Below are 576716 nucleotides of genomic sequence, written 5' to 3' on the forward strand. Positions count from 1 at the left end.
GGATCACTCCAGGAGGCTAGTCCTGGATTATCCACATGGCAGTGGGAAAGTTCCGATACGGAGGCGCGCGCGCGCGCACACACACACACACACACACACACACACACACACACACACAGAGACAGAGAGAGAGACAGACAGACAGATAGAAAGACAGAGAGAGAGATTGAGGGAGAAAGAGGGCATGTAAAGCTTATTGAAGCTTAACCACAGAACTGGTACAAAATCACCTCTGATGCATTTTGTTAGTGAAACTAAATCACAAGGCTTCCAGGGATACAAAGCCAGCTTGTAAAAAGCCTGGAGACAATGGGGAGAAAACTGTGGTCATTTTAAACAGTCTACCACAAGGAACTACAGATGTTCATTCTATTATACTTGCAACTCTTCTATAGTTTTCAATTTATTTTGAAGCAAAAAGCTGGGGAGAGCAATAGAGGATGGCACAAGGAGCCAGACACAAAAGAGTATATACTGTAAAATTTGATGAATTAATTTTCAAAGGCAAATCAAATGTATGGTGAGAGAAGTCAGAATATTGGTAACTTTTGGGTAATTGGCTTCTGGGGTACTGGTAACATTCTGTTTCTTGATCTGCATAGTGAAAATTCCATTCGGCTATGCAGCCAGGATATGTGGTCTTTTCCATATGTACAGCGTACTTTAATTTTTGAAAGTTTACTTTCAGAAACAGAAAGCACGTTGGTCTTGGAAGTTAGGAAACCTGGGCTCTTGTCCTGATGCTGCCACCAAGTCCCTGTGCAATATTGAGAATGTCTATTTAATTTTCTGGGCCTGTTGCCTCATCTGTAAAGGAAGCTAAATGAACTCTGTGGACCCTCCCAACATCTAGACTCCAAGATTTAATTCTGACCAAATAGTTTGTCCTCTTTTTTGCCTGGAAATTACAAAACCTTGTAATTATGATGCACTTTTCTCCCCTAGTTATAACATGTTGCCTGAGATTCTATTGTGCTTTCCAGAATTTGCACGGAAATAATAACAACAAAGCAAATGCAATAAAGGGGTCTCTTTTCAATGCAGGTGGGAACTATAAGGGTTGGCTATTTGCAGAAGAGGTCACTGGAGGAGCAGGTTATTATGTTTTAACATCACAACAGAAATGCAGTAAAGGAATCTGGCATGTCAGGGAGAATCATCAGGAATCCTTCCAAGAAGCGGGTCCTATTTCACCACCGCTCCAGCCTTGTCCTGGGGAAAAATAGCACTCCCTCTGGATAGTTTCTTGACCTCCTCCGAAACTCACGTATTTGGTGGTCTCATGGACTCTTTGTATAGCTAGGGGCTTTTAGCATGAAGTGAAAAGAGCCACAGGTGTCCCCCCAGTCTTCCTAGGTTTTGTGTGTGTTGGAGGATAGGGAAGTGCAACGTTGCTGGCAGTCCAGGTGTCCCACAAGCCTAGCAGCTGCTTTCAGGGGTGGAGACCCTAGGAGCACCTCTGACTGTGGTGATTTTCTCACTTCTGAGAATTGTGACCCCTTCATAGTTCAAAGGAGAGGCTCTAACAGAACAACACTTCAGGCTTTCTGTTTGTTTGTGTTTCCTTGAGGGCTTCCAGTTTACCTCTAAGGCTCCTCGGAGTTCCAAATTTCAACAGCTTTCTACAAGTTTCATTCATTGAATAGATATTTATGGAGTATTTACTGTGTGAATTCAGAAGTGAATGAGGCAAACAAGTGCCCTGCCCTCATGGACAGAATGTGGAGTCCCGTATCCATCAGACCTAGAGACCCAGAATGACTTGCTTTTTCCTCCACGTGAGAGTAATAGTTGAACTTCACAACAGCCTGAGAGTACACATTCTCAGCCCCAATTTACAGATGAGGCAGATGAGGGAACTGAGACTAGGGAGATAAAATAGTAAGTGAAGTCCATCTGACTAATTCCTTCATATATAGCCTCTAAAACAAACAAGGTGGTGAGGTTGTGCCAGTCCCTTAGGACAGCGGTTGACAAACTAAGTCATGTGGTCCAGCTGCCTAGCTGTACACACGAAATTTTATTAAAACACAGCTGTACCCATTCCTTCACGTATTTTCTGTGACTGCTTTCCCACTGCAACACCAGAGTTGAGTAATTGCAAAAGGGACCTTGTAGCCCACAAAGACAAAAAAAATTTGCCATCTCGCCCTCTAAGGAAAAAGTTTGCCATCCCTCCAGCCTCAGAACATTGCCCCCTAGTTAGGGTAATGAAAGTTCCTGGAACAAACCACAAAAGTTTAATGGCTTCACACATTTTTTTTTAAAAAAGTTTATTTCTCAATTACACAACAGCCCAGCCAGGGTGTTCTTGGGCAGATGTAGGGGTCAGGTAGGGACTCTGTTCCAGAGACCCAGACTGATCATTGCTCTAGGGTCACCCTGGGCAAAAACATCCAGCCCAGGGTAAAAAAGAAAAGATCATGCACAGGAAGTTTTTCTGGGCTAGATCTGGAAGGGACACACATTAATCCACCCATATTCCATTGGCCAGAATTCAGTCACATGCATAGGGTACCGAGAAATGAAGTGTACTAGAATGCCCGGGAGGAAGAGGAAACAGGTTTTTGTGAACACAGAGCAGCCTCCACCACAATCCCTAAATTCTGATCGTTCTTACACCCAGAAAAAGTCTCTGGCTGTGACTTCTCAAATCTGTTTTAAAGCTCAGATTCAATATGCCTGTGTTTAAAAAACATTGCTTAATTGAGCCCTTACCTTTTTGAGATGCATTTTGAAATATGTACATATGAAATTACATATCATGAATTTGCTTAAAATAATCTGAAAGGGAGGAAATGTATGAAAATATTGAGAATACAGGTAAGACAAGATTGGCCATAAGTTTTGTTGAAGCCAGCTTATGAGTATGAAAGGATTTATTATATTATTCTCTTTCCTTTCGTATATATTTAAAACTTTCCATACTAAAAAAAAAATTAAGGATTACATTGAAACTACTATTTGCTATGTTGCACCAATCTTTAGCAAAATAAAATAAAAAAACAATAAAATCCTGGTCATAATAGGCCACAAGGTTCTCTGCAATGATATTAACTACAGGTGTTCTGGCTTATTCATTTCTCTTCCTTCCTCAAAATATTCCAGTCAAATAAGCCTGCCTGTAAGATAAATCGGACTAATAATGAAAGACAAATTCTACGTGAGAATAGTACAATCAAGAGGCAGAATAGCTATAAAAATTAATGTCAGACACCTAGAATACAAGCACTCTAATGAAAGGTAATCTATTAACTGGGGCATAAACAAATACCAGATTTGTTACATGCATTTTTAAAACACTGATTGAGCAATTACTCTGTGCAAGGCATTGTCTCAAAGATTATACTTGTCGGGATGGGTACTATTCTACCAGCTGCTGCGCACACATCCCCACATCACAATGTCTGTGAATAAAGTTTTCTCTCACTTGTGCAAGGTTCAATGCAGATATTCCTGGTCCAATTGTTCTCTTTTGAGCAGTAACTCAATTTGAGTTCCTTTCACCTCAGAGTCCTTTGCCATGTAGAAAGGAAAGAGAGGGCTGGGCACGTTGGCTCATGCCTGTAATCCCAGCACTTTGGGATGCCGAAGCGGGTGGATCATTTGAGGTCAGGAGTTTGAGACCAGCCTGGCCAATAGGGTGAAAATCTCTCTCTACTAAAATGTACAAAAATCAGCCAGGCATGGGGGCAGGATTCTGCAATCCCAGCTACTCAGGGAGCTGAGGCAGGAGAATCGCTTGAACCTGGGAAGCAAAGGCTGCAGTGAGCTGAGATTGCACCACTATACTCCAGCCTGGGCGACAGAATGACTCTGTCAAAAAAAAAAAAAAAAAAAAAAAAAAAAAAAAAAATGAAAAAGAAAAAAAAAAAAAGGAAAGAGAGAGTGTGTGCAGATAATCACTCAGGATGTTTTATGGTCAGACCGGGAAGGAAAAAAGCTCTTCACAGTCCAAACCTAGACCCAAGTACACCTAGAAAATGTCTCATAGCCATGAACCCAGAAAGAAACTCAATACTGGGATGGAGGTGATGGAGGTGGGGAGTTGGAGGATGCTCTGAAATGTTCTACCACAAAGGTGATCCCAATCAAGGTCTAGTGGGCAGACAGACATGCAGACACAAGTGCCCCAAGTGTCATAAAATCAATAATAAACATATGGATAGGGTGCTCTGGACACTCTGCTGAAGGAGGTAGGATTTTAAAAATTTTTATCAGCTATTGATACAATTTCATAAATGTGCTTGAAACTTAATTGGTTTAGTCTATTAAATTTTTAATTATTTTTCCACAAAAATTGTAAGCCCGTGTTCCCTAACTCAAAAACAGAGCCCTGCTGGCAAGCCTGGTTTGGCAAGTGGAATCATAGAGCCCCGGTGTTTATCAATACTCGTTATGTGTGCTTACTGGAACATAAACTCACCTGGAATGGGGATCTCTCAGCGTGAAGGGATTTTAATAGGATTCATTCATACATTTGTTCAACATTTTATAAAGACATCTGTCCCCAAAATTCAATTTACAATTTTTACAACATTTTACAAAGACTTTGATCTCCAAATCTCCATTTACAATTTCACAAGAATTTACATTCATTGCAAAGGTTTCTTTCCAGAGTTTTTTAAAGGTCATTTTTTTCCTTGGGTCCAAAACTGTTACTTTCAGATGAGAGGAGAGGCAGCTGAGGCTTACATGTGGAGACTGTGTGTGATGAAAGGGCAGGACACAGCGGCCCCGGATCCTAATTCAGACCAGCCTGCCTCTGGCAATAGGAAAGTCATTTGTTCCTGCGAGCCCATATCATAATCTGGCACAACTGGAGGTTAGAACCATCCTTAAAACTCTTTGGCTATGGGATTCTAGTTTGCCATCTTAATTTAGATATTCTATTTCGGCGCTGATTCTCCAGCCCTTTCCCTTTTAAGTGATCCTAATTAGAAAACACACAGGAGGATCCTTCCAGGATTTAAAGGCTGCTGGGATCCCCTCTTTGATCTCCCATCTGAACTACCCTGGACGGTTATTGTTTCACGTTCCCCCCCCCCCCCTCACTCCCCCCGACCCGCACTCCAGTGACAATTATTGGCATTTTAGAGCCTAGAGATAGAAATAAGATGTCTGACAGGCCCGGCTGCCTACAAATCCAAAGCAAGTACCCCTCCAAACATCTCCCCTCTTCCCTCGCACCTCCCCCCACCCAAAAAAAACCAAAAAACTGAAAAGGAAAAGATATAGCAGACTCTATGAACAGCTGCCAATTTATTAATAAGATGCTGGAGTTAGTTAGAATTTTAAAGACGCTTCAGGCATCTTTAAAGAGGCAGCAAGCCCTTCCTCTCCGGGGCACAAATAAGTCCAAGCAACAAACCCTACCTTAGCCATCGCTATTTAAATTCTGCAAAGTGCCGCGGTGACCGGAGGAACCTTCGGAACCGAGCAAGGGTTTGCCTTAATATGGATAATACTTGGTTGAGATGCCTTGGGAGAACTCGAAAGCCGTTGAATTAAGAATCTTAAATCTTTCTAGGGCGCGGAGGAGGAAGGTAGGAAATTGGGGAGGGGGGAAGGGAGGCGTGCCGTCAAGAAAGTGTTGCTTATTTATTTAATTTCATTCACCAAAGGAGAATTCGGAGGCTCCATCCCGGAGGCACTGGCGTCCGGGACGCGGGAAGGGCTTGGAAATGTGCGAAGCGGATGTGTGCGAAGGCATGGACTAGGTCCTGGCTCGCAGGGAGGGAAGGGCTGGGCTGGCGCTGGGGAGGAGGAAGGGAGGGAACGGGTAGGAGGCGGGGAAGCGCAGTATAAAAGGCCCGGCCGGACGGAGAGTCCGCTACTCTGAGCCACTTGGGTAAGGCGGGAGGCCGAGCAAGATCTAGGAGGGAAGCGCGCGGTGCCACGGACGGACCTAGTTCGCTCTAGCATCCGACGCTAGGACTCTGCGCCCTCAGCCCCATCCCGGAGCCCTTCCATTCGCCAACCGCCCCCTGCAAAGCATGAGCCGCACGCGGGAGCCCGAGGCTGCAGCGCGGCCATGAGGTGGTGGCCCGGGATCGACGGCTGCGCGACGCCAGCCCCCAAATCCCCTCTGGTCGCGGCACCCCCGGGATAAGCCCCCTAGACGCAAGCCCGCTAGAGCCGAGATACATTCCCAGTTCCTGAGCGCCTGAGCCGCGGGCCCTGAGTCCCTGCAGCTTCCGGCCAACACCTGCGCCGGTCACCAGACGGACGCCCAGCGAGTTGGACTCCCCTCCCTTCCCAGGCTCTACGGGGCGCCGCGGACCCGCGAACAGCCGCGCCCGGCTAGCGGGCGGCCCAGCAAGTGTCAAGACCCTTCGGAAGGATACTTTGGCACTCCTCTCCTCCCCCGACTGCTTCGGGCAGGGATCGCACGCAGACACCTGGCTTATCCGGCGCCCCCTCCGTTTTCCATCACTGCAACTCCAGCTCCATTTTGCAATAAAGGTTTCTAAAGCAGCCCAGGCACCATCCCACCCACCCACAGCCCCGAACCTCAGTGAGCACAGGGGCTCTACCCGCGCCCCCCACAGCGACCTCGGCAGTGGGCACTTGGTACAGCCCGGCAGGCGGACGCAGACGCCGAGGGCGCCCCGGCTACCCCCAAACCGTGCCAACCTCGGTGTGCCCGGGGCCCCCATCTGGAACCGGCCCTCCCCGGGACTCTGTGTGCGGGGCGGCGCGGCAGGCGGCCCCGAGGAGCGCGGAGAGTAGTGGAGGTGGCTTGCCGGGTGAGTGGCTCGGAGCGGCGAGGGCGGGGAAGCCAAGCGTGGAGGTAACTCCCGGCCGCAGCTGAAGCCCTCCTCCTCCTCCTCCTCCTCCTCTTCCTCCTCCTCTCCTCCTCCTCCTCCTCCCCGCGCTCCTCTGGCGGCCTCTCCCGCTCCAGCTGCGGCGCCGCGGCCACATCTGGGGCGCCCATGTGCGCTCGGGGGCTCGGCTGCGCCCGCCCCGCCGCCGACCCCGCAGCCCCCTGCCAGCAGGGTGGCCTCCGGCCCGGTCCGGGTCCCAGGCAGCCCCGGGACCCAGTTTTCGCCGCCGCCGCCGCCAGGCAGCGCCGGGGCTTGCTCCGCAACCGGCTTGGACACCCCCGGCCTCGCGGTGGCTCCGCCGTGGTGCGGCGGCGGCGGCGGCGGCGGCTCCTGCTCCCCCGGCCCCGCACGCCCCGCCGCGCCCTGCGCCAGCCCCGCAGGCCCGGGAAGCGGAGTCCTGGCGGGAGCCGAGGCGGGAGTCGTGCTGCCGGGCTCCCGGGCTCCTACTCCTCCTCCCCCGGCGCCGCCGCCGGCCGCCGCGCCGGGTCCTAAAGCCGCGCGTCTCAAGAGGATGGTGCGCCTGGCGGCCGAGCTGCTGCTGCTGCTGGGGCTGCTGCTGCTCACGCTGCACATCACCGTGCTGCGCGGCTCGGGAGCCGCCGACGGGCCCGACGCGGCCGCGGGCAACGCCAGCCGAGCCCAACTGCAGGTGAGTGCGCCGCGGGAGAGGGGCGTGCGCGGCTGCGGGGATGGTTTGTGGGGCGGGGGTGCTGAGCTAGTGCCTGGTGGATGCAAGGAGGCGGGTCCCCCGCCCCACCTAAGAGCAACTGTTTTGGTAGTAGTTTTGCCCGGGCCACTTGACTTAGGCAGAGGCGGAGCGGGGGCACGTGCCTGGAGGCTGCACCCGGCTTCCAACTCTGCCAGCTGCGCTCCTTCAGTTCTGTCGGTCACGGGTCAGGTGCAGAGTTGGTGAGGAGGTGGGAGGGAGCGAGGTTTGGGATGAGCAGAGGAAGTGTGGAGATATGCTTGCTTGGGGGTGCTACCAGTCTTTCGTTGCCCTTCGGAGGCTGAGTAATGTTACTCGAGGCTGGAGGGACGCAAGGAGACTTCACAGGATGATATCCCTGAAGTCTTTGGGAGAAAGAACTCCGGGAGTCTACCCCTTCAGGAAGCAATGCCAAAGGTCAGGACATAATTTCCCAAGGAGAATAGCCAGGCACCCCCTCCTCACCCTCAGGGTTCCCTTGCTTCCAGTGTTCCTCCAGAGGCCTCGCCTGAGGTCCCCCGGTTGCCCCCTTGGTCGTGGGGAAGGTGCAGTGAAGGCACTGGTAGTGATTTGGGCCAGTGTTACCTGGGGCTTTTAAACTCGTAGCAAAGTCTTTCTCCCAAGGATCTTCCCCTTTGAAGGTCGCTTTAGCAATGGGATTCTGTTTATCCATTTCAACTTTAGGGCAAGGGGAGGGCATAGTGGACGGTCAGACACAATGTGAGTTCTGACTTCTGAATAGAATTGCCCAGCTAGGCATTTCCTGCCGCTACCTTAGCACCTTTCCTTGAGTCTAGGGGTGGGACAACTGTAAACTTGGAGCATAGGCAAAAGTAAACAGGGATTTTCCCAGGAGGCAGAGGGGATTCTTTGGCTCCTAAAATCAGCTCAAACCAGGCGCAGTGGTTCACGCCTGTGATCCCAGCACTTTGGCAGGCAGAGGCGGGTGGATCACCTGAGGCCAGGAGTTGGAGACTATCCTGGCCAACATGGTGAAACCCCATCTCTACTAAAAATACAAAAATTAGCCGGGCGTGGTGGCGCAGCCTGTAGTCCCAGTTATTTGGGAGGCTAAGGCAAGCGAATTGCTTAAACTTGGGAGGTTGCAGTGAGCTGAGATCACGCCACTGCACTCCAGCCTAGGTGACAGAGCGAGACTCTGTCTCAAAAAAAACAAACAAACAAATAAATAAAACGAAATAAGCATTGTTCATTGTTCCCAAAGGACTTTATAGTCATTGTCTTTGATAATTCACTTTTTACATCTTTATACAATTTGTAGCGAAACTTTAGCGTAAGAGAAAACTCATAAAACACTTCCATTGTGTTTACTATGTGCCACCGTTTTAAGTGCTTTACAGAATCTAACTCACTTAATTTAACCATAATCTTATGAGACATGGTACTGTTAATATAGCCCCTTTACAGATGCAAAAACTGAGGTATAGCAAGGTTAAAAAACTTGTCAAAGTTCAGACATTCCAAACTCTCGATTAACTACACCAAATTTTGTCTCTACCAGGATAGACTAAAGCAAGGTGATTATTACATGCAAGAACAAAACCAACAGTAGAAAAGTACACACCCCAAAGCTTAAAGTTGTTTTAACTTTGAGATATTTCTAAAAATGTCCTAACTTTGTGGGATCTCTCATCTTCTCCCGTGGATAGCTAGGTACAGTGACAGACTGAGGGAATTTCTATGGGGAAGTTGAAGATGCCACTGTCCTATAGACTGGGGCACCCACCAATCTAACACTGTAGGGATAATTCTTAATATCTTCAAGATTTCTGGAAGTTATATTTTATACATGATGCTTTTTTCCTCATGGACTCATGAAAAGCCATAGAAATGATGTTCTGTGGAAAAGTAAATTTGGCAGGATGAGGTGTTTGCTATCATTAGAATAACCCGGGGTTGGCCTTTTCCGCTTGAACAGTAAGGTAATGAGAGAAGCAGCTGGTGGAAGTGGCAGTTCTAAAAGGGAAGTGGACTGAATTCTCAAAAGGGGCTTTGGCTGAAGAACTGCCCCAAGAGGACAGAACAAATGGGGGATTTAGAAAGAGTTATGCTCCTAGAAATATCTGAGTCCCAAGTAGCTGCTAATCCACCAGCTTCAGCTTATCTTGTAATAGTGTTCGGTGATACTGTCCACTCAATGCACACACTTTTCCAAGCAGAATGATGAGTTTAGCAGTTCAGTTCATAATTTTGCTGTTTTGTAATTTGTTATTATAAAAGTTTTATACTCTTCCTGACCAAAGTTATTTCTTTGGCCCTCTGACTCTGCAAAGGTTTTATAAGTCAAATGAAGAATGTTCTGCCAAATGAGGAGGTCTGCAAAAGACATTTATTAGTCCATCATTTTCAGGCCCCAGAAAGTGAATTTGCCAGTAGCAGGTGTATTTGAAGACAAAACTGTGGACACTGTATTCTTTCTTTTTACCAGACATTTTAAACCCAAGTCTTAAACATCATCTAAATTTGTTGGTTCTATGCTGTCCTGAGCTACTAAAATCCTTCTTCATAATCAGAAAATTAATCAATCCATATACATCATTTTTATTGTTTTTGTCTCTGTGCACAACCTTCTAAAATATAAGGTTGTCTTAGAAATATGCAATGGTGGGCTTATTTACCCGAATTGTAGTATGTTTGGATTCATTTAAAAAGAGACACATTCTTATTTAAGGACATATCAAGGACACCCAATAAAGTAGTAAGAAAAGCAACAATAATAGCTAAGATTTATTAAGTGCCTTTTATGTGGCAGGCACTGTTCTTAGCGCTTTAGACATATTAGCTTTCTTAATCCTCACAAAAATCCCATGAATTGAGTACTATCATTATTCCTGTTTCAGATGGAGAAACTGAGGTTAGGTAATTTGCCCAAGGTTGCACAGCTAGAAGCTTCTTAATTTATTTTTGTTATTTTATAGTGGGGAGCTATTTGAAGCATACTTCTATTGCAAGTTCTGGATAAAGTCATACACTCGAGAGAGAAACACTTTTAACAATTTACATTTTCAAATGTATCTTGACATTCTTACTGTGTTAACTATGACATATATGTATATATATACACACATTATATATACATACATACACATACATGTATAAATATTATCTAAGTGTTTTTTGTAGTTTCAGCATACTAGGGGTTACATTTTTGACTCTTTGTATGACTGTCTCCCCTAGTATGCGCGAGTGTGCTCAAAACATTGATAGGTACAATGTTACGAGGTGGCAGTAAAGTGTTTTGAGTACACTATCCATATTGGTTAACTGGCTGATGAACATAAAAATGTTAAGTCTTTGAACTGTTTTCAGTATTTTTACATTATCTAGTAAGAAATTAGACAACTGTGTGCAATAGCTGCATTAAAATGCATGGAAACATCAACTTTTTTTTTGCTTTTGAATCTTCTTTCATTAGAATAAGTATGTCTCATATTAATCAGATACTCAGATTAGTTCTTTCATATATATTTAATTAATGTTAATGAGAAAACATAGACATGGATATAGATATAGATATATAATAAAAGTAGTCTGGAAGACAAAATGTAGAATCCATAGGCAATAATAGCACTAATAAAGGTATCTCCTTTGTCTGAAATTCAAATGATTGCCTTTCCACTAAATCTCAGTCAGTTTTAGAATCATGAATTTCTATATATTTTTAGTAGTAAGCCAGAACTCGTTAAGGCAGTGAGATTTAAGCAAGTATTATAAAACACCAATTTGATTATTTTTACAGTAACATTAAAGCAAACCAAACTCTGGAATGTAGTAAAATGTCTCTGTTCTCTATTTCCTAACTATCATCTTTATGAGCACTTCCCATCTGTTATCCCTCTATTGCCTTCAATAAAACAGCTTAGCTTCTTGTATTCACTGCTTTGGATTTAGGAGTTCATCCAAGCTACTTACAGCAGTAGAAGCAAAAGCATAATTTATCTGTACTTAATACAAGAAAGTCAACAGCCATTTGTGTTTCTTATTTTGTGACTTACCTGCTCATTTTCCAGTTGGGCTGATTACTTTTACTGGATTTTTTTCTTTAAATGATGAACAATTGTCTCACCTAGCTATTGCTGCAGAATAACCCACCCTAAAATTTAGTGACTTAACACAACCACCATTTTATTTCCTCATGAATTTGTATAACAGCACCTTGCTTGGGCTCAGCTGAGTGGTTCTTCTGGTGATTTCACCTGATATTACTCATGTAGCTGTAGTCATCTGTTGGCTTCATGTGGGCTAGGTGGTTCAAAAATACTTCACTCATTTGTCTGATAGTTGGTGCTTGCTGTCACCTAGGTTTGCTCTCCATATAATCTCTCATCCTTAAGGAGTCTAGCTCATATATCTTTACATGGTGGACTCAGAGCAGCAACAGAATAAAAGCAGAAATTGCAAGACGTCTGGATGAGTTTGCACATCATTTCAGCTGTATTCTATTAGCCAAACAAATCATGTGGTTACTTAGATTCTAGTGGACAGGAAATAGATTCCACGTCTTGATGGGAGGAGCAGCAAAGTCACATTAAAGAAGAGCATGTGAACAGGGAGGAATTGTAGGCATCTTTTTATCTTTGTTCTCCTAATTTTTGATTTACATTTTTAGAACCCGTAGTGCAAGGACATAAAGTGTCCTTTTTGGTGACTGTATTTTTATCAAGGTGGAATTCTTTATCTCTTTTATTGCCTTTAGTCTTGAATACTTTTTTGTGTCATATTAATATAACAATTTCTGCTCTTTCTTCCTTTTAGAATTTGTTTGGGTGTCTTTTACAACCTTTATTTTCAAACTTTTTTTGACTTTTATTTTTTTCAAATTTATTTATTTATTTTGAGATGGAATCTCACTCTGTCACCCAGGCTGGAGTGCAGTGGCACAATCTTGGCTCACTGCAAGCTCTGCCTCCCAGGTTCACGCCATTCTCCTGCCTCAGCCTCCCGAGTAGCTGGGACTACAGGTGCATGCCACCACTCCTGGCTAATTTTCTGTATTTTTAGTAGATACTGGATTTCACCGTGTTAGCTAAGATGGTCTCAATCTCCTGACCTCGTGATCTGCCCGCCTCGGCCTCCCAAAGTGCTGGGATTACAGGCGTGAGCCATCGCACCTAGCCCAACTTTTTAATTTAAATATATTTCTTATTAATAAGCTATAGCTAAATTATACTTGTTTATGCAAAGCATCAGTGGATTTAACCCATTTATATTTATTGTGATTATTGATAAATTAGAATTTTTTTCATTTTATTTGCTATTCTAACATTTTTATTTATTTTTATTTTTCCTCTCTCACTCTCACCTTCAATTTATTTATATCATCTTTGGCAAGAGGATTAGCCTCTCTATGTCTAAATTTTCTCATCTGTAAAATAGATATATAGCAACTATTTCTCAGTATTATTGTAAGGATTAGAACATTGAATGCATGCTAAATGTATTATTAGAGCTTGGCATTTAATCATTTGATAAGTATTTATTTATTTGTTTATTTAAATGGAGTCTTGCTCTGTTGCCCAGGCTGGAGTGCAATGGCATGATCTCAGCTCACTGTAACCTCCACCTCCCAGGCTCAAGTGATCCTGCGACCTCCACCTCCCAAGTAGCTGTGACTACAGGTGCTCACCACCATGCCCAGCTAAGTTTTGTATTTTTTGTACAGACAGGGTTTCACCATGTTGCCCAGGCAGGTCTCAAATCCTGGACTCAAGTGATCCACCTGCCTCAGCCTCCCAAAGAGTTGGGATTACAGGCATGAGCCACCACGCCTGGCCATTTGATAAGTATTTAAATATTACTTTTTTAAATTTTTATCAAGTTTTGAAAGTTATCTGTTCTATTTCTATTATGTTTAACATTTTAACAAACATAACTGAACTAACACTTTTCTATTAATGCTGAGAATCAACCATTATCTATAACCTAAACCCACCACATAAACAAGATTCTGACATGCTAGATGCAAGATTCTCTGTCTTGTCTGTATACTATCTCTAATTTTTTAATCTTCTGAAATTTTAGTGCTAGAATATTTCTTTTCATCTTTCTTTCTTTTTTCTTTCTTTTCTTTTAGTATGTCTATTTTAGGAATCAATTCTTACCAGTTTTATTATACTCCCAATAATTATTTAGACTTAATTCTAAGATTTACTGATTTATCTAGCTGCTGCCTTTTGAGATGGAGTCTAGCTCTGTTGCCCAGGCTGGAGTCCAGGAGTGCAGTGGTGTGATCTCGGCTCACTGCAACCTCCCTCTCCTGGGTTCAAGCGATTCTCGTGCCTCAGCCTCAAGTAGCTGGGATTACAGGTACCCGCCACTATGCCCAGCTAATTTTTGTATTTTTAGTAGAGACAGGGTTTCACCATGTTGGCCAGGCTGGTCTCGAGTAGATTTCTCTCTTTTATGATCTCAGGTGATCTGATCTCAGGTGATCTGCCTGCCCCGGCCTCCCAAAGTGCTGGGATTACAGTGTTAGCCACTGTGTCTGGCCTGCTGCTGCTTCTTCAATCTCATACTTTCATCTTTTATTTTGCTAAAACACAGTTTCAAAAATTTTTTCAGAGACAATTTATTAATTATAAACTCTGTGAGAACCTATATCTTTAGACATATCTTTATTTGATTCTCAAAATTAAATGCTAATTTGGCAGTTGGCTGTCTTCTATCTTATTTCTCCCCTAAGAATTTTAAGCCATACAATTTAATTTTTTATACTATCTCATATTTCAGATGAGAAGCCTAATACCATTTCTTTGTAGGTGATTTTTTAAAAACTTCATGCTTTTGTGAGTTTTTCCTTTATTCATAATGTTCAGAAATTTTTACCAGGTTGTGTTTAGATTCAGGGCTTTAGCTGTTAGTCCTGTTCAGCATATGGTGAACCCTTTCATTCTGAAGTCCCAACTTTGTCTCCAGCTTGAAAAAATTTCTTTAGTTATATCTTTGGTATTTCCAATATCCCTGAACTCTTTTTCTGGAACTCCTGTTAGAGATTGAAACTAACATTGAGATTGAGATTTCAAGATCCATCTTTAATGTCTCTTAATTTTTCTTCTCATACTTTTATTTCTGCTTTTTAATTGTGTCTTATGTCTTGAGGCATTCTTCTGGCTATTTCAACCCCAGTGTCTTGTTTAGGAATATTTCATAACTGAACGCTCATAGTAAATATCAGATGCAAATGTCAAACTCAGCCACTCTGAAACCCAGGACTGAATGAAATGGCTCTACCACTTCCTGCCCTCAGCCTTTTCTCCTAACTTTTATAGCCTCTTTTCTCCCCTTCTTTTTCCTTCCCTTTCTTTCCTTTTTCTTCCTTTTTTATCTTCCTTTCCTTCTTCCTTATCTTTCTTCTCTTCTCTCTCTCTGCATTTTTTAAAGTTTTTTTTTAAACTATATATAATTTACATATGATAAAATGGATGAATCTTAAAGGTTCAGTTTCATTTTTACAGTTGTATATGCCTATATAGTTATCACCAAAATTAGGATATAGAACATTCCCCATCACCCAGAAAGTCTTCCGGTGCACAATTGTAGGCAATTTACTCCTTCCAGAGGCAACCATTCTGGCTTCCATTACCATAGATTAGTTTCGCCTGTTCCAGACTTTCACATAAATGGAAATGTACTGTTTGCGTTTTTCTGTGTGCCTGGCTTCTTTCATTAAACATAGTTTTTGAGATTCATTTATTTTGTGTATATCAGTAGATTTCTCTCTTTTATTGCTAAATGATAGTCCACTGTGTAACTCTATCACAATTTGTATATTCCCATCAATGGACGTTTGGTTTGTTTCCATTGCTTTGCATATTATGAGTAAGACCATGTTAGTATTTTTACACAAGCCTTTCTGTGGACCTATGTTTTCATTTCTTGTGAGTAAATTTCTAGTAGTAAGGCTGACTTAGTCTCTGTTCTTGATATTATTGTGGCAATTCTTCTAGGGAAACTGACTTTTTAGAGATCTCACTTTCCTTTTGTCAGCTCTGTAGTGCTTCACTTTCAATCGGTTGCCACTTGTTTCATATCTACCAGAAATCCCTCTCTCTCTTCTGTAGTTGGCCCTTCTTTCAGCTTTCCAATTCTGTTGTAGATTGACTCATATTTCTTCTACCTCCTCCATAGAATTAATAAATAGAAAAGAGGTAAATGCCACCTTGGTCAGCCACCTTGAGCTGAAACACTATAATTCTATTTCTTAATTTTATTTTCCTTTATATAAACCAAAATAAAGTTCTATCATTTGTGCTGCTCCTTCATTTATTCACTTCTACCCATAGTTTAAAAGGCATTAATCTTTGAGGTTTGGAGGCATCCTCAGATGTCTATGCATTTGGTCAAGAAGAATCTGTTTTGGTTTTAAACTTACAAAGCAAATAATCTCAATAACATTTCCATATGTCATACAAGGGTTTTTAACAGCTCTTAATATCAGAACATTTTTCTTCTGATATGCCCATTAAATCCTTTATGCTACATGTTAATTTCTTGTTCACTTTGTTCACTTTTTTTTCTTCCCAGTGTTCATGAACAGGTGGCTGCATTCTTTTCAAGAAACTTCTCCTGCAGAACTTGAAGATTATTATGTAATAGCTCCTTTGTCATTTCCAAATTCCATTATCTCAGTTTCTTTAACTTGTCTTCACTAGTCTTATTGTAAAACATTTTAGTGCTTTCTGTGGTTCTATTATGTTTCATCTTCTGAGAGCATCTGTCTTTTGCAACCCTTGGCTTAGGGTTTACAAATTTTACCCTTTATAAATGTTATGATTTGTAAAGAAAAGGATGACAATGAAGCCCCTTTCCCCAATGATAGCTAAGAGTGTCCCTCTGTCTCTACTCATCCCCCAAAGACAGGAGATCATTTAGAGATGGGATGGGGGTGTCGGTTTAGTGCCCAGATTATATGTAGTGGGTTCAAACAAACAGCAAGGGAATGTGTTGTAGAAAAGAAAAAAGAAAAGAACAAAAAAACTTCACTTTGCATGTTATTTAAACCTTATACAATTCCTTTTTATAAGAATTATAAGAAACTGTGAACATAAATACATAAAACTTAATTTATTTCCTTCTGTGGCTTATTAGTCAAGAGTTTAGATCACGTCCAGTGCTGACAAAACCAATATGCTTCTTATGCCCAGTGTTTCTCTTGGGACTAAACACTCACTGCCCACTGTGGTCCCTGTCTTGATAATGTACCCTTCTGGCTCTTTCTCTTCCCTGCCTGCCTTCCTCTTCCCCTATCAGAGATTTCTGGGGTCATCTCTCAAATAAATTACTTGTTCTTTGTCTCAGGGTCTGCTTCTGGGAAAACCCACACTAAATGAACCACACCCAAATGGTAGTCATGATGATAATGGATACTCCTCTAGGTAGTAACAATATAGGAAGTCTCCAAAAAGGTAACAGAGCAGAGTTTCCATGAGGCACCTGCTTGTTGTTGTCATTAACAGCAAGGAAGTCTGTTAGCCTCAGAGAGATGCGCTGCAGGCAGCAAAAGAACCAGCTATCCCATGCACTCCCGGAGCAGTCAGGAAGAGGGAAATTCCAAAATTGCAGAGATGGGCTGCAAAAGTCACGCCCAGGCAAAGCCTACAAATTCTTGGTGTTTAGAGATCTAGTGGGTCCTTTTTCTCCTGAGATGCTGATCCCATGGTCCTTTACTATGTTAGGTGGGAGGATGAGTGACAATGGGGAGGCCTCAGAGGCATGTGGGATTGTCCTGTAATGCCTGAAATAAGCAGAGGCCAAGGTGCCTTGACACAAATAGCTTAGCATCAACTCCCTAAGCACAGACCAGCATGTGTCCCTGGAAAGTTATCTTTGTAAACCGAGTAGAAGTAAAAACAGTAGGTTAACTACCCCTTCTTCCTGTTGGCCTGACTCATGCACATTTCAGTAAACCCAATCATCTTGCACAGAGCACTCTCCATGGCTGACACACATCCATTAGACAGCAACACCCGCATTCTCCATGGAAGAGATAGTACTGTGTGGTTCATGGAATAGAAGAGTTCTGTCTTCAAGTTTGGGTCTCTGAGCTGCCCAATTTGCAGTTTTGAGTACCACAGTCACCAGATATTCAAGAGCAGTGACCTGGAAAAGGTCAGGTAGACTTTGAATGCAATGGGCCATTGATGTCTTCTGGACACCACTTATCTATTTTCAAAAATAACAAAATATGTCTGAAATCTATATGAAGAATGCAGAGAAGCTGGAAATGGTCATAGCCCACCCCAGTGTTAACTTCCTCCCACAAGCGTCCGGATAGAATATTTTCACCAAGGACAAAGAAACAAATAGTCGACATGCCTTGCCTCACAGGTAACCCTGGGAGATAGCAGTGAGGACAGGAGGAGAAGAGTGGCAGTCATTTTATTATTATTTTTTTAAAATACAGCTTTGTCAAAGTGCAATTAACAACTAATAAACTGTACATATTTAAATGAAAAATGTGACAATATTGACACCTGTAAAACCATCACCATAGTCAAGATGATGAATAAATCTACCATCTGAAAAGTTTCCTTGTGCTCCTCTGTGAGCTTCAGCAGTCTCCGGGCAACCACTGATCTGCCATCTCTCACTGCAGATTAGTGTTGGATTTCCTAGACTTTTATATATGTGGAATACAGAATGCATAGCATTGCATGATATGGCTTCTTTGCTCACCATAATAATTTTGAGATTCATTCACGTTGTTTTGTGCATAGAGAACTTGTTCGTTTTTATTACCAATTAATATTCTATTGTGTGGCTATACCACAATATGCTTACCCATTGACTCATTTAGGTTATTTCCTATTTGGCAACTATTAAACATGCTGTGAACATTCGGGTATAAGCATTTGTGTGAACATTTGCTTTCATTTCTCTTGGGTGAATACTTTGGAACAGAATGGTTGGATCATATAGCAGTTGTATGTGTAGCTTATTAAGAAATTCTGGAACTCTTTTTGGTGCACTCACATAAAGTGTTTAGGATCTACAACAATCAAGGTACTTCCTTGGAAAACTTCACGGAATTTGAAGGTTGAATCCCAGGATGCTATTTTTCTATAGTTAAAATATAAATGTGTGAACTACAGGATATTATGAAATACTGAAAGAAGGAGAGAAGACCCTGTCTCCTTAGAAAGAATTCTCCTTTCTTTTCAGAATGCCCAAAGTAGTCTCATGGGTCTCAATTCTCCAAGTGATGGTGGTGACATCGATTATAGTGACCATCATGGTGGGGGTTGTGAAAAGAAAATTAGATGCTGAACCAAAAAAAAAAAAAAAAAAAAAAAAAAAACAGGCTAGAAAAGTGTCCAGAAGAAAACTCTGCTTCTCCCATATCCTGCTGTCCAATATTCCTTGATTCTCTTGCCCCATTCCTAGTCCCCATGAGTGGAAATTTAAAAACCAGAAATGGATTTTGTATCTTCTGCCTGGGGCCTCAATTACATTGTGACATAGAAACATAGAAACATGGATTTTGAGCTCAAAATGAATTGGAAGCCAGGTTTATTGCTGGGAATCTTCAAATTTCAGGGAGTAGAAAGAGCAAAAATAAAAATGGAGATTCCCGCTGGGCGCGGTAGCTCATGCCTGTAATCCCAGCACTTTGGGAAGCCAAGGCAGGCAGATCACCTGAGGTTAGGAGTTTGAGACCAGCCTGACCAACATGGAGAAACCCTGTCTCTACTGAAAATACAAAATTAGCTGGGCGTGGTGGTGCATGCCTGTAATCCCAGCTACTCAGGAGGCTGAGGCAGGAGAATTGCTTCAACCAGGGAGTTGGAGGTTGCAGTGAGCCACGATTGTGCCATTGCATTCCTGCCTGGGCAACAAGAGTGAAACTTGATCTCAAAAAAAAAAAAAAAAGGAGATCCCATTAGATGTTCCTAATTCTTGGCCCAAGAAATGAATTGAGGAAATTCTGACCTTCTGGGCACATGAGACATAGGAGAGCACAGATTGTTAGTGACTCACATAGGATTCTCATTATGAGGGAAAATATTGTCCTTCTCTTACATATAAGGTAACCCATCCATTGCCCAAATGTTCACTAGGTGCGTTCATGGCCCAGAGATAGACAAGAAGCTCAGAATGGCTTCTCAGCCCTTGCGCCCGGAATGTGGCCTACAGACCACCAGCATTAGCATCTCCTGAAAGCTTGTTGTAAAATAAGAGTCTTAAGCCATGCCCAGAACTACTGAATTAGAATCTGCATTTTAAAAATGTTTATTTATATATATTTGGGGAGTACAGGTGCAGGTTTCTTAGGTGCGTATATTGCGTAGTAGTGAAGTCTGGGCTTTTAGTGTATTCATCACCTGAGTAGTGAACATCGTACCCAATGAGTAATTTTTCAGCCCTCATCCCCTCCACCTCCCACCTTTTGGAGTCTCCAATGTCTGATTACTCTTTGTATGTCCGTGTATGCCCATTGTTTAGCCCCCACTTATAAGGGAGAACATGTGGTGTTCGACTTTCTGTTTCTGAGTTATTTCGCTTAGCATAATAGCCTCTGGTACCAGCCATGTTGCTGCAAGAGACATGACTTCATTCTTTTTTATGTCTGAGTAGTATTCCATGGTATATTTCTTTACCCAATCTTCCACTGATGAACACTTAATTCCATGTATTTGCTATTGTGAATAGTACTGTGATAAACAGATGAGTGCAGGTATCTTTTTGATATATTGATTTCTCTCCCTTTGGGTATATACTCAGAAGTGGGATTGCTGGATTGAATGGTAGTTCTATTTTTGGTATTTTGAGAAATCTCCATACTGTTTTCTATAAAGGTTATGCTTATTTATATTCCCATCAACAGTGTATAAGTGTGCCCTTTTATCCACGTCCTCGCCAACATATGTTGTTTTTAGACTTTTTAACAATAGCCATTCTGACTTGTGTAAAATGGTATCTCATTGTGGTTTTAATTTTTTTATTTATCTGATAATTAGTTATGTAAAGCATTTTTTCATATGTTTGTTGTCCTCTTGTATGTCTTCTTTTGAAAAATGCCTGTTCATGTCCTTTGTCCACTTTTTAACGAGGTCATTTGGTTTTTTCTTGCTGAGTTGTTTGAGTTCCTTTTAGATTCTGTATGTTAGCCCTTTGTCAGATGCATAGTTTGCAAAATTTTTTTGTACAGAATCTGTATTTTGACAAGGTCACCAGGTTAATCATCTGCAGGTCATGGTTTGAGAAACACTGGTCTAAATGCATGTTTTTCTTACAAGTTGCAGGTCCCAGAAAGCACTTAATACAGGTCCTGTGTTATCCAACTATTGCCTAATAATGCAGTAGGACAACTACTACAAATCTCAGTGGTCTGCAGTTATAAGCATGTACTCTCACACTCAGGGGTCCGTGGGTCAGCTGAGGTTCAGTAGATCTAGGCAGGGCATGGCTTTAAGCTATGGATTGGGTCTAGGTTTACGCCATGGGTCTCCCATTCTTTTGTGACCAGCAGGTTACCTGCCACACATTTCTCTCATGGTGATGGGATTATATCTCAGTCATGACTGTTACCATTTCATCAGCCAAAACAAGTCACAAGATCCAACAGACTAGCCAAAAAGTGGTCATGGGCTTTGGAGTTGTTTTGATTCCAGTTCTGCTCCTCAGTTAAGTCTCTGCCCCTAAGCAAAATCCTTATACTTCTCTACATCTCTGTGCCCCATTCAGTAAAATGGGATAAGAATAGTGACATCACCAGGGCTGTGTTGGGAAGCTGCTCAGCCTGACTCCAGGGCCAGAGTCAGGCCAAGAGGGAGGGTGAGTCCCAGAGGGCCCTGCCACTGAGAAGTTAGAGCTAGAGAAAGCTCCCACATGTCATTCTGTGGGTTGCTGTGGCAGCACATGATTCAGCCCCCACCAAGGGTTGTTTCTGAGTCAAGAAACACACGCCCATCTCTTTCCATCTTTTTTCGGAAGGGTTGCCCTTTCACTGCTTACAAATTGTGTGCTACATAGTAGGAACTGTGCCTGCAAATATCTTATTCATCACTCATGGGGCTTGGACAATTTGAGCCTGTGACCACTTTCCCTGATGAAAGGGCACTGTTTCCTACCTTCCTTCCCCAGATGCAACAAGAGAAACGGAACATGCCTGCGGACAGGAGTTCCACAGGCTCTGTGCATTGTATATTGTACTTCTTTTTTTTTTTTTTTTTTTTTTTTTTTTTGAGATGGAGTCCCATTGTGTCACCGAGGCTGGAGTGCTGCGGCACAATCTTGACTCACTGCAACCTCCACCTCCCGGATTCAAGCAAGTCTACTGCCACAGCTTCCTGAGTAGCTGGGATTACAGGCACCCACCACCATGCACGGCTAATTTTTGTATTTTTAGTAGAGACAGGGTTTCACCATGTTGGCCAGGATGGTCTTGATCTCTTAATCTTGTGATCCACCTGCCTCGGGCTCCCAAAGTGCTGGGATTACAGGCGTGAGCCACCGTGCCCGTCTCGGCCATACTTCTAACAAGGACCTGCTCAGAGTTAAAATTCTTGGGAGTGATACAGTAGAAGACAATTATGTTAACAAACTTCTCACCTTTCAAACTAACGCTGGGATATTCATTGAGTTAGCACGGGAAAGACTGGCCCCCATGATTCAATTGCTTCCCCCTGGGTCCCTCCCACAAAACATGGGAATTCTGGGAGAAACAATTCAGTTGAGATTTGAGTGGGGACAAAGCCAAACGGTATCATTCCACCCCTGACCCCTCCAAATTTCATGTCCTCACATTTCAAAATCAATCATGCCTTCCCAACAGTCCCCCAAAGTCTTAATTTATTTCAGAATTAATCCAAAAGTCCACAGTCCAAAGTCTCATCTGAGACAAGGCAAGTCCCTTCTGCCTATGAGCCTGTAAAATCAAAAGCAAGCTAGTTATTTCCTAGATATGATGGGGGTACAGGTATTGGGTAAATACAGTCATTCCAAATGGGAGAAATTGGCCAAAACAAAGGGATTACAGGGCCCAGGCCAAGTCTGAAATCCAGCAGGGCAGTTAAATTTTAAAGCTCCAAAATGGTCCCCTTTGACTCCATGTCTCACATCCAGGTCACGCTTATGCAAGAGGTGGGTTCCCATGGTCTTAGGCAGCTCTGCCCCTGTGGCTTTGCAGGGTCAGCCTCCCTCCAGCTGCTTTCAGGGACTGGTGTTGAGTGTCTGCGACTTTTCCAGGCACATGGTGCAAGCTGTCGGTAGATCTACCATTCTGGGTTCTGGAGGACAGTGGCTCTCTTCTCACAGCTCCACTAGGCAGTGCCCAAGTAGGGACTCCGTGTGGGGGCTCCGACCCCACATTTCCCTTCTGCACTGCCCTAGAAAAGGTTCTCCATGAGGACCCTGCCCCTGCAGCACACATGAGGTCCCTCCCACAACACATGAGAATTCTGGGAGATACAATTCAATTGAGATTTGAATGGGGACACAGCCGACATATCAACATGCCCCTGACCCAGCAATTCCACCCGAGTATGTGCCCAGCAGAAATCTATTCACTAATGCACTCAAAGACCTAAAAAAGAATGTTCATAGCAGCACTGTTTAAAACGGTCCCAACCTGGAAACAACCCCAATGCCATCAACAGAATAGATAATAAGATAGTTAAGTGTACACAGTGGGAAGGAACAAATGACAGCTACGTGCAACATGCACAATTTCACAAATGTAATGTTGAGTGAAGGAAACCAGGCACAGTAAAGTACGTGCTGGATAATTCTGTTTAGGTGAAGTTCCAAACCAGGAAAAAGGAACCTGTGCTGTTGGAAGAGAGTTACCTTTGTCAAGGAAGTGATGAAAAGGGAGTCCAAGGAGGGCAGCTAGGGCACTGGTGATGTTTTGCCTCTTGATCTAGGCATTGGTTACATAGGTGTCTTCAGTTTGTGAAATCTTATTGAGCTGTAGAGTTACATATGTGTATATTTCTGTAGGAATATCATACTTCAATTTTAATAAAAGAGTAAAGAACGCAGCAGGCAGGGTACATGGTGTAGAAGAGATGGCTGGTTTTCACTGGGAAAGATGACCCACAGCCCTGGAATTCACTCTCTGGGCTCCCTGATGTGTGTGCTATCCCGCAGATTGTTCTCCAAATTGGAATGAATGCAGGCTAGTTTCAGTATTACGGGGGTGCTCCTCTGCCTCAGGTCCCAGTGCCATTGTTACAACATCAAAGACCAACTGCTGGCTGAGATGCAGTCCATATGAAAAGAGTGACCAGCAAATTTACTGCTTGACTTCATTCCCTTTAAAAGGAATTGGCTCCATGGTCCTCCTTCAAAGCTCAATTGTAGACATATATCTTCTTTATAGGACATCGTTTACAATAAAGAGGAGCAATAACTTAAAATTTTAAAAAAAGAATACCTTTGAGAGCACTGTGAGATGGACATTCCATTTCATAAACATCACTGTGGTTACATTGCCCAAACATTCCCAGAAGTCCAGCCATGGGCCTGTGAGCCTTCTACTGGACATGGTGACTTTTGGGGACTAATTTGAAGTATATTTTTATGCTCCAGCCCTTTCCCTAGGCTCTGAAAGTTCTGGAGAAGGTCATTAATGAGAGGCAACCTACTTCAAACCAGAAGGCCACCTCACTAAAATCAGGCAAAATGGCAAAATCCATAGCCCATCACTCATTAACTTATTTGGAGCTGCCCTTCAGTGGAGTAAACATTTTTTAAGGGTTGGGGCCAAATTAAACTCCTGGATCAATTATACGTGGTTCCCCAATACCCACATGGACATCACTCCACATAATTCCAGTGTGAAAATGTTACAGACTTACTAGCATTTCCAGATACTGGAACTCAACTAGAAAACAGCAAAGTTGTTTTTATGCCTGTCAGAAAATGAAGAATGTTATTAACTTTCCAAGAAAGAAGAAAGTAAAATTATAACATACAGGAAGTTTTTGGCTTCACATGGAGTCTGACCCAGCTGTGAAAGTCACATCTACAATCAAAATGACCAGCCTCCTGAAAACTGACCAATCCAGAATAATTCTCTCAAGTTCACTCATGATAGCAGTTGATCAGCCCATAGGGGATACGACGTTCTAAAGAGTGGTCAAGTCATCCATTTCTGTTTAACCCATTACTCCTGAAAAGGTTCAGCTCTCCACACTTTGCTGGAAAAAGGCTAACAACTCAGTGCATCCCTCCCTCTCTGCTCCCCTCACTGGTACATTCAGGAAGACACGAACCAGGTGAGACAACTGAGAGCTCCTTACTGAGAGTGTGAAGTGTGATAGCGGCACAACACACAATTCTGAAGACATCATGAAATGAGATAAATCTGGGGAATCCACATCAATTAGAAAAAAACTGGAAACATTTGAAGATGCGTTGGGATCACAAAGAGAGTGAATGTAAACATTGAACAGCAGGTATTAAATAGAAATAATGAAAGGCAGGTTCTTAGGAAAAAATATATGGCAGACTAGGTATTCAAAGTTGTGTTCCAGGTTCTCCCCAGGGAATCATTGCCCTGAAGCTCTGTCTGGTGTGGTTCTCTCATGCCCCACAGTGGTTCTTTTACTTCTTATTCACCAAGGCCAGGATTAATGCTAAGGTCTGGACTAACCCAATAATTGACATGAATGGCCTTGGCCTTAAATTTTCAGGGGTCCATTTGCAGGTTCCTCCCTGAGATCTGAGAAGGTTTTTACTTACTTCTTTCATTTTAAGGTGAATGCTAGTGGGGGAATTATTGTGGTGTGCCCCAAGAAGGTTCTGTGTCTTGGTCCTGACAATCTACGTAAAGTACCTTTTGTGCCACCAGGATACGTGGGCACATGACAGGCACTCACATACACAAGGGTCACTGCACATGGCTGCAGGAATGCCCAGGTTGGACCGGGGCTTCATCTGTGCTCCAACCCGCCTACACTCCATGGTGAGGCACTCTGCTTAGAAGGCAGGTTGCAGACACTCCGCAAATTCTAGAATGTTGTTGTTGGCAAGATAGTCAAGCCCCAATGTCTCATTTCATTGACAAATAATCTAAAACCTGGAGAAATTAAAAGATTTGGCTAAGACCATACCATTCATTCATCCTAGTGCCAGCCAGTACCAGACTCCAAAGCAAGTCATCTTTCATGAACCACACAACCCCCTATTCCTGAACATCTGTAAAAGTTTTTATAGCCCCGCTTAGCTGAAGAGAATTAGAGTAAATGTACATCTAAAGTGCTGGGGTCCTGCTACATGGTGGTTGCTGTTAGGTTGTTACAGGAGCAGAAAAGTAATTAAATGGACATGAATTTTCTCTTTTATTTAATATACAACCAAACAGCAGTCAGGCAAATGAAATAATGTACTTATAAGCATTGAGCACTGCCCAGCCACATAGTTAGCATTCTACAATTCCATTCATTCATTCAGCACTTTCCTATCGCGTGGTTGTGATGAGCAGATATTGTGCTAGGCACTGGAGATTCAATAGAGAACAAGCTTGTGTTCTAGAAAGAAAACTGACAATAATTGATTCATAATAAAGAAATTATTATAGATTGTGATAGGTGCTTAGCAGGACATAAACAGGGAGCAAAGGACAGGGAATAACTGAGAGTTCCTACTAAAAGAGAGTGGTCAAGGAAGGACTTGAGGGAAAAGTGACACTTGAGTCCTGAGTTGGGGGATAGAAGGACCAGCTCTGCAAAGAACTTGGGAGAGCCAGTTAGGCAGACGGAATCACAAACACCAAAGCCTTGAGGTGGGAAGGACTTTGGCACGACTAAGGGATGGAAAAGAGACTGGAGAACAGTGTGTAAGGAAGAAAGTGGCACATGAACTTGTAGAAAAAAGCAAGAGTTTTGCAGGTCATGATAAAGAATTGACTGTTCTAGGACTGGTGAGGAAGAAGCCATTGAAGAGCTTCTAAATGATGGCTCCGTCTGATCAGTGGAGAATGAGAGGGAAGACCATAGATATGTTAGAAAATTTCATAATAATCCAAGGAGGAGGTAATGGGATGTGGACCAGGGTAGAGAGGAGTGGATGGATGCAAGACACAATTTTGAGACAGAGCCAGCAGGATACGCTGGTGGATTGCATTTCAGAGTTAAGAAGTGAAGAGTCAAAGACAACTTCCAGTTTTACAAGGGTAGAGTTCATGTCAGTGGATTTACATGGGATATGTGGAATATGAGATGCCTCTGGGACATGTAAGTGAAGATAATAGCAGGGAGGTTGTCAAGTGGACAAGCTGAGAGTAAGGCGTCATGACCAAAGTGGTAAAAGGAGAACCCAAGGGGGTGGTGTCACAGAAGCCAGGGGAGAAGAATGCCTTAAGGAGAGAGGACTTCCATCAAATGCTGCTGTGAGAACAAAAAAGATGAAGCCAGAGAAGTGCTCATTCAACTGGGCAACGCAGCTATGACTGGTGACCTGAATGACAGCAGTTGTGGAGGCATCATGGGAATAGACTCCAATGTCTGTAGGGTAAAGGAACAAGTGGAAGGTGAGGAAATGGAGACAGAATATACAAATAAGTCTTGCAAAAGTTTTACTATAAAGGGGAGATATATGAACATGTGGTCAAAAAAGAGTTTTTGGTTCATGTAAGATCAGAGATACCAGGGCATCTGTGATGCTGATAAGAACGATCCAATAGAAAGGAAGAGATTGATGATGCAAAACTGAGAGAGAAGAAATGAGGAGTGAATTCTTCAAGAAGGCAAGAGGCTATGTGTGAGCATTGGCCTTTCGTAGAAGCAGGAAAGCTTATTCTGTGGAACAACTGGGAAGAGGAAGAAAATGAGCTATGCGGACAGGAGTATAGATAGAGTGATGGTAATAAAAGAGTTGCCATCCCATGACTCCTGTTCCATCAGTGAAATATGAAGGGAGGGCAGGAACATAAGTAGGACATTTGAGGAGAGAAGATATGAAATGGTCATCTTGGGTACTGAAGCAAGTAAGATTGTGAAGGAAGGGCAATTGGATTTTGGAACAGTGCTTAGTATTCATTTGAGGGTTTGAGGACATGAATCTAAAATAAAGCAAGTTTGTCAAGTTGGATGCTTTTATTGTTCCCATCACCCACCTGCTTGGCTACTAACCTACAGAAGTTGGATCACTGAGTTCAACCAAAATGGAGGTGTTGCCAGTCAATTATATAAGGAGAAGAGAAGGGGGCAAGCAGAGTTGAGAGCCATTGGAAGGAAATGATTAAAATAAAAGAACACACGTTGAAGAAGGAAAGTAAAAACAAGAGAAGGCTGAAGGGAGTTGAGAAAATGGTAGTGGCTTGGAGATATCAACAAGTTTTAAAACTGGAAAAACGAGTTAAAAGAACAGGAAGTGTCTTTATTAGAAGGTTTACTGACAACAGGTCTAGGGAAGAGGGTGGTTGAGATGCAGTTGAGGGAAAGGGTGTGGGAGGTGAGGAGGTCCAAGAACTGGGGAGGTCATCTACGTGGATGTTGAAGTCACCAAAAAGGATAACAGGAGGTCAATGGTAAAGAAGACTAAGCCAGAAGCTGGGCTTTTCAATGAATAGAGAATGACCAGAAACTCCACAGAGCAGTTGGAACATCCAACATCTTGAAAGGAGCAGGATTTGTTTGTTTGGTTTTTGTTTATATTTTTCAGGAGGAAGGGGAAGAAAAGGTCAGGAGATAGCCATGGGACCAGGAAGATCGAGGAAGAGGTTGAGGGGATGTTCAGAGAAGTGGAAAATGAGAGACTGATTATCATGGAGTAACAGCCCTAGAAGGTCCAGTAAAGGACAGGTTTGGGAAGGTGAAGGAGGAAAGGCTGAGTCCAATTAAGTGTTCAGAGATGTGTAGAGTGGAGAGCCTTGTCTCTTGATGGCAACTGGGGGAGCCATGATGGGAATGGTCCTGAGCTTCTCTTGAATGGAGGTGAGACCCTTTGCTCATTGGCATGGTGGCTTCTAGGCTGTTGTTTCTATGCTGATTTATGTTGGTATAAAAGCATCAGATGAGGGGTAGGAATTACTTGAGCCTCGATCAGTGAGGTTGGCAGCCATAGCTTAAGACATCACGTCCCTTAGTGTTCATGTGTGAAGTGATGGGAGCTGGTAGTTATACAGATTTCACCTGATTTTATCTACTTGCCTTTGTCATATACTTAAATAGTCCCTACTATGGGCCAGACACTTTTTTAAGCATTTGATTCATATTGACTTATTTAACCTTCAAAACAACACCTTAGGGTAGGCATTATTATTATCCTCATTTTACGCAATAAGATTAAGTACCTTGCCCAAGTCACACAGATAGCAGAGGTAGAGGCAAGATTTGAACTTCGGCTGTCTGGACACCAGAGTCCATGCTTTTCATCACTGTGACTGCGTGGCTTGGGGAAGTAGTTCCTTATCTGTTACCAAAAAGAACTCTTGCCTTGGAAGTCAGAAGACATAACTTCGAGTCCCTGCTCTGTCACTAACTGGCTGTGACCATGGGCACAACATTTAACATCTTTCACCCTCAGCTTTCTTAGTGGTCAGTTCCATGCAGTCATTCAGGGACCCAGGATGATAGAGGCCCTGGTGTCTTCTTAACAGTCCCAGCTCAGAAGTGACATACATCACTTCTGCTCACATGGATCATCCCTTGACGCGGGATGACTGGGAAATGTATTCCCTGAAAAGGGTTGCCTCCAGCGTGGCACAAAGACGTGTATTTTTGGTAGAAAGCTAGCCCTCTCTGCCTCTTTACTCAATATGGCTTATGCTTTTAAGATTCTGCAGTATTCCACACTTAGGGCTGTACTCTCAGCTGTTTGTCTTCTTCCTGTCTGACCTCTAGGTCTGTCTTATTATAAAAGCAGTAAAATGACCATCTGAATGCCATTGACTGCCATGCATCCCCTCACTTTTTCAAATATAAGCTATGAATAAAAAAAAAATTAGCCCTTCACTAATGCCAAAACCTAGGGAAGAAATTGAGTGTGCCCAGAATTTTAAGCTATATCCATCATCGTTAAGCATCTGTTTGCACTATGTCTATCCATTAACTAATCAGCAAAACAGAGTTTCAGTAGAAATTGTTACAACTCATTTTATATGGAATGACAAGACTTAGAGGTTCAGAGTATTTCTGCAGTTAGAATAGCAGGCACAGTTTTCCTGAAATAGTTAGGTATTTGAAGAGAAGCTGGAATAGTTTCTCAATTTTCCAGATAATATGTTTGCTTTAGTGGAATGGGGATAGACCTCAATGCTCATGGTATTTGCAGAAGGGAGTGTTTGTCTATTACCACATCTCCAATGTAGGCATTGCTGATTCATCTGCAGGTCAGAAACAGACTCTGTTAGCCAGTTTAGGAAGGTCACATTTATAGACAAATCCAAACAAGGTACTTTGCTATCCTCTCTTTTGTTCACAGACAGACAAGATAAACCTAGGCAAAGAGAAAACTTGCCTCAATGTTGGATTAAATGCAGAGGTCTGCTTGCACATTCCAAGGTCAAATTAAAAGTCTACAAGAGCAGGAGACTTTATTCAAAACAGCTCGTCTCTGACTGGTTTTCATGTAGGCAGAGGGGACTCTCTGAACACTGAGATGACCACAGCTCACATAGAGGTGTCAGCTGAAATATGGAGGATTACCACTACTGTAGAAGATGTCCTATGCAAAAAAATCGGCATAAGCTAATGAAAATATATAGTGGTCACTTATTCGGACATTACATGTCCTAAAGTCCTACAAATTATTTGGTAAGGCAGCTTTGTGATGATTTGTTTTCACACAGCAAGATGACGAGTGAAAAGAATTTAATGATAAGCAAACATATTGCATATAAAAACATATTAAAGATATTCATTTAGCATGAAGGCTTATTCCAGTTCACAGGCATGGTATTACCTTTACTATATACTTCCATAATTTCAACACAGATAAAGAGATAATGTGGTTTCTTCAAAATCCTTGGCCAGGTTTTTTGTTAGCCATCATTAGATATTTTGGTGTCACATGGATTTGTGGGAAGACCCCATTTTCTATTGAGAAGATATGTCCCCCTTTTCATCCCCCTAGAAACAAACTGCCTGTGCAAAGTCAAAAGTGAGTAAAATGTGTAAAAGGGAAAGGTGTGTTTCACCTAAGTGTCATATTCAGAAACATCTGCCTTGCCTGGTGTATATGGCATTAATTTCCTGCCAGTTTTCTATTGGAAGGCCCCCCTGAGTCTTTTGAAATTGAACATCAGGTCATGTTTCTTTAATCAACACTAGGAAACAATGAAAGAAAGGAGTGGTGGAGAGGTTTCTTTTTACAAAATGTTCCTAAAGTCAAAAAAGACCGTGAGTCTGGGATTTTAATACCAGAAAGCACTTATTCCCTGCCATCCCATGTTGGTTAAATATCTTCCTTCCTGTATTAGTTATCTATTGTTGTATAACAAATTACCCCATACTTATGCTACCCCATAGCTGCTCAAAAGAACCCACGTTTATTATCTCAGAACTTCCGTGGGTCAGGAATTCAGACACAGCTTACCTGGATCCCTTGGCCCATGGTCTCTCACAGGCTATGGTAAAGGTACCCTCAGTTCCTTGCCATGTGGGCCTCTCCGTGCTGCAAGTCCCAGGATGGCAGCTGAATTTATCAGAGCGGGTAAGTGAATAAAGCCAGAAAAAGAGCATGAGCAAGACAAAATCCACAGTCGTTGTCACCTAATTTCAGTGACATTCCATCATGTTTGCCATGCCCTATTTGTTAGAAGCAAGTCGTTTGCTCCATCCCACACTCAAAGGGAGGGGATTGCACAAGGCTGTATATTCCAGGAGACGGGGTCATTGAGGGCCATTTCAGAAGCTGCCTGCCATCCTCCCCTCCACATGTACCTGCCCATTCCTGTGTGTCCCAATAGTGATAGTTCCCCTGCATACCCTAGGGTAGTTACCTGGGTCCTTACTTTTCCAGATTTCCTTAATTCCTTCATTTTATTTCATTTCTCATTTCTCTCCTTTCATGTCAATTCAAAATAATACTTAGTTTCATCTTCTAAACTGTTGCTCTCCTCTGCTCACAAACTTCCAATCATTCCCCTTTCTACGCCTCAGAACAGATACTGAGGAACTCCATATCTGCAACTGATCCACCTTTCCTGCCCCTCACTCTACAGGATGCATTTTCAGCCAAATTAGACTCTCACTATTCCTTGTACCCACCCACTCCGATGTTCTTCGCCCTCTTTCTAATTGCAAAAATTCTGGACGGGCCACAAAAGCTTTTCTGTGGACTGGGCGCTGTGGCTCACGCCTGTAATCCCAGCACTTTGGGAGACTGAGGTGGGCAGATCACTTGAGGTCAGGAGTTCAAGACCAGCCTGGCCAACATGGTGAAACCCCATCTCTACTAAAAATGCACACAAAAAAATTAGCCGGGTGTGGTGGTGGGCACCTGTAATCCCAGCTACTCAGAAGCCTGAGGCAGGAGAATCGCTTGAACCCAGGAGGTGGAGGTTGCAGTGAGCCGAGATCGTGCCACTGCACTCTAGCCTGAGCAACACAGCGAGACTCCGTCTCACAAAAAAGATAAAAGCTTTTCTGTGAACTGTCAAGGTAGAAATGGGCCCACTTCTGAACCCTCACAGCATGGGTCATCCATTTGAGTGAATATTGCATGCTTCCTGCTCCGTGCCTATCTGTGGGTATGAAGCATCCCTACTCCCCACTCTGCCTGCCAGGACAGAGGAAGGGCCATGAGACCAGCAGTCATAGCTTACTTCTCTGTTACACTCATGGCACGCAGTGTAGCTACTTGCATAAGGAAAGTGCCCAAGAAAGTCTGGAAGGTCAGGGCGTGTTGTGCTTTCCAAAATGCCTTCACCACATTTAAGGAGGCAGAGCAGATTCTGTTTTTTCATTTTATAGATGAGAAACCTGAAACCCAGAAAGTTTACCTACTTGCCTGAAATGGACAATGGCAGAGCCATGATTACATTCCCAAGTTCTAAGACCTTGTCCAATCCCCCAATACCCCAGCCTTATAAGAAGAAAGTAACTGATTTGGGATTCTCCATTCATATCTTTTCTTTTTTATTTTCAATGTAAAACCACCTGACTGGACTTGGTTTTTAATAAAGCAATTTAGAGTCACTTGATAACTCCTGCATTGTAATGAATATCCTCTCTCTCTCTCTTTTTTAAACCATTCCAGGGGAAAGGAGGGAGTGAGACAGAGATTTTAAAAAAAGAAAAAAATAGTACTGGGCCAAGTGACTCATGCCTGTAATCCCAGCATTTTGGGAGGCTGAGGCGGGTGGATCACCTGAGATCAGGAGTTAGAGACCAGCCTGGCCAACATGGTGAAACCCCGTCTCTACTGAAAATACAAAGTCAGGTGTGGTGGCACATGCCTGTAATCCCAGCTACTTGGGAGACTGAGGCAGGAGAATCACTTGAACCTGGGAGGCAGAGGTTGCAGTGAGCCGAGATCGCGCCGTTGTACTCCAGCCTGGGCAAAAAAAATGTGAACCTCCGTCTAAAAACAAAAGAAAGAAAGAAAGAAAGAAAAAAGAAGAGATTTAGAGACAGAAAGAGGGTCTGGGTCTGCAATTTCTTGTTCTTCTGTGAAGTGAACTTTTCAACTTACCAAAAACACAGCATCAGGAAATGTTGTGTCTTTAAGGGTCAGCATGTCCCTTCCTGACCCCTGATTCACGTCTGCTCATCTGATGAAGTTATCAGTAGCTTGTAGCCTGTACAGGTCAGGAGGGTTCCAATGACCCAGGACACCTTTGCCGGATGCCGTGGCTGAAACCACAGCATTTTGGCAGCAAAGTGAGGGGTGTGTGTGTGTGTGTGTGTGTGTGTGTGTGTGTGTGTGTGTGTGTAGGTAGGAGGAGCAACTTAAAAGAGAGATTTTAGCATGAGGGATAATTATTTCTCAAAACCCACCATCCAGGCCTCTGTAGGCAATATTTTGAATTCAAAATGACTTTCAGCCAAGTCGTGTTTGCACCTGGGAACTGTGAGAAGTACTGAAAGCTTCATAAAGGAGATGAAACCTGACCACGACAGGAAGTGACTTACAGCCCCGGAGGCTCAGATATATTGACATAAGGTAGTGAAGTAGGAAAGAATTACGGTTTTCAAAAAGAAGTAGGATCTTGGTTTCTCTTTTATCTCAGTATGATGTGTGTGTCCTAGAACAAAATCCTCTAACCACAGTGCAAAAGTGACATTCATGCAAGAGGAGTGGTCTTAAATCCCTTGCCTTTGTGGGTCTGATCCAGAGGAAAGTCAGAATTTCCTCTATGACTTGTTCATCGTGTGTCAGTATTGTGGTTTCCAAGTGCTGTGCAAACCTGATTTTCCAAGTTCCAGGTGGGCTATGTGGGTGATGGCAGCATCCAAAAGTGCGGAAGAAATGAGTTAAGGCCAGAGAGTTACTTGGAGACTGAGGTTGTGGCTGCCCGATTCATAGTAGTACATTTCTTTGTGTGTCAGATTGTCAGATATTCCTACTCTCTGGCATTTCTTAACTTGTTTCTTCTTTATGAACATTTCTTGTTGCTCAACTCGAAGCAACAAGGGGTCTGATATCCAGCAGTAGGTGATTATCCAAAAAGCTGAGTATGAACTGCATTGCTGGTGTGTGAACTGTCTTGGAAGAACCATGTCACTGGAAAATTTGATATTGTTTTGAAAAGATGATGGGCCTTAGCAGGGAGATGTCTCCATTCCAGAGGAAGCTATTTGTTTTATGCAACACCTTGCCCAACATAACTGCTTCAAGATCAGTCTCAGGAGAATCTTGAGTTTAGCGAAAGCATACTGCATCATTTTCCAGCAAGTGATTTCATAATAAATAAAACCATTGAATTTTACCTCTTGAGCCAGGCCTCACAATACTAATTTCTACCAGTGTCCTTCCCATGTACCCGGGGTGAAATGTGCCAAGTTTGTTTTCGCCTTTCAGTTCACTTCTTTTCCTCTCCTTCGTCCGAAACCCAGTGTTAGAAGGACAGTTTGAAACAACCTGAAGGGATGGCACATGATGACTTTTGAGACTCTTCCCTTGATCCCCAGATGTTTCCCTGTTCTGCATGACCTGCCATTTAGGGGTGAGGCGGGGAAGCCAGTGGAATAAATATATTTCTATCTGCAAAACCGAGCACTGGCTTTGAATTAACATGAAGCGACAAATGGAAAGCAAGGTGAAAGTATATGATGTCAGAGAGTTGATCAACATGAAAATACTGGTAAAAAGCACTGTGACTTCTTAAGCTGCTTGTACAGGAGAAAAAACTGTTTATGTTTAGGTAAGATGGGCTAAACATCATGGGCCAAGTTCAGGCCCCACGTACATGTGGTCAGCTCAGGAGCCCTGCAAAGAACCTGTTGCCTTTATCCAAATATTACTTATTGCTGGGTGGATTTTTTAGGATGATTTTTGAAAAGATAAATAAAATAAGGACACAAAGACCTGGGTAGGAAAAAGCCAAATCTCACAGGAATCAGGGTTCCTAATGATCTTCTGTTCTCCCCACCACTGAAAGGTACTGAAAACAAGCAGGAGGGAGATCAGTTGCGAGTCTGCCCATTTCACAGATGGACCAGGGCTGGGGAGCTGGTGTAGCCATTCCAAGCCAGGCTCCCCTGCCCCCCACCCCTAGTTCTGCCAGCAGACCACTGCCTCCAGACGTGAAACGCGGGCAGGCCAGCTGGAACCCTTCCGTGCCCCGGGTGGACAGACATGGCAGGACCACACGGAGTCCATTCTTCTCCAGCAAAGTAGTGATGTGTTCCAGGCAAAAACCCAATTGAGGATGTTTTGGCCCAAAGGAAACATTTACAACCAAATTATACACCTCGGAAAATAAACGAGCTTTCATTTTGGAAGGAAACCCTGCCAGGCTCTTTATTATTTGCACCACAATCATAAAGTTGGTTTTAATCTCTGTAGTGGAATGCTGCTGAATTGGCCAACTGGCAGGCTCTGGTCGCTTGAGTGGGGACCACTTTGCCTTTCGGAACGCACAATGGGAAGCAAAGGGGAGTACTTCTCCTGAACCATTTTTGTCAGCCTCCATCATTTTTTGTTTTGTTTTGTTTTGTTTCCTGGCATGTTCATTACAACTTTAAAGCAGACTCCTTTCTGCATTCTCTTTTCCTTTTTTCTCATTTGCAAACATTCCTGGGGCCTTCCAGAAAAAGGCTTAATGTAATGTTTCCTTTCCAAATTGATGAAAATCCAGGAGGAGGCCCAAGAAAGTCTATAATGGATTTCCATTGATCACTTCCAAGGGAACTGGATATAAAAGCTCACAGTGAACAGAAGGGAAGAGCTATCAAGCATGTTCTCTTTTTCTTCCTTAACAAAGAAATCTGGAGATGGAAAACTGCTGGTAGTCTGCTGCCAGGGTTCATGCCATGAAACGACCACATTGATAGGGTAGCCAGGTGGCTTAGGATTTCTGGGATGGCCTGGGTTTCAAATATTTTATACCATTATCAGATTATACACTGGGTACTGTGTCCAATTTTAGGTTTGGAATAAAGAGGGCCCCTACTAGCTTTCAAGGATGTGGCTGGTGCTTTCATTAGGAAACTCCTTTGATAAGGCTCAGAGTCAATTCAGCTTGCAGAGCATTTCACATGTGCTGAAGATGTGAGAATGAAGTCCTTAGGGCATATGGAGTTTTAGCAAACAGAGCGGGAAAGGAGTGAGTAATGGGCAAGCTTTGGTCCTCATTGATTGGGCAAACCATGGCAACACAGTTAAGCAGGTCAAGCCGCTTCCAAAACCTGCTGCACACTGGAATCGCCTAGGGATCTTTTTAAGGTCCTGGTGCCCAGACCCTTCCCTAAACTCCCTGTCTGATTTATGTGGTTTAGGATGTGACTGAGGCATCAGGATGTACATTTGGGAACCCCTGCTGTGGACTGTAAGCTCCATGAGGGTAAGATTAACGTCTATCTTGCTCCCTATTGTATTTCCAGTCTTTGGAATGGAGTAATTGGCTCTCAGTAATTACATATTGAATGAGTAAATGAATACATGCCCTGCAGCTCATCTGCCCACACACCATCAAAATGAATCCCAGCTAATTAGGTGATTTCAGCCTTTAAGTATGTTGGGTGGTTTAGGATGAGTGTGGTTTACATTCTAGGTCTCCTTTGCCCCCATCTATTTTACCCTCTGCTTCTCCCTACTGAAAACATCCTGAGAATTATTTTATCATCTCTTCATAGGCCACTTTTAGTATTCATGACCTGGAAATTTTATAACTTATGACCATTGATTGCTTTGTATTTTCCATAAATCAGGAATAGCTGTTCTGCTCCTTGGATTTCTGCCTCCCTCCCTACAATACTTTAATTATTCAGAGATCAACCCAGTCATTTTTTGGCCAGCAAAGCACTGGGGATTTCTTTCACCTAGTAATTGAATGGTGAGCACTTGTCCCCTCCTTCTGATGTTGAAGGTTTTCACTTCCCGCTCCCTGTCTCCATTCCATCTCACCCCCCTTCCACAGACATCGAATTCTGGCAGTGGATAAGTCAGCTTTTATTGTAAAAATGTTTATGGAGACTGTCAGTTCTTAACCTTCAAACTGAACCATGCTGTTTGTATTTTTCCAAGTGATGGAGAGTGTGAAGGACTAATGAAAATGGAGCGTGAAGAGATCAAACATGCGTCGTGGAATCTCTGTTCAAAATCCGGAATGGGAGAAATTCCACTTTGCGGGGGAAGGCAGGATTCTGGGGATGGGATCCTCTGTGAGTTGGACTTACGGCCTGAGATCATGATCTGGCATGAGAGAAAGTGAGGTGCAGGGAGCAAGGGGACCAGCGTGGTATGTGGGAGGCAGAGATCATAAGACTTTCTCTTTGGAGAAGCTAGAGCTAGAAATATATTTCCTTTGGTCGGAGAGCAAGCAAGAGTTGTAACAGACTCTATCTTCTGACCTTCTCAAGCCTGCTTTCAAAAGTCAGGATTTTGAAAGGAGCCATTCATAAGTTTGTATAGCGTGCCATGTTGGAGAACTTTTTGCTTACCGTGTGACTTTTCTGTACACCACTGGGGAGGGTGAGCACTTAGAACTTGGAGCCGAACTCTTAGTAACTGAATACCCAGGACTCTGGTTAAAAATGGGTTTGGCTCTACCTAAAATGTCAATCTGTATATCTGCAGACTTGGGGAGTAAGTGGGAGAGTCTAAGCTGAAGCAAGCAAATGGCATATTCACAGGGTGAGGTATAAATTTGCTGGAGGAAAGCAAAGCTCTGGTTGCTACATGAGCTTTCCAGTTGGGGGGTGTGAGATTTATCTGAAAAGAGCATTTTCTTGAGTTGGATTCTTGGCAGCAGTTGGCCCTGTCTATGGAGCCTTAAGACACAGGAGTGTGAATGGATCCCTCGGGCCTTTTTTCTGGAAGATGTCCCTGGAAGAACAAGGAGCAAATGCACAGGGGAGATGGTGAATGAATGCAGCTCAGGAAGTTATGCTTTTTCCTTGGAGTAGGGACTATTTGGCTTTGATGATGGCTGCAGTGTACATGCTGGGAACAAATAGATTGTCCTTCTTCACCTTCATACATAAATCATTGCTTTAATCAGGAAAACTACAGGTTAGGTGTTGGATGGTCTGAGATTTATCTTTGCTGATGGGTTCATTGTGGGAAGGCTTTTGCTGCATCCGGGAGCTCTTCAGTTTAAAGGGGCACCATCTTGGCCTGGTGCAGTGGCTCACACTTGTAATCCCAGCACTTTGGGACACCAAGGTGGGTGGATCATTTGAGGTCTGGAGTTCGAGACCAGCCTGACCAACATGGTGAAACCCCGTCTTTACTAAAAATACAAAAAAAAATTAGCCAGATGTGGTGGCATGCACCTGTAGTCCCAGCTACTCAGGAGGCTGAGGCAGGAGAATGGCGTGAACCCGGAAAGTGGAGCTTGCAGTGAGCCAAGATCACACCACTTGCGCTCCAGCCTGGGTGACAGAGCGAGACTCTGTCTCAAAAGAAAAGAGGAGCCATCTTAAAACCATGATAATAGTAACTTGGCCTTTGGGGCAACTGAAGGAAACTGTTTTTCTCCTCTTTCACTTGTCTCTCACCTTCTGTCTTCCCACTTATCTCATTTACTGACAGATAATTTCTCCTCTCTCTTAGGCCCACCTGGGATCCCCAGTCCCCCTCTCAGATCTGGCTTAATCTTCTGCCAGACCCCTGAGCTAGAAAAGTTTATCTCATCCAGTATCCAATCTGAAACCAACCTGTCCTTCCCCATGGACCTGTGTGGCTTAATTAGAGACAGACACAGTGAGGGAGAAATCAGTTGGAGGCCTGTTGCTGCCCCGTTTGGGGTACTTGCTACCCAAGCAGGCCTGGCAAAGCTAGCATTTATTGACGCAGGGAAAAGCAGGAAGGAACCAAGTCTCACAGTTCACCCTCCATCTTCAGGGTTTTTGATCTTCTCACCCTGCGTGTTGATCTCTTATGTCACTTGCTCAGTGGAAAGCTTCCTTCGCCCAGGGACCCGGAGGGTAAGGAGCTCTGCCTTCCCTCCTGGTGTTATCGTAGGGGCATCCCTGAGGAGTGGGTGACCACTTAGACAGTCTCCCCAGGCTGGATGGGATGCCTTGGAGCTCATTCACTGTTGATCTGATTATGCTTTTCCAAGATAAAAGTGCATTCTTTGAGAGTCCTGTGTTTACTGGAAAGCATCTCCCTTTGCCAAAATACCGTTCAGAATGATTGCTCCTTACCAGCCACTGTTCCTCACCTTCTTCTGGTGACAGCAGAGGTTCTCAGGTGTGAGCCTGGAGGGAATCACCAGGAGGCCATGCTCAAACATCTGCTGCTGGGCCCCACCCCAGAAGCTCTGATTCCACAGGGGATGGGACCCGAGAATCAGCATTTTAAACACATTTCCAGGCGATTCCAACACTGCTGGCCTGGGACCCCCATTTTGAGAACACATGAACTAAATTAATAACTCAGTATTATAATCAGTTTTTCTGTGAGCTCAGTTAGGAAACGATGGGCTAGTTCAGTTATCTTAAAATTTAAAAAACACAGCTAAAATTAAAATAACACATACACATCCATATCCGTGTATATATAAATATATATGTATGTTTATACACACATATAAAAACACACTTATAAATGTCTATTTATGGGTGGGGCACAGTGGCTCGTGCCTGTAATCCCAGCACCTTGGGAGGCTGAGGCAGGCGGATCACTTGAGGTCAGGAATTCAAGACCAGCCTGGCCAACATGGCGAAACCCCATTGTCTCTACTTAAAAAAAAAAAATGCAAAAATTGGGCATGGTGGCACATGCCTGTAATCCCAGCTACTCAGGAGACTGAGGCAGGAGAATCACCTGAACCCAGGAGGCGGAGGTTACAGTGAGCCAAGATCACGTGTCTGCACCCCAGCCTGGGCAACAGAGCAAAACTCTGTCTCAAAAATAAATAAATTAATTAATTAATTAAATCTGTATTTATGTCTGCAAATATATATGTATATTTATATAACCATATATGTCTACTTTATATACGTGTATATATAAGTATAAACAGATGTACATACAAATAGAAAATCTTTGAATTCATAGTTGACTTTGAAGAAAAGCAAGCAGATTCAGAAAATGTTCAGAATCAGAACTGAATTCAAGCGAGCAAAATATCTGCCCCTGGCATCTCCTGCTGAGCCTCATTTCTGCACCTGCTTCCTAGACCCCTGCTGCTCTCTGTTGCTCTGCCAGGCCTGCTCCTAATGCACTTGCTGGGTGCTCAGTGGTGACTCGGTCACAGGCAGGTGGCAGGAGCCATTGGTACCTCCAGCACAGTCTCTATATTATCTCTCTGGGCAAAGGGAGAAGCTGGGCGCTGCCCATGATATCACTCAGAGGCAGATGACTGTGCCATCCTGTGCCAGGACTCAGGGTCACCACACAAGTAAGGGCTAAAACAGGAGCGGAGCCAGCGAGAACTCTTCCACCTCTCCCAGAGCTGCTTCTCATCCTCCCACATCCCAGAATACAAAGGTGGTTCCAGAGATGCAGGAGGAGTCAACTGTGGCCACTCTTATTGGGCATTGAAATCCTGTTTGTCATTCCTTCCTTTTCCATCTATTCATTGTCCCTTCCATTCGTTCAGAGAGCATTTAGTGAGGTCCTGCTCTGTACTGGGCTCCAGGCCAAGTGCTGAGGCACAGAAGTGACAGAACAGACACAGTCCCTGCCCTGTGGTTCTGACATCATGGTAGGGGCCACAACAAAGAAGAGAGCCCATAAATAGAATAATTGCAGCTAATAAATACTACAAATGAAATAAGCAGAACGATAGAGGGGAGCTTTTAAAGGTTAGAAGGAACACTGGTTATATAAGATGATCCGGGAAGTCCTCGCTCTCTGCAGGTGACATTTAAGCTGAGACCTGAAGGATAGAAGAGAGAATGATGGCAGCCTGGACTAGGACAGTGGCAGAGGAATTGGAAAAATGGATAAAATGCTCTGTTTGTTGTTAGCAAGTATTAAAGGACTTGAAGATGTTAACATGGCTAATATAACCCCCCCATTGTACAGCTGAGTTTACAGTTCAGTCATTATTTGTGTGTGACTGTTTAGCCAGAAACTGGACAAAAATGAGTAAATGTCTAATAATGTGTAGAAAAAGAAAAGAAGGATGTATATGGTAGAGAAGTAATGAGGAGCAAGGAGGGATTAACTCTGCTGAAGATCAGGGAAGGTTTACAGAGAAGGCAGTATCTAAATAGGGTTTTAAAGGATGCATAGGAGTTTTCTATACAGATAAGGGAAGGAAAGACTTTGCAGGTACAGTAGACAGAAAGAAGTGTGACACTAGAGCATCTATTAGCACTTATAAGCCTCTGTATGAATTACAACAAGTCATTCCCTCTGGGAAGATAGTACCCCTTCCTCCAGTCCGAACTTCAGCCATTACTTGCCCCCTCACCAGACATCTTTGCACCATGCACAAATTGTACAATGTACACGGCATGGTAGACCTAAGTGAAACTACGAGGAGTCCACTCTGCCCATGTCTATCAGGCTTTGAAATCTTGTTTGTTCATCCAGCCCGCCAACCAGCTGTTCATTCATTCAAAGGATATTTAGTAAAGTTCCTGGGGTTTTTTTGTTGTGACTGCAGTTATAAAGAGGGAAAGACAGTTTGTAATTTAGTCATGGAAAACCGTGAAGATCTACCAGGCAATGACACTCAAGCAGCCAGTAGGAGAGCATCAGGCTGGGAGTTCGAAACCCTGTGTCCTGTGCCCTGGCTCATGTGCCATCCTCCTCTTCAAAGATTCTCTAGAGGTCGGGCGCGGTGGCTCACGCCTGTAATCCCAGCACTTTGGGAGACCGAGGTGGGCAGATCACCTGAGGTCAGGAGTTTGAGACCAGCCTGGCCAACATGGTAAAACCCCATTTTTACTAAAAACACAAAAATTAGCCAGGTGTGGTAGTGGGTGCCTGTAATCCCAGCTACTCAGGAGACTGAGACAGGAAAATCAGTTGAATCCAGGAGGTGGAGGCTACAGTGAGCCAAGATTGCACCATCGCACTCCAGCCTGGGCGACAGAGTGAGACTCCATCTCAAAAAAAAAAAAAAAAAAAAAATCCTCTAGATTATGCTTTGTAAAAATGGAGAGTTGGGTCCCAAAACCCATCTTGTGCCCTGCCCCCACCAGGCAGGTCCGACATGACTATTCTCAGACTAGTTGTATTTTAATAGGGGATCATGGGATCATGGAGATAAAATGGCTTCAAAATCAAATGACTGAAACACTGACTGCTCCTTCCATCCTCAACGTGGACCTTTTTGGAGAGGAGGGCAATTGGTGGTGTTGGTCCTTTCTCTGCATTCTGAGCACTCTCTTTACACTGAGGTTGTTGGAAGAGGTGTTCACTCTCCCTAGCAGCTGCAGCCCACACAGGCTGCCTTTTGTTGTCTCTGCTGGTCCAGCTTTAAAGCGTCTCTGGAGTCAGCCAGAATTCACACACCCCTAGTAAGTATGAGCCAGGTGACTTTGGCAGGATTCCAAACCTCAGTTTTCTCATCTGTACAATGGGAGTGATGATAATTATATCCACCCAGTGGGAAGCTTTGAGAGCCAATTGGTAGAAGTGATACATAAAAGTGTTTGGGCAAGGCTGGCACAGAGAAGACATTTGAAAAAGGTGGAGGAGGTGGAGGGGTGGCTGTCACTAGGGAAGATAGGAGCTGGGCCTGAGGGGAAAACAGTGAAGAGAAAATATGACAGTGTGAGAGTGAGTGTTAGAAAAGGCTAATGAGAGAAGGGAATAATAAAGAGGAGAAAAGAAGTATCTTTACCACACAGATGCTACCCATTTTACAGGTGAGAAAGCTTGAGCCGCAGGGAAATAACGTGCTCAACGTGAAGCTCCTCTTTTTTCAAACACTGTATTTTCCTGTATGCCTTATTGGTCGGAAAATAAAGTAACAGTAACAGAGAAGCTTGGCTTCTTTAAGAGAGTATCAGCCAGGCGCAATGGCTCATGCCTGTAATCCCAGCATTTGGAGAGGCCAAGGTGGGAGGATCTCCTGAGGTCAGGAGTTCGAGACCAGCCTGGCCAACATGGTGAAACCCTGTCTCTACTAAAAATACAAAAAAATTAGCCAAGCGTGGTGGTGAACGCCTGTAATCTCAGCTACTTGGGAGGCTGAGGTGGGAGAATCACCTGAACCCGGGAGGCGAAGTTTGCAGGGACTGGCCCTCTGTGTCTTACTTCCTCAGTTGTCTGCCTCATCTGACCCACTGAATAGCTCTCATGTTTACATAGCGTACTATGTGCCATTTCATTCCTAACTTCTCCCCTCTTGAATTAGTGATAATTCATTATTTTTAACATCACTATATCTATGGCTTTTGTTGACGAGAACTGATTAACCCTAAAAAGCCATTACACTGCACAAGTAAAGCAGTGTTGGGCTGCACTGTTGTCTAGATGTGTATTTTCCTTAAAAAAAAAAAAAAAAAAAAAAATGAGGCCAGGACTTCCTCTACCAAACCAAGTCAGGGAGCAGAGTTGAGAATTAAATCCACAGTATGCTGCGGGCCAGTGTTCTTGAGCCAGTCTTCGGAGAACTGTTATTCCAGAGCCGAGCAGCATTTAGGGGAGGCCAGGGAATTCAAAGTGGCTGCAGACTCTCTTGTTCTAGCCAGCTCCAGGGTGGAAATTAGGACAGCACCGTATGGTGAAAGGAGCAAGGATTTCGTAGCCTACTTACTATCTAGGGGCCTCTCAGCCTTAATTTCCTCATCTGTGGAATAGGGGCACTCATGTCTACCTCACGTGGATGTCATGAGACCAGATTTAATGTATAGTGCCTGGAATAGGTGATATTATAGCTGTTATTTCTCCCAAGCATGTCTGTGTCCCCCAGATGTTCTATTTACCTCTCTCAATCCATTTTCCACCTTTCTCCATCCTATTTATTTCTTGGGCCTATGATCTGAGTGTATTACATCAACAGGCTCCCTTGCTGTCTGGCTTCTGATTGGGTTTGGCCAGTGCTAGGCATGGCAGGAAATGAACACCCAGCTTACCTCCAACCCCACAACTCTCCCTTTCCCTTTGGTTAACAGTAGCCTCTCCCTGTCCTTGCATCTTCAGGCCTGGAGATGTGAGCTCTCCCTGGCTTTATTGACCCTAGATACTAGAGCATTCTTGATGGTTTCTGGTCACTTTGTCCAGATATGTTAAATTGTCCTTTATTAAGCTCTCCTTAGTTACCCACTCGGAGGGTGCCATTAATCCCCTGCTCAGACTCAAACTGATACATCCTAATATTATGATGTTTATACTGAGGAGAATAGTAAACACGTTCTCTGTTGAATATCTCCCCCTTCATGACAACATCCCAAAAGAAAGCCTCCGAGAACTTGTGACTCTCTTTTCTCAAATCTCAGTTAACTGAGGTTCTCGTGGTAGAATTCTCACTGGCGAGAACAACACTGGGAGGAGCTTTGTTTCTCTAGGATCAGAGTAGGGAATTGTATGGGGGGAAAATGAAATGGTCGACAGGAGTTTGGGTGCCTTCTGGTGCATGGCCTTCTGTTCTCCCCATAAGGACCCTCATAGGAGGAGAAATGCAAGGGAAGTCCTGCTCACAAGCCATGGTTCTCCATACTGGTTCCGGCTTGTCAGTGCATTAGATCAACATCCAGATAGGAGTCTCTTAGAGAAAGTGAAAGAGCATTACATGGTAATGTTAAAGACCTTATAGATGGTGAGCTGTGGTATCATAATTAGGAATCTGGGCTGGGCACAGTGACTCATGCCTGTAATCCCAACACTTTGGGAGGCCAAGGCAGGCGGATCACCTGAGGTCAGGAGTTCAAGACCAGCCTGGCCAACATGGTAAAACCTCGTCTCTACTAAAAATACAAAAATTAGCCAGGCATAGTGGTATGCGCCTGTAGTCTCAGCTACTTGGGAGGCTGAGGCAGAAGAATTGCTTGAACCTGGGAGTCAGAGGTTATAGTGAGCCGAGATCATGCCACTGCACTCCAGCCTGGGTGACAGAGTGAGACTCCATCTCAAAAAAAAAAAAAAAAAAAGGAATCTGGATAATTTTACTTCCTTACATTGAAAACTTCCACTCCTTCGGAATTTCCCAGTTTCTACTTTGCATTTTACATGGATATAAGCATTTCTTAACTTCCCCTCTGTAATCTAAATTAGAAGACAAAAACCTGTCCAAATAAAATTTTCATAATATTAAAAATGTGAATCTCATACAAATAAAGAACAAGCACATGTCAACTACTTAACTAAATGAATGAAAGAACAAGGGAGATGCTAATGCCATGTCAGAGCATTTGAGAAACAGATATTTATAAAGTTAGTGGGGAAAATGATGATGAAGTCAATGTGTAAACATAAATTTAAGACTGATGAATGTCCTGTAGAGCCATAAAACAGTTAGCACTGAGTTATTGTTTCTACTAGACAAAAACATTTCTGCATCTACAGAATGAAAATCTACAAGCTAGCATGTAACTTTTAGTCTGGGCCCTAATCAATAGTAAATAATAAGCCAAGTGAAGATACGTGCTCCTACAGAATTAAACGCTTTGGGGCAGGCCTGTGCCCCAGTACGAAGTGATAAACTTGCAGTCATCCTTTTGCTTCACTTCCAAGTTTTGGGAAACTTGTCTTAACAAGCCATGCGCTATTGGCACTGTCTCACCCTCACACAGTACCTGGTACATAATAAATATCGATGAAGTGTTTGTTGAATGAATCCATGCATAGAGCTAACAGCCCAGCTTCCTACAGAGAAAGGTTAGCTAAGCTAAGTCAAGAGTCCACAATTGCATCAGCTGCCAGTTTTCCAAGCAAGAATCACACCATTTCTCTAGAGACGAACAGAACAGCAGTCCAAACAGGAACAATCTGTACAGGCAGGTGGGAAAGGGAACAGGTGCCGGTGGCAGGAGCTTTCTGTTCACTTCTGGCCGTATGTGGCCTATGACAGCTCTATAATTGTTTTACAGTGTCGGGGAGGTCCTGTTAATAAGTGGGCATTACTAGTTTCTAGCAGCACACAGAGCTGTACAGGTGCATCATGAAAGCACAGAGGAGAGCTGTTAAGTCTCAGCTTTGAGTCTGAAAAACTGGCAATGAAGCTATTACCAAAAAAGCACCTGTCAGTGAAGAAAGTAGTTGGCAGGGCTTTGGAATTTTCCAACAGGTTTTACCCAGCCTTGAGCTAACAGATAGAAGGATAGAGAGAAAGGAGAAGATGTTCTAGTCATTGTAGATAGAATCTACGTTTCATGCATTTGTGAACCACTGGATTTTTATTTAATCTCCCCACCCTCAATTTGATGTTTTCAGCATTTGGAATGAAGTGGAGTTTTTTTCTGAAATTAGGGTGAAATAATTTCTCCAGAACAAGTGTCTCTTTAGGATTCCATTCCAAGGAGGTCAGAGCTGAATAGAGTGAGAGCCTTTCTGCAAGTCTCATTCTACCTCACCGTGGTCATTTTACAGAAGAAATAATCCAGGTCCTTTATCAGTCAGCTTTTGCCATGTAACAAACCACACTGGGTTCACTAGCTTAAACCCACAGGATTTATTATTTCTCATGAGCCTCTGGGTCAGCAGGGTAGCTCTCATAGCCTGGGTAGGCTCAGCCAGGACTGGATGGTCTAGGATGGTCTCCGTCTGAGTGACTGGCCATTGGCAGACTGGTGAATCTGGGATAAATTATCTCTGCTGCACACGTCTCTCACCATTCAACAGGCTAGCTTGACCTTCTTCACTGAATGTTCTACGCATTCCAAAGAGCAAAAAGAATAGGCAATCCTGAGGCACAAGTGCTTTTCAAGTCTCTGTTAACTGTTGTCCCTTTGGCCGCAGTAAGAAGCTCAAAGAAGGCCGGGCACAGTGGCTCATGCCTGTAATCCCAGCACTTTGGGAGGCTGAGGTGGGTGGATCACCTGAGGTCGGGAGTTCAAGACCAGCCTGGCCAACATAGTGAAACCCCATCTCTACTAAAAATACAAAAAATTAGCTGGGTATGGTGGTGTGCACCTGTAATCCCAGCTACTCTGGGGGCTGAGGCAGGAGAATTGCTTGAACCCAGAAGGCAGAGGCTGCAGTGAGCTGAGATCATGCCATTGCACTCCAGCCTGGGCAACAAGAGCAAAACTCTGTCTCAAAAAAAAAAAAAGAAGAAGAAGCTCAAAGAGTGTGGAAGCAACTACCCGAGGCATGGATCTTTAGATAAAAGAAGAATTCGTGGACATTTGCCAACCAGTCTACCATATGTGCAAAGGTGCAATAACTTACCAAAGCTCACAAAACAGGAAGAGGCAATGCTGGGACCCAGACCCGGACCTTGAAACTCCCATCCCTGGTCTTTTCCACAGTACCCTGAGCCCTTTTCAGGATTCCAAGGTTAAGGTCCAATGACCTTTGAAACCCATTTTAGAAGTACTTGGAGCAGACAGATTAGCAATAGGTTTCAATGAGGGTTCTTAACTTTAGTGGTGAGAAGAATCCATCTCCTTAATTAGGATATTAACTTGGCAAGGGTCCCCAGGCCACCCCTACCCCAGACCTCAGCTTCTCAACTCTGCCATCCATGTTCTTTGGCTTAACTTCCAGGTTCTCCCTCTCACCAACAGAACACCAGCCTTGGATCGCCTCATTCCATGTGGGGAAGACACAGAATCACTGCAGGAGATGTTTGCCTTCTGGTGTCCTGTTCAACACCCTTTCTGTTTGGTTGCAGGAGGACTTAGATACTTGGGCCTTTTAGGTGCACTAATGATCTGGTGCCTCTTCAAATTGGGTCCTGGAAAACGAATCCTAGACAGTTACCACTCTCTTTTCTTTGCCAGTAATGGAGAAAGCACAACTTGGAAAATCACCGATAATCCAAACTCACTAAATATTTGCTCAAAATTTGACTTAAAGGGGTGGCTGAGCTCTAACAGGGCTGAGGAGCAGGGACGGAAGCCCCCTGGTGGCCACTGGTGGCCTGGCCTTTATAGCCCTCAGCTGGTTAGCTGTAGCCTGGAAGACTAATAGAAAGCCCGGCCCTTAACTGGATGCTGAGGATGGCTGGCCTCACACCGCAAGAGCTTTATTAAAGTGATTCTGGAAAGTATGATTTCTCCATCTCCCTACATTTGCAGGGATGTTTTGGGTGATGTGGGAAGGGTTTGTTTTTCTTTTTCTTTTTTTTTTCTGGCCAAACTCACTTTCCACTCTTGTACTCTGCTTCTTACATGTTTTCTTAGACTTGAAAGAATAATTTCTCCTTCATTTCAGTTCATTCTTTAGCCTAACAGGACATAAAAGAAATTGGTCCTGGAAAAGCTACCACTCTGTTTTCTTTGCCAGCAATGGAGAAAGCACAACTTGAAAAAAATTCACCAATAATCTGTACATTTTCAAGATCAAAGCAGTTTACAGAAGTATTCAAGACAAATCGGTGAAGTGTTGATCTCCATGTTGTCAGCCGGCCCCAAGAAGCTTTAATGAGGAGAGATGCACAGGGATGGGTGGCCTCTCCACCGCAAAGCCAGCTCCCTGCCCAAATGCAAAGAATTGCCCATTCTTCATTTCTTCTAAAGCCTGAGATAATAAACGAGGTCACTGCCAAGCTCTAAAGTAAACATCGTTATGACACATTCTGCCACCATAACTAGGGATTCCTCAGCTATTAGTCAGACCTCGACAGCAGGCTCCATTCCCAAACCAGGACTGAGACCCTCCTGAATTCTTGAGCCATGATGTGCCTGTGTCACTAGCTCTCAGGGCTGTCGTCAGAGTCTCCAGCGAAGATTGAAGCATGTGTATGGCCATTTCCCCTCTGCCAGGAATAGTTCCTAAAGGGGCATTGCATTGTCATGCTTCCTATAAAATACGGCCATTGACATTTGCTCTGTTCCTGGTGCCTGAAGGGGAATGACTGCCATCACACACAGGCTTCATGAGAGCAGCAGCTGGTCACCCTTGTTGTCTGTGTCTTCATGGTGCAGTTTCTCTCCAGTGTATCCTAGCTGCCTCTTTCCAACCCTTCTCAGAACAAGCCCCAACAATCCCCCACCAGCCCCTGCTTCCACTCCTAGGATCGTGGTCTCCATCCATCTTCCTGAGCACTAAGAAAAAGTGTGCCCCTTCTGGAAAGCCGATTTTATGGTCTAAAACTCATTGTATTCATTCTCCTGGTTTTCTCATTGAGGAGTGCTTGCTCCTCAATCATGTTAAAGATAATCAGTGTGCCATTTTTTTCTTTTATCTCTTCCAACAGTAAAACTTTTGCTCTTCCCTTTGAGATACCACTAGTGGCATTCTTAAACTTATTTTTAGACGTGTGGGAGCGTTCCAGACAAAATCGATGCTCGACACAGATAAAGCCCTGAGTGTGTTTACCGTGGGTAGAAGAACATGAGTGTTTGAATGTGGAAGGTGCACAGCCATGTGTCTGGGTGCAGTATGGCTTCCTTTCATCTGGAAAAAGGAAACAAGCATTGTTGATAATAATATGCAGATGTCCAGCTCCAAATGAGGACATATTGCTAATTAGCTAGATTGTTAGTTTGTTTTAAGGAGTGAGGCTGTAGTGACATTAATTACCATCTCTGCTGTTTGTTGTTCAAAGTCTGTGAGACCAAATGCATTGTAATATCTTCTTTAATATCTTCAGTAGAAGATTCCCAGGGTTTTTTTTCTTTAGAATTCCACATAAAAGCTACATTAGGGGTAATGAGGCTTGTAGCCTCAGCCTAATTAAAACAAAATCTAACCTAGGCCCTGTTACCCAATGATAACTTTAGCCATCATTATCATCAACTAGTACCTATTGGTTGCCCCCTGAGCTTGTGAAATTGGGGGAGGGAGGAGGGAGTTTGGAGACTGAAGATAGGGCCTGTTCTTTGCTTTTCAGAAATTTGCCAGCCAGTCTGCCTCCAAGAAATCTGCCTGGTTGTATTAATCTGGGGAACAGTTAACCAGTTTTTGCCTTAAAGAGAAAAAGTACTAAACTTTCTTAGACAGCCACAATTTGTCACTGATTTGTGCCTCTTCTGGAGGTTCTGAAAGTGGTGAAATCAACCCTGTTCTTCAGATTCCAGTCCTTGGTCGGTGTTTGCAGAATAGGGCAGGTGGCTATTTGCAGACTGGGACAATGATGCTTAGCACATTTTTTCCAAAAGAGGATGCATTGCCCATTTCCATAGCTTTATCTTCCCCGTATTGTAGTGCTTATCCTAATTTGCCCTGTGGCTTGGATGTCCAAAAACCCTCACTCCCTCTCTTTTGTATTCATCTGCCTGTGTCAAATGGCCAGCTGGGAGACTCTGGCCATTCTGACCACTCTGACCCTAGATGTGGCTATGGCCATCCACCTTGGTCACAAACACAGCCACGATGGGCAGCTCCAGCTATGCAGTGGCCGGAGGCAGTGATTGGACATTCTTGGTGTTGGACCAGGATGTACTCAGTATAAAGAACACAAGTGATTGAAATGTGTGGATTTGTCATCTGAGAAAAACTGCACCCCGCCTAAAGATGAGAGGTTTTCTCTTCTCGGTTCACCTCAGCACAGCTTTCCCAAGGGCATCCAGGGCCAGCTGATGAGAATGAGGAAGGAGGGATGAGATCCCAGCACCATGTAGCTTCAGCAAACCTCCAAGTGCCCCAGAGGATGCCACAAGGGAAGTAGCAGCCTAGTGGACAAGTCGCAGCGCAGTATGATAGAGAGCTGTCAGAGCAAAGGCTGGTGGGCTGAGACTGTGGGTTGGGCCCGATGTGTATAATATTTAACTCCGTTAGTTCATCTGAAAGCAGCAGGTGTCTCTGATCGTTACTCTCCCTGCATTTCAGCTCTGAAACCCTTTGGATCTATAAACCACAGCTCTGTCAGACCTCAGAGACTCCTTCACCAGGATTGCAAAGCTCCTGGACCCCTCCCCAGATCCCTGTTCTCTTCACCTGATGCATCTACTGCACGTTTAACAAGCCCTTTTTATTTCAGTTCAGACATTGCTTCCTCTGAAAACCTTTCTTTCTTTTTAATACCAATTTGCAAAGTAAGGAGTTTTATAATACCTACCTCAAATGGTGACAGTAATTTTTCTGGATTTCTCTCCTTCATGAGTCTCCTTATGAATTTTGATAGATTCAGTGTGCATTAGTCAAGTACAATCTCTTTTTTTGGTCCAAATTCTCTGATCTGTGAGCAATGTGGGCCTGTCAAGCTGGCTCCTGTGTTCTTTCAAGAGTACCCTGTTAGTCATTGAAAGCTTCCTTGCTTCTTGTTGCAGGAAAGTATCCCAAATTCATCTGTGCCTTCCCCGCCCAAGCTCTGCACTCAACCCTTTGTCCAAGGAATGCTGGTTCCTTTTGGTGAGGAAAAACCTCTTGCAATCATGATAACATTTGGTTGGTGCAAAAGTAATGCTGGTTTTTGCTATTACTTTCAGTGGCAAAACGTTTATAATTTTCCTGGTCATCATAACTCAAAAATTAAAATCCTAAGAGGGCACATTGCTACTGGTACTGCAGCATTGTCAATGTTAACATTAAGATTAATGATAACAGTAAAAGACATATGGAGGTCACCATTCCAGGACCAGCGCGATAGCTCCATAATGCTGTCAGGGACCTAAGCCCACCATCTTTCCAGTCAGCCACGCTTAGACTACAACCTCCATCCTCAGGCCTGCCAGCTGTCTCATTTCACATCAAGCCCTGTTTCCTCATTTCAGGCAGGACAAAGTGGAAGAGAGAAAGGCAAATGGCAAAACCGAATCTGAAAACTCCTTTTCAGCAGTTCTGTCCAGAACCTTCCACTTACTCCTCTTGGGGCAGAATTGTGTCATATGGTCACATCCAGATGCAGTGCATGCTGGGAAATGTAGTTTTTGCCAGGTCCACAGCCACCTGAAACAAACACCAAGTAGGAAAAAGAGGGGACTAGACATTGGGCAGGCAATTGCAATGTCTGCCACAGTACTGCCATATAAGGCAAAATACTAGGCTGCAAGAACAGGATATTTTTATTACTATTCCTGTTTTAGATAAGTTCTAAAATAATAGAAGGAGAGGAGCACCAAGCAGTAGCTAAATAATTTGGCCAATGAAGATCACCTGCCTCAGCAATTGAACAGTTCATGTGCATAAGCCGTCCAGTAGCTGCATTTCTTCTGTTTTCCTTCTCATTGCTAGTCACAGCTCTGAAATTATAGTCACAAGAGGAAACATTGCTGCTGGTACTGCAGCATTGTCAATGTTAACTCATAGATAGTTAACTCAATGTTAACTCATTGTCAGTGTTAACTCATAGATTGATGTTCAACTCAAAGACACATTGTGGGTAAAGCAATATTTTCCCAAAATGAGCAGACCCCCTTGTATCACTTTAACAGGGGCAGAATGAATTCAACAGCATTTTGGAAAGAATGGTCATGTTTCTTTCCTTAAATTCCCAGACTTTCCTAAGATATCATTTTCAGAGAAGAATGTTTGCTTGCCTGAATAAAACACAAAATATTTTACTTTTAACCTTGAGATCTACCCCTGTTGAAAATCTTTACTCTGCTGGAATAATTCAAGTGGAATACTCAGTGAGTGAACTTGGTGATAGCTGGACTGATGTCCTCAACCAGGACCTCCAATGGGGGCTCTGCAAGGAGGATATGCAGTATGTCCCTTTGAGAAGAGATGAAGAAAGGTTTTCTTCTGCATTACTCTAGGATATTCTGTCTGTTGTCTCCTACTCTAGATTTAAAGTCTAGATGACTAAAATAATGGCTACTCTTAAATCTTGTTATTGATTGAATAAAACAGGGTTTCATTCTATATGGGCCATCCTTAGCCACACTTCCCCTATCCTAGGATTTCCGGTCTCTTAATAGCTTGGGGGCATGCCGTTGCAAGGAGGCAAGGTCTCTAGTTAAATATGTTTTGGAAGAGGTGCAAGAGTAACTCAGATGTTCAGAGATTGTGATTAGCATTTCTTTATTATTTAGCATCTTCCAAATACTTTGCAAACACCAAGCCTGTGTCTGGGGGGCAGGGAAGTTCGAAGAGATAGAGAAATGCCACAATTGTGTGCATAACTGAAGCCAAAACATACTTCAGCCCCAGTTGTCTGACTATTCCTGGCAGAGGTATTTGTGGCCTGAACTGCCCAGCCAGTGGCCCTAATGCGACGCTTCTCTTTCCATGTGTAGACACAACCTAACCCAAGTATCTTGACTAATCCTGCGGGGAGGGTACAGGGTTCTTCTTATTATCTAATCTGCTTTACATGCAAGGTCCTTGAGTCCTAGAGAGTTTAAGGGATTTGCTTGGTCTGGGGCTAAGCCAGAAGCACTCTGTGGTGGTGGATTTCCTACCAGGAAAAATTCAAGAGTCACATCAATCAATCAATCAATCAAACTTAGTCCCTGTTTTTTCAGACATCTAGGCAAAATGTTAAAGAGTAGCAAAAACACATTTTCTACTTCTTCTAAAATGTAAGTGTTCATAGTAGAAAGAGTACTACATCACAGGGGAAAGGAAAGAGAGCCCCATTTTTAACCTAAGTAAGCAGTATACCTCCATTGTGGTAATGAAGTTAGGGCTTGATTTACAAGAAGTACTAAAGTAATTGGGAAGCAAATTCTGGGCCCCTTCCAAGATTCGTAATCCTAAATCCTACACAAGGAATTCTCCATGACAATCTCACTGTCCTCCCTAATGTTGCTGGAGAAATTTTAGGGTTGGAGATTAAGGGAAAAAAGCAAGGGAACAAATACATTCAGCTATCTCCCCTTTGGGATGTCATAGAGACGTCCCATTTTTTTTTTTTTTTTTTTTTTTTTTTATGTTAAGAAAAGATAGCATGCTCTCTCTCCTCTCTTCTCTTCTCTTTTCTTCTCTTCCCTTCATTTCTCTCCTCTTCTCTCTCCTTCTCTTTGTCTCTTCTCTTCTCTTTCTCTCTTCTCTTCTTTTTCTCTCTCTCTCTCTTTCTCTCTCTCTGTGCTAGGCTCAAACAACAATACACTTGGCTCTGTTGCATTGAGTAATGTCTCAAAATGTCAGGGCAACTCCCTCTACCAGGATGTGCCAGGAGACGAAAACCATGGCAGAGAGGTGACTGGAAAGGTGAAGAAAGACACTGCCCCCGCCCACATCTTCTGAGCTGTGGAAAGGCAAGCAAAAACATGCTGCAGAGTAGCCAGCTTTCCCCTACCACTGCATGTTTTAAAGAGGTGGTAGATGAGGTCTCTATCTCCACCCTCCCCTTGGCCTCTTCGAACATTCAGAGGTGGTCTCTGCACCAGTGAGTTTGTTCCTGAGCCCCATTCCTATTTAAACAGATATATAAAAATCCATTCACAGCTGGGCATGGTGGAACGTGCCTGTAATCCCAGCTACTCGGGAGGCTGAGGCGGGAGGATTGCTTGAGCCCAGGAGTCTGAGGGTGCAGTGAGCTCGACTGTGCCACTGCACTCCAGCCTGGACAACAGAGCAAGACCCTGTCTCTAAAAAATGACACATAAATAAAAGTAAAAATAATAATCCCTTCCCTAAGGTTAGCTCTCCAAGAAGATATGTATCTGCTAGTGTGTTTCAGCCTCAGTGCTCTTGACCTTGGGTGCTCAGAGTCATGAATGTTTTTATACCAGATGCAACCCTTTGGCTGGGTCAGAGGCACTGTGGTGGGGGGCAGAGAGGGTGTGTGGAGACAGTGTGCTGAAACATACACTCCCAAACCCCAAAACATGCCCAAGAATAACAGGAACATTAACCACTGACCCAAAGCTTGGTGAAATTCTATCTCCTTGTCTCTCTCCACCAGTAAACATGAAAATGCTATCCCTGAAGGCTGGAGTAAATCTTCTGTGAGAGGAGAGGGGAGAAAAAGAAAGGCTGGTTTGGAAAAGGAGTCCAGCAACTTTTATACTCTTCAATCACTAGAGAAATTTCCCCATAGCGATAAAGAAATGGAGACATTTTTCACACCTGGGAAAAACAAGGGGCTTGCACTTTTCAGTATAAAATCATTAGATTTCAGAATGCCTTTTCATGACTTTTTCTTTGACTATCCCCGTCTCTTCATCCTCATCACCTATGGTTCTTCCCTCCTTCCCTCTACAACAGCTTCGCTGGCCATTCTGTTTCTCAAACCAGCCAAACGCATTCCCATCCTAGACTTGAGTGCTCCCTTTGCTGTTCCCTTTGCTAAAATGTCCTTCCCCCAGATTATTGCAGGGTGCCACCTTCTCTTGTTCAGATCTTGCCTCAAGTGTCACCTTCTCTGAGGGGTTCTCCCTGACCAGCTATCTAAGGTTTTCCCCAGCCACTCTCCATCATCTTCTTTCTTTTCTTCTTGGCAGTCACCATTCTGTGATCTGATCTTATTTATTTATCTATGTACTTATTGTTTATTTCCCTCACCTAGTTGTACATTTCAAAATAATAGGCCTCATGTCTATCCTGTTTATTGCTGTATCTCCTATGCCTAGCATGGTTGGCATTTGTTGATTGGATGGATGGGTGTGTGGGTGGAAGGATGGATGGATGGTTGGATGGATGGATGGATGGATGGATGGATGGATGGATGGATGGGTGGATAGATGGATATGTGAATGGATGTATGGATGAGTTGATGGACAAATGGACAGACAACTGGATGAATGTATGTAATCAATAATATGGCCCAAGAACTTTATCCAGCTTGGTCAGATCTTTTGCTCCATAGCCTACACAAAAGAAAGCAACTCTGGACACTAGAACTATAACTAAAGCCAAGGTGGTTAATCAGTTGAAGCTGTGAGAAGAGAAACATAATTTGGTTCCAGCTTTAAATGAGCACCTATTCTCCTTCAATATAGTGTTTTCATTTTTAAAGTACTTTGAAGCTTAATAAATAGCCCATAACTCATTAACCCTCAGAAAATTCCCAAGTAGCAGGCTAGAAGAAGTTTTCTGATGATCTGGCTTTTAAGACATGAAGAAACTAAACCATGGGGTTGCAAAACAAGTTTGGAATGTCCTACTGGCTTAATTTCAGCCGCTGGAATTGTCCTTGCTCCTGAATATAATGGACTGTTAAGGGTGACATTTTTTAATCATGTGTCCCTTTAATAGGTGTGTGTTTGCTTGCTTGTTTGTTTGTTTTAGAATAACCTCAACGTGGGAAGTGACTCCACATCAGAAACCAGCTTTTCTCTCTCCAAAGAAGAACCAGGGGAGCGTCTGGACCACCAGGCTGCACACCAACCCTTCCCTAGACCGCGATTCCGACAAGAGATGGGGCACCCTTCATTGCAAAGAGATGGCCCCAGATCCTTTCTCCTTGATCTACCAAACTTTCCAGATCTTTCCAAAGCTGATATCAATGGGCAGAATCCAAATATCCAGGTAATTCTTGGCACATGGAAGATAGAAGATAACAAAACAGTTCATCTTCTGTTTTCTGATGATTCCAGTGGAAACTGCTGCCTTACCTCACTTTTCTTCTTAAACCCTTAATGATTCCTGCTTAAGATCATGTTATCTCCATAAGAACAGTGCTGCATTTCATTAAGCGACACCCATGATTGTGAGATGCACCATTATTTTGTGAACCACTCAAAAGAAGAAAACACTATCAATTAAAGTACGACACACCAAGGATTACAAAATACATACTAATTTAAGAGACAGTGAAATATAAAAGCAAATCAAAACAAAATAGTCCAAAATATAAAAAAAAAACAAAACAAAATTGATGAAATGTGACAGTTTTAGGAAAAGGCCAATCTGACCTGCGAACAGATTGGGCAAATGATTTCAAACATTTCAAAGCACTCAGGAAAGCTCTTTCTCTTAATGCCCCTCTAACTTGCCTTGGACACCAGAAATTCCTTCCCAAAGAGACAAGCTTCCGTTACTCTAAAGTATACATGACTTACAAAACAATAAGAGGAAGGAGGTTGAGAATAGGAGTTTCTAGGGGAGAGATGGCTATCTTCCACTAAGATGGGATCTGATGAAGCAGTAGGAAATGGAAGGTTAAGGAAAGGGTGACTGGGGTTAAAAATAATAACTTTCATCTACACTGAAATAGCTCAGTATACTTTACAAAGCAAATGTTGATCTGATTTGACCCTCCCAACACCCTCATGAAGGAGACAAAGCCCGTGTCATTTTTCTAATACTATCAGTAATGCACCAGATACTCAGGAAGTTACTGTTTGGTTTACCCAAAGTCACATGGCAGTAAATAGTAGTTGTAGGGTTCAAATCCAGGCTCTCAGACTCTCAACCCACATTCAGAGACAAACTCCTAATTTTGCATGTTGTTTGTACCTTTCTCTGTTTCCTCCCAAAGATGGTCCCTATGATGGTTGAGAGAGGCTCATCCCCCGAGCAACCCAGCCCCTATCCTCATATGACTGCTTCCATACTTTTTTTAAAGATGGCCTCACTCAGTCACCCAGGCTAGAATACAACGGCACAATCATAGGTTACTGCAGCCCCTACCTCCCAGGCTCAAGCGATCCTCCCACCTCAACCTCCCGAGTAGCTGGAACTTCAAGTGTGTGCCCCCACATCCAGCTCATTTTTAAATTTTTTTGTAGAAACAGGATTTTGCCATATTGCCCAGGCTGGGCTCAAACTCCTGGGCTCTAGCAATCCTCCTGCCTCGGCCTGCCACAGTCCTGGGATTGCAAGTATGAGCCACCATAGCCAGCCCATACTTGTAAGCTTTGCTTCCAATTCTTTCTATTTGTATAGGGGCACCTTTTCCGTACTCTTTCCTCTCTGGACCAAATGCCAGTTTGCTTACATACCAGAAAGTTCCTGAACTTGGACTCAGACCAATTGATCCTTCATTAACTGCTTCTCTCTCCACAGACTAACACCCTCTGCGTGATACGGTTTTAGATCAGGTTTCGTAGACCTGAGTTGTTTTGCTCTTAACACCAGTGTCATGGGGGCAGGCAAATCTCACTGAGAACACTTCATTAGAATACCAACCCCCACTGTATATAAAATGCTGCATTAGGTTATATAGGAAATTGAAAAATGTAAGCCCTGTTCCCTCCAATAAATTAGATCAGTGTGAAGATCCCAGCTACCACATAAAACAGTGCTGGAGGGGTCATGAAGACAGAGGAGGAAAAGCACTGTGTCCCAAGGGGGTGGATCTCAACAGGTGGGAAGAAGTCAGACAGGCTCTGTTGATGGTACAGCATAAAAAATGTTGTGGAGGTCACTGTCGACAACCCATGCACAGAAATCACTGCCTACTGCCCAGTCGAGTTATTCTATTTCTGCTCTATACAATCCTTATCTGTAAATTTTCTGTTGGTGATACAGAGGGAGGGGGACGGTGGCCAGCATTTTATTGATCTGATGACGTTTTGGCCCTAAAGAGAATAAAATTGTGCTGCATTTCTGGCCTTCTGTTTCTGGAAGACCACAAAAGGTTAGTATTGGTCACCCAGAAAGATGTTCAAAGAAAGAATAAAACAACTGCTAGCCCTGGGAGCCCCAGTCTTCTGTCAGCATGTAATTGTGTGTGCATGCACACACACACACCCACACACCACACAGCACTAGCTGCTGCTGCCTCATGCACCACTGCACTTGTGTAAACCAGTTCCCTGGTGGTCCTTTAAAACACGAGGTGCTTTCTACAAGGAGGTGATGGTTTCCGTGTTGGCAGCTCTCACCCCTTTCTCAGAGCACTGTTCTTTTGTTGAAATCCACTGGTTTGACACAGGGCCGATTCAGCCCAGCAGACAGCCCTGCTGGTCCCTGCAGGCCCCGTCAAAGCATTCCCTCTCCCTGGGTATCAGAGTGAAGTCAGGTGAGGGGCCCTTCAGTGGGTCGGCTTCCGCTGCCAGGCCTTCTGGCCTCATCTGCCCCTTCCCCTGGCAACCTGCCTTTGCCCCCACCTGGTTCTCCCTAGCTGGAGCCTGGGAGCTGAATGGGAACTTGATACCCGCCCTCTGCACCGCCCCACCCCCTCAGGCTCTGGAAGTGTTTCCCACGCTCCAGGGCTAAGGAAACAGCCTGCACCTTTCCAAAGTGACATCGCTAAGCCCATGCAAGAGGCCACGTCCCCCCTGGGCCTCTTGACTTTCAGGATAGGAAATCCTTCTAAAAGCCCCAACACCTGCTTCTGTAGAGCATTTTAACTCCCAGGAGTCAGGCAGCCTCGGTCCCAAGTGAATCAGACAATTCTATTTTAAGACTGGCTTCAAGCTGTGGAAGTGAGGAAGGGAAAAAATGCACAAAATAGAAATAAATGGCCTCAAACTCCTAAACTGAATCTCCATATGAAATTTCAAACAATATAAGAGGTTGGGTTTTATTGAAAACAAAAATCATTCAGGAAAGAAAGTGAATCCCCCAGAACAAGTTAGACTTTGGTATCCTTGGCTGGGTTTTCAGTCTGCAGCTGATAGTTATCAGAGACAAAAATCTCTGAAATAAATGCATTATTAGGCTTACTGCATTACTTACTTACAGTGTAGTAATGAACTACACTAGCTATTCACAACCAAATACTCTCTTTTCTGGATCAAGTTGAGATTAGTATTCATTTCAATCAATATACTTATTTCTTTTCTCCCATCAAGAGGGACTTAAAAATAGTCATGTAAAGGCCTTTTTTTCCTTGCACAGACATTACATGGCCACAGGCCTCTTTAGTGCCACAAGATACAATCAGATGAGTTGGCCAGGGTTACAGTTGTACGTGCTTCTACTTTTGATTTTGCCTCCTCCTTTTTCTCTAAAATACTTTTAGAGGAATGGCAGGTCTGGCTGGATAAGAATCAAGAAATTTCTCTGCCCAGGACATGGACCCATGCCCCTATAGAGACAAGCCTGTTCAGCTCAGATTCTCATGAGGTACTGCTGTCAATATATGGAGGCAGATTGACTTGTGTTTGGAATCAGGCACCACCATTTAGTCAGCCAGACTTGACCTCTGTAGCCCCATGCAGGTTTACTGGGCCTCTCTGTGCCTCAGTTTCCTTGTCTATAAAATTGGAATGACAGTACTACCTACGAGTAACTATGTAGTATAATACTACATATAAGTGTGATTTTCTGTGAGGATTCAATGAGATCATCCATATGAAGTACTTAGCACAGGGCCCAATATAGGATAAGCTTCCCAAAACTGATAGCTGCTGGTTGGTGATGATATTGGAGATGAAGATGACAGAGGAAACATAGATAAAAATAATTGGGAATCAGAAGAACTGGTTCAGAGACCAACACTATACCTTCCTTGCTGTTTACCTCAGGACGTTGAATTCTCCAAGCCAGTTTGTGTGCCTGAAAATTGGGTCTAAGTTGTGTAGAAGGGACAGTAATGCCTGGATTGACATGCTGCAAGTCTCAAAGCAGTAACCACAGTTAGCTGGGGTTGCCACCCGTGTTCTTAAAGCATCAGCAGGTCTGAGAAGAGGAAATTAGATATCTTCCTAGTCCGTTTTGTGTTCTTTCTATGGCAATTGTCGAGAGAGAAGGGGTAGAATGATCTGGATTTAAAACTATTGTTGGAGACACGTCCTTGGATGCTCTGTGCTCCTGAGGAAATCCTTTTCCTCTCCAGAAAAGACCTGCCCATTCCCACGACTTTCCACAGCTCACAAGGCTTAGAGGACCAACAAGCAAGAAGGCTTTCCTGAGTTTGAAGAGCATGGTCTCTGGATTCTCAGTGGCGTTGGTTTATTATCAGCTAGACTAAGAATGGTGTGGGTTTCCCTGTGGAAAGTGCATTTCCAAGCAAGAATCAAGAGTTTGCTTCTAGTCAATGTATTAATTTTCAAGAGAAGGAAAGCTGATCAAGGTGCATTGGAACTTTTCCTCATTTCCTAAGACAGAATTATCCAAATTATCACTTCTTTTGGACTCTCTTTCTTGGAGCTGGGGAGATTGTGCCAGAAATTGAACTTGCGGCTTTTGAAAGAGTTCCCTTTCTTTTATCATCATGACTTGAGTGTGGAAAAGTCCAAAAGAAAAAAGTATACTAAGACACTTCAATTATGTGTGTTAAGGATGAGAAAGGATGGTAAGATCTAGAGTCTTTGTCAGTTTGGAAATCTGTGCTCACTCCGCACCTACAGTTCATCACACTGATCGTTATTCAAGACATCTTTATCAACGGATTCTTTGATGCTAAAATGTGTGTAAATAGAATGAGAGCAATAGGAAACATAAAACGAGCCCTTGCCATTGGAGAAGTCATTGATCACACTCATTAAGTCTTTTTAATTGGATGCCTATAAGACCTCAGGCTCAAGATTAGATTTCTTATTTTGATATCAGCATGAGGTTTTCACTTTGTTAACTGTAGGGAAGGGTGGATCCTAAGATTTGTTTGTTTTGTGTTTTGTTTTTGTTTTAATTCAGTTGAGGCAGTGGCTAGCAATTAAAGGGAAAAATAAACCTCTAAGTGTTGAGATTTAGTCATCGATATAGCTTTTGGAGTAAATTTCTATTTTGCTACTCATTGCCTGGCCAGGCAACAAATCTATTTTGTTTGGATCTGAGCAGCAGTTTGGAGGAAAAAAAAAAATCATATTGACGGTAATAGCTTGAAACATGAAATTGTTTTTATTCCCAGCTTGGAGAAATTGCAGGGCACGTTTTGTTTAAGCAATCCCTTTGACTCCAGTCTGAATACAAATGGAATACCAAAAGTGTTGGGCACATTCCCTCTTATCTCCTACCCAGAGACTGATTTCATTACCATAATTGCAGGCTTGCCTGGCTCTTGGCAGCTTCTCCCCTCCAAGACCCTTACTAGCCTTGCAGACGATTGTTGCAGCTCAGTTGTTCCGTCTGCAGGCAGAGGGAGATGGGGCTGCAGAGAAGAAAGGTTATGTCTCCAAAGGCTCAGCATTGCCCTGTCACTGCCCAGCTTGGCTCGGCTCTACCCAGCTGTGTGCTCCTTCTCCACTTGTCTTTCTAAGCTTCTGTGTGGGTCCCTGTTACCATTACTCTCCTACGACCATTCATTCCAGCAAATAGCAATGATACAAGATGTATGATGTATTCTTTTGCTTTTCTTTCCCCCTTTTGTTTTTGTTTGTTTGTTTGTTTTTTGTTTTTTGTTTTTTACTTTTGGGATTACTGAAAAGCTCCACAATTATTTACAAATATGCAAAGGGTGCCTACAAGACTGGAGTAAGGGTGGTGGCATGGGGTAAAGCTAGCAGTGCCCTTCTAGGTGTCCCATGACAGAGGAGAAAGGTGCACTTGGCCTGCTGCAACCTGAGTAGACTCTGGGGTTGAAAGTCACCCTCTTGATCATGTGTCCAGACTCCACAAAACCACAGCCCCAGCCCATTGGCTGGGCAACATCCTTTGAAGTGAGCAGAATTCAAACCTCCCCATTCCTAACACAAAAGGAAGGGGCTATTTGTCTCAGGGATGGGCACACCCCGGTGCAATTTGGCAGAGCATCTCAGCAACTCTCTCAGATGTCAGGTTAGGGCAAAACTGGAAATGCATCTGCCCAGTACATCTTGGGTTGATTACTTGGAGCGCATGTTTCTGATTCATTTGCACATAACTCATCCAGGGGGTGTTGCAAGAGCTATGTGATGGCTAAAGGAACCCAATGCGTCTTTTATTATGTTTTTCAAACAAGTCTTTCTACGTTGATTGTCTCTTGGAACCAAGAAGCTTCATTCTTCCAGCCCCGTGACAGACTTCAAAATGAGACTTTCGTAAATCTGAGAACAAGTTCTAGCGTTGGCTCCAGGACTATCTGCTCTGACCCTAAGGGTTGGTTGAGGAGTGTGCAGTCTAGGGATAAACCATGGGGTGAGTGAAAATCATAGCTGGGAAAGCCTGGTCTTGAGGAGCTTGTACTTATGTCTCTGTACACCCTGAAGCAACCAACGCCCACCTGCACCTGTGGTCTTGTTGTTTCTTTGGTCTCATGAGGGGACAGTAGCTCTGTCACTTACTTTTTGAGAGACAGTGTGGCAAAGTTAGGGAGAACATGGGCTCTAGAACCAGACTCCCCATGTCTGCCACTTACTAGCCCTGTGACCTTACGCAAGTTGTTGATGTCTCTGTGCACCAGTTTTCCCTGGTTGTAAAAGTTATCCGACAGTCATCTCAAAACTTAATACTTTGAGACAATGACCACGGGATTGCTGTTGGTCAGGAATTTGACTAGAACTCAGCTGGGAGAGCTTGTCTCTGCTCCAAGTGGTGTTGGCTGGAGTGACCCAATTGAGGCTGGAAGATCCACGATGGTCCTACTCACATGACTGAGCCCTCAGAGCTAGACATGGGCTGAGAGACCTTGGTTCTTCTCCATTCAACCTCTCTCTTTACGTAGTCTCTACACACGTAGTGGTCTAGGCTAGGCTTCCTTGTATAGTGGTTAGAACATTCCAAGAGAATGAAAATGGAAGCTGTAAGGCTTCTGCTAAGATCCGTCACCATTCCACTCCTATCCATTCTGCTGGACAGAGTGAATCACATGGCCAATACAGATCTCCAGGGAGGAGAAATGGGCTCCACCTCTCTCAATGGGAAATGTGGCACATGCAAACATGGATGGGAGGTCTTTACAAGAGTTAAAAAATATAGGTGGAGTATTTAGGATAGTGCCTGGTACAGAGTTTGTGTTCATAAATGATATGTTTTATTATAATATGGTTATTCTGGTATCACTTCAGGAACAAATATAGTATGTGTTTACTTCCTGAATGAAGGGCTTCTCAATACCACATGGAGGAGAGACAAACTCTCCAGGCTCAGCTCTACTCAAATTCCTAACCCACAGCAATCCAACAGTCATTGTTTCCAGCTATTAAGTTTTTAGTCATCAGTAAATCAGGGACTCCAGTGATGAATTTTCCCCTCTCAACCCGAGGCCATATTCCATCTAGTCGTGGAATTCATGTGTACCATCCCTGGAGGTTTTCCATTTGTATCACTCTGCGGTCTCAGCTTTCCTTCACAAGGGATGCATCCATCATTTCCCTCTGCCCTCTCAGACTTTCTTCCAAGGGTCACGTAGCTTGGAGGCTATTGACTCCACATTGACCCTGGCCTGTTCTGAATTCTTCAGGTCACCATAGAGGTGGTCGACGGTCCTGACTCTGAAGCAGATAAAGATCAGCATCCGGAGAATAAGCCCAGCTGGTCAGTCCCGTCCCCCGACTGGCGGGCCTGGTGGCAGAGGTCCCTGTCCTTGGCCAGGGCAAACAGCGGGGACCAGGACTACAAGTACGACAGTACCTCAGACGACAGCAACTTCCTCAACCCCCCCAGGGGGTGGGACCATACAGCCCCAGGCCACCGGACTTTTGAAACCAAAGAGCAGCCAGAATATGGTGAGTTTACCACCCAGTAATATAAAATTGGTGGGAAGAATAAATGAGGATGATGCCTTGGACATGGAGCCAAGCAAAGCCCTGCTTAGAGCATGTGGCTTTTGGTCTTCTGTGAGGCAAACCTCACAAAGGCTCTGTTCTGCAGAAGCCCGAAGGAGGCACCAGCAGCCACATTTTTCTGGAAAGATTATAATTTTAAATCAAATCATAATCACTATGCCAATTATCTTAAGAGAGAATTTTTTAGGATCTTTGGGGTTCTTTCTGCCTTCCCCACCCCTCAAATTTCAGTTTTACTTCTAAAAATGAAGAAATTATCCAATAAACTTGCTTGTATTTTTTACTGTAAAAATTCATCCTGAAAATCAGTGTAGTGAAAGAGATGTATACGGCTGCTTCCTTTGACCAGGCAACTGTGTTATGTTTTATATTGGCAGTGGAGTGGTCCTTGGGAATCCACACGAACGGGTATGTCTCGGGTCTTCAAAGTAACCCTTCCCCCAATAAATTTCAAAACTCCAAGTTGGGACTTCTGGTTTCCTGTGTTTTGGGAGTAGGATAAGTGAGGTAATACCTTCCAAATTCAGTGAGTTAAAATAATAAAAATTCATTTCTCACTTGAGTTGGGACGGGAGACAGGGTAGGAGAACTCAGCTCCACTCAATCATTCAGGGATCCAGCCTCCTCCCATTTTGGAGTTCCACCAACCGTTAGGGCCTGAGAGTTATCCTCTGGATATTCTGTGTCCAGCTGGTGTCCAGGGAAAGAAAGGGAGCTTGGAGAAGAAACACACAATCGTAAGGCCCTCAGCCTGGAGGTGACACACATCAGATCTACTGAAATTCTGCTGGGAAGACCTGGTCACATGTCCCACCTTGGTACAAGGGAGGCTGGGAAATGTGTTCTATGTGTGTCCAAGAAAAAGAGGAAACCAATTTAGCAAGCATCTGGCCAGATTTAGTGGGGAATCAGGCAGTTTGTTATAAGAATATTTAACGTCTTACAAATGCACCCATCATCATGACTTTCTTGTGGCTTCACCATCAGTGGACTTTGGAGTGAGCAGTGTATGAAGAGGATGACTTGTCTTGTACCATTTGCATGCTAACCTTTATCCCCATTTTTCAACAGATAGACCAGTTGTGTATTAGAGACTCATTTCTTCTCATTAATAGAGAATTCTAAGCAACTTCCAAAACAGCAAAACAAAAATATTATTTTGCCACATCATCAGTTGTTCAGTCAACATTTATTAAGAGTAAATGTTGTGTCCAGCACTATGCTGGGTACAAAAATGAGCAAGGCATAGTTTGTCCCCAATCTGTGGATCAAGGGAGAAAATTAAACAATAGAGCAAAATAGTGCCATGGTAGAGATGTATATCAAATGCTAGGGTAACAGAAAGAGAACTCTATATCCCATCCAGCCAGCGGGCTCATGAAACCTTCACCTTTCCCAAAGGAAGTCGAGTTATCTGCTTTCTAAGAGGAAGGATTTGGGATAATAGCCAACATTTAAATAGTACTTACCATGCACTAGTCCCTGTTCATGGCATTTCACATATATTATTTCATTTAATCAGCTCTCTGAGGCAGATACTGCACTTTACGGATGGGAAAGCTAAAGCCTAGAAAATTTAAGCAACTTAACCTGGAGGGCTAAGACCTGAGACTCACCCCAGGCAGTCTGGGTCCAGAATCTGTCCTCTTGACCACTATACAATTCTGCCTTTCTGGGGAAAAAAGTCGCACACCCTTTAGGACAGCAGAAGGATCTAGAAATGAGTGCTTAGGTTGGAAGATAGGAATGGGAGGAAAAGATCAGTGCCATTGAATGAGAGAAGCACAGAGGACCGCTTGATGCCAGCCTGACATTGCACAGCTTTTGTGGCTTCACCTGTTTGCCTACCCCACACAGAACATTGTTTCTGAGAGTAGAGCTCAGACACCTGGCCTCAGAATCATTCAGTTGCATGTTTAAAAATGCCAATCTTGGGCCACAACCCCTTCCCTATATACCAATAGTCCTCAAAGTGTGGCCCCCAGAACCAGCACCACTAGCATCACATGGAAATGCAACTGTTTCAAGCCTGACTCCAGACCTACTGAGTCAGACACTCTGGAGTAGGACCCAGAAATATGTTTGAACAAGGCCCCCAGGCACTCTGCTGCATTGAGCACCTCTGTTTGAGATGAATGGTTCTCCACCTTGGTTGCTCATTATACTCACCTGTAGAATTGTTTAAAATCCCGATGCCTAGACCTCTCCCCAGACCAGGTGAATTGGGATCTCTGGGGATAGGTCCCAGGCATCGTTGTCTTTTAAAGCTCCAAGGATGACTTCAGTGTTCAGCCCAGGTTGAAGGCCACTGCTTTCCATCTCCTGAATGAGAAGGTCTAGAAGTGACACCTGGAGTCCGTTGTTGTTTGTGTCTTTGTTTCTTTCCTTTTACAGTCAGGGTTACCAGATGATTCTCTTGCACACTGAAGTTTGAAGACCACCACCAGAAACAACTTTTTCATCTAAAGCCTTTACAGAGTACAGTTTGCTGAATTTATGAGCATTAAGAACACCCCCTCTACTTCCATCTTGAGGCTAGAATTTGCTCTACGGCAGTTACTGTGGCTACCTCACCCACCTGCACCCCCAGCCTCCTAGACCTAGAGTACCATTGAGCTCCCCACATCAGGAGCTCACAGCATGCCTGGGCCATGGAGAAGCTCCCATCCTGTATTATTTCAAAGTACCTCCTAGTATCTTCCCCATCATTAGACTGGACATCGGGATTGCTGCTTTATAAATAAAGTCGTGTTCTGTACAGTACCTCTAAAGCAGTGCTTCTCAGACTTTCATACATGAATAGCCCCAGGGGCTTGTTAAAATGCACCTTCGATGCAGTAGGTGTAAGAAAAGGGCAGAAGCCTGGGTGAAACTGAGACTGCTAGCCCTCTGACCACACTTTGAGTAGCAAAACTCTATGCCCATTGTAGGTGCTCAGTAGCGTTTGGCAGAATGAATGAATGAGTGATCATTGCATCCCAGGATAGTCCACATTCTGGAATTCATCTTTTCCAGAATTTCATACAGCATCAGATAAACTGAGAATTCCCCTTTTCTTTCTGTTTTATTTATTTTTATTTATTTAATTTTTTTAAAGACATGGATCTCGCCCTGTTGCCCAGGCTGGAGTGCAGTGGTGCGATCAGAGCTCACCAAAACCTCCAACTCCTGGGCTCAAGCAGTCTTCCCACCTCAGCCTCCAAAAGTGCTGGGATTTTTATCCCACAGACCCACTTTTATTGCAGTCAACAGGAAACTTGGAGCAATTTCTAAGTATTTATCCATATATTGGGTGCTGTTGTGGAGGAAACAGAAAGAGAACATATCACCCAGGAAGGAGAAGTTCATGCAACAGCAAAGCAGTGCAAGTCACTGTATCTTGCGGCTTGCAGCCTCGTCGGGGACAGGCTAAAATTGCCACAGGAGCTGGCCTTCATGGAGGAGATAGATCTCAGAGTTTTGAAGGTAGAATTTTTAGTAAGAATTTAAATATTTGTCCGCAAGGAGTATTTCTAAAAATCCTAGGTGAAATACATATAGGATACAATGGCATCTGTAGAATAAATTACAAAATACACAACAGAAGACAGACCTCACTTGTGATGATGAAAACACATGTGATGATGCTGTGAGTCAGCTCAACTGTGGAAAGTATGTGTTTGAGATGCTGCATTTTAAATCCTTTCTGTGTAGATACTTGGGGTATCCAGGGCAAAGAGAGAGTTCCAAATAAATATTTTTTTGTCTAACAGTAGTATACCATTTCTGGAACTGTTTAGAATAGCCCACATAATGAAATTACGTAGGTACTGCTTATTGTTACTTGGGTTAGGACTCAGTTCTTTGAAATTCTCTAACTGGTCATGATCCTATTTTAATAGAAGATTTCACAGTGATTTTTTTTTCAGTGGTTTTTCTTTATAATGTTGAATTATGGCCACGTAAGTGGGTATCTTAAAGACAGCAACTTGGGCCAGAATCAAATCTGCTAGAATCATACCAAGCTATGGAACAGGATATGGCGGGAGCAGACAGGTCTTAGATCTAATTCCAGCTCAGCCAAGTTTGAGCTGTGTGACCTTAGGTAAGTACCCTAATCTCTCTGAGCCTCAGTCTCCTTGTCCATAAAAAGAGGATGTTTCCACCTACCTCACAGCGTTATTGTAGGAGTTAAATCAGTAGATAGACAGGGCAGCTGGTTAAAGCAGGCCCTCAGTAATCTTGGATTACTTAGACACTGTCATCTTGGATTAATGGTGCAGGTTTACTAGTGGCCAAGTCAAGACCCAAGTCACTTCAGTTGCCCCACCACTGTGACTGGCCCACAGAACTCTAGTGCCCTGAAACTATGAAAGGACTACTTTAAAACTCCAACAGCATCCTTGAAACCCAGCTCTCAGCCCACTGCACTCGGGATAGTTCTTTTTCCTCCTTGAGTTATTTGATGTCACAGCCAGTGGCTGTCAAAGCACCATATAAGTGCTCCCAGGAACTGTTTTTTCCTGCCGTTGTCATTATATTTGCGATTATAGCTGCTCACATTGATTTTCTGCTCTGAGCAGTGGCCCCTGGTAAGTGAGCAACTAAGAACAGGCTTGTTTTATTATAGCAGAAAGGAGCACTGCCCTCAATGATTTGTACCTGTCAGAAATTCCCTTTCTGTTCTTTGAAGACATTAAACAAATAGAAATCCCCAAGAGGAGGGTCTTTGCTGGGACATTGATGTGGGCCCATGTGCTGTGAAAGCTTCAGGGGAGTGAGCTCACATACACACTTCTTCCTAGGAGGCAGTTTCACTTCATTGCCAGCCTCAATAGAAATAATTAACCACATGGCGAGTTCCATGCCTAACTTTGGGGGACCCATATGAAAAAAAAGTTTGGAAATAAAATGGCTTTGTGAGCATTTAAAATAAAGACGTGGAGAAAGCCACTTACTGCAATCATAAATCCTTAATGGCTTCAGAGTCTGGCAGCTGTCTAGAGAGCATATTTTAGGGAGGATTTTATGGGGTATTTGTAACAGTTAGCTTTTGCTGCTTAGAAAACCACCCCCAGGCCAGGCATGGTGACGCATGTCTGTAATCCCAGCACTTTGGGAGGCCAAGGCAGGAGGATTGCCTGAGGCCAGGATTTCAAGGCTAGCCTGGACAACAACCTCATCTCTACAAAAATTTTTTGAAAACCTTGGCCAGGCATGTTGGCACATGCCTGTAGTCCCAGCTACTCAGGAGGCTGAGGCAAGAGGATTGCTTGAGCTGAGGAGTTCAGGGCTGCAGTGAGCCATGATGATGCCACTGTACTCCAGTCTAGGTGACAGAGTGAAACTCCGAAATAGCCAAAAAAAAAAAGGTGGGGTGGGTGGGGGGAAGAAAGAAAAGCCACCTGCAAAATTAAAGGAACGAAAGAGTTCTGTCTCTCATGAGTCCGTGGGTTGTCTGGACTCTTCTGGTCTGGTCTGGTCTGGCTTGCCTGGGGCTGGATGGTTTAGGCTGGCCTCACTCACAATGAGGGGTGCCCAGCTGTGTAGATGCTGTATTGAGATGGCTGGGGCCTCTCTCCACTGGTCCCTCCCGCTCCAGGAGGCTAGCCTAGGCCCTTCATGCTTGGTGGAAGAGTTCCCTGCAGCAAGAGGGAATGCATGGGCACTTTGTATACCTCAGCTGGCATCCTAGTTGCTATTATCCCATTGGCCAAAGCAAGTCATGTGGCCCATCCTGGAATCAGCCTGAGAGGGGAGTAGCCAAGGGAATGGATTTGGAAAGAGGAATTATGGGTGTGATTTTTCACATAATCTGACGCAATATTAATGTTTAATAATTTAGATCCAAGAAACTATAATAAGAAATCACCTCATGCAGGGATTCCAACACAAGTCTTATAGAGAGTTTAATGCTAAAATCTCAAAACTCAGGGGTGATGTCTCTCCAAATTTGCTAATTGTGATAATGGAGAGGCAAGGCTGCATGAGATTTCTGGATAGTAGAGGTCCCTTTGCTTTTGCAAAGCCAAGGACACTACTTGGCATCATTGGGTTATGTCTCATGCTGGTACCCACCCCACAGGTGATGCAAACTCTCCCTAGGGGATTTAATAAGACTTCTTCTGACTTACTCACTTCCCCCTTTTTATGAATAAAAAACATTATAATCTTTACTTTTGACCTTTTTTTAGCTGTTATTCCCTTTAACAAAATCTGGCCTCAGTGGTGCGTGCAGGATGTGACTGGGTGTGTGCTCATGTGCGTATGACCCGCTTCACCTGGATGCTTCTCTGACAAGTGTGCAATTGTATGCTTGTTCCAGGCACCTCTCTGGTGCTCTTAGGGAGGTGACAGAGAGACACTAGACTGCAAAGTTCTCAGTGGGAGCAGTGACTGCCCCTACCGCAGTGGTTTCTCCATCCAGAAGCAACTTGTCTTTCCAGTCCTTCTGTGTGATGCCTAATAAGAGATGGTGGAGGTGAAAGAAGCTAATGCCAGGGAAGCAACCCAATTTTCTGACACAGAGCAGTAGTTTCAAATATCTGCTTAGCTGTGTGGTTGGAAAACCATTTCTTAGGACAAAAATCAAAGTTCAGAAAAATTCTTTTTTGGGGATCGGGAGGAAAATAGATGGGGCCCCAGGGGCAGATGAGATGGGAGCAAGCTCTCCACTCAGAGTTAGGAAGGAGGACACAACCATGAAATCCACCCCGCCACCACCCCACTTCTCCATTTCCGCTTAGTGGACTGAGGAGGCTCCACAGCTCTGTGTTTGCCTGAGACATGTTCAGAGTGAACGCCAAGTAAACAACAGCCTGGAAGGCTGGCACGGGCCCACAGATCAGGTAGAAGCATGTGTGGACTACATTCCTGCCAGGCCTATGTAATAACAATCGCCACAACCTGCTATGAACAGAGGGCACTCCCTCCCGGCAAGGGGCATGCCTTTAGCTCCACACTTGGCACCAGCAGAGGCCCCGAGGCCATAGGAAGATCGGGATGAACCAGGAGAAACTGTCGCAGAGCAGAGGTACTGCAGAAAGAATCATGCTTTAGAGAGAAAGGGCTTGGTGCTAGAGCCCTGCTTTCCCTTCTGTCAACCAATAACCTTGAACCAGGCATCCTACCACTCCAGGACTTTACTTTTGGTAAGAGGAACTCAGTTTGATAGGTGTATTAGTCTATTCTCATACTGCTCATAAAGACATACCTGAGACTGGGTAATTTATAAAAGAAAGAGATTTAATGGACTCACAGTTGCACATGGCTGGGGAGACCTCACAATCATGGCAGAAGGCAAAGGAAGAGCAAACGGATGTCTTACATGGTGACAGGCAAGAGAGAGCTTGTGCAGGGGAACTCTCATTTATAAAACCATCAGATCTCGTGAGACTTATTCACTGCCACGAAAACAGCATGGGGAAACTGCCCCCATGATACAGTTATCTCAGCTGGCCCCACTCTTGACACATAGGAATTATTACAATTCAAGGTGAGATTTGGGTGGGGAGACAGGGAGACAGAGCCAAACATATCAATAGGGTACCAACCTCTCCCACACCTCTCATCCCCAAGGCCACTATTTCCTGGCCTACTTTTCCTTTTTGCACAGCACTCATCAATTTCTAACATGCCACCTATTTCACTTCTTTTATGTGTTTATTCATAAGTGTTTCTCTTTTCTCAGTAAAATATTAGTTCCTCCAGGGCAGGGATCTTTGAAAGTTGTACTTAATAGTGTATCTCATATACCTAGAATTGTGCCTGACATACAAAAAGGGTTCAATAGGTATTCACTGGATGGATGTTGAGTAATGACCTTGAGGGATGATTTCTAGCTTCATTATTAATCGATCGGTAATCTATTGCTACACGGAACAAAGTATCCCAAAGTTGGTGGCTTAAAACAACAACCGTTTATTATTTACCATGATCCTGTGGCTCAAGAGTTCAGGCAGGGCCACTGGGTAGGTACTGTGCTCCTAATGGCACCAGCTGCATTCAGCTGTCCACTGGGAATGGCCAGAAGGCTTGAGAAGGCTTTGCTCACATGTGTGGTGTCTCCGTGGTCCTTCATGTGGTTCCTCTCTTTCCACGTGATGCCCCGTAATTCACAGGTCTGGCATGAGCCTCTTTCACAGTAACTGGATTCCCCACAGCAAAAGCCAGAAGCTGCCAGGCCTTAAGGTCAAGGCCAGCCCAGGTTCTAGAGAAAATAGGTTCTCGTCTCTCTCTGTCTTTCTCTCTGTATGTCAATGAGAGGCTAGAAGCACAGAGAGGGAAGGAACTGAGGGCGGTTACCCTTGGAATCTGCCTAGCATATAATCCCATGCTGTGCAAATGTATGCATTCTCAGTAAGCATTTTCTGGGCACCTTCTAGGGATATACAGATCACCACGGTGCCCAAAACCTCCTTGCTGTCACAAAGCTGATCCCTAAATGAATGCTGGAGCTATAAACCTTTTAGCTCCAGCTTAAAAGTCTTCTCCAGCAACCCCCTCCCACAGCAAGAATGATAGAGGTGAATAATTGACAGGCTGCTTGATGGGGAGATTGGGAGACTCTTTGGCCAAAGTTGATGAGCATCTCCCTGGCTCTCTTCCAGATTCCACAGATGGTGAGGGTGACTGGAGTCTCTGGTCTGTCTGCAGTGTTACCTGTGGGAACGGCAACCAGAAACGGACCCGGTCTTGCGGCTACGCATGCACTGCAACGGAATCGAGGACCTGTGACCATCCAAACTGTCCAGGTGCGTTCACCTGAGTGTGTAGCTCCAAGTTCAAGGGGAAAGCTTTTTAATTTATTATTAAAAACTTAGTAAAATTGTCTTTTTAAAAGATGTAACTACTTTTCTTTTTGTTGTTGTTGTTGTTGTTTTTGTTTGTTTGTTTGTTTTTGAGATGGAGTCTCTGTCTGTCGCCCAGGCTGGAGTGCAGTGGCACAATCTTGGCTCACTGCAACCTCCACCTCCTGGGTTCAAGCAATTCTCCTGCCTCAGCCTCCTAAGTAGCTGGGATTACAGGCACATGCCACCATGGCCAGCTAATTTTTGTATTTTTTTTAAGTAGAGAAGGGGTTTCACCATGTTGGCCAGGCTGGTCTCAAATTCCTGACCTTGTGATCTGCCTGCCTCGGCCTCCCAAAGTGCTGGGATTATAGGCGTGAGCCAAGATGTAACCACTTTTCTAATAAGACTTCTGACCAGAGTGAGTCAGGAGATAATTGATGAGCTGAATGGATTTTCTGAGTCTTATGCACAATTGCAGTGGCCGTGACCTAAAAGACAATGCCGCATTGTACTTATTTAATTTAGAGGAGGGACTCTGGTTAGATTGGGTTTTTGATGTGGGATTTGTTGTGCCTTGAAGAGAAACAGAAGGCAGACACTCATGGTCTGATGAGGAAGCCAGGATGAGAGGCTTGACAGCCATCTACAGGAAAAAGACACAGCTCCATCGGTAATACCAGAGAGTTGCCAAAGGCTCCCAGGAGCACAACCTGGGGCATCTTGGTAGTCAACTATCACTTTATACTGCATTGTCAGTGCTTCAAAAACTAAACTAATTGCACACTTGGTGAGAGGTCATGTTGAGAGTCAACAATAATTGTGATTGACTATAACAGTGGTTGTCAAACTATGGCCAGGTCTGGCTCGAGAACTGTTTTTGTGTGTCCCATACATTTTTAAAGTGTTGTGAAGAGAATAAGAAAGAGAAGGAGGAGGAAGAAGAATAGAAGGAGAAGGGCATGGAGGAAGAGAAGGAGGAGGAGAAAAAGGAGGAGGAGGAGGAGGGAAGGAGGAGGAAGAGGAGGAGGAAGCTGCAACCAAGACCATATGTGACCCACAAAACCTAAAATATTTACCCTCTGACCCTTTACCAAAAAGCTTAGTAACTCCTGGTGTATAGTCTTACTGTGTATTTCCCATTGCCAGGTAGAATACCAGCCTAAAATAATATCTTAGAGCCTTTCAAGAAACCACACATTCCAAATGGCTTTGGCTGAAAAAAATTTCAGAGACAGAAAATCTGATCCCCGCACCCCAGACTTCCTTTTTCTACCTCTAGACACTCTGTTCTCCAACCAGAGACATTTGGAACAAAGGACAAATGAAACCACAAAGGCGTTTCTGAGGAGAGGGAGGAAGAATCAGATTGGAATCAATGTGTATGTTAGCAAAAGGGGACCTGTAGAAAACGGGGCTGAAATGCAAGAAGTGGCAGTTCTGGCTCCATGTCAGCCATGCCATCAGGAGCACAGTACCTACCCAGTGGCCCTGCCTGAACTCTTGAGCCACAAGATCATGATAAATAATAAACAGTTGTTGTTTTAAGCCACCAACTTTGGGATACTTTGTTCTGTGTAGCAATAGATTACCGATACATTAAATCCATGTCAGGATTTCAAAACAGTGGAGCAACCATTACGGTGCTTTTCCTGACTTTCCCATGCTCATTAGGATGAGCTGAGCTGGAAGCCTGGTGGGTGGAATCTGGATGTGTAGAAAAAAGCAATAAATAATAACAGTATGAGGAGGACGGAGAGGGAAACAGGAAGGAAATGAAAAAGAGAAGAAGAATATGAAGTAAAAGAAGATGATGATGAAGGTAAAAATATGAGGCAAAAGAAAATGACAATAAAGGTAAAGAAGAAAAAATAAAATAGATGATGATGAAGAAGATATTTTGAGTACTTAAGAATCAAGCAAATGGCTAAAGCCCTTATAGGTATTATTTTGTTTAGTTTTCACAATAACTTTATGAAATAGGTATTTACAATTGTATCCATTTGACAGCTGTAGCAACTGAGGCATAGAGGATTAACTTGCCTAGAGTCACACAGACAGCAAGTGATCAACCTGGAATTTGAATCCGGACAGTCTGATTACACAGTTAATATTCTTAATCATTAAACTCTTTGGTCTTTGCCAAGAGAAGGGTATTGGAATCAGCCAGTGCTGTCATTGGACACAGACAGCATTTGAGGTCAAGGTTTGGGGGCTTGCCTGTTGTTTTCTCTTCCAGAGCTCCCATCCAGACTCAAAGTGGTAGATTTAGGTGCCTTGTCAGGGGAAGGCTCCCCTCTGCCTCCATTTACAAATGTTTCCTTCCTGTTTTCTGTCACCACGGAGAGCAGTGTGACCAGGAGCCCTCTTCATACCTTTTCTTCTCGTCTGTCCTCACCCTCCTTCCATCCTTTCTGCCTCTCAGTTCCTGGCTATTGCAGCTTTTCTGGGCTCCCTTGGAACATGAAGGATTTCCTTTATCAGGATCTCTTTCCTTGTTTGATTCGTTGATTCCCAGCTTTCCTGGAAAGACTCATGGGGCAAAGTCTCCTCGGCCTGGCAGTTATTACACTGTAAAAGTGTGTCCTGTAGGTCAACCCTGCAAATGAGTTTGAGGTGCCTCACCTAAAATCAGAGAGAGCTCCTTAACGGAAATCAAGTCAGGGAAACCAGCAGGGAAGGCCAAGGCTCACCAGCAAATGTTACTGCAGTGCCTCACTCTCTCCTCTTCTTATTGCTTTAGCTTGCACCGGATTCCTGTTTGTAAAGGAAGCTTGGTTGGGGTGGCCCTTTGGGTGAGCCAGTAAGTTTGAGTAGAGCTGGGTTCAGTTCCTCAGAGCAAATTATGGGAAGCCCAGCTTTTTCTTTCTGAAGCATCATCAACAATGCTAAATGTCCTAGAATATGACCTAACTCTTCTTGGCTATGCATTGTAGCACCCTCAGTGAGCTAGACAAAGAATGAGCAAGACAGATATTCAAGGGAAAACTATCACCTAACACTTCCCACTTACTGCTCTAAGCACTTTCTTTACACCAACTCATTTCATTATTTCAACTCTAGGAGGTAGGGCAATTTGTTCTCTCCATGTACAGATGTAAAAACTGAGGCACACAAAAGTTCACTGGCTGCCCCAAGGTCACGTGGCTAGTAATGATTTCAACTCTCACAGTCAGTCATTAAGAACAAGATATTAACCACTACGTTCTGTTGCCTCTGGTTTAGTTCGTCACGCTGACACCATCCTGGCATGTGTCCCCCACTGCCCAAATCCCCATCCACGGGCCCAGTGAGTGAGTTCCTAAGGACTCATTCAGGCACATTTGGATCTGATTTCATGCTGCCAATGTATCTTGGGTTTTAATACAGTTTCTGCACTACTACCTGCTTTTTACTGTTTCCTCTGTTGGCAAGTTTCTGCCCGTGAGTAGTAATGAATACAAAAAAGGCTTTGTTCAGGTGTATTTATTTTGTTATTGTTGGGGGGGGGAGATAACGTTCCATATAATGATGGAAAAATGAACTCTTGTCTGTGTTTAGGAATTGAAGACACTTTTAGGACAGCTGCCACCGAAGTAAGTCTGCTTGCGGGAAGCGAGGAGTTTAATGCCACCAAACTGTTTGAAGTTGGTAAGAAGATTTTTTTTCTTTTGTAATCCAAATATTGACTTAGTGCCTCGGAGATTCCTTTTGCCTTTGCAGTGCCATCCTTGGATCCACGTAAATGTTTCATTTTCCTTTTCTGGGGTCCAGTGCTCCCAGCATGTGCCTTGCTTGCTGAATATACTTCAAGCAAGAGAAAACAGTCCTGAGCCTCCTCCACCGGACTGAGTGCTTCCGGGTTCACTCTGCTCTCTATGCAGTCTTCACAGCCAGAGGCAGATGGGGACCCATCTCTCCTCTTAGCACAGAATAAGCCCATAGCAGGGGCTCAGGTCACATGGAATCTGTTCTTACTCGGCCTTCATTGGGCGTCCTCAAGAAAATCAAGAAATGGTGCCCTCAGTTCTCCAGCAGAGGGAGGGAGGGAGGAGAAGAGGGAATTTTCTCAAAATGTCACACCTCCATCCCCTGCAAGAATTTTTCATAAACCTTTGGTACATTCTGCTACTTGTCCACTAGAAAATGCTAGAGCAAATGCAATAAATGTGAAGCAAACAAAATGGAAAGTGACTCTTCAGGCGCAAGGTGCAAGCTTACCTTTTAAAAATAGCTTCATGTGCTTCTCTATATACTTAAGGATTGTAGAAGGGTAAAATTCCTTCTACCCCATATCTTTTAGCCACCCAAAAGTTCTTACTTAGCCTCTTCACATCTACCCTGCCTCCTCAGCCAAAATTTAGCAGTCCTGAGTCCTTTTTTTTTCATAGCCCAGCTATTTGGGAGCTGATTTGGTGAACAAAAAAGGTTCCTCAAATGCCTATTGGGGTCAGGTAATGGGGTCAGGTAAGCATCCAAGTAGAACAAATCTAGAATAAAAGGAAAGACAAAAAGAAAGCCTGGAGGAAAATAATGGTTCTAGCACTATGATGAAAAGAAAATGAGTCTGGGCACAGTGACACACACCTGTAATCCCAGCACTTTGGGAGGCCGAGGCAGGTGGATCACCTGAGGCCAGGAGTTCGAGACCAGTCTGGCCAACGTGGTGAAACCCCATTTCTACTGAAAATACAAAAATTAGCTGGGCATGGTGCCAGGCGCCTGTAGCCCCAGCTACTCTGGAGGCTGAGGCAGGAGAATCATTGAATCCAGGAGGCAGAGGTTGCAGCGAGCCAAGATTGCACCAGTGCACTCCAGCCTAGGCAACAAGAGCAAAACTCCATCTCGGGAAGGGAAGGGAAGGGGAGGGGAGGGGAGGGGAGGGGAGGGGAGGGGAGGGGAGGGGAGGGGAGGGGAGGGGAGGGGAGGGAAGGGAAGGGAAGGGAAACAGTGTTGGGGGCAGTAGAGAATGGTAAAGTCTGTGACAAAATGAAGAGCTTTATCGAAAGGGTCGGCCGTGATGTGGTCACTATGGATGAATACCCACCCAGTATTGCCAGGTGTTCTGGGTTTCTAAGAGAGACCTGAAATCTTGATTTTGCCAGATTATATCTTAATTTTTTAATGCTTGATAGAAATTTATTTTAAAAACAAACCTAATCAGAAATGTCTGTGAGCCAAACTGGATGCAGTTTGGAAATTCAATGTCACGAGGGCCTTCACCTCACCCCTCCAATCCCTTCACATGCATATGATCAAATGCATTTAACAGGAACCATCAGCAAATACAATGCATTTGATTGAAAAATAAAAACGACTTTAAAGGCAAGACTTTGACAGAAAGTGGTAGAACCTTAAAGGCATTCTTCTGAGGCAGAAAGTTTCTCAGGCCTCTTCATATCACACCCCACAGGCAGGCAGCATCTAGCTGTTTTGCAGAACACAGCCCAGATGCACAAGGCCACACTGGCATGTGGCTAAGGACACCAGAGCTGAGTAGACATGGTGTCTCAGTCAGGGTCCAGGCAGGAAAGAACATGGCACACTCAAGTTAGGTAACTGAGGAGCCTTTGGTGAGGGACTGCTTGCAAAGGTACAAGCAGAGTGGAAGGATTGAACTTTCATTTTGTCAATGACTGCTCAGAGAGGAGGCCACAGCCACAGCCTATCCCAGCTGGCAGCACCTAGACACTGTTGGGTGCACCCTCTAGGTTCCCTCCCACTTAATCCTCTCTGCAACTTTCTGAGAGAAGTGCTATTTTTATGCCCAAATTAGAGATGAGAAAACTGAAGCACAGCAAGGTAAAATGCCTCCCTCAAGTCGCAGAGCTCCTGAAAGTTGAGTTACAACTCAATCCCGGGCTGTTCAGCATGCGATCCCACACTTTGCCTTTCGCCAGGCCTTTCTGAATTCATAAGACATGCCCCATTTTTCTCTTTCTCGTTTCACTGACAAGTGCCCAAAGCCCTCTTGCAAGCTGCCCCTCATCCTAACCGTGTGATTTCCACCCACACCACCACCAGCCTCCCAGGCTCCTGGGTCAGAGCTGGAGTCACTGCTTATGTCTTCCTCTCTTTACTCGAAAGTCCACCAGCCACCAAGGCCTGGCAGCTGTAACTCTGACCTCTTCTGATCCCACCTGCTGTTTCCTCCCAGAGTATCTCACCTGGACCCTCCCCATCATTATCAGCTCTGAATTCATTTTCTGACTGCACAGCTCAGTTAATAGCTCACTATCATTTACAAACTTTCCGTGGGTCCCTAGTACCCTCTGAACCAGCCTAAACTGAACAAGACCGCCATGATCTGACACCAACAATCTTATATTCCTATACCTTCTGCTGCCATGAAACTGAACATGTCATGCCTCAGCCCCAGACATCCCCAGCAGATTTTTTCCTGCATAACCTTAGTTTGCACCATGAACGCTTACCTGGAGAGCCTTCCCTTGCCCTTCCTCCATCTATGCTATTGCAGTCTGTGTCCATGAGACATCTCCAAGACCCAGACACCATGATGGGATTAGACATGCAAGAGATTTTTTGAGGAGACACCCAGAAAAGATAAAGAGCAAGGTAGCAGGACTAGGCAGGGAGAGCTTTCAGACCAAGGTGCAGGCCTGACTCCTACAAAAGAAAGCAAGGCAGGCTCAGCCATGCTGATGGGGAATCCCAGCAAAGTTGCCTGTTGGAGGAGACCCTCGGGCGGTTCCCCTACCATGCTCAGTCATTGGCCGAGAGCAGCCAGAGGGCAGATAGGGCCTTGATGTTAAAATCATGATAGATCCAAAGGTGCAACCTGGAGGCTGCCAGTCAGCAAAGCACCCACAGCAGGTTCCCTTATCAGAGCTCTGAGCGGGACACTTGTGGCTGTCACATAGCCCTGACATGGCCTAGGAGCAACCTGGTGTCACATGCTCCTTGAAGCAACCCTGACTTCCCCTGCTAGAAATGACCTTGCATTTTTGGACACCCCTGGGGCTTTTTGCCTTTGCCTCCTTTAACGCACCTCACATTCCACCACTGTTGGCTGCCTTAGATATGCCTCATCTTACCCACCGCAGCTCACTGGGGCAGATGACCCACCCACTCACTGGGCTGTCGGTGACCAGCCCACATTCCCTCCACCCACAGCATGTCCTCGCACCTCTAACTGACAACCCCTGTGTGCCTTTGCCTGAGGTCTTTCTCTGATCCTGAGCCCAGCTGCACATGAATGCACAGGGCATTCCTAGCTGGAAGTCCAGGACCAGTCCCCTGTTGGTGATGAATGGGAGCCGGTGGATAAAAACTCAGATGCCCATCCATAAAACAAATCTGGACTCAGTAAGGAGAGGCTTTATTCAAAGGATTATTGCAGGGAGGCGGGGGATGTTATCTCCGTATTACTGCAGTGGGATGAACGATGTGACCAGAAGGTCTGCAAGCATCTCAAGGGTTAGGCAAGGAGCGTTTCCTTTTATAGAGAAGTAAGTAAGGGAAAGCGAGATGAAAGGGTGGCGTGATCAGATAGTAGACTGGAGAATGCTCTACCCTGAAGCCAGCCTCTTTCCAAAAGGGATCCTTCAGGAGAGGCTGTGCTGGTTTAGGCTGAGGGTGGACCAAACTCCTGGGAGCTGGGTGAAGGAGAGAAGCTTCATCAAAGTTTGGTTAAGATGCATTTTGTCAGCCAGGCGCGGTGGCTCACACCTGCAATCCCAGCACTTTGGGAGTCCGAGGCAGATGGATCATGAGGTCAGGAGTTCAAGACCAACCTGGCCAACATGGTGAAACCCCGTCTCTACTAAAAATACAAAAATTAGCCGGGTACAGTGTCAGGTGCCTGTATTCCCATCTACTCGGGAGGCTGAGGCAGGAGAATTGCTTGAAGCAGGGCAGCAGAGATTGCAGTGAGCCGCGATCGTGCCACTGTACTCTAGCCTAGGTAACAGAGTGAGACTCCATCCGCAACCCTCCCCACCCCACCAAAAAAAGATGCATTTTCTCCGGATTAATCAGTGAGGACAAGGAGTTTTTGAGGCAAAGAAAGGGAATTTGTGCTTCTGGCCTTGTCACAGGTGAACAAAGCAAACATCTGTGAGTCTTTTCTAAGTCCTATGGGGAAAGGGGGTTCTCTGCAGTAAGCTGTTTTCCAGAATGCAGAAGGGCTGGGGGACTCCTAATCTTCACTGTTTCCAGGATCACAGGACTTGGGTAAAGTTGAACATTGTTTCAGATAGGAAAATGCTGAGGGGTGAGGTTTCCCAGATCCCAGTGGGAGTAACCAGTTCCTTACAGTGGTTACTTGTTTGCTCCACACCCTGCATTAACTGCTCTCTCTTCTCTATCTAATTCCCCTGCTCCCCTGCCTCTGTTTCCTGAAATCACTTCCCCAAAAAATCATTTTCACTGGAATCTTTTTGTCTCAGGATCTGGGGTAACCCAAACTAGGACACTAAACCTGAGGTCCTGGAATCAGATGACTGAGGGACCGAGAGATCACCCATAAATGAAGGGATCAAGTAGGAGCTGTGCTGAGCTGGGGACCTTTGGCCCTGTCCATGGAGGGGTCACCATTTACCTGTTCACAGGATCAGTTGTTCCCATGGGAGAATGCAGGACCAGCATAGATCAGTCTTTTGGTTTTTCAGATAAAACCACAGATCCACATTTATAATTGAAATAACTAATTCTTAAATATTGGCAACTAATCAATTATTTTTAATACTGAAAGAAACAAACACAACCCCTCTGGGGGTACATTTTGACCCAGGCCTACAGGTCACTGGCCTGTGATCCAAATCTTAAGATCCCTAAAAGCAAGTGCCCCGGGCTCCTTCCTCTTTGAGGCACCTTGCCCCGTGAATTTGTAGACAGTGATAGTTACATGCCTAAGGTTAAGAGGTTGGGGGAACCAGTCCATGTGTGGCAAAATCAAAACTGAGTCCTACAAATCTTCCTTTGGGGCCTTTTCCATCACATCATCACTTATTTCTTTATATTTTTATTTTTTATTTTTATTATTTATTTATTTATTTATTGAGACAGAGTCTTGCTCTATTGCTCAGGCTGGAGTGCAGTGGTGCAATCTCAGCTCACTGCAACCTCTGCCTCCCAGGTTCAAGCGATTCTCCTGCCTCAGCCTCCTGAGTAGCTAGGATTACAGGCACGTGCCACAATGCCTGGCTAATATTTTGTAATTTTAGTAGAGACGGGGTTTCACCTTGTTGGCCAGGCTGGTCTCAAACTCCTGACCTCAGTGTTTTAAGATGATCCGCCCGCCTCAGCCTCCCAAAGTGCTGGGATTACAGGCATGTGCCACCATGCCTGACCTCATCACTTATTTAGAGGGGAGATTCAAATAATTCTGAATTCTTAAGTTTGTTAGGAGTGATAATCGGGTCATGATTATCTAGGAAAATATCCTCTTTTTTGTAGATGCTTACTAAAATTTAGGGGTAACATTATGTATTTCCACAAAATGTTTTTAAAAGATAAAGCAAAGATAATGATAGTTAAATCCAGGTGATGAAATATAGGTAGTCATTGTATAAGAATATTCTCTACTTTTCTGTGTGTCCGAAAATTTTATAATATAAAGTGGAGGAAGTCTTGTGAATAATGAAGTCCCCAAGTTCAAGGGAAGTGAAAACGGCCATCCACCTCTGATGGTTCCAGGGGGCTGCAGGGGTCTCTGGCTCTAGGAAAGGAGTTGTTGACTTTAGCGAGTTGTTGACTTTAGTGTCCTCCTGCGGGCCCTCAGGAGCAGCCTGCTGTAACATGCCCCTTGAAGCACCTCCTGTGGGCCGGTTGTGCATGCGGTGAGAGGGTTTCTCTTTGGCCTTTTCCAGACACAGACAGCTGTGAGCGCTGGATGAGCTGCAAAAGCGAGTTCTTAAAGAAGTACATGCACAAGGTGATGAATGACTTGCCCAGCTGCCCCTGCTCCTACCCCACTGAGGTAGCCTACAGCACGGCTGACATCTTCGACCGCATCAAGCGCAAGGACTTCCGCTGGAAGGACGCCAGTGGGCCCAAGGAGAAGCTGGAGATCTACAAGCCCACGGCCCGGTACTGCATCCGCTCCATGCTGTCCCTGGAGAGCACCACGCTGGCGGCGCAGCACTGCTGCTACGGCGACAATATGCAGCTCATCACCAGGGGCAAGGGGGCGGGCACGCCCAACCTCATCAGCACCGAGTTCTCCGCGGAGCTCCACTACAAGGTGGACGTCCTGCCCTGGATTATCTGCAAGGGTGACTGGAGCAGGTATAACGAGGCTCGGCCTCCCAACAACGGACAGAAGTGCACAGAGAGCCCCTCGGATGAGGACTACATCCAGCAGTTCCAAGAGGCCAGGGAGTATTAAAGAGACTGGGATGAGGTGGAGGAGGCCACCTCTGGTTCTGGAGCGCACACGCGCCGCACTGACCTGCCGACTGGCGCCGAGACCTTCTTAGCCGCGGTCGTGTATGTTTGTATATACCACATGAGTATTTCTCATACATTACGCTAGGGGCGTGCGCCACGCCCGGGGACTGCCTTGTGAAGCCGCCCTCGCCATCTGCAGAGTTCCTTGAAAGTACCCCTGGGGAGCGATGTGGGCAGAAGGATGGGGACCACTTGGAAGACAGAAAAAGAACCTGGAAGCCACAGTGGGTGCGACTCAATTCACACCCGGATCCAGAGTTTCAAAGAAAGGCTAAGGGGGAAAGAGACTGAGGTTGTAAACGTTATAAGCAGTTTTTATATATAACTTATTTAATACAAATGTGACTTAAGCGTAACCTTTTCTCTGGAGTTGTGGTGAAACTAATCTCTTCTGTGAGAGATCAGAAAGAAAGAGACTTAGGGAAGTGGAAGAGAAAGGGAATTTTGGAATTTATTTCTTTAAAAATAATGCAATAGAAATATATCAAAACATGTAAACGCCCACCTTAAACCAAATGTTATTTAGTCATGAGGCACCTTGCTGGAGTCTCAGATTCCAAAAGTTCTTTTCTTCAGACTGGGTAGGGAATATGGTATTTTAGGGACAAAGCTAAGGACTGATTTTAAATAGGCTTTAAAATGAAAGGGCAGTATTATCATAATGCTATCATTCTGCTAAACGGCCCCAAAACAGTAGAATTTCTGCTCATGTCTTAGTAGGTTCAGAAGACTGCAGCCAAGTTCAGACGTGAAAACAGGAAGTAGCACTTTTCCAAAGGAAAACAACAAAACAAATGGGAAAAAGATAATGGACCTCATTTCACCTCTTTTAATACTATTTTAACAATTTTTTTCCTCCACCAATATATTCCCAATAAATAAATATAAAAGAGGGGGAGGGTCAATCTGGGGAATCTTAATTTTTATGTTTTATGAAAAAAAACTGCATTATTTTTGTAAAGTATTTATTGAGTCACGGATTATTATGCATCAAGCAATTGTTAATATGACCTGGTGGTCCTATAGAGTGGAACTTAGGAAAAATGAAGTTGGTTCTTATTCAATATTTTACTTTGCAAAATTCTAGTAAAAGAGAGTATATAATAAAATCATAATAAAATGTGTTACCTGCATCCTTCATTTATGATACAAATGTGATAAATAGCCCGTGTGAAGCAAAACTTCAAGGTAGGGGAAAGAAAATTGCAACCCAGGTGGGAATAAAAGGCTCATTCAGTGATTAACATGATTGTGGGTGGTGTAAGTCATGGCATCTTTGACACCAAGAATGTCTACCCAACCCCCAGGAGGCTGAGGCCCATTGACACATGTGTGACTTTTTGCCCGCCCAGACCTAAGGAAGCCAAGTCAGAACAAAGGCTTAAGACAGCCCAGATGAGCAGGGCCACTTCCACAGAAAATTCTGCAATTACAGTTATAAGTGGAACTACTTATCATGCTAAGTATTCCTTTTCCCAATGAGAAAACCAAAGCTCAGAAAACATAAAGACATTGGACCCATCTTTCATTTCCTAGCCTAGTATTCTTTCTACTGTAGCACATTTTTGAAGTCCTTATATTCCTCATATCTTTGGTATTCCTAACCCCACCATTAAGTTATCCTGTACAATTCTATTCTTACGGAAAACTTTTTACCAGTCATTTACACTTTTTTTTTTTTGGAGACAGTCTCACTCTGTCCCCCAAGCTGGAGTGCAGTGGCATGATCTGGACTCATCGCAACTTCCGCCTCCTGAGTTCAAGCCATTCTCATGCCTCAGCCTCGCGAGTAGCTGGGATTACAGGCATGTGCCACCATGCCCGGCTAACTCTTCTATTTTTAGGAGAGACAAGGTTTCACCATGTTGGCCAGACTGGTCTTGAACTCCTGGCCTCAAGTGATCTGCCTGCTTTGGCCTCCCAAAGCGCTGGGATTACAAGCATGAGCCACCATGCCCAGCCATGTACACCTTACAATGAATTATTTACACCTTAAAAGGTATTGCCCACTCTCAGAATATTTATATTTAAGATCTGTGTCTAATCATGGAATGAGAAGCCTTATTCACATCTGAAGCAATTTTATGCTACAGATGAACTGAACTAGTAAGAAGAGAATCAGTAGGTCCATGTATCAGGCAAATAGATTTGGTTCCTAATAATGAGGAAATGTTTTCACAAAGAGAATTGGCTGGCAATGGAATGCATTGCCTTTGAGGTTGTGAGTATCCTGTCAGGACAGGTATTCAAGCAAAGGCTGGAGATTATTCACATGAACAGCTCAACTGGATGATGAGGAGACCAATATGTATAGGACAAAACCCTCTGATGTGTTCTGTTAAGGGTAAGCACAAAGTACTATGAAGAAATAGAGGCAGAAATCAGGGAAGTATCTGTTGGTTCTAATGAAGGAATGGGATTTTATAAAGCATAAAAGAGCAAGGGGAAGTGGGTGTGTTTGTAATAAGAAAATAGTATGGAGAAAGGCAAGGAAATAGGAAAGTACTTGGTGTTTTCTGAAAACTGGGAGTTTAAGGTGATGAGCAGAGGAACAAGAGTGGCAAGTTATGGAGCCATGTCTACAGTGTTTTTGTTAAGTATTTAGAATGAAATTTCAGAAAGAACAGAGAGCTTTTGTACTACGGTGAAAATGACTGATGTGAGCAATGCTTTCCATGTGAGCTATTTGCTTTAATATCAGACCTTGCTGACCTAATGAAATGAGAGTTGGAAGGTGGGGTGAATTGGAGGGGAGGGCTCCAGGACTCTGGCTACTGAGAATGCCCTGGTCTCCCATGCATCATCAGATGGTTCCAAACCTCTGGAAATTTGCTAAACTATAATCCACCTCTATTAGGATGAGATAATTTTCAGTCCCAATGCTTTAGTGGGCCAATGAGTGATCTTCAGAAATCAAGACCTCACTGCCTCAGTTGTCTAATAAGACAAGGAGACCCTTATCTCATTCAACACAAGGCCCCAAGCTGGTGCTAAGGCAACCCCAGGCAGTTCAGTCAGTGGGCAGTAGATCGTCTGCTCAAGGGCCTGGTTTGCCTGCAGCAGAGTAAGATGTCTGCAGTCTCATTGCAGCCGTTGTAAATATGACCCCTCAGTAGCTACTCAAATGGTTCTCTTTGAGTGCACTGCTCTTTTGCCTTCCCCTGGAAAGAGAGCCCTAGTAATTCACTGGGCATCCTGGGTGCCACATCTGAACACAACAGTGCTAAACAGAGATGCCCAAGGCCCTCTAGTGGCTGCACATGGGAAGGGTAGAGGAGAGGCCAGGGCAGCCTATAGCTTTCTCTTGGGACCCAGTTCATGTAACCGCCATGATTGTAGCCTCCCAAGCACCTCAGTCTTTATATCTTAGTGTCCAAGAGGGTAGAGTTCTCTGTCTTAACACCAGGGATTAAAGAACAGGTACTATACAAGCCACCATCTTCTGAGCACACACTTTGTGTCTCTGTGTTAATCATTTTACCACAGGAGACCAGCATTATTACATCCAGTTTATAGATAAGGAAAAGAAGCCCAACAAGGTTAACTAACTTGCCCAAGGTCAGACCACTTGGTAAATGACAGAGCTCCTTGAAGCCAGCAGTGTCTGATCACCAAAGCCCAGGCTCTTAAACCTAACACCTGTGCTGTCCTCTCCTCCTAACTCATCCCCAGTTCTGCTGGATCCATTCTTTTCTGTGACTCACTGCCTTTGCTTAGATTGTTCAAAGAGGATCTGGCTTTACGTATTTTGCTCAGTTATCTCATAGTCCATAAGATAACTTAAGTCCAGTGGTTCTATAGCTGAGCCCTTGCTCAGGTTGGGTAAGTCACAGAGCTCAACATTTCTAAAAGATAGCCTGATCCATGGATGAGAACAAAGCCGGGTCTGCTTTTCCCACCACACATAAGCCCTGTGCTAATTGCTGCGTGTTAGGTAGACCTCAGGGGCAACCTAACAGGCACCTAACCTTCTTACATGCCCAGGTTCCAGCACTGCACCTGGCATACATAGTCAGGCAATGTGCAGAAGGCTTAACAGTTTGAGGGTTCAGTGGGCCTGGACTCCAATCCTGACTCTCTCACTTGCTTGCTGGGAGTTGTTGGACAAGTTAATACATTGGCCTTTAGTCGTTTGCCAAATATTTATTAAGCATATACATATGCCAGATGCCAGGGATCCAGTGGTGTACAAATCAAAGTCCCTCCTCTTGGACGGGAGATGGTGGATAAGTAAATAAGTGGAGAATCTGAGATTATGGTAAGTGATATAAAGACAAGTTTTTTGATCACACATGTATGATGTTACATTATTTAAGGTGATGCTGGTTACTGTAACAAATAATCCTCAAAATCACAGTGACTTAACCTAAAAAAACTCTAAAGAGTATGTTTCTAGCCAAGTGGCCCACCTCTAAGTGACAACCCGGGGACCCAGACTCCTTCCATCTTGTGGCTCTGCCACCATCAAGGCGTGACTCTCTAGGATTCCCTGAGGTCATTTCAATCCCAGTCTGTTCAAAAGGTAGAAAGCAGGGAGAAAACTTGTAAAGTTTTTTGTGGGTTCAGCAGCGAAATACTATCCATCACCTCTAGTCACTCTCCTCAGCTCTTCTACATGACACATCCTTCTGCAAGGGAGGCTGGGAAATGAAGTCCAGACAAGGGGTCCAGGAAGCAGAGATGGGCTGTATGAGCACCCAGTCAGTCTCTGCCAACTACCCATTCCACAAGGCAGGAAAGAAAGGCGGCAGAAGAGGCTCTGGGCGAACCCAAAGTGGGTGGTCAAGGGGAGAGATCCTTCTCACTCCCCCACTGTCTTCCACAAGTACTATAGTGCTAAGCTGGACCCCAGTTTCCTTATCTATAAATTGGGGTAAGTCCACCTGTCCAAACTACCTGTTGTCCAGTGCTTTTGCTAACCCAAGCATTCCCTCAGCACTTTCCATATCTGTTCAAATCATCCCAACTTTCAAGCAGCAGCTCCCGCATGTCTTTGCCTGATGCCTTTTCTCATCATCTGTGGAACCCATTGGGCTTGCACAGAAGACTGGAAGTGCTGGGAGTCAACAGACTGAGTGCCTGTCAGTCAACTGTTTGGTGACCTTGGGGTAATCAGTAAACCCCTAAGACTCCACTCATCGGTCAATGAATACCCCAACTCCCTCACCCCTTGAGTGGGGCCATTGTGAAGCGTGTTTTATACCAGTCCATGAGCTCCCAGTGGGATTGAGTTCCAGTTGCCTATGGCAGTAACCTACTTGAAAACACACACTTTATTAGCTTCCTTGCCCACTTCCCTACTAGTACTCACTGGAATCTTCTACCAAATATGCAGCTTGTTCAGATCCATCTCTCAGAGTGTGCTTCCAGGGGACCCCAAACCAAGACATCACTTCATGCTTAAATACTTATTAAGTGCTATTCAAATATTATTATTAATATTTGATATTTAATATTTGATAATAATAACATAGTATTATTTGAATAGCACTTATTTCATTGTGCACATCTGAAGATGGTTTTGCTGTAGGTGATAAATCTACCAAAGAAAAAGAGTCAATCTCATTCTGGCCAGAGACAGGAGCCCTACTAGATTTTAATACTGTTGGGTTGTTACAAACAAAAAAAAACAAAACAAAAAAAACCTTAGATTTTATGATTAGATTCAACAGACAGAAAATTAATCTGCCAAATGCCTCTAAAATTTTTAAGCACTTTTCCTTAATTTTAGAATTAATTTCCCTGCCGACTACAGGCCCGTACTACTCTGAGGACCACACTTGGAGTGGGACTGGTCAAATCAACTGAGCAACAGTTATCAAAACCCCTGTCAGTGTCAATTCCATCCTGGCGCACAAAGAGTTATGAATAAGCTTCCCAGGAAGTGTTGTGGGGAGGGGATTAGGGCGGAGTTCTCTCTTTGTCATTCATTTACAATTTCCAATGGAAAAATGTGTGGGTCGTCCCCATTATGCCTGCACAATTTCAGACAAATTAAAGGCTTGCCTCAGTAATTACTGGGTGGGTATATACAGAAACATACATCCATGTCTACAGGTCCTGCATACAGTAGTGTAAATTAAGGCAGAAAGTTTACAGCCAGTTGTTTTTCTGAGGCTTAGTATTGGTTTACTGTATGAGATTAGAAGGAGAGGGACATATTCCAGGATCAGAAGGTAAGATTTTTAAGGAACGAATTTATGAGACTAGCAATTCCTTGTTGAATCCCACCAAAAGAACAAAGTTTAAATGCATAACTTTTTTTCTTTTTAATCTCTGTGTAGAGATTTTAAAAGCCCAGCTAAAAAGACCAGTGCCTTGCCTGTAATGGCAAAAATAACATCATCCTTAACCATTTTAGTGGCAGGGGAACGGGTGGGGGACTGGATTGAGACACAGCTGCAATAGCAAAGCTGGGTAAGAATTTTATGACTTTGCTAATTTTCTATCTGTTCTGGGAGTAATAAATGTGCCCTTATAGATATTCACAATTGCCCTCAAAATGAAAAAAAAAAAAAAAAAAAACCTTTTAAATGGCACAGAAAAGCCTTTCATTCTTGAGGCATGTAATTCATGGATGATTTTCAAAATGTCATGTTTGAATTGGGAAAGTAACATTTCTTGAATTAATCAGCCAATTGCTTCAAGAATATGACTCAAAGGATATAAAAATTTCAAGCCTGACTTTTAAAAAAGAAAAGGGAATTTTTTTTCTGTGCAGTTTAGTTTATTTTTCACAAAGTTCATGGCTAAATCAGGTTTATTTGCCAGGGAAGAGAACAGCCTAAATGAAGTACACTTTTATGTCTTTAGTGAAAAGGAATGTTAGCAAATTTTAACAAGCACCGCTTAAAATTTTTACACCATTAGACATGAGGTTTCGCCTTGTCTAGTTTATACCCTTCTTTATTTCCTTCTTTACCAGATTTTGGTGGTTTTGTTTGTTTGTTTGTTTGTTTGTCTGTCTGTTTTCACCTTTGGAGAGCTCAGAAAATGGAGAAGGAGAAAGGACAAAAAAAAAGCAAAGAAAATAAAACAAAGACTTCCAGGACAAAACTCTGTATGGGGTCTCTAAAGTCACTCACTCCCTGCGTTATCAACATAAGTAAAGGGAAGTCTTTGCAAAGGGAAGACAAGAGAGACTCATACCACTGACTTGACTTTTCCCAGAGTCTTCGAATTCTCCCTCAGGGCTGTCAGGGCCCAGCAAAGACCAGGAAGGGATTCCTAAAGGTTTGAAGTCTCAGAGCCAAGGGATGCGGACTCTGGTCAAGAAAGAATGAGGTGTTCCATGCTGGTGGGTATAGAGGACAGAATTTCCTGTCAAGAACATGTCAGGATCCTCCCCTGGGGATCCTAGAGAGTGGAGCCCAAGGCCACCTGCTCCGTGTTTCAGGAAAAAGATCACCTTTGAGTCCCTCTTAAGGGCTCCCTCCTGCTATTACAGGATATTGGAGGGAGAGAGAAAGAACAAAAGCAGTTGATCCAGTGCCAGGAAGATAAAAGCTGGTTCACACTACTCACCAGCAGCAAATGTAGAAAGCTGAAGCTTGACATCAAACTCACTTTCTGTTCCACTCTTCACTATATCTACACAGCACCATTCCAATCACCCTTCCCATGCGGCCGCGCATTTGACCTTCTTATAGCCAGTTGGCCGTCATTTGGGCCAGTCTTTTTCAAAAGTACTTTTGGAACTTTTTATGGAAGTAGAACATACATTCAGAAAAGCACATAAGTATCATAAGTTCACAGCTCAATGAATTTTCACAAAGTGAACACACCCATGTCACCACCATCCATACCAACACCAAGAAACAGAATATAAGGCTCATAAAGGAGCTCTCTGGTGCTACAGAAATGTTCTATATATTGTGTGATTTGATTGTCAAAACTCACTGAAGTGTACACTTTTTAAAAACTGAATTTCTTCATATGTAAATTTTACCGCAACACAAAATAAATAAGGCAAAACCAGCACTCCCATGCCGCCTGTCCAGTAAGGGGCACCCACTCCTCACCAAGAATAATCAGTATCATGACTTTTACACCAGATTAGTTTTGTCTGATTTTGACCCTCAGGTAAATGGAATCATACAGCACCTGCTCCGTGAGGTCTGGCATATTTTGCTCAACACTGGATTGTGAAATTCTTCCATATTGCTGCTTGCAGCTAAAAGTCATTCATGCTTATCACATTTCCAGTGTGTGAATATACCACAATTTTATTTAACAGTGCTACCATGGAGGAACATTTGAGTTGTTTCTAGATTGGGGCTTTCACAAGGAGTGCTGCTATGGACAGTCCAGGGTGTGCTTTTGGGGTTGCATATTCACACGTTTCCATGGGGAGTGGAATTAGAAGGTCATAGGGCATGCACAGCTTTAGTTGATACTGCCCAGTAGTTTTTCAAAGTGGTTGTCCTGGTGGACACTCTATTTAGGAGTGTTTGAAAGTTCCCATTCTTTAGCCAATCTCAGTTTCACCCCCTTCACTGTCTTTCCTGACCACTCTACTCTGTGATCTCTTAATTATTTACTTTTAAGTCAATACGTGCATACTGAGCCCCACTCACTGTGCTGGGTGCTGGGGACACAAAAAGGAACAGACAGGAATCCATTGTCAATGAATGAATGGCCCAGTGGGGGTATCTGTAACACAATGTGAATCTGATGTAACTCAGATGCTTGTAATACAATGTAAATGGTACCATGGGACCAAATGAGGGTGTGATTAATTACAGCAGTAATAACTAGTGAGCCAGAGTTTATACATTATTATTTAGGAAAAGAAACCCAATGATTCCAAGTCTTGGCAAGGTGATGAGGAAACAGAAACTCTTACCATCACGGCTTATGGTGACATGAATTGAAGAGTACTTTGCCTATATCTAGTAAGTTGCAGCTGCCACATAGCTGGATGCACCAGTTTCACCCCGAGGGCCTGTTTTTGTATTGTCAAAAAGTGGAAACAGTTTAAATGGTCCACCAACAGAGGAACGGACAAATTAACCATGTTAAGTTCATAATAGAGCATACAGTCCAGCTGTTAAATAATCTAGACTATTCGTATTGTCAAAAAAGTGTCTACACTGTCTGAAAAAGAAAATTGTAGATGGGTACATGTTATGTACAGAACATTTGTGTTCCCCCAAAATTTAAATGTTGAAATCCTGACCCCCAATGTTATGATATTCGGAGGTGCAGCTTACGGGAAGTTATTAGGTCATGAGGGTGGAACCCACATGAATGAGATTAGCCTCCTTACAAAAGGACCCCAAGAGAGCTCTCTTGCCCTCTTTCCACCATGTAAGCACAAAACGAGAGGTCAGTCAGCAGTCTATAAACCAGAAGAGGACTCTCAGCAAAATCTGGCCATGCTAGCACCTTGATCTCAGACTTCCAGCCTCCAGAAATGTGAGAAATAAATTTCTGTTGTTTATAGGATACTCAGTCTATGGTAGTTTGTTATATCAGCCTGAACTGACTAAGACAGTATATAAAAGTAGTATATAATTTCAATAATTTTAAAACTCACAATGCAAGGCTATATTCTATCTGGACACCAACATATATAATAAAAATACTAAATTATGCATGGGAAAACTAAGCACCAACTTCAGGACAATAGTTACCTCTGAGATGAATGACAGTGAGTGGGTGGAGGAAGGGATACTTTAGAGGTAACATTTTATTTCTTTTAAAAAAAAGCCTAACAGAATAAAGGACAAAAATTTTTATGCGCATCTCAAGAGATGAAGAAAACATTTGACAAAATTGAACATTATTTCATGATAAAAACTCTCAACAAATTAGGTGTAGAAGAAATGCACCTCAACACAATAAAGACCATATAGCACGAGCCCACAGCTAACATCATACTCATCAATGAAAAGTTCATTAAAGCTTTTAACCATCAGTGAAAAGCTTTTCCTCCACGATCAGGAACAAGACAAGCATGCTTACTCTTACTGCTTATATTCAGCACATTTCTGAAAATCTTAGCCAGAACAAATAGGCAAGAAAAAGAAATAAAAGGCATCTAAATCAGAAGAGAGGAAGTTAATTTATCTCTGCTTGTAGATGGTATTATCTTATATTCAGAAAATCCTAAAGACTCCACCAAAAAGCTGATAGAATTAATAAACAAATTCAGTAAAGTCGTAGGATACAAAATTAACATACAAAAATCAGCAATGTTTCTATACACAAAAAACTATCCAAAAAAGAAATCAAGAAAACATTCTCATTTACAACAGCATCAAAAAAACTAAGTATAAATACATTTAACCAAATGGGTGAAAGATCCGTACACTGAAAAGTATATAACATCAATGAAAGAAATTGAATAAAAAATAAATACATGAAAAAAATACTCTGTGTTTATGGATTGGAATAATTTATATCATAAAAATGTCCATATTACCCAAAGCAATCTATAAATTCAATGCAATCCCTAACAAAAGTCTGATGACATTTTTCATAGAAACAGAAAAAACAAATCTAAAATTCATATAGAACCACAAAAAATACCAAAAAGCCAAAGCAATTTTGAGCAAAAGGAACAAAGCTGGAAGTATCACACTATATGTCAAAATATACTACAAAGGTGTAGTAATCAAAACAACATAACATATAAATCAATGGAGCAGAACAGAGAGCTCCAAAGTAAATCTACAAATTTGTGGCCAACTGATCTTTGACACATTTGCCAAGAACACACAATGGGGAAAGGGTGGTCTCTTCAATAAATGGTGCTGAGAAAACTGGATATCCACATGCAGAAGAATGAAATTGGACCCTTAGCTCATCCCATATATAAAAGTCAACTCAAAATGGATTAAATACTTAAATATAAGACCTAAAACTGTAAAACTACTGGAAGGAAACAGGAAAAAAAATGTATTGACATTGGTCTTGGCAGAGATTTGTCTCCTGCCCAAATGTGTAGGCAACAAAAGCAAAAAATAGGCAAATGGGTTTGCATCAAAGGAAAAAGGTTCTGCACAGCTAAGGAAACAATCAACAGAGTAAAGAGAAAAATTATGGGCTGAGAGAAAATATTTGCAAACCATACATCTGATATAGGGTCAATCCGAAATAAATAAAAAACTCAAACAACCTAACAGTAAGAAAACAACTTGATTAAAAAGTGGGCAAAGGACCTGAATAGACATTTCTCAAAAGAAGACGTACAAAAGGCCAACGGATATATGTAAAGTTGCTCAATGTCACTAATCAGCAGGCAGATGCAAATTAAAACCACAATGGGATATTACCTCATACCTGTATGGATGATGTTTATCAAAAAATATAAAGAGGCCAGGCACGTGGCTCATGCCTGTAATCCCAGCACTTTGGGAGGCTGAGGCGAGTGGATCACCTGAGGTCAGGAGTTAGAGACCAACCTGGCCAACATGGTGAAACCCTATCTCTACTGAAAATACAAAAATTAGCTGGGCGTGGTGGCGGGCACCTGTAATCCCAACTACTCGGGAGGCTGAGGCAGGAGAATCACTTGAACCAGGGAAGTGGAGGTTGCAGTGAGCCACGATCATGCCATTGCACTCCAGCCTGGGTGACAAGAGCAAAACTCCGTCTCAAAAAAATAGATAGATAGATAGATAGATAGATAGATAGATAGATAGATAGATAAAATATTTGTAAGACTGTGGAAAAGGAGAACTCTTGTACACTGCTGGTGGGAATGTCAATTGCTACAGCCATTATGGGAAACGGCATGAAAGCTCCTCAAAAAACTAAATATAGAACTACCATGTAATCTAGCAATCCCACTCCTGGGTATATATCCAAAGGAAATTAAATCAGTATGTGAAAGAGATATCTGCATCCTCATGTTCATTGCAGGATTATACTCAGTAGCTGAGATATGAAATCAACGTAAGTGTTCATATACAGATAAACAAGTAAGGAAAATGTGGTATGTACATACTATGAGATGCTAGTCAGCTTTTAAAAAGGAAGACATTATTTCATTTGTGAGAACATGGATGAACTTGGAGGACATTATGCTTAGTGATATAAGTCAGGCACTGAAAGACAAATTCTGCATGATCTCACTTATATGTGGAATCTAAAAAAATCAAACTCATACCAGCAGAGAGTAGAATGGTAGTAACCAGGGGCCTGGGCGGGGCAAACGGGTGTGGAATGGGGAAATGTTGGTTAAAGTGTACAAAGTTTCAGTTAGGAGAAACAAGATCTGGAGATTTATTGTACAGCATGATGACTGTAGTTAATAATCTATTACATGCTTGAAAATTGCTGAGTCTATTTTAAATATTCTCAAAAAATGGGGGGCGGAGCGAGATGGCCGAATAGGAACAGCTCCAGTCTCCAACTCCCAGCGCGAGCGACACAGAAGACCGGTGATTTCTGCATTTTCAACTGAGGTACTGGGTTCATCTCACTGGGGAGTGCCAGACGATCGGTGCTGGTCAGCTGCTGCAGCCCGACCAGCAAGAGCTGAAGCAGGGCGAGGCATCGCCTCACCTGGGAAGCGCAAGGGGGAATGGAATCCCTTTTCCTAGCCAGGGGAACTGAGACACACAACACCTGGAAAATCGGGTAACTCCCACCCCAATACTGCGCTTTAAGCAAACAGGCACACCAGGAGATCATATCCCACACCTGGCCGGGAGGGTCCCACACCCACGGAGCCTCCCTCATTGCTAGCACAGCAGTCTGTGATCTACCGGCAAGGCAGCAGCGAGGCTGGGGGAGGGGCGCCCGCCATTGCTGAGGCTTAAGTAGGTAAATAAAGCTGCTGGGAAGCTCGAACTGGGTGGAGCTCACAGCAGCTCAAGGAAACCTGCCTGTCTCTGTAGACTCCACCTCTGGGGACAGGGCAATAACAAACACAGCCGAAACCTCTGCAGACGCAAACTACTCTGTCTGACAGCTTTGAAGAGAGCAGTGGATCTCCCAACACGGAGGTTGAGATCTGAGAAGGGACAGACTCCCTGCTCAAGTGGGTCCCTGACCCCTGAGTAGCCTAACTGGGAGACATCCCCCACTAGGGGCAGTCTGACACCCCACACCTCACAGGGTGGAGTACACCCCTGAGAGGAAGCTTCCAAAGCAAGAATCAGACAGGTACACTCGCTGTTCAGAAATATTCTATCTTCTGCTGCCTCTGCTGCTGATACCCAGGCAAACAGGGTCTGGAGTGGACCTCAAGCAATCTCCAACAGACCTACAGCTGAGGGTCCTGACTGTTAGAAGGAAAACTATCAAACAGGAAGGACACCTACACCAAAACCCCATCAGTACATCACCATCATCAAAGACCAGAGGCAGATAAAACCACAAAGATGGGGAAAAAGCAGGGCAGAAAAGCTGGAAATTCAAAAAATAAGAGCGCATCTCCCCCGGCAAAGGAGCGCAGCTCATCACCAGCAACGGATCAAAGCTGGACGGAGAATGACTTTGACGAGATGAGAGAAGAAGGCTTCAGTCCATCAAATTTCTCAGAGCTAAAGGAGGAATTACGTACCCAGCGCAAAGAAACTAAAAATCTTGAAAAAAAAGTGGAAGAATTGATGGCTAGAGTAATTAATGCAGAGAAGGTCATAAACGAAATGAAAGAGATGAAAACCATGACACGAGAAATACGTGACAAATGCACAAGCTTCAGTAACCGACTCGATCAACTGGAAGAAAGAGTATCTGCGATTGAGGATCAAATGAATGAAATGAAGCGAGAAGAGAAACCAAAAGAAAAAAGAACAAAAAGAAATGAACTAAGCCTGCAAGAAGTATCGGATTATGTAAAAAGACCAAATCTACGTCTGATTGGGGTGCCTGAAAGTGAGGGGGAAAATGGAACCAAGTTGGAAAACACTCTACAGGACATCATCCAGGAGAACTTCCCCAACCTAGTAGGGCAGGCCAACATTCAAATCCAGGAAATACAGAGAACGCCACAAAGATACTCCTCGAGAAGAGCAACTCCAAGACACATAATTGCCAGATTCACCAAAGTTGAAATGAAGGAAAAAATCTTAAGGGCAGCCAGAGAGAAAGGTCGGGTTACCCACAGAGGGAAGCCCATCAGACTAACAGCAGATCTCTCGGCAGAAACTCTACAAGCCAGAAGAGAGTGGGGGCCAATATTCAACATTCTTAAAGAAAAGAATTTTCAACCCAGAATTTCATATCCAGCCAAACTAAGTTTCATAAGTGAAGGGGAAATAAAATCCTTTACAGATAAGCAAATGCTTAGAGATTTTGTCACCACTAGGCCTGCCTTACAAGAGGCCCTGAAGGAAGCACTAAACATGGAAAGGAACAACCGGTACCAGCCATTGCAAAAACATGCCAAAATGTAAAGACCATCGAGGCTAGGAAGAAACTGCATCAACTAACGAGCAAAATAACCAGTTAATATCATAATGGCAGGATCAAGTTCACACATAACAATATTAACCTTAAATGTAAATGGACTAAATGCTCCAATTAAAAGACACAGACTGGCAAACTGGATAGAGTCAAGACCCATCAGTCTGCTGTATTCAGGAGACCCATCTCACATGCAGAGACATACATAGGCTCAAAATAAAGGGATGGAGGAAGATTTACCAAGCAAATGGAGAACAAAAAAAAGCAGGGGTTGCAATACTAGTCTCTGATAAAACAGACTTTAAACCATCAAAGATCAAAAGAGACAAAGAAGGCCATTACATAATGGTAAAGGGATCAATTCAACAGGAAGAGCTAACTATCCTAAATATATATGCACCCAATACAGGAGCACCCAGATTCATAAAGCAAGTCCTTAGAGACTTACAAAGAGACTTAGACTCCCATACAATAATAATGGGAGACTTCAACACTCCACTGTCAACATTAGACAGATCAACGAGACAGAAAGTTAACAAGGATATCCAGGAATTGAACTCATCTCTGCAGCAAGCAGACCTAATAGACATCTATAGAACTCTCCACCCCAAATCAATAGAATATACATTCTTCTCAGCACCACATCGTACTTACTCCAAAATTGACCACGTAATTGGAAGTAAAACACTCCTCAGCAAATGTACAAGAACAGAAATTATAACAAACTGTCTCTCAGACCACAGTGCAATCAAACTGGAACTCAGGACTAAGAAACTCAATCAAAACCGCTCAACTACATGGAAACTGAACAACCTGCTCCTGAATGACTACTGGGTACATAACGAAATGAAGGCAGAAATAAAGATGTTCTTTGAAACCAATGAGAACAAAGATACAACATACCAGAATCTCTGGGACACATTTAAAGCAGTGTGTAGAGGGAAATTTATAGCACTAAATGCCCACAAGAGAAACCAGGAAAGATCTAAAATTGACACTCTAACATTGCAATTAAAAGAACTAGACAAGCAAGAGCAAACACATTCGAAAGCTAGCAGAAGGCAAGAAATAACTAAGATCAGAGCAGAACTGAAGGAGATAGAGACACAAAAAACCCTCCAAAAAATCAATGAATCCAGGAGTTGGTTTTTTGAAAAGATCAACAAAATTGATAGACCACTAGCAAGACTAATAAAGAAGAAAAGAGAGAAGAATCAAATCGACGCAATTAAAAATGATAAAGGGGATATCACCACCGACCCCACAGAAATACAAACTACCATCAGAGAATACTATAAACACCTCTACGCAAATAAACTGGAAAATCTAGAAGAAATGGATAATTTCCTGGACACTTACACTCTTCCAAGACTAAACCAGGAAGAAGTTGAATCCCTGAATAGACCAATAGCAGGCTCTGAAATTGAGGCAATAATTAATAGCCTACCAACCAAAAAAAGTCCAGGACCAGATGGATTCACAGCTGAATTCTACCAGAGGTACAAGGAGGAGTTGGTACCATTCCTTCTGAAACTATTCCAATCAATAGAAAAAGAGGGAATCCTCCCTAACTCATTTTATGAGGCCAACATCATCCTGATACCAAAGCCTGGCAGAGACACAACTAAAAAAGAGAATTTTAGACCAATATCCCTGATGAACATCGATGCAAAAATCCTCAATAAAATACTGGCAAACCAGATTCAGCAACACATCAAAAAGCTTATCCACCATGATCAAGTGGGCTTCATCCCTGGGATGCAAGGCTGGTTCAACATTCGCAAATTAATAAACATAATCCAGCATCTAAACAGAACCAAAGACAAGAACCACGTGATTATCTCAATAGATGCAGAAAAGGCTTTTGACAAAATTCAACAGCCCTTCATGCTAAAAACGCTCAATAAATTCGGTATTGATGGAACGTACCTCAAAATAATAAGAGCTATTTATGACAAACCCACAGCCAATATCATACTGAATGGGCAAAAACTGGAAAAATTCCCTTTGAAAACTGGGACAAGACAGGGATGCCCTCTCTCACCACTCCTATTCAACATAGTGTTGGAAGTTCTGGCTAGGGCAATCAGGCAAGAGAAAGAAATCAAGGGTATTCAGTTAGGAAAAGAAGAAGTCAAATTGTCCCTGTTTGCAGATGACATGATTGTATATTTAGAAAACCCCATTGTCTCAGCCCAAAATCTCCTTAAGCTGATAAGCAACTTCAGCAAAGTCTCAGGATACAAAATTAATGTGCAAAAATCACAAGCATTCTTATACACCAGTAACAGACAAACAGAGAGCCAAATCAGGAATGAACTTCCATTCACAATTGCTGCAAAGAGAATAAAATATCTAGGAATCCAACTTACAAGGGATGTAAAGGACCTCTTCAAGGAGAACTACAAACCACTGCTCAGTGAAATAAAAGAGGACACAAACAAATGGAAGAACATACCATGCTCAAGGATAGGAAGAATCAATATCGTGAAAATGGCCATACTGCCCAAGGTAATTTATAGATTCAATGCCATCCCCATCAAGCTACCAATGAGTTTCTTCACAGAATTGGAAAAAACTGCTTTAAAGTTCATATGGAACCAAAAAAGAGCCCGCATCTTCAAGACAATCCTAAGTCAAAAGAACAAAGCTGGAGGCATCACGCCACCTGACTTCAAACTATACTACAAGGCTACAGTAACCAAAACAGCATGGTACTGGTACCAAAACAGAGATATAGACCAATGGAACAGAACAGAGTCCTCAGAAATAATACCACACATCTACAGCCATCTGATCTTTGACAAAACTGACAAAAACAAGAAATGGGGAAAGGATTCCCTATTTAATAAATGGTGCTGGGAAAATTGACTAGCCATAAGTAGAAAGCTGAAACTGGATCCTTTCCTTACTCCTTATACGAAAATTAATTCAAGATGGATTAGAGACTTAAATGTTAGACCTAATACCATAAAAATCCTAGAGGAAAACCTAGGTAGTACCATTCAGGACATAGGCATGGGCAAAGACTTCATGTCTAAAACACCAAAAGCAACAGCAGCAAAAGCCAAAATTGACAAATGGGATCTCATTAAACTAAAGAGCTTCTGCACAGCAAAAGAAACTACCATCAGAGTGAACAGACAACCTACAGAATGGGAGAAAATTTTTGCAATCTACTCATCTGACAAAGGGCTAATATCCAGAACCTACAAAGAACTCAAACAAATTTACAAGAAAAAAACAAACAACCCCATCAAAAAGTGGGCAAAGGATATGAACAGACATTTCTCAAAAGAAGACATTCATACAGCCAACAGACACATGAAAAAATGCTCATCATCACTGGCCATCAGAGAAATGCAAATCAAAACCACAATGAGATACCATCTCACACCAGTTAGAATGGCGATCATTAAAAAGTCAGGAAACAACAGGTGCTGGAGAGGATGTGGAGAAATAGGAATGCTTTTACACTGTTGGTGGGATTGTAAAGTAGTTCAACCATTATGGAAAACAGTATGGCAATTCCTCAAGGATCTAGAACTAGATGTACCATATGACCCAGCCATCCCATTACTGGGTATATACCCAAAGGATTATAAATTATGCTGCTATAAAGACACATGCACACGTATGTTTATTGCAGCACTATTCACAATAGCAAAGACTTGGAATCAACCCAAATGTCCATCAGTGACAGATTGGATTAAGAAAATGTGGCACATATACACCATGGAATACTATGCAGCCATAAAAAAGGATGAGTTCGTGTCCTTTGTAGGGACATGGATGCAGCTGGAAACCATCATTCTTAGCAAACTATCACAAGAACAGAGAAAACCAAACACCGCATGTTCTCACTCATAGGTGGGAACTGAACAATGAGATCACTTGGACTCAGGAAGGGGAACATCACACACCGGGGCCTATCACGGGGAGGGGGGAGGGGGGGGGGAGGGATTGCATTGGGAGTTATACCTGATGTAAATGACGAGTTGATGGGTGCAGCACACCAACATGGCACAAGTATACATATGTAACAAACCTGCACGTTATGCACATGTACCCTACAACTTAAAGTATAATAATAATAAATAAATTTTAAAAAATAAAAAAAATAAAAATAAAAAATAAAATTCATCCCTCACAAACCTTTCAAAAAAAAAAATTCTCAAAAAAAATAGGAATGTGGTGATTGATATGTTAACTAGCTTAATTTTCCCATAATGTATACACATATCAAAACATCACATTGTACACCATAAATATAGACAATTGATCATTTGTCAATTAAGAATTAATTAACTTTTTTAAAAGAACCTATATATACACATATATAGGTAAATATATATATAAACATATATATATATATATATCTCAAAGTGTTAATACGAGTTAAGTCTGAGTATTGGGTAGTGTACAACTGCTACATTATCTTCTGTATATGTGATATATTTTAAACCAAGTACTAAAAGTAAGCAAAACTAAAAGGGAAAATACAATTATGTTGTGAGTTTAGATGGGATCATACAAGGTCATGGCATATGCGAGTTCACAGTCAGCACATGTGGCCAGTGTATGTGGCCATGCTGGGTTGAAGATGGAAATGTTGTGGGTGAGACATCCTTCCTCACTCACTCACAGGTAATGAAGCTACTCCTACCAGCCTTGCTGGTTCCTCCAAGAGCTGCAGAGAGGCACATCCTGCACCCCGCCCCGCAGCTTCTCCATTCCTCTCCCTCATGCACAGTCTGAGATAAATAGAGCACTAGACTCGGAACCGTGTTCTAAATTCAGCATTTACTGGACAGGAGGCCTCAAACAAGTTCCACAGCCCTAATGAGTTGCAGCCCTGCTGAATCACACTTTCCACTCACTCCTGCTCTCCTGCCTCCAGGGCCATGACAGTGGACTGAAGGGAGCCAAGGAGACATAATAAGAAAGCGAACTCTGGGGCCCCCGGCTTCCACCTCCGGCTGAAACACCTACTTTGTGCTACTCTGGGAAATCATCACACTCAGTCATCTTTAAAATTTTTACAGATGAGGACCCTGAAGCCCAGGGAGTGGGCTTGCCATGACCACAAGAGTAGGTCCGTATTTAAGCCTGGGTATGTCTGACTCCAAATCCATTTCCTCTTTTCCCCATCTTTTATTCAAACGTGGAAATGTTATCTTTGATTTCTTTTGTTCCCTCTGCTTCACCTTACCTACACCCAAGGAGCATCTGGGTGGGGTGTGGAGGAAGTAAAATTTGAGCCTCATCTGCGCATCTTCCAAATTCTAGCAGGTCCCCTCAAGCTAAAAGGCATTTTTTCCTGATCTTCACCAGTCAGTTCTTCTTAGGGCTCCATCTCACCACCTTAACCAATGACTCCGCGTCCAGGTCTGCCCACAGATCCCTTCTACAGCCTCCCCCTGAAAACTAATAGCAGATTATTAGAACTTTGCCTTCCATTCCAGTGTGGAAGAAGCCAGAACTTCACACTCCATCCTAACAATTTCCCTCCCCCCAGCACCTGTTAAGTGTAGCCTAAGGCTGCCTCCTTACACATTTTAGGTTCAACCTAAAGGTTTCTCTGTAAATAGTGAAGTGTAACCTAACTGGATGTGTAAACAGACTGTAGCTTACTCTTGTGTCAATCACAGAGTTTTGGCCAATCACAGGTAGCCAGCTATTCGAACCCCCTTCAAATAAGGTAAACATGGAGCTGTAGTCAATCGAGCTGTTTCTGCACCTCACTTCCATTTTCTGTACAACACTTTCCTTTTTCGTCCACCACACAGCAGGGCTGGAGTGTTGTTGGAGTGTCTCTGAGCCTATTCTGGCTTGGAAGCCTGCCTGATTTTGTAAATCATTCTTTGCTCAATTAAACTCTGCTAAATTTAATTTGTCTACATTTCTTCTTTTAACACACCTTACCACATCACTAAAGTCCTATTTTAAACAGTTCCTTTTACCAATATATCATGTCCAGCTATCAAGAAAAAATTACAAGACATAGTAAAAGGAAAAACTACAGTTTAAAGAAACAGAGCAAGCCATCAGAGCCAGACTCAGATATGGCAGGGATGCTGGAATTGTCAGACTAGGAATTTAAAACAACTAGGATTAGGGTGCTAAGGGCCTTAATGAATAAAGTTGGAAGCATGCAAAAATAGATGGGCAATGTAAGCAGAGGGATAAAAAAAATTATAAGAAAGAAACATAAAATGGGATGCTAAAGATCAAAACCATAACAGAAATGAAGGATGTTTTTGATGGGCTTTTTGGCAGACTGGACTTGACTGAGGGAAGAATCTCTGAACTTGACATCTCAATAGAAACCACCAAAACTGAAAAGCAAAGAGAAAAAAAGACTGAAAAACAAAACAGAACAGTCAAGACTTATGATAGAACTGTAAAAATTGTAACATATACATAATGGGAATACAAGAAGGAAAACAAAGAGCAGAAGAAATATTTGAAATAATAATAACAGAATTTCCCGCAAATTAATGGCAAACATAAAACCACAAATCCAGGAAGTTCAGGGAATAATAAGTGGGATAAATGCTAAAAACAAAAACCCCTACACCTAGGCGTATGATTTTTAAACTATGGAAAAACAAAGAAAAAAATGCCAAAAGAAGCCAAAGGGAAAAAAACACCTTACCTATGAAGGAGCAAAGATAAAAATTACATCCACCTTCTCCTCAGAAACCACATAAGCAATAAAAAAGTGGAGTGAAATATTTAAAGTATTGAGAGAGAGAGAGAGAGAAAAAAAACACCTAGATCCTGTGCCCTCTGAATTAGACTTCAAAAATAAAGGAGAAATAAATGTTTTCTCAGACAAACAAAAATGGATGAAATTTGTTACCAGTAGACGTGTCTTGCAAGAAATGCTAAAAGAAATTCTTTAAGAGAAAAGGGAAATGATAAAGGTCAGAAACTCAGATCTTCATAAAAAAGGCGGAGCATCAGAAAAGGAATAGTGAAGGTAAAACAAAATCTGTTATTTTTCTTCCTCTTGATTGATCTAACAGATAACAGTGTGTTCAAAATAATAACAGCAATAATTTATTCAATTACACACATATCTATATCTAGCTATATGTTTATATTTGCACATATGCTTATGCATAAGTGAAATGAATTATTATAAGGTTCTCACACTACCCATGAAGTGGTACAGTGTTAGTTGAAAGTGGACTTGGATTAGTTGTAAATGTACATTGCAAAATCTAGAGCAACTGCCAAAAAAAAGTTTACAAAGAAGTATAACTAATATGCTAATAAAGGAGAGAAAATAGAATCATATAAAATGCTCAATTAAAACCACAAAAGGCAGAAAAAGAGTGGAAGACAAAAACAGAAAGAAATAACAAGGACGACAAATAAAAAACAGTAATAAAAATGGTAGGTATTGATCTTACTATGTCAATAATCACTTTGAACATAAATGGCTTAAATATACCGATTGAAAAACAGAGGTTATCAGAGTCAATTAGGAAACAAGACTCAACTATATGTTGTCTACAAGGAATCTACTTTAAATATAAGGCCACATAGAAAAGTAAGTGTATGCAGAAAGATGTTATGCTTGCACCAATCAAAGCAAAGTAGCAGTAGCTATCTCAAAAAGAGTAGACTTAAGACCAAGGAAAGTTATCAGGGATAAAACGAGTTGTCACATGATGATAAAAGGATCACATCTCCAAGAAGACGTAACAATCCTTAATATGTATTCACCTAATAACAGAGCATCAAAATACATGAAAAAGAAACTAATAGGCTGCAAAAAGACATAGATGAATCCATTATCATAGTTAGGAGATTTCAACACCCCAACATCCCTCATAGTTGAATTCAACAACACAATTAATCAACTGGACATAATGGACATCTATAGCCTACCTCATCCAACAACAGCAGAATACACTTTCTTCTCAAGCTTATAGGAAATATTCACCAGGACAAGCCACATACTGGACCATAAAACACACCTTAAAAAATTTAAAAGAATAGAAATCATACAATGTCCACTCTCAGACCACAATGGAATTGAACTAGAAAACAGTAACAGAAAGCTGACAAATCCTTACAGATTAAATAACATACTTCTAAATAACACATGGGTCAAAGAAAACATCTCAAGACAAACTTTTAAATATTTTGAACTAAATGAAAATAAAAACACAACTTACCAAAATTTGTAGGATGTGGCAAAAGTAGTGCTTAAAGGGAAACACTGAAAAGGTAAATAAATTCAATAAGCTTCTGCCCTGGCCAACAGTGAATAAAAGAGAAACGATACAAATTACTAGTATCAGAAATGAAAGAGTGGATATCACTACAGCTCTCATGGGTATTAAAAGGATAATAAGGGAATACCATGAATAACTCTATGCCCACAAATTGATAACCTAAATGAAATGGACCAATTCCTGGAAAAACACAATCTGCCAAAATTCACACAAGAAGGAATTGACAATTTGTAAAGGTCTATATCTTTTAATGAAATTGAATTGATAATTAATAACTTTCCAAAACAGAAAGCACTAGCCCAGGGTAGGTTCAATGTTGAATTTACCAAACATTTAAAAAAGAAATTATTTCAATTCTCTACAATATCTTTCAGAGAACAGAAGTAGAGGGAATTATTACTAACTCATTCTATGAGAGCAGCATTATCCTAACACCCAAATCAGACAAAGCTATTACAAAAAAAGTACTGACCAATATACCTCATGAATATTAGTGCAAAAATCCTCAACACAGTATTAGCAAATCAAATCCAGTAATGGACAAAAATAATTATGCACCATGACCAAGTGGGATTTATCCCAGATATGCAAAGGTGGCTCAACATGTGAAAATCAATTAATGTAACATATCAACTGCTAAAAAAGAAAGATCACATGATCATATAAACAGATGCAGAAAAAAGCATCTGACAAAATTCAACACCCATTCATTATTTTAAAAATCTCTCAATAAACTAGGAATTGATGGGAACTTCCTCAACTTGATAAAGAATATCTACAAAACACCCCACAGTTAATAAGTAGTGGTGAGAAACTCAAAGCTTTCCCCGTAAGATTAGGTACAAAGCAAAAACATCCCTTCTCACCATTCCTTTTTAACATCATACTACAAGTCCTATCTAATGCAATAACACAAGAAAAATAAATAAAAGGCATATAGATTGAGAAAGAAGAAAAGGAAGAAATAAAGTTGTCTGTTCATGGATGACATGATTGTCTACGTAAAAAATTCAAAACAATCAACAAAAAATCTGGAATTAATAAGCAATTACAGCAGCATTGCAGGATACAAAGTTAATACACAAATGTTCATTACTGTATGCCAACAATGAACAAGTGGAATTTGAAATTCAAAAGACAGTATCGTTTATATTAACACCCCAAAATTGAAATCCTTAGGTATAAACCTAATAAAATACATACAAGATCTACACCAAAAAAAAAAGAAAAAACTACAAAACTCTGATGCGAGAAATCAAAGAAGTAAATAAATTGAGAGATATTCCATGGTAGGCAGCTCAATTTTGTCAAGATGTCAGTTCTTTCCAATTTGATCTAGAGATACAAGGCACTCTCAATCAAAATCCCAACAAGGTATTTCGTAGATATCAACAAACTGGTTCTAAAGTTTATAGGGAGAGAAAAAAGACCCAGAATAGCCAACAAAATTTCTCTTTTTGAAAGAGAAGAACCAAGGTAGAGGATTCATACCACCTGACTCCAAGACATAATACAAAGCTACAGTAATCAAGACAGTGTAGTATTGACAAAAGAATAGGCAAATAGATCAATGGAACAGACCAGAGAGCCAGAGAATAGACCTACACAAATAGAGTCAGTTGATCTTTGACAAGGGAGCAAAGACAACACAATGGAGAAAGGAGTTTCTTTAATAAGTGGTATTGGAACAAGTGAGCATTTATACGCAAAACAAATGAATCTAGTCACAGACTTTATACCATTCACAAAAATTAACTCAAAATGAATCATAGACCTAAATGTGAAACACAAGACTATCTAAAAGTCCTAGAAGATAACATAGGAGAAAATTTAGATGACCTTGAGTTAGGCAATGACTTTTTAGTTGCAAAATCTAGAGCAACAGCTAAAAAAATGTTTTTTAAAAGTATAACTAATATGCTAATAAAGGAGAGAAAATAGAATCACATAAAATACTCAATTTAGGTGCAATACCAAAGGCACTATCCATGGGAAAAAAAATGTTGGTAAGCTGGACTTCATTAAAATTAAATCTTTTGTTCTGTGAAAGACACTGTCAGCATGAAAAAAACAAGCCAAAGACTGGGAGAAAATATTTTCAAAAGACCTATCAGATAAATATCCAAATACATGGAGAACTCTAAAACTCAACAATAAGAACACAAACAACCTGATTTTTTAAATGTTTCTGAGGACACCTGAAAAAAGAAAAATAAATAAATAAATAAAAATGAGCCAAAGGCTCTAACAGACACTTCACCAAAGAAGATATACAGATGGCAAATAAACATATAAAAAGATATTTTATATCATATGTCATCAGGGAAACGCAAATTAACGCAGCAACAAGATACCATTAGAATGGCCAAAATCCAAACCACTGACGACATCAGATGCTGGCAAGGATGTGGGGCAACAAGAATTCTTATTCATTGAGAATAGTGAGAATTCAAAATGGCGCAACCACTTTGGAAGACAGTTGGATGTTTTCTTACAAAATTAAACGTACTCTTACCATAGGATCCAACAGTTGTACTGCTTTGTATTTACCCAAAAATGTTGAAAATTTGTGTCCACACACACACAAAAAAACCTGCACACAGGTGTTACAGCAGCTTTATTCATAATTGACAAAACTTGGAATCAGCCAAGATATCCTTCAGTAGATGAAGGGATAAACTATATCTTATTAGCACTGAATAATATTCCATTGTCTGTCTATCCAGATAGACAGATAGGCCGAGGCTGGTAGATCAGTTGGGGTCAGGAGTTCGAGACCAGCCTGGCCAACATGGTGAAACCCTGTCTCTACTGAAAACAGAAAAATTAGCCAGGCATGGTGGTGTGTGCCTGTAATCCCAGCTACTCAGTAGGCTGAGGCATGAGAATTGTTTGTACCCAGGAGGAGGTGAGGGTTTCCGTGAGGCGAGATCATGTCTATCTGGATAGACAGACAATGGAATATTACTCAGTGCTAATAAGAAATTGAGCGGTCAAGCCATGAGAAAATATTTTTTAAAACTCAGTGAAAAAAGTTAAAGAAGCCAATCTAAAGAGGCTACCTACAGTATGATTCCAACTACATACCCTTCTGGAAAAAGTAAAACTATGGAAACAGGAAAAAGATCAATGGTTGCCAAGGGTTGAGGGGAGGAAGGGATAAATAGGCAGAGCATGAAACACTTTCAGGATAGTGAAACTATGCTGTGTGTTACTATCACGGTTAATACAGGCCATTTAACATTTGTCCAAACTCATGACAACAGCAAGAGTGTACAACAGCAAGAGTGAGCCCTGATGAACTCTGGGTGATAATGATGCGTCAGTGTAGGTTCATCGTTGTAACAAATGCATGACTCTAGTGGAGGATGCTGACAGTGGAGCAGACAGACTATGTCTCTGTGGGGGCAGGGGATATTTGGGAAATCTCTGTTCCTTCTGTTCAATTTCGTTATGAAACTAAAACTGCTCTAAAAAAATAGTCTATTTTTAAGTGAATATTAGGTAGGAAAAGAGAAAAAAAACACTAATTGCAGGAAACCAAACAGGGCAAGGCCGACTAGACTATAAGCAACTGCTGGCTCCTGCTGCATGAGCTAGACACGCATCTGGCCACATGTGCCTGGCAGCCCAGGTATTTCTACTGCTCATCAGAAACTGGAAGTTCTAGAAGACAGAGCTCAGAGACACAGGACCCCCGGAGCCACACTGCATCTGAGTTTCACAGACGCCAAGGGTTGAGGAACGATCCCGACTTGATCCTGACAGGGAACAGTCACCCAGAGAGGGAGAGAAGAGAGCTAGATAGGATAGAGATTAGAGAAAAGAGACAATGAAAGGGAAAAAAGACAGGCAAAATGGCAGCTTGTAAAAGTATATCCCACATTCTATCTCCTTTGTCAAAACAAACAACAAAAAGCATTGGTTTCCAGAGTTCTATAATACCTAAAGATATGACAGTTAAGTTTTGGCTACAGGAAAATGTTTGTATCTATTCGAAGATTACTGCAAGTTAACCTCCTCCCCACTGCACACACACACTCTAAAGGGTGAGAGAGACCCAGGGACATCCAGTCGACCTTCTCGTCCCTGGGCCTGCAGCAGCATCAGGGCACCTGGTGCGTGGCTGTGGCTGGAGGCTGATTAGAGGAAGGAGGCTCTCTAACCAGCTCAGGTCCTGCAGAGATTGCGAGGGCTCTTCTGGAAAACAGGGAAAGGGAAGCACCACCAGCGTGACACAAAAGGAAGAAAGCACAGGCAGTTCTGAAAACTCCACCTAAGGGCTAGGGGCTGGAGAGTCTGCACTGCCTGCTTTCAGGAAGTGACCCAACACCCCAAAGTCAGAAACTGGGGGACACCGGGTAAAGTTGTAGAGAAAGGGACACCAGGGTCCCCTCCTGTGAGAAGCAACCAATACCTCTGCTGGTTATAAGTAAGCAATAACCCTGTCGAGGGGCTTATGGGCCCTGGAGGAGCACGGGATGTTGCCTTTTTCCCTGGAACTAAGACTTGTATTCATTGAAGAGTGATAGAGTGTGAGTTGAGCAAAAATACTTCCTAAGTTCCCACATGAGTTCAGACCTCCTTAGCAGAGTTCTGTGTGGTATATTAGCTTTGTGTTAGAGGAGGGATGTTAACCCTAAAAGCACTGACTTCACACTGTGTTTGCAAACCAAAGGACAGAACTTAGAGACAAATGGTACCAAAGGGCTCAAAGCTGAAAACAAGAGACCCGAACTCTGGTTAATTTAAAGAGAAAAGACGTATAGGACAGATATTAGGTGGCTTTAGAAAGACCCAAATATATAAAACCACATCAAATATTAAGGAAAGATGCTATGTGAATTAGGATTAGGCTTGACAGTAGGTGAGAGAAAAACAAAGTAACCATGGCTTAAATAAGATAGAAGCTTATTGCTCTCTCATTAAAAAACAGAAGTTGACAGTCCCCGGTAAGTACAAGATCTGGGTTTCCCCAGTCTCACTGTTCCATATTTCTCTTGAAGCAATTTCCATTTCATGGTCTAAGATGACTGTCCAAGCTCTAGCCATCACATTCATATTTCAGCCAGCAAAAAAAGAGGGAGTGGGAAAGGGCTTCCCAGAAGTTAAAGATACCATTTCTCTTTACAACCCATTAACCAGAACATAGTCATATGGCCACAACTAGTTGCATGAGGTGATGGTGGAAATCATCTTTATTGGCAGAGCACAGTGGTTCACGCCTGTAATCCCAGTAATTTGGGAGGCCAAGGGTGGTGGATCAGTTGGGGTCAGGAGTTCGAGACCAGACTGGCCAACATGGTGAAACCCTGTCTCTACTGAAAACACAAAAATTAGCCAGGCTTGGTGGTGCGTGCCTGTAATCCCAGCTACTCAGGAGGCTGAGGCATGAGAATCGTTTGAACCCAGGAGGAAGTGAAGGTTTCTGTGAGCCGAGATCATGCCACTACACTGCAGCCTGGGTGAGAGAGTGAGACCCTGTCTCCAAAACAATAAAGAGAGATAGTCTTTATCTAGAATAGTCATGTATCCCACATTAAAAAAAAAAGAAGAAGAAGAAAAAAAAGGGATTTTATGACAAATAAAGAAGATGCTGAAAAGAAAATTAGCAGTTTCGTCCACAGGGGCCTAAACCATATGAATCCTGATGACAATTATCGAAATTCTTACAGCTAGTGTGGTAGACCAGAAACCCTCTGAAGCCTACTGCCTTTCTAGGTAAGAAGTGATTGTTGCTTGGATCCAAGGGGAGAAACGCTCTAGGAAGTTCCAGGATTCTGGCCCCAGAAGCATCTAAAACCCTCATTGGCATTGCAAGGTAAACATAATCCTTCCTCTGTCTGCCTAGGCCTGGTGCCTTGAAGCCTCAGCCTGAGCACAGGGACTTGGTGTGTTTTCTTCACCACTTGATCCTCAGCTTCTAGCCCAGGGCCTGGCACGCACAGTGAGCTCTCAAAGACGTGCTTGTGAAGCTGATGAATGACTGCTACATTCAACTCCCTCCCACATACATGCATAACTATTTTTCATGTGTATGTAAATGTTAAAAAGTAGTGTTGAATTCACATCTTTTCTTTTCATGTGTATTTTACTAGGGAATGTTGAAGTGTGTGTGGAGACAGGAGAGGCAGCAGTCAGATTCTTGGGCTAGACTGCTTGGGTCTGACTCCCTAATTGGCTGATTGCTAGCTGTGTGACCTTGAGCAAGGTACTTAACTTCCCCATGCCTTCGTTTCTTCATTGTAAAATGTGATCATAATGGTACTGTTGCTCATAGAGTTTCCATGAAGAATTAATGAGTCAACATTTATATTACGGAACTTGTGCATGTGTATCACTTAGAACAGTGATTGGCACACAGTGTTGAATAAAACAAAATATTAAAAGTACAAGTATCCTTTTGCAAAGTCATTTTTTAATGTCATAAAGAGATTCTCCTCCTGAACAGAGCTGAAAAGCTGCAACCTAGCCTAGATCTTTTTAGGTCCAAGCATTTCTTAAAAATGCTGTACTCCCAAGAGTGAGTCTGTTTGTCATCTTCAAAGGCAGTTTGTGCTGCATCTCCTGGGTGTCCAGACCTAGCTTAAAGAGATATGGGTTGTTCTAAGAAAAACGACACACCCCCAACCCTCTTTTCTTGGCTAAGGAACCCAGTACAGGCACTGACTGTATTTCTCTCTCCAGCTCTTCCACCTGCCAACTCGCTTGCTTCATAGCATCTCAGCAGCTGACCATATTGCAAACAGATCAGTTTCCTTTGATGCCCTGGACCAGACGAGGTCCATATGAGGTTCTCAAACAAAGCTTTTGCTTTGTTTCTAAACAACTTAAGAAGATTTCAAAGAGGAAGACATGCCCTATTTTCTCAGGCTCCCTTTTCCTGCTCAAACAGAAAGAAAAACCCAAGACCCAGGGAGGGACCCAGTGATACAGACAGACAGACTTTGAGAAGGAGACAGGACAAGGAATAACTGCAAAGCTTAGATTACTTCCTAAAGGATGGGGGTGGGATATGTGATCTTTATCTAATCAGACAGTCTACTCAGGAAGTCCTGGAGATCAAAGCAAGGGGCTTTTTATTTAGCACTGTGTCAACTTGAAAACAGTCCTGGCAAAGCCACAGATCTGGACAAGCTCACACCTCTCCCCACCCCTGCTGCCCTGACCTGTCTCTCAGCATCTGAACTCTCTTAACATTCCATTTGGAATAAAATGCTGGGTTAAAAAAGAGTCCCTGGGATTACTGTAGGAAGAGACAACATTTGACAGAGCAAGGCAGAAAATGCCACAGTCCTTCCTGACTTCGCAGAACAATTGGGTCCATGCTCCAGGGAAAGGCACCACCCAGGCATTGTGTCACAGCATCTCAGAGGAAAAACAGGAACTAAGAGCAATCAGACCACAACATGGAATAGGGAGGGCAAGAGAACAGAGCTACAGTCTCCAAATATTACTTTGTGCAAAGAATTAGAGAGTCGGTAGGGTTAGGGTGGGGTGTGTTCTTGTAAAGCAGAAGAAATACATTGAAGAAATGTGTTGAAGAAAAGACAGGGGTTTGAGAAGACTAGGGACGGGTCCAAAGGAAGGGAGGTCACTTACTGGAAACACAATGACTCAAGTGGAGCAAGGCAGGAAAGTTGGAATCACACTGAAAAGGTAGAAAGAGCTCATCTTCCCGGATAAAAGACTATGGAACCATGGTTCCCCCAACCCAGTGTGTTACGAAAGAGAAAGAACGCAGCACTGTTCCTTTCCCAATGTAGCTTATATCCTACCAAATCCAGTATCTGCCAAAAAACAAATGCTTCAAATACTATTCATATGAAACTACATTTCCTTGGCCATTTACTTTGTTAGGCAATATATAGTATCTCATTTAATCTTTATAACTACCATATGACTATAATTCTCATTTGATAAGCTGCATTTATTCCTTTAGACCTGATTTTTCTTATACATGCCATGGACTACTCTCAGAGTTAATTAGTAAAAGAATTTTCTTAAATGAGAGTATTTAGCATTTATCTTGGAAAAAAAGCCTTCTTCTTCAACCCCAGAATTTTGAAATGAAGGCTTCTTTATGGAAGAATAAACCAACCAACAGAAAATCATTGGTTTATTCTTTCATAAATAAATGGGCCAAAATATTTTTGGTCTCCTCTGACCAAAAAAAAATTTAATAGCCTAAATGATAAGAAATGCATTCTTTCTTGTGAGTCTTTCTGAGTTTCTATTTCATTAGTTAGTTGCTTTTAGGGTGTGTGCTTCTCTAAGAAATGATATCTGTCTCCCTTCCTATAAGGACAACAACTTGCAGTGGTGTGAAATTATTATAAGTCAAGAAGTATTTGCAGTAATTGCTTGGTGCCCTGTAAAAACACACTGTAACTTTCAGGTACTACCCCTGGGACCAAGTTGTGAAATCAACTTTCATAACCCTCACGAATGCTTGTGTACCTGTTTACAACAAGTGGCTGTTTATAAAGCATGCCCCCATGGGTTGTCGCTGACTCTCACAGCCCCACCTCACAGGTAAGGGAACAGAAGATGACAGCAAGGAATCAATTAGCTTAAAAATTCACAGAGTTGTAGGGAACAATTGCCTTGCTAGCTGCAAGCTATAACTAAATGTGAGGTGTGTTTTTCTAAATATGACTTCTAGCTCCAAAACCTATGAAGCTTAAAAGTGATAGGCAGTACCCAAAGGTACAAAAAAGAGAATCTTGTCTACATTTTAGGCAGGGGTGTAGAATTTTAATTTACATCCTTACTTCTCACTGAAAACTAACAGGTCTTAACTGTGATTAGATGAGAGCCTTTTGGAAGAAACTAAGTTTCAGTTGGCTTTAATTATGCCTTAATCATGCTCATCTATTTCAAATATTAAGGAAGCTTGCACTGGAATGAGTAGAAAGGGCTAGAAGATGAAAAACAAGATGATGCCTACAAAGTGTCTTCACACTGCCTTCCATTTTCCAGGCATAATCTCTTCTTGAGGTTGGTGTCAAGCCAGGTGTCAGGAACAGCACCTAGCACCACTCCAGAAAGCACCTACTAAACAAATTATTAGATATTATATACATTTGAAGCTTGAAGCACCCTTAGAAATAACCTAGATTAAGTTTCTTAATTTCTCGATGAGAAAATTAAACCCCAGAAAGGCAAAGAGACTTGCTCATGCAGCTGAAGAAAAATACAAGGATCCCTAGCTTTGATGACCACATTTTAATACCATCTGATCAGAAAATAATCTGTTTCTTTTCTGCTTCTTATTCTGTTAGTGCAGCTATTTCTCTATTGCTGCCTCAAAGAAACAAATCAGAATGTTTCTGTTTGTTTTATAGGTAGTGTTCCAGCCAGGGAGCTCCTGGATGCAAGGGACAGAGAGCCACTCAACCTAAGTGACCACCAGAGGGTGCCCATAGGACAGCCCGACAAATGGGTTGAGGTTGGGGGGATGGCCCTGGAGTGTCTCCCTTCTCATGGGAAACGCATGTGGTATCACAGCTAAGACTGTTATCTTTTGTTCCCATCAAGAAGTTAGAGGTCTCAGGTCTCTTCTGAAATGTGAGGTTGTACATCTGTATTGGAGAAGAAAATCTGCAACACGTGCCAACCTCGTGCTTAAGATGTATTTGTTTTGAGCTCTTGCATGCTTGCTCTTCTGGTATCTGTCTCCGTAAATAAAATGGAAAGAAATATGTCACTTTGACTTCCACACAGGCAGAAGAGAGTTGTGATTAGATGTCATGAGAGGGCCCACAGTTTCTGCTACAGGAAAGGTAATAGGGGGATTATAATATTCACCTTTCCCCAACTTGTTTCCTGGAACAGTTACCTAATTGTCCCCAGAGACTTGATGATGGGTTAAGGCAAAATCCCTGTGTTCCCTTCAGAAGATGAAACTCCTTTCAGAAGAAAGCCAGATCCAGAATAATCAACTAATTCCACCTGTATCAAAACTGTGACATGTGGGTAATATCCATTCATTCCTTCCCTTTGATGAACTAGGTTCATCCATTTGAACCTGATTTTTCTTACATGCCAGTAATTACTCCAAGAACTGACTCTTAATGGAAACTTTTTGAAGTAGAATATTTGACATTCACTTTAAACGAAAACTTGTTCTTTAATCCCAGCAGTTCAAAACGGAGGTTTCCTTGTGAATATAGTACACCAAAACACACATCGACCACCAAACAAGTGGTACCTACAAAGAGGTAGTCCTATCTTATTACCTCTTTGTAGTCACATCTTCCACCCCACCCTTCCAACTCCTGGTAACCACTGATCTGTTTTCCATCACTACAGTTTTTGAAATGTCATGTAACAAGAAACACGCAGTGTGTTACCTTTTTGTGAGTGGTTTCTTTCGCTCAGCATAAGACTTTTGAGATTCATCCAAGTTACCATATGTGTCAGCAGTTTATTCTTTTTTATTGCTGAGTAGCATTCCATGTATGGATGCACCAGAACTTGTTTATGTACTCACCTACTACAGGATATTTAAGTTGTTTGTAAGTTTTGGGAAATTATGAAAATAATTGCTATAAACATTTATGTACAGATTTTGTGTGCACCTAACATTTCATTTCTCTAGGGTAAATACCTAGGAGTGGGACAGTTCGGTCACGTAGTAAGTAGAGGTATATATTTGACTTCAGAAACTACCAATTGATTTTTCAGAATGGCCATGCCATTTCCATCTTCAGCATCAATATGTGAGTGTTCCATACATACTCAGTTGCTACACATCCTCACTAACACTTGGTATGAATTTGTTTTTTATTTTAGCCATTCTAATAGGTATATAGCAGTATCTCATCATGTTGTTAGTTTGATTTCCTTAGTGTTTCATGTATTTCTTTGCCTTTCATATATCCTTTTTGATGGTATGCCCGGTCAGGTCTTTTGTTCATTTTTTAAATTGGGTTGTTTTCACATGATTATCTCAATAGATGAAGAAAAGGCCTTTAATAGAATTCAACATCCCTTCATGTTAAAAACTCTCAATAAACTAGGGATTGCTGGAACATACCTCAAAATAATAAGAGCTATATATAGCAAATCCATAGCCAATATCATATTGAATAGGCAAAAGCTGGAAGCATTCCCCTTGAAAATCGGCACAAGACAAGGATACGCTCTCTCACCTCTCCTATTTAACACAGTATTAGAAGTTCTGGCCAGGACAATCAGGCAAGAGAAAGAAATAAAGGGTATTAGAATAGGAAGAGGGGAAGTCAAATTATCTTTGTTTGCAGATGACATGATTCTATATCTAGAAAACCCCATTATCTCGGCCCAAAAGTTTCTTAAGCTGATAAGTAACTTCAGCAAAGTCTCAGGATAGAAAAATCAATGTGCAAAAATCACTAGCATTCCTATACACAAAAAACAATCAACCAGAGAGTCAAATCATGAATGAACTCCCATTGACAATTCCTACAAAAGGAAAAAAATACCCAGGAATAGAGCTAACAAGGGAAGTGAAGAACCTCTTCAAGGAGAACTACAAACCACTGTTCAAGAAAATCAGAGAGGATACAATGGAGAAATATTTCATGCACATGGATAGGAAGAATCAGTATCATGAAAATGGGCATACTGCCCAAAGTAATTTGTAGATTCAGTGCTATTCCCATTAAACCACCATCGACATTCTTCACAAATTAGAAAAAAAACTATTCTAAAATTCATATGGAACCAAAAAGAGCCTGAATAGCCAAAACAATCCTAAGCAAAAAGAACAATGCTGGAGGCATCACACTATTTGACTACAAACTATACTACAAGATCACAGTAACCAAAACAGCATGGTACTGGTACAAGAACAGATGCATAGACCAACAGAACAGAATAGAGAATTCGGAAATAAGACCACACACCTACAATTATCTGATCTTTGACAAACTTGACAAAAACAAGCAATGGGGAAATGACTCCCTATTTATAAATGGTGCTGGTAGTGCTGGCTATCCATATGCAGAAAATTGAAACTGGACCCCTTCACTACACCATATACAAAAATTAACTCAAGATGGATTAAAGACTTAAATGTAAAATCAAAACTATAAAAACCCTAGAAGAAAATCTAGGCAATGCCATTCAGGACATAGGCATGGGCATAGATTTCATGACAAAAACATCAAAAGTAATCACAACAAAAGCAAAACTTGACAAACAGGATCTGATTAAACTAAAGAGCTTCTGCACAGCAAAAGAAACTAACATTAGATTGAACAGACAACCTACAGAATGGGAGAAAATTTTTGCAATCTATCCATCTGACAAAGGTCTAATATTCAGAGTCTACGAGGAACTTAAACAAATTTACAAGAAAAAAAAAAAAACAACCCCTTTGAAAAGTGGACAAAGGACATGAACAGACACTTCTCAACAGAAGACATACATGTGGCCAACAAACATGAAAAAAAGCTCAACATCCCTGATCATTAGAGAAATGCAAATTAAAACCACAATGAGATACAATCTCATGCCAGCTAGAATAGTGATTATTAAAAAGTCAGGAAACAACAGATGCTGGTGAGGTTACAGAGAAAAAGGAATGCTTTTACATTGTTGGTGGGAGTGTAAATTACTTCAACCATTGTGGAAGACAGTGTGGTGATTCCTCAAAGACGCAGAGGCAAAAATATCATTTGACCAGCAATCCCATTACTGGGTATATACTCCCAAAATATAAATCATTTTATTATAAAGACACATGCATACATATGTTCATTGCAGTGCTATTCACAATAGCAAAGACATGGAATCAACCTAAATGCCCATCAGTGATAGACTGTATAAAGAAAATGTGGTACATATACACCATGGAATACTATGCCACTATAAAAAGGAATGAGATCATGTCTTTGCAGGGATGTGCATGGAGTGGGAAGCCATTATCCTCAGCAAACTAACACAGGAGCAGAAAACCAAACACCATGTTTTCTCACTTATAAGTGTGAGCTGAATGATGAGAGCACATGGTCACATTGTGGGGAACAACACACACTGGGACCTGGAGAGTGGGGGGAGGGAGAGCATCAGGAAGAATAGCTAATGAATACTGGGCTTAATACATGGGTGATGGGATAATCTGTGCAGTAAACCACCATGGCACACATTTACCTATGTAACAAATCTGCACATCATGCACATGTACCCCTGAACTTAAATAAAAATTGAATTTAAAAAAGTTTTAAAAATTAAATAAAACCTAATTTTAAAAAGTAAAATAAAATAACATTGGGTTGTTTTCTTACTGTTGAGTTTTAAGAGTTCTTTATATACTCTGAATACAGATTGTCAGATATGTGATTTTCAAATATTTTCACTCAGAATATAGCTTTTCTTTTTATTTTCTTAACAGTGTATTTTATCAAAGCAAAAGTTATTAATTTTGATGAATTCCAATTCCTCAATATTTTTCCTTTATTTGCTGTGGCATCATGTCTAAGACTTCTTCATCAAATATGAGGATTGGAAGATTTTCTCCTTTGTTTCCTTATAAAACTTCTATAGTTTTACATTTTATATATAGACCCGTGATTTATCTTGAGTTAACTTTCGTTTAAAGTGTGAGGTTAGATCAAGGTTCACTTTTTGCATAGAATGTTCAATTCCTCCAGCACCATTTGTTGGAGAAAAAAAAAAAACTACCCTTTTTCCTTTGAATTGTTTTTGTACCTTTGTCAAATATCAGTTGACCACATTTGTATCAGTCTATTTCATATGCTCTATTCTGTTTTTTTGCTCTATAAGTGTACCCTGTCTCCAATAACACATTGTCTGATTACTGTCTTTAAATCAGGTTAAATCTACCAAATGTATTATTTTCCAAAACTGTTTGGCTCTTAGAGTTTCTTTAATTTTCCATAAATTTTAGAATAAACTTGTCCTTATCCACAAAATGAAATCCTGATGTCTTTTGGATTGAAGTTACATAAAATATATAAGTCAATCTGGGTAAAACTGAAATCATACTATGTTGAATCTTATAATCCATGAACATGGTATGTTTTCCCATTTATTTAAGACTCCTTTGATTTCTTTCTTCAGCACTTGTAGCTTTTGGCATAAGGATCCTGCATGTTATATTGGATTTGTAACCTAAACATTTCATTTTTTTGCAGTTATTGTTAATAATTGTGATAGAATGAATTGTGTCCCCCTCCCACTTCCCCCACACAAAAAAATTTATATGTTGAGATCCTAACTCCCAGTACTTCAGAATGTGACTATATTTGGAGATAGGGTTTTCAAGGAGGTAAGTAAGGTAAAATGAGGTAATTAGAATGGTGTAATGCCCTTGAAAATGCAACTGGGGGGGGAACAAGATGGCTGAATAGGAACAGCTCCAGTCTCCAGCTCCCAGCACAACACAGAAGATGGGTGATTTCTGCATTTTTAACTGTGGTACCGGGTTCATCTCACTTGGGAGTGCCGGACAATTGGTGCTGGTCAGCTGCTGCAACCCGACCAGCAAGAGCTGAAGCAGGGCGAGGCATCACCTCACCTGGGAAGTGCAAGGGGGAAGGGAATCCCTTTTCCTAGCCAGGGGAACTGAGACACACAACACCTGAAAAATTGGGTAACTCCCACCCCAATATTGCGCTTTACCAAGGGTCTTAGCAAACAGCACACCAGGAGATTATATCCCACACCTGGCCAGGAGGGGAGTGTCCCTCACTGCAAGCCAGCAGCGAGGATGGGGGAGGGGCGCCCACCATTGCTGAGGCTTAAGTAGGTAAACAAAGCCACTGGGAAGCTCGAACTGGGTGGAGCCCACAGCAGCTCAAGGAGGCCTGCCTGTCTCTGTAGACTCCACCTCTGGGGACAGGGCACAGCTAAACAAACAAAAAAAAGCAGCAGAAACCTCTGCAGACACAAATAACCCTGTCTGACAGCTTTGAAGACAGCAGTGGATCTCCCAACACGGAGGCTGAGATCTGAGAATGGGCAGACTGCCTGCTCAAGTGGGTCCCTGACCCCTGAGTAGCCTAACTGGGAGACATCCCCCACTATGGGCAGACTGACACCCCACACCTCACATGGCGGGGTACACCCCTGGGACGAAGCTTCCAAAGCAAGATTCAGACAGGTGCACTCACTGCTCAGCAATATTCTATCTTCTGCAGCCTCTGCTGCTGATACCCAGGCAAACAGGGTCTGGAGTGGACCCCAAGCAATCTCCAGCAGATCAGCAGCTGAGGGTCCTGATTGTTAGAAGGAAAACTAACAAATAGGAAGGACACCCACACCAAAACCCCATCAGTACGTCACCATCACCAAAGACCAAAGGCAGATAAAACCACAAAGATGGGGAAAAAGCAGCGCAGAAAAGCTAGAAATTCAAAAAATAAGAGCACATCTCCCCCTCCAAAGGAACGCAGCTCATCGCCAGCAATGGATCAAAGCTGGATGGAGAATGACTTTGACGAGTTGAGAGAAGAAGGCTTCAGTCCATCAAACTTCTCAGAGCTACAGGAGGAATTACATACCCAGCACAAAGAAACTAAAAATCTTGAAAAAAGAATGGAAGAATGGATAACTAGAATAATCAATGCAGAGAAGGCCATAAACAAACTGACAGAGATAAAAACCATGACACGAGAAATATGTGACAACTGCACAAGCTTCAGTAACCAACTTGATCAACTGGAAGAAAGAGTATCAGTGATTGAGGATCAAATGAACGAAATGAAGCGAGAAGAGAAGTCTAAAGAAAGAAGAGGAAAAAGAAATGAACAAAGCCTTCAAGAAGTATGGGATTATGTGAAAAGACCAAATCTACGTCTGATTGGGGTGCCTGAAAGTGAGGGGGAAAATGGAACCAAGGTGGAAAACACTCTTCAGGACATCATCCAGGAGAACTTCCCCAACCTAGTAAGGCAGGTCAACATTCAAATACAGGAAATACAGAGAATGCCACAAAGATACTCCTTGAGAAGAGCAACTCCAAGACACATAATTGTCAGATTCACCAAAGTTAAAATGAAGGAAAAACTGTTAAGGGCAGCAAGAGAGAAAGGTCAGGTTACCCACAGAGGGAAGCCCATCAGACTAACAGCAGATCTCTCGGCAGAAACTCTACAAGCCAGAAGAGAGTGGGTGCCAATATTCAACATTCTTAAAGAAAAGAATTTTAAACCCAGAATTTCATATCCAGCCAAACTAAGTTTCATAAGTGAAGGAGAAATAAAATCCTTTACAGATAAGCAAATACTTACAGATTTTTGTCACCACCAGGCCTGCCTTACAAGAGATCCTGAAGGAAGCACTAAACATGGAAAGGAACAACAGGTACCAGCCATTGCAAAAACATGCCAAAATGTAAAGACCGTCGAGGCTAGGAAGAAACTGCATCAACTAACCAGCAAAATAACCAGTTAATATCATAATGACAGGATCAAGTTCACACATAACAATATTAACCTTAAATGTAAATGGACTAAATGGTCCAATTAAAAGACACAGACTGGCAAACTGGATAAAGAGTCAAGACCCATCAGTCTGCTGTATTCAGGAGACCCATCTCACATGCAGAGACATACATAGGCTCAAAATAAAGGGATGGAGGAAGATCTACCAAGCAAATGGAGAACAAAAAAAAAGCAGGGGTTGCAATACTAGTCTCTGATAAAACAGACTTTAAACCACCAAAGATCAAAAGAGACAAAGAAGGCCATTACATAATGGTAAAGGGATCAATTCAACAGGAAGAGCTAACTATCCTAAATATATATGCACCCAATACAGGAGCACCCAGATTCATAAAGCAAGTCCTTAGAGACTTACAAAGAGACTTAGACTCCCATACAATAATAATGGGAGACTTCAACACCCCATTGTCAACATTAGACAGATCAACGAGACAGAAAGTTAACAAGGATATCCAGGAATTGAACTCATCTCTGCACCAAGCGGACCTAATAGACATCTACAGAACTCTACACCCCAAATCAATAGAATATACATTCTTCTCAGTGCCACATCACACTTATTCCAAAATTGACCACGTAATTGGAAGTAAAGCACTCCTCAGCAAATGTACAAGAACAGAAATTATAACAAACTGTCTCTCAGACCACAGTGCAATCAAACTAGAACTCAGGACTAAGAAACTCAATCAAAACTGCTCAACTACATGGAAACTGAACAACCTGCTCTTGAATGACTACTGGGTACATAACGAAATGAAGGCAGAAATAAAGATGCTCTTTGAAACCAATGAGAACAAAGACACAACATACCAGAATCTCTGGGACACATTTAAAGCAGTGTGTAGAGGGAAATTTATAGCACTAAATGCCCACAAGAGAAAGCTGGAAAGATCTAAAATTGACACTCTAACATCACAATTAAAAGAACTAGAGAAGCAAGAGCAAACGCATTCAAAAGCTAGCAGAAGGCAAGAAAAACTAAGATCAGAGCAGAACTGAAGGAGATAGAGACACAAAAAACCCTCTAAAAAATCAATGAATCCAGGAGTTGGTTTTTTGAAAAGATCAACAAAATTGACAGACCACTAGCAAGACTAATAAAGAAGAAAAGAGAGAAGAATCAAATAGACGCAATAAAAAATGATAAAGGGGATATCACCACCAACCCCACAGAGATACAAACTACCATCAGAGAATACTATAAACACCTCTACGCAAATAAACTGGAAAATCTAGAAGAAATGGATAATTTCCTGGATACTTACACTCTCCCAAGACTAAACCAGGAAGAAGTTGAATCCCTGAATAGACCAATAGCAGGCTCTGAAATTGAGGCAATAATTAATAGCCTACCAACCAAAAAAAGTCCAGGACCAGATGGATTCACAGCTGAATTCTACCCGAAGTACAAGGAGGAGCTGGTACCATTCCTTCTGAAACTATTCCAATCAATAGAAAAAGAGGGAATCCTCCCTAACTCATTTTATGAGGCCAACATCATCCTGATACCAAAGCCTGGCAGAGACACAACAAAAAAAGAGAATTTTAGACTAATATCCCTGATGAATATCGATGCAAAAATCCTCAATAAAATACTGGCAAACCGAATCCAGCAGCACATCAAAAAGCTTATCCACCATGATCAAGTGGGCTTCATCCCTGGGATGCAAGGCTGGTTCAACATACGCAAATCAATAAACGTAATCCAGCATATAAACAGAACCAAAGACAAAAACCACATGATTCTCTCAATAGATGCAGAAAAGGCCTTTGACAAAATTCAACAGCCCTTCATGCTAAAAACTCTCAATAAATTCGGTACTGATGGAACGTATCTCAAAATACTAAGAGCTATTTATGACAAACCCACAGCCAATATCATACTGAACGGGCAAAAACTGGAAAAATTCCCTTTGAAAACTGGGACAAGACAGGGATGCCCTCTCTCACCACTCCTATTCAACATAGTGTTGGAAGTTCTGGCTAGGGCAATCAGGCAAGAGAAAGAAATCAAAGGTATTCAGTTAGGAAAAGAAGAAGTCAAATTGTCCCTGTTTGCAGATGACATGATTGTATATTTAGAAAACCCGATCATCTCAGCCCAAAATCTCCTCAAGCTGATAAGCAACTTCAGCAAAGTCTCAGGATACAAAATGAATGTGCAAAAATCACAAGCATTCTTATACACCAGTAACAGACAAACACAGAGCCTATTATGGGGAGGGGGCAGGGGGGAGGGATTGCATTGGGAGTTGTACCTGATGTAAATGACGAGTTGATGGGTGCTGACGAGTTGATGGGTGCAGCACACCAACATGGCACAAGTATATATATGTAACAAACCTGCATGTTATGCACATGTACCCTAGAACTTAAAGTATAATAATAAAAAACAATTAAAAAAAAAAAGAAAGAAAATGCAACTAATACTGCCAATATTGAATAGAAAAAAAAAAAAGAATGGTGTAATGCAATATGACTAGTGTAAGAAGAGATTAGGACACAAACATGCACAGAGAAGACCAGGTGAAGACAAAGGGAGAAGACAGCCATTTACAAATCAAAGAAAAAGTCCTTAGAAGAAGTTAACATTACTAAAACCTTGATCTCACACTTCTCTCTTCCTGAACTGTGAGAAAATAGATTTCTGTTGGTCAAGCCACTCAGTCTATGGCACTGTATTACAGCCCCAGCAAATAAATACAATAATAAGCTTTTGGTTTCTTTCCGTTTCAGTTTCAATTGTTCATTGCTTATAAATACAAACAACTATTTTTTATGTGTTTACTTTGTATCCTTGCAACCTTGTTAAATTCACTATTAGTCCTAGGAGTTTATTCTTAAAGATTCCTGGGGATTTTCTACATAGAAAATCATGCCATCTGCAAGTAGGGGCAATTCTTTTTTCTTCCAATTGACATGTCTTTTATTTCTTATTTTTGCAATTACAACAGCTAGGACTTCCAGTATAATGGAGAATAAGAGGGATAAGAGTGGACCTCCATTTTTCACCATTAAGTATAATGTTAGCTGTGGAGAATTTTGTAAATATCATTCTCAACTTGAGAATGTTCATCTTGTTCCTTGTTCGTTGACAGTGTCTATCATTAATGGATGTTATGTTTGTCAAATATATATATATTTTTTTAATCGAATTAAGAGTCTTGCTCTCTCACCCAGACCGGTGTGCAGTGACAACCTTGGCTCACTGCAACCTCTACCTCCTAAGTTCAAGCAATTCTCCTGCCTCAGCCTCCCAAGTAGCTGGGATTACAGGTGGCTGCCACCACACATGGCTAATTTTTGTATTTTTAATGGAGACTGAGTTTCATCATGTTGGCCGGGCTGGTCTCGAACTCCTGACCTCAAGTTATCCACCTGCCTCATCCTCTCAAAGTGCTGGGATTACAGGTGTGAGCCACCACGCCTGGCTGTGTTTGTCAAATTATTTTTCTGTATCTATTGATATAGTCATGTGGTTTTCTTCTTTCAATTGTTAACATGCAGAATTACATTGATTGATTTTTGAATACTGAATCAGTCTTACACTTTGTAGCTAAGCCTCAGTTGATTTTCTACATTGCTATATTAAATTTTCTAATATTATGATATGGACTTTTGCATCTCTATGAGAGATATTAGTCTGTAGTTTTAATTTCTTATAGTGGCTTTAATTTTGGTATCAGGAAAATACTGGCCTCATAAAAACATTGGAAGGTGTTGACTCTTCCTTTATCTCCTAGAGGAGATCATGTAGAAGCGTTATTATGTCTTCTTTAAATGTTTAGTAGACCATGTCAGTGAAACTACCTGAGCTTGAGATTTCCTTTTGTGGAAGATTTTAAACTATGGACTCAATGTATTTAATAGTTATAGAACTATTCAGGTATCTATTTTATCTTGGGTGAGTTTAGATAGTTTGTGGCTTTTGAGGAATTGCTTTATTTCATCTGGGTTGTAGAATTTATATGCATCAAGGTGTTCATAGTATTTCTTTCTTATATTTCTAATGTTTGCAGAGTCTATATCTTTTATTCCTGACATTAGTAATTTTTGTCTTCTCTCCCTTTTTCTTTATCAGTCTTGCCAGAGTTCATAAATTTTACTGATCTTTTCAAAGAACCAGCTTTTGGTTTAACGGATTTGCTGTATTTTTGTTTGTTTGTTTTCAACTTTACCAAGTTTTTACTACATCTGCATGATTTTCTTCTTCTTTTTTTTTTTTTTTTTTTTTTTTTTTTTGAGACAGAGTTTCACTCTTGTTGCCCAGGCTGGAGTGCAATGGTGCGATCTTGGCTTATGGCAACCTCCGCCTCCTGGGTTCAAGCCATTCTCCTGCCTCAGCCTCTGGAGTAGCTGGGATTACAGGCATGCGCCACCACGCCCGGTTAATTTTGTATTTTTGGTAGAGACGAGGTTTCTCCATGTTGGTCAGGCTGGTCTCAAACTCTGGACCTCAGGTGATCCGCCCATCTCAGCCTCCCAAAGTGCTGGGATTACAGGCGTGAGCCACCGCGCCCAGCCATGATTTTATTTCTGTTTGCTTTCAGTTCGTTTTGCTCTTTTTTTCTTGTTTTAAGGTTGGAGCTTAGGTTGAGTTGAGCCCTTTCTTATTTTCTAATTTAATGCTCTAAATTTCCTTCTAAACATTGCTTTATGTGCATCCCACAATTTTGATATGTTGTATTTTCATTTATGTTTGTTCTCTCTGTTTTCTCAATTCTCTGATTCCACTTTCCTGCCTTTTGGGGAGGTTATTAAACATATTTTCCTGTTCCAAGACATTTTATCGAAGTCTCAAACAGACATTCCCAGCAAACTATAGATGGTGTCCTCCAGATTCAAGACATAGCTCAAATTAATGAGAAAATTCAGGAGTTTCCTGCTTTAAGAAAAGTTATTACACCAAAATTTTTAAGTGCATTTCCAATAGAATAGAGGTGATTCTTCACATCATCAAAAGATTTATTAAACAATTCTATACTGAAGCACCACCCGGTTCCCCCTTTCCGATAAAAAAAAAGTCTCAGCTTTGCCTTGGAGAATCGCCTCTGTTTCATGCATAATCGCTGTGATTTGTGTTATGTAAACTTGTACTTCATTTTTGTTGAAACTAGTTAGAGGTGTTACAGTGTGTGTTTCGGGGGTGTTTTTTGTGGCTTTTTTTTTTTTTTTTTGGTCACTTGCACTGAAAGAGTCCTGGTGACTAACACGAATTCCTCTAACAGGAAACTCTCCAGTGCTTTTTAAAGTATTTTTTTACTTTATTCCCTTCTTTATTTTCCATGACACTGGTCAGCGAATTCCACAAAGACAAGGACTGTGACCGTCTTGTTCACCATGCAATATTCTGTGACCAATACATATTTTTGACTAAATGATAGGTCTCTGTTTTTCAGCTGGGATTTGTTTGGGTCAGGATGCAAATAGATTAATTGACCCATTTAATATAATGAGACTGGAGCATGTTTTAATGTTCTGGTCTCATCGAAGAAATGACCGTTAAGTGGTCTGATTCTTAAGTAATTTCCAATATGACTTCTTTCCTTGGGCCATGGCATGCATTTACTGTGTCCCTGTAGACCACAAAAAGATTTTCCTCTCATGGACAATTTCTGACAATATTCTTTGTGGTTTTTGGAAACAGAGATTACTTCAAAATTGTGTTCAAAATAGACATGAATTTTGTCTATTATGATCCATACATGCGTGTTGGGCCAACTATGTGTGCTGTGGGGCTCAGTGCAAAATGAAAATGCGGGGCCCCTGTTAAAAAGCAGAGGGGAAATGCCATTAAAGGTACTGAAATCTAAAGCTGTTTTCTTTCTTCCACAGTCTCCCTCTTGACTTGTCATGATATTTTTTATTTGCTGTTTAATGTTGTTCTAAGTAAAGAAAACTTAAATTATAATTTTAAGTTCTTAGCATGAATTTTGTCATTCATCTTTATATTGTGCAACGCCAGTTTTAAATGCAAATAAAGAGCTTTTAATGTGTGTGAAGAATTACCAAAATTAAAACATTTGGATCTACAGCTCATACATGCATATGTATTTCATTCTTACCAGACCAATGAAAATGCTGCATGAAACTAACTTGGCTGTTTTTATTTTACTTATTCATATACTCACCTTCTACCAACATTCCTAACTGGGGATTAGTGATGAATAAGGAAGGACTGAAAGGAAAATAAAATATAGATTATCCTACCTTTTCCATTCTACATCATTTTCAGCATATGTGGTTAGCTAACATAGGCTATGATAAAGTTTTTTGATCATTCATGATTCATTCAATGCCATTTTGTGCTTTCTGCATTGAAAGCAAATTCTTGTGTGAATGGAAAGTTTGGCTTTTGGGGCTCTCAGGGCTGTCGCTTGATTTGTATGTTGTGGGTATAACATGCTTCGAGTCTTCCTGAACTCCTGTGCATCGCCAGAATTCCGTGCTCATGGGGCCATCGTAGCACTACACGCAAATGTACCATAAAGAAGAGCAGACACACAAATTTACATTTTGTACACAACTCTTCTGCTCATGTACATGCTCCGTGGCTCCATCAGACTTCACTTACACAACACAACTTAAAACTATTAACAGCAGAACATTCCACCAAGCATGGGGTCCTTCTGAGCACAGGCCCTGTGCCACTGCCCATGGGTCACATGCCCATGTAGCCAGCCTGGCATGTACGTGGAGAAATTACCAATAAAGCGACTCCTCATTTTCCATTTGTTTTGTTATTCTACCCACACTTGACTCCCTGGGAAACCTGTGGAATCAAGTGTGACATTTTGAGATCATTAACTACTTGACAGGGGAGGAGAGAGAAATTTAAAGCAAATGTGTCACAAGTCACACCCGATTAAAGATCAATCCAGAACAAAGATAAAGGCACCTTAGAAATTGCAACATCAGTCAAGAGCAAGATGGGATTTGAGCCCAAATATTTTGGGAACAGGTCAGTTATGTCAAGGAACACAGAGCTGCTCTCTCCAAAGCATATTTAAATAAAAATATTCACGTTTTTTCCATCTGCCACAAACTCTGTACACTGCCTTCTTTTAAAATGATGTAGTTTATGTTTCATACCTAAGCTACGATGTTCAAACTCAAACAGCTTGGTGCCACAGTGGAGTTGTTGTTCGTGTGAAAAATAATACCTCGTTGTTCTATCAACAAAAAATACATATTATAATAAGTTAAATGTAATATGCCCTTTATACAACATAAAAATGTATTTCTTGCTTCATTTTTATTACTTTTTTTATTTTTGAATCTTTTAAAATGCATCACACACTGACTTTCCTCCTCAACAGTATCCAATTTAACCTTTTGTTGAAGACTAAAGATTGTCAGGTTAAACATCAATTATGATACTTCCGACTGGATTCAACACGTATTTACTCAGGGAGCACTCACAGGGAGGTATTACACCAAGAGAAATGGCAATGCTATTCAGTGTTTATGATCCCAATTGGAGAGGAAAGGCAGATGCATAATTTCAAAATTCCTGGCAGAACCCAGCAAGTTCCATTATATAAATCTAAACAAGTACCATGGGAACACGTAAGGATGAGGGAGGGAGAGTACATCATGGGAATTTGAATGAGTCTTGAAGGATAACCTGTGATGGTAAGAAAAGGCGTGCCAAGCTACGGAATTCATGGGTCTGAAGCAGGAATCCACAGGTGTGAAATAGAGCAGGGTGTTTCACTAGAACTACAGGTCATATATTTGGCAATACACAGAACAGTGAGAGAGAATGGAACTAATATCTACAAACCACAGGGAGCTGTAGAAGGCTTGGTAATGGAAGATGGCACCTGAATCACACTTTAATGCAATAATGCGTTTTGAAATGTGTTGGACTGTTTGAAACTGTCGTAGTATAGAAACTGTTGTACTATTTAATGTGTTCTTTTAACTGGTTATTCTGTCACCTTTCTCTTTTGGTCTGCCAACTATCTCTTCTTAATGCTATCAGGGTATATGACTCTAGTAGCATCTACATCTAACTTTCTACTAAAATTCTGCTTCTAGTCTACTAAAAGCTTGGATACTAAATAACCAAGATTATTAGTATTATATTTAAATAAGTATACATAGCCTATGAGAAATAGACTGAAATTTACTATTTTTCTCAACTGCTTGCTGTTTCACTTAGTGAAAAACAAGGATTTGCCTAAGACTAAAGCACACGGGTCTAGTATCCAACAAAAATAAAAATTTCTAAAGGAAGCTTCTGCTTGACGAGTTGATGGGTGCAGCACAGCAACATGGCACAAGTATACATATGTAACAAACCTGCACGTTATGCACATGTACCCTAGAACTTAAAGTATAATAATAATAAAAAATAAATTAAAAAAAAACTGGAGAAAAAAATATATATATATAATTGACTGTGACTATTTCTTCTTCCTACCCAAATCTCATTAAAATGACAGTCAAATAATTTTAAGAAACAAATTCGTAGGCAAGGTCAAAAAGAATGAGAGAGCATTTGTCATAAATGTTTTCAACACATTTTTGGAAGGTGAGAAATGGATGGAAGAATAGTAATTACCTTGGCAGAATAAAGCAAAGGGAAAACCAAGTGCTCTCAGACAAGCAACAACAGAGCAGCTTCACTCTGCAGAAGCTCTAAATTGCTCAGTGCTTATAAGCGGTGAGCATTTCAAGAGGAAGGTGAGAGCAAGGCCCACTGTGGAAAAAGACATTTGCTGAAAGTCTACCACAGCACAGCGGAGCCCATCAAGTCTCCTCTCTCATTGTGTGCATCCACACAACCCTTTCCCAGGTTCCTGGAAGAAAGTTGAAGGTTTATTCTTTAGAGTAACTATATTTGGGGAGCATGACCAGAGAAGAGCATAGATGAAGCAAGGATGAACTAAAAATCTACTGTGGACGCCCCCCACCATTCCCTTCCCTACACTCCTTCCAGAACTCTCTCCTCTCCTATGCACACACACACACGCGCACGTGCACAAACACACACCCTGGCAAGAGATTTCGATTTCTCTCCAAATAGTACAAAGAAAAGGCCTATAAATAATGACACTTGGAAGTTCTTCAAGGAACCAATGATTCACTTCCTGATAACCCTATGATGAAATTTGGAGAAAAGCCTCATCCATGATTTTAGAGTACCCAATCATAGTGTCTTACTCTTGAATATGAACATATCCCCAGCGATCTGCCGAGTCTCCAACATGAATGAATGAAATCAAAAAGGAAAAAAGAGTAAATGTAGGAATTAATAAAAAATATTAAAAATAGTATTCGTGTTCTCAGATAAGAAAAGATATTGCATCATGCTGTTGTGAGTAATGAACACAGAGGGGAAAAAAAGAGCTCTTGAAAGTAAAAAATTTAATTGCTGAAATATTTTTAAATGTGATTTAAATGTGATAGAAAGTTGACAAGGTTGAAAAAAAGTCCAGAGAGAAAAGACAAAGAGCAAAAGCAAAAAGAAACTAAGAAAGGAAAACAAATTAGAGGATCAATCCAACCACCACCAAGAGAAGTTGGAGGCAGACAGAACAGGGAGACAAAGAGAGAGAGAGGAGAGAAAATTGTCAAAGGACTCATGCAAGAAAATTTCCCAGAACTAAAAAAATAAATTTCCAAACTGAAAGGGTTCTCTGAGAGCCTAAGACAATAAAAGATGAAAAATTTTCACCAAGGTGCACAACTGAGAAATTTCAGAACACGGTTAAAGAGAAGATCTTAAATGCTTCCAGGAAGAAAAAAACAAATTACGTAGAAAAGAATAGGAATTCAAAAGTCGTCAGGCTTCTCAATAACAATAAGATTCCAGGGGGCCCAAAGGAGAATGAGTTTCAACCAGGGCTGCTTCCTGGGTGTGCTACCAGTGACATCACATAGGGCCCCGCACTCAGAAGGGGGCCTCGCACTTGGCTTTAATGGTATGGCCGCCATTTTGAAATTCTTAATACTTTTATATTTGAATTTGTTTTGTAGGTGAAGTGCAATAGCACAGTAGGACATGCCCTGAGCAGTCTTGGCTCATGCCCTGTCCTGCCCCCTGCCTCCTCTTACCTCCCAGGCATGGGTTCTTGGCTACCTCCTCCCCTAACCTCACCCAGAGATCACTGCTGCCCTGTGCCCGCTGTGGAAGAATTGAGGTTGGGCCAGCACATCCTACACACGTAGCTACAAGTCAGGACTCTGATGCCTATGAAGGTCTACACTCACCCCTCAAGTATGCCAGAGCCTGAGGCATTAACTAGCAAATTAGAAACATCATGAAAGGTTGAGAGAGACCATCCTAGAAAGGAAAAAGCTTTTTTCCTGTTCTTTGTAAAAAAGACTTTTAAGTATTTATTTTGCACTGGGCTCTACAAATTATGTACCTAGCCCTGATGTCAATGTTTTCTGCCTAAAAAGTGAGTTGTTGTTTTTTTTTTTTTTTTTTTTTTTTTTTTTTTTTTTTTTGTATCTCAAAAGTCTCAACTACGAGTATCACTAAAGATAAAAAGAGCAGGTACTCCTGACATCGGTTGATGTATACCCATGCCAGAATGGTTCCAGTATGAACCCTGAGCCTCCCAGTTGAGGGATTCCCAGTTTCAATGAATCTCTTCTGAGCCACACCCTGACTACTGGATTTGAATGCTGGCATCAGGCATCCAGCCCGCAATGATTTCTGATTAAATAAAACAGTTTCAGACAGGACTAGATGTTTCCAAGGGAATCCATGAGCAGATTTCCAGGTTCAGTGGAGTTTTTGATGTATGAATAGAGGCACCAGAATTCGGAGGGATTCTGGGGTTTTGTAACCTCAAGTTAAAGCAAAACCATCTCAAGTGGGGTTTGAGACCCTGAAAATGGCTTCCAGGAATGAGGAGGATTTCCTTCTCTGGGGAATTTTAAGAGGAATATTCTGGCTCACCTGGAAGGACACAGTTTTGGCCAGAGGCAATGAAGAGGGGAGACCCAGACAGACTCTCTAAGCCCTCCCATCTTGTGAGTCTCTGATTTTCATTTTCTTAGATGCCAAGGTCATTGCCAGCTGTGAGAGGAGCCAAGTCTAGACCTTGCTCTTTGAAGTAAGCACGGCTACTTGCTTCACACAGGTCCTCATTCCCAAAGCATTTTATTCTCCCCCGACATCTTCCCCCTCACTGCCACCCCCAAATCTCACACCTCACTGGATTTGGTGACCTGACAGCTGCCCTTTACATGGGGATCTGTATGGTAAAGTGCACTAAGAGGTCCCTGATTCACGTCTTCCTCACCAATTTATGCTGTCGTGGCTTTCAGACAGAAACTGCGGAATTCACATGTGGCAGGCTTGGTGGTTCATCAGACAGGTTTTATTAACTTGGTCACCAGGTGGTAACCATATTATTTCATGCTTCTTGGTAACTTTTGTGCAACAGAATTACCTTTGACAGTTCTTGAGTGGGACAGCAATTTTCAGCAAATGTTTTCAGTAACCAGAGGCCAAAAGGAAAGGAAATGTGAGTGCTTCAGTTAAGCTTTGAGTGTGGCTCTGACAGCTCTTCAGCATTTCTGCCGCGTTATAAATAGGAATTTGGTGGAAATTTAGTACACATGGAACTTACAAAAGGGAGTTGAGTAAGGCTGATGGCTTCTACTGAATTTAAGAAAGCATTTGTCCTTAACATTGCCAGAAAAGGGTCCTGATCCAGACCCCAAGAGAGGGTTCTTGGATCTTGTGCAAAGAAGAATTCGAGGCAAATACATAAAGTGAGAGCAAGTTTATTAAGAAAGTAAAGGAATAAAAGAATGGCTACTCTGTAGACAGAGCAGCCCCAAGGGCTGCTGGTTGGCTATTTTTATGGTTATTTCTTGATTATACGTGAAACAAGGGTGGATTATTTGTGAGTTTTCTGAGAAAGAGACAGGCAGTTCCTCGAACTGAGGGTTTCTCCCCTTTTTAGACCACATAGGGTAATTTTCTGACCTTGCCATGGCATTTGTAAACTGTCATGGTGCTGGCGGGAGTGTCTTGTAGAATGCTAATGCATTATAATTAGCATATAATGAGCAGTGAGGAAGACCAGATGTCATTTTCATCACCGTCTTGGTTTTGGTGAGTTTTGGCCAGCTTCTTCACCACACCCTTTTATCAGCAAAGTCTTTATGACCTGTACCTTTTGCCAACCTCCTAACCCATCCTGTGACTTAGAATGCCTGACCTCCTGGGAATGCAGCCCAGTAGGTCTCAGTCTTATTTTACCAGCCCCTGTTCAAGATGGAGTTGCTCTGGTTCAAACGCCTCTGACATACAGGATCATAAGTCCTACCATGATGAAGTTCTTCTGAGCTCCAAAATACAGTAGGTTGCAAGGATTTTCTTTCAGTAGGGTTTCATGCTAAAGATGTTTTGACATCCCTCACAACAATTCCTCATTGCAAAGAATGTGACATTCACTTCTTGGACTTGCTTGAATTTACAGTGCCTCCAGCATTCCTTGAAGATATCCAAGAAAGATGCAGTCCACCCTCCAAGTATTGATTTCTAATCTCAGGGAAAAGGTAAGCAATCATCACAGATGGGCTGTTCCAAATCTGGTCTTACAGAGTCAGAATTCAAAATTCAATTGCTTTTCCACATGCTTCACCATCACCACCATCACCAATACACATACACACAAACACACATGTACACACAAATGCACACACCCATGCACACACACATATACATGCAATAGCCACTTTCTAAGCACAAAACAAAATACCTGCAGTTTCTAATCATACATCATAGGAAAGGAAAAGAGTCATTTGCCCACCAAATCATCAGGTATTAAACGGATTGATCAAACACAATTGGTCAATCTGCAGAGTTTAGGACTGACAGAGTTGAATATGAGGTCACATGGCCACAGCTACATCCTGGAGCGTATGCTGTGACTTGAATCCCATTGGCCTGGTACACAGCAAAACTTCCCTTTGACACACCCAAGGGAAGAGTCTGGCCTTTGCTCCTATTTCATGAGCAATGTTTTACAGGCAAGCTTTCTTTTGATCTCCAGTGACTAGACACATGATATCATCAGCTCTAAATCAAGCCACATTTTTACCCTCTCCCTGAAATGGTGAGGACAACGCCAGCTAATCTGTAACATGTTGCAGATAGCAACATCTCCTGGGACCATCATTTTTCACCTTCTTTATTTGCTTAGCAACCACTTTGTCAATAACAGCTGGTGATATTTTCCCCAGTCTCAGAGAACAGAATTTTGATTATAAACTTTTCCTTCGTGCCTCATCCTTACCAAAGTTTGACGTTTAGCCATTACTGATTTTGAACTAATTTTCCACATGTCTGGGGGCTTTGTTCTTGCCTTATATGTGATTTTTTTTTTGTAGACACCAATAATACAAAAAGTGATCTGCATAGGATATGATACAGAATAACTCAAGTAGACATGGCCTTTCTTCCCCCAAACGAAATAAGTGACAGTGTGTCAACCTTTCATAAGCGTTGAACATTCATCTTCTGCTTGGTTTACATGATGAGAGGAGGGAAGCAAAAGCCAGGGATTATGTATGTCACGAAGCAGTCCCAGCTCACGCTCAACATGAAAACAGTAGGTTGAAGTCTTTTGCTTGATTCCTTTAAAAATATTAACAGTAGGCTGGGCGCGATGGCTCACACCTGTCATCCCAGCACTTTGGGAGGCCGAGGTGGGCGGATCATGAGGTCAGGAGATCGAGACTATCCTGGCTAACATGGTGAAACCCCGTCTCTACTAAAAATACAAAAAATTATCTGAGCGTGATGGCGGGGCGCCTGTAGTCCCAGCTACTCGGGAGGCTGAGGCAGGAGAATGGCGTGAACCCGGGAAGCGGAGTTTGCGGTGAACCGAGATTGTGCCACTGCACTCCAGCCTGGGAGACAGAACGAAACTCCTTCTCAGAAAAAAAAAAAAAAAAAAAAATATATATATATATATATATATATAAACAGTAGTCTGGAGTCCTTTTTTTTCTTATTATAGAAACACAAAGTATGTCTGTTACACCAACATGTCAGGAATCACAAGCAAGCGCAAAGTAAAACAAGAACAAACAACCCATAAATACTCCAGTGTTCTCACCTGGCTGTCTCCACCGTAGAGTCTGAAAAAGACCAATGCTATCCAGCCTCCTTGCAGCTTAGGTGTGCATATGACACATTTCTAGCTAATGAGACCTCAACAGGGAAAAACAGGAACGAACACAAAAAAACCTCTGGGGAGAGTCCAGATTCTCCCATCTTCCTTCCCTGATATAAGCTTCAGCTGCTCTCTTGGAACCATGAGACAGTTAGCCACCCTAGCATGAGGAAGACAGTCAATATGTTAAGGATGACAGAGTGGGCCTGCAGGCATCATTGCAACACCGAACCAATGCCAGCAACCTCCTACCTCCAGACGTTTTATCAAGTAAGACAATCACTGCCTACTTATTTCAACCACTACTGACTGGATTTTCTGAAATAGGCAGCGTTCTAACTGATATTCCCAATCACCTAACAAAAACTCCATCATACCGGTATACAATATTCAAGTGCTTTTGCCATTTTTTTTTTTTTTTTTTTTTTGCTTAGATTTACCTTTTGGTTATCTTTTTATTTTTATGGATATATAATAGATGTGCATATCTGTGAGGAGTAGTTGATATTTTGACACAAGCATACAGTGTATAATTATAAAATCAGGGTAATTAGGTTAACCATCACCTTAAATATTTATCATGTTTTAGGTTTATAAGCCTTCCAGTTCCACTCTCTTAGTGATTTTGAAATATACAATAAATTATTGCAAAGTCTTTTGCTTTTGCAGAAGGTCAAATACATGTCTTTTTGCTTAATCTGAAACATTACAAATTTACCATTGAAATCAACTTCAGTAATGAATTTACTCTTACAATGATAATAATACATTATATTATCATGGCATCTTTGCTTTCATTATCTCATTAATTAAATTCTCATTTTGGAAGTAAGAAAAATGTAGCACAGAGAGATTAAGTTGCCCAAGAAGTAGTTGGGGCTTAAATTCAAGTATTGTGACTACAAATACTTTCCTCTTTCAGTAATATTGTGTGCTGAGTCTTCTTCAGTGAGTTCTAGCAAATATGCAGACCTACAGCTTGGGGAATGAGTAGACAGGAGCTCTCAGTTCTAAAGTCAGCCTAGCTATCAACCACATGGAGATCAAAATTCACTTCTAAAGCAGGTCACCCAGACTGAGCATACAGAGTTCTGCTAGAGGTAGGACTTGAATAATCATGTCATCAAATGTCATCGTGGTACCAGAGAATAAGCATGCTAACTTTTCCTAGTCCTCTAGAAAAAAGATACTTTTGTCTCTCCTTTTCCATTTATTTTACCGATTTGGTCGAATATGCCACAAATATGGTTTTTAAATATATGAACCAATGTTTTTATCCTAATAGTTAAGAACATGGCCTTTAGAATCACACAGAGCTGAATTCACATCTAGCTTCACCACTTAGTAGGCATGACCCTTGGCAAGTTAACTTCTTAGGATTCAGTCCTCTTTTCTGTAATATGAGGGTAACATAGTCACAATATTTCAAGGAAGTTTTGGGGACTAAATGAGAAAACGTGAGCTTGAAAAAGTGGGGCATATTTTTTATGTTCCCAGTGGTCTCTTCCAATTCTGTAATTCTGTAATACGATTCAACTAACATTTCTTGTGGACTTGTAACGTGGCCTTATCTTGTATGATCCTCAGAGTAACCCTATGGAGTTAAACCATCCCAAACCTTAGCAACTTGAAACAACAAACTTTTATCATTTTTCAAAATTCTGCAGATGAGTTGGTTGGTTCTTCTCATCTGAGTTGGCCTGGCCAGGCTCTCTCATGCATCTGTGATGAAACAGAGGAACAGCCGGCGGCTGGCTGGTCTAGGATGGCCACAATCACACATCTGGTAGTTGGATGGGTATCAGTGCTGCAGGATGACTAGCACATGTTCTCCTCCCGCAGGCTAGTCTGGGCTGGTGGTTCACTTCGTGGTCACAACAGAGTGAGAGAAAGTGCCCAACACCCCTTGAAGCCTAAGTTCAGAACTGGCACATGTTCATTTCTGCCACATTTGATTAGTCAAAGCAAGTCCCAGGCCAGCCCAGGTATAGCAGGCGAGGAACTGGACTCCACCCCTTGATAAGAGGAGCTGCAAAGTCACGTGCAAGCCTAGGAAGACTCTGTGGCCATTTTAGCAGTCGATTAGGCTACTCAGCCGGTTTTCTGGAGCCACACATGTGGGCTGGCCTTCCCAAGTCTTCTCCACCCAAAAAGCCAGACAGAGTTTGTTTCTCCAGCAGGGCACATATTGCAGGCCTGGGTGGGTTGTTTGTTTTTGTGTTTGTTTTGACTTTTAGCTATTTCCAGGATGTTTCTTTCATGGAGGAGAACGAATCAGTTCTGTCTGCCATGTGTATTAAGATGAGCTACAAGAGAGCATTGCTTTGTAGTCAGAGGCTCTGAAATCTGGTGGTGACAGCCTTAGGGCACAGGAGGCCACCCTGGTCTTCAGTCTTAGGTGCCTGAAGCTACTTGACAGCCAAAGTTGCACAAGGCACCGGCATGACCTGCCAGGTTGCCCAGCCGGGCCAGGGATGACAGGGCACGTTCACCTCACCAGCTAATCAGAGACAATCCCAGCCTGACGAATGAGCGGAACTCCCAGCCCTCAGATGACGTCGGGCTCAAGTTTTCTCTGCTAGCACATTTGGAGATTTTACAAGAGACACAAAAGGTTGCAAAGGGCCTTGGAATGCCTCATTCAATGAAATCACACCCTCCCTTCTGGACTGGGTCAAGGAGGGGCCACACACGCCCAACAGGGTGCCTCCAGATGGGGGTGTGTAGAGGATGGGTCCTTATCCTGCTCCGGTCACTTCTCACCCCTTCCAAAAACCCACTGTGGGCCAGGACAAGGAGAAACAAGAGATCGTGACTGGCAGAGATACAGGAAGACATGTCCCCAAAACAGCAAACACACTTGCTCTCACGTACTTTGCTGACTGAGCCTCTGGGAACGGAGCCTTCTCCCGAGGAAATACCACAACATGGCTCCGATGCCGAAGGCTCCGAGAAGCGTCCTGGCGAGTGGGGGAAAATGTCCCTTCTGCGGCCTGTCTGACCTCAGGCAGAGCCCCGCTCGGTGGCATTCCTGGGTGAGTGGGAAAAATGAGAAATCCCTCCTACAGTTCTCTCCGCCCACAGAAGGTGTTAAATGAGGTCCGGCAGGAGGCCAGTATCAGATAAGTCTGGAGGCCAGAAACCTCTGCCAGGTTCACCCAGCACTCAGGAAGAACAGTTCAGCAGCCCCTGAGGGAGGCACAGCTTGGCTCTTGGAAAATGGCCCTACTGGGCCTCATTCTCCAGGTACTTGGTTTTTGGCTCTGGAGACAATACTGAGTTCAGTTCTCACCCATGTGAAAGTTTACAAATCCAAAAGCCAGGGAGACTCCCCACACTATATCCAGACAGAGGCACAAGGAATAAAATCCATCCATTTGCTTTCTATGGGTTTCTCCCTGCGGGCTGCAGTTCCACTGCTCGGAGGCGGCTGGATGGGGCCCCACACTGTGGTTCCTGCTTTCCTCAGTAGGAACGTGCTTCAGATTTAAAGATGGCCCACCCATGTCCTGTGATGTAGAGCTCCCCCTCGGGACTCAAGGAATTGCGCATCCACCTCCTTACAGCATCAACCCCTTTCTACCTCCTTACGGCATCAACCCCTTTCTTTCACCTGCAGTTTCCATTTGCCAAGCAAGTTTTCCTTCAACACAACATTTAGAATTCGACTTTTCAGATCCTGGTAAAAGCATGCAATTAATTTAAGTAAATGGAGGCAAAGGGGAGGCAGGGTGTCTACATAATGGGATGGAACGTTGGTAGGGAAGAGGTGGGAGAGAGAATCTTCATCTTCATGGGAAAGAGAGAGCTAAAACCAGAGATTCTCAGGATTTAACAGAGAGATCTGCCTGTGAAGATATCCGTACCCAGGAGAGCTTTCCTGGAATGCTCTCTCTATTCTCTCAAAGATCTCCTAGCCTCACTTGATAACATCCTATCTCCTGGGAAGAAAATGTGAGATTAGCCCATGGGGTCAATATGAAGGTGAGGTGGTCCCTGAGGCCAAGTTCTCCAGCATCCTTTGCCTTCCTCGTGTCCCCCAAGGGCCTTGTATTTCCAACTTGCCTTTCCCCTTGCCCACAGTGCTAGCGCCTCTCCATCTGTGTGGGCCATGTGTTCACTCTACACTGAGCACACTCAGCAGCTGACATGATTCATGACCACGGCAGGCCCAGAAATTGGCCCCAGTCTCCAAGGTTTCTCTGGCTTGAAGCGCATCGAAGGCCCTCAGTCTCCCCGGACTCTGCTGAGCTCAGATCCCTGTAAGGAAATCCAGCCTCACACAGGCGGGCGTGTCCAGTGAAACTGCTCCCTCCCCCACCTCCCCGGCCTCATGCACATTTACACACATTCACTAGGCTGGATGCCTAGAAACATCAACCTGCCTGATTCTACCTCTTAAAACTGGTGTTTATTTTCCTTAAAAAAAAAAATTGGAAGGACAATGTAATCACATTGTAGGTAATGAAGAAAACAGAGTTAAAAATCATCATTCTCAGTCCATCTACCCTGACCCAATTATTTTTACTTCTGTTTAGTCCTGATTTGTATGCATATTGATTTTTTTAAGTAGCAGTCATCAGAAGGTGGGGAATTTTGTTGGTTGACTTTTTTCTCCAAGTCAGTTGCATTTTCCGACCTGTAAGGCCTTTGGGTGCTGGAGTTCACAAATGGCTGGCAGGACCACATCGAAGCACCAGGCCCCTGGAACCAGCTCACAAGGCAATGGAGAAGGGCAAATACTGTAGCGCCTCCATCCCTCCTGGAGCCAATCTAAGCATCCTTGACCTCCATGGGTGACTAGGGGAAAATCGAGTTGTATCCTTGAGTTGAACACCTTTGGGTGTATCCAATACCAAGGCTCCAGCCCTGCTCCCTGGCATGTCTACACTGGGGGAGGGAGGGAGGTCTAGCACACACCTTTTCCCAGCTGAGTAATGCAAGGCTGGTACCCTATAGAACAGAGCCATCAGTGTCTCTGGAGAATGGCCGCTGGCACTGGAATCAGAGTGAGTGGAACACTGGATGCTTGTTTGCTGAGCCAACCCCATCAGTTCCACTGATTCCCCAAACCTGCTGGGTTTTCCTAACTCAGCTTGAGGTTGGAGGGGGGCAGCTGGGGATGGTGAGCAGGACCCAGTGGACTGACCCCACTGCTGTCCCAGCCTCCTCACGCACAGTTGGTCTCTTTGGTGATAACACTCAGCTTCCTCTCAGTAGGTTAAAAAAAAAAAAAAAAAAGAATGAAGAACAGGATTATTTGGCCGACATACTAGCTAAGAGAAACCTTGGAGGCAGCTGGAGGGCTACTGCCCATTTGACAGGGGCCATGCTTCCAAACACAAATATTAACCTTGGCAATCTGACTGTCTTCTGCTTCATGACTTACACAGTGCTTTTTGGGGTCATGTTTAAGTTGGGAAAGAGAGAGGTGAAGGAAAAAAGATACAAAGTCTCCTGGAACAACTGAGCTTTTGATTTCTAGAGAGTATTTAACTGGTACCAGTGTTCAAAATCCACCCTGGTTACAGGCCACTATTTTTCTGCTTTTCTTGGGCAGAAGTGATTGTGTGGATAAATCCGAGTAGCTCCTCCTCCTGGGGTCCTGAGGCTGGAGATAACAAAATATAAAAATGTCAACACTTGGTAAAGATGGCAAAAGCACTCAAGTGATGACTAATCCCCACGACTTGAGACTGGGAGCCTTGGGAATCAGCTTCACAAAGCAGGAAGATGTTTTTCTGCACCACAGTCTTCCCCAGCTGAGCCCACAGCCAATGAGCCTGCATCTAACCTTATTAGCGAAGCCAACTCCGGAAGACGGCAGAGATTCCACACTACACTGGCAGCAGTGCCCACAGGGTGTGCCAGGAGTTCAGTGCATCCAACGATGGAAGGGGAGAGTCCTCCTGACAGCCTCAAGGTTGTCAGCTGCTGGGGACAGCACGACTCAACATTAGTGCTGGAGCCTTTGAAACTGGGGGCCCCAGACCTCAGCAGTCATCAGGGCTTCAGAGAAGCCAGAAAAATATATGGTGCATCTGTTAAGTCGTTATTTTGTGGTTTATGCCACACTTATCTTAGTTCCTCAAGATACATATAATTTGGGGCCCCTTTCCAGGAGGGCATTTCAATACACACCATTTGAACCAATGATTCCACTTTTAATAATTTGCCTTTAGGCAATAATGAGGGCTGCCTGTGCAATCTTAACCACTTAGAAGTTCGAGTGCGTTCGTAAGAGTGAAACATGAATTGGCTAAATACATCATGTACCGACAAGCAATATGTAGTCATTTAAAAGTGTGTCCTAAATAATTTAATGTGAAAAGTGTTGATATGGTAACTGAAAAGGCGTTATGAAACAGTATGCATAGCATGATCCTGAAATGACTGCAAAACACTATGTATAGTACAATGCTGTTTTTGTTTAAAATGCCTCTATGTGTTTAGATAGTCACAGAAAAGAACTCTGCGAGGGGAGTCCTTTGCTTCCCACATTCCTGCCTCAACTCACAAAACAGGAGCTTCTTCCAACTCTTTGGCTTTCTCAAGTACTAAGGAGGAAGGGCCCACCGGGGAGCAGACCCTCCAATTTAGAGAGAATGACCTATTGGTGACATTAGCACACAAGTAGATGGGAGTCATTGTGCCTGAAAACCTAAAACAGGAACTCCTCCTTTCCTGGGCTCTCCAATCCACTCCCTGAAGGCCATAGGTCCTTCTCCTGCCCAACCATGCCTCTTCGTTGTGGTTCTAGGGTCTCAGATTATCTTGGGTAAGTGAAAACACTCATGCTCTCCCTGAGCCCCAGTTGCCTCAATTTGAGCAATTAGCAAAGTTTACTGGCCAGGTGCAGTGGCTCACACCTGCAATCCCAGCACTTTGGGAGGCCGAGGCAGGTGGATCACTTGAGGTCAGGAGTTTGAGACCAGCCTGGCCAACAGGGTGAAACCCCCGTCTCTACTAAAAATACAAAAAATTAGCTGGGTGTTTTGTAGCACTTGCCTGTAATCCCAGCTACTCGAGAGGCTGAGGCAGGAAAATGGCTTGAATCCGGGCGGCAGAGGTTGTAGTGAGCCAAGATCTCACCACTGCACTCCAGCCTGGGCGACAGAGCGAGACGTTGTCTCAAAAAAAAAAAAAAAAAAAAAAAAACCTTATAATTTCTATTCCATTTGCCTCAATTCCTCATAAGTGCCAGTTAGACTCCTAGAGGGGAAAAGAAATGAGTGGTAGAATTCAGTCAACAAGTCCCACATGAATTCAGAATGGCATAAGGCAGTGGTTTCAAGAGCTATTTGCCCCCCAGGAGACATTTGGCAATATCTAGAGGCATTTTTAATTGTGCCAATAGGATTACGGATTGAGGAGGGTGTTGTTAACAGCATCTAGTAGGAAAAGACCAGAAACACTACAAAATACCCCACAATGCATCATCCAACCCAAAATGTTGGGGTATTGACAATGTTGGGAAACCCTAGTTTTAAAGATCTATGCCAAAGTGTTAACAGCAACTTGTCTTTCATTTTCTATATTTCTAATTTTCCTACGTTGTTTTACTAAAAAGGAAAATAATAAAAGGTACTTTTACATTTTAAGATAAAGTGGCTATAGCATGTCAAAAGTTCAGATGTGGCCAAATGTTGGTGACTATTGATAAAGAAAACAATAAACCTGGTTCTTACCAACAGCCCTTGGCACTCTTTGGGACCCCCGGTGGAATGATGGTGACTAAGAGGAAGAGGGATTGGATTTGATAGAGTCTACTCATAGACATGCATTATTAAAAAAGAAACTTAGGCCGCGCGCGGTGGCTCAAGCCTGTAATCCCAGCACTTTGGGAGGCCAAGACGGGCAGATCACTAGGTCAGGAGATCGAGACCATCCTGGCTAACACGGTGAAACCCTGTGTCTACTAAAAAATACAAAAAACTAATCGGGCGAGGTGGCGGGCGCCTGTAGTCCCAGCTACTCAGGAGGCTGAGGCAGGAGAATGGCGGGAACCCGGGAGGCGGAGCTTGCAGTGAGCCGAGATCCGGCTACTGCGCTCCAGCCTGGGCGACAGAGCAAGACTCCGTCTCAAAAAAAAAAAAAAAAAAAAAAAAAAAAGAAAAGAAAGAAAGAAACTTAGCAAGGTCCCTAGAGACCTAGCCTAGTGGATTTCATGTTGGCTGACTTTTTCTCTGTTCACTCAAATGGTATGAATTTTTAGCTGCTGACACCACCGTATGGGTGGTGTGGGGCATGCCAGGGAGCATCTAGTTCTGGCTCCATAGGTTTATTATGGCTGACCAGTCCTAATTAAAAGACTCCCTTTGTCTTGTCTTCAGGACTTCCAGACATGGAACCGGGGCTTTATTTTTGGCTCTGAGCATCTATGCTGCTTCCTGTTATGTTGCCAGATTCACATGTAAGCTAAGGCAGCCCTAGAGGATTATTTCCCTCCCTTTATTCTTATTCCCTAGTACAGTTCTGGACCCACAGCCAATCAAGTGCATCATAGAAGAGCCGGCAACTCTGACGTGCAAAACGCCCATGTCCTGCCACCCCCAGCATGCTGGTATTTTTGACAGTCCGCAATTAGAGCAGTACGGTTAACTTCAGCCTATCATTTGTGTGGGTTAAGCTGTTTGAAAAATCCTTGAGGGATCAGCCAGTGGTAGGAGGACCATTTTCCTATAAACAAATGATGGAACCTCGATGTCTGGAAGATACTAGCTGTGGTTTGGTTCCTGGGGCCTTTTGAGGGGATGGAAACGTCAGCTCCCTTCTTCCTTGGCTCCCCGGGCTGTCTCACAGCTGGGACTGATGCTCTCCATTCCAGCATCTGAAGACCCTCAGGAGGCCTCTGGACCACAGAGATGTCTGGTTCCAGTTTCATTTTATCACTGCTAGTGCTAAAGGTGTAACATTTATCCCCAAGTGACTATAAAAAATAACTCTTCAAGGGAGTTCTTGGGTATGAAGTTAATATAAACTCTTCAGAATAGCTGGAAAAGTTTATTTTGATTTTAGCATAATGTTTCACAAGAACTGAGTCACCAAAACCACTCTTCCCATAAGTCCATTTCACTGGGAGATTATTTATACAAAAATCCTTAATACTGGGGGCATGGGAGGGAAAGTATACAGATAATCTAAAAGGAGTTTAATTCAGGAAGAAACAAATCAAAAAAAGAAAGGAGCAGTATATCCAGTTTTGTTTTACGTGATTTGAAATTTTATCTGATCTCTCAGTAGATTGTTACCAAAATCCTGATATTAGAAAGAAGGCTCTATCCATTCACATATAACATGACAGTCTATGTAGAAATTTGCAAGAAATCTACAAAAAAGCACCAGAATTAATACATGAGTTTATCAAGGTCATGGGATACAAGATCAACATTTACAAATCAATCATATGTCTATACATTAGTAATCAACAACTGGAAATCAAAATTTCAAAAAATAATACAGTTTAAAAATTACATAGTCTGGACATGGTGGCTCACACCTGTAATCCCAGCACTTTCAGAGGCAAAGGCAGGAAGATCTCTTGAACCCAGGAGTTTGAGACCTGACTGGGCAACATAGGGAGATGCTGTCTCTATAAGAAATTTAAACATTAGCCAGGTATGGTGGCATGCACCTATAGTTCCAGCTACTCAGGAGGCAGAGCCCAGGAGGCTGAGGCTGCAGTGAGCCGTAATAGTGCCTCTGCACTTCAGCCTGGGAGACAGAGCAAAGTCCTGTCTCAAACAAAAACAAAAACAAAAATAAACACAAGACGTAATTATGTATACAGTTTAAAATATATGCAGAATCTGTATGATAAAAATTACAAAAGACTAATGAAAGCAAAGAAGAGCTAAGTAAATGGAGAGATATACTGCATCCATGGACTGGAAGACTCAACAATATTAAGGTATTAATTTTCCCACAAGGTGATTTAAGGATTTAACTAAATTTCAATCACCATCCCAGTTAACAATCTTTGGCACATATAGTAACACTGACTCTGACTCTAAAATTTATGTGGAAAAGTAAGAAACTTAAAAGAGGTGAAAAATGTTGAAAAAAATAAACTTGAAGAAATCACATTATACAATTTTAAGACTTACTTTAAAGCAATAATAATGAGAACCATCAAAATTTAAAACGTATGCTCTATGAAAAAGAATGAAAGACAAGCTACAGACTGAGAGAAATATTTGCAAATCACATATCCGACAACTTATTATCATAATATATAAAGAACTCTCAAAAAATTCAATAGTACATAAACGAAAAGACTTTTAGATTTATATATATATATATATATATATATATATATATACACACACATACACATATACATTTTTAGAGACAGAATCTTACTCTGTCTGTTACCCAGAATGAGTGCAGTGGTGTGATCATAGCTCACTACAGCCTCGAAGTGCTAGGCACATGAGATTCTCCTGCCTTAGCCTCCCAAGCAGCTGAGACTATAGGACTATAGGCGCATACCACCACATCCAGCAAATTTTTTTTATTTTTTTGCAGAGATGAGGTCTCACTGTGTTACCCAGGCTGATCTTGAACTCCTGAGCTCAAGTAATCCTCGTACCTTGGTCTCCAAAATTGAAAAAGAAAAACCTAATTTTTAAATTTTTAAAACCTAAATTTTAAGAGTTGAACAGGCACCTCTCCAAAGAAGATATAAGGATGGCAAATAAACATATGAAAAGAAGCTAAACATCATTACCTATTAAGGAATAGCAAACTAAGTCCACAATAAGATACCACCAGAGACACACATTAGAATGGCTTTAAAAAATTGACACCACCAAGTTTTGACAAACATGCAGAGCTACTGGAACTCGCATGCATTGCCAGTGGGGATGCAAAATAGTATAGCCAGTCTGGAAAACTAGTTGGAACTTTCTTAATTAATTAAACATCTACTTACCGTATGACCTCAAAACCCCATCCCTGGATATTTATCCTAAAGAAATGAAAGCCTATCCTCACACAGACACTTGGTCATGAATGTTTTAGCATCTTTATTAATAAATTTCCAAAACTGGGAAAAACCAACACATCCTTCAGTGAGTGAATTTGGAATACTATTCAGCAATAAAGATGGTCCAAAAAACAAATTGGATAGATCTTAAAGGCATTTGCTGCATAAAAGAAGCCAGTCTCAAATAGTTACATATTATATTATTCCATTTATACAACATTCTTGAAAAGGTAAAACTATAGGAACTAAGAATAGATTAGTGGTTGCTTGGGGTGAGGAGAGAATTTGCCTCTAAAGGAGTAGCATTGTGGAATCTAGGGGGCTGTTGGAACTGTCTGTACCATAATTGTGGTAGTGGTTACTTACATCTATACTTGTAGCATACTGTATACACATGAAAATGTCAATTTTGCTCTATATAAATGGAAACTTTTTCATATTTAAAAGTAAGCTTTGTGTCACCATAGAACAGTGCTATTTAATAGAACATTTGATGATGAAAATGTTCCATATTTTGTATCCAGTTCTGTAGCCACTAGTCTCATATAACTAGTAAGCACTTGAAATCTAGCAAGCATGACAGAAGAACTGAATTTTTCATTTTATTTAATTTTGCTGAATTTAACTGTAAGTAGCCACATATAGCGACTAGCTATTCTATTGGGCAGTGCACCCACAGAAGACTGAAATTTCTATATTGTGTTCCAGAGCCTATCCAACTTATGCTGATGCAGAAAACAGGAATATCTAGAATAATGAGAAATCAAAAATTCATTACATGTATGCTTATTAAGAATGCACTAACTTTTAGGCTGGGCGCAGTGGCTCATGCCTGTAATCTCAGCACTCTGGGAGGCCAAGGCAGGCGGATCACTTGAGGTCAGGAGTTCAACACCAGCCTGGACAACATGGCAAAATCCTGTCTCTACAAAAAATACAAAAATTAGCCAGGCATGGTGGAGCATGCCTGTAATCCCAGCTACTTGGGAGTTGGCAGCATGAGAATCGTTTGAACCCCAGAGGCAGAGGTAGCAGTGAGCCAAGAATGCACCACTGAACTCCAGCCTGGGTGACAGAGCGAGACTGTCTCAAAAAAAAAAAACACACACACACACATTAACTTTTAGATTTTATAGCAGATGTTGCTTGCAGATTAAAGTTTTCTGAAATTTGGGCTCAAGTAAATTTATATTCTTCAGCATATTACATTCAATGAAGTGATGGGCCTGTGTGCCGGAGCAGTCAGAAGACACACCACTAGCCTGTTGGGTGGCAGTAGAACCCAGTCTATTTAATTGTCATAAGAAATTCAAAAGCAAACCATGGCATGTTGACTTTAGCTTGGGTCAACCATAACAAGTAACCATTCTGTCTCTCAGACATTGCAGAACCATTGAACCAGTGTATTAAGATAATACAAAAGGAGATACAGGATTCTTTACAATCCAGTCCTGATCACATCTCACCACTCTCTATATCTACAGAGGAATTTGTAATTTCTCCATCATGCACCTCTGTTGCTTGCTTTGGCTGTCAATTCCACATGGAATTCCTTTTCTACTCTCTTTTAATGTGATAAAAGATGCCTTCCCTGGGGCGGGCAAGGTGGTTCACAGCTGTAATCCCAGTGCTTTGGGAGGCCATGATGGGAGGATTGCTTGAGGCCAGAAGTTCAAGACCAACCTGAGCAACATAGCAAGAAGCTGTCTATACAAAAAAAATTAAAATATTAGCCAGGCATACTGGGCACCTGTAGTCCCAACTACTCAGGAGGTTGAGGCAGGAGGATTTCTTGAGCCCATGGGCTCAAGGCTGCAGCAAGCTATGATGGCACTACTATACTCCAGCCTAAGTTACATATTAGGTGACAGAGCAAGGTTTTGTCTCAAAAACAAACAAACAAACAAACAAAATGCCTTCCCTGTCTCTGTTGCAGTGTTCCCAAGCATCTGAGTATCTCCCAGTCATTTGAGTATCTTCATGATCTTGTGCCTTGTCTCCATCCTTCCTATACTCTTACTCACCTTCATACTTTTAATTTGGCTCACCTTCATTTACTTAGTTTGTTCTAAGCAATACTATCTGTAACATCATGGGTTTCACAAGCTACTTATATCTTTGCTAACATACATTAAGTAAATATATATATGTATAAGGAAAGCTATTTAGCCATTCATGCCCTAACATAAACTCACAGTTTATGTGTGCCAGTGTGGCACACATTCATCAGCTTGGTAAAAACTTCCATAGTTATCTGGAGTGGGTGATCCGCCCCCTACTGCTCCAGGAAGTGGGTGATCCACCCCCTACTGCTGCAGCAATAAGGCATAAGTCCTGTTCAGGGGATTGGAGGACTGTTTGTTGGTTAAATCAACTGCCCAGGCTCTGACATTTGAAAGTCCTCAGAGCATCTGGCCCACTGCCTGATTCTACTGGGAAGCTCCCTTACATATAAAGCTTTCAATCCTGTTTTAAGTACTTCATTATAAATGGTAACAGAGAGCCAAAGACCACCAGACATTTGGGGAATGCCTCCCACATAAAAGACAAAAACTAAAATAAAGAAAGAGGAAACAAAGAAATATGAAAGACACAGAAATCATGTGAGGATCAGAAGAAAACTTCAAAATATCTCACAAAACTTAATATCCTTAGATTTAAATGAGAATGTGTTGCATCTATTAGACAAGAACAGAGTACTGTGAAAATAATGAATTAGGTAATGAGAAAAAAACTCATCAATTTTTAAAAGGATAGCTAATTTTTTTAAATCAGTAGAAAGCTTGGAAAATAAAGTAGATGAAAGCTCCCAGAAAGCAGAACAAATAGCAATTTTTTAAGAAAGAGTGATGAGAGTCTTGGAGAAATAATCTAAAAGATTCAAGATCCAAATAATAGTTATTCCAGAGATGTAGAGAAAAGAAAGAGAAGGAAATTATCAAATAAATAATTAAAGAAAAATTCCATGTTGAAGAACATGTCTTGAGATCAAAACAGTCCACCAAGTGACCAGCACTCTGAGACTCAATGAAGTAAAGAGAAGATCCTAAACACTACCCCACAGAAAGAGAAATGTCACTACAAAGGATTGGAAATGAGATTTTCATTGCACTAGTCACAGCAACCTGTGCTAGAAGACAATGAAACAGTTGAGTTTTAACCAGAAATCTACAAACAGACAAATTACAAATAATTGTGAGGGGAAGAATAAAGACATTTCCAGACACATTCTTAAACCAAAAAATAATTGCCTCTCATGTGATCTTTCTTAGAAAACCATTAAAGAACGTAATCCTACAAAAGGAAAAAGCACGCCAAGTGAAGGATGTGGAAATCCAGAAATAGAGATCACAAGGTGATGGTGAAGAAATATTTCAGGATGTCAACTGCGCAGCAGCCCTAAAGACTGCATCAAAACAGGATGATGGAGGGGTCTGGTAGGGAGGTCTTCAGAGAAAAAACAAACGGAACAAATAAATTATATGTTTGAGCTTTTGGAACAGCTGTCAGTGGGCATTGGCAGATCTAATGGATAAAATTAAGGTGAGACTCAAAAACTGCAGCTGAAAAACAACAACGAAATAAAACGTTGTATGAGAAAGAGAATCACAGTTCCCTACTTGGTTCTAAAGTAAACCATGTTTATCAATCATAATAATATGAAGAATGACAATTCATTTAGCTCAAAATTGTGATGCTATGTTAGGAGAATAGAGGGAAAGGAAAAGGGGAACGGGCGTATGGAGGTATTATGGTCTTAACAGAGCAGGAAGTTAGCTCATAGGGTCTAAAATGGATAAATCCAGAAAGAATATAAGCAAACAATTTTGAGCAGTAAGACTTGAGCATAGGAAGGGGTAAGGACCTTGCTACTATGGGGCATTTATTTAATGTTTAAATTATATCCACATATGTCATTAAAAAAAAAAAACTTTTAAAATGAGAGAGAGAAATTATGGTTCCTGGGATGTAGATCAGAGAGCAAAGATTTACTTGCTGAGAGGACTCATAAATTGCAGCAAAACCATCTTTCTAAAGGCTCCTTTCTGCAACACTACCTCCAGATGATAGGACATTACACAAGGGAAGAGAGGGAAAATCATGCCCAAGCTCCACCCTCTCTTTTGGGAAATTCTTGGCTCAGCTCACAATACTAAATCTTTGTTCCATGGTGTTTTAGGACTGCATCCTTTGAAGGTGAGATGTTTATTTTCCATGGCTAGAAAGTTTCCTACATCCCTACCCACTACACATGTGACTGAGGAATTGCACAAGCTTCGGCGTGCTTTCTCCAACACTGGTATGTCAAGCCCTGGCTGCAAATTATGTGTAATGTGATGGCAATGTTGGCTTTGGAGTACTCCATGGACTGGCTCTGCTTCTATTTCAGCCAGGTGAATGGTTCACTATATATCTATATATCTAGGGATCTGATGGTGGGGAAATGACAACTTAATTTAACTGCACTTAACTGCCACTGTGTAATTCTTTTTGCTCTCCCAAGCCCCTAGTCCTGTATTATCTTGGTCAAGGAGATCCCCCAGTTCCAAAGAGTCCTATGGAGATTTCATAGGACTCCTCATATTGGCCAAAAAATAGCTATGTTGATACCATGTGCAAACTGTCTTGTAACTCAACTACTGTTGCTTCCTAAATGGTGACAGCTCATTACAGTCATCTGCTATTATACTAAAATGCTGTTGGGATTTCATCTCACTTTTTATTCCCACTGGATATTTGGCAGGAGAGCTAAGGTTTTGTCTAGTAAAGCAATCTTAATAAAAAAATAGAGAAAGGACAAAAAGAGAGAAGCATCACAATTCCATATCTTGATTTGAGGATGTGCCATTGAGATGTTAATATCTTACATAATAAGAGGTTTTATGGCTTTAAAACAAGAGTTGTGAATGCAGCATCTGGTATCCCAGTCAGGTCTACAGTTTTCCCAGATTTCACAATGAACAATAGGAGCAATTGTAAAGCACAGTCTCTTCATTCAGCATGGAAATGTCAGAGAAGTAATCTACCTTTCTATACTCAGTTTTAGGGCACTGGGTTTTGGAATTGAGGAGCTGCCTGCAGCCCAGCCTTGTAATTTACCTATCAAAACTAAGCCTAGCTCAACATGACTTTACTGTTTGTTCCAGAAAATTCTCGCCCAGTAAATAACTTAAATGTTGGCCCCAAAAGCTTCCGGAAAATCTATTTTTTCAAACAATGAGCTACTCAATCAGCCTCCTTTCTCAGGCCAACAGATTGCTCCATGGAGCAGACCTTCTTGCTTATCAAAGCATAAGATGCTCTAGAACACTTAACTTTTCTGTGTCCTTCAGGCCCAAGCTATTAAATCATGGACTTTGCCCAGATGAAATCCCCACATTGAAAGGCCTGCCTTAAACCACTCAAAACCAGATATGACACTCTATCCATATCTGCCCTTGACCTCTTCCTTCTACAATACCACCAAGAGTCTGTCAAAGTGCTGCTCTCCCTCATGGAAGTAAGTAATAAACCCAGCTTGGATTGATCAATGAGGTACTTTGGTGGTCTTTTGTATAGTTGGCAGTTGACAAACACATGCAGATTTTCACCCTTGTTTGTAGAGTCACAACTGTCAGCTTGCCAGTCTTGCTCTGTTAGCCCCTTTTCCAGTTCTTTCAATTGTTTACTCTTTCATTCAAATGTTTATTGAATTCTACTGTGAGCCAGGGGATATAAGAAGCTTGGTTTCTCATTCCATGGATTAGGGAAGGAAGACACAAATCAACAAATCATATAAATATAGATGATAATAAATTGTGCTAAATGCTATAAAGGAAGAGTGTGAGATGGCAGAAAAACAATTAATAGGCTTACAAAGATCTGCAAAGGATTAGACCATTGGGGCTGAGATAGGAAGAATGAGTAATCTCCAGAGAAGTCTAAGGAAGAAGGAAGACCTATTCCAACCCAAAGGAACAACCCTCCCTCCCCACAAGTAGGTTACTAATTGATTAGCATGCTCTTCAATTCCTTTATCTTCAGGATCAGATAACTATTCTGTTGCTTCTGGCTACTTGTTTTTCACAAAAATGAGAAAGACAAATGTGCTTCAAATAACTGAAGAGAGAAGACAACAAATCCATGTTTTCTCACTGTTAAACTCCCTCTTTTCTGAGGTTCTTTAAACCCCTGGTAAGAAGGAGTCATGATAAAAATGGAAGATTAATCACTTGGCAAAAAAGTCTAGAGAGTGCTTATAGTCTTATATAAATGTAAAATACCATACAGCCCGGAATTTTCTTTCCTAGATATCTACCAAAGAGAAATGAAAATATATACCCACACAAAGACTTACACATAAATATCTGCAGCCCTGCTATTCTTACTAGCCCAATCTGAAAACAACCCAGTGCTCAACAGTAGAATGGATTAACTGTGGTATATTCATTCAATGCAATACTATACAGCAAAGAAAATTAATGATCTACTACTACATGGAACAACATGGATGCATCTCGCAAACACAATAAAAAAGTCAGACTAGAATGAATACATACTGCACAATTCTGTTTATATGAAATTCTAGAAAAAGTGAAAACATCAGCGGTTACCTAGAATTAGAAGTAAAGGGAGATTGACTGCAAAGAGTGTGAAATAGCAAGAAATATATACATAGAGAGAGAGCTCCTAAAACCTGTATAACTTTCTGAGAGATAGGGGTAGGATGCTAAGAGAATCTTTTGTTCTAATATTTGGTCTCTGTCCTGGTTCCTGAGATAGAAACCCTAATACCCTTTTAGATTGGGGTGATCTAGGGAAATCTTTTGTTCTAATATTTGGTCTTTGACCCCAGATCCTAACATACTGCTCTTTAGACCTTTGTGATCCTGAGTGATAGGAGTAGCTGGCACAGAGCTCCCAAATCTCTTGAAATTTTCTGGGTGATAGAAGCATCTCTTGTTCCAATGAGACAACTCTTGTTGGGCTCCAAAATTGAGGTTGGTCACCAGAAAGACCAAATCATGATTATAAGCTTGGAACTTTCAGCTCCACCCACATTCTTTGGAGAAGAAAGAGGGGCTGGAAATGGAGTTGATAATCAATCATGCATACATGATGAAGTCACCATAAAAATCCCCAAACTATGGGGTTCAGACAACTTCCAGTGGGGTCAACTCATTCATGTGCTAGGAGTGTGGTGCACCCTAACTCCACAAGGACGGAAGCTCCTGTGCTCAGTGATCTTTGCCCTGTATAGCTCTTCATCTGACTGTTCATCTGTAGTTTTTGTTATACCCTTTATCAATAAACCAATAAACATAAGTAAAGTGCTTTCCTGAGTTCTGTGACTCTAGCAACTTAATCGAAACAAAAGAAGGAGTCATGAAAACCCCCAATGTTTTCTGGCCAATTGGTCAGAAGTCTAAGTGACAACCTACTACTGTATTTACAATTTGCAATTATCATCAGAAGTCAGGGTTGGAGAAGCGTTTTATGGGACTGAGCCTTCAACCTGTGGGATCTGATCTAGCTCTAGCTCTAGGTAACAGTGTGAGAATCGAGTTAAATTACAGGACACCTAGTTAATGTTCAATGCAGAATTGCTTGTTAGTGGCGGTGCAGGGAGGGGGAACCCACACATATCTGATGACAGAAGTGTTGCATTGAGTAGTGTGTGTGAGTGGAAAGAAACAGTTTTGGGTTTTCCTCGGAAATGAGCATTAAGGAATTTTTGGGTTAATGGACATGTCTCCAGCCCACCAGAATCCACCAGAAAACTACTTATGCAATTTATCAAGAATGATAATTTCTTCCTATGAGATTTGTATATAATAACTCACAAAAAAGGTTTAATCCCAGATAAGGTTTGGGATATTTTTTCTTCCAAATATACACGCACTACAAAAGAGGGATTTTTAAAAATTTTAAATGTTATCTATTGTGATTATTTCTCAGTGATGGGGTTGTAAAGGAATTTTATTTTCTTCCTTGCCTGCAGATTAACATTTTTCTGGTATATCGATGCACTGCTTTTGTAGTTCTAATAATAAGAAGAAAAGTTTTTACCTTCATTTAAATAAATAATTCCCATTTTGCATTATAAAATGTTTGATGATGAGAAATGAAGTAAGAAATATGAATGTGTTGGTGTGGGAGCCTGTGGAAGGCAGGACCATGTCATCTCAACTGTCCTGAGCTGAGGAGTGAATTGCTCCTCAGGAAGCAATTCACTTCAGGAAGGAAGGGGAGGTAACTCCTTAGGGAAGGAAAGGTGTGGAGAGCCAGAGACCAATGGCCCCATGGCCATGGGAGGAGTGGCAGAGGCTGATTAGGTCCTGTCAGTTCTCCCCACATCTTTTGTCCCCATAGTGACCAAAGACAGACAGATAGTCAAGGTCCACCTGATATATAGCAGGCTTCCGTGTGTGCCTGCCTGTAGGCCTAAGATAGCTGGACTGAAGCTAAGTCTACATATCTGACCCCCGAGACGGGTCAATTTGGTATCTCCCCTGACACACCTGTGTCCATTGAAAGAAAAGAGAACTTGAAGTGACCTAGGGGTAGTTTGCTGTTCATTAGATTGCTGTACCTACTGCATCTCCCAAGACCAAATTAGAATGCCCCTTTCTAAGTAAGTGTATTCATCATGTCTTGGCCCCACAGCAGGTTTCTGTGCATGTGCACTAGAACTTTCTCCTGTTTGCCACTCTGGCTACAGCCACGAATATGCTCCATTAAACTATTTTGTTTTTCTGAGCCAAGTTGAAATGGTTGCATGCCTAAATATTATGAGTGAGCAAGTGAAAAGATGGATTTTGACTGATAAGTTTCAGAACAAACAGATCTTTATCTGGGCAACAACCTATACGTGATTTCAAATTCAAGTTTCTTATTTTCGTAACTTTTCATATTCAGCTTGGATCTTTTATACTTATCTATTTGTTCTTTACTCATTTGATAAATATTTGTTGATCACCTACTCTGTACCAGGAATTATCCTAGACATTAGGAATTGAGTAATGAATGAGACAGGTTTGGTCTCTAGATTCACAGAGCTTATACTCTAATGTAAAAGATGGACAATGAGCACGCAAATAAAGATAATAATTTGAGAGAGTTGTGAGTGCCATAATAAAAAAACAGGATAATGAAATAGAGAGTAATTGGAATGTACGCTGAGTATATTTTAGCTTGATGTGTTATCAAAGGCCTGTCAGAGGTGGTGATAGTTGAGCATAGGCCTGAATGATTGAAAGGAAAGGAGAGCATCAGGACAGGCAGAGGGAGTGACAGGTGTGAAAACTCGAATGCAGGAACAAGCTTGGTGTGTTGAGGGGGCCCAGGAAAGGCCGTGGTGGCAAGGGGAGAGTCGATGAAAAAGAGAGAGAAGAGCTGGGTTTGAAGAGGCACAGGGCCCCAGGCCATGGAAGGCCTTATAGGGTGTGGTAAGAAGTTTTGGGTTTATTTCAATTGAACGGAAAACCATCAGAAAGTATTAAGTAGAGGAGAGATGTGATAATTTGTGTGTCTTACAAAGTCTGGCTGTGGGGAGGAGAACTGCCTGGGGACAGGAAAGGAATGGAGGCAGGGAGTCTAGTTAGAAGGCAGAAGACAGACAACACAAGATGGTAGCTTGAACTGGAATGGTAGTGGAAGGGATATCGAGGAAGACAGAAATTCAGGATATGTTTGCAGAGATGAGGAAAAGACGGGATTCAAAGACAATATTTAGATTTTTTAGCTGAGCAACTGGGCAAGCAAGAACAACATCAGCTGAAATGGTGAATTCTGGGGAGAAAATAGATTGTGGACAGAAGGGAAATAGAAGCCTAGGAATATATTTTGGACATATTTGGAAATGCTTTATTAGGTGTCACAGTAGAGATGTCAAGTAGGTAATCTGGAGTTTGGATGCACTTCAGGCTGGATATTTGGGAGGCATGATATTTAATAAAGCCATAAGATTTGATAAGATCATTTATGAAGAAAAGAGGGCTGAGAACCAAGCCCTGAGACCACCAATGTTCAGAGGTCAGGAAGAGAACAGAAACCATCAAAGGATACTAAAAAGGAGAAACCAGGGAGGGATGAGGACACTCGAAGAATGAAGTGTCTAAGAACTCAAGTGAAGAAAGCCTATAATTCTAAACCTTCCACTGCTTCCTACTTACTTCTAATTTCCTTTTATCTATAAACAATCCTGCAAGCAGTGTTTGCACTATTTCAGCCCAACAACATACCACATCCAGACCTACTGAAAAGACATTTACTGTGATTAAGTCTTTGGACCATAGCCCAACATCCTCCTAGCCACCTACGTGGTTGATTTTTCTTTCTCCTGCCCAGGGAAAGGTCAGCCAAACACAAGTCCCCTGCATAATGTGACACAGGTCTTCTTCATTTTGCCCAGAGTTGACTTCCCTGTACTAAGAAAATGTGCATTTAATAGATATACTCTCTCCAACAAAAGATGGGATCCAGAGAACATTCTTATAGTTGCATACCAAAAAGCATTTCCCCTTTCCTTGTAGAGTCTACACTTCTCTTGGTACCAAGAGGGTTTTGCCTTATTTGACTATACACACACACACACACACACACACACTCACAAACTAACTTGGGTCAGGAATTAAAAACTTTGAGCAGGAATCAGTTTCAGGAGTGGAAGTACCAAATGCTACCACCATCCAGCTCTTGCTAAGCCTTGGGCATTATAGCTAATCATTTAGTAACACTGAAAGACTCCCTTTATGGAGGCTTCCCCATCATCAATGAACTCATTTTATATAAATATTTAGCCAGGCAATAAACTGGACAGCCTATATTACTCAACATCAGCCTCAAAAGACCCTCCCGATTTTATATATACAGCATCTTGGTAGAGTAATACATTTTACACGCATGACATGGTTAGCGATAAATACACCAGGGTAGGTCAAACCCTGTTTGGTTCTCTGCTTTTAACTGTCTTCGGCTTTGTGTGTTTCTTTAATCAGTTGGATGATTTAGATAAACAACATGTATTAGTCTTTGTAAGTATAACATGCCTTGAACTTTTTCCAGATATTCATTCCCATTCATCATCATAATAGGTGCTCCCCCTTGGCCATCATTAAGATTAGAAACGTCCTTGAACCATTTAATGATATTCCACAAGACTGGACAGACTTTTCATGCCTTGATGAATTGCGATCACTCAGCTTAGACCAATGAAATTGGATATCCTTTAATGTGCCCTGATGACTTTAAGGAGTTTAGGGAAAGCAGTGCTCCAGCCTCAAAATGGTTTCACAGAATAAAGATCCATTTGGGGAAAGATGCATGACTTATGTAAAAATTGATGAATGCGTTAGATCTAATCTAATAGCTAACTGCAATGAGTATTATTTATTTGTTCATATTGCTAAATATGGTTTTATCTACAAGTGACTATTTATTAGAGCATTCATTAGAATCCTTAATGAAGGTATGAACTGATTTTTTTAAAGTCCAAGTTAGAATGCAGAAGGAAGATTCCTCCAAGTAAATTGACTTTTAACTGTTCACACCACAGATGAAGAGAAAAAAATGAAAAACTTAAAAACAAGGCTGGGCCAGGATATGTTCCAGCTACCCTGGAGCTAAGAAAAACTAGTTGCTTCTATTTTATGGGGTCTTGCATCTCCAAATGGCCACTGTGGGAATGATTGACCCCCAAAATTTTGTGATACATAAGCAAGCAGACTTGACAATTTGTGCCATAAATATCTTTAATACTTTCATAAATATTTTGATTCCATAGGCTCTGAAACCATTGACATTCCCATGGTGTGGAGCTGCCTATTATATTGGCATATTTAAATCATCTTTGAGTTTCTTCCTAAACCATGGTTTGAGACCACAGAATTAAGAACAGAAACTCCCAGGTGTATAGTAGAGAGCACTGTGCTTGGAGTCAAAAGATCAGCATTCAAGTCCTGGTGCTTTCATAGGCAATTTAATTAAATTACTCACAGAAGCATCAGTTTCTTCTTTTATTCATCAATTATTTATTGAGCATCTGTACTTTTCTGGGCAGTATTCTTGGGATAGATGAGAGAACAAAAGAGAATACAGGGATTACACTCCACTGTTGGTCTTGTTTGATATAACTTCCTTCCTTCCAGAATTGTTGTATGGGTCAAATTAGACATCAAAAATAAAACTACTTTATAAAGCGCTTTGGGGGAATTTATACACTAACTCCTGGGAGCCATGAGTTGAGGGCTGCTCCAGGGAGTGTCACTTCTGTCCTGTCACAGGCAGAGCAGTCTTCTGCATTTTGGAGAGAACCCTGAGGTAGGCACAGATGCAGATAGTGGTGGTTGGAAATTAGCTGATCCACACTGGAAACAGTGGGGACCAGGGGGGAAAGGGAACTGTCGTGAGTGATGCAGACATGAAAAGATAAACTCATTTTTGTCATTACTCTGCTGGTTAGATGGTGCCTGCCTGTCCCCTTCCCCAACCCCTGTACCCTAATACGTACCAGCCACCTGCAGGATGGCTTGCAATACATTAGTAACTCTTCTCATGAATCAGCTGGACCTGAAATACTCTAGACTTGAGTTTCTCAAACTGGAGTTTGTGGCTCCTGTGGGTCTATGGATGTAGCCTCCAGAACCATTAATTCAATGACAATACTACAATTTTTAAAATTTTCATTTTGATGACAAACTAAAATAAGTTAATACAGATATACTCAGGGTGACCTTGTAACTCGTCATAATAGGCAATTTCATTTTCTGCATTTGTATTTGAGGTTGTAGCAATGATGATGCCAAATGAACATTTCAGGTAGATGGAAAAGAAAAAAGTGGAAAAACCGAGTGATGATCAATAATGTACGTTTAAGGGCCAGGCGTGGTGGCTCAAGCCTGCAATCCCAGCACTTTGGGAGGCTAAGGCAGGTGGATCACTTGAGGTCAGGAGTTCGAGACCAGCCTGGCCAACATGGTGAACCCTTGTCTCTACCAAAAATACAAAAACTAGCTGGGCGTGGTGGCATGCGCCTGTAATTCCAGCTAGTCAGGAGGCTGAGGCAGAAGAATCGCTTGAACCCAGGAGGTGGAGGTTGCAGTGAGCCAAGATTGTGCCATTGCACTCCAGCCCATACAACAGAGCAAGACCCTGTCTCAAAAATAAATAAATAATGTATGTTTAAATGTATGTTGAACATTTTGAAAGCCTATGTGGGCTTATCTTTATGTTCATGTTCTGAGCAGAGATGGTGCATGGATCACATCTATGTATATATCAAACTTGGTTGGCAATAAATGTAGTAGTCAACTCCCAATAATTTTTCATGAAATGGCTGTGTCACAGTGTCCCAGGGTGTTTATTAAGTGGATTGGCTGAGAAAAAATAACGGGTAGGTAGTTTAAAACAAATGTATTGTCCAAAAGGAAATGCAATGTCAATCATAATGTTGACAACTCGGATGATGGCTATCAAGTTTAAAATCAACAGGATCAAGTCAACTAATGAAATACTGTTTCCAAATAAATGTTTCTATAATAAAAGCAGTCCTTCTGCTTCTGGAAAGATGAACTGCAGGTATTTTCCCTATTCCCTCCACTAAGTGTAGCTAAAACACTGGGCATTATGTATAAAACAAATATGAGTAGAGTTGGAAAGGTGAAGATAAAAAGGTGGACTAATTAGGGACTGTGGGACCTGAGGAACAGTATGGTGGTGAGTTCTATTTTCATTTTGCCTCATCTATCCCATCAAATACTACTCATACTGATAACCAGGAGGGTTGCAACATGAATGGCAAAAGACAATCAACAGATGCCAACACAAAGATAAGAGAATTATTTGACAAGGATTTCAAAGCAGCCATTATAAAAATTCTTCAACAAGCAAGTTTGAACATGCTTGAAACAAATGGAATATATTAAATCTCAGCAAAGAAATATAAGATACGAAGAAAAAATACATGGAAATTACAGAGCTAAAAACACAATAACCCAAATTAAATTATATAATAATTAAATGTAAAACAAAACATAGTGTAATGTAATTTATTATATCATTATTAACATGAACTTTATTGGTGTGGAATCTTATATTCACTTAGAAATCTACTTAGATGTATAATTGTACAAGAGCTATATGCATAAAAAGCTTATACCTTTCTATGTACGTTTTGAAGTGGCATTATTTTAAAATAATTTATGTCAATATTAAGGAAACTGAAAATTTTTTTCTCTTATAAGGGTTTCTCATTCAAACAAACATTTTAAAATGACATTTATAATGTATTATGAGCTAAATTATGTTCCCCCAAAATCCACGTTGATGTCCTAAGCCCTGGGGCCTCAGAATGTGACTTTATTTGAAGATACAGCCTTTACAAAAAAAGTAATTAAGGTAAAATGAGGTCATTAGAGTGGACCCTAATCCATTATGACTGACGTCCTTGTAAGAAGAGATTAGGACAGAATTCACCAGCGTAACCATCTAGTACTAGGCTTTCTTCCTAGGAGGTTTTTTTTATTACTGCTTTAATATCAGTACTTGTTATAGGTCTATTTAGATTTTCTATTTCTTTTTAAGTCCGTTTTGGTAGTTGGTGTTTTCTCTAAGAATTTGTCAATTTCATCTAAGTTGTCTGATTTTTTGGTATACAGTTATCCATGCCATTTCCTTTATATTCTTTTCATTTCTGTAAGGTCAAGCAGTATCATCCCCTCTTCTATTTCTGATTTTAGCCATTTGAGTCTTCTCTCTTTTCTCTTGGTCACTCTAGCTAACAGTTTGTCAGTTTCATTGATCTTTTTGACAAACCAACTTTTGGGTTCATTTTCTCTATTGTTTTTTGATTCTTTATTTCATTAACTCCCTCTCTAATCCTTATTTCCTCCTTCTACTTGCTTTGAGCTTAGTTTACTCTTCTTTCTCCATTGTCTTAAGGTAGAATGTTTGGTTGTTGATACGGGATCTTTCTTCTTTTTTAGTGTAGGCATTTAAACTCCCCTGTAAGCACTGCTTTCACTGCACCCCCTAAGTTTTGTCTTTGTTTTCATTCATCTCAAAATATTTTCTTATTTTCCTCTGCTTTTATCTTAGACCTGTTGGTTATTTAGTAGTGTGCTGTTAAATTTTCACGTTTGTGAATTTCCCAAATCTTTCTGTTGCTAATTTTTAATTTTATTCTATTGTGATCAGAGGACATATATTGTATGATTTCAATCCTTTTAAACGTATTAAGGCTTGTCGTATAGCCTAACATACAGTCTATTCTGGTGAATGTGCCATGTGCACTTGAGAAGAATGTTTATTCTGTTGTTGTTGGGCTCTATTGATGTCTGTTAGGTCTGCTTTGTGTACAGTGTTGTTCAAGTCTTATATTTCCTTGTTGATTTATGTCTCATTATTCTATCCAATATTTAAAGTGAAATATTTAAGTCTCTGACTGTTACTGTTGAATTGTCTGTTTTTCCCCTCGATCATGTCAGCTGTGTATTTTGGGATTCTGCTGTCAGGTGCATATATGTTTATAATATTTACAAATTCCTAATGAATTGATCCTTTTATCATTATATTGTATGCCCTTTTTATCTCTAGTAATATATTTTGTTTTAAAATCTATTTTGTCTGGCATTAGTTTAGCCATTACAACTTTCATGTGATTACTGTCTGCATGATATATCTTCTTCCATCTTTATACATTCAACTAATTTACATATTTGAATATAAAGTATATCTTCTGTAGAGAGCATGGAATTGCATCTTGTTTCTCAGTCACGTCTGATACCCTCGCAGCTTTTGACTGGATTTGCTTAATCCACTCACATCTGTGATGGTTAATTTTATGTGTCAACTTGGAGGGTGCTTTAATATGAAATTAGCATTTAAATCAGTGAACACTGAGTAAAGCAGATTGCCCTGTTCTGTGGGTGCCTCATTCAGTGAACTGACAACCTGAATGAATAAAAAGACTGGTCTCCCTAAGCAAGAGGGCATTCTCCAGCAGATCACCTTCAGACGTCATCGGCACTAATCGGCTTTCCTGGGTCTCTGGCTGCTAATCTTCAGACTAGAACTGTATCCAGGGCTCTCCTGAGTCTCAAGTCTGCTGGCTCACTCTACAGATTTTTATTTGCTAGCTTTTATATTCACTTGAGCCGAATCCTTATTTTATATATATTTATATTTAATAAAAATTATATACATAAAATATATATAAAATATATAAATATATATATTTATATATATATAACAAAACTTATTTTATAAAACTATATAATGTTATATAGGTAGACACACATATAATTTTATATATATATATGTATGTATGTATATGCTATTGGTTCTTTTTTTCTGGAGAACCCTAATACCTAATGTTACTATTGATATAGTTAGATTTATATTGCCATTTAATTGTTTTCTATATGTCTCATGTCTATTTGGTTCCTCTGTTCCTACTTTACTGCTTTATTTTGCATTGTCAGTATCTCTAGTGTAACATTTTAATTTTATTAATGGTTTTTTAAAACTTATTTAGTTTGTATTTTCTCAGTGGCTGCTCTAGGGCTTACCATATACATCAGAATTCATCAGCATTTACTTCAGATTTATACTAACTTAATTCCATCAAGAAACAGAAACGTTACTCCTATATAGCTCTATTACCCATTCTTCCTTTCTGTGCTATCATCGTCACACGTATTACATCTATAGATGCCACAAACCTAATAATACATCATTGTAATTATTACTTAATGTAATTTTTGTCTATTAAAGAAAGTGAGATAAAGAAGAGTAAGTATATATTTGTAGCATGTTATATGTACTTTCTTATTTATCATTTCTAGCTCTCTTTATTTGTTTCCATGTGTTCAAGTTATAATTTGTTTCCATGTGTTCAAGTATCATTTCCTCACTCCAGTAAAACTCTGCTTCCACCCATCTCCTTTATGTGGTTGTTGTCAAGTATATTACATTTCCATCTATTATAGCCCAACAATACAATGATACATGTAGTATTTTATACACTTGCTTTATAAAATTAATTAAGAGAAGAAAGGAAAATATATATACTGTCGTTCATAATTGCAATTATCAGTGCTCTTTGTGGACTCCATTTCCATCTGGGTTTACTTGCTTTCAGCCTCACAATTTCCTTTAGTATTTATGGTAAGGCAGGTCTGATAGCAGCAAATTCTTTCAGGTTTTTTTTTTTTTTTTTCTGGATATGTCTTGATTTTTTTCTTCATTTTTGAAAGACAGTCTTTTAGGATATAAAATTCTTGGTTGATTGCTGTTTATTTCAGCACTTTGAATATGTTGCTCCATTGCCTTCTGACTGCCATGATTTCTTACACAAAGTCAGTTGTTCATTTTATTGGGGTTCCCTTATTAATGACATTTTCCTCTTGCTGCTTTCAAAATGTTCTGCTTGTCTTTGAACTTCAGTATCTTTTCTATGATGTGTTAAATAGACAATAATGGATCTCTTTGTGCTTCCTACTTGAGTTTACTGAGCTTCCTGAGTGTGTTTTCCAGCAAATTTGGGGAGTTTTCAGTTGCTCTTTCTTCAAATACTTTTTCCTCTCCTTTCTCTTTCTTTTCTTCTTCTAGTACTTTCATTATGCATATGTTAGTTTATTTACAGGTGTTCCACAGTTCCTTGAGACTCTTTATTCTTCATTTTATTTTCTCACTGTTCTCCAGATTGTATAATCCCTATCAATCTATCAAATTTGCTTATTCTTTATTCTGGCAGTAAAAAATTTCCTGTTGAGCCTCTTCAGTAATTTTTTTTTTAGTTCAGTTGTACTTTTTGACACCAGAATTACCATTTGGTTCTATTTTTATGTCTATCTCTTTATTGATATTCTATATTTGATGAGATATTGTCTTCATAGTGTACTTCTTTAAGCATTTAAAAAAATTCTTTGAGCGTATTTTAATGGCTAAACTCTTTATAAAATCTGACATTTGGTCCCTCTCTGAGGAAGTTTCTGTTGACTGCTTTGTGTGTGTGAGCATGCATGTGTGTGTGTGAGAAAGAGAGACAGATGTATGTCAGAGAGAACAAGTCACTGTACCTGTTTCTTTTGCTGTCTTGTATTTTTTTTTTTTTTTTTTTTTTTTTTTTTTTTTTTTTTTTTTGAGACGGAGTCTCGCTCTGTAGCCCAGGCTGGAGTGCAGTGGCCGGATCTCAGCTCACTGCAAGCTCCGCCTCCCGGGTTCACGCCATTCTCCGGCCTCAGCCTCCTGAGTAGCTGGGACTACAGGCGCCCGCCACCTCGCCCGGCTAGTTTTTTGTATTTCTTAGTAGAGACGGGGTTTCACCGTGTTAGCCAGGATGGTCTCGATCTCCTGACCTCGTGATCCACCCGTCTCGGCCTCCCAAAGTGCTGGGATTACAGGCTTGAGCCACCGCGCCCGGCCTTTGCTGTCTTGTAATTTTTTTAGAAGTGGACATTTTAGGTAACATTTTGTAGCAACTCTGATTACTACTTCCTCTCTTCCCTTTCTGGGTCTTATTTTTATTGTTGTTTCCTTGCTCATTTGCTTTGTGACTTAGCTAGGCTATTTTGATAAAGCCTGCCTTTCTTTCAGAGATGCCCTGCCCAGAGAGGAGGAATCTAGAGACAGTTTAGCCACAGCGGCTTTGCGGAGCTGCGTTGGACTCTGCCCAGTTGGAACTTCCCGGTGGCTTTGTTTACACCATGCGGGGAAAACCGCCTACTCAAGCCTCAGCAATGGTGGATGCCCCTCCCCACTCCAAGCTCAAGCATCCCAGGTCGACTTCAGACTGCTCTGCTGGCAGCAAGAATTTCAAGCCAGTGGGTCTTAGCTTGCTGGGCTCCATGGGGGTGGGATCCACTGAGCAAGACCACTTGGCTCCCTGACTTCAACCCCTTTTCCAGGGGAGTGAACGGTTCTCTCTCGCTGGTGTTCCAGGCACCACTGGGGTGTGAAAAAAAACTCCTGCAGCTAGCTCGGTGTCTGCCCAAATGGCCGCCCAGTTTTTTGCTTGAAACCCAGGGCCCTTGTGGTGTAGGCACCCAAGGGAATCTCCTGGTCTGCGGGTTGCAAAGACTGTGGGAAAAGCATAGTATCTGGGCCAGAATGCACTACCCCCTCACGGCACAGTCCCTCAAGGCTTCCCTTGGCTAGGGAAGGGAGTTCTCCGACACTTTGCGCTTCCCAGGTAAGGCAACGTGCCACCCCGCTTCTGCTCGCCTTCCATGGGCCGCACCCAATGTCTAACCAGTCCCAATGAGATGAGCCGGGTACCTCAGATGGAAATGCAAAAATCACCCGCCTTCTGTGTTGATCTCACTGGGAGCTGCAGACTGGAGCTGTTCCTATTTGGCCATCTTGAGAAGTCTGTTAAGGATAGTTTTAAGGTTTATTCTGATGCCGCAGGACTCTTCTTAGATTACTCTTTTTCGCTTCTTTCTGGTGAACTAGCTAGCATATTGTTTGGCTTGTTGTTCTTAATACCAGGAGCACCCTTATGCTTGCACTTCACACTGTTTTAGATAAATTCAGTTTCTTTGGAGAAAGCATCAGGGCTCTTTATTCTTATAGTCTGCCTCTCCCTCAGCAAACTCTCTAAGCCATTAATCTGGGAGCTGGGCAGGGCAGTAGCCTCTGGTCTTCTTTGTTTGCCCATCCCAGAATGAAATCTCTGATTTATACATGTTGGGGGCAAGGGTGATTGGGACCTCAGTTTTCTTGGGAAAAGAAACTTCTTTCCTGGGGTAGAGTCTCTGTCTATGAATAAGTGATGGCTACAGGAAAGTAGCCTCCAACCTCTCAGATGCGGACACCAGGATCCAGCCTCTTCGACTTGGAGCTGGGGGGGATGAGAAATGCCGGCAGCGTGCTCCTCCTGGTGAGATACAGTAGGACTTGGTTGGGAGCTGAAAGGAGAGGCAGCGCCAGTCTTCTTGGCCACACTCAACCTGAGTGAATCTTCTATCAATATGAGCTGGAAGTTGTGGGGCGGGGAGTGGGTCATAGCCTAAATGCCACAAACTAGCTGTTTTTAGCCAGTTTCAGTAGTTTTTTCTTGAATACATATTTCTTAATCTGTTTTATGCTCTTAGAACATTTTCCAAAGACTCTGGGAAGTGGGAGTCTGTGGAGCTTCTCGTGCTGTCACCCCAGACGTAGAACATCCTCAAACTATCTTCTAAAAGTTTGTTTTGGCCAGGCGCAGTGGCTCACACCTGTAATCCTAGCACTTTGGGAGGCCAAGGTGGGAGGATTGCTTGAGCCTAGGAGTTCAAGACCAACATGGGCAACATGGCAAGACCCTGTCTCTACAAAATATAAAAAATTATCTGAGTGTCATGGTGTACACCTGTAGTCCCAGCTAGTTGGGAGGCTGATGTGGGAGGATTGCTCAAACCTGGGAATTTGAGGCTGTGGTGAGCCGTGATCGTGCCACTGTGCTCCAGCCTGGGCAACAGAAGGAGAACTTGTCTCAAAAATAAATAATAAATAAATATGTTTTGTCTTTTATATTTAGATTTACAGTTTACCTGTAATTTATTTCGGTGTATGGCATGAGATATAATTCACATTTTTTCACTTGTATATCTGCTTGCTCCAGGAACATTTAAAAATACACTTTTCCTACTGCTTTGCTATGCCATAATTGTTGAAAATTAAGTGTCCATATATTTGTGGAAAGTGAAAAGTGACAGAAAAATAAAGCAAAAAAGGAATGTAAAGTGCTGGAGGCGGTGTGGTTAGGAGGGTGCTCAGGGACGATCTTGCCAAGAAGGTAACATTCCAGCAGAGCTGAAGGAGATGAGGGAAGAGCAAGCCATGTGAAGCCATCTGGAAAGTGCTTGCCAAGCAGGGGGTACAAACATGTGCAATGCTTCTGAGATGGAAGGGTGTGTGGGCTGCTCAAAGAACAGCAAGGAGGCCAAAGAACTAGTATGGGGTCAGAGAACAAGAAGGTTCAGATCCTAGGGCCTTGTAGGAACTCTGGGACAAGGTGTACTGGAAGGTTTTGATCAGACAGTTGCCATGATCTTACTCCTTTGGGTTGCCATTGCACAGGTGACTGTCAGGACAAGAGTGGAAGCAGCGACGCCAGTGCAGAACCTATTGTAATAACTCAGGTAAAAGACAATCTGATTGTAGCAGTGGAGGTGGTAAGGAGCAGTTAGATTCAGCATACACTTTAAAGGAAAGCCAACAGGATTTGTGAATGGATTGGTTGTGGAATCAGAAGGAAAGTAAAAATTCAAGGATGTCAGGTGGTGGCTCCCAATGAATCTAGCCTCTGCTACAAATGTCCTTAGGCTGTCCCTCCCTCTTTAATCTGGGCTGAACCAGGTGATTTAATGTAAGCAATAAATGTGGCAAAAGTGATGCTGGGCCATTATGCTGGGTCATCTGTAGAAGAACTACAGGTTTAGGTCTTCTACAGACCTAAACCTGTAGAAGGCCTGGTAGTTTCTGCTTTTCTGCTCCTGGGAAGCTTGAGCTCCCTTGTCTTTTGGGGACATGGTGTGGAAAGATGCTGTAGAGAGGCTCTGAGCCTGCATGGAGTAAGAAGGACACTCAGCCATCCAGCATCCCAGCTCGGCCTATCCCGTAGCTCACCTTCCAGCTAAATGCAGCACACTAGCGACTACCAGCAAGAGCAGCAGAAAAACCACTAAGCTATGTCAAGCTCAATTTGCAGAATTGCGGGTAAATAAAACAGTTGTTGTTTAAGCCACTAAGGCTTAGGGTGATTTGTTGTTCAGCCATAGAACATGAAACAGATGACCCCTAGAGTTTTGGCCTGAGTGCCCAGAAGGATGGAGCTACCATTTACCAGATGGGAAAGACTGCTAGTTAACAGGTGTGGGGGAAGAACCTGGGTGGAAATAATAAAATCTTACTACCTGTACATGGAAAAGAACACGTTTTTCTTCATATATTAGAAGATGTCCTCTACCTCGTAAGCATTACTGGATTTTCCAAGGCCAGGAAAGATCATTTTAGGAGTAACTCTTTGGATCTCCATCACAATAGCGACAGTAGAGGTTAAAGGAATTGTTTTGAATTTTTTTCTTTCAGGCTTCTGACACTCTGTGGACAATCAAAGAAATCCCCATGGCAATTCCAGGCAAAGAAACTCCCACCCACAAAGTTTTTCTGGCATTGCCACTGTGGTTTCAGGGCTTCAGCAACTGCACCATGTAAAGGAGAAACCACTGAACTCACTTTCCCTCCCAGCTTTCCACAACTGGTCATCATGAACCACCTTGGGCTTGGCTGATGGTCGTCTGGAAGCTGAGTGTGCCGCCTTGGAGGGAAGCCCTTGCCAGTTTTAGATTTAATCCTTCCTGTGGCCAAACACTTTAGAGACAGAAGCATAGGGGGAAAAAAAAGATTGCCTGGTCAATTTGGTCAGCCTGTGAGTTTCTGATCATAGACATCTGGCCAATACCTTGCAGACTTGAATGCAAATTAAGTGCTGGGGAAGGGTGGTGTGTTCCTTAAGAATTCTGAAGGCCCCGAACAAATATTAATGTGATATTATTAACTTTATGTTTCCAAACTCCCATTCACTCCCACTATAGCCCACTACATTTACCTACTCATACCTCTTTCCCCTGGTTAATCAGCTTCTGGGAAAGGTTTAGGATAAAGGAAGACAAAGTAATCATATACATTAATCATAAACACAGGGTTTCATTGCTGCTGGGCTCAGCCTTGTCTTGGGCCAGTGTTCCTGCGACATGGAGTGGCTTCCACCTCTGCTCCCTCTGAAGGTCCTCCACCAGCCACTGCAACCTCAAAGTGAACAGGAAGTCTGGGCTTTGCAGCCAGAAGGGACTCCAGTGTTGAGCGTTTATAGGATTTATGTCAGAACAAACCTGATGTGCCTTACTTAAACATTCAGTTTTAAGAAAAATTTTGGAAGACATTTAAAAAAATTTACCATGAAATTACGTTATGAGGCCGGGCGCGGTGGCTCAAGCCTGTAATCCCAGCACTTTGGGAGGCCGAGGCGGGCAGATCACGAGGTCAGGAGATCGAGACCATCCTGGCTAACACGGTGAAACCCCGTCTCTACTAAAAATACAAAAAATTAGCCAGGCGTGGTGGTGCGCGCCTGTAGTCCCAGCTACTTGGAGGCTGAGGCAGGAGAATGGCGTGAACCCGGGAGGCGGAGCTTGCAGTGAGCCGAGATCGTGCCACTGCACTCCAGCCTGGGCGACAGAGCGAGACTCCGTCTCAAAGTCTAAAAAAAAAAAAAAAAAATTACCACTCTCAAATGTGGCAGAAAACTGGGAATTATGCAAAAAAGGCTTTTGAGTAGCGTCGAGAGATGTCCTCATATCCATAAACCAATATTCATTCACTTTGCTCACAGACAAGCCCCTCAGACTAGCATCTAGGACTTATTTATACACACTTTGTAAAAATTTCTAACAGATATTGATATCCAAATTCAATTTCACATTAATTTTCTATCTTTCCAACTACTATTTTAGGTTCAGGGTGTAGGTGTGCAGGTTTGTTACATGGGTAGAGTGTTGTGGGGGTTTGGTTTACAGATAATTTTATCACCCAGTTAATCAGCATAGGACCTGATAGGTGGTTTTTCAATTCTTACCCTCTTCTCACCCTCCACCCTCAAGTAGGCCTTGGTGTCGATTGTTCCCTTCTTTGAGTCCACGTGAACTCAGTGTTTAGTTTAGCTCCCACTTATAAGTGAGAATATGCAGTATTTGATTCTCTGCTTAGGATAATGGCCTCCAGCTCCATTCATGTTGCCACAGAGGACATGATTTCATTCTTTTTTTTTTTTTTGGAGATGGAGTTTCACTCAGTCACCTAGGCTGGAGTGCAATGGCATGATCTTGGCTCACTGCAACCTCTGCCTCCCAGGTTCAAGTGATTCTCTTGCCTCAACCTCCCAATTAGCTGGGATTATAGGCACCCACCACCACGCTCAGCTTAATTTTTGTATTTTTTAGTAGAGATGGGGTTTCACCATGTTGGCCAGGCTGGTCTCAAACTCCTGACCTCAGGTGATCCGCCCGCCTTGGCCTCCCAAAGTGCTGGGATTACAGGCGTGGGCCAACGTGCCCAGCCGATTTCGTTCTTTTTTATGGTTGTGTAGTACTCCATGGTGTATATGTACCGCATTTTCTTTATCTAGTTCACTGCTGATGGACATCTAGGTTGATTCCATGTCTTTGCTATTGTGAATAGTGCTGCAATGAACATACGCATGTATTGTCTTTACAGCAGAATGACTTACATTTCTTTAGGTATATACCTAGTAACGGGATTGTTGGGTTGAATGGTAGTTCCATTTTAAGTTATTTGAGAAATCTCCAGGCTGCTTTCCACAGTGGCTGACATAATTTACATCACCACCAGCAGAGTATAAGTGTTTTCCTTTCTCCACATCAAGTTCACATTCAGAAGCGGTAATTAGAAGGTAAGAAAGGGCCTGCCATAGGCAGACATACTGAAGGCAGAGAAAGCAGTGGCAGAGCTGACAAGACAGCCCAATCAGCACAGGCGCTCCAGGTGCCTTAAGCAAAACCACATGCTCTTGCCTCCTCACCAAGCCCTGGAGATGCCCCTGTTTCCAAACCCAGAGCTAGGTCAGTGACCACCTTGAGGAATCCAGACTAGGCTTAATTGTACTCAAGAGAACCAGATATCCAGCACTCAGACCTTACAAAGAAATCAAATATAGGCCCATAGTTAAAAGTATCCATGTTAAAAGTGGGCAACTTAATACACAGCTTCAGGTTCTTGGTGACATAAGCCAGACTAGAGAATGAGGTTATTTCCCTATCTGTTTCTACCTTTTCTACTCTAGTGTGAAATGAAGTTGACTTTACATCTCTCAGTATTCTCTGGTTCCAGTAGCTGATCTTTAATATCTGATCTGATAAGGAAGGAACTTATATTACCTGTTACATTTTTGCCTCCATGATTCTGAATATCACTATGTTCCCCCTCTTGGCTTCACAATATTCCTTTAAAAAAGTTTAGAAAATTGGAGAGTAAAGTCTTGACAAACTGTTCTTGGAGAGGCTGTACTCTTTTATACTGGCCAGTTTTTAAACTCTTAATAAAAGGGGTCCTTAACAAGCTCAGACTTTTAAATATAAATGGAGAAAAGGCAAAAGGAGATGAAAGAAGTGGCATTCCTGGTGAAATTGGTCAGACGATTTTCAGACTCCAAAGTGTCCTGATAGTTTTATGTGATCCAATCCAGTTCCTGAAAAATCTCTGCCAACAGGTAACAGGTCTTTGAAAGCTTTTGAAGCCAAAGGCTCCCCACCAGCCAGCCCATCTCTCACTAAGTTCTCAGCCTGATTAAGAATGAGAAACAGATACCATGGCACCAACCTGTCTATGAGAGCACAGCAAGACAAATGTAATTGCCTGTACCAGGAATACAAATCGGCAACTCTCAAATTATTCATATTTACACCCACTCCATTTTGGTTGTCTTTCCTTTATAATTTGGCCATACATTGATGTCAAGTGTATAATTTTATCTGGGCTTTATCAGTTACCGCCCAGAGCCATGATTACATGGTGCAGGGAACTTCCTCCCCCTGAGCGAGTCTATCTTTAGTATCTTCTTGATAACTACTTCTTACATTAAAAAAAAAAATCAAAAGGAAAGTCTTGGTTTTCTTACGTGGCTCCAGAATCCCTGAATACAACATTTAGAAGTAATTTATCAACTGAAACTATCGAGCTTTTAGCTGCCACTACAATTTTTCAAAGCAAAGTGTTCTTATTCCTTCTCCTTGTTATTTTTATCAAATTGCAACAGAAATTTTGGGACTTCCATTATTGACCATTCAGTCATGTACTAAGTTCAACTTTCATCTTGCCAGTGTCTTCTTTAACTGCGTAAGACTGGCCTTGGAACAATTAGAATAACAGCAAGATGAATAATGGTATGATTTCCGGGAGAACATTTTATAAACAAAATAAATAACAACTGTCCAATCAAGGATTCAAAAGATAATTTATTAGTCTGAGAAGAAGAGTCACATACTATACCCAGTAATACACTTCTTTTATTTTTGTGCCTTTATCTTAAAAATATATTTAAACAAAAACAAAGATAATATTGAATTTTCCCATAAACTTTGCTTTCTTATTTACAGTGTTATATTGTAAATAACATTCCATTATACACAAATTAAGGACTGTGCATTACTGTATGTTCTCTTTACATATTCTTTCATAATATAGTCCATACAGCTCGAAGCTATGCAATATTTAAGCTTAGAAAAGCTTGATGAAAGAAGTACAAACTGTATCAATCAGACTATTATTTAAAAAGGTTCTGACATTAATTCTCTGCTAGATTGTTTCACTGAAACCATTCTTTGTTAAAGAAAAATGCCCCGTATAAGGGATGAGAACAACAGTTTAAGTTACCACAGGATCCACTTAAACTGGTTAACAAATAAAAACATTTTATTACTTATCACTGTTATTAAATGAAGCACTACCACTGTCAAGTCATTTAAACAAGTAGATTTACTCTTCAGTTCTGACACATTACATCAGCGACAGTTGGTACCTCTTTATGAAATAAAAAATGTTTCCTGCAACTTTAGGTTTTACTTGTAAACAGTTAAAGCACACATTTTGTAAAGATGATTTAACCATTCCTGGTCACACAATGAGGAGTTTCTATTTCATCCAGGGAGAAGCAAACACACATACTCCACACATACACACATACACACACGTGCGCACGCGCGCACGCGCACACACACACACACACACAGTCCCGCTCACCCGCCAAAGGCCCGCGTGTCACTAAGCGCTAACTACAGCAGCACTTGTGTCTCGAGCAGTGCACGAGGTTGCAATAGGAATTATAAAACAAGAAAGATAAAACAGCCAACTTCAGTTAAAAATCCCAAAAAGCTCAGATTCTGAAACGCCTCTCAGACGCTTCACGCTCAGCCTGAAGGGTCAGTTCACTGGGCTCTCCAGGCGGCACACCCCACCTTCGATTGCCACGGACTGTCCTGCCACCGCACCGGGAGGGAGTCTTGAAATGTGAGTCTGCAGAGACAGAGACAGGAGAGCATCAGGGGGGGTCAGCAGTGTCCTACACCCCAACCCGTGTCCAAAAAAGGTAGAGGAAACACCAGAGCATTAGGCCTTCACTTTGCTTCTGAGCAGCCACAGACTGTACCACTGGTAAACTTTAGTTACTGAAAGACCGTTTGTTCAAATCGCTGAGGAAATATGTACTGAGCATCTGCTACATGCCAAGCACAGCACTAGTAACTGAGATACAGAGGTGACCAAGTTAGTCAAGACCCCTGACACAGAATGTATAGTTCAGTCATATTCACAAGAGTAGCAGTTTTAATGCCAGCTCTATTGAGTATAGTTGTTATGTGAAAACTAGTAATTTGTATATGTTTTGTCCTCTAAACAGAGTAACTAAGGATACTTAATTCATGTTTATACCCCAAATTTATTCCTTAAAGAATTTCAGTAGCTTACAAAAACTCAGGCAATTCAATAGCCTAAAATAGGAGAGGAAATGAGAAGAAAAACAAGAGCTTACAAAATAAGGTAAAGACGGAAGTGGGGCTAACAAAGAAATCAAAGCTGAGAAGTTTGGTACCCATGCCAGAGGCAAGCCTGCTGCCCTGTCTCTCAGTTTCCTAGCAACAGAGATCAGGTTGGTGGTTCATGTAGCATAAAGCTCAAAGCAAACTCATTGCTTGGATGAGAACAATTGTTCCTGGCACTGAGACCAAGGAGTCATTTCTCCTATAGGTCTTTGTAAAGAGGGCCCTGTGTTTAGGGACTGAGTGAAGACATCAGCTATACAACGGGGAGTTTTGTAGGGCTGAGTGTTACAACATCACTCAAGGAGGCTGGGGCTGGAGGCTCTGGTAGAAGACAGTAAGCACTTCACTCTGTTTCATGAGGGGTCAGGATGAGGTCAGTCAAGAATTCCTCATTTTGGTGATCTGGCTTAATCCAAGGATAGATAAATGCCTGGAATTTCTAAGAAGAAAGAGGGGCTGCATAAACTTCAGGCAATCCTCTCTACTTGTTTCTCTAAACGAGCTTTTCCTAAGTACTGAAACCTTGGGGAGTCTCATCAGAAGACAAGTAACCTTGGTCTGAAAAAGTGTGAGCCAAGATGTGTTTGAAGCTTCCTGTGGCGGCTCAGTGGGGCATCAAATCATATAAACAGTGGGAGCTGTTGAAGATAATGTTTTATATGAACTTATCTCCAGAGTTCTTTTTGAGAGAAGTGAGTTTAAATTTCTCTTTAGCCTAAAAACAGACCACTTTCTACAACAAACCAGGATGTCGGCATAAAAAATGCAATAAACTATTTTACATTGAGCAAATGGGTAAGGACTAGGTAGACTCTAGAGTATCCCACAAGCAGAAGAACTTAATAAGGTACCTTTACCATATTTAAATAGCAATGCACTTTTATAGGAATTTGGAACAATGGGAAATAACACATTAAAATGATACATGAGAAAGCAGCAGACATCCATTTTGGGTCATCTCCCTCCACTCCTTGCTGGACGCCATGTCTCTAACACCCTTCTCTGGCTCTTTCTCAAGGGAAGCCTTGACCAGGCACCCAACTTAACTTAGAAACTCTTCTAGCTCCTATAGCACCCATATGAGCCCTTCTCATCCAGTCTTGGTTTTGAGTTTTCAGGTTTCTGTAATTGAAAGTCAGTTATGGGCAGAAGCTTGTGTTAACATACATCTCAGTTTCCCTGTACCTGACCATGTGTTTCACATAGAAGCACACCACTTTGGAAATGCTGAGTGGGTAAATGAGTGAAACAGACCATTCTAGGGCTATGTCTATATAAACATGCAGAATCTTAAGGCTCTCTGCTCCTCCCGTTCAAGAGACAGCCACATCTTTTCGTGCAGTGCTAGCCACATCCCTGGTGAAGGTGAAGGTGAAGGCCACAGTAAAAGGATTTGGCGCTGGTCGCTAGGGCAGCTTTTAACTTCAGTAAAGTAGATGTTCTCGCCAACAATGACTTCTCCCTTGACCTCAACTACATAGTCTACATGTTCCAGTATGGTTCCACCCATGGCATATCCCACGGCACCATCAAGGCTGAGAATGGGAAGCTTGTCATCAATGGAAATCCCATCACCATCTTTCAGGAGTGAGATCCCACCAAAATCAAATGGGGCAATGCTGATGCTCAGTACATTGTGGAGTCCACCAGTACCTTCACGACCATGGAGAAGGCTGGGACTCACTTGCAGCAGGGAGCCAAAAGGGTCATCATCTCTGCCCCCTCTGCTGAGACCCCCATGTTCATATAGGCATGAACCATGAGAAGTATGACAACAGTCTCAAGATCGTCAGCAGTGCCTCCTGTACCACCAACTGCTTAGCACCCCTGGCCAAAGCTATCTATGGCAACTTAGGCATCATGGAAGGATTCATGACCACAGTCCACGCCATCACTGCCACCCAGAAGACTGTGGATGGCCCCAAGGGAAACTGTGGCATGATGGCTGTGGGGTTCTCCAGAACATCATCCCTGCATCTACTGGCACTGCTAAGGCTGTGGGCAAGGTCATCCCCGAGATGAACAGGAAGCTCACTGACATGGTTTTCCATGTCCCCGTTGCCAATGTGTCAGTTGTGGACCTGACCTACCATCTGGAGAAACCTGCCAAATATGCGGATATCAAGAAGGTGGTGAAGCAGGCGTCAGAGGGCCCCTCAAAGGCATCCTGGGCTACACTGAGCACCAGATTGTCTCCTTCAACTTTAACAGTGACACCCACTCTTCCATCTTCCATGCTGGGGCTGGCAATGCCCTCAACAACCACTCTGTCAGGCTCATTTCCTGGTATGACAATGAATTTGGCTACCGCAATACGGTGGTGGACCTCATGGCCCACATGGCCTCCAAGGAGTAAGATCCCTGGACCACCAGCCCCAGTGACATCATGAAAGGAAGAGACCCTCAGCTGCTGGGAGTCCCTGTCCACACTCAGTCCCCTACCACGCTGAGAATCTCCCCTCCACACAATGTCCACACAGACACCCTGAAGAGGGAGGGTTCTAGGGAGCCTCACCCTGTTGTATGCCATGAATAAAGTCCCCTGTGCTCAGGCAAAAAAAAAAAAAAAAGGAAAACATTTTAAGTGTTTTAACTGATATGACCAATCTGTTTGGTTGAAAAGTCAGTCACACTAGTTTGCCATAGTAAAGATTAAGCTTAGATTTTTTTGGCCGGGTGCGGGTGGTTCACGCCTGTAATCCAAGCACTTTGGGAGGCTGAGGCGGGCGGATCCTCTGAGGTCAGGAGTTCGAGACCAGCCTGGCCAACAGGGCAAAACCCCATCTCTACTAAAAACTAAAAAAACAAAAAAATTAGCTGGGTATGGTGGCGCATGCCTGTAAATCTCAGCTACTCGGGAGGCTGAGGCAGGAGAATCACTTGACCCCAGGAGGCAGAGGTTGCAGTAAGCCAAGATTGTGCCACTGCACTCCAGCACTCCCTCTTAAAAAAAAAAAAAAAAAAAAAAAAAAAAAAAGGCCAGGTATAGTAGCTCACGACTGCAATCTCAGCACTTTGGGAGGCCAAGGCAGGAGGATCACAAGGTCAGGAGTTTGAGATCATCCTGGCTAACACAGTGAAACCCTGTCTCTACTAAAAATACCAAAAAAATTAGCCAGACGTGGTGGTGGGCACCTGTAGTCCCAGCTACTTGGGAGGCTGAGGCTGGAGAATGGCGTGAACCCGGGAGGTGGAGCTTGCAGTGAGCCCAGCTTGCATGCCACTGCACTCCAGCCTGGGCGACAGAGCAAGACTCCGTCTCAAAACAAAACAAAACAAACTTAGATTTTTTTTAAGTACTGACTAACTAAAATTTTCCACCTTCCAAGTGATGGTGCTGTTAGAATAGAGATGGAGCTCTAGATTCTCAGATGCACACAGCTCCACACCAATGGGATCCACTGGCCGTGTAGTTATAATTTGCTGCTTTGTTGCTAATTCCCAGAGAAGCACAGACAGATTCTTGAGGTTAACACCCCTTGAAAAACTATCAACTTATAAATTAAACTGACTGTTCAAAGCCAACATTATTAGGGCTATATCTTTTTATAAAATCAAATACACTGGATTAAAAAATCTTAGCTCAAAGATTCTAAAATAAGAAAATTAAAAGTAATATAGAAAGTATATCATTACCTGATAACCTAATCACAATCTAAGTAATAGCTGAAATTTCCTGTCATTCATACTCAATGTTAAGATCTTTTAAGACCACCTTAGAAACTGCTCTTGTATGGTTTCTAAGAAAACTGCACATGACTTAATTTAAAAAGTCCGCTTCCAGATAGAGACCATTGGAGGCATGAGCAACTTAAACAGTAGTCAAATGGGGGTCCTGAGTCTTGTACGTTTGTTGTGTTATGCTGCATTAATAACATTCTGACAAATCCAACACCAGGAGGAACGTGAAAAACACTAGGGTAAACTTGTTTGCGTGGGCATTTTCCTTCCTGGAAAAACTCGAGCCTCCTGAGACACAAGTGTGTTCAGCTCAATTTGATGTTACCATGTACTTTTGAAGAAACAGAGATCCTTTTTTTCTACCACTTTCCCTTCTCCCGTTAATTCTTTCTTACTGTTCAAATTGCTGAGTAATAGAAAACATCTAATGTTTCATTCACTAACAATGTCACATGAACTTTAATAGAATCTGGAATATTGTGTATAGTTTATAGAATAAAAATCCATTTAACAACAAGTTAAGCTTCTCTTCTGTATTCAACACTACTTGGGCAATGTAAATATGGTACTGTGAGATTGTACTGTGAGCTGGGTATTACCTTATATCCTTGCATTGTGAATTCTTGCCTGACATGATAATAGTCACCCTCAGCTTTTTTTTTTTTTTTTTTTTTTTTTTTTTTTTTTTTTTCTTTTTTCTTGAGACGGAATCTTGCTCTGTCACCTAGGCTGGAGTGCAGTGGCGCGATCTCGGCTCACTGCAACCTCCGCCTGCAAGGTTCAAGAGATTCTCCTGCCTCAGTCTCCTGAGTAGCTGGGACTACAGGCGCTTGCCACCACACCTGGCTAAGTTTTTTTTTTTTTTTTTTTGTATTTTTAGTAGAGACGGGGTTTCACCATGTTAGCCAGGATGATCTCGATCTCCTGACCTCATGATCCGCCCTCCTCGGCCTCCCACAGTGCTGATTACAGGCATGAGCCACTGCCCTCAGCTTTCTTTTAGTGCCACAAATGTGATATACCTTAAATGACTAAGTCCAGAGAGAAAGGCAAGAGAAGGGCTGGGGAAGTGTGTCTGGTTGGATTTTATTGTCTTGTTTCTACTGTGGGCTTTTAAATTTTTTTCTGTCCTAATGAGTTGAATCAGGAGATACTGCCACCCACCCCCATCCTTTTCCCAGAAGTTCCCTGCCCATTGCTTTTTAAGAGCTGTCTTTCAAAGAGACACAAATTTGTGAATAAGTATATTCTAGGCATTCTTTGTGTGCAGCATTAAACCTTGGAATGTAGTTAACTGCTCTAAAAATAGAATTTGGTCTTCAGACTTAATCCTGAAAGCAGATGTACTCAACTAGCTGACAGTTTCACATGAACCTTCTTAATATAGTCTGGAATAATGTGTATATTTTATAGAATAAAAATCCATTAACTATAGGTGAAAAGATCTGGATGCCCACTTACTAAGCCTGTGTGATGCTGGGCAATGGAAAATGAAGACTGGGTTAGACGGTCTCTAGAGCATCCTTTCAGAGTTTGGACAATCTCTGATGCTGACTTCATTTAGCTTGTGTATACATTGTTAATGAATCAAAAAAAAGTATTAATTCTATTTTCTCATTGTCTTAAATTAAAAGTATTAAATAGGCCAGAGCAATTCTGAAGATATAATTTCCAAGTTCAACCAACCAATCAGAAATATCAACAGAATGAGAAAGGAATGCCATATGTTATTCATCTTACTGTGTGTCACTCATACCTCATTCTCCACATTGAAAACAAGGATGCCATAAAAGATCACTAGCAAATGTGGATGAAACACAAAGATGACATTCGGGTAAATTTCATTGTTAGCACTGAAACAGGGATATGTGAGGGCAAAAAGTTCTATTGTTCTCACATACACATATCATGTTTAAGGAGCCTTAAAATAAGATTAAAATGCCGTCTGATGAGAGCAGCATGTTGTACCAGCCTCAAGGTCACTTTGGTTCTTACTATCACCAGGCTCACTGACACCATACTTCAGTCAGAGGCAACATCAGATAAGAGTTCCCTCCTATTTTTAGGTTAAAAGCCCTGTGAAGATACTCACATAAACATGGCAAGCTCCACAGTATCTATTATTCCACCACTTACGTGGAGAATTATCATGAATATTCCCTCTTGCTACAGGTGATAAAAGTGCTCCATTATTTAACAAATATTTATTCTGCAAGTTATTATGGGGGAACAGAAGAATGAAACACATGGATCTTGCTCTGAATGCAACTGTGTCTTTGCAGGATGCAAAAACTAGTTCCTTGTGAAACCTTAACAATAAGTCCCTATATTTGCATAATGCTTTAGTTTCCATAGCGCTTCTGCAACAATGAGATCTCCTCAAAATACCACGTCAGACAGAAAGATATATACTACACCTATTTTTTTCCAGATTAAAAAAAAGAATAACAAATGAGACTCAGAATGGTAATGTGGTTTGCTTATGGTCAGAGAGGAAGTGGAAAACTGTGAATGAAAGCCTCTGCACTCCAAATTTAGGGCTATCTTGACTCCCCCTGAAGACTTACCATGAAGGAGGATTCTAAATCTGGCTCTGTTAAGAGACATGCCTCTAACTGCAGGAGGCTTTGGAAAAGCAGGTTTTCAGGGTGAAACAAGGCTTGCTCAGGGAGGCTACTGGCACAAATCTTACCAACAAATTTCAAGACGATTCTGGGACTCAGAGAAATCGGTTTGAGCCTCAACTCTCTGTTGATAGATTAGATAGTTTCTGGATTTGGAAATCACTAGCTTTCTGGGTTTCAATGTCTTTGTAGGTAAAGACATAACTTTCAACTCAGTTATATTCAGAGTTCTTTCTGATTTTGACATTCTACAGAGTTTTACTACTGAGGGTTTCCTTTCAGGTCTGTAAGGGGAGGCTCTGGGTCACCATTTCCTTAGTCAAGACAGCCCAGTTTCCTCTTCATAGGGAACCTGGTCTCAACATTCTGATGATTTGTACTAGGTGAAACCCAAAATGTCATTTATGGTCTTCTGGTTGGTAAGCTGTCAGGTAACATGAATCTTACTATAGTTTGAAAAGAGCATCTTGTATTTGAAAAGAAATGAAAGCCTAACACTTAAACTATCATTAAGAATGAGGCCACTCTCCATTTGTGTAATGGACAATTTCCTGAGAATCTCAGTTAATCGGTCAGTGAGGAATTTTGGAGGGGAAAAATACAAACCACCAACAACTTATTTGAAGAAAGTTCTCTTTGTCAAAATCTTGTGCTTCCTGACTTACTGATCTGACCCGTGCCCCCAAAGAACTGTTAAGGCACCCAAAGAACTGTTAAGGCACTGCGACCCAGAAAGCAGCATTTCTCAAGCTGACTTCTGCCGGGTCCTGGGAAGTGCTCTCTCTTTAAAAAAAGCAGGGGTCAGTGCGGGAGCATGGGCAAAAGCTGCAAATGTACCGCTCCATGTTGTTCTACCCTTCTTAGAGCTAGACAGGCACATGAGCACAGAAAGGTTCAGACATCCTGCATTCAAAAGACCTGTGTGACTCTGTAAAGTTAGTTCATCCCAAATGTCAAGGAATGCCTTCCTTTAATACTAGGTGTACCTGGAACTACTACAAATAATATGCTGAAACTTTCCTTTTATTTTACTCCAAAACTTAACCTCACTTTCCTTTGCTGATTCTTCCTCATCTCCCCAACCACTAAATGTTGGAGTGTCCAAAGACACAACAGACCACTTTCTTCCACTCATTTTAAAGAAAAATGTCTATGAAGTGTTTTGGATATAAAGTGAAGCATCTGGTTGCACTGGAAATTGAGGTAAGAATAATAACTCTATAGATCTACCTCCTCCTCCAGTCGCCACTCCATTTCTTTACTTCCATTTACAGCACAGTTCTTTGAAAGAGTGCTCTACACCTATTACCTCAAATTCTTTCTTTCCATTTTCTCTTTAAGCCCTCTATAATCAACTTTTTGCTTTCACCTCTCCACCAAAACCCCTCTTTATCGAAATAAGAAATGACTTCCAATGCCAAATCCAATAGCCTGTCCTCAGATCTAATTTCACAAGGTCCAGTAACAGCATCTGATAAAGTTGATCACCTGCTTCTCCTTGAAACACCCTTTTCCCTTGTTTTTTAGGACACCACTCTCACCTGGTTCTCCTCTGACCTCTATGACTGTAACTTCTCAGTCTCCCTGGCTGCTTCCCTAACTAATAATTACAAAAGTTCCCCAGGGATCTTTTCTCCTGTCTGTGTTCACGTCCTTGGTGATCTCATCCAAATGTTTTTTTAAAAAAATATTTATTCTTCACAGAATTGGAAAAAACTGCTTTAAAGTTCATATGGAACCAAAAAAGATCCCGCACTGCCAAGAAAATCCTAAGCCAAAAGAACAAAGCTGGAGGCATCACGTTACCTGACTTCAAACTATACTACAAGGCTACAGTAACCAAAACAGCATGATACTGGTACCAAAACAGAGATATAGACCAATGGAACAGAACAGAGTCCTCAGAAATAATACCACACATCTACAGCCATCTGATCTTTGACAAACCTGACAAAAACAAGAAATGGGGAAAGGATTCCCTATTTAATAAATGGTGCTGGGAAAACTGGCTAGCCATAAGTAGAAAGCTGAAACTGGATCCTTTCCTTACTCCTTATACGAAAATTAATTCAAGATGGATTAGAGACTTAAATGTTAGACCTAATACCATAAAAACCCTAGAGGAAAACCTAGGTAGTACCATTCAGGACATAGGCATGGGCAAAGACTTCATGTCTAAAACACCAAAAGCAACAGCAGCAAAAGCCAAAATTGACAAATGGGATCTCATTAAACTAAAGAGCTTCTGCACAGCAAAAGAAACTACCATCAGAGTGAACAGGCAACCTACAGAATGGGAGAAAATTTTTGCAATGTACTCATCTGACAAAGGGCTAATATCCAGAACCTACAAAGAACTCAAACAAATTTACAAGAAAAAAACAAACAACCCCATCAAAAAGTGGGCAAAGGATATGAACAGACACTTCTCAAAAGAAGACATTCATATAGCCAACAGACACATGAAAAAATACTCATCATCACTCACCATCAGAGAAATGCAAATCAAAACCACAATGAGATACCATCTCACACCAGTTAGAATGGCAATCATTAAAAAATCAGGAAACAACAGGTGCTGGAGAGGATGTGGAGAAACAGGAACACTTTTACACTGTTGGTGGGACTGTAAACTAGTTCAACCATTGTGGAAAACAGTGTGGCGATTCCTCAAGGATCTAGAATTAGAAATACCATTTGACCCAGCCATCCCACTACTGGGTATATACCCAAAGGATTATAAGTCATGCTGCTATAAAGACACATGCACACGTATGTTCATTGTGGCACTATTCACAATAGCAAAGACTTGGAATCAACCCAAATGTCCATCAGTGACAGACTGGATTAAGAAAATGTGGCACATATACACCATGGAATACAATGCAGCCATAAAAAAGGATGAGTTCATGTCCTTTGTAGGGACATGGATGCAGCTGGAAACCATCATTATCAGCAAACTATTGCAAGAACAGAAAACCAAATACTGCATGTTCTCACTCATAGGTGGGAACTGAACAATGAGATCACTTGGACACAGGAAGGGGATTACCACACACTGTGTTCCTATTGTAGGGTGTGAGAGAGGGATACCATCAGGAGATATACCTAATGTAAATGATGAGTTAATGGGTGCAGCACACCAACATGGCACATGTCTACGTATGTAACAAACCTGCACGTTGTGCACATGTACCCTAGAACTTAAAGTATAATAATAAAAAAAATCTATTATGTTGAGATTCCCTAATATGTATCTCCATCTTAGTCCTTTCTCCTAAACTCCAGACACACATATCCAGCTACCTTTTGGGTCTCTCCATTTGATGCCTAACAGGCATCTTGGAATTAACATATGCAGAACTGAGTTTCTGCTACTTCCCCCACAAGTCTTTTTCCCCCACTTCACCTTCTTCCTTACCCTAGTAAATGGCAATTCCATTCTTCTGTTTAGGCCAAAATCTTAAGAGTCATCATTGCCTTTTCTATTTCTCTCACATCTCTATCCAACCCATCAGCAAATCCCATTGGCTCTATCTTAAAATACACGCAGAAGCCAACTACTTCTCATGACCCGTGTGACTAATGCTCGAGTCCAAGTCATTATTATCACTCATCTCTATGGCAACAACCTTCCACCCAGCCTCCCTTTCAGCAGCTGGAGTCACCTCTTAAGATGTAAGCCAGTTCATATCACTCCACTGCTCATTACTCTCCAATGGCTCTCATTTCAGAGGAAAAGCCCAAATACTGACCATGGATAAAAAACTATGTAATCTATCTGGCCTTCCATTGCCTACTCGGACCCATTAAGACTGGCCTTCTCACTACCCCTGAAACACACCAGGCACACACCTAATTGAGAGTCCTTGTACCTGCTGTTCCCTATGCCTGGAATAGGTTCTTGCCTTGCTCACATAAATCCTCCAAGACTATACTTGAATGACACCTTTGAAGAGAAACCTACCTAACATTGGAACCCCTGTACCTCCTAACCCCTTTCCTAGCTTCACATCTCTTTTCAGTACTTATCACAAACATAGTATAGGCCTTATCTTGTTCATTATTTCCCCCACCAGTATGTAAGTCCTCAAGTACAGGGATTCTTGTCTGCTTTGTTCACTATGATGTCCCCAGAAGAGTACCTGAATATAGAAGACACTCAATGCTAATTGTTTAATAAATAATTCATTCAAAAAATGAGATACTGTGTTTTATCAAACTTTTACTCCTAAGTAAACTGAAGTTTTTTTAAATAGCTGAAATCTCAAGCCACGTAATAAGGCTTCCTTCTTAGTCAGTCATTATTAGCTACTGTAATATCCCTAACTCTTAACTGTTCAAAATTTTACCATGATATTCACAAAAGCCATCAATGGAAGAAATCAAAGAATTATTGGGGTTCTAATCTGTTTTAGGAAGCACATTTAAAATTAATTTTCTATTTCAAGTGAAGAAAAATCTATTTCCAAGTACTCTGAGCATCTCCTACTAGTGAATTGTTAATATAACCCTCATCCTAAATTAAGTTTCATTTTACCCTTCAACATGGCAGCAGACATGCAGTCCAAATATGTACAGTACAGTGATGACAGCTCCAGTGCATAAAAGCAAATTGTCAGTGCCTACCATGTACTGCATCCAGAGGTATTGGAAAGAAATGTAAATAGAGAGAACAGCTCAACCATAGCCAAATGTCTCAATTAGTTAATACTAAAATGTTAAGTTTTCACAAATTTTCAGTATTGCTTTACTTATAGAACATAAAAGTCATACATTGTAACTATCATAAAGGAATTCTAATCCTTAGGATTAAACAGAACGAGCATTCCAAGATGAAGACTTTTTCAAAAACATAAACTATATTATTTGAACAAATCATACTGGAATGAAAATGTATTCTAGCAGATAGACTTGGCTTAGGGTTCAAAATCTACAACACGGGTTAGTCTCAAATGCCTGTGAAGCAGGCCAGGTGTAGGACTGTGGAAGTGGAGCGCCCAGGCTTCACTAAACAGGGCGGCTACCACCTGGTTCCAACCAATCACTGCCACATAGGAAGTGGGTCCCAGTGTTGTCAAATCATCTGCTCTTATAGGAGAAAACAAACCAGAACTTAAAAATCATATTTTAACATAAAATTTTAAAAGTTTAAATCTGTGTACAATTTTTCCACATAATTTGTATTTTATATAGATTTAATTTTTTTCCAAAGCTGCTATGATGAATACAACTTTTGAGCTCAAATCTGGAGATTACTGGGAAGAAAGGACAGCGGGAACAAAATGTTGTATCTACGCACCATCCTAACTCAAAGTTCTACCCTAAAGCTCAACACGCAGTCACTCATTAAAGAGCTGTCCGCCAAATGCCTACTATGTGTTGGGCCCTGTGATGTCATTAGTACCTGCACATATAATATACACCTAGTAGATTCCATATCTGTAACTCACCCATTTAATAAAATAATGTAATAAAAGTTGTTACAGCATAAAATCAATGGGGGATTCTCAATATTTACAATCACAGAAATCACTATCTTTTCTCAAGTTAGTAAGTTAACATGAAACAAGAATGACATGACCAAGATTATAGTTTTTTTTTGTCTCGAGATTGAAAAAACAAGAGAAAATTCCTTTCATCATTTGGCTACTGCTTCCCAATCCAAAAAAAAATAAACATCATAGGTAATCATTACTCATTTCCTGTTCATAATAAAGTCAATCATTTTTAAGTACATTTGTCTCATTTACATGTCATGGTTATATGTCCTGTGAGCAAACAGCAGGCATGACTCTGGCTGGGAAGGTACATATTTATCTAAAATGTTGGGTACTAGAAGGTAACAAGGTGATACTCTAAGTTAAGTTCACATTGGTGACTGATAACTACATATGTATGTAGAGATAGAGAAATTAATGTTTTCATTACTTTTCATGTTGCTAAAACAAAAAAGTTTATTCACTTCATTTCAACTAACATGGAGGGTCTACAAGTCAAGTAATAGATTAAAATAGACATTTATCTTTGCAAAGATCTTACCCTACACCATGATTAAAATGAGAATAATCTGAATACATATTATTCGCACCCCTGAGAAGACTTATACTCTTAACAACACAGTAAATTCCCTCTCTGTTTTTCTATTTATTGCTTTGGAGCAATGTTGAATGAATCACTTGGAAGAAATTAATGATGTAAGACTAATTAGGCAAAAATAAAATTATCAATGACTCTTAGAAATTAACTTGAGGCTGAGGAAACTGTTTTTCATACATTCAATCTTCCGCAATCTTTTCCTGTTTGTGTAAATAACTTTCTAAATAGACCCAATGGATTATCCTGGCAGCCCTAAGAGCATGGAAAAGAAACACAAGTTTCTGCATTTGAAATTCTAGGCAAACTTAAAAGGTACAAGTAAAATCAGTGATTAGCCACTTTTCCTGTGGTTTCTAAGTGCACTTGCCAAACTTAGCTGTCTGGGATGTTTTCTTAGTACACAGGTTTATTGGTGGTGCCTTAACAACCATCCCGAGGCAGTTGGCTTCCTGCCAGGGATCAGATGCCTTTAGTTGTTGGATAATATCAGAATTAGATTATCAAAAGCAGTTAGAATTTGGTTAAGACTAAGGCCAATTTGTATCTCGGTGGTTCCTGTCAAATCTAAAATATGGTCCAATAAATGTATTTGGCTGAATACATCCATCAATGACTAAATGCCATTGGCCACTATTGTGAAACTGAAGTCTCTTTTAAGGGATTCATGGTCAATACATCCTGGAGGTGTTCCACTGTCCAGTGCTCAGTGGAATACGAGAAGACTGCCTGTAATCAAGGTTCACACAAGAGAAATTTAACATAGCTAGTAAGCAACATTCTCCCTTCTACTTTCAAAAGGAAAATTATTTGGCTGGGTGAGCTTAAAAGAAATGCTGAAGGCACACCTTAGGTTTGATTTAAAAACCTAAGTTGTGGCGCTGTCAAAGTGGTAGACCTCTATCAGATAGTTTTTAGAAAGAGCTCTTTTGCCACCATTTTGGCTTGAATTGCAGGGTTCAGGGAGGAATGTCTTTTCTTGCAGCTTCCAACAATTTTTTTTTCCTGTTCTGAGAACTCTGAATTCACTTGCCAGCTGGTTTATTAACTTATTAACATTAACTTATTAACATTAACTTGCAAGTTGGAGTTGCAGTTTGACAAAATGTAATAACCACTGCCACTTCCACCAAAGGAGCAGGGTGAAAATTCAGGTGGCATCACTCTTGTCATAGTCAATACAAATGGCACCTTTGCAAGCATAACTGCAGTGTAAATGGGACCTGTGGTGTGACGGTCCTGAGAGATTTCCTACAACTTCCACCATCACCTCTTCCTCTACCACAACTACTGCTGCCACCACCACCCATCATAACAAATGTAGCATCTATTACACACACTTCACTTTTATCATTCAACTAATTTTCAGAATTCTATCAAAGCATCAATAGTATTCCCACTTTAACGATGAGGAAACTAAGGATCAAAGTTGTAACTTGTCACGGGTTGTAAAGCAGGGACTCCAGGATTGAAATCCAAGTCTGACTAATTCTAAGGCACATTCTGTCGAACATTATATGCCTCTTTAAAGACAGTCTTACCTGGGGAACATAGTAAGACCCTGTCTTGACAAGAAATAAAATAAAAATTAGCCAGGTGAGGTGGTGTGCCCCTGTAGTCCTAGCTACTAGGGAGGCTGAGGCTGGAGGATCTCTTGAACCCAGGAATTTGAAGTTATAGTGAGTCATAATCGGGTCCCTGCACTCCAGCCTGGATGACAGAGAAAGATCCTGTCTTGTAAAAAACAAACCAAGATAGTCTTGCTAATACCTTTTTTAAGACTTTCAAAAAATAGAGGTATGATTTTACATACAATAAAGTGCACAGATGTTAAGCAAAGGGTTTGATGATTTTTAATGATTTGTACCCCCATGAAACCAAATCCTAAAGAGAACATTTTCCACACAGAACATTTCTATTACTGCCCCCAAATTCCCTTGTGCCCTTTTCTTGAAGCAATCACTTTCTGATTTCTATCACCATACCTTAGTTGGGCCAGTTATTAAACTTCATATAAATAGAATAATTCACTTAGTATTCTTTTATGTCTGGCTTTGTTCACTCAACATAACTTTGTGAACAAAGTTAAAGTTATGGAAGAAAATTATTTAGCTTTGTGAGGGTTTACCCTTGTCCCAAGAAGATCTTATTAAAGTTTTATACATAGGCCAGGTGTCCAGTGGCTCATACGTGTAATCCCAGTGCTTTGGGAGGCCGAGGTGGGAGTATCACTTGAGGCCAAGAGTTTGAGACGATGCCAGCCTGGGCAACACAGCAAGACCTCATCTCCACAAAACATTTAAAAATTATCCAGGCCTGGTGGTGCACCTATAGTCTTAGCTACTTGGGGAGCTGAGGCAGGAGGATCGTTTGAGCCCAGGAGTTTGAAGTTACAGTGAGCTATAATTGTGCCACTGCACTCTGAGTGGGTGACAGAGTAAGATCCTGTCTCTAAAGTAAATAAATAAATAAATAAATAAATTGCATTATTTAGGTAAATAGGATGATTTTATGAGGTTTTCAGACATTGAAGCTGAGAAAAGTTAATAGTCATCAAGATTCATACATACATAATTTACATTTGAAATGATAAAATAATGAAAGAAAAAATATCTCAAATAAATTGTAATTTCCAGTTCAAACATCTATTCCTATATCAAATTTGATTTCTTAATTTATCTCTCATTTACATTTCTTTTCTGAATCTCTGTTCAGAAATAATCTTTTGTTACACACAATAAAATCTTTTTAGCACAAATAATCTTTTGTGTTACTGCCCTAGTCTTAATACCACAAAGTCACCTGTTTTACCTTGGTTATATTTTTATCTTTAAGAGCAGGATACACTTATTAAGTCAGTTGTGCCCCAATAACCTTGTGAATAAAACATTTGAGAATTAAAAACAAATAAGGGTGTTATTATTTCACTAATCCTCATCCAATTTCAGAAAAATCACTTCCCTAAAGCAGCAACTTTGCCTGAAAAATTCTTTATATCCCTAAACAGATGGAAAGAAAAGTGAAATTATGAGAAACCTATGGCAGTTTACTAGATATTGTGTGCTTTTAGTAGTTTAACACTGGTAATACTTGAAGGCCAAGAGTAAATTAATAGGATAACATTTTAAAATGTATACTTAATCAAAGTTTAAGGTATGTAAGCAGTTAGGTAAGCTTGTGAAGAAGCTGACCAAAATACATACATCAGGAGATACAAGTGTCCATCTAAATTTCCTCTTTCATTTTTTTGAAAGAATGTTTTATTAAGGTTGTTGAATGTATAATTTCCCATTTTGGAAATCTTTATTGTAAAGACAATTCTTTCATCTGATGACAAACAGCATCCACACTGCCGGTGATTATTCTGGCCCTCCACATTGAATAAAATGTGGTTTTATTTATTTATTTATTTATGAGATGGAGTCTCCCTGTGTTGCCCAGGCTGGAGTGCAATGGCGCGATCTCGGCTCACTGCAACCTCCACCTCCCAGGTTCAAGCACTTCTCCTGCCTCAGCCTCCCAAGTAGCTGGGACTACAGGTGCGTGCCACCATGCCCAGCTAATTTTGTGTGTGTGTGTGGGTGGGGGGGGTTTTGTATTTTTAGTAGAGACAGGATTCCACCATGTTAGCCAGGATGGTCTCGATCTCCTGACTTCATGATCCGCCTGCCTCAGTCTCCCAAAGTCCTGAGATTACAGGCATGAGCCACCATGCCCAGCTGGTTTCTTCCTGAGACAAAAATTTCCGTCTATAATTCTGAGACAATATTTAATAATTTCTGCAGTGTTTGGTGGACCCTGCTGCATCAACAAATCTGGTAATTCCCTTCCCTCAGAATGCTGTGAAACTGCAGAAGAGTTGGATGGTATTCCTGCTGATTTCAAAGCTGATACATTGATTTTTAGGGTTGCCTCTTCTGTGGAGGAACACTGCCTTGATTACAGTACAGTAGCTTAACAGTAAGTCTTAAAGTCTGGTACTGTAAGTCCTCTAACTCTGATGTTTTTTAAAGTTGATTTTTGCGGTTCTAGGTCCTTTAAATTCCCATACAAATTATAAAATCAACTTGTCAATTTCTTATTAAAAAATATCTGCTGGAATTTTTATTGAGATTGCTTTGGATCTATAGCTGAATGTGGAAAGAATGACTATCTTACTGTGTTTTCCAATCCATGAATATGGCATGTTTCTCTATTTAGGTTGTCTTCTATTTCTCTCAGCAAGGGTTTATACTTTTCAGGGAACAGGTCTTGCACATCATTCGTTAGATTCATTTCATGTCCTCTGAGAATAACTACGGTTTTTACTATTTCTTTTCCAAGTTTTATCTTTTATTTGCTTTATTGTACTAGTGGAGCATCCAATAAAATACTGAATAGAAGTGATGAGTGGATGGCCTCTTTGCCTGCTGTCCGTGTTAGAAAGAAAGTGTTCAGTGTTTCACCAATTAGTATGATTTTAGCTGTAGGTTTTTGATAGATGATGCCCTTAATCACACTGAGGAATTTTCCTTGGATATCTCATATTTTGAGATTTTTATCATTCACACAAGTTGAGATGATCATATGGAACCAAGAGGAACATATGGGTTTTCTCCTTTATTTTGGTAACACAGTCAATTATATCAATTAACATTTTTAACAGCTTTACTGAGATATAATTCATATATCATAAAATTCATCCATTTAAATAACTGTTCAATTCAGTAGTTTTTAATATATTTGCAAAATGTGCAATGTTCTAATTCCACAACATTTTCATCACCTCTAAAAGAAACCCTGTGCCCATTAGCACTCACTCCCCATTCCCTTACCCCTACCACTAATCTACCTTATCTCTGGATTTTCCTATTCTGGACATTTCATATAAACAAAAATCATACACTATGTGGCCTTTAGTGTCTGGCTTCTTTTACCTAGAATAATGTTTTCAAGGTTCATCCAAACTACAGTATGTATCGGCACTTCATTCCTTTTTATAGCTGAAAATATTCCATTGTGTGAGTATTTCACATTTTGTTGATCCATTCATCAGTTGATGGGCATTTGGAGTGTTTCTTCTTTTTTTTGCTATTATGAATAATGCTGCTGTAAGTATCTATGCACAAGTTTTTATGTGGACATATCTTTTCATTTTCTCGGGTATATACCTAGGAACAGAAGTGCTGGGTCACATGGTAACTCTACATTTAACTTTTTGAGGAACTGCCAAACCACTATCCAAAGTAGCAGCACCATTTTTACATTCCTATCAGCGATATATGAGGGTTCCAATTTCTCCACATCCTCACCAATACTTGTTATTATTCACAATTTTTATCATAGCCGTCTTATTGGATGTGAAGTGGTATCTACTTGTGGTTGTGATCTGCATTTCGCTAATGACTACTGATGTTGAGCATCTTTTCCTGTGCTTACTGGCTATTTGTATATGTTCTTTAGAAAAATGTCTACTCAGATCTCATGCCCATTTTAAGTCTTCTTATTGTTCAGTTGTAAGAGTTCTATATATGTTCTGGTACAAGCTCTTCACCAATTATATGATTTGCAAATATTTTTTCCTATTTTGTAGGCTTTTTTTTTTTTACTTTCTTGATGGTATCCTTTGAAGCGTAAAAGTTTTAAATTTTTATGATGTCCTATTTATTTTTTCTTTTGTTGCTTGTGCTTTTGGGATCATATCTAAGAAATAACTGCATGATCCAAAGACAGAAAGATTTACTCCTAAGTCCTCCTAAGAAAGGTATAGTTTTAGCGCTTAACATTTTGGTTCCTGATACATTTTGAGTTAGTTTTTATATATGGGATAAAGGGCCCAACTTCATTCTTTTACATGTGGATATCCTTATGTTCCAGTATTATTTGTTGGCAATGACTGACTTTTGAAATGTTAAGTCACCTGTGCATTCCTTGGAAAAACCTTATTTGGTGTCCACAGGCAATAATGCTGCTGGATTTTTCATCCCAAAATAATAACTTAATAAGCATCTCTGCATATATATTCATGACAGCTATTGGTCTGTAGTTTTCCTTCCTTGTAACATCTTTGTCAAATACTGAGGTTACCCTTGTCTCACAAAATGGGTTGGAAAACAACTCTGCTTTATTTTTCTGAAAGAAATGGCATAAGATTAATGTTATTTCTTCCTAAAATGTCTGATATAAGATACCAGTGATACCATCTGGGCATAAAGTTTACTTTATGAGAATGTTCTGCTTATAGAAATTCAATTTCTTAAATATGTAAATGGTTATTTAAATTTTGGGTTTTTGTGTGTGTTTAGTTTGTTAAGTTGGTTGTTTTCAATAAATTAATACATTTCATCCAAGTTGGTGCCTCTGTTGAAATGAAGTTAGCCATTTAATGCCTACAGAATCAGTGATCCTGCATTACTATTTCCTTTTCATTCTTGCTGTTGGTATATTTGAGGGTTTCTTTCTTTCTTTCCTAATCATTATTTCTAAAGCTTTATCAATTGCACTAATTTTTTTTCAAAGAACTGCCTAGCTTTGTTTTTCTTCATTTTAAAATTTCTTTTCTATGTTATTGCTTGCATTCTTATTTTGATTATTTTCCATCTATTCTTCTTAAAGCTTCTTAAGATTATAGCTTAACTCACTTACTTTAAACTTTCTTTTCTACCATAAGTATTTAAGGACATACTTTTCCTTTTAATGTTTTAATTGCATCCTATAAATTCTGATCTATTGTTTTCATTACCATTCAGCTGAAAATAACTGCCAGTTTCTCTTGGTAAATATTCCTTATGAACTTGAAAATAATAACTTGTTGAATGTAATGTTCTATAAATAAGACTTTGGTCAAGTTGGGTCTATTATTCATATCCTTACTAATTTTTATTCAAGTCATTTACTATTGTATGCCTTATTTCATACTGAGAGAAAGAAGGATGTTAAAGTTTCCAACTATGATTGTAGATTTGTCTAGTACTTTTATTACTCTCAATTTTTGCTTCTTTTACTAGGCACATATACATTTAGAAGTTTTATACCTTTTTAATTGAATTGACCACATTTTCAATATGAAATGTCCTGTTTTATCTCATATCTCCTATGCTGACACTAATATAGCCATATCAGTTTTCCTTTTTGAAAATTATTTTATTTCTAATTTTTATCTCATTGAACTTTTTCTATTATTTTTCATCCTTCCTGGGTTTGAAATTATCTTTTAAATGATGTGAATATACCCAATGTCAATTATTTTATGTTTTTAATTTTTTCAACTGACATACTAATCATTTTATTTTATTGACACATAATATTTGACATATGTATGGGACACATGTGATTTTTTTTCACGCACACAATATGTTATGATCAAGTCAGGGTATTTGGGGTATCCATCACCCTGAGTATTTATCGTTTCTATATATTGGGAAAATTTCAAGCTCCATCTTCTAGCTACTGGAAATATATAATACATTGTTGTTAACTACAGTCAACTTACTCTATCAAAAATTAGAACTCATACTTTTTATCTAACTGTATAACTGTACCCATTGACCAATCTCTCTTCATTCCCTCCTCCCACTCACACACCCTTGCAAATTTCTGTTATTTATCATTGTATTCTCTATCTCCATGAGATCAGCATTTTTTAGCTCTCACATGTTAAGTGAGAACATGCTAAATTTGTCTTTCTGTGCCTGCCTTACTTCACTTAACATAACGACCTCCACTTCCATCCATGTTGCAAATGACATGATTTCATTCTTTAATATGCCCAAATAATGTTCCATTGTGTATATATACTACATTTTCTTGATCCGTTCATCTGTTGATATACTCTTAGGTTGATTCTATATCTTTGCTATTGTGCTGCACACAATAGCGAAGTTTAAAGTAAGTGAGTAGTGCTGCAATAAACATGCAAGTACAGCGCAGGTATCCCTTTGATGTACTGATATCCTTTTCTTTGAATAAACACCCAGTAGTAGAAAGGTTGGATTGCAAGGTAATACTATTTTCGTTTTTTTGAGAAATCTCCGTACTGTTTCCCATAGTGGCTGTATGAATTTACATTTCTACCAACAGTGTATGAGTTTCCTTTTTTCTGCATCCTCACCAGGACCTGTTATATTTTGTCTTTTTAATAACTGCTATTCCAAGTGGGGTAAGATAATATCTGACTGTCTTTATGATTTGCATTTCCCTGATGATTAGTGATGTTGAGCATTTTGTCACAAGTCTGTTGGCCATTTGTATGTCTTCTTCTGAGAGATATCTACTCACATTTTTTGCCTACTTTTTAATGGGATTGTTTTGTTTTTTTAAACATTGAGTTGTTTGAGTTCCTTGTATATTCTGATTATTAGTCCTCTGTCAAATGAAAAGTTTGCAAATATTTTCTCCCATTCAACTGGTTGTCTGTTCATTCTGTCAATTGTTTCCTTTCCTGTGAAGAAGCTTTTTAGTTTAGTAAGAGTCCTATTTGTCTCAGGTTTTGTTGTCTGTGCTTTTGAGGTCTTGGCCATAAAAATCTTTGCCTAAACCAATGTCGTGAAGTATTTTCCCTATGTTTTCTTCTAGTAGTTTTATAGTTTGGGGCCTTACATTTAAGATTTTAATCAATCTTGAATGGATTTTTAGATACGAAGAGAGACAGGTATCCAGTTTCATTATTCTGCTTATGAATCTCTAATTTTCCCAGCACCACTTATTGAAGAGGGGGTCCCTTCCCCAATGTATGTTCTTAGAGCCTTTGTGAAAAATCAGTTGGCTATAAAGGTATGGATTTCTGGATTCTCTATTCTATTCTATTGGTCTATATGCCTGTTTTTATCATAACGTTTTGGTTACTATAAGCTTGTAAGGTATTCTGAAGTAAAGTAGTGTGAAGTATTCAACTTTGTTCTTTTTGCCAAGGATTGCTTTGGCTATTTGGGCTCTTCTGGGGTTCCATATAAATTTTAAGATTGTCTTTTCTATTACTGTGGAAAATACCATTGGTATTTGGTCAATAGGGTTGTTTTAAAGATATTAATTCTTCTGATCCATGAGCATGGGATGTCTTTCCATTTGTCTGTGTCCTCTTCAATTTCTTTCATCAATATTTTGTAGTTTTCCTAGTAGAGGTCTTTCATCTCCTTGGTTAAATTTATTACTAGGTATTTCTTTTTAGTTATTGTAAATGGGATTGCCTTCTTGATTTCTTTCTCCAGGCAGTTCATTATTGATATATAAAAATGTTACTAATTTTTACATGTTGATTTTGTATCCTGGATCAGGAATTTCCCTCAAGCAAGGTTTGGGATCTGAGTCCAGGTGAGACTCTAGAGAATTCTCCATTCTTATAGTCCAGGCACCAGCATTCTAACCATGGGAGACTTCTCTTTGTTTATAGGCAAGCCATCAGCTTTCCATGATGCTAAGGTGTTCGTTTTGCTCTTTGTAAGCTCCTCCAGATTTCTGTGCCATGGAGTATTTCTTCACTCTCTTACCCTGGCACTAGGCTTTGGTACAACATTGCCTTGCCCTTGATGAAGGCCCTGTACATGTTGGGAGCAGGAGAGGTTTTTAAAACTCTCTTTTGCTTTAATCCAGCCTTCTGTTGCAACTGTGTTGCAGTTGATAAAGGACCACTATTGCTTATGAGTTGTCTTGCAGCTCTCTTGCTATGCTTCTAGTCTTTCTTCGGCCACTGCCATGTATTTGGTGAAAACCTTATGCACCTTAATGAAACACTCACAATTCTTTGCTCTGCTCCAAGCTTTTGGTGTGTTGCCACTTGATGAAGGCCTCATAGAGAAAAACTGGTGGTGGGTATAAGCTCTCTGTGAATGGAGTGTCTCAGGATTTTAATCTGTCACATCAGCTCACACATGGCCATAAAGAGTTCATTAAAAATTTGGCTGATTTATCTTTATATACCTCTGTGTTGAGTTTGACTCCTCCTCCTGCTGCTCTGCCAGGGAATAAAGAAATCGGAGGCTTTTGGTCTCCTAGCAAGGGCTTGTCTCTTTCTGGAATTTAGTTTACTTAAGTTTTTCTCTACATATTAAGCTCTCTGGATACTTTTTAAAAATTTATGATTCTATAGATTATGCAGCTCATTCACATAGTTGGGAGTAGAAGCAACAGTCTCTTGTAACTTTCTTCATTCTAATTAGAAGTGGAGTTTCTTTTCACTTCTTTTGATAACCTCCTCTTGTGTACGTCATGTTTTATATTTAAGTCTTCCTCCTAAGGCTTTATGTGAGAGGTAAGTTTTAAGCCTAGCAAAAAGCACTCAGAAATCTCATCTCTGATATCCTTTGTAAATATACATTCACTGAGTTTTTTTAAAAAAGTCCTGTAAACCATCTTCATGAAGATAAAACATGTTAGAACACAGTAGATACTACATTGGTATTGCAAAACTCCTACTGAAAATTGAATAGCAAATACTTGTTTATGTAATCTGGAATGTTGGATTTGGAATTCTGCAGATTGGAAGCAACATCAAGGACTTAATGGGGTCTAGTCATCTGTATTGAGATAGATAAGGTTTTGCTTCCTCATTCTTATCATATCGTATCACAGGAAGGGCTTAAGGCGAACTAAGGATTTCTTATGCTCATATGACAGATGAGGCCTCTGGGATCCAGAGGCAGAGTGATCAAACCACAGCTCACAGTGTGCATGGAGTGGGAGGGCAACCCAGGCTCCAACTTCCTGGCACTGCACCCATCCCAATACTTATTTATTTTAACTGCATGGCCCAAAGAACTAGTCAGATGTGCCAATAATAGAAATCCTGGCACGACCTCATGAGGTTTGGAAGACTTCATGGCATTAAAATAGAAAATGTTAAAAACAAAATGTAAATATCACTGAGTTACCACCCAGTGCCCTGTGCTTTCCCTAGGTTAGGGAAATATGGTTTGGGCAACATCTGCCCTGTTTCAGTGGCATGTGTCAGAGTATGACACAGGGTTTGTCACACAAGGCAGAGAAGCATCACAAATAAGTATTTGTTGGGCGACAGAGCGATACTCCGTCTCAAAACAACAACAACAACAACAACAACAACAAAATTTGTTGAGTAAAATTTTTTTTTTAGAAAAGCTGAGTAATATAACAAAAAACATCCTAAGAGGAGAGTACCTTGATCATGAAAAAGCTTAATCTCTCTTAGATCCCACTGGAAAACAAGGAACTATTATAGAAATATTTTGCAAAATATTTGTAATGGGATGTGTTATTATCTGAATTTTGGTCATTCTAGTCAGGAATTCAAAACGAGAAAAAGGCAATAGTTTGGGGGAATGTAATCATTCATCCAATGCAGACTTAGTTATAAACCAAGGGTGATATTTTTTGAACTGCATCATTTCAAGTACAAGGCCCAAAGAACTAATCAAATGTGCCACAAGACCCAAGAGTGACATTTTTAAATTTTTTAAATTTGAAAATAATTTAAGAATTACAGAATACTTCTGGGAAGATCTATACATCCTTTACCAAGGTTCAACTACTTTTGCTCCATTTGCTTTGCAATTTGCTATTGCTCTATCCATCCATTCATCCACTTAATATATTTTTCTGAACCACTGAGAAAATATTGCCTATATTATGGCCCTGTACCCCTAGATGCATTAGTATATATTTCCTAAGAATAAAAATATTATACACCACAGTATAGTAACCAATCTCAGCAAGTTTAACAATGATATGACACTTTTTACTATCCATATTCCAATTTTGTAAATTGACCTAATAATGCATTTATAGCATTTTTCCGATATAGGATCTAGTCTAGGACCAGTTACTGCATTTAGCTGTCACATCTCTTTAGTATTGTTTCCTCTGGAATACTTCTGCAGCCTCTGTCTTTTATGACATTGATATTATTGAAGAACATGGTTCTTTTTTTCTTTCTTCACAGAATGTTCCTCATTTTAAATTTGTCTGATGTTTCTTCACAGTTAGGTTCAGGTTATATATTTCCAGATGGAATACTAGACAAGTGATACTGTATCCTCAAGTTATCATAGCCAGAGGCACGTATTGTCCATCTGCCCCTCATTGGTGGTATTAATTTTGATCACATGGTCAAGGTGTTGCCTGGTTTCTCCATTATATAGTTATTATTTTTCCCTACAACTAATAAGAAGTCTGTGGAGAGACACTTAAAGACTGTAAAATAGTCTGCTCCTCCTCAAGGAAATTTTTATAACAGTATTTTCACTGTAGTTATAAAAAGTGACCTCCACATAATAAAAGAAACCTAATTTCACGTATGATAGTTGAGTAAGTTCCATGCCAGTTTTAACATCTGTTTCTATTACAGTAGTCCATGCACACTGGGTGTTTATTAAAAACTCTTCATTAACTGTCTGCTATCTGGGTAGGATATGGGCAATCTGTTTTTAAAATTCAACTGGTACCGATGCCCTAATTTTGACTCCTTAGAAAGAAATCTTCACCTTATGCTATCAAAGCAGTTTAGAAATTAAATTAAATGATTTAATTGCAATAACATTCTTTTAAAAAGGAGACTTGTAAAAGAACCTAGCTCTATTCATATTATATACGCATTCTGGTTACAATGATATTGATTATTATCCAGCCTTTTCTAAGCAATATGATTTTTAGCTAAGCTTTAATTCAAGGCTTTAACTTGGATTAAACACAGCTAGCTCATACACGTTCAAATGGCCAGGTGGCTTCAGTTTCTGAGTTTGGTAACAAGCAGAAGGAAGACAATTTTTGAAAAGCAGGGCACAAGTGTTTTAACTTTTTAAAATAGTTTTTAAATTTTAAATATTTTAAGATGCCTTCTTACTCATTGTGCTACCATAGCTCTCAACATTATGGAGGAACATGCTTCGGAAACCAGTCACAATGCTGAATGGGTATGCCACTAGTTAGCTCAACTATTCTTTTATAGAAGTGAGGAAACCAGAGGGAGAAGAAGGTCCAAAGCTTAAACAGAATACAAACATTGTTACAGCCCCTTTTCACTTTTGAGCTCAGCCTCTCATCTACAACTTTGTCTTACTTGCAATACAAAAAAAATTCTAGCATTTATAACAAAAGAGGTAATTTTTCTTTTTGATCAATAGAATTTGGCAGCCAAATCATTCGTGTTTTTGTTTTCAGGTTTTCTTTTTTTCTTTCTTTCTTTTTTTTTTTCTTGAAAGTATTTGTAGTCACAGGCTCAAAGGGGAAAGGAAGGAAGAGGGATTAACTCTCTTCAAGGAAGGTCAAAAACATAATTTACAAGAGGCAAGAGGGCCAGCTGTATCTGCTGGCCCAATTGACTACCAGCTGGAGAATTTACCAACAATAAGAAAACCATGTCTACCAGATGTCAAGCAATATAACTGGAGGCCAAATATCTTCGGGCTCATAGCAGGACTCTCCACTCTTTACTACCTATATTTCACATTAAATAGTAAGGTGTCTTTCATGGGCCACCAGCAAGGATAACAAAAAATGTCCATACAAGGGACTTATAACATAATCATACCTGACCAGACTGGCTTCAGTGCTGAAGTCCACTTCAAATATGCTCTTTTGTTAAAAAGCAATCTTAGTTCTGAATCAATATGTAAGGCGTCAGAGAAACTGAAATGGCTGCAAGCTACTCTTATGCAAGGATTCTTGGGGTTTATCAGGCTTGTTTTATGTATGGGAACTGTTTTGTCACTGAGAAGAAATGAATCTGAAAATATGAATAACCATTTTCATACTTATTCATTAAACCTATGCTGTTCAATATGGTAGCCATGAGTCACATGTGGCTATTTAAATTTAAATTAAGTAAAATTTAAAATTCAGGTCCTCAATCAAACTAGCCACATTTAAGTGCTCAATAACCACATGTGGCTAGTAGCTTCCCTGTTGGAAAACAGAGATATAAAATGTTTACATCACACAAAATTCTATTAGACAGTGCTGTTCTAAACCCTTAAATCACCTTTAAAATAGGTAATTGTATTTCCATTCCATATAAATTATGAAACAAAGCAATCTTTTACGTACTCTCTTAGGAAATAGGTCTACTAACACAATATGAATATTGTACCAGGTGAAGGTGAAGCAAAGGGGGAGGGTGGATCTCAGTAATATTTTCACAATATAAGCCAATCCTTGTCTGAATAAATGTTCTTTATACTACTCACAAAAGTTCTGTGGAACTACAGTCTGGCTGGATAATATACAAAGGACAGTCGGGATGGGTATTACATGACAAATAAGCAATAAAGTGTTCTTTATTATATTTATCCTTTATCTATGATTCAATCTGTATCAGACAGTTCATATCAGAAGTTTTCCTATTTTATATGTCAAAATGTGCAAAATAAATCATTTCCTTTAAAAACAAGGCTGCACAGCTTCACAGCTTTAGAACTGAGGGACTTTAATGCCAAGTAAACATCACAGGCCACAGCTGTTTCTAAAAAATTTATGAACAAGAAGAACATGAGGCCAATATAAAATAAAACCCACAAATCAAGTTGCTTACTCCAGGCTCAACCATCATGAGTCCAGGGAAGCCAAGCAACTCCAGAGACGGTACGTGGATGCCTATGTGATTACCGTAACTCACTGAGGGATGTGGATGCCTATGTGATTACCGTAACTCACTGAGGGATGAGTGCCACGGGCATGTGGCACATGGACAAAGACCTTTGATTCTGCCCATGGAGACACCATGTCAGGGCATGACAGAACACACTGAAAGATCAGACAGGTCACACTTCCAAGCATGTCAGCCACCTGTGCCATTAAACATGCAGGATGGGTCAAAGCTTGTTTGACTCAGTTTCCTTTATTCCAACACTCCTTGCAGAATCATCCATCTGCAATCATCCATCTATGTCAACTCATCAGCTTCACTCCCATTTTCTCTTCCCAAATCCCAGTTTCCTCTTTTCTACTTATTCACAATGGGCAAAAAGGAAGAAGCTGGGAGCTGTGGGGGAAGGTGGGCAGGCTTTTCCTAATGCTCCCTTGCTGTGTCACCAAAAGCAAAATAGATATGCTAGTTTTCTCTGGAGCTGTTAGCATTGTTAACTGTTCTTATTCAGATTCTTATAAAGATCATAGAGCTACTGCCCAAGAAAAGCTGAAAAAATTCATCCACATCAACTTAGCTGGTTAGAGGTTTGTGCGATGGCTACAAGGTTTTCAGGTTATGACCCAGTTTTTTCCCGCTTACCTTGGCTTTCCCATCCTGGGCTGACATATATCCAACACACATGCTCTCCGTCGTGTGGCTCCACAGAAATTCCACTGCCGTAAAAGAGAACACAAATAGGCACATTCAGATCATAGATGGAAAATAAATCTTTGCTTTTTAATAGAACAGTTAAAGATAGCTTTATATTTAACACACTCAGTTCCCCACTTTCCATTTGCTCCTTCATAAATGTCAAGATGATTTATCACTAAAACTGTGTAATGCCATTTACTGTGAAATGAAAAATGTATTTCTTTCCTGTCAAAACTTATGATTATTACATGTAAAATAAATGTTCTTCTGTTTGACTCTTGTAACATTAAATGCACACACACATTGATATATACGGTATACAGTGATTTAGTAAATGTAATATTCCATAGTGTGGTTTCTTTTAAAACACGCGCACGCACACACACACATCTTAAATTCTATTTTTATTGAGATGGAGTTTCGCTCTTGTTGTCGAAGCCGGAGTGCAATGGTCCAATCCCAGCTCACTACAGACTCTGCCTCCTGGGTTCAAGTGATTCTCCTGCCTCAGCCTCCTGAGTAGCTGGGATTACAGGCATGTGCCACCACACCCAGCTAATTTTGTATTTTTAGTAGAGATGGGGTTTCACCATGTTGGCCAGACTGGTCTCGAACTCCTGACCTTAGGTGATCCACCTGCCTTGGCCTCCCAAAGTGCTGAGATTACAGGCAAGAGCCACTGCACCCGGTCCTTAATTTCTAAATACCATTCTCTACAAAAAAAAGAACCAGGATTCTTTGGAAAAATGGGGCAGAGAAAACATAAAGTGAATCTGGAACATCTTGTTGTACCAGAAAAGTAAGGAAATGCTCAAAGAGTAAAGGAGACTTATCAAAAAGACCCAGGGGTCAACTCGAAGGGCTCTTACTGGCAAAAATCTGTGCCTGTCAAAATAAATAATGAGAGTAATGAGTTACAACCACTGAAAAAAGTAGGAACCAATGAGCCCATACTGATCCAAACAAATAAATGGAGGAGAAGACAAAGCTCTTCCTTCAGCAGAATGCCAACTAATAAGTATAGAAAAAATAACAGAGTTAGAAAATAATGGTTGCTAAAACTAGCAGGTGGAAATCTGAAGAGGGACGGGCTATTTAAATAGCTTCAAAGTATCTCTCCAAAAAACCTTATAACAGGAAAAACTGTTAGTTCACTGTGGAAACATTTGATGGACTCCAACTTAACTCAATGAACAAAGCTAACACCACCAATTAAGGCACAAATCAGCACCATGTGCCTTTTGATAAGATACCTTGAGACACAACACTTCTGTGGTATTTGGTATTCCTGACAAAAATGCATAACCAGAATTGAATGAGGAAACATCAAACAGACTTGAAATAGCAACACTCTACTAAATAACTGGTTTGAATTCTTCAAAAATGCCAAAGTCAGAAAACACAAAGTTGCGAAACTTCCTGTTTAAAGAAGGCATGACAACTCAACACAATGTGTCATCCTGGATTGTACCCTGGACTCGGTGGTGGGGGGAGATGTTGTAAGGGACATTATGGAGACAATTGATAAAGTTGGAAAAGGGACTGTGAGTTAGACAGTAGTGTTATATCAATACTAAAAGCCATGACTTTGATAACTGTACTGTGATTATTTAGCAGAATGGCCTTGTTCTTAAGAAATACTCATGAAAGTATTAGGAATAAAGGAGCCCGATGTCTCCAATTCACTCTCAAATAGTTCAGGGGAAAAAATGCACTTACTTGTTTGTGCGTATGTGCGTATGCGCGTGCTTGTGTGCGTGCAGAGGGAGGCGTGTGCAAGGATGGGAAAACAAATGGAAGAAAAGGAAAACACTGGTTGAATCTGGGAAAAGGAATCATTGGTGTCCCTTGCACTATTCTTGCAACTTTTCTGTATATGTAAAATTATACCTAAATAAAAAGTTACAAAAAGAAAACTACAAACATCCAGGGATGCTCACAAAGCTCTGTCACATTCAAGTACATAGCATCAAAATTCGGAGTTTTCAAAGGCATTTTTAAAGTTGTAATGTACTCCAATAAAAATTTCAAAAGTCCCTGATAATAAAACGGCATTGCTCAACACTAAACCCTGTCCCGCAGGCCATCCATCTGTTTATATCTCTAAGCTAGTTAAGCCTGGAGAGAAGTGTTTGAGTTGAGACCCAACTGTGTGATCCATGATCCTAGCCTCTGAAGGCTTTGCCAGACATATGGGGAAGAAAGAGACAGTAAGGGGCAAAATGGAGTTCCTCAGCTACATGGCTCATTCCTCATCATTAATTAGTTATCAGACCTGCCAACCTGCTCAACAGACGCTCCACTGAAGAGTGCAGGAAAAGTGTCATGCAACAAAGCAAGTTCTCTTCACCAGATGTTTTTTCATCCACACACATCTGCTTTGAACTTCAAAAATCTTGACATCCAGAGCAAGGTCTGGGATAGTCTAACTTGCCTAACAGAGGAAAGGCACTCAAGTCTTACCGAAGTTTCCTAGAGTAGTGACAATAAATTTTATTCAAATACAAAGTTAAAGCATTTCTAAAACTGCACCTTTTCCTCGTGCCCCAAATATTAAGGGGGCAACTCCTCAGGAATTAGCCAAGAAAAATCATAAAAATTTAGCCAATATGACCATGAGAGCAAAGGATAAAGACATTACCCCCTTTATTTTTTAAAGATCATTTTAATGATTTTTAAATGTATTATTCTCCCTATAAATGTAGTCTGCTTTCAAAAAATGGAATAAACATAAAAATTTGGACTTATAAAAGAGGATAAATTAGGGTACACTGATTACCTTCATTCAATAATTATTTTTATACAAATAGTTTTCAATAAGATTTCTAGATATAGTGTTTAGGAGTTTTTAAAGAAAATAACTCCATGTCTAAAAATTCATTCTTCACTGTTTTCACAAACATTTATCCCATCCGCCAGTAAAAGGCAAAACATTGTACTGACACATTTTTTAATAATGACAATTCAAACCAGTTATCAGTCATTAATTCATGCTAGCTTTAAAATATCAGAAGAAATTGTCTAGGATTTAAATTACAAAACACTTTTAAAGAGAAATTATTTCATTACTTGTAGTACATGCATAATGCAAGTTAATGTAACAAATTATTTCTTAGTGGAAGACTTCAGGGAAGTAGGACAAGGAGGAGCTAACACTGAGAATCGATGATGTGCCAGGCATTCTCTTTCATAGCAGAACTCAGCAAAGCAGAGATGGGGAACCTGAGGCTCAGAGAAGGGAAGCAGTATGGCTTAAGTCATTTTACTAGGCGCACAGACTGGATTTCAAGCTGGACTCTGGAATCACAAAGCCTGTGGTATTTCATTGTTATATTACTCTAAAATCTACTCAGTATAAGTATTTATAAGTGTGTAGCAAGTATAAGGATTTATACTTGTTACACATTAAGAAGACTAAATTCCTTACAAACACCAAAAGACACGAAACATCAAACACAAACACCAAACACAACTCTTAAAACATTTTAAATCTCTCTTAAGGAAAGCTTTTAAACCATAATGAAACCCGGAGACCATAAAAGATGGCCAAGATCAATATATTTGACTAGTTAAAAAATATTTATAGTGCTTTCTTTCTTTTTTTTTTTTTTAGACAGAGTTTTACTCTGTCACCTAGGCTGGAGTGCAGTGGCACAATCTGAGCTCACTACAGCCTCCACCTCCCAGGTTCAAGTGATTCTCGATTCTCATGCCCAGCTAATTTTTGTATTTTCAGGAGAGACGGGGTTTCACCATGTCAGCCAGGCTGGTTTTGAACTCTTGACCTCAGGTGATCCGCCCACCTCAGCTTTTCAAAGTGCTGGGATTACAGGAATGGGCCACCTTGCCTGGCCTGTTTATAGTGTTTGTTTTTGCCATTCAAGTCAAGAGATGAATGACAAATTTGGGGAAATATTTGTAATTCATAGCATAAAAGGCTAATTTTCTTAATATATAAAGATCCCCTACAAATCAATGAGACAAATATCCAAAGAAAATGCAAAAAGGATATGAACAAAAGGGAATATGAATGGCTCTAAAACATATGAAAAGATAGTCTACATTACTCATACTAAAAGAAATGCAAATTAAAATCACAAGATACCGTTATTCAGGTTTCAGACTATTATCAGACTACCAGGTTTCAGATATCAAAAAGTTTGAAACAACATTGTGTTAGCTGGGAGTGGAGAAAAGAGCAGATTCATACAGCAATTGTGGGAGCATGGCCGTCTGGAAGAACATTCTCTTAATCTGTGGTAATTATGTTCTATAATGTTGATGAACACTGAATTAGCAAACAAATGAGCCACTACAGGTAGGGAAAACACAGGGCTAGGTTCCTGCAAATCTCTGGTCAAAATATTTTTAACAGCGTATCAACAAATAACCTTATTTTATATGTGTTTCTGTTTAATCTTTTAAAAATATTTATTTATTTATTTGCAAATAATTATATGCATAAACACTAGCCAAGAAGAGTTTAATGTTTTCCTGATGCTGGGTAACACGCCCATAAATTTCTTTGGCTTTCAAATTACGCAACAATGCTATCCTCTATGCTTTTTTTATTGGTCATCATTCCATGAATCCACTAATTTAGCTGCTTTTCCATCTTTTCCATTGCTGCATATATAGATGTTACTTTAGCACCTTCTGCAGCAGCATCACATACAGATCAGTGAGTTTCCTCTTCTTTTATTTGGGTGTATCGTATTGTTGATTCATTAACAATGAATTCGCCACTAATAGCACTATAATTTCTGCCTAAATGAAGCTTATCCAAAATGTACGTTTTCCCTCACGAGACACTACCACCTTCTCGCACTTTGAAACAGCAGACAGCACTTCAGCACTATGCTTGGTACAATTTTAAATGGCAAAATCATCATTAAAAAGTGCAAAAATGTGGAAAACATGGCACAAAATAGACCACAAAATGGACACATTTGTAGTACAAGATCTGAAACAGGAAGGCAGAACATTGTCTTGTTCACTTCAGCTGGGAATGTGGACATCAGGTGACTCAAAATGTTTACCACTTCACGCATGTCCACAAGTGACTATGAGAGTGCTGAAATGCTGATTCGTGTATTACAAATAAATGTTAGCAAGTAGTCAAATTAACAAATACAGAATCCAGGAATAACTGAGGATTGACTTTATTTATCAAAATTACACACCCTTTGACCTAGCAAGTCTATTTCTAGATATTTATTCCACAGATATGCCCTTATACATATATGATAACATATTTATAAGAATCTTCATCAAAGTAGCTTTAATTAGCAAGAAACTGGAAACCAATTAATTGCCTATTGGGCATATGTATAACTATGGTACTGTATACAATGAAACACTATGTAACAATTAAAAACAAATGAGGAAGCTCTACATGGATGATATGGAACCAACTACACTGTTTTTCAAACTTTTTGATCACAAACCACAGTAAAATCCAAAACCAAATCAAAACAAACAACAACAACAAAAAAAACTCACACATTGTCATTTACTACACATCTATTTATACCTAAAATTTCACAAAGTAATAATTGCTCTTCTACTTGCAATGTATTGCTCTCTTCTACTGTGTTCTTTATAGTCTACTTATTGCTTTTTAAAAATTCTGCTTCTGACTCACTAAATTGATTTAGAGCTCATTAATGTGACATGCTACAGTTTGAAAAAAACACCAATCTACAAGATAGTTTGGCTAAAAAAAAGGTATGGTGGAGAATAATGTATAGAGATGGTGCTGCCATTTTTGTGAAATAAAATAAAAGAGGATCATGTATGAACATGCTTGTAAGTACACAGGGTCTCTCTGGAAAAGTATCTTAGGAATCGGCAGCAATGGTTGCTCCTGTAGAGGGAACTAGTTGAGTAAAGAACTTGAGTGAAGGGCAATCTATTTTTCACCACCTTCTGAAACTTCTGAATTTATCCTGTTTTCATATATTTCCTATTTTTTAATGCCTCTAAAAATCTTGATTACCTGGTTAATCTACGATATCTATGAAGAACTTCTTACCTGTTTAGATGACGACATTCTGATCTTACCATATATTTTAATTGTCCTTCATTAGAATATATTATCATGATGTGAAACTAGTCTAAAGCTTCCAATTTGTTTCTTGTCTCATGATTATCTAAAACATAAGCAAATCTTAGGATGGGGCATGAAGAAGCCCCTACTTAAAATTTACACTGAACACATATACTTAAGGCAAAACCTGCTATGTTCGAAGAGCAATCAAAACAAATAGAACAAAACACACACTGTACCTGACAACTTCCTCAAGCTGCTTTTCCATCAGAAATTTTAAAAGGTCAAAATCATTATAAGTTTTTTAAAAATAAATAGAGACATTTGTGAGTAAAGTTTACTCACAAATACACAAAATGTATTGTTAGTTAAGTCCTAATTCATAATTAAATTATATTTAATTTACATATAAATAAATTTTATATATTATATAATATATAAATAAATTAAATATAAATTATAATTAAAACTCAGCAAAGAGTAGTACAAAGTTTGCTCAAATACGGTTACACATAAAAATTTACAATTTCAGTAAAAGAGTGGCATTTACTGGCCAGGCACGGTGGCTCATGCCTGTAATCCCAGCACTTTGGGAGGCCAAGGCGGGTGGATCACAAGGTCAGGAGATCGAGACCATCCTGGCTAACACAGTGAAACCCCATCTCTACTAAAAATACAAAAAATTAGCTGGGCATGGTGGCAGGCGTCTGTAGTTCCAGCTATTCGGGGGGGCTGAGGCAGGAGAAGGGCGTGAACCCGGGAGGCGGAGCTTGCAGTGAGCCGAGATCATGCCACTGCACTCCAGCCTGGGCGACAGAGTGAGGAAAAAAAAGAGTAGCATTTACCATCAGTGATATCTGGGAGTCTATAATGTATCTCCTGATTTTGAGTACTTAATCTGAAATTCTTCCATATACTGAAAATTGAAGTTTATGGTAAGAGTATTAAAAGATAATTCTAATAATACAGCAAACCTGGGAAACGCTACTTCATAGCCCTGGAATTTTTCAAGGTATAATTATTACATGAGGGAGACCATGAACTCAGGCAACATGCAGGGTAAATGAGTGGCCTGAAGTGACACATCTGAGCCTGTGAAAGCACTGGCTATAACAGTCTTGGTGTGGTCAAGCTCAAGCTTATTTCCATCTAGAGAAGCTTCTAGCCTTTCAGTAATTACCATTTTCCTTTGGTAGTGACTAGTAACTGTTTATAACCTCAACTACTGATTGAAAAATGCTTAGGTTCTTTAGAAGGCCAAAGCCCAGGGATTTGTGGGACTTCTAGAAATGTCCAGACCATGAAAAGATTCTCATCAGAAAACATTAACAACACACTAAAATAAGTTCCTGAGTAGGTTCAACATGTGAAACATGGACACAGATTTGGCAGAATTCTCCAACGAGCGGCTTCTTAACATATCATGTCATACAAATGCAATGTGAGAAAAGGTACACACTATTGATCCTGTTTCAACATTGGAGAATGGCTTAGAGAGAGATGAGCTGTACGTGTGCACTTCATCAATGATGGATTAATTGCATTATAAGAACCTTCACGATGTATTTGTACTTTATTTTAGAAGCTAGGCTTTCCAGAAAGTTGTATTTAAGAATTTGGAACAAGTAAATGTATATGCCCAACAGTGGTACGACTTCAGTCTTGGTGGAGCTCTGCTATATAAAGCAGCCCTTAATCCCCAATGCAAGGCTTTGCCTCCTAGTGGCATTTAAATCACCAGCTTTATGGGTTAAAAGAGCTATAAGCTACTTATCTCATGATGTTTCCCCTAGGATACTTCTCTTTCAAAATCATCCACATATCACCCTGTTTAAATTAAGTCAGACAAAACAGTTTCCTTACCAGGTTGCAAGTAAGTTTTTTCTATCCAAATGGATTCATTTTTCTGACCAGAAAGAAGTCATCAGCCACTCTCCTCCTCTTTAAAGATATATATACATATATTGTCCTCCAATTGTTGTTAACAACCCCCAGCTGCACTGGCTCCCACACCTACTTAAAACCTCTGTGCTTGGCTTCACATTCCAGACTGGCTTGCAAGGAAAACAGAACTCTAAAATCAGAACTGTCTTGGGCTGGGCAGTTGCCAAGTAAGCTGTCACTCCTGAGCCTTAGGTCAAATGGCATGCCCTACGCCATTCTGCACAGTATTTAAGTTACTCCTTATTGAATAAAGAGAAATTCATTTTTTAAATGGGAAGAATGAGGCACTGTAAATAACACAGCCTCCTCTTATAGCTGTAGATTTTTGCCCCTGGTTGTTAGGGTCTTTATAACCAGTAGGAGGTTTATCTTTAGGAGAAAAAAAAAAAAAATGCAAAGACGCTTTACTGTCTTGACATAGAATCCTTAAGACTCATATAATGCATGTCCCATTATGGCCGTGAAGAAACTTTGACTTGGCATGCTTCCCTGAAAAACTTTCACCACTTAACTGTCTTGGGAGCAATGGGGATTGAGTTCTATAGAATCCTGGTTACACTAAGCCAAGAAAATAATCATTCCCTCTTTCCAAGGCTTGTTCAGATTTGTTCGAGACTAAATAATGAAGGATGCTGACTGAAAAGAGGACGATGTGGGTCAAATAGTAACACAAGCCCTGGAGGACACTTCAATTATCTTCCTGTTTTATCCTTTTATTGTATTAGAAGCTGCTGGAAACAGACGGCCACTTGGTTGGGACTTGGAAGTTCTCTGGTGAACACAAAACCATTCAGTAAAACAAGTTTTATTAAAACACAATTTTATTCATTCAACAAATACTTTTTTAGGATTTATTTCATGGTAAACTCTATTACCCTTGGAGCAGATGAAACTGACTATAAAATTTCCTGAGTGTAATAAGAATTACATAGTCACTAGAATTCTATTCATAAATGTTTGTATTCTATATTTCAGATGGAAAACTTTCTGAGCCAAAAAATAACAATTCTTGGCAAGATAATCGCTAGAACTATACTTCTCATGATGGAAAAGAAAATTACAGATGAAAATCTATTTCCATTATTCAGAGTATATTAGTGATACAATGTATAGAGATACGTTCATGATTTAAAGGAAAGAAAGTTCTGGTATAAACAAAGTGGCAGATTATAGATACTTGCAATCAACATCTTTGTATTATAAAACCAAAACTAATTCTGAAAATATTAATCTCAGAGCACTACTTCATCAGATTAATGCTACTCTTCATCGTTGAAAAGTTTAAATATCATGTCTACCTTATTCACCTTGCATCTAAGTTACTTAATGTTTTTCTTTCCACCTGATCCTTAAATAAGAACTAAACTGTGGCTTATCTCTTAAGAGATATCTTCACTACAGTGAAGATGTAACAATTCCAAAACATTGCTGAAGCACTAAAGAAATGAGCTTCCAACCATGACAATGGACTGTCACGTAGAACAAAGTTTTAAAACCATTTTTAAGATAAAGTTATTCACATTAGACAAACATCTATAAGTACCTCTTTTCCCACTCCCAGCCTAAAAGCTAATTTGCCTTCTCTTTGACGGTTATTTTTATGATCATGTGAGCCCAGCAGAAACGCCTAGTCATAAGTGCTCACTGTGGCGTGTGCCATGTAATGGAAATAAGTGATATTGCTGGTGCCCTAAGAATGAAGCTCCTTTGAAGTATGTGTGTTTATATGTGCTCGCCAAATTTTTAATACCGGTAAAACCAAAAGGCGGTTTGGAATTTTAACTTACAGTAAAATAACCTTTTATCTTTTTAATGTTCCAGGAAGCACCAATTCAATTTAACATTTTTTATTTTGAAACCACAGCATACTTTGGTAACAGCAACAAAACAAAGCACTCGATAAAGAACTTTGCCTATTCTGAAAAGAGGGAGAAAAACACTGCATTTAAGTTCTAATTGGCCACAGTAAAACAGTTTGATTTGATAGAGCTATGTCTACAATGATAACTCCTTATCCTTTCACGTAATTATGTGAGAACATGCAAAAATTTTCATAAAATAAATCATATGATGATATACCATTTATATAAAGTTTAAAATCAAGGAAAACTAAACAATGTATTATTTAGAGATATACAAAAGTGTGAAAAAAGCTTTCAGGAAAAGCAGGGGGTAAACACAAAGTAAAGGATGGGGAGAAAGCACAGTAGTAAGATCAGAGAGGCCCACATGGGGCTTCAAACATATGGGTAATGGGCAATTTCTTAGGCTGGGTGGCAGGTCCACAGGTGTTCATTTTATTATTGTCCTTTATAACTTACAAATTTATTATGTCCTTCTTTTAAAAATATATGAAACATTTCATAGTAAAAGATGAAAACAAAACTGGATAAAAGGGTAGCTGCACAAATGGAAGCAGTATCATGTACGAAACTTAATTATCAGCATTATGAACACATCTGTCGATAGGAAAGAACCTGAAGTTATTCTCCGGGTAAGGTGGGGCTAACTTAATGGCAAGGTAACAATTCCCATGTGTGCTCATCACATAATCAGGCTCTGGATGAACTGTGGGCCTCAGATCTGTTTAGGATGAAGAACTCCAACACAAGCTTGGCACAAACGCCACTGGCTAAATACACAGCCTTTTTTTTTTTTACCTCTAAGAGCCCATATGCCTCCTACCCTGAATTGTTTAAGATTTTTCTTAAATATATGGAATGTGTTTCTCATTAATCTCCATATTCACTGCTTCCTACTGACCACTCCCTGGCAGACACCCCTGAACTTCATAGGGTTTACCAGGCTCCCAACAACACATGTTTTGGTACAAGGTGCAAAATAGGAAATTAACCCATATACTAAGATTGGCTGTTTATGCTATATATTTGCATATATTCTAATTACCTGTATCTAATTACAAGCTTAAAATGGTAAAGAACTCATTTTTTCACCAGAAGACTTGATTTGATATGCCTTTGTTTATCCATTTATTAACCATACTATATACGGCAGCCTCAATAAAGCACTTCTGTAGAGGCCTGGAAAGCACATGTAATTGTACTTCAGCAGGTAAAAATATATTGGCTTATTTTTTCTCTAAAAGCAGAGAGAAAATTAATTCTTTTCAGCTGTTTCATTCCAGGGACAAGCATTTGCTTTGCGTTAAATCAGCGATTTGTAGGCTGGGCTTTGTCAGCAACTCATGATCTGGAGGTAGGAGGTCGCAGGATGGGTGTTGCAAACATGTTCACATCCTAATTGTCCTTTTTACAAGGCTATTTGTGGAGACTTTCCTCTGTGATCCCTTTAAACTGCCTCAAAATCATCTAGTTCTTGGATGCTCCTCATTATCCAACATTTCCAACCAATATTGTTTGTTTTTTTATGAACATGAGGATATATTCTGTTATATTTCATTTTTCTAGAAGAAGAGTCAACTTCTTTTAAAGTTTCTGCTAAAAAATCAATAAAGAAACTCCATTTGGCACCTAATTCATCCATCCAATAATTATTGGGAGCCTATTAAGTTCAATATGACGTGGCTTCTGCCCTTGAATAGCTCACAATCTGGTGTTATGATTCTTAGAAGCAATGGAATTTTCCAGTGCCTGGGAAGATATTTCAAACCTCTATAACCCCTGTGTGTGTCACTGGAGCTCAAAGACCTGTAATTTATTCCTCTCAAATAACTGAGTTCGGAAAAAAAGATTAAGAAGTGCTGGCCTACGAGAAGGGGCTAGGATGTGTCACAGTCATTATTAGAAGGAATGTCAACTGCATGGTGCTAACAGAGCACAAGGAAGGAGCAAATTACCTGGGGGAAGGACTTCCAGAGCATTCGAAGATTCACATTTGATCAGGGTTTTAAAGACTTTTATTGGCCCAGAGCTTAACACAGCAAGAGCATATGCAAGTTATTGGGGGAAAAAGCAAAAATAACTCTTTGGAAGAGAGTGATTTGGAGTGGCCAGAGTTAAGATATTGAGAATGAACGAAGGAAAAGAAAAACTAGTTGAACTCCATGAACATATACAATTATCTGTCAATTTTTTTTAAAGGACGAGTCAGAAATAACACTGAAAGCATATTCTGAGGTCAGATCAGGGGATGCCATTTCCCATCAAGTTAGGTAGCTCCCATCTGTGCTACAGGAAATTCACCAGCAGAGGGTGTGTGTGCGTCTGTGTCGGGGCGGGGTGTGTGTGTATGCATGTGTGTATGCGTGTGTGTTGCCTGCTGAAAAATTAAAGGTAGGGAGCATGGAAGTAACAGTAAGAGATACAATGTTTGTTTTATTTTAGCATACATAAGAAGATTCAACATTTAGCTTAGACATACAGTAAACTAATTACATATATTTATGTCACTGTTGGGTTGAACAGTGTCCTTCTGATCTTGGGATTGGTGTGGCTCTCTAGGTCAAGTTCTCATTTTTGCCCTTTCTTCTTTGGGGAAGTTTTCTCTCCTGCCCCTGGTTTGGGACCTATGGCTATGTTCTCTGGGCCAGCTGCACAGTTGTTATATAGAAAGAACTCTGGGAGCAATAACGGAGATGGGACTGAGGGGACAAATAGAGAAGGAAAGGCTGGAGGTGAGGGAAACTTGATTAGAGACTGCATTGAAGAGGACACGCATCATATTTGTCCGAGAGGGTACACAAAGAGAATCAGGATCTACTGATGAAAACGAAAATCCAAAAGCTGCCTAAAGATGGCAACAGAGCACCTTGATTTGTCATCGCAGCTCATTAGGCGGAAGGGCTTAAAAGGCTTATTAGTTATCTACTGCTACATAATAAATTCTCTCAAAATGTGGTGGTTTAAGACAGCAAACACTTATTATCTCACAGTTTCTGTGGGTCAGAAATTCTGCAGTGGCTTCATTGGGTGGTTCTTTCAAAGGGTCTCCAATGAGATTTCAGTCAAGATGCTGCCATGGACTGCCGTCATCTGAAGGCTCACTCAGATCTCTGAGGCTGTTGGCAGGAAGCCCTGGTTCCTCAGAAGCAGCTGTTGGGAGGAGGTCGCAGTTTTTTGCGAAGTGGGCTTCTCTAAAACACAGCTGCTTGAGTGTTCTCATGACATGGCAGTTGGTCTCACTGAGAGGGAGTGATTCAACAGAGAGCCCAAGGAGGAAGCCACAATGCCTTTCTGACCTAGTCTCAGAAATTGGACACTGTCACTTCTGCCATAAATTTACTGGTTGGAAGCGAGTCTGCAGTGTTTGGCTCACAGTCAAGGGCAGGGGAATTGAGCTCCACCTCTTGAAGGGAGGAGTATTCAACAAACTATGGACAAAGCACCTGTAACAAGGTCACACAAGTGGACTTTGAAAGTTCCTTCATATCTGAGATTCTCCAATTCTATTCATGAATCAGTAGACAAAGGGCAAACCTCACAGGTGTCCATTACTTGAGTCATATCACCTTGGAAGCAGCCCACTGGAGCTCTGATAACTAATGTATTTGTCAAGAGGAGAGTCTACCTAACGGCTTCCAGGAAACTCCATCAAGCAGCAATGAGGTTTGACAGAAACTGCTTGTGTGATGTAATGAGAAAAATATTTATGATTTTGAGAAAAGAAAGTGGACACACAAAAGGCTACAGTAGGAGATTGTGTGATTATATTATTCTTGGGACCAAAAAAGTGATTAACAATATACAGCAGTTAAGTTTTTTTTTTTAATTTTGGAAATTGTTTTGTTTTATTTGGATGTGTAGAAAAGAAAGACTTCTGAGCTTTGTTGTTACTAGAAATTACTGAGCATCCAGGAGCCAGGAGTTTATAGTTATACTCTTATGACAGTGAAAAAGCAATAAATGGAAGTCATGGTCCAAACATGAAGCAAATTAATTTATAGCTAATTTGGAGCAATTGATAGAAAGGAGAATCCACTTGATCTCAATGACTGAAACAGTCCTTTTACAGGCAGAGGTTTATGACAAACCCTGATCTCTACATGTCCGATCTTCTGCTTCTAGGGTATGCAGTGAGCACTATTTATACTATAATCCTGATGCTGTCAATGCTGGTCACTGACACTATTTAGAGTCAACCCCTGATCAAACTACAGAGATAAGCATAGATATAAGAAGGCACATGTTAATAATCATAACAACAATGGTATTGTTGACAGAGATTGAGGTGAGGTAGGAGAGTGAAGGAGGAAGAGAAAAGGAGAAAAGCAAGTGCTATAGGGTCTGAATGTTTGTTTCCTCCAAAATCCATGTTGAAACCTATTCCCCAATATGGCAGTATTAAGATGTGGGACCCTGAAAAGGTGATTAGGTCATGAGGACTGTGCCCTCATGAATGGATTAATACCTTCACAGATTAATGGGTTATCATGGGACTGGAACTGGTGGCTTTATAGGAAGAGGAAGAGAGACCTGAGCTAGCACACTCAGCTGCCTCACCATGTGATGTCCTGTGCCCCTATGGACTCGACAGAGTCCCCGCCAGCAAGAAGGCCCTCATCACATGCAGCCCCCTGACCTTGGACTTCTCAGCCTCCATGACTGTAAGAAATAAATTAATTTTCTTTACAAATCACTCAGGTATTCTGTTAGTTTTAGGTGTTCTGTCATAAGCAACAGAAAACAGACTAACAGTGCATGAAAACAGACTAACAGAAAACAGTGCACGAACTTTCCTCAACTTACATAGTTGAAGTGGTGAGGAATGTTTGATAGACATTATATAAAGTTAATGGATCAAGAAAGAGTGTGTTGAAGTGCAATAATTTTTAAAATATTATTTCCAGTTAGAGTAGAATTCCAACAAAAATCAGGAAGGAAGAGAAGTGGGATGTGGTGGGGGCTGGGTTTTTAATTTTTTCACAGCAAGGGGTCACAAGTTACTGACTAATCAAGAAATAGATGTGTGAGCACATTCTATAGAGTGAGGGTGTTTCCCATGAGAATAACCAGAACCAAAGACTGACTGGTGGCTCTGGAAATGGAGTATAAAAGGTGACTTTCACATCTTTGATTCCTGTCCTTCTATACTGTTTGAATTTACTTTGTTTCCTACTTCTATACCGTTTGAATTTATTTTCTTACCACATACTTAACATTCATACCTGTTATAGAAAGTTCACACAATTGGTAGCATCTGTAAGTTGACATTAGCCTATGTTCGCCAGGTTTTAGTAGATAAGCTTCACAAGCATCAACGCCTCCAGTTAACAAACGGCAAGGTTTCACTTATTTCATAAATTGGCACTTCACACTTAATGCTTCCTCTTGAAATAAAGAGTTTATAAATCACTACATTGGTAATAAAAACTATATAACGTGAGCTAAAATACTATGGCTTATCCTTAAATATGCATTTTTGTACCACCAAAAATGAAAAGCCAAACAAAAAGACATAACAGTTTTCAGGGTTAACACAAATAGGTAAGAGTCCAGGCTCAGCAGAGTACTGTGATACTCTTTTTAGGAAATATCGATGAAACAATTTTAATGCCCCCCGCAACCCACTGCTGCCCAAACACTAAGGGTTATTCTTCTGAGGTTTTTTGTTTGTTTGTTTTATTATACTTTAAGTTCCGGGATACAGGTGCAGAATGTGCAGGTTTGTTACATAGGTATACACGTGCCATGGAGGGCTTGCTGCACCCATCCATCTGTCATCTACATTAAGTATTTCTCCTAATGCTATCCCTCCCCTAGCCTCCTAGCCCCTGACAGGCTCCAGTGTGTGATGTTCCCCTCCCTGTGTCCACGTGTTCTCACTGTTCAACTCCCAGTTATGGGTGTTTGGTTTTCTGTTCCTGTGTTAAGTTTGCTGAGAATGATGGTTTCCAACTTCATCCATGTCCCTGTAAAGGTTTTATGGAAACCCCATGTCCATCCTCCGCATATGTTTAAAACGAACCAGGTTGGGTTTAACTATCCAACTGGAAGAACATTCAAAGGATTCAACAATGATTAAGATACCAAAGAATAAAACTAGTATTTGTCTTGTTTTAACAAAACATGACTGTTAAAAAGCACATCTCCTTGGAGTAACCTAGGTACTACGTACAGAGGGTAGAAGGAAAGACTATGGCAAAAAAAAAAAAATACAGCTGGTGGTTAGCGTCCAGGTGGAGAAAAAGGCCTTTTATATAAAGTGTACTTTTTCTCTGAGGAATGAACAAAGAGATTTTATGAAAATGTTTTGGGCTTCTATAGAAAAAGTATTTTTATACCCATAAAAAACACTCAGTCTTCTACTTCATAAACTACGAAGGGACATGTACTATAGCAATTGACAACAATCACACAATATACATCAGGCACCACTCACGCTTTCTGTAAGGAAATTTACAGGAAGGGTTAAACTACCACAACTCCCGTGGATGACCTATAGTGCTTGTATTAAAAAAAACAAAAGCAACAAAAAACACAAGAATGGACTAGTACACTGAGCTATTGCAATGAAAATGTACAAACTCCTACTGCATGTAACATGGATGAATCTAACAAGCTTAAATACTGACTGAAGACTAGACACAAGTGATACATACTCCTGATTCTATTGACATAATAAATAAAACCAGGCAAAACTAACCATGGTGTTACAAGTCAGCATACTGTTTAACTTTGGAGGGGGTAGAGATCAGAAGGGGTCAAAAGGGGACTTCTGGGGTTGTGGTAAAGTTCTATTTTTTTTTTTTAATCTGGGTGCTGGTTACAGGGGGGTGGGTTCACTTTGTGATAATTCATCAAGCAGTTGCAGTTATGATTTGTACACTTTTCTAAAAATGTACGTATGCTTCAGTTAAAAAGTTAACTTAAAAAAAATAACATATGGTGCCCCTGCTAGTGTATGTGTCACCTTTATGCAGATTTTCTTAATGTGTCCCCTCTGGAGAGATGGATTAGAAAAAGGCAACCCTGTGGTCAGCGGCCACCCCACAACTCTGCGCCTTCACAAACAGAGGGTGGGCTGGGTTTCATCCCACTGGTGCTTGGCTGGAAACAAAACCACACATCTGGATGGACATCTGCAAATCTGCAAAAACACTCATTTGACCCTCTCTCAGCACAGCTTTATGAGGAGGGCAGGGCAGACGTCCTTGTTTTACAGATGAGGAAATGGCATGGAACAGCAAGACTGAAGCACGAAGGTGTCATGGCTAACGAGCCACAGAGCCAGGACTGACCTCTAGGCCAGTAGCTCTTCACTCGCTTCTCATTCCTTTTGGGGAATGGGAACAGGAAGAAGCTTCTCTCTCTATTACTGTGTGCCTTGTTATGGGGTCACCTCAAGTGCTTTGCGGAATAAGATAGGGCACGAATATGTGGTCCAATGTTGTTAATACTGGACTTTAGTAAAGGTCCTTGGTTCTAAGCTTATTTGAAATATATTCTCTAAGTGTGTACTTAAAAATGAACATTCATCTTTTACATGCTTACCTATGGAAAACGATCAGCAGAACAGGGAGGTTCAGACAGCAATAAAGCATGCCGACCCTCCCGCAGTTTAAAATTATTGACTTAAGGGTATACATATTTTCATTTTTTCTTGAAAAAATAAAATAAAAGAGAAAGACGCACACAATGCACATGTCTCACTTACCTAGAAGTGTCTGCTTATTTTGGGAGGAGTCAGGCTCGGCAGAACATCTGCACGAACGGAGAACAATCACTCCGCCTAGCACGCCATCTTCACTGGCGAGGAAAGGTGAACCTAGGCAGAAAGGACTAGTAGTCATTTTTCAGTGAATTTTACTTTTTTAATTTTCAATTTTCACTTGATTATTAGAACAAAAATGTGGCATGAATAAGATCTTGAAAGATGCCCATTTTCTGACAACCACCATTGTTCATACCTCATTATACACTTGATGGCAAAGGCAGGTTTATGTCTGAACAGGGGCCATTTGGCACAGAAAATGCCACATGCTGTCAGGAAGATGTAAGTGGGGGAGGGAATGTGCATTACTGTATTCAGAATGGAATTGGAAACGCTACCAGATTAAAGGACCAAAACACAAATACAGGAAAAAATGCTCAACAACTCTCTTTCATCAGCTCTTAGGGATCACTTACCACAGGCTCTCCCTGTGTCAGGGACACACCACCAAAAGCTTCAGTTTACTACCTTAAATGCAATTTGAAACAATAAGCCACAAACTTTATTATAAACATTTTTAAATGCTTCTGATGGTTCGCACAAATAAGGGTGAAACTGCATTTCTATGATGAGAGTCTGGTGGTTAGAAAGAGTTGGGCCTCTTTGGGATCTCACACACTGAACCACTGTGAGCATTTCAAGAACATTATATTTTAAAACCCCTCATTTTTCTTCCCCAAGGACATCTTCTTCAAACATCTGGCATAGCAAGTGAGCACATGGAGAACAAATGCAAAATTAACCCAAGAACTATCAAAGAGAGTAGTAAAAAATCAAACCCAACCAAATTGGATTTGGTGGGAGCTTCTGGTTAAACTTACTATATTAAATACACGTATTTTTCTCCCTCCCTCCCCAAATCCTACTGACCTGATGGGAAAGGAAGAAAAAAGCCATAGCCCAATAAGGGCAGAGAAAGAGGCAGACAAGGAAAAAACCGACCTTTTGGAAAATGGTAAGAAGACAGATAAGTGGTTGCTCACCTAGCAAACCCACGAAAGCTGAAACCTAAGTTTTCATGAGGCAGGGGAAAATTGGAGTGGAGGATACCCACAGGAAACCAAACCAGTTTTGCCATAAAATGCAAAAAGGTTCAGAAATTGGAGGCTTCAAGTTCCTCTGAAGGCAGGGGTATGGGGTAGAGATGATAAAAGATGGTAAGTTGACAGTGTCCAAAAGAATCCTCTAGATCAGAGGTTGTCCTGCTAAGAATGCCATCATTTTGTTTTGTTTTTAGTTTTTAAAGGGTTGTTTAAAAGAGAAAAAAAAAAGGAGGAGAAGGAAGAGAAGGAGGACCAACATGCCACACAGACCGTGATACAGGCTGCAAAGCCCATAATCTTTATTCTCTAGCTCTTTCACAGAAAAACTTTGCCAACTCCTGATCTAGAACAGGAGATCAGAACTGCAGTTCCTTTCCAAAAAGGAAGTGACTCCTCCCTAACCCTGAAGAAGCCAGGATATTTACTCTCTAGAGAAGGTGAACCAGAGAGAGTTGAGACTTGGGAGCATCAGGGTTAGCCCAGGGCAGGAAAGAGGCTACACACTGAAAACAGGGAGCTGAGGTATGTCTTTATGCTAAACAGTGAAATAACCAGCTCCCAGGATGCAAGAAATCAAACTGATATACTCCAAGAAGAGACTAGATAGATAGTCCCTTTCCAGCAACCCAGCCAACTCAAGACTAAAGACCTACTTGAGAGATGCCCGCAAGAAAACGTGTCCTTGCCTTAGGGTGAGGGCTTCAAGATGACAAGTATGACTCATACACAAAAGGATTTTAGTTCAGCTTGGCATTTAACTATTAAATAGTTAATACCAAACCATTGATATGTAACTAGTACAGACAATCTAGGATTATTAGTTGTTTTAGTTAGGTCTCTGTTTTAGGAAAGACAGAGACCAAAAAAACAAAATAGTTACACAGGGAAAATTTGGGGAAGTGTACTGAGCAGAAGAAAAGTAAAACAAAACAACAACAACAAAAAACATTAAAAAGACAGATAAAAAATGAGTGAAAAATATAAGAAAATCACAAGACTAGGCCAGAACTATCCAATATGTGAATAACAGGAGTTTTAGAGAGACTAGAAAAAATAAAAGGAGTAAAATTTCTAAGAAATAATTCAAAAACATTTCCAAGAATTTTAGATGAGTGTTCAAACTGAAAAGGTCCATCAACCTCCCAGTACAACTCATGAAAAAGGCACCCCATGAAGATTTATCCCTATGAAATATTAAGATACTAAGGAAGGAAAGAAGGGTCTAAAAACTTTCAAATGGGAAGAAAAGATCACATGGAAAGCAAGGGTATTACAATGGCATCAGATTTCTCAACAACAGCAATACCTGAAGCTAAAAGATTATGAGGCACTCTTCAAAATGCTGAGGAAAAATTATTTCCAACCTAGAATTCTATATTCAGCCAAAAGGTCAATAAAGTATGAAAGCGGAATAAAGCTCTACAAAGTCTCAAAGAGATTACCTCCCATGCATTCTTTCTCAGAAAGCTACAGGATGAATATTCCTTGACAGAATGAAGAAGTGAGGTAAATAATGAGGAAGAAAATAAGATCTGGATACAGAGGATCCAAAACAAGAGAAGATAATGGGATTCCAGATGACAGAGCTATGCAGCAAGCTGAGAGAGCAAACTGAATTGGAGCATGAAGTCAGGAGGCCAGGAAAGGTAATTCTAAGGGGAGGGAAAAATAAACTGACTGAATACATGTTGGTTTGAAATTACTGAGAGAAAACATTTCAGATTTTGAGGAAAGTTTGGAGATGAAAGAGTGACTAGTACCAAAAAAATAATAAGACTTGTACAAGAAATGAAATGGAATCACAGTATACTATGTAGCTAGGATGTGAATTGCTAGAGTAAACAAATATAAACTCTCATACTGATAAGCAAAAAAAAAAAAAAAAAAAGAGGGAGAGAAGTTTAATTTTCAGAACCACCCTGCCATGCAATTTTTTATTATCATTTACAGATGAAGAACCTGAGCTTCAGAGAGGTTCAATGACTTGCTACAGCCAAGCTATAGTTGAGCAGGAAATATGGCTTCCCCCAGCATCTTCTGAGCCATGATCCTTGCTTCATTTGTGGCAATGCCTCTCACGTAACAAAAAAAATCTCTGAATAACCTCAAAATGCAACTGTGTGCTGGAAACCTCCATCCCAACAGTACTCAAACATGGCACCTCTACAACTGTTCCTTTTACCACCAAATCCAGAAACTTCTCCTGGCCTCCAATAGCTCATCTAAGCTCAAAATCCTTTACCTCTTCCCTCTCCAACAAGTCAACACTTCACACCATGTCAAATCTGTTAGTTCTCCCTATGACCTCATTTTGGCCTGCCCCCTCCCTTCATTCCCACTGACAAGACCCTCAATGTATTCTCATTGTCCAAGAAACCCTGCAACCAGCTCTAATCTGGCCTTCTGCTCTAGTCATTCAAATCTCTAAATTAATTAATTTAATAAAAATGTACTAAGTGCCAGGACTCTTCTAGGCACTGGGGATACAGAAGTCAACAAAGCCCCTGTATACATCTAGTTGAGCAGCTTGGGGGACAAGTATTAAACTCACAAACCAATATGGAAATCCACCCAATAGCAGTAAGTGTTATAAAGAAAATGAACCCAGTAAATGATGGAGAGTGTCACTGGGGCTGAGCCTTGTCTACATCAAAGAGCAAGAAGGCCTCTTTTGGTCAGGAGCTAACCATGTGATAATCTGAGGAAAGACCATCCCAGGCAGATCGACCAGCAAATGCAGAGACTCTGAGGTGAGGGAGGGAGGGGGAAGAAGGATAGAATATGAGTTTAAGAGAGGCCAGGGCCAGGTCACAGACTGTGATAACATTTATTTGGACTTGTAAAAGTTACTTAGCTGTGCAGAATGTAATGGCAAGGCAAGCATAAAAGCAACAACCAACTAAGCTGCTGTGGCAGCCCAGTTGAGAGGTGACAGTGGCCTGGGTGAGCCTTCTGACAGTGAAGGCTATCTACAGAAGCTGGGTCTGTGATATACTCTGCAAGTAGAACTAATAGAGTTGTTCGTGGAAGGGACATTGGAGGCATGGGAAACAGAGACTTCAAAGTTTACTGTAAAAAGAGATATGCATCCCAGGCCATATCATTAAACAACTGAAAAACCTGTAATAGCTCCCAACTGCCTGCAGAATGATGCCCAAATTCCTTAGTCTGGCGTAGCCTTTCTTATCCTTCCAAATCTTATCACCCTGTTTATTTTACACATCATTTGTACTTCCCATACTCTACTCCCCTAAGATTTCCCCCGGGCCCCTGGTTGTGAACTGTCCTTCCTGGATCCCTTTCCCCTGATAAACTGAGTGTTCTTCAGCTCCAGTGCCTTTTATACAGATCCGAACTTTCTGGGGTAAAGGTATCTCATTCACCTTTGAAGCCCCCTAGTTATTATCAAAATAATTCCCACACACACACACACACACACACACACACACTCCTGCCTACATCACTGTAGTGTGGCAAAGAGAATGGCAAGAAAGAAGAAAATGATCCCAGCACTTTCAGAGGCCAAGGCGGGTGGATCACGAGGTCAGGAGTTCAAAACCATCCTGGCCAAGATGGTGAAACCCTGTCTCTATTTGTAAAAATACAAAAATTAGCCGGGCATGGTGGCGGGCACCTGTAATCCCAGTTACTCAGGAGGCTGAGGCAGAGAACTGCTTGAACCTGGGAGGTGGAGGTTGCAGTGAGCCGAGATTGCGCCACTGCACTCCAGCCTGGGCGAGGCGACAGAGCAAGACTCCGTCTAAGGAAAAAAAAAAAAGAAGAGAATGGCACTTTTACGCAAGTACTCTGAAAGCGAGCAGGGGCCCAGGCTACTATGCAAGCTTATATCAGCGTTGCATTTGGTATGAGCTCGTCCAATTATTTAATGAAAGTACGGTTAGAGCACATTTCAAAATTCCATATGTTTTGTGGAAAATACTAAGATTTTTATATTATCACCATGGTGCCGGAAAAACACTAACACAGAAAACCTTGTTTTAGTCTGGTGATAGCAACTATGTGTTATTAAGATATAACTTTTTAAATTGCACTCTTCAGCTTTTTCAAGTTTTCTTGAAGGCTGTTGTGAGGACTGAATTTTTATGTATGAACTTTTTATAGTTTCTAAGATGCTATTTAAACATTTGGTAGCAGTAACATTGATGGTAAGAACCATTGAGCATTTTGCTGGTTTTCAAAAACTATCATGTGGAACAAGATGTATTACTATACCAGCCTAGTTAATCTTCTACAACAGCTGGAACCAGTGCTCAACTGACTAGATGGTGGTGGTGACAGGGTATCAATTTCCCTAGTTAAAAATGTTAAAGTGTCTATATAAAAGGAAACATTATTTATTCCTCTTACTAGTAAAGAAAAAGAAAGAAAGAAAGAAAAATTAACATGGAGTGACATGTAGGGCACTGCCTAAGCACTTTCTACACCCACAGAGGGAAACGGGGACAAAAACTAATAAACTAAGACAATCCTAAATTCCATTAACATATATGCAAGCAGCTGTAAAAAAACAAGTGGATTAGTAAAGAAGTAAGAAAGAAGATCAAACTTTATTCACTATAATAATCTCAACTAGATCCCCTAAATACCTAAGTCTGTAACTGCTATGGAATGAAACTGTAATTACAGATGGTGAGACACACTCACTGTGATTAAATGTATGTAATCTGGACATTCACTTAGGTTGTAAATTCAGACTATATACAAATTACAGACCCACTTATTGTATTTGTGCTATAATCTTTAAGGATGAAAACACTGAAGAAATTTGAGAGGAGGACCACGATGAATATTAAAACACAGAAGTTAACAAGAATTTGAATGCATATTATTTTGGTTGCTAGTAACAGATTCCTAAATAGAAAAATCTAAAGCAGCAAGGGGAATTTGCCAGCTCAAAAAAATCTAAAAGGAAAAAAACCAAAGGGGTTAACCCTGGTATGATCAACTAGAACCACAAGGCCAGTGGAGTGGAGTTAGGATTAGGCAAACAAATCCACAGATGTCCACAACACACAAACAGACAGAACATAGAGCCAGGAAACCAGGAAATCAGAGTTCCAGATTTGGTGCTGTATTCTTGAACAAGACACCTTATCTCTCTGAACCATGCTTTTCTTCCTTCATCTGAAAAATTACACACTGGATTAATAGTCTCTGATGTGCATGTATAGTGTTAGGAGTATTTTCAGTATTAGAGATTCATCTCTACCCACAAACGCAACCAGCATTACCTGATACCAGACAGGCCAAAATATCAGAGTTCCTTTTGCAAAACCTGACACAAAGCTTCCTCTTCAACACGTGGGAATTTATCAAGAGAGTCATTCTGTAGCTAGAAGGTAGCTGCTAGTGTTCCACCTTCCCATTACATTTAATAAAGAATTTCTGTCCTTTCAATGCATTTCTGTGCATTGCTTTTCTCTTTTTAATTCCTATGTGCCAAATCACTTGAATGCCATTCTCTCTTGGAGGAATTACATACCTATTGATAAAAATAAATATATTGACACACAGAGACAGTTTGGAGGTCAGGTGAGCAAGAAAATAAAGAACTGGGGAATGATGAATATTCCCTACTGAAAACACATACCCCAACTCCAGAACAAGAGATTATAAATATACTATCTAAATATTGAAGTAGGATAACAGTTTATACTTCCTGGAAGATCAAGGACTTTTTCTCTTAAGATGCACTTAAGTCTACAAGATTGTCTCCATCATCCTATTATAAGATATATATTAAGTTAACTGCATTCTACCATTTGCTGCTCCTACAAAAATCCCAGTGGAATGATGTTCACTACATTCACGAAGAGAAGCCAAAGGAAACAAAGAAAGAACCTCAGGCGCATGGAGGTAAATGAGCCTACAGAAACACAAGGAAGAAGCAGGAGCTGGGCATTAGAATCCACCTCCAGCTCAGCTTACAGATACCATCACTGTGTGCCGTTTTCTGGTGATAAGCAGAATTTCAAGGTCTCCAGCTTAACTTTTAAAGAGGAGAGGAGAGGAGAGTTGAATTGAAAACTGAGTTAAGTTTGGACAATAACCATTCTGAAATCCCTTATCTAACAAAATTTAAAAGATAGGAAGAGTCAACTTATTTCAGAACAAAAAATTCCAAACTTCTAAACTATAATCAAAACTATAAAACCATATACATATGGGAGAGATAGTCAATCTTTGGATAAATTTACTGACTCTGCCACAAAGATTAGGAGTAAGAAACCAAACTAGACTGAGAATTCAATTAAATCCTCGGCTTCTTGATTTAATCAATCGTATATGTACATAATACTGTACTAGAAATGAGACGAGTTTTTTTGCTCTTTTTAAAAAGTTTAACACAGGGTCTCTGTCCTCAAGGACATAAATCAGTTGAGGAGAAAAAACAACATATTTTGAAATTCATAAAGCAGTCTAAGAAGAATCAGAAGGCATCTTGTTTTTCTGAATGTTCCATCCCAGCATTCCATCTGCAAGTGGAGGGGCCTGGGATCCCACAAACCCAACGTCCAGCAACAATGATGGGTTGAGACAGGAGAACTGCTGACCAAGGGATCAAGTGGGAATGTCCAACACAAAACTGAAGACTCGGTGGAGGGGAAGCCAAATGGCCTAGGCTTTTAGCCCTAGTTCCAGCATTCTCCATGATTAACTTTTAGGTAAGAAGAAGTTCTTTGCCTTCAGAATCTACTACCCTGCCAACCCCTAGATGCAGGAGAATGTAGTGAACACCTTCCTTCCCCTCGTTTCCAGCTGCTAGACCTCCATCTCCACGAGCATCACACAATAGAAGAGGGCAAAATAAAGCCAGATAGTGGCAGAAGGCAAACTGTCCTTTGTGGGAGTAGGTGGGGTGCTATAGATGCATATTTGCACATTAATACTAAGAGTAGAAGCCATGAATTTGAGAAGTACAACATTCATTCAACAAATATTTCAAATTTTATAAAAATTCACTTCACAATATTTAAGAATCAGTTCTGTGCCAACCACTGTGTAATACCGAATAAGGCAAAATCGGTGGTCTCAAGTCATCGATGATATGACAATCAATAAACAATCAATGCTAGAAGGGAAAATCAAGCAGGATAAGAGAGACACAGTTGTTTGACAGGTATGGAGGGAGACAGTTGTTTAATCAGGATGGTCGAGGATGGCCTCTCTGATAAAAGTAAAATTTCGAGAAAAACTCCAGCAAGTAAGAGAACAAACAACATAGGTATCGGACGCTTGAGACAAAAATGCTTCCAGTGTAGTAAAGAAATACATCTCCATAGACAATTTATATAATACAGATACTAGGCCCAATGACCAGGTATGCTCCTCAGTTTACATCAAGAAAAGGAGGGCTGGATGGTATTCAGCTGATTGTTAACAGTTGGTATCCTTAATGGTTGTTAACTATCTTGACTATCCCATGACAAAAAGTACATTTTCAATAAATTACTGTTCTTCTAAGAAATGTACTATGAAACCACCACTGTAGGTTTTAAATAACAACAAAATGATAACAAAAAACCCACAAAATAATATAAAATGAAAGCATCTGTCTCACTCCAAGGCCTATCTATAGATGTAAGTACCATCAAGAGTTCCTTGTAGACAAAAGCCACACCAAGGCAATTTTCAATGCACTATATTCACTGCCACTTAGCCCTAAAAAAACAATTCTTCTTATCAATAAAGTCACAAATAAAAAGTTTTAATCAGAAAAAAGGGAGTTATTTGTATATCCTTTCTGAAATTATCCACATGTAATCTGGGCATTTAAAAAATTTTTCATTCAATAGGACCATGTTTTATACACTTTTCTCAATCTGACTTTTTAAATTCAACAATATGCTCAGAGATCCTCCATCTCAGCACACACAAATTTAGCTTAGACTTTTCAACAATGAATATGCTCTTGGACACAGATGCCATCACTTCTTTATTTAGTATTCTATTGAGGGACATTTAGATTGTTACCAATTTTGGTTTTTTGCCATTGCAAGTGATGCCACAGTGAACATCTGGACATATTTACCTTTCACACGTGTATGAATATATCTATAGGATATATTTCTAAACATAGAGTTGATGAATCAATCAGCATACTCATTTATTTGCTACAGATTCCTAAACTTTCCTCTAAAAATATTTACACCCACAAGAAACAGTGTTTGAGAGTACCTATTTTCCCGATGGGGAAATGCCAGCCTTACAAAAACTAGGTATTAGCAAACTTTTTGATTATTACTAATCTGATACATGAAAAACAGTAGTATCACACTATTGTGTTGATTTGCATTTATTTGTGAATAAATTAATTACCTATATGTTTACAAGCCATTTGTGTTTCTTTATCTGTGAGTTGCTTTCACATCTGTGGCATACACAACTGGTTGCCTACATATTATCCATTCTCCCTTTCTTCCTTACAGTAAGGCAATCCCCAATTTTGTTTGGGGTAGAAAAGTGCCTAGCTTCCCAAACTCTTTTGTGGCTGGTTAGCTAAGTGGCAAAGTGTTCTAGCAGAGCTTATTAAAGGGCAGACTCGACTAGCACAAATTTTATTGGCTGCTGCTATCTGCTTCAGACTTTATGTCTGAAAGTGGAGCAGCTATCTTGTTCTCATGAAGAATAAAGCCACCTACTAAAGATAGCCAAACAGAGAGAGGCTAAGCCCCAAATGCACTATGAAGCCTGTGTGCCAGGCTGAATGGCTGGATTGCTTTCAGACATTTTATGCGAGAAAATAAAAGCCCTCATTTTGTTAAGCCCTTCTGTCTGGATTTGTCATATCAACATAATTCCAAACTGAAAATTTCCTTCATCCATATCTTTATTGGGTACTTGTATTTTTTTCTTACTAATTTGCTATACTCTTTACTTATTAAGGCAGTAAGTCCTTGGCTATTATGTGCTGCAGATATTTTTCCCCAGTTGGTCACATTATTTGTTAATTTTATCTACGACCTTTTTTGTAATACAGAAGTTTTTAATGCTTATGTAATCAAAATATGTAGTCTCTTTCTTCTAAGGCTTCTGTGTTGGCAGTTTTAGAAGAAAGGTCTTCTCTAGTAAAAAAATTATGAAAATAACTTGCCCATGTTTTCTATTAGTGCTTTCACAATTACAATTTTTAATTTTAGAACTTCAGTTCTTCTGGACTTAATTTTGGTATAAAGACTGCAGTGAAGATCTTGTTGTTGTCTTATATTCCTAAATGGTCGGCCAATTGCCCAACATAAATTTCTTGAAAAAGGTCTCTCTTATCCATTGATTTGAAATACATTTTTAATCACACAGTAAATTCCCATAATTGCAGGTATACCTAGATTAACCTGTTCCATTGATGAAATTATTCCTATATTGATTTCAAGTGGCTTTATTTTCACAATATTCTTTGCTGCTTTCATATCATTTTTCCACATTATCTTAAACATTGGCTTGACAAATACTCTTGCCTTCGCTTTAATTAGAATTTTCATATGGTCATAATTTAATTAACTGTGATTTTGCTTTAGGGTCAGAATGTCCTGATAATTTTTTCCCAGGAAAGCCTAAAGACAGAGTCAATTATAGCCTTGTCACTCCAAAATTCTGGGATCATGTGTATTCTCACACAAAGAAATGTGGCATGGTACTCTAAAATAAAATTCGCAAGTAGACTTGTACATAATTTAAAAGGATCTCTTATGCCTTTGATCAAATAAGTATCTTTGTAGAATGTCTTCTGAGATGTACACAGTAGGAAACGCAACATTTCATGGCCAGTTCTTGCTTTGCTAATCTATTTTATTTGTCACAGGCTATAATCACCATCCATAATACTCCAAGAAAATAATTCTCAGCAACCCTCAGCCTACTCCCAAAAAAAAACAGGACAAAAAGAACGCAAAACAAACCAACAAAAAAACCCTTAGTTCTAAGAGGGGTTAGATGGCAAGTTGTCTTTGAGTGAGATAAAAACACCCAGGATTGGTACATTTTTAGGTCAATGAATCATATGTATATGGAAGAATTCACTGATTCAGTGTTTAAAACATGTATAGCATTAAAACTTTTTTTTTTTTTTTTTCTGGGTGAACAGAGTGTTTGCTCATTAAATTCTAGATTCTATGTGTGCTAACAATCTTATGGTATCTACAGTATCGCCCAAAGGCACCAGTGCTCCTGAGCAATGCCGTTTGCTTCAGGAGGACTATGCTGGTATCTTTTATGTGGACTTGGTAAACAAAGTTGATATGGTCAAATAATGCAGGTGAGCAACCTGGGGTACATGGGACTGTCTCCACCAGTCACCGCCTGAAGACCTTCAAAGGACATCAGACTTTAAAGAACATTATACATTTAGTTGTCGTTGCTCATTGTGTTTCCTTCTCTGAGTTATTTCCTTACATACCCAGTTTTACCATGAGAGCAACTCTATTCACTTTTACTTTGTATGGTCAGATCCCACTTACTGTGCAGAAGCACATAACATTGAAGCCTTCTAGCATGGTTTTAATTCCGATGTAAAATCAATTTAATGTAGCTTTGTGTGCTCTCATGAACTTTGTCTTTAAGTAAGTAAATAAATAAATCTATTTTATTGCAACAACAATGGCTTTGTACAGCTGCTGTGTGGGAAGCTTGATAAAATGGTGATTACTGATATTCCAATTCCTATTAAGTTTCTGGATACTTCAATATTTTTCACTTTGATGATTGCACTGAGGTTATACAGTTATATAATTATAAATGCATATTGTTATACTTGAACTTACAACTCTAGGTCTACAAATACTGCAATGTTTACACTGTGAACTTTAAATGAAACTGTCATATATCCCTATATAGTGAATCATTGTATCCTGAACCCTATAATAGGGAGTCACCCATTAATGCAGGAGGACATTTACATAGAAAGCTATAATTCAATTGTACAATGCATCAGTGCAATGATATATAGGTTTTTGCATCTCACTTGAATGTACTTCTCTATATAAAGGCATACCTTGAAGATACTGAGGGTTCATTTCCAAACAACCACAACAGAGCAAATAACACAATAAATGGCATACCATAATAAAGTGAGTCCTACAAGTTTTTTGGTTTCTCAGTGCATATGCAAGTTATGTTTACACTACTATACTGTAATCTACTAAGTGTATAACAGTGCTATATCTTTAAAAAGTAAATAATTTAAAAAATACTTTATTGCAAAAAATACTAATGATTATGAGACTCAGATGAGTCATATCCTTTTGCTGGTGGGCGGTCTTGCCTCGATGTTGAAGGCTGCTGATGGATCAGAGTGATGGCTCATGAAGACTGAGGTGGCTGTAACAATTAAATAAGACGGCAATGAAGTTTGCAGCATCAGTTGACTCTTCCTTTCATGAAAGATTTCTTTGTAGCATGCAATGCTGTTTAATAGCATTTTACTCACAGTAGACCTTTCAAAATTAAAGTCAATCCTCTCAAACCTTGAAGTTGCTTTATCAAATAAGTTACACAATATCCTAATTCTTTTCCTTATTTCAACAATGTTCACAACTTCTTCACCAGGAGAAGATTCCATCTCAAGAAATCACTTTCTTTGCTCATCCACAGAAGCAACTCCTCATCTGTTAAAGTTTTATCATTAAACTGCAGCAATTCAGTCACATCTTCAGGCACCATTTTAATTCTAGTTTCTTGATATTTCTACCACATCTACAGTGACTTCCTCCAATGAAGTTTTAAACTCCTCAAAGTCATCCATGAAGATTAGAATATACTTCTTCCAAACTCTTGTGAATGTTATTTTGACCTCTTCCCGTGAATCACAAATGTTCCCAATGGCATCTAGAAGGTTTTTAATTTACTTGACCCAGATTTCAAAAGCAACAAGTCCTGATGGAGAAGGTTTTCAAAAGGTTTTTAATTTACTTAACCCAGGTTCATCAGAAGAATCACTATCTATGGCAGCTATAGCCTTATAAATTGTATTCCTTGAATAATAAGAGCTTCAGTATGGATGTTATGTTAGCAGCCATGAAAACATTAATCTCCTTGTACATCTCCATCAGAGCCCTTGCATGACCAGGTGCATCGTCATAGAGCAAAACTATTTTGAAAGAAGTATTTTTTCCTTAGCAGTAGATCTCAACAGTGGGATTAAAATATTCAATAAACTGTGGTGTAAATAGATGTGCTGTCATCTAGACTTTGTTGTCCCATTTATAAGGCACAGGAAGAGTAGATTTAGTATAATTCTTAAGGGCCCTAGGATTTTTTGAATGATAAATAAGCACCGGCTTCAACTGAAAATCACCAGCTGCATTAGTCTCTAACAAGAGAGTCAGCATGTTCTCAGAAGCCAAAGCACTGACTTCTCCTGGCCAGCTATGAAAGTCCTAGATGGCATCATCTTCGAATAGAGGGTGATTTTGTCTGCCTTGAAAATCTGTTGTTTGGTGCAGTCACCTTCTTCAGTGATCTTAGCTAGAACTTCTGGATAACCTGTTGCAGCTTCTCCATCAGGACTTGTTGCTTCACCTTGCACTTTCATATTATGGAGGCAGTTTCTTTCCTTACACCTCATATTATGGAGGCAGTTTCTTTCCTTACACTAACTTTTCTTCTGCAGCTTCCTCACCTCTCTCAGCCTTAACAGAATTAAAGAGAGTTAGGATCTTGCTCTGGATTGGGATCTTGGTTAAAGGAGTGTTATGCCTTAACATTGAGTGTTATGTCAGATGTTCTATCCCTATACCAAGCTGTTTCACTTCCTTATCATCTGTGTGCTCACTAGAGTAGCACTTTTTAATTTCCTTCAAGAACTTTTCCTTTGTATTCACAACTTGGCTAACTGGGGTAGGAGGCTTACCTTTTGACCCATCTCAGCTTTTGACATGCCTTCCTCACTAACCTTAATCATTTCTAGCTTTTGACTTAAAGTGAGAGATTTGCAACTCTTCAATTCACCTGAACATGCAGAGTCATTAATTGGCCTAATTTCAATATTATTGTGTCTCAGTGAATAAGGAGGCCAAGGACAGCAAGAGAAACAGGGGAATAACTGGTTAGTGGAGCAATCAGAACACACACATTTATCACACACAGATTTACAGCATTTTATGACCACAGTTTGTGGCACCCCAAAACAATTACCATAGTAACATCAAAGATCACTGATGACAAGACTATCATCACAGATACAGTAACAATAAAAAAGCTTGAGATGTTGTAAGAATTACCAAAATGTGACATAGAAATACAAAGTGAGCATACACTGTTGGAAAAATGGCATCAATAGATTTGTTCAATGCAGAGTTGTCATAAATTTTCAATTTGTTTTGAAAAATGCAGTATCTGCTAAGCATAATAAAATGAGGTATGCCTCTATTCCATTCTTAGTGAACTCGCTGAACATACTAAATACCTGCTCTGTACTCAATGCTCTCCCAGGCAGTGTGATACACAAACATTAAAAAAAAAAAAGTTCCTGAAAAACTTACAACTCTTTTGGCCAGACACAATTTACTTACATAAAGCTAGAAAACAGCACATAGTAATATATTTTAAATTTGTATATATACAAATTCATATATATACATATTCCACACATACTATAAATATGTACATGTCTCACTAGAATCTACAGGCAACTAGACTATCTGTTCGCCACTGATCACCCAGAACAATATCTGACACATAGTAGGTGATCAACAAATACTTGTTAAGCTCAATAGCTTCTCATTTATTGGAATCTGAGAAGGGCATACTCACTTTATTAGGGAAAGGCCTCAGGATGGAGAAAAGGAAAATCTGCCCTCGGATGATGGGTTGAACTTGGTCCAAAATCATGGTGCTGAGCAAACACTACGTAATCAATCAGTCACAGCTCTTGACTATTTGGACAATGTGAACCTTGATAAAGGTCACAAAGAAGAGTGCTCAGAATATGGCAGACACTTAGTATCCACTACATGATCTGGATCTAGAGAAAGGCTGAAGGCTGCGTAGCCAGGACATGTGGAAAGATGATGTCCCTAACAGGCAGCACTGGGAAAAGAGCCAACTGGGTTTAGACATGGAATTGTTTTGTCAAATCAAGGAACTAATAAGTAATGAAAGGAGCCAAGAAGAGAAGGGACGGGAACAAAGTCTGAAAGTCCAAGTGACCATAACGTAGAGACCACTGAGATCTATGGAGGAGGAGAAACAACATGAAAAGAAAAATCAAACGGACTAAAATGGAAACATCAGACAGGAATGGCAAGGAACTGATGGTGCAGGACAGGTGAACTCGCTGAAATGGGAACAGCAGAGTAAGAAACAGACCTGAGGGATCTTGTGGCAAAAGAGAAGAATGGATGAGGTAATTGCTATAAAAGACAGCAACTGGTGGCCAAGATGTTCAAGAGAGTGGTGTTGTCTTCAAGATCTCCTTAGCATGTTGATGACACAATGGTCACATTAATCAGGGACTTAACTTTTTAATGAAATTCCAATATGATTTTTAGGTGTTTTGAAAAGTCAAGCAAGCACTGCTAGACCTAGAGTTTTCATGGAGGAAGACTCACATTGTAAACATTTTCTTCCCACTTGGGAATGGCACATACTTACACTGGGATTTAAGAGCCTAAACTGAAAGGGAGGGAGATCATAAAAAGGTGACTCATCACCTAGAAGAGTGCATGGAGAGCATGATTACTTTTCCTTCATTTATTCTTTAGCGAGTTATTACGTACTATTCATTACATACTGAACCCCATTCTGGATGATGGGATTACATCAGTAAACAAGATACAGATGGTCCCAGCTCACAGGAAGGTTACATTCTGATGGCGGAAATGGCCAAGCAAGCAAATATACACATACACATCATTTACAACAGTAATAGTCCCATGGAGGAAACAAACAAGGGGCTGCGGAGGAGGCTGATAGGCCAAAAGGAACCCACCACTGCATGGTCTTTCGGAGCAGGTGGTATTTCAATTTTGACTAAAAGATAAGGAAGGAGGAAGATTGGAAAAGATGAGGAAGATGAAGGTTGGAGAGAAGGACGTTCCAGATGAAGAAAATAGCACATGCCAAGTCCTGAGAAGTAAAGGAACCTAGGAATTGAGGGAAAAGAAACCAAGCAGATCAGTGTCCTAAGTAAGACAGTGATCCGAGATGATGTTGAGGAGACAGACAGTAATCACACTGGAAACCATGAGGTAGTGTCTGCATTTTATCCTCTCTTCAGTGGAGGGCCATCAAGGGATAAGACAGTGGATTTATATCTTCAGAAATAAAATCTTTAGAGAATGAATTGAAACATGTTGCTCTGTGGAGAATGATGGGGTGGGGGCAGTTAGTCAAGAGAAGAGGCAGGAAGACTGCTTAGGAAACGTCTGTGATAGTTTCAGGGAGAGTTCCTTGGTGAGTGTGGAGAGACCTCCATGTCCCCTGGATGATGGCCTCCCTTCCCCTGGCCCAGGGAGGTATCCTAGCATGGCTGAATGAGCTAAACCCTCCCCACAGTGCTTAGTATATGCCGTAGCATATGCTGCTTAGAGGAGAAGTGGGACAAGAAGAAACGTGACTGAGGACTGAAGCCAGGTGCTGTACCAAAGAGAGCATGTGAGTTACTGCTGCCCATCGGGGGCCCACATACCACAGTCAAATGTGTACAAGTGGTTACTGACCTCGACCTGTCATTTCAACCAGATTATTTATATGTCCCCTTGTCATTAGGTAATATCAAGTGCAGTGCCCTAAGGACAGTTGTCAGAGAATTCTGGGCATGGCAAGGCCACTTCCTGTGAAATTCCTTCCCAGGTCTGAGGCTCTGAATTCCTTCCTTGTGCCAGTCCCTGGAGGCCTTGTTTATCCCTGGAAGCCCTATCATTCTAATTCAGCAGAGCTCCAAATTGTTAACCTTAGGGTACTGGGCAGGATCTACTTTATAGCTTATCATTTTTTACTAAATAAAGCCCTGAACTTTTTTTCACTTTGTGGTGGAATTTTAGCTGCCCTGTTTGATTTAATTGCATATTTTTACATTCTACACATGTCTAGGAGCCTTGGGCTGTGGAGAATCTTTTACTGTATCTAATAAATAAAATGAAAATAAGGAACTTCAGGATCAAACAATAAATGCCTTCTTAAAAAAACAATAAGGAAAAAGGAGAGCCATTAAATTTTAAAGTTTTTAAAAACATTTTTGGAGAGTAAATCTTATCATTTATCACTGACAAAACGGCTAATAAGACAGCAAGGGTAACTGAAAATTATTAGCTCCTTTCTTTCATTTGTATTGGTAAAAATGTCTCTGCCAGAATTAATACAGGGGGTCTTCAAAAAATTCATAGAAAATATGCATTATGAAACAACTATGCATGGATTTCAAAAATTTTTGCACGAAAATAAACTCACACTAACTTGCTATAACACGTCTGAAAGAGATCTAGTTTGAAGCACTAAGAAATATAAGACATTAACATCACACACCGGGGCCTATCATGGGGAGGGGGGAGGGAGGAGGGATTGCATTGGGAGTTATACCTGATGTAAATGACGAGTTGATGGGTGCTGACGAGTTGATGGGTGCAGCACAGCAACATGGCACAAGTATACATATGTAACAAACCTGCACGTTATGCACATGTACCCTAGAACTTAAAGTATAATAATAATAAAAAATAAAATAAATAAAATAAAAAATAAAAAATAAATTTAAAAAAAAAAGAAATATAAGACATCAGTTTGAAAAAAGCCCCTCTCATAGTGACATCAATTCTACTAAAGTTGAAGAAAGAACAAACATCAAACTTATGGGGAAGTTTGGGTGGAAGAATGGTGAAATCACCGATGCTTTATGAAAAGTTCACGGGACAATGCCCCAAATAAATCAGCAGTTTACACATGCATTACCGTTCCAAGAAGAGATAAGACAATGTTGAAGATGAAGCCTGCAGCAGCAGACCATCCACATCAATATGCAAGGAAAAAAATCCATCCTGTTCATGCCCTGATTGCAGACGACTGAAAATTAACAGCAGAAACCACAACCAACACCCTGGTCTGCTGCTGCGCCCTTCATCTTCAACACTGTCTCATCCCTTCTTAAAACGAGTTATCCATTTGTAAACTGCTGATTTATGTGGGGCATTGTCCCCAGAAACTTTTCACAAGGCAACGGATATCTCAATTGCTTCAGCTTACACAATACTGACTGAAAAAATTATGTTGAACAAACTCTACACTCGCTGGGTGCCAAAACTGTTGCAGCCAGATCAGCTGCAGACAAGAGCAGAGCTTTCAATAGGAATTTCAAACAAGTGGGATCAAGATCCTCAAGTACTTCTTCAAAGAACTATAACAGCAGATGAAACATGGCTTTACTAATAGCATCCTGAAGACAAAGCACAATCAAAGCAATGGCTACAAAGAGATGGAAGTGATCCTGTCAGAGCAAAAACATACCAGTCAAGAGCAACGGTCATGGCAACAGTTTTTTGGGGATGCTAAAGACATTTTGCTTGCTGACTTTCTGGAGGGCCAAAGAATGATAAATCTGCTTATTATGAGAGTGTTATGAGACCATCAGCCAAAGCTTTAGTAGAAAAATGCCTAGGAAGACTTCACCAGAGAGTCCTTCTCTACCACAACATCCTGCTCACTCCTCTCATCAAACAAGAGAAATTTTGTGAAAGTTTTGATGGAAAATCATCAGCCCTCTACCATATAGTCCTGATGTGGCTCCTTTTTCTTGTTTGCTAACCTAAAGAAAAAAAAAAAAAACAACCTGTAAAGCGTGCCCATTATTCTTAAATTAATGATGTAAAAAAGACTGCATTGACACTATTAAATGCTAAGGACCCTCAGGTCTTTCAGAATGGACTAAATGGCTGGTATCACTGCTTACAAAAGTGTCTTTAACTGGCTGAAGCTTAGTTGAGAAATAAAGTGCCTATTTTTAATTCCATTTTTTGGTGAACTTTTTGAAGTCTGTTCACATGACATTGGTGGCATTGAAAGACCAAATTGATTTGTCAGTCACCTTTGTCTTAATTTATAGAGGAGTAAGCACATGACAGCCAAACTTAAGTAACTATAAGGAAAAATAAATAATAAAATAAAATAAAAAGCTTGTAATGAGAAAAGGACCAAATACAAAAGCAAGTACCCAGTAGGAAAACAATGGTCAGAATAACCTACAAGCCAGACTTATCTTTTTGTCCATAACAGACAAGAAGGAAAAATGTTTTAAAATGGGATCCTATGAGTTCACGTCCTTTGCAGGGACATGGATGAAGCTGGAAACCATCATTCTTAGCAAACCATCACAAGGACAGAAAACCAAACACCACATGTTCTCACTCACAGGTGGGAATTGAACAATGAGATCACTTGGACACAGGGCAGTGAACGTCACACACCGGGGCCTATTGGGAGGTGTGGGGCTGGGGGAGGGATAGCATTAGGAGAAATACCTAATGTAAATGATGAGTTGATGGGTGCAGCAAACCAACATGGCACATGTATACATACGTATCAAACCTGCACGTTGTGCACGTGTACCTTAGAACTTAAAGTATAATAAAAAAATAAATAAAATAAAATGGGAACCTATCAATTATATACATTATTTTAAAACCCAATCATTCAGGTAAATAAAATGTAAAAAGCAGGATGGTATATATACAATAGGATGGCTTTAGGGAAATCTAAATCAATAAATAATGCTTTATGCTCAAAAACAACTTTTATGGAATTTTCGTAAGAAAGAAATAAAACCACAAAACTTTATTGTATACTTAAAGCATTTAAATTAACCTAAATTTACATGAAGAAACATATTTTATAGATTTTTTCTGTATATACACATATAGATAAACTCACAACTTTTTAATGCTTTTTAAAAAAATTTTATTTTTCAACTTTTAGATTCAGGAAGTATACAATTTCTTAAATAGTCATTCATTATCTGTGATAAGGTTAAAATGTCACTCTTAAGAATTTTGGGAAGTCCACCTACAGAAGAGCAAGTTTATCCAAATCGCAGAAACACAGACATTCACAATCTAATAGAGCTATGTTAATAAGCTGGGGTAAACACTGAATTATCACACTAATTTTAGTGATTCCATATAAGCAGGGTCTGTTCAGGATCCATATCCCAGAAGGGGCTAGTAACTAAAGGACAAAAAGACCCTACACCCACAGAATTGCCTGACAGTGTAAAAATGAAGTAAAGCATCACCGTGAAACTCATTTTTTAAAAAATGTAAATTTCAAGAAGGATGTTTTCATTTGTAAGTTTTCAATTATTGCATTGTCACCAAGAGAGTACTACATATAGCCTAGTCAGTGGTGGTACACAAAACCTTAATTGATAGTACTAAATATAGTCAAGACAGTAGTGGTACAAAAAACCTGCATCCAGTGTGTAAACAAAAAGGTCAACATTAGAAGTAACGGTCAATCCAAAACATTTCAAGACAGCACACTTATTTTAGAGCCATTTTTAACAAGAGCAAGTTCTACACACTCAATTGAGTGAACAGTATTGTTTTGATGGTGAACATCCCAAAGGAAGAAGAAGAGTGCCAGTAATTCAAATTTTTAGTTTCTACAGTTTTTTTGTTGTTGTTGTTTGTTTGTTTGAGACGGAGTTTCGCTCTTGTTGCCCAGGCTGGAATGCAATGGCACGATCTTGGCTCACTGCAACCTCCACCTTCTGGGTTCAAATGATTCTCCTGCCTCAGCCTCCCAAGTAGCTGGGATTACAGGTGCCCGCCACCATACGCAGCTAATTTTTTGTATTTTCAGTAGAGACAGGGTTTTACCATGTTGGCCAGGCTAGTCTCAAACTTCTGACCCTTAGGTGATCCACCTGCCTCGGCCTCCCAAAGTGCTGGGATTACAGGCATAAGCCACTGCTCCCGGCCCACAGTTAAGTTTAATTATCAATTTCTGGGGTAAATTAAAAAAAAAAACCATTCACTTTCTTTACCCATCCAGCTGGGCTCCATCCCAGGACTCCTGAGCCCTGTGGTTGTTGCATGTTCATGTTAGTTAACGCCACAGCTCAGCCAAAAAACAACTGATCTGGGGACAAGCGGGTCAACTTGCCAACATACAACATTAGTACATGTGGGTTCAGAGCACGCTGCATTTTTCTTTCATATTCTAATTGTGGCAAACAAGGCTATATAAGGTTTGAAATGTATGCAAATGTAAATGAGGTTTAAGGAAACGATATTCATGTCATGCCTGAAGGATAGCGTCTTCTAAAACCAGATTGGGATTTCATGTCACAAGACAAGTTTGTGTGGCAGTTCATCTACTGGCCCCCAAAAAGGTCACTCTCCATCACCGCCTCAAAGATTTATGCCCCTGGCTGATAGCCATCCTGCCGTAATTCCTAGTTGACTTCATGGTGCATGGAGACTATCCTTCCAACTCCAGGACTTCTCAATTTCTTGATCTCTTCTACTTTATTTACGTTAGCCACTCACTCCTTTTATCGTCCCCTAGTCCTTGTGATTTACCAGTAACATCACCTCTTCCGTTAAACCTCACTTGCAAGAATCTCACTAACCAACCCTAACTGCACAGTGCATACCTTCCCAGACTCCAACAACCTCCCTCCCAAGTCCTCATTTTGGTCCTAAGTGGCCAAAGTCCATAGTCCATCATTACAACTAATTCCCTGCAGAAACCATCAGCTAAATTAGTCTGCTCTTGCCCAATTATACTCGCCTGATAAAATTCCAACCATAATTAAATCTTACTCTATGCCTGCACCCATAGACCAAATTTTGCTGAAGAGAGTTACACTACCATGCTGACCATGCCTTCTTTAAATTCATGGTCACTAACTTCAGTGTGGACCCTTCAAGCTGCCTGGCAATACATTTCCCAAGTACTGACCTATACTTTCTTGTTTTCCTCAAATTTCCAATATTTCCTCCTCCATTGGAACTCTGCTGCTGTCTTTCCCTGGGAGAGACAGAAGCAGAAAGAACTTTCACAAGCCCCCACCACATTTTGATTCAAGACTTGCCTCCTGTTACTACAGATGAATTGCTCATGCTCCTCCAAGGTCAATAGCTTCACCTCTTGACTAGGTCTACCGCTTCTTGCCTCCTTAGGGACCTTCACTTCTGCCTGAACACATACATCATTAATTTGTCTCTTTTGTGAATCATTGTCCTGGATTACCTGCTCTAATTTCTCATCTACAGAAAAACATACACATTTGTCTTCTATATAGACAACAACAACAACAAGAAAAAACACTTCCTCTTTAGCTACCACCCCATTATCTTCTTCAAGAAAGGAAAAATTCCCTAAAAGATGTGTCTGTGCTCACTATCTCCTATTTATATCCTCAGTCTCTTCCCTTACCCACTCAAATTGGAATTTTTATCCCCTCCACTCCATCCAAACCCACTGTGAAAGGTCATCCATCACCACCACAGGGTGCTAGTCAGTGATCAGTTCCCCAGTCCTCTTCTTACTGCTCATCGGCAAAGTTTGACCTGCTGATCGTGCTTTGCTGTTTTCTAGCACTTACTTTATTTGACTTTCAGGACTTCACAAACTCCTGGATTTTCTCCAGGAGGAGCACCAGCCACTCCTCCTCAATCTCACTGCTGGTTCATCTTCATCTCTTGACCTTAACTTTGGAATGTTCCAGAGCTCTTCAAGGTCTTCTTTTATCTGCATCAATTTCCCTGATCTCATATCATTTACCACTTTAAAATATCATCTGCACACCACTGATTCTCAAATTTATTTTAGCTCAGGCCTTATCCCTGAACTTGACACTCGTATATGCGATTGCCTAATTAACATTTCTACTTGTTCATTTTACAAGCATCTCTTGGAACTCCTGATCTTTCCCCACAAGACTTACTCTTCCTGGAGGCTTTCCTAGATCAGTAAACAGAAACCTCATTTCTCTTCTTTGCCCAGGCCCAAAATCCTCAAGTCATCTTGACTCCTCTCTTTATCTTTCACCCTATATTAATTAATTAGCAAATCATGTTAGCTTTACCTTCAAAAACTATCCAGAATCCAATCATTTTCCCGTCTACCTCCATTACCCTGGTCCAAGCCACTACTATCTCTTAACTGAATTAGCCCAATAGCCTCCTATCTAGTCTGTCAGGTTCTACTCTTGCCTCCCAAAATCTATTGTCCGCACCCAAGCCAGAATGGCTTCACTAAAATGTAAGTCAGGCCACATTATTTCTCTTCTCAAAACTCTTCAAAGCTCCCCCCATCTTATGATGGCTTGTAAGGCCTTGCATGACCCTTACTACCTCTTCCAGCTCATCCATAACCATCTTCCCCTTGCTCACACTGCTCCAGCCACACGGGCCTTCCTGCCATCCCTCAGCCACTCTAGACACATTGCTAACTCCTTTGCACAAGCTGTTCCCTCTGTCTGGTACGTTCTTCCCTCCACTGGCCACAAGGTTCTCTCCATCACCTTTGGATTTCTGCTCAAATGTCACCTTCTAAGGGAAACTTACCCTGACCATGCTCAAAAACAGCAAGCTTCTCTCCTGCATTTTCTATCCACCTTTTGTACTTCATTTTTCTCCGTAGCTTTTATTACCATATGATAGACTAAGTTTTACCTATTTATTTATTGTCTGCCTGACTTGATAAAATATAAATTCCATAAGAATATAGACTTTGTTTTATTATTCACTGTTGTATTTCTAGTACCTGGTCTGATGCCTGAAACACAGTGTATGCACAAATCCTTACTGAATAATAATAAAATGTGTGCTTTGGAGCCACCCCGAAGGAAGGGCTCTCCAGGGTTATTTAGGCCAGGAATTGGCAAGCTTTTTCCATAAAGGGCCAGGCAGTAAAATGTTCACCTTTGTAGGCCATATGGTCTATGTCACAACTACTCAACTCTGCCAACGTAGCATGAAAGCAGTTATGGACAGTATGTAAACAAATGAGTATAGCTATGTTTTATTAAAATTTTATTTAAAAAATCAGTTGGTAGGTGGGATTTAACCTGCAGGCCATAGTTTGCCAACCCCCAGTGTAGGTTATTCCACTACATGAGCATTAAAGCCTTAATCACCAATTCTCCCAGAGTTTATTAAACAAAGTTCACAACTTCCAGAGCTAGGAAGAGTCGTCTAGATCAAGGATCATCTAGTCCAACCCCTGTGGCAGCCAGCAGATGTTTACACAGTATTCATTCTCTCCTTCTTTCCATCTAAAAGAAGCCCCATTTTGTGGAGGAGACAGTCATGTGTCCAGCTAAGAAATTGTTTCTCAGTCTCCCTGTAACTAGAGGTGATCATAGGACACAGTTCCGGCCAATAAGACACGAGGAGGCAGGACCATCAGAGATATTGTGGAGCTGGCACACAGGACCTCGGGACATCTTATTATGAGAAAAAAATAAATAAACCTCTCTTGTTAATCCATGATATGTGGCTGCCAAAGAGAGGTTTTTAAAAACAGAAAATACATCTTTGATTAAGCCACATAAGTAGCTTTTAAAGAGAGAAATGAATCATTCAAGATTTTAAAAGCCACTGCACTTGCCCATTTCATTATCCTGTAGTCACATGCAGCTACTGAGCATTTGAAATGTGGCCAGTACAACTGAGAAACTGAATTTCTAATTGTATTTAATTTTAGTTAATTTAAATTTAAATAGCCAGATGGGACTAATGACTACTATATGGGACAGCATGGCTTTTGACTGTTTGTTAAGGAAAAGCAAAGTATAATAAGGCATGGACATTGATTTTGATAGTAGTTTGAAGGGCATGAACCCTATTTTCCTAAGCATGGTAAAAAGGGAATAGCTGCCTTTCCCACATACCTGCCAAGTTCTTGCTCCACACCCAGCAGTGAGCAGTGTTTTTGATTTAAAGATTTTCTAGGCATCACAAGAGATGCTGAGCTTATACATTCCTGTTCTCAAAACTTTTAAACTAGATTTCTACATACCAACAATGAACAATCTGAAATGGAAATTAATGCATGCTTGTTCTTAAAACTTTGAACTCGATTTCTGTACACTAATAACGAACAAGTTGAAAAGGACATTAAGGGGAAAAATCCATTTACAATAGCATTAAAAACAATGAAATACTTATAAATAAACTTAACCAAAAAGGCAAAAGACTTGTACACTGAAAACTATAAAACCTTTTTAAAAATAAAGATACAAAAAAAATGGAAAGGCATCCTGTGTTTATGGACTACAATCAATATTGTTAAGATGTCAATACTACGCAGAATGATCTACAGATTTAATGCCATCTCTATCAAATTCCCAATGGCATTTTTGGCAGAAATAAAAACACCCATCTAAAAATTTACATGGAATCTCAGGAGACCCCAAACAGTGAAAACAATCCTAAAAAAGAACAAATTTGGAGTCTTCACACTTCCTGATTTCAAAACTTACTATGATGCTACAGTAACCAAAAGAGTATGGTAATGGCATAAAGACAGACATATAGATCAATGGAATAGAATTGAGAGCCCAGAAATAAACACTGATATGCATGGTCAAATGATTTTTCAAGAGGGGTGTCAAGACCATTCAATGAGGAAAGGACAGTCTTTTTCAATAACGATGCTAGGAAAACTGGATATCCACATGCACAGGAATTAAGCTGGACTCTTGCTTTATAACATATGCAAAAATAAACTCATAATGAATCAAAGATCTAAACATAAGAGTAAAAACTATAAAATTCCTATAAGAAAATACAGGGAGCAAGCTTCTTGACATTGGATTTGGCATCACTTTTTGTATATGACACCACAAGCACAGGCAACAAATATAAAAATAGGCAAATTAGACTACATCAAAATTAAAATTAAAAAATTCTTCCATGCATCAAAGGACATGCTTTATGGAATAACAGAGAATATCTGTAAATCATATATCTAATAAGGGGTTAATACCCACAATATACAAAGAACTTTTACAACTCAATAACAAATCAAACAACCAATCAAAAAATGGGCAAAGGACTTCATACGCATCTTCTTCAAAGATACACAAACGGCCAATAAGCACACGAAAAGACAGAATTCACGAATTAATAGCAAAAAGCAAACCAAACCCACAAAGAGATACCAACACATACCCACTAGGATGGCTACTATCAAAAAAAGACAAAACCCAGAAAATAACAAGTGTCGGTGAGGCTGTAAAGAAATGGGAAGGCACTGTTGGTGGGAATGTAAAATGTGCGGCTCCTAAGGAAAACAGTATAGCAGTTCCTCAAAAAACTAAAAGCAGAATTACCATACAATCCAGGAATTCCACTTCTGGATATTTACCCAGAAGAACTGAAAGCAAAGTCTCAAAGAGAGATTTGTATACCCACGTTAATCGCAGCATTATTCACAATAGCTAAAGGTATTATTCACAACAGCCACAGGCTTAATTGTATCTCCTGCTCCCCAAATGCATATTTTGAAGTCCTAATCCCCAGTACCTCAGAATATAGCTGTATTGGAGACAGGGTCTTTAAAGGCTTAAATGAGGTCATTAGGGTGAGCTCTAATCCAATATGGCTTGTGTCATTACAAGAGGAAATTAGGACACAGAAACTCACAGAGGAAGGAGAAAGAGATCTCATTAGAAACCAATCATGCTGACATCTTGAACTTGGACTTCTAGCCTCCTTGACTGTGAGGAAATAAACTTCTGTTGTTTGAGCCACCCAGTCTATGGTACTTTGTTATGGGAGCCCTAGCACACTAATATAAGGAACAACCCAAATGTCCATTGATGGATGAATGGATAAACAAAATGTGATAAACAAAATACAGATGCAATAAGATATTCAGAAATAAAAAGGAATGAAATTCTGACACATGCTACAACTTGGATGAACCTTAAGGACATTATTCTAAGTGAAATAAGCCAGTTGCAAAAGGTCAAATACTACATGATTCCACTTACAAGAGGTACTCAGAGTAGTCAAATTCATTAGGATAAAAAGTAGAATGATAGTTGCCAGGAGCTGCAGAAGAGGAGGGAAAGGGGAGTTGTTTAATGGATACAGAGGTTCAATTTTGCAACATGAAAAGAGTCTGAAGATTGGTTGCACAAGAATGTGAACATGCTTAACACTACAGAACTGTACACTTATGGTTAAAGCCAGGCACACACGGTGACTCATGCCTGTAATCCCAACACTTGGGAAAGCCAAGACAGGAAGATTGCTTGAGGCCAGGAATTCAAGACCAGCCTGGGCAATATAGAGAGATTCCATCTCTAGAAAATAAATAATAATAATAAATAAAAAATTAGCCAGGCAAGGTTTCTCATGCCTGTAGTCCAAGTTACTTGGGAGGCTGAGGTTGAAGGATCACTTGAGCCCAGGAGGTCAAGGCTGCAGTGAGCCATGATGGTGCCACTGCATTCCAACCTAGGTGACAGAGCAAGACCCTCTCTCTCTCTCAAAAAAAAAAAAAAAAAGTTAAAATGGTAAATGTCATGCCATGTGTATTTTACCACAATTTTTCTAAAAAAGCAGATGACTAGGAACAAAAACTGTATCATTACAGATCTATCAGGACAGTTAAATAAGAAATAGTGACAAACCTAGCAAAGATGTGGAGAAACTGAATCATTCTACCTTGCTACTGGGAATGTGATATGTTACAGCGACTCTGGAAAACAACTCTGTGGTTCCTTAAATACCCAAAGACCCAGCAAACATATGAAAACTCATGCGAACACAATAATCTGTATACTATTACTCACAGTAATTAATTTATAATACTCAAAATTAATTTACTTATAATACTAAAAAATTAGAAACAACCCAGATGTACTTCAGCGAGTAAAAGGTTCAACAAATTATGGTGTGTCCACACCAGGAAATACTACTCAGTAATAAAAAGAAATGAACTATTGATACACACCAAAACATGGATGACTCTCCAGAGAATTTTGCTGAGTATAAAGAGGCAATCCTAAAATGTCACATACTGAATAATTCCATCTACATAACATTTTTGAAATGACAAAATTATAGAGACAGGAGACTATTGGTAGACAGGGATTAAAGTCAGGGTCGTGGGTGAGTGATAGCGAGGTGATGTGGTTATAAAGGGGGAACATGAGGGATCCTTGTGATGATTAATGGGTTCTGTATCATAACTTTTTGGTGAATACATGAACTCACACATGATAAAATTGCACAGAACTAAATACACATACACACGTACAAACTACAAGTAAAACTGGGGAAAAATGAGTAACATTGGAGAGCTGTATCAATATCATATAGCCCAGTTGTGACATTCTATTATAATTCTGCAAGATACTAACATTGGGAGAAACTGGGTAACTGGTATATAGATTTCTCTGTATTATTTCTTCCAACTGCATGTGAATCCATAACTAAGTCAAAATTAAAAGTTTAATTTAAAAAAAAACCTTCAAATTGGAAACCTGCACTGAATATTCTTCAAGTTAATATAAGGAAGAAAAATAAGTTAATAAAATGTATATTAAAAACTCATAAAAACCTGTGAAATCTTATTTTGAGCAGCTATTATCACAAAATAAGACTTGTGCGCCTTTATTTTGACACTGATGACAGCAAACATGCAAATAATCAGTAAACTCCAGTTTTGATCACCTTACAGAAATCCAGTTATATAAGCCATCTTTAAAATCAAAAAGCCACTTCTGGCTGGGCGCGGTGGCTCATGCCTGTAATCTCAGCACTTTGGGAGGCCAAGGCAGGCAGATCACAAGGTCAGGAGTTCAAGACCAGGATGGCCAACACAGTGAAACCCCGTCACTACTAAAAATACAAAAATTAGCTGGGCATGGTGGCATGTGCCTGTAATCCCAGCCACTTGGGAGGCTGAGGCAGGAGAACAGCTTGAACTCTAGAGGTGGAAGTTGCACTGAGCTAAGATGGTGCCACTGCACTCCAGCCTGGGCAACAAAGCAAGACTCCAGCTTAAAAAAAAAAAAAAAAAAAAGCCACTTCCTTATTCTTCATCAGAGACTGAAATCAGGACATCATACTACTAAAATGTGGACATGACCATCTCATGAAGAACAGCAGTGACAGTTCACATGTGTACAGAATTTTCTCAGCTTTTATAAACCTAATCTCATTGTATCAATAGTAACTTTGTGAGGTAGGCAAAGTAGACTTGTCTGTGCTTTTCTAAGCCACAGAAATGACTTCAAAAGAAAACTAAAAAATGTTCAAGAAACATTAATACTACTTTTTCAAGTCAATTTTCCTATGGCTTTTTAAGGTTTCAAATCATCAGGGAAGCTGAAAAAGTAATACAATGAAGATTTATATACTCTTCACCTAGATTCTCATATTAACATTTTGCTACATTTGAGTTTTCTCATAGATATAGAGATGGAAATTAACACACATACAATATACACACACACGTAGGACACACAAACACTTTTTTGCTCTGAGGCACTTGCAAGTAACTGTCAAACATTGTAACCCTTCGTCCTAAATGAAGACATCACCTAAACAAGGACATTCTCCTACCTAAACCACAATAATATTATCATGCCTAAGACTATAAACAGTAATTCAAACGACTATCTATTAAAATTTCTGCAACTATCTTTAAAATGTCTTCCTTAAAAAAAAAAAAAAAAGCGAATTACTCCCAAATTATTTTGTTTAAAGTGTCACTGTTTCATAATTATTTGACCAAAGGAGCTAATTTTTACCTATAGCACTGGTGGTCAGTCAATTGGTACTCTGGTTGGATTCTTTAAATATTGGCTTCTATATTAATAGCAGAGTCATTTATTTTGCACATTTGTCTCTAAATATTATGGAATATAAGAAGTTCTTTGGAACATTGTACATATTTTACAAGAAAAAAAGAAAAGGAAGGGAAGGAAGACAAACAGGATTATTCTTGACCTTTTTAAAAAAGGTGCCCTAAAAACACATACACATGGCCAGGCGCAGTGGCTCATGACTGTAATCCTAGCACTTTGGGGAGGGCGAGATGGGTGGATCACCTGAGGTCGGAGTTCGAGACCAGTCTGGCCAACATGGTGAAACCTCGTCTCTACTAAAAATACAAAAAGTTAGCCAGATGTGGTGGTAGGCACCTGTAATTCGAGCTACTCCAGAGGCAGAGGCAGGAGAATCATTCGAACCAAGAGGCGGAGGTTGCAGTGAGGCGAGGTTGCACCACTGCACTCCAGTCTAGCAACAAAAGCAAAACTCCATCTCAAAAAACAAAAAACAAAACAAAACAAAACAAAACAAAACCACATACACACATTTACAGCAAACACACTGAAAATTTTCCCAACAAATACAATTTTAGAATTCCTAATCACAAATTCAAATGAAGCCTGCTACTTGATTTTGTTTAAGTCGTTTAAATGACTAGAAATCTTGCTACTTAAAACAAACAAATAAAGATACTCTGAGCTTATCCAATTTGAAACTAAAAATCAACTCAGAAGTGTGGTAAAATACCAGAAAATCACCAATGTCATTATGCCTCAGGTAGACTATTTGAGAAGCACTCTGCATAAGCTGCCCCGTTGATGCTAATGAATGGACTGAGTTTTACCACATTCATAAAAGGTTAAGAATAACATTGTTTAAAACACTTCATTCTTCCCTCATGAATGTGTGATTTTCACAGGTTCAAAAGTCAGAGTTATTTTCAAATATCTGATAGGTTTTAAAAAGTCAGATTATAATGAGGGGAAGCAACTTCTCAACTATAAAAATAATCCTAAATTATGTTATAGGCATTACAATAATTATGATTTATTCACCTAATCTACCAAATGTAGCTTAGGCCCTATTCAGACTAATTAGTCAATAGACTGTGCAACTCAACCTTCAGCATCATATGATTTAATTTCCCTTTGCTTCTTGCAACATTGTAATTATGTGCTTTGAGTTTACTGTAACTAATATTAGTGGTTTTCCCCACAAGCTCACAGACTAAAGGAACAGACAAAAAGCTTTTTGATCACCTAATAAGTACCCTTAGGAGAAAAAAAATTTGCTAATATGGAAACAAGAATTTTTGTTTTTTTTTTTTTTTGTGTGTGTGGTGGTTTTTTCTGTTTGTTTGTTTGTTTGCATGAGATGAAACAAATTCCTTGTATGGTTTTAATTACATCCTAATACTTCATAAACATCTTTTAACATAAAACTCAATAAAGTACCAATTGTGAATAGTTCAGCAGCTCCCAATGGTGGGATGGCACCAACCTTTATAATCACGTCCTTGGTCCCCCAAACTGGCCACTTTTAAAATCAAATAAACCAGTAATAAAACAATAGTCCTTTTTAACGTAACATGAGATTGTTTACAGAGTTTGGAAGTTTGGTTTTTTGTTTTGCCCTTGTTAGTACTATGCTTATTATTTGTTTTCCAACCAAATAATGTTACCAAATTATTTGCAGTTATCAAAATTTAGTAGCTATTTTAAATGGCTTTTTGGTTTGGTTCCCCAAAGGCCTGGGTGAAAAACACATCTGTGGTTGATACAATCATCTCTGCTACTTAAAAAGCTCCAAATATACAAAATGTACAAAACTTCAGGCTCTAGAAAGCTTTCTTGCAAACAGGAAATCTCAGCCACAGGGAGATTTTGAAAGCCCATAATTAAACTTGCATTTTGAAAACTTGCATTTTGAAAGCCCAAAATTAAAGAAGTTATTCTCTTACTGCCAGCTACCCACTTCCACTGATTCCAATAAGTCCATCTTATTACTCTGCTGCTGATCAATACTGTTAGTAATTTAATGCAGTAATTTTTTTTTCTTTTTCATATTTGTAAGAAGAAAGGAAGAAGAGAAAAATAATTGAACTTCCCACACACACCGACTCAGTATCATCCCAAGATAAAAACGCATCCACCATGTCAAAGAAGGTAATTTCTGGGTTCTTTGGAAATTGTGATGGTTGTTTCTCAGAATCAACATGTACTGAAAAAATCAAATTTAGGTGTTAACTCAATATAACATGCAGATGAACTATTTATTTTCAAATGACAGTTGTCTAGGTCAATAAATGTCTCTTTTTATTATTTTTATTTATTTATTTATTTATTTTTATTTTTTTTGAGACGGTGTCTTGCTCTGTTGCCAAGGCTAGAATGTAGCGGCATGATCTTGGCTCACTGCAACCTCTGCTTCCTAGGTTCAAGCCGTTCTCCTGCCTCAGCCTCCCAAGTAGCTGGGACTACAGGCACCTGACACCATGCCTGGCTAATTTTTTTGTGGTTTTAGTAGAGACAGGGTTTTGCCATGTTGGCCAGGCTGGTCTTGAACTCCTGATCTCAAATGATCTGCCTGCCTTGGTTTCTAAATGAGATTTTTAATCATTCATTCTATCCAAATGAAAAACGTCTCAAATATCTATTACCTTCAATAATTCCACTGAGTATTATCTCTCTAATCACTCTTCCTATTCTTCAACCTCCTGACATTCCTACACAAGCTTTCTGCATCTTCCTTTAAATGAATTATTTCTTATGCCTCAATTTAAAAGGGGGTAGGGGGGACACTCTGAGAGGTATTTCAGAGCTTACCATAACAACACCCTAGAAAGGGGCAAGCAAAAGGCATTCAGTTCTACCAAGAGCTTCCTAATAAATATTCTTGAAGGCTTTTACAAAGCCACATTCATTTTCTAAGTGACTGATATCCTTATAGACATTTCCCATCTTTTCTTTGTCCTTTTATTCCCAATCCACCTACTCACTTAATGCATTCTATACATTTCATAAAACTTCTATACACTTAAAAACGTTCTGGAGTTATACATATGCATCTTATATCACAAGGAAAGAAAAATGATTTATTTTGCAACTTTGTGACCCTCTGTAATCTGTATTCTAGTTAAACAAAAAATAAGATAAAATGCAAGGTATACATCTGTGTACTAACTTGTACACATTTTAGAAGCAAAGTTGGTGGATGTCGGTCACCTGTTGACAAGATGATTTGGAGTCTAAACCATCTAACTTGTCCCCTTCTTCATCATTTCTGATCCTCTCTCTTTCCCAGCTGCTCAGTAGAGTTCTTTTCTTACCCTGCCACTACACAAACTTCAGAGTTGACTTGCACCCTCTTAATGCCTAACCCCAAAAGTTTTTTCTGCATATTTATTTACATCTCTAAATATATTGGCATCCTTTCAGTTATGGAAAAAAAAAATTCCTTCTATCTCTGGCTTCCAAACCACAAGTGTCCCTTTCTCTTCCCTCATTCTTCCTCTCTTTTCTATCCCCTTCAAAGGATACTCTTTTCCTAGCAATGGGTTAAAAATAATAGTCAATATCTCTGCTCTCCTAGCGTTTATGCCCTGCTTAAGGGAGACAGACAACAATAAGTAAATATAGAATAAATCAAGAGGGGTTAAATAGAAACATAAATAGTACATGCTTAAATAAAATAGTACAGTGCTTATTCACCTTATATTTTATTTACGTGCATTTGTTTTTTTCTCTTCCCCTAGAATGCAAGTTTTTTTTGACAGCAAGGCTGTTTCATGTATCTGTGAATCTCTCATAGTAACCAGCAAAGTATCTTATACATGCATAGCTGTCAATGAATAATTGTTAAATAAAAAGACAAATAAAATTCTGAAAATATAAAGCCTAGGGCCCAAGAATTAGTGGCAAATAATGCCCAAAGAGGGATGCTTAATTCATATTTTCCTTATTTTGCAGTTTGGACATGTGAGTATAACCAGCTAAATATCACAGCATTTGTAACAGTGAAGGAGAAACACCTTTGATTTTTCTAATAGACAAAAAAGAATAAATTTTCTTAGGAGTCCCTCAAGCCCCAGATAGCTACAAAGAAAAAAGATTTTAGTGTTTGAAAAAAAGAAATATGCATATCAAATACAAGGCAAAGTCTTATAAAACAAAATGCCCTGGAAAAGAGAACATTATATTTTTTAAATATTCTAAATTACTAAGAAATTTATGAAATGATGATCTCAGAGGCTAAATGCGTAATGACAATGTACTTTTGTTCTTCCTATGAGAGCTAATGTTCGCATAAAAGAAAACATGAATTGAATATAACTTCTCTATTTGGCAGAAAAGCATAAAAGGAGACTCCATCTCAACTTTCAACAGCACTCTACAACTGACAGTGAACCTCTGATGTCAATGACAGTATAAGAACATCTCCCCAAAAGAATGAAGTAAAATATAGAGCAAAAATCACTTTTTAAAATCTTAATACTATACTCCGCATGGAATTTTCCAAAATAGTCACAAAGATTGTAGGTTTATAAGACTAGTAACTTAGTTCAGAAATTCAAAGAAAAAAAAAGAAGTCATTTTCACAGATAACATTTTATCAATCATTATATTTAGTAATAAACAGAAGCCAACTAAAAAAAAAACGTACTGTGATATTAGTCGTTAAGTAGTGAGCAGGAATCTATAATGCTGCCCCACAGTTCACATACCATACGTGCAGCCAAGGTTTGCATCAAAAAGAATAATTCACAAAACCAAGTTGGTTTAAAAATAACCATGAAGAGGAAAAGTCACATCTGAATCATTGAAAGAGGTTTTATATGTGTATATATGTGTAATCTTTTAAAAAGAACAACGAAAAAGGAAACTACTTATTTCTTCCCCCACTTAACTAAGCATTCCGTCTATAATCAGCTGGTTAGCATGAAGTATTATTAAGGCACTATTTTTACAGTACCCATTTTTATGAGTTTTGTATGTTACATGAAGAGTGGTTTTTAAAGAAATGTACAGATTGGTTATTCTCTTTTATGCTTCCAATATTAAGTCAAACCAAAGCGCTGATCTTGGCATAAGGTAATGCAAGTGGAAACAAAAACATTTCAGTCTCTGAAATGCCTTTCAATTTTCCTCCATTCAGTCTATGACATTAAAGTCTTGTTTATCAAAAATAGATTTGAACAAACCCTACATTTAAGATGGTTGCAGAGTTTGTTTCAAATTGCAATAAGAGAAAAAAATCTTTATTTTAGTAAGTTACTGCTACTTTAGGAAAAATACATAAAGACAAATTATTAGACCCACAAGTAATAATGGTTGGGCCTAGTTACAATGATTTAAAATTCAGTCTGGAACTGCAATTATTTTTGCACCAACCTAATAGGTGTCCACTCAAGGAAAATCATTATACAAAAAACTGCACTCGCATGTTTACCACAGCACTATTTACAATAGCAAAGATATGGAATCAACTGAAGTGTCCATCAACAGAAGACTAAAGAAAATATGATATACATACATACACACACACACAGACACACACACACACACACACACACACACATATACACACACAGGAATACTATTGAGCCACAAAAAAGAATGAAATCATGTCTTCTGAAGCAACATGGATGGAGCTAGAGGCCATTATCTTAACTGAAATAACTCACAAACAGGAAGTCAAATAATGTTCTCACTTATAAGTGGGAGCTAAATAATGTGTACACATGGACATAGAGTGTGGAATAGTAGACACTGGAGACTCAAAAGGGTGGGAGAGTTGGGGAGCAATGAGGGATGAAAAATTATGTAATGGGTACAATGTACATTATTCAGGTGACGGTTACACTGAAAGCCAAGACTTCACCACTACACAATACACTCATGTAGCGAAACTGCACTTGTACCCCTTAAATGTTTACCAAAAAAAAGTGAACTTAGGTTAATTGTAAATATATATTCCAAACTCTAGAGCAACCACTAAAAATATGTAACTGATATGCTAAAAAAGAGAGAGAAAATGAAATCATATAAAAAATTTAGTTAAAATATAGAGAAGTAAGCATTCATATGCAGTAAAATGATATAGACAAAAATTACAGACAAATCTCTTTCAGTAGAGGAACGAATAAATTACAGAACCATGAAATATTTGACTATGAAGCTATATATACTTATATATTAAGAGCATTAAGCTATGTTAAGTGGAAAGCATACTGCAAAACAATACATTAAAAATCTCTTCTATATAATTGTTTAAAACGATGGAAGACAAAAAGAAAAGGGAGGATGGCAGTAAAGGAGTGAGGGAAAGCCATAAATATACATACCAATCTGTTAGCAGTGGTTCTTTCTGGCAGGAGAAATGAGACTCAGAATGAATGAAAAGGGGTTATTGAACTTAATTATCATATACAATTTTTCTACATATGCATTGTAATGAGAATCCCTAGATATATTATTTATACAAATCTTTTTTTAAAAAGAAAAAGCAAAGGAAGCAAAAGGGAAGAATATTATGGTTTCCACAAAACTAACAAAGTGGTTGCTAGCTTACCTCCATCATTGGCTGAAAGGATTTCAACCAAATCATTTCAAATAAAAACTTGAGATCCATCATTAATAGTTTTAATTTACAACTTCATTTAATGGCTAATTTGATTTACAACTATTCTTTTTTTTTTTTTTTTTTGAGACATAGTTTTTGCTCTGTTGCCCAGCCTGAAGTGCAGTGGCACGATCTTGGCTCACTGCAATCTCCGCCTCCCAGGTTCAAGAGATTCTCCTGCCTCAGCCTCCCAAGTAGCTGGGATTACAGGTGCTGGCCACCACACCTGGCTAATATTTGTATTTTTAGTAAAGACAACGTTTCACCATGTTGGCCAGGCTGGTCTCAAACTCCTTGACCTTATGTGATCCACCTGCCTCTCTCAGTCTCCCAAAGTGCTAGGATTACAGGCCATGGCACCCAGCCTACAACTATTCTTCATACAAGTAGTTTAGTTTGGCTTGTGAACTAAACCAAGGATCAAATACAATTTGGGAGCTGGAAGGAATTTTAGGAACCATCTGTATCTGCCCCCTCCCTTTACATACGAGGAAATTAAGAAAAAAGAGATTTGTCCTAAAACAGACAACTAATTACACCATCAGTGTGTTAAAAAGAGAACAAAACTCAACCTCCTTGCTTCTAGTCTAGTCCTCTGGTAAATTCAATTTATTTCCTTCCATTCACCTTGTAAATATCATCTGTGCTTCCTAAATAGTTCCTGAAAATTTTCGTTTTTCAATCTCATTTCCAAATTATCTGCCTGAAAAGAATTTCACATTTATGTGCTGAATCCAGAAGAGACAACATAGAGCTTAGCATGGCAAAAGCATTTAGAAACTGCCTCTTATCTAACATTTTTGCTTTTATTCTTAATAAAACTGCTGAAGCAACTTGTTTAACCAATGAGACAGACACAAAGTTGAGAGTGGAAACAAATGTCTTGACTCCCAGAACACTGTTCTTCTGTATTTCATACCATTTTACATGTTTTATTTTTTAAATAAAAGGCAGTGTGTTCTTGCACAACAAACACCCACTGGCTAACAAGATGACTTTGGGAAGTCACTGAACTCTTGCAAACTAAGTTTCAGCTATTAAAGGAACAGGGTCAATTAGGTAAGCTCTGACATTTCTTGCTCCTTTCCATGAGTCTGGAATTTCTAAGATATGGCTCAATATGTATTAGGTAATGGATCCCAGTGGCAAGATGAAATACTGCAGGTCAACTCCATGAACGGTTTTATGGAGTTATACAAAGCAACAGAAAAGAGCAGAGTTCAGGAACTCCTTAGCATAAACCCAAACTTGGAGAAGTAGAACTAGCTAATCTGTAGTTTTAGACTCAGTAAAGTACTTGGGATCATTCTCAACAACCATAAAGTTACCATGTGCCATAATTATACATCCATCACAGGGTTTCTAGGAACTGAATGTTTTTATTTTTTAATTTTTAATATTTGTGGGTACATAGTAGGTATATATATTTATGAGGTACATGAGATGTTTTGATACAGGAATGCAATGTGAAATAATCACACCATTGACTACAGGGTATCCACCCCCTCAAGCATTTGTTCTTTGTGTTTCAGATGATCCAATTACACTCTTTTAGTTATTTTTAAATGTATAATTAAGTTATTATTGGCTATAGTCACCCTGCTGTGCTATCAAATAGTAGGTCTTATTCATTCTTTCTTTCCTTTTTCATTCTTTCTTTTTATTTTTTTTACCTGTTAAGTATCCTCACCTCCCACCAAGTTCTCCACTACCTTCCCCAGCCTCTAGTAACCATCTTTCTACTTTCTATGTCCATGAGTTCAATTGTTTTGATTTTTAGATCCTACAAATAAGTGAGAACATGTGATGTTTGTCCTTCTGTGCCTGGATTATTTCACTTAACATAATGATCTCCCCCAGTTCCATCCATGTTGTTGCAAATGACAAGATCTCATTCTTTTTTATGGCTGCGTAGTACTCCATTGTGTATATTTTCCACATTTTCTTTATTCATTCATCTGCTGGACACTTAGGTTGCTTCCAAATTTTGGCTATTGTGAACACTGTTGCAACAAACATGGGAGGGCAAATATCTCTTCAATATACTGCTTCCCTTCTTCTGGGGATGTACATAGCAGTGGGATTGCTGGATCACATGGTAGCTCTATTTTCAGTTTTTTGAGGAACCTCCAAACTGTTCTCCATAGTGGTTGTACTAATTTACACTCCCACCAACAGTGTACCAGGGTTCTCTTTTCTCTGCATCTTCACCAGAGTTTATTATTGCCTGCCTTTTGGATATAAGCCATTTTAACTGGGGTGAGATAACATCTCATTGTACTTGTGATTTGCATTTCTCTGATGAGCAATAATTTGAGCATTTTCATATGCCTGTTTGTAATTAACATCTCATTTAGTTTTGATTTGCATTTCTCTGATGAGCAATAATGTTGAACGCTTTTTCATATGCCTGTTTGCAATTTTTATGTCTTCATTTGAGAAATGTCTATTCAAATCTTTTGCCCATTTATTGATCAGATTATTAGATGTTTTCCTATAGGGTTGTTTGAGCTCCTCATATATTCTGGTTATTAATCCCTTGTCAGGTGGATAGTTTGCAAATATCTTCTCCCATTCTGTGGGTTGTTGCTTCACTTTGTTGATGTTTCCTTTGCTATGGAGAAGCTTTTTAACTTGATATAATCTCTTCTGTCCATTTTTGCTTTGGTTGCCTGCGCTTGTAGGGTATTAGTCAAGAAATTTTGCCAAGACCAATGTCCTAGAGATTTTCCCCAATGTTTTCTTGTAGCAGATTCATAGTTTGGGGTCTTAGATTTAAGTCTTTAGACCGTTTTGATTTGATTTTTGTATATGGTGAGAGACAGGAGTCTAGTTTCATTCTTCTGCATATGGATATCCAGTTTTCCCAGCGCCATTTGTTGAAGAGAGTTTTCCAGAGTGTATGTTCTTGACACCTTTGTGGAACATGAGTTCACGGCAGGTGTGTGGATTTGTTTCTGGGTTCTATACTCTGTTCTATTGGTCTATGTGTGTTTTTATGCCAGTCCCATGCCATTTTGGTTACTATAATATAATCTGAAGTTATATAATGTGATTCCTCCCATTTTGTTCTTTTTGCTTAGGATAGCTTTGGCTATTCTGGGTCTTTTGCCCGAGTCCACATACATTTTAGGGTTGTTTTTTCTATTTCAGAAGAACGTCATTTGTATTTTGATAGGGATTGCCCTGAATCTTTAGATTGCTTTTGGTAGTATGGACATTTTAACAATATTGATTCTTCCAATCCATAAACATGAAGTATTTTTCCATTTTTTGGTGTCCTCTTCAATTTCGTTTCATCAGTGTTTTATAGTTTTAGTTACAGAGATCTTTCTAGGTAGTGAACTTCTGATGAGCATCTAGTTTTCTACTCTTACTATTCCTTCTCATTAACATTCTGAGAATGCATCTACTAACTCATAACAATTATGTCAATTGCATATGCTATTAAGCCGAAGAATTTGGTTTTCTTTTAAAACAGCATTCAACAACAGTAATTGTTAAAACAAAATAACAATAAAACCTAAGTCTGATTCTAATATATTTGAGGAGACAGTACACAAATATAATCAACCTTTTTCTGAAAAATCACTAGAGATAGACCTTAAATGCCTATTCATGACTCATTTCTCAGCTCATATTTTGCCACTGGGCAATTCTTGTTAACATATTAACATATGGTTATGTATTTATTTTACTATATATCACCATGAGCCTTGTCAGTGTCTTACAACTTGGGGATTAGCTTAGTTATAGGAAAGATTTCATGCTGTATTATTGTTGTGGAATTTCTTTTCACAATCAGTATTAACTGTGGGTCTTTCTCTTTGCTAGGTTCTAGAGGTAGGTCTAGAAATACAAATGGAGTACCTAACTCATAGTGCTTATAGCAGTGAAATAATCTATATTTGGAAGAATGTAATCTTCTTAACATTATACTTACTGATAAACTTGTTTTGCATAGTCTCCAACAGGGCTTGGTGAGCATCTTCAGCTTGTAAAGCATGTGAACATTCTCTAGCCAGTATGGTGCGCACAAGATGCTCTCCACATCCTAGAAATCCAAAGAAACCAACAGTTGAGGAAAAGCAGCACCGAACACCCTGCTTATTTCAATAGCATTAGAACATCCTTATGCATCATTTAAGAGAGTAGTTAGCTGGGAAAATAATTCAGTGAGGGATGAAATGACTTCCATGAGCAATCTGGTAATTTTAGTAAAGAGATTCAGCAGAAACTAAACACAAAGTTATCAATCAAAAACAAACCAACACAAATTAATATGATACATAGTTCTCTGTTTAACTAATATGTATTATGACTGGTGTTAGGCACTAAAAAAAAAAATCCCCCTAAAAAATATTATGTGTAATTGTTAAACCACATTGGTACTTTTCGACATATATTCATTGCCACAAATACCATCAGTTCATAAAAGTGTGAATTTTTCAGGACACAGGCATGGACAAAGACTTCATGTCTAAAACACCAAAAGCAATGGCAACAAAAGCCAAAATTGACATATGGGATCTAATTAAACTAAAGAGCTTCTGCACAGCAAAAGAAACTACCGTCAGACTGAACAGGCAACCTACAGAATGGGAGAAAATGTTTGCAATCTATCCATCTGACAAAGGGCTAATATGCAGAATCTGCAAAGAACTTAAACAAATTTACAAGAAAAAAAAAAAAACCCCACCAAAAAGTGGACAAAGGATATGAACAGACACTTCTCAAAAGAAGACATTTATGCAGCCAACAAACATGAAAAAATGCTCATCATCACTGGTCGTCAGAGAAATTCAAATCAAAACCACAATGAGATACCATCTCACACCGGTTAGAAATGCGATCATTAAATGGTCAGGAAACAACAGATGCTAGAGAGGATGTGGAGAAATAGGAACACCTGTACACTGTTGGTGGGACTGTAAACTAGTTCAGCCATTATGGAAGACAGTGTGGCGATTCCTCAAGGATCTAGAACTGAAAATACCATTTGACCCAGCAATCCCATTACTGGGTATATATTCCAAGGATTATAAATCATTCTACTATAAAGACACATGAACATGTGTGTTTACTGCAGCACTCTTCACAACAGCAAAGACTTGGAACCAACCCAAATGTCCATCAATGACAGACTGGATAAAGAAAATGTGGCACATTGGCCAGGTGCAGTGGCTCATGCCTGTCATCTCAGACTTTGGGAGGCCAAGGTGGGTGGATCACCTGAGGTCAAGAGTTCGAGACCAGCCTGGCCAACACGGTGAAACCCCATCTCTACTAAAAAATACAAAAATGAGCTGGGCGTGGTGGCAGGTGCCTTAATCCCAGTTACTTGGGAGGGAGAGGCAGGAGAATCATTTGAACCCGGGAGGCAGAATTTGCAGTGAGCCGAGATCAAGCCATTGTACTCAAGCCTGAGGGACAAGAATGAGACTTCTCAGAAAAAAGAAAGAAAGAAAGAAAGAAAGAAAGAAAGAAAGAAAGAAAGAAAGAAAGAAAGAAAGAAAGAAAGAAAGAAAATGTGGCATATATACACCATGGAATACTATGTAGCCATAAAAAAGATGAGTTCATGTCCTATGCAGGGATATGGATAAAGCTGGAAACCATCATTCTCAGCAAACTAACACAGGAACAGAAAACCAAGCACTGCATGTTCTCACTCATAAATGGGAGATGAACAATGAGAACACATGGACACAGGGAGGGGACAATCACACACCAGGGCCTGTCAAGAGGTGGGGGGCTAGGGGAGGGTAGAGTTAGGAGAAATACCTAATGTAGGTGACGGGTTGATGGGTGGAGCAAACGACCATGGCACGTGCATACCTATGTAACAAAACTGCACGTTCTGCACATATACCCCAAAACTTAAAGTATAATAAAAAAATAATAAAATAAAAAAGAACAGGAGCCACTAGGACCTTCAAGGAAAAAAATGCCATCTTCAACCAGAAACAAATGTGCTGAACAGGTAAAACACTGCCTTTGACTATTACATCAGTCATAGTAGATTAGAAATATGTCATATTATAAACAGTCAATTAGAAATAAGATTACATTCCTCTCCAGTGTTGGAAGTGGATGTTTTAAGAAAATTATTCAGCAAGACTGGAAAGTGAGAGGAAAGAAAAAGAATCAATAGAAGAATGGGAATTCTGAAGTAGTTGTTCACCTATTCAGTAAAAAGAATAAATAAAGGCCTTCTAAAAGAGAAAAAAAAAGTATGATTTTTTTTTTTTTAGAAATTGTCAGATATTTGCCAGAAATGGCTTCCCTGTATTTTTGGTAAAGTGTAAATGCAAACATCCTTCAGGATCTAAATCTCTTTGTGAATGAATATCTACACTTCGAGGAAGATCTACATTCACAATCCAGTGTATAACTTTGTGGCATTCCCTATTCAGTAAATTTTTGCAATATTGTTTTTATAATTGGGAAAAAGATGACAATAAAGCTAACAGAAACCATGCTGGACACTTACTATGCACAAACATCGTGCTTAGCTCATAAAACGCCGTAAAGTTTAATTCCCTTTGTGCACATACTTGACATTGGGCAGTGAAATGTTACACTTTAGGACAATAATAACTGCTAGGAAATTGGCATTTTATAAACTAAATGAATGTTCAGAAGGTTATATACACATGCCTGAAGTCAAAAAGCTAAACCACATGAAGTTAACATTACATCAAAAATACATAATGTATGTCAGAAAGACCTTGCTCTGTTGTTATACAGGAATATACATATAGGGCTTTCTAATGATTGATCTTTTTACCAAGAAACTTTAAAAATTATGACTTATATTATCTGACATTGATCATCTTTAACAAAGAGCCACGAAACCCAAGTTTATTCTCCTGTAGGTTCCAATCAAAGAAAGTTTGACTTCTGTGGTTTTACCTACAAAATTCCAAGGTTTCTTAGAATATGCTGCCATACAGCTGAAGTGTGATTCAACGGCAAACAGTTCCAGTCTTTATTCACCAATATTAGAAATAAGCCTTTCATTATATCCTCTTTTTGTCCTTACTTTTCCAAGTAAGAGTATGTGTATGTTCTTACATCTTAGCAGAAAACATGGATTGTAAAAGACCTGGCAAGACGCCTAGAAGTAAAACATACCGAGTTCTTAAAAAAGAAAAATTTTAGCATCAATAAGTATGACAAATGAATAGATTAAAACACATAATAAATTCATAACTTATGTTTTTAAAAGCACTGATCACCTTTGGAGGATGCTATGAAACCAACTCACTATTCTGAAAACTGGTAACAAGAAAACAAGCAAGCATGTTTCTGTCCTTCCAATAGGAACTATATGCCAGAGTAACCAAACAATTTATGAAGGAATATTTTCTCTGTAGAAGTACCCCAGGCCGGGCGCGGTGGCTCAAGCCTGTAATCCCAGCACTTTGGGAGGCCGAGACGGGTGGATCACAAGGTCAGGAGATCGAGACCATCCTGGCTAACACAGTGAAACCCCGTCTCTACTAAAAAAAAATACAAAAAACTAGCCGGGCGAGCTGGCGGGCGCCTGTGGTCCCAGCTACTCGGGAGGCTGAGGCAGGAGAATGGCGTGAACCCGGGAGGCGGAGCTTGCAGTGAGCTGAGATCAGGCCACTGCACTCCAGCCTGGGCGACAGAGCGAGACTCCGTCTCAAAAAAAAAAAAAAAAAAGGCCGGGCGCGGTGGCTCAAGCCTGTAATCCCAGCACTTTGGGAGGCCGAGACGGGCGGATCACGAGGTCAGGAGATCGAAACCATCCTGGCTAACACGGTGAAACCCCGTCTCTATTAAGAAATACAAAAAAAAAACTAGCCGGGCGAGGTGGCGGGCGCCTGTAGTCCCAGCTACTCGGGAGGCTGAGGCCGGAGAATGGCGTGAACCCGGGAGGCGGAGCTTGCAGTGAGCTGAGATCCGGCCACTGCACTCCAGCCTGGGCGACAGAGCGAGACTCCGTCTCAAAAAAAAAAAAAAAAAAGAAGTATCCCAGATAATAAACGAAAAAGAAATTAATAGAATTAGAATATAACCATTTGTAACCCATAATGTAATAAGTGATAGAGGCAATCATCAGTGGCTGCTAATACCACAGAAAGATACCAGACACTATGTATCTCTTGACAAAATCATACCTATGTAGTCTTGCCCACTGCCCAAAAAAACTATACTTGAATCTGATTAGGCCTCTAAGTTCAGTTATCAATTTCCAGAAATAAAGAACATCTGCAAGAAAACCTACAGTTACATCATACTTAATGATGAAACACTGAATTGTTTCTCCCTAGGATCAGAAACAGGGCAATGATGTCTGCTTTCATCACTTCTCTTCAATAATGTACTGGAGATTTCAGCCGTTGTAATAAGGCAAGGGGGAAAAAGGCATAAAGAACAGAAAGGAAGAAGTAAAACTGCCTCTATTCACAGACCATATAATTTTCTAAGTAGAAAATCCCAAAGGATCTACAAAACAGCTATTAGAGGTATCTCTCCATATTCTTCCTGTCTGGTTAGTCTAGGACAAAGGCCGGCAGAAGATATCTGCCTGGTACTTACTAGTCCTCAAAATATGGACCTGACCTTCATTTCTTTCCCCATTCATTCACTTGCCAGGCTGTTACTGAGTCCCTACTCTGTGGTAGGCCCGGAGTACATAGCAGTTGGCAGGGGTGCTACTACATATTGTCAGACCTCCCCTAAAGTGTCAGACCCCTGCTTGGTTACTTAGTATTCACTTAACCGTCATTCTGGCCAGTCCAGATGTCAATGCCCTGACTGTGTATTCTATACACCAATTCAAGGATTCATGTAAAAACCCTGGATTCAGCAGGAATCCTGGACATTCCCACGGCCCTAGGAGTGCCAGTCTCTATGGCCAGGTCATCTCACATTAATCCTAACCCTTACAATCCAGACCCATCTCACTCTTTCCCAGTATGTTTCCTGTTGCTGAGAATTCAGCATGTCCCATGCTCAAAGATAATACAGGTCTTCTCTTGTGGGTATCCCTAAAATTTCAAAACTTACACTGAAGATGAATTCTCAATAAAAAATTCCAACCCCCAACTTCAACACACATATACGTACAACCATAAGGAAGAATGAGCAATAGCAAAAAAAAAAAAAAAAAACTATTTCAAGAAATGAAAATAATTGGACATCGGCTGAAAACAAATTTGTAAAAGGCCGAATAGTAAGTATTTTAGGCTTTGAATGCTACATGTAATTTCTCTCTATCAAATATTCTTAATTTTTTTTTTGCGACCAAGTCTTAAAAACTAAAAAATCATTCTTAGCTCATGAGCTATACAAAAACAGGCCATGAACCAGATTTGGCCCACAGATCATAGTTTGCCTATCCCTGAAACAGCAAACTGTAGTACAATAAGAGAAAAAAAGGAGCCTAGACTGATAAAGAGAAAGAAAATGAGGCGTTAAGAGTCCCGAAGTGTAAAATGATAATGTCCAATGCATTAACAGGCATTTTGAAAGAGAGGAAAGAAGGGAGAAGAAAGCACTAATATTTGTATAATGAATAAGAATTTTCCAGAATTTAAGTTATTAAACTAAAGACCCACATAGAGTTCCAAAAAAGAGGAATAAAAATAAAAATCCATCCTTAGTTGTATCATTTTGAAGCTCTGGACCAAAGACAACAAGAAAATATTAAAAACTAACCAAAAAGAAAAGGGAAAAATTTCACCTACAAAAAAATTCAAAAATGTTTAAATTAAACTAACTATCTCCAAGCAACAAAAGAAGCCACAAGACTAGTATCTTAAAGATGCTACTGCAAAAAAACAAGCAAACAGAAAAAAACACTGCCAACCTGGAATCAGTTAAACTACCATTCTAGAGTGAGGGTGAATAGAGACCATTTCAGACATGTAACAAATGAGACAAATTCATTTCTTAGAGATTTTAACTCTCAGCTCACTTTTACTCTGCCCAACACTACTCCTTGTCATCATTCTTGCTGAATTTAATATTTATCTAGATGATTCTCCCAATATCTCGGCTTTTGGTATTCTGATATCCTCTCCTCCAGTTATCCACACTACCTAATAAACTCACACCCATCTTCAGCAGTAACATGAACAACTCAGTCATCTCAATTGGAACCATCTCACTCCTATCTTTCCGGCTCCCTCCCTTGGGCACTCCAACTCCAACATTCCCTCCATCTCACCAAAAGCCGCCATCCATTAATTCTGCTGCCTTTTAACTATTCCTCACCCCACTGAGGTCCTCACCTCTATTCTCATCCAACTAAAATCCCATGTTTCATCAACTTACAGCCATTCCCTTACTCCCGAAAGCCTCCCTGTTTCTCTCACTTCATCAAACATGTCTGGCAAAAGCCCACCCTGGAGTAACAGTCAGAATAGCTATACTGGGCTGCAAAAACAATGCCCAAATCTCAGTTACTTAAAATATATTTCTCATTAATGTTATAGGTCATACGTGGATCACCTGAAGATCTGCTTCACACACTCACTCAAACCTAGGTGAAAGGAACAAACCTAGGCAGATGGAGACTCCATTACCTGTAAATGCACTACCTGAATCACATACTTCCCCTCCACAATGAGGCCTCCAGAATGAGGCCACCCTGCTGTTCCAGAAGGCTGTTTTACCACCCTAGCCTGAAAGTGACAAATACCATTACCATTCCAGTCCCTGGCCAGAAAGAGCTACATGTTCTTAGGCAACTACAAGGGGTCTGTGAGATATAGGGGAATATATGCATCTTCAGAGAGCATTAAGTTGAATGTCTCTGCCATATCTGACTAAATCCAACTTTCCATGTCTGTACTTGCATAGCTAAGCGTGAGGCACAGCAGCATGAGGGGTGACATGCACGAGCATCAAGGCCCATCCATGGTCACTGAATGCGATAAATTAAAAAAAGAAAGAAAGAAAGAAAGAAAACACCATCCACTGAGGACAGCAGGAGAGAAAGGACAGACCTGAAAACCAAAGGGTACTGCTGGGTAGCCTGACTAGACCCAGTCTCTTCCTAGGCATCTGTTACATGAGATTTTTAAATTTAAAAACTTGCCTCTTTAGCAACTGCAATTCAGTTCTCTTTTTTAAGGCTACATCCATTCCTATCATAAATAATATAAAATTACCATTTAACCATTTGTAAAATACGCAATTCAGTGGCATTAAGTACATTCACACTGTTGTACAACCATCAGCACCATCTAGCTCCAGAACTTTTTCATATTCCCAAATGGAAACTCTATGTATGTATATGCCATATGTTCTTTATTCATTCATCTGTCAATGAATATATGGGGCCAAACGCATTCTTAACCTATATACGTGGCTCTTTGCTGGTGATTGAAAATGGCTCAGAAAACTTTACACTGAAAGAAGATAACCTCTAGCTACTTTTTCCAATTCAAACATGCAACTTTGTGCTGATTCAAACATAATTTCTGATAAGCTCATATACATATATTTATCAGATGCCATTAGCAGCGATACACAAAAAAGAATATTTAACTGACCTTTTTAGGGGGGAAACCCAGGATATATTTAATTGCATCCAGCTACAGAATTTCTTTTTAGTTCATTTGGATAAAAAAAGAGTACTTTGATTAAATGTTTTATATTGTCTGAACAATGGAGTCCTGCATATTTTAAAACCACCTTTTATCCCTCTAAAGAATGACCACTCGCTCAATCATGTGACACCACTTCAGTGAAGCCACCTTTAAATCATCTGTTTTTGGATTTGTCTGGAATCCAGAAAAGGCTGGCAAAACCCCAAGGAAACTAGAAGAGTTAATTAATAAAGTATCTTTATTTTCCTGTCATCTAAATCCTTCCAACAATGCCATTATTTCTCTAGTGGATACATTAGCATACATTACAAAAAGCTTCTGTATCTTTACGTCAGGAGAAATCTGAGATTTCTGTGTCAAGAAGCAGGGTCTTTTTAAAGAAGAGGACAGCTTGTACATTTTATTTACTCGATTCATTCATTCTCATTTTCTCTCCTCCTTCCCTCCCTCACCCCTCCCACCCTCTTACACACACACCCCTGCCTTAAGGCCTATAGGGTAAGGGTTCATATTATCTGTTCTGCAGTCAGACTCATGTTTGAATCTAGCAGGATGACTTTGGGTTATTTAGGGCTCAGTTTCCATAGCTGTAAAATGGGGAATGGGATACCAACTATCTCACAGGTTGTTTTGAGGACAAAATGAAAAAAATCACATAAAGCATTTAGCATGGAGTTGACCCTAGAGTAAGCACTTAATAAATACTACAATGAGGAAAACAACCATCTTAAGAAAAATTTTCTACTACTTTCCTGCCTCTCATCCTATTCTCTGTATGTTCCTTCTATTAAAGTGATTCCCAGCTAGCTTGACAATCATCACTGAGAGAGCCTAAAATAGAATTTAAAAGTGTATCCTTTGCCTTGTAATTCTAAATGAAGGCTACTGCTTCAAATCAAGCTAAGCCTTCATATAGGGTAAAAATGACCACCTAGGTAAACCTCCCATTATCAAAACAAAACGAATAGTATGATAAAGATTTCTCTTAGTGTGGCAGGAAGCATTTTAACTGTGGTTATCTAGAGATTGTGGATCATGCTTGATTTTTCTTATTTATTCCTTTTATTTTCCCCAGTATCTAAATAAATACCTACTTTTTTCTCCAACAGGTTTATTGCCCGACTTAAGATTACACTCCTGCGTTCACAATACTTTCTCTTAAGGCCAGTTAGTAAAGGGGAAAGCAAAGTTTTCCATAATGGGATTTGGCCCCATTCACTTCACTTCCCTGTATCTTGAGTACACGAGTTGATCAGAGTGAACATGAACCGATGCCATAGTTGTTTTATGTTGCCTGACCTTCATCACACATTTATAAATTTTTTAACTTCAGCTCTAGTGATAGATGCATCCTTCACAACAAGATAATTAAATATAGGGATTGTGACAGCCCAACAAAATCACATTGTCAAATTAAGTTTTAGTTCCAAAAGGTAAAAGTAACAAACTAAAAAGCTTTTGCAATAAGAATAGAGAAACATCAAAATTTACCAACTCTTGGCTAACATATAAGATATAGCTTCACTGCATTTCTAGATTATTTTCTATCTTTTTTGTCTTCATCTCATGTAGTAGTAGCAGCAGTGGTGGGATGAGCCCCATTATTACAAAATGAAAATTAAAATACCTTTATGTGTCCAGTTATTAATGTAGTGTTCTAATGGTTGAGGATGATAATATAATTTCTCCACAGGACCTCAAAATAAGATTAGGATTTTAAAGTGTAACTAATAATCTCACAGATCTTTCTTATTCTTGCAGACTTTTTGTCTTCTAACCCACTCCCACCTCAATTCTAATACGAAGAGCCCCCAGAGGGGAAAAAGTGAAGTTGCATTCACAGGAGAGACACAACCCACATTCCTAGGCAGCCTCCTACAAAAGCACAGGCTCGACAGCAACAAAAGCTCACATTCAGTACCCCTGGCACACCACACGTCTCCAAGGATTACTGATGATTTTGAAGTATTTATGTCATCTTATAAATGCTGCCATTCACTCTCACTGTGGCTAGTGGGCATCTGAAAAATCTTTCAACACATCCCCTGTTAGAAGTCCACAGGGACAGATAAGTAATAAGAAAGGGCCTTTCCAAATTTAAAAGGAAACATTTGGTACTTCAGTTTCCAGTATTGCAACATCTCTTTTTCAACAAAGGAATTTATTACACAGTATGTCACCTTTTCCCTGTTAAAGGATTTACTGCCAATTTTGGAATTGGGTTACTTCTGGTTTTCAAGCCTGTCTTGTGAAATTAAAGAGAGAGCTACCTTAAAAGTGATAGGACACACATAATTTCGGTCTTCACAGTGTCCCTACGGTTATCAAATCTGGAACCTATTATATACAAGGGGAAAACATAAGGAACTTCATAAAGAGATGGAATAAGTAGTGAAGATGTCTAATCCAGTCACATCTTAAGGTTACAGCTCACCAACATATATTTAGTGTTTCCCAAATATTCAGACTTCTCTGTAATCCATAACTTGTCTCATGCTTTGGATATTTATTGTAATCTATCAAAAACAACTCAGGCTTTTCAATTTTTTCTGTGATAAATAATAACCAAAAGAAACACCAATTTTATAATTATCTCCTAGAGATAATCATCTCTTACAAAGGATGTGATTGATAAATGTATTAGCATTTCATAATTATTTTTAATATTGAAAAATACATTATCACAGTTATGATTAAACACAGATACCTAGAGCATGGTGCTAGACATATAGTACATACACTAAGTGCTTTATACATATATTAGCTTTTATCACTATTGCCAATTTTATTGAGAGAATATAACCAAATCACATACACATACAAAAAAATCCCAGCTGTCTAAATAAGTAGCTCCATAAACAGGAAAGGTTCCAGTTTTATGAATGCAACTACTTTCATAGATAAAAACCTTTTTGAAAAAAACTAAAACATACCAAACAAACAAACAAAAAACCTTCAACAAACATGAGTAGTGAAAACCCTTCATCAAATCTACCATGTCAGAGGACGTCTGCAGTTGACAAGGCTTCAGCCATTCTCTTTTCCTTGCTCTTCTAGGTGTGTCTATGAGGGTGCTGCCAGAGGAGGCTGACATTTGAGTCACTGGATTAGGAGAGAAAGACCCACCCTCAATGTGGGTACGTGCTATCCAATTGGTTGCCAGCAAAGCAAAAACAAAGCAGGTGGATGAAGGTGGGATAACTTTGCTTGCTGGGTCTTCTGGCTTTTCCCTTTCCCATACTGGATGCTTCCTCCTGCTCCTCCTGCCCTTGGACATCAAACTCCAGGTTCTTCAGCCTTTGGATCCTTGCACTTACACCAGTGGTTTCCTGGAGGCTCTTGGGTCTATGGTCACAGACTGAAGGCTGAAGTGTCAGCTTCCCTGGTTTTGCGATTTCGGACTCAGACTGAGCCACTACTGGATTCTTTCTTCCCCAGCCTGCAGATGGCCTGTCATGGGACTTCATCTTGTAATCACGTGAGCCAGTTCTCCCTAATAAACTCCCTTCCACATACATAAATATCCTATAAGTTATGTCCCTCTGGAGAACCCTGACTAATACACATCTCAATGTAGAAATTTACTCAATATTCATTTTGAGTGTGAATACAGATGATAAAGCAGAACCTTGCTTTCTGTTCTAAATGATTTAAATTTAGTTATCTAAATTATAACACTCTAATTAGAGCATCAGGGACAAATGAACCCAGGGAAGGAGGGAAAAAAATCAGAGGCAACCATCACCAGGAAAAGTAGTACTCTTATCTATGGTGGTGCGCTAAGATCGTATCACTATATTGTATTTATCTGGGAAACAGAGTATAAGTATAAGCATTAGACTTATCCACACCTGAGAACTTCATTAGGAAAGTAGCCATAAAAGAAGCAACACTGTTTGTAATGTTCAGTTGATGCTTTTGTCAATCTTCTATCTGAATTCCTGCTCCATCAGAGAGACGGATCACATACGAGGAGAACCAGCTCTGGCTGTAGAACCTGAAATGAGTCACTTATGACATCCATGCTTTAGTTTCCTCATTTGAAAACCTAAATGGCTTAGCTTAAATAGTTTTATATTCCTCACAAGACAAAATATTTATACCTGAATGTAGTTTTAGAACTTTAATAACTTGCTGGTTGAAATTTAGTTAAGAGGCTTGCAATAGCCAGATGACTTAAAAAACCCTTTTAAAAAAGCTGTTAATTAATGAAAAAGTATACTTAGATTGAATTCAACTATAGAAAACTTAATTTTTTTTAGGGAAAAAGGTTCACTGCCTCACTGATTCCCTATTAAATAATTAACTACTGTATATCTGGGGTTTTACAATTATCTTGTAAGGAAAGTACTGTCATCTCCTCATCTGACAAACAAGAAAAGTAATTTGGAAGAACTGAGAGTCTAAGATCCAAGTATTGTGACTCCTAGTAACATGCTCATTCCATAACAGTCACTGCAGAAACCAGGCAAATATCATCACATGAATAAAGGAGATACAAACAAAGAAAATCCAAAGCCCCAAAAATCTGAGAACATGGACAAGAACATAGTAATAATTATCTGCAAATAAGGAGCACAACAGGTTCTGATACTAACACTTAGGACTGTAGATAGCCCCCAATTTTAACCAGAAAGTCCTATAAATAGTAAGTCACCAAGTACATCCCAAAGAAATAGAATTAAAGATATTATTTTGCCTCTAAGCCATGGTGTGCATGGTGTGCATTTCATGAGCCAAAAATAAATAAATAAAGCCAAAATGCAGTTATAAACGTCTACAAATATGTAGATGTCATGTAAAATAAAGATTCCACTATACATATTGATTATATACATGGTATAAAGCCCACAAACAGAAAGAACATAAGCAAGATAGTTATAATACATCATAAATCTAACCTATAACTACTAGGCCAGCCATATATATTAAATATTTAATTAATAATTTTCTTAATGACTTAAAATTTAGAAGTAATTTATTGGGGTCATTTTGATATCTTTAAAAGCTGAAAAGGAAGTTTGAGCTGATGTTATTTCTCAATAAATTCCTCTGTACAAAGGAGAGGCAATATAAATCATTTCATCAGTTTTAAAGCTGTACCCAAAGTTTAAAAACGACATTCAGTGTTTAGAGGCCAAATAAAGTACCACAGAAAAAAGTGTTAAATTTGCTCACCACTCATTGCTTATCCCTTTCTCTATCCAATACAGTATCAAGGGAAGTTTTGAGCGTGGGGAAAGACACAACTGTTCTGAAGGAGGAAGGACAAAATTTATTCTCTAAATCTGGGTAGAATTTAAGGAATATCAATACAGAAATTGTCCAAAAGTTGTCCTTACCACTAAATAGAAAAAGTATCTGATGAAAGAAGCAGATAAAAGAAGAAAGGGTCAAAATACAGGAAGGCCACTTCAAATAAGTCACGTAACAAAAGACAAACAGACAATATAAAATTTGGGACTCTTCAAGGTTTTAATTTGACACTATTATTAAGAAATAATACCAGGAAAAGGAGAAAATACATCAATTTGTATTACTTGTTAAATGTATTTATTTAATTTATTTTAGCCAGCAAGTTAATTTACAATTTTATTCAAAATTACCTAAGACTGTGCTTCCTAATCTCTTTCAGGTCATGAGAAAAAGACATATCTTTGACTAAAATTTTTCATATAGTCTCAGGAAATTCACAGAATGCTCCATAAAAACCCGTATGTAGATTCCATAGGGTCTACAAATCCCAAATTAAGAAACCACATGGCTGTAATTTTATTTCAAAATCTATAAGCATATGACTTTAAACCTGTAGGCTAAGGTTTCAATTTGATTTTGATTTTTTTTTTTCCTTGAAACGAAGCCTTGCTCTGTTGCCCAGGCTGGAGTGGACTGGTGCGATCTCAGCTCACTGCAACCTCTGCCTCCCAGGTTCAAGCCATTCTCCTGCCTCAGCCTCCTGAGTAGCTGGGATTACAGGTGCCTGCCACCACACCTGGTTGATTTTTCCATTTTTTAGTAGAGATGGGGTTTTGTTATGTTGGCCAGGCTGGTCTCAAACTCCTGATCTCAGGCGATCCACCTGCCCTGGCCTCCCAAAGTGCTGGGATTACAGAAGTGAGCCACCATGCCCAGTCTGATTTTGATTTTTAATACTGCTGCTGGACCCATGAACTACAGTGACACTATCATTGCCTACAGGCTAACATAAAAATTGCAGTAAAGGCAGGCGCGCCCAAGATGGCCAAATAGGAACAGCTCCAGCCTCCAGCTCCCAGCGTGAGTGACACAGAAGACAGGTGATTTCCGCATTTTCAACAGAGGTACCAGGTTCATCTCACTGGGGTGTGTCGGACAGTCGGTGCTGGTCCGCGGATGCAGCTCGACCAGCGAGAGCTGGACCAGGGCGAGGCATCACCTCACCTGGGAAGTGCAAGGGGGAAGGGAACTCCTTTTCCTAGCCAAAGGAAATTGAGACACACAACACCTGGAAAATCAGGTAACTCCCTCCCTAATACTGCACTTTACCAAGGGTCTTAGCAAACGGCACACCAGGAGATTATATCCCACACCTGGCCCGGAGGGTCCCACGCCCATGGAGCCTCCCTCATTGCTGGCACAGCAGACTGAGATCTAACTGCAGGGTGGCAGCGAGGCTGGGGGAGGGGTGCATGCCATTGCTGAGGCTTAAGTAGGTAAACAAAGCTGCCGGGAAGCTAGAATTGGGTGGAGCCCACCACAGCTCAAGGAGGCCTGCCTGCCTCTGTACACTCCACCTCTGGGGACAGGGCATAGCTAAACAAAAAGCAGCAGAAACCTCAGCAGAGGTAAATGCCCCTGTATGACAGCTTTGAAGAGGTGAGTTGATCTCCCAGCATGGAGCTTGAGATCTGAGAACAGACAGACTGCCTGCTCAAGTGGGTCCCTGACCCCTGAATAGCCTAACTGGGAGACATCCACCACTAGGTGCAGACCGACACCTCACACGGCTGGCTACACCCCTGAGACGAAGCTTCCAGAGCAAGAATCAAACAGCAACACTTGCTGTTCAGCAATATTCTATATTCTGCAGCCTCCGCTGCTGATACCCAGGCAAACAGGGTCTGGAGTGGACCTCAAGCAAACTCCAACAGACCTGCAGCTGAGGGTCCTGACTGTTAGAAGGAAAACTAACAAACAGAAAAGACACCCACATGAAAACCCCATCAGTATGTCACCATCACCAAAGATAAAAGGTAGATAAAACCACAAAGATGCGGAAAAAGCAGGGCAGAAAAGCTGGAAATTCAAACAATCAGAGTGCATCTCCCCCTCCAAACGAACGCAGATCATCGCCAGCAATGGAACAAAGCTGGATGGAGAATGACTTTGACGAGTTGAGAGAGGAAGGCTTCAGTCGATCAAACTTCTAAGAGCTAAAGGAGGAACTACGTAACCAGCGCAAAGAAACGAAAAAACTTGAAAAAAGATTTGACAAATGGCTAACTAGAATAACCAACGTAGAGAAGTCCTTGAGAAAACTGATAGAGATGAAAACCATAACATCAGAACTACACGACAAATGCACAAGCTTCAGTAACCGACTCGATCAACTGGAAGAAAGAGTATCAGCGACTGAAGATCAAATGAATGAAATGAAGCGAGAAGAGAAGTGTAGACAAAAAAGACTAAAAAGAAATGAACAAAGCCTCCAAGAAATATGGGATTATGTGAAAAGACCAAATCTACGTCTGATTGGGGTGCCTGAAAGTGACAGGGAAAACGGAACCAAGTTGGAAAACACTATGCAGGATATCATCCAGGAGAACTTCCCCAACCTGGTAAGGCAAGCCAACATTCATATTCCGGAAATACAGAGAACGCCACAAAGATACTCCTTGAGAGGAGCAACTCCAAGACACATAATTGTCAGATTCATCAAAACTGAAATGAAGGAAAAAATGTTAAGGGCAGCCAGAAAGAAAGATTGGCTTACCAACAAAGGGAAGCCCATCAGACTAACAGCAGATCTCTCAGCAGAAACTCTACAAGCCAGAAGGGAATGGGGGCCAATATTCAACATTCTTAAAGAAAAGAATTTTCAACGCAGAATTTCATATTCAGCCAAACTAAGTTTCATAAGTGAAGGAGAAATAAAATCCTTTACAGATAAGCAAATGCTTAGAGATTTTGTCACCACCAGGCCTGCCTTACAAGAGACCCTGAAGGAAGCACTAAACATGGAAAGGAACAACAGGTACCAGCCATTGCAAAAACATGCCAAAATGTAAAGACCATCAATGCTAGGAAGAAACTGCATCAACTAACGAGCAAAATAACCAGCTATATCATAATGACAGGATCAAGTTCACATATAACAATATTAACCTTAAATGTAAATGGACTAAATGGTCCAATTAAAAGACACAGACTGGCAAATTGGATAAAGAGTCAAGACCCATCAGTTTGCTGTATTCAGGAGACCCATCTCACATGCACAGACACACATAGGCTCAAAATAAAGGGATGGAGGAAGATCTACCAAGCAAATGGAGAACAAAAAAAAAGCAGGGGTTGCAATACTAGTCTCTGATAAAACAGACTTTAAACCATCAAAGATCAAAAGAGACAAAGAAGGCCATTACATAATGGTAAAGGGATCAATTAATCAGGAAGAGCTAACTACCCTGAATATATATGCACCCAATACAGGGGCACCCAGATTCATAAAGCATGTCCTTAGAGACTTACAAAGAGACTTAGACTCCCATACAATAATAATGGGAGACTTTAACACCCCACTGTCAACATTAGACAGATCAACGAGACAGAAAGGTAACAAGGATATCCAGGAATTGAATTCAATTCTGCACCAAGCGGACCTAATAGACATCTACAGAACTCTCCACCCCAAATCAATAGAATATACATTCTTCTCAGCACCACATCACACTTATTCCAAAATTGACCACATAGTTGGAAGTAAAGCACTCCTCAGCAAATGTACAAGAACAGAAATTATAACAAGCTGTCTCTCAGACCACAGTGCAATCAAACTAGAACTCAGGACTAAGAAACTCAATCAAAACCGCTCAACTACATGGAAACTGAACAACCTGCTCCTGAATGACTACTGCGTACACAACAAAATGAAGGCAGAAATAAAGATGTTCTTTGAAACTAATGAGAACAAAGACACAACATACCAGAATCTCTGGGACATATTTAAAGCAGTGTGTAGAGGGAAATTTATAGCACTAAATGCTCACAAGAGAAAGCTGGAAAGATCTAAAATTGACACCCTCACATCACAATTAAAAGAACTAGAGAAGCAAGAGCAAACGCATTCAAAAGCTAGCAGAAGGCAAGAAATAACTAAGATCAGAGCAGAACTGAAGGAGATAGAGACACAAAAATCCCTTCAAAAAATCAGTGAATCCAGGAGTTGGTTTTTTGAAAAGATCAACAAAATTGATAGACCGCTAGCAAGACTAATAAAGAAGAAAAGAGAGAAGAATCAAATAGACACAATAAAAAATGATAAAGGGGATATCACCACTGACCCCACAGAGATACAAACCACCATCAGAGAATACTATAAACACCTCTACGCAAATAAACTAGAAAATCTAGAAGAAATGGATAATTTCCTGGACACTTACACTCTCCCAAGACTAAACCAGGAAGAAGTTGAATCCCTGAATAGACCAACAGCAGGCTCTGAAATTAAGGCAATAATTAATAGCCTATCAACCAAAAAAAGTCAGGACCAGATGGATTCACAGCTGAATTCTACCAGAAGTACAAGGAGGAGTTGGTACCATTCCTTCTGAAACTATTCCAATCAACAGAAAAAGAGGGAATCCTCCCTAACTCATTTTATGAGGCCAACATCATCCCGATACCAAAGCCTGGCAGAGATACAGAAAAAAAAGGGAATTTTAGACCAATATCCCTGATGAACATCGATGCAAAAATCCTCAATAAAATACTGGTAACTGAATCCAGCAGCACATCAAAAAGCTTATCCACCATGATCAAGTGGGCTTCATCCCTGGGATGCAAGGCTGGTTCAACATACGCAAATCAATAAACGTAATCCAGCATATAAACAGAACCAAAGACAAAAACCACATGATTCTCTCAATAGATGCAGAAAAGGCCTTTGACAAAATTCAACAGCGCTTCATGCTAAAAACTCTGAATAAATTCGGTATTGATGGGACATATCTCAAAATAATAAGAGCTATTTATGACAAACCCACAGCCAGTATCATACTGAATGGGCAAAAACTGGAAGCATTCCCTTTGAAAACTGGCACAAGACAGGGATGCCCTCTCTCACCACTCCTATTCGATATAATGGTGGAAGTTCTGGCCATGGCAATCAGGCAAGAGAAAGAAATCAAGGGTATTCAGTTAGGAAAAGAAGAAGTCAAATTGTCCCTGTTTGCAGATGACATGATTGTATATTTAGAAAACCTCATCGTCTCAGCCCAAAATCTTCTCAAGCTGATAAGCAACTTCAGCAAAGTCTCAGGATACAAAATTAATGTGCAAAAATCACAAGCATTCTTATACACCAGTAACAGACAAACAGAGAGCCAAATCATGAATGAACTCCCATTTTCAATAGCTTCAAAGAGAATAAAATACCTAGGAATCCAGCTTACAAGGGATGTAAAGGACCTCTTCAAGGAGAACTACAAACCACTGCTCAGTAAAATAAAAGAGGACACAAACAAATGGAAGAACATACCATGCTCATGGATAGGAAGAATCAATATTGTGAAAATGGCCATACTGCCCAAGGTAATTTATAGATTCAATGCCATCCCCATCAAGCTACCAATGAGTTTCTTCACAGAATTGGAAAAAACTACTTTAAAGTTCATATGGAACCAAAAAAGACCCTGCAGTGCCAAGACAATCCTAAGCCAAAAGAACAAAGCTGGAGGCATCACGTTACCTGACTTCAAACTATACTACAAGGCTACAGTAACCAAAACAGCATGGTACTGGTACCAAAACAGATATATAGACCAACGGAACAGAACAGAGCCCTCAGATATAATACCACACATCTACAGCCATCTGATCTTTGACAAACCTGACAAAAACAAGAAATGGGGAAAGGATTACCTATTTATTAAATGGTGCTGGGAAAATTGGCTAGCCATAAGTAGAAAGCTGAAACTGGATCCTTTCCTTACTCCTTATATGAAAATTAATTCGAGATGGATTAGAGACTTAAATGTTAGACCTAAAACCATAAAAACCCTAGAACAAAACCTAGGTAATAACACTCAGGATATAGGCATAGGCAAGGATTTCATGTCTAAAACATCAAAAGCAATGGCAACAAAAGCCAAAATTGACAAATGGGATCTAATTAAACTAAAGAGCTTCTGCACAGCAAAAGAAACTACCATGAGAGTCAACAGGCAACATTCAGAATGGGAGAAAATTTTTGCAATCTTCATCTGACAAAGGGCTAATATCCAGAACCTACAAAGAACTCAATCAAATTTACAAGAAAAAAACAACTCCATCAAAAAGTGGGCAAAGGATATGAACAGACACTTTTCAAAAGAAGACATTTATACAGCCAACAGCCACATGAAAAAATGCTCATCATCACTCGCCATCAGGGAAATGCAAATTCAAAACCACAATGAGATACCATCTCACATCAGTTAGAATGGCAATCATTAAAAAATCAGGAAACAACAGGTGCTGGAGAGGATGTGGAGAAACAGGAACACTTTTACACTGTTGGTGGGACTGTAAACTAGTTCAACCATTGTGGAAAACAGTGTGGCAATTCCTCAAGGATCTAGAACTAGAAATACCATTTGACCCAGCCATCCCACTACTGGGGATATACCCAAAGGATTATAAGTCATGTTGCTGTAAGGACACATGCACACGTATATTTATTGCAGCACTATTCACAATAGCAAAGACTTGGAATCAACCCAAATATCCATCAGTGACAGACTGGATTAAGAACATGTGGCACATATACACCATGGAATACTATGCAGCCATAAAAAAGGATGAGTTCGTGTCCTTTGTAGAGACATGGATGCAGCTGGAAACCATCATTCTCAGCAAACTATCGCAAGAACAGAAAACCAAATACTGCATGTTCTCATTCATAGGTGGGAATTGAACAATGAGATCACTTGGACACAGGACGGGGAACATCACACACCGGGTCCTATTGTGGGGAGTTGGGGGGCGGGGAGGGATAGCATTAGGAGATATACCTAATTTAAATGACGAGTTAATGGGTGCAGCACACCAACATGGCACATGTATACATATGTAGCAAACCTGCACGTTGTGCACATGTACCCTAGAACTTAAAGTATAATAAAAAAAAAAAAAAGAAAATTGCAGTAAAAATTTGGAAACTAGATTATTATGTGAAAATCACATTTCCTATTTGAAAAAAAAAAAGGAGGAGGAGGATCATTGGAGAAATGACTGGTTCTGGGTCTCTAGGTCTTGTGAAAAATGTATTCAAGAGGAGTCTGAGGCATCTTGTTCTACCTAAAAACAAGGAAATTACTAAAGATAGTAAAGTCAGAGATCACAGAAACCAACATAAAGGGGCTCCATTGCCAAAAGATGGACAATTTCACCAGCTAAAATAATGGTTCCAAATGTGTCTCACAAGCCTCCAAAACAGATCCCTGAAATTTCCACTTCTAGTTAGGATGAATAAACTTCCAAGAGTCCATCACTCCCACTGTAATAACAATAGCAAGCCAGATAAGCTACAAAGCCATAGATTTTTTTGATGGAACCACACAAATATCTCAATGAACATAATTCCCAAAAGAGATAAGCCTTTCCTATGAGAAAACTGAGCCATGGTCTCTTTTATTCCTAAGGAAGCAGTGGAAAAATAATAAATGCTATATATGAGGATAAGAAACTAGTTGAACTTTAGCAAACTTTAAAGGACTACATGTGAGCTAACATGATGAATTAGAACCAAAAGAAATCCCATTCACTAAACAAAGCTGAATCCAATCATCAATTCTTTCCTACAGGTCTTCACTAATAGCTCAAAAAATGTGGGGTAGAGCAGGAGAGTTGAAAGATATCCACACCCTGAGGTGCACAAGTCCTTTGGCAAGTGAAAAGCAGCAGTATTCTGAAGTCTGGAGACACAACAGGAGAGATGAAGGAGAAGAGCCAAACTGGATGCACAGAGCCATCCATCACTTACTGCAAGGCAGCAGCTACCAAACAATGGGAAAAGTAAAAAAGAGCTGAGAGAAATCCCTCAGAACACTGGATCTTCCCTAAGTGCACTGTAACTGTACTCCAAAGTGTGAGACCAGAGTGGTAAGACAAAGGAAGATCTCATAGGTGGGTGAAAGTAAAAATATCCCCAGAGACCCAGTAAGCTGAAAGTTAGACTGTAAAAGACAGAAGGCAAGAAAAAGAGACAAGTTCCCCCGTGATTCCTAAAGCTGACAGCCAGTTTATAAATAGATAAAGAGATACCTGGAGCTTTGCTGGTGCTCAGATCCCAGCCTCTGCTGAATAGTAAGACTTGACACTACCATAAAAATATCTTAAGCCAGCATATGGGAACAAAAAAGAGCCCAAAGCGCCAGGGCAATCCTAAGTAAAAAGAAGAAAGCTGGAGGCATCACATTATCTGACTTCAAATTATACTACAAGGCTACAATAACCAAAACAGCATGGTACTGGTACAAAAACAGACACATAGAACAGTGGAACAGAATAGAAAACACAGAAATAAAGCCATACACCTACAACCATCTGATCTTCAACAAAGCTGACAAAAATTAGCAATGAAGAAAGGACTCTGTATTTAATAAATGGTGCTGGGATAACTGATTAGCCACACGCAGAAGAATGAAATTGGACCCCTACCTTTCACCATATACAAAAATTAACTCAAGGTGGATCTAAAACTATAAAAATTCTAGAAGAAAACCTAAGAAATACCATCCTAGACATCAGCCTTGGCAAAGAATATATGACTGTCAAGACCTCAAAAGCAACTGTAATAAAAACAAAAATTGACAAGTGGGATCCAATTAAACTACAGAGCTTTTGCACAGCAAAAGAACCCATCAACAGAGTAGACAGGCAACCCACACAATGGGAGAAAATATTTGCAATCTATGTTTCTGACAAATGTCTAATGTATAATCTGACAAATGTCTAATGAATGTATAAAGAACTTAATAAATTAAAAACAAATAATCCCATTAAAAAGTGGGCAAAGGACATGAACAAACACTTTTTCTTTTCTTTTTTTCTTGTGTGTGTGTGTGTGTGTGTGTGTGTGTGATGCAGACTCATTTTGTCACCCAGGCTGGAGTGCAGTGATGCAATATTAGTTCACTGCAGCCTCTGCCTCCCAGGCTCAAGTCATTCTAGTGCCTCAGCCTCCTGAGTAGCTGGTACTACAGGCACCCACCACGACGCCCAGCTAATTTTTGTATTTTTAGTAGAGATAGGGTTTCACCATGTTGGCCAGGCTGGTCTTGAACTCCTGACCTCAAGTGATCCACCCGCCTCGGCCTCTCAGAGTGCTAGGATTACAGGCGTGGGCCACTATGCCCGGTCTGAACAAACACTTTTCAAAAGAAGACATACAAATGGCCAACAAACATACCAAAAAAAAAAAATGTTCAACATCACTATTGATCAGAGAAATGCAAATCAAAATCACAATGAGATACCATCTCACACCAGTTAGAATGGCTATTGTTTAAAAGGCAAAAAAAAAAAAAAAAAAAAAAAATATATATATATATATAGGTGTTGGCAAAGCTGTGGAGAAAAGAGAACACTTACACACCATTGGTGGGAATACAAATTAGTTCGACCACTGTGGAAAGCAGTTTGGAGATTTCTTCTCGAAGAACAAAAACAAAACTACCATTTGACCCAGCAATCTCATTACCAAGTATATACCCAAAGGAAAATAAACTGTACTACAAAAAAGACACATGCACTCATATGTTCATCACAGGACTATTCACAATAGCAAAGACATGGAATCAACTGAGGTGCCTATTAATGGTGGATTAAAGAAAATGTGGTATATATATGCCCTGGAAAATACATAGATACAAAAAAGAATGAAAACATGCCCTTTGCAGCAACATAAAAGTAGGTGGAAGTCATTATCCTAAGCAAACTAACACAAAACAGAAAACCAAATACCGCATATTCACACCTACAAATGGGAGCTAAACACTGGGTACATATGGTCATAAATATGAAAACAATAGACACCAGGGACTACTACAGGGGAGACTGATGGAGGGGTGCAAGGGCTGAAAAACTACCTACTGGATACTATGCTCACTACCTGGGTGATGGGATCATTTGTACACCTAAACTCAGTGTCACACAATATACCAGTGTAACAAACCTAAACATGTACCCCCTGAATCTAAGACAAAAACTGAAATTACTTTTTAAAAAAAAAAAAAAAAAAAGGTGACACAAGGTAAAGCTGTTACTTCACTCAGTTTTTGAATTTTGTTGAATAGACTGTGATACTTGGAGCATTTGCAGCCACCTTATGACCATAAAGGGGCAAGCCTGAGTATCAAAGTCAAGAGTTGAGGATGGTGGAGCAGAAAGATGGAAAGGAATGGAGTCTTTGATGCGAATAAACCAACCACCAACCACTGAAGAACCTTTCTTTTTTTTTTTTTTTTTTTTTTTTACCTTTTTTTTTTTTTTGAGACGGAGTCTCACTCTGTTGCCCAGGCTGGAGTGTGCAGTGGCCGGATCTCAGCTCACTGCAAGCTCCGCTTCCCAGGTTCACGCCATTCTCCTGCCTCAGCCTCCCGAGTAGCTGGGACTACAGGCGCCCGGCACCTCGCCCGGCTAATTTTTTGTATTTTTTAGTAGAGACGGGGTTTCATCATGTTAGCTAGGATGGTCTCGATCTCCTGACCTCGTGATCCGCCCGTCTCGGCCTCCCAAAGTGCTGGGATTACAGGCTTGAGCCACCGCGCCCAGCCTGAAGAACCTTTCTTTAGAATCTCTCCTGTGAAATAATAAAGCTTGTTATTTAAGCCAAAAAAAGGTGGTATATATAAACCATGGAATACTATGCAGCCATAAAAAAGAATAAAAATCACACCTTTTACAGCAACATGGACGGAGCTCAAGGCCATTAGCCTAAGTGAAATAACTCAAAAACAGAAAATGAAATACTATATGTTCTCTCTCATAAATGGGAGCCATACAATGAGTACACATGAACATACAGCGGGAAAAAGACACTGAGGACTTCAAATGAGTGGAGGGTGAAAGGAGGATGAGGGTTAAAAAATTACCTACTGGGCACAGTGTTCACAATTTGAGTGTTGGATACACTAGAAGCCCAAACCTCACTATTATGTGACACATTCATGTAACAAACCTGCACACACACACCCTGGACCCATTAAAAACAAAAACATATATGTAAAGGTTTTATATGTATAAAGGGCTGAAATATTTCATATCTATAAAATATTTATATATGTTTATATGTATAAAGCATTTTTATATATTTATTTATATATAAATGTATATATATGCATACACATATACATATGTATACATATACACATGTATATTTATGTGTGTATATACACACATACACACACATATATATGTATATATATCTGAAGCCAAAGTGAACTGAATCTACTGCTGCAAGAACACCCAGTTCGAACTCAACTATGGATGAGATTGACTCAATCTGTCATACTAGATGCATGGAGTAAGAAAGAGTGTACCCTTTTTTAGAGGCAAATTATCTTCTCCAGTCTCTTCTGTTTTCAAATACAATGTTTAGTATACAATCAACAATTATAAGACATATGAAAAAGAAAGAAATAATGTGGGAAACAAGAGAAGGAATAGGCAACAGAAGTAGAAGTAGTCCAGACGTTGGAATTATCAGATAAGGTTTATAAATGAAAAATAATTTATGTAAGTGAAAAATATTCACAAAAGATGGGAAACTCCAACATAGAAAACCTATTAAAATAAATCAAAAAGAAATACACAAAATGAAAAAGTATCAAAAGTGAAAATGCATTCAGTGGGCTTTAGAGCAAGCAACAGACAGCAAACAAAAGGATGGTTGAACTTGATACAGTCATGAGAAATTATCCAAACTGAAATACAAAGAGGAAAGAATGAACGAATAGGAATGCAATACCCAATATCTGCAGAAAATATCGAATGCATGTAACAGCAGTCCCAGAAGTAAAAGAGAGAACACACCAGAATAAATATGTGAAAATACAATAGCTAAGAATTTTCCACACCTAACAACCCAATAACCTCAGAAAACTCCAAAATGGATAATGCAAACACTATCACATTTAAGGACACCACAGTAAAACTCCTTTTACAAACAGATGGGGAAAAAAAGATACATTACATACAAAGAGACCACTACAGATACTTCTCACCAGAAACAATGGATGCAAAAAGATAGTGGGATGACATTTTTTTAATTATGGAAGGAAAAAAGCCAACACAGAATTCTCTATGCAGAGAAACATCCTTCAAAAGTGAAGGGAAAGGAAAGATATTTCTGATAGACAAATCTGAGAAGACTAATCATCAGGAAACATGAAATATAAAAATACTGAAGGGCATTTGTTCAGGTTAAAGGAAAACAATACCAGAAAGAACCCTGAGCTCTTTCTTTAAAAAGAAAGCACCAGAAAGTGGTACTCATTCAGTAAGTTTAAAAGTATATATATTTAGTGTGTGTGTGAGTGCATGTGTAAATTTTTTAAAAGACAACTGAATATCTAACGCAATAATATATTTTAGAGCTTATAACATAATATGCCCAGAGCTCAAAGGATGGGAAAGAAATAATGAACTTTAATACTTTTTAAAGTTCCTTGCATTGTCATAAAGTAATACTATCCTAAGTGGACCATGGTAAATGAATGGTGTATATTATAATTTCCTACAGCAACTACAGAAAACATAAAACATAGAATAGCAGTAAAATATTTATGGAGAAGAAAAGAACAACAAAAAAGAAAGAATAGAAAACAAAAAGCAAGTCTCATTACATCAATACTTAACATTAAATGTAAATGGACTAAGCACTCCATGTAAAAGGCACAGGTTATCAATCTAGAATAATAATTTTATTAATAAATGGGAGACCCAACTGTTGTTTGTTTATAAGAAATATACTTTACTATATAGACAAAATGGGCTAAAAGTAAAACAGATTAAAAAATAGCAGATAAGTACTAAGGATAAGAAAGTTGCTCTGACTATATTAATATTAAACAAAGTTACATAAAAACAAAGAGAATTATCCAGAGATAAAGAGAATATTTTATGATGAAAGTGTCAATTATGGGAGTGTCAATTAGTAGAAGACATAACAATCTAAATGTGTGTACACTTAGCAACAAAGCAGCTAAATAATGGGAAAAAATATATTGGATGTAATAGATTGTAATATGTCAAATATATAAAAATCATAAATCAGCAATTTTACAAATGAGCAAATAAATAAATAAGAAATTTTTAAAAAAATACATAAAATACACAAAATACATAATTGGATGTCTTAGGAGACTATCTGTGCATCATCTCATTATTTTGAAAAACAGTATATTAAAAGAAGATGTGAACATCTTTTATGCCTTTACTTTATGAACTATTCCTCTGGGTAGTCAAACGGATGATAAGCAAAAGGTCATCTTTTTATAAAAATTACAGTTAACAAATGCAGAAGAATGCATAAAACTCTGGCCTATAGTCACACAATGGAGTATTAAACAACAGCTACAATAAGTGCAGTAGAGTGACAAGGCAACTATATGGACAATTATAAAAGTATATTTAGTAAAAGAAGTAAAACACAGAGGACTATATAACATATGATACCATAGTCCTATAGGTCAATAAAAGCCATAAAATTAACAATATATTATTTGGGGATACATATATACACAATTAAACATTCTGTTTAAAGCAAGGAAATGATACACAATTCAGAATAGCGGTTACCCATGGAGAAGAATTTGTGACAAGGAAGAAGAGGCTGCAACAGTATTATTAATCAGAGTGACACAAGCAAGATGGTGGAATAGAAGCTTTCTATCATCAATACCCTATAGGAGCATCAATTTGACAACTACCTACAAAGCAAAATATATCTATGGGAGTCCAGAGTCCAACAGAGAAGTTTTAGCACACAGTTGGAATACAAGATCCAGAATAAATGCATTGAATAGAGTAAGAAGAGGATGGGTAAGAGCGATGACCCTCATCGCCCCTATCCCAAGGTGGCACAGCTCAGTGCCTAAAGAGATACCCTCACCCACAATTTCTCTCACAATGGAAAGTGAGAGTGCAGTGAGTAAGCTCTTGGGTACCCTAGCTGTGCAGGATGCTGTCCAGGAAGCCCACTTCTTTCTTGCCCCATCCAGAATACTGAAGTGATTGGCATAATCAAGTAGTTGAGGAGGTTAGGAGAAGGAAGGGGAGGGAGGCCATGATGCTACTAACCACTCCATGACTCCTTCAGAAAGCCTGCACACAAGCCATGTGGGATGCCTTGCCTGTGTAACACCCCTAAACAGCCCCATGGACACCCCAAATTCTCTACTCACAACACCTTCCCCAAGGCCAACTCCCCAAGCATGACCCCATGGATGGAAAATAGAAATGTCTTGTGCAGATAGCCAGCTCAACTCTGCAGGACTGAAAAAAGGCATAAAATATTAAGAATACCTCCCCAAAACAAAAGGGAGTAAGAGATGTGGAATAGGCGTACAAAATGGTTTAAGAGAGTCTCAGAACCCCTAGCTGGGCTGACTGGTGAAGGTGTTTCTCTCTTGAAACTAGTTAGTAAAGACTGGAGGATGTAATTGCTTCTTCAACTGCAAAGCCAGTAATGCAACATGTCAAAGAACAAAAAGTTGAGGAAACATGACACTATCAAAGAAACATAATAATATTCCATTAATTGATCAAAAAAAATGGAGATTGACAAATTGTCTGAAAAAGAATTCAAAATAATTGTTTTAAGGAAGCTCAGCAAGCTATTAAAAAAACACAATAAAAATCAGAAAAACATACATGAACAAAATAAGAAATTTAATAAAAAAATTAAAATCATGCAAAATAATCAGATTCTGAAAAACACAATCGATGAAAGGAAAAAATTTAATAGAGAACATTAACAGCAGACTTGATAAAGAATCAATCTGATAAAGACTTGAAAGAATCTGTGAACTCAAAGACAGGTCATTTAAAAATATTCCATCAGAGGAGAAAAAAGAATGAAAAGAAATAAAGCCTATAGGATTTATGGAGTACCATCTAGCATTATGGAAGTTCGAACAGGAGAAGAGAAAGAGAAAGAAAGACACATAGCTTTTTTATAAGAGTTAAAAACTACTCAAATCTGGGGAGAGATATAGGCATCCAAATACATGAAGCTCAAATGTCTCTAAACAGCTTCCACCGAAAACATACTTCATCAAGATACATTAAAATCAAACCATCAAAAACCAAACACAAAGGGAGAAAATTTTAAAGCAGCAAGAGAGGCTCATCACATACAAGAAAATTCCCAAAGGTATCAACAGATTTCTCAGTAGAAACCTTGCAGGCCAGGAGAGAGTAGGATAATGTATTTCAAGTGACAGAATTAAAAACAAAAACAAACAAAATCCTGCCAACCAAGAGTATTTTACCTGGCAAAGCTGTCCTTCAGAAAAGGAGAAATAAAGGCTTTCCCAGAAAAACAAACTTGAAGGAGTTCACCACCATTAAACTTGTTTTACAAGAAATGCTAAAGGGAGTTCTACTAGCTGAAATGAAAGGATGCTATTTAGTAACATGAAAACATATCAAGGTATAAAACTTATTGGTGAAGGAAACAACATAGTCAAGTTTAGAATACTTTCATACTGAATTGATGGTATATAAAAGACATAACTCTAGTATAATGGTTAAAAAACAAAAATATTTAAAAATAAATATAGCTACAATAATTTGTTAACAGATACACAATATAAAAAGACATAAATTGTGGTATCAAAAACATAAAATGGATGGGGGGATAAAACTGTAGAGTTTTTATATCTAATCAAAGTTAGTTGTTAGCTTAAAATAGATTTTCATAACTATAAGATTTTTATGTATGTTTCATAGTAACTACAAAGCAAAAGAGCACATTACAGAAAATCATCAAATCACAAAGAAAGAAAGAAAAGAAGAACAAAGGATCTACAAAACACCCAGAAAATAACAGAACGGCAATAGTACATCCCTACTATCAATAATTACATTGAATATAAATATATTAAATTCTACAATAAAAAGGCAAACAGTGGCATACAGACCCAACTATATGCTATATACTCACTAAAGCTTTAAGGACACACATAGATTAAAAACGAAGGTATGAAAAAAGATCTAAACGAAAACCAAAAGACAGCAGGGGTAGCTATATTTACTGTAAAACAAAATAGACTTCAAGTCAAAAAGTGTAACAAGAGATGAAGCAGGTCATTACAGAATGATAAAGTGATTAATTCACCAAAAGGATGTAACAATTGTAAATACATATGTACCCATCGTCAGAATACCTAAACAAATATTAACAGATCTGAAGAGGATAGATAACAATAAAATAATAGAGAACTTCAATATCCCACTTTCAACAATGGATAGATTACGCAAACAGAAAACTAATAAGGAAATATTAAATTTGAACTATATGTTAGATCTAATGGACCTAACACATACAGAATATTCCATCCAACAGCAGCCAAATATACATACGTCTCAAGTGCACACAGGATACTTTCCAGGAGTGCCAGGCCACAAAAACACTCTTAACAAATTTAAGAACACTGAAATCACAGCAAATCTTTTCCAACCACAATAGAATGAAACTAGAAATAATAGGAGGAAAACTAGAAAATTTGCAAATGTATGGAAATTAACACACTCTGAAAGAAACAATGAGTCAAGGAAGAAATTAAAAGGGAAATTTTAAAATATCTGAGACAAACAAAAATGGAAACACAACATAACAAAATGTATGGGTACAGAAAAAGCAGTTCTAAAAGGGAAATTAACAGCAATAAACATCTACATGAAGAAAGAAAGACCTCAAACAACCAACCTAATTTTATACTTCAATACACCAGAAAAAGAAAAACAAACTAAAGCCAAAGTTAGTAGAAGGAAGGAAATAACAAAGATCAGAGCAGAAATAAATAAAATCAAGACTAGATAACCAATAAAAAAGATCAACAAAACTAAGAGCTGTTTTTAGAAAAGAGAAACAAAATTGACAAATGTTTAGCTAGACTAAGAATAAAAGAAAAAAGACTAAAATAAAATCATAAATGAAAAAAGACACATTACAACTGATACCACAGAAATCCAAAAGATTATAAGACACTACCATGAACAATTATATGCCAACAAATTATATAACCTAGTAGAAATGTGTAAATTCCTAGAAACATATAATCTACCAACATTGAATCATGAAGAAAAAGAAAATCTCAACAGACCAATAAGAAGCAAGGAAATTGAATGAGTAATCCAGAATCTCTCATCCAAGAAAAGCCCAGAACCTGGCAGCTTTGTTACTAAGTTCTATCAAATGTTTAAAGAACTAATAACAATCTTTCTCAACTCTTTCAAAAAATCAAGTAAGAGGGAATATTTCCAAACTCATTTTACAAAAGCAGCATTGTCTTCATACCAAAGCTAGGCAAAGGCATTGTAAGAAAAGAAAATTACTGTCCAATATCCCTGATGACACAGATGCAAAAATTCTCAATAAAATACTAGCAAACTGAATTCAATAGCACATTAAAATGTTCATTCACCATGACCAAGTGAGATTTGTCTCCGGAAGGTAAGGATGGCTCCCATATGCAAATTTATAGATGGGACACACCACATTAATAGAATGAAGGACAAAAACCATATGATCATCTCAATAGAGACAGAAAAAGCACTTGAGAAAATTCAACACACTTTCATGATTAAAAAAAGAAATTCTCAACAAATTAGGTACAGAATGCACCTCAAAACAATAAAGGCCTCAACTTCAATGGTCAAAAGTCGAAAGCTTTTCCTCTACCATCAGGAACAAGATAAGGATGCCCACTCTCATTGCTTCTTTTCAACACAGTACTGCAAGTCTTAGCCAGAGAAATTAGGCAAAAAAAAAAAAAAAAGACAGAATTTTGGTACATTGTGTTTCCATTTTTGTTTGTCTAAACAAAAAGGCATTCAAATCAGAAAGGGAGAAGTAAAACTGTTACTATTGGCAGATGCCAAAATCTTATATATAGAAAACTGTAAATACTTCATCAAAAAACTATTAAAATAAACAAATTCAGTACAGTTGCAGGACACAAAATCAACATATAAAAATCAGTTGCATTCCTATACGCTAACAATAAAACATCCAAAAAGATATTAAGAAAAAAATCTCATTTATAATAGCATCAAAAAGAATAAAATATTTAGATATAAATTTAACTAAGGAGATAAAAGACCTGTACACTCCAAACTACAAAATATTGGGCTGGAACCAGTGGCTCATTCCTATAATCCCAGCATTTTGGGAGGCCAAAGCATGAGGATCACTTGAGTCCAGGAGTTTGAGACCAGCCTGGCAACACAGCAAGACCTCATCTCTACAAAAAATAAAATAATATCCGGGCATGGTGCCACATGTCTGTAGTCCCACCTACTCAGAAGGCTGAGAAGGGAGGCTCACTTGAGCCCAGGAGGTGATTCCCATGAGCCATGATTCTGCAACTGTACTCTAGCCTGGGTGACACAATGAGACCCTATCTCAAAAAAAAAAAAAAAAAAAAAAAAAAAGAAAAAAAAAAAACAAATAAAAGGTATAAAATAATAAAGAAACTGAAGGAAAAAAGTGCAGATACCTGTGTTCTGTGTTCATTGATTGAAAGAATATTGTCAAAACGTCCATATTACCCAAGTGATCCACAGATTGAATGTAATCCTTATCAAAATTTCAATGACATTTTTCACAGAAATAGAAAGAACGATCCTAAAATTCATATAGAACCACAAAACATCCTAATTAGCTAATGCAATCTTGTGCAAGAAAAACAAGGGTGGAAGCATCATGTGACCTAACTTCAAATTATATTACAAAGCTATAGTAACCAAAATAGTGTGGCACTGGCATAAAAACAGAAACACAGATCAATGGAACAGAATAGGAAGCCTAGAAATAAACCCATACATATGCAGTCAACTAATCTTTGACAAAGGCAATAAAACACACCATGGAGAAGGGATGTTCTCTTCAAAAATCGGGTTGAAAAAACTGAATACATGCAAAAAATAAAACTGGATCCTTATACCGTACACAAAAACCAACTCAAAATAGCTTAAAGATTTAAACATAATACCTAGACTCCTGGAAGAGTAAAACTAAAGAAGTAAAACTCCTAGAAGAAAACATAGGGAATAAGCTCCACGACAAAGGTCTCGGAAATGATTTTTTTTTTTTTTTTGGATATGACAACAAAAGCACAGGCAACAAAAGCAAAAATAAGCAAGTAGGACTACATCAAACTGAAAGGTTTCTGCATAGCAAAGGAGACAATCAACAAAATGAAAAGCAATCCACTGAACGGGAAAAAAATATTTGCAAACAAAATATGAGTTGAGCATACCTAACGCAAAAATCTAAAAGCTGAAATGCTCCAAAATTTGAAACTTTCTGAGTGCCAACATGATACTCAAAGGAAATGCTCACTGGGCATTTCAGATTTCCAATTTTCAGATTAGGGATGCTCAACTGGTATGTATTCTGCAATTATTCCAAAATCTGAAAAACTCCAAAATTCAAAAAACTTCTGGTCCCCAGCATTTCAGATAAAGGATACTCAATCTGTAGCCAATAAGAGACTAATATCCAAAATATATAAGGACCTTATATAATACACTTGCAAAAAAAGCAAATAACTTTATTTTTTATAACGGGCAAAGGACATGAATAGGACATTCTCCCAAAGAAGATACACAAATAAGAGAATAAGTAGTTATATGAAAAGTTGTTCAACACCACTACCAGGGAACTGTAAATCAAAACCACAATGAGGTATTCCCTCACACCTCTTAGGATGGCTACTATCAAAACATCAAAAAATAATATGTGTTGACAAGGATGTGGAGAAAAGGGAACCCTTGTACACTGTTGGTGGAATTATAAATTACTACAGCCATTCTGGAAAACAGCATGGAGGTTCCTCAAAAAGTTAAAAACAGAACTACCATATAATCGAGCAATCCCACTTCTGGTTGTATATGCAAAGGAAATGAAATCAGTACCTCAAACAGACAATTGCACTCCCATGTTCACTGCAGCATTACTCACAATAGCCAAGACATGGAAACTATCTAAGTGTCTATCAATGAATGAATGAATGAATGAATGAAGAAAGTGTGTGTGTGTGTGTGTGTGTGTGTGTGTGTGTGTGTGTGTGTGTAACTTAGCCTTTAAAACCAAGAAAATCCTGTCATTTGTTACAACATGGATGAACTTAGAGGATATCATGCTAAATGAAATAAGTCAAACAAAAAAAGACAACTATTGCATGACCTCACTTTTATATAAAAATCTAAAGTCAAGCTTACAGAAACAAAGAACAGAAGAGTGGTTACCAGGGTGAGGAAATGAGGAGATAAGGTCCCAGGGTATGAACTTATAGTTGTACGATGAATAAATTCTGGAGGACTAATACATGGCATTGTGACTACAGTTAATAATAATGTATTATAGAATTGAACTTCGCTAAGAGAGTAGATCTTTATTCTCACCACACCAAAAAAGGTAACTATGTGAGTTGATGGATTATGTTAATTAGCTTCATTGTGGCAATCATCTCACGTTTTTCCATTTGTTTGTGTCATCTCTGATTTCTTTGAGCAGTGTTTTGTAATGCTTTTTTGTTTGTTTTGTTTTGTTTTTGAGACAGAGTCTTACTCTGTCACCAGGCTGGAGTGCAATGGCATGATCTCGGCTCACTGCAACTTCCGCCTTCCTAAGTTCAAGCAATTCTCCTGCCTCAGCCTCCTGAGTAGCTGAGACTACAGGCACGCGCCATCACGCCTGGCTAATTTTTGTACTTTTTAGTAGAGACAGGGTTTCACCATATTGGACAGGCTGGTCTCGAACTCCTGACCTCGTGATCCACCTGCCTTGGCCTCCCAAAGTGCTGGGATTACAGGTGTGAGCCACCACGCCTGGTCTTGTAATTCTTGTTGTAGAGATCTTTCACCTTCCTGGTCAAAAAACTACCTACTGTGTTCTATGCTTATTACCTGGGTGATGAAATAATCTGCACACCAAACCCCTGCAATTTACCTATATAACAAACCTGTACATGTCCCCCTGAACCTAAAATGAAAGTTAATAAATAAAGATTATACTGGTTACTTATGCAAAGCACCTTCCTTCTTTTCTAGACTAAAAAAAAAACAGTAGAATGAGGCTAAATGAGCATATATTGAATTTTATTATGCTAATGAAACAGCATTATATTATGTCATATTAGGACAATTACAACACTTATTGAATAGAAACAGTTTATTAATTTCCACACTAATTTTGCAAATGATACTTGAGAGGAAAACAAATTCAAACACAACTAGGAATCTTGCCCCCAGAACCAAGAAGCAAAGCAGAAAATAAACAACATGAAAAAGGCCAGATTTCATTTCTTCTACTCAATTTAACTGAAATGAAGATATAAACAAACTTTGTGGGGGCATTTTTTTTTTTATCTACTGTATTCGATTTTTCAAAACAAAAACATCCATTTTCTATGGCCAGCTCTCTGTTAGCCAAAAATAAAGGATGCATGGCTTTGGTAAGAACAGATTTAAATGACAACTACATGGTTTTTTTTAACTTTCTAAATACCTAATCTATAACTTTTCTAGTAAGAATAAAAATAGCTAATTAAATTTAAATTTAGCCTTTCTTCTTCCTTCTCAAATTATTCCAGCTTCATTGAGTGAAGACATATTATATTCCTTGGGCATTCAGGCACTGTTTGACATCTCTGAACTACAAATCTATTTGAAAATGAGAATCATTATGTAAAAAGTACTCAGCACAGTATCTGAGCATGGCACATGCTCAACAGATGCTAACTACTGTTATCATCCTTATTATTATCTTTTTTAGTTTTTGGTTCACCCTTATTACTGATCACAAAATGATGGCAAGTGTCAAGTTTAGTAGGATACCAGTGGCTACCACCTACACATTTACTCCCTTCTCCTTTCCAGAATGAAATTTGATCTCCTTCTGCTTTCCACCCACCCACAGTCATATACATAACCCATAGGCATGCCGTGTACCATCACTGGTTCATGCATAATCCCATTTTCCTCTGTCAGTGATTGATCCAGAAATAAGCATACGACATTAGCCAATCAACAAAACATCGATTGAGAAGTCAGCTGGGGAGCTTCTCAAGAAAGTGTTCCTCATTCCTAGGAGGAAAAAAAGCTAAAAAAAGACTGTTTTTTAAAAATCCCTCTGGAGATCTTTTTGTGATGAGTTTTGTGGTAATGCAGCGGCCATTGGGTTATCAGCCCAAGAAAGAAGCCAACAATGATGGCAATGGAGCAAGCAAGAGACGTGGAGAACAAGGTCCTTGATGTCATCAATGAAGCCCCTGAACCAATTAACCCTGGAGTCTTCCCACCTCTGAACTTTCTCTTACATAAAATCATGTATTTTCTTATTATTGAACCCAATTTGTGTAGTAATTTCTGTTAACTGCAACCCAAAGCACCCTAATCACTACAGGAAGGGAAAACGGTAATAGATTTTATCAAAACCACACCAATCCAAACTTAAATTACCCTTCACTTCACAGAACAAAGCCTCTACCATGAATACTTGAAGTTCCTAAACAAACGGGAACACTAGTTCCAGTTTACCAATGTGGAACAAGTCAGTCGTTTTGCCAAGCAGAATCTGTTCGACAGTGCTTCAAAAAAGGTAAAGGTTCCTGAATTCAATTCAACTGATGTTTATTGAGTAGCTACTATATCTTTAAGCCAATAGTCTCGTCCTCAAGGACCTCCTAGGCTTTGGGGAGAAGAACAACCACGAGTAGTATAAGTTCCACATCATGGCACCACTGATCTTGGAGGGAGTAAATCTTTGAAGCTGGGCATGGGAAGAAAGAAAAGAGGGAGGGAGGTAGGGAGACAGACAGAAGAGAGAGTAAGAAGTGGGGAGAGAGGGAGGGAGAATGGCTGCAGAAAAGAGATGATATTTGAGCTCATCTCAGGCTTCACCACATGGATACGGAGGGAAGGGATTATAAACAAGAGCAAAAGAGAAACACGCACTCCTCCTCAAGAAATTGTGCTCAGTTGTTTATATTGCAATTATAGCAGAGAGAAAAAATAAAGTGAATCCTAGGCCTTCCTATTAAATAATAAGAGTTGCCTGGACTTGTAGATTAATAAGACAAACCTGTGCAATTCCCATAGCGAGTTGCTGAAAACTTGATGGCACAGGCAGCGTTGAACTTGCAAAGGTGGTTCTGAGGAAAGTCCAGGACTACATTGCTTATGCTTATTCCAGATACAAATGTTATAATTCTGATATGAAAAGCTACAAAGAAAGACCTGCTACTGAGATGAAGAATAAAATCAAAACAGGTAAGATGAGTCAGACAAAGGAGGATATGTAAAACAAAGACAAAAAATCTTTAACTTGAGAATATTATATTTCCATATCCCACAAAATTTACTTTTGCATGAGAAGGAACGCAGAACAGGTAGAACACAGGCAAATCTAAATTTTAAGGACAAGAAAGAATTCAGGTGAAACAAATGTGCAGCAAATATTCAAATCCTTATTATCCTCTGACATGAATTTTATGAGCTATCTTAGCTATACTGAAGTAAATATTCTTTTATATTTCTGAGAACACAACACTATATCATCTTAGCAGATTTCAATAGGGAGCCTATTAATTATTCTATCATCAATATTAGTAAACAGTGATAATTATGAAATTATGATAGGTTACAACATATATAATTTACAAGGAAATTTTGAAGAACAAGTAAAATCTTCTAGGGCTGGGATACAGAGAGAGAAATGGAGAAACCAGAACTCCTCAGCATTATTAAACACAGCCATAAGAGAGTCCTAACTAATAGGAAATTCAATGGTGCAAAGTGAGAACATCCATGAGAATTGGCATAGCGTGTGTTTCTCCTCCATAAGGAAAGGTGTCCCGATCCTGGGATGGATGGGCACAATCCTTCCAATCTGCTCCTTCCATTAGGATTCAAGCTGAAGTCTGATTCCAAAGCCCATAAATCCCTCACCTCAATGTGCCCCTAAGTGTACTTGCTCTTCAATTCAATGTAGGTACAGGCAGACCTAAAATACCATTGTAGAATTTTAGTTGAAGTCTCTATTTCTTCAATATCCAACTCAGATTTTTTTAAACGACTATCCATTCTTTCTACCAGTCAGTATTTTTTTCAATTCTTTTTTTATCAAAGCTAAAAGAAAAATACAACATACAAATAAGTGTACTTTTCATGATATGAACAAAATATTCTGAAAATAAAAATGTAAGGTACCTTTAATCATGGCATTTTATACTGTGGGCTGGATCATGCTGCAATTCACTAATGAGAACCATGACATATATTCAATAACAAGTTAATAAAAATGCAAACTCTCTGCATTCTACATTTACATGTTCCCACTTTCTCTCCATGATTCATCAATAAATCTTTTTTCCCAAATTAACCAGCCATTGTGAACAGAGCTAGTTAAAATAAATACATTTGATTCAGCACTATGCCTTTCTAACCCCTCTATCAGCACCTTTTCAAGTTAGCAGTTTGCTGTATTAACTTCTGTTTGCAGCAAGAACCTTGGCTAACATACAGGAATTGGTATATTCCATAAGAATCTGAAAACATAAGCATCACTTCTTCCAACACAATAAGCCTGTCTTGGTAGTCCCCATCCATGCTAGCCCAAATGGTCAGTTGTTAAACTATTCATTAATGCTCACAGGGATACCCAAGAGTTAAGAATATGCACCAGATCATCTTAGCTTTAGATGCACCAAAACACAATGAGGAAAGCAACTGGTAATTTGTATGTGATGGGTGTTGCACAGCACCACTTTGCCCATCAAAGTGTTGTCTTGCTGCTTAAAGTACTGTCTGTGGACCAGCAGCACTGGCATTACCTGGGAGCTTGCGAAAATGTAGAATCCCAGGACTCATTCTAGACCCACTGGATCATAGCCTGCCTTTTAACAAGATCCCCAAGGTGATTCATGCATTTAAAAAAAACAAAAACAAAACAAACAAAAAAAAACTCGAGAATACACCATTCAGATTATTATCCCAAAGAAAGCTGAGAAACAGGAGCCCAAACTGAAGTATGTGTTTAAAGATCAATATACCTTATACTTACAATGTCCAGGGAAATCTTAAGAAGAACTAAATATCTACATTTCAAGCATCTGAAAGCAAAAGCCCAGAATTCCCTGGACATCAATTTTTTCATGACAGCTTGCCAGTATCAGACATACTAAGTACCTTCAGGAAGTGATGAGTTATACCATGTACAACTTTCACAGCAACAAATTATCAATTTACAAAACTCAAAGTCAACACATTGTACCTCACAGTCATTTAAGCTGGCATGACTTTAAAGTACACACAAACATGAAGCAGCCCATTGGAACTATTTGATTTATGTTAAACAGCACTATGGAATTTAAACATTCGTATGCTCAACCAAACCCTATTCCTAGCCAGTCAGTCGGCTCACTGATCAGCTTACAGATATCCTTCCAACATATACTGCTCAGCTAAATTTAATATATTTTTTAAAATAAATCTTATTTCAAGTAAATTTCCTGAGCTGAAAAGAACTACAACAAAATAATACCAAAAACAGCCCTGTGCCATAAAAGGCACTAGTTGTATTTAGTGAATTCTGCCTCTCACAAGAACCTTCTACAGAGGGAACCAAGGCGGCAAACCCATGAAGGCCTTGAGTCCAGTAAGGGCCACGAAGCAGCATGTCACAAAGAAATTGTTTTTCTCCTCCTTTTGATGGGTTATGCTTTCAAGTCAGGAAATTAGAAACAGGTGTGACAGAGGGCACACACATCCTCGCTCCACACTGAAAAACACGCGTTTTCAATTTTCAAACATGAAAGAGACTCCTGTTGAATGAAAGAAGAAATGAAAATCCAGCCCTGTTTCTGTGAACCATATGAAGGGAGCTTAGAAAGTCTTTGACAGGTTGCTCAACTTACCCCCTCTCCAACTGACAGCAGGTAGTACTCCACAATAGGAAGGAAAACACATTCTTTCAAGTGAGAACAATCAAAGGGAGAACTACATCAAGGATAGCAGGATTGGCATTTTAACCCATCACTTGATCTTATGCTTCTGTTTTTACCATTTCTTCACCTTGTGTTTTAAAATTAGAAGTCTGTTCTTTCACAAAACAACAAAGCAATGCAAAGTAAGTATCTAGCCAAAAAATCTGAGAAATTAAAACATCAAAAGTACATCTTGGGGATCACTTTATCCATTATGTCTCAGGTCTACAATCTCTTCCAGAGAAAGACTTACCTTCCCTCCAGGATGTCCTCAGCTCTTCCAGAGGTTAGGGGCTGAAGGCATTTCAGTGAGTGTAGGAGAGTGATGGGTAGTGCTAAGATTAAAAACAACTGGTTTTGGTGAGATTTGGGGAGAGAAAGGTGGCAAGAAAAGGAGATATACTGATGGCTGCAACACCAGTCAAGCCATCAGGTACACGGAGGCACCTGCGAGTGATCCTTTGGGAAGCACCACAGTGCACGTTCCCCAGGCAAATGGATGCAGCAGAGCCTCATTCGGTGCTAATAAGCCTTTTGCTATAGCCAGTATGTCAACATATTTCTACATTGGCAAGAAAGTTTCCTATATTACCAAGGTCCCAGCTTTCATGTCCTTTGAGGACAAGGACTATGTTTTTAATTCTCTTTTATCATAACCAGGCTAGATCATAGAATAAGAGCCTCTAAAACAGCTGCTGCTTTATTGCATGAGGCCAATTACAAGTCATCTTGCTGAGGAGCAAAATACCTGAACTCATGATGCATGGAAAGACATCCTTCATATCCTTTAAAATTATGTTTGGAAGAATAATAATACATTAAAATGTTCATTACAAAATATTAAATGAACAAAGCACAATACAAGCTAAGCAGTATTTCCACTTTTGTTTAATAGCAAAAATCCACCAAAAATATTAATTGTGACTAGCACAGGATGGCAAAAATTATTGGTCTCATTTTCCAAATTCTATCAATGAGCATGCATTATTTCACAAACAGGAAAAAAAATCTACTCATTTAAAATCTCTAAGATACATGTAACATGTCACACTGAATGAAAGGAAAAAATCCACTCATTTAAAATCTCTAAGATATATCAATTGCCGTCACATTGAACTGGTTTCTTAGAAAATGGTCTGGCATAATTCAGAATTCTACATAATTTTGCACCATCAGTGACTTTACTTATATAAAGAGCAAGAAGTAATATATTAAAAGTTAATCAGATATGAAGTGACCTAATTAGAGTATACAACAAACTCAGAATAGAATTCCCATCCGAGATAATTACTTCAGTTCTTAGAAATGTGCTGGTAGTTTATATACTCTGTTATCTGTAAATGAATATTATTTTTCCCACCCCCAACAACCAAACAGTCCAAAGAGTCAAGTGTTTTTAAGATGATAATGTTTACAAACGTTAGGGTTTTATCTAGGCTCACATCTAGAAGTCATAAGTCACAAGAAGATTTCCCATGGCATTATTCCCACCCCCACATACTATGTCTCAAATTATTTCAGCTCCAGTGGCAGCTCCTAGTTCTCAGCATTTTAAGAATCTTGTTGAGTGTGACAAAATTATGAAGGTTTATTCTTTCATAAGGACAAGAAACTTCTGAGAAGCCAGTGGCAGCCTGCCCAACAAGGCAGATTAAGGACTCAAAGTGGACTAAAGATTCTGGATGTCACCAGGAGGACCAAGAGCAATGTATTTAACTCCTTGACTAGTTTTGCTTCTCAGTGTCTGGATCATTGCTCACCATGCCAGAACATTCTCAGAGAAGAAAGAGCTATCTTCATGTATCTTCTAAAAGTATGATTATCTCCCTACTCAAGAGTCTCCCTTTCATACCAAAGAAAATGTCTCAACACCACCACCTAAGTCCCCAAATTAAACCCCATACACCTCACACTCAATCATCTTCTTCAGGCATCCTCTGCTCTTATCCAGAATATACCACTCTTAGCCCCTCATCCGCCTTCCTCTCAGCCTTCACTCATCTGGGTTTCACTGGCTCACCCCACCGCAATGTATTTGTTTGTCATTCATATTCATTCACACTCATTCAGCAGTTCTAGATAATAAGCAACATTCACACATCAATGAACAAAGCTGATGAAAATCCCCACCCCTAAGGAGTTTAGAGCAGGGTAGAAAATAAAAAGAAAATAGCAAAGAACTAAAAATAGAACTACCATTTGACCCAGAAATCCCATTACGGGGTATATACTCAAAGGAAAATAAATTGTTCTACCAAAAAGACCAGGCACTCACATGTTCATCATAGTATTATTCCCTATAGCAAAGACCTGGAATCAACTTAGATACCCATCAATGGTGAATTAAATACATAAAATGTGGTACATATATACCATAGAACGCTACGCAGCCATAGAAAAGAACAAAAAACCATATCCTTTGCAGCAACATGGATGTAGCTGGAGGCCATTATCCTAAGCAAATTAATGCAGAAACAGAAAACCAAATAACACATGTTCTCACTTATATGTGGCAGCTAAACATTGGGTACACATGGACATAAAGATAGGAACAATAGACAATGAGGACTACTAGAGTAGGGAGGCAAGAAGAGGCACGAGGGTTGAAAAACTATCTATTGGGTACCACACTCACTACCTGGGTGATGGGATCAATCATACCGCAACTCAGTATCATGCAATATACTCATGTAACAAACCTGCATATGTACCCATGAATCTATAGTAAAAGTTGAAATTAAAAGAAAGAAAAATAAAGGACAACTCAAATTAGAAAATAAAACCAATTTTTTAAAAGAAAATTGTTTAAAGATATAAAATATTAGATAATGATACTTGCTATGGGAAAAAAACAAAACATGAAAGGGAGACGGGAAATGTTGGCTGAAGGAAGAACTCCATGTTCATATAGGATGGCTGGGGAAGAGCTCATCGAGGTGACTTATTTGAATAAAGGCCTGATGAGATGAGGGTGGGGGCTTAAGACACTGAGGGTGGAGAGCTAAAGGAGAAGCAGCAGCTTGACAAAGGCCCTAAGGCGGGAGTGTGCATGGCATGTGTGAAGTACTGCAAGGCAGCCAACATAGCTGGAATTGTGTAAGCAAGGGAAGAAAAGCAAGAGCTTCTGAGGGGAAGCTGAGAAGTATCTCCAACAAGGCCTTATAGACCCTTCATAAGGACTTTGGCTTTCCCATTTATTAAGAAGGGAAGTAGCTGAACAGTTCAAAATACAGGTATGACATCATTTGAGTTCGGTTTGAACACCAGCTCCAGGGTTGAGAACCAAATAAAGGGGTAAAGGGGCAAAAAGCAAGAAACCAGCTAGGAGGCTAGCAATGATCCAGATTAGAGATGATGGCACCACAGAATTGTTGGTGGCCATTAACGTGCTGAGAAGTGGTCAGGTTTTAAATATATTCAGGGAGGAGAGCAGACAAAGTTTGTTGTTGAATTGGATGTGACTGAGATAGAAAACAGGGTCAAGGATGAACCCAAAATTTTGACTTGAGCCACTGGAATTGACTCTGCTGTGGGGAAAATATTTCAAGAGAACAGGTTTAGGGTTAGGCAAGAGTTCATATTCGGACATGCTAAATAGATGTCTGTTATACATACAAGTGGAGATTTTACCAAGCACTTGAATTATAACTCATTTCTGGAGAGAGGCCCAGGCTGGAGATAAAACTGTGGGCATCATTAGCACATAGGTGGTACTTAGCCATCAGACTGGATGAGACACAAAGGGAGCAGGCATACAAAGAAAGGGAGAAGAGGTTCAAGGACCAGGCACTGAGGCACTCCAACACTGAGAGGTCAAAGAGATGAGGACTATTAACAAAGGAGGCTGATAAGGAGCAGCCAGTGAGGTGGCAGGACAAACAGGAGAGTGTGGTCCCTGGAAATCTATTAAGGACAGTATTTACAGGAGGAGCAAGTTACTTGAGCAACCATGTCAAAAGCTGCTTATAAAGATAATCACATGACTTTAGAGGTAACTGTTAATCTTGACAAGAACAGACTGATGGAGTGGTAGAGAAGTCTGACTGAAGTAGAATAAAAGTGAGTGAGAGGAGAGAACTAAAGAAAATAATAAACCTTGAGTATAGAAAATTCCTTGAGGTTTCACCTTGAAGGGTTGCTAAGAAACGGGGAGAGGGCTAGAAGGAAGACTGGAACCCTAGGTGACCTGCACTGAGTCCTCAGTAGAATAGGCCTTGTATTCACCAAGAGTGCCTGTGACACACACAGTGCAAGAATGACTGCTGCTAAATAGAAGCTGAAGCATGGATTCCTGCCTGCCTTCCACACATCCTTAAACAGCAATGGCCACATGGCATCTGTAAATATCTCAGCAGTGGTCTCCTATCGGCTTCTGCTGTCACATAACTCCCCTCTCACAGAGAAGGCTGTCTTGTGCCCTCCTGACACAGGTCCCCGGGCACGAGTTTTCTAACACAGTCCCATAGACAATCTCCCACAGAGGGGCAGAGGAAGACCTCTGGCTGTTCATTAAGTTAAGAAATCAAAAAGGAATGGCATATTCTCCTAGCCCCTGAGGAAGAAACTAATCACTAGCTCAGAAATATTGAGGCATAAGGCTGTTCTCAATTTTTGTATTTTTTTAATTCCATCTACTTTTGAAGCTACTCCTGGCAAGTCCTGACCACAGCCCTCTCGGCCCTCAGGTTTCTAGAAATGCCCAGAGCGAAGACCTTGAAAAGCAAAGAACTGAGAAAATCAGAAATCCTTTGGCCTCACAGCAGAAACAAGGTAGCAGGTCTTTCTTCATGCCAGAACACTTTAAGGAGGGGAATGACACCTACATCTTCTGATCTTAGTCAATTGCCATCAGTGCCCCTGTACTCACTGTTTCCAGCACTTTTTGAGGCCAAGGTGGGAGGATCACTTGAGCCCAGGAGTTCAAGACCAGCCCGGGCAACACAGCAAGACCCTGTCTCTACAAAAAAATTAAAAATTAGACAGGTGTGATGGTGTGCACCTGTAGTCCTACCTACTTGGAAGGCTGAGGCAGGAGGATCACTTGAGCCCAGAAGTCCAAGGTTGCAACGAGCCATGATCACACCACTGCATTCACTCCAGCCTAGGCGACAGAGGGTTTTTTTTTTTTTTTTTTCTGTAACTGACACAGGATAGGCAAAGGAGGTTTTTGGCTTTTTTTTTTTAAAAAAAAAAGGAAAGAAAAAAGAACTGTATGGACAAGTAACAGAAAAGCAATGTTAAGGTAAACCAAAGCATAAACTTAATCTCTTGCATTTTTCCCCTCCTTCTGATCTTCTAATCTTCAATCTGCTCCTCCTTTCCACAGCCAGAGACAGATCCCAGATATATCTTACATTATGCATTTGCTGTGTTACTGAAAAATTATGTGTGAATCCAAATTTGGCAAATTGAATCATATTTTAAAATCCTATTTAAAGAAAGTCCATGGTGAATAATCTGTTTGAAAAAGTAAGCATTCTTCTCAGAGGAAGGACCCACACATACATTTAATTTTTATTTGTATACTGGGCACTCACCCTGTACAAGGCTGTGTGTCAGGCACTCAGGAGACACAAATATACCCACAGCCCTCCTTTCCTTAAGAGTTTATCTTACTGCCTCAATAGAGTCTGAAACAAATTATTTATTTTCAAGAAAAAGCTGAGAATAAGAAAAGCTTTTACTATAATTTATCAATTCTAAAATATACTTTTTTCACATTTTTAAACTTCTGGATTCAGGAGGTGTGTTATAACTGATGCATCCTCCCATGTTATCCTCCAGGCTGCAGTGGTGACAGAGCTGCCACTGCCTCTAGATGCAAGCGGTTTGCAAGTGTTGACCCTTCAGTTATGTGCCATGTTGGAACTACATGTGTTGAGTTAAACTGTTGTTCAAAATGTGTTCAGAAGGATTACAGTATGATATAGAATTCAAATTAAAAATAATTGTACACATAGAAAGGTATGGAAATGGCAATGAGGCATGACTTTGTTATCAGTGAAGCAAATACTTCTCACTGGTGGAACATTCCTAATTCTATATTTTCCTGTAAAGCAACCACCATGCATTAAGTGATGACAAGGCAGTGTGTTATACTTTAATTGACAGTCTTTTGTTTCCTTAGTGGTATAAAAATAATGGTGTATCTGATAAAGAATGATGACTCAGATTCAGTGGAATACAGTAAGTATTGAGCCCCTACTCTGGGAAAAGAAATGCACTAAAAGCCTTGTGTATGTCAACTTACTTACCCCTTAGAGTAATGGTAGATATTATTCTGGTTTTACAAATAACCCCTTGCCCAGGCTCCACAGCTAGTGGGTCTGGAAGAGTCTAGACAGGAACCCCTGTGTCTGCTCTACTCTATCCCTAGCTAGGCAAATTCCTATGATGCCAGAACATTAGTCAGAGTTTGAAAGGTCAGCTCCTGCTACTCCACCCCCTCTCCTCCAGTCCTTACTCATTTCTCCCCACCCGGTGATGAGAACAAGATGCTAGAGTTTATCCCTCAGGCTAATGACCAAATCACCCATCTGGCCTTGGGAGAGCCCTATCCTAACCATAACTAACTATCTTTTCTCCGCCTTTCAATTACCACCTTCTAATATATATAAACCTAAAATGGATTTTCTGCAGCAGCCTAAGGCACAAGTCTTCTCTATTTTGGCCAAACAGTTGCAAAATCCAGTGCTCCACCTTTCTTCTGACTTGATCACCCAACTCTGCCATGTGTTTCCATTGTCCACTTCTTAGCAACAGCCCCATGAGAAACAAGAGTGAAGCAATCACACAAACTCCAATGGACAGGAGGGACTGGAGATTCAGTCTATTATCCCCAGGTTCTGTGGGCTGATGAAGGTTAGTCTTTTAGCTTGGGAAGCGTATAACATGACAAGCTGGGTATCTAAGTTAAAAAGCTACACTGGATGTCATGAACTGGAAAGCTAAAGGTATCTTTAGTCATATGAAACTATCTTCAACTGACACAGGATAGGCAAAGAAGGAAATATTCAAAAGGAATAGAGAAAAAACTAATTTTACAATTTTAACTTTACCTACCCATTCTTTGCATTCTACTTAATAGAATCAAATCCATGGAGTATGTTCTTATTCCAACTTGCACATCACCTACTTTAAAATAAGAGTAGGGGAGTGGTGGACTTGGAAATCTCTTTTCCAAATTGACACAAGCAGGCAGGCTCTCAGGATTTCAGTTTAGAATAGAATCCAATTCTCCTAACATCTAGATATGAAAGTAATGTCTAAACAATAACCTATCTCACTGAACAACATATTGACCAAAAACAAAACTCTCATAATACATGATTCCAACTGAGATTTCTTTGGGAAAATCCAAATGAAACGATGAATTTGTCTTTGGTTTGTTCAAATACTACAATTTTCCATAGACACAGGGCCATACTAAATTATGTTCACAGCCTAATTTGTAAACATTATGCATCAAGGTTTTCATGTGCCATGAATATTAAATTAAATTTAAAAATTAACTCATATTATTACATTATGCTCATTTCTTCAAAAATGACTAAAAACAATTTTTTGACCATTAAAGTAGTATGGATTCGATTCAATCTTAATTCATCTTTAGACTTCTCCTGATAGGCCAATAGCTCACAACCACGTTTTTCCACTGATGCAAGAAATGGAGCTAGGTCAGGATGCTGCTAAGATAAGCAGGCATAGGAACATGAGTCTGAAAGAACAGAGTCAGGAAAGAAGAAACAGAAAGAAACCACAAATATGAGAATGGTGCCAAGATTTCAACTCTGAGCAAAGGATAGGAGAATAAGAGCAATAAAAGAGATAGAGGACACAGGAGAAAGGTGGCACAGGGTGTGGATGAAGAACGAAATGTTCTGTTGAACCTGATGAGTCTGATATGTATACATAGCACCTATAGGAACATGTCCACCAGGAAGTCAGAAAGGACTCACTGCACCTCAAAAGTCCAAAGTAGATACAGACATGGAAGCCAATCCCGAGAGAGACAAGATGAAATCATGAGAACAGCAGAAATAACAAGAAATCCGCAGGAGAAAGCACAGAATTCACCAAAGACCCAACCCTGGGGCTGTTGGCAATTGGAGGACAGAGGAGTAAGAATCTGTGAAGAAGGCCAAGATGGAACAGGTCAGAGAGGCAGACAAACCAAGAGGGTTCCAGGATCTATGCTACATGCAAAAAGAAAAGTCACCTGCACCAGAGATCGCAGAAAGAGTAGGCAGAAAGCAGGATAAGAGGGCTACTGGACTGGGTGCTTTGTTGGTGTAGTGGGGCAGAGACCATTGTGATAAGAAATTGGAGACAGAAAGGTAGGAAAAGAAGCCGTATTTGTCCACTCTCCCAATGAAGCCTGAGACTGTTAGAGAGAAAGGAATAGGACTGTAACTTGAGGGATAACATGAAACAGGAATCAATCAATATTTTGGCAACCAGAGGTATCACCACATAATGAGAAAAGGCTTTATGTACATCTGGCACAGGTATGATTAAAGTATGGAAATAGACAACAACCATTCTGCCTATTAAAACTCTCGTGTTCCCCATCTCCTGCACACACACACACACACACACACACACACACTTTGTACTAAATAATGCCTTTACAATACAGATATAAAAAGAGGACCTGTATTACAATGAAAGCGTCATTCAAGAACTGAATGTCATAAACTATATATTTGGAAATGCACCTTGTAAGTTTTACATCAACATTTTACCCAAGAGATTATCTGTTAATTTTTGAAATGACCTGCTACTTTTATGTCTTTTGATGTCTAAACTTGGCAGCATCATGGATCATTAGAAAAAATATCTATAAAGGTATAATTAACCATAGTTAACTCCAGAGTTGTACTGAAAATATTAGTGGGCCGGGCGCAGTGGCTTACGCCTGTAATCCAACCACTTTGGGAGGCCAAGGAGGGCGGATCACTAGAGGTCAAGAGTTCAAGACCACCCTGGCCAACATGGCAAAACCCTATCTCTACTAAAAATACAAAAAATTAGCTGGGTGTGGTGGTGCACACCTACGATCCCAACTACTTGGAAGGCTGAGAATCACTTTAACCCGGGAGGCAGAAGTTGTAGTGAGCCAAGATCACACCACTGCTCCAGCCTGGGGACAGAGTGAGACTCTGACTCAAAAAAAAAAAAAAAAAAAAAAAAAAAAAAAAAAAAGAAAAGAAAAGAAAATGTTAGCAAAGTATAGCATTTACACTGTGATACTAAACAACCCTTAAAACCTCCCAAATACTGAAGATCTTTCCCACATCCATACACTGTCATAGCACATGCTCTATGTTTACCTATAAATATTGCTTTTAATCATTAAATGATTGACAAGGTTGAAGTTATGAGAAATGGTTATGAAAGCAGCAAATACCTGAGGTACTCACAGCTGTGGAGTAGGGGTTATGAGCTCCAGTATTTTCAGCCCAGCAGCCACATCCATAAAGAGCAGCCTGGGGAAAAAAGAAAATAGATATAATATTTCAGAAATATCATATGTAATTATTAGTTTTCAACAGAAATCATACCCATCTAATAAAGCCTGGTTTAATAATGATATAAAACAACTAGGTGATAATACCAGATGTTGTATATGACCCGCACGATGCTTTTAATATTATCAAAACTATGTTTTCAGATATTCCATTCATCTAAAAACTTTCAGAAAATAGCAAAAGAAAGTTTCTTAGTGTCATCAGCAGTAATTTTTTCCTTCCCTGAAAAACTTCTCCCTTTTGTAATTTGTCAGCTAGTTGTTCTTCTGGCCCCTTAAAACCAATGTGGTTGGCTTAAAATAGTAGTTTTCAAACTAGGTGTGTGTCAGATTACTGGGGGAGCTGACTGATAAGAACCCTGATTCCTGGGAATTCTGATTGAGTGTCTGGGAAGACCTGGGAATCAGTACTGTTAACCAGGGTCATGGGGTACTGGGATGCAGCTGGTCCTCCTGCCATGCTCTAGGAAATCCTGCTTCAAGAGGGCCTTTTCCATGTCTGTGTCGAACTGGCACAAGAAGAAGTACAAACAGTCCTGTATCAAAGGGTCCAATATACACTCACCATTGTGCTAGAGTCAGCCAGATGAAAAGAAAGGAGGTAAAAAAGCCTCCTTTCTTTTGTTCAAGCTCATCACTTTGTTAGGTGGTAGAGCAGATTTATACATCTGAAACCATCAGGAACACAATAAGCTACTATGGTTTTATAAAAGATTAGGACGATCATTCCTATTTTGTTTTAATAATGCTACTTCTCTTCGATATCCACAATGACTTTTCTGACTTTGGGAGGGAAATCACAACTAACAACTTTTCCACTCCATAGTAAGAAGTAGAAATTAAAATTAAAAAAAAAAAAAAAAAAACTAGCTAGCTAGCTATCATAGAAAAATACAAGGAGGCACGCTCAACAGTTCATTACTACATGGTTGATAAGAATAAGAAACTTGAAACAACCTAAATGTCAATCAGTAAGGAAATGGCTAAATAAACCCTGGCATGGCAGTATGTGGAATTCATTGCAAAGGTTAAAAATAAAAGAATTAAGCTTTTTAAAAAATCTTTAAGAACAAATACAGAAAGATCTCCCAAACATATTGTTGAATTGAAAAAAAAGCAAACTACAACATTCAGTATTCCCTGCCATTGATGGAGGAAAAAGATACTCCCATAAAGCAGTACTGATATTTCCTAGGAGTTCATTCTGAGGACTGGGGAATAGGCTAAGACTGGGGATGGTGAGCAGACTTCAGCTTTCTATGATATTCTGTTATTTTTTACAAGGATCTTAGAAATCATTAGCTCCAATATTCTACCCAGAGCAGGAATCTACATGAAACATCTGAGGCACTTCTGACACTGAGAACCTCACTACCCCATGTGGGAACACATTCCATTTTCGGACACTTTCCACTGGTAACAAATATCTGCTGTATCACAACTTCCAACCACTAGTCCTGGCTCTGATCTCTGGAAGTATTGTAACCTCCCCAGAAAGTCCTCTAATTTTTTAAAAACAGCTATTCTAGTTCTCTTTTCTAACCCAAAGAAACCCAAATTTGTGAGCTGTTCCCAAACTGTGCACAAACCCACCACTCTCTCATAATTACCCTCCTAGAGAAATAAGTCAGTGTCCAGGATAACCAGAGATGAAGTCTCCCATGTTCATGTGACCCACAGTTGCTGTCTCCAGATGTTACTGAAATACCCCTCTTAAAAGTAGAACCAAGAACTGAGCAAGATACTCTCAATATGGTAGACAGTGGGAAATCTGTTTACTGCCTCTGAAAACACCATGCTTCTAAAATACATGCTGGCTCAGGGTCAGTGTGGCAACTGAAAGCCCTTCAGAAGTGATTTAGAATATGAATTTATAAATAAACTAGCAGACCTGTGGGATAACTATTCAACTGGTACTCCCTAAAGCAAGGGCTGGATCAGCCGAAGTCTCAGAGAACACAAGAAATCAATGGAAGGACCCATTCTTCCTTCATTGAAAACTCTGAACTGCCCATCATCATCATCTTTTACATTTCCCACAATTAACATGACCAGGAGCCTGCACTCAAAAAATAGTAAATAAGGTCCCAAGGACACCTCTTAGAAAGCCAGGGAAGGTCATCTTTCTAGAAAAGAACATTTACACTTACCCTTTGTTCCTTCCCTTTAAGAAAATTCCCTTTATGATACTCTTCCTTAGTCTCAAGACCTAAAACTGTCTTCCTTCTTAACCTTCTGAAATTCACTGGGCTAAGACAGTGATAGGTAAGATAAAAGAATTAGAGGTTGTCCATCTGTTATCCACTTGTTTGGACAAAATACGGCAAGCTTAAGCAAGCCTTTAAAAACAAATTTTTAAAATCTTATTTCTTTTTGGTAGTAAAACTGTATTAAAATTTTATTAAAGTTATTATGCAGTAAAATAAGGTCATATAAATGATATTATTATTAATCTTCTCTGGGCCATAGTTTCCTCTTCTATACAATAAGAATAATGAAAATATCTACCTCATATTGTCACAGGATCATGTGAATTAACATACTTGCTGAACACAGCAAGTGCTTAATTAACACTAGCTCTAGCTATTATTACTAAGGGCTATAATATGTAATTTAAAGGCATTTTGACATTGAATCTTCTACAAGTTTGTAAGGTAGCTGGTTATCCCCATTTTACAGAAGTAGAAAGTGGAGCTGAAAGATGTTAAGCAACTTGTTCAAAGTAAGGGGTGTGGTAAGTGGGGAGGTGGGATTAGAATAGAGGTTTACCTGGATCGAAAGTCCACACTTAACCAGTAAACTCAACTGCCTATTTGTCTGGGGGTGGGGTGAAGTTTAGGGGGACAAGTGAAATATAATAATTCCTTTCTCATGTCCAAACTGTAAATTCAAATAATTACAGTAAGCTAAAGAAGCAAATAAGTTCTAATTCAAATTCCCATTTCTTATCTTTTTTTTGAGACAGAGTCTTGCTCTGTCTCCCAGGGTGGAGTGCAGTGGCATGTTTGGCTCACTGCAACCTCAGCCTCCCAGGTTCAAGCAATTCTCCTGCCTCAGCCTCCCCAAGTAGCTGGGATTACAGGTGTCAGCCATCATGCTCAGATAATTTTTGTTTTGTTTTGACACGGAGTCTCAGTCTCACCCACACTGGAGTGCAATAGTGAGATCTCAGCTCCCTGCAACCTCCGCCTCCCAGGTTCAAGCGATTCTCCTGTCTCAGCCCCCCAAGTAGCTGGGATTACAGGCTTGCACCACCATACCCAGCTAATTTTTGTATTTTTTAGTAGAGACGGGTTTCATCATGTTGGCCAGGCTGGTCTTGAACTCCTGACTTCAAGTGATCTACCCGCATTGGCCTCCCAAAGTGCTGGGAATTACAGGATGAGCCACTGCACCTGGCCTAATTTTTGTATTTTTAGTAGAGATGGCATGAGCCAAAGTGCTGGAATTACAGAAAACAGTGAGAAAGTCATGGGACTACAATGCATTGAAGGTGACTCTGCTGGCTTTTCTCTCACCTTCTCTACTTCTCTTTCTCTATGAGGTTTCACCATGTTGGCCAGGTTGGTCTTGAACTCCTGAACTCAACTGATCTGCCCACCTCGGCCTCCCAAAGTGCTGGGATTACAGGAGTGAGCCACTGTGCCTGGCCTCAAATTGCCATTCACCATCTGTACTGCTATCATATATCTACAGCAGGGTAATATGCTAAAATTTTTAAGTAGTTAATTGTGCATTTAACATACATTAAAAGTATCTAGTTTCAGCACACTTTAAAAAATAATTCGCCTTTGATATAACTTACTTTTGTATTTTGTTTCATTTGGGCTTGTCAAAAAGAATTGTTCTTTACCTCTCATCTGATACTTACATAGTTTCAAGTTTATTACATCTCCTCTATCCAAGCATTATAATCCAATTAAGCAACTGCATTTTCCTATAAGCCCTTTTACTCTTGTTTCACACTCTTTCCTGATTTTATAACTCTCAGAAGCTAGGTATTCATAAACTAGCCAAGTGAGGCAAATCAACACATAAATTTTACAGAAGTATTTCTTTTGCTCAGGACAGTTCTAAGTGCAGGGGCAGAACAGCTTCAAGACTGTTAGACATAATATCCTGCTAACATAGTCCAGAACCATCCTTAGTTCTGTTGTTGCTATTTTGCTAACCAAAACAAACAGAAAACAGTGAGAAAGTCATGGGGACTATAATGCATCAAAGGTGATTCTGCTGGCTTTTCTCTCACCTTTTCTACTAGGGTATCTAAATCTGATATGCCAAGTTTGATTTTCCTATTGCAAACTTGACAAATACACAGGACTTTATAACGTAAGAAAAATACCATGACCAGACAAAGGCTTTTATAATGAGTTCAAAGCACTGTACACACATGGAGTAATCATTCCCTATACAGCCCCTTGTACACTAGGCAGAGTAGCACAAAACTCATTATTCTTCCCTTCCCCTTTTTCCTAGTCTAGGAATGTAAGCAGCTTAGAGCAGATCAAGCAATATCACTTTGGGGTGTGCAGTGATATTCTCCATGAATTGGATCTCTCTACTTCAAATAATAACTAACCTTCATGAACAAAGTAACTGTGACATTGACTCTTCTTCAAATGTGACAAAGTACACAAAGCATAACAAGACACATTCCATGTATAAGATGCCACCTAAATACTGAGTTTAAATGAACCCTTGCAACTAGTCCATGAGAGTATCCAATTCATTTGTTCACTCAACAAATATTTATTAAGCCCACAAGTAATGTGTCAAAATTGGTTTATCCTCAGAAATCTTCCTAGATCAAATGGATTGTTAAATTTCATTCTCAGTATAAAACTAAAGATCGGAGACGGCAGGAGGGGCAAAGTAAAGAGGATGTGCAAATGAACTGAGGACAAGCAAATTTTACATAAATTAGAGCAATCTCCTTTCTAGATTTTTTAAGTGATACCATGTGTTGGTGACCTGAAATACTGGTTATTTTATAAAATGGCTGAAATGCTTGATCAGAGGAGGGATGTAAAGGGCCAAATGTCACTATACATAGAATAGAGGAAATAAAAAATGTAACTCTAAAATCATTTATCCAACTAAAAAGCAAGCAGGATAGTCAAGTAGAGCTTTTTCCTAAAGACAGTGATATTTACAGAGAGCAAATGGAAACTGGCACACATTTATGAAATTTCTATTAAATACCCAGGCCAGTGCCCAGCCTGCTGAAAGTGGCAAAACTAGGATCACCCATTGTAAAGATGAGAAACAAACCAATTACTATGAGATAGGTTTTCTTAAAAAGAATCTTAAAAAGGTATTTGGTTGATGATTTATACTAGATGTTAAAAAAACAATTATATTCATTTTTTTCTAAAGAAAAAATGTTCCCACTGGTTAAAAAATTGTGAGCTGGACCGGGCACAGTGGCTCACGCCTGTAATCCCAGCACTCTGGGAGGCCGAGGTGGGTGGATCATGAGGTCAGGAGATAGACACCATCCTGGCTAACACGGTGAAACCCGGTCTCTACTAAAAGTACAAAAAAATTAGCCAGGCATGTTGGCGGGTGCCTGTAGTCCCAGCTATTCAGGAGGCTGAGGCAGGAGAATGGTGTGAACCTGGGAGGTGGAGCTTGCATAGAGCTGAGATCATGCCACTGTACTTCAGCCTGGGCAAAGAGTCTCCAGACAGACTCCAGTGAGACTCTGTCTCAAAAAAAAAAAAAAAAATTGTGAGCTAAAAATTCCATGCTTTACTTTGAAAGGCTAGTTTAAAAAACTCGTAATTACTTACCTGCCCAACTCTCCCCGGATGTTTCAAGGCCAAGCCTCCACTGGAGACAGCAGCAGCAACATTCCCTTCGTGGTCCACAACCACAGCGCCCACCGTGTCCAAAGTGCCTGAGTCATTTTCCTGTAGAGCAAAAGTGGCACAAGTATTCACTAGGCATGGCGTGGGACAATCTGTATAGCACTTTTCTGTACAATCATGACACAACAAAATCTAAACTAATCCCTAAGTGGAACATTGAGCAATCTGCTAAAATTATCTATTAACAAGTTGCCATTTAAATCCTATTTAAGTCAAAATGTATTTTCCACAGAGAAATCCCGAACAAAAGGTGTCCTGTTGCTTTTCTCTAATAATAAGGCTATATTGTCTTTTTAATAGAGGACATATCACAATTTAATATAAATTACAGTATACAGCAGTGTCTCTTCATTCTCAAGAATTAAGTTCATGTTTGAGAATGTGTAGAGGAAAAGATCTGTGGCATAAATGAACCAATAAATACCCTTGTTAGTATTTCTTTAAGTATTATACACAAACATCTAATAGAAATACATTCCACACAATAAATTAAGAAAATGGCATTTACAATCTTAAAGTATACCACACTATCATTTTTCTCTTAGAGTTCCTTGTTTGTGAGAAACTTCATGGCAAGCTCCCTTCTCTCCTATAACAGTAAGATGCTTGCCAATTGTATGGCAGAAAAGTGTATGTTCTTGGAAGGCATCTTTGTGTTTCGATGTTTTGTTCCAGGTTCCACGTGTTTAAGGCACTTAGTGACATTTAGTGACTATGAGCAGCTGTCTCCTACCTCCAAAGTTTCTGGTCACCTGTGCAAGAGAGACAAACACTACACTACTGGATAGAAATAATGTTTAAGGGAGGCAAGAAAAAAATTCAGGGAAGAAGAAGTCTCACATATTAAAAAGGGGGCTTAAGGTAGGTTTTTAGGTTAATAGTAGACATGGTAGTGTTCTTATGCTAGGACATTGGTTTTCAAACCTTGCCCCTCAACCCTAGATCCCACCCTTACCCCCACCACCAGTATGCATGTAAGAGCCAGGCCCAACGCAGGGTTCAACATGAACAGCTCCCCATCCTGTGTGGTTTATTGCTCACACTACTGAGCAGGACTTGGTTGGTACTAAGAGATCCACAAGAAGCAAAATGACACACTAAAGCAATCACCAGAAAAGTCAATGAGTTCCTGGGGCCATCTCAGAAGCTGAGCAACATTGAAGAGTTTCTAATACTGGAAGCAGAATTCAAACAAGAGATTTTTCCCTAAAGCAAACTGGAAAACTCAGGAGTAGAGTGTGCCACAACAAAATTTTACATTAAGTCTGTTAGGAAAAGATACTTACATCTAGAATTTATATTTCTTGCTCTAAATTCTAATTTCCCTTAAATATACTGATATACTATGACAGTACTTACTTTGATAGGAAATGCTGAACTGGCTAAAAAGAATGCTATATGCCTAATCCCTCTTTTAACCACAGCTGGAGAAAGTCTAGACAATGGATCCACATGATCATATCTCAGAATGCCATAGTTCTGCTCAAGGCATGTGCCCTTCAAGAATACTTCTTAACCTGGCCATACACTCCCTGAGGAAGGGTTTGATCCACTCCATATCACGCTGAATTCAATAGACACTCAGGACATACTTATTTTTTAATTAGGATGCAGGATATCTGTATCCCTGGTGTTACAAAACATGCCCAATAGTGAATACCATGCAATGCCATCCCAGTGTCAGGGCCAGTTTTCTACCTCCGTTTCACAAGATTTGACTTCATGCAAATCCAGATGCTGCCGCTATCTTAGGGAAGACTTAACAATAACCAGACTCGCTCGTTCAGGTTGGACAAAGCAAAGTCTATCTTCTCTGCTAGGTAAGATTAAGAACAGCAGTACAGAAATGCATTAAAAACATTTTATTCCAGAAAAGATGGATAATCTTAAAGAGAAATATACTTTTAAGAGGAATATTTGTTTTATAATTCTAATAAATAATTTCCAAATCTTTATATTCTTGCAATCTCGAGTAGAGAAGTGTTAGTTCCCCAGATGCCAAATTTGATGTCTTTTTTAGGAAGGCTTCTCAAATTTTAATGTGCACACAGATCATCAGGAGAATTTGTTTCAATGCAGATTCTGATGGAGCAATCTGGGAACTATCCAAGACCGCACATCTAACAATATTCCACATTATGCTAACGGTCTAACAGCATCCCACCCCAGGGGATCATTATCCACCAAATACCTGCCCCATTCATTCTGAAGCAAACTATTTACAGGCACAAATCTGCTTAAGGAGAAACATAAACTACCTAAGGCTAACACTATGCCAGTATAAAAGATTTAAGTTCTATCTTGCTCAACTGTCAACTGACAGCTTATCACCACTATTATACTACATGGATTTGGTATGTGTATTTTAAAATACTGATCTTACACCTTTAAAAAGCAAACAAATCTCATACAAATAAACAAACTGTAAAATAACTTTCCTCAACAATAACAGAAAAGTAAAGAAAGGGTATTCTTTTAAGATTATTTTTTGGAAATACTGAGTTTTTATTGAGAGACATATGCCAGTACTTTTTGCCCTTATTCTTTGTTTTAAAATTCTGGAAATTTTTACACACTTTTTCCCCTAGCCCAAGTAAGGCATAAAGTGACTGTCTCCATTAGGCCTACCAAATAAGGATAATTGCTTCCGGTAAATAATCAAATTGGGACTTCCATCCTATTTCACTGTCCAACCTTTGAGGGACAGTTATGTCTCTTTTTTACATTTTAGTTATTTTAATGAATAAAGATTATCTATATTTATGGTATACAGCACGATGTTTTGACACAGGCACCGACTGCAGAAATCAAGCTAATTAACGTATACATTACCTCACAGAATCATTTATTTCTGGCGAGAATGCTTACAACCTACTCTCTTAAGGGTATTTTTCATTAGTTCTTTTTTATAAACTGCAACTGCTGATACTACCCATGCATTCTGTAGAACAGAATTTTATACAGGGGATAAGTAACGTATACACAATGCTATGCATTATCTGTAAAGCACTTTTCCTAGCATTTCAATCAGGATATTGTGAAGCATGAGAACTGTTATGCCTAACCAAACTCCTATAGAAAGATACAAAAACCGATGTCAGTGTAACTGGATTATACATAGATGGATTTACTCTTAACTTGGTTTTCAAAAATGAAAAATCACACAAATAATAGAGAATCCTGTTCCAAATTAAGCTAAATATTCCTAAGAGCCTGTAACACCTTAAAAAAAAAATCAGAATTACTTCATAAATATTCAAGAACTAGTTTATAGACTTCACATACTGCACAGCAAATTTAAGGATGATGAAGTAATATTTAAGCATTTTTATGAAGTGCAGATAAATTAGGTGAAAGACAAACATTGGTATTTTGGCCATAATAATTTCACAGAGCTTGGTTGTACAGGAATGAAATCTTAGAAAGGTTAAAAAACATACAATGACTGTTACTATACAGAGCTACTATTACACTCTTACACTCTATAAATACTTAAAAATATATGCACTACACGGATACACATATACCTATTGTCCTTGACTAAAACATGCTATTTCTATTACTTTTTTGATAAAGTTGTAACTAAAAAGCAACTGTATAAAACTATAGTTCCCTTCAAAATAAACATGTATAGAAAGTTAGCAGACAGGTTACATGTGTTAAAGAAAACATTGAAATAAAACTTTCTTGAAGTAACCAATAAATAAGCAGTCCCTGTTTTCTCTGCTCCAAATAGAAATGGTTATTATGTAGTTATTATAAGAATTAAATTAACACATGTAAACTACTTTAAAAGGAATAAATCCCTTAATACAAAGTTAAGGCACTTGCCACCAGAAAATTAAGCCTCTAATCTGCACTCTCTGAAATCTGCCAAGAAACCCATCTCAGTATTCTTTTTTTTTTTTTTTTTTTTTTTTTTTTGAGACAGAATTTTGCTCTTGTTGCCCAGGCTGGAGTGCAATGGCGTGATGCTGGCTCACAGCCTAAGCTTCCCGAGTAGCTGGGATTACAGGCACCCACCACCACACCCAGCTAATTTTTTTGTATTTTTAGTAGAGATGGTGTTTCACTATGTTAGCCAGGCTGGTCTTGAACTCCTGACCTCAGGCGATCCACCTGCCTCAGCGCCTCGGCGCATGGTAAGCCACCATGCCCAGCCCCAGCTACCAGTCTTTTATCTTATTAACTCGGTCTTTCTTCCATCCAGAATTACTCAAACATCAAGTAGCTAAAATATAAGAATAAACCTTAAATGTATAAGTGCGTTCTAAAATAGGTCTATTATGGGATTATCTTAATATAATGATAAAGACAGAAATGCATTCTTTGAAAACATTGAAAACATACCAACCCCTCCTCATATACCTTTGTTAGGTTTGAGAGCAGCATTATAACTGGCATGAGCTTCCACTTGAGAAATGCAGATGACTTACACCCTAACATGACAGTACAACAATGCCATCATAAAGCTTTCACATCTCTGAGTATCCTAAACATAGAGAGATGGCTCCTGCTACAGAACATCTAGACCTAGTTCTATATCTCTCACAAATCAGCCCTCCAACAGCAGGGCCACTGTGGGCTACAGTTTATCAACTATCTGTAAACAAAGTATAATCTAGCTAGGCCGGGCTGGGTGGCTCACGCCTGTAATTCCAGCACTTTGGGACGCCAAGGTGGGTGGATCTCCTGAGATCAGGAGTTCGAGACCAGCCTGGCCAACATGGTGAAACCCTGTCTCTACCACAAATACCAAAAAAAAAAAAAAAATTAGCTGGGCATGGTGGGGTGCACCTGTAGTCCCAGCTACTCAGAGACTGGGAGAATCACTTGAACCCAGGAGGTGGAGGTTGCAGTGAGCGGAGATCACGCCACTGCACTCCAGCCTGGGTGACACAGTGAGACCCTGTCTCAAAAAATAATAATAATAATTTAGCTAGAATTATTTACTCTCACCTATGTGGACTGCATGAAACCAGAAAAAATCTCAACATAGGAACACTCAATGATATTATCTTCCCTCTTCAGAAAATCATCTTCTGATGCCCAATACTATTAATGATGTTTCTTATAAACTATAGTCAAGATGTCTATTCTAAAGTAATCTTTTATTTTCTTTGTTTAATGGGTATGAATTAAATGGCTTTGCAACACTACACAAATTGGTACCAAATATATTTACGGAGCAAGAGGAAAAAACTGTATACTATATAAAAATTTAAACAGAGTGGTCAACATAGCAGACCCTGTCTCTACAAAAAATAAAAAAATCAGCCAGGCATGGCGGCACAAACCTGTAGTCTGAGCTACTCAGGAGGTTGAGGCTGGAAGATCCCCTGTGCCCAGGAGTGCAAGGCTACAGTGAGCAATCATCACATCACTGCACTCCAGCCAGAGCAACAGAGTAAGACACTGTCTCTAAACAAGTAAAAAGTAAACAATAAAATCTTTATACTACTTATTTCCTAAATCACTCAACAAAAATTAACAGAAGCATCTTCAGGTTAAAATAAAAATAAAGTGTTTGAACCATGCTTTTAGGGGGATACAACATATCTGGGTTAGAGGAATTAAATTCATACTATAAAAAAGATTACTTAAAAATTCTGAACCCTCAAAGATAGCAAAGGACAATGTTTTCTAACTGGTAGAATTCCTATACAATGTTCTGGGGTTTGCAACATTAAAGGTGGAAAAGGCAATGGTTTTCATCTTGGTTTTTAAGATAATCTTTTAAATAATGTAAAGAAATGTAAGTTTTCTCTTTAAAATGGAACAGTTTGAAGGGTCTCAGAGTCCATGTTGAATGAGTGTGTGTAAGTGATAGTAGACATCACACGAACATACTCATGGCTTAAATTATTACATAGCTAGACAGTAAATATCATCACAAAAGTAGTTTTATGCAGCTTTAAATCATTTCTATTCTCACTCATATGCAGTTTAATTAACATCATTTAACTTATACCCATAGTGAACCATTGGTTAAAGATTGAGAACCTAGGATATGCTGAAGTTGAAATAAAAATTACAGCAAGTTCCTTAAGATGACATTAACTAGGTCATTAAACTGCATTCATCCTATCAAAATACTTACAGAACACATCTCAAGGACTTCAAATATTAGTTCAAATATTTAATGATAAATATGTCCAATTTTGCTTATTTGTCAGAAATGAATATTAATCACAATTTTATAATTCTAAATCAAAATTTATAAGTTCTACATTAAACATAAACCAATCTATGAACTAACAATGAAATACTTAAGTATTTACCAAAAAGAAGTCAAAATGTATACCACAAAAAGACTTGTCAAGGGTGTTCATGGCACCTTTATTTGCGATAGCCAAAACCTGGGAACAATCCAAATGTCTATCAACAGGGGAATGGGGAAACAAATTATGATATTGTCAATATGGGAGGATTGCTAAGCAATAAAAAGGAGCCCATGCTATATGGAACAATACGAATAATCTTATATGCTGAGCAAAAGAAGCTGGACACAAAAGAATACATAGACTCCATTTTAATGAACAAGTAAAACTATGGTGAAAAAGAATCAGAAAATTGTTATCTTCATTGGGGAGGGCATTAACTACGAAGGGGCACAAGAAAACTTTCTGGAGTCGTGGAAATATTCTATATTTTGACAGGAGTATTGATTATATGGTTATATACACATGTCAAAATTCATCGAATTACACACTCAAGATGCATGCATTTTACTGTATGTAAATTTTGCCTGTAAAAAAGGCCAAAAAAAAAATCAATAGCAATGTATTATCTTAAAAAATAAAACCAAATACTCAAAACATCAAATCGTGAACAAACTTTTCAACTTTTTTCTATTGGTATAAGGCATATTTAATACACATTTGGTTGTAACTGTAAGAAAAAGGGGGAAAACCTGAAAAACATGAATGAGATATTAGGAGACATGGCTCAAAGTCTAATCTGTGGCTAACTAGAGAGAATACACAGAATAAAAGAGAGAAAATATTTAAAGACGAAATGGCTCAAATTTTCCAGAACTGATAGAAAACAAGAATCCTGATCTCCAGGAAGCCACAGAAAAAGGGAAAAAGCCAGACAGAAAAGAGATGTCACCTACAACAGAACGACAGCCAAATTCCTGGAAGCTCAGTAGGCCAGAAGGATATAATGGTTGGTATAATATCCTCAAAGAAAAGTAACTATAAACTTAGAAACGATATTCAACAACACTGCCTTTTAGGAACAAAATTAAAGACATTTATAAATATATAAATAAATCCAATGAGTTCACTGCCAGGAGGACTGCATTTAATAAAGTTTGTAAGGGGCATTCTACTTAACACTACAACCTGTCCTCCTTCTGCATCCTCCCCACCATCCACACACAAGCACACCTACTCTCCTTTCTCTATATTTTTTCCATAACATCTCATCACCTTCTAAAACGATATAATGCTCATATCATTTAAATTGCCTATCTTTCTGACAAGATGATAGGCTTGATGAAGGCAGGAACCTTTGCATATTTTATTCACTAACATATGCCAAGCACCCAGAAAAGCACTTGACACCTCTTAGGCATTCAGTAAACACCTGTTGAATCGATGAATAAATAAATAAATGACATATTTCAAGAAGAAGGGAAATAAATGAAAGAGGACAAGCAGACACGCAACAAGACATGGGTAAGGAAATACAATGGCAAACCTGCATATAAATTAAAACACATAGTGAAACCCCGTCTCAACGAAAAATACAAAACATTAGCCGGGCATGGTGGCGTGTGCCTATAGTCCCAGTTACTCGGGAGCCTGAGGCAGGAGAATTGCTTGAACCTGGGAAACAAAAGTTACAGTGAGCCGAGATCGTGCCACTGCCCTCCAGCCTAGGCGACAGAGCGAGACTCAGTCTCCAAAAAAAAAAAAAAAAAAAAAAAAAAAAAAATTCTTTAAAAATAATAACGTCTTATTGAATGTCAGATTGGATTTTAAAATCTGGCTAGATGTTATGTATGACAGATAAACATAAAGCATAAGTATATGGAAAAGTCAAAAGTAAAAGGATGGGGAAGAAAAAACTGATATGCCAAGCAGATATCAATCCAAACAATGAAACTATGTTAACATCACACAAAATAAGTGTTAAGACAGAAAGCATTAATAGAGATACAGGGCTTTACATGATAAATGCTGAAAGCTTGGAGTCACCAAGGAAATATAATAATTCTAAATTTGTATGTATTTTTTAAAAGCCTCAAATTTATGTAAAGTAAAAACAGAGAAATCAACAAATCATACTCCACAATGAGATATTTTAACACGTTTCTCTCGATTATGAAGAGGTCAAGCAGGAAAAATCAGTAAGAAATGGATGTGAATAGCATATTGAAAAGCTTGACTTGATAGCACTGACAGATCTCTGTACCCAATATTAGAAAAGAAAGTTTCTTTTTAGGCACAAACTGATCGCACATTAAATCATAAACTAAATCATTAACAAATTTCAAAAACCAATATCAAACAGAATATACTCTCTGACTATAATACAATTAACTTAGGAGACAACAGTAGATAAAATTTAGAAATTAAAAGAATAAAAAACTCTTCTAAATAATTTATGGATCAAATAAATCAACATGGGAACAAAAATACTTAATAATGAATAACAAAAATGTAGCATTTCAAAACTTGTGGGATACAGTAAAAGTAGTACAGAGAGGGAAACTTATGTCCAAAATTTTAACATCAGAAAAGAAGATAAAATTAATAAGCTAACTATCCAACAAAAGAAATTAGAAAGAGAACAAGATAAACACAAAGAGGGGGGAAAAAAAACAAAGAAAAACTGAAAAATCAATGAAAGAGATAGTTATAAACTTTAAATAAAGAGACCAAAAAAAGGCAAAGTTGGTTCTGTGAAAAAATACTTGAATGAATTCAATCTGATTGGCAATCACTTTCTCTGTGTATCACCTAAATCTCAGCAAAAGCCCATCCCTCCTGCCTTGTCCTCCAACACTAGCCTCGTCTCTCTCAAGTAATAACAGACACTGGCATCTCTGCCTCACTTGCACTTCATACAGTGCAAATGTCACTTTCCACCCCTACCCTCATCCCCACCCCACCCACACCACACATTCAAGTACTACACATCTTCAAGTGATACAGGCTCAAATAATTCCAGAAAAAGATTTCTTGGCTAGCCGCGGTGGCTCACACCTGTAATCCCTACACTTTGGGAGACCAAGGCAGGCAGATCACTTGAGGTCAGGAGTTCAAGATCAGCCTGGTCAACATAGAGAAACCCCATCTCTACTAAAAATATAAAAAAATTAGTCAGGCACAATGGCATACGCCTATAGTCCCAGCTACTCAGGAGGCTGAAGCAAGAGAATAGCCTCAACCTCAGAGGCGGAGGCTACAGTGAGCCGAGATTGCGCCACTGCACTCCATCCTGGGTGACCCAGCGAGACTTCGTCTCAAAAACAAAGATTTCTTGAATCACTTCCTGACCAAACAGGAGGCCTTTGCACCTTTCAACCTCTAAAACACATATTTCTCCCCAATACAAGAAGACCTACGAGGATCTTTGTTGGCTTCTCTTGCCCCTCATGCATCTATAAGAAACAAAGTATCATAAAATTAATATTCTTTAATTGAATCTCATCAATAACTCAAACTTTGTTCCCTCTGAAACTGCATCTTGCTCAATTGGACATGTGATCCAAACTCAGCTTAACTAAAGCAGTTTTCTATTACCTCACATTTCTGATTATTTCATATTTAGATCTTCCCTAAATGTAACATTTTTGCACATCACTCTTAAATGAGTTTGTTCCCAAAAGCACATCCTTAAACAACTGTCATGAAATATTTGGCTAGTCCCCATAATAACCAAACCGAAATCCACACCCATTTCTCGTAATATGGGAGCAGTCCTTATTTCTGGAAGTTTTGTGTGCCCTTTAGTCTACTGTTCAAAACAAACTTCTAAGACTAAAACCATCAAACATTAAGCCTCTCACTTTATTTATAAAAAAATTATATTTCTTGATATTGGTCCCATATTCCTATATTCAGTGTTTCCTTTTTGTAACAATTCTTTACTGCCCTCCCATCCTATGAGGTCATTTGGTACTGGATCACACTTTTCTCATTTTCTACTAATTCAGTTCTATTTTACTCCAAACTTTCTTGATTTCCTAAAAGTGAGAATAAGCAATGCCCATACTACACTTTAGCTCTAACTTTGTTTCTCCCACTGGAGAGCTGCTCATCCTTCACTGTAATCAGTCACCACTGTCTGGGAAATATATTCAAGAGAGAAGAAGAGAACCAAGATTATTTGGTAGTTTTACCTCATAGAGGCATGTGTATCATAGCATTAATACTTCAAAGACAGAAACAACACAACATGCTACTAACATACTGACTAATAGGATATGAATTAATTACTGGGCAGATTTAAAAATACAAAGCTAGACAACCTAAGACCTTGCTAATTATTAATAAATAGGAAGAAAATCTCCTTTATAAATGCAGGCAACCTTTTCCAATTTAGTTGTCCAATTTGGCTCTTTCCAAAAACACCTGGCTATGGTCTGGACCTCTGGTCTTTCTTTCATTTTAGGGCACATATTTATCTTCTCTAGATAAAATTACACCTTCCCTTTTAAATACGAGAGCTCTGCCAGCCTTTAAACTGAGTCTTAAAGAAGTGGGGAATAACAGATAAAGGACTGGAAGGTAGCATGGACAATCTGGATTCTATTCCTGCCAATGAAACACCATAACAATTGGGACGGACCACTTAACTTGGATTTAAATTCAACCCTTTCCAGACTGAAGAACAATATTTAACATTGACTTAATACAGTAATAAGTTACTTTATTTAACATGAAATTTTTTAAGTAGAGCATATCTATGCATATCACCAAATGGCCACATAATTATGAATATACCCATGAAAATAGAAACTGATATTCAAAATCATAAATACATACCAATTAAAGATAAGCATATTGAAAAGCAAAAAGAAAGAAAAAGTATCTATTATACTCTTTATCCTTTTGTTCCTCAATAGATCTTATTAGAAAGTAAAAATAAAGAATTGAGAGAGTAGGAAAGGAGTTAAGTATATCCTAGGATATAAAATATAACCTAAATTGTGATAGTGCCATATCCTAGAAAACCGAATGTCATTCAAATTAATCTCAGTGATACTTTCAGAGACTCTAAATAACCAAAAGCCTGGTTTAGTTCAAATAGCCACGAGGATGGGCCATTCATACATATTTCAAAATATTCCCCTCATTTGGTCAGAAGTACAATAATACAAATAAAAGTAGCAAATGTCCAGGGGGACTCTAGCTATGGTCATAATTCCTCTATGGCCTATTTTACTTTGCTAAATTCTGCAGAGAGTTTAACTTTATCAACTGACATTCCCCCACCAGGAATTACAAGGTGCCAAAACCAGCGTTTGGTTTGACTAGCAAAGTGTAGTTTGGTGTTACACATTTTTTTTTAAATACCTTACAATGGAACACACACAAGGCCAGTCAGCCCCACTCTCTTCTACTTGTCCACCTCTCTAGATCTGTCTCACACATTTAGGCTGCCTACCTGCCTGGCACCCTTGGCATCTGAGTTTGAAACCACTGTCCTGCAGAAAACCTGAGGTACAACCAAACTCATCCATTCGCAGGCCTCTGAACCCAGGACTTTTATCTGTCTTTCTACCCAGACATGTAAGTCTGACCCTTTATCCAACATCCAGCTTAAATTCCTCCAATTCCATTAAGGCTGCCATGTGAAACTCAGCAGAGCTTAGAGTGATTTCTCTATCCAGTTAATTCTTGTGGCTCTCACTGATGATTTTGTTCTTCTAACACATACCAAATGGCATGATTTCTTTTTATTGGGTAATTCCTTTGGATAAAATACATAAAGGGCAGGGTCTAGGTGCCAAATCCTCTATTCATTCTCTAAGATCTATTTAAAAACCTGTACATAAATAGCATTCAATAAATGTTTGTTGGTGATAATGTTGAGGCCAAAGGTTAAAAAAAAAAAAAAAAAAAAAGAGGACTGGAAAAGCAAAAATAAAGACTGCAAGAAGCCATGACTTCTGGTGGAAAAAACACCAATCAAAGCCCATGCACTTCTCCAAATGACTAGCTGGTAGTTCCTCAAGCTACACAAACTGATGAAGCAGTGAAAAGAGAGCACTGCCTATTTCTTGGGCTAATAATCCAAAAAGGATATTTCACAAACCTTAACCCTTCTTCACAGAAAAGACAACAATGCTTACAAAATAAAAATGCTCTTAGCACAACCAAAAAAAGGCACAATCACAAGCTTCATAAACTTGTCTGAGCTCACAAGGCAATTCATACTTCCATTCTGTAAGACCTCTAGCTCCCTTGGAAAAGCACACATCCAAAATAAACATGTGCTACAAAATGGATAGGAATTCTTGTTGTGATGAGGGTCCATTCTTTTTCCTGGCGGTGGGGGGAAGACATGGTCTAGAAGCTCACTTGTAAACAGGCAGTTTTTACCTGCGTTAACAGGAAAGGCACTTGGTCAAGTTTCTCTAGATGAGCACGCCCCCTTGTGGGCACTTCCTGACTCACCTCTTTGGAATGGCCAGTGGAGATTGTGGGCTGTTTCAAGGTTATTATTTTTCAACACTCATTTCCCTCCCTTACTTACATATTATCTTACATCTCTATAATGTTGAGTAAGAATAATAATATTATTTGGTAATACTTTAGATAACCTATCCCTTTTATTTCCCCAAACACAAGCTTATTAAAACAAGCATAGTTTTTAGACTAATGTATGTTTGAAACCCTTAAATAATAGATTTTAAACCTATTGAAAGACTGCAAAATGTACTATTAAGAGGAAATATCCTTATGTGGATTTTCTCTTTCAAAATTAATATTCAAATCATCAGCTGTAGATGCTTAAATTAGTAATGTCAACTGAGTAAAGGCACTATTTCTAGGGACTATGATAAGGATAAAGTAACAAAATGCTCATGCTTCTATGGACCTACACAAACAAAATAACCACATACACCAACCTCAAAATGGCAAATGTGTACATCAGATAATTCAGTTCAATTAACACTTATTAAGTACCTATCATCTGCACCAAGCAGAAGAAAGAAATCTGATCTGCATGGTATTAGAGCTGGCCCATAAAGGAAGAGTTTAATTAGAATTTTTGGGGAGCAAAGAAGTAGCTAATATTCCATTATTAATTATTGCTTATCCCATTAAGGGAAGGAATATGAACAAAACCTTAGAAATAAAACTGAAAAGAGAAATATATTTGGTGAGAAAAAAAGATAATTCCAGAAGGAAAATAATGGAAAAGTAGCTTGTAGCTAGGTTTCAAGAGGGTTTATAAAATTCAGCTTAAAAGTTTGGGTTTTAACCCACAGAGTAAAGATTCTATTAAAGTTTCTTCCAGGAGAGAGATAAAAACCAATGCAGGTATTTTTAGGAAATGTATCTTCCAATAGCACACAGAATTAAAATGGAATGGAGCAGGACTAGAGGCAAAGAAGCCAGGCATGAAGATACTGCAACAGTCCAGCCATTGAGGGTGAAAAGACAAAGGCTTACTGGTGGTAAATCTACTAAAAAGAAACAAGAAAAATAACAGTAGTGCATGTATTCACTATATGTTTATTGAGCATTTATTATATGTCAAGCTGAGAAACAATGGTAAATAAGACATAATAACTGTCCTCCTGGAACCTCATTCTACGGGAAGATAAAGACATCAAATAACCACACTAATAATGACAGAGAGATAATTGGAGCAGCACGATAGATTAAAGAGAGAGAAGAAGGAAGGAGACAGGCAACATTCCCTGGATCTGGAATCACAGGTGTGAAGACCTTGACACAGAAAGAATCTTGACAATGTGACCCAGAGTGAGATGGCAAAAGATTGGAAAGACTGACAGCCATGTCTGCTCCCACAGGGTCCTGGGGCTCTGTTGGGAAGCCTATACTTTATTCTTAAGAGCAGCTGGAAGAGAGTTAAGGGTTCAAGCAGGAGCATGACAACTGTACTTTTAGAAGACTCCAAGAATGCTGGGTAGAGAAATGACCGAAAGGGCAAGGCAGTTGTGGGCAGATAGGCAGGAAGCTATTGCAATCTTCCAGAAGAGTGAGTGGAGCATGATTCTAAACATGCTGAGTTAGACTGTGACGGGTCAAACAAGTGAAAGTGTGTAATAGGCAGGGGAAAACAGGCAACTGGAACAGGTTGGGACACAAAAAAAGGAAATGGAAAATACATACAGATTCATCCATTCAAACAAACCTTCATTAAATAGCTGCTAATGTGTTAGCCGCTCTGGTGGGTAGGGGAACATAAAGAGCAAGGAGCCTGACTTGAGAGAATTGGCTGCTTGGTGAAGGCTTGACTGTGAACAATGAAAGTGACCCTGAGGCAAATCCTGGAAGCAAAGAGGAAGAGCTGCAACTCCTAGAAGGGAGTTCTAGACTACCTGGAGGCAAGCTAACTGAGTGACGCTAGACATGAAGTCACTGACTGAATTCAGTCAGATAATCCCACTTGATCTAAAATGTTCCATGTTTGTTTAAGCAATGGAAGCTTTTCTAAGCCCACTGTGACATATTAGGAAGAACAAGCAACGATCTCAAATGCTGGCCCAACAGCTTACCCATTCCTGCAGATTATGATTTGGTATGTTTAGAGCAGAGCCTAAGAATCTGTAGTTTTAAAAGTCCCCAAGTGAATCTAATGGTCAGCCAGGTTTAGCATCCACTAGAATAAAGAATTACTTAAAAGAGAATCAAGGGAGTTTGGACATACTCCATGTTGACAATGAATATGTATTAGAGTATTATCAAGCTAAAAAAGACCATGGTAATTACCTAGTTCAATATGCTGACTTTACTGCTGAGGAAACTAAAGTCTAGAGAGGTTCCACATTTGCCCAAAGTCTCTGGACTGGCTTATGGTGGACCTAGATACAACTCTTGACCCTTTATACACCATCTCTCACCTTACCCTATTCCCTCCACTCCTCAAGTAATTCCAGTCTCAAGTCTTGAATTTCAAATAGTTCCTGGGACCTACGTATTTAAAATATTCTAGGCTGATTAGAGAAGAGACAGCTGAACCAAGCCTTTAAAAAGTTATAGACAGTTTTCCATCAACCTAATTAAGCACTGGTTCTTTCTTGTGATCTTAAAATATCTTTGTAATTGGTGTGTGTGTGTGTGTGTGTGTGTGTGTGTGTGTGTGTGTGTGTGTACATGCATTTGGTTTTCTTAATGCACTGGTTTATTCTGCTGTCTTATTAGCTATACATGCGTCAGCATCACCATGTCTTTGATAGGTCAAATCAGGTCATTGGTGTATGGTGATATCATATGATATCACATGGAGACATATTTAAACTTAGAATCTGATGTTTTTAACACCAGAATCTAAGCCAATTCCCAGATATAAAGGCTTCTATCTGTAGTCCCAGTGAGATTCCATTCACTGAAGGTATTTCCTGTTAGGAAAGCTACAAGGTGGTGATTTGATATTATAAACATTATTCCAATGATAATGTAAGAAATGTTCCTTTTTTCTCTCTCCATTGATTCCATTAAATACTAGAAATTTTAAGTCTCTACAGAGCTATTAAACACTCAAAATTTAGGAAGGATTTACAAGGCTGACAATATCTAATGTCAACTTACAAATATCCTGACAAACCACAGGTTACTTCCATTACAAAATAAAAACAGTAGTTAAGATTTGTTAACATTGCCTTCTTGCCTCAATTTCATCTTACTTATAACTTTAAGACTTTATATAGATTTAAGGTATAGCTTGGTGTGGATTTAAGGAAGACCTGGGAAGAAACTCAATCTACCAGGTATTGAATTTTTATATGATAAATTAGAAGCTTTTCCTAAATCAGGAATACACACAGAGAGAGAGAGAGAGAGAGAGAGAGAGAGAGAGAGAGACTGCAAATTGTCCAGCCATCAAAGGTCAAAATTTTAAACTCAGATATTGATGATTGGCATAAAGTACTACAAGTCATAAACATCTAGAAAATCCTCATCAAGTTATACTGAAAACAAATGCCAATCATCAGGCTTTATAACCTAAATAAATGCATGGGATGGGGGTGATCCAATAATACATTAATTAAGTTACTGACCTATCTACTTATTTACATGTAAAATCTGTAGGCTCATCCAGTAATCAAAACAGTCTTATGTGAGGCAAATGTAATTTTCAGTATATTACCTACAACTAAAAAAAAATAATTTCAAATACAAGACAATCATTTCACAGAATGAGTTTTCAGTTTTATTTTTTAAAAATACATAAAGTATATTTCTTTATGTAAAAGACAAGTCAAAGAAGTTTCCTACTTCGGTTTACTCACATATTCATGTACTAATCAACTTTTTGAGCAATATGACAAAACTCCAGACCATGCAAAGCCAGTTTCTAAAGAAGACTAATTACTCCTTTCCTTGCACTCTTAATCCTCTAAGAGTCCCTTCCAGTAATATCCAGGGCTGGCTGTTTGAAACTCATATTTATGATATCTAGATTATGCCATGCATTCATTCAGTTTGTTTTTTCAGTGTGAGGGTCTCCTCTTCTAGCAAGTACAGACACGTACACAAGTTCAAATGGAACAATCTGAGGAAAACATGTTGTTTTTTGTGCATTTACTTTCTTTGGTCTTAGCCTACCTCTCACCCAAAAACTAAAATGATTTAGTATGATACAGTTAAGCGTTTACATAATAATTTCAAGATGGTGGGAAAAATGTTACCCACAATATACTTCAAAAGAATAGAATATATTTATATGAAGGGTACAAAGCAAGGCCCAACATTTCCTTTCCGAAACATGTGGCCAATTTGATGTCCCTATGTGGTGGCTAAAGAACACAAAATTAAAAGTTGTAGCATCTCTTTCGAGTGGTTTTGAACACATAACATTGTATGAGAGCACCAAAAGCATTGCAAAATTTTCTGAACTTGTTTATTAAAAATCAAAGAATGAAAGATATTCATTCACACAATGGAAAATGTCTGATTAACTTTCATTTCACCATCCCATGTAAGTACTGCTAAACACCAATGAAATTCATTAAAAACTTAAATCACTTTGTAAAAGTCATGGGAGGAAGCAAATAATTATGTACATTCAACTGTAAAATCTGTTATTAAAGAAAAAGAGATGGAAACTATTTCAACAATATGCTTGTGAAAAATGAAGAGAAAGAAAAAAAAAAGGCTTGAAACATCAAAAATGTTGAGATCAAACAATACCCCCAACCTCTTTTAATCCTCTAAGAGTCCTTTCCAGTCATATCCAGGGCTGGCTGTTTGAAACTGATATTTATGAAATCTAGATCATGCCATGCATTCACTCAGTTTGTTTTCCCAATATGAGGGTCTCCTCTTCTAGCAAGAAACTCTCAGTCATGTAGCAACTTAGTCACTTCTGTAGCAGAAGCCAAGTACAGCAAATGGCCAATGAGTTAATGAATTAAACACTTCATTCCAAAAGCAAGGTTTCCTCTTCCAAATATGATAAAGATTAGTAAACAATACAACTACTCTTTTCTTTTTGTGTCAAAACAAAGCAAACAATAAATTTAAAACAGGTAATCACTTCATCACATACACAACATGAACTTACTGATAAGTACTCCAACAACGAGAGGCCATGGCAATTTTGTAAGGGGAGATCCAGATGTCAATTTGCAGAAATTATGGAAGATACAGGAACATGCTGAACCGCACTGTGTATATACAATGAGCAAAACTCAGATTGAAGGAAACATTACAGGACAAACAGTCCAGGTTACCTGACAGAAAAATAGTCCTTGCTTTGCTTAATATATATAAATTTCAATTACCAGAGTTTATTTAAATCACACCAGTTCCTCGACAATATGGTTCAAATTTCAATTACCATGGTATATTAACTCTGAGTAATTGCATGAAATATAAACTCCCCCTGAAATATAAACTCCCCGCCATCTCCTGGGTTCACAAACCACTGCAAACATCAGTGATGCACATCACCATCGGTGACCAATCATGACATTCTTTGAAAGTCTGTCAGCGATGTGTCACTGTGCATAGACAGCAAGTGGAAATGCTGCCTCTCTGTCTCTAAGTGATGAATCTACAGAAGAAAGTGAAGCAAAAACAAAACAAAACAAACAAAGTGATAATGCTGGAAGTGAAATTCAAATGCAAGATAAATGAAGTTATACAATAAATAAGTGACCACGGGAATGTCTGACACTGCTGCCATTACGGCTCTAGATATATAGACAGAGGAGCTTAATGAAAGAGGATCTTATCAAGGAGTGGAGTTGTGACAAAAAGGATGAAGATGTCCCAGAGGAAGTGACATTAGTAAAAATTTCACACTAAAGGAAGACTGGCAGCTACGTGGTGACACTGAAAGAGCAAAGGGTAAAATGTTGAAGGCTGATCCAAAATTAGAAAGGAGTATGAAAATTCACCACCACATAGAAAAGATGCTTGTGTGATATCATAAGTTACATGCTGAGGAGGCAAGCACTGTTCAAATTCTAAATTTTTATCCTAAATAAAACACTGTTAATGCTTCTAAATTCTTTAGTGTACTAAATATTGGTTTTACTTTTTTCTGTTTCCATACACATTTATAACCAACAGTAAAAGAGTTTTCTGGGTTTTTCTTTCCGTTTTTCTTCTTTCCTCTTTTTGAGACAGAGTCTCACTCTGCTGCCCGGGCTGGAATGCAGTAGCATGATCATGGCTCACTGTAACTTCAAACTCCTGGGCTCAAGCCATCCTCCCACCTCAGCATCCTGAGTAACGGGGACTACAGGTACATGCCACCATGCCCCGCTAGTTTTTCTTTTGTATTTATATAGAGAGAGACAGGGTCTTGCTACGTTATCCAAGCTGGTCTTGAAACTCTAGCCTCAAGTGATCCTCTTGCCTCGGCCTCCCAAAGCACTGGGATGACAGATGTGAGTCACTGTACTCAGCCAAGAGTTTTTAATGTTTTGGCAATAATATTTAAAGGTCTTGGAACAAGCTAAATTTACGCCATTAAGACCACTCTGCATGATTCAGCTTGCATGGTCATTTTATGGTCCAGCCCTACCATGCAAAGTATGGACTGTCTGTATACTATAAAAATAAGAAAGAGATAAAAGAAAAATCCAGAAGAGGTAGGTCTACCCAGAGAGTGAAGGGGAACAGAACTTAAGGACTACTATTCTTATTTCACAATATAATACTGCACTAAATAGTCATCTTTTCCTTCTCCATCGTGTCTTCCCTCTAAATAACAAAAAAACAAGCAAGGATGAAACAAAGATGCCAATTACCAAGAATGGATAATAACTAAGAATTTATGTTCCTCACTTTAAAATATTTTATCTTAAAATCTATGTATCCTAAAAGTAGAGATAAAATATTCTTTTATTCAATTTATGTATAGACTAGCTATTTAGCTCAATATTACTTTGTAGTAACAAGGGATATGTTAATTGTGGGGAAGGAGATTATAAAAACCTACCTCCATTAATGCTATATACTATAAATTACCTACCAAATACCCACTACCATTGGTAATAAAACTGCTATTTTGTTTGGGAAGACAATGTGTCTATCCTCAAGCCATGAACTATGAGATGGTAATTATGACAACTCACTCAATTTCCTAGGCTCCTTTGAGCCAAGTGACTGAATTCTGCCCCCTTCTCAACTAAGGAGAAGTTTATTGAGGGAGATTCCAGAAAAATTTTGTATCCCAGATAAAAAAGGAACATACATCTGGCACTACTCCCTTTGCCATCCCACCTTACTCTCACCTTGAATGCAGATGTGACATCTAAAATTTCAGAAGCCATATCACATCCATGAGGCAAAAGGTATAAGAAAAAGGCCCAAGAGAACACCAGATATGTTGGCCCTAGCATCGTCAGAAACCTAAACTAATGCCAGCAACTAACCACCTCCAAACGTATTACTATGTGGCTAAGGGCCAGAGAGCAAGGGGACAAATATGCATTTCTTAAACTACAGTCAGGTTTTCCATCGTTTGCAGCCAAAAGCATTCCATGGATTAATAATTCTTAAACTAATCAAATGTAAGGATAAATCGTCAAAGACTAAAGAAAACAAGAGTGCTCTAATTTATAGAGGTAGAATGCCAAGCAGAATAAATTCTTCCTGCTTTAATTTGTATTTCTACTTGTACTGTGATAATGTTTGTACAATTACTTGAAAAGAAAAAAAGAAAAAAAAAAACAAGAAACATTAATGCAATAAAAAAATTCTAAATTTATCACACTTTAAATTACAGGCATATCTTGGAAATATTGCAGGTTTGGTTCCAGACCACCACAATAGAGCGAATATTACAATAAAGTCAGTCAAACAAATATTTTGGTTTCTGAGTACATATAAAAGTTATGTTTACACTTCACTGTAGTCTATTCAGTGTATAACAGCATTATGTTTAAAAAAAACAATGTGCATACCTTAACTTTAAAATACTTTATTGCTAAAAAATGTTAACAGTCATCTGAACCTTTAGCAAGCAATTCATAATCTTTTTGCTGGTGGAGGGCCTTGCCTCAATGTTGATGGCTGCTGACTAATCAGGGCAGCAGTTGCTGAAAGATGAGGTGACTGTGGCAATTTCTTGAAACAAACTAATAATGAAGCTCATCACATTGAATGACCCTTCCTTTCACCAAAGACTTCCCTGTAGTACATGATACTACTCGACAGCATTTTACCCATAAAACTTCTTTCAAAACTGGATTCAGCTCTCAAACTCCACCATTGCTTTATCAATAAGCTTACCGAATATTCTAAATCCCAGCTGGGCACGGTGGCTCATGCCTGTAATCCCAGCACTTTGGGAGACCAAGGTGGGTGGATCACCTGAGGTCAGGAGTTCCAGACCAGCCTGGCCAGCATGGTGAAACCCCATCTCTACTAAAAATACAAAAATTAGCCAGGTGTGGTGGCAGGTGCCTGTAGTCTCAGCTGCTCAGGAGGCTAAGGCAGGAAAATCGCCTGAACCTGGGAGGCAGAGGTTGCAGTGAGCCAAGATCGTGGCCACTGCACTCCAGCCTGAGCGACAGAGTGAGACTCCCTCTTAAAAAAAAAAAAAAAAATTCTAAATCCTTTCTCATTTCAACAATGCATTCAGCATCTTCATCAAGAGTAGATTCCATCTCAATAAATCACTCTTTTTATGTATTCACAAGAAGCAACTCCTTACCTGTAAAGTTCTATCATGAGATTGTAGCAATTCAAGCCACATCTTCAGGCTCTACTTCTAATTCTAGTTCTCTTGCTATTTCCACCACATCCTCAGCGACTTCCTCCACTGAAGTCCTGAATCCCTCAAAGTCATCCATGAGGCTTGGAATCCATTTCTTCCAAATGCCTATGAATGTTCATATTTTGACTTTCTCCCATGAATCACGAATATACGTAATGGCATCTAGAATAGTGAGTCCTTTCCAAAAGGTTTTCAATTTACCTTGCCCGGAACCATCAGCGGAATCACTATCTATGGCAGCCTTAGCCTTAAAAAATGCTTTCTTAAGCAATTAAGACTTGAAAATCGAAATCGCCCCTTGATTCACGGGCTGTGTTAGCAGGCATGAAAATAACAGAGATCTTGTGTGACAAGGTGCATTGTCAATGAGCAATAATATTTTAAAAGGAATCTTCTGAGCAGTACATCTAAACAGTGGAATTAAAATATTCAGTAAACTATGCTATAAACAGACATGCTGTCATCCAGGCTTTCTTGTTCCACTTACAGAACAGAGGAGTAGATTTAGCATAATTCTTAAGGGCCCAAGGACTATTGGAACAGTAAATGAGCACCGGCTTCAGTTGAAAGTCATCAGCTGCATTTGCCTCTAACAAGAGAGTCAGCCTGTTCTTGGAAGCTTTGAAGCCAGGGACTGACTTCTTCCCCCTGAAAGTCCTAGAAGGTATCTTCTTCCAATAGAAGGCTACTTTGCCTGCATAAATGATCTGTTTGTTGTTTAGTGTAGCCACCTTCATCAATAATCTTGGCTAGATTTTCTGGATAACTTGCTACACCTTCCCCATTAGCACCTGCTCCTTCACCTTGCACTTTCATGTTAGGGAGATGGCTTCTTAAACCCCATGAGCCAACCTCTGCTAGCTTCAAACTTTTCTTCTGCGGCTTCCTCACATCTGTCAGCCTTAACAGAAGTGAAGAGAGTTAGAGCCTTGCTCTGGATTAGACTTTGGCTTACCGGAATGTTGTGACTGGTGATCCACCCAGACCATTAAAAATTTCTCTATTATCAGCAATACGGCTGTTTTGCTTTCTTTTCACACGTGTTCACTGGAGTAGCGTTTTCAATTTCCTTTGGGAACTTTTCCTTTACATTCACAATTGGTTGATTTTTTGACAGAAGAGGCCTGGCTTTTGGCCTATCTTGGCTTTCAGCGTGCCTTCCTTACTAAGCTTAATCATTTCTATTATAGACTTAAAGTGAGAGATGTGTGACTCTCCCTTCCACATGAACACTTAGAGGTCATTGTAGGGTTACTAACTGACCTAATTTCAAAACGGTTGTCTCTCAGAGAATACAGAAGTTTCAGGAGAGGAGAGAGACAGGAGACTGGTCAGTCGGGAGAGCAGTCAGATAACACACATTTATTGACTAAGTTCACCATCTTATATTGGTGCAGCTCCTGGAGCCTCAAAACAATTGCAATAGTAACATCAACAATCAACGACTACAGATCATAACAGATATAATAATGAAAAAGTTTGAAATACTGCAAGAATTACCAAATTGTGACAGAGACATGAAGTGAGCACATGGTGTTGGGAAAATTACACCAATAGACTTGCTCAAAACAGGATTGCCACAAACTTTCAATTCGTAAAAAAAAAAAAAAAAAAAATCTGCAAAGCATAAGAGAGCAAAGCACAGTAAGATGAGGTATGTCTGTACTGACCTACTATATACTTCTTTTAAGAAGTGTATCTGGAGGGCGGAGCAAGATGGCCGAATAGGAACAGCTCCAGTCTCCAGCTCCCAGCGCAAGCGACACAGAAGACAGGTGATTTCTGCATTTTCAACGGAGGTACTGGGTTCATCTCACTAGGGAGTGCTGGACAATCAGTGCTGGTCAGCTGTTGCAGCCCGACCAGCGAGAGCTGAAGCAGGGCGAGGCATCGCCTCACCTGGGAAGCGCAAGGGGGAAGGGAATCCCTTTTCCTAGCCAGGGGAACTGAGACACAGAACACCTGGAAAATCGGGTAACTCCCACCCCAATACTGCACTTTAAGCAAACGGGTACACCAGGAGATTATATCCCACACCTGGCCGGGAGGGTCCCACGCCCACGGAGCCTTCCTCATTGCTAGCACAGCAGTCTGTGATCTAATGGCAAGGCAGCAGCCAGGCTGGGGGGAGGGGCGCCCGCCATTCCTGAGGCTTAAGTAGGTAAACAAAGCCACTGGGAAGATCGAACTGGGTGGAGCTCACAGCAGTTCAAGGAAGCCTGCCAGTCTCTGTAGACTCCACCTTTGGGGACAGGGCACAGCTCAACAACAACAAAAGCAGCAGAAACCTCTGCAGACGCAAGCCACTCTGTCTGACAGCTTTGAAGAGAGCAGTGGATCTCCCACACAGCGGCTGAGATCTGAGAACGGACAGACTGTCTGCTCAAGTGGGTCCCTGACCCCTGAGTAGCCTAACTGGGAGACATTCCCCACTAGGGGCAGACCGACACCCACACCTCACACGGTGGAGTACACCCCTGAGAGTAAGCTTCCAAAGCAAGAATCAGACAGGTACACTCGCTGTTCAGCAGTATTCTATCTTCTGCAGCCTCTGCTGCTGACACCCAGGCAAACAGGGTCCGGAGTGGAACTCAAGCAATCTCCAACAGACCTACAGCTGTTGAAGACCTACAGAGGGTCCTGACTGTTAGAAGGAAAACTAACAAACGGAAAGGACACACACACCAAAACCCCATCAGTACGTTACCATCATCAAAGACCAGAGGCAGATAAAACCACAAAGATGAGGAAGAAGCAGGGCTGAAAAGCTGGAAATTCAAAAAATAAGAGCACATCTCCCCCTCCAAAGGAACGCAGCTCATCGCCAGCAACGGATCAAAGCTGCACAGAGAATGACTTTGACGAGATGAGAGAAGAAGGCTTCAGTCCATCAAACTTCTAAGAGCTAAAGAAGGAATTACGTACCCAGCGCAAAGAAACTAAAAATCTTGAAAAAAGAGTGGAAGAATTGATAACCAGAATAATTAATGCAGAGAAGGCCATAAACGAACGGACAAAGATGAAAACCACGACACGAGAAATACGTGACAAATGCACAAGCTTCAGTAACCGACTCGATCAACTGGAAGAAAGAGTATCAGCAATTGAGGATCAAATGAATGAAATGAAGCGAGAAGAGAAATCTAAAGAAAAAAGAAGAAAAAGAAATGAACAAAGCCTGCAAGAAGTATGGGATTATGTAAAAAGACCAAATCTACGTCTGATTGGGGTGCCTGAAAGTGAGGGGGAAAATGGAACCAAGTTGGGAAACACTCTTCAGGAATTCATCCAGGAGAACTTCCCCAACCTAGTAGGGCAGGCCAACATTCAAATCCAGGAAATACAGAGAACGCCACAAAGATACTCCTCGAGAAGAGCAACTCCAAGACACATAATTGCCAGATTCACCAAAGTTGAAATGAAGGAAAATCTTAAGGGCAGCCAGAGAGAAAGATCGGGTTACCCACAAAGGGAAGCCCATCAGACTAACAGCAGATCTCTCGGCAGAAATTCTACAAGCCAGAAGAGAGTGGGGGCCAATATTCAACATTCTTAAAGAAAAGAATTTTAAACCCAGAATTTCATATCCAGCCAAACTAAGTTTCATAACTGAAGGAGAAATAAAATCCTTTACAGATAAGCAAATGCTTACAGATTTTGTCACCACCAGGCCTGCCTTACAAGAGACCCTGAAGGAAGCACTAAACATGGAAAGGAACAACAGGTACCAGCCATTGCAAAAACATGCCAAAATGTAAAGACCATCGAGGCTAGGAAGAAACTGCATGAACTAACGAGCAAAATAACCAGTTAATATCATAATGACAGGATCAAGTTCACACATAACAATATTAACCTTAAATGTAAATGGACTAAATGCTCCAATTAAAAGACACAGACTGGCAATCTGGATAAAGAGTCAAGACCCATCAGTCTGCTGTATTCAGGAGACCCATCTCACATGCAGAGACATACGTAGGCTCAAAATAAAGGGATGGAGGAAGATCTACCAAGCAAATGGAGAACAAAAAAAAGCAGGGGTTGCAATACTAGTCTCTGATAAAACAGACTTTAAACCATCAAAGATCAAAAGAGACAAAGAAGGCCATTACATAATGGTAAAGGGATCAATTCAACAGGAAGAGCTAACTACCCTGAATATATATGCACCCAATACAGGAGCACCCAGATTCATAAAGCAAGTCCTTAGAGACTTACAAAGAGACTTAGACTCCCATACAATAATAATGGGAGACTTCAACACCCCACTGTCAACATTAGACAGATCAACGAGACAGAAAGGTAACAAGGATATCCAGGAATTGAACTCATCTCTGCAGCAAGCAGACCTAATAGACATCTACATAACTCTCCACCCCAAATCAACAGAATATACATTCTTCTCAGCACGACATCACACTTATTCCAAAATTGACCACATAATTGGAAGTAAAGCACTCCTCAGCAAATGTACAAGAACAGAAATTATAACAAACTGTCTCTCAGACCACAGTGCAATCAAACTAGAACTCAGGACTAAGAAACTCAATCAAAACCGCTCAACTACATGGAAACTGAACAACCTGCTCCTGAATGACTACTGCGTACACAACAAAATGAAGGCAGAAATAAAGATGTTCTTTGAAACTAATGAGAACAAAGACACAACATACCAGAATCTCTGGGGCACATTTAAAGCAGTGTGTAGAGGGAAATTTATAGCACTAAATGCTCACAAGAGAAAGCTGAAGATCTAAAATTGACACTCTAACATCACAATTTAAAGAATTAGAGAAGCAAGAGCAAACGCATTCAAAAGCTAGCAAAAGGCAAGAAATAACTAAGATCAGAGCAGAACTGAAGGAGATAGAGACACAAAAAACCCTTCAAAAAAATCAGTGAATCCAGGAGTTGGTTTTTTGAAAAGATCAACAAAATTGATAGACCGCTAGCAAGACTAATAAAGAAGAAAAGAGAGAAGAATCAAATAGACGCAATAAAAAATGATAAAGGGGATATCACCACCAACCCCACAGAAATACAAACTACCATCATAGAATACTATAAACACCTCTACGCAAATAAACTAGAAAATCTAGAAGAAATGGATAATTTCCTGGACACTTAAACTCTCCCAAGACTAAACCAGGAAGAAGCTGAATCCCTGAATAGACCAATAGCAGGCTCTGAAATTGAGGCAATAATTAATAGCCTACCAACCAAAAAAAGTCCAGGACCAGGTGGATTCACAGCTGAATTCTACCAGAGGTACAAGGAGGAGCTGGTACCGTTCCTTCTGAAACTATTCCAATCAATACAAAAAGAGGGAATCCTCCATAACTCATTTTATGAGGCCAACATCATCCTGATACCAAAACCTGGCAGAGACACAACAAAAAGAATTTTAGACCAATATCCATGATGAACATCGATGCAAAAATCCTCAATAAAATACTGGCAAACCGGATCCAGCAGCACATCAAAAAGTTTATCCACCATGATCAAGTGGGCTTCATCCCTGGGATGCAAGGCTGGTTCAACATACGCAAATCAATAAACGTAATCCAGCATATAAACAGAACCAAAGACAAAAACCACATGATTCTCTCAATAGATGCAGAAAAGGCCTTTGACAAAATTCAACAGCCCTTCATGCTAAAAACTCTCAATAAATTCGGTATTGATGGGACATATCTCAAAATAATGAGAGCTATTTATGACAAACCCACAGCCAATATCATACTGAATGGGCAAAAACTGGAAACATTCCTTTTGAAAACTGGCACAAGACAGGGATGCCCTCTCTCACCACTCCTATTCAACATAGTGTTGGAAGTTCTGGCTAGGGCAATCAGGCAAGAGAAAGAAATCAAAGGTATTCAGTTAGGAAAAGAAGAAGTCAAATTGTCCCTGTTTGATGTATGATTGTATATTTAGAAAACCCTATTGTCTCAGCCCAAAATCTCCTTAGGCTGATAAGCAACTTCAGCAAAGTCTCAGAATACAAAATTAATGTGCAAAAATCACAAGCATTCTTATACACCAGTAACAGACTAACAGAGAGCCAAGTCATGAATGAATTTCCATTCACAATTGCTTCAAAGAGAATAAAATACCTAGGAATCCAACTTACAAGGGATGTAAGGGACCTCTTCAAGGAGAACTACAAACCACTGCTCAGTGAAATAAAAGAGGACATAAACAAATGGAAGAACATACCATGCTCATGGATAGGAAGAATCAATATCGTGAAAATGGCCATACTGCCCAAGGTAATTTATAGATTCAATGCCATCCCCATCAAGCTACCAATGATTTTCTTCACAGAATTGGAAAAAACTGCTTTAAGGTTCATATGGAACCAAAAAAGAGCCCGCATCTCCAAGACAATCCTAAGTCAAAAGAACAAAGCTGGAGGCATCACCCTACCTGACTTCAAACTATACTACAAGGCTACAGTAACCAAAACAGCATGGTACTGGTACCAAAACAGAGATATAGACCAATGGAACAGAACAGAGTCCTCAGAAATAATACCACACATCTACAGCCATCTGATCTTTGATAAACCTGAGAAAAACAAGAATGGGGAAAGGATTCCTTATTTAATAAATGGTGCTGGGAAAACTGGCTAGCCATAAGTAGAAAGCTGAAACTGGATCCTTTCCTTACTCCTTATACGAAAATTAATTCAAGATGGATTAGAGACTTAAATGTTAGACCTAATACCATAAAAACCCTAGAGGAAAACCTAGGTAGTACCATTCAGGACATAGGCATGGGCAAAGACTTCATGTCTAAAACACCAAAAGCAACAGCAGCAAAAGCCAAAATTGACAAATGGGATCTCATTAAACTAAAGAGCTTCTGCACAGCAAAAGAAACTACCATCAGAGTGAACAGGCAACCTACAGAATGGGAGAAAAATTTTGCAATCTACTCATCTGACAAAGGGCTAATATCCAGAACCTACAAAGAACTCAAACAAATTTACAAGAAAAAAACAAACAACCCCATCAAAAAGTGGGCAAAGGATATGAACAGACATTTCTCAAAAGAAGACATTCATACAGCCAACAGACACATGAAAAAATGCTCATCACTCGCCATCAGAGAAATGCAAATCAAAACCACAATGAAATACCATCTCACACCAGTTAGAATGGCAATCATTAAAAAGTCAGGAAACAACAGGTGCTGGAGAGGACGTGGAGAAACAGGAACACTTTTACACTGTTGGTGGGATTGTAAACTAGTTCAACCATTATGGAAAACAGTATGGCGATTCCTCAAGGATCTAGAACTAGAAGTACCATATGACCCAGCCATCCCACTACTGGGTATATACCCAAAGGATTATAAGTCATGCTGCTATAAAGACACATGCACACGTATGTTCATTGCGGCACTATTCACAATAGCAAAGACTTGGAATCAACCCAAATGTCCATCAGTGACAGACTGGATTAAGAAAATGTGGCACATATACACCATGGAATAGTATGCAGCCATAAAAAAGGATGAGTTTGTGTCCTTTGTAGGAACATGGATGCAGCTGGAAACCATCATTCTCAGCAAACTATCGCAAGAACAGAAAACCAAACACCGCATGTTCTCACTCATAGGTGGGAACTGAACAATGAGATCACTTGGACTTAGGAAGGGGAACATCACAGGGCCTATCATGGGGAGGGGGGAGGGATTGCATTGGGTATTATACCTGATGTAAATGACGAGTTGATGGGTGCTGATGAGTTGATGGGTGCAGCACACCAACATGGCACAAGTATACATATGTAACAAACCTGCATGTTATGCACATGTACCCTAGAACTTAAAGTATAATTTAAAAAAAAAAAAAGAAGTGTATCTCTGGCCGGGCGCAGTGGCTCATGCTTGTAATCCCAGCACTCTGGGAGGCTGAGGTGGGTGGATCACCTGAGGTCAGAAGTTTGAGACCAGCCTGACCAACCAACATGGAGAAACCCCGTCTCTACTAAAAATACAAAATTACCCAGGCGGGGTGGTGCATGCCTATAATCCCAGCTACTCAGGAAGGCTGAAGCAGGAGAATGGCATGAACCTGGGAGGCAGAGGTTGCAGTAGGCAGAGGTTGCAGTGAGCCGAGATCGCGCCATTGTACTACAGCCTAAACAACAAGAGCAAGACTCCATCTCAAAAAAAAAAAAAAAAAGAGAAGAAATGTATCTCCTTCAGTGTTAATCTCCTTCAAAAATGAGTATCAAGAATGTAAACATTACGAACATTACCTAATACTCTACTCCTTTTATTATATTTATATATCCAACTCATAGCGGCTTTTATGTAGCCTTCATTATATTTATATATCCAACTCATAGCTGCTTTTATGTAGCCACAACAAACTATAGTAGTGAGCCTTAGTCCACATGCTTGCTAACCAATATTACACTAAAACTATACACACAGGACAGGGAGAAACAAATGAACATAAGTCAATTTAGAAAACAGTGATTTGTCCCTTCCTGTCATATCCCTAAAATATTAATAAACTTCCAGTCTCTCCACTCACCACAACTTACATCTCTCCCCATAACTTACCTCTCTCACCATCCTCCCTTTTTCTACTACAAGATTCTACCCAGGGTAACCAACGCAGGTGCAGGTTTCTTGCTGAGTGACTTTAAAGATGAAAGTCTCAATGGGAAAAACTATGGTGTCTATGACTCACTCAATGATAATCACAAAGCACTTGAACATCTATTATCTCTTCTGTCCCTTATAACAGTCCTGTTAAGGGAACAGGATATCACTATTTTCATTTAGAAACAAAAAACTGAGGCTTCAAATGTTAAATTACTCACTGGATTCACAGAACTAACCAACTGACAGTTAATTCACAAAATTAACTCGCAATGGTAGAATCTCTTACCCCACATATCTCTCTCTTATCACTCCATGGCAAAAATTGTCAATAGTTATTTCCATCCTTGTTCTCCATAATCATCCCATTCCATACCAGTCTATAATCAACTATGTCACAGAAACTGTCCCTATCCCGATTAACGGTCTCCAGGTGCCAAATCCAATGTCCAGTCATCTGTGCTCTTAGCTGTCTTCTCAGCAGCATTTGACCAGGTGATGACTTTCTTCGAAATGTTTCTCTCTTGGCTTCCTAGACACTCTTCCTGGTTGTGCCTCTGCCTCGTTGGCTGCTCCTTCTTTCTCCTTTGCTGGTTCCTCCTCCTCCCAGCCTTGACATATTAAACTGGCCCAAGGTTCAGTTTTCAGACCACTGTCTATTCTCACTCTTTAGTGATCTCACCTAGTGACATTGGTTGACATTCCTTTTGATGCCAATGATTTCCAAATGGGTATCTCTCTCCCAACCTGCCCATAAAACAGGAGCTTCCACCCATGTGCATGGAGGTGCTCAGATAACCAACTCCAGAGTTAATGTTTCTGCCTGCCACAGGAAGCTTATCAGAAATCCCCTTATCCAGTATGATAAAAGTTTGGTTAAAATTTTTAAAAGTTGAAAATTCTCAGTCTGAAGCACAGACTCATTCAAAAGAAGAAAAAGATGTATATCTTACACATATTCTTTTTATTTAAAAGACAAAGGGTCATTCTATTTGTCAATCTCTTCATAGAGGACCAAAGCCTTTTCTTTGAATGTGGGTCCACAAATAAATACTCCATATCATCTTTCTTGCATAAACTATAACACAATGAATTGTCCCATGATTTCAAGTGTCATTTTATTTTAAATAGAACAAGAACATAAAGACACCAACAAAGCATTCTAAGTACAGAATGCTTCTATATTTTTATTATTGTTCTCAATCTTTTATAACAGGCATGCCCATATTTAATTCTACAGCAATTTTTCATAAAACAACTCTGCTTTTCCAAGTTAGTTTTCAGACAATTCTCTTAGTTTTCCAACAAACTCTCTTTTTAAACTCACTACTCATCAGTTTACGTGAGACAATGAATTATGTAATAACAACGATTAAAACAGCAAGCAGAATGAGGATTTTGGTGGCATATAATTCAAATGAAAGGAACAGAGGCGGATGATACACCAAAATGTATTGTATTAGCTCTGGATATTTAAGGTGCTATTGGCATCAAGTAATAGGTTTTATGGTGAAAACGGAAAGCACTGGTCAATCTGAGCCCATTAAGTTGGAGATGGGTTAAAAAAGTTACTGATTTCCACTGCCTACTTCTACCACCAGAAAGCCGTATTTCCCCAGCTCTACTCTTTTAGTAAATGGCAAATATCCAACTGCTAAGCTAAAATCCTTAAATCCTCTGCTCAGCTAAAACCCTTAATTCCTCTCTCTTACCAATAACTAAGGCATCAATATTGTCTTTCTAGAAACCTTCAAAATATTTTCTGGATATATTCACTTATCGTTATCTCCATCCCTATCACCTACAGTCCAACGTGCCATAATCTCCAAACTGTAATGACTTTGTAACTAGTCTCCCAACTTCTATTCTTACCTCTCCCCTGGACTGATTCTTCACATAGTAGCCCAGGAAGAACTTTGCAAAATGGGAATGAGACAGCACTGTTTCCCTACTTTAAACTCTTCAATGGCTAGCCACTATTCTTGAATAAAATTCAAACTCCTTGCCATGATCTACCAGGTCCTAAAGGAGCTAGCCCATACCTACTTCCCCAGCTTCATCCCATACCATTCTCCCTTTGCTCACTGCTTTGGGCACACTGACTCTCCTCTCCATTCCTCTAATATGCTAAAACTCCCACAGGGCCTCTGCACATGCAGCTCATTCTGCCTGGAACACTCTTCCACTGACTCTTCATAAAAGCCACTCATTTTTCAGATGTCACCTCAAATGTTATCTCCTCATAAGCGTCTCCATTGATCATCCTATTTATATGCTAATATGTCTCCTTCTGCTAAAAGGTAAGGTCTCATTAGAACATGAGCTTCCTCCATCTTGTTCACCATTATTTTCTTACTATCCAGTTCAGTACCATTTCCTGAATGGAAAAATGAACTACTTGAATAATTCCAGCTGAAAATATTCTCTATGAGATGCAGTGAAATTTCTATACATAAAAATCCTAACCTGATCTCCACAAAAAGAACGGTATGAGAATTTCACAGCAGCTTCATTCGTAATAGTAAAAAACTGGAAAAAAAAAATCAAATGTTCATCAACAGGAAAACAGATAAACAAATTAATGTGCATTTATATTAGGAAATATTACTCAGTAATAAAAAAGAATAAATCAGTAATACAAAGTCTAATAAATGTTTTTTGTGAAACAAGCCAAACAGAAAAGAGTACATTCTGTATGATTCCATTTATATAACGTTCAGAGCAAGAAAAAGCATTTATTGTAATAAAAATCAGAACAGTGGCTGCCTACAAGTTGGAGACTAACTGGAAACAAGCACAAAAGAACTGGAAATATTCTATAACTTGATAGGTGTATGGTTTACATGGGCATATACGTTTATAAAACCGATTAAATCATTTACACTATGCAAATTTTATTACAACTTTTTTTTTTTTTGGAGACAGGGTCTTACTCCATCACCCAGGCTAGAGCACGGTAACACGATCATCGCTCACTGCAGCCTTGACTCCCCAGACTCAGGTGATTCTCCCACCTCAGCCTCCTGAGTAGCTGGGAGTACAGACATGCACATCCAGCTAAATTTTTGTACAGATGGGGTTTTCCTTGTTGCCCATGATGGTCTCAACTCCTGGGCTCTAGTAATCCACCCACCTCAGCCTCCTAAAGTACTGGGATTGCAGGCATGAGCTACTGGACCCAGCCTATCATGAATTTTTAAAAAGGCAAAAAAGTCCTAAATTCATTCACTCGCACATCACATCCGATGTAGAAACCCAAGAAATAGACTATTCACCATCATATCAAGATCTACTTATTAATTTGTTCATCTGCCTTGTAAATTCTTACTCTTCGCAGGCAGAAAATTAAAAAGGTTTGCACCAAACTGAGTGTCTTGTGGCAACACAGCAAGAAAATATCTATCACTACAAAAGATGATGAATTATGCATTTATACATAAGCAAACCATATAAAAGTATGACACAAAGGACAAAACAGTATGTAAGCCATTACAGAAGAACTAAACAATAAGGAATATTGATGAATGCTAAGGTACATCAAATGACTATGTGACCTGGGACACCCATCCTGAGTTGTGTGTTAAGGAACCCCTAAGCCACAGGCAAGAATGCTGTAGTTTTCAACTTCTTTCTATCCCTAAAAACATCTGAATACAATATGTATATTTTCTTATACTCTACTCCCTAAACAGTCATGTTAAGAATCACTATATAGAGCTGTAAGAACCAAAACAGTAGCCACGAGCCAAATGCAGCTATTCAGAAATTAAAACGAGGCAAGGACAAATGGAAAGCTGAATTTTTAATTTTATAAAATTTTAATTAATTTATAATATATTAAACTATTAGAAAGATTTAAGTATACCTGTAATAACTTGGAATGTAAATTTACTATTTCACAGTAAATTTTTATGAAATATAAATACAGATCAAATATTTCTAATAAAAATGTAGTGTTATAATTGAGATGTGGAAAATTTAAACTGGTTATGAAGACTTAATACTAAAAAAGATCACGTAAAATAGCTCATTCATAAGTTTTCCCTGATCATATTTCAAAGTTATATTTGAGATTCACTGGTTTAAATATATTATTGAAACTAATTTCCCTTGTTTTTTTCTACTTTCTTTTTCTCTTTTATGAGCCTAATATTATGAACATATTTTTTTTTAAATGTAGCTACTGAAAAACTTTAAAGTATATACGTGGCACACACTCTATTTCTACTGAATAGTACTGTCCTAAAGCTTGTATCTAAATGCAGAAGATACATCATTATTATACATTAATTTGAATATTTCAAACATCTCCTGACCTTTTCACTTGATTGTCTTCTTTTCTTTAGTTGAATAAAATCTGTTTCCACCCTTTCTGCCAGCTCTAGTTTCCTCTTGTTTCTTTTAAATGCAGCTAAACTGAATCCTATAAAATAAAATAAAATAAAAAACATTAAATATAACATTTAAGAAATACTAGGGCAATGAGTCAAATAAGATAGCTGAAGAGCCTTCCCGGAAGAAAATCCTTAAGAATGTTAAATTAAGGGTTTAAAAAGTATTTTCAAGGTATACAGGGATAGTAGGAAAATAAGAGAAATAAACTAAGTTTTTAAAATTAAGAAAAAGGTCAAACCCAGAGAAACAAAGGAGTCCTGAAGGTAGACACTACCCTCTCAGCATCTGTTGATGCACGCCTCCTCCAACTGTGGTTTTAAAGGTCTCTGCGCATAGGAGGTAAGAGACGAAACTTGGGCACAACGCAGTACGAGAAAACACACTGGAGATTATCCACAAAGAAAGGAGAGAGTCTCAAAGGTTGATATGCCCAGTGAATAGTAGAATGAGAAAAAAAGTCACCAGGCACCAAAACATAAGAAAAAGTAAATAAAACATTTTTTAAACCAGAAAACTTGCAACTCTCAGCTTTGGTTCTAGATGTAAAGAGGAAACATCTCCCTAGAAATTTCATGACTAATGAGGGCATTTAGATAGGCTTCGAGTAGAATTCTTATTACCTGTGAGACCCCAGGGTAAAAAAGTGATCTCAGTGTACCAGTGCTTCAAAGGGCCTCCAAACACAAATGCAAATACTCCCTAGAAAAACAAACTGGCCTTAACTTATCCAGACCTCAAAGAACCCTATGTTTCAATCAACATGTGCTCATAGTTTTAAAAGAAAAATTCACAAAACAAATAAGAGATAAACTACCAAGAATAAAAGCCAGCCAAATATCAGAAAGCATAATCTGAACCACAAAAATCTCAGATACTGGAATAATCAGATAAGAATATAACATATGTTTATGCTCAGAGAAATAAAAGAAATATATCAAAAATAGGATTAAGCAGCAAGATGATAAACTGACCAGGCTGAATTGAAGAATAAATAGAGCTTCAATCCATCAATAAATAAAATAATCAAAATTTTAAAACTTGATATATAAATTTTAACAGCCAATTAGATCCAGCTGACAAGAGAAATTACAAACTGGAACATAACACTGACAAAGTTACTGAGTAAAGTTTTCTGATAATGGCAGACTAAGTTATGCAGAGTCATTATCCATGGAATATTCCTAAAAATGTTGGGTAAAATATTTAAAATATCACCTTAAAAGCACTCAAAACTTTACAAGTACTAAGCTAAATTCTTGGGTAAACTGTGGATTATTGCACTGTGAACATTTGCCAACACTAGCACACTTGCATTTGACTAAATGGCATCAAGGAGAGGGATACATCAAGCCCAGAGCCTATTAAGAGTAGACAGTTTTATAGGAGACACTCCCCACAATAAACTGGGAATTTAAAGGGCTAATTCTCTTAGAGTAAAGCTAATCCATAACTAAGTCCATTACTCCCTCTATCTCAAAAGCAAATGCATGCAGTCAATATTGTCCCAGATTATAGCAGAGCATGAGACTAAGAAAAGATTGGGGGAGAAAACAGGGAGAAGGCAAAGAAAAAGAAATAAAGTATTCGAAAGAGGTGGGGAAAGAAAACTATCTCTAAGAAACTTTTGGTCTCATGGGGCCCTTGCATAGATTTGCAAATACACACACTGTACAATCCCAGAAGGAAAAGAAAGAGAGAAGGAGAAGATGGTTAACTTGAAGAAATAGTAACTGAAAACTTGCCAACTTTGATGAAAGATATGAACACCCAAGACATAAACACCCAAGAAGCTCAAGGAACTCCAAGTAGGAAAACTGGGAGAGCCATACCAAGGCACATTACAATCAAATTGTCAAAGACCAAAGACAAAGAGAGCATCTTGAAAAGCAGATTATCACCTACCAGGGATCCTCAATAAAATTATAAGCAGATTTCTCATCAGAAACTTTGGAAGCCAGAAACAGTGGGTTGATATATTCAAAGTGCTGAAACAACAAAAGCATCAACCAAGAACCCTGGCTGTGGCCAAACGGTCCTTCAAAAATGAGGGGCAAATTGAAATACTCTCAGATAAACAAAAACTGAGATAGTTCTTTTCTACTGGACCTACCCTGCAATAAATGCTAAAGGAAATCCTTCCAGTTAAAATGAAAGAACCTTAGACAGAACTCAAAGCTGTAAATAAACAATGATCTCTGATAAAGATAAATACATGGACAACTGTAAAAGATAGTCTTATTGTAATTTTGGTTTCTAACTATGCTTTTTGTTTTCTACATGATTTTATTTATTTATTTATTTATTTTTTGAGACAGAGTCTCCCTCTGTCGCCGAGCTAGTGTGCAGTGGCACAATCTGGGCTCACTACAACCTCTGCCTCCCAGGTTCAAGCGATTCTCTTGCCTCGGCCTCCCAAGTAGCTGGGATTACAGGCACGCACCACAACGGCTGGCTAACTTTTTGTATTTTTAGTAGAGACAGGGTTTCACCATGTTGGCCAGACTGGTCTCAAACTCCTGAGCTCAGGTGATTTGCCCACCTCAGCCTCCCAAAGTGTTATAATTACAGGCGTGAGCCACCATGTCTAGCTTATTTTCTACATGATTTTAGAAACTAAAGTATTAAAACACTATCAGTCTGTTTGGGGACAAACAATGGGAAAAGATACAATTTTGTAAAAGAGGGTTGAGATAGAGCTGTATAAGAACAGAATTTTTATTTGTTATTGAAGTTAAGCTGGTCTAAATTCAAATTAGAATGTTATAATTTTAGAATGTTAAATGTAATCCCCATCATAACCACAAAAAAAAAGCAAGACAATATACACAAAAGAAAATGAAAAAAGAACAACGCAATAAACCAAGTAGATCTAAAAGATATAAACAGAACACTCTATTCAACAATAGAATTCACATTCTTCTCAAGTTCACTTGACATATTTTTCCAAAATGTCCCATTTGTATGTGAGCACAAATCAAATCTCAATAGATGTAAAAGATAGGTATTGTACAATGTATCTTCTCCAACTGTAACAGGATGGAGTTAGAAATCAATGGTAGAAGAAAACTGAAAAATGCACAAATTGTCAAAACTAAAATACAGAAAGAAATCACAAAGGAAATTAGAAAACGCTTAGATGTGAATAAAAATTAATACACCAAAACTTACAAAGTGCATCAAAAGCCTTATGAAAGAAAAAATTTTAGAGCTATAAACACATTTAAAAAGAAAAAAAGATTTCAAACAACAACCTAGCTTTAAAACTTAAGGAACTAGTAAAAGAAGAATTAAACCCAAAGCTAGCAGAACAAAGGAAATAAAGATCAGAGTGGAGATAAATAAAATATATAATACTAAAAAAAAAAAAAAAGAAAGAAAAACAAATAAAACCAAAAGTTCATGGAAAACATTAACAAAATTTAAGATCTTTAGCTAGATTAAGAAAAAAAAAGACAAATTACTATAATCAGAAATCAAAGTGGGGACATTACTACTGATTCTTCAAAAATAAAAAGTATTATAGGCCAGGTACAGTGGCTCATGCCTGTAATCCCAGCAGTTTGGGAAACCAGTGTGGGTAAATCCCTTGAATACAAGAGTTTGAGACCAGCCCGGGCAACATGGTGAAACCCTGTCTCTACAAAAATACAAAAAATTAGCCAGGCATGGTGGCATGCACCTATAGTTGCAGCTACTCTAGCGGCTGAGATAGGAGGATCGTCTTAGTCTAAGAGGTCAAGGGTGCAGTGAGCCACGTTTGTGCCACTGCACTCCAGCCTGGGCAACAGAGCAAGACCTTGTCTCAAAAAAAAAAAATTATATCTCTATATACGTGTGTGTGTGTGTGTGTGTGTGTTGTGTATGTGTATATGTGTGTATGTATGTATGTATGTGTATATATATGTGTGTATACATATACACGTGCACATATATATATGCATATATGCACACACATATAAATAAGAGAGTTCTATGAAAAACTGGGTACCCAAATATCGGATGACCTAAATGAAATTAACAAAGTCCAAAAACACAAAACCTACCAAGACTGCATCATGAAGAAACAAAATCTGAATTAACCCATATCTAGTAAGGAGACTGAATCAATAATATAAACTCTCCTGGCAAAAAAAAAAAAAAAAAAAAAATTCCCAGACTTCATGGCTTCACTGGAGCATTCTACCAAACATTTAAACAATAAACACCAAAAAAATTAACAAAGGGGAAACATTTCCAACGTCATTATATGAGGCCAGCATTATCCTAATACCAAAACCATACAAAGACACCATAAGAAAGCTACCAACCAATATTTCTTACGAACGTTGATGCACAATTCCTCAACAAAATACTGCCAAACCAAATGCAGCGGCATATTAAAAGGATAATACACTATGACAAAGTGCAATTTATTCCTAAGAAGCAAAGGTCGTTCAACATATGAAAATCAATGTTATACACCAACATTAACAGGATGAAGGGAAAAAGCCTTTTGATCTTTTTTTTTTTTTTTTTCACTATGTTGCTCAGGCTGGTCTTGAACTTCTGGCCTCAAGTGATCCTCCCACCTCAGTCTCCCAAAGTGCTGGGATTATAGGCATGAGCCACCCCACCCAGCATGATCATAAATGGATGCACAAATAATCATGTTACAAAATTCAAAATTATTTCATAATAAACACACCAAACAAACTAGAAATAGAAAGAAACGACCTCAACACAAAAAGGCAAAATGTGAAAAGCCCACAGCTAACATCATATCTATGGAGAAAGACTGAAAGCTTTTCCCCTAAAATCAGAAACATGACAAGGATATGTACTTTCACCACTTCTAGTACTAGAAGTCCAAACCTAATATTAGAAGTACTAGAACTAGAAGTCCTAGAAGTACTGGAAGTCCCAGCCAAGGCAATTAGGCAAGGAAAAGAGGTAAAAGCCATTCAAATTGGAAAGGAAGAAATAAAATTATGACTTGATCTTATACTTGGAACATCCTAAAGATCTCTAACCCCACCCCCCAACACAAACACACAAACCCACTGGAACTAACAAATTCAGCAAAGTTGTATGATTCAAAATCAATACTCAAAAATCAGTTGCATTTCTATAAATTAACAATGAATTAAGAAAGCAATCCCATTTACAATAGCATCGAAAAGTATAAAATGCTTAGGAAAAAAACAAAAATCAAGGAGGCAAAAGACTTGTATGCCGAAAACAACAAAACATTGCTGAAAGAAATTAAAGATGTTAATCATGAAAAGACATCCATGTTCAAGAATTGGAAGCTTTAATATTATTAAGATGTCAATACTACTTAAAGCAATCTACAGATTCAGTGTAATCCCTAACAAAATCCCAATAGCGTTTTTTTTTTTTTAAATAGAAATATCAATCCTAAAATTCATATACAATCTACAGGGACTCTAAATAATCAAAACAATCTTGGAAACAAAAAAAAAGCTGGAAGTCTCACTTCCTAATTTCAAAACTTACTACAAAGCTACAGCAATCAAAACAGCATGGAGGCCAGGGGTGGTGGCTCATGCCTGTAATCCCAGCACTTTGGAGGCCAAAGCAGGCAAATCGTTTTAAGTCAGGAGTTCAAAACCAGCCTGGCCGACATGGTGAAACCTCATCTCTACTAAAAATACAAAAAAAATTAGCCGGGTGTGGTGGTGGGCACCTGTAATCCCAGCTACACGGGAGGCTGTGGCAGAATTGTCTGAGCCCAGGAAGCGGAGATTACAAAGAGCAGAGGATCGCACCATTGCACTCCAGCCTGGGCAACAGAGTGAGACTCCATCTCAAAAAAACCAATATGGAAATGGCATAAAGGTTGTTACACGGAAAAATGCAATAGATTAAAGAGTTCAGAAATAAACTCTCACGTGTATGGTCAATGATTTCATGAGGGTACTAGCACCATTCAATAGGGAAACCACAGTCTTCAACAAACTGTTTGAAAGACTAGATAACCACATGCAAAATAATTAGACCCCCACTTTATACCATATACAAAAATTCATTCAAAATGGATTAAAGACCTAAATGTAAGAGCTAAAACTATAAATCTCTTAGAAAACAACATAGGAGAAAAGGTTGGATATAACACCAAAACATAGACAATAAAAGAGAAAAAAGATAAAAATTTAAAAGACACAATGAGTGAAAGACACAATCAATGGAGTGAAAAGGCAACTCATGGAATGGGATATTTGCAAGCCATATCTGACAAGTGTTAATATCCAGAACACATGAAGAATTCCTATTATCTCAACAAGAAAAACCCTGATTGAAAAATAGGCAAAGGACTAGGATATATATTTCTCTAAGAAAGATATAAAAATGGCTAAGAAGCACATGAAAAGACACTTTAACAGCATAATCATTATCGAAATGCAAATCAAAATGACAATGAAATACCAACTCACAGCCACTAGGATGCCAACTATTTTTTAAAAAGTAAAGGAAAGAACAAGGATATGGAGAAATTGGAACCATGGTGCACTGTTGATAGAATATGAAATGGTGCAGCCACTATGGAAAACAGACAATATGGTGGCTTCTCAAAAAATAAAAATAGAATAACCATGTGATCCAGCAATTCCATTTCTGGGTACCCAAAAAAATGGACAGCAGGGACTCAAACAGATATTTGTACAGCCATGTTCACAGTAGCATTATGCATGACAGCCAAAAGGTAGTGTAACCCACGTATTCATCAATGGATGAGTAAATAAACAAAATGTGGTATATACATACAATGAAATATTATTCAGCCTTAAAAAGAAATTCTGACACATGCTACAACATGAACCTTGAAGAAGTCATGCTAAGTGAAATAAGCCAATTACAACAGGACAAGTACTCTATGATTCCACTTATAAAAGCAGAATTCATAGAGACAAAAATGAACTAGCCAGGGACTAAATGTAAGGGACATGGGGAGTTACTGTTTAATGGGTACAGTTTGGGTGCTACGAGATGAAGAGGGTTCTATAGATGATGATAGTGTTAGTTCCATAACAGTAAGAAAATATTTAAAGCTACTGAACTATACCATTAAAAATGTTTAAGATGGTAAATTTTATGTTATGTGTATGATACCATAATTTTAAAAAGAACCACAAAAAAAGTACAAGAATGTTTACAGAAGCTTTATTCATAATAGCCAAAAATTGGAAACAACCCAGACATAAATGGGCAAATGGCTAAACAGTGGTAGTACCTCCATACCATGAACACTCAGGAATGAAAAAAAAAAAAAAAACAAGCTATTGACAAACACAATGTGGATGTTATCTCCAGAGAGTTAGAGTCAGGAGCGGAAAAAAAAAAAAAAAAAAGCAAATACCAAAAGGTTACAGCCCGTATGATACCATTTATATTACATTCTTGAAATGACAAAATTATACAAACGTAAAATATATTAGTAGCTATCAGGGGTTAAGGTGGGAAAGAAGATAACATCACCGATCACTAGAGAACTGCAAGTCAAAACCACAATGAGATACTATCTCACACCAGTCAGAATGGCTATTAATAAAAAGTCAAAAGATAACAGATACTGGTGAGGTTGTGGAGAAAAAGTGCTTATACACTGCTGGTGGGAATGTAAATTAGTTCAGCCATTGTAGAAAGCAGTGTGGTAATTCATCAAAGAGCTAAAAACAGAACTACCATTTGACCTAGCAATCTCATTACTGAGTATATACCCAAAGGACTACAAGTTATTCTGTCATAAAGACACATGCATGCATTTGTTCACTGCAGCACTATTCACAATAGCAAAGACATGGAATCAACCTAAATGCCCATCAATGATAGACTGGATAAAGAAAATATGGTACATATACACCATGGAATATTATGCAGTCATAAAAAAGAATGAGATCATGTCTTTAGCAGGAGCATAGATGGAGATGGAGGCCATTATCCTTAGCAGACTAACACAGGAACAGAAAACCAAATACCACATGCTCTAGCTTATAAGTGGGAGCCAAATGATGGAAACACATGGACACATAGAGGGGAACAAAAGACAGTGGAGCCTAACTGAGGATGAAGGGTAGGACAGGGGAAGAGGATCAGGAAAAATAACTAAAGAGTACTTGGCTTAATACCTGGGTGACTAAATAGTCTGTACAACAAACCCCTGTGACGTGAGTTTACCTATATAACAAACCTGTACATGTGCCCCTAAAATTAAAAGTGTTTAAAAAATAAGTATTAGGAAAATAAAATACAGAAAATGTGAAGCAAGAAATTATTCCAAAATTTTCTTCTAATTTCTCCAAATTTGAAGCATATAAATGTCCAGACTGAATGTGCAAAATAAGCACTCAACATAAAGAATAAAAAAAAAAAATGCCCCAAGATGCTTCATTGTGATCATCAAAACATGGGAATTAAGAGCTTCCTTCCAAACAGAAAAAATACACTAAAACATTTGTGAGTCTTGCATAATAGCAAGACTGGAAACAAGATAATAAGATAACAATTTCCTCAAAAACCCAAGGGAAACTGACTTTCAGTCTCGTATGTACTGAATAAGGAATAAAAAAGGAAGAAAAACACATGAGATCCAGGAAACAGAGAACCTGATACTGGAGAGAAGCAAAGGAGATCACAAGGTGAAGCAAGGCACAGTTCAGGATGGCAGCCATGCAGCAGACCTAGTAAGATTCTAGACTGGAAGGTGCCAGGTGGCCTGTCACCAAGGGAAAAAAAAGGGAACTGACAGATGACCTAACTTGTTTGCCTGATATAAGAACTGTAAAATAAGTTCCATTGGAAAGACTGTAAGACATAATGAGTGACAGCAATCATGGGAATTTAAAACTCTCATAATCCAGCCCTACTGCTACACACACATTTCTCTTCCCTCTAGCCTCCCTATATTACAACTTTTAGCACTACATGAATATTCATTCCGAATATAATTTTTTTTTTTAGAGACAAGGTCTCGCTCTGTCACACAAACTGGAATACAGTGGTGCAATCATAGCCCACCGCAGCCTCAAACTCCTAAGCTCAAAGGATTCTCCTGCCCCAACCTCCCAAGTAGCTGAGAGTACAGGAGTGCATGACCACACCTGGCTAATTATACCCTATTTAACTAACTTGGTTTCCTTGGAGTTAATCCTCATTTTTTCATTTGATTATTTAAATTATATTCAAGATTTCAGTGATAAAAATAAAATTTTTATTTAAAAAATAATTAGTGTATGTTTTTAATATTTCTTTCTCATTTTATGAAAATATTTTTAAAATAGACATATAATATACACAAACATACATACTTATAACTTCATTTTTCACTTTTTTCAGTCATTAGATTTAATCATTATCAGAGATTAGTCTTCACAATAATTTCTAGTTACTTCATAACATTTCATTTTAAGAATATATGATCATTTATTTACTCATATTCCTCTGTGTTGGGTACAAGATTTTTTCAAAATTTTGTATATTCTTAATAATGCTCACTTGAGCACCCTTCTATATAAATCTCTGTCTATCTCCAATGACAGGTTCCTAGAAGCAGAACACTTAGTTGTACTACTTAGTTGTCCTCTAAAATCTCCGCCAATTTACATTTATACCTACAATGTATTATGATTATTTAACCAAACAATTACCAGGAATAATATGTTTTAAATCTTTCAAAAGTAAAAGTTAAAAGGGAACAAATTCAACATGTACTCATTTTAATTTGAATTTGCCTGTTAGGTTATATTACGTACTTAGGACTTTTGATCATTTTTATATTGGGCAATTACTTGTATTTGTGCTGTTTTTAATTTGGTAAATTTGGCAAATTTCTTCATAGATTAACGATATTTATCCCTTTATTATATTTGTGATAACTGTTTTTCAGTTTAACTCTTATGTAGTCACACCTTTGTTTTTCCTTCCCTTGCACTTGTATCTAAAAAGTCCTTCCCTCAGCTCAAGGACTGTTAAGTACTGACCTATATTTTCTTCCCTTTCTCTCTCTCCATCTCTCTCTCTCTCATTGAAGGGTGGTATTATGGTTTTATTAGTTATTTTAAGTAATCTCTAAAAGGGATCTTTTAGCAATACTTTTATAAAAGCATAAGGAAGCAGTGAGATGACCTCGGGAATATAGAGGTGGCTTAAAATGAAATAACTTTCTACATATCTTTTAACTACAAATCTTTCAACATGTAAGTTTTCTTCCATAAATATCTGTGCTACGTGGGTCACAACAGAAGCAATATTATACTTTCAGGTATATATGCTCATATAGCTTAATTTTTTTTAAGTTTTTACTCACTTGTGGTCATGATGTTAGGAGGGCAAGAGGGTATTCCATGATCTACTGCCCATCTGTAGGCTCCTTCTCCAACTAAAAAGCTAACAACAGAAAAATTATTTTTAAAATTCAGTGTCATCTTCTCCTACATATTCAATAAATATAGGTAATATGGTAAGGCAATTGAGAAAAAGTCTTGCATATGGACATAATTCCTGATTTACCTCAAAGTAATAAGATGACTGCATGCTAAAAAATTCCTGAAAATTTTTCCCCAAATTAGAAATTTTACAATTGGAATGTTACAATACCATTTGCAATAACTGATTAGTAAAAATTGGCAAAACTCAACATAATAATATGTAAAAATAGTTGACTTCTCAGTAGAAAATATTAAGATTTATCTTGGACCAACAGGGTTCTCAGTTAATGTTACAAGATTGATTAATCAAATTAACAGTTTACAATTAAGTGAATGCCTTCAGATTTGGCATTATTACCTAGTAGAATACCTGGATCCATCCAAAATTAGTGGGTACATCTAGAGATGCTCAAATATGTATGGTTACATTTCTAAGCCTTGATGCAATAAAAATATATACATAACCCTCAGAATCATTTTTACTGTGGTAAGTAAAGTACTATGGTATGTCCCAAAAGTAACTTTTAAGTCCTAAACAGCAAGTTTTAACATAACAAAGTGGATAAAAGGATACTGATAGCTAAATATAAAAGACTTGTTTTCAAATATTTCAAATAGCATGTAGGATAATTAACTACCCCATTCCCTAAGTAATTTGATTAAGCAAATAGTAATAGCAAGCAGTTACCATAATAATTAATCACTCCATCTTCTTCCATAGCCAACTACTTAAAGATCTCAGCCAGCCAGTAATGGATTCCTTGAACTTGTGCCTACTTGCTAGTTTTCCACTCCCTATTTTTTGTTTCTGTTATTTTAATCATTCCAACACTAAAAACTCGAAGTAATACATATTGAAGTCTTAAGATTTGACTGTTAATAAGACCAGTGACAGACTGGCAAAACAAAATCTAAGTAGACCCTCAAAAACATATCCAAATGGCTCCAATGGGAAACTAAACGGTTAACCACAATAACTGCTTTCTAATATACATAAAGATGGGGATGGAGGGACTATTTTAAATAGAAAGGAGAGAAGGCCAATAACAATAAACAACTTTACCTCTTCAAAATTCAATTTTTAAAAAAAAATTCGAAAGGATTCTAACAATAGAAAACAGTTTTTCCTATTCTTGTAAGAAATGAAATCCACTGCAAAGAAAAGCTGTCACATAAAGTTTAAATGTTAAGATAACTTAAATAGGAGCTTGGATGCAAATTTGAACGGTCCTGATGGCATTTTTAGCATTTCCTTCTTCTAGGAAAAACAAAAACTGATAAAAGAAATATTTCTCTTCATGATAAGATGTAAAAGAGAAGCTGAAGTAGTAAACTAAATGATCAAGACAAAAGTTTGGAGTTGAATCTAATATTCTCAGCACTCCCATTGGTCATTTTGGGTTCAATTCCAGTATCTGGAATCAGTGAGGGGCATTTTACAAAATATTCTTAGCTTTATTTTACATATTTTTTAATCATTCAAAGGTTTGAGTCTAAGTAAAATCAATTTACTATTGTCAGCTATTTAAGTTTTTAAATACTTTGGGCATTGTGAAATATTCATAGGGAGGCAAATAGTTGGATGTCATCTTATGGATAAGCATACTAAATATCTACCCTTTTTCTTAACATAAAAAATTACTGTATAGTAGATCATCATTGCACAAAATATCATATAACTGCTTTTGAAATCATTTTAGCAGAAGCTTTTACTAAAAACTGTACTGACATGTCAAAAAAAAAAAAAAAAAATCACATTCCCAAACATTAAATGCAGTACCAATTCAAACTTCTCTCAAGCATTCTTCTGATTCTCCAAGGAGGAAACTTTTAGAAAAGGTTCACGCCAATCTACTTCGAAGTCCCATTGACTCTATCATTATAACAGATCTGGAATCTGACCACTTCTCACCACCTCCATTGCTACCACCTTGGTCTGAGCCACCATCATCTGATACCCACAATGCTGCAGTGGCCTCACTATTTTTGTGCTTGCCTTGCCCTGTACTCCCTGACCCCAGACAATTCTCAATACACCAGCCACTAAAATCCTTGTAAAATACAATTCAGGTAATGGCACTCCTCTTTCAAAATCCTGTAAAACCTCTTGTGAGGACCAGTGCAAAAACTAGAGTCTTTTTAAAAATCTATAAGCTCCCATAGAATCTGATTCTCCCCACTCCCCAATTCACCTCTTATTCCTCTTGCCCCCTTGTGTACTCTACTCAATGTCTTGTAAAGCCACAAACATATCAAGGAGGCTCCTGCCTCAGGGTCTTCACGCTGACTGTTTCCTCTGTCTGGCTGTTCCCCTAATTTCCCAAATGGGAAACTCCTTCACATGCTCAAACATCCCTCCTTGATAAGGCCTCCTTAAAAATGCATCCCAATACCCTGCACTTCTCTACCCAGTACTCACAATCCCCTTATCCTGCTCCTTTTCCCTTTTTCCACCTTCTAACGTATTATATAATTGATAAATTTACACATTGTTATCTGTTAGTTTATCTTTGCATAAATTCCTTAAAAGCTTCAAGCTTCATAAGGGTAGAGATCTTCATTTTTTCATCAACATATCTCAAGCATTTAGAACAGTGCCTGAAGCATTCTAAACATTATGTCATGTTCTAACATATACAACTGTATTCCCACAAAATTCATAGTTTGAAACCTCACCCCCAAGTATTGGGATGGCATTAGGAGGTGGGGCCTTTTGGGATGTGATTAGGTCATGAGGGTGAAGCCCTCTTGAATGGGATTAGCCCTCTTGATTGCCCCAACTCTGAATTCCCCAACTCCTTGATCTTGAACTTTCCGGCCTTCAGAACTGTGAGAAACTTTTATTGTTTATAAGCTACCTAGTTTATGGTATTAAGGTGTTTTGTTATAGCAGAAACTCTCTAGAGTTCACTGTCTAAATGTAATATAGTCAAAAAAAATTTTCTCTGAATACCCTAAATCAACATAACCAAATTTATAATGTTTTTACTTCAAGCTTATTTACATGTGATCCAAATATTTCTAGTCATCTCATTTCTATTATAATTTAGATGATTAACTTCCAGGTACATGAGAGATTTTTCACTTCGGGACAAGATGGAGAAAAAAATAAAGACAAAATACAGAAAGTAGCAGTTTTCAGACATTGAGACATTAGGCAACATAGGACAGTGATCCTTGAGAGAGAGGAAACAAGGTAAACCTTGTGATTGTCTTACTGCAATCATAGGGTTCACCTTCATTATTGCCTAGAGAGTTTCTAAACCACAGCACAGGAGCTCCAGCAGTATCTCTGAGTTGAAGTGACATCCAGAAAGGGCATCCAGAGAAGCCACATAGCCACAGTTCATAAGACCGAGTACCAGAGAGGAGAGAACTGCATATAGAAAGTACTCTAGAGATCTGCAGAGTATCCCTCTAGTCTTCAGCTAAGTAGAGATCAGTGTATGTGTAAGAAGACATTACCCAAAGTCTTGGAACAAATGAAATGAAAGTTTAAAAAAAAAAAAAAAAAAACCAAGTCTCCAAGTTCAGACAGCCAGGAACAACAGCTCCTGCTCCCACCAGCCAAAGTAAAAGGCCTCATTCTAGCTGCATCTGTTATAACACTTTGAAAGATTCCGCCTCAATAGCAAGGCAAAATTAGCTCAAGGCCAAATGCTTCTCATTTCATGTAACAAAGTTTAAAGCGAAACCTGAAAGGCTCAAGCTGTTTTTAAGTAACTTAGCCACATCCTAGAATAAAATGTAAGAATAGTTTTTAAAATACAAAAATACACAGCACCCAAAAAGGTAAAACTCACAATGTCTGAAACCCAATAAAAATTACCAAGCACGCAAAACAGGAGGAAAAGGTAACCTATAATGAGGTGAAAAATCATTCAACTGAAAACAATCCATAAATAAAAAAGAGGACAGAATTAGCAAACAAAGATATTTAAATAATTGTTATAACACTATTCATATGTTCACAAAGCTAGAGGAAAGTTTAGGCATGTAAAGTAGATACATGGAAGACATTTTTTTAAAGATGCAAATCAAACTTGTAGAGATAAAAATAACGTCAGAAATAAAACACAAGCTGAATGGGATTAGCAGGCAGCAAGATATTACGTGATTAGACAGAAAAATAATTAGTAAACTTGAAGACAGCAATGAAAACTATTCAAAATGAAACAGAGAAAAAACAATGAAAAAAGTAAACAAATCGTCAGTGATCTGTAAACTACCACAAGGGGCTGAATTTATGTGCAATCAGAATTGTGAATAGAATAGAAGAGACAGGGATTCAGAAAAAAATATCTGAAGAGATAATGAGCAATTTTTTCCCAAAGCTGATGAAATATATATCCCCACACAACCAAAAAGCAAAATGAACCCAAACCAAAGTTATTACAAGAAAACTATAAACCAGTATCACTCATTAACATAGATGTAAAAATTCTTTACCAAATATTAGCAAACTGAAGCCAACAATATATAAAAAGGATAATACATTATGACCAAGTGGAATTTATCCCAGGAATGCTGCTTTATCAGTCAAAAATCATCAAATCACTAAATTAGCTAACTAAATTTTTTAAATTATAGGATCATCTCAATAGATGCAGAAAAGCATTTGACAAAGTACAACACCTATTCCTACTAAAGTTCTCAGCACACTAGGTGACATGGTTTTGCTGTGTCCCCACCCAAATCTCATCTTGAATTGTAGCTCCCATAATACCCATGTGTCGTGGGAGGGACCCAGTGGGATGTAACTGAATCATGGGAGCAGGTTTTTCCCATGCTGTTCTTGTGATAGTGAGTAAGTCTCATGAGAGTTGACGGTTTTATAAAGGGCAGTTCCTCTGCACACGCTCTCTTCCCTGCCACCATGTAATGTAAGATGTGCCTTTGCTCCTCTTCGCCTTTTGCCATGATTGTGAGGCTTCCCCAGCCAAGTCGAACTGTGAGTTCATTAAACCTCTTTTTTTTTTTAAGAGACAGAGTCTCGCTCTGTCACCCAGCCTGGAGTGCAGTGGCGTGATCTCGGCTCACTGCAAGCTCCACCTCCAGGCTCAAGTCATTCTCCTGCCTCAGCCTCCTGAGTAGCTGGGACTACAGGCGCCCACCACCACACCCAGTTAATCTTTTGTATTTTTTAGTAGAGATGGGGTTTCACCGTGTTAGCCAGGATGGTCTCGATCTCCTGACCTCGTGATCTGCCCACCTCGGCCTCCCAAAGTGCTGGGATGACTGGCGTGAGCCACCGTGCCCAGCCTAAATCTCTTTTTTTTTTTTTTTATTAAGTTACCCAGTCCTGGGTATTTGTTCATAGCAGCATCAAAATGGTCTAATACACTAGGAAAAGAAGGGAACTTTCTCAACATGATCAAGAGCATCTGTGATTAAATACCTGCAGCAATCATCAGACTTAATGGTGAAAGACCAAATGCTTCCTCCCTAAGATCACAATCAAGGGAAGGATGTCCATTCTCACACTTCTCTACTGTACACTGCATTGGAAGTTCCAGCCAATGCAATAAAGCACAAAAAAAAATTAGTCAAAAGAATCCAGATTAGAAATAGAAATAAAACTATACTCATTCCCAGGAGACATAATATTTATGTAAAAAATCTTGGCTGGGCACGGTGGCTCATGTCTGTAATCCCAGCACTGTGGGAGGCTAAGGCGGGCAGATCACCTGAGGTCAGGTGTTCAAGACCAGACTGGCCAACATGGCGAAACCCCTCCTCTACTAAAAATACAAAAATTAGCAGGGCATCGTGGTGCATGCCTGTAATTCCAGATACTCAGGAGGCTGAGGCGGGAGAATTGCTTGAACCTGGGAGGCACAGATTGCAGTGAGCTGAGATGTGTTGCACTCCAGCCTGGTCCACAGAGAGCAAGATTCCATCTCAAAAAAAAAAAAAAAAAAAAAGGAAAGAAAAAAAGAAAGAAAGAAAATCTTATGGAATCTATAAAAACTGGGACTAAAACAAATGGATTTACCAAATTCCCATGATAGAATGTCAATATGTTAAAATCAATCATATTTCTACATACTGACAACGAACATTTGGAAATTAACATGCTTAAGTACACCATTTACCACAGCATCAAAAAAATGAAGTACCAGGTATAAATATAATAAAAGCTGTGCAACATCTATACACTGGAAACTATAAAACAGTTGAGAGAGTTTAAAAATCTTAATAAATGCATATATTAGAATCGCAAACAAAATTCTGGCAGGCTATTTACAGAAATAGAAAAACTAAATTCTAAAATTCATATGAAAATATTAAATACCTAAAATATCAAAATACTCAAAACATAAAGTTGAAAACTATGTTTGTGAGAAAACCAGCTACTTCCAGACAGGTGTACCATTATTATATAATATCATTTTAATAAAGAGGTAGCCATCACTTTCACCTGTATGTTTTCTCATTGTAAAATATTAAAATATTGCATATGTCCCCTTGGACAATTGCCTCATCTTACTCCCTCTTCCCTCTTTCCCTGAGGTGATCACAGTGGGCTTCATAACCTACTTTACAAGTCTTTTTTGTACATCTATGCACGTATTTATGTAGCCACAGAAAATTAGAGTATTAGATATGCTGTAATAATATGAAAGAATATATGGCAATGAGAAAAGCTTAAAATCAGGGTTATTGTTACCTAGAGGTAGGGCAGAGATGGGGGTCAGGGTGAGCATGTGAGACAGTGGAAGGAACAAGGAGTACATGTTAAATCTCTTCCCTTTTAACTTTGGAAAGATTTTTAAAATATTATATTACTCCTGTTAAGTGTTTGGTTGAATGATCATAAGACATTGTAGGCAGAAATGTAAATTGGCAGAGTTTAGTCTAGGCAGCTCCAAATCTTTTGGTGGTGTTTTATTTCCTATCCTAGGTGGCAGAAAACAGGTATGCATCATATTGTTTTGTAATGTTTTTAAGAAAACAGAAGTCAAAATGAACATATCATCAGCAACTTGATTTTTTTACTCTACAATGTGAGATCTCTTTCTGAACTGAATCGTGTCCACCCAAAAATTCATTTGTTGAAGCCCTAGCCCTCAATATGATAATACTTGGAGATGGGGCCTTTGGGAGATCATCGGAGTTGGATAAAGTCATGAGGGTAGGGCCCTCGTGATGCTATTAGTGTCTTTATAAGAAGGAAAGTTTTCTCTCTCTCAACAACCCTTTCCCTATACCTATACCCCTATCTCTAGTGTAAGGACACAGTGAGAAAGCAAGCCAGAAAACGAACGCTTACCAGAAACCAAACAGCCTGGAACCTAGTTCTTGGACTTCTTAACTTCCAGAACTGTGAGAAATACATTTCTACTGTTTAAGCCACTGAATCTAAGGTATTTTGTTAAAGCAGCCCAAGTAAATTAATTCTAACAGTAAGCCATGTTACTATACGCAAATGTTTCTGTCCTTTTTTCTAATGCCACAGGATATCTAATAATATAACTAGAAAACAGTTTATTTAGCCATTGATGGGTATTTCGGGAGCTTACATTTTTATATTCTACAAACAACAATGCTATAGCCTTCTTGTGCTGTATGAGCCTTCTTGTGAAGGCATTTTGTCTCAGGATAGAAATGCTGGGCATACAATGTGCATTTTTAATTTGTACTTAATAAATAATATCCAAATGTCTCTCAACCGGCTGTTTATGTTCCCATCAACAGCAAAAGAACCGATTTTTCTATGCCCTGAATAATTCTGCATATTGTTGGTCTTTGTTAATTTTGCTACTTGAAAAAGGTGAAAATATCATCTATTTTATTACTAACAATTCCTTGATTAATATTATTGGGCACCTTTTCATATGTTTATATCCCATTAATATTTTCTTTCCCATAAATTGCCTATTTGTATCCTTTACTGATTTTTAAAATGTGAGCTGTCTTTTTCTTATTGATATTTTCTAGTTCATAAACACTCTGGATAATCTTTTGTTTGCTACATATCCTGCAAATAATTTTTCTCAGTTCCAAAGGACATACTGTCTTTTAATTCTGATCGTAGTATCTTCAGTTGTATAACCGGTATACATCTTCATTTGTCATGTTTCAATACTTAGCTTTATTTTTTATCTTAATAAATTTTTTGCTGCCTCATAGTCATAAGGATACTCTCCCATATTTTTTCCTAATATTTTTTTTGTTTTGTTTTTTGTTTTTTGTTTTTTTGTTTGTTTGTTTGTTTTGAGACAGAGTCTCACGCTGTTGCCCAGGCTGGAGTGCAGTGGCGCGATCTCGGCTCACTGCAAGCTCCGCCTCCTGGGTTCACGCCATTCTCCTGCCTCAGCCTCCTGAGTAGCTAGGACTACAGGCGCCCGCCACCGCGCCCGGCTAATTTTTTGTATTTTTAGTAGAGACGGGGTTTCACTGTGGTCTCGATCTCCTGACCTTGTGATCCGCCCGCCTCGGCCTCCCAAAGTGCTGGGATTACAGGCTTGAGCCACCGCGCCCGGCCTTTCCTAATATTTTTATACTACACTTGTTTACTTTTGGGTTTGGGCGTTTTCTCAGTGATATGACATCGGAATTTAATGTTCTTGCACTAGGTGGCCAACTGTCCCAACACAATTTATTTAATACACCATTATTTTTCCCCACAATGATTTGAGATGACACTGTTGTCACAGACCAAATTCCCTCATGCACTGAGTCAGCTTCTAGACTTGCAGTTCTTACTGATCTTTTTATCTATACTTATATCAACCTGTTTTAATTCCTATAGTATTATATAAAAGTATCATGCTATCCATTAAGTACGTCCAACTCTTTCATCTGTTTTACAACTGTCTTTACTATTCTTTTACATTTGCTCCTCCATATAAATTTGAGAATTTGCTTGGTAAATGCCATGAGGAGTGGGGGCAACGGGATTATAGTAGACTTGTAGGTGAACTTCCAAATGCTTTTTACACTGTTTATGCTATTTTTCTTGCCAACCAAACAACTACATCTTCTCCTCCCTACTGGGTACATGTCTTCTAAATTGTTTAGTTCATGTTAATTAGGTTCTACACACAATAGAAAATATTGGGTGAAAGAACACAGTCATGTTTAAATGCACATTACAGAGAATATAAATCCAGAGACAATCTCTTTGCACTTACTACTCCCTTAAAAACGTATGGATAGAAAGACTCCACATGTACCTACTAAACAAATACTTAGTAAATTTTGGATTGATAATCTCATACCAGTTAAACAAAATAGCATGGGTTTAACATAAATCATGAGAGAAGCATTTTTTAAATAAATCATGAGGGAAGATTTTTTTAAATCACTTTTCTCACTTACAGAATTACCAGGAAACTTACTGAAATCAATCCAACAGATATTAGAAAGGATCTCAATAAATCAGATTTGCTACCCCTTACCACTGCTTGATCAAAAACACATATTAAAAATTAATATTTGAGAATTTTTTCATAATTGACTCTCTAGTGCCATAATTAAACTGGGATATATATAATTAAAATTTTAAATCTAGCTGGGTAAAGGATTTAAGATTTTTTTTAACTATATATTTTCTGTGACTTCAAAACACAGTAGAATCAAACAAAGTGATTCCTACAGCACTGTCACCACAACTTTGAACACAGAACATTAATGTAACCTCCATAACCAGGTATGCTGAGCATAGACTAAGTATAACATGGTATTAAAGCATAAGTTTTAATATTGTTAGGCAAGCTAACAGTACGGTGGCTATGTTTTGCAAACACAGAATTACTTACAAAACTATTTAAGGGTAAACTATGGTGTCGGGGATTTGCTTTAAAATACTATAGGGGCCAGACACAGTGGCTCATGCCTATAATCCCAGCTCTCTGGGAGGCCAAGGCAGGAGGATTGCTTGAATCAAGGAGTTTGAGATGAGCCTGGGCAGCATAGCAAGACCCCATCTCTAAAAAAAATAAAATATCCAGGAATGGTGGTACAAGCATGTAGTCCCAGCTACTCAGGAGGTTGAGGCAGGAAGATCTCTTGAGCAGAGGAGGTCAAGGCTGCAGTGAGCCATGACTGTACCACTGCACTCCAGCCTGGGTGACAGAGTAAGACCTTATCTCAAAAAAAAATAATAAAATAAAATAAAAATAAACAAAAACAAAAACAAAAAACCCTATAGGAAAAAACCTGAGATGCATGAGACAGATAAGAACAAAACACTGGTAATTACTGGAGCTGGATCACAGGTTCATAAGGGCTATTTACTATATTCCATGTACTTTTATGCTAAGAACTTCTCAAATTTAAAAATTACTTTAGACTACAATGTGTAACTTTTTTTTTAAGTTTCAAAATAAAATGAGCCCAGTTGAACACTGATCCCCTTTCTGCTTTAATCCATAATATTCTTTTCCATCCAGAACTTTATCAGCTGTACAAAATGTTCCATGATCACAGAACAAAGTTTATCTTCTTCTTCAAAGGCATGATACCTGGTATGTAACCAACAGCATCAGCCTTCTGTGGATAAAAATGCACTAAAGACAGGGAAAGTTGGGAAGAACAAAGTGGTTACCAGGGAGGAATTCTGCCAGCCGAGAGCTTGCCCTTCTGCCCTTCACATAAGAGTCTGTTGGCAACTGAGACTGGGTTCTTGATTCCTATAAAAAAAAAAATTGGCAAAAAAGATGTCAGAAATGTCTTTCAGTTTCCCACTCAGTTTTGCAGTTGTTTCAATAAAACAACTTGAATATATCTTGGAAATTCTTTTTTGATATATCAAGTAACACTAATGAAAACCCTTAATAACCATGAGCAATAAGAGTTAAATCAAAAAATAAATGAAAACCTAGAAGCAAGAAAAGAACAAATATAAAATACATATTCTCATGTTTTGTCATGTGCTACAGAAGCAAAGGCTGAACTGAAATACTATATATTTAAATTAAATTAAATCTTTTTTAATAGATTTCAGAATAGAGTGTTTAAAATGAACTGAAAATGTGATACTATCTTACTATCAAAACTATATACATGCTCCAGGCATTTAGTGACCACAAAACCATAAACTCCCTTTAAAGAATAAACATCATTACAAACAGCTTCAAGTTGACCTTGGAGATAAAAATTAATGGGGGAAAAATAAGCCAAAACTTTTAAATGTCACCTACAAGAGAGATAGAACGGGGAAATGTCCTTCAAATTGGGTAAGGGTGGGAGAGAAGGCCAACTGTATAAAAGATTGTAACCTAAAATGTGGTTCAGATTCTTTCCAAGAGGCCAACCAGTATGTACAAGTGAGGTGACGGTGCTTATCCAGGAGAATTGACAGGACAGTTTGAGTGTCATAAACACTGTCAAGATGACAATGACAAAGACAATGACAGTGATGACAACAGTGATGATGATGGTGGAAGGCAATGAAAGTAACTATTTCCTAATATGCTGCAGGCCTAGTGCCAAACTCTTAAATGTATCAGATGAGTTCGCTGATCCTTCAATTCTGTCATATAACCAACACTTATTAATCCTATCTGATTAATGAGAAAACATTTATAAAGAGAGTTAAGTTGCCTGCCCATGATCACAGCGCTGAATTTTAACACAGAGACAGCTAATATCGAAGACTATACCCTTCATCATTAATCTATGCCTTCCTTTCAGGACATTATTAATACAAACAAATCATCAGTGGGATATATAAAGAGACTATAAAAATTTAAATTAAGGCCAACAGATTGATTCTAAGCAAAACCAACTGTAGAAATGTAGTTCAATACCAAATCTTCCACAAAAAAAGTATGAAATACAAAACAAGATAAAGAAAAGCCCAAATCAGGTCTCCTACTTCTGAAAACAATATAATTCTGGATGTGATGATTCAATATTGTAAAGACATTAAACTTTTCCAAGTTAACTTATAAATCCAAATCTTTAATCCAACTTATAAATCCAATTTGTAACTTTATTAATATTATTTATAAATTAACAATTTATAAGTTATAAATTGGATTTATACATTATAACATACATTTATAAGTTTATATAACTTATATATGTATACATTTATAAGTTTATGTATATATGTATATATGTATACATTTATATGTATATAATATATATGTATATATGTATATACATTTACATATACAACATATATATGTATACATTATATAACATACATTTATAAGTTTATATAACTTATATATGTATAAGTTATAACTTATAAATCCAATTTATAACTTATAAATCCAATTCTCCATCAAACCACAAAAGGATTTCCACGATGCATGAGAAGCTGACTCTTAATCAGGAAAAGAAAACTTTGAAAAAGAAAAATGAAGAGGTATTTACCCTGCAAGATATCTTTTTTTTTATTTGAAGCTATTCTAATTAAAAAAGAGTGGTTTGAGTACAAAATAAACAAATATGTCAATGGAATAGAATAAAGCTAAAGTTCAGAAACAGACACTTGTGAATTTAGGTATTTAATATTTCAAATCAGTAGGAAAAGGGTTAACTACATATAAGAGGGAGAAAGAACACAAAGGTAAAAGCCTAGGAGTCAGACTACTTTGTAACTGTTCCAGTTAATCAGTTTATCGCTTCTCAGCTACAAATTCACCCTTTGTTGCCTGATGTGTGAAAATGGATATGGGCCCTCTAAGTATGTTTCCTTTGCCAGCTAGCACAATGGGTAAGTTTTGTCAGTAGAGGACACTAAAGAAATACTGTAGGAAGAAAGGGTATCTTGCTCACCAGGCTTCACTTTGGCCAATGTGGTACTCTCCTGTGCTAAGTGCCCACAGGGAGCAGCTTTCTCCAGCATTTGGACACCACGTTTTCTCCGGCTCCTGATTGGTGCCACAGCAGCATAGCTGAGAGCTCCAGAAAGAATGAGACCATACTCCAGTTCAGGATGTTGATCCCCACACCCAATGCTCAGCCCCACAGGCACACATAGCAAGTGTTCCACAGGGTGCCTGTGCAGTGAGCCAAAAGCCAATCTTTATCCTGCCCAGGGAGGTTTAATTCTCACAGCATCTTGACCTCTGTGTGCCCACCTACCAGCCTAAGCTTGCCTCTGCCTCACAGGATTGATCCTACTCACACATTAACTATAGACTAGCTCTGGCCTGGGTAATTCAGCAACTTCTCTGCCATACAGTGGATGATAGCCACACCTTCTTCAATGAGGTCTAAACCTACTTCCAAATGTGTTCTCTTTGGGTATTCTCCCTCTGCCCTAGGATACATTTTTGAGTTCTCTTCCCATGTTTACAGAGTTACTCTCCAATCACTGCTTAATAACTCTTTATATTAAACTTCTATTTAAACTATGGTATGGTTTCTGTCTTCTAGTTTTACCCGGAATAATACAATGTCCTTGGACAAACTACTGAATCTCTCTTGTGTCTCAGTTTCCTCATCTGCAAAGCACAGACCTCATAAGAGCATTGTGAGAATTAAATGATTTAAAAGCATAGACCTCATAATGGTATTACATAGGATAAAAGCATAGGCCTCATAAGGGTATTGTGAGAACTAAATGATTTAAAATATGTAAACCACTGGGCCAGACACGGTGGTTCACGCCTGTAATCCCAGCACTTTGGGAGGCTAAGGCAGGCGGACCACCCGAGGTCAGGATGTCAAGACCAGCTTAGCCGGCATGGTGAAACCCGTCTCTACCAAAAATATAAAAATTAGCCAGGCATAGTGGCACACGCCTGTTATCCCAGTTACTCAGAAGGCTGAGGCAGGAGAATCACTTGAACCCAGGAGGCGGAGGTTGCAGTGAGCTAAGATCGCACCACTGCACTCCAACCTCGGCCAACAGGGCAAGATTCCGTCTCAAAAATAAATAAATAAATAAATAAATAAATAAAATATGTAAACCACTGTAGAACAATGCCTAGGGTATTACAGTCATTTAATAAACTGTACTTATTCAATTAACTATGTAGGAACAATTCTCAGTCATTTCAGGAAAAAAAAAATGCATTCAAGAGGTAAAGGAAAAATAAACTATACATGTGTTAGAAGAAAATACAAGTAAATTACGCTTATAAATTATAACAGACTTTAAGAAATACAAAATACAAAAGCCACAAAAGAGAAAGCAGTAAGTTGGACAAAGAAAAATTTTTAATTGCAATATGATTAAGGATATTATAAACAGAGTTAAAAGGTAAGCCACACAACAGGTATGAACAGGTAGTACCCAGAGAAATCCTAATGGCCTTCAAACACATGAAATTGTATTAAATACCAATAAAACTTAATAGTAAAAAAAGTAAAAGTAAAACTAATTGAACCACCCTTTCTTAACTATCACAAAAAAGAAATGATATAAAACATCAGAACAAATAAATAACCAAATTGACCTAAGTGACACATATAGAGCACTGTACTCAACAACTCCAGAATACATATTGTTTTGAAGTTCACATGGAAATTTACCAAAACACACCATAATCTGAGCCATATAGCAAGTCTCTAAAATCTTCAAGGGATTGGTATCATACATAGTACATTCTCTGGCCACAGTGGAATTAAACTAGAAATCAATAAAGAAAGCTAACTAAAATGTCTTTAGGCAAACAAATTTGACAACTCATATGAAACAGATAAATTCCTAGAAAAATGCACATGAAAAAGAAAATACAATCATATAAATGCTAAAAATATTGAATCCTACTTTTAAAACTTCCCACAAAGAAAACCCCACTAATTTGAAATAATTTATGAATTCTTTCAAACAATTAAAAAGAAATTATTCCAATCATATACAAACCTTTTCAAAGAATAGGGAAAAAAATCCCCAACTCTTTTTTTTTTTTTTTTTTTTTTTTTTTTGAGACGGAGTCTCGCTCTGTCACCCAGGCTGGAGTGCAGTGGTGCAATCTCCACTCACTGCAAGCTCCGCCGCCTCCCGGGTCCCAACTCATTTTTGAAAGCAGCCATAACAGTGTACAGTAAAAAATTATCACACAGCCACCTAATTTCCCAACACAATTCTATGAGGAAAAGACTTCCTTTCAATAGAGGGCAATGGACCATTTGGATATCCATATGAGGAAAAAATAAACAAATGTTGACCCCTATGTTACATATACAAAAATTAATTTGAGCTTGATAAGAAAGCTAAATGTGAAGGATAAAAACAATAAAATTACAGAAAGAAAAGAATGAAGACTATCTTCATAACTTTGAACAGGCAAAAACTTCTTAAAATACAAAGAGTTAATCATAAAAGAAAAGGTTGCTAACTTAAACTTCATTAAAATCAGAAACTTCTATTCATCAAAAAACACCATTAAGAAACTGCAAAGGCAAACCATAGACTGGGAGAAGATATCCCTAATACATGTATCTTACAAAGGATTTGTATGTAAAATATTTAAAATACTCCAACAAATCAATAGAAGATATAATCAAATAAAAATCTGCAAAAGGTGCGAACATGCACTTCTCAACAAGGATATCTAAATGGTTAATAAGCATATGAAAAGGCTCTTATAAGTCATTAGGGACACTCGAATTGGACACCACTACACACATAAGTCACTAGGGACACTAAATAATACCACTACACACATATCAAAATGGCTGAATTTTAAAAACAATAACAATACCAAAAATTGGCAAGGATGCAGAGTAACTGAAAAGCTCCTACACTGCTAGTGGGAGTATAAATTGCAACAGTTACTTTTGAAAACCAGCAGTATCTATTAAAGCAAAACATATATGCATATGTACCTAAAGAAGTACATATGTGGCCAGGCATTGTGGCTCACGCCTATAATCCCAGCACTCTGGGAGGCCGAGGCCGGCAGACCACTTGAGGTCATAACTTCAAGACCAGCCTGGCCAACATGGTGAAACCCAGTTTCTACTAAAAATACAAAAACTTAGCCAGGCATTGTGATGGGTGCCTGTAGTCCCAGCTACTTGGGAGGCTGAGGCAGAAGAATCAACTGAACCTGGGAGACAGAGGTTGCAGTGAGCCAAGATCGTACCACTGCACTCCAGGCTGGGTGACAGAATGAGACTCCATCTCAAAAAAAAAAAAAAACAAACAGAAGTACATATGTCTTCCAAAAGACATGTAAAATAATATTCACTGAAGCTTTACTCAAAAAAGTAAAAAACTAGAAATTTCATATGCCCATTAAGAGGAGACTAAATACAGAAGTTATGGTATATTCACTCAATGAAATACTACTAAGTGGTAAAAAATAAAATACTACTGACACAAAACATGGATCCATCTCACAGGCATAACATTAAGCAAAAGAAAACAGACACAGAAGTAAGTTTTAGGAACAGGCAAATTAATCCATGGTACCCAAAGTTAGCATGGGGGAAGAGAGCACAAGAAGTATGGACCGAGGAGAAGCATAAAGGGCCCTTCTGGGATTATGAAAATGTTCTACATTTTGACACGGAAACGTTGAATGTCTTGATCTAGGTGGCGGCTTATATGATGTCTACATCTAAAAATTCATGAAACTGTACACATAAAATACATATTTCATGTATATTTTACTTTAAAAAATGAAGTATAAAACATGAGACATTATCTTTTATGTACTGATGTGGAAAAAATCTCCAAAGATTATATTTAAATCTAAAAAGTTTATAATAATTAACACATCTATTTTTTAAGAAAACAAATACAGGCACAAAATAAAACTGTGTTTCTATTACATAAAAATATAGATAAAAGCACTGGATTTTTACTGGTTAAACCCCAGGGAGAAAGGAAATGAGAAAGAAAAGATTTGGAGGATCAAAGGTAAACTTTATTTATATTACCTGAAATTTTTTACAACAAAAACTATAGTGTGTATTTCAAATTGTAAAATTAATATTCTAAATCAAGTCTTAAATGTCTTTAATCTCTTCAAGGGATACGGGAGAATGATCAAATTCAAACCAAAAACTACGTATAACTAAGACTGTATGTTTTAAATTCAATAAAAAAAGAAGTATATTTGTTTTAAACACTATTCCAAGCAGTAATGGTGAAAAAGACCATAATCATCTTTAGAAGGCATGAAATGGTCACGTGCATGATTTTCCAAAGATAGTAGGTCATAATGCCCACATACCACTCAGTGCTCCAACTGCTCCAAAATTTAAGGATTTTCCATCCATTATGCTGGCATCACACTCAATTTCACCTAACAGATTTAGATTAGATCCCATTCCTGCATTTGTAAAAGGAGAATCCTAAAAGACAAAAACAAAAATTAAAATATTAGTCTTAAAAAAAGTATTAATGCCAATTCTTCATGAAATTTTCTACAAACTAGAAGGTGAGAGAATACTTCCCAACCCATCGTATGATGCCAATACCACCCTGATGTGAAAACACGACAAAGATGTCAGCAGGAAAGTACAGATCAATATACTTTATAAATATTGACCCAAAAAAATTATCAAAGAAATACCAGCAAAACAAATCCAGCAAAATATAAAAGGGATTTTATACCACAAACAAGAGGAAAGAAAGATTGGTTTAATATCTGAAAATCAGTGTAATACCCTGTATTAATAAAATACAGGAAAAAAAAAACATGATTATATCAAAAACAAAAAACACGGAAAAAAGGCATCTGACAAAATCCAACACCCTTTCATGAGAAAAACAGAAAACTAGATAAGGGAACTTCTTAACTTGACAAAGAGGATCAATGAAAAGGCCAGGCCAGGAGCAGTGGCTCACGCCTGTAATCCCAACACTTTGGGAGGCCGAGGTGGGAGGATCACTTGAGCCTAGCTGTTCAAGACCAGCCTGGGCAACACAGTGAGACACCATCTATACAAAAACACTTAAAACTTAGCCAGGTGTGGTGGTATGCATCTGTGGTCCCAGCTGCTTGGGAGGCTGAGGTTGGAGGATCCTTAAGCCTGGGAGATCAAGGCTCGAGTAAATCCTAACTACGTCAAAAAAAAAAAAAAAAAAAAGTCCAGAGTTAACATTGTAATTAATGGTGAAAGACTGGATGCCTTCCCCTAAGATCAGGAACAAGACAAGGATATCCACTCTCAGTACCTAGTCACGAATATACTGTACAATCTAACCAGACAATTAGACAAAAAGAGAGAGAGAGAGAGAGAGAGAACGAACGAACAAACATCTAGATTGGAAAGGAATAAGTAAAACTGTTTCAAGATAACATGATCCTGTATACAGAAAATCCTAAAGACTCCACTAAAAAAAAATTAGAATTAATAAGTTTAGTAAGGTTGCAGGATATAAGATTAATATGCAAAAATCAATTGGATTTTTATATATTAGCAATAAACAATCTGAAAATGAAATCAAGAAAATCTCACAATAACATCAAAAACAAAAAATACAAATACATTTTTTAAAAGAAGTATAAGACTTGTATGCTAAAAACTGTAAAACACATTGAAAAAATTTTTAATTCAATACCTAAACACGTGGAAAAACATTCTATGTACATGGACCAGAAGACTTACTGTTGTTACAATGCAATACTCCCCAAATCAATCTAATTCAAAATAATCCTTTATCAAATCCTAGCTACTTTTTTGGCAGAAACTGACAGGCTGATCCTAAAATTCATATGGAAATGCAAGAGACCCGGAATAACCAAAACAATGTTGAAAAGAACAGAACCAAAGGACTCACACTTCTAGGTTTTATAACTTTCTGCAAAAGTAAAGTAATCAAGACAGTGTAATATAGACAAATAGCTAAGGATAGATATATAAATTGATATAATAGAACTGAGAATCCAGAAATAATATACCCTTATACTTACAATCAACTCAACAAGGTTGCCACAACAATTCAATAAAGAATTTTTTTTTTTTTTTTGGTTTCTCTTTTTTTTTTTTTTTTTTTTGAGATGGAGTCTTGCTCCGTGGACCAGGCTGGAGTGCAGTGGCGTGATCTCCGCTCACTGCAAGCTCCACCTCCCGGGTTCACACCATTCTCCTGCCTCAGCCTTTCGAGTAGCTGGGACTACAGGCACCCACCACCATACCCGGCTAATTTTTTGTATTTTTAGTAGAGACAGGGGTTTCACCATGTTAGCCAGGATGGTCTCGATCTCCTGACCTTGTGATCGACCCGCCTCAGCCTCCAAAAGTGCTGGGATTACAGGCATGAGCCACCGCGCCTGGCCAGAAGATATAGTCTTTTCAATAAATGGTACTGGGACAATTAGATATCTATATGTAAGAAAATGAAGTTGGACCCCTATCTTACACCATGTATGAAAGTTAACTCAAAGTGGACCAAAGGCCTATATGTAATAGCTAAAACTACGTAACTCTTCAAAGAAAATATAACAACGAATGTTCATAACCTTAGGTAACAAAATAGTTTTAGATTTGACACCAAAAACACAACCAACCAAAGAAAAACCTAGGTAAACAGGACTTCGTCAAAATGTAAAACTTTTATTTCAAAGGACACCATAAAGAAAATAGGGAAAAAAAACAAAATGGAAGAAAAAAATTGCAACCCATGTATCTAATAAGGAGTTTATATCCAGAATATATATATTTTTAAAAATTCTACAACTCTAAAATAAAAAGATGACACAATTTAAAAATGGGAAAAGAATATGAATTAACATTTCACCAAATAAGATACATAAATCAACAGCAAGCACACGAAAAGATGTGCATGCCATTGCACTCCAGCCTGGGCAACAAAGTGAGACCCTGTCTCTAAAAAATAAATAGGTAAAAACCAATTCTAAAAACAGAAAAATGTGACCAGGCATGGTAGCTCACACCTGTAATCCCAGCACTTTGGGAGGCCGAGGCAGGCAGATCACTTGAGGCCAGGAGTTCGAAACCAGCCTGGCCAACATGGTGAGACCCTGTCTCTAATAACAATATAAAAATTAGCTGGGCGTGGTGGTGGGCACCTGTAATCCCAGCTATTCGGGAGGCTGAGGCTCAAGAATCGCTTGAACCCAGGAGGCAGAGGTTGCAGTGAGCCAAGATCATGCACCACTGCACTCCAGCCTGGGTGACACAGTGAAACTCCGTCTCAAAAAAAAGAAAAAGAAAAATGTTCAACATCTTTTGTCATCAGGAAAAGGCAAATCAACACCCACAACAAAATACTACTTCAAACCCACAAGGATGGCCACAATTGTACAGATAACAACACATGTTGGCAAGTATGTACGGACATGCAAGCAAGCAAAATAATATGGCCCACAACCAGAGGAAATATCAAATAATAACAACAAACGTAGAAATTACATCAACGATCAAACTAGCAAACAATTTTAATGTTAGCTAACAACGTTAATGTTAGCTAACAATTTTAAACTAGATTATATAAACACACTCTATACGTTCAGGTAGGTATATGAAAGTATTAGCAAAAGAAGGAAAGAAAAAAAAACTATAAAAATTTTTGACCAGGCACGGCAGCTCACACCTGTAATCCCAGCACTTTGGGAGGCCAAGGCAGGAGGATCACAACATCAGGCATTCGAGACTAGCCTGGTAAACATGGTGAAATCCCATCTCTACTAAAAATACAAAAGTTAGCTGGGTGTGGTGGTGCTCACCTGTAATCCCAGCTACTCAGGAGGCTGAGGCAGGAGAATCACTTGAACCCGGGAGGTGGAGGTTGCAGTGAGCTGAGATCATGCCACTGCACTCCAGCCTGGGTGACAGAGCGAGACGCCGTCTCAAAAAAAAAAAAAAAAAAAAAAAGATTAAAATTTTTAGAGATGAAACAAACAATAATTTAAGGTAAAGGCATTTGAAAATGGTTAACAGTAAATTTGGCACTGCAGAAGAAAATAGCAATAAACATAATAATATAGCAATAGAAATTATCCAAATTAAATGACAGTGAAAAAAGGAAAAAGAAGAAAAAGGAGGAGGAGAAGAAAGGAAAAAAACAGTACTGGAGAAGAATGGGAAATATCGAATGATCCAACATGCATGTAACTGGAGTCCCAAATGAAAGTAGAAAAGTGGATGAACAGTAAAAATATTAGCCAAAAATTATCCAAACTTAATAAACACTATAAACATACAAATCCAAGAAGCTCAACAATCCCCAAATAAAAGAAATATGAATAAAAATACATCAGAGTACATCATAATCAAAATGCTGAAAACCAGTAATAAAATCTTAACAGCAACAAGAGCAAAAAGACACATGCGAAAATGAACAAAAATATTAAAGCAGATTTCTGGTCAGAAACAATGCAAGACAGAAGACAATGGAGTAATCTCTTTAAAGAACTAAGAGAGGAAACAAACTAAAAACTGAGAAAACTACAAAATGTCTTCATAAAGGCAAAATAAAGACTTCTTCAGGCACACAAAAATTGGGATAATTTTTCACCAGCAAACCTACACTATAAGTAATGTTAAAGGATATTCTACAGATCAAACAAAAAAGATACCACATGTAAATCTGGGATATGCAAAAGAATGAAAATGATTAATACTCTAAATAAGTAGGAAGATATAAATAACTTTTATCTCATTTTCAAAGTGCTTCAAATGATAATTGTTTAAAGCAAAAATAGTAACAGTGGGCCGGGCGCGGTGGCTCACGCCTGTAATCCCAGCACTTTGGGAGGCCGAGGCGGGCGGATCACAAGGTCAGGAGATCGAGACCACAGTGAAACCCCGTCTCTACTAAAAATACAAAAAATTAGCTGGGCGCGGTGGCGGGCGCCTGTAGTCCCAGCTACTCAGGAGGCTGAGGCAGGAGAATGGCGGGAACCCGGGAGGCGGAGCTTGCAGTGAGCCGAGATCGCGCCACTGCACTCCAGCCTGGTCAACAGCGTGAAACTCCGTCTCAAAAAAAAAAATAGTAACAGTGTACCATGGGGTTTATAACATATACAGGTGCAAACTATAGGGCACAAGTAGCACAAAGATTGTGAGGAATGAATGGAAGTGTATTGTTACAAGCTTCTGACATTACACATGAAGGTCTATAATATTAATATAATTTGAAAGTAGATTGTGATAATCCAAAAGTGTATTTTGCAAATGGTAGAGCAACTACTAAAAAATAAAAGAAGTGTAGAGCTAATAGAATAAAAGTGGAGGAAAAAATGGTTCATTTTTTTAAAATCCTCAAAAGATAGTATAAGAAGAAGAAATAAGAACAAAGTAGAGATGAAAGGAATAGAAAATAACAAGATGATCACTTTATATGCAGCCGTATCAACAATTACATTAAATTCAGCTGGGCACAATGGCTCACACCTGTAATCCCAGCACTTCAGGAGGACAAGGCAGGGGGATCACGAGGTCAGGAGTTCAAGACCAGCCTGGCCAACATGGTGAAACCTCGTCTCTACTAAAAATACAAAAATTAGCTGGGCATGGTGGTGGGCACCTCTAATCCCAGCTACTCTGGAGGCTGAGGCAGGAGAATCACTTGAAACCAGAAGGCAGAGGTTACAGTGAGCCGACATAGCACCACTGCACTCCAGCTTGGTCAATGAAAGCGAAACTCTGTCTCAAAAAAAAAAAAAAAATTACATTATATTCAAATTGTCTAAGGACTTGAATTAGAGGTTCATTGACTGTCAGAAAACTTTACAAGAAACTGTCCTTAATTGTAAAAGCACAGATAGCTAAAAGTAAAAGCATATTAGAAGATATTACCAGAAATATATCAAAACATCCCTTCTCTCATTGCTCATATTAGTGATGTCTCACTCTTCTTTTACATTCCTAATCCGTCTGGCTTGATGTTGATAAATTTTATTAATCTTTTAAAGAACTAACCTAACTATTGGTTTGGTTGACTTTCTGTTTTCTATTTCATTGATTTCTACTCTCATCTTTAACTGTTTTTTCTTTTTGCATACTTTGGATGACATTCTTCTCTTTTTCTAGTTTCTTAAAATGATAGGTTAAATAACCGATTTCAGATCTTCCTTCTTCTCTAGCAAGCACTGAATGCTACAAATTTCTTCAGAATGAGGAACATCATCCCTCTTGAATATACGTGCAAAAATCCTTAACAAAATATTAACAAATGTAATTCAGCAATATATAAAAAGAACAACAGATTAGAGCCAAGTGAGATACATCCCAATAATACAAGACTAGTCCAACATTAGAAAATCAATTAACAGACTAGGAAAAATCACATGATCATATCAATAATTAATGCCAAAACAACCTAAAAATAATTCAGTATCCATTCACGATGTTAAAAACTCTCAGAAATCTAGGAATAGAAGAGAATTTCCTTAATTAACTTAAAAATGATAATACATCATAATCAAGTAGCATTTATTCCAGAAATGCAAGGCTGATTTAACAGTTTTAAAAAATTGCCTTCCATTCCAAGATGTCTGAATAGGAACAGCTCCAGTGCGTAGCTCCCAACATGACCAACACAGAAGATGGGTGATTTTTGCATTTCCAACTGAGGTACCTGGTTCATGTCACTGAGACTGGTTGGACGGTGGGTGGAGGCCACGGAGGGTGAGCCAAAGCAGGGTGAGGCATCGCCTCACCCAGGAAGCACAAGGAGTCAGGGGATTTCCCTTTCCTAGCTAAGGGAAGCCATGACAGACTACACCTGGAAAAACGGGACACTCCTGACCAAATACTGTGCTTTTCCCACAGTCTTAGCAACTGGCAGACCAGGAGATTCTCTCCCATGCCTGGCTTGGTGGGTCCCACACCCATGGAGCCTTGCTCACTGCTAGCACAGCAGTCTGAGATCAATCTGCAAGGCTGCAGCCTGGCGTGGGGAGGGGCATCTGCCATTGCTGAGGCTTGGGTAGGTAAACGAAGTGACTGGGAAGCTTGAACTGGGCGGAGACCACAACAGCTTAGTAAGGCCTACTACCTCTATAGACCCCACCTCTGTGGGAAGGGCATGGCTGAACAAAAGGCAGCAGAAACTTCTGCAGACTTAAATGTCCCTGTCTGACAGCTCTGAAGAGAGCAGTGGTTCTCTCAGCATGGCACTTGAGCTCTGAGAACAGACAGACTGCCTCCTCAAGTGAGTCCCTGAGCCACGTGTAGCCTAACTGGGAGACATTTCCCAGTAGGGGCTGAAAGACACCTCATACAGGTGGGTGCCTTCTGAGACGTAGCTTCCAGAGAAAGGATCAGGCAGCCATATTTGCCATTCTGCAGTATTTGCTGTTCTACAGCCTCAACTGGTGATACCCAGGCAAACAGGGTCTGGAGTGGACCTCTAGCAAATTCCAACAGACCTGCAGCTGAGGCACATGACCGTTAGAAGGAAAACTAACAAACAGAAAGAAATAGCATCAACATCAACAAAAAGGACATCCACACCAAAATCCCATCTGTAGGTCACCAACATCAAAGACCAAAGGTAGATAAAACCACAAAGATGAGGAGAAACCAGAGCAGAAAAACTGAACATTCAAAAAACCAGAGCAACTCTTCTCCTCCAAAGGATCACAGCTCCTCGCCAGCAACAGAACAAAGCTGGATGGACAACGACTTTGAGGAACTGACAGAAGTAGGCTTCAGAAGGTTGGTAATAACAAACTTCTCTGAGCTAAAGGAGCATATTCTAACCCATCGCAAGAAGCTAAAAACCTTTAAAAAAAGTTAGATGAATGGCTAACTAGAATAAACAGTGTAGAAAAGACCTTACATAACCTGAGGAAGCTGAAAACCATGGCATAAGAATGTCGTGACACATGCACGAGCTTCAACAGCTGATTCGAACAAGTGGAAAAAAGGATATCACTGACTGAAGATCAAATTAATGAAATAAAGTGAGAAGACAAGAATAGAGAAAAAAGAGTAAAAAGAAACAAACAAAGCCTCCAAGAAATAGGGGACTATGTGAAAAGACCAAGTCTACATTTGATTGGTGTACCTGAAAGTGACAGGGAGAATGGAACCAACTTGGAAAACACTCTTCAGGAAAACACTCAACTATCCTGAAGATACCCTGAAGATCCACGAAAACTTCCCCAACCTCGCAAGGTAGGCCAACATTCAAATTCAGGAAATATAAAGAACACCACAAAGATACTCCTCGAGAAGAGCAACTTCAAGACACAAAATTGTCAGATTCACCAAGGTTGAAATGAAGGAAAAAATATTAAGGGCAGCCAGAGAGAAAGGTCAGGTTACCCAAAAAGGGAAGCCCATCAGACTAAAAGCGGGTATCTCAGCAGAAACCCTATAAGCCAGAAGAGAGTGGGGGCCAATATTCAACATTCTTAACGAAAATAATTTTCAACCCAGAATTTCGTATCCAGCCAAACTAAGCTTCATAAGCGAAGGAGAAATAAAATCCTTTACAGACAAGCAAATGCCGAGAGATTCTGTCACCACCAGGCCTGCCTTACAAGAGCTCCTGAAGGAAGCATTAAGCATGGAAAGGAACAACCGGCACCAGCCACTGCAAAAACATGCCAAATTGTAAAAACTATCGATGCTATGAAGAAACTGTATCAATTAATAGGCAAAATAACCAGCTAACATCATAATGACAGGATCAAATTCACACGTCACAATATTAACCTTAAATGTAAATGGACTAAATGCCCCAGTTAAAAGACACAGACTGGCAAACTGGATAAAGAGTCAAGACCCATCAGTGTGCTGTATTCAGGAGACCCATCTCACGTGCAGAGACACACATAGGCTCAAAATAAAGGGATGGCGGAAGATCTACCAAGCAAACAGAAAGCAAAAAAAAAAGCAGGGATTGCAATCCTAGTCTCTAATAAACAGGCTTTAAACTAACAAAGATCAAAAGAGACAAAGAAAGCCATTGCATAAAGGTAAAGGGATCAATTCAACAAGCAGAGCTAACTATCCTAAATATATATGCACCAAATACAGGAGCACCCAGATTCATAAAGCAAGTCCTGAGAGATCTCAAAAGAGATTTAGACTCCCACACAATAACAATGGAAGACTTTAACATCCCACTGTCAATATTAGACAGATCAATGAGACAGAAGGTTAACAAGGATATCCAGGACTTAAACTTAGTTCTGCACCAAGCAGACCTAATAGACACCTAAAGAACTCTCCACCCCAAATCAACAGAATACACATTCTTCTCAGCACCACATCACACTTATTCTAAAATTGACCACATAATTGGAAGTAAAGGACTCCTCAGCAAATGTAAAAGAACAGAAATCACAACAAACTGTCTCTCAGACCACAGTGCAATCAAATTAGAACTCAGGATTAAGAAACTCACTCAAAACCACACAACTACATGGAAATTGAACAACCTGCTCCTGAATGACTACTGAGTAAATAACAATATGAAGGCAGAAATAAAGATGTTCTTTGAAACCAATGAGAACAAAGACACAACGTACCAGAATCTCTGGTGACACATTTAAAGTAGTATGTAGAGGGAAATTTATAACACTAAATGCCCACAAGAGAAAGCAGGAAAAATCTAAAATCGACACCCTAACATCACAATTAAAAGAACTAGAGAAGCAAGAGCAAACAAATTCAAAAACTATCAGAAGGCAAGAAATAACTAAGATGAGAGCAGAATTGAAGGAGATAGAGACACAAAAAAACCTTCAAAAAAAAAAACAGTGAATCCAGGAGCTGGTTTTTTGAAAAGATCAACAAAATAGACCACTAGCGAGACTAATAAAGAAGAAAAAAGAGAAGAATCAAATAGATGCAACAAAAAATTACAAAGGGGATATCACCACTGACCCCACAGAAATACAAACTACCATCAGAGAATACTATAAACAACTCTATGCAAATAAACTAGAAAATCTAGAAGAAATGGATAAATTCCTGGACACATACACCCTCCCAAGACTAAACCAGGAAGAAGTTTAATCTCTGAACAGAACAATAAGAGGCTCTGAAATTGAGGCAATAATTAATAGCCTACCAACCAAAAAAAGTCCAGGACCAGATGGATTCACAGCCAAATTCTACCAGAGGTACAAGGAGGAGCTGGTACCATTCCTTCTGAAACTATTCCGATCAATAGAAAAAGAGGGAATCCTCCCTAACTCATTTTATGAGGCCAGCATCATCCTGATTGACCAAAGTGTGGTAGAGACACAACAGAAAAAGAGAATTTTAGATCAATAACCTTGATGAACATCGATGCAAAAATCCTCAACGAAATACTGGCAAAGCAAATCCAGCACCACATCAAAAAGCTTATCCATCACGATCAAGTGGGCTTCATCCCTGGGATGCAAGGCTGGTTCAACATACGCAAATCAATAAACATAATCCATCACATAAATAGAACCAACAACAAAAACCACATGATTATCTCAATCGACGCAGAAAAGGCCTTTGACAAAATCCAACAGCCCTTCATGCTAAAATCTCTCAATAAACGAAGTATTGATGGAACGTATCTCAAAATAATAAGAGCTATTTATGACAAACTCACAGTCAATATTATACTGAATGGGCAAAAACTGGAAGCATTCCCTTTGAAACCTGGCACGAGACAAGGATGCCCTCTCTCACCACTCCTATTCAACACAGTGTTGGAAGTTCTGGCCAGGGCAATCAGGCAAGAGAAAAAAATTAAGGGTATTCAATTAGGAAAAGAGGAAGTCAAATTGTCCCTGTTTGCAGATAACATGATTGTATATTTAGAAAACCCCATCATCACAGTACAAAATCTCCTTAAGCTGATAAGCAACATCAGCAAAGTCTCAGGATACAGAATCAATGTGCAAAAATCACAAGCATTCCTATACACCAATAACAGACAAATAGAGAGCAAAATCATGAGTGAACTCCCATTCTCCATTGCTACAAAGAGAATAAAATACCTAGGAATCCAACTTACAAGGGATGTGAAGGACCTCTTCAAGGAGAACTACAAACCACTGCTTAACGAAATAAAAGAGGACACAGACAAATCGAAGAACATTCCATGCTCATGGATAGGAAGAATCAATATCATGAAAAATGGCCTTACTGCCCAAGGTAATTCACAGAGTCAATGCCATCCCCGTCAAGCTACCAACGACTTTCTTCACAGAATTGGAAAAAACTACTTTAGAGTTCATATGGAACTGAAAAAGAGCCCACATTGCCTAGACAATCCTAAGCAAAAAGAATAAAGCTGGAGGCATCACACTATCTGACTTCAAACTATACTATAAGGCTACAGTAACCAAAACAGCATGGTACTGGTACCAAAACAGAGATATAGACCAATGGAACAGAACAGAGCCCTCAGAAATAATACCACACATCTACAGCCATCTGATCTTTGACAAACCTGACAAAAACAAGAAATGGGGAAAGGATTCCCTTTTTAAAAAATGGTGCTGGGAAAACTGGCTAGCCACATGTAGAAAGCTGAAACTGGATCCCTTCCTTACACCTTATACAAAAATTAATTCAAGATGGATTAAAGACTTAAATGTTAGACCTAAAACTATAAAAACCCTAGAAGAAAACCTAGGCAATACTATTCAGGACATAGGCATGGGCAAGGACTTCATGACTAAAACACCAAAAGCAATGGCAACAAAAGCCAAAATTGACAAATGGGATCTAATTAAACTAAAAAGCTTCTGCACAGCAAAAGAAACTACCATCAGAGCGAACAGGCCAACTACAAAATGGGAGAAAATTTTTGCAATCTACCCATCCGACAAAGGGCTTATATCCAGAATCCACAAAGAACTTAAACAAATTTACAAGAAAAAACCCCATCAAGAAGTGAGCAAAGGCTATGAACAGACACTTCTCAAAAGAAGACATTTATGCAGCCAACAGACACATGAAAAAATGCTCATCATCTCTAATCATCAGAGAAATGCAAATCGAAACCACAATGAGATACCATCTCACACCAATTAGAACACAAGCTAGAGAGGATGTGGAGAAACAGGAACACTTTTAAACTGTTGGTGGGAAGGTAGATTAGTTCAACTACTGTGGAAGACAGTGTGGCGATTCCTCAAGGATCTAGAACTAGAAAGACCATTTGACCCAATGATCCCATTACTGGGTATATACCCAAAGGATTATAAATAATGCTACTATAAAGACACCTGCACACGTATGTTTATTTTGGCACTATTCACAGTAGCAAAGACTTGGAACCAGCCCAAATGTCCATCAATGATAGACTGAATTAAGAAAATGTGGCACATATACATCATGGAATTCTATGCAACCATAAAAAAGACTGAGTTCATCCAGGGACATGGATGAAGCTGGAAACCATCATTCTCACAAACTATGACAGGGACAGAAAACCAAACACACCATTTTCTCACTCATAGGTGGGAACTGAACAATGAAACACTTGGACACAGGGCGGGGAACATCACACATCAGAGCCTGTCAGGCGGTGGGGGACTAGGGGAGGGATAGCATTAGGATAAATATCTAATGTAAATGACGAGTTGATGGGTGCAGCAAACCAACATGGCACATGTATACCTATGTAACAAACCTGCATGTTGTGCACATGTACTCTAGATCTTAAAGTATAATTTTTTAAAAAATCAATGTAATTCACCATATTAAGAGAAAAAGGGAAAAACCATATGATCATCTCAGTAGATACAGATAAAGAGGCTAATTAAATCCAACATCCATTCATGATTTAAAAAAAGAAAAAAAAGATCCTGGAAAACAAGGAATAGAAGGATACTTTCTCAACCACATAAAAACTTATTTATGAAAAACAAACAGTTATTCCTATATCTGTTTGTCTATATTTTAAAAACAAGCTAAGTGAATCACGGAGTTAGTAAGCTCATAGGCTACAAGATCAATATATAAACAAAAACTTTTTCTATATGGTAGCAACAAACTATTGGAAATTAAATGTTTTTAATACCGATTATCATAGCATCAAAACATGAAATACTTGGGAATAAACATAATATATACAAGATCTGTACACTGGAAACCACAAAATAATCTTGAGAGATATTTTTTAAATCTCAATAAATGGAAATAAATACTATGTTCATGAACTGGAAAATTCAGTATTATTAAATTGATCAACAGGTTCAACACAATATAAATTCCGATATTAATATAATCCCAATATAAATTCCAACAGTCTTTCTCTTCTTGTAAAGGTTGACAAGTCAGTTTTAAAATACTTATGTAAACGCAGAGAAACCAGGATAGCAAAGAAATCTCTGGAAAAGAAATGTAGGGACTCACATTGCCTGATTCAAGATTTCAAGAGTGTGGTATTGACATAAATTTGCATATATAGATGAAAGAGATGGAATAGAGTCCAGAAATAGACACACAGAGAAATGGTCAATTTTCGCTAAAGGTGGCAAGGCAATTCAATGGAAAAAGAATAATATTTTCAAGAAATTGTACTAGAAAAATATACAAAGGAAATAAAAGACATTTACCTCACACTAGAATTCAGGAAAAATTCTTTTTGAAAAGGACCATACACCTACATGTAGGGGTTAAAACTATAAACACTGTAAAAGAAAAAATAGGATAAAGTATTGTGACCTTACATTAGGCAAGGATTTCTTACACAGAAAAACATAAATTATACAAGAAAAAATAATTGAATTTTATTAATTACTTTTTTACTGTTAAAAAGCAATTATTAAGAAAAAGCAAGCCATTATACATATACATAAATATGTGTATGTATATGCACACATACATATATACATAGGTTAGTACAAAAACATGTATTTCCTTGCTCTGTCAGCTGAGAGGCCCCATAAACAATGATACTCCAATGAGCACACCTAGCACCCAAGCCTTGGATTCTAATACTGTTCTCCAATAAGGTAAAAGTATTACTTGGAGAAATGGATGATTCTAGGACTGAGGCAAGAAATGTACAAGGTAAGCCTGGCCAGGTGTGGTGGCTCACGCCTGTAATCCCGACACTCTGGGAGGCCCAGGCAGGAGAATCACTTGAGCTCAGGAGTTCCAGACCAGCCTGGGAAACACAGTGAAACCTCATCTCTAAAAAAAAAAAAAAAAAAAAAAAAAAAAAACAAAACAAAAATTAACCAGGTGTGATGGCAGGCACCTGTAGTCCCAGCTACTGAGAGGCTGAGGTGGGAGGATGGCTTGAGCCTGGGAGGCTGAGGTTGCAGTGAGCTGTGATCATGCCACTGCACTCCACCAGCCTGGGCAACAGAGTGAGACACTCTCAAAAGAAAAAAAAAAAGAAATAAGCCTGGAGCATCTTATACTACCGGAAAGTAAGGAAGTGTTCAAAAATTAAAAAAAAGAACTCACAATGATGGGGATATACCAAAGGGCCACAAGGGCCAACTGAAAGAGCTCCCAATGGCCAAAGCAGAAACAATTTGAGCAACAAAATAAATAAAGCAGTATTAGACTACAACTAAAAGGATAAAATATCCATGAGTCCATACTGATATAGATTCATTACTGAATGAATGAATAAATAAATAGGAGGAAAAAGGAAATTTTTGCAAAAGAATTCCAAAAATATTAGCTATTCCATGCTCAAAAAGGTGAAGCATAACTCTCCATTCCTTAAGTGTGAGGTATGTATACTGACTTCTTTCTGAAGAATACAGTAAATGTGTAGGGTGAATAAAGAATACCTTTACTGTGGAAAAACCCAGCAAACACTACACTGTGTAAGGCATGTGACAGAAGTCAACATCAACAGCAATAAGTCATGGTCATAATATGTACCCTTGATATCATATGACGAGAATGAAAATTTATCTCTAAGCCCTTCCACCTAAAACCCCATAACCCCATTGTAATCATGACAAAAATATCATACAAATCTTAATTGAGGGACACTCCACAAAACACTGGACTAGTACTCCTCAAGAAGGTTATGGTCACAAAAAACAAGGAAAGTCTGAGAAACTGTCACAGCCAAGAGAATCCTAGAAACATGACAACTAAAAATGTAATGTGGTATCCTGGATGGAATCCTGGAAGAGAAAAAAGACATTAGGCAAAAACTAAGAAAATATGAATGAAGTATGGATGTCAGTTAATAATGTATCACTATAGGTTCATTAATTACGACAAATGTACCTGCTAATTAAGATGCTAATTAGGGAAACTGGATATTAGCATATGAGAATTCTCTAAACCAGAGGTCCCTAACCTTTTTGGCACCACTGAAACCAGTTTCATGGAAGACAATTTTTCCATGGATGGGTGGGGAATGGTTTTAGAATGAAACTATTCCACCGCAGATCATCAAGAATTAGATTCTCATAAAGAGCGTGCAACCTAGGTCCCTCATATGCGCAGTTCACAATAGGGCTCCTGCTGCTATGAGAATCTAATGCCACTGCTGATCTGACAGGAAGCAGAGCTCAGGCGGTAATGCTCACTCATCCACCACTCACCTCCTACTGTGTGGCCCAGTTCCTAACAAGCCACAGACTGATACCGGTTCGGGACCCTGGGGTTACAAATCCCTGCTCTAAAATATCTTCACAATTGTTTTGTAAATCTTTAAACTGTTATAAAATAAGTTTATTAAAGAAAAATGGGGCCAGGCACAGTGGCTCATGCCTGTAATCCCAGCACTTTGGGAGGCCGAGGCAGGTGGATCACCTGAGGTCAGGAGTTCAAGACCAGCCTGGTCAACACGGTAAAACCCCGTCTCTACTAAAAATACAAAAAGCAGCTGGGCATGGTGGCGTGCATCTGTAATCCCAGCTACTCTGGAGGCTGAGACTAGAGAATTTCTTGAACTCGGAATGTGGAGGTTGCAGTGACCTGAGATCACGCCACTGCACTCTAGCCTGGGAGATAAAGTGAGACTCCATCTCAGAAAAAGAAAAATGGGCCAGGCACGGTGACTCACACCTAATCCCAACACTCTAGGAAGCCGAGGGGGGCAGACAGCTTGAATCCAGCAGTTCAAGACCAGTCTGAGAAAAATGATGAAACTCAGTCTCTACAAAAAAAAAAATATATATATATATATATATACAAAAATTTGCCAAGCATGGTGGTACAAGCATGTAGTCCCAGCTACCCTGGAGGCTGAGGTGGGAGCCTGGGAGGTGGAGGCTGCAGTGAGCCATGATCATGCCACCACTCTCCAGCTTGGGAAACAAAACAAGACCGTGTCTCAAAAAAATGAAAATAAATAAGTTTTATTAAAGAAAAATCAAACCACAGTCTGGAAGAAAGATTTTATAAAACATATTATCTCTTAAAGGACTGCTATCCAGAATTTATTTTTAAAAATCCATACAATGCAGTAAGACAATCCAAAGTTTTTAAGGGGCAGTTTTACACAGATTGCAAATAACACATGAAAACACACTTAGCATCATTAGCCATAAAGTGTCTCTTATTGACCAAACTCTACTCAAATTCCCCTGAACTACTTTTCAACTGGGCTAGACTTTTGGACTTCCATGTTTATCTCTGCACTGTTCAATTTTAATAAGAATCTTGCTAAATCAGTCTGACAAGATACTCCCACCCCTGATATCTGGTCATCCTCAATATTTAATCAGATTCCTCATTCTCCACTATCCCCCAAGTGACATCTCACCACTGTGGTCTGTCTCCAGCAAGAATTCTGTTAGGTCGATGTCGATTTAGCCAGAATCTCCCCTTACCTGTGATGTTTCCTCTTGGTAATCTTCCATCCACTGACACTCACCCAGCTTTTTAGCTATAAATTGTCACTTGTCTATGCTGTATTCAGAATTGAGCCCAATCTCTCTTCCTCACTGGAAAATCCCATAGCAGTTGATATGGTCTGGATGTTTTGTCTCTTTCCAATCTCATGCTGAAATGGGACCTCCAATGTTGGAGGTGGGCCTAGTAGGAGGTATCTGGGTCATGGGGCTGGATCCTTCATAAATGGCTTGGTGCTCTTCTTACAGCGATTAGTTAGTTTTCACTGTATGAGTCCATGTGAGATCTGGTTGTTTAAAACAGCCTGCCACCTCTTCCCTCTCTTTCTTGCTGCCTCTCTCACCATGTGATATACCAACTCCTCCTTTGTCTCCCACCATTATTTTAAACTTCCTGAGGTCTCACCAGAAGCTGAGCTGATGACAGATGCTTGTACAGCCTGCAGAGCCAAGAGCCAAATAAACCTCTTTTCTTTATAAATTATCCAGCCTCAGGTATTCCTTTATAGCAATGCAAAAGCAACTAATACAGCAGTGGTCCCTACAGCTATCACAATAGTTCCTCCCTTGAAAAAAGTATGCCTTACCACCTTTCACAAGGGTCATAAATAATTATTTCATTAACAGTAGTCATTAGGGAAATTCAAATTAAAACCACCAGATACCATTATATAACCACTAAAATGACTAAAATTTAAAAGACTGACAAAACTAACTATTGGCAAAACTGCAGATCTATGGAAATCTGAATGAATTATATACGTTGCTAGTGAGAACGCAAATGGCAAATTGTTTAGCAGTTTTCTTTAAAGTTAAGCATACACTCACCACAGACTCAGCAATTCTACTCCTAAGTATTTTACCTGTGAGAAATGAAAGCATATGTTCACATAAATTCACATAAAGTCTACATAAAGACATATATATATTCCTAATACACCCAGCAATATGGGTGAATCTCAAAAGCATTACGTGAAAGAAGCCAGTCACAAAAGATCACAAATTGTATAATTCTATTTAGAATAAAATCTAGAAAAGACTGAACTATCATGACAAAAAGCAGATTATGGTGGCCAGGGGCCACTGATGAAGAGGATTCACTGGATAGGTATGAGGAAAATTTGAGGGTAATGGAAATGTTATATATTATGATTGTACTGGTGGTTACACAATTGTATGTATTTGTCAAAACTCATTAAATTGTACACTTACCACTGATCAATTTTGTTGCATGTAAATTATACTCCAATAAAGTTGACAAAAAAGTAGTATGCCTATTACTTGACATAAACTAATCAGCCTATATACTAACTTGCCCCTTATAAATAATAAAGTCACTTTTCAAGGGTGAGACAGGAGGATCACTTAAGATCAGCAGTACAAGACCAGCCTGGGCACCACAGGAGGACCCGATCTCTCCAAAAATTTTACTTTAAATAGCTGGGCATGAGGGTGCATGCCTGTAGTCCCAGGTACTCTGGAGGGAGGTCAGGCGGACCGCATGAGCTCAGGAGCTCTAATCTACAGTGAGCTATGATTGCACCACTGCGCTCCAGCCTGGACAACAGCATGAGACCCTTCCCTAAAAAAAAAAATAAATAAATTTAAATAATTTAAAATAATATGTGAGAAGAGAAGTTTAGAGAAAAAAGAGTAAAAAGAAATTAACAAAGCCTCCAAGAAATAGGGGACTATGTGAAAAGACCAAATCTACATCTGATTGGTGTACCTGAAAGTGATGGGGAGAATGGTACCAAGTTGGAAAACACTCTGCAGGATATTATCCAGGAGAACTTCCCCAATCTAGCAAGGTAGGCCAACATTCAAATTCAGGAAATACAGAGAACGCCACAAAGATACTCCTCGAGAAGAGCAACTCCAAGACACATAATTGTCAGATTCACCGAAGTTGAAATGAAGGAAAAAATGTTAAGGGCAGCCAGAGAGAAAGGTCAGGTTACCCAATAAGGGAAGCCCATCAGACCAACAGCGGATCTCTCGGCAGAAACTCTACAGGCCAGAAGAGAGTGGGGGCCAATATTCAACATTCTTAAAGAATTTCAACCCAGAATTTCATATCCAGACAAATTAAGCTTCATAAGCGAAGGAGAAATAAAATCCTTTACAGACAAGCAAATGCTGAGAGATTTTGTCACCACCAGGCCTGCTTTACAAGAGCTCCTGAAGGAAGCACTAAGCATGGAAAGGAACAACCGGTACCAGCCACTGCCAAAACTGCCAAAATGTAAAGACCATCAATGCTAGGAAGAAACTCCATCAAATAACGAGCAAAATAACCAGCTAACATCATAATGACAGGATCAAGTTCACACGTAACAATATTAACCTTAAATATAAATTGGCTAAATCCTCCAATTAAAAGACACAGACTGGCAAATTGGATAAAGAGTCAAAACCCATCAACAATTTGCTATTTCCAGGAGACCCATCTCACGTGCAGAGACACACATAGGCTCAAAATAAAGGGATGGCGGAAGATCTACCAAGCAAATAGAAAACAAAAAAAGCCAGGGGTTGCGATCCTAGTCTCTGATAAAACAGACTTTAAACCATCAAAGATCAAAAGAGACAAAGAAGGCCATTACATAATGGTAAAGGGATCAATTCAACAAGAAGAGCTAACTATCCTAAATATATATGCACCCAATACAGGAGTACCTAGATTCATAAAACAAATCCTTAGAGACTTACAAAGAGACTTCGAATCCAACAGAATAATAATGGAAGGCTTTAACACCCCACTGTCAACATTAGACAGATCAACGAGACAGAAAGGTAACAAGGATATCCAGGAATTGAACTCAACTCTGCACCAAGCAGATCTAATAGACATCTACAGAACTCTCCACCCCAAATCAACAGAATATACATTCTTCTCAGCGCCACATCGCACTTATTCCAAAATTGACCACATAGTTGGAAGTAAAGCACTCCTCAGCAAATGTAAAAGAACAGAAATCACAACAAACTGTCTCTCAGACCACAGTGCAATCAAATTAGAACTCAGGATTAAGAAACTCAATCAATACCGCTCAACTACATGGAAACTGAACAATCTGCTCCTGAATGACTACTGGGTACATAACGAAATGAAGGCAGAAATAAAGATGTTCTTTGAAACCAATGAGAACAAAGATACAACATACCAGAATCTCTGGGACACATTTAAAGCAGGGTTTAGAGGGAAATTTATAGCACTAAATGCCCACAAGAGAAAGCTGGAAAGATCTAAAATTGACACCCTCACATCACAATTAAAAGAACTAGAGAAGCAAGAGCAAACGCATTCAAAAGCTAGCAGAAGGCAAGAAATAACGAAGATTAGAGCAGAACTGAAGGAGATAGAGACACAACAAACCCTTCAAAAAATCAGTGAATCCAGGAGCTGGTTTTTTGAAAAGATTAACAAAATTGATAGACCGCTAGCAAGATTAATAAAGAGGAAAAGAGAGAAGAATCAAATAGATGCAATAAAAAATGATGAGGAGGATATCACCACCGACCCCACAGAAATACAAACTACCATCAGAGAATACTATAAACACCTCTATGCAAATAAACTAGAAAACCTAGAAGAAATAGATAAATTCCTGGACACATACACTATCCCAAGACTAAACCAGGAAGAAGCTGAATCCCTAAATAGACCAATAACAGGCTCTGTAATTGAGGCAATAATAGCCTACCAACCAAAAAAAGTCCAGGACCAGGATTCACAGCCGAATTCTACCAGAGGTACAAAGAGGAGCTGGTACCATTCCTTCTGAAATTATTCAATAGAAAAAGAAGGAATCCTCCCTAACTCATTTTATGAGGCCAACATCATCCTGATACCAAAGCCTGGCAGAGACACAACACAAAAAGAGAATTTTAGACCAATATCCCTGATGAACATTGATGCAAAAACCCTCAGTAAAATGCTGGCAAACCGAATCCAGCAGCACATTAAAAAGCTTATCCACCATGATCAAGTGGGCTTCATCCCTGGGATGCAAGGCTGCTTCAACATATGCAAATCAATAAACATAATCCAGCATATAAACAGAACCAACAACAAAAACCACATGATTATCTCAACAGATGCAGAAAAGGCCTTTGACAAAATTCAACAGCCCTTCAGGCTAAAAACTCTCAATAAATTAGGTATTGATGGGACATATCTCAAAATAATAAGAGCTATTTATGACAAACTCACAGCCAATATCATACTGAATGGGCAAAAACTCGACACATTCCCTTTGAAAACTGGCGCAAGACAGGGATGCCCTCTCTCACCACTCCTATTCAACATAGTGTTGGAAGTTCTGGCCAGGGCAATCAGGCAAGAGAAAAAAATTAAGGGTATTCAGTTAGGAAAAGAAGAAGTCAAATTGTCCTTGTTTGCAGATGACATGATTGTATATTTAGAAACCCCATAGTCTCAGCCCAAAGTCTCAAGCTGATAAGCAACTGGAGCAAAATCTCAGGATACAAAATCAATGTGCAAGAATCACAAGCATTCCTATACACCAATGACAGACAAACAGAGAGCAAAATCATGAGTGAACTCCCATTCTCCATTGCTACAAAGAGAATAAAATATCTAGGAATCCAACTTACAAGGGATGTGAAGGACATCTTCAAGGAGAACTACAAACCACTGCTTAATGAAATAAAAGAGGACACAGACAAATCGAAGAACATTCCATGCTCATGGATAGGAAGAATCAATATTGTGAAAATGGCCATATTGCCCAAGGTAATTCATAGATTCAATGCCATACCCATCAAGCTACCAATGATTTTCTTCACAGAATTGGAAAAAACTACTTTAGAGTTCATATGGAACCAAAAAAGAGCCTGCATTGCCAAGACAGTCCTAAGCAAAAAGAACAAAGCTGGAGGCATCACGCTACCTGACTTCAAACTCTACTACGAGGCTACAGTAACCAAAACAGCATGGTACGGGTACCAAAACAGATATATAGACCAATGGAACAGAACAGAGCCCTCAGAAATAATACCACACATCTGCAACCATCTGATCTTTGACAAACCTGACAAAAACAAGAAATGAGGAAAGGATTCCCTATTTAATAAATGGTGCTGGGAAAACTGGCTAACTATAAGTAGAAAGCTGAAACTGGATCCCTTCCGTACACCTTATACAAAAATTAATTCAAGATGGATTAGAGACTTAAATGTTAGACCTAAAACCATAAAAACCCTAGAACAAAACCTAGGCAATACCATTCAGGACATAGGCATGGGCAAGGACTTCATGACTAAAACACCAAAAGCAATGGTAACAAAAGCCAAAGTTGACAAATGGGATCTTATTAAACTAAAGAGCTTCTGCACAGCAAAAGAAACTACCATCAGAGTGAACAGGCAACCTATAGAATGGGAGAAAATTTTTGCAATCTACTCATCTGACAAAGAGCTAATATCCAGAACCTACAAAGAACTCAAACAAATTTACAAGAAAAAAACAAACAACCCCATCAAAAAGTGGGCAAAGGATATGAACAGACACTTCTCAAAAGAAGACATTTATGCAGCCAACAGACACATGAAAAAATGCTCATCATCTCTAGCCATCAGAGAAATGCAAATCAAAACCACAATGAGATACCATCTCACACCAGTTAGAATGGCAATCATTTAAAAGTCAGGAAACATCAGGTGCTGGAGAGGATGTGGAGAAATAGGAACGCTTTTACACTGTTGGTGGGACTGTAAACGAGTTCAACCATTGTGGAAGACAGTGTGGCAATTCCTCAAGAATCTAGAATTAGAAATACCATTTGACCCAGCCATCCCACTACTGGGTATATACCCAAAGGATTATAAATCATGCTGCTATAAAGACACATGCACATGTATGTTTATTGCGGCACTATTCACAATAGCAAAGACTTGGAACCAACCCAAATGTCCATCGATGACAGACTGGATTAAGAAAATGTGGCACATATATACCATGGAATACTATGCAGTCATAAAAAAGGATGAGTTCATGTCCTTTGTAGGGACATGGATGCAGCTGGAAACCATCATTCTCAGCAAACTATCGCAAGAACAGGAAACCAAACATTGCATGTTCTCACTCACAGGTGCAAAGTGAACAATGAGAACACCTGGACACAGGAAGGGGAACATCATACACCGGGTCCTGTCATGGGGTAGGGGGAGGGGAGGGATAGCACTAGGAGATATACCTAATGTAAATGACAAGTTAATGGGTGCAGCACACCAACATGGCACATGTATACATATGTAACAAACCTGCACATTGTGCACATGTACCCTAGAACTTAAGGTATAATAAAAAAGGAAAAAAGAAAAATAAATAAAATAATATACATAAATATTTTAAGTGGTCATCTGATCTTCTGATGTAACTCATTTTGCATAATTAATAATCATGTCCACTAAGTAGCCAGTGATCCTTTTAAAATCTGTCAGACTCTGTCACTCTTCTGTTCATAAACCTACAATACTTTCCCATCACACTTAGAATAAAATCCAAAGTCCTAATTTTCAACATTTACATGGCCCTACATGATCTGACCCTTCTCTCCCTCTTCCAACTTACTCCCCGCATTCCTCTCCCTTACCACACTCCAACCCACACTGCGATTCCCTGAGCACACCAAGAACACCCCTACCTCAGGGCTGTTGCATCTATTATTCATTCATTCCTTTGAGATGCTGAGCTTGGTGAGAGATTCTAGTGAAAGAAGAGGGCCCATAAACATAGACTGCATATGTGTGTGTGTGCGTGTGTGTGTGTGTGTATGTGTGTAAAGATGCATGTACATGTATGCATGAATACCTGAGGTCCCACGGTGATTAGTATTACAAAGAAGAATGAAGTGGAATATGAAGGGACAGTGGGGTACTTTACCCCCTGAACAAGACTCCCTTCCCCAACATCTTCATATGGCTCTCTCCCCATTTCATTCATGTCTCTGTTCAAAACCCAGCTTTATCAGAGAGTCCTTCCCTTACTGACTTATCTAGAATAGCATTTCCCCAGCCATTCCCAACCATTCTCTTATCTCTATTTTATTCTTCTTTATGGCACTTTCCACTATCTAACATTATACATAATTTTTGTTTGTCTACCTCTCCAAATAGAATGTAAGCCCCTTAAATATAAGAATTTGTCTTTTTAGGTACTATATCCCAATATGCAAGGCAATGCCTGGCACATGGCAGGTAGGTAATCAGTAAGTATTTGCAGAATGAATGAATAGCAGTTAATTGTGACTAGATATAAACAGAGTAATTATTGTGAGCTATAACCTCTTAAGCAAGCTGATACTTATTAATTCTTACAGATTGCTCCTATAGAGAAATGTCAGGAAAATGCAGCGGAGTGTTAAGAATCTAATCTTTTCATGATTAAAACAAGAGAAATTAAACAAACTTATGCAACAGTATTTTCTGTTTCTAAAAACTGGAATTCTAAAAGCAAAATATATTTTAAGTTTACTCATAACTTTTCAAGGAGACACGGCTTTAAAAAGTGAGACACTCTTTGACTAATCAATGCAGCAAAGAGAGGGCAGAAAGGCCAAGAAGCAAGTCAGGAGCTACTCTCCCACAACGACATGGAAACCCTTTCCTGTTAATGAAATTTTGGAACCCCAAGCCAAGGCAAAGATCTGCAAAGTATTACTCTTTCGCTATAAACCACAACTTGTATTACCCATTAAATGTCCTTCGCTGAAAGCATAAAATAATATAAGAACTGTTTGCAAGGCTCCAGGTATACTGTACATCTGAGGATCTATTATGAGACCTCTATTAACAGCTCTTACAGATGCAAACAATTTAGTTTTCAAATGTTGTACAAAAACTAGACTGGCACATTATAAAATCATTTTTATATAAGATGATTTATGTTTATTCAATTTCCAATCTTCCCTTAAGAAGAAGTCAGACATTAACAGGAAATTACTAATATGTTAGTACTCACACTCTGTCGGTCAAGTGCAAATTCAACAAACACATCATTAGATACATGAAATAAAGTAGAATATATAACTCTTGTTGAAAATTGAGTGTCCTATCAAAATCATTTTAATTGAGTTTGTGACCAGTCCAGCCAACATGATGAAATGCCATCTCCACTAAAAATACAAAAATTAGCCAGGCGTGGTGGCGGGTGCCTGTAATCTCAGCTACTCAGGAGCCTGAGGCAGGAGAATCACTTGAACCTTGAACCTGGGAGGTAAAGGCTATAATGAGCCAAGACTGCACCACTGCACACTCCAGCTGGGCGACAGAGTGAGACCGTCTCAAAAAAAAAAAAAAAAATCATTTTAATTACTCACTTCATTGATAAGCAGGTATTTTAACCTTCAAAACCCGAGAAAGGTGGGGGAAAAGCTTTTGAAATGAACTTTCTTGCATCTTTTTAAAAGAGTTACAAAAACAGGATATGTACTCCATGTCATTATACTCTTTTTCAAACTAACACTAGTAAAACTTGTATAATATGCCTATCTTAGCTAGCACTACTCTAAGAATTACTAATTTTCTGGTATCTCAACATCAGTTTTCATTTCCAAGATGAATGGAGGCCAATGAAACTGTATTACTGATCAAAAAAAATCATTGGGGGATTTTTTTTGTTGTTTAGCAGCCAATTAAGTTCAAATTTTCAAGAACTGAATGGTTAAAAGATTTCCAATTTAGATTCCTCTGTGGTAGTATAGGTTAAGAGTCATTAATTCAACAAAGATTTATTGGGCACCAACGTACCAGGCAAATCTTTTCTGTAAAAGGCAAGATATATCAACTAGTTCAGGCTTCGTGGGCCACACAGACAATGCTACTACTGAGCTCTGCAACTGTAGCACAAAAGCAGCCAGAGAAAATACACAAATGAATAAGCATGGCTGTGTTCCAATAAAACTTCATATATGGATACTGAGATACAAATTTCATATACTTTTCTGGTGTCATGAAATATTATTCTTCTTTTGATTTTGTTTCAACCATTTAAAAAAGTGAAAATAATTCTTAGTTTGCAGGCCATTCAAAACCAGGCATCTGCCCAGATTTGGCTTTCAGGCCATAGTTGGCCAATCCTTGATCGAAACCATGGGGATATAGCAGTGGATGAAACAGAAAAACATTCTTACCTACATGAAGCCTCAATTCTAGCCAAGGGAGACAAACAATAAGAAATTAAATACATTAGATAACATATCAGAAGTAAACAAGAGAGTGAAAAAATAAAACAGGTAAGTGATGGGAGTACTGGGGATGGTCAGAGGGCTTTTATTAAAAAGAAAACTATAGCAGTAGTTACAATTTATTTTTCCTTTTTTTTTTTTTTTTTTTGGACACAATTTCAGACTTACAGAAAAGTACAACAGTCTAGTATCTAGACTATATAAAGATCTCCAAATTTCAATAACAACCCAAAAAAGGCAATTTGAAAATGGGCAAAAGACTTGAACAGACTTAAGTAAACATTTCTACCAAAAAAATACACAAATGGCTACAGGCACATGTTAATATATTCAACATCATTGCCATCAGAAAAATGAAAACCAAAACCACAAAGATTTTACTTCACATCCACAAGGACAGCTATGATGACAAAAACAGAAAATAACAAGTGCTGACAGAGATGTAGAAAAATTATAACCTTGCATATTGCTGCTGGAAATGCAAAAAGGGTTTGTTCAGTTGCCATGGAAAAAGGTTCAACAAAAAGTTAAACAAAGGCCAGGCGCGGTGGCTCATGCCTGTATTCCTAGCACTTTGGGAGGCTGAGGCAGGCGGATCACTTGAGGTCAGGAGTTCGAAACCAGCCTGGCCAACATGGTGAAACCCCATCTCTACTGAAAATATTTTTAAAAATTAGCCAGGCATGGTGGTGGGCACCTGTAATCCCAGCTACTCGGGAGGCTGAGGCAGGAGAATCGCTTGAACCTGGGAGGTGGAGGTTGCAGTGAACTGAGATGGTGCCATTGCTCCAGCCTGGGCAACAAGAGCGAAACTCCGTCTCAAAAAAAAAAAAAAGTTAAACATAGATTAATTATCATATGACCTAGCAATTTCACTTCTAGGTATATACCCAAAAGAATTGAAAAAAGTTACTCTAATATTTATATAAGAGTATTCCCAGCAACACTATGTGCAATCGCCAAAAGATAGAAACAACTCAAATGTCCATCAACGGATGAATGGATTTGGAATGAAACAAACTGTGACAGATACATGAATAATGTTGAATACTGCTCCCCCAAAAAATGAACTACTGATACATGCTACACTGTGAACAAACTTCAAAAACATTATTCTAAGTGAAAAAAAGTCAGACAAAGGCCACATAAATGGCATGATTTCATTTATATAAAATATCCAGAAGAGGGAAATCCATGGACAGAAAGCAGATTGGTGGTCAACAAGGGGGAAAGGATAAAAGAATGAAGAGCAACTGCTTGATGAGTATGAGGCTTCCTTTGGGGAGATAAACAAGTTTGGAACTGGAAGTGGTAGTTACACAACACTGTGAACATTTTAATGCCATGGGATTATGCATTTTAAAATGCCTCATTTTCTATTATAAGAATTTCACTTCAATTAAAAAAGGCAGACACAAAAGAATACATAATATATTATTCCATTTACGTGAAGTTCTAGAACAGGCAAGACTAACATATGGCAATAGAGGTCAGGACAGGTGTTACCCTGAGGTGACTGAAGGGGGCACAGGGGGCCTTCTGGAGGGCAGAAATGTTCCGTTTGTTGATCTGGGTGCTAGTGACACAGGGCTACGTTCACTCTGAAAAAGATTCATGGAGCTGTCCCCTTAAAATAAATGTGTATAGTTTTCCATATGTATACTATACACACACAAAAGTTTTGAGACTATAAAATTCTCAAAATAAGATTGCAAATTTTTAAAAACCTGTTACCATTGTGAATTAAAGGGTCCAAAGGATCTCTCTGTATTATTTCTTATGCCTGCATGTATCCACAATTAACTCACAAAGTTTTTTTTAAAGAGTCAAAGAATTAAAATTTCCAGACTCCCATCCCCAAAGATTCTGATCCAGGTCATGTGAGTTGAAAGCTAGGGAATCATCATTTTTTAAAATAAGCTACCTCCAACAATTCTAATCCAGCCCTCACCTTGAGGAACTCCAATTTAAATGAATTCATCAACTGCTTAACTTCACATTCTCCATGAACCACATCTTGAGGGGGCTTATAAAGGCATCTATCACAACAGCACAGAGGATATTGGGAGTAAAAAAGCTACAAATGATCCATGAGAGGCTACAAAAGCTAACCACTCTGGGGCTAGGATTCAACCCTGGAAAAAAATTAGATGGACTGGAGAAAAGTTAATAAAATGGGAGACAGTCAATGGTAAATAAGACATAGAAACCGGCCGGGCGCGGTGGCTCAAGCCTGTAATCCCAGCACTTTGGAAGGCCGAAACGGGTGGATCACGAGGTCAGGAGATCGAGACCATCCTGGCTAACATGGTGAAACCCCGTCTCTACTAAAAAATACAAAAAACTAGCCGGGCGAGATGGCGGGCGCCTGTAGTCCCAGCTACTCGGGAGGATGAGGCAGGAGAATGGCGTAAACCCCGGAGGCGGAGCTTGCAGTGAGCTGAGATCCGGCCACTGCACTCCAGCCCGGGGGACACAGCGAGACTCCATCTCAAAAAAAAAAAAAAAAAAAAAAAAGACATAGAAACCTTTCTGGGCAATCATCACAAATACAGCCATACATACTATGCACACACCAGGGATTTTCCTTATGTCTTCCATTAAGATGTAATGCAATCAAGATAAGATAAATGACATTGGAAGCTTAATATCCTTTAGGAAGTTATCAAGACAAAGTGTGAATATCAGTGCAGTATGCTTGGACTTACAGTATGTTCCTTCATCACAAACAGTAAAAACAGTATTTCATTCCTGGGACTAGAGGTAAATAAAGAAACAATTTGGTTCAACCTTATTTGGGTCACAGAGGTTTTGGATCTGCTTTGGCTACAGGTCAAAATTCTTTGGAGTGATATACTTTGCTGTTAGTTCAAATTGTTTCAATGAGGAAGTTTTTTGAAAAGTCTAGTTTGATTTGAAGTTCATTTTCAAAATAATAAGTTAATATTTAAGTCCAATTCCTATTCTGAAAAATTAAATCAAAGCTCATTCCAGCTTTATTATTAGTTTGGTAGAAATCCCTATTACAACAATTTGCAACCTCTAGACCATTAAATTAATGAGCATTAAACCATACATTCATTTCCCTGGCCCTTGCAACAAGACAAAAGTTGGCATCTCTGTCCAAGACTTATTTCCAGCTGTACCTTAAAATGAAGTACAGTGCTACACAAGCTCCTACACTCAAAAGAACCAGCTGTCACTCAGCTCTGGCAGATTGTAGGCCTGAGAGAATGCATGCTCCATGTGGCCAGATCTCATTTTTGTCACGAGAATTTAGAAGTCCAGATGCTTATATTAGTCTCCTCATTTTTACATGTTGACAACAAATTCCAAGTTTTAAAAGCTAGTCTATGGGCCAATCAACACGCATTTGTAAAATGTCTCTTTTGCAATCTCTGGCCTACATCACTTTGTAAGATTAAAAGAAGGTCCAGATGCAAGCTTCTCCAGTGCAAAATCTAAGCTTGCATAAGTCTTCAGTTTTCCATACAATTCAGGCTTCAGGGAAAGTAGCTCTCTGACACAAATGACAGTCCTAACAACAAATTTTATTATCATGCTTAAATATTTAAAATATTCAATTACCTCTTGCTACTTAAAGAAACAACTAATATGGAAGTAACCTGTACTGCAGTCTACCAAGTGTCCACTCACCTTTACTAAAAAGAGCCAGATTAGTGGTCAGAAATGCTGCATATCTTCTGATTATAACAAACAAAATTTGTAATACCTTTTTCCTTCTCCAAAATGAGTCAGATGAACTTTCTACTCAGAGTCCATAGGAAGTCATGGTATTTTTCTCAAATACCAAAAAACTAATAAAATATCATGGTAATTTTCTCAAATATCATTAGTATAGACAACTTCATCTACAACTTTACCCAGTGGTAGACTGCCTATCAAGATAAAACATGACATTCTTTTTAGAACCAGTAATTTGTAGCAAACACACACACACACACATTCCTCATACACAGAAGTGCATGGGAGGTGGGGCTATAATGTTCAGGTAACGTGCAAAAATGGCAAAGATATAATCAGGTAAAATAATTACAGGATAATAAGAATCTGTCTATAAATTAGATAACCAGCCCCCACATAGGCAAAAGTTGACTCTTCCATTGCCACTATGAACGTTAATGACTTCAAGATCAAGAAAGTAGGCACATGACATAAAATAAGTATTAAATTTTGAAGAAATCCTGGCATTCAAATGGACAGGGTTTACAGAAGAAAAATTATCTGGTAAACATAGATACAGTAACAAGATAACCGACTCACATTATCTGTTCAAGTACCCTGCCCAGGAAATTAAAATAACTAGACCCAGGACTTGCCCTTCCATCTTCTCTCCCAGCGTGCCCATTCACCATTTCTCTGCACTTATTTTAGGATATAGAGGATGGGCTTGAAGGATGTAAATCTATCAATTATACTGCACTTTGTTCCGTTCTGGAAAAAATGCTCATGAAAAGGAGGTAAAACTATGGCAAAACATTTTTTATTAGTAATAAATTTAACTGTGTTAACTTTGCTTTCCATGACAAAGTAATTAGAGAATATGGGCAATAATAGAGATCTGCAACATAGAAGCCACAAGAGGATTATTAATTCCTTCTAAGTTTTGGTACGAGATTGATCTAAAAACAGAGTTTTCATAACTGGAGCTAATTGGAAGTCACATTATTTGTTATCATGGGACCACAGAAAGCAAGGTCAGAAAGAAGCTAGACTTAACATCCAATTTAATATCCAGTTAGCAAGTAGTTGCTAACTACAGCTTAAAATATTTCCAGGGAAGTTATTATATCCATGTGAATATGAATATGTTGTGCCAAAAACACAGAAAACATGCAGTTCCCATACAGCAGAGGGTGATTTGCCATTATAAACACTCTTAAGTTAATGCTTGTATAGGAAAATTAGTAGATACTTGCAAATTCATTTTCGGATCACTGAAAATTAAAGCCAGAAAGCCTATTTTCAGCCATGTATTGAAGAAAAGGCACATGAGATTATTTCTGTAGTGATGCTTCCCGTTCTTAGACTTATTCTCAGTCACATAAGAACATTTTCACCCAAATACTGGCCAATTATAAACAATTAAGACATGCTTTAGTGAGCTATATATTATTATGTTTGAGGTTGTAGCCAATTAATATTACATTTATAAAGTGTAAAAAGTTCAAGAATTAATGAACTTTAACCAATAAGTTTCAGCAGGGTTAGCCACAAAACACTTTTATTGGGTCCAAATGAAGTATCTTTCCTTCATTAATACAGAACCACAGGGCATACTTGGAAATCTGAGGCTCAATTATCTAAAAACAGTTCCTAAGGAAACAAAAACTTTCAATTTTTATTCTGTAACTGCTCCTAAACGACAAGGTATTCTTTCTTTTTTGGCATTCTCTCTTTTCTCCCTATCTCAGGACATATTTACAGATGCACTGGCTGCTTTACAGACATGCTAAAGGTTCTTGCTGTAGTTGATCAAAGTTGGAATGTTTGAGGAAATTACTCAACTTAGACAGCCTGGAATTATATCTAGCCAAATAGCTCGAGCACTCTACTTTTAACATGTGTTAAAGTGATATTTTAGCTATCCTGGATGTAAGTTGAGAGAACATTTGTTTGCATCACATTCTGTGAACACTTGAGTCAAATACAGTATGCTGAATATCAGGTTTTAGTTTCTGTGACAGTTCATTTTTTTTAACTATTCAATTTATAAAAGACAACATATTTTATTTAAAAAAAAAACCCTCACACAGCAACATATGTAGTAGAAACTAAGGCTTTTTATGATCTTCTTAAAAGTGCCCAAGCTTTTCTGGAAATGTCAGAAAAAATTGAACCAATGTTAATATTTGTTCATTAGAGCATTTGTTAATCTGACATAAAATATTCTATCCAAAAATGGAAATTTTTTTTTACTTTTTCTTGCACTGCCCACTATGAGCTCAACAATATTTTTATTATTTAAAATATTTTCATAAAAAGGCACTGCACATCTGCACTCACCTCCTTCCTATTACTAATCTGCCTAATTTACAAAGACACATATAACATAATTAAGCAGAAAAATGACATCACAACAGTTTTTCACATTTTTTTAAATTGAAAGTCACAGAATTCCAGTACAGTTACTTGTCAAAAACATAACACAAATCTCTAAACCAAAATATTGGCTTCAATAAGCTTTCACATCTGAAATAGTTTTAAACTTTGTTTTACTTGGATTATTTATGATGTCCAGGAAGAGGTTAGCACACACAGTACCTGAAATTGTCCTTTCCACAAGAGCTACAATAGAAAAGACAAATGTAGCTGTTTCTCCAGTACCGCCAAATTTGGCAGCCACTTATACTTCCCTTCAACCTAAATAAGTATACCTTTTAAGCATATTGACAATAAAATCACTCAAAAAGAACCTAACAGACCATGGAATTATATAATAATTTAAACCATCCTTTTATCAAATGACATGGTCAGAACTGGAGAGGAAAGAGGAATAATGGTAACTTTTAAGTCCTCTACTAAGCTTTTTTTAACAAAAAGACTTCCAACCCACTAGAAAACGTCGCTAACATTTGCACATACTCCAGAAAAGGGAAACGTAAATAAATTCCCCACTCTGAATGTGTTACAGTGCTGATGCCCTATGTTACACTACATGCATGTCATGAACTGTCAGGAAATGTGTACACCATGCAGGAGGCTGGACCCTGAGCGAGAATGACTGCCAGTAAAATATGCCTGGCAATGGGAATGGCCAAAGAACTTTTGTCAACTGGTATGTCTAAGATTCAACTTTAAGCTGATTTCTATAGTAAGGTACAATCCTTCATTATTCTAACACTTAGGTAAAGAACACATGAAAGAGAGAGAGGAGAGCAAGATTTAGAATCTTGATGAGAATCTTAAAAATTATGTAACTTAAGTTTCTTCCTCTTTCTTTTCCAGATTCTGAATAAAGGGGTGGATTTGAGAGATGGAAAAAAACTTAAAATCAAAAGGTAGTCTTTGAAATTAAACACCATCATACCAGCCTGTGATTTTCCAAACATAGAAAAATCTTATTAGCCTACCTCCTTCATTACCAAGAGCAAAACAGACAAAAACAGTAGATGTTAAGGTATAAACCTAATGCCGCAAATGATATAGATCCAAACAAACACAAATACACACACACACATACACGCACACACACAGAATGATTCAAAAATCACAACACTATAAATTCTAAGACCAATGAATCTAATTAAATCCCTTTTGTGTAATATCCCTATTAATATAGGACTAGAAGACATTTTACACTCAAAAATCCAAAAGTCTAAATTGCTTCCACATAGTCAAAACACAGGATTTCCACTAACTCCACCACACTACCATATGTGGTTTTCGGTAGCTCAAAACAGAATTCCAAAATGAAGTATATTTTTGAGAGTAACAACTCCCAGAGAAAAACAAGGGCACACATATAGAGTTCCATGCTCCTCAGGAATTGCTAGGTCTGATCTTGGACCCTCTCTTCTACTAGATTCAGCCAGAATGAATATATCTGATGAGATCCACATACCTCATCAAGAAATGGCTGGAAAGGCTAAAACGGTTCTTCATGTTCCCATTACTACAAAGTAAAAGCATGACAAGCTCTATACTCAAGTGTTTTGACTTGGTCAAAAGCTGACACCAGGTTTGCTACAGTGTAAAATTAATCTAGAATGTAACCACTGATTCTGTTTTCTTTTTATTCTTAAAAAAAAAAAAAAAAAGGTGGTTGGGGAAGAAATCACTGCTTTTCCATTAAGCAGGTACTTTGTGCTAGAGAGCATGTGTCATTTCTAGGGTCTCAGAAAAAGAACAGATGTATCTATGTGTAAACACAAACAGTAAGTTACAAGTTGCCCCTTAGTACTAAAGGCAAGAATCAGCATCAGTACTCAAAAAAGTGTTTTAAAAAGAGCGTAACTTACTTTTACTGTCCCAGGCTAAATGGGCTCTGTCTGGTGCTTCTTTGTCTGCACATGGCCACCCACAGCCTGTCTTCTAATTAAATCAATGCTCTAGCAGCAGAACAAGCAAACAAGTTGCCTCCCATCTGCGTACAGCTCTTCAGGACACATTTCCCTTGTTCAGAAGGTGGAAATTCTTGGGAGAGGTGATTTTCTCTGCCTCTTCACAAGAAGAACATGGATACTTGGCTGGATGCAACTCCATGAAGTGTAACTGTGTGTGTACACCTCAAAAAATAAAACAAAAAATGCAGAGAAACATAAAGACTCCATAAACAGCTGGAATACACAGAAATACTGAAGCACCACTGGGAATACTCCTAAACAGACAGGCAAAATAGGGTCTTTGAAATAATCAATAATACCAAGTTAAGAAAAAAAAAGGAAAAAAGAGCACCTAAGGTCAAAACTCAAATTTCATGCAAGGAAAACACTGTAAATACTACAAAAGAAAAAAGGTAAATCTTCTCCTTCACATACATAGAAACATGCCCCCTCTTACAGAGAATGAAAGATATTATCAATGGAAGAGAAAAATGAGATTTTCAAGGGTGGTAGGTCTAAAATTAGACTCACCAGCCACATCATAGTTAATGAGCACTTACGTAAATGTGAGCTAAATGCATCAAGCTGTCTTTCCAATGCGGTCAGCTCTACTGGGGGGTAGGGGGTGCTGGGGAAAGAGCAAAGGACCACTCTGCTTATGAAAATATAATTTCTACAAAATTAAAAATGTATAGGAAACTAGAGATGCTCGTTTATTTAAATGATTTTAAACTTCCCAAATAACAGAAATGACCTTAAAGCAGACGCCCCTCCTTTTTTGCAATAAAAACCAAATGACTGAAGTAGGGTAGGGAGCAGGGTGTGGTTAAGCATCTGCTCACAAGAAAACTTGTTATAAGTTTCATGAGGGAAAACGGAAATGTATCAGCCCTTCCCAATGTCCCCTTCCATCCTAGGTATGCCCATATGCCATCAGGAAGCCACACCATCTCCACGACCACTAGGCATTTCAAGGACTGGCAGTCCTTAGAAGTTTTTTCTATCTCCCTAAGGCACACAGACAATTTCAGCCAGAAGTATAAAGCCCAGGGAAGAGAATATGGCCTATTCCTGCAGCTGCACAAGAAGCCTGGGCTAGGGTCCACTCACAATGAACTACTCAAGTGTGACCAACATTCCCATTCTGGAGATGCCTGCCTTAAAGAAATGCAGACCTGGCTGGGCACAGTGGCTCACACCTATAATCCCAGCACTTTGGGAGGCCGAGGCAGGTGAATCACTTGAGGCCAGGAGTTCAAGACCAGCCTGGGCAACAAGGCAAAACCCCATGTCTACTAAAAACACAAAAAAATTAGCCAGGCGTGGTGGCGCACACCTGTAGTCCCAGCTACTTGGGAGGCTGAGGCATGAGAATTGTTTGAACCTAGGAGGTAGAGACTGCAGTAAGCCAAGATCATACCACTGCACTCCAGCCTGGGTGACAGAGCAAGAATCTGTCTCAACAACAACAAAAAAAAAATGTAGAGATACAGACAACTGTGTAACAGTATTATATATAATAATATAAGTATATAATGAAAATACCTACTTTCTTTCTCTTACATACCAAAATATCAGTCATCTGAATACGAAGGTATTCTTAAAGGACTTCCCTAGAGTTTACAAGCAAGCAATATTTGTATTACACAGAGATCCAAAGACAATGAACTGTTTTTCACAGAATGACTAAAAACTTGGCCCAATATAATCTGCTCTATAAACACTAAAGCATTTGGACAATAAATGAGTTTTAAGCATGAATTAGCATCTTCCCCGACCATAGGGAGCTTTAAAGCATGAATCAAGTGAACAAAAAACTTCACAGTCCATTTTTAATAACATACGTTCAACAAAAGATTTTTAACAAAGGAATCTGTATAATTTGCCTTTTACTATATAAAATGTAAAAGCTATTACTATCACTTTTTTTTTTTTTTTTTAGACGGAGTCTTACTCCACAGCCCCAGGTGGGAGTGCAGTGGCGCGATCTCGGCTCACTGCAATCTCTGCCTCCCAGGTCCTGGTTCAAGCAATTCTCCTGCCTCAGTCTCCCAACTAGCTAGGATTACAGGAACGCACCACCACGCCCAGCTGATTTTTGTATTTTTATTAGAGACAGGGTTTCACCATATTGGCTAGGCTGGTCTTGAACTCCTGACCTCATAATGCGTCCGCTTCAGCCTCCCAAAGTGCTGGGATTACAGGCATGAGCCACCGTGCCTGGCCCCATCACTATTCTTAATATACAGTATTTTACCTACAAAAATAATCAGTTTTCTGAATGAATTAACCAAAATTTCTCAAAGGTTACAACAAGATCTTCAAAATCTCTGCCAAATTCATCGGTTTTCTCACGAAAGATTATAAATTACCTCCCAAGTCTGTCATTCATATTTCACCTATTATTACTCATTAGACTTTTTTAAACCAGGTCTTCGTACTTTTTCAGAAAAACACCAATGTACAAAAGGAGCTTCAGGCACTATTTTATAAATAGTTCATTTTCTATCAGAATCCATGAAACACTTTCTACTTTAGAAACAATCCTAAGAAAATGGTAGCATCATGACTCACCCAGTTCTATATCCAATTTTCTCAAAAAAGAAATTCACATCAGAAGTTATACCATGTGAAATATGCAAAATTACGCTCTGGAATCTTAAATCCACTGTCACTACTTGATCCAAAACTATTTTGAAAGCAGCCAAAAAAGCAACTGTCATCCAAATGTATAGTCCCAAATATGAAGACCAAATTCTTTCACAATATTAATCTTCTCTGCTGTGAGTGAAACCAGAGTTGTACCATCCAGTGAACAGAATTCACTTTCTCACCAGTTATTAAGATAATCTCAAAAAAGCTATATGAAACAACAGGAATGAATCAATTTACCAATAAATCATTAAAATATGATCTATAAACTGACCTTTCCATTTCCTTCCCTACATTTTGAAGACAAACAAAATATACTTTGGAGTAATATCATTTGCATTTCCACACTGCAGAAAACCTCTCATACAGGAGCAGCCGCCACCCCTCCCATAACTCTAAAGGGAGAAGGTGGTCAGTTTAATAGCTAGAATTTTTGCACCCACCGTTCCTTTACTTAAATGAAGAAAACACCTCATTCTGGGGTCCAGAAGCGACAGTCTTAAGATGACACCACAAGTCTGCAGTGGTGGTGAAGAAAAATAAAAACACAAAATTATCAGTTTCTAAGAAAAGCTAAAAAATGATATGTCTGCATAAGTCCCTTTAGTGTGTGTGTGTGGTATTTACACACACACACACACACACACACACACACACAAAATTTCTTTTGCCTGGTCTCTTCCTCCTCCACCACATGGAGCTAAGATCAGTGTACTTTTTCACCATTTGGGAAAATACAAATTATCACATTTTTAAAATATACGGCCAGATACTCTTTCTAGGCAACAAAGACCACTAAACTGTTTCAGTCACTTCAATCCACAATTAGTATTTAAGGAATTCACATCAATTTCAACATCTGCCTAAGTAATAATATAACAGGCAAGTTTTTAAAATGTTTATTTATTGTTTCCTTAAGCTCAGTGGCAAGAATATCATTTTTTAAATCAAAAAGTATATCCCAAAGTCTAAAAAAAAAAGAATAGTGACTGTTTGCATCTGTTCAATAATTCAGACATGACTTAACTGAATAAACTGACCAAAATTAAAGAAAAGTATTTATTCTCAAATTAAACATAATAAAGAAGGCTCTCCAGAATTTTTCTCAGCACTTTTCAGTATTCTGAAAGGACTCAATACTGCTACTTATATTTCTCGAAGTACAGCAAATATTAGAATCCAATCTTCTTACACATCTTTCCATTGACCCAAGCTATTACAATACTTTCCCAACTGAACTCCATCTGAAAACCTATCCTGTTTCAAGGTAATGAATCACAATTATGCAAGGTGAGAGAAACTGCAGGGGGCAGTATAAGCATGATTTCCAATGTAATTCTTAAGATTTAGGAAAATTCTTCCAGTTAGTGTAAGCTTAACCTTGAAGTATTAACATATATTTCAATCAAAGAGTCCATAGAAAAATTAATTGTTAAAGATAATTAATTGAAATTCTTCCACACATTTAATAATTAAAAGTTGAAGCCAGGCAGGGTGGTTCACGCCTGTAACTGCAGCACTTTGGGAGGCCAAGGTGGGTGGATCACCTGAGCTCAGGAGTTCAAGACCACCCTGTTCAACATGGTGAAACCTTGTCTCTACTAAAAAAAAACAAAAATTAGCTGGGTGTGGTGGTGCATGCCTGTAGTCCCAGCTACTCGGGAGGCTGAGGCACAAGAATTGCTTGAGCGTGGGAGGCGGAGGTTGCAGTGAGCCAAGATCGCACCACTGCACTCCAGCTTGGGCTACAGAGTGAGAATTCATCTCAAAATATATATATATAAATAATAAAATAACTAAAAGTTGAAGTGTGGGATGCACTAAAGTCACTTGGGGAAGAATTCTATGCTACCATTATCCTTATGACTTATTCCAATCAAAAATAATAGAACAAGAATTTTTTTCCTTTAAATTCATATCCACACTCTTAAAAAAAAAACACAGGTTACTCGAAACTGTAAGTCCACTTACTCAGGAGAAATTCATTATTTCAAAATGTATTTTTATCATTTTTAAGTATAAATAAGTAAACCCCTTAAAAGTAGGATTTAACACTAAGGGAAAATAGAATGAAATATTAAACATGATATATAAGTATGACTTAGGAAAAGTAAAGTTATTCTAAGATGAAAAAAGAAACTTTACTTTATTCAGTTTTGCATTCATAATTGCCATTCTAGTATATTCTCCAGCTTTTCTCTCCGAGACCTACACTGACTCTATGCAAGTAATTTTCAACTAACAATTGAATTAGTTAAGTTAGATTAAGCCCTCTTTGTGTGTCTGTTTTGAGTAAAGGTAACATTTGGTGGTAAATACATCTATCTTCTTTCTTATGTCATTTTTCTCCTCTTATCCTTAACATATAGTTAACCTCTCTTTGATGCTGTAAAAATTGTCATTAATAGTTACTATAAATATTCACCTCATACATACCATTTCCAAAGCATCTCGTAACTGTAATAATTGCTAACAGTTATGGGGTGCTTACTACGTACCACACACTGTTTTAAGAGATTGTCATATATCATTCATATACTAACTCAGTTAATCTTCACAACTCTATGAAGTGGGAATTATTATCCTTATATTATAAATAGGGAAACTGAATTAAGGACAGACTGTGCCACACCCAGGGACACATGGCTAATGACTGGTAGAGCTGGTATGAAATGGTATCAGTCCTATTAGGAGGGCATCACACATCCCCATGTCAGATTCAATAGAAGTAGGTGCCCACCATATACTTTCACCTTTCTTGACTACATTAGGACCAATATGACACAACCAAGAGAAATTAAAATCTACAAAGCATGATCAAAAGCTCAGGTCCACAATTAAGCATGAGAATATACAGAAAACACGGCTAGAACTTTTGGTAAACACCTGGGCAATTTTCACAAGGAAAGGCATGAAAGGGTACGTGTGTTGGCATGAGAGCCCAAATACAAGGGCCACAACCCAGTCAACCTGGAAATGTTAACTTTAACTATCATCTCCTCCCTCAAACTCATCATTGTTTTTGTCATCATGTCTTACTTGATTCCCTAAGTAGTATTCTCAACCGGAAAAATATTTTTCACAATAATCCTCTCAATTGATTGACAGAAATCTATCTTCTCCAAGTTTGAGCAGCAAGTCAATCTTCTGAAGCCCTCAATATCCCTTGCACAAATTCATCAAAGTTCCAAATCAAGAGAACTGAGAGAGCCTCTCTCTAGAGTATAAAAAATTATGGCAAAAGTGAGCCTCTCTCTAGAGTATAAAAAATTACGGCAAAAGTGAGAGCCTCCCCACTCAATTCTTTGATGTCCATAGTAAACTGTGGACAAACCTAACCATAACACTGGGACAAGACACACGTCACAGCACACAATTTCACAGTATGTATCTGTTAGGATCACGAAGAATCTTCCCCTTCTGCTTTAGGCACTTCTAGACAGTTGAAATTTTTTTTTATTTTAAACCAACAGAACATACATCACTTTTGGGGGGTTAACTTCAAGGATTTTCCTACTGAAAACGTGAAACTTAAGCATCCAATCATTAACTTTTGTATTCATGAATCTCATAAAAAAAAAAAAAAAGAAAAAAGAAAAAAGAAAGGAATTTAACCAACTTTTATATTACTCAGAAAAGTCACCAATGAAAAAAACAATATCATAGGCTTCTTTATAACTTTGCTAATACTGGTGGGAAACACTGGTCATATAATTTATGGTTGACTAACTTAACAGTTTCATGTCATTTAAGAACAAGAAAGATAAACTCACAAATATTTTAAATAAAACAGAGAAAAGAAATACCTCAAGTTCCACCAGTGCTGCAGTCACTGCGTCAGTTGCAAGAGCACCAGCCTGCAGCTTTTCAATTGCCTATGAAACCAAGGGGAGAGATTATTCATTGCAAAATCCCAACTTCTCAAACTTTCCAAAAGCTTAAAGAAGTATGGGAGACACTCAGATTAATAAAAATTGACCACTAGTTCCATTCCATACTTTAAGGCATAAACTACTCAGATTTAAAACAAGCAAGTGTTTATATCTAGGTTAATTGGTAATATGGCTCACTTAATATTATTCAAATTAAAACAATAAAATCTAACTATTAAATGAAAAGTACAAGGAATTTAGTAAGCTTCATTCATTGTAAGGCAATTCAAAATAGCCACAGAAATTGTATGACCCAGTTTGGTTCAAATATCCTGACAATTCATATTTTATATAGATAACTAAATCACAAACTAATCATTTCTCCTCCCACTGTTAATGCTCTCCATACCTAAAAAGAAGTGACTCTCAGTCACAGGGGCATGCCAGAATCTGAGGATAAAAGCATACATTTGACAAAAACATTTTGGATACTACAATGTAAATTCTAAATCAAGATATATCATATTATTTTGTAATATAAACTACACAGAGTAAAGCTCTATAAAATCACCTGGTCTTGAGCATAAATTAGGAGAGGAAAAGAGAGAGAAGGGAAAGTCATTTATAAATGAATTATTAACATTCCAATTTAGTCAACAAAGAGAAAGCTCAAAAACTAAGAACTGAATTCCTAAACTTTTAAGAAGTTTATTCACTGTAAATATTAAAAAGGCTAAGTATACAATTCAAATGTATTAGATTTCTAGGACTATAGTTATATAAAACCCATTTATTTTCAGATGATAGAAAAATTTCACACTTTGAAAAATAAGAAAAAATATAAAATAGCTTAGAGAACTTTTAGCTTTATTATTATAAATTTCAAAAGAACAAAATCCCTGTAACAAAATATTCTTATTTATAGGACTTCATTCATAAGAAAAAGCTTGACTCTCTGACAAAGTGTAATCTTCTTTTTAATGTTATGTAAATATCAATGAAAAGAGCAGAGAGAGACCCATATTTACTTGATATACATTACTCAACTAGATTCTGTTTGCATAAAAAGTCATGGAAGGTTTGCCTACAAGACCAGTAAGAATCAAAATAAAAACAAACATTTCTTCTGAGTCCATTCCTGTCTCCACATTAAATATTCAACAATTTAGCAAAACCTCAAAAACCAATGGGAAAAAAGCACAACTGAGTACAAGGGCAAAGCTGAACTCTGGAATGACAATGAACTTGCTATGATACAAACTATGTCATGAAAAACAGAATGAAAAAGTATAGGATAATCTCTCTTAAAAAAGCACCCATTATTTTTTTCCCTTCATGGAAAAACACATTGACTGCCTTTAAGCTGTTTTCTCTATCCTTCTGTCTACAGAAGTTCAACATCATTGCAACGATTAAAAGAGATACGATTGTGTGCCCACAATTACAAAAATACAGACTTTAATCTGAGAAAGAGGGGAAAGAGCTAAGCATCATGTGGAGAAAAACACAAAACAACACAAAACGATCCCCTACAAAAACGAGCAAAATAATTTCATAGTCTAAACCACAAGACTGTCCTAGAAACGAAACTTTTAAATGTTAAATTTCAAGGTAAAATTGCTTTATGTTCAAAACTGAAATGCTTAGATCATACACATTGTGTTCATACCTTCTGACAAGCTCGTTTGCATACATGTTTATATTCCTTGGCTTTGGATTCAGAATGATAACCTGCACCTATAGTAGAAAATAAAATCCAGTTGTTAATTATTAAAATATCAAGAGACCTTGCTTACGTTATAAAAATACTCCATATAAACTGATGCTGTCCTAGTAAAAAACAAAACTATTGCCCTAACTGTATGGAGTTTTATAACTTTTTTCTCCAATGTAAGCCTTTTTAATACCATGCCTTATCTCCATTTTCAAAAGCCCTTTTCCTGCCAAAAGCCCTAAAAATAGCTCATGTCCCCAAAGAGGCTTCACCAAGTCACCTCCCCTCTTCTTTTCAAGAACTTCTTTCTAAAACCAGGAATTCTTTTGATCTGGAGCTAATAACCCAGAAGGTGTCAGGGACAAAGTCCCTCCAGGTTCCTCTTTGCAAACCATCAGAAAGCCCCTGCCATTTGGGAAGTTACTGTTTCAAATCCGGAATTCATAAGAATAACTCAGAAAGCTGGATTGCTTCTGAACAACATTTGAAGTTGAGGCGTCTTACATCTCACATGTCCACAACCACCACCAACTATACCATTCCTAACCAAACACTTCACATCCTCTCACCCGCTAGAGTGCAGCTCAGGGTGTCTCTGAAAGCTAAGTGACAGCACATTCATGACTCTCTATTAGAATTCCTAGTGGTCTCTGTCTTTTAATCAAATACCCAAGAACTTTCTCAAGAGAATGGCTCTGAATAAAATGGTTTCCCTACAAGGACACATAACTTGCTTAGTTAGGGACTTAACAATAATCTAAACAAGAAGGAGACAAAGACAAGAGCCCTTAAACTCTCTTAATTAGGCCTCTCTCTAATCAAAGTTTGTTAACAGAGCACTGAACCACCTATCCCTACCCACCCCTAAAGCCCCATACGGGTCCAATGTAAGGAAGGTTAAGAACTACATCTCTAGGCCAAATGCAGTGGCTCATGCCTATAATCCCAGCACTTTGGGAGGCTGAGGCGGGAGGATCACTTGAGGCCAGAAGTTTGAGACCATTCTGGCCAACATGCAGAAACCCCATTTCTCCTAAAAATACAAAAACATTAGCCATGCATGGTGGCACATGCCTGTAATCACAGCTACTCAGGGGGCTGAGGTACAGGAATCGCTTGAACCTGGGAGGCAGAGGTTGCAGTGAACCAAGATCGTGCCGCTGAACTTCAGCCTGGGCAACAGAGTGAGACTCTGACTCAAAAAAAACAAAAAACAAAAACAAAAAAGCTACATCTCTAGGCCTTAGAATTCCTACAGGTCTGCAGACTCTGACACAAACCTAACCCACCTTTCCTCAAGGTAGAGAAAGCACTCACCCACGAAAATGTCATACAAGGAGTCAGGAAAGCAGAGATGCCCAAGCCACCAGAATCCACAATATACCCAAATCCTAAACCTGTTTTTCAAGAAAACTCTGAACATTCACAGAGCCTCCCTTCACTGTTCTATAAGAATAGGTGATCTCAAGTTGGCTGTCTTAGATCTCAGAGGTCCCAGTCTTTCAGCAGCATTTCCTAAAGCACGGGATACTATTCCAAAGAGATGACTTCAGTGTCATGGACAAGGGCATTTAATAGCCTTAACATGTAAATCCTTTTGAAATAATAAGAGAAAAGTCTCAGCAGAGCCCCCCTATATCTTTAAGTCCTGGTTAACACTTGCTAATTTCCCTGTTTAGCAATGGAAAGGTAGGCTCAGGATCCAAGCCACTGACAAATAGGATCTAGTTAAAATTTAATTACAGTGTTTTGACTGCACTGTGTTTAAAGTTATTTTCTCTTTATGGCAAGTAATACTGCTATTTCATTTAAGTAACCATAAACTTCATCTTTCAAATGTTAAGATAAAAAAGTGTTTAGTTGTTTGAGTATTAGATAAAACAGTATAGGCAGTGGGAAAAATCAAGAATCTACTACATGAATCACAAAAGTTTGGGCAAGTCTACTCTAGTGCTAAAAAAACTACTCTACACTGCATGAGGACATGAATTTTATACACACTTCTGCATAATCAATCACTCTGACTTTCTAATAATTTAGAAGTGAGGGTCACTTAATTCACACAACATCCTACCATAACTCAAGAGTTCCTACTCTTCTTGCTGGCCCCCAGCACCAACCTTTACCTGAGAGTATGAAATTAAATAATTCAAAGTTACAACTGTTGAACCAGCTGGGCACAGTGGCTCACGCCTGTAATCCCAACACTTTGGGAGGCCGAGGAGGGTGGATCACCTGAGGTCAGGAGTTTGAGACCAGCCCGGTCAACATGGTAAAACCCCATCTCTACTAAACATACAAAAATTAGCCGGGCATGGTGGCACGTGCCTGTAATCCCAGCTACTCAGGAGGCTGAGGCAGGAGAATTGTGAAGCTTGCAGTAAGCCAAGATCACAACACTGCAGCCTGGGCAACAAGAGCGAAACTTAGTCTCAAAAAAAAGAAAAAAAAAACAACTGTTGAACCATTACATCATTCCGAGCCTTGAGAAGAAGGTGGCTATGCAGCCTGAGTCACACAACACGCAGTTGCAACTTTTGCCTTTTTCCTGTAAATAATTAGGAAGATCAAACAACACCAGAGATAAGATCCTCTCAAATCACTCCCCCTTCTCACAAAGTAAAAAGTAATCTTCCTCAGGATGTAGCAATCTGTAACCAATCAAATTGCTGTAACTTATGCACTGGTCTCCTATGGAAAATGTTATTATCCTGCTACACTTTTTCTATCTCTACTTATATAAATGAAACTTTAACTTCTCCACCTTGGAACACTGACCCCGTTTGTTTGGAGTCAGTGTTTCCCAGGTGGACATGCTCAAGCTTTGTGCGGGAATAAGCTCTACATTGAATCACAGCTTCTGAATTCCATTATTTAAGGTTGGCAGGGCCATTATCATCTAGTCTTTGTCTAAGAGAGGAGGGACAGGGTCATGATAGTTATAGAAAGTAAGGCTTTCCAACTAATTGAAGCTTTATGTTATTGCCTGTTACAACGTTCAGACCTTTCTTTTACACTTTCCAAACCCTCACTCTGAATATGGTAACTCACTGTTATCATGGAAGATCATGGAAGATGCATGATCAACATAGTGTAGTGGAGAGAACACAGACTAGGAGTCTGAAGGCAGAAGCTCTAGTCCCAGGTCTACTTTTAACTGGGTTATTTCTGTAAATTTACCTCACCTCCTTATAAAAGCACCTGTGAGAAAATGGAATTAAACCTCATTTTTGTTTTTTTGGATTTTTTTAGATACTCTGGATTAGATTCACATAAGGCTTCTCAGGTTGCCCAGTCTAGATATGGCCAAAGGTTAATGGCCAGGCAGGACACCAGTCTCACAAGAAGAAACAGTTCTACTCCTCATTCCATATCAAAGCTAATCCTGCTGTCATCTTGCTTAACTACCCAGGGAAAGTTAAAAGGAAACCCAGACATTCCTTCTCTCTTCACGGAGGTCATGGAAAGTAGACTCTGAATGCAAGGAAATAAAAATGGCCAAAGGAAAAAGAGCCTGCTGAGGAAACCTGGGCAGAGCAGCACTGCTCTGTAACCCCAGACCTTTCAAAATGAGAGACCCAGGGGATGAACTTCACTCTGTCTGTCCTCATGGTCCTCTGAAGCAGAAAGATCACAGGCTGACATAGCATCAAAAGCACTAGACAGAGACATAAGGGCCTACTTAGGTGTTTCTTATGCTAGCTCTAGCACCAACCAGCAATGTGGCTGAAGTCACTTAAGTCACTTAATTTCTCTTGTCTTAAGGTTCCTCACTTAAAATATTAAGAAGGGGGGCCAGGTGCGGTGGCTCACGCCTGTAATCCCAGCACTTTGGGAGGCCGAGGCAGGTGGATGACCCGAGGTCAGGAGTTCAAGACCAGCCTGGCCAATATGGTGAAACCCCGTCTCTACTAAAAATACAAAAATTTAGCAGATGTGATGGCAGACGTCTGTAATCCCAGCTACTCAAGTGGCTGAGGCAGGTGAATTGCTTGAACCTGGGAGGTGGAGGTTGCAGTGAGCCAAGATCGCACCACTACACTCCAGCCTGGGCGACGAGAGTAAAACTCCATCTCAAAAAAAAAAAAAAGAAGGTGAACTAGCTCAAAAATTGTGTAATTATGCCCTAATATACCCACAGTCTAACACGGGAATCAATACAATTTTTTCAGCAATATTTTATTTTATTTTATTTTATTTTATTTTATTTTATTTTATTTTTTTGAGATGGAGTCTCGCTTTGTCGCCCAAGCTGGAGTGCAGTGGCACGATCTCGGCTCACTGCAATTTCTGCCTCCCGGGTTCAAGCAATTCTTCTGCCTCAGCCTCCGGCAGCAACATTATTTTTAAAAAACATAAACGAGAGTTTAAAAATTACTTTGTGTGGCTTTAATACTACCTAACCTAAATACATTTATTACATAGTTAAAGTAGATAACGGGGTAGGGAAGTGAAGACCAAGGAAGAGCTGCCATTCTAAGATCTTCTAAATGGGGAGTAAAAAAGGTCTTCACTATATCAAAGTCAAACAATCGCTTTCGTTCCAATTCCTCTCTAGCAGTTTTGCCTCCTCCAAGTGTGAAATGGGATTCTCAGTGTACTTCAAGGCAGAAAAAGAAAAATCGACATTATTGGCATCTTCCAAGCTATCCACAAAGCTTACCTGCATGAACCAGCACAAAGCCACCTCGTTTCTCTTTATAGGACTGCTTTGCTTCCAACTCTTTGGCTGTTATTTTACCAGCCGAAACCTGAGATGATCTGGAAGGCAGCCCTTCTCCAGAACTCATCCCCTTCTCCATGGTCATTCTCCAAGATTACCATCTTCTATTGAGAAAGGGGCATACTTCCATCCAAAAGTAACTGCAGGAGAGGAATTACCCTAGAAGAAAAGAGGCAAAGATGGTATACATTCTTTCCACCAATACACAAGTTACTTACACAAATTCACGCAAAGATAACATTCAAAAATCCTATTATTAAGTTATTTAATTGGGTAATACAAAAAAGGTATCAAAGTTATTTATTAAAATTATTTTTTCTTATTCCCACTGAAGTTGGATAAAATTACTTAATTGGGTAATATAAAAAGATTAGAATTTAAATCTCTCTGTCCACTGATAGTACCTGCTTGGGGCCGGGCGCAGTGGCTCACACCTGTAATCCCAGCACTTTGGGAGGCCAAGGCAGGTAGATCACCTGAGGTCAGGAGTTCAAGACCAGACTGATCAACATGGTGAAACCTCATCTCTACTAAAAATACAAAAAATTAGCTGGTGTGGTGGCACACGCCTGTAATCCCAGCTACACAGGAGGCTGAGGCAGGAGAATTGCTTGAACTTAGAAGGCAGAGATTGCAGTGAGCCGAGATCACACCACTGCACTCCAGCCTGGGAGACAGAGTAAGCTCCATCTCAAAAAAAAAAAAAAGAAAGAAAGAAAGAAAAGAAAAGAAACATAAAGAAGTTACTTAGCTGCCTATTCCAAAAAAAGAAAAAAAGCAGGTTACTCAGAACACAGTCTGCATCCCAGTGTTTATTACCAGCCCACAAGAGAGTATTATTTTATTCACGTTAGTTGCTTTATAAGCACATTTTCAACAACCAATATGTGTAGTTTTCACAATTCTTTTCTAGTTCCTCATGTTTTTTTTTAATAATTTTATCTGCTAAATCAAGCAAAAATTTGAGTTTTTATTGTTAAGTTTCAAATTTGTTTGAATGTTTGGTTTTTGGTGGTATTTGGGGAGTTTTTGTTTGTATTTTACGTTAAGTATTGGTCCACAATGGATTGAAAATTTTTGAAAGCTGGTCTTTTATAACAGAGATAGTCTGAGAAGCACTGCTATGTGGCATTTTTAAATTCCCTTAATTCTTGGCTTAAGAGTCTATTTAATTTTTATTACATAACATTTTATCTATAAGACAAATAGTTTAAAATCAATCATATATACACACCATTGCATTCAAATATTTACATAGATTCATAAATGCAGGAAAACATTTTTATTACAAAAGTGCTGATTTTTATTAAGTAACAGTAAATTTAAATGCCTGGTTTTGTTTTTGTTTTGTGGTGGTGGTTGCCTTCCTAACCATGTTTTTCTTCCAAAGACTTCACAAGAATCTGCCTCAGTTACTTTTATTTTCTTTTGGTTATTTCTCACAATATTTCTCTGAAATAGGCTATCATTTAGCCATGTATGAGTTGACAAAGTGAATTTAGGGGTTCATCTGTCAGCCTATAATGCCATCATGTCTATATCATGCCATCATATTTGGCCCAGCCATGAAATGAGCTTGGGACCATTAGTCTAGAAGCACACATACAGATTGAGTGAAAACTCAGGCTTTGGAAAATTAAGAGCTTCGGCTAAAATGAAAACACATCTAAGCAGTATGGATTATGAAACCTCACACTACTTTGACTCACTGTCATCTGAGGTATTTTTTCATAAATAAGAAATTATAATAGTTATATTTTGTAAGAAAATACTGGCCAGCCACGATGGCTCACGCCTGTAATCTAGCACTTTGGGAAGCCAAAGCAGGTGAATCACGAGGTCAGGAGTTCGAGATCAGCCTGGCCAAGATAATGAAACACCATCACTACTAATTAGCCAGGCATGGTGGCAGGCACCTGTAATCCCAGCTACTCAGGAAGCTGAGGCAGAGAATTCCTTGAACCCGGGAGGCAGAGGATGCCCTGAGCTGAGATCATGCCACTGCACTCCAGCCTGGGCAACAGAGCAAGACTTTGTCTCAAAAAAAAAAAAAAAAGTACAGATTTCCCTATTTTTTTGGCCGGGCGCAGTGGCTCACGCCTGTAATCCCAGCACTTTGGGAGGCCAAGGCAGGCAGATCACAAGGTCAGGAGTTCAAGACCAGCCTGGCCAAGATGGTGAAACCCCATCTCCACTAAAAATGCAAAAATTAGCTGGGCATGGTGGCGCATTCCTGTAATCCTAGCTAGTCAGGAGGCTAAGGCAGGAGAATCGCTTGAACCGGGACCCGGGAGGCGGAGGTTGCAGTGAGCGGAGATCGCACCACTGCACTTCAGCCTGGCTACAGATCAAGAATCTGTCTCAAAAAAAAAAAAAAAGAAAGAAAATACAAACACAATTATAACATCAACATTTTATATGGTTGGATGTAACAGGAATTTTAATATATATGAGAGATTTTAAAACATTGCTTCTCGACACTGTCTAAAAAGAAAATGTGGAAGGTGATTAATATTCCATTTCTTGAGCAATCTACCCTCCCTCAGACACTATCTGAAATATATTTATTTAGCAAACATATAAGCTCAACAAACCCCTCCAAAAATGCTGGCCCTAAAGTTCCACTGGACTGGGAAAGGAGCTCAACTAAATGAACTATCAATATATGACTCTATCCTCCAACTCCCAATGGTTATTGAAATATTTTTTATTCAGTTAGAAATGAAGCAACTTCTGCTCCAACATCAGTTTTTGTTTAACTCATAACTCATTAAAGGTCTGACATCTAATAAATAAAAGAGTGCGAACAAAAGACAAAAACAAAAAAAAGGGCAAATGGACAAATCTCAGTTTGCAGAAAAGTTACATAATAGCTTAACTGGACAAAAAAATGCTAAATCTCACTCAAAAAAAAGATGCAAAATAAAACTACACTTAAGTACCATTTTTTAACTTAGATTGGCAAATAATCAAAAATAACATATTTTGAGAGTACAGAAAAACAGGAGCTCTCATAAGTTGCTAGTGGCAGTATAAATTGGTATGACTCAACAATAGCAATTTGGTAAAATCAATCAAAATTAAGATACAGACCCAAAAATGTCTTGATGGAAGTGGTTAAAAATAAAAGCAGCCATTGGAAACAATGAGAAAACTTGATAAAAATATATGTAACAGTCTCAAGCACATTTGGTAAGTAAAAAAGGAATGGAAATAACTAATTTGTTAAGGTATGGTACAGAAGTATTTGCAGTACCATATGCAAAGTATAAATCTGGATGGATAAACAAAAAAGTCATACAATACTGATTACCAAAGGAGATTTGGATAACTAATAGCAAAAGATGGGATAGAAATTTCACTGTTCACCCCTTTGAACCTTTCAAATTTGAACCATCTGAATTACTTACAAAAAAGATTTTATTCATTTATTCATTTACGGGAACACTAGGTAATGAGCTAAGCCAAAGAACCAAAACAGGGCAAGTATGTTTCTCTGAATATTGAATTTCCGGGATGCATAAACTACAGGAAATCCAAATGCGAGGGAGGGAAATCACAGTATTTGATCTTTACAGTTAAGATGAGGGAGAAAAATACATCATGACTGTAGATTATCATCAAATATCTCTGTGACGTTTTCATCGTATCTGTAATCATTGTAACAAATCATTATGTGAAACTGCTTTAAGTGTACTTAAATCAATACATAGATCCACAAGAAAAATGTCTAATACTTCAGCTAACCTTTGAGGTAACACTCAACACAAAAGGTTTCCAACAAAAAGAGAAACATAGGCACATAATAGGTTTAGACCAAAAAAAAAAAAAAATTCTATAGATCATTTTAATAATGGCTTTATTTCTGAAATGTTTGAACACAGACATTTTGCAATTTCCTCCTAGTAATGATATTAAAATTCATCATGATTGTTTCTAAATAACACTGGCAACCTGTCTATCCTCTGCAACTGTTGCTCAAAAAGTTAAACAGAGTTATGCTATGACCCAAGAATTCCACTTCTAGGTATATACCCAAGAGAACTCAAAACATATGCTACACAAAAACTTATACATGGATATTCATAGCAATATTTTTCACAGCACCTAAAAACAACCTAAAGGTCCATCAACTGATGATGGATAAACAAAATGTGGCTTAGTCACACAATGGAACATTATTCAACCACAAAAAGGAATACAGTGCTGACACACACTATGTCATTAAAGAATATTGAAACAATGAAAAAAAACAGACACAAATGGCCACATATTGTATGATTCCATTTATATGAAATGTCCAGAATAAGCAAATCTAAAGAGACAGACGGTAGATTTGAGATTGCTTAGGGCTGGAGGGAAGGAGGGTACGGTGATGGAGAGGGATTGCTAATGGGAGCGCTTTCTTTTTGTGCTGATAAAAATGTTCTAGGACCAGGTGCAGTGGATCACGCCTGTAATCCTAGCACATCGGGAGGTCAAGGCGGGTGGATCACCTGAGGTCAGGAGTTTAAGACAAGCCTGGTCAACATGGCGAAATCCCATCTCTACTAAAAATACAAAAATTAGCCGGGCGCGGTGGCGGGTGCCTGTAATCCCAGCTACTTGGGAGGCTGAGGAAGGAGAATCACTTGAACCCAGGAGGCGGAGGTTGCAGCGAGCAGAGAACGCACCACTGCACTCCAGCCTGGGCAACAAGAGCGAAACTCCATCTCAAAAAAAAAAAAAGGTCTAAAGTTGAATTTGGTAATGGTTGCACAACTCTGTGAATACACTACATACCACTGAATTGTACACTTTGAATGGGCAAATTGATACATTGGGTAGACTTTAAATGGATAAACTGATCTTATTAATCTGTTTTAAAAAAAAAGTCTTTTTCCCATAAATTGTACCTTTCCCAAGTTACTTAACCCAGTGACCTTTTCTTAATATTCTGCTTGCAACCTTTGATTCTCTTGATCACCTGCTTTCCTTGGCAACACAGAAATCTACTATCCTAGTTCACAACCCACCTCTGACCCCAATCACAAATGTTTCCTTCAAGTTTTCCTTTTTTTTTTTTTTTGAGACGGAGTCTCGCTCTATCGCCTACGCTGGAGTGCAGCGGCACAACCTCAGCTCACTGCAACCTCTGCCTCCCAGGTTCGAGCAATTCTCCTGCCTCAGCCTCCTGAGTGGCCAGGAGTAAAGGCACGTGCCACCACGCCTGGCTAATTTCTGTATTTTTAGTAGAGATGGGAATCCCATGTTGGCCAAGCTGGTCTCGATCTCCTGACTTCAGGTGATCCACCCACCTCAGCCTCCCAGAGTGCTGAGATTACAGGCGTGAGCCACCACTCCCGGCTAACCTTCAGCAATTTCATCTACTGCCAACCTTTCAAAACTATCTTCTCAGCAAATCAGATGATGCCTAACTTTATCTTCTGTCTTAGCTACAGCCACAAGTTTTATGGATAGCTCAGTCTAGGTCCACCTCACTCTTGGCCTAACCAAAACACGCTCATCTTTTCCCAAAATCTAGTTATTTCCATATTACTCCTTTTTCTCAATAGCACTACCCACTTCTATCTCACCTTAAAGTCAGTTTGGGTTGCTCTCAACTTTCCAAATCCCACAGATCTCTCCCTAAAGCATTTAACTTCCTTTTGCTCAACTCTTGTTCAGCTCATAGGCATGTTAACTTTTCTTACCAAATCCAGGCTATCATAAAACAACCATCTAAAAAAGGCTGCCAAAAGAAAGCTCATAAAGGGTAACTCCAATCAAAACAAATACCAGGCCAAAAGACATGATCAGGCAATACATGAAAGAGGACATTTAAATTAGGTATCCAATATTAGAGAAACAATATTCAAAAACATACAAACCAAAATGAAATTTTCCTTACTAGCACTGTACTGGCACCATAAACTGATATAACCATTTTGAAAAAGAAAATTTGTAAGTATCAAGAACCTCTAAATGTATAATTTTGTGTATATATACTATCTTTCCAGAGATACTCTACGTAGAAACAAGTCTATACAGACACAAATCACCACAGATGCCTCTAAGGAGAACTAGCCGACTAAGGGGCAAGGATGAAAGGGAAACTTAATCTTCTCCTAATAGCCTCTTACATTTGAATTTTTTTTTTTTTACTTGGTACTATCTACCAAAAGAGACGATTTAAGGTGGCCGTTTCTGAGACCAAGATGAGTTTACATTAATTTGATTATCAAGGCCAGGAGAGAAATGCAGTCTATAACATTGTTCTTTCTGCAGGGACTTTCATGGCACTATTTTAAGATCTAAATCTTGTCTCATCTCTCTAAAAGATTGTTTTATTTTCCTACTATGTGATGACACATTTTTTTTTCTTTACACCACTTTGAAAACTACCACGTGCCCTGTTGCTGTGGTGTTAAAGTTTTTTGCTGTAGGTTTGCTTATTCTTTAAGAAGCAGTTGAAAAAGGAAATAAGTCATGGAATTCATCCATCTTACAGCAAAGGGCTTTGACAGAAATCCAGTTCTTAAGCTATTATAACTCATGAATAAATAACTGTGTTGTTGCCTTTTTTTTTTTTTTTTTGAGACAGAGTCTCACTCTGTCACCGAGGCTGAAGTGCAATGGCGTGATCTCAGCTCACTGCAATCTCTGCCACCCAGGTTCAAGCCATTCTTGTGTCTCAGCCTCCTGAGTAGTTGGAATTACAGGCGCACACCATTATGCCGGGCTAATTTTATTTTTTGTATTTTTAGTAGAGACAAAGTGCTGGGATTACAGGCGTGAGCCACCACGCCCAGCATTAAATGAACTTCCAGGACATACTTAAATTCACCTTTGAACCAGTAATTCCACTTCTGAGAAAACTTTCTACCAAAATAACTAAATAGACAAAAGATTTTATGCCTTTTATACTGTGTTTAACACAGGATAATTTAAAATAACAAAAATCTGGGAGCAACCTAAATGTCCAATACAGAAAAACCATTAAGAAAACAATAACCTACACTTTTATGATCAACTAATTTTCAACAAGGGTGTCAACACCATTCAATGGAGGAAAGGACAGTCCTTTCGTCAAATGATGCTGAAACTGGATATCTACATGCAACAGAATGAAACTGAACTCCTACCTCACATCGTATAGAAAAATTAACTCTAAATATCCTCCCTATTGCACTTGACAAGTCTTTGAAAAAAAAATTCTAAGTAGATCAAAGACCTAAATGTAAGAGCTAAAACTATAAAACTCTTAGAAGGAAACACAGGGGTAAATATTTATGACCTTGGGTCTGGCAATGGTTTCTTGGATATGACATCGAAGCACAAGCAAGCAAAGAAAAAAAATAGATAAATCAGACTGCACCAAAATTTTAAACCTTTTTTTTTTTTTTGGAGACGGAGTCTCACTCTGTTGCTCAGGCTAAAGCGCAGCAGCCTGATCTCAGCTCACTGCAACCTCCACCTCCCAGGTTCAAGCGATTCTCATGCCTCAGCCTCCTAAGTAGCTGGGATTAAAGGCGCCCGCCACCACGCCTGGCTAATTTTTAGTAGAGATGGGGGTTTCACCATGTTGGCCAGGCTGATCTCGAACTCCTGACCTCAAGTGATCCACCCGCCTTGGCCTCCCAAAGTGCCAGGATTACAGGTGCGAGCTGCCACACAAAAATTTTAAATTTTTGTTCCTCAAAGGACACCACAAGAAAGTAAAAGGACAACACATAAAATGGGAGAAAATGCAAGAAAATATTGCAAATCATGTATCTGGAAAGGGACTTACATTTAGAATATAGGAAGAACTCATACAACTTTAAAATAAGACAATTCAATTTAAAAATAGGCAAAGGAAGTAAACGGACATTTCTCCAAAGATATACAAAAGGTCAGTAAGCACATTAAAAGATGCTCAACATTATTAGCCATCAGTGAAATGCAAATCAAAACTACAATGAGCTACCATTTTATAAGCACTAAGACTGCTATAACCAAAAAGAAAGATAAGTGCTCCCAAGGATATGAAGAAATCAGAACCCTTATAACCTGCCGGTGGGAACGTAAAATGGTGCAACCAATTTGGAAAACATGTGGCACTTACTCAAAAAGTTAAACATAGAGTTACCATATGCCCACCAATTCCACTTCTAGGTATATACCCAAAACAACTGAAAACATACGTCCATACAAAAACTTGTACACAGATGTTTATAGCAGAATTATTCAAAACAGCCAAAACCTGTAAACAACCTAAATGTCCATCCACTGATGATGGCTGAGCAAAATGTGGTATATTCACACAATGGAACATTACCCATTCATAAAAAAGAATGAAATACTGATACACAGACATTGATGAACCTTGAAAACATACTAACCGAAAGACACCAGACAACTTAGGCCATATATTCTATGATTCCATTTACATGAAATGCCAGTATAGGAAAATCCACAGACACAGAAAGTAGATTAGTGGTTGCAAGGTCTGGGAGAGAAAGGGGAGAATCCAGTGGGGAGTGACTGTCATGAGTACAGGATTGCTTTGGGGGATGATGAAAATGTTCTGAAAGTGGATAGTGGTGATGGGTGTATAACTTTGTGAATATGAGAAAAACCACTGAAATGTACAATTTAAAAGAATAAATTATATGGTGTATGAATACCTTAATAAGACTTTCTCAAGAGGAAAAAAGACAATCTATCCGTGCAATGAATACAATGTATGTAACTGAGCCTCTTAGTTATAACCGCATTTTACATGCATACGTTATGATCACAAATAGGTTAATATGAATAAAATATTAGAAAAAGATCAAAGTGCTGGGTTGGCAGAACTATAGGTGATCTCTTTATAACTATTTCTGCATTTTCCAGATATTCCTTAATAAGCACTGCTTTTTTTAAGTGGTGGGAAAAAGTTTTATTTACAACAAACAAAAAGATAAATTATTAAACTCCCAAGAACGTAAGTACAAATTCCTTAGCTAATACAGAATAATAATAATTCGGCAATCTAATGGTCCCTAAAATACCTTTCCTTCCCCTCCCGGAAACATGATGCCCTCGATTTCCAGGACACCTCCAGCTCCTGCTTTTCCCCCTCTTCTCCAGCTGCTCCATCTTCTCGGTCCTTTCCTCCTCCTTCTCCTCCTCTTCCTCTCCCTCCTGAGTAGTAAATGCTAACGACCCGCAGGACTCTCATCAGGCCTCTATTACTAAGTAAGGGGCTGCCTTGGCCCCAACCCGCCACCCAGAACAAGGCGCACATTCTCGGCTCTCTGCGAACCTCGGACTCTTGAGACATCTCCAGACCGAGACTGCAAAGTGGGTGAAGGACTGCGAGAACTCCCCACGTACAGACAGTCCTTCCCCGATGGCCACGAGGACGTCAAGCCGGAGATGAGGCTGGGAAGGGGGACTACGGGGCCAAGAGCGACCAAGACTCGGGAACGAGGGACATCCTGGCCCCCTCCTCCAGCCCCGCCCCGGGCAAGGGGTGTCCTGCGCGCCGCCCCCTCTCGGACCCGAGAGGACGTCCCAGCGAGCGTTCGGGGCCCACACACAGAGCCAGCAGCACGGAGGCGGCAGCCGCGCGGACAGCGTGGGAAAGAGGGACACTCACCCGCTTCAGCCCCGAGCCTTCACTGCACCGGAAGTAGTCACCCGCCCGTTGCCAGGGTGAGGAAGCGGGGGTGACATCAAGTCTTCCCATTGGTCATTCATGGTACCACGTGGCCGGAAGCAGGCTTCCACAAGCTGCTCTGACTCCGCCCTCCACTTCGGAGCGGCTCACCTGGCCTCAGAGGTGCAGCGCGAACTCCACCTGGGGCTTCGGTCTGAGCTGCGCATGCGCTGTTGCCTATCTCTCCCCACCCCGCCGCTGAATAAGCCCGCAGGATATGATTGTATGTGAGTGGTTGGCAGACTAATGCTGTGATAAGAAATGAAATTAAACTGACCATCATTTATCTAGGTGTCGCTTAAGAGCTTACTTTCTTTCAATCCTTACAGCACTCTTATACGGTAGGGAAAACTAAGGTCCTGCCTGGATTGCTTGTAGGAGTTGGGGCACGACCCTTCCCCAGGACCCATGACTGATGGATTTTCCTTATACTTCAACCAAAACATCACGTCGAACTGAATGTAAAGAAAGAAATGAGAATCTACCTGGCTTCTTTAAGCCAGATGTAGAGGAATTTACACTAATGCAAAAGATAACACTTTCCTTACCACATTTTTTTGTTTTTGGAAAATTTATTCTTCATTAAAATGTGTTAATTATATTAACATATAATGGTTTCTTATTGTTATTTTAAATAACTTTTTAACATTTCAGGTTTTGTTTTTGTTTTGTTTTTTTGGATGGAGTTTCGCTTTGTCAACCAGGCTGGAGTGCAATGGCAAGATCTCAGCTCACTGCAACCTCCGCGCCCCCGCCCCCTCCCCGCTCAAGCGATTCTCCTGCCTCAGACTCCCTAGTAGCTGGGATTACAGGCGCCGGCTACCACACCCGACTAATTTTTTGTATTTTTAGTAGAGACGTGTTTTCACCATGTTGGCCATGCTGGTCTCGAACTCCTGACCTCAGGTGATCCGCCTGCCTTGGCCTCCCAAAGTTCTGGGATTACTGGCGTGAGCCACCGCACCCAGCCACATTTCACTTTTGTGTTCAATTTTTAATATAGCAAATATTAATAGATGTAACCCACAGAAACAAAAGCTTTGGAGTGTTCCCTACTATTTTGGGGAGTATAAAGGTATCCTGAGACCAAAAAGTTGGAGAACCACTGACACCATTATTATAAATATAGCCTATGTGGTTTTATTATGTAACTTAGGCTTTTTTTTCTTTCTCTTCTACCACTGACTTCTTAGGGCGGGGCAAGGGGAAGAAGTTTATTACATAGTAAGAATAACAGTTTTTATATAGCAATAGTAACTGAAACCGATTTTGTTACATAGAAGTAGGATGGATATTATAACAAAACATAACATAATAACATCATAAAAGTAAAACATGTGGCATTGGCTTTGGAACTAGGTGAAGCAGCAAGAGCGGGAAGGGAACCAAAGTATTAACAAGAGTCTAAAAGGACTTGAGGAAGCTGCCAATGAGGGCTTAAAGGGAGCTAAGGAAGATGTTATTAGAAGCTGGAGAAAATGGGGCCCTTGCTATTTCGTGCCAGAAAGTTTGGCACAGGCATAAGGGAGCAGATACAAACCATCTGCATTGTGCCCTTTCTGAATACTTCACCCGCGGAATCCATCAGCATAATAAAATAGTTGTTCTTTTGCACCTTTAAATTTGAAATGGATTTTTACACAGCAATATTAACTAGAACCAGCAGGAATAAAAGAAAAGATGTTAAAGTTTTAAAAAGACATAGACATGCTCCCTTCCATTTCTTAAGCAACCTTCTTACCTACTGTCCTGGAATTTAACTACATTATAATAATCATCTCCCAGTGCTGCTCTGTATACTTTTATCTTGGGTATCACACCCAGATGCCACACAGGCCATCCTCTGGTAGGTTAATACTGCTCAAGTAAAAGTAACAAATTTCTTTGGACCCTTTTTTATTATTATTGAGACAGAGTCTCACTCTGTTGCCCAGGCTGGAATGCAGTGGTACGATCTCAGCTCACTGCAACCTCCGCCTCCCCGGTTCAAGTGATTCTCCTGCCTCAGCCTCCCCAGTGGCTGGGATTATGGGTGCCTGTGACCACGCCCAGCTAATTTTTGTCTTTTTAGTAAAGACGAGGTTTCGTCTTGTTGGCCAGGCTGGTCTCGAGCTCCTGACCTTAGGTGATCCACCCATCTCAGCCTCCCAAAGTGCTGGGATTACAGGCATGAGCCACCCCGCCTGGCCCAGACCCAATTTTTAACATTTTTAACCTGCACTGGGTACGGTAACAATGAGATCCTTTGAAATATTAACAGTCAACAGTTGTAATATCTATCTGATTCACTCAACATGTTAAATATGAAAGGAAAGTCTATACTAGTAAATCTCCTTCAGAAAAAAATCTGATGGCCTCCCTCTTCCTGTTCACACCTCTCCCAAACCCGGAAGAGCAGCAAGCTGAGGAATTACTTCCTTTATCTCAAATAATCATGTCTGCTGCATCTTGATATTTGTACTCTAAGTAAGCCCCCCTCTCCTGGTTCCCTGGGGGTCTCTCTTTGTTTTGTATTCTTGGAAAACACTATTGCTTTAACACATGTGTCAGAAATGTAGCATAACAATAGTGATAGTTTTCAATTGTTGTTTGACAAGTTAACACCAATTCAGCTGCTTAAGACAATATAAATGTAGTATTTCCGTTTCTGTGGATCAGGTGTCCAGGTCTCTGCTCAGATCTCAGAAGGCTGAAATCAAGATGTCAGCCAGAGCTGCCATCTCATGGGATGCCCAGAGCGATTCCCCAAGTTCATTCAGGTGATTGGCAGAATTCAAATCCTTGCAGCTGTAGAGCTGGCCGCTTTCGTCTTCTTCAAGGTCAGGAGGAGCAGTCCTCTCTGACTTTTCCACCTTGAAAGGACTCAACTGATTAGGTCAGGTCCCCCAGGATAATCTCTCCTTTGATGAACACAGAGTCAATGATTAGTCGTCAAGTTTCAGGAGGGATGGCCATCATATTCTTAGCTTCCATCCACACTCCAGGGGAGAGGATCATTCAGTGTCTGTGCACCGGCGCAGAAATCTTGCAGGCCATCTTAGAATTTTGCCTACCACGTGGAAAAAAGAAAGTTTCAATTATAGATGGACTACAACAACCCTTCAAGCAGTCCTATGGTAGACAACAGTTGTTTCCCCTGCCCAGCATAAATTCCTTCTTATTCTCCTGACAGCACCCAACTTCACTTCCAGTGATTGCCCTTCACCACTTGCACCCAGTGTAAGTTGGACTGTCCATCAGGATGCTCCATGGGATGATCAACTGACCCATGCTAAGCTAAAGCTGCTTGTTGCCTAGAATTTGAAAACTGACAGCAATAATGCAAAGAGTAAACGCAGTTGTTCATTCAACCGAGGTTACAGGGTTCCCTATTACTGTTCCAGTGCTTGTATTTTTCCAAAACCTGCTTCCTTAGTTTTTCTTTCAGTTATCTTAGGTACTCCCTATCCTTCCAATAAATTCATTTTTTCTTCTTTAATTTATAAAATTTTGACCAAGGCAAATAATCCAGAGATTACTTGACTCCCATGTCAAGCCCTGATGACAACACATTGTCTTCGGAGCCCTGACAAAGACTGGTAAGATGAAACGTGGCCTACCTGCCATCTCTGGTTTCATCCTTGTTGTCTGTCAATTATCTGACCAGCTATGTTGTCATCCCCCATTCACAGGGCCATATAAATGTGCTTCCTGCACAACAAACTGACCAGTTTTTGATTTAACACCTTTCTCTGCAATCTCTTAGTTTTTTTATTGTAACATGTAAAGAGTGTCCCCCTATTCTCATAAGCTTGTTATAAACATTAAATACAATTTTCTGAACCAGAAGCAGCGTCAGCTTCTCAATCACTTTTTCCTAACCACCTTGTTTTAAATTGCAATCACACTCCCCTATCTGTTCTCCTTCCTGTTTTATCTCTATCAGTAGCACACAGCCCCAACTAATCCTCTAAAATTTTCCCCATTCATTTAGTGTATTAATCATCTCTCCTGTAAAGTCAGTTCCATAAAGATGGGGCTATCTTTATTTATTATTATTTTTTTGAGACAGTGTCTTGTTGTAGCACCCAGGCTGGAGTGTAGCGGTGCTACCATGGATCCCTGCAGCCTCAGACTCCTGGGATCAAGCTATCCTCCTGCCTAAGTCTCCCAAGTAGCTGGGACTACAGGTGTGAGCAACTGCACCCAGCTAGGACAGACATTTAAAAAGAAAAAAAATATTTTATTGATGTTAAACATAAATACAGGAAAGTACAGCTTGATGACTCTTCATATAGTAAACACAGTGTATAACCATTCCTCAGACCAAGTGAGAAAAATCATGACCTGGCCCCGGGGTAATGCTGACATCTAACATCACACATCCATTTTCTCTATATTTAAACATTATATGAATGGAATTTTACAGTATGAAAACTCTTTTATGTGCATTAATGTCATACTTTGAGATGAGTCCACGTTGGATGTTTATTCTCCTTGCCATGTGGTATTTCACTGTGATAATTTATCCATTATATTGTTTTTTCTTTCCAACTTTTATTTTAGGTTCAGGAGTACACGTACAGGTTTGTTACATGGGTAAATTGTGTGCTGCAGGAGTTTGGTGTGCAGATTATTTTGTCACCCAGGTAATAAGCATAGTACCTGATAGGTAGTTTTTTGATCCTCACCCTCCTCCCACTATGTACCTCCAAGTAGGTCCAGGTGTCTGTTGCTCCCTGCATTGTGTCCATGTGTTAGCTCCCACTTACAAATGAGAAAATGTGATATTTGGTTTTCTCTTCCTGCGTTAGTTTGCTTGGGATAATGGCCTCCAGCGTCATCCATGTTGCTGTAAAGGACATGCTCTCATTCTCTTTTATGGCTGCATAGTATTCCATAGTGTATATGTACCACGTTTTCTTTGTCCAGTCCATCGTTGATGGGCATCTAGGTTGACTGCATGTCTTTGCCGTTGTGAATAGTGCTGCGATGAACATATGCATGTGTGTCTTTATGGCAGAACAATTTATATTCCTTTAGGCATATACCAGTAATGGGATTGCTGGGTTAAAAGGTAGTTCTGTTTTAAGTTCTTTGAGAAATCTTCAGACTGCCTTCCACAGTGGCTGAACTAATTTACATTCCCACCAGCAGTGTATAAGGATTCCCTTTTCTCCACAACCTCGTCAGCATCAGTTGTCTTTTGACTTTTTAGTAATAGCCATTCTGACAGGTATGACATGATATCTCATTGTGGTTTTGATTTTCATTCCTCTAATGATTAATGATGTTGAGCATTTTTTCATAAGCTTGTTGGATACATTTGTCTTCTTTTGAGAAATGTCTGCTCATGTCCTTTACCCATTTTTTAATGGAGTTTTTTTGTTTTGGCTTGTTAATTTGTTTAATTTCCTTACAGATTCTGGATTACACCTATGTCAGATGCATAGTTTGCAAATATTTTCTCCCATTCTGTAGGTTGTAAATTTACCATGTTGATAGTTTCTTTTGCTGTGCAGAGGTTCTTTAGCTTAATTAAGTCCCACTTGTCTATTTTTGTTTTTGTTGCAATTGCTTTTGAATACTTCATCATAAAATCTTTGCCAAAGCCTGTGTCCAAAATCATATTTTCTAGGTTTTCCTCTAGGGTTTTTATAGTTTTGGGTTTTACATTAAAGTCTTTAATCCATCTTGAGTTGATTTTTGTATATGGTAAAAGGAAGGGGTCCTGTTACAATCTTCTGCATATGGCTAACCAGTTATCCCAGAACCATTTGTTGAATAGGGAGTCATTTCTTCATTGATTGTTTTCATCAGCTTTGTTGAATATCAGATAGTTGCAGGTGTGAGACATTATTTCTGGACTCTCTATTCTGTTTCATTGGTCTAGGTGTCCGTTTTGTATGAGTACCATGCTGTTTTGATTACTGTAGCCATGTAGTATAGTTTGAAGTCAGGTAGTGTCATGCCTTCAGCTTTGTTCTCTTTGCTTAGGATTGCTTTCACTATTTGGGTTCTTTTGGAGTCCCATATGAATTTTAGAATAGTTTTTTTCTAATTCCGTGAAAAATGTCATGGTAGTTTGATAGGAGTAGCATTAGCATTAAATCTATAAATTGCCTTGGGCAGTATGGCCATTTTAACAATATTGATCCTTCCTATCCATAAGCATGGAATGTTTTGTTTGTGTTGTCTGTGATTTCTTTCAGCTGTGTTTTGTAATTCTCACTGTAGAGATCTTTCACCTCCCTGGTTAAGTGTATTCCTAGGTATTTCATTCTTTGGTGGCTATTGTGAATGGGATTGCCTTCTGCATTTGGCTCTCAGCTTGGACATTATTGGTATGTAGAAATGCTACTAATTTTTGTATTTTGATTTTTATAGCCTTAAACTTTGCAAGGTGGGGCACCGTGGTTCATGCCTGTAATCCCAGCACGTTAGGAAGCCAAGACGGGTGGATCACTTGAGGTCAGGAGTTCAAGACCAGCCTGACCAACGTGGTGAAGCCCCGTCTCTACTAAAAAACATACAAAATTAGCTGGGCGTGGTGGCACATGCCTGTAATTCCAGCTACTTGGAAAGCTGAGGCAGGAGAATTGCTTGAACCAGGGAGGTGGAGGTTGCAGTGAGCCAAGATCGTGCCATTGCACTCCAGCCTGGACAACAAGAGCAAAACTCTCTCTAAAAAAAAAAAAAAGAAAAGAAAGAAAAACTTTGCTGAAGTGGTTTATCATATCATATCTAGAAGCTTTTGGGTCAAGACTATGTGGTTTTCTAGGTACAGAATCATATCATCCACAAAGAGAGATAATGCGACTTCCTCTCTTTCTATTTGGATGTCCTTTATTTCTTTCTGTTGCCTGGCTAGGACTTCTAGCATAATACTATGTTGAATAGGAGGGGTGAGAGTGGGCATCCTTGTCTTGTTCTCATTCTTAAGGGGAATGCTACTAGCTTTTATCCATTCAGTATGATGTTGGCTATGGGTTTGCTCTTATTGGGTTGGCTCTTATCATTATTATTATTATTATTATTATTATTTCGAGATGGAGTCTTGCCCTGTTGCCCAGGCTAGAGTGCAGTGTGATCTTGGCTCACTGCAACCCCCATCTCCTGGGTTCAAGCGATTCTCCTGCCTCAGCCTCCTGAGTAGCTGGGATTACAGGAGCACACCAACACACCCAGCTAATTTTTGTATCTTAGTAGAGATGGGGTTTCACCATTTTGGCCAGGTTGGTCTCGAACTCCTGACCTCAAATGATCCTCCTGCCTTGGCCTCCCAAAGTTCTGGGATACAAGTGTGAGCCACCGCACCTGGCTGAGACCACCTTTTGATGGGCAGAGTAGCACGTGTCTGTAGGGAAGGAAGGAATTGATGGTGGCATTCTTGGAGACAAATTGCCACACTCAGTAAGGGTTCAATGGCTGCATGTCCCCAACATCCCCTTTGGTTACTAAAGCAATAAAAAATTGAATTTATTAAAAGGATGGGAGTAGCCCACAAAATCAAAAAGAACACTCTCAAAAAAGATAGGAACTAGAGGAGTTCTAGCTAGCAAGTTCTAATGGACATGTTTTCGAGGTACAGCCACAGGATTAATCAACTTTATGTGTTTCTCGTACTTTTGTCTTCCTGCTCAAATTCCAAGCTAAAAAAAATTTTATTGCATAATTGAATCATGTCCGAGAGAGGACAAGATCCCTGAACTCATACTCCCTCTAAAACTGCATAAAATGGGAGAAGGAAATCAAGAAACTTTCCAAGATAAGAAACATGGATGCCAGGCTGCAGAACAACAGATGCTCATTGTCCAGGATGCTTTGGGTATAACTTTACCTAAAAGAAGAGGACCAGCAAGGGTTTCCCCAACTCCATATATATCCTTTAAAAAAAATCTGGGCCGGGCACGGTGGCTCACGCCTGTAATCCCAGCACTTTGGAAAGTCAAGGTGGGCGGATCACGAAGTCAGGAGATCGAGACCATCCTGGCTAACATGGTGAAACCCCGCCTCTATTAAAAATACAAAAAATTAGTTGGGCATGGTGGCACGCACCTGTAGTCCCAGCTACTTGGGAAACTGAGGCAGGAGAATCGCTTCAACCCGAGAGGTGGAGGTTGCAGTGAGCCAAGATCACACCACTGCATTCTAGCCTGGGTCAGAGTAAGACTCTGTCTCAAAAAAAAAAAAAAAAAAAAAAAAAAAAAACTGCCTATATACTATGTTATCTATGTCTGTGAATTCAGTAAAGTTTCATCAAACTTAAAAATATATTATTTGTTTGGAATTATTAATCATTGTTATTTTATATAGTTTAGAACTAACATTTCTCCATCCTGTATGATCTTGGTGAAGAAGAGTGTACCTGATAGTTCTTAGGGAAAAAATGTATTTAACTTCTATTTCAATGTTTCTGTTAAGTGTAAGGATAACATTGAAGGGATGTAATTTGTATTCTAAACTAACTTTTTTTTTTAATTGTATTTTATTTTTAGAGATGGGGGTCTCACTATATTGCCCAGGCTGGTCTCAAACTCCTGGGCTCCAGTGATACTCCCACCTTGGCCTCCCAAAGTGCTGAAATTACAGGCATAAGCCACCACACACGGCCCTAAACTAACTTTTGAAAAACATTTTATTATTAATTTTTTTTTTTGAGACAGAGTCTTGCTCTGTCTCCCAGATTGGAGTGCAGTAGCGTGATCTCAGCTTACTGCAACCTTCGTCTCCCAGATTCGAGCAATTCTGCCTCAGCCACGTGAGTAGCTGGGATTACAGGCATGTGCCACCATACCTGGCTAATTTTCACATTTTTAGTAGAAATGAGGTTTTGCTATGTTGGCCAGTCTGATCTCGAACTCCTGACCTCAGGTGATCCACCCGAGATCACCTCAGGTAATCACCTCAGGTGATCTCAGCCTCCCAAAGTGCTGGGATTACAGGCATGAGCCACCGCACCCGGCCCATTATGGAAACATTTTTTAAATTTGTTAAAATAAGACAACAATGGGGCGGGTGCAGTGGCTCATGCCTATAGTCCCAGCACTTTGGGAGACTGATGTGGGTGGATCACCTGAGGTCAGGAGTTTGAGACCAGCCTGGCCAACCTGGTGAAATCCCGTCTCTGCTAAAAATACAAAAATTAGCTGGGCCTGGTGGCGGGCACCTGTAATCCCAGCTGCCTGGGAGGCTGAGGCAAGAGAATCACTCGAACCCGGGAGGCGGAGGGTGCAGTGACCCGAGATCATGCCATTGCACTCCAGCCTGGACATCAAGAGCGAAACTCCGTCTCAAAAAACTAAATAAATAAATAAGACAACAATGAAGTTTACAGCATTGGTTCACTCTTCCTTCCTTTTGAATGAAATCCCATGTTCCAGTCACCAATTAGTCTGTAGTTTATCTGAGTTTATTCTGGCTGCTCACACTTTGTTAGCAGATGCTTCTGGTGCCCAGATTGCAGCTACTTGGCTACCTCTAGTCTCAGCTCTGGCAGGCAGCACCAGCCTGCACCGTCAGCTTTCCTGGCCTTCTGCTTTCTGTCCCAGAGCCAGCTCCAATGCCCAAGCATAACCTTAGGGCACATGGAAGTGAGTGCCCACCAAGGGAGGTGTTCATCCTCAACCAAAGAGGGGATTTTAATGCTCCAGCCTTAAACCCTTCAGGCCAATTCTGAGAGGCAAACTGTAAACTTCTCAGAGTTCTTGGGATACTGAGTCTTGCAGCAAAGGATCAAGTGTCCTGACATTGGCTTTTCCTTCCTTTCTGCCTTACTCTTCATAGCCTCTCACTTTGCTGTCTGCAGTCACCTCCCAAAAAACTCCCTGCACCTACATTCCTGTCTAGGGGTGTGTATTCACGGGAACCCAAATTTAGACAGGCATCCTTTATCCAGGCATATCTTTTGGTTACTGGCAACGTCTAATATTGATTATTTTGCAGACATAACTCAAGATGTCTTTTCAAGATGTTGGCCGATGTAATTAACTGCTGTAGAGAACAGTATTATGTAGGAGCAGCATTATTTTGTTTTTTTTTTTTTTTTTTTTTTTTGGAGACGGAGTCTCGCTTTGTTGCCCAGGCTGGAGTGCAGTGGCACAATCTCGGCTCACTGCAACCTCCGCCTCTTGGGTTCTAGTGATCCTCCTGCCTCAGCCTCCCAAGTAGCTGGGACTATAGGCGTGTACCACCATGCCTGGATACTTTTTGTATTTTTAGTTGAGATGGGGTTTCGCCATGTTGGCCAAACTGGTCTCAAACTCCTGGCCTCGGGTGATCCGCCCTCCTTGGCCTCCCAATATTTTGCTTTTCTGCAGAAATTGGGTAGCACTCTCTTCAATATTCTTGCTTAGTTAAAAGAGAGGGAAGGAGGGAAGCAGAGAGGGAGGAAGGAAAGAAGAAAGGAAGGAGGAGAGGGAAATGAATAAGCTCTTCCTTCTGACAGTTTTTGCTACAGAATTTAAGTGTGCTTTTGGAGCTGAATATAAAAAAATTCACCCACCCAATCTGAATTCCAAGCTTTACCTCTAAATCTTGTACTAGAGCCGTCTAACCCGTGGGTACTGTTAGGATGTGTTAGCAAGTGAATTGGCTGTCAGCACTTTGAGACCCGGGAACACACCCAGGCCCCCAGGGAAGCTGGACCCAGAGGTCAGAGGACAGCACTATTGTAGCCCAGTGTCTCTAATGGGAAACAGATGCACCCAGCTGTCGCCTGCCATCAGCCTGCTCACTGAATGTTTTCAGTCCTGGCTCCTTCTGGACCAATCCAGCTGTATAAACACATTTTATCCGCAAGCCTGGTTGTGGGGGCAGCCAACAGATCTGTCTTCTTTTCTATTAGGAGAGCCTGCCAATGTTTAACTCATTAGAATAACAATTAAACAAAGGTAGGATTTTTTTTTCCCCTTTTTCTTTGTAAAGCTTCTATTTTCTTTTTGCTAACAGGGGTGGTATTAGCTGATGGTTATCCCGGGGTGATATTAGCTGATAGTTCATCTATTGAGAGTTAGGAGCAAAGGAAATCTGTTTGAAATGAGAATCTTTTTTTTATTTTTTGATGGAGTCTCACTCTGTTGCCCAGGCTGGAGTGCAGTGGTGCCATCTCAGCTCACTGCAACCTCTGCCTCTCGGGTTCAAGCAGTCATCTTGCCTTAGCCTCCACAGTAGCTGGGTTTACAGATGCGTGCCACCATGCCTAGCTGATTTTTGTATTTTTGGTAGAAATAGGATTTCGCCATGTTGGCCAGGCTGATCTTGAATTCCTGACCTCAAGTGATCTGTCTGCCCCGGCCTCCAAAAGAGCTAGGATTACAGGTGTGAGCCACCACTCCTGGCCTGGTATGAGATTGCTTTAAAGAGAGATGCAGATAGTAGTATGGGAGATCAGGATGCCTGAGTTGTAGAAGTAATCACATGTCCTTAGGAGTATCACTTAGCCTCTTTGGCCTTCATTTTCCTTTTTCAGTAAAATGAAGGCATTAGACTTAGCTGATCACTAAAGAACTTTCTCATTATTAACATTTTAAATAATTTGTCATTTTATGGCTTCCATACATTCTTTCATTTAACAAATATTTTCTGAGCATCTGTTATGTACACAACAGTCTTACTGGCACTTGTAAAATGTTAAAAATAGAAGATTCCTTACAGAGCCTAGGCTGTAAGGCATCTGTTTCCTTGTCTCTCTCCAGCAACTCTTCCCTTTTGTTCCCAATAACAAGGGTCACTTGGACCATGGTAACTTATCTGCATCTCCATTTTATGTGGATTTGTTGGATCTACCACTAACAGTGACATTGCAGCCCAGCCCAGGTATGAGCATGTGATCCAGGCCTAGCTAATCACATACCACGCCCTGGGTCATGTAAGTCTGGACTCATGACTTATGCCAGTCCAATCCAAGTTCTTCCCTGAAATTTTCAACAACAATTTTTGGAGAGAAGATGCTCTTTTACATGTAGGGTTACCAAATAGGAGAGAGTGGCCGTTCCCTTTTTCTTTTGCATGGAGAAAGTTCGTCTAAAGTTGAAAACAACTGAGGCCAACACATGAAGAGAAGCAGAGCCAGAGATGGGGAGAAATTTCAAGTGGCCTTGTTTGAAGCCCCTTCGCTCCCAGCTGTGTTCACTAATCTCTCATTCCCTCTTCCTCTCTTTCTCTCTCTCTCTCTCTCTCTCTCTCTCTCTCTCAGACAGTTTTGATCTCAAACTTTTGGCCTCAAGCGATCCTCTCATCGCGGTCTCTCAAAGTGCTGAGATTACAGGCGTCAGCCACTGTGCCTACAACACCGGGCCACTCTCAGATAGTTTGAGATGGCTTTCTGTCAGTTTCAACCAAAAGACTCCTGACAAATACATCGTCAAACCTTTTTTTGTGTGTGTGTAAGGAAACTGATTCTCACAGTGTTTGGAATTTTTTCAAGCTTCCATCGTGGGTGAGTAGCAGAGGTGGCACACAATCATTGATCTCCTGACTTCCAAACCAGTTCTTTTATTTTCATGTTTCTTCCACCTTTATATGATGAACATTTCAAACATGCTGAAAATTTGAAAATAAAGAAAGGCAGGCCGAGTGTGGTGGCTCACACCTGTAATCCCAGCACTTTCGGAGGCCGAGGTGGGTGGATCCCCTGAGGTCAGGAGTTTGAAACCAGCCTGGCCAACATGGCAAAACCCAGTCTCTATGAAAAATACAAAATTAGCCAGGCGTGGTGGTGGGGCCTATAATCCCAGCTACTTGGGAGGTTGAGGCAGGAGGATCACTTGAACCTGGGAGGCATAGGTTAAAGTAAACCAAGATTACGCCACTGTACTCCAACCTAGGTGACAGAGCAAGACTCCGTCTCAATAATAATAATAATTGCAAGAACATGTGGCATATTTAACAACCAGTCACTGCAGTTTTTAGGTGAGTTGAATCCTTACATATGTTATCAAACCAAAATGGGGTCCGCTTGCCTGGCACAGTAAGGCCAAACATCCACATTGAGGTTTGCAGTGGGAGAAAGGAGGGTGTTTATTTGCAGGGCACCAAGCAAGGAGAATCTAGGCAGCTCATGTTTAAGACCCAATGTCTCCGATGGTTTTTAAAGGCAGAGGTAAGTTTCAGGAAAGCTGAAATTACAGGCAAAATCATAGATCAATACATGGAGATTGCATATTGGTTTGGCCTATAAAGGGCAGGATATCTTGAAGTGGGAGCTTCTAGGTCATAGGTAGATTTGAAGATTTTCTGATTTGCAATTGATTAAGGAAGAGAAGCTTTGTTTAAAAATTTGGAGTCAGCAGGCCAGCGCAGTGGCTCATGCCTGTATTCCCAGCACTTTGGGAGGCTGAGGTGGGTGGATCACCTGAGGTCAGGAGTTCGAGACCAGCCTGACCAACATGGTGAACCCCCATCTCTACTAAAAATACAAAATGAGCCAGGCGTGGTGGCAGGTGCCTGTAATCCCAGCTACTCGGTAGGCTGAGGCAGGAAAATCGTTTGAACCTGGGAGGTGGAGGTTGCAGTGAGCCAAAATCACACCATTGCACTCCAGCCTGGGCAACAAAAACAAAACTCTATTTCAAAAAAAAAAAAGAAAGAAAAAAAATTGGAGTCAGCAGAAAAGCCAGCCCTGGCTTGTGGATGTGACCTTCTCCAGGTACCTCAGGAATAAATTTAGAACAAAAAACAGCAGTCAGAGTTCAGCCCTCAGTTCTCCCTTTTCTGAGGTCTTCGTCTTCGGGTCAGTGGGTCCAACTGATTGGGGGTCTGGATTTCTTAAAAACAACTCAGGGACATAAGTTGTTACCTTTAGGCCGGGTGTGGTGGCTCACACCTATAATCCCAGCACTTTGGGAGGCTGAGCCCGGTGGATCACCTGAGGTCAGGAGTTTGTGACCAGCCTGGCCAAAATGGTGAAATCTCATCTCTACTAAAAATACAAGAAATTAGTTTGATGTGGTGGCATGCACCTGTAGTCCCAGCTACTCGGGAGGCTGAGGCAGAGAACATGTTACCTTTAATTTATATAGGAAACCCAAAATCCTGTGATTCTAGCTTCCTTGGCTATTGTTTTAAGCTACTGTTACTTCTTGCTTATCTATTTGCTTATTTACATCTTAGGGCTAGCCAGGTGCCTGGACTTTTCCTTGAAGGAACTTAAGATTTTCCTTTATTTCCAAGCTGGAGGGGGATCCCACAGACTCCTAGGAGGGGGCTCTGTGCCATCTGTACCTCTCTTGGCCATGTGATAGCTCAGTAATCCTGCCAGCACTCTCTAGACAAACAGCTCTAAGAGTAGTTTGGAGACAGAGAAGCTGCGTAAGCCTACAGAAACAAGCTGGTCCTAAACGGAAACAGGCTGGACTTTCACAAATTTTGCTTGTCCAAAAAACAGGCTCAAATTACATCCCAAACAATTCATGGCTTTTTATGGGGCTCTTTTAACACTTTAGCCAAATAATTGTTAGTTTATTTTGTGTAAATGGTTTAAATATATGTTTTAGCATTAAAATGATCCAAAACCAACACTTTGCACTGCTTTCAAGTGCCTTTTTAACCTGCCCTCAGTGGAAACCAGATTAACTTAAAATTTTATAAGAGAAATGTCCTAATCTTCCCATTCTGCCCTCAGTGGTTCCAAAATCATGAGAAAATGGGCATCTTCAAGTTTCTTCTATTTTATGTAACTTTTCTTTAATTATTTAGGTATTTATTCAGAAATGAACCAGAGAACATATGCTTCAAATTTTATTTTTATGGTTTTTTAACTATGCCATGAATAATGTCCAAAACATCAATATTAAACCAAATTAGTACCATAACTGACAAGGGGACATTTCATTCTAATAGATGGTGAACTGCATTTTTCCGGTCCAATTCTACAAATGTAGTAGAATTTGGACTAGAAAAATCCAAAATATTCCTAGAAACGACAAAATGGAAATTTTTAAAAGGAGAAATTCTATATAACATGGTCATTTAAAGCCAGATTTAGCACTGGAAACATTTCCTGGGAGCAAAGCCATATTTATTAAAGACAAATGTATCTCAAGTACAGGAATATCTTTCTTTCAGGATTCTCAAAATGTAACTGTTTACACATACAAAGAGTGACACATTGTACTTTACAGCAATATTTCTACAACTGTGGAGCTGGAAGAAACTATGATAAACTCTGCGGATCCCCTTGGGTGCCTTTTACCATTTCTGTGCCCTGCCCTTAGCTTCTGTTTTTGCTTTTAACAGCCAGCATCTGTGACTCTTCAAAGCCATCTGTTGGCCTGTTGGAGCCACTCTGCCCACTTTGTGGAGAGCTACAAGTGCCTGGGAGTTCATATCCACCTAGGATGGCCTTCGGCCAACAAGTGACTGGTGGTGAAATATAAATGCCCAGCCCCCTTCCCTCAAGAGGGTACAAACTCTGAAGTGTAATTTAGACTCTAGAGCATCCCTGTGGGATGAAGTAGAGACTGGGGCTCTGTCTGAAATTTGTCCCTTGCTTAGCTGCTTTCTATTCCCTGTCCTATCTCCTTCATTCCCTTATCTGTTCCCCTCAAAAGTCCTTCCTTAACATATTGCTTGCACACAACTCCTCATCTCAGGGTCTGCTTCCAAAGAACCCCACGTAAGACCTGAGATGAAGTTTACCTGCTCCAATCCTTTCATTTCACCAATGCTTAGCCCAATCTATCAGTCAAGAACATGTACCATGTTCTGGGCATGGTTTAGGCATGGAGAAGTGCCAATCTCTAGGAAAGTGGAAATGACAGTCTTTTGACCCAGGCCCTCATTATCTTCTGTCAGGGCCAGTTTGCAAGTTCAGGGAAAGGTGTTACCAGTCACAAGTACATGAATTACCTCATGCATTCAGCATTCATTCAGGCATTATCCACTAACAACACTCATGGAAGCTGGGAAAGAGAGAAACCTAATAAAGATTAATTGGAAAATTACGTAAATCATCTACTCCAACCTGAAGTAGGCCAGTAGAAAAATATCCAAAGATTTACCTGAGTCCAACAGCATTCACTCAGAAACTATTAAACATTATTATTTGATTCTTAATATCACTTTCTCCTTTTTTCTATTTTTTATCTCTAAGGCTTACAAACGTAAAACATGACAGGAAATTGCTGGTAGGAAGTGGTTTTTTTTTTGGCCCCAAGAGATTCTAAACACTCATATAGGAGGTTTCCAGTAAAAGTACCTCTATTCCCACTCTACTTTTTTTTTTTTTTTTTTTTTTTTTTTTTTTTGTGAGACACACTCTGTCACCCAGGCTGGAGTGCAGTGGTGTGATCTTGGCTCACTGCAACCTCTGCCTCCCGGGTTCAAGTGATTCTCATGCCTCAGCCTCCTGAGTAGCTGGGACTACAGGCATGCGCCAACACAACCAGCTAATTTTTGTAGTAGAGGTGGGGTTTCACCATGTTGACCAGGCTGGTCTCGAACACCTGACCTCAAGTGAACAGCCCTGCCAACACCTTGGTTTTAGCCCATTAATACTAATTTTATACCATGGAATTGAAAAATAATAAATTCGTGTGTGGGGGTTTTTTTTGTTTTGTTTTGTTTTTTGAGATGGAGTCTTGCTCTGTCACCTAGGCTGGAGTACAATGGCGTGATCTCGGCTCACTGCAACCTCCGCCTCCCGGGTTCAAGCAATTCTCCCACCTCAGCCTCCCGAGTAGCTGGGATTATAGGCAACTGCCACCACGCCCAGCTAATTTTTGTATCTTTAGTAGAGATGGGGTTTTACCATGTTGGCCAGGCTGGTCTCAAACTCCTGACCTCAAATGATCCGCCAGCATCAGCCTCCCAAAGTGCTGGGATTACAGGTCTGAGCCACCACACCTGGCCAAATATGTGTTGTTTTAAGTCACTAATTTTGTGATTAATTTGTTACAACAATGATAGGAAATTGATATACCATCTGCTTTCCAGATTCATTGCTGCATCTGAAGAAACTAAAAACCTTTGCATGTGTCACAGGCATAATTCATATGTCAATCACTCAATTTTGACTTCCCTACCTGTCTTTGAAATGCCCTGACATTCTTTATGGCTGTCACCAGGGTCTTCTATATTTGAGCTCTACTGCAATCATAGGTCAAAAGCTATTGCTTTCTTCTGGCCTCAGTACAAAACTAATACCAATAATAATACATATTTTCCAGCTTAGAAGTGGTAATTCCCCTTGCAATTTACACTTTGTGGTATCCAGCTTCCTTTTCTGCTTCCCCTTCCGTTTTTACAGTCTGTTTCATTTGAGACTTTGGAGATATGATGTTCAGTGATGATAGCAATAAAAAATGAAATACAGATGGGTTTATGACAAGAGGAAATTTACCAACTCCTCTGGACAATATATATTAAGATCAAAGGCACGGAGTGATGGCATCACTATCACCAAGGCCCCAAATAATTCCATATGCATTACTTATACCCTAATTTATTCCTTTATTCATTTGATTGAACATTCACAAGTATCTATTGAGTGCTGACCCTGTGCCAGAAACTGCTATAGTTACGACTGTGGGGATTCACCCGTGACAAAGATCTCTGCCATTGTGAAATTTATATTCTGCTGTGGGGAAGTAGGCAATAAACTAGACAGGCAAATAATAAAATAGGTTGATGATGTGAAGTGCAATGAGATAAAAGAGCAGGATAAGCAGGATTAAGTAGGGGTGCTACTACTACATCAGGTGGACAAGGTAAGCCTCACTTTAAAAAGTGTATTCGAGGCTGAGCATGGTGGCTCATGCCTGTAATCCCAGCACTTTGGGAGGCCGAGGCAGGTGGATCGCCTGAGGTCAGGAGTTCAAAACCGGCCTGGCCAACATGGCAAAACCCCATCTTTAAAAAAATACAAAAATCAGCCGGGCATTGTGGCACATGTCTGTTATCCCAGCTACTCCAGAGGCTGAGGCAGAAGAATCGCTTGAACCCAGGAGGCGGAGGCTGCAGTGAGCCAAGATCATGCCACTGCACTCCAGCCTGGGTGACAGAGTAAGACCCTATGTCAAAAAAAAAAAAAAAAGAAAAAAGAAAAATAAAAAGTGATATTGAGAAAATACTTGAAGAAATTGAGAGAATCATTTCAGAGAGAGGAGCAACCAGTTCCATGGCTGTGAGTGAAGAGCAAGCCTGGAGGGTTGGAGAAGTAGCAAGGTCAGTAGCTAGAGCAGGAGCAAGGGGGAGAGAGTTAGGCAATGAAGTAGGAAAGCAATTGAGGGGAAGACTCTGACTTTGACTCCAGATGAAAAATAGGGAGTAGTCGGGCGAGGTGGCTCACGCCTGTAATCCTAGCACTTTGGGAGGCCGAGGTAAGTGGATCATCTGAGGTCAGGAGTTTGAGACCAGCCTGAGCAACATGGGGAAACCCCATCTCTACTAAAAATGCACAAAATTAGCTGGGCATGGTGGCGGGCACCTGTAATCCCAGCTACTCAGGGGGCTGAGGCAGAAGACTTGCTTGAAGCTGGGAGGCGGATGTTGCAGTGAGCCGAAATCCCGCCACTGCACTCTAACCTGGTGACAAAGCGAGACTCTGTCTCAAAAAAAAAAAAAAAAAAGAAGAAAGAAAATAAAAGAAAAATACGGAGCCATTACATGTGACATGACCTCATTATGTTTAAATGGCTTGTCTGGCCAGGCATGGTGGCTCATGCCTGTAATCCCAGCACTTTGGGAGGCCAAGGCAGGTGGATCACCTGAGGTCAAGAGTTCAAGGCCAGCCTGGCCAACATGGCGAAACCCTGTCTCTATTAAAAATACAAAAAAAAAAAAAAAAAAAAAAGCCAGGCATGGTGGTGCACACCTGTAATCCCAGCTACTCAGGAGGCTGAGGCAGGAGAATTGCTTGAACCTGGGGGAGTGGAGGTTGCAGTGAGCCAAGATTTGTGTCACTGAACTCCAGCCTGGGTGACAGAGTGAGACTCTGTCTCTAAATAAATAAATAAATGGATTGTCCTAGTTGCTAAGAATCTACTATAGAGGAGCAACAGAGAGAGCAGGGGCACCATGCATGAAGCAAGTTCAGTAATCTAGCTGAGAGATGATGGCTGGAGCTAGGGGGCAGCAGGGGTGAGAAGTGATCAGATTCTGGTTATATTTTGAAGGTAGAGCCAAGATGATTTCCTGTTAGACTGGACATTAACTATGTCAGAAAGAAAAGAGTAAAAGATGACTCCAAGCTCTTTAGCCTTAGCAACTAGGATGGCGTGTTCAGTCATTGAAATATGGAAAACAATAAGGAGAAGATTATTCGTGGAGTAGAGGGAGATCAGGTCAAGTTGGGACATGTTAATTCTGATATACCTAACAGATATCCAAGTGGAGATATCAGCTAGGCAGTGGAATATGTGAGTCTAGAATTCAGGAGACATTTCTGGATTGGAAGTATAGTTTTTAGAATCACAAACATATAGTTTATATTTAAAATCACGAGAATAAAATTGAGATCACCTAAGGGAATGGGTGCAGATATAGAGAAGTGGCCAAAATCTCAGTAAGAGGTCAAGGAGATGGGAAGAACCGACAAGGAAGGTTGAAAAACATGAGTCAGGCAGGGTGTGGTGGTTCACGCTTGTAATCCCAGCATTTTGGGAGGCTGAGGTGGGTGGATCACTTGAGGTCAAGAGTTCGAGACCAGCCTAGCCAACAGGGCAAAACCCTGTCTCTACTGAAAATACAAAAATTAGCTGGTCATGGTGGCACACGCCTGTAGTCCCAGCTACTTGTGAGGCTGAGGCAGGAGAACAGCTTGAGACCAGGAGGTGGAGGTTGCAGTGAGCCAAGATCATGCCACTGTACTTCAGCCTGGGCAACAGAGAGAATCTCAGTCTCAAAAAGAAGAAAAGAAAAAGAGGATGTAGGAGGAAAACCAGTAGAGTGTGGAGACCTGAAACCCAAGTGAGGAAGTGCTCCCAGGAAGAGAAAGTGATCAACTAAGAAGCAGACTGAGGTTTGTCCGCATTGAGGATTTAGTGTCATTGGAGACATTGGTTAACTTTGATTAGAGCACTTTCTTAGAGTTCTGATGGCAATGCCTAATTTGAGAAAAGGAGACTGGGGAGGGGGGGAAACATAGACAGATCTTTTGAGGAATTTTGTTTAGCCACACTAAAGAGAAGCAAAGCAAAGATTGAAGCTATAGCGAGAGAAGTTAGTGTTTCTTTTACAATAGGAAAATCAATAGCACGAATAAATGTGCTTACAGGAATGATCAAAAGGAGAGGGAGAAATTGATATCGGTGCAGAGGGAAGAACTGTTGGGCCTATGTTCTTGAACAGGCTGTAGGAGACGGTACAGAGCAGTGGTTCCTAAGCTTTGGTGTGAGCTGGAATGCCCCCAGAGGGCCTGCAAACACACAGATTAGATTGCAGGGCTCCCACCCCCAGAGTTTCCGATCCAGTCCATCTGGAGTGCAACCTGATAACTTGCATTTCTTTCTTTCTTTCTTTTTTTTTTTTTTTTTGAGACAGAGTCGCCCAGGCTGGAGTGCAGTGGCACTATTTCAGCTCACTGCAACCTCCGCCTCCCGGGTTCAAGCGATTCTCCTGTCTCAGCCTCCCGAGTAGCTGGGACTACAGGTGCGTGCCACTACACGGGCTAATTTTTTGTATTTTTAATAGAGACGGGGTTTCACCGTGTTAGCCAGGATGGTCTCGATCTCCTGATCTAGTGATCCGCCCGCATCAGCCTCCCAAAGTGCTGGAATTACAGGCGTGAGCCACTGCACCCGGCCGGTAGTTGGCTTTAAATAGGAGTCTGGGCTGGGCGTGGTGGCTCATGCCTGTAATCCCAGCAGTTTGGAAGGCTGAGGCAGGCGGATCACTTGAGGCCAGGAGTTCAAAACCAGCCTGGCCAACATAGCAAAACCTGTCTCTATTAAAAATACAAAAAATTTGCTGGGTGTGGTGGCACATGCCTGTATTCCTAGCTACTCGGGAGGCTGAGGCATGAAATCGATTGAACCCAGGAGGAGGAGGTTGCAGTGAGCCGAGATTGCTCCACCGCACTCCAATCTGGGCGACAGAGTGAGACTCTGTCTCAAAAGAAATGAAATGAAAATAAAAGTGGCCGGGCGCGGTGGCTCAAGCCTGTAATCCCAGCACTTTGGGAGGCCGAGACGGGCGGATCACGAGGTCGGGAGATCGAGACTATCCTGGCGAACACGGTGAAACCCCGTCTCTACTAAAAATACAAAAAAAAAAAAACTAGCCGGGCGTGGTGGCGGCGCCTGTAGTCCCAGCTACTCGGGAGGCTGAGGCAGGAGAATGGCGTGAACCCAGGAGGCGGAGCTTGCAGTGAGCTGAGATCCGGCCACTGCACTCCAGCCTGGGCGACAGAGCGAGACTCCGTCTCAAAAAAAAAAAAAAAAAAAAAAAAAAAAAAAGAAAGAAAATAAAAGTAAATGGGAGTCTGTTAATTTGTAATAACAGATTCATCCATTAAAGTAGTTATACATGAGGGTTTACTTTGGAAAGATGCAGTCGGGAAGACAAAGACAGCTAACATAGCCAGTCTGAGTCTTAGGACATGTGATTCACCCAGAGCCTGGCAGTGCTTCCTATGAGAAGTCACTCAGGATAGGTCTAAGTTTCCAGGCACACTACCCTCACCTCCTACTAGCTGGGCCATTTTTATGATGTACAGCCAAGTGGAAACTCTTGGATCACAGAAGTACTCCCTTTACATGACTAGAACGCCTCAGCAGCCTCTCCTGGCTGAACTTCAGCAGCATTCTTGGAGTCCCAGGTGCTCTTTGCAATGCGTGTTCCATAACATCGCAAAAGATCCTAACTCAACGTGATTGTGTTATTTTGCTCGCCAGCATTTGGAATCATGATTAGCTGAGGGCTGAGCCAAAAACCCCAAGAAGCCTGAGCCTGCACTTTTTTTGTTGTTGCTCTTACTGCAATGTTCATCTCTTGCCAGAAACAGCCACTAGCAATCAATCTTTCCATAAAGTTTTTCTTTTTTCCCCCATCGCTGAGGAGATAGGGGATAGCAATACATTCTGAATATTCAGAATGTAATAGCAACAACAACTTCCCTCTGTGTAGCTGTTTAAACTTTTAAAACATTTTCCCGGCCGGGCGCTGTGGCTCACGCCTGTAATCCCAGCACTTTGGGAGGCCGAGGCCAGTGGATCACCTGAGATCAGGAGTTCAAGACCAGCCTGGCCAACATGGTGAAACCCCACCTCTACTAAAAATAGAAAAATTAGCCAGGCATAGTGGCGCATGCCTGTAATCCCAGCTACTCAGGAGGCTGAGGCAGGAGAATTGCTTGAACACGGGAGGTGGAGGTTGCAGTGAGCCGAGATCATGCCATTGCGCTCCAGCCTGGACAATAAGAGCTAAACTCTGTCTCAAAAAAACAACAAACAAAACAAACAAAAAATATTTTCCCCTCCAATTTATTATATCCACTTTGTACATGAGGAAACTGAGGCTCAGAGAGGGAAAGGGACTTACGAGCCTTCAACTGGTGGAACCAGGACTCCTGGTCTTTGGATGCCAAGTTTCAAATTCTTTCCAAGTTCCAAATTCATTTTGTCATATGCTGGTCAGAACAGCTCTTCCAAGCCCCTCTGATTCGGCACATGGCAGAAACAACAACGGCAAATGGCATGAACTCACCCATTGCCCCTCTTTGGAATATCTTGCATACTTTATCTGTGTTACCTTTTGCCCCTTGTCTCTACACCCTGATTAATAATGGTTTGTTGATTGATTGAGCTGGTTTTCTATAAGCTATACATTTGAGGGGTGAATAGGTAGGCATGGTTTTTATGCCTTTATTTTTTTTTTCTTTGAGACGGAGTCTCGCTCTGTCGCCCAGGCTGGAGTGCAGTGGCACGATCTCAGCTCACTGCAAACTCTGCCTCCTGGGTTTACACCATTCTCCTACCTCAGCCTCCCGAGTAGCTGAGACTACAGGCGCCCGCCACCTCGCCCAGCTGGTTTTTTGTATTCTTTTTTTTTTTAGTAGAGACGGGGTTTCACCATCTTAGCCAGGATGGTCTCGATCTTCTGACCTCGTGATCCACCCGTCTCGGCCTCCCAAAGTGCTGAGATTACAGGCTTGAGCCAGCGCACCCGGCCACCTTTATTTTTTTTAAGTAGACTTTATTTTGTAGGAAAATTTTAGGTTTACAGAAAATTGGAAATTACAAATTGATCAGAAAGCAGAGTTCCCACATACCCCTTCTCCCTCTGCACAGAGTAGTCTCTATTATTTACATCTTATGTCTATGTGGTACAATTGGTGAACCAACACTGATACCTATTATTATTATTATTATTATTATTATTATTATTGAGATGGAGTCTTGCTCTGTCCCCCAGGCTAGAGTGCAATGGCATGGATCTTGGCTCACTGCAACCTCCACCTCCCAGGTTCAAGAGATTCTCATGCCTCAGCCTCCCGAGTAACCGGAATTACAGGCACGCACCACCGTGCCCAGCTAGTTTTTGCATTTTTAGTAGAGATGGGGTTTCACCATGTTGGCCAAGCTGGTCTTGAACTCCTGACCTCAAGTTCCTCAAGTGATCTGCCCACCTTGACCTCCCAAAGTGCTAGGATTACAGGCGTGAACCACCATGCCCAGTCAATACCTATTATTAACTAAAATCTACAGTTTACATCAGGATTCACTCTTCGTGTTATAATTCTATGGCTTTTGACATGTATAATGTATAATGACATGTATGCGTCATTATGGTATCATACAGAGTATTTTCACTGACCTAAACATCTTCTGTGCTTCATCTATTTGTCACTCCCTCCTGTCCCCCACCCCCCACACCTAAGGTCCTGGCAACCATTGATCTTTTTACTGTCTCCATAATTTTGTATTTTTCAGAATGCTATATAGTTAGAATCATACAATATGTAGACTTCTCTGTTCAGATTGGCTTCTTTCACATCGTAATATGCACATGTTTTCTCCATGGCTTTTCATGGCTTGATAACTAGATTGCTAGAGTGCAGTGGCACGATCTTGGCTCACTGTACCTCCACTTCCTGGATTCAAGCAATTCTCCTGCCTCAGCCACAAGAGTATCTGGGATTACAGGCGTGCTGCACCACACCAGGCTAATTTTTGTATTTTTAGTAGAGATGGGGTTTCACCATGTTGCCCATGCTGGTGTCGAACTCCTGAACTCAAGCAATCCGCCTGTCTCAGCCTCCCAAAGTGCTGAGATTACCCTCATTAGCCACCGCGCCTGGCCTCATTTATTTTTATTGCTGAATAATATTCCATTGTATGTATGTGCCACAATTTGTTTATCCATTTGCCTACTGAAGGACATCTTGGTTGCTTCCAGGTTTAGGCAATTATTAATAAAATTTCTATTAATAACTGTGTGCAGGTTTTTGTGTGAACATAGTTTGCATCCAATTTGAGTAGACAAAGAAGAGTGTGATTGCTGGATCCTAGGGTCAGATTATGTTTAATTTTGTAAGAAACTGCCAGCAAAGAAGGAGAATTCCTTTTACTCCACATCCTTGTCGCATTTAGTGTGTCAATGTTTTGAATTTTAGTGATTCTAATAGGCATATAGTGGTATTTTATTTCATTTTGTTTTGTTTTGTTTTTTGAAATGGAGTCTCACTCTGTTGCCCAGGCCAGAGTGCAATGGCACAATCTTGGCTCACTGCAACCTCTGCCTCCTGAGTTCAAGCAATTCTCGTGCCTCAGCCTCCCGAGTAGCTGGGACTACAGGTGCAAGCCACCACATCCAGCTTATTTTTTGTAATTTTAGTAGAGACGGGGTTTTGCCATGTTGCCCAGGCTGGTCTGGAACTCCTGGCCTCAAGCAATCTGCCTGCCTCAGGCTCCCAAAGTGCTGGAATTACAGGTATGAGCCACCACGCCCAGACTATTTTATTTTTATTTATTGTTATTATTAATATTATTCTTTTTCAGACAGTGTGTCACTGTGTTGCCTAGGCTGGAATGCAGTGGTGAAATCTTGGCCCACTGCAGCCTGACATCCCAGGCTCAAGCGATCCTCCCACCTCAGCCTCCAAAGTAGCTGGGACTACAGGTGCATACCATCACACCCAGCTCCCTTTATATTTTTAATGTTTATTTCACTAATTCTCAAGTCCTACAAATCATCAAATGTTCTCTCCCATAATATCTTTTCAGAGCCAGTCTTTATTTTGGCTAAGCTGAATTTAGTTCATAAGATATGAATTAGTAATTTTCACCTTTCATAATATGAAAGTGTATCAATTCTGAAATAATTTAGTTAGAGTAGAAAGGGTCTTATTCACAAAAGACACTATTATTACCTCCAATTTGCCAAAGAAAGACTCCAGACTTTTTCTTTCTTCCTTTTCTTTCCTTTCTTGTTTCTTTTTGGGTTTGTTGTTACGGATCCTGTAGCCTCAGCCTCCCAAGTAGCTGGGACTGCAGACACATGCCACTGTGCCTGGCTAATTTTTAAAAATTTTTTGTAGATGCAGGGAGTCCCTATATTGCCCAGGCTGGTCTAGAACTCCTGACCTCAGGTGATCTGCCTGCCTTGGCCTCCCAAAGTGCTGGGAATATAGGCGTGAGCCACCACGCCCAGCCTAAACAGCTTATTTTAATATTTCTTGCAAGGCAGAGCTATTAGCAACGAGTTCCCGCAATTTTTGTTCTTCTAAGACACTCTATTTCTACTTCACTTTTGAAGGATAATTTCAGTGTACAGAATTCTAGGTTGGTGTTTCTTTTCTCAGCAGTTTAAATGTTTTATTCTACTCTTCTGGTTTGTATGATTTCTTAGAAGTCAGATGTAATTCTTATCTTTGCTTCTTTGTGGGTAAAATGTGTTTTTTTCCTCTGGCATCTTTCAAGATTTTTCCTGTATATTTGATTTTCTGAAGTTTGAATATGATATTCCTAGTTATAGGGGTTTTCTTGGTTGTTGTTTTCTTTTTCTTTTTGGGGGGAGGGGGGATGGGAGGGGCCTTTATCCTACTAGGTATTCTTTGAGATCCCTCGATCTGTGGTTTGGTGTCTGACATAAGTTTAGGAAAATTCTCAGTGATTATTGCTTCAAATATTGGGTCTATTCTGCTTTCTGTTTTCTTCTTCTGGTATTCCCATTACATGTATGTTGCCTCACTTGTAGTTGCCCCACAGTTCTCAGATACTCTGTTCTGTGTTTGTCTGTTTGTTTTCCAGTCTTTTTTCTGTTTGCTTTTTAGTTTTGGAGGTTTCTACTCAGATATTCTCAATGTTACAGATTATTACCTCAGCCATGTTCAGTCTACTGATGAGCCCATTGAAGGTATTCTTCATTTCTGTTTTAATGCTTTTGATATCTAGAAGTTCTTTTCAAGAGTTTGGGGTTTCGCTCTTGTTGCCCAAGCTGGAGTGCAATGGAACGATCTCTCGGCTCACTGCAACCTCTGTCTCCCGGGTTCAAGTGATTCTCCTGCCTCGGCCTCCTGAGTAGCTAGGATTACAGGTGTGTGTCACCACATCCAGCTAATTTTTTGTATTTTTAGTAGAAATGGAGTTTCATCATGTTAGCCAGGCTGGTCTCGAACTCCTGACCTCAGGTGATCCACCCGCCTTGGCCTCCTAAAGTGCTGGGATTGCAGGCGTGAGCCACCTCGCCCAGCCTAGAAGTTCTTTTTTATTCTTTATTAGAATTTTCATCTTTCTGCTTACATTATCCATCTGTTCTTGTATGTTGTCTACTTTTTCCATTAGAGCCCTTAGCATATTCATCATAGTGTTTTAACAATTCCCAGTCTGATAATTCTAAAATTCTGCCATATCAGATTCTGGTTCTGATATTCAGTCTCTTCAAACTGTGTTTTTGTTTCTTAGTATGTCTTGTAATTTTTTTTTGTTGAAAGGTAAATATGATGCACTGGTTAAGAGGAACTGCAATACATAGACCTTTACTAATGTGATGAACTGTTGGGGGAGGGGAAGCTCTGTATTCTTTGATTAGGTCTCAGTCTTGTGGTGAACCTGTGCCCCAGACTGTGAACTTCAACAGTGCTTCTCAGAACTCCTCCACCCTTAGGTGGGACAGGATGGCTGGAGCTAGCTGGAGCTGGGTATTTCCCCTACCTCAGATTAGATAAGGCTCTGATGAAGCCCCAGAAGGTTGAACTCTAATAAAATCATTTCTCTTGAGAGCAGGCCTTTTTAGAAAGAACAGAATTCTCTGGTGTATTTTCAAATGGTTTCTATTCTCCTCCACCTGCCAGAAGCACAAGGGATTTTTCCTCCAATATTCACTGTGAGGACCTGGTAGAGACTCAGGGGGTAAAACTCACAAAACCATGGGTCCCCTGACCCCGCACAAAACTATGAGTCCCCCACCCTGTTAAACTCCAGGAGGACCCTGGAATCTCAGCGTTGTCCACATTGAGCCTCCAGCAATTCAACAATTACAGTTCAGATTTTCACATCCTAGTACTGGTGCCAGCTAAGGTTTCTGCCCCCGTAAGTTGTGATTCTCCGTATCTGCCTATCTATCTCTTCAGTTCTGGGGACAGCTGTTTGCCCTGTGACCTCACTTTTCTGATATATCTTTGAAGAGTTATTGATTTTTCATTCTGTTCAGCTTTTTACTTGCTGTTAAGACAGATTGGTGACTTCTAAGATCCTTACATGTCAGACCAGAAAGCAGAAGTTCCTGCCTATATTTTGCTGAGAGGCATTGGAAAGTTACCTGGCAAAAAATTCTATTACAAACAGTGAAGAATCGGCAACAATGATCCAATAAGCCCCAGACCCTCCAGGGTATAAAAGAAGGACCAGTGGGTGGAACCAGGATGGAAATCATCAGTGGCTCACGGGAGAATGATCGAATGATAATGATTTGTTGTGGCTATACCAAACTCTGGATGGGACCTGAAGTTGGAGTTGGAGGATGTACAAAGCCTCAAGGGAAGGAAGACTTTTAATGCTTATTGTCTGCTGTCTCCTTCCTTCCTTCCTTCCTTCCTTCCTTCCTTCCTTCTTCTTTCTCCTCCTCTTCCTCCTCCTCCTCCTTCTCGTTTCTTTCTTCTTTTCTTTTCTTTTCTTTCTTTTCCCAACATCTTATTCCTTAGAATCATACAAAATGAAACTCTACAGATGGGAATCAAAGAAGGCTGAAGATGACAAAGAAAAAAGGAAGATAACAAAAGGAATAGAAGAGGAAATTTTAGGGAATTTGTTGTTAGAAGGTAGTAAAAGGTAATCAGAAATGATCCTATGGAAGACAGGATGCCTCACTTCTGATTAAGACATCCAAGGTTTTATGGACAGAAATGTAACCCTTCTCTCCTAGTGTCCTGAGAGTGACATCCCCTCCACCCCAGGCAATGCCTTTTTCTGGGGCACGAAATTCTCCAAACCAGTTTCCGAATTAAGGATTTTGATTGAGCTCATTTCCCAGAATTTGGTCCTGGCCTCTTTTTCCAATTACAGAATATGAATCAGCTAATGATTCTGAAAAATAAAACTTCAGATATTTCTTTGTACTTGGAGAAAGAAATAAATATACTGTGCAGTGCTCTTCTGATACATTCCAGAATAATCTTCACATTAACTCAGTGGGGAAGCAATTGGATTTCCTCTGAAAGAGAGGAGAACATATCTCCTACATTGCCAAAAAAAAAAAAAAAAAAAAAAGGTCAGTAAATTCCAGGGACAGGAGCTACTACAAATGTTCCCATTTTTTTGAAGAGAATTTGTTCTGACCTCACTTTTAAGGGACTTGGTGTATATGTCTTGAGCTTATTTTCCATTTGCTAATTAAAAGTACATTGTCAGCAGTATTTATTACTATTATTATTGGTGAGTGAATCATCCTCTTTTTCCACCAAATCTACTTTCCAGACTCACCCATTCTAAATGCTGGCTTACAACTCACTTATGGGTGCCAAAACAACCCACTCAGATGAGTCTCCTCAGCATTTCTCTGCCAGATCCTTTTCCTCTCTAATCTGAGACTAAAAGTCTTATTTGAACAATTGCCTGCTCTTAAAAAATTTTCTGGATTGACATATGTCTTACTCCCATACCAAAACATTTTTTGCATTCTTCCAAGACCAAGTCAGATCTCCTTAAAAAGGCATGAAAAATATAGATTTGCCTTCAGCTTAGTGTCTTCCAGGGCAGACCTGTGACTTCTGAGTCTTGCTAATGAATGGATTGCCAGAGAAGTTTTAGAGATCCACATTCTGTCTGTATTTGTAAGATATCATAGCAGTGGAAATTCTAATCAATGCGTTAACAAAGAGCCGCTCTAACCCTGTACTTTATTTTTCAATTGAATTTCCAACTCTCAAAAACATCACAAAAATAGTACCAAGATGCCCGTACATCCTTCACCAAGTTCCTCCAAAGTTAACAACTTACATAACTAGTTAATCAGTTACCAAAATCAGAAAAATTAACATTAATTGATTCATTACTATTACCTAAGTGTTAAACTTTATTCCAGTTTCACGAGTTGTCCTGCTAATTTCCCTTTTCTGGTCCCAGATCCCATTGAGGATCACATGTTGCATTCAGTTGTGGTGTCTCCTTAGACTCCTTTAATTTAGGACTGTTACTCAATCCTTCAATTTTCATGACCTTGGCACTTCTAAAAGTCAGTTATTTCGGGCCAGTTATTTTGTAGACTGTCTTTCAGTTTGGGATATCTCTTCTTAGAAAATGACCTCTCGGCCGGGCGCAGTGGCTCAAGCCTGTAATCCCAGCACTTTGGGAGGCCGAGATGGGCGGATCACGAGGTCAGGAGATCGAGACCATCCTTGCTAACCTGGTGAAACCCCGTCTCTACTAAAAAATACAAAAAAAAAAAAAAAAAAAAAAAAAACTAGCCGGGCGAGGTGGCGGGCGCCTGTAGTCCCAGCTACTCGGGAGGCTGAGGCAGGAGAATGGTGTAAACCCGGGAGGCTGAGCTTGCAGTGAGCAGAGATCTGGCCACTGCACTCCAGCCTGGGTGACACAGCGAGACTCCATCTCAAAAAAGAAAAGAAAAGAAAAGAAAATGACCTCTCACACACCTCTGACCAGATTTCTGAAAGGGTATTGAGGTTCTACACTTGTGAGCAAATGTATGCTCGGCAGAAAAATAATGAAATTATGCCAAGTACATACTTATTTCTTCTATAGTTTAGGAACGTACTGAAAAATGAGGTCTCATGCAACTGATCTTTTGAGGCCTATGTGAATCTGAAATGTAGTTATCCTTTTCGAAACAATTAAGTAGTATGCAATCAATTACAAAAAAGAAAAAAACCCAGAAAACCAAACTCAAATGGCTTAAGCCACAAAGAAGATTTATTGGCATACATGACTGAGACATCTGGTGGGAAGTTGAACTTCAGGCAAATGCTGACCCAGGTGCCCCTGAGTCTTTCAACCTTAACTTTACCTGCCACAGTGTTGGCTTCACCTCAGGGATGTCTCTCTCTATGGTCACAAAGTGGTTATCAATAAAACTGGGGCAAAATGACCTCTCATCCACATCCAGAACATCATAACCCAGTCACTAGTGCCAGCAGATGAAATGCACTAATTGCCTTAAACCACCTGCTCCCCCAAGCCAAGAATAGGACCACTGTCACCCAAATCACATATGGGGTGCTGTTAGGAAGGGAAAATGAGAAATGGATGCTATATTGATATGGTTTGGCTGTGTCCCCACCCAAATCTCATCTTGAATTCCCACATGTTGTGAGAGGGACCCGGTGGGAGGTAATTAAATCATGGGGGTGGGTCTTTCCCATGTTGTTCTCGTGACAGTGAATAAGTCTTATGAGATCTAATGGTTTTAAAAAGGGGAGTTTCCCTGCACAAGCTCTCTCTTCTTGTCTGCTGCCATGTGAGATGTGCCTTGAACCTTCCGCCATGATTGTGAGGCCTCCTCAGTCACCTGGAACTATAAGTCCATTAAACCTTTCTCTTTTGTAAATTGCCCTGTCTCGGGTATGTCTTTATCAGCAGCATGAAAATGGATAATACATATGTAGACAATTAACTATGTCCCCCACAAGCTGGAATCCTCAGTGGTAGAATTGCACACAAGTGTACATATGGGGCAGGAGATTCTGTGTCCATGTGTTCCAATGGATGCTCATTGCTAAGATGGACTCAGCAGGAAGGTCAGAAAGAACACAGTCTGGAATAAATTAAGCATGAAAACTGGGAGAAGGTGGTCCGTATTGCTTTAGTATAACACTGTCTGTGGTGGGCAGTTAGACCTATGCACTCACAAGTGTGTTCTGTGCAACATGGAATAATGACAGGCACCATTTGAAATAGGGGTCCTCAAGCAGACAAGTTTGAGAAATGTTACCTCCATCAAACATATCTGTGCTTCAGGCCACATCTCCTCAACCCACAGTTTTACTCCAGCCATTGCTGTGGCAACCAGCCATGGGCAGGTACCTCATCTCAGCCACATCATGTTCCCCTTGTTTTCTGCCTTAGGGCTTCTTTGTCACTGCCGTCTGGGATGCCTGCAGGAGTCTGTTGAGTGCTTCTAATGCATGCACAATCCTGGACATGTGAAAGAGGTAACATCTAAGGGGAAAACTTTGATAAATGTGGGATGGAGCCAATGAAAACAATTTCTCAGCTGGGTGTGGTGGCTCACGCCTATAACCCCAGCACTTTGGGAGGCCAAGGCAGGCGAATCACCTGAGGTCAGGAGTTTGAGACCAACATGGCGAAACCCCATCTCTACTAAAAATACAAAAAATTAGCCAGGTGTGGTGGCACACGCCTGTAGTCCCAGCTACTCGGGAGGCTGAGGCAGGAGAATTGCTTGAACCCGGGAGGTAGAGGTTGCAGTGAGCTGAGATCCCACCACTGCACTTCAGCCTGGGCAACAAGAGCGAAACTCCATCTTGGAGAGAGAAAGAGAGAGAGAGAGAGAGAGAGAGAAAGAAAGAAAGAAAGAAAGAAAGAAAGAAAGAAAGAAAGAAAGAAAGAAAGAAAGAAAGAAAGAAAGAAAGAAAGAAAGAAAGAAAGAAAGAAAGAAAGAAAGAAAGAAAGAAAGAAAGAGAAAGAAAGAGGAAAGAAAGAAAGAAAGAGGAAAGAAAGAAAGAGAGGAAGGGAGGAAAAGAAAATTTCTCTCAGGTGGAAATTCTGAGGTGCATTCTGCACAGCTCCTCCATGGAGCACCATCCATGTAGAGCCCCACAGTGGTTATCAACTCAATAGCACACCCTTGGATTGGCTTTTCTTTTTCTTTCTCGTTTCTGCTCTTTCTGCTCCTCAGGATCACTTTAAAAACAAAACAGCCAGGCACAGTGGCTCATGCCTGTAATTCCAACACTTTGGGAGGCCGAGGTGGGCAGGTCACTTGAGGTCAGGAGTTTGAGACCAGCCTGGTCCAACTTGGTGAAGCCCTGTCTCTACTAAAAATACAAAAATTAGCTGGGTGTGGTGGCGTGCGCCTGTAATCCCAGCTACTAGGGAGGCTGAGGCAGGATAATTGCTTGAACCTGGGAGGTGGAAATTGCACTGAGCCAAGATTATGCCACTGGACTCCAGCCTGGGCGACAGAACAAGACTCCGTCTTTAAATAAATAAACAAACAAACAAACAAATACAGGGTCAGGCATGGTGGCTCACACCTGTAATCCCAGCACTTTGAGAGGTCAAGGAACATGGATCACTTGAGTCCGGGAATTTGAGACCAACATGGGCAACCTGGTGAAACCCCGTCTCTACCAAAATACAAAAATTAGCCCAGTGTGGTGGTGCATGCCTGTAGTCCTAGCTACTTGGGAGGCTGAGGTGGGAGGATCGCTGGAGCCCAGGAGGCAGAGATTGCAGCAAGATAAGATCTTGCTACTGCACTCCAGCCTGGGTGACAGTCAGACCCTATCTCAAAAAAACAAAAATAAAAACCAGGTCAGGCCATACCTGTAATCCCAGCACTTTGGAAGGCCAAAGTGGGAGAACTTGAGCACAGGAGTTTGAGACCAGCCTGGGCAACATAGCAAGACACTAAATAATTAAAGAATCAGCTGGGTGTGGTGCCATGTTCTGGCAGTCCCAGCTACTTGGGGGTGTGGGCTGAGGTGGGAGGATCTCTTGAGCCAGGGAGGTCGAGGCTGCAGTGAGCTGTGATTGTGCCACTGCACTCCAGTGTGGGTGGCAGAGCAAGACCCTGTCTCCAAACAATACTATTTACACACAAACCCTTGTCTCGGGCTCTGCTTTCTAGAGTAACCCAGGTTAAGACTCCAGATGAAACAATTAGTTATTCTAGTGCAGACTTCTCTAAGTCCTTATTGTTTAATGGATAGCAATGATACTCTAAAATTGTTTATAGTGTGGAGTATTCTCTAAATTTATTGACATTGCAATACTTTTTCTTTCATGAACATTTTGTGAGGCTAGTGTTCTGTAGACACATTTTGGGCAAGACTGGCCTAGACCGAACACCCTGGGTCTCACATGATGTGATTGCAGCATCTGTCTCCAAGAGTGACCCCTAATGAGCCATTCTCACATTAAATCTGGACTGGCCTGGGATTTGTGTCAGCCAATAGAATGAAAGTAAATAACACTGCAGGCCTGGCCTTTAAGACAACTGGCAATTCCCACTTTCTCCTTCTGGGAATACTTACCTTTGGGAGCCTTGGGTTACCCCTTAAGAAATCTGGCTACTCTGGGCCAAGCACGGTGGCTCACGCCTATAATCCTAGCACTTTGGGAGGCTGAGGCGGGTGGATCACCTGAGGTTGGGAGTTCGAGACCAGCCTTACCAACCTGGAGAAACCCTGTCTCTACTAAAAATACAAAATTAACCAGGCGTGGTGGTACATGCCAGTAATCCCAGCTACTCAGGAGGCTGAGGCAGGAGAATCACTTGAACCCAGGAGGCGGAGGTTGCAGTGAGCTGATATCATGCCATTTTTCTAGAGCCTGGGTAACAAGAGTGAAACTCCATCTCAAAAAAATAAAAAGAAAAAGAAAGAAAGAAATCTGGACACTCTGTTGGAGAGAGCATACAGAGAGCCACGTAAAGAGGAGAGGCCCTGAGACAACAGAGCAGGAAAGAGATGCAGCTGTTCAGCATCCAGATGGTTGAATTTCCAGATGGCTCCGGTCTTAGCCACATCTGACTGTAAACCAAGCCAGACCAGAGGAACTTCCCAGCTAAGGCTACTCAATGTATAGGAACACAAGTATAATAACACATTTATTGTTTTAAGCCACGAAGTTTTGTGGTGGTTTGTAATACACTGCAATAGATAACAGAAACGGTGGTAGAATAAAGTTTGGAACTGTCTGCTTTTGAGCTCTCAATGTGGAGTCCTAAAACAGGGAATTGGGTACAAATGCTTCAGCCTTTGATTTTTTGCTTGGATAATTTCTTGTTTCTCTTAGTGTCACATACTAACCTATTTCATGGGGTTTTCTTTCTATTAAAATTTTACTACAAAAACATGAGTCTCCCTCTGAGTTACTGCCTAAGAGAGATGAAATCTGCTTTGAGGTTCAGATCTTTCCACCTATTTTTCATGATTTCTGGCCTCCTGGTGTTCCCACCAAACTTCTGGTAGCAGTTCTCTGAGGAATCGACCGTTTCTGCTTTTAGTGAATGTGCTCAGTCCACCCTGGCTCAATTGGGGGATTTTGGAGACACGGATCTGGCCAATCAGAGCTTCCCTTTCCCCAGCCACAGTGATTAGAGATGGCAATGATCCAAGATAACCAAGCTATATCAGACTTCTGCTTCAATGACTAAAAAATAAGCATTTTATCTTCCACTGGAATTGGGGTATGAATAGCTAAGCAACAAAACATATGTAATCTTCATATACATTGAGCCGACACACCCCACATTGTAGGTTAAAGCTAGAACTCTCTCTTAAAAGCCAGAGGTGTATATTCAATGGTTTGCTTGACATCTCCATTTACATGTCAAATAGGTGCTACAACTTAGTATGTCCAAGAACAACTCTTGATATTCACACATCCCAAATATGCTTTTCCAATAGTCTTTTCTATCCCATAAATGGCTCCACCACTGACCAGACACTATGGAGTTATCCTTGATTCTTCTGTTTATTTCACATCCAATCCATCAGAAAACTGCTTCTGCTTTCCCCTCAAAGAACATCCAAATCCAATTATTTTTCATTGCCTCCACTATCCTGTTCCAATCCTTCATTTTTTCTTGCATAAATTATTCCATTAGTACATATTATGTATCTGTTTATTTATGGACTCTCCTATCACTAGTATAGAAGTTCTATGAATATTCCCAGGAATGTAAGAATGTAAATTCCATGGATTTTGTTAATGCAGCTATGTGTTTAGTCCCTGTTTTAAACACAATGCTTTGTTCACTGTACCTCTTGTGCTTCTAACAATGATTAACACATATAAGATGTTCAATAAAGACTTGTTAATTCATTTAATAAAAATACACAGAAGAGAGTGGTTAGATCATAGAGAGAGACAAGGTACTAATGTCATAGTTTGAGCTCCTTGATCCAACTGAACCTGAAGACCTACACTGGGCTTTATGATTGCATGAGCCAATAAGCTCTCATTTTTTATTGGGCCAGTTTTGAGTGGGATTTCTAGGAAAAACTTGCAACTGGAAGAACCCTGATACACTAAATGTCCTTAACCTTCTTTCTCAACAACAAGACAGTAGAACTTTGACTGTCTTCGCAGCCTATCTCAATAGATCTGTTAACATTTGTGAGGAGGCTCAAATGAGTAACTATATATGGAAGCACATTGCTGACTTCAACATAATTCTGCCAATGTGTGAGCTATTGTTACTCACAACTATGTATATAATAGGATCTTATCATTAAAAGGAAAATTAGACTAGGAAACTGAAATCTTACAAGGTATCAAAGAAATTACTTTGGCTACCAAAGTGGGACTCTAAACAACCATGAAAGCCCGTTCAGGTTTTCCAGGGATAGAAAACAGCCCAGCTTCACTGGGTAGACTTAAGGGATGACAGAGAACCAGGAATACAGCTGCTTTACAAGTTTTTTAAAAAAAGAAGAAGGTAATGGTGGTAGTGTGTATTTAACAGAGGGCTGGTGGTAGGGGGTGGGGGCGGGGGGAGACTTCAAGACAACCATGCCCAGACCTCTTCCTTTTACAGAAGTGGCCTAGAAATTGTTGGTTCCTTGTTCAAGATCACACAGCCACTTTCAGTGGCAGGTTTGGGACCAGAAATCCAAGTCTCCTGGCTTCCAATCCCGTACTCTTTCCCCTATACCACGAATATACAGTTTCACTCTTTTGATTTTTTTCTTTGTTTTTCCTTCCTCTAAATTTTTGGAGATAAATTGTAGTTTTGGAGATAAAATTTGAAGTCTCCTCCATTTCTATATTTGACCTATGGAACAATTGGTAGACAGAGGATGGAAAGAGAGAGGAAAAGTCTTATTGTAGTATTCCAAAGTTTTCTTGCCCAAGAAAATCTCAATAGTTCAAGCTGTTGGCTGCCATCTATGTTTCAAAGGCCTTAAACATTTTCTTCCGAAGTATTTTGGCTTTGAGATCTTTAAATTGTGTTGGTCTTTAATTAATTCCTAAAGGCCTTTTTATAAACACCGAGCAATAAATAAAAGAAGAAGCGGGGCCAGGCGCGGTGGCTCACGCCTGTAATCCCAGCACTTTGACAGGCACGAGGTCAGGAGATGGAGACCATACTAGCTAACACGGCGAAACCCCGTTTCTACTAAAAATACAAAAAAAGTTAGGCTGGCATGGTGGCGGGCGCCTGTAGTCCCAGCTACTCGGGAGGCTGAGGCAGGAGAATGGCGTGAACCCGGGAGGCGGAGCTTGCAGTGAGTTGAGATCGCGCCACTGCACTCCAGCCTGGGCGACAGAGCGAGACTCCGTCTCAAAAAAAAAAAAAAAAAAAAAGAAGCAGAAGAAGAAGAGGAGGAAAATCAACTTTCAGGGCAAAAGGGAAAAACATCTACACAGCAGCGTGAAATGTGAGGAGTGCCTCACTGGGGGTGGGGGGTGGTTGAGTGAAGAGAGGAGGTCAGAGGAATGTGTGAAGATCTGGGGTCCTCTCTTCATGGAGCTGTTTCCAGGATAAGGATCTGCCCTTGGGAAAATTGTGAAAGGGGTGCCACAGGCTTTGATGTCCCAGCCTCTGCCTTCTGTGACCTTTCTATAGCCACCATCACCACCTTGCTCTCTATGTTCCCACTCCTGGCTTCCAATCTCTTCCTTCCTTTTCAAACAGCAAAGAGATTGGCCAAGTTGGCAGCTGTATGCAGATCTGAAGCTCAGAAGAGATACCTGAGTCATTCATGTATTGAGGATCACTGCAGCTACAGGGAGCTATTTCATTCAGGGTCACCCATTTCTGAAGCAGCCCATATCCAATGACTTAGATGCTGGAGTACAAAAGCCCCACATCTCAGCGGGACTGCGGACAACTCTGAAGGCCCATTCTGGCTTCTGAGCTTCTCATACACTGGCTGAGTCTGTGATTAGCCCTGCATTGCTGTCTATCCTTGCTCCTTTCCCCTCCTCTCCTCAGGCATTAAATTCAAGGCCATTCCCCGGTAAACATCTCGTACACTAAACTCCATCTCAGCATCTGCTTCTCAGAGAACCCAACCTATGGAATGCGCTCCTTCATCTCACTCTTGTTTCTTTCCTTTTTTTTTTTTTTTTTTGAGATGGAGTCTCATTCTGTCACCAGGCTGGAGTGCAGTGGTGTGATCTCAGCTCACTGCAACCTCCACCTCCCGGATTCAAGTGATTCTCCTGCCTCAGCCTCCTGCATAGTAGTACTAGAGGTATGCACCACCACGCCCACCTAATTTTTGTAATTTTAGTAGAGATGGGGTTTCACCATGTTAGCCAGGATGGTCTCGATCTCTTGACCTCGTGATCTGTCCACCTCGGCCTCCCAAAGTGCTGGGATTACAGGCATGAGCCACCATGCCCAGCCTCACTCTTGTTTCATCAATGCTTCTGGGTTTCCTAGTTCCCAATGGCCTGCTGGCACCTCCACCCACTTTCCCCAGAACTAGCTTGATAACCTGTTCTTCTGTTCAGGGTTTTTCAGAATCTGCCATGCCAGCCATTTTGTTGGACTCATCACCAGGAAACACACTCCGATTACCTGCTGAATCCTGCTGGCCCAGGTTCTATCTTTTGGACCATGACGTTTGAACCTTGGGAGGGGGCAAGAACCAGATCCTCTGTCTGAGTTGGATGAACAGAAAGAATGTATGTTGGTAGCATACTGAAATAGCCATTGGGTCCCCTGGAATGAGGTAATCACAATCCAAGACAGAAGATACGGTGCAGCACCTGTGTACACAGGCATTGCTTGAAATTCTGTGACTGAGCCTTTGAACTGCTGAGTCATTGCTGAACTACCAGAGAGGTCACTGTACAGTTACCAAGGTGCATGGATGAAACGTAGATGGAAAAGAAGATGTAGTTTGTTTGTTTTTTCAAAACTGACTGCTTTTTGCACAAATTCATTCAAGTTTTTGATTTTTGTCACAGCTTCTCAACTTGTAAATAGATATATGCTCACATTATTTTATTATTTATTTTCTTACTAGTATTTAATTATTTTAAATTAACTTCTAATTTCTCCACAGAAAATTCACTTTCTCCATTGAGTTATTTATTTTTTTTACAGACAGTGTCTCACTCTGCTGTCCAGGCTGGAATGCAGTGGCACAATCATAGCTCACTGCAACCTCAAACTGCTGGCCTCAAGAGATCCTCCCGCCTCAGACTCCTGAGTAGCAAGGACTATAGATATGCACTACTATGCCTGGCTAATTCTTTGCATTTTTTTGCAGAGACAGGGTCTCGTTATGTTGTCTTGCACTTCTGGCTTCAAGCAATTGTCCCACCTTGGCCTCCCAAAGAGCTGGGATTACAGGAATGAAGTGCTATACTTATGTATTTATTATCATTATTTTTGAGACAGAGTCTCACTCTGTCACCAGGCAGGAGTGCAGTGGCATGATCTCAGCCCACTGCAACCTCCACCTCCCAGGTTCAAGTGATTCTCCTGCCTCAGCTTCCCGAGTAGCTGGGATTACAGGCGTCTGCCACCACACCCAGATAATTTTGTATCTTTAGTAGAGACAGGATTTTGTCATGTTGGCCAGGCTGGTCTCAAACTCTTGACCTCAGGTGATCCACCAGCCTCAGCCTCCCAAAGTGCTGGGATTACAGGCATGAGCCACCGCGCCTGGCTGAGGAGTTATTTTTATAAAATATACTGTCGACTACTTCTTTGTTTTAGTTTTCAGGAAGTAGATATTTGTTGATTTAATATATAAAAGTATTCAGAAGAGAGTGGTTAGACTATAGTGCTAATATCATGGTTTGAATTCCTGAATCCCACCTAACTTGAAGAACTATGCTATGATTTGAATGTCCCATTCAAGCATCATGTTGAAATTTAATTGCTGGCTGGGTGTGGTGGCTCACACCTGTAATCCCAGCACTTTGGGAGGCCGAGGTGGGTGGCTCACCTGAGGTCAGGAGTTTGTGATCAGCCTTGCCAACATGGTGAAACCCCGTCTCTACTAAAATATAAAAATTAGCTGGGCATGGTGGCGGGCACCTGTAATCCCAGCTACTTGGGAGGCTGAGGCAGGAAAATTGCTTGAATCCGAGAGGCAGAGGTTGCAGTGAGCCCAGACTGCACCATTGCACTCCGGCCTGGGCAACAAGAGCGAAACTGTCAAAAGAAAGAAAGAAAGAAGGAAGGAAGGAAGGAAGGAAGGAAGGAAGGAAGGAAGGAAGGAAGGAAGGAAGGAAGGAAGGAAAGAAATTAAATTGCCAATGAAATGGTATTGGGAGGTGAGGTTTTTTGTTTTTGTTTTTGTTTTTGAGACAGAGTCTCGCTCTGTTGCCCAGGCTGGAGTGCAATGGCATGATCTCAGCTCACTGCAACCACCACCTCCTGGGTTCAAGCAATTCTCTTGCCTCAGCCTCTGGAGGTGAGGTTTTTAAGAGGTAATTGGGTTATGAGGGCTCTACCCTCATGAATGGACTAATGTCATTATTGGTGGAGTGGGTTAGTTTTCATGGGACTGGGCTCCTGATGAAAGGATCAATTCAACCTGATTTCTCTCTGTCTCATTCTCACCCTCTCTTGCCCTTCAGCCTTCCACCATGGATGTGGCCCTCACCAGATGCTGTCACTGTACCTTCAGACTTTCCAGCCTCCAAAACTGTGAGTCAAATAATCTTCTATTGTGTCTAAGTTACCTGGCTTCAGGCATTCTGTTATAGCAACACAAAACAGACTAAAACAACCTATCCCTGAGCTTTTTAGTTACATGTGCCAATATGTTTTTTGCTTGTGTCAGTTTTTTTGAGTGGGATTTCAAATAAAAGGACTTGCACATGACCTTGAGAAAGTCACTAAATGTTTCTAAACTTGTTTCTCAAGCAGCAAAACGGTCAAGCTATAAACCCAGCCTACCTCCTATGTAGCAGATACAAACATATTCTCTTGAGCATTTCTACCACAGTGTAGGCTCACCTAAATTTCAGCAACCAACATCTCAAATCTCTTTGACTGAAGACTTCTTGGCTACATCAGCTTCTGCTTTACTCTACTAGCAGTCAGGCAAGCTCCTGAGCAGCCCTCAAATAATGTTACAGCAATGGCCCAGCTGCCTTAGCCCTCAGGTGTGATCACTTCAAAGCAGTTGTTCTGTACTCTCTGCGAGAACATCCTAGTAGGATTAAGCCCTAGTTGCCTACAGTGGTAACCTGCCTATCAACAAACACATCCTTTGTTGGCTTTCCTCTCTTCCCTGACACACTCCCCTACTCCTCTATTGGTGCTTCCTGGAATCTCATTGCAAACAGACTACTGTCACTCAGATTCCTATCTCAGGGTCTGTTTCTAAGGGAGCAAAACTAAAGAAAGTTACACCTTTCCAATGCTTGGTAAACACAAATCTCTGTGTGATTTGCCTGTAAGCAGGACATGGCTGAGTTGTCACTGGTAGAAGTGGTTTAAACTCAAGTCATCAATGCACATTTTATAAGCATGAAAGCTGTGATGGCTAGTCTCATGATGAATTAATATTGTTAGGCTCTTCATTTTATTCCACACACAATTGTGTTTATTTTAAAAATAACTCTTCAACGGATTCTGTAGGTAGACGAATAAAGCACCTGTAAACATAATCTTGCCTTCAAACAGCTGAAAGTATGTGCACCTTTATAGAATCAATTGCATAAACAGCACTGGTATGAATGAAGCTGGAATATATTTCCACACAATGATTGAGAGCTCCACAGAACGTGTTGCGATGGTGGAAAAGTATTTTCTGTGGCTTAGAGAGGCTCCTGCACATGGAGGGATGAGAAATGAGATGACTTATAAGGAGCCAACTCTCGAGTCTTAAAATCAACTTCAACCAACACCAGACTTTGTGTGGCAACCACAGCCTCAAAACAAAGAGTAAACACCATATGTTCCCAGTGTGGGAAGACTGCTGGGCCCCACTGGTCCTATCAGCGACACCTGCACTCCCAGCTGGGGAGAATTACTGGCAGTGTCATCTTCAAAAGCAGAGGACAGCAAACGCAGCACAAAGAAGCCCAGCAATGTGGGCTGAAGAGTTTGGTTGGTTGATTAGCTGGCCAGCGTACTCAGGGAGCTGGATGAGAGCCATCACGTTCTCTGTTTCCTGTGCTGGTGGCCACAGCTGTCATCTTGGCAACAACCCATCGCTGGCAAGGTGGTTTGAGAACTTCCTCTCTCATCACATCTTCTCACCCTTCCCCCATTCTGCTGCTCTTCCCCCAAACCACACATTTAGGGTTCACTTGACAAGGCAGTGACTTGTTAGAATTTCTTACTCCATTCATGCTGCTATAACAAAATGCCTGAGACTGGATAATTTATAAAGAACAGAAATTTATCTCTCACAATTCTGGAAGCTGGGAAGTCCAAGATCCAGGCTTGGCATTTGGTCTGCTGAGGATCTTCCTATAGCGTCCTCACATGGCAGAAGGCTGAAGGGCAAGCTGGCCGAGCACTCCGTGAAGTCTCTTCTGTAAGGGCCTTAACACTATTCATGAGGAAGGAACTCCCATTGCCTAATTACCTTTGAGAGCCCCCACCCTTAACACCTTCACATTGGTAACACCTGAATTTTGGAGGTGACACATTAAGACCATAGAATGATTTATATTTTGCTTGCCCCTCCCTCTCAATTTCCACCATTATTCAAAGAATTAAAGAATACCAGAGGTGCAGCCTCCTCAAAAATAAAATAATAATATGAATATGTATATAAACATACACACATACTAGATAGGTATCTGTATGTATAGGTATATATATATATAGAGAGAGAGAGAGAGAGAGAGAAAGAGAGAGAATGAAAGAGAAAGAGAGAGAGAAAGAAAGAAAGAAGAAGAAAGAGAGGGAAAGGAGGAAAGACACAGAGAGAAAGAGACAGAGAGAAAGAGATAGAGACAGCAAGGGGGAAAGAAGAGAGAAAGGAAGAGGAAGAAAAAGAAAAATACAGAAACAGAGAGAAAGAAAGAAAGAAAAGAGAAAGAAAAGAAAGAAGGAAGGAAGGAAGGAATCGGGGGAATGTGGTGAAATTTTAACAGTTGGGGAATATGGATGAAAGGCATATGAAAGTTTTATAGACCATTCTTGCAATTTTAATGTAAGTCTGAAATGTTATTTCAAAATTAAAAATAAAGAAATAAACTATTTATTAGAACACTGGTATAATTATGTATAATTATGATCACAATTCGTAGTATTTTTTAACTATTAAAAAATCTATTTCTGGTTGAGCATGGTGGCTTACACCTGTAATCCCAGCACTTTTGGATCACTTAAAGTCATTTGAGGAGTTCGAGACCAGCCTGGCCATCATGGTCAAACCCTGTCTCTACAAAAAATACAAAAAATTAGCTGGGCGTGGTGGCACACGCCTGTAATCCCAGTTATTTGGGAGGCTGAGGCAGGAGAATGGCTTGGACCTGGAAGATGGAGTTCGCAGTGAACCAAGATTGTCCCACCACACTCCAGCCTGTGCAACAGAACGAGACTCTTATCTCAAAAAACAAACAAACGAACAACAAAAAGAAAGAAACAAACAAACAAAAAAAAACTTTTCCTTTCCTTTTCCTTTTTGTCAAGGTGAGATTCACATGAAATTAACCATTTTTAAAGTGAATAATTTAGTGGCATGTAATACTTTCACAATGTTGTGTAAGCACTATTTCTACCTAATTCCAAAACATTTTCATCATCTCAAAAGGAAACCCCATGCCAAGTGTTCCAGTTATCCCCATCCCCTCCTCACAGCCTCTACACATCTGTTTTCTGTCTCTATGACTTTGCTTATTCTGGATATTTCGTATAAATGGAATCATTCAATATTTGTCCTTTTGTGTCTAGCTTATTTCACTTGGCATGTTTTCAAGGTTCATCCATGCTATAGCATGTATCAGTACTTCATTTATTTTTATGGCTGAATAATATTCCTTTTTTTTTGGAGAGAGAGTCTGTTCTATCCTCCAGGCTGGAGTGTAGTGGCTCGATCTCGGCTCGCTGCAACCTCCACCTCCCAGGTTCAAGCGATTCTCCTGCCTCAGTCTCCCGAGTACCTGGGATTACAGGCACCCACCATCATGCCCAGCTAATTTTTGTATTTTTAGTAGAGACGGGTTTCACCATGTTGGCCAGGCGGGTCTCAAACTCCTGATCTCAGATGATCCACTCGCCTTGGCCTCCCGGAGTGCTGGGATTACAGGCATAAGCCACTGCACCCGGCCTTTTTTTTTTTTTTTCTTTTCTTGAGACAGAGTCTTGCTCTGTCACCCAGGCTGGAGTGCAGTGACACAATCTCAGCTCACTGCAACCTCCACCTCCCGGGTTCAAGTGATTCTCCTGCCTCAGCCTCCCAAGTAGCTGGGATTACAGACATGCACTACCACACCCAGCTAATTTTTGTATTTTTAGTAGAGATGGCATTTTGCCATGTTGGCCAGGCTGGTCTCGAACTCCTGACCTCCTGAAGTGCTGGGATTATAAGCATGAGCCATCGTGCCTGGCCCAGATAATACTCCATTTTATGGATATACCACAATTCACTTATCCATTCATCTGTTGATGTATCTATGACTGTTTCCACCTTCTAGCTATTGTGAATAGTGCTGCTGTAAACATGTATTAAAACACATGAAAACTTGATGTTTGTTAGTGTCTATTTGTGACTTAAAATAAAAGTACCCTCTGAAAGCCTATGAATAATATGAAGCTTAGACTTCTCAGATGTGTAAGTTCCTTTTTGTACTTAAGCTAGTTTAGATTGGGTTTCTGTCAACTTGAAAGAATCCTGACTACCACAAAATTTTTAAATATCTTTCAAAATGCAGTCTTCAGGATCTACGGAAAAAATTTGCTCATTAACAATAACTTTTTGAAACAAGACCAAGTAAAATTTTCTGAAGTTCAAAGCTCTCCTGTCCCCAAGGAAATTTGAAATGAATGAGAATCTGAAACATTTCTGAAATAGAAGAATGAGCTCAGCTAAGCACAGAACATTCCTGAACAGTGTCTGCAACCGCAACAGGATAATCATAATACAGGGTCTTGAACCAGAAGTGTTTTTGTGTGTGCCAGATTTAAAGAAATTCACAGTGCTGTAACTGTGAAAGAATTCTAATTTTAAAACCAAACCTTTCCTAAATCAACAGGCAATCATTTTTTTGCAACCCATCTGAACAGAAGTCTGAAAACACCAACACTGTTCTTTATTTCTTTCACCGTCTGCTTCCTGCCATCCATCTTTCATCTCTTGTGGTCATAGGAATTTTAGCATTTTCTTTTTGAAAGGCTTCTAGGAATTGCCTTTGGTTTACTTGGTGAAATCTTGCACTGCATACACTTCTTCAAAAGCACATTATTTCCTCCATTTCTGTTGAAGAAAAGCCAAGTAATGAGAGAATGTATCTGCTGACAACCTAAAAAAAATTATATCACCTTCAGTTCATTTTGACCTGGGGGTTCTTGACTCACCTGGTTAATCAGGATACCAGTTTAATCTGAGACCTATCTTGCTTCCCTCTGTGTAACTGCTGTGGTGGATCAGCAAAGGAGTTTGTATTTCCTTCCGCCTCTCAAATCTCTTCACTCCCTTATTTTTCCCTCCAGAATACTGTGGATTGGGCCAATCAAATTCTTGCTTCTAGAAATGTGAGATTGGTGCAACACATTCTAATTCAATGTGGATGGTCACTTAAATTGAGGTGAATTTAGGAACTTTCAGTCCTTTGGGGGAACTATGTTTGGCTATATGGTCAGTGAACATGGTCTTAAAAGTAAAAGGAGAGGGGAAAGGAGAGGAGGGGACAAAGAAGAGAGAGACAGGAAGAGGGGCAGAAGAGGAGAGAGAGATGAAGAGAAAAAGAGAGAGAGAAAAATAAGGAGAGAGGGAGAACAGGAAGACAGAAAGAAAAATACTTCGTTGGTTTATGTCAGGGGTCCCCCATCCCTGGGCCATGGACCAGTCCCAGTCCCTGGCCTGTTAGGAACTAGGCCGCACAGCAGGAGGTAAGCAGGGGTGAGTGAGCCTTACCACCTGAGTGGTAAGAGCCTCCACCTCTGTCAGATCAGCAGCAGCATTAACTTCTCAGAGGAGCATGAAATCTATTGTGAACTGTGCATGCAGGGGATCTAGGTTGCACGCTCCTTATAAGAATCTAATGCCTAATGATCTGAGGTTAAACAGTTTCATCCTGAAACTATGCCCCAAGCCCTATTCAGTGAAAAAATTGTCTTCCATGAAACCAGTTCCTGGTGCCAGAAAGATTGGGGACCTCTGGCTTATATGACTAAAGAGACAGAGGAATCTCATTTCAGGTGAAACTTGATCAAGTGGATCAAAGATATCCCCAGGGACCTGATGTTTTTGCATCTCTTCATTATGCTAAGGTCAGGATGGTTGCCACAAGCCCTCAGAGCTATATTCTAGCTTTCTATTATCTAGGAGGAAAGAGATACAAAATTCCCACTGAAGTTCCCTGAGTCACCCTGTCTCTGCATCAATCACTATGGCCAGTGCGGGTGGGGGAATGGGATGGATTGTGTTGACTGGATGGATCTAGGTCACATGTTTCATCCCTAGAGTTAGAGCTGGAGTCAGCATCCCCAGATGCACACAGATTCCCAAAAAGAAACCTAGAACTATTGGTAAGGGAAGTGTATGCTGGAAAGAAAATCAACAAATGTCCATCATGTTGATCTTCCAGTTTGGCCAGATGACTCTATACGTTTATAATTCCTCCTTTTAATCTATATTAGTTTGAGTTGGCTTCTTGTACTTCTAGCCAAAGGGTGTTCACTAAGACCTCGCACTAGAATAGTGAAAAGAGGAAAAACAGCAGTGGCCTCAGTTTCAGAGAAGTTGAACACAGTGAAGTTACATCACATGGACACTTAGCTCATATAAGAGGACAGTAACAGTGTAAATTACTTGGGTGGCTCTGCCCCCCATCTGAGATGGCAGTTGTGAATGGCTCTTCCCTTAACCAGCTTGGTTCTGTCTCTCCTCCCGTGGTATGAGTGTCTTGCCAACTATAATATGATTCTAGTATACATTTCATAAAAGAGGGCCCTACACCAGCTTTAACCGGTACTCAACAAAAGCAACAGAAATGGCTGGAGAAATAACTGGCCAAGCAGTACTTATTAAATATGTTACTCTCCAAAGTGGCATGTTTCTGAAAGACTCTAAAGATAATTTTCCTAAAGGACTTTCAAGGAATATTTTTCTAAAAGACATTTTGTTTTTCTTTCTTTTTAAAAATATTCCCACAGTGATAGAATATTTTTCTTAAAGAATTTTGAGGGAAGTGTTGCTGATTTACAAGATGAGACTCTACCACCCCTAGAAAGATAACTATCATCCACTGAAGTGAAGAAAACTGATCAGTGGAAGAAATGGAATATCACTGTGTCTATGAACGTAATCAATCTGAGGGTTTGGCCCCATATTGGCCAACTATTAAAATGGGTCTCTGCACATCATTAAAACTTAATAAATATTGAAAAATGAATATGGTTGATTCCGGCCAAATGGTCATGCTTGATGAGATAACCTGGACCCAGCATGCTTAAATTCTGTTTTGGGGCATTTCACAGTGATTTGGTGGACAGGGAGAGGTGGTGTTACTTTTAATACCAATTCTGCTCTGAATTATTTGTATGATCTGGGGAAAATTACATAATTTCTCCAAGTTTCAAGTTTCCCCGCTGGTGAAATGAGAATAAAAATGCTTACCCTACTTGTTTTCCAGAGTTATTAAAAATTGGTGGCCTATACTCTCTCAAGCAGCTGTTTGATGTCTTTTAGGGCAGCATGAATGATATACAGAAGGAAAAATATTCAGATGGAAAACAATGTCAGTGCCTCCAGAGATATTCAGTGAACAGTTTATCCTGTCTAATGTGCCCCTGGTTGTTAAAATAGAATCAAGCACAACAATACAACCCAATTGGAAGCACAGTTTCTCCATGGCACCATGGCAATCCTAACGGAGATGGTATTTCTACTACTGTGTGTTGCCAACTCCCAGCTTATGATCTTTGATCCAAAAAGCTCCGGAGAGGAACAAATTATGAAAAATAGTCTCTGCTGTCCAGAACAAAGCCTAATGCTAAGTCAAACAAAGAAAGAAACACTGGGAGCCAGCCACCCAGATCTAAGTTTTCCAAGCAGAGGAAGTAATTTAATGGGACCTGCTTCCAGGGAATCTGGATGTTGTGATGTACAGTGAAGCAGAAAGAGGTTTATGTTGTTCCAGGCAAAGCTCGGTCCTGAGATTACAGAAACTCTCTTTTTGTTCAAGTTGCTTTATGATTTAAAAGTATAAAAGACATCTCTTTTCTGCATACGCCTAAATCTAAATCGTGCCTTCGGGTAGCCATGTGCCTCTTTCAAGAGTCCGATAAGGCTTGGGAAGCTACTAATAACAACCTGTCCTTTGCCCTGTAAAGGTGTTGCTTTCCTCATTTTCCGTCATTCCAAGGGATATATGGATATATGTATATGTGTACCTAGTGACGCAGCAAATCCTGTCTTAGTATGTACCCAGCAGAAATGGTTGTCTATGTCCACCACAGGCACTTCAAAAGTGTTGATAGCAGTACTATATGAAATTGCTCCAAAGTGGAAATGGGTAGGAATTTAACTCTTCAGCTTTATTTACTATTATTTTAGCATCTGAATAGGAAATTAGATTAGTTGGACAGAACCCACTGAAGTTAACTCACATGGAAACCTTTATCTGTTCCTAGAATGATTTACACAGTTTTCTTGTGAAGATGTAGTGTTTTCAATAAACTCACATCTCATGTCAGGGGCAAAAATTACCAAGGAAGTTGTTAAGAACTAATACCATTTGACTGTCTCTGAAAATACTGAATATGGACTGTTTACGGTGGCTCATGCCTGTCATCCCAGCACTTTGGGAGGCCAAGGCTGACCTGTAATCCCAGCACTTCAGGAGGCCAAGGCTTTCCACTGGGCACTGTGGCTCACGCTTGTAATCCCAGCACTTTGGGAGGCAGAGGCAGGCAGATCACAAGCTCAGGAGCTTGAGACCAGCCTGGCCAACACAGTGAAACCCTCTCTCTCCTAAAAACACAAAAATTAGCTGGGCATGATGGCGGGCACCTGTAATCCCACCTACTCGGGAGGCTGAGGCAGGAGAATCACCTGAACCTGGGAGTCAGAGTTTGTGGTGAGCCGAGATTGCACCACTGCACTCCAGCCTGAGGGACAGAGTTAGAGTCCATCTCAAAAACAAACAAACAAAAAACCAACAACAAAAAATAGTGGATCTCTCTCTCACTCTCTCTCTTTCTCTACACACACACACACACACACACACACACACACACCCCTTATTGGTTCTGTTTCTCTGGAGAACCCTAACACAAGGGATGCGGGTGATGCATCATGGTATCTACTAAGGTTGATGCTATAGTTTGGATGTTTGTCCCCTCCAAATCTCATGTTGAAACATGATCCCAAAGTTCAAGGTGGGGCTTGGTGGGAGGTGTTAGGGTCATGGGGGTGGATCCCTCATGAATGGCTTAGTGCTGTCCTTGCAGTGATGAATGAGTTCTCACTCTATTAGGTCACCTGAGCTAGTTGTTTGAAAGAGCCGGGCACCCCTCCTTCTCCCTCTTGCTCTGTCTCTCACCATGTGACGTGTCGGCTCTTTGCCTTCCGCCATGATTGGAAACGTCTTAAGCCCCTAACCAGATGCAGACACTGGCACCACACTTCTTGGCTGCAGCCTTTGTGTGCGCAGTGACAGCAAAGACTTCAGCTGAGCCCATGGGGAGTTGGGCATCTCGGAAATTGTCCCAACTTGAAGCAAGGTGGAGTGGCCTTTGTACCCCACAACCCCCTGGTCGGGGGAGGGTGGCCTGATCTTGGACATGGAAGCTCCCTTCAGCAGGGGGGCAGTGACTGGAGAGAGACTCAGAACCATAAGCCAAATAAACCTCTTTTCTTAGTAAATTACCAGCCTCAGGTGTTCTTTTGTCGCAAAACGAATGGACTAATACAGTTGTCGAGGTAGGAGGAAAGAACACACACAATGTGTTATCTTCTCGCATAACTTTTAAATATTTAGATGTACAGCGTGTGGGTCTCCACTTGCCCTCTTGCCCCATCCAGAGGTTGCTGGAACCAGCTCACAGTGGCTCTCCAGAGCTGATTGTATCCATTTCTTCTCAACTCCCGGTTTGGTGACATCAGGTTGGTGGCTCGGATCTGCATGCTGTGGGTATTTACACCAAGGAAATCAGCAAACACTACAAATCAGGGCTATTTTTCTGCCAGGGAGCTGGCTGCTAAATGTTTACCTACACAGTCTGCCTGGGTTCCATACATGGTAGCAGCAAACCTGCCCCACACCAGCAATTCCAAGGGGACGTCCCTGTTCCATGGCACCATCTCTCCTGAGCTCCCACGACTCCATTTCCTCCCCCACAACCCTTTAGCAATAGGGAGGTGACAGCTCCCCACTGCCACTTCTCTTTGAGTCTGTTCCCCACTCTTGTTCACTTGGTAGGTAGTCCCTCCGCTACAGCCTCCTTCTTTGAACCGTCTGAGATGAATTCTGTTTCCTGCTGGGCCTTGACTGATAAAAAGGCAGATCTGCTCCTTATTCTGTGCTTCAGCCTACAAATCAATGGCCATCCCCTCCCCTCTTCCAGCTTCCAGCTTCAGGATCAGCAGCCGACAAGTTGTTTGATTTTTCACCTTCCCTCCTTTCTACCCTGTCCATTTGTCCCTCCTTGCCAAACATGCAGAAGAAGAGGCTTAGCGTCTCTGCTGTGGCTTCAGTCCTGCTACAAACTTTCTTTCTTTCTTTTTTTGATGGAGTTTCACTATTTGTTGCCCAGGCTGGAGTGCAGTGGCATGATCTCAGCTCACTGCAACCTCCGCTTCCCAGGTTCAAGCAATTCTCCTGCCTCAGCCTCCCGAGTAGCTGGGATTACAGGCATGTGCCACCACGCCCGGCTAATTTTATATTTTTAGTAGAGACAGTGTTTCACCATGTTGGTCAGACTGGTCTCGAATTCCTGACCTCAGATGATCCACCCGCCTCGGCCTCCCAAAGTGCTGGGATTATAGGCATGAGCCACTGCACACAACCAGTCCTGTTACAAACTTTCAGTCACACTCCAGGAAGACATCACCACAGCCCATTGTTTTGTTCTTCTGTTACCCTGGTTACTTAAAATATGTGGCAGTGTTGCTTATTGAGGTTATTTTTGGAAGCCCCAAATATATAAAAGAGACAGAAAAGGCAACTGTCACAATTAATTGGAAACAATACATTTAATTTGAGAAATCAAGAGTTACAGCAATCACGTGGGGCTGTGGGGCTCTGCGTATCTCATCTCTTTCAACTATTTTACAAGTCTGAACCTCTTGTGGTTTCAACATGCAATCTTATATCCCTGCATGTCTGACTTACACTTTCAGTAATCACTCTGAATAATGGGCCTGGACTTAGAACAAGGGCAGGGATTGCTACAGGCCCTGGCACACCATGCAGACCATTGACCTGCCTTCTTGCCACACAATAGCTCTGGAGTTCAGTATTTTTTTCAAGTTGCCTCGTCTTTCCCAAGTCCCTCTAGTCACACTGCCTCCCTCAGTTGGCATAGACACAACGTAGCTTTGGTGAGGTTAATCAAGAACAAAAAAGAACATCCCTGTCTTCTTTTTCATTTGGTTTTGCTAACCACCAATGCTTTTTTTGCTTCTCAGAAAAAAAGAAAAGAAAGCTGTGGCTATCGGGTTGGTCTGCTTTGCCTTCTCTTTCTTCTGGAAAAAGACCCAACTTTCCCTTCCCACATCTAGTCAGTGAGTGGTAGGGACCAAGGAAGTTGGGTAGTTGGAACCACCTGACCCAAGCTAGACCAATCACAATTTCTGTCCCATATGCCACTTGAGTTGAGCTGCCAAATCAGTTGTTTCTGAGACATCTAGCAGTGGCATCTTTGGGAGAAGGTTTTCAAGGTACTTTTGACTGAGATTCCTCGGGGCACCTGAGTCCTGTTATTTGGCACATTGTTTAGTGTTTCATTTGAACGCACTAGCTGTGCATGATTCCACCAATAAATCTCTTATTTACTTGCAAGCCATGAAATGAGGCCCAGAAATGAGACCCAGCTTTGCCCAAAGGTTAGATGGAGAGAGTCAGCTTAATCTGAAGAGCGGATAAAGCGAGGAGAGCCTCTCTCTCCCTCTCAAGGCAGTCAAAGTGGAAAGACAGAAGGTCTCAGAACAGCCAATCACAGTAAGTCTTTGCAAGGCCTTCCAGGCATGGCAATCTGTCTTCTGAGCCTCTAAATCTCACCAGCCAGATTGTGGGCACCAAGGAGCTAGCGAACTCTACCTGTGACACGCTTCCAAAATACTCATCTCTATGTATGGTGGAGGCCTTGGCCATTATGTAGCCTGTATTACTAGCTCCTAGATCTAAAATGTAAATGAAGTTTCCTTTTTTCTTATTTTGCACCATTCAACAATACTGAGTTAGGACCTTAAATGAGTTTGGCCAACATTTTCACATTTCAATTCATATAAAATTACCTTCAAAGGAATGACCACACTCCCAGTCAAGGGTAACTCCAATAAAAAACTTGCCAACCTTATGTCAAAATGAAATGAGTTGTTGGGGAAGGGAAGGCATTGGGAATATTTTCTGAAGTGTAATAGTAATAGTAAGCTTAAATATTTCATTCAATCCTTAAAACTGCTCCACGACATAGGTACTGTTAGTATCACCATATTAAAGTTGGAAAATCAGGTCTAAAAGAGCTAAATCACTGGTTCCAAATCACTTATTACTAGTAAATGGCAGATCTGGGATACAGTTAGCCATTATGCTAGTTCCTACATGCGAGTCACTGTGGGGACCCCATTATTTGTCTTGCATCTTAAAGTGTACTGCTAGCACAGTCAAAGTCATATTTTTCAAACCTTTGGATACTGTACTGCAATGTCTTGGCACTGTGGAACATATCCCAGTATCTGCCTACCATAGTATAATATAGCCCTTCTCTGAGTCACAAGCAAAGTCATCTCAAAAGGAGGGTAAATCTGATACGATAGTGGCAGATATCTCACAAGTGGATCATCACAAAAAAATTCATGTAAACAATCATAACAAATAATGCATCATTTTTAACATTGAGTTCTCAGAGAAGAGAACTTCCCTGTTGATATGCATAAAAGGCCAGTATGAGGAAACTGAGCCCAGATGGAGAATGAGGTGTCTGTATCAGATAGAATGGGCTAGGTTATGCTGCAGAAACAAATGACTTCCAGTGTCAATGGCTTAAAACAAGGTTTATCTTTTTACTTATGCTATGTGAACAATGTCAGTTGGGTGTTCATTTGGCTACCTTGGGAGTTACCCTGGAAAAGAGGAAGAGAATGTAGTGAGGAAGAGAATGTAGTGAATTCTATATTGGTTCTTTGCATTTCTATGTGGAAGTGATGTACTTTCTTCTCCCTGCACTTATTTCATTGACCAAAGAAAGCACGTGGCCACTTGTAAGTGTATGCGAACATTGACTTCCATGTGCCCAAAAGAGGGAGGAGCAGAAACAGAGTGACCAAGACTACTGACTACCTTGCTGGCTTGTCAAAGAGACTTGATCATGATGAAGGCACTAAAGTACCCACTTCTTTCCTTCTTGTGCCTTCCCTCTGAAAGTGAAGAAAACATACTGAAATGCCAAAGACTGCCTGAAAAACTTCCACATTGATGATAAATTGAGGGAAAGGGACACTTCGCAACATATTTGGATCTTTCCATCTTGAAACGGAAATTTCTTGTGTAGTTTTAAGTGGCCACACTTGATTATGTCAGACAATTTAAAAACATTTCATTGATGATGAAACATGTCAAGTGAAGATTATGATTTCTTGAAGTTTCCCTTAAAAGTTGAGAGAAGGGGCCGGGCGCGGTGGCTCAAGCCTGTAATCCCAGCACTTTGGGAGGCCGAGACGGGCGGATCACGAGGTCAGGAGATCGAGACCATCCTGGCTAACGTGGTGAAACCCCGTCTCTACTAAAAAATACAAAAAAACTAGCCGGACGAGGTGGCGGGCGCCTGTAGTCCCAGCTACTTGGGAGGCTGAGGCAGGAGAATGGCGTGAACCCGGGAGGCAGAGCTTGCAGTAAGCTGAGATCCGGCCACTGCATTCCACCCTGGGTGACAGAGCAAGACTCCGTCTCAAAAAAAAAAAAAAAAAAGTTGAGAGAAGGAAACTCCCCACTATGTAGCATTGTCCAACACTCCCAGGGAGATAAGAAGGGAACCCTCAGAGAAAATGTAAGGGGTGGGGGTGACAGAAGAAAGCATAACTTATGGCTGCCCAAGTACTATGAATTAAGGAAGAAACCTTTATGGCTTTCCCATTTCTGTAATGTTCCAAAATGTTCCATTGTCAATGTTAATAGTCAAGGTTAGTTCTTGTCCAGGGCAGAGAATATGATAAAATGCCATCTGCAATCATTGGAATGGGATTTTCACCAGGTGAGCAAAGGCAATCAGCGTGACCATAGCCTGGACACTTCTTTCTAGCTGGTCTTGGATTCTCATTGCATTTCATGTATCTAATCCCCCACGCTCCGACACTTCCTCAAAGAGGAAAAGAGAGAATTAACAAAGTTAATAAATACTGATCAGTTACCAAAAAAAAAAAAAAAAAATCCAGTAGTATAAAACCAGTGAACCATGATATAGTTTCTTGTTAGTGCAACAGACATCTGTTGGAGCCTTTTCCCCAATCTCTCTGTTTTAGAAACTATTCGGAGAACTGCCTCCTGATTCCCACTGATCACAGCTAATGGGGTGAGCAGCAGATATAAGCTGGGCCTTAACTTTGCTCAATCACATGGTCTCTGTGCAAATTTAGGGCTTAGAATATTTAAAAAATAATTTTAATGTTTTAAAATTTTGGGGAAAAAAAGCTCAAACTTTCAGAAAAGTTTCAAGACAGTACAAATATATTTGATTTTTTTTTCTTTTCTCCTTTTCTTCTTTCTTTCTTTTTTTTTTTTTTTTTTTTTTTGAGACAAGGTCTTGCTCTGTTGCCCAGGCTGGAGTACAGTACAGTGGTGCGATCATGGGTCAATGCAGCCTCCATCTCCTGGGCTCAAGTCATTCTCCTACCTCAGCATTCTAAGTAGTTGGAACTACAGGCGCAAGCCACCATGCCCAGCTAATTAAAAAAAAAATTTTACTGTAGAAACAGGGTCTCACTATGTTGCCCAGGCTGGTCTCAAACTCCGGGGCTCAAGCAGTCCTCCTACCTGGGCCTCCCAAAATGCACCCAGCCAAATATATCTATTTATTTCTAAACCATATGACAGTAAGCTACCAACACAATGACCCAATACTCTTAGGCAGGTTAGTGTTTATTTCCTTCAGAAAAGGACATTCTCCCATACGATCAAAATGCAGTCCGCAAAATCAGGAAATTAACATGAATACATCACTACCAGTTAATCCTCAGGCCCCATTTAAGTTCCACCCCTGTCCCAATAATGTCCTTTATAGTAAAAGGGTCCAGTTCACAATCATTCATTACATGTCTCTTCATTAGGGCTTAGACAACTTAAAGAATTTTGAAAGTAAGTGTTACACAGTAAAACAAAGCCATATAAACAGATATTCAAGGAAAAGTAAGTCTTCCCTCCTGTGTGACGCCCGGAGGCAGTCCCTCTTACCAGTGTCTCATGCATGCTTCTAGACCGTGGACCATCTACCATACAGAAGCAGTTGTGTACATTGTTGAAGCGGGATGTCTAAGCCTCTCTTAGTACAGGGAAAAATAAAATCAGATCTAGGAGTTCTTCTTTTAAGAATGTTGAATGTTTATTAAGAACTTTATTGTTTGCCATTAAGACAAAGGTTAAAAAGAGTTTCTAAGTGAATATATTTACCCAAATTGGTAACATAAAAATCACTATTCACTTGGAGAAGATAAAAACTCTTCTATTGTCACACATTTAACATTTTACTTCTCTCTTTGTAGACAATAAGGATCCTTTGTCATTTAGTTGTTTCAAATGCTTGGAACATCTTCCAGATTATTACATAAGTTATAAAATAGTAGTGTGAAAATTATTATTTTTTTTGTTTGTTTGTTTTTTTGTTTTTTTTTTTTTTTGAGACGGAGTCTCGCTCTGTCGCCCAGGCTGGAGTGCAGTGGCCGGATCTCAGCTCACTGCAAGCTCCGCCTCCTGGGTTCACGCCATTCTCCTGCCTCAGCCTCCCGAGTAGCTGGGACTACAGGCGCCCGCCACCTCGCCCGGCTAGTTTTTTGTATTTTTTTTAGTAGAGACGGGGTTTCACCGTGTTAGCCAGGATGGTCTCGATCTCCTGACCTCGTGATCCGCCCGTCTCAGCCTCCCAAAGTGCTGGGATTACAGGCGTGAGCCACCGGGCCCGGCCGAAAATTATTCTTGAAATTGTGTTAGTAGATATATAATATTAACAAGTAAACTTACTAAGCAGTTCTTAATGTTGCATTATGTACAGTAATGTAAGTTTATTTATATAATATGTTTTTATCTTGATGACATCAAGGTGAAAAATTCAAACTATTCCTGAATCTTAAATATAAGGCACAAACTCTTTATTTATTTATTTATTTATTTATTTTTATTTATTTATTTTTGAGACAAGGTCTTGTTGTCACTCAGGCTGGGTGCAGTGGTGCAAACATGGCTCACTGCAGCCTTGACCTCCTGGGCTCAAGTGATTCTCCCACCTCAGTCTTTCAGGTAGCTGGGACCACACATGTGCACCACCATGCCCAGCTAATTTTTAATTTTGTAGAGACGGAGTCTTGCCATGTTGCGCAGGGTGGTCTCAACTCTTGGGTTCAAGCAATCCTCCTGTCTCAGCCTCCCAAAGTGCTGGGATTACAAAGAGCCACCACATCCAGCTATTTCTTTATAGAAGAACAGATCTTTATCTGTTTATAGAAAACAGATCTATAACTTAAAACGTGAAATTCTGATGTGGTTATCTTATTCCACTTGCCCAGCGGGCTAAGAAGAGAGACGCATTGGCAGCAATATTAGCAAATATGAATACGAATACAGGAAACAGAGATGAGGGGAGGAGCGTTTCTGAGGACATTCTAGTTTCGGCTCCGAGTCCTTTCTTGAGCACTGATTGCTTTCTTGCCTTTGGATTCTGTGCTATAAGACTCCACAATATCCTTCTAATAAATATCCATGCTCATGTCTTTTTAAATTTTGCTTAAGCTAGTTTGAATTGGTTTCTGTTATGTGCAACATTCCTAAGAATATGGATAGGGAAGTGGAGGGTCACTTGAGCCCAAAGAAATCTGAAGAAACACAATTCTCATATGGTTTTGTTGTTTTTCTTTTTTTGAGATGGAGTCTCACTCTGTTGCCCAGGCTGGAGTGCAATGGCATGATCTCGGCTCACAGCAACCTCCACCTCCCAGGTTCAAGCAATTCTCCTGCCTCAGCCCCCTGAGTAGCTGGGATTATAGGCGCCCACCACCATGCCCAGCTAATCTTTGTATTTTAAGTAGAGATGGGGTTTCACCACGTTGGCCAGGCTGGTCTGGAACTCCTGACCTCAGGTGATCCACCCACCTTGGCCTCCCAAAGTGCTGGAATTACAGGCGTGAGCCACCGTGCCTGGCCCCCACATGGTTTCTGATACTGCTTGAGCTCTCCAGAAGAACTGAGAGATTGTGACAGACCTATAAGTCTAAATTATGGATCCAAATGGAGGAAAATATGTAAATCAAGTAATTGTTTTCAGAGTTTTCGTTTAGTTGAAAAATGAGCTGTTGTCAGAGTTAACCTGTTCCATCTTTTAGAGTCGTTTCGCTTCTAACTAAAATGTCTTTCCTAACTCTTAGTTTGAGTTTAATCATTTTTCCATAAAAAATTAAAAATTGTAATCCATTTTATTGACCATTTCCTGTCCTGCTCATCAGATGAACTTTTTGAAATATGATCGAGTACACTATTTCTACTAATTCAAGAGAAAAGACAGTGCTAATTAATTTCAAATTTTAGTAAAAAGACATTTCAAAACGTAACACTGCCACATTGGGGATAAAATTTCAACATGAGTTTTGGTGGGGACAAATCAAACCATAGCACTGCTCAAGACAAAAAGCATGTGTAGTGATGAAGGTTAATGACTCAATTTTAATTTTTAAAAATTCATGAAAACAGCTCATAGCCCCAAGGCAGGAATTTCTCACAACTTGCCCCAACACAATATAATTTGTTAGTCTATTTGCTTTGGCACTGTCAGATAGCATGGAGTTTTCATCTCCACATTTTGGCCAAATTTGGGTAATGTAGAACCCACACTTAAGGCTGGGCACAGACTCTCACTCACACATTTTCATTTTCCCCTATGCCTGATTCTGGTTTGCTCTTGGCAACTACTCCTTCATAAACTCTTAGAGGAAGGTGATCATATGAACCCAGAGATGCTGAAAATAGTTTGTAACTCTTGTGCCAGTAGTGCTTATAGAACAGAGGGTCCCAATTGCCTTCTAAGGGGGTTTGTCTCACTTCTCTTGACTCATGTCCACATCCAGAAAGCTGGGAACCTTACAGTGTTGAGCATTCTATTCCAGGAATGTCAAGATGCAAGCACTCTGACTACAATGCAAAATAAAGAGTTTCTTTAAGAATATGGAGAAATGATCTGCAATGGTCTCAACATAAGGCAAGATAACCCACAAAGACGATAGCCAAAGGCCATCATATTTGTCTTTATATTAGGTAGGATATAGATAGAAAAGCAAGTAACAGAGATCTGAGAAAACAAGGGCTTAAACAAAACAGGATTTAATTTTTCTATCACATAGAACTTTTGGAAAAGTCCATGGATGAAATGGTGGGTATGCTCTACAAAATCCGCTGTAATCTTGGCTTCTTCTAGCCTACCATCCATTGTTCCTAGTTAAGTGTTCCTAGTTAAGAAGACAAGTGTGGCTTTTGTCTTCAGGACCTAAAATGACTGCTAAAGCTCTAGCTTTTACATTTGCATTCCAGGCAGTAGAGTAAAAGGATGGGAGAAGGCAAGAGGCAAAATTAACTAGTCTGATGACTTCAAAGGAAGATGCCTAGAAGCTGTCATTTGCATCTACACCAGGATACAAAGAAGAATGAGTAAAATACTCTTTATTATGGAAAGCCCTATGCTCAGCTAACAGGTTCTATTACTGTGGAAGACAGAGAGAACAAATATTTGGAAACAACCATTGTTCTCACTTACTATCACTTCAAGTTCCTTGGAGAGCGTGCATAACCTTTCTACTGGTCTGACCTGCTCAGTGATCCTATGTACTATGGCCCAACTGCTGGTAGAGAGCTTTCTCTGCTGATCCAGGGTGTTCTGTTTGCAAAGAATAAAGATTTACTCAGGTAATCTCAAATAATAGAATATTTACTATAATGTAATACATTTTATAAAGGCGGGAGGTAGATGTTCATCAAATGGCCAATGAAGCAGATCTCATTTTTCCAATATGACTACAAAACATCTCCAGAAATCCATTTCAGAACTTTGCCATTCCCCCATTAAGGGGTGTATTTCCTTACCTGGGAAGATTTTTTTGATTGCTGTGACTGATAAAGTAAGAATGGCAGAAGTTATACTCTGTGTCTACTGAGGCAAGGACATAAAAAGTAGTAGTTTCAGCTGGGTGCAGTGGCTCACACCTGTAACCCCAGCACTTTGGAAGGCCGAGGCAGGTAGATCAAGATCACCTGAGGTCAGGAGTTCGAGACCAGCCTGGCCAACATGGTGAAACTCTGTGTCTACCAAAAATACAAAAATGAGCCAGGGGATGGTGGTGGGTGCCTATAATCCCAGTTACTTGGCAGGTTGAGGCACAAGAATTGCTTGAACCTGGGAGACGGAGGTTGCAGTGAGCAGAGGTCATGCCATTGCACTCTAGCCTGGACAACAAGAGTGAAACTCCGTCTCCAAAAAGAAAAAAAAAAAAAGGTAATAGTTTCCATCACCTTTGGAACTAAGCCCTATGCTCCCAGCTGACAGCCAGCACTAACTTGTAACACATGTGAAGGAGCCATCTTGGAAGCAAATCTTCCAGCCTTCAGGGTAGCCACCTCAGCTGATGCCATGTGGGGAACAGGTGAGCCTTCCCCTATAGCCCTTTGCAAATCAAACATTCTTGAGAAAACATATTATTGTGGTTGTTTTAAGCTGTGAAGTTTTGGGGCTATAAAAATGAGTAACAAGAACTGTCAGAACTCAAGGAAACATCCACAGTCAGGAAGCACAATATAGCTGGGCCTTAATGTGTGCTGGAATATACATTGAGGAACAGGAGGGCCTTTCAGGATCTAATACAGGTCAGGTGACTAGACTATCTTTGTACACTTGGATATCAGTCAGGATTCAATTAGTAGACAGAAACAGTAACTTGAATAAGGTAAGTTTAGATAATTATTCATTGTAATGGGATTAGAGTAACAGAGAATTGACAACAAAGGAATAACTGGGGGTTGGGGAGAGAACTCTAAAGAATATAGGAATCATGGATATAGGGAACATGCACTGTACCTAGTGCTGAGACAGAGCATTCAAATGAGAGGCAAATCTGGAAAAGCTTCTTCATCCCTGTGGGTTGAGGTCCAAACTTCACTGGTGAGGGAGCAGCTGTAGCACACTGGACTGTGAGAAGTTACTCGGGTGCTACACTGGCAGGACTTGCTGGGAATCTGACTTCTGGAGAGCAGGAGAGAAACCTTCCACAGAAGTTGGACACAGAAAAGCAATAGAGAAAAATGAACAAAACCAAAAGCTGGTTCTTTAAAAAGATCAAGAAAATTAATAAACCTCTATTTAGAATGACAAAAAAATGGCAAAGACAAAAATTATCATATATTATAAATTAAAAAAGAGATATCACCAGACCCTTCAGACATTAAAATGATAATTAGGAAATACTACCAAAACACCCATTATGTTGAAGTGAGGAGCGCCTCTGCCTGGCCGCTGTGCAACCCTCCAAGTGTGAAGTGACAACCTTGTGTGTGATTTTTCTCCCCTCCCCAAGTTTGCATTTTTGACGTTAAAGTTTACTTTTCAATCCAAAAAAAAACCTGTTATGCCTATAAATTCAACAACTTGAATGACAATGACTAATTCTTTGACATACGCAAACTATCAAAATTCACTCAAGAAGAATAGATAGCCTGAATAGTCCTATAAAACTAAATAAATTGAATTTTTAGTTGAAAACTTTCCTATGAAAAAAAGTGGTTTCATTTAAAGATGCTTTTGGTCAGGTGTGGTGGCTCATGCCTGTAATTTTAGCACTTTGGGAGGCTAAGGCAGGCAGATCACTTGAGGCCAGGAGTTAGAGAACAGCCTGGCCAACATGGTGAAACCCCATCACTACTAAAAATACAAAAATTACATGGGCACGGTGGTGGGTGCCAATAATCCCAGCTACTCAGGAGGCTGAGGCAGGACAATAGCTTGAACCCGGGAGGTGGAAGTTGCAGTGAGCCAAGATCATGCCACTATACTCCAGGCTGGATGACAGAACAAGACTCTGTCCCAAAAACAAACAAACAAACAAAAACAAAAAAACAAAAAGGGTTTACATAGATACATAGATGATTGATAGATAGATAGATAGATAGATAGATAGATAGATAGATAGATAGATAGATAGATAGTTTTATTGACAAATTCTACCAAACGCTTAAGGAAAAAATAACACCAATTCAATACAGTGTTTTCCAGGAAATACAAGGGGAAAGACTACTAACTTCATTTTATGAAGTAGATTTTGCCCTGATATCAAAACCAGACAAAAACATTGCAAGAAAACTGTTGACCAGTAACCTTCATGAATACTGTTTCAAAAACCCATGACATTATATTATCAAATTCAAATAATAACATATTAAAAAGATAATACATCACAACAAATGAAGTTTATCCCAGGAATACAAAGCTAACTAAACATTTCAAAATCAATAAATGTAATTCACCATATTAACAGGCTAAAAAAGAAAAACCACACATGAAAACAACAGATGCTGAAAAAGCATTTGAAAAAAAAGCATCATTTTTTCATGATTAAAAATTTGCACAAAACTAGGCAAAGAAAGAACTTTCTTTACCTGATTAAGGGCATCTCCAGGTAATATTGTACTTACTGGTGAAAAACTGAATGAATACTTCCTTCCTAAAATGGGGAGCAAGATCGCTTCTCGGCCTTTTGGCTAAGATCAAGTGAAGATGGGGAGCAAGATATTATCTGTTCTCACCACCTGTATTCAGCATTATACTGGAAGTTGTAGCAGTTGTACTAAGGCACAAAAAATAAATAAAAGGTATGGAAATACAGAAGGATGAAATTAAAATGTCTCTCTTCATATATGACATGGTTGTCTTTGGAGAAGAATCTTTAAAAATCTACAATAATTTCCTAGAATTAATAAATGAGTTTAGCAAGCTTGCGGGATACAAGGTCAATATACCAAAATTATTTGTTTTTCTATATTCTAATAAAAAACAATTAGAAACTGAAATTAAAAGTATCACTTACAATAGTACAGAAAATATTGCAACACTTAGGTATAAATTTTTAAAAATATCTGCAGGGTTTGTATACAAAAAACCAGAAAACGCTGGTGAAAGAAACCAAAGACTATAAAAGATATATACCATGTTCATGGTTTGGAAAGATTCAGTATTATTGAGATGTCAATTCTCCACAAGTTGATTTATAGATTCAACATCCTTCTAAAACAAAATCTCAGCAGGCTTTTTTGTAGGTATGAAGAAGCTGATTTTTAAATGGTTTTATATGGAAAGGCAAAGAAACTAGAACAGCCAACACAATTTTGAGAAAGAACAAAGTTGGAAGAGTTACTATAAAGCTACAGTAGTGAAGATAGTGTGGCATTGGAAAGAGGATAGACAAATAGATGAATAAAACAGACCGGAGAATCTGGAAATAGACCCAAACAAAAAAAACGACCAATTTATTTTTATTTTTTATTTTTAGTGACAGGGTCTCACTCTGTCACCCAGGATGGAGTGCAATGGTGTGATGGCTTACCTCGAACTCATGGGCTCAAGCAATCCCCCTGCTAAGCTTCCTGAGTAGCCCACCACAACCGGCTAATTTCTTAACTAGTTTGAGAGAATAAACTAGGTATTGATGGAAAGTATCTGAAAATAATAAGAGGTATTTATGACAAATCCACAGCCAATATCATACTGAATGGGCAAAAACTGGAAGCATTCCCTTTGAAAACCAGCAGAAGACAAGGATACCCTTACTCACTGCTCCTATTCAACATGGTGTTGGAATTTCTGGCCAGGACAATCAGGCAAGAGAAAAAAATAAAGGGTATTCAATTAGGAAAAGAGGAAGTCAAATTGTCCCTGTTTGCAGATGACATGATTGTATATTTAGAAAATCCCATTGTCTCAGCCCAAAATCTCCTTAAGCCAATAAGCAAATTCAGCAAAGTCTCAGCAAAGTCAAAGTCTCAGGATTGCACAAAATCAATGTGCAAAAATCACAAGCATTCCTATACACCAATAACAGACAAACAGCCAAATCATGAGTGAACTCCTATTCACAATTGCTACAAAGAGAATAAAATACCTAGGAATCCAACTTACAAGGGATGTGAAGGACCTCTTCAAGGAGAACTACAAACCACTGCTCAACGAAATAAAATAGGACACAAACAAATGGAAGAACATTCCATGCTCACGGATAGAAAGACTCAATATCATGAAAATGGCCATACTGTGCAAGGTAATTTAGATTCAATGTCATCCCCATCAAGCTACAAATGACTTTCTTCACAGATTTGGAAAAAACTACTTTAAAGTTCATATGGAACCAAAAAAAGAGCCCACATATCAAGACAATCATAAGCAAAAAGAACAAAGCTGGAGGCATTATGCTACCTGACTTCAAACTACACTACAAGGCTACAGTAACCAAAACAGCATGGTACTGGTACCAAAACAGATACATAGACCAATGGAACAGAACAGAGACCTCCGAAATAACACCACACATCTACAACCACCTGATCTTTGACAAACCTGACAAAAACAAGCAATGGGGAAAGAATTCCCTATTTAATAAATGGTGCTGGGAAAACTGGTTAGCCATATGTAGAAAGCTGAAATTGGATCCCTTCCTTACACCTTATACAAAAATTAATTCAAGATGGATTAAAGACTTGAGTAATATAAAGGTATGTAAGGTATGTAAGACCTAATACCATAAACCCTAGAAGAAAACCTAGGCAATACCATTCAGGACATAGGCATGGGCAAAGACATCATAACTAAAACATCAAAAGCAATGGCAACAAAAGCCAAAATAAACAAAGGGATCTAATTAAACTAAAGAACTTCTGAATGGCAAAAGAAACTACCATCAGAGTGAATAGGCCACCTACAGAATGGGAGAAAATGTTTGCCCTACCCAGCCGACAAAGGGTTAATATTCAGACTCTACAAAGAACTTAAACAAATTTATAAGAAAAAAACAAACAACCCCATCAAAAAGTAGGCAAAGGATGTGAACAGACACTTTTCAAAAGAAGACATTTATGCATCCAACAGACACATGAAAAAATGCTCATCATCACTGGTCATCAGAGAAATGCAAATGAAAATCACAATGAGATACCATCTCATGCCAGTTAGAATGGCGATCATTAAAAAGTCAGGAAACAACAGGTGCTGGAGAGGATGTGGAGAAATAGGAACACTTTTACACTGTTGGTGGGAAGGTAAATTAGTTCACCCACTGTGGAAGACAGTGTAGCAATTTCTCAAAGATCTAGAACTAGAAAGACTATTTGACCCAGTGATCCCGTTACTGGGTATATACCCAAAGGATTATAAATCATGCTGCTATAAAGACACATGCACACATATGTTTATTGTGGCACTATTCATAGTAGCAAAGACTTGGAACCAACCCAAATGTCCATCAGTGATAGACTGGATTAAGAAAATGTGGCACATATATACCACGGAATACTATGCAGCCATGGAAAGGATGAGTTCATGTCCTTTGCAGGGACATGGATGAAGCTGGAAACTACCATTCTCAGCAAACTATCACAGGGACAGAAAACCAAACACCACATGTTCTCACTCATAGGTGGGAATTGAACAATGAGAACACTTGGACACGGGGTAGGGAACATCACACACTGGGGCCTGTCGGGGGTGGGGGGAGGGGGAGGGATAGCATTAGGAGAAATACCTAATGTAAATGACAAGTTGATGGGTGCAGCAAACCAACATGGCACATGTATACCTATGTAACAAACCTGCACGTTGTGTACATGTACCCTAGAATTTAAAGTATAATTAAAAAAAAAAAAAAGAGAGAGAGAGATGGGATCTCATTATGTTGCTCAGGTTGGTCTCAAACTTCTGGCCTCAAGTGATTGTCCCACCCCAACCTCCCAAAATGCTAAAATTACAGGTGTGAGCCAGTGTGCCTGGCCACATTTTTGAATTAAAATTTTTATTTTGAGCTAATGGTAGATGTCCATGCAATTTGAAGAAATAATACAGATTCTGTGTTTCATTTACCCAGTTTCCCTCAATGGTAGTATTTTGAAAAACTGTAGTACAATGTCACAAACAGGACAATGACATTGATACAAATCATCTGACGTTACTCAGATTTCATGTTTCACTTTTATTCGTCTCTATGTATGTGTTCATATTTAGTTCTATACAATTTTATTCCATGTGTAAATGGGTATAGCCACCACCACACTTATGACACAGAACATTTCCAGCACCGTAAGGATCCTTCATGTTGCCCTTTCGTAACCACACTCACTACCTTCCACACCCTTCCTTTTTTTATTCCCTGGTAGCCACTAATCTCTTTTCCATTTTTACAAGTTTGTCACTTGAACAATATTATATATAAGTGGAATTTTATAGTATATAATCCTTTGGAATTGGTTTTTATTCTCTCAGCATAATTCTCTGGACATGTATCCAAGTTGTTGCATGAATCAAGAGTTCAGTCTTTGTATTGCTGAGTAAGTAGTATTCTATGGTGTGGATGTATCATAGTTAAACCATTCACTTGTTAAAGGACATCTCGGTTCTTTTGAGTTTTTAGCTATTTCGAATAAAGCTGCAATGAATATTCATGTACAAGTTTTTGCATGAATATAAATTCCCACTTTTCTGGGATAAATGTTCAAGAGCGCAATTGCCAAGTTGCATGGTTATCGCAAGTTTAGTTTTATGAGAAATGGTCAAATTGTTTTCTAGAGTGGTTGTAATATTTTATATGTTGTTGGTATATAGAAATATAATTGATTTTGGTATGATCTTTTATCCTGTGACTTTGCTGAACCCACCAATTAGTTTGAGGCTTTTTGTAGATTCTTTGTGATTTTCTTTTTTCTTTTTTTTTTTTTTTGAGGTGGAGTTTTGCTCTTGTTGCCCAGGCTGGAGTCCAGTGGCATGATCTCGGTTCACTGCAACCTACTCCTCAAGCAATTCTCCTGCCTCAGCCTCCTGAGTAGTTGGGATTACAGGCACCCACCATCATGCCCTGCTAATTTTTGTATTTTTAGTAGAGACGGGGGTTCACCATATTGGCCAGGCTGGTCTCGAACTTCTGACCCAGGTGATCCACCCACCTCGGCCTCCCAAAGTGCTGGAATTACAGGCATGAGCCACCACGCCTGGCAATTCCTTGTGATTTTCTATGTAGATAACTATGTCATCTGCAAGTATGCAGAGTTCCACATCTTCCTTTTCTACCTGTATGGTTTTAATTTTTTTGTCCTATTGCAGTGGGTAGAACTTCCACTATTGTGCTGAATAAGAGTGGTAAGAGTGAACATCTTTGCCTTGATCTTAGAAGAAAAGCATTTAGTCTTTCACTATGAAGTATGTATGATGTTAGATACAGGTGTTTTGTAGATACTATTCACCAAGTTGAGGCAGTTCTCTATTCCTAACTTGCTGAAGAGATTGATTGATTGATTGATTGATCGATTTAGAGATGAAGTTGCACTCTGTCACCCAGGTTGGAGTGCAGTGGCATGACCGCAGCTCACTGCAACCTCCACTTCCCAGGTTCAAGTGATTCTTCTGCCTCAGCTTCCTGAGTAGCTGTGATTACAGGCACATGCAACCATGCCTGGCTAATTTTTGTATTTTGGTAAAGACAAGGTTTCACCATATTGGCCAGGCTGGTCTCACAGGGTTCACTATTTTGGCCAGGCTGGTCTTGAACTCCTGACCTCAGGTGATCCACCCACCTTAGCCACTGTGTCCAGCCTGAGAAGTTTTCATCATCAATAGACGTTAGATTTTGTCAAATACCTTTCTCATCAATTGATATGATCATATGTTTTTCACTTAAGTCTGTTGATATGGCATACATTGATTGATTTTGAATGCTGAGCCAGCTTTGCATACCTGGAATAAATCTTGCTTTGTCCTGGTGTATATTTCTTTGCATACATTGTTGTATTTGATTTGCTAATACTTTTTTGAGAATTTGTATGTCTAAGTTCATGAGACAGATTGACTCTCTGGAATCAATCACATATACTAACAGTGAACATCATCCTGTAGTTTTCTGTATTTATACTGTCTTGTTTTGCTGTCAAGGATATACTGGTCTCATAAAGTAAGTTGAGAGGTGTTGATTCTTCATTTTCTCAAAGAGACTGCGTGAAATTTGCGTTAATTACTCTCAAATAGTGGTTAAAATTCCCCTGTGAAGTCATTTGGACTTGGTAATCTCTTTTTTGGGAGTTTAATTAATTTAATTAATCTCTTTTTTGGGAGTTTAATTAACTAAATTAATTTAATGACTATAGGACTATTTGGGTTATGGATTTTATGTGGTTGACTTTTGGTGATTGACCAATTCATTTTTGATAAAAGTACTCAGGCAATTCAGTGGAGAAAGAACAAACTTTTCAATAAGCAATGCTGAAATAAATTAACAGTTATATGCAAAAAAAGAGTGTCACTCAATCCCTAACACCTTATACAGAAATTACTTTAAAATGTAAAATGGATCTAAATGTAAAACATAAAATTATAAGATTTTTAGAAGAAAATATAGGAAAAAGTCTTTGTAACCTTGGTTTTCTAAGAAAGTTCTTAGATATGACACCAAGGCAGTCCATAAAAGAAAAAACTGACAAATTGGACTTCATAAAAATAAAACATTTTTGCTCTGTGAATGACACTGTTAAAAGAATGAAAAGACACAGGCCATAGAAAAGGATAAAATATTAGCGAATCACATACATGACAAAGGACTTGTATATAATATATATAAACAATTCTGAAAACAATAACAACTCAATTTTAAAATAAGGGAGCAGAAGACATGAACAGACACTTTACCAAAGATGATATACGGTTGGTAAATATGCACATGAAAAGATGCTCAACATCATTAGTCATTAGCAAAATGCAAATTAAAACCACAATGAGATACAGGTAAACACTTATTAGAATGGCAAATAAAACAAAAACACACTAGCCCAAAATGAGCATCAACAAAAACTGACAATATCAAGTGCTGGTGAAGATGTGAAGCAACTGGAACTCATATATAGGAATGTAAAATGGTTCAATCACTTTGGTAAGTAAATTTGCAGTTTACTACAAAGCTAAATATAAACTTACCATATGACCTAGGTGGAAAACCTATGTTTTACACAACAACCTATACATTAATTACAGCTTTGTAATTGCCAAAAACTGCAAACAACTTTGTGTTATTTAGACCAATAGATGGTAAATACTTTTTCTACAGAAGAGGAAACCTAAGTAATGTGTTGATGGTTTTAACAATAACCAACAATTTGTTCATGCCTCCTTGTACGTATACCCTTCTGCATTGTAACTTTGCCACTTGTTGGTTTGGGGTTTGGCCATGTGATTTTCTTTGCCAGTGGGACAATAGCAAATGTGACACTGTTGAAGGCTTGAAAATGTTTGTGCATTGGGACTTATTCTCTCTTATAGCTGGGAACCCTCTGTCACATGTAAGGCCTGGACTAGCCTACTAGATGAGAGATCCTCTAGCCACCCTAGAACCATCAGAGTCCTCATGCAGAGTCATCAAGCCCCAGCTGAGCTGGATCTTAACTGCCCAGCCAAACTATAGATTCATAAGAAGGAATAAATGCCATTTTAGGCCACTAGATTTTGGGTGGTTTGTTAAGCAGTAAGAGCTAACAGATATAGCTGATATTAAGTTAATTTGTCTCCAATCTGGTGGACCCAAAAGTAAATTCTTTGGGCCTGCCTTCTTTGCCTCTAAGCAAAGTAAAAAAGTGGTTCTCCATCTTTGCTGAACACTGGAATTATCCAGGTAGCTTTAAAAAATAATGACATCTGGGCTGGGTGCAGTGGTTCACGCCTGTAATTCTAGCACTTTGGGAGGCCAAGGTGGGTGGATCACTTGAGGTCAGGAGTTTGAGACCAGCCTGGCCAACATGGTGAAACCCTGTCTCCACTAAAAATATGAAAATTAGCTGGGTATGGTGGCGCTTGCCTATAATCCCAGCTACTGGGCAGGAGACTAAGGCAGAATTCCTTGAACCTGGGAGGCGGAGGTTGCAGTGAGTCGAGACCGCACCATTGCACTCTGCATTCCAGCCTGGGCAACAGAGTAAAACTTCGTCGCAAAAAAAAAAAAAAAAAAAAAAAAAATCTGGATACTACTGGTATATATAAGATTGAATAGGTATGAGGTGCAGCCTGGCCACTAGGGGTTTTTGACATACCAAGTGATTCTAAAACAGAAAAGGCAAAGATATTACTTATCTAGTATATTGGCCTGCTCGGTAACGAACATGGAACGAGTGCAGTTTCCACTCTCCTGCTCGTGTCTCTAGTGTACCTCTCTCGGAGAATATGTAGTGACAATATTGTGTATTAAACTGATCTCCAAGATTTGCTGCTGGTGAAGCAAATCAGAGCTTCACCAGTATTAAGTTATGACTTTTTCTGGACGCTACAGGGTTGACCTACTCTCCATGGTCTCAACGGCAATAAAAACTCCAACTAAATGTCTAAATGTGACCTTAAGACCCATCAAAACTACCCTCACTTATTTGCTGAATTATGACGGTGGCCACTTTTTAATCCTAAATTTCACTACCGGCAATAATTTGAGAACCCTAAAGTTATTGGTGTAGAATATTTAACACCTGATAATGCTGTTCTCATTTTTTTTCCTACCTAAAAAATATGAACTATTTGAGAAAAGGAGCCAGGGCTTTGTATGACTTATGTAATTTAAGTCATAACAATTTAATAACAATTTTTTTGTTATAATTATGTGCTTGACTAGTAAAATGAGATTTTACAATTAAATGCAGTGACTTACGGGCTCAAAAACAGAAAAACCAAACCCAATGGCTCAGGTTCACAGAAACCTTAAAATCAGACTCTGATTTTGATTTTTGTGCAATTACTACATTATAATTAAACAGTTTAAAGAGAACAAAACTTTTCCCCTGCAGAGAATGAAATATGAAACATAAATTTTATAGACCATACTCATAAACATATTAAGATTTATGACTTTTCAGTGATAATGTGGGGAGTTCACAGATGTATCTAAAGAAATCATGTTTTATTTGGCTGAATAATCCAACAATGTCAGTGCTTTATGTTAAAATCAGTTCCGTTTGGATACTGTGCATTTTTCTGTTATAATAAATAATTTAAATGTCCCTTTTTTCTTCCCTTTATAGAGACTATTTATACTCCCTTATTATTTTGATATCACTCTGAGTTTTCCATCATGTTAGTCTTTAAAACATATGCTACATTGGTGACTTTTTGTTTTTAAATAGAGACAGGGTCTTCTCTGTCACCTAGGCTGGAATGCAGTGGTGCAATCACAGCTTACTGTAAACTCAAATCCTTGGCTCAAATGATCTTCCCATCTCAGCCTCCTGAGTAGCAAGGACCACAAGTATGCACCACCACACTTGCCTTTTTATACGCGCACACATGTATTTTGAGACAGGGTCCATATATTTTGAGCCTGGGTCAGCCCAGGCTGGAGTGTAGAGGCGCAATTTCACCTCACTGCAACCTCTGCCTCCCAAGTTCAAGTGATCCTCCTGCTTCAGCCTCCTGAGTACCTGGGACTACAGGCATGGGCCACCATGCCTGGCTAATTTTTTGTACTTTCAGTAGAGACGGGGTCTCACCATGTTGGCCAGGCTGGTCTTGAACTCCTGACCTCAAGTGACGTGCCTGCCTTGGCCTCCCAAAGGGGATTACAGGCATAGGCTACCATGCCCAGCCTATAGTCTTATTATATTGCCCAGGTTGGTCTCAAACTCCTGGCCTCAAGCAATTCTCCTGCCTCAGCCTCCCGAAGTGCTGGGATTACACGTGTGAGCCACCTTGCCTAGTCAGTAGCTTTGATTTTTAATACCCCAAATGTCAAGTTTACTATTAACCACAAACCTTGTCAAATTCCTGTTGTCTTTCAGAAGTTACCATATTTATAATTTGCTCCAAGTTACAATGTTGGTTTTATTCACATTTATTTATACGGCATATCTAATTTGACTGTCTCAGGTGGTCAGTTGTTTATAATATTCAGACCAGGTGAGATCCAAGACTGTTAAGGCCCTAGATGTGTTTTAAGAAGAATTAAGATATCCTTAAACGTTACAGCAGCATATCCACCCTTCTGAAGTATTCCAAAAATCTGAAGGACAGACAGAAGAATTTTCTGTTGCTACCAAAAGAAAAAACCACTGGAGAGCTCATGAATATTTCAAATGCAATTATGGGCAATGCAACTCTAGAACTGCCTTTAAATGGAGTTGTCCTCTTAAAAGTTAAAATCGGTTTTGAGATATTTTTTCCAGAGAGTACTTTGAGATGCATAAAATGGAATAAATCAGTGCAATACAAAATAATGAAAATATTTTACACTTTTATTTACAAGTTAATTTCATAAACAGACTATACTTAACATGACTAAACAACAAAAAGTTCTTGACTTCCATCCTTTATGGCTAGAAAAATAAATTATTTTAATAGTTATTTAAACATGCCTCCTGCTTCCAGAGAAATTAATGTATTAAATATATGTTTTTTCAAATTATCCCTAACGTTTACATAAACTTAAGAGTAGATATTGCTCTATTTTTACAGAGAATTGTAAACAGCCTTTTAAAAAGCAAGAGTAACTTTCCACTAGTTAGAATTGAACATCATAAAATATAAAAATTTTATAAACCCTATAATTCAGGTAATTTAATTATGACTAATCTGTAGGAATATACAATACAAATTTGTCAGTCATCCACAATTAAGTATAATTATTTATGGAGAAAAATTTTATCATGTCCAGAAAAAGATTTTATTCATATTCTTGAAAGATAGCTTTGTTCCCAATAAATATTCCTCCTACTATTTCTGTACATTTTAGGAAAAGATGTATTCAATTCAAAAATAAGTAACATCCAGTTATTTGACTTTTTGCTTTTTTCTTGCTTGAAACTGCTCTGTTTTGGTTTTTATAGATTTAATCAACATTGACAAAGCAGGATCAATGGACTTCCTTTGTGATTCTTTTTCAATCTCACTCTCTTTTTTCTTTATTGCCTGTGTAAGTTCTTGTTCTTTCTGTTCTCTTTGCCGGGCTTTCTCCTCAAGGATTTTTTCCATAGCTTTCGTTTTCTTGAAATTGGGATCTGAGGGGTCCAAATTGAACAAGTGGGAAGTGTACATTGCCTGAAACCGTGCATCGCTAACATTTACCTGCAAATCCAAAAAAAAAAAATTAATAAATTAATTAAACAAAATTACTAAAGCAAAAGGCCAGAAATGGGGCCAAATTTAGAAAGTTGGTGAGTTGATTATATAAAACACAAACCTGAGCGTTTGTACTGATTCATTAGCAAACTGTTTTTCCATAGATCTTTATGGCCTACCTTTGGACCACAACTCGTGGGGCACCCTGTTCTTATCATGCAAGGACAATGTATTTCAAAGGGAATTACAGTGGGCCATATATATATATATATGATGGCTGGTAACTACAATGATCACTTAGACAAAATGACTGGAGGAGTGGTTTGTGAGGCAGGGCTTTCCCATGCTTACAGCACAAAATCAATTTCTCACCAGCATAAATATGCCAATCAGAACATTTGCTGGAGGCCCTGAACTCTGAGTACATTTTTAAAAATTTTAATCTTGGTGCCAAAAATAAGGAACTATTGAAGGTGATCCATAGATCAAAAGATTTAAAGACCACTATGGCAAAGAATCCATCCAAGATCAAGGTCTGGTCAGACACAATCCCCAAATTTATCTTCTTTCTATAAAAATTTGTGGTTCCACGTTTAAGAGTATACCCTTAACTCCAGCCAGCCTTTGAGGGTTGCCAGGCAGATGGGTAACCAGCAAGAAAGGGAAACACAGGAAACACAAGTCCACTTGGAGATGGATTGTAGCTCTACTTAGTTATCATGACGACAAGAGACTCAATACCCAGAACAAGGAAAAAACCCACAAAAATATTTATATATATGATTATTAATATATGAAGACAGAATGACTACAAATCATTCTTTGCTTTTCATAAGGAAACTAACTCAATAAAAACCTCACTGGAATGGGAGCACATGTGAAACTGACTCAAATAACAGAAGCTACAGAGTAGCCCCCAAATCCTTCTGTAAGGACTTAGAAGCCATCTGTATTCTACCCTCCATTGTTTGAACAAATTCAAAATTTCCCAAATTTCCCCCATCTTATTCAGGGCCAGTTCTTCCACATTAATGGTTGGAAGTCATTAAGCAGTTTCTAATAGCTATTTGTAGATTTTCGGTAGAGGGCTCAAACTCATGCTTAGGGGACTCTGCAGCCATTAGGAATATGTACTCAACAAAAAGAGGCAGGAGTAATGGAAACAAAAAACACAGCAACGGAGAAAACATGGCTTACTGCGCTGGCCACTGCACACAGTGAGAGTGGGACCCGTTATGACATGAACCTGCTATTCAAGCATACCTTTGCTGGTCTGAGGTTCACTACATGTGATTCTAACATTAAAAACTACACATTTTTGGTACAACATGGCTACCAAAATACAAGTCAACTATTGCACCTGGTGCTCAACCAAAGAAACAATGATTTCATCTATCCTGGGATGAACTGACTGTGCTGGTCTAAAAGACAGTGGCTTTGGCTCTACCATCAGTCTTTCCGAAAACATTTTCTTTTTTTTTTGAGACAGGGTCTTGTTCTGTCGCCCAGGCTGGAGTGCAGTGGCACAATCATGGCTCACTGCAGGCTCGACCTCCTGGGCTCAAGCAATCCTCCCACCTCAGCCTTCTTAGTAGCTGGGACTGACTATAGGTGTGCACCACTATACCTGGCTAATTTATTTTTTTTTTTGAGACAGAGTCTCGCTCTGTCGCCTGGGCTGGAGTGCAGTGGCGCAATCTCTGCTCACTACAAGCTCCGCCTCCTGGGTTCATGCCCTTCTCCTGCCTCAGCCTCCCAAGTAGCTGGGTCTACAGGTGCCCGCCACCATGCCTGGCTAATTTTTTGTATTTTTAGTAGAGACAGGGTTTTACCGTTTTAGCCAGGATGGTCTTGATCTCCTGACCTTGTGATGCGCCCACCTTGGCCTTCCAAAGTGCTGGGATTACAGGAGTGAGCCACCATGCCTGGCCAGCTAATTTTTAAAATTTTTCATAGAGATCAGGGACCCACTATGTTGCCCAGGCTAGTCTCGAACTCCTGGACTCAAGTGATCCTCATGCCTCAGCCTCCAAAAGTGTTGGGATTATAGGCGTTGAGACACTGCACCTGGCCCCTAAGACATTTTCAAGGGTAACTTTGACTATGCTCAATTTCTATCTGCAGAGCTGACTTTAGATTCAATTCCAGCTTTAAGAGACTAGTGCCTGGTGTCCATGGTTACCTCAAAGTCATCCTCTATTAATTCCTTCTTTTTCATGAGCTGCTTCTTCTTCTTTTTGCTCAGATTCTGGTGCTCCACAATCTTGTTGTAATTGAAGTGTTTCTTACTGTCCTCATCCTCATCCATCATAAGCAAAGCCATTTCAGCCTGTGAAGAGCAAAAAAAAGTTCAAATGTACAACAGTGCTTTTTTTACCCCCTAAAAGGAGTATAGGGCACAAGATATCCCTTCTAGAACGGAAGGCTCAATCACTAAAACTCTGGGGTACCACCTGTCATCTGTAAACTGACTGTGGATTACCAAAACAAAGAGATCTTTATATAGCAATAAGGCAGAATCTCTGGAAGCAACATTACTGACAGCAGGAGAGATAAAACCTTGTAGTTAAAAACCAGGCCCCATTTCACTTAGTGTGACTCATTAATAGGCTGCAGGAACAAGAGTCCCCAAGTACCCTCAAATAAAAAGTTCTCATTTTCACTTTGTTCCTCTTGTGCAATGACATTAAATCTAGAAAAAGTTTATTTTGTGATGCAAATCATACTTTCTAAATGTGTAACTTTATAACAAGTAGGTTTTTTTTTTTGTTGTTGCTGTTTGCTTTTTTTGGCCTTTACTATTTCAATACTGATACAGTTCTATGAAGGTAGGATCTTAGTATCTGCTTCTGAAATCTAGTAAATGTCTTTTTACACGAAATGGGTATTTTCTACCAACCATGGGATTAAACAGGAACCCTCAAAAATCAAGTAAATAACCATATACACTAGTAAAAATACAGAGTATGCTCTCAACCTTTGTGGATCTTCCTATGTTACCACTTTAGACTACCTTAATTTCCTTTCATCACTGGCACTTGTAGCTGGCTTTTCAGAGACATTTTCCACAAAAATTGATTTTCTTTGTTGCTGTTTAGATAACTTTATGAGTACTGCTGTATATGCAATGAATAGAGAATAGAAGATACAGTAAGATGCAGAGTTTAGGTGGCCAGTCAGGCACACTTCTGGCAGTGACATGTGAACATCAGCCCTAGGAGCACTGCTGCCTTCAATTCCTGCCTCAGCAAAAGCACATATGACTCTGTGCCAAAATTACATGTAACTCTGGACATAGCGGGTCACTGAAGCATAGGTTCACTGCATTTCCAAGAAAGAATGTAATTTTGTACGTTCAATATATGTATTCACAATACAAAAATCAGAAATTTGCATTTGGCAAACCATAACCACAAACTCTATTACAGGACAGACTCAGTTTGAATTAAAACTTATGGCAATATTACTTTGAGGTTTTAAGGGTATTTTCTGTCTCAGGTATAGTAAACGTTTTTAAAAGTGAGATAATTTCCTCTTAATTTATAAAGGAAAATAAATACCCTTGAGTTTGAGGTAAATTTTAACTTTGTACGAGTTGGAGAAATTATGTTTGATTAAAAAAACACTGTATTTAGAAACTACGCTGCTAAAATATTTAATTAAGTCTCTCACAATTTAGTTATAAATGTCACTGCTAAAATAAGTTGTTTTTGAAAATTAGCGACATGTACAACTTCATTTAAATTGCGCCTATGAATTATCCCCCGAGCATGTAACAATAACCGCCTTTTACCTTTTGTCTTTCTACTTCAGTTTCTTCTTCTGGAGATGTGCCATCTTTTGCAGATTTTACCGATTTTTTCTTTATACCTGGCACAATAAACCAACATAAGAGGGGAAAAATTACAGGACTATCAGCAACATTCTGTTTATACTAGGAACAAAAACACAAGATATCTAGGAATAATCTTAACAATAAATGTGTCAAAACTAAAGGGAGAAAAAACATGTTACTGAAAGAAGACTGTGGGTATATGAATGGAATAAATACAATGCTTCTGCATGGAGTGACTGCATGTTATAAAGGAAGAATTTCTTTCAAAGTAATGTATTTCTTCGTAATACACATCCAAAGTAATACAGTTCCTATGTGGAACATGAGACTTCTAGCCCAGGGTGACTACTGCACACTGTGCCTCCTTTCCTGGTACCCAAGCTATACCGCTGAGTGAACTGCCGTGAAGACGCGATGAAGAGAAACACCCAACACTGCCCTGCTGTGTTTCCTGGCCTGACTACCTATGACGGCCAAGTGTGACCCACTCAAGACTTTTGAGTTTGACCACCTAGAGAGCCTACAAAAATCCCCCGCTGGGCACTGTGCCGCCCTCAGCAAGTGACCTTTGGAACAGTATGACATCTTATGCCCCTAGATGTGACATAATATGAAAGATATAGCATTGCCTATGAAGTATGCTTGCCAAAACTGTTCAACATGAGTCTAATGGAACCACTCGTCTAACTTCCAGTTTATGGAAACTACAGGGGACTGAGTGGCAAGGAACAGATAAATCTAGAATATAAGACATTCCAAAAGATCACTAGCCTGGGTTCTCGAAAGGCAAATGTTATGGGAAGGGCAAGTGTATATGGTATCTTCTAGTTGAACTAAAAAGACTACTACTAAATATGACTATTATATAGTAATATCTTGTATAAATATATTTTTATGATATGCCATAAAAGTATATGCATACAAAAACAAAATGGCAAAATGTTAACAACTGCGAAACACAGGGGCTGTTCACTGTATTGTTCTCTCAATTTTTCTCAATGTATAAATTTTCATAATTAAAAACAAGAAATGGCCGGGCGCAGTGACTCACTCCTGTAATCCCAGCACTTTGGAAGGCTGAGGCAGGCAGATCACCTGAGGTCAGGAGTTTGAGACCAGCATGGCCAACATGGTGAAATTCTGTCTCTACTAATACAAAAAAATTAGCCGGGCGTGGTGGCCAGCGCCTACAGTCTCAGCTACTAAGAAGGCTGAGGCAGGAGAATCGCTTGAATCTGGGAGACAGAGGTTGCAGTCAGCAGAGATCGTGCCACCCGACTCCAGCCTGGGCAACAGAGTGAGACTCTGTCTCAATAAAAAAAAAAAAAAAGAAATGGTTGCTTCTATCATATCTATTGAAAGATAGCCTATCTTTCACTTACAGAGATTTCACGTAAATGAAAATATTAACACAGAGCAAAGAGAATTCACAGACAAAAACAAATGGTCAATAAACAGAAGGAAATTATTTCACCTATCTCACAATTGTTAACTGAGCACTTATTATGTTGCGAGCACAGCTCCAGGTGCTGGTGATACAAGCCGTGAACAATAGGTTAAAATCTCTCATGCAGTATACCTTCAAGTTGGGAAAGACAGAGGCAAAGCAGGACAGAAGGGTTGGAGACTGAATGGGGAGGCTGGTTTTGTTAGGGTAGTTAAGGAAGGCCTCTTCAAGAAGGTGACACACAAATAATGACCTGGATGAAGTGAGGAGGTGGTATGTGAGAACACCTGAAGAAGGGTGTGGCAGGAGAAGGGAATGGTCAAGATGGTTGAAGAATTGCAGCTAATGGGATAACAGGATAAGCAAAACCTAAAGTCAAAAGACGCTTTAGAAACTCCTCTGTGTGTATTAAGTCCCTGCTAATACTCTTGCACACCTGTCCAGTAGACATGCCCAGCCAAGAGAACATGTCAGCATAGAAGTGCTGCCAGACTCACCTATCGGTGCTACCAAGCCATTTGTTTTGCACTTCTAAGAAGAAATATTTATTGTATGCAGCCCTTCTCCCTAGAGAAAATGTTCCTCATCACTGGTCCTATCTGAAATTTTTTTCAGGGAATAATATATTAACCTTAAGAGTATAATCTTTTGGCCGGGCGCGGTGGCTCAAGCCTGTAATCCCAGCACTTTGGGAGGCCGAAACGGGCGGATCACGAGGTCAGGAGATCGAGACCATCCTGGCTAACACGGTGAAACCCCGTCTCTACTAAAAAATACAAAAAATTAGCCGGGCGAGGTGGCGGGCGCCTGTAGTCCCAGCTACTTGGGAGGCTGAGGCAGGAGAATGGTGTAAACCCGGGAGGCAGAGCTTGCAGTGAGCTGAGATCCAGCCACTGCACTCCAGCCTGGGCGACAGAGCGAGACTCCGTCTCAAAAAAAAAAAAAGAGTATAATCTTTCTCTGTCTTAATGTATGTGTATGTCCTTATGCATATAAATATCATCAAGGTTCCACTCGCTTAGGATATGAACCCCCATTCCCTAAGTTTACCACTGCTCCTATGCTCTCAAGCCAAGAGCTCCTTTTGAAATGAATGGACAAATGACATATGCAAAATATTATTCTGTAGCAGGGAGAAAATTAGACTGTATATAATTAATACTTAAAGCAGACAAAGATCTTCACATACAGCTGTGGAAAATAATTTCAAAGAGCCCACAATAAACTATTTCAGATTTTATAACAACCTGGTGAAGAGTCTTAAAAATAAACTTCAAAGGAGGACTGTAATAAGGGAGAAAAAAAAAAATCCCCAGGATAGGGCTAAATATGATATCCAGTTTTAGCATGATGAAAATTTCTTTGCTAACAAAGAATTTACTAAGATGTTGGACTGAATTGTTTAGTCAAAAGATACATAAGGCATACAGATCATTTCTGCACTGTTAATAAGATCAAATATTAAGAGGTCACATCTTTATTTTTTGAAAAAACATTTTTTTCCTCCCTGGAAAATTTTCAGACTTAAGTTAGATGAACAGTACTAGGGAAATGAAAGTTTGCGTTCCAAAATATTATCTTTATTTTTCAGTGAATCTTCTGTCAAGTAAAGAACCACATCTCTAGCTGGGTATGGTGGCTCACACCTATAATCCCAGCACTTTGGAAGGCTGAAGCAAGGAAGATTGCTTGAAGCCAGGAGTTTGAGACCAGCCTGGGTAGCAAAGCAAGACTCGGGCTCCACAATTTTTTTTTCTTTTTTAAATTAGCCAGGAATGGTGGTGTGTGCCTGTAGTCCCAGCTACTTGGGAGGCTGAGGCAAGAGGATCACTTGAATCCAGCAGAGTTCGAGGCTGCAGTGAGCCATAATAGTACCACTATGCACTCCACCCTGGGTGACAGAGCAAAACGCTGTCAAAAAAACAAAAACAGAAACAACAAAAAAAACTACATCTCCTGAGACTGCTGCAAAAAATACATATGGATTGATTCTATTAAGTCAATACTAACAAAGACTCCAAGTCAGAGAATAGAGTTTTACAGTTAAATAAATCTAACCAATCCTTACTGAGGCTAGAATCCTTTTAGGCAAAAAATGTAACAGAATACATCCATGGAAAAAGATAGCGTGTAAAAAAAAAATTCATCTGTAAAGGACATTTCATTTCCTGTTACTTATAATGTCAGAGAATTGTTCCCATAATAAACTTCTTCCAGAGGATTTAGTTGAGCAATTCATGTGAGAGAGAAGCTAAGAAAGTTCACTGGAGGGCAGATGGATGTGGTCTCAGTACCGACCAGATGAAGAGTGGTAAGCACCCTAGTGATTTGCTCTTTTGTAGCAAGTTTCTGCATCACCTGCCCATAATCAGATGCAGTCTGTTAAGGATAATCTCCCTCTAGGGTTAATAATATTTTGTATGCATATATATTCTGACACTGCTTTACAATGTTACTTGTAGAATTACAAAAAATAAAGGAAGTCCACTAGGACTCAGATTCTACCAACTACCACTGGAAAACTAGCAGATTTTTCTAATATTTCATTTCATTTTCATCTCATTAATGTACTCATCCTAGATGTATATTTAAAAACTCTTATTTGACACCAAGTTTGCAATTTAGAAGGAAATCAAAGAAAAAATTATAAAAGATAGAAGAAAAAATTATAAAAGATCTCTAACATTCACCCTGGCACCTAATCTGAGCCAAACACCAGGTCTGGCATCAGTGAACTCATTTCCTCCACATTTTGAAGGCACATAAGTTTAGCTCTATGGGAATGCCTAGAGCAAAAATGCTATAAATGTACCCAAGTCATCTGGTTTACAATGTTTTTGTCCTGTTTAACTACAGAACTTGAACTATATACTCAAACACTAGTGTGTGAAATTCATTATATCTTAAGTATTTTTGAAAAGAAAAGCAAGGTCTATATCCTTAGATAATGACTATATTTCACTTCCGAGGTACTAAAATCCAAAACTATTTTGACAAACTAATAATGAAGTAAATACTGTAGCAATGAATTAATATACCAATGTAGGTCATCTGAGTTACTTTATTTCTACATTTTAAAAATTACAAACTGGTTGGGCACGGTGGCTCATGCCTGTAATCCCAGCACTTTTGGGAGGCCGAGGCGTGCGGATCACCTGAGGTCAGAAGTTCAAGACCAGCTTGGCTAACATGGTGAAACCCTGTCTCCACTAAAAATACAGAAATTAGCCAGGCACAGTGACACACGCCTGTAGTCCCAGCTACTCGGGAGGCTGAGGCAGAAGAATCGCTTGAACCCAGGAGGCAGAGGTTTTGGTGAGCAGAGATCACGCCACCGCACTCCAGCCTGGGCAACACAGTGAGACTCCGTCTCAAAAAAAAAAAAAAAAATAAATAAATAAATAAAATTTATAAAAATAAAATAAATAAAAATTACAAACTGGTAAATTTTAAACCAAAGTCCAACTCTCTTTAAGAGTACCTACTATAGATCCTTATATCTGAAGGGCACACAAAAAACTTCCAATTTCTCTCTGACTCCCTGTGGGAATCCATTTCCCTAAGGTTATAAGCATGCTTCCACCTATCCTTAAAACCATCTGCCTGGATCGTGAGTACAAAATGTTAACATTCAGTATATTCTTCTTTATATCTTCTGGATACTGTTAAGCACAAATTTAGTTTTTGCTGGGGAGGAAAAAGTTCAGAATTGAGTAAAAACTCATTAAATCCATCTATTCGAGCATATACATGATATATATCTAACACATATTTTAAAAGTCCAGTTGTACCATAGGTAGTCAGATTAAAATGTAAAGTATGGGAAAACTGTATCAATCTCATTTATTTAAATATTTTGTAACATGCTGAAAGTCATATGGGAGGACCGGGTGATTCTGACACTCAATAATTGTTGACTGAATAACCACATACACGAATGGTGGCACACAGCTTTGTAATGTGCCTTTGAAAAGCCATGTCCAGCATGATTCAAAAGGGACATGCTGCTTTTGTGGCTCAGCTAGTTCTCTCTTTCTCTGCCTAGGCCTCCCATACCGCTGCTCTTGCCGCATGTTCTATGGTTTTGTATCTGGCCTGGCCTTCAGATTTATACGCCCCATCTCTCTCCATTTTCGGCTATCCAGACCGAAAAGTCTCCTTAAATTTGACAATTCATTTAATCAACTGCCTTAGGCAGTAACCTCCCGCACCCTGCCCCTCCAGCGATCTGTTTCTAGGTCCCTACCTTATCTGCTCATGCGGATTATCTGTGCTTCTGCAAGTGAATGAACAAACAGTATAAATCCATAAACCAATCAGGTAAATCCCTCATCTTCCTGACACCAAATACACAAATTTACCTGCATTTGTATTTACTTTTATTTGCCCCATTTTCTGTATCTTAGTAACTTCTTTTCTGTTGGAGCAATCCCAAGGGAAAGAAAACATGCCCTAAAAGTTCGTATCTTTAAAAAAATACTTTCTCCTTACGTACATTCAGGTATGGCTCCATGTCTTTGCTCCCCTTCACACTGCAACTTCTGAAAAAAGAATGCTCACCTTTCACCTCAAACTTTAACCCACACTAATCCAGTGAAATGTCTATCGCCTCACCAAGTGTCTGTGAGCCACTACATTAATACTGTTCTTCCTACTTCCCAGCCGCTCCTTCTCGGCTTCTTAAACTTTTCCCATCCTTTCAAGTAGCACTTCCTCTAGTACGTCAGATTAACAGTGCCTCATGTAGACTTCACCTGACCTCAGGGCCCATCCTGCATCCTCTTCTCTTATCACTGCTCTCTACTCCCACTGCCATGGTTTGAAGTACTATTTATATGCTCCTGATCCTTAAGTGTATATTTGTACTCTGATTTCTCTGCTCATCTCTCAGACTTGTATCTCAATATCAACCAAACACCTCCATTTGTATATCTAATTGACATCTCAAAGTGATTATGCCACAAATGGACCTATTTGCTTTTCTTCCCACTTAAACTTATTGTTCCCACATTTCTTCCTAACTCAGTAAATGGAAGAACATTCTTCCACAGACTCAAACCAAAAACAGGAGTTATGCTAAATTTCTTCCTGATTTAGCACGTATACTTTCAAAATATATCTAGAGTTCTGTTCTCCGTCCAATTCCACGAGCAGCATGCCAGCTAAACAACCATCATCTTTTGTCTAGAGCTTGGCGAAAGTCTGGACTTCCAGCTCTCACCAGTCCTCAAACTGTTCTCTTTACAGGCACCAGAGTAATATGTTAATCTATACCAGATCATGTCTCATCTTTGCTTAAAGACTGTTCGGGTTTTCCACTATCAGTAAAGTAAAATCTCAATTTGTTGTCAGGACAACAAAGCCCTACAGGGGTAGTTTCCACTGAGTCTCCAGCCTGTCCTCACACCAATTCCCTCTCCGACAATGCTCCAGCCACACTGATGTCTTTCAATTCTTAACACCACACAGTGCACTGTTTCTCACCTTGGAGTTTTTCTAACCACTCTCCCCTCATTTGCAATGCTCTTCTCCCAGCTCTTCATGCCTGACTCCTCATTCCACAGGTCTCAGCTCTAATGTCATCATCTCAGAGAAGCCTTCTTTGCCTACCCAATGTAAACTTCCATATCTCCTACTTCTACCCAGTTATATCTTCTATTTCTTTCCTTTAAAACATTTACCATACCCTCATACTATTTATCTGTCTAACACATCTTCCTTCAAACCAGACTCCATGAGGGATGCAATCCTGTTTGTATTATTACTACTGTATCTCTAGCCTAGCAGAGAGCCTGGCACTTGGTAGGCAATCAAAACAGTTATTATAGAATGAATAAACAAACATGGCAAGACACTAGCTTTTTGTCCTAAATTTTATGTAAAAAATTCTGGCCTTGCTGTTTTTCTTTTTCCAAACAAAACAAAACCTACTACAAAACACACACAAAAAAACAGAAAAGCCCAAATAGAAACAATTACCCTCTGGGAACATTCTGAAATCAAAAGTAAATTAAAAGCAAGCAAATTTTATCTATACCTTTTTTCTTTGGAACTTCTGATAATAACTTTAGAGAAAGTTTACTCTCAATGTAAATGAGTTGATTCCAAGAAACTGGCTACCCCAAGCCATCAAATCATTTAACTTACTCTTTGAATTCCATTCTGAGTTCTGCAATTTGACCAGACTTCACATGCCAAAAGAAACATTTTGGATAGAGAACAAGGAAACTATAATGCTTAGCATTTCTCCATTATAGCTGGTTTCCTGAAACCAGAGGATAAGGCTAAAATCCATCATCTTCTAGAAATGACCACTCAGGTATGATAAAAAGCAGAATATGCTAAGTTTCCACTTCTCTGTCCAATTCCCAAGAATCTCATATTCTATAATAGACTTTATTTATCTTAATCTCCTTCTCATCAATAAAATGTCAGTACTAAAAAGCTGTAACAATCAGGAAATAATTTTGAGTAATTCTGACTTTCCTGTGGAGAACTATTCTGGCCCACTAGTCACAAGGGTAAAAGAAACAGGGAAATTTCATAAAATCCTTCTCTTTACAATGCCAGCTTGGAGTTGCTCCAGGAGCAAGCCTTTTGGGGTTCTTGTGTGTGGTATAATGATCAGGGGAAGGCAAAATGCATGGGAACAAATGGTAAGTTCTTACAGTGATTTCTGTACTGACTTACCAAGTATGACCTGAACCTTACCAAACACATTTACACATACACATTTCCTCCACATAATGGAGGAAAGAAAGAATGAGTAGTGCATATGAGGTGCAAACAAGGCTCCCTGGATATAGGAAATCAGATACCAGATAATTTAGGGATTCAAGGAAAAAGAGTAAGGAAAGCTGGCTTTTTAACTATAATTAAGCATAATGAGTACAAAAGGGATAAAATGAAACATAGATGCTTTTGTATATTTCAGCAGAAAAAGCTTTTATATGAAATTTAAATATATGCATAAATTTAAAAATTATACACATATCAACATGCACATATAAACAAATTCGTTTCATACTTTTAACTGTTGATAGACTTTGCTGAGAGGGACCCAGAATGGATATGCTATTAAAAATCAGAGAAAGCACACAAGAAAATAATTATTCCTCTTTCTATTTCCTCTCATTCTTTTATAGAGTTGATCTGACTGGCAATAAGGATATTTCCCGGAAAGGAATCCCTAGTAAATTATTACCCACATTATCAAAAGCCTCCTATATTAAAATTACCCCTTGTATGTAGAAGGGACGAGCTGGCCCTTCCCAATCAGATCAATGATTGTATGCCACAGGACAGACTTGCTTGTAAGTCACTAAATTGCACAAATACTAGCAATTTTAAAAGAATGATTAGTTTATATTGCTTCCATGCACCTCATCTTTTTGTTTAGATTCTAATTGAAAACTACAGATATGAGCTGGCTTACCTATTTTTTTAACTTCTTCAGCAAAGTATGGGTCATTCAAATCAACATCAGAGGGAAGTTCCTCCTCACTGGCCTCTTCAGCAAGAGCCTTAAAGTTGAATATAAAAATACAAAATTTCATTATTATAAGAATTATAATAAATGTATACCAAGAAAAACTATGCATTTTTTTTAAACCAAGTAGTTCAATCTAAAAGTAAACCAGTGGCCAAGCGTGGTGGCTCATGCCTGTAATCTCAGCACTTCGGGAGGCCAAAGCGGGTGGATCACGAGGTAAGGAGTTCGAGACCAGCCTGGCCAACACAGTGAAACCCCATCTCTACTAAAACTACAAAAAAATTAGCCAGGCATGGTGGTGCACACTTGTAGTCCCAGCTACTCAGGAGGCTGAGGCAGGAGAATCACTTGAACCCAGGAGGCGGAGGTTGTGGTGAGCCAAGATCGTGCCACTGCACTCTAGCCTAAGCAACAGAGCGAGACTCCATCTCAAAAAATAATAATAATAATAATAATAAAGTAAACCAGTTTTTAAATGGACCAGTTTATAAGCAACTCCCACCTAAATTATTCTGTTTGTTCAACAAATAATTACAGAGGCTGGACGCAGTGGCTCACGTCTGTAATCCCAGCACTTTGAGAAGCTGAGGTGAGCAGATCACTTGAGGTCAGGAGTTCGAGACCAGCCTGGACAACAAGGCGAAACCCTGTCTCTACTAAAAATACAAAAGTTAGCCAGGCATGGTGGCGGGCACCTCTAATCCCAGGTACCTGGCAGGCGAGGCAGGAGAATCGCTTGAACCCAGGAGGCGGAGGTTGCAGTGAGCCAAGATGGTGCAACCACGCTCCAGCTCGCAACAGGGCGAGACTCCATCTCAAAACAAACAAACAAACAAAAAAATATAGAATACTTAATAAATGCAGGAAACCATATAAGCCTTTTGGGAGAAATGGAAGTTATCAGATACATGGTTTCTGCCCTCAAAAATTTTACCATCTATTAAAGGAAATCAGACACATAAACACATAGACAAATACATAAATAAAAATAATTCAAGATAGGAAGGGTTAGGAGAGACAAAGTGATGCAGACATTTGAAGGAGAAGATCTGAAGAAGAATACTATTAGATGGGTGATCAGTAATGAGAGGTGGCCTTTTCTCTCATAAAACTGAAAAATGACAGTGACTGAATAACTCGAAATAGTGCATTGTGAATTATCTCTTAAATTACTAGTTACAACAATTTATTTGTTGGTTAATTAAAGAAAATAATTTTTATTATGAAAATTTAAAACAGACATAAAAGTTGTTTAGGACAATGTAATGAACCCTCTGTTCTCATCTCCCAACTTTAACAATTATCTTGTTTTATCTATAAGCTACCCCTAAAAACTGTCAGGCTATTTTTAAGTAAGTTTGCTGGTTAAATTTTTCCTAATCTAATTTGAATAGACTCTTTACTAAATTAGCAAATTTAAATACAGCAATCAAATCTATAAATAAATAGAACATATGTGAACTAAGATCAGGCTAACCAGACTGAATTTATCTCTAGGAATCTAAAACATCTCTAGCCATTTAAACAAAAATATTTAGAATGCCATTATTGCTAAACATCCTGCATGCAAAAAGAACCACTCAAGCCCTAAAAAGTATTTATTTTGACATTAATGTCCTTTTAAGAACAAGTGCTTCTGGTTTTTTTTTTTTGAGACAGAGTTTCACTCATGTCGCCCAGGCTGGAGTGTAGTGGCATGATCTCAGATCACTGCAACCTCTGACTCCCAGGTTCAAGTGATTCTCCTGCCTCAGCCTCCCATGTAGCTGGGATTACAGGCGTCTGCCACAACACCCAGCTAATTTTTTGTATTTTTAGTAGAGACGGGTTTCACCATGTTGGGCAGGCTGGTCTTGAACTCCTGACCTTAGGTGATCCACCTGCCTCAGTCTCCCAAAGTGCCGGGATTACAGGCGTGAGCCACCACGCCCAGCCAAGAACAAGTGCTTCTTTTTTTTTTTTTTTTTTTGAGATGGAGTCTTGCTCTGTTGCCCAGGCTGGAGTGCAGTGGCACAATCTCGGCTCACTGCAAGCTCCACTTCCTGGGTTCACGCCATTCTCCTGCCTCAGCCTCCTGAGTAGCTGGGACCACAGGCGCCCGCCACCATGCCCAGCTAATTTTTTTGTATTTTTAGTAGAGACAGGGTTTCACTGTGTTAGCCAGGATGGTCTCGATCTCCTGACCTCGTGATCAGCCCACCTTGGCCTCCCAAACTGCCGGGTTTACAGGCATGAGCCACCGCGCCCAGCCAGAACAAGTGCTTCTAAGAATTTTTTTTTTTTTTTACCAAACTATTATATGGATTCAGCAGTACCATACTTTCAATGAAGAATATTTGCTATGTATCTACTCACACATTTCTTTAACTGCTTTATAGATCTAAACAACCGCTAGATCAAAATACTAGATAACATGGCATATAACATGTATTCATTTCTTCAGTCATAATTTTTCAGTATCAAAATTGAAACCACTGAGGAACAAAGGGGCAAAAATATTTTTAACTTGAAGAAAATTCTTGAAACTCTTCTATATACAAAGAACCCGCGGAGCCGGAAAGGATCTGTTGGAGTCAAGTCCAGTACTGAGTATTGTAGGGTATAGAACACCCTGGACATTCAACAACATATTTTGAATGCTGCTGACAAACGAGTCCAGACTCAGCCCAAATGAACGGAAAAAGTAAAAGCATAAGCTCGAAGCTCCCTGCAAATGAAAATCAAACAGAATAGCTGCTACAATTCTCAGAGTGACTACTTTATTGACCCCATAAGGGCCCACTTGAGACATTTCCAGTAAACAGATAGCTTAACATTTGTGGAGTTATTTCATTTAAAAGATATTTTGCAGCCTACTGAGTTTGAAAAGGAGTTCTAGGGAAGAAGAGAGTTAGTCAGCACATCAATGGGAGCAGGACTCTTACTCCATGTGGTGTTACATGTATATTGTTTTCATACATGGGTTCTGGCTCGTAAGTTCCTTAGCCCTTGCTATAGTCCTTTGTGTTCGGTCTTAAGGGCAGGACTGTACTCTTCCCTCACCTTTCTGACTGTGTGTCTTAAGACTTTCCCCAGACAGAGTCCTCCTGCCCTGTACTCTGTGGAAAAGGAATGCTGGCATCACGAAGCTTCCATAAAAAACCAACAGAAATGAGTTCACAGAGCTTCTGGGTAGCCGGACACATGGAGGTTCCTGGAGGGTGGAGTGCCCACAGAGGCATGGAAGCTCCACACCCCTTCCCCATACCTTACCCTATTTCCTCTGTATCCTTTGTAATATCCTTTATGATAAACCAGCAAATGTGTATGTTTCCCTGAGGTCTGTGGCCACTCCAGCAAATTAACCGAACCTAAAGAGGGGGTCATGGGAACCCCAACTTAAAGCCAGTCAGTCAGAAATTCTGGATGTTCAGACGTCGGACTGGTGGCTGAAAGGGTGGACACAGTCTTGGGGACTGAGCCTCCAACCTATGGGATCTGAAACTATCTCCAGGTAGTGTTGGAATTGGAGGACACCCAGTTGGTGTCCACTGATTAGTGTGTGGAGAAATCTCCCTACCCATTTGGTCACAGAAGTCTTCTTCTGTGTTGACAGCTGTAATGTGAGAGCAGAAGAAAAACACAGTCTGAAAGAATTTTTCCCAAAACACCCAATTTCTCCATTTTACTATCCATTTCCACAAACACTGACTATAATAGAAGTATAAAAATTACTCCACTGCAACACTCAGCTTTGCATCTCTCTACTTTTACAGCACTAAAAGTCAAAGCTGTACCGAAAACATTATAAGAAGACACAGTATAGAAACAGTATAGTAGAGAACAGAAGAAAGAACACTGGTCTGAGTAATTGTGGATTCTGGTCTCAGCTTGGCCACTGGTATGCTGTGTAACCTCAGATTAATCAGCTAATTTTTTTTTCAATTGTAAAACAGGGTTGGACTAGAATTAATAATTTTAAGATTCCCCAAGTTGCAAAATTTTGTCATTATCAGTGATAATGCTCTAAGGCACACCACCGCCAGAATGCTGCATTTCAGTGACAAGAGCATTTTTAGTGGCAAAAACCTAAGTGATCTGTGCTATTACTGAGAACTCTGGAAAACTCTGGAAAAGATGTTATTCCCTGAACAACGTGAGTCAAATCATATTGTCCACAGACACCATGTTAACACAGAGGAAATATTTTTTTTTTTTTTTTGAGACAGAGTCTTGTCCTGTCGCCCAGGTTGGGGAGCAGTGGCGCAATCTTGGCTCACTGTAACCTCCACCTCCTGGGGTTCAAGTGATTCGCCTGCTTCAGCCTCCCAAGTAGCTGGGATTACAGATGCGTGATACCATGCCCAGCTAATTTTTGTATTTTTAGTAGAGACGGGGTTTTGCCATATTGGCCATGCTGGTCTTGAACTCCTGACCTTAGGTAATCCACCTGACTTGGCTTCCCAAAGTGTAGGGATTACAAGCATGAGCCACCGCACCCGCCCAGGAAATACTCTTGATAAAGGAATTTAATGACAATAAGGTGATGGATGAGCCATAAGATAATATTGCAAGGCGAAAATGCAGGTTGAGAGATGGAAAGTATGGCATAATTTCACTCATGTTAAAAACCTCTATGTGAACATATCCTCAAGGAAAAAAAGTCTGTATGTACCTCTTTTGCTCAGAAACACTGAACAGAATCATACTGCTTGTATCTAGATATTAACTGAACTATGTGTTTTATGTAGGTGGCATGTAAATGTAAAATGTCAGAATGCAGCAGTTGAAGTGGCTCTGGACTGTGACCAGGCTTTGCATGCCATTAGGTGGCCATGCTGAAAATGCTTAACTTACTGCATTCTCACTTTCCTCTTTCTTAAAATTGGGATGATGACAAGGCCTACTTCAGTGAGTGGTTACATTTTGAGATAATGGATCCCAAGCACCTGGTACCATCTGATACATGGTTGGTATTCAACAAACATAATTATCGCTGATACCTTCTGTTTCCTTTTCAGCCTTTTTTTCTCTTTCTTTTTCTCTAAAAATTGTTCCCAAGGGGTCAGTTTATCTTTTCCTTCCAATTTGTTCTTGACCATCTCTTCTGCACTTTCTTTAAGACCTGAGGGAAAAAATCCAAATAGTTTAGCTTAAAATGTCTTATTGTCTGGCAATCACTTAAACATATAATTTATAAAGAAAAATATAATTTACGCATATTTAGTAGAGTAACAAAGATAACATGCAATGGTAAATATCTGTAATACCCCAATATCATACAGTGACATAGGACCAACTGGTACAAAAGTTATTTCCTAATAACAAACAACAATAAACCTAACCAAACAAAATCAAAACAAACCACCAAACAAACCTAGCAACTTGATACATGGTCAAGCCACTAAAGAAAAACACTGTATTTAGGCTCAGGCTTCATTTCTCTAAACTTTTTTATTTTGAGATGCTAAGAAAACTTCTGAACTAATTCTTCTCAGGATACTAATTAATTTTTGTAGCAAAAGACAAGTGGCTTGTCTTGTCTTTAATTACCCCACGTGCTTCTGTCATCGAAGTGAAAGCCTGTGTTCTCTGCAAACTACTGGTTTTGAACAAAAATTGTTTAGTAAGGAATCCCTGTTGAACTATCCCATGAGCAAAGGATTCTCAATCTTTTCTCAAGCACTCTTGTGAGGCCACATAGAAAAGATCAAAAGGATCACCAAGTTCACATTCTATTTCATATGGTTTAGTTCTTTCAATGCTGCTACTTGCTCTTATATTTCATCTCAAAAAGTCTTTCTTCCTATGATCTGCTGTTCCTGATTCACGTTTCTAGGTATCTTATGCAATAATGAGAGGGGGTAAGAAGGTGGGAGAAAAAGCCCTAAGGCTGATCTATCAGTTTACAAAGACCCTCATTATTGCCAAAGTAAAGGAAATGTAAATACTGTGCTGTCCCCTTTGATAATAAAAGATGTTTTTTATTTTGTAGTAGTGTTTAGAGGACATACTTGGGTGGATCTTCAAATATTTAGATGACACAAAATTCATTAAAAAAAATGAGACGTGATCAATCCAGATCATCTTCTCAGACACATTCTAAATTCTAAGAAAGTAGAAACTATACTAAATATAATTCTCTTTTGCTAATGAGTATATAGAGACTGAGAACATGTAGCAATTTGTCTAAGAACATGGAGGTAGGAAGCTGCACAGCTAAATTTTGAATTCCTGGTCATCCTCTCAACTATTATCAGATACACCTAAAATGCTAGTTTGACTTACAGAATGAAGAAATATATAGCCCAATAATAAAATCTAAAACTCTGGGCCTCTGGTTCCTTATCTGCAAAATGAATGGTTTAGATCAGAAGTATGCAACCCTTTCCTCCCACGTGCACTGATTTTTCCCCCTCAAAACATTTGGTAGAAGTAAAAATATATAAAACAACTAAAAGTAGTGCTTTTGGGCCTTGAGTTTCAAAGAGTTTCAAACAGCTGAAATAGATCTCTAAGACCTTCCTTGGTTTTTAACCCAACACTTAATCTCCAAATTTCTATAGCTTAGAAAAGTATTAATGTTAACCTACACACCCAAGGTAACATAGATTTGTTTTTATGACATACTGCTGTTAGGATCTCTAACTTACAGGATGCAAAATCAGAACGTAATTCTCAATTTAAAAATGTTTCTTATGAGAAAAACATAATTCACTTTAGTAAATAGTTTTCAGGAGAAATGTGTAATATAAAACCATGTTTAGATCTCTGATTCAACAGATAAACAGCATCTAAGAAAAGTAAACTGGGATCTTCATTTGAGAGAAAGCAGCAAATTCTGATAAAACAAGTTGATTTCGAATAACAAAATAATTTATGTATTCTACCTGTAGGTGAGCACACAATCAGTTCAGTCTCAAATTTTAAATGTACAGTAATATATCATTACATATGATGTTTAATAATCTTTGAAAGTATCCTACTATAATTTCCTCATGCATTAAGGTTTTATTACTTCAAAATACTAAATACAGAAAATTTTTCACCAAAAAAGTTATTTACTGATTTTGATCCAAGCTCTTCTTCTAAATCACCATGATGCTAAGGAGGGTTCTGTGTTGTTGTCTCTCAGGTGACTAGAGGACTGGGTTGATGTGTCTCAAGCTTTTTTGGAGGCATGGATAGCATGAGATTTTGATAAAAGTTATGGACTCTCTCTCTAGCACTGTACTGGAAAAACTTGCATACAAAGTTCAGGAGGTTTATGATATCCAAAGATCATCTCTGTGTAATGATCCAAGAGCTTAAGGTAAAGAACATTTATAGGAGCTGAACAGGTCTAGCCTGGGGGAAGATGAAAGTCCATTACCATAACTTTGAAGATTACCAGCATTGACATTTGCAGGTTCTACATCAGAAATTTTCTCAATTTCAGCATTATTGTTATTTTGGACCAGATAATTCTTTGTTGTGACGGGCTATCCTGTACATTGGAGGTTATTTAGCAGTATCTCTGGTTATCCACTAGATGCTAGTAGCCCTAGGTGTTAACAATCAAAAATGTCTCCAGACATTGCCAAATATCCTCTTGGGGGGCAAAATTACCTGTAGTTAAGAATCACTGTTCTAGACAATGATTAAAAATCATTTCTAAAAAAAAGGGCTATGTCAATATTTGAACCACATAAGTGATGGTATCTTATTTGGTGCTTGATTACATAATGTCTTCTTAATTTATAAGTTTCATCTGAGCAGTCCTTTCTTCTAACTAGACCAAAAGCAGCTTAAAGTCACCTTCTTTAGTATTCCATAATATTTAGCATAGTGCCAGACACATAGTAAATACTTAATAAACACTTAATTGATCTGTCTTAAAGGAGGGACTCTTATTTCAAGCCAACTGTTTGATCTTTCATGTTTGGAATATATTCTCTCTAACAGAAAATGAATCAAAACTTTAGGATCAAAATAATGGCCTTCATCCCCAAGTGGCTCATGTGGTTAAAAACAAAAAAAGAAAAGGACCTATAGCTCTAAAATAATTCATGAAATGTTTACTCTTAGGAAATAATGTTTTTCTGGTACTTTGTTTATAACAATAAACAGTATCTTCAGTACAATACAGTCTGTAATTTTTTTGTCTGGCTCTCACTTAATACACCCAAATAGTAGCATAAGAAACACATGGAAATAAATGCACACACCACCATGATAACTTAAAAAATGCTTTGTTCTTGTTGTCATCATGAGGTCATTTAAATCTCTTACCACAGATCACAGTTGTTTATGTTCTAAGTTCTTAAAAATATGCCCATCCCAGAAGCCTCTTGGCATAAGTACAAGAACATTCTTCAGAGATAGTTTTAGCCTCTGAGAGCAGCCACTATGTGACTGAAAAACAACTTCATTATAACTGTTTTTAGTTTTGCACAAATTTGTCAAAAAATTTTAAGTGCATATCCAAGCACTTCTGAATTAGTTAAAAATAACATCAATAATTCTACAAGTAAGGGGCAAAAATCTCTCTCAAAGTCAACCACAAACATAGATGACTCAATTATGACAATAACAATTTAAGCACAATCCATTGAGAATTATTCTGGCAGTTTGCATACATATAAAAATATTAAATATCCTTGCAAAACCCACAAAAATAACAGTATAAATTCCTCCTACCTTATTCATTTAAAATATCTGAAAAGTCTTCAAAGGGCAGGAGATGAGTAACTTAAAATAACTCCACTAGGTACTATAATTGGTTTTGGTCATAAAAACAAAATGTACATTTAAACATTTCTGATATAGGCTGAAACTAGCGCTCTTTATTTAAATCTGACTATGTAACACTCAATTCCAAAAGTAGCTTTTGAAATCTAACCAGCCATCACCACTGCCACCAAAACTCCAAATTTGGAATCCACTTTGATTATAAGGCTTTTTTTTGAGACATAGTCTTGCTCTGTCACCCAGGCTGGAGTGCAATGGCACAGCCTTGGCTCACTGTAACCTCCACCTCCCAGGTTCAAGTGATTTTCCTGTCTCAGCCTCCCTAGTAGCTGGGATTATAGGTGCACGCCACCACACCTGGCTAATTTCTTTTTGTATTTTTGGAAGAGATGGTGTTCACCATGTTGGCCAGGCTGGTCTTGAACTCCTGACCTCAGGTGATCCACCCACCTCGGCCTCCCAAAGTGCTGGGATTACAAGCATGAGCCACCACGCTTGGCCGAGTATAAGGCTTCTTAGAGGTAAACCACTGGCCATGCCCTGAGGAACGTGTCATCAAAGGCACTCCTTCAAACTCTCCACTACAATGGTTTGGGGAGAAGGAACGACACATTCACTCTCACAACAGCGGTCACAGGATATTTGGTCCAGAAAAGTTAACGGGATCTTTGCCAGGGCCATTTTTTCCTCCCTGGTAAAGTAGGGTGACTATGTGCATAGGATATCCTTAAAGCATATTGGATAAACCAAGTGATCAATCTTTCAAATAAGAAATGTGAAGATCTGAAGTGTTTTGAACTTGGTTTAGGATCTCACAATTTCTTGTATCAACTTCTGTAAATCCCTCTCTCCTAAACCTTTTTTTTTTTTTTTTTTTTTTTTTGAGACAGGGTCTTGCTCTGTTGCCTAGGCTGGAGTGCCGTAGTGCAATCACAGCTCACTGCAGCCTTGACCTCCCAGGCACAGGCAATCCTCCCACCTCAGCCTCCTCAGTAGCAGGACCACAAGTGTACATCACCATACCCAGCTAATTTATTTTACTTTTCGTAGAGATGTAAGTCTCACTATGTTGCCCAGGCTAGTCTTGAACTCCTGGGCTCAAATTATCCTCCTGCCTCAGCCTCTGAAAGTGTTGGGATTACAGGCACAAGCCACCATGCCCAGGCTCTCCTAAACTCTTACAGTACCATGGTCTTCTATTCTCTAGCACTTGTCACAGTTGCAATTATATATTTATTTGTGGAATTTTAAAAATTATTATTAATAGGTTGCAAGCTCCATGAGGGCAAAGGTCATAGCCTGTTCTTCTCTTGACGGTAACTCCAGTGGCCAGTGAAAGGTGTGACATACAGCACACACCTTATAAATGTCTGCTGAATAAAAGAGCAAATAAAAATAAAAAAATGAGTCAAATTTGTTCCCAACCTTACAGTCTAGGAACAACAATGCATAAAATTAAAAAGTAAAATAACAACTAGCCTTGTGAACAATAGTAAATAGCGTAAATGACCAATCAGCCAGAGCCAACAAATACTCTTTGGGTGCACTTAACACTATGAGAATAGTGTTATATGGAAACACCACACACAGTCATAGGATAATAAGGATAAGGGTACAGGAAGCTGCTTAGAATAGGTGATTGCTTCTCATATAACCCTCAATTCTGTATCTTCCAAAACATTCAATGAAGTATCCATAAAAAATATGCCCAAGGTATGCGATGAATGAACACATGTTAATACTTTTTTTTGTTGCTGATTGTCTAAAAGCTATTTAACTGGGTAGAAATTGTTTTACATTTGTCTTGAATTTGGGCTTATCATATTCTTCTTCCAAATCGCCTTTTACTTTCCCTTGAAATGATATCTTCCATTTACAATCATATTCAGTTTACTGTAAATCAAGCTGCCCCTTCTTAGAATCAAATATTCTTAAAAACTAACTTCAAATATAAAACAACATTTGGGCCTCATTAGGGAGCTATTGTTTCCTGTATTTGCCTGTACTTTATTTGTATGTTTTCTTTGCCTTTCGAGTAGTTTGTAATCACAATGTACACAATATCAAGCTATCCTAGTACTGACAAACTAAAATTCTGGCCAAGTCTGGCGAAGCCATTCTGCTAATTAGTTTATGGCAAAGAAGACTGAAGAACTACTTGTTCTATTGTTATTTTTATACATGTTTACAGACAAGGTAGAAAATAAATGAAAACTTTTAAATGTAAGGAAACAAAAGGAATTTCTTGGAATCCAGTCACAGTAAGAAAGCTCAAACAGAATATTTCAAACAGAAATATTAAACTAGATTAGAAGCAAGGAGTTTTCCTTGGGGACAAACACTAATCTGCTATGGTCTTATAGGGATCTTTGGTTGTAATGGATTGCTGGCCAAGAAGCCAAGACACAGAGTTTGAAGCCTGATCACAGTGGGAGGTCCCAGCAGAGACCACTACATTAAGCCAAGATGCTTAAGGGTGCTCTCAGTGGGTGATGTTCCTCCCCCCACAAATCAGAGAGAACACATGCCTGTTTGGGCTTTGGTTATGGGGAGAAAGAGGGAAGTAAAAATACATTTTTCCCCATAGAATTTATAACCACAAACCCCTGGGTTTGTGGCTGGAATTCACACTACTTGTGTGGCCCAAAATAATCCAATCCAAAAATTTAGCTTCAATTGGTGTTGTATTGGAAGTGCCCTTAGGCATCTGGCAAATATTTTTTAAAAGAAGTACTTTGACCCAGGCTTCTGCAATTCCCTTAGGTAAAGATTCAAGAACAATGAGATCACAATCAAACTTCACAGAAACAAAGGATAAGAACTATAAAGACTATGAATACTGGAATTATCAGATACAGGATATAAATCAGCACTTTTAAAAAACAAAAGAGGAAATTAAAAGACAGACTAACAAAAGGATAAGACTAGAAAAAAAAATAAACAGCACACCAGACAGAGGTAAAGAAAGAATTAATGAACTGAAAAACAAAAGTGAAGAAATTACCCAGCATGTTGTAGAGATTCAAAGGGATAGAAAATATGAGTTACCAGATTCAGAGTTAGAATGTACCACCGGTATCAAACAGGATTTCTAGAAGGAGAAAACAGAGAAGATTGGGAAAATGTAATACTTCAAGAGAAAATCGTGGAAAAGTTTTCAGAACTAATGAAAGATGATAATCTTCAGAATTCTGGGTATTTAATTTTAAGCAAGATTAAAGCTAACAAGCAAAAAATGACCTACATCAGAGTGCAACTCTAGAACACCTAAGACAATGAAAATATCTTCAAAGCCAGGTACCCAAGACAGCACTGTAGGGCAAGACCACATCTCTCCCGACAGGATTCAAAAGTGGGCCCTGAGGGATTAAAATACTTGTTTTTTAGTCACACTGGCTTCCTGACTTGAACAGGAGTCAACAAGTCTTGTGAGCTCACAGTAAAATTGACCCTTCCCAGAAAGAGGCTAAGAGGGGGATTGGCTTGGTGCATCCAAGATAATACCCTTCCCTCCCTAATCCTCAATATTCACAGCCCCACTATCACAATCTGCCCCCAGAAATCATCCCACTAGGAATAATCTCTTTATGCCTTTTCTCCCTATTCATTTTGGTCACTGCAAAAAGCCCCTAATCATCATGTTCCCCTTAATATCCCATGTTCTCATCCCTAGAAGGTAACGATACATCCTTTCTTCTGCCCCATTCTCTGCCAACTCTCTACCACTAAATTCTCTGGAATTCACAGTACACCATCAGCAGAATCTCATTATATCTCTGAACATTTTCTTTATCTTGTTCTAATTGAAACTTGGCTCTCTACCAAGGATACTGCATACTACAGTCCTTTCAATTGTTGCTGTTGGGTTGTATTTTAGCTTGTTTTCTTCACAGAACCCCCATACCCACTGGCCTAGAGGTGGGCTAGCTGTGGTGGTCATCAATGTTCTTCATCCAGTTTTCTGAAGTGTGGTACTGGTCTAGGGATAGGCAGACCAACTGACCAGTAAAACACAGAGCCAAGCAACAAACCTATAGTTCTAAAACTCTGGTACATGAGAGGTGACATGTCAGATTACTAGAGGAAAGGAGAGATTATACCACAAATGGAACAAGATAAAAAAGGTTTTCTATATGGCACAAGATAAAATCAGGTCGCTACCTCATATTAAAAAAAAACGACTCCAGATGGATCAAGGACTTAAATGTCCCAAACCTTGCATCTTTTAGTAAAAAATCAAAGAGAACATTCTTCTCATCTGGACAAAAAAGGGTTTCTCAGATAAAACAGAAAATATTAACTATAAAAGATAAATCTGACAATATTAAAATCAAGTATTCTTGTTCATTAGATGACAGAAGAAAGTGGGAGAAGAGAGGAATTACAAATTAGAAGATATTTGCTGTCTTATATAAGACAAAGGATCAGTATCAGAAGTAAATAAAGAGTTGCTAAAAGCCAACAGGAAAAGCACAAACAGTATAACAGAAAAATGGTCAAAAAACATCTACTAGTATTTCACAGAGAAGGAAACATGTATGTTCAGTCTCATTGGTGACAAGAGAAATGCAAATCAAACGCTGCTGGTGGAAATGTCAAGTAATATCACCACCCTCATAAAGTTCAACATTCATGGTTGGGCATGGTGGCTCATGCCTATAATCCCAGCACTTTGGGAGGCCAAGGCGGGTGGATTACCTAAGGTCAAGAGTTCAAGACCAGCCTGGCCAATGTGGCAAAACCCTGTCTCTACTAAAAATACAAAAAATTAGCTGGGTGTGGTGGCGGACACCCGTAATCCCAGCTATTTGGGAGGCTGAGACAAAAGAATTGCTTGAATCCAGGAGGCAGAGGTTGCAGTGAGCCAAGATCGTGCCATTGCACTCCAGCCTGGGCGACAGAGTGAAACTCTGTCTCAAAAAAAAAAAAAAAAAAAAAATTCAACATTCATATACCTTACGACTCAGCAATTATACTCCTACACAAATACCCAGAAAAACTTAAACCTGTACTAGGGGACATGCACAGAAATGTTCCCAACAGCATGATTCATCATAGTAATACCTAAGAACAACTGAAATGTGACAGGAGAATGAACATATAAACTATAGTATAGAAGTTAAGTGGATGGGCCGGGTGTGGTGGCTCACACCTGTAATCCCAGCACTTTGGGAGGCCGAGATGGGCGGATCACGAGGTCAGGAGATCAAGACCATCCTGGCTAACACAGTGAAACCCTGTCTCTACTAAAAATACAAAAAATTAACCAGGCATGGTAGCGGGGGGCGCCTATAGTCCCAGCTACTGGGGAGGCTGAGGCAGGAGAATGGTGTGAACCCGGGAGGCGGAGCTTGCAGTGAGCTGAGATCACGCCACTGCACTCCAGCCTGGGTAACAAAGCAAGACTCGTCTCAAAACAAACAAGCAAACAAAAATAAAAAACAAAAACAAACAAACAACAAAAGAAATGGATGACCTACAGCTACATAAAATAAATCTTAGCAATATAAAGTGAAAAAAAAAAATCAGTCCCAAAATGATTTAAACGTATCCCAAACACACCCACACTTCCTCCCACATTAACAAAGTTAACTTTAATATCACAGATATGTGCAAATATCACCACAATTTTAGAACATTTTCATCTCCTCAAAAAGAAACCCTGTCCCCGACCCTCCCTCCTGTGGCAAACACTAGCCTACTTTCTGTCTCTATAGATTTTCCATGCTGGACTATTGATGAGAGACTGTCTTAATCTATAGATTATGATTACTCCAATTATGTACACCAGAGATACTTTTGATAAAGTATGTGGTCTTTTTGACTGTCTTCTTTCACTTAGCATAGTATTTTCAAGGTTCATCTATGTTGTAGCATGCATCAGCATTTCATTCCTTTTTATGTACCCATATCTCTTAAGAATATTTATCAAGGATATAAAACTATACACAATGTTCCAAAGAAGACATACAAATGGCCAACAGGTATATGAAAAAGTGCTCAACATCACTAATCATCAGAGAAATGCAAATCAAAACCATGATGAGGTATTGCTTCATAGTTGCTAGGATGGGTATTATAAAAAAGACAAGAGATAACAAGTGCTGGTGAAGGTGTGTACACTGTTGGTGGGATTATAAATTGGTACAGCTAATATGGAAAACAGCATGGAGGTTCCTCAAAAAACAGAACTACCATAAGATCCAGCAATCCCACTTCTGGGTGTATATCCAAAGGAAATGAAATCAGTATCTTGAAGAGACATCTGAACCCCTATGTTCATTGCAGCATTATTCGCAATAACCAAGATAGGGAAACAATCTAAATGTCCATCAACAGATGAATTAATAGTGGTAAATATATACAACGGAATATTATTCAGCTACAAAAAAGAAAATCCTGCCATTTGTGACAACACAGATGATCCTAGAGAACATATTATGTTCGGTGAAGCCAGACACAGAAAGATAAATACCTAGTAGAGTTCATGTGGAATCTAAGTCAAACTCAGAAGCAGAGAGTAAAACAGTGGTTGCCAAGGGCTTGCTTGAGGGTGGGGAAAATGGGGAGATGTTGGTCAAAAAATAGGAATGTTCAGTTACAAGATGAATAAGTTCTGGGATCTAGTGTACAGAATGGGTGGTGATGGATGTGTTAATATCACGTAGTAATCATTACACAATGTATATGTATATTAAATCATCACACTGTATAGCTTAAATATATTCAATCTTTGTCAGTTAAATATTTTTAAAAACCTATATACAATGGAAAGTAAATGAATAAATACTGAAATCTGGATAATGGTTTCCTCAAGTATAGAGTGGCAGGAGAGGATCAAACAGGTAAATATAAGTTATTGCAAGGTTCTAGCTTTCGTAGTGGGTGGTGGGTTCACTTATTCATTATAACAAACAAACAAACCAATCAATAAAAAGAGGCCCATGCTGGACTATTGATGAGAGACTGTCTTAATCTATAGATTATGATTACTCCAATTATGTACACCAGAGATACTTAAAGAGGTTAAGTTTAATGAATTTGACCATATCACACTTCTGTTCTTCAAAAGACACTATAAAGTAAAATCACAAACCAGGAAGAGACATCTGCAAAACACATTACTGATAAAAGACCAGCCCAGAATATATGAAGAACTCCTAGGAATCAGAATCAATAAAGAATACATGAATAGACATTTCACATATGAGGAAAAACAATTAGTAACCAGGTAAATGCCTAAGTATTACTTTAAAAACTGAAGTCAGGTTGCATCATCTCCATTTCCCGTCTCACACAGGGTGAAAGCTAAAGTCCATCCAGGGGTGTAGAAACCCTTTGTGATTTGGCTGCCTCTCTGACCTCATCTTCTGCTTTCCATACCCTGGCTAACTGTGTTCCAGTCACACTGGCTGCCTCATTATTCCTGGATACATCAGTCATGTTCCCCCTCAGGGCGTTTGCATTTGTTGCTTCCTCTCCCTGAAATGCTCTTTCCTAGGATAACACATGGTGACTACTGTCATTTCTATTAGGTCTTTGTTAAAGTGTCACTGTCTCAGTGAAGCCTTCCCTGACTGTCCAATTTAAATTGCTACTCATTCCCAACCATAAACTTCTTATTCCCCATGTAGGCTTTAGGCTTTTGTTTCCACCAGCTTTAATCACCACCTGAGATAGCATATATTTTGCTTATTTTCTTACTAACTTCTCTTCCTCCCCAGGCCACACACAATAGAATGCAGAGCCCATTGAAGGCCTGGACCTTTGTCTATTCTGTTCAATACTCCATGACAAGAACAGAGTCTCGTACATAGTAGGAACTCTCAATATCTGGGAATACACATACTAAAACCATGAGACATCATTACTTATGTACTCAAACGGCAAAAAAGAAAAAGCCTGATAGTATCAGTTAAAGGTAAGGATAAAGAACTATGGGAACTCATGCTACTGGTGAGAGTATAAGATGGCACAAGCATTTGGGAAAACACTTTGGCATGACCTAGTGGAGGTAATTATGAGCATGTTACAACCAAGAAATTCTACATATATCCAAGAAATTCCATGCATATCTTCGTGATAAGTCCAAGAATATTCACAAAGGCACGGTTTCATAACCAAAATAAAGTATAATAACTAGCAACAGAACAGATACATTGTGATATAGTTATACAATGGAATTCTCTGTAGCCATGAAAATGAATGAACCATATACACATATATGGATATGGCTAACTCTCAAAAACAGAATGTTTAATTTTATTTTTTATTTTTTAGAGATGGAGTCTTGCTCTGTGGCCCAGGCTGGAGTGTAATGGTGCGATTTTGGCTCACTGCAACCTCCCCTTCCCAGTTTCAAGCGGGTCTCCTGCCTCAGCCTCCCAAGTGGCTGGAATTACTGGCGTCTGCCACCAAACCCAGCTAACTTTTGTATTTTTTTAGTAAAGACGGAGTTTCACCATGCTGGCCAGGATGGTCTCGAACTCCTGACCTCAGGTGATCTGCCCACCTCAGCCTCCCAAAGTGCTCGGATTATAAGCGTGAGCCACGACACCTGGCCCAGAATGTTTACATTTTAAAAAGGCAAATGACAAGAATACACAGACGATGCTTTTATAAAGTTCAAAATTAACAAAACTACATATAGACTATTTAGGGATAGATGTATCTGTGGTAAAACTACATAGAAAAGAAAAAGAATGATTAACACATAACTGGGAAGTCACACAGAGGACTGCAGACACTGGTAATGTCTGTGGCTATATGTGTTCATTTTATTTTTATTACTATTATTTGAGACAGAGTCTCGCTCTGTCACCCAGACTGGAATGTAGTAGCATGATCTCAGATTACTGCAACCTCCGCCTCCCAGGCTCAAGAGATTCTTGTGCCTCAGCCACCTGAGTAGCTGGGATTATAGGTGTACATCACCATGCCTGGCTAACTTCTGCATTTTTATTAGAGATGAGGGTTTCATCATGTTGGCCAGGCTGGTCTTGAACTCTTGGCCTCAAGTGATCTACCTGCCTTGGCCTCCCAAAGTGTTGGGATTACAGATGTGAGACACCATGCCCAGTCCATTTTATTTTTCTTTAAACTGTAAATACACATTTTAATATATAAATATATACATATATATTGCATTTCTTTATGACTTTTTCCTCACAATGAAGTATAAACATTTTTAAAAAGACAGTAAAAGAATGTTTACCCTTTGACAACTGTGTGCTAAACAGCTTTCACCTGCCTCTTTGTCAGTTAATCCCCATCAAAAATGATAACTTAAACCTAAATTTTCTGACTTCGAGGCCTCTATGCTCTCCGTAATCACAATAAACTGTTAATGCTATCCCAAATTTCATTATAAGCAGGTCCTACAGATTGCATTTGAAAAATCCACCTGTAAACTCGGGTGCCTAATCATTTTCCTCCTTGGAAGTTTCCTGTCCACAGAAGCTATGAATATAGAAGGATATACTGAGGCTGGGGTACAACCAAAACAGCATTTCTAAGTCAATTTCAAAAACTTCTTTGTTATAAAAAAACAAAGGGAAATGATAAACACTTCAATTTCCCTAGCATTCAAATATTTAAGAATAATTATAACAGTCACAACTAAATTCAAACTTGATTTTTCTTGTTGCAATCTAAATATTTTCTTCCATATTTGAGTGAGTTTATGTAAGTTAACCATAATTCCTCTACTTTTAAAAAGACTTTCCAAATAACTACTAAGAAAGCAGTACCTTCCCAAACATTTTCCTACATGGTAGACACAATGACAATGTCTGTACACCATGATAGAGAAAACGGAGGAAACAACCAGAGAAGAAAACAGCCTGGGGGCTCTGGTGGGCCTAAGGATGAAAGGGATCAAGATTGTGGCTAATTTGTCATCCACTGGTGGTAGGCTGGTTGGGAATCCTTGAAATAGAGTAATCCTTTAAGGTTTACTCTTTCAACTTTTTTTTTTTTGAGACGGAGTCTCACTCTGTCACCAGGCTGGAGTGCAGTGGCGCAATCTCGGCTCACTGCAAGCTCCGCCTCCCGGGTTTACGTCATTCTCCTGCCTCAGCTTCCCGAGTAGCTGGGACTACAGGCGCCCGCCACCTCGCCCGGCTAGTTTTTTGTACTTTTTAGTAGAGACGGGGTTTCAGTGTTAGCCAGGATGGTCTCAATCACCTGACCTCGTGATCCGCCCGTCTCGGCCTCCCAAAGTGCTGGGATTACAGGCTTGAGCCACCATGCCCGGCCTACTCTTTCAACTTTTGTATTTGTAATTAACTGCCTACTTCACTGGCAGTGTCCTTTATACAGTATTTGAAAGAGTATACCGGAGAAAAATGAGTTGTATATTTAAAAAAAAAAAAAAAAAAAGGGCAGGGCGCAGTGCCTCATGCCCGTAATCCCAGCATTTTGGGAGGCCGAGGCAGGCGGATCACGAGGTCAAGAGACAGAGACAGACCATCCTGGCCAACATGGTGAAACCTCATCTCTACTAAAAGTACAAAAATTAGATGGGCGTGGCACCTGTAGTCCCAGCTACCCGTGATGCTGAGGCAGAGGCAGGAGAATCGCTTGAACCTGGGAGGTGGAGGTTGTAGTGAACCGAGATGGTGCCACTGCACTGCAGCCTGACGACAGAGTGAGACTCTGTCTCAAAAAAAAAAAAAAAAAAAAAAAAAAAAAAAAAAAAAAAAAAAAGAGAGAGAGAAAATATAGAATGAGGGTAATAGAGAATCAAAATAATATTAAAATTTAGAACTTCAATACAGTCACATGTCAGTTAATGATGGAACATTTTCTGAGAAATGTGTTAGGCATTTTTATTGTTGTGCAAACATTAAAACTGAGTATACTTACACAAACCTAGATGGTGTATAGCTTACTACACATCCAGGCTAATGTTAAGACCTTTCTATCATTGTGTGAACATCATAATAGAGTATACTTACACAAACCTAGATGTTATAGCTTATTACACATCTAGGTTATACGGTATGACCTATTGCTCCTAGGCTACAAACCTGTACAACATGTTACTGTACTGAATGCTGTAGGCAACTGGAACACAACAGTAGTATTTGTGTATCTAAACATAAAAAAGGCAATGTGCTGTGCAAAAACATTATGACAGCACTAGTTGATAGGAACTTTTCAGCTGCACTATAACTCTTATGGGACCACTGTTGTATATGCAGTCCACTGTTGACTGAAATGTTGTTATACAGGGTATGACTGCATTTTCCACAGCTTGTCTTATAAAGCTCTATTTCTATTCTTATCAATTCTCTGATGACAGAATCTACTAAAAATCTGTGACAGTTCTTCTGTCTCCTAGTTTTATGATCTTAAGCAAGTCTATACCTCAGTTTTCTCTTCTGCAAATGGGGTACTAACCACCTTGAATAACTTAATGTAATATTGTGTGTGAAGCATCCAGAATAGTTCCTGATGCAGCACAGGCAACCAGTAAGTGCAAACTTCCCCTTCCTCCCTCAAAGGATCTTTTTTTTTTTTTTTTTGAGACGGAGTCTTGCTATGTCCCCCAGGCTGGAGTGCAGTGGCGTGATCTCGGCTCACTGAAACCTCCACTCCCGGGTTCACGCCATTCTCCTGCCTCAGCCTCACAAGTAGCTGGGACTACGGCGCCCGCCACCACGCCCGGCTAATTTTTTTTGTATTTTTAGTAGAGACGGGGTTTCACCATGTTAGCCATAATGGTCTTGATCTCCTGACCTCATGATCCGCCCACCTCGCCTCCCAAAGTGCTGGGATTACAGGCGTAAGCCACCGCGTCCGGCCCCTCAAAGGATATTTTAAAATGTAATGCTTCTGGATCAAAATTATGCATCTAAGAATTAAATTTTTAAAATTCCCCTGTTTACAGCAATGGGATCCTAAAATAAAACATGTTTTATGATGCTCTAAGCTGACAATGCTTAGGAAAAGTGTGGTTAAGTCCTACAGAGACAGACTTGCGATTATTATTTTTTTGAGATGGAGTCTTGCTCTGTTGCCCAGGTTGGAGTGCAATGGCATGATCTCGGCTCGCTGCAACCCACACCTCCTGGGTTCAACCGATTCTCCCGCCTGAGCCTCCCAAGTAGCTTAGATTACAGGCACCTGCCATCATGCCAGGTTAATATTTTTTTTTTTTTTTTTTTGTATTTCTGTAGCGACAGGGTTTCACCATGTTGTGATCCACCCGCCTTGGCCTCCCAAAGTGCTGGGATTACAGGTGTGAGCCACCGCATCCAGCCCAGACTTCAAATTATTAGGAAAGCATATATCTCCAAAGTGTATGCTTCAATTTACTAAGAAAGCATATCATTCCAAACACCAATGGGAACTCAGTGGTTACTCATCTTTGGGCACACACAGGATCAGGTTTTCAAGGTCATGCTAAAGAATTTTACAGATAAAAGTTTTCCACATCACTGAATGAGTAGACTGAGCTAAGGATATATCTTTTTTATGTTTTTTATTTTTTAATTTTTTTTGAGATGGGTCTTGCTCTGTCACCCAGGCTGGAGTATAGTGGCATGATCTTGGCTCACTGCAACCTCCACTTGCCGGGGTTCAAGAGATTCTCCTGCCTCAGCCTCCCAAGTAGCTCGGACTATAGGCACGAGCCACCATGCCTGGCTAATTTTTGGTATTTTTAGTAGAGACGGGCTTTCACCATGTTGGCCAGTCTGGTCTCTAACTTCTGACCTCAGGTGATCGGCCCACCTTGTCCTCCCAAAGTGCTGGGATTACAGGCAGAGACACCATGCCCAGCCAGGTGTATCTTTTGATAGCTATTTGATGACAGCTATCCCACCACCCACCCTCAGTGAAGATTAAATTGAGGAAGGAAAGTACCCTCTCACTCCCACATAAAACCAGCAGATTCAGTTTGCCCAGCCACCAGTTCAAGCCACAGGAGGTTTTACTGGCTTCACCACAGACCTCAATGCCAAAAATTACCATTGCATATTGAATACAGTGAGTAACTGTCTACAACAGTCTAACTGAAAAGACACTGAGAAAGGTTGCAAATCTTTCAGAGGACACAAAATGGCAATATGGTCCCAGAGTGAGATTAAATTTTGTATCAAACCAAGTATCTACAGAAAAGTTACTTATGCCCTATCTAGGCTGGGCCCTGTGGCTCACGCCTGTAATCCCAGCACTTTGGAAGGCCAAGGTGGGTGGATCACCTGAGTTCAGGAGTTCGAGACCAGCCTGGCTAACTTGGTAAAATCCCATCTCTACAAAAATAAATAAATAAATAAAAATTAGCTGGGTGTGGTGGCGTGTGCCTGTAGTACTAGCTACTCGGGAGGCTGAGGCAGGAGAATCACTCAAATGCGGGAGGGAGAGGTTGCAGTGAGGCAAGACAGCCCCACTACACTCCAGCCTGGGCGACAGAGCAAGACTCCCTCTCGAAACAAACAAACAAACAAGTAAAGTACTTACGCCCTATCCTTTTCTTGGCTCCAAAACCTGAAACTATGGTAGAAATTAGATTTTATTTTGTGTATAATTTTATCGGTATTTCTGAGCTTTCAAAAGTTAAACGACAGAAAGTTCTCCAGTTGGCATAACAAATTAATACAATACTTTCAAAAAGCAGGGCATGGTGGCTCATGCCTGTAATTCCAGCGCTTTGGGAGGCCAAGGAGGGAGAACAGCTTGAGGCCAGGATTTTGGGGCTAGCCTGAGCAACGTAGTAAGAGCCCAGCTCTACAAAAAATAAAAAATGAACTAGGTAGACATGGTGGCACACACTTGTGGCCCTAGATGCCTAGGAGGCTGAGGTAGGAGGATCGCTTGAGCCCATGTGTTCCAGGTAACAATGAGTCATGACTGAACCACTGCATTTCAGCCTGGGCAACAGAACAAGACCTTGTCTCTTAAAAAGATAAATAAATAAATAACACTTGAGAAGAGATATGAAGATGCTATACTAAAAAACGTATCTGTGAGAAAATGTAATAAAAGGTTACTATGTTATCCATCTAGCAAAACTTTATGAAGAATCTATAGCATAACATCAGGGCCCAACTTTTCAATTTTGCAATAATGAAACTGTTAAAGCAAGTAGTATGACTGAGTTCTGTCAAAATAACACACGGAACACGTGCAATGAAAAGTGACAGCTTACTAGCCAGGCAGTTAGAATACAGATAGAATGACGAAGGACCACCACAAATAGAATAGCAAAAGTTTTGCTTTCCAGACCAAAGAATTCACAACTTCAAACAAATCAGCATAGCTGTGGGCTATGGGAAAACAATACATGTGACAAGTTTTCTTTTCTTGAGCTCACTTGGGGCACACTGCAAGTTTAAGGCATAGTTATAAAAAAAAAAGGTATTAACAGTATGGTCTAGAAACAGTGGCTACATATGCAAACAGCGGGAAGGACTATATTAACAGAATCATCCTAGATCTTTGCAACCAGAGGATCTTGCTGATTTACACATTTTAACTGGATTCCTGTGGGGGGATGTGGGAGGGAACCAGATCAATTAACCTGAAACTTCATAAGGCATTGCAATTATAGCACTTTCTGAAACTACTAGTATAAAAATATCCTTGCTTTTTGCATTAAATCTTTTTAAAAAGCTTCTTGGAAAGTCTCTTTTTAAAAATCAAATCGGCCGGGTGTGGTGGCTCATGCCTGTAATCCCAGCACTTTGGGAAGCCGAGGCAGGCAGATCACAAGGCCAAGAGATCAAGACCATCCTGGCCAACCAACATAGTGAAATCTCCTCTCTACAAAAAAATACAAAAATTAGCTGGGTGTAGTGGCGCACGCCTGTAGTCCCAGCTACTCGGGAGGCTGAGGCAGGAGAATGGCGTGCACCCGGGAGGCGGAGCTCGCAGTGAGCCAAGATCGCACCACTGCACTCCAGCCTGGGCGACAGAGCAAGACTCTGTCTCAAAAAATAAAACAAAATAAGGCTGGGCGTGGTGGCTCACGCCTTTAATCCCAGCACTTTGGGAGGCCGAGGCGGGTGGATTACAAGGTCAAGAGATCGAGACCATCCCGGCCAACAAACATGGTGAAACCCCATCTATACAAAAAATACAGAAATTAGCTGGGCATAGTGGCCCACGCCTGTAGTCCCAACTACTCCGGAGGCTGAGGCAGGAGAACCACTTGAACCCGGAGGGCAGAGGTTGCAGTGAGCCGAAATAGCGCCACTGCACTCCTGCCCGGGCGACAGAGGAAGGTCTCGAAAAATAAATAAATAAAATAAAAAAATAAAAATAAATCAATATTATTAAGAGACAAAACAGTCTATCAAATAATTCAAGAAGCACTGAGAAAATAAGCAGCAATCATATGTAGGAAATGTATTAGCATCATTTTTAGATAACTCTAACTGCTTCTCATTTTTATTACACATTTCAAACATGACTCCAATCTTTTTTGCACAGTATGAAGTTATAGCTTATTGCCTTACAAACTCTTCAGAGTCAATCTGTTAACTGGATGATTCAAGGAAGGAGCTCACGCTTAGGTTTTAAAATTCTAGCCACTTACTAGCTCTGTGACTTCTTACAAGTTACAAGAGTGCACTGTGACCTGGTTTCCTCCCCACCACCAAAATCTGAGGCAAACTACAAATTCTTTTAGCTTATTTATTTTAAGTTCAGGTTTTCCATTTAATGCCCTCTCCTATACTCAATTCAAAATTTTAAACATCTGGTTATTTTAAAAGTTCTGACCAAAAAAAAAATTGTGAATATATTTCAAATAATGAGTACATTGGCAATAAATGAAAAGGAGCCAAAACTAAACAGTGAACACGTTTTGAGACGTCTAAAAATTAAAATGATTGAAACTGGGCTGCCTAACAAAATGAATGCCCAACTAATTCAAAAACATTTTTACTTCTAAATAAAAAGAATGAATAATACAATGGCCACATATGCATGTCATTGATGTCTCTGTTTAAGCTACTCAGTGGAACAACTGAACAGAGAAATGGAGATAAATGTGGCGAGCAGGACAAACGATAAAAAGCAGATACCAGAATAAAAATGAAATTACAACTGTGAAGAGTGGAGGAGGAAAAAGCAGAACAAAGGAAGAGCTACAGCCCTACTCCATGCCCAAGTAATAGGAGTCAAAAAGGGACTCCTCTCGCTGTGTGAGACAGTAAGAAAAGTCCTTGCCAGCGTGAGACAGTAAGGGGCACCTCTAGTTTTCTGGCTTCCATGCCTCCTTCCCAAGAGTAAGTATTCTAGAACTCTGTGTGCTCCTGACAAGATATCCCAATGGCATTCACATCCCTACCACTATTAAAGCTTTAAGACCATCAAAACTAATCTCAAAATCCCTTTATTCATATTTAAATCTGCCACCACATGAAATTTACAATTTCCAAATCATTCCTTCTCCCAAAACAATGCTGAACATCCTCAATGACTAAAGCCATTCTACTCACTAATCAGTTAGTCAGTCAGTCATTAGTTATTAACAAAAGCCCCCTTACCCATTTATCTGCTCACTGGAGTTTCACTAAAACTTAGCTCTCTTCTGAGGACACTGCTTCCCCTCTCTCTTTTAGGAGATGAATTTTTCTTTCCCACTGTCCCTGCGACTCACTGCCAATTCCCATCCACTGACTGGCCCTCCTCCCCAATGCCTCCACTCTGAGTATCATGTTTTCAGGCTGTACTAGATAGACTACACTCTTCCTTATTGTAGATATCTTCTTTGTAAGCAAATTCTTCCAGAAGCTGATGTAGATATCTAACGACCGCAGTTGCTCTCCTCATTTTAATTTTAGCTCACTGCCACTCTTTCCAATACTCCTGTCATAATTCTCGGTGACTTCAGTATCCACACGGATGATCCTTTGGCCTCACAGTTCACTGACCTCCTCTCCTATGGTTCTACACTCTACCCCATCTTAGAAATTCACTGCCAGGATTGTAAACAGACCATGTGATTGATTACCCAAAGTTGCAGTCCCACCACAACCTTACTTTCCAAGCATCTTACTCTTCTACCACTAGCTCCAATCTTTTCATTTTAACCCATTTATGCCTGAGGTTGCAATTTTTTGAATTTTTGCAATCAAACTTTGAGCAGTAGAATATAAGTAACTTCCACATGCTTAGCATTCCAATAATGGACCACTAGGCCTAAGTTAATCTCTCTAGTAATCTGAGACTAACAATTCCCTTGGTGTGAAAGTGGCATCATGCTTATAATGGAAGCATGTCTTAGTTTTTGGAAGTTACATTTTGAAGTACTTTTTTTTAAAGTGTCATGGTGCCTGCAACTTTCTATCAAATATTTTAGTAAAAGAGTTGCCTGTACTTACTGTCTCCAATACCTCTCTTCCCATTCTTCCTTCAAACCACACTACTCACTTTCATCCCCCATCATCCCACAAAAACCATTCAATATCACCAGTGAGCTTCACACTGCTAAATCCAATGGTCATTCTCAGTCTGCATTTTATTGACCCATATTCTCACTGAAATGCCTACTTTATTGGCAGGCTGAATGCCCCACAATTCTGAATTTCCTCCTGCTTCTCTGATAGCCTCTCCAGTTGCTTGGAATGGTCCAGGCTCAAGTCCTCTACCTCTAGATGCCAGAGTGCTCCAAGGATCAGCTTTTGAACCTTCCCTTTTTTTTTTTTTTTTTTTTTTTTAACCTATACTCACTACCTGGTTGTTCTTATTCACTTTCAGAGATTTATACAATGAAGATTCTGTAATTTATATCTCCACTAGCCCTGTACTCTTAACTGTATACCCAACTGATTCCTTGACATGTCTGTTTAGGTATCAATGGGCATCTTGAGCTCAGTGTATGAAAAAAAAAAAAAGAATTCTTGATGCTCCCTTGCAAACATGTTCCATCCACAAGCTTCATTATCTGAAAATTACTCCAATAGCCATTTGATTGATCTCCCCAATTTGGTCCTTGCCCCCCACTTTAATTTACTTATCTAAAGCAGCAAGAGTGATCCTGTTAAACATAAAAGTCAGATTTGACTGATCCTGAGCTCAAAACTCTCCAGTGGTTTCTCATCTCAGTCACAGAAATTCATGACTTTATAATGGCCTACAAGGTCTTCATGTCTGGCTCCAAACTACCTCTCTGATCTCAGTTACTTCTCTCCTCCACTCTAGTCACACTGTTCTCCTTGGATTCCTCAAACACAAGAGACAAAGTATAGCTTCAAGGATACTCCTTTGCTACTTCCTCTGCTCACACAGTCTTCCTGGGCCAGGATCACTCCCTGACCTCTAATTCCTTTAGATCCTGGTCAAATATGTTTCTTATGTATCTGTCACCTGTTTGGTCTCTCCTTCACCAGATTATAAGATCTGTGAGTACAGGGATTTTTATGTTTTGTTCACACAGTGTATAGAATAATTCCTGGCACGGAGTAGGTGTTCAGTAAGTATTTGATGGAATAACGAAGGGAAGTTGGTGTTCTGGAGAATGTTGAGTAGAAAAAAGACCAGCTATCCATTTCACTAGTATCTATGAAGCCAGAGATAGCTAAGAAAAACAGGACTTTCATCATATTTAATATTTTAAGATTATAAACAAAGAAACATGACATTATTTATTTCTGGATGGAATTTCATATATAGTTTATATTCAGCTTGCATTATCTACAAAAAATATTATGTAGATTAACTGGACTATTAATACAGGAGAAGTTATATAAAGAGAGAAAACTGATTACACTTCATTTATACATGTATTACAAATTCCCCAACAAGGTACATTTCTTGATGAAGGCCCAACTGGCTAATTATATGCATCACCTTATCTACCCATTAGTTAAGTTGGCAGGATACCTTTAGCAATGCATTGAGATAGGAAATATAGCTCCACATACATCAAAATAATTAAGAATAACTTTGTTTAAAAATTTTATAATTCAACATTTTTACTTATTTATAATCCTAATTAATAAAATCGTATTATCACATTTCCATAGGAACTAAAATATTGATAGAAAGAGTAGCTCATTCCAGTTGTTATACCCACGAACCTGTTATCAGTTCCCTTAACACTTACCCTTAAAAGAAATTAAACTCCTCATGTACTATACTGTATAACCCAATGTAAAAAGGTAGAAAGTTTAAATAGTCTAAACTAGAATTTCTTTGGAAAAATCAAACAAAACCATAACAAATGTTAGTGATTAAGCGTACTTATTTTCCTGAAGAGATTAATATTTTGGAGATTCGAGCTACAGAATCAATGAATGATATGGTATAATCTCACACTGACCCTCTGTGGTTTACTGAAGTATAACATCAAAAAAGTCCTGAGGTTCAGGGTAACTGTTACCAAAAACACACATTTCTTAAGACATAAAAATTCACTGAAATACACACGTCATGAAAGTACTTTGTAGTTTATAACGTTTATAAGTATCTCTAAGCAAAAAAGGTATTATTAGTTCCAAATTCCATACGAATAAACTGAGGTACAGAAAGACTGTTCAATGATCGTGTGTGTGTGTGTGTGTATATGTGTGTGTGTGTGTGAGATATATATATATCACACAGAAAAGCCCTTTACACTTGTATATGCATGCGTGCATGTACCAATACCCCATTAGGGGCCTTCAAAATATTACAGTTTAAGACTTTTGAAAACTCATCATACATTAAAATATCAATTTTCCCCTATTCAATTAAAAGTAAAAAATACATACCCAATGTTGACAATAATTCCGTGAAACTGACACTCTTACTGATTGTTGAAGGTATTATAAGCTGGTACAACACTTTCAGAAAGCAATTTGGCAATAACTTAAAGACACAAAAAGTATTCTGCCCTTTCTTAGTAATTCTATTTCTGGGAAACTATCCTAAGAAAATAATTCAAAATATGGAAAAAGTTATAGGTTATTTATAACATCCCAGATACTTGGCATCTGAGATTTAACATTTGAGGTTTTGACACTGGTAGTTTTAACAGCTTGTGAGAGAACCACAGGTTGATCTACAGCACATGTAAAGTTGCTGTGTGAGCAAGGAAGTCACGTAACTAACTGGTGAGTTAAGCCTGAATGTTAGTATCAGCTTCTCATTGTGGCCTGGTTGTTCTCTACTAGTCCTGGCATGCTTGGAAACATTTCTAGGCTGGAAGAGACGAACAACACACCTTTGTTTTAAAAGTTTTTAAAATTAAAAGGCCCTGAAAAAGCAAGCAGTTACTTGGCTGCTGATGAAAATGAAGAGATTTAAGAAAAGCTTGATATTTTAGGGTTTGAGATCTGTCCTGTTTTTTTTTTTTTTTCAATGTTGTAGGTCCACTGTAGTGAAAGATTAGAAACTTAATCAAATATTCAACAACAGAGAAATGGTAAATTAAACTGTAATCTTCTTAACCAGTGGTTGAATTAGGATAGTGGAATTACAGATGATACTCTTTCATTTTACATTTTCACTTCATAAGGTCAACATTACCCTAATACCAAAAACCAATACAAGAATGAAAAACTACAGATCACATTCCTCTTTGCCACAAGTACAAATATTTTAAATAAAATATTACTAAATTAAGCTAGGAATATACAAAAAGATAAGGTATCATAACCAAGTTGGGGTTTATCCCAGGAAACGTAAGAATTGCTTAAACTTTCCAGTTACAGATAACAGGTGTAAATACCACTTTTAGGTATTTGCCCTACATAACTATGTTTTGTTTGTTTGTTTGAGACAGGGTCTCATTCTGTTGCCTAGGCTGGAGTGCAGTAGCATGATCACAGCTAACTGCAGCCTCAACCTCCGTGAGCTCAGGTGATCCTCCCACCTCAGCCTCCCCAGTAGCTGAGACTACAGGCGTGCGCCACCACACCTGGCTAATTTTTGTATTTTTTTGTAGAGATGGAATGGTTTTGCCATGCTACTCAGACTGGTCTCGAACATCTGAGGCTCAAGTAATCCACTCACCTTGGCCTCCAAAAGTGCTGGGATTACAGGCGTGAGCCACTGTGCCCACTCTCATAATTATGTTAATAAAGATGCAATCTAGATGTGGTCCACTTAGTGTGGGAACCTATATCATATATCTGTACCTTATAACTGGCATTATATATTTCTGAAAAATTTGCTATAGAACACCTCAATCCAGTTTATTTTAGATCTGCTTTCTCAAACAGACAACTGAACACTTCAATTTTAAAATGTTCATATTAAAATATATTCAATAAGCTCATTCTAAGATTAGAATTAAACCACAATGTATTCAACTTAAAAGACAGAATTCAACATTTCTTGGAATCGTAAAGTCAAGGAACTCAAGTAAAATATTTCTTCACAGACATCTCTGAGTGGCATGATTATGTAGCCTTATTGTGGAGATTTACTGACACAGAGAGCTCAACCCCTTAAAGCAGCCTTCAGTTCTTTTGTGAGATAATTCTAATAACATAGAAAATTCCTCTTTATATTATTACATTAAAATCTACCTTCCTTCAACTTTTATCCAGTGGCAGTAGTGCTAACCTGTGAGGTAATAAAAGAGATTAAGTCTCCATTTACATATTCTGCAAGTATTTAAAAATAGCTGTTAATATCACTTTTTAGACTTTTCCTCTCCAAGCCAAATCAATTGAGTTCTCCCAACCACTTGTCATATGATACAACAGTAAACTTCATTTGTTCTCACCACCACTTCCTGCAAAAGCCAAACATTTAAAACAAATGGGTTGCAACACAGCGCTTCATTCCTGTAGGAATATGCAGCAGATCATCCTAGCAAATTTACTACAATAGCCAGTGTCCATCCTAGCAAATTTACTACAACAGCCAGTCAATCCTCAAATATCAAAATACACTAATTTTTTCCCAAATAAAAACCCATGTAAACAAATGTTTTATTCCCACTACAAAAGCATGCTACTTGTAAAAATGGAATTGATAACAGAACACTTTTAAGTTTTAAGCAATGGTATTCCTACAGCTAGTTAGTACTCTTTCTCCTAGAGACTAATACAGGCTAAAGAACTGAATCCTTATCCAAAAATACATCTGGTTTTAAAAGTTATACATATATATAATATAAACAGCAGTAACCTACAAAAACAGTATTGGCTGCAAAAGTCCATGCTGATTTGCCCTGCACTGTTGAAAAAAATGTGTACAGTAGTCCCCAACTATCTGAGGAGGATACATTCCATGACCCATAGTGAATGTCTGAAACCGTGGATAGTACTGAACCCTATAGATAGTATGTTTTTTCTTGTACATCTATAGCTATGATAAAGTTTAACTTATAAATTAGGCATAGTAAGAGATAAACAACACCAACAATAAAATAGAACAATTACACTGTAATAAAAGTTATGTGAATATAATCTCTCTTCCTCTTTCTCTTTCAAAGTATCTTATTGCACTATACTGGGTAACAAACTGCAGAAAGTGAAACCATGAAAGAGGGGCAACTGCTGTTTACTAGAGAATGATCCCATTTATCCCAGCTTTTATCTTTGTTTAGCTTTGACATGGTTGTAATTAGTTTTGTATTAGTATTATTTTACTTTACTATGCTGTATTTCTTTGACTATTTGCAGCAAGACTGAAGATGGAAGACTATGTAATACATATTTTGTGTTAGGGAAACCTCATGAATTAAGGACTAGTGGGGGTTATGGAAGAAAAGGTCACTTAAGAATTAAACATATTCAAAAGAAGTGTAATAACTTTAGAATACACGGTGCCTGGATTCAAGTTTCCAGATCTTGAGAATACAGGCTCAAACCTAGAAAAGGCTACTCTGATAAATGGACAGGAATAATTTATAGTTAGTAAATCAAAGAAACCAATTAAGAATAAGCTGGTAACAGTCTAAAATGCTAAGTTAGTTATATGGTGTATGCAAATACGATGTTAAGGTCCTCACCAAAACATTTCCAGCTCCTTCATATTTAAAATGTACTCAACATACTGAAATTGGAAAAAGAGAAAACATTTAGCAACTAATTCTTACCTGGAACCCATTTAATTTCCATTTCCATGTCATTTTCTTTGCCTTTCTTTTCTTTCTCTTGAATAACCTGCAAGAGCTGCCTGTATTTAGCAATTTGTTCTTCATCATCCTTCTGACTTTTCTTTGTTTTCCCATCTTCTTCTACATTGACTCCATCATCACCTAATGAAAAGAAAACTTCACTTAATACACAGAAACAATTCACTTCTAACTCTAGTCTTCAGATCTTATGGTCACTCTCTTCTAAGAGATGCTGCTAAGACCATAGGATATCAAAATCAGACTTAAATTTCTGAAAATTAAATGAAAGACCTTAGGGTCTCATGTAGAATAAAAATCAGTTGCAATATAAATTTGCACTGTCACAGTAGTACGCTTGGGAATTCCCTCTTTTTATTAAAATTTATATTGGATAATAACTCTGCAGTCACATAACATCTTTGGGCTTCTCTTTCCTGTAAGTTGCAAGATAATGAAGATGGCATTTTATCCCTCTTTATGTCCTCCACTATCCAGCACAGTGGCTTTAAAATGTTATGCTGAATAAATGTAGGTTGAATACTGTTGGGATGAATTTGGTTTGCAGATTCAGCTATTCAGACTGAAGAGAAGAGATAAAGGCAGTTGTTTATAATCCAAACCCAAGAATACTGGAACCTTTCCATTTTTGAGTAAGCACGCTTACTCCAACGATCTCATTAATATATTAAGAATAAAAATGAATTAGGAGTTACTTCAATTAATTTCACTGTGTGGAAAAATATTCACATTTGCACTTCCTAGTTCTACAAAAATAATTAAAATACAAAGAAACAATATAAAATTCACAGGCAACAAATACCCAAGAAAAAAATACACCAAAAAGTTTGTTCTACATTTCCACTGCAAGTCTCCAAATCAAAAACAAATCAGAAACCTGGGTTTTAATGCAAAACATACAGACTTACTGAACTGACTGTCTCAAGTAAAGGAAACTCTACTAGCAGAATAATGAAGTCCCTCTCCTCTATAACCTATGGCTAACTGCTCACCAAAAATGTCTGACATTATTAAGCATTTAGCTGGGAAACATCAGTGTCAACAGATTGTCCTTTTATCTTTTTTAATTTTTAAAATTCATTTATTTTTTCTTTTTTCAGCAAGTTCATACAATCAATGTCCTTACATCTTAAAAAGGTGATATGGAAAAAAACTGGTTACATAAATATTTCTATATGTATATATTTTTTTTTCTTAAAATAAATAAAAAATGGTCCAGGACATTCTTTCCATCCTGTCACACTTTTATTTTCATTCAAACAGCTGAAATTCATTTTTTTCCTGTTTGTGCTTTGTGCCACAATAATAATGTTGGATGGAATTCTGTCATGTATCCCGTAATTCAATGGATAAAACATGAGGAACACATTAACAAATGGCAAAGTATTTCTTTCTATTAAAAGCTTACTTCTGAAAATATAATTAGAAGCAAGCTCCTTCCAGGTTGAAATTTTAGTGGTAAGTCTCTGATGGCTTACTTTAAACTGATTTTTTTCCAGTACTGAAGTTTCACATTCTGAAGCTCTAAAATGTGGGGTAAGTCATGTAGCTCTGTTTTTCCCCAATTCAAGGACACTAGTTTGTGAAAGCCTTAATACTATATCAGGAGTGAAAAAATAATAATTCTAACAGTAAGCTACCCTGCTATGCTCTCTTATAAACAATAATCAGAAATATTCAGTAGCTTTAAGGCATTCAAATATGCTGATGTATCTATGAGAGGTACAAAATTACAGATTATAGTAAATTTGTAATCAATTAAAATACAGAAGAAAAATATATGCTTTAAAAAAACTTGGTGTATCTCAAACAAAAAGCCATTATTTATTAAATTTCTTTTTTTTTTTTTTTTGAGACGGAGTCTTGCTCTGTCACCCAGGCTGGAGTGCAGCGGCGCAATCTCAGCTCACTGCAAGCTCCACCTCCCAGGTTCATGCCATTCTCCTGCCTCAGCCTCCCAAGTAGGTGGGACTACAGGCATCCGTCATCACGCCGGGTTAAGTTTTTTGTATTTTTAGTACAGTGGGTTTTCACCGTGTTAGCCAGCACGGTCTCCATCTCCTGACCTCATGATCCGCCCGCCTCGGCCTCCCAAAGTGCTGGGATTACAGGCGTGAGCTGCCGTGCCCGGCCTATTTATTAAAGATTTCAGAAATAAAAATACAAGATAGAAGGTACATAATTTCAGTCTTTCCAACCATAAGCCTGGTACTATTAGAGCCTCATTTCACAGCTATGGAAGAAAGATATAGGGGCTTTAGTAAACCTAACCTATGTACAGTGAAGTTAGGAATTGAAACCAGCAGAGCCCAAGCTCTTAACAAGAATGTATTAACAAATTATTGCTTATTTATTCACAATATTAGCTGCCCTCATGTCAAAAATGTCATTTTAAAATTTAGTTCGCTTCTCCCAAAACAGAAATCTACTTAAACAACTTGTATCCAATCTTCACAAGTGTACATAAACAGTTATATTTTTTTCCTTTATTTTACAGCTGATGTGAAGAAAAACTTTTCAGAATTTTCAGAAAAGTTCTAAATGCCCATATAGGCATACAAATAAAAAAGAAATACTGATAAATCATTATGTCTTTCTCCATATCTATGAGGAGAAAAGACATAGACAGAGGATAATTGAAGAAATGACTCAGCTGTTCTGTGAACAATAAAAAAATAAAATGGTCATCCAGTTATTTGGAACACCAAAGAAAATTAACAAGCATCTGCCACTAAGGCCTTAAAAAAAATGTGAGGCCCTTTGCGCCCAACTTAACTCCCATTGCAAATACACATTTTCAAAGAGTATTAAATACTTAAGCAATTATGTGGTTGTATTAATATGAGATGTCTGAACAAAGAAACCAGAATGATTAAACATGATTTTCCATACTGTTAAAGAATAGTATTTTATGAAAAGCTTAGAAAAATGAAGCACTGTCTTCAGGAGTCTAAAAGAAACAGTGATAGACCAATCAAGGGATCTCGGAAACTCAAAAGTTTAACTGCACTATGGTCATACTAAAGAAACATTTCAGGATTTATTTAATTTGACAGTTAGGCTATAAAAATAATACATATACAAAAGGAAAACAAAAAAGCTATGAAAAATGTTAAGCCACAAATTAGAGAATATTCATTCTTGCTAATTTAAAATACTTATATCTACGTTTAACATTTATGGGTTCTTCACTTTCTGTCAGCATTAAATCTCTTACTTATAATTTTTCATGAATGGGAATTCTTCTATTAGATAAGAAGAATGAAGATGTGAAGGTATTAGGCAAATAGTATCAATGAAAAGTTGACATGAAATTACAACCAGGCAACCAATTTCCAAACAGAGACAGATCAAATACAGGGAAAAAGGGTTTTGTGGCTTTATTTCCACAAAGTGAGCTATTTTAAGCAAAGAGCATATACATTTAAAAGTACAGCTGATTCTTGAACAACATGGAGGTTAGAGGTGCCAACCCCAGGCACAGTAGAAAATCCACATGTGGCCGGGCGCGGTGGCTCAAGCCTGTAATCCCAGCACTTTGGGAGGCCGAGACGGGCGGATCACGAGGTCAGGAGATCGAGACCATCCTGGCTAACACAGTGAAACCCCGTCTCTACTAAAAAATACAAAAAAATAGCCGGGCGAGGTGGCGGGCGCCTGTAGTCCCAGCTGCTCGGGAGGCTGAGGCAGGAGAATGGCGGGAACCCGGGAGGCGGAGCTTGCAGTGAGCTGAGATCCGGCCACTGCACTCCAGCCTGGGCGACAGAGCGAGACTCCATCTCAAAAAAAAAAAAAAGAAAATCCACATGTATCTTTTGATTCTCCCAAAACTTAACTAAGAGTCTACCGTGCAGTGGAAGCCTTACAAATAATACAGTCAGTTAACACGTATTTTGTATATGTATTATACACTGTATTCTTATAATAAACTAGAGAAAATAAAATGGTACTAAGAAAATCGTAAGGAAGAGAAATATATTTCCTATGCATTACATGGAAGTGGATCATTGTAAAGGTCTTCATCCTCATTGTCATCACTGGGTAGGCTAAGGAGGAGCAGGAAGAGGGGCTGGCCTTATAGTTTCACGGGTGCCAATCGCAGAAGAAAACCCATATATAAGTGAACCCACACAGTTCAAACCCATGTTGTTCAAGAGTCAATTGTACACCATTAATTGTTTCAAGCATTTAAAAGAAAAAAAAAAAAAAGGCCAGGACCAGAGGCTCATGCCTATAATCCCAGCACTTTGGGAAGCTGAGGCAGGTTGATGGCTTGAGGTCAGGAGTTCGAGACCAGCCTGGCCAACATGGTGAAACCCCATCTCTACTAAAAATACAAAAATTACCCAGGCATGGTGGCAAGCACCCGCAGTCCCAGCTACTCAGGAGGCTGAGCCAGGAGAATCACTTGAACCCAGGAGGAAGGGGTTACAGTGAGCCCAGATTGTACCGCTGCACTCCAGCCTGGGTGACACAGCAGTACTCAAAAAACAAAAACAACTTGAATAAAGATAAAAGATAATTTGAGAACTTCTTAACAGCAAGCTAAGTACTTCAGACTAACTCTTTCACTGAAGACATTAAGTTGGAATTAAGTTGGATTAAATATTTTATAAGCTTTAAAGAGGTTAAAAAAAGAAAGAAAAGTTTCAAAGAACTGTCAAGTTAGAGAAGACTTACTATGTCAAAAACAAGAAGGGAATATTAGAGGGATGACTCCAGGGTTAAAGACCTGTTTGGTCTGAGATTATTTCCTGTTTCCTGATCCACAGAACAAAGAGCCATGAAACTCAACTGTGGTTTTAGCAGCCTTTCAGAACCAAGAAGACAAAAGTTAAAGGCCAAACAAAAGAGGGAATTTCAATTGGTACCTTGATATTAAGCAGCCACCCAGAGGGATATACTCCCAGGGATATGGTCAATCTGAAGTAAACCAGCCCTCATACAGACTTTAACCACCTGCAGAAGCCAGAGAACCTAAGTCTTAACATTTGGAGAAATGTGGTTCTAAACCAACCAAAGTAAATTATTCTCTGATCAAAGATACCCTAACTTCAAATTTCAAAGTAACACACAAAGTTCACTAGGCACACAAGTAAACAAGAGAGAAATACCTTGTAAAATAAGACACCAACCTGAAAATACATGAAATATTAAAACTATCAGATACTATGAGTAAAAAATATAAAAAGTGGTGTTTCTGACTTGAAATATAGCCAAATATAACCTCCATAAGTAAAAAATGTAACAACCAAGATTAAGAACTCAATGGAGAGGTCTATCAGCAGATTTAACACTGTTGAAAAGACAACTGGTGATCTGGAAGATAGGTCAGAAGAAAATATCCAGAATGCAGTACAGAGACAACAGATTAAAAACATAAAAGTAGAGACAGGCAAGATATAATGATGAGCTCTAACATGTATTTAGTTGATGTCCTGAAAGGATAAAGAAACAACATCTGAAAACATAATGGCTGAGAATATTCCAAAACTGAAGAAAGATACCACTCCACAAATAAATGAAACCCAACAACAAACCTCAAACTCCATAAACAAAAAGAAATCTACTCTTATACTTACCATAGTAAAATTGCAGAAAGACAAAAAGAAAGAGAAAACTTTAAAAGCAGTCAAAGGAATAATTATAGAAACAGAGAGTCTACTTTTTAACTAGTTGAAAACATGGACTGTAAAAATATTTAATCAATCTAAATGATGCTCTTATTTTTAAAAAGGCAAATGGGTGGGGGGGGGGGCGGTGCCTAAAAGATTGTTTTACTGGTTTACTAGGAAACTGTGCAACCACATGCATTAGGACAAGTCTAGAAGGCCATGCTTGGTTAGGTTGTGATTTTAAACAAAATGTTTATAGTTAAAGAAATTCAGGCAAAGAAAAGATATTGTTTTTAAATCAATTACTATCTACAGGTATATATAATACTGTGTAGGTGAGCATATTTGCAGACAGAATTTGGCCTTCCCTGTAAAGCTACTGCCAAAGACCTATGTCCATTAATGGTCACTAAAAGATTAACAATACCTTGTAGCTCCTCTTGTATCTCCTCCTCGTCTTCACTAGAGGAAGCTAAGTAGGCTTGAAAATCCATGTCCAAAAGCTCTTCCTTTTTAAACTTCCTGTTGAGCACTGTAATTCTTTCATGATCAGTCTCATCCCAAGTGATTTCCACCTTTCACCAACAAATAAGAAAAAATAACACACGAAAATGGAAATGTCAACTCAAACTTGTTAAAGAATATATACTATTAACCTGGATGTTTAACAGTAAGTTAGAAGTTAAGACACATTAAAACAAATACATGAATGATATGATTAATAAATAGTATTCTATTTGTGAAAAGGGAACCATTTCTATTAATTTGTACCTTCTCCCAATTCTCTGCTATCTACAGGATACTCCATTACTGGCAGTAAAAATTAATCAGTGTATAAATTAATTACGGCGAAAAAAAACTAAGAAAATGTACTGGTAAAAAAGTTAACATTATGGGCCAGGCATGATGGCTCACACTTGTAATCCCACCACTTTGGGAGGCCAAGGCGGGTGGATCACCTGAGGTTAGGAGTTTGAGACCAGCCTGGCCAACATGGTGAAACCCCATCTCTACTAAAAACACAACAAATTAGCCGGGCGTGGTGGCGGGTGCCTGTAATCCCAGCTACTTAGGAAGGCTGAGGCAGGAGCATCAGGAGGCCTGTAATCCCAGCTACTCAGGAGGCAGAGGTTGCAGTGAGCTGAGATCACGCCATTGCACTCCAGCCTGGGCAACAAGAGCAAAACTCCATCTCAAAAAAAAAAAAAAGTTAACATTATGAATTAGTGAAAACACGTTTTTCAACCAGAGTTCTAAGATTTCAGGAGATCTGCAAACTATATGAAATCTGTTGAAAAAACAACACAAACTCAGTGGGGTCCATTAAAAAAAAAGATTAAGAACCACTGATCAGAAAAGCATCTATTAGTTGGAAATAGCTTAAACCTCCATGATACATGAATTCATCTAGGACATGACTGATGTGGTGATGACTGGCTCCTGTCCTCTACATAGTCCCTATTCTCATATAAGGCCCTGCTAGATATCTTATCTCCATCATAGGATAGATCCCACGTCCTTGGTTTTTGTTTATTCCACTCAGGCCAATCTCCCCAGACAAGGATAGCAAAAGAGACAGCAATTAATTGAGATCCTTAAAATCACTGCCACCTGTCTCAGAAATTCCAGCTAGTCATAGGATTCAGAAATGATCCCTATTCTGATAATTAAGCTTGAGCAGATAACCACCAAACCACTGCTGGCACTAGGACAGATGTTGATGATACAGCCAGGACCCAGGAACTCTACACTGGCTGGCTGGACAGGCTGGCCCTGATCATTATTTTGGTCCTGAAAATAACATGACTTTAATTTCCTGTGACTGAATTTTTTAGACTTTGTTTACTATGTAATGGTAGAGTTTTACTACTCCAGTAACTAATCAATGCCATAGAGTGCCCACCACAGCACACCAGGTGACAGATACAGCTATTCTCTCTGCTACCAGTCCCTCCTCAGAGAAGCCTGGTGATTTATCACACAGGTTTTGAAAAGCAGAGTACAGCTGTGAACAGAAGGGTTATTGGAAGAAAGAAAAGGGAGAAGGGAGGCCAAGGTGGGTGGATCACCAGAGGTCAGAAGTTTGAGATCGGCCTGACTAACATGGTTAAACCCCGTCTTTATTAAATATACAAAATTAGCTGGGCGTGGTGGTGTGCCCCTGTAATCCCAGCCACTTGGGAGGCTGAGGCAGGAGAATCACTTGAACCTGGGAGGCGGAGGTTGCAGTGAGCCAGGATTGTGCCACTGTACTCCAGCCTGGGTGACAGAGTGAGACTCAGTCTCCAAAAAAAAAAAAAAAAAAAAAAAAGAAAAGGGAGGAGCCAGGCACAGTGGCTCACACTTATAATCCCAGCACTTTGGGAGGCAGAGGGGGGAGGATCACTTGAGCTCAGGAGTTCAAGATCAGCCTGGCCAAGATGGTGAAACCCAGTCTCTACTAAAAATACAAAAATTAGCCAGGTGTGGTGGTGAACACCTATAATCCCAGCTACTGGGGAGGCTGAGGCAGGAGAATCACTTGAACCAAGGAGGCAGAGGTTGCAGTGAGCTGAGATCGTGCCACTGCACTCCAGCCTGGGCAACAGAGCAAGACTCTGTCTTTAAAAAAAAAAAAAAGAAAAGGGAGAAGGTAGTCACCTAAATAATAAACTATTTCAATAGACAAAAAACCTTTTGGCTATTTGTTACAAAGCATTAACGTGACATCTATTATACCTTAATTATTCCACATCAATTCTTTTTACAGTTTTGAATCGTATCTGCAGAAAAAGGTACTCCTATTTTAAATCTTCACTAGTTTTGTTTAACTGTGCTGCGAGGTAATTTATTATCCACTTCCCCTTATTCTCTAGGATATTAATAACTGATGTATTAGAGTGTACAGGAAAGACAGAAGAGTGTATAGGAAAGACAGAAGAGAAAAAAGAAACATCAGCAGGTAACTGACACAGGCTTAAATGCATAACAAGAATCTGAAAATAGGTTCACAGATATGGTAGATGCAGACACACTTGTGTCTCATTTCTATCTGTACCCATACATTTAAATTTTGAATACTTTGAGGCTGGGAGCAGTAGCTCACAACGCCTGTAATCCGAGCACTTTGGGAGGCCAAGGCGGGAGGATCACTTGAGGTCAGGAGTTTGACATCAGCCTGGTCAATATGACAAAACCCTGTCCCTAGTAAAAATACAAAAATAAGCCACCTGTAAACCCAGCTACTTGGGCAGCTAAGGCACAAGAATCGCTTCATCCTGTGAAGCAGAGGTTACAGTAATCATACCACTGTACTCCAGCCTGGGTGAGCGAGCGAGACTCTGTCTCAAGAAAAAATAATAACAAAAAATTAATACTTTCCATTTTTAAAGATGCTATAACATACAAACTCTCTTCATAAAGCAATAGAGTCCGGCTACGTATTTTTTAAAGTTAAGAAATACCGTTGATGTTCCCATTGCAGCAGATGTGAAATATTTTGGTTTATATGCTGTTAAATCCACTTCTGAGGCTACATCCTTAGGCTCATCATCAAAAGTAATATCATCTGGTATAAACCTAAGAAGTAAAGAAAAAAAATGTATTTAAACATACACTGCAGTGATAACCATACATATAACTTTCTAAAAGACACACGTTTAAGAGACAATGTTAGACAAAACCTCTGTGTATTTCTTAATGAATTCATCTTTGTATAAATTTCTGAAATTCATAGGCTATAACTATAATTCCTCTAAATTTAAAAGAATGCTGTATAGATAGAAACCCTGCATTAGGAGTCAATTAATGAGTCACGTGCAAGCACATGTGGGTCCCTCACGTTTCAAAAAGATCCAGACTTGATAGTTTCAAAAAGATCCAGACTTGATAGTCACTGACTACATGTTTTTGTTGTTGTTTTTAGGGAGAGGGTCTTGCTCCATCACCCAGGTTGGAGGGCCATGGCATAATCATGGCTCACTGAAGTCTCAATGGCCTAGGTTCAAGCAATCCTCTACAGGCGTGTGCCAACATACTTGGCTAATTTTTACTTTTAAAATTTTTTGTAGAGACAGGGTCTCACTATGTTGCCCAGGCTGGTCTTGAACTCCTGGGCTCAAGCGATCTTCCTGCTTAGGCCTCCCAAAGTGCTGGGATTACAGGCATGAGCTACTATGCCCAGTTGGCTGTATCGTATTTTAAAGATCAAATATAATTATTAAAGGGTAAGCCTTGTGAATACAAAGTATCATATACATGAGGTGTCACTGAAAACAAGTGAAAGCTTAAGGTTGATTCTTACAATTTCCTAATTGTACATTTAGTCATTTACATTTAGAGCAGTGTTGTCCAACAGAACTTTCTGTGACAAGGGCAATGTTCTGTATCTGCTCTGTCCAAAATGTAATCATTAATTATTTGAAATATGACTATGCAACTGAATTTTAAATTTTATTTAACTAAAATAACCAAATATGACTAGTGGCTACTACACCGGATAGCATGGATCTAGAGATAACAGTCTGTTAGCAAATTCCTCTGCCCTTTCCTCCATGCATTTTTAAAAGTTAACTTCATTTGGTTCCTAGCTCTAAAAAGCAGTTGCAAGGAAATATCATTGTGTAGGGTACACCATCTTAAAAACAGAGCCAATATGTCTGAAAGGAAAAAGATGTGGGGATGATTCATACATAATACTTTAGCATTTTCTTGTTTTCTTTCTTAGGAGTGATGTTCCATGCAATAGAGTTAACCCAAAAGCAAAAAAAAATCATTTTAGAATAAAACAGAGATCACTATCAGTTCAAATATTTTACTTCTTATAATCATGTTGTACTAAAAGACTAAATTGGTAATACATACACTGGATTACCTTAGATCTATGAAAGAACAACTACTTTCAAATTCCAGGCCATCACAATCCTCATAAATTTTACTAGCTGTTTCCGGAGAATCACAGTCTACGACTGCATAATAGTACTTCAGTCGTTTGAATTGATAATCTCTCAATTTTTCTCTAGAGGTCCTAAAGTGGGAAAAACTAGTTAAACATACTTATACAGAAACACCTACATTTCCCTTTAAAAAAATAAATGTAATTCTTTCAAGAAAAACATATTATAAGCTGGCCTTCATACCAAGCCATCTTTCTTTCATGACTTTGTCTTTATAAACATTAAATACTTAAGCTCAACTTATTATTCTCACAAGGTACAAGTATTTGGATTGGAATATGGTATCTAGGAAAGGAGCATGTGGGAATTATATGTGCTTATCTATAATTTAACTCACAGAATAGTTATTTCATTTTGCTATCACATACCACCTTCTCAAGTAAAGCCAATGAAGATAATTCTATTATAAAATGTTAGAAAGGCATTAGCTACAAAGACATTCCTGATCTTGCAAAATATTTAAGAGTCTATAAATTTAATTTTGCTTAACTGCAACACATTTCTTTTTTTTTTAAGTTCCACACAAAGCATTGATACAACACATTCTTTGAAGATCTTATTTAACCCTCATTTTTATTATGTGTAAATATAGCTCCACCTAGTGGCTTAAAAACTATCTGAAATTATTTTCTATATTGCACCATGATGATAAAAAAATGTTTTATCATTCTTTCACTTTTCTATTCGATTCTCAAATAAGAAAAATCATATAATTTGAAAGCAAACAGAGCTTCAATGAGGTCTCAAAAAAAAAAAGCAAAACATACTAATTCAGAGCAACGAGGCTGAAAGAATTCAAAAGAATTCCAAATCAGTTTAATCATGAAATGTTTTCCAAAAACTGCAATAATTATTTTCATGAATACAGAAATATAAATATACATAAACAAAAATCTTCTTGGAATAATGTACCATTTTTAACAGACTTTAAATCTGTTTTGCAACCTGTTTTAACCATGAATGGCACAAGTATAAACTTCAGTTTTAACTATCAAGATGACCAGAATTCTGAACTAATAACATGAATTTATGAGGTTCAGTTTTATTTTCTATAGTGATTTAATACCAGTCCTTTTCTGGGGCATCTTCAGGAATACTTAATAGCTCTACTGGTCCTTGAACTTGCTCTTCCTTCATCCTCTCCTTTCCAAACTCTGAAGGATATATCTAAACAGAAAAAATAGGATCAACGTAATTTGTACATTCCTTTACACAAATATCTAGACCTGTTGAGGTCGGGAACTCTAAAAGTCACAACTTTTGACTCAATGAAAACAGCAAGGGCGTCTCACTTCCAAATCAGAATGCTAGAGCATTCTGAGAAATTTTCTTTAAAAATAGATCACTTTGGCTGGAGACTAACAGATACAAGGCTTGAAAAACAAATGGTTCTAAGACCCAAAGGAAAAATTAAAAGCAAAACAAGACGCTAAGCTCAAGGAAATCTGAATATAAACACACACATGAAAAGTGAGCAAATTAAATAGTTTACATGAAATACAGAAAAATAAACATATAATGAAAATCAGTTTTGTAATAACCAACTTATCTCTGTCATACCATTTACCCAGTGCTTTCTTTTAAAGAAATAGAACAGAACTGATGACCACCTTATACAGATTAGGTATAGTCTCGATATGAGAAAAAGGATTCACTCTCACCAGGTGTGGTATTTTCTAAAATCCTGCTACTTTGAGAGTCAAGAAATAATTGTAGTAATGACATCGCTTTGCTACTACTGGGCTTAATACACATTTGTTAATGAATACATGCTTTTTTGAACTGTCTGAAATACGCAATTTATCAACAAGATGATCCAAGTTTTTCTTACTAACTTTAATTGTATATATATACACACAATAGGTTTAATACATGTTTATAATATATATATAGTCGCATCTTTTGATTCTTTTTTTCTTCTTTTCTAAGTCTAGAAATTCTTACTATCGCCTAAAACACAGGTTTTTAAAATTGTTTCTTTGGCTTGACTTTTAATTTTTTTTCCTTTGCTTCATCTAGAGTTTCGTTGGGGCTATCAGGAGGTAAAGATCTGAATCAAGTTCTCTATCCAATGACTTGTTCATTTGTCCAAATATTCAAGCAGCTTATTTTGATCTAAGTTATCATATAAACTCTATTCTGTTCTACCAATTTGTCCCATTTTTACTCAAACCTGTCAACCCCCATAGCATCATAGAATGTTTGGATATTGTAACTTGTACGATGAGTTTTTATACTTGATCTTAGCCAAAAGGCTGAGAAGTGACAGGGTAAGTTTTTATATTAACATGATTTCTCAAAACTTTATTAGCTACTCTTAATTTGTTTATTCTTTTAGATGATTATTGGTATCCTTTTTTCTTCACTTTGACTTGAACTGGGATTTTGATCAAAATTACACTAGAACTGTAGACATAACATCTTTAAATATTTAAACAGTAATACAGGTTGAGCATCCCAAATCCAAAATTCAAAATTCCAAACTTTTTGACTGTCAACATGAGGTTCAAAGGAAATGCTCACTGTAGCATTTCAGATTTCGGAACTGGGACGCTCAACCAGTAAGTATATATAATGCAATTTTATTTCAAAATCTGAAATTCAAAACACTTCTGATCCCAAGCATTTTGGATAAGGAAGACTCAATCTCTAACAACGATTGAGGGCAGGACTGTTTCAGGCACTGCACTAAATACTTAGTGTGAGCTCCTTTATACGTAATCCTTACAGCCACCAATACTATTGTTATATATCCACTTGGATATATTGGAAAGATGTAAACATATTTGAGAGATTAATTAAATGTCCAGGATCACATAGCACTTACGAGAATCAAGATTTGAACCCCGGTCTCTCATAATGCAAAGTCTGGATTCTTAATCATTAGACTGGCTTGAAACAAGGTGTCTCCAAATCTATGTAAGTTTTTCAAATTTATCAAGTGTTACAGTTTACTTCACATAGGTCATTTGTGTTTATTAAGGTAATTCCCAAGTACTTTATATGGTTTTGTTTCTAGTATAGATTTTTTTTTTTCCTTAATTGGCCAGTGTTAGCAATAAGGAATGCAATTTATTTTTAAAAACAGTTCTTATACCCTGTCCCTTTACTAAGCTTTTATTTCTTTGGGTTTTTAATGTGTAAACAAGCATATAACCTATCAATAATAATAATTTCACCTCTTCCTTTCTAACAGTTACACCTGTTACATAAGTGTCACACTCAATTGTATTAGACAACTTCTACATTATTTTCCTAAAAATGAAAACTATGGCCAAAAAAAAAAAAAATCAGATTTAACTTAAAATGCCTAGAAACATTTACTTCCAAATGAAATGAATTCTCACCTTGATGGAAAATATAACACCTCCTTTAGGTTTAAATGAATTGAACAGAGCCAGCAAATCTTTTGCCTTTAATCTATCCCAGTCCATGTTACAAACTGCTAACCGACGTGTAATCTGAGAAATGAGAATTAAATAGTACATAATCCATATCATTATCAATACTTGAAAGATAAAGATTCTAAAAACGTAATAAATTCTGTCCCCTATGCTCTGAAATTAACAGTACAGTAGTTATCTAAGTGTAATTCAGTATATAAAAGAGAACTTCAAATGAGCCAAACAATAGTAAAACCGTAACAGATAAGCACTTTCTTTTACCTGCTTCTTGTTAAATCAGAACATGATCATGAGCTGATTTTTTAAGTACCAAGCTTGTTAAGCTATTTTGCCATGCATGCATGAGTAAGGAAGTTGAGTATGTTACCCTGCAACATTTCTATTACGTGCCGTACAAACAGAAATATAAACTACTAGCCAAAACAAGTATTAAAAATTTCATGCAACTTTTAATTATTTATGTAGAGCTTCTTCCTTATCTGCTTGGACATCTTCTAGTTCACATAATTATATTCCATATCAAATTTTAATCAGAATCATCAAGAATACTATTACCAATAAGCTTTTCCCACTTAATGACACCAATTCTAACCACCCATAAAAGCTCCCTGTACTGTGTTTTTCACAAATAATCTTGTTTATTCAAACGGTTACCTCATCAGCACGAGGAGCATCTTTATCTAATTCTCTCCAAGCATGCTCAAAACCAGATTCTTCTGGAAACAAATCTGCCGTATCATCTTCATCTTCAGAACTAGTTTCTATATTTCCTTTACCCCTTGCTAGATCAGGGCCACTGTCACTTTCATCATCATCCTCACTATCCTCATCTTCATCCTCCTCTTCATCTTCATCCTCTTCATCTTCACTTCCATCATCATCACCTGAAGCTCTACCAACACCTGTAATTTCACTTTCAGATTCTTCATCACTTCCACTAACACTTTCTGAATCTTCCTCCAGAGCATCTTTGTCAAACATTTCAACATCTGTCAAGTTTTCATAACCATCACTGTCTCTTGTCATTATAGGTGGAACCACTGCAAAATATTAAAGGGGAAAGACATTAAGAAAAGATATACACTGAATTAAACTGAATCCAAATTATTGTGATATCAAATCCAATAAAAATATGATTTCTATGAAACACAGTAAAGGCAAATATAAATTCAGTAAATGCTTAGTCAATTTTTATGATAGAAATCCTAACCATAACTTCCATGAAACAGAGTAAAGGAAAATACAAATTCAGTAGACACTTAACCAAGTTATTTAACAGAAATCCTAACACATGCTCACATCATGCAAGTAGATCCAGACATTCATCCAATACTTAACAGTGTGCCTTCTATGTGCTAAGTGCTCAATATACGATAGTTGGCAAAAGAGAAGCAAACAGTGCTCTCAGTGAAACTTCTAGCTGAGTGAAAAGAATACATGAATAGATGTCAAAATCAATACACAGAAAAAGTTAAAATCACAAGTAAGATATTCAAGAAAGAATGTTTTCTAAGGGGATATAACAGGGTCCCTAAGTGAGTGATAACTGAGCTGTTACTTGAAGGATGAAGAGGATTAAACAGTCAAAAGTTAGACTAATAGATGGAAATTTGTTTCAAACAGCAAGGAAGGTACCTGTAAAAATCTGCCAATAGGAAAAAGCCAACAATCATATCCAGATCACAGATAGCACAGAATCAAGTAACAAATGGAAATGAAGAGTTAAGTAGAGGCTAAGCTATCTAAAAACCATATAGAGAGCTTGGAGTTTTTCCTAAAAGCACTGGGAAGACACTGCTGTTTTCAAAAAACGGGATGTCATCTTATTTTGGATACTGTCATCCTCAGACTTGCATATTGAGGAGAGACCACCTTGACTGGGGAAAGTGAAGAACAGATGTGAATATAGCAAAGGTAGTACAGTACACAAGGCAAGAAACGAAGGTAGCACTAAGTTGGGTGGCAGTATATATGCAGAGAAGTACATGGATCTCAGAGTCAGTTAGGAAGTAAAACCAATAATAATTACCGACTGGAGATTTGATATGGGGAACGAGAATTTTGGAAGTGTCAAAGATGAGTCATAGCTTCTTAGCTTTCAGAGCCAGCTAGTTAAGAAAATGGATAGATGAAAAGGGAACACTGGATTTTAACTAGTTTGTTTGGTGGAGGGAAATCATGAGCTCAGTTTTGAATATGTTGAATATGAAGTGCCACTCAGTCATCTAAAAGAAAGGATCAATAATAAGAGTATACAGCTTAGAGAAGTCTGGGTTGGAGATCAGTGACTCATTCATATGTAGTTGACAACAGAAGCTGTGATGTGGATGAGATCACCTATAAAGTCAGAGAAATAATATTTACAACTTTTCTGCCAGGTCTTGAACTTTGTAATCAACTGTAATGATTAGCAATACACCAGGATTAAAAGACTGTTTTTGCTCAAGTTGGAAATTTTAGTCCTCACAACTCGGAAAGGGCTCATTTCCTACTTCTAAAGCAATCACAAACTTCTGTCTACTGGGTGTGTAGATATATCTTATACGTTTTATTCATCTTTAAATTGGAGCTTATGTTTCTGCTTACAAGCTCTAAGTTTGTAGAATTAAGAATGAAATTGGAACTAAGTTTCTCTTGGTCCTATAATCTTACAATAACCATTCATTGAGCAAGTATTTATTATCTACTACATACAAAGAATTGAGCTAGGATAAGGTAAAAGAGAGAAGATTTGTAACATGATCTCATGCTCTTGATGGATTCATAAATAAAAGGTAACAGTTTACTGATTTATAAACCTATCTTCTCAATCACCATACAGTGAGAAACATCTAAATTTGCCTGCAAAGAAATATTTATAGAAAGGCTTCACAAAGATACAATTTGACCTGAGACTAACTGAATGAAAAGGTATTCTGTTAGAAGGAAAAGCAGGAAATGGGCTTTTATGTTACCACCACAAGGAAGCAGGGGTTAATAAAAAAATAACTAGCCAATAGAAGTGAAAAACGCCAAAATGAAGGCATTGTCACAGATTGTGTATGAGATCAGAAAAACACAACACTGAAAGTTACAAGGTAAGCAGAATTCACTTTTAAGCAACAAGCTTAGAAATAACATTTTACAGACCCAGTCTATCTAGTATTGCAATATTTCTCAATTGTCAATCATTATATCATTTTCATGATTGTTAAATATCATTTATATATTTTTTTAATAGAATTTTCTGAAAATTAGCTTTGTTCTAAACAATATTCCTGAAGTCACAGAAGTGATGGGGTAATTACATTGTTTTCTAAGATATTGACATAGTACATAACTATTAATATTTTAAAAGTTTGAGTATCATCAAAAATCTTCTCACTTATGACAATGGTATACACACCACGCTTTGGGTTGTATAATAATAAAGTGTTGCGTAAGAGACTTAAAGAGGTCTTCTATTTTAATGTTTTTAACAATATCAACTACATTCAGAATATCTGTTCATTCAATAAGTATCTGCAGCTGAGTGCAGTGGCTCATGCCTGTAATCCCATCACATTAGGAGGCCAAAATGGGAGGATCTTGAGCCCAGAAGTTTGAAACAAGCCTGGGCGACATGGCAAAACTCTGTCTGTATAAAAATACAAAAATTAGCTGGGCATGGTGGGGTGCACCTGTGGTCCCAGTGACTCGGAAGGCTGAGGTGGGAGAATCACCCGAGCCCAGGAAGTTGAGGCTGCAGTGAGCTGTGATTGTATCACTGCACTCCAGCCTGGGCAGTAGAGTGAGACCCTGTCTCCAAAAAACAAAAAAACAAAAAATAAAACCCAAAAAGTATCTGCTTAGAGCCCACAATGTACACAGCCTTGTGAAGACAATGTGGGGTTACACAAATATAAACAACTGTCTCTACTCCTAGACGGTATTACTCTAGTAGTGACAGTAAATATTACTACTTATCCAGCAACTTCAAAAAAAAAAAAACCATTTACCATTTTCCTCCAATTATAAACATAATAAATGATCATTAGAAACCAAAAACAATTAGGAAAATATGGTTAATAAATTAAACAAAGGTGACTACTAATTTTTCATTCAAAGATAACTGGTGATTTTAGTATATAACCATATCTCTAAATTTGCTTTCTCTGATTTAAATACTAATTTTTTTTAAGTAACTGGTCATATCATTTGTTATTTTGTAACCTATTTTTAAAACTTCATAGATCATAGATGTTTGCATATAACATTTAATCAATCTCTTAATGATCTGTTACCATTTTATTTTTATTTTCATTTTTTGAGATAGTGTCTTGCTCTGTTGCCCAGGCCGGAGTGCAGTGGTGCAATATTGGCTCACTGCAAGCTCCACCTCCTGGGTTCAAGTGATTCTCGTGCCTCAGCCTCCCAGGTAGCTGGGATTACAGCTGTGCACCACCATGCCCAGCTAATTTTTGTATTTTTACAAAATTTTTGTAAAAATTTTGCCATGTTGGCCAGGCTGGTCTCAAACTCCTGACCTCAAGCAATCCACCCACCTCGCACTCCCAAAGTGCTGGGATTATAGATGTGAAGTGAGCCACCGTGCCCAGCCAGTTACCATTTTATTTCAAAAATAATGCTGCAATGCACATTCTTTGCACACACCCAATTATTTATGTAAAACATATTCAGGAGTGCAAGTGCTGGGCATGAACATTCTATAATGACAAATATCACACTGCCAAGTCCTCACATCACCTTTACTTTATAGCACTTAAACAGTCCCTTGCACACAGTAATTGCTGTAATGATAACTGATGAATGGATAATGAACAGAAAATTATATACAGAGCTGCGTAATCCTTATTTATGAGTAATGCCTTTCCTAAACTGTGGAACCAACAAAATTACTGCAAACAACATAGTGGGGTAGAAGGAATCAGAAGACTTGAGTTGCAGTTCCAGGTCTCCATGTCCTTACATAAGTCACTTTAACCTTGTTCGCTGATACAGTCTCATTGCTCAAGGTAACTGAGAAAATTAAATGAGAAAAGATATGTAAAAAGAGTCTGTAAAATCAATCTAAAGGATTATACAGCTATGTTATATTAATTCAGTGCCCCAAATGAAGTGGATCCTAGACTAACTTACCTCACTAACTCAACACCAAATCAACTTTGCTGCTGGTCCCATTCCAATCCTATTCTTCAGTTTCAGTAACCAGATTCCTATCCCTTCTTCCCACGGCTCATGAGGTCTGCTGCTCACTTATGTAAAATGGCATACCACCACTGACTCCCTAGTCCCTGCTATTCAGAATTCACTCCACTGCCTGATACTTTCTACCTTCCCAGTGTGATATCTGCCTATCGAGACCTCTAGGCCTATCAAAACCTCTTGATCTATCGAGACCCCTCCTTAGATCCTGTAATGACAGGTCTGGCTCATTTGAACATCACCAACTATCAGCAACATCAACACTCAAAATTGCTTGCTGCTGAAGGTGACATAAAATTTTAATAAGTTTAGTAAACACGTAACACAAAACAGAGCCAGCTGTCTCTCACCTAGTTCCAAACAATCATTTCTAGCTGCTACTCATTTTGGCCCTTCAATCAAATGGGACTACTGATCTCTTCTGAACATGCCCAATCACATCTTTGCTCAAAAAGTTCTTTCCATGTAGAACACTGCGGTCCTCAAACTTAAATTTTTCCACACCCCAAAGTAGTGTGCTCCCTGTGAATTTTTCTGATTACCACATCTTGAGTGACTTCTTCCTCCAGATTTCCAAGGCTTTCTGCTAAACATCTTTTATGGCACTTACTACTATTGTACTTTGTATTATGGTTCTGACTTTCTTCTACTTTAGACCTAAATTGTCCAATATGGTAGCCAGTAGTCACATGTGGTAACTGAGCTCTTGAAACGCGTTTTGTCTAACTTGACATTAATATGAAAATAGTATGATGTTAGTTTGAAATGAGTAGAAAATAGAAAGTAAAATACACATTGACTTTTATATTGATTACATATTGAAATAATTTTGATATATTGGGTTACATAAAATATATTATTTAAAAGAATTTTACCTGTTTCATCTTACTTTTTAATGTGGTTACTAAAAAATCCAAAATTATATATTTCTGCTGGACAATGTTGCTTTAGACAGGGGCCACTGCACAAAGTTAAGCATGCACAAGGGCATTTATTAAAGGACAAGAAGGGCTAAAATCAAGGCCATCCTACACTCACCAAGCCATGCACTCCAGAGGGGGCTGTGTCTGCTCAGGGGCAAAAAAATCTGTTGCTTCAAAGGTGCCATCTCTTCACCAAAGTGTGACTCCTGGGAGCTCGGTGTGTCCAGAGAGCATATCTTTTTCTAATTTGCATAAAGATATCATATAAGCTAGCGACAGCCCTGAGATGGGTGACAATGCTTTACTCATATTCTGTCTGCCACACACTAGTTAATGAGCAGTTGAACAAATTAATGAATGAGTACTCAACTCTACTTACCCTCTTATTTTATTTTTGAGATGGAGTTCTACTTACACTATTTATTTTATTTTACTTTTGAGACAGAGTTTCACTCTGTTAGCCAGTCTGGAGTACAGTGGTACAATCTCAGCTTACCGCAACCTCCACCTCCTAGGTTCAAGCGATTCTCCTGCCTCGGTCTCCCGAACAGCTGGGACTACAGGTGTGTGCCACCATGTCTGGCTATTTTTTGTGTTTTGGGTAGAGATGGGGTTTCACCATGTTGGCCAGACTGGTCTTGAACTCCTGATCTCAAGTGATCTGCCCTCCTTGGCCTCCCAAAGTGCTGGGATTACAGGCATGAAACACCGTGCCCGGCCTACTTACCCTCTTTAAACACATCTCTTCTTATCATGTAATGACATACAACATCTGTTTAGAGAATATAGTTCTCACTAGGGCTCACTACTAATCAAAATCACTGTTTAACTTCAAGATTCAAATTCTCATGTCTGTCTTCTAGCGCCACATCAAAAATTAATAATCACTGCATATTTCTTTTATAGCTTTGTATTTCCAGATAAGCATTTGACCATTCCATAATACTATGAAAATACTTATTAATGTGTTTACATTTTTGAAAGATCAGTATAAAAATAAATAATGCAACACCCAAGAATCTCTAAGTTTTTCCAATCTACCTGATTGCATTTCTCCTCTTGTCTTAGAACGCTTGGTCCTGGAAGATTTCACAATTTCAGAGGTGCCCGAGTCTAATGTCCTTCGTTTTTCTTTGAGAGAAGAGTCTGTAGTACGTTGAACAATGTTTTTTTTCTCTTTCGCACTTTTTTGTGTAAATTCTTTGCTATCCTTCTTCGGACTTATGTTTGAATCTATCTTAAATTTACATGAGGTTTTCATTTTTTTAATTCCTTCAGAATTATCTAAATCAGTTTTATTTTTGGAACCCTTTTGATTAGCTTTCTTGGTTTCTTTCTTTTTCTCCTCAACTAGATTTTTTGAATCTATTTCTTTTTTAGTCTGGGTTTTTTTCTTCATTTTCTTTTGATTTGATGCTTTGCTGTCTTCATCAGAGAGATCGGAATCAGAATCTGAAAGGTCATAAAAACGTTTCAAATCCTCTGTAGTGCTATGGTTAATGGGGCGTCCTCTTTTATCCACAGCATAGTTCAACTTGAACTTCTTGTCATGAAACATGGCTCGAAATCTCTTGTCAATTTTGACTTTTCGATCCTTTTCTGGCATTTCCCAAAATCTCGGGTCCTTTGCGACCCGTCTAAACCGCTGGTCATTCATTATTTCTTGTTTGGATGACATTTTAAATTTTTAATCTTGACCAAATGCTTGAAGAAACCAAATACTAAAAAATAAAACAAATGTTTTAATGGTAATAATGGTTAGTACCATAATTAAATGTTTTAAAACACATAAATTCACAATATATTCTCAGTTTAATGTATGTAAAATAAAGGTAACAAGTCTAATTTCATCTCTCCAACTTATTCTGGGTCACATGCAAGAAAGCAGAAACATACCAAAATATCGTCTTTCCATTACAGATCATTTAGAGAAATAAACTTAAAGCAGACAAAGCAGAATCCCAGGGCTTTATGGAGGGGAACAAATATATGTCCATTGTTCTCACTTAGAATTTCTATCTGTATACTTGTATGTGTTACTAATTGAAAGCAAATGTAATTAAGATTCCCTAGACTGGGCGAGGTGGCTCACCAGCACTTTGGGAGGCCACGGTGGGTGGATCAGTTGAGCCCAGGAGTTCAGGACCAGCCTGGGTGACATGGTAAAACCCCACAAGAAATAGAAAAATGAGCCCAGCATGGGGGGCGCCTGTAGTCCCAGCTACTCTGGAGGCTGAGGCAAGAGGATCACTTCCACCCAGGAGGTCTTGACTAGAGTGAGCCTAAGGGCACTACAGCACACCAGCTGGGGCAACAGAGCAAGACCCTGTCTACCAAAAAAAAAAGTAAGATTCCCTAGCCTCAGTTGGCCTCATTTGTTTCTTCACATTCTGGTCTCATTCTGCTACTCCTTATCTCCTGCTACTGCCAACAGCCTTTAGTTCTATAAGGCTAGCATCCTAACTAAACCGACCAAAATCAACTCAGGTTTAGCTCACAAAGTTCCCTCTTTAAATCCAATCATCCTTCAAAAGTAATAAAAAGTTTAAAAATAAATAAAACAGTAAACTTGAATCTCCACGTAAAGTCTCACTCCAGTTAATAAATATCACTTATTTCTATAATATCTTATCCTACAAGTGATGAAGGCCCAAATGAGTTGATCCCCCCAAAACACACTAGAACATATATATATGTATGTATAAATTAATATTGCAATATTGCTCCCTTGTGAATAGTCCTTAATTGTTTAGCATCTCTGCATGGGAATTTTGCAAAGAGCCAAAAGTCGTTATTGACAGCAAAAAAAAAAAAAAAAAAAAAAAAATTTAAAGGCCAGCATTCCTTATTCAAAAATCAAGTCCTTTTAATTACACTAACCAGGAAAAACTGAAGCTATCGCTGGTGCATTTATACATCTTTCGATTTATTACAGCACTTAACACTCCGAGCAATCTTACGAGGTAGGTACCATCCCAACAAGCAGAAGTAATGTATGTATTGTAAATGTTTACAACGAAAGCACTCGTTGTCAGATAATTCGAGAGAGGGGAAGGCGACCAGACCTCACTTCCGACATGCGCCCACATCCCCGCAGCCCACCCTCCCCTTCTGCCCGCTCTCTAATGCGAACACAAGGCTGGCCCCTGAACGAGGGTCTCCTTCCCACCTTCCGTACCGCAGGGGGACAGCTAACAGACTGATTTGAGAAGCGACCCTGAAAAGGAGGCCGAAAAGGCTCAGGAGGAGGGGCAAAACCCCTCGCAGATCCGAAGGAGATCCTGTTAGAGACTAGTTCTTCCCCTGCGCCACACCTACGACCCCTCAAGCTCTTCAACTCGAGCTTATGCCCACTTACCGTCGGGAGTCCTTCCCGAGCCTCACATGGGCGCTCACACCCACAATCCTCCGCGTGGCGCTCTGCCGTAACGGCAAGCGAAGTAGGCCAAACTACTTGCACGATCCCTCTGTGATCTTCGGAGTAGGCACAAAAGCCGCTCTGGCGCATGCGCACGACAAAAAGTGCCGGCAATTGGTGTAGCAGCTGGAGATGCTGCGGCCGGCAGGGCTGTGGCGCTTATGTCGGCGACCTTGGGCGGCAAGGGTCTCAGCGGAGAACCCTGGCCGTAGGGAAATCACCTCTGGTGTCTCTCCCCGCGGGAGCACCTCGCTCAGAGCGCTAAATATCTTCGACCGGGATTTGAAAAGGAAACAGAAGAACTGGGCGGCCCGGCAGCCGGAGCCTACGAAGTTTGACTACCTGAAGGAGGAGGTGAGCCGGCTGGGCGGTGGGGCGGACGACGCGGAGGCTTGTTTTCCTCTCCGCGAGCTCCGGCTAGGCCCCGACCTCACCCCACCTCGCCGTCTGACCTTGACTGGCAGCCCTGCCTCTCTCGGCCTGTACTGTAATCTCGCAAGGCCTAGCTTCGGATATTTGTAACGTGCTTTCATTCATTTCGGCAACGTCCCTGAGGCCGATAGAGGCCTCCAGTGAAGCTCCAGAGAGGGAGAGTGGGAGAGGAGGTCAGGAGGGTCCAAATCATCAGGGCCTTGAAGGATAGGGACTTGGGGTGTTCTTCTGTATCTGCGCTGTCCAGCCAGTGTGGTAACTGCCGGCCACACATGTGGCTGTTGAACACTTGAAAGTTGACTAGTCCAATTGAGATGTTGTAAGTGTAAAATACACACGAGTATAGTGACTTAGCATGAAAAAAGGATGTAAAATAGCTCATTAATAGCTTTTATATTGATTACATGTTGGCAGTGGTATTTCTGATATATTGGGTTCCATGAAATATATTAAATATAAATTTAAAATTAAATTTCAATTAAAATTTGAAATTAAATTTCTCTCGTTTTTACTTATGTGGCTTCTGGAAAATTTGAAATTACATATGTGGCTCTCATTTTTTGTTAGCACTGCTCTAGGGGAATGTGAAGTTCTTTTTAATCAGTGATCTGATTTATGTTTTAGGAAGATCAAATTAAGATCTCTAATTTGTCTTGGCCCGTTTGAGAAACCTCTTTCTCCCTGCCCAGATGGGCCAAAGACTGAGGGTTTCTACTTTGAGGACACGCATTCCCAAGTTCAGTCCTCAGTAAATTTTTATTCAGGAGTGGAACAAAATTGGAGTCAAGTATAATGTAACAGTTACTGAACGCCTAGCTTGAGCAGAGCTCTGTGCAAGCACACGTCTGATCGGATGATTGACAGGGTGTCTGTTTCTCAGGAAGTCTTAGGCTGATAATGTCTAGTATAGACGTAGGAGGTTTACTACCAATAAATTTTCTGGATCCTATTTGTAAGGCAGGGTGCATGGACTACACTGCTGATGTCGTGTACTTGGAAGATGTGAGCTCGTAGCCCTTTCTCCTCCAAAAAAAGTACCTGGATTCCAACTTGATTGAGGCCTTGCCAATTTGTGGGACTAGAACAAATAAAGTATATGAAGAGTTCTTTTTATAATAAACATAGGGTGTTCATATTAAGAATGATATACAGGCCGGGTGCGGTGGCTCAAGCCTGTAATCCCAGCACTTTGGGAGGCCGAGACGGGCAGATCACGAGGTCAGGAGATCGAGACCATCTTGGCTAACCCGGTGAAACCCCCGTCTCTACTAAAAAAATACAAAAAACTAGCCGGGCGAGGTGGCGGGCGCCTGTAGTCCCAGCTACTCGGGAGGCCGAGGCAGGAGAATGGCGTGAACCCAGGAGGCGGAGCTTGCAGTGAGCTGAGATCCGGCCACTGCGCTCCAGCCTGGGAAACAGAACGAGACTCCGTCTCAAAAAAAAAAAAAAAAAAAAGAATGATGTACAAAGTGGACTCCTGGGAAAAAACATCTATACTCCCTTCTCCCTTGCCCTTCTCTCAAAAAGCAAGTACATCTGTGTTTGGAACTTTTAAGTCCTAGTAGCAACTCTGGGGTCTTTATGAGGAAATGAGTGGAATGTGGGGAATACTGGACTCCCACATCTATATTGCTGCCAGATGAAGCTAGGCCAGCAAAAGGTGGTGTTTATCTTATGACTCTTAACTTGGGATGGGATTGGGGCAGGGGAGGTGCACTTTCCTCAGATTTGGCTTTTTGTAACTTGTGAGTGTCACTCAGAAAAGTTGTTCATTTATGAGTTCCACAAAATTTGTTAGTCATCAGATAATACAGCTTTTCTTAAGTGACCACTTACGTACTCATATACAATAAACCCCAACTAATTTTTCACTTTATGTACCTCATGCTAATATCCGTGGACAATAATGTGCCCGTTGTATTCCTTTTGCTTTTCATCTTTGTGATCTTATGTCACATGAAATGTAAGACCACATATATATATGTGTGTGTGTGTTGTGTATTTTTAAGAATATTTGTCTTGATTTCATAAAATTGACTTCTGGAGTAATTTGCCTCAATTTTGTTTCCTGGTGATTTGAAAAGAAAGTTCCTGTGGTGACACTGAAAAGGGGAAAAAGAGAAGTACTTATTTTAAAACACAGG

General features: G+C 39.5%; 4 protein-coding genes and 1 pseudogene across 20 annotated transcripts in view; 3 read left to right on the forward strand and 2 right to left on the reverse strand.

Moving 5' to 3' along the window:
- Positions 1–6754: 6754 nt before the first annotated feature.
- On the forward strand, positions 6755–84708 carry ISM1 (isthmin 1). 2 transcript variants are annotated; one of them, XM_050745313.1, is made up of 6 exons: positions 6755–7476; positions 56182–56421; positions 64103–64367; positions 73016–73159; positions 76736–76825; positions 83005–84708. In XM_050745313.1, the coding sequence occupies exons 1-6, from the start codon at positions 7339–7341 to the stop codon at positions 83520–83522; spliced, it is 1395 nt and encodes a 464-aa protein (XP_050601270.1). In that variant the 5' UTR covers positions 6755–7338; the 3' UTR covers positions 83523–84708. The 2 variants fall into 2 exon arrangements, with proteins under 2 accessions (XP_050601270.1, XP_050601272.1); XM_050745315.1 differs by lacking the exon at positions 6755–7476 and adding an exon at positions 23913–24953.
- On the reverse strand, positions 30214–433762 carry TASP1 (taspase 1). Of its 10 annotated transcripts, none has more exons than XM_050745318.1 (15): positions 433710–433762; positions 424043–424261; positions 419335–419402; positions 417600–417668; positions 377397–377517; positions 370856–370940; positions 360183–360262; positions 349801–349907; positions 347951–348013; positions 315395–315514; positions 309480–309558; positions 260969–261079; positions 220560–220670; positions 202940–203013; positions 30214–33024 (listed from the first exon to the last, which is right to left on the reverse strand). In XM_050745318.1, the coding sequence occupies exons 2-15, from the start codon at positions 424185–424187 to the stop codon at positions 32938–32940; spliced, it is 1320 nt and encodes a 439-aa protein (XP_050601275.1). In that variant the 5' UTR covers positions 424188–424261; positions 433710–433762; the 3' UTR covers positions 30214–32937. The 10 variants fall into 10 exon arrangements, 9 of the variants coding, with proteins under 9 accessions (XP_050601275.1, XP_050601273.1, XP_050601274.1 ...); XM_050745316.1 differs by lacking the exon at positions 30214–33024 and adding an exon at positions 173764–174842; XM_050745317.1 differs by lacking the exons at positions 30214–33024; positions 433710–433762 and adding exons at positions 173764–174842; positions 433374–433471.
- LOC126929255 (glyceraldehyde-3-phosphate dehydrogenase-like) lies at positions 175945–177964 on the forward strand (annotated as a pseudogene).
- A 71550-nt stretch (positions 433763–505312) lies between the features above and the next one.
- ESF1 (ESF1 nucleolar pre-rRNA processing protein homolog) overlaps positions 505313–576716 on the reverse strand; it is a 130020-nt gene continuing 58616 nt past the window's right edge. Inside the window, exons 2-15 of one of the 2 annotated variants that reach the window (XM_050745627.1) lie at positions 574081–574104; positions 571764–572443; positions 565270–565655; positions 564559–564672; positions 562278–562378; positions 561130–561282; positions 559721–559835; positions 556705–556852; positions 550624–550785; positions 523910–524031; positions 518871–518958; positions 509947–510023; positions 508336–508482; positions 505313–506159 (exon numbers count right to left, since the gene is read on the reverse strand). In XM_050745627.1, the coding sequence (XP_050601584.1) occupies positions 505866–506159; positions 508336–508482; positions 509947–510023; positions 518871–518958; positions 523910–524031; positions 550624–550785; positions 556705–556852; positions 559721–559835; positions 561130–561282; positions 562278–562378; positions 564559–564672; positions 565270–565655; positions 571764–572400 (2544 nt within the window). In that variant the 5' untranslated portion in view covers positions 572401–572443; positions 574081–574104 and the 3' untranslated portion in view covers positions 505313–505865. Of the gene's footprint in view, positions 506160–508335; positions 508483–509946; positions 510024–518870; positions 518959–523909; positions 524032–550623; positions 550786–556704; positions 556853–559720; positions 559836–561129; positions 561283–562277; positions 562379–564558; positions 564673–565269; positions 565656–571763; positions 572444–574080; positions 574186–576716 lie in introns of those variants that run through there. The other variant, XM_050745626.1, reaches the window with a different exon arrangement.
- The window catches only part of NDUFAF5 (NADH:ubiquinone oxidoreductase complex assembly factor 5), a 35974-nt gene continuing 33410 nt past the window's right edge, over positions 574153–576716 (forward strand). For 5 of the 6 annotated variants that reach the window (XR_007717165.1, XR_007717164.1, XR_007717163.1 and 2 more), the window contains exon 1: positions 574217–574494. Coding sequence is in view for 3 of the 6 variants with exons in the window: in XM_050745647.1 (XP_050601604.1) it covers positions 574273–574494 (222 nt within the window). In the remaining 3 variants the exon portion in view is untranslated. Of the gene's footprint in view, positions 574495–576716 lie in introns of all 6 variants that reach the window. The other variant, XM_050745644.1, reaches the window with a different exon arrangement.

The sequence above is a fragment of the Macaca thibetana genome, chromosome 10 (assembly GCF_024542745.1).
Source record: "Macaca thibetana thibetana isolate TM-01 chromosome 10, ASM2454274v1, whole genome shotgun sequence".
Classification (NCBI taxonomy): Eukaryota; Metazoa; Chordata; class Mammalia; order Primates; family Cercopithecidae; genus Macaca; species Macaca thibetana.

Excerpts from the sequence above, each read along its gene's own strand:
- ISM1 (XM_050745313.1), top strand. The coding sequence starts at position 7,339 with ATGGTGCGCCTGGCGGCCGAGCTGCTGCTGCTGCTGGGGCTGCTGCTG. Across the intron at positions 56,422-64,102 it reads GGCAGAATCCAAATATCCAG|GTCACCATAGAGGTGGTCGA; the intron begins GTAATTCTTGGC and ends TGAATTCTTCAG. Across the intron at positions 76,826-83,004 it reads CACCAAACTGTTTGAAGTTG|ACACAGACAGCTGTGAGCGC; the intron begins GTAAGAAGATTT and ends GGCCTTTTCCAG.
- TASP1 (XM_050745316.1), bottom strand. The coding sequence starts at position 424,187 with ATGACCATGGAGAAGGGGATGAGTTCTGGAGAAGGGCTGCCTTCCAGA. Across the intron at positions 360,263-370,855 it reads GCTGGCAGAATTCCTCCCTG|CTTTTTAGTTGGAGAAGGAG; the intron begins GTAACCACTTTG and ends TTCTGTTGTTAG. Across the intron at positions 220,671-260,968 it reads TATGCAAAACAAGTTTATCA|GTTCACCTTTCCTCGCCAGT; the intron begins GTAAGTATAATG and ends CTTTCTGCCTAG.